General features: G+C 40.0%; 3 protein-coding genes, 3 long non-coding RNA genes and 1 pseudogene across 24 annotated transcripts in view; 4 read left to right on the top strand and 3 right to left on the bottom strand.

Annotated features, from left to right (window-relative positions):
* The first annotated feature begins 28,465 nt into the window (after positions 1 to 28,465).
* LOC137145661 (uncharacterized) lies at positions 28,466 to 32,756 on the top strand. Its single transcript, XR_010917709.1, has 3 exons — positions 28,466 to 28,593; positions 30,089 to 30,286; positions 32,642 to 32,756. It is a non-coding gene; the product is annotated as an uncharacterized lncRNA (long non-coding RNA).
* Positions 32,757 to 33,958: 1,202 nt separating this feature from the next.
* LOC137145682 (vomeronasal type-2 receptor 26-like) lies at positions 33,959 to 37,671 on the bottom strand (annotated as a pseudogene).
* Positions 37,672 to 42,283: 4,612 nt separating this feature from the next.
* On the top strand, positions 42,284 to 85,830 carry LOC137145660 (uncharacterized). 3 transcript variants are annotated; one of them, XR_010917707.1, is made up of 5 exons: positions 42,284 to 42,600; positions 42,801 to 42,904; positions 80,850 to 80,945; positions 83,784 to 83,876; positions 85,767 to 85,830. It is a non-coding gene; the product is annotated as an uncharacterized lncRNA (long non-coding RNA). The 3 variants fall into 3 exon arrangements; XR_010917706.1 differs by having other exon boundaries at positions 42,284 to 42,904; XR_010917708.1 differs by lacking the exon at positions 83,784 to 83,876 and having other exon boundaries at positions 42,284 to 42,904; positions 85,767 to 85,824.
* Positions 67,239 to 124,079, bottom strand: GOLIM4 (golgi integral membrane protein 4). 2 transcript variants are annotated; one of them, XM_067536541.1, is made up of 17 exons: positions 124,071 to 124,079; positions 122,671 to 122,915; positions 91,942 to 92,016; positions 90,613 to 90,662; positions 89,139 to 89,192; positions 87,315 to 87,465; positions 85,173 to 85,255; positions 84,480 to 84,563; positions 80,833 to 81,009; positions 78,448 to 78,780; positions 76,795 to 77,033; positions 75,586 to 75,665; positions 74,962 to 75,077; positions 73,785 to 73,958; positions 72,924 to 72,992; positions 69,962 to 70,042; positions 67,239 to 69,263 (listed from the first exon to the last, which is right to left on the bottom strand). In XM_067536541.1, the coding sequence occupies exons 2-17, from the start codon at positions 122,855 to 122,857 to the stop codon at positions 69,105 to 69,107; spliced, it is 2,112 nt and encodes a 703-aa protein (XP_067392642.1). In that variant the 5' UTR covers positions 122,858 to 122,915; positions 124,071 to 124,079; the 3' UTR covers positions 67,239 to 69,104. The 2 variants fall into 2 exon arrangements, with proteins under 2 accessions (XP_067392642.1, XP_067392643.1); XM_067536542.1 differs by lacking the exon at positions 84,480 to 84,563.
* A 4,483-nt stretch (positions 124,080 to 128,562) lies between these two features.
* Positions 128,563 to 129,323, top strand: LOC137145695 (uncharacterized). Its single transcript, XR_010917730.1, has 2 exons — positions 128,563 to 128,601; positions 128,863 to 129,323. It is a non-coding gene; the product is annotated as an uncharacterized lncRNA (long non-coding RNA).
* Positions 129,324 to 170,653: 41,330 nt separating this feature from the next.
* LOC137145597 (multiple epidermal growth factor-like domains protein 6) lies at positions 170,654 to 420,655 on the top strand. 6 transcript variants are annotated; one of them, XM_067536445.1, is made up of 39 exons: positions 170,654 to 170,740; positions 171,680 to 171,774; positions 187,655 to 187,789; positions 188,362 to 188,471; positions 189,931 to 190,035; positions 317,710 to 317,832; positions 340,534 to 340,656; positions 348,663 to 348,788; positions 352,367 to 352,489; positions 354,304 to 354,426; positions 357,242 to 357,379; positions 359,346 to 359,468; positions 360,154 to 360,276; positions 361,614 to 361,790; positions 363,874 to 364,005; positions 365,533 to 365,661; positions 366,121 to 366,249; positions 368,039 to 368,173; positions 369,681 to 369,815; positions 370,363 to 370,488; positions 372,132 to 372,263; positions 374,597 to 374,725; positions 376,890 to 377,021; positions 381,006 to 381,134; positions 387,144 to 387,272; positions 392,208 to 392,336; positions 394,674 to 394,802; positions 394,890 to 395,018; positions 396,105 to 396,233; positions 397,143 to 397,271; positions 398,540 to 398,671; positions 404,267 to 404,395; positions 406,723 to 406,848; positions 407,984 to 408,112; positions 409,278 to 409,406; positions 409,851 to 409,979; positions 410,912 to 411,040; positions 415,178 to 415,306; positions 416,334 to 420,655. In XM_067536445.1, exons 2-39 carry the CDS (start codon positions 171,704 to 171,706, stop codon positions 416,366 to 416,368), a joined length of 4,749 nt encoding a protein of 1,582 aa, XP_067392546.1. In that variant the 5' UTR covers positions 170,654 to 170,740; positions 171,680 to 171,703; the 3' UTR covers positions 416,369 to 420,655. The 6 variants fall into 6 exon arrangements, 5 of the variants coding, with proteins under 5 accessions (XP_067392546.1, XP_067392549.1, XP_067392548.1 ...); XM_067536448.1 differs by lacking the exon at positions 363,874 to 364,005; XM_067536447.1 differs by lacking the exon at positions 392,208 to 392,336.
* A 49,086-nt stretch (positions 420,656 to 469,741) lies between these two features.
* MECOM (MDS1 and EVI1 complex locus) overlaps positions 469,742 to 531,303 on the bottom strand; it is a 452,391-nt gene continuing 390,829 nt past the window's right edge. For 4 of the 11 annotated variants that reach the window (XM_067536644.1, XM_067536636.1, XM_067536646.1 and 1 more), the window contains 15 exons: positions 530,367 to 530,501; positions 517,161 to 517,263; positions 514,341 to 514,569; positions 509,751 to 509,898; positions 507,442 to 507,598; positions 499,754 to 501,110; positions 497,559 to 497,646; positions 493,373 to 493,399; positions 485,277 to 485,443; positions 483,839 to 483,916; positions 479,524 to 479,693; positions 477,547 to 477,691; positions 473,962 to 474,198; positions 472,644 to 472,830; positions 469,742 to 471,481 (listed from right to left, as the gene is read on the bottom strand). In XM_067536644.1, the coding sequence (XP_067392745.1) occupies positions 471,347 to 471,481; positions 472,644 to 472,830; positions 473,962 to 474,198; positions 477,547 to 477,691; positions 479,524 to 479,693; positions 483,839 to 483,916; positions 485,277 to 485,443; positions 493,373 to 493,399; positions 497,559 to 497,646; positions 499,754 to 501,110; positions 507,442 to 507,598; positions 509,751 to 509,898; positions 514,341 to 514,569; positions 517,161 to 517,263; positions 530,367 to 530,501 (3,363 nt within the window). In that variant the 3' untranslated portion in view covers positions 469,742 to 471,346. The remainder of the gene's footprint in view (positions 471,482 to 472,643; positions 472,831 to 473,961; positions 474,199 to 477,546; positions 477,692 to 479,523; positions 479,694 to 483,838; positions 483,917 to 485,276; positions 485,444 to 493,372; positions 493,400 to 497,558; positions 497,647 to 499,753; positions 501,111 to 507,441; positions 507,599 to 509,750; positions 509,899 to 514,340; positions 514,570 to 517,160; positions 517,264 to 530,366; positions 530,502 to 531,303) is intronic. The other 7 variants (XM_067536637.1, XM_067536638.1, XM_067536639.1 and 4 more) reach the window with 7 other exon arrangements.

Genomic DNA, 531,303 nt, shown 5'->3' with positions numbered 1-531,303 from the left:
TATGAACACAGTAGATCTATCATCTTGTGGAAGCACACATTCTATTTTATGCTGAAGTGTTGGGGGCAATATTGTGTGATTATGCGATGCAATTACTATGATTCTGCTGTGAGGGCGTGCTAAGAGATGGATGGAGTCTGCAGTGAGACTTGCCTGGGGGAGGGCAATGTTTGTGGATGGATCCACGGACCTTCACACATGCTTATGTGGGGAAACAATAGCCTATAGCTGCAACTGCCATTGTACATTACAGTAGTGATAGCACATGAAGGTGCTGCAGGTTCGAGATGGGGCTTCAGTTACCCAGGCCTCTCATCCTCCCACTCAAATGTGGCTGAGAGCATAGCCTGGAGCACTCGTTTCATAACTTTCACCCTAATGAATAAGGAAAGCAGCCTATATGATAAGGACTCATTTTAAAAAAAAAAAACAAACAAACCAATGTCCAGGTTCTGGCTGACTGCATTCTCTCGTTGGGTGACCAGCTCATTTATGCATGCCCAGAGCATCTATTGTGTGTGAAAACATCCTCTGAGAAAAAAATGCTGAAAAGCTTTAGAGGGCTTCAGCATTTTTGCAAATTAAAATGGGAATAAACAATTTGAGGGAGAGTGAACTTTAAGCTAACCCTGTGCCCCCATTCAGTCAAATCTATAGTCCAAAATGTAACAGACTTGGTGAATTTTTATAATGGTGCGGGGCTGCCTTACCTGAAGAACCAGTTGTCTTCATCAAGGCCAAGAATTCCCCCTGGGATTCCAGTCCTTGGCCAGAGCTACCTATGAATGCTTCTTTCCAACAGTAAAGTTGTTAATATTTTCATCAAAAACCCACAGCAGCCACTCTACCTGAATTCTAAGCCATTGTGCATTGTCAGTCAACCATTTCCACTTTTTTTCAATCAAATGTGCTAATTACTTTATAAAAAGAGGGCAACATTTTTTTGCTCTCCTTATTCACATCCACGTAAATGAAAAGCAACTCCAATGAGCTCAGTGGAGTTACTCTGGATTTATACTGATGTAACAGAATTGCATCTCGCCCGCAGAGTAACATTTATTCGCTGCACCAGAAAGTTTGCAGTCTAATTCCCTAGACCTACTGTAAACTCCAAGAGAGGCCAGGATGTGTCTGTGCAGAACACATCGCAGGCTCAGCACTTATGACAGATATCTCAAACTCCAGACTACATGATAGTGATTGAAGAAAGGAACAGTGTTTGCATTATTGGTGAAAAGGAAGAATTCCTGAAAGAAGTGGGATTTAACAAGAGATGTATCTATTGCCTTCAGTTTTCTAGGCTAGATATTTGGTTGACATTTTTCCAGAATGCAGTAATAGGCTGTTAGTCAACTATAATAGAAAAGGATCTCCCAGAGCCTGCTGAAAGATGTTGAAGGAGCTGTAAACCAGGGGTCCTCAAACTGGGAGTCAGGACCCCTCAAGGGCTCGTGAGCTGGCAGCCCCTGCACATGCCGTGGCTGCGGCTGCATGCCTGGCCTTTCAGAACTGGGTGGCTGGAGCGCAGGGGCTGCTGGCTGGGTGCCCTGAAGGCAGCGCCGCCCCCAGCAGCATGGGGGAGGGGGTCATCAAAGGCTGAAATATTTTCAAAGGGGGTCACAGAAAAAAAAAGTTTGAGAACCCCTGCTGTAAACCTTTGAAAGAGACAAGAACAGGGGAAAACGAGAGACTCCCTCGAGTGTACAAAGTAACTCTAATTCAGAGGAAAGATGCACCAATATACAGAGAGTATAGAGAAGGATTAGAGGTAGCACATCGATTCCATTTATCTTTATTAACGGTTGAGAGAGGCATAGTCTGTGAAGACCACTGGGGAGCCTTTAGCATCTGCATCCTAATCCTGACTCTGATACTGAATGCTTCAGAGAGCTGATTTTGTCTCCCTATGTGTAAAATAGGAATAATAATACTTCAGTGGTATGGAAGATAAAAATGCTATGTGAGCACTAGGTACCATTAACTTCCAACACCAAGAAATAGAGCCTCTGTCTCTTTCGATTTTACTGCAATATGCTCTATTTCATTTGCTTCACTGACTCTGGATTTTCTGTGAAACACCTAAATGAAGACATTGTATTTGCACTGAAAAAGTTCTGTAAGGTGAGTTGTAATAAAAGGCCAATGGAATGGGTGAAATCCTGATTCCATTGGTGCCAACAAGCAAAACTCCTATTGGCTTCAATGGATCCAGGATTTCACCTAATGAATTTACTTACAATGGGACCAAATCCTAACCTTATGGCTGCTAATGGAACACTGCCTTTGATTTCAATGGATCAGGATCTATCCCAATATTTCCATTTGGTGTAGTGACACTCTAGTTTTACTGTAGGGAAGCCATTAAAGTTAACTGGAGTAGTTTTGCAATTACAATGATATGAAACATTGTTCTGACTTCTGCTCTCTGTAAGGTCTGGTGCTCATAAGCCATTCAATAATGAGTGTCTGCCAGAAAAGCAATTAGCGAGTTCAGCAGTAAAAGGAAGGCAAAAAACATGTAAACTATATAAAGGACAATGATCATGGATATCATGGTGATGTCCTGTGTGGTTTGAGAGGCGCATCCTGAGCTGTAACAGCATCATCATTCATGGTCACTGGAAAAAGCTCTGAAACAGGAAAACTTTTCTGTAGTCATGGTTAAATGCTGCAAAAGGCAACAGAAATATATTAGTAAATCTGAGTATGGCTTTTATTTACATAGTTGAGGCTAACGCTTATAGGAGGTGACAAGCCTAGAATCTGCCAGTATCCAAGGTGAATTAGAGATCTAGTTCATACACTTTTTGCTACAGTTTTATCACTTTTTTTTTTCTAGAAAATATATTTCAGTCAGACAGGCTTATTGAATCGTAGAAGAGCTTCGGTAAATCAAACTGATGCCAATATATTTCCTCTGCTGGAAAACGATACTTTACATTCTGCAGCTGCGGGAAGATGGACTATGAGATCAAATGACTGTTCCCTATTTTGCTCTGATCCCAGGACTGTGTAAGCTGTAACAGCCAACACCAACTCTGCATATTTTTCACATTTGTGTTAAATCACTGAGCTGTAATGTCATACATAACAGGATAGTGAAATGCTGAGCACTAGTTAAATGTTAATCTCCTACAAAAGGACTGAATTAGAAAAATGCTTGATTAATATTTAAGAAGAAAATGTGGCAATTAGAAATGTGGGCTGTTCAAAAACAAACAGTGTTTCCCTGTGACGTCAGTGGGGACGGACTAACACTTGAGCACTTTTGAAAATTCTACCCTTAAAATATACCAGCATTGTATTCTAGCAAACAGCACTATTCTAAAACATTAGTAATATTAAGGTAAAACTGTAGTGCTAGGGACAATTACATGAGTATTTCTTAAAGAAGACGGCTTGCCATTTTCAAATATTTCATTTTTGTTATTGAAGGGCCAGTTTTGTAAAGGAACTTAAGAAACTAAAGATGGAGATCGGCACCTAATGGAATTTTTAAAAGTGCCTAAGGCCCAGATCCTCAAATATAGGTGTCTAACTCCAGTGGGAGTTAAGAGCCTAAATGCCTGTGAAGATCTGGGTGGAGCCTCTTAACTCAGATTGCAATCAATGTAAATTAGGCCCCTAGGTGCCGATCTGCATCCTTAAGCACCTAAATACCATTTTAAAATCTGACCCAAAGTCTTCATTGGTCATAAAGCACCTTTAAATTGCTGTAGTTGCCAAGGGTCCAATCCTGTACAGTCTTATGCTGGTGCTTAAATGTATGCACTGACATTAGCCCCAACAGGACTACACTGAGCTTCTTGGACCCGATTCACTGCTGCTTTTTCTCCAGTTTTACAGGAGTAAAACTGGAATAGCACAGGGATGAATCAAGCCCTCAGTATTATTAAAATCAGCCTTCACAGGTCTTAAAATCAGATTAGATGTGGAAAAGAGAAGCGATAGTCAAAGACTGTAACTAATCTATACTTTTCAAAGAGAGAGCGACAGAGAAGACTATACCACAAGATGTCAGTCTATCCTAAGAAGCTGAGAAAGGTCACTCTTATGGACAATAATTCTAAACTGTATCTGGATAATTGATTACCAAAGGTGGGTTTCTGGCTCAAATAAGTAAATGCAGCTGCGGGTGGGAGTTGCTTAGGTGAAGCTGAGGGACTAATTGGGGTCAAGTTTCTGAAATTAGCAGTTGGGCTAGCTCTCTGTCTTAGTGCTGCTGTGTGGTATAGACCCCCTTCCTTTCATTCCTCATCACAGATTGCTGCACTAAGCTCATCAAGCTGCATTGCTTGTCGGGGACTTCTTTTCTCCAATGCACAGCCTGAGTAACAATGTTGTGTGCTTGGTTGCGGGGTCCAAAGGAATTTTCTTCAACTACAGAGCTGTCGCATGGCTACTGCTGGAGCCCAGGGCTGCACTAGCCTTTACAGGACATATATCCTCTTTCTTAGTTACAGAGGGAAAATGCCTGGTGAAGTCATGGTGCATGGGGTCATTGACACATTTAGCTACACCTTCGCTTTCTTCCCTCTCTTCTACACCCCTCCATGCAGCAGCATCCCTGCATGAGTGGGGTCCCAGCACATTGCTCTCCTTATGTGATGGAGTCATAGTAGTGTATGGATCCAGTGCAATGCCCTCTGTTCCTGGAGAGGAGAAAAGAATTTGTTCCTTAATGATTTGCTATGCAGGAGAGTTAGTTATTCCCAAAGCAGCCTTTCCTATCATGCTATGGATCTGCGTTTTCTGTCAGGTTTGAACATCTTTGTCTCTTCTTTTAGCGTGACAAGACACTGAGGGACCAGGATAAACACACACATCCAGAATTGAAGTGTATGAAGCTGTGCTTAGTGTGGCTTCCCTAAATAACAGCATATCCTAGCCAGAGTAAGGCAACAGACAATCTACTGTCATAAAGCCATAGCAAAGAGCAAAAATGTAACCTCGGTAACTGATTTCAGTGGTGTTACACTTAGGCAGCTTCCCCTGGCTCAGTCAAAAGAAGGCTGTCATGGAACTTGCTTTGTAAAACTGCTGTGTGCAGTCCATAAGCATCCTTGTTCAACCCGCAGCAGCAATAACGGTAAGGACACAAAGAAAGAGCAACAAACCAGTGCTGGGGAAGCTCTGCTAATTGATTCATTGTTCTCTAGTTTCTGGCCATCATTTGGCATCTGTTAAGAGCTGAAAAGGAAAGAACTAAACACGATAAGGCGTTTGCAGTTCACTACAAAAAATGCCGTTGGTCCTGCAAAACCTAGATCAATGCTATATAGCCTTGAGCGCCATCTACTGGCATGTTATTTGTTAAGAGGGTTAAGTCCATATGTGGAGAGGTAATAAGACTGGGACTTTTCAGCTTGGAAAAGAGATGACTAGGGGGGGATATGATAGAGGTCTATAAAATCATGACTGGTGTGGAAAAGTAAATCAGGAAGTGTTATTTACTTTTTCTCATAACACAAAAACTAGGGATCACCAAATAAAATAGGTGGCAGGTTTAAAATGAACTAAAGAAACTATTTCTTCATACAACACATAGTCAACCTGTGGAACTCTTTGCCAGAGGATGCTGTGAAGGCCAACACTATAAGGGGGTTCAAAAAAGAACTAGATAAGTTCTTGACGGCTAGGTCCATCAATAGCTATTTGCCAGGATAAGCAGCCATTGCTGTTTGCCCAGAGGCTGGGAATGGCGGACAGGAGGGATCACTTGATGATGACCTGTTCTGTTCATTCCCTCTGAAACACCTGGCCTTGGCCACTGTCAGAAGACAGGATACTGGGCTAGATGGGTCATTGGTTTGACCCAGTATGGCTATTCTTTTTAACTATTTACATGTATATAAACTTCTTTCTTATAGGAGTGCTCCCGTAACAATATCCACAGTAACATTATTATTTGTACTGCACTAGTGCCATTGAGCACCAGTTGTGAACCAAATTGTGCTAGACACTGTGAAAACACAGATCATAACCTCATCATGAATTCAAAAAGTATAGTTCTAGATGATAGCGTAACAATATCCACTACCCAGTGCATGGAGAGACTGATCTTTCCAGAGGTAATGTTATAGTTCAGACCTTAGGACTAATATGTTATTTCATGGCAATTCATGAGCTGTCCTGTAGAGTACACTAGACAAATGGGTGAAAGCCATGAAGGTAAATACCCTTATTTTACTAGCAGATAAATACATAGCTAAATAACAGATGAATCTCAGCCTTCAGATGCAATTTTAGAAACCATTGAGAACTTCGTCAAAGTGACTTACAAATAAAGCCCTCAAAATCTGTTCAAGGCTCCAGATGATTACACCAAAACATCAAGAGACGTGAATCAGATAGCCATGCTCCAGTAGGCCAAGTAAAGGTGGCTCAGCTCAAAATATTGTCAGCAGTCTCCAAAAAATATCATACTAAAAGAGTCTCCACCTGATAGTCTGACTTTAAATGTTTTTTATTGATGATCTTACAACCTGAAACTATCTGAATCAAAATAAGGTCTACTCCCTTATGAAATCAAACCACCAATAGTGGTTTTAAAATTCCAGGTTGTCTAGTAATAGCCACCTTAAAAACAAGGAATCAAAATCATTCCTACATCAAACTCAGGGATATTTAGCCCAAGAGCTACAGATACACTTTCCTTTCTTAAAATTATCCACATTCTCATCATTTAGAGCCAGGTCCAGTCATAACACGAATAGCAAATTCAGACATGTCCCATGCTCTCAAGTGATAGGTCTTCTAACTCCAACAGACATTTGCCTTTGCCTAGGGGAAAGATTTCTCCTGTTCTGTCAGACAGATTGTAGGTGAAGAATTCTTACAGAACAACAGTCCTGTGTTCATGCAGATGCCATTTTGAATAAAAAATAAGGGAAAAATATGCAGAAATAATATGATGTATTAGAGCAGGATTGTTTCTAACCCACATTTTCTAGTGGTGCCTGCAAGGGATTTGTAGGTTATGATTCTATAAACTGGCCAAGGAAAAATCTTGCTACTCACCCCAAAGTTTGTTTTTTTTTTAATCCTAAATATTTGAGACTGGATGTAATGCTACTTACTTCTAATTAGAGAGGACCTCAATTGAAAATCTTGGATCCAAAACTTAGGGGAAATTCATATCCACGTCAGATCAGGATATTGTGACTCTCTCCGTCTTTATATACAACACTTTTTTCAAGATACATGTTTTAAAATCAAGATACTCAATGTGATATAATGAATACAAACATGGATACAATACTTCAGTGTAGATATGATGATGTCAGTTGCCTATACTGTACAACTAAACGTATGTCAAACTTGCCCGTAAACAGAAGTGGTCAGAAAAGCTTACCTGCCCTGAATTCTATTAGGACTCTGATTAAGATAGTGCAAAAATAATACCAGGTCAACAGGAATCCTCTACAAAAAGAAAAGCCTATTTACTTGATGCATTTTCTACTGCTGTACACTCAATGGAAATATTTCAGTATTATACTTTCAAATAGTAACTTACAATTTAGTTTAAATAATTCTGCCTTTGCTCTGGTGTAAATCTGGAGTAACTCCATATTGAAGGCATTGGTGTTACTTCAGGTTTGCACAAGTCGAATAAGAATTTAAAATTCTCATTAAAATGAATTGTATTAGGGTTTAAAATGAATCCTAAAAGTTATTACCCTTTAAGGGCCATTCTTCTGACCAAGAATTACCAGAGTGCAGATACACCCGCCTTCCTCTCCAATGACACAACCATATAGGCTCATCATCCCGCCAGCCCTACGCCAAGAAGGGAACCCACCTACCCCAGCCCATTCCCTGGGATTCACTTAAGCCATCTTTGACCAGCCATTAAAGGTCCTCCATGGAGCCCACAGGTGGGCCAAAGAGTCCAATTCTAATTTAAGCTACACCACTTTTACAGCAATGTAATTCCTTTGGTTTTAATAGTGTTACTCCCAATTAGCCCAGTCTAAATGAGAAGAGAATCAGGCCCAGTGTGATATTGTGCAGCTTAACAGTTTCAGAATATTTTTAAAGAAAGCCTTTGTGAGTATCTACAGCATATCAACATTAGGCTTGGAGTCACAATTCAACAGGGAGAGAACGGCACTGCCTAATCCTGAATCATTCTTTTTATCTATTTATTTTCCAGTTCTCCTCCAATTCTAATCGGTGCGTATGTGGGTGTATATATACACACCTCTACTGAGCAAACTGTACTGAGGAAATGATCTATTGATTACTGATCTTTGGAGTCAGGAACACAAAGGACTCAGAAGCTTGAATCCATGAGCAAAATAGATTATGCTGCACTAAGTACTTACAAGAGCCAAGGACATTACTATTGCTTCTCCTTCACTGGCTAGAAAACTCAATACCAAGATGACTACAACAAGGCAGGGCTAAATCATCCTAAGGGAGAAAGTACAATTACAGATGGGCACAATTTAGGAATGTCACCTTCCAAATGTTAAATGTTTAGATTAAGCAAATGACCACACGACATACAAATAAAAATAAGTATCAAAATAACAACGTCACCATTCAGCCTGAGGTTTTATTCATTTAGGACCTGGTCCAAAGCTCATTGGTATCAATGTAATAATTCCCGTTGACTTCAATGAGCTTTGGAAGCCCCTACTGCTCTGTGTTTCTTTCAGAAAGAAATGCTATATCCTGGAGCAATGCATTTCCTTTGCATTTGATACCAATAGAGAAAGAATTCTGTTAGTAGACTCGGACTGGGTTAAATTCATCCACGTACAGAGAAGGCTAAAATGGGACTGAAGTGGTACCTAGGACTTATTCTGGTCTTTTACACAGATGAGAATTTCAGCTGTAGTGACTGCTGGTCTATTAAACAGATCAAACAGAAATACATACCCAAGACACAGACACCTTAACCTTTGGGATTTTCCCCCAACCTCAAATTCCATTGGTTAAAACTCGGTCAGGTGTCCAAAAATAAACATTATTATTAACTCAAGTGGGCAAAGGGAATAGTTTGTGTATGGCAACTTTAGTACTAAAATAAGTAACAACCTCATTTGCACATGCAAATAGTTGTCCACACACAACTCCATGCACAAATTTAGAGGCAAGATTCAGGCCCAATTAAAAATTTTGCCCAAAATTATAGTATATTTGTAAAAAGACATATCATTAAACTTTTAGATTAACAATATTTGAAATACCTGCCGAAGTTTCAAGTTCTCTATGACTATGAATAGCTATGATTTTACATCCTGGCTACTGCCATCACATAGGAACAGAAGAAATGCCATACTGTCTCGGACCACTGGGCCATCTGTTCCAGTATCCTATTTCTGACAGTGATCAGCACCACATGGTTCAGACAGAGTACAAGAAATGGCATAGTAAGCACTTATGGAATAACCTATATGGGAATTTCCTTTTAGCCCACATCAAGTAGAGCTTGGCTTATGCCCCGAAGCATGCAAGTTATAAAAATGAGGATGGACAGCTAAGTGGATGTCATAGTTGTAATTTCCGTTAAATAATGAGATCTTGCCTTTCATTCAGTTAGTATAAAATTCACTTCAAACAAGTCACTTACATGCTAATATAATGTGGACCTCCCATTACAGTGTTTCCAAAGAACTTTTTATCTTGTGTGTGTGAGCTGAGCTGTGGAATCTAGAAAAAAAAATGTAAAAGACACTTATATATTACTAAATGTAGACTTGCTGTCAGAATCAAAAGTGCCATTATTTTTGTTAATATGCATTAATAGGTGACCAAAGCCTAAAAGGCTTATGCTAGCATGAAACCATGAGCCAATATAGTGAGAGATGGAAAAGCCTTTAGTCCATCATATCATTTAGAAACATAGCTTCTGACATTGTTAAACAGTCTTTTAAAATGAAATTCATCTGCCATAAAGTGAAGCAATGTATAAATCACACCAGCCATTCTCACAAAGTCTTCAGGGGTCCATATGCTTCCGAAATATAAGGAAAATTCCCATGATATGTACAGTAGCAAACATGCTGATAATTTTTCATTTGATATGAATGATATATAAACTATAATGTTTATGGAAGAAAGAAAGAAACAACAGACCCTAGCCTGACTAAATCTTTCCTACTTTAGGCTGAGATCTTGAAAGTAGTCTAGGGGATTTATGTACGTATCTTCCATTAAGATGTGTCTAAATTCCTTAGGCTTTATATGTTTTTCTGCCCTTCCTCTTTTTCTTTCAGTCTGGTGTCCCTCTTCCCTTCCCCCATGTCCTCCAAACTTGTTTCTCTCTGCCCTACCCTCTCTTTCTCTGTGGGAGCTCCAGATGCTCTCCTTGGATTTATCTTGAGGTTGGCCTCCTCTTCTCTTGGCCACAGCATAGAGTAGGCTCCAAAAGGCAAGCTGTTTTGTTTAGAACCCACAGGCCTAATCCTCCTGGGTAGTCAGACAGTGCATGACCTTGCTGGTGAGATGGCCTTTCTCTGGCCTAGAACCATAGCAGGGATGACCCTGAATGAGTCAGTTTTGGTGTGGCCTGCTATGCGGTCCCAGCAAAAGTCCTCACTTATACCGGCTCAGTTTGAGTTCTTACATTAATAGTTAATATCCAGACAAAAGAATTAAGATCAAAATTATTTCAAACATTCTTACACTTCAAAGCCAATAGAAATCAAAATGTTTTACACTCATTTTTGTCACCATTATTAAGTTTTGACCTTTAAAATCATCTGGCTTTAGGAAACAATATACACAACATACTGTGTATACTAGAGTGTATACAGTATAAGCACTGTCCAGAGGAGAAAGTACTTGTGACCAAACATTGTCCACTTGTAACGCAACCATTCCTTCAGTGGCATCAATTCTCTCACTTTCAGCAATGGAGAAGACATAAATGGTGGAAATACTTTTTGTTAAATGCATTATTGTTTCCATAGTAAAATTGCATGATTAAATTGCCACCGTTTGTTCCTAGAGAATCATCCTTAAAATATATTTCTACATGAAAAATGGCTCTAAAAATGGCATTTTGGAGTTCCATGCCTGCTCTACAAACTTCTGCTGGGAGCTGAGAGTCAAGCTGGGTTCTTTTCCAACTATATTTCATTACAAGTAATAAAGATTCAGCAAGCTAAATTCAGCCTTCAGCTACCCCTATGCAACACTATTGTCTTTATGCATGCCTAATTATGCCTACATTCACTGAAGGGTTGTACAGGTGCATCTGGTGCCTGCAGCAGGAAGAATACAAGCCTGATTCTGCTCTCACTTATGCTGGTACATATCACAAGTAACTCCATTTTTGTTGTAAGGCCAGATTCTCCCCTGCGTTTGTGCAGCTTTGTACCACCTGGCCTGCACTAAAGCAAGCTTAACTAACCCCAGGAGGATTTCGCTACATAGCAGTAAGCTTGAGTGGCAAAGAGATGTCATAACAGCGTCTATATTCCACACTCCCAGACTGTGGCCAGCAAAGGGGGAGCTGTGGCCGGTGAAAAGGGAGTTTGGCTGGTGTGTCCTTGTGATCCCTGGCTGCGAGAACAGGCCCTTGAGGATGTTGGTAGCTGACACAATTTAAAATAGCTCTGGAAATCAATCCAGTGCTCAGTCAGCCCCAGGATCAAGGTAGAGCAAACATGTCATAAATTGGACTCAGGATATGGGCCACAATCTTTGCTTGCATGTTTTCTAACCTGCCTAGTTGCTTGTCAGAATGAATCACAGACGCAGGCCACAGTTTAGTGCACAGACGAATTCACAGAACAGTACAGCATTAGTGGCAGAGTTTGTTCTGCTTTTTGTTGATAAAGCAGTTAAATCCTTATATCGGAGGATTTGTTTTCATTGTTATTGTGAGGCTGCTTTGTTTGTTTGACACTACTGTTCAAAGAGCACCCATGTTAGGATTTCAGTTATAAATGGTCCTGTCATCGAAATATGTATTGTTAGCAACTCAACAAGTTCACCAATGTTACACAGTTAGTCATAAATGACTTACTGCCTCATTCCTGCTGGTGCATAGAACATTGAAACAAACTGTTGATCATTCCAGGTATTGATCCTTGTTAGATCATATGAGGTAGATTTCACAGATCCAAATACCTGGTGAACTGTTCTATTTTTCTCCATTAAGTACTTAAACATCTGTAATGAGTAAATCTAAGATCCTAATTTTGTGGTCACCAGGAATCCCAATGGAACAGTGTCTGTTTACTGCAGAACAAGAAATGGTTGTGCACAAGGACCACACAAAAAAAATCACAAAAGCCCTGAAAAATCAGGCAGAATCCTAGTTCTCAGCTATGGCTTTTTGTCCTAATTTTAATTCATCTGAAATATGGACATGAATCCCCTACCTACTTGTGGGAAGAACAGGGATGGATTAAGTCTTCTAAATTAGGCATCCTAGCCCAACACAGCAGATATCTGGCTGTCAGCAATTCCTCTGCTTCTGACTTGCTGCTCAAGTGGGACACCTCTCCTTCTGGAACACAAATCCCAAGGATTGGTCCCTGAACATCAAGAGAAGTGAAACCATGCAACACCACTGCCACTGTAGCTATCTCAGCAGCTGGGGTTGTTTGTCAGTGGCGTTATTATTCTGATTATTATTTGATTATTATTTATTATTGGTGGTGCTTGCAAGGAGCCCCAGTCATGGATCAGGACCCAGTCGTGCTAGCTGCAGAACAAAACAACACAGAACAAAAAGAAAACTCCTGCCCCAAACAGCTTACTATCTAAGTATTAGACAAGAGGTAGGGGTGTGCTATTATCCCCATTTCACAGATGGGGAAATGAGGCACAGAGACTAAGTGACTTTTTTAAAGTCACCCAGAAAGCATGTGGCAGAGGGGAGACTGAACCAATGTCTATTGAGTCCCAGACCAGGGCCCTAAACACTGAACCACCCTGTGTCTCAAGGGGGGATGGAGAACGGGCAAAGAACTGATATTATGTGAAAATCCTGCAAACAACAAAGCATTTAAGAACAAGCTGATAAATATTATGCAACATTTGGGAGCAATAGCTGAGGTCCCACAAAGAGTCAAGAGGTGACTTTTACAGTCAGACATATGTTTATCTCTGTTTACTCAGAAAATAATTAATGTTTAGAATACTTATCTTTTGCCTTGAACATTAATCATGCAATATCAAACAACATGAACTGTTGTGTCTGACATTCTGCAAAATAACATAGTTATGAATATTCTAAATGTGTCCTCTAACCATAGAAAGAGGTACCTCATGATTCAAACTGGCTGCACAGCAAACTCACAGTATCTGTTTCATTCTATTTTCTGTAGCTGCACAAAACAGCAGAGGCAGCATGTAAAATGAAGAGGAAATATTACTCCTGCTTATCTTCTGGTCCTTGATAATTCCACTGCAAAACCAATAGGTTAGAAAGGTGTAAACATTAGCTCAGAAGCAAAACAAGTTCAACTCAATGGACTTACACTACTCATTTCCTTCTACGCAGGCCATTTTTTGTGGGTTGGGGGATGCATCCCCAGTATGTGGTAGGAAGTATTTCCTAATAAAACCAACATGGTTGGTTCCCAGCAGAGGGGATATGGAGAAAAGGAGATATGGCCTGGACATCTCTATGTTTTGGTAATTCCTAGCTGCTGGAATACCCCTTAGAAGACGTTGGCAGTCAGTACCAAGTAGAGCAGTCCTAAGGTGGCTCTAATTTATGTTTGAGCCCACCTGAGTGGGTAAATGGCCCCATGACTGGGGACTGTGAATATACAAAAAGTGGCTTATGGGCATCTTACCTCTTCTCATCTTATCCACTGCTTTAGGGCTGAGCTGAGGCCAGCTCAGATGTAGCCTAGGATCTGGGTCTGAAATTCTAAAATCTTGGCTCTAATTCACTTTCCTGTTCTTGAAACACTTTCAAAACACTTTTTTTATTACCTCAACTCTATTAAAGTTGAATGCAATGAGAAAAGAAGTTGAGCCTTAGTCAGAGACCAGATTTGTTTTTGGCGTTTGGATGAATGCAGCTGAAGCCATGAAAAACCCCATTCAAAATGAATCAGCTGGCCTAAAAGATTAGTGTTAATGCTAATGGTGCATTCACCTCATCAGTGATTATGAACACATGCTCTGGGACTCTAACAGGAGAGGTTTTTTAGGGAAAAGTAATGATTCAAATGAGTAACAGTGGGATCCAGTTATGGAGCTTACCAAAACTATAGGCCTGGAGGCAGAGTTGGATTAGGGCAGGGGAAAGATGCACCACACAAACGGTGGTATCTGGAGGCCTTCCTCTCTTTTACACAGGTGCAAATCGGGAGCACTTCCACTGAAGTCGAGGAGCTTGATTCTCCACTGTCTTGCCCCTCACCTGGCTATCTACAGCTATGCAAAGTGATGCAAATGTTACCAATCAGAATTTTCCATTGCCTAGCCAAGGTGTTCATGGGAGTCTCTCCATTGATTTCAATGGACTTTGGATCAGGATCTACACATCATAATACTTGGTTCAGGCTGATGTGAAAAGCTATAAAATCCTGGTAGAATCCCACTGTCTTTTGTTTTTAACTGTACACATATAGGGTTTGCTCCTGCTCCTAAATCAATGGCACTGCTCCCACTTGCTTAAAGTTATGTATAAGGTTAAGTGTTTTGCTGGATCAGGGCCATATGGCCCAATATTTTTGATCAAAGACAAAAACATGTGTTGGCCTTTAAATAACAAATGTCTTCATTTCACCCATATTAATAAGAAACACTCTGGGTGAAATCCTGACCCTACTGAAGTCAATGGGAGTTTTCCCATTGCAAACAGGATTTCACCTTCTATATGTCATGCACACACAGACAGTCAAACTAACCTTCAGGCAATTTACATACATTACATTTTCTTTTAGCAAATACACAATGTTAATCAAATAGGAAAACTTCCTAGAACAATTCCCTAACCATCACTTGCACATAGCCTTTCTTCAGAGTGCCAGCAAATGTCTGTTTCATCCACTGAGCCCTTACACAAATTTTATTAGCATAGTTAAATTTGGCAGTGAACTAAATCTCTTCTGAATTCTATGAAGATACCATTCATCTTTCCACAAGCACAAACATCCCTCTTTAGGGCTTAATCCAAAACTCATTAAAGTCAATGGAAAGACAGACTTCAGTGAGCTTTGGATTAGGTCCCTATAGCAGATCTTGGCATTACAAGATGCAGGCAAAGTGTTTACCTAGCAAAATTACTAAGGACCTATTCTTCAGTGGTGCAGTGTGCGTATAGCCCCCAGGACTTGCTTGGGAGTTGTGGGGGCACAACACCTTTGAAAATTAGTCTCTAAATAATTTTCAGTTTAATTATTTATGTGACTGGTGGTTGCTAAAATTTTCTTAATCATTACGAAATGCATTTACTCCATGTTTTTATTATCCTTTATTTGGCCGTTCACTGTACATGTTCTCAAAGTTCTGCCACTGGGGTTTGAATCATGCATTGAAATGCTAAATGTGCTGAAGAAAAAATTCACTGCTTGAGTTAAAAGTCTGTCGTGTGTGTGTGTGTGTGTGTGTGTGTGTGAAAGAGAGTGCATAGGTGCAAGTTGAAGGGCAGGGAGTTTATGTCTATGACATGTTCCTTTTCCAAGTGCTTCCCTGCTGGCTGCCGGCATCTATGCAAATTGTTTTGTGGTGCCAGCTTTAGAGATCCCCAGGTGTTCTAGAATGCACTCAAACCAGGTAACCCCTTTACTATCCCCCCAGGAATGGACTCTGCTATTCATAGCAAGTAAGTACTCAAAGCTGACTTTTACTGTTGACATCAGGCTAACAGCTTTCCACCAGGAAAATCATATAAAAAGCATGAGCTGGCAGCAGCCAACTGCTTTTTACTAGCTCTGTGTTCTGCTGACATCAGAATATTGACTGAAAACTGGTTGATGTATATTTTGCTTCAGTACAGAAATGCTAAGTGTCTCATTTAGGTATTTGTTGAACATTCTTAACCAATCATATAAACATCAGAAAAGCTCAGCAGTTTGGTATAAATTCATAGACTTTAAATCTAGAATACTCACCTAATTCGCCCTTAGGAAACTCTCTGCATGGAATCCTGGCCCTATTAAAGTCAATGGAAGTTTTGCTATTGTCTTCATCAGAGCCAGGATTTCACCCTTTGTGCTTTAGTTAATCCGTCTGTAACATTTGGATAATATTTCCTTCCTTTCATCCTTTGTCTATCTTGTATATTTAGACTGTAAGCTCTTCAGGGCAGGGATTCCCTTTTAGTCTGTTTGTCCAGTGCCTTAGCACAATGAGTCCTGATCTTGGTTGCAGCCTTCCAGGCTACTGTAATCATGTTAATAATAGATGTTTGAATTTTTTTCCACCTGTAATCATAATTCAGAATCAGCGGCTACCTGTACAGATCAGTCATGTTCAGTGGTGCAACAGCTGAGTTTGCATAACATGCCAAGTAACATGATAAGTCAAATGTACATCTAAGAAGCACCAGAGAAGTGTACATGCCCTCTATTTGCTTCACTTGTATATCTCAGAAATAAAAGTAGTGCTTAATATTTAACAAAAAATGAAAGACACTCTTTCTACCAGGCAGACATGTGGTATGCTGCTGAACTTCAAGCAGGAGCAAATTTCTATGGCAAGCTTATAAACTTCTGAAAATTAGTGTTTATAATGGAAACACTGAGACCATGTTAAATATGTCCTTGCATTAAAATGGCACTTAGAAATTTTTCATACCATTTGTGAGAAATGCTTCTTCGATAAAAAATCTGCAGCCCATTAGCCATGATGTGAACTAATGCCTTTCATTTTATTTGGAGGAAAAACAAAAAGAGAAAAAGCAGCCACCTACTGACTTATTTCATCTAGAAACACATTTTTTTTCCGGGCAGGGTACAGCAAAGGTCACTTCCCAAGGTGGGTTCAAGGCATAGAAAAATGTTGCTTACTGCAGCAACTATAATAGTCCCTGCACTGTCTGCCCTGCAGCAAGCTCAATTTCCTTCTGACCTGAGTGCTTGCTAGTAGAACGCCTCATATAATAGTCAAGAATTGGCATACGTGATTAATTGCACAATATTCTAAAAATAAGTGAATTGACGATTATTATTTCCCATTCAGTTTTTAGAACTGAGTGAAGAATTCATGAATACTTGTAAATTCATACAAATCTGCTGAAATTGTAAGACCAGCTTCAGGCTTCCATCCTGCACTGACTGGTGCAGACCCCAGCACCTCTTCAGAGTTCAGTGTGTTTCTGCACAGATGCAGTAATCGGTGTATGGGACAAACGATCTTCTTATCAGTTACTGTGAGGCACGCCACCAGGGGGCCCAGGATCTTTAGAATAACTAGCTAGAGTAGGCAAAGGTAGGAACTGAAGCGTAAGGGAAGGATTCCCACTGTGGAGGGAGGGTGGATAAGGAGGCTGAAATATAGTAGCCAATGGCTGCATCGTATTTCCTTCTTTGCCTTCTCCCAAAGGACAATAAAACTTGCAGCTTGGTCTTCTTTCCCCGCCCAACTCCCTTCTTCCTGGAGCGTTACAGGAGCCCCTCTCTCCCTGCAGTTTCACTCTGCAGTTCCCCTTCTAGCTCTGTCCTCACTGAACTTCCCCTGACCCTTTAGAGTCAAGGTGCATAAAGGGTGAGTCTTTATAGCCCCCTTAGCTGGCTCAGTTGGGAGCACCCTCTCTGGCACAGGGGAGCTGGACCTATTTCAGTCACAAGGGGACAGCCACCCTGTGACGATTATCACCTTCTGTTTAATCAAACACCCTATTCAGAGACAGGGCCTGGTCCCACACCAACTATCATCAACGGAAAGACTTCAATGGACATTAGATCAAATCCCTAGGTTATGACCCTGGGTGGTTCATTACAATCCCATCTCTCTCTGGATCTGGGTAAGTGAATCTGATAGGCACATAACTGTTTATGCAGCATGCTGCAAGGGCTTTCCTCTCTTCTGGGAGGAACACCATGACAATAGATAGAATTTGGTTTTTAAATGAAAAGCTTCACTAGAGTTATTCTTAACTTCCTCGCCACCCCAGTGATTCTCTGAGTCTGCATAAGGATGTATTTATTGGACTGGCTGTTGGATTTTTCTATAAGGCAAATACTATTCATAAACAGACACAACACTAGCTCCTGTCATTTCTCACCAAAGAATGTCCACTTGTATTCATACTCAGACACAAATAAGAGTTCCCAGGGAGATTTGAGAACATGATAGGTGACAGTCTTATGTGAGGCCAGGACGTTAAATGGCTTTGATGAGAAGTGCCTACAAGTTCTTGTGAAAGCACCAAACAAAATAAAAATTCTTTGAACATCGACATAACTTTCCATCCAAAGTATTATTATTAATTAATAAAGTTAAGAGTTTTTCAATAACCGGACACCCCACACAATGAATTTTTGCATAGGTGACACTTGAAGGAATGCCAAACGAAAATTCAAATTGGCAAATTATGAATGCAAGTCAATAAATTCTAAAAGTGAAGACAAGTGAGCATGTCAAAGATTCCTTAGGATGATCACATATCTTGATGCGTTTATCACCAACCTATCTTCAGTCAGGTCACTCTTCAGCCAACTCTTGTAAAAAGGGTTCATTGTTACGGGCTAGAGTAGCACAGGAATTCGATTGATGCACATAAGAGATTGGTAACAATAGCTCCTCACATGACTGTGCGTTGCGAGGAGACAGCTTGTTTCCTTGGTGACAGTGAATCTATGGAGTTCCGTCCAAAACCCTGAACAGGGCTACAACTTTTCTAGGGATGCAGAATACAGTCCCATGGCAGGGGGAAGATGGGAAAAAATTATTTTCTTGTAGACAAATAGCTTTATGCAAGCCGTGAGAAGTGTATGCAACAGCAAGACATGTCCAAAAGGTAGGGGAATGAAAGAGGAAAAGTAACTTTACTCTTTGTACTGTTGGCTTGACACCCTTTGAATAACCAAGATAGTATTACAGGATTGAGTATCTTTTTAAAACATACAGTTACTGCACCTGAATAGCTGATGGCGTCTGTTATGCTATAGAAACAGTCAAGAAATATGTCTCTTTTTCTTGTTGTCGTTTAATTACTGCAAGACACTCTTGTCTTGATATAAATGGATTATTTTATGATAAACAGGTACAAAATGCACATTGATTAAGATGCTAAATTTGCAGTTGTAAGTTAAGTTCATGGAAAACTTCATGGAATTTGAGTAATACATATACTAGTAATGGCTCAATATGTCCGTTAAGGCTAATTATGCTAATTACATTTCTTTTGCAGGGTTGTTTTATTTTACATAAAGCAAAGTAATTTATGGTACAGTTAAGGGTAGAGATGCATTGTAACAATACATTACAGGTGTGTATGTTGCCAAATAATTTTCAAAAGCATGACATCAAAATATTGCAGAGGGTCTCATGAAATCTGTTCAAGAAAATAAACAGGAAGTCTCAGTCTGTCACCCCACTACCTAGGGTTTCAACAGCTCTCAGAATAATGTTGAACTTACCTGTCTTGCACTCACATGTTGCAACATGTAGGGCACAGTGCAGTGAACTGTGGAAGGAGATTTAGTCTCAGTTCTAATTTCCTGGCTTTTACACGACACGTTTAAGCTGGAAGTGTAGGTTCACCTTAAATTCATTTTTGCATAGCTGCTTTGGCATGTGCAATTCACTGATCCAGCAAAGTGACTGGCTCCCCACTTTGTGCATACAAACTGCGAATTGTTGGAGCAGTTTGGGCAGGGAAATGACCAGCTATCTGATATGCACTTGCAAAAAAGGCAACTAGAAACTGGTTAAAAATTTGGCCTCTGCTGGTTTCCTTTTTGACTTTAACATCCTTATTTTGTTTATTTTTCCCTTAATGATGATGCTAAAATGTCCATTAAAATTAGTATTTCTGTTGAAATTCATCAGTATTTTCTGACTAGCCTTGTAGCGGCATTATAATAACTCTGGAGCATTGAGATGTTAAATATGGGTCTGATCATGTTCCCATTGAAGTCAACAAGAGCAGGACGGAAACAGAGGGCTCTCGATGCCCCTATATGGTGTTCCAGCAGCGTGTAAAGAGGCCCCAGTGGAATTCTTTTGGTACAGGAGTTGCATAGAGGCAACATAAACAGCCTTTCTCTGTTGTCCTCTCCCCCCCTCCCAATGTAAAAGTGTGCTGAGGACAGAATTTAGGGCATGAGGGAGCATTTTGAAGTGACGGAGGAATAACTGTAGCTCAAAGCACTATGACTATTCTGGGCTGCAGAGCAGCCCACAGGTTGCTAGGGTAAGACTGTCCCACGGCTACTTTGACTTATGGTCAGAGACATTCCAGCCGCCAAAGCAGGCCTGGATCTAGGCAATGCAAGGAATGGCTTAAAGACACTTTTGTTCCCATTCCTTTTGTGCTGCATGTTCTATGCTGTGTCTGTCATGAGGCAGAACACAGAATCTGGTGCAAAGTCTGGAATATTTCCATTTTCATTAGACAACTTACGGCAGAGTCAGGGGAAGTGTTTTGAAACCCTGCTTTTGACATTGTCAGCCATTGCAAATACAGCATAGGAAAAGTTTCCATCCCAAACAACTTCACTGGATATTATCTTCAGAGATAACACAGGGACAGCTTTTCAAAGCATTGCATGAGGTTTTAATGTTCTCTACCTTTAAAGTCAGCTGGAGTCAAATGTATAAGGCCCTGCACTGCACTTAGAAAACATACCCCATTCTGTTCTCATTGTCTATGGCAGGTTTGCCACTGATTTCATTGAGAACGGGAGTAGACCATTTCACTGATATGCAGTTGAGCTAGCACATCCTGATCTTGCAAGGTTCTGATTCTGTGAGATTCCATCATTGAAGTCCATGGGACTCCAGCATCTGTTCATAGGCATGACTCAGTACCTCATTAAATCATACCCATTGTTTGGAGTGTAGGTAAAATACTATGAAAAGCACAGTCGCTGTGGTATGTGCACAGCTTCCAGTTTGCAAAGTGAAATATTTCAGTTTAGTTCCCCACCACTAAATAATAAAACACACAATTCCTCAATCAAGGCTACACAAGTTAAATCTTAGGGTCATTCTGCCCTCAGATATGCCAGGGAAGATAATGCCAATCAAACCACGGAGACACTCGGGATTTACAATGGTGTAACAAAGAGCAGGATTTGTCAGTTTGTTTTCTATTTAAATTAAGCAGCTATTTTATATTTATAGTGTAAGAAAAACAGGGAAATCACCTATGATATCAAAACTCTAACTGATTCAAACCATATCTGACACTTATAAATCAACATATAAGCCACTTCTTTTGTTTATTGGGTCAGATTCTGAAATTTTGTTCATGGCTTTAATATCAGGTGCACAGCTGCACTTGTGCTATTAGAGAAGACCCCGAAAGCTAAAAGAACCAGAACCTATACGTGCAAAAGATATGTGCAACAGATGGTTTTTCACTTGACAATTTTGACTCTCTCCCTCAACCTTCTTTTATAGAATTTCTAAAATGCAGGCACCCCTGCTTGCTTCAAAGACATTTCAGATCACCACTGAGAAGAGAGAGAATGCAGTGAGGTTATCACCACAGCGGGTTTCCATTAGCGCATTAGTGAAATTAATTCCTCTCTCATAAGGATTTAGATCTGTGATTTATGATAACAACCAGTTTCTCACTGCTGGCAAAGTGAGGGGAAATGACTCAGCCTGGACAGACAGCATAAATCTAATTTTTTTTCCTTAATGGTTGACATAATCTAGAGTGCTGGTCCCAGAGGTGTCATTGGAGATTCATATCCAGCCAAAGGGCCTCGCAATCAAGGCAGAGAGTTTTGATACTTTCATACATTGTAAGCGGTAATTGTTTTGAATTGCATCCTGCCTCAGTCATCGTAATTTCCTTTAGATCAACCTTAAAAGGCAATAGTACCAAAAAAAAAAAAAAGAGAGAGAGAGAGAGAGAGCGAAATCAGTGGTTCAACTTATTTGAACACTGGGCAGGACAAGAGGCAGTGGGTTCAAACTACAACATAGCAGGTTTAGATTAAATCTAAGGAAAAACTTTCTAACAGTAAGAACAGTAGGACAATGGAACAGACTGCCTCAGGAGGTCAGGGAAGCTATTTCACTGGAGGCTTTCAAAAGGAGGCTTGATAGCCATTTGTCTTGTCTGACTTAGACACAACAAATTCTGCATCTTGGCGGGGGTTATTCTAGATGACCTTGCAGTTCCTTCTAACCCTGTGATTCTATGAGTCTATGATTTTATTTCTGGAGCAAAAATCTATGTTATAATAATGCTAAGTGTCTAGCTGAAACTTACTGAAATCAAACAGTGCAGAGTCCACAGCTCCATCCTTCTGCCACTCCTTTTACAGCCCACATTCTGAATTCCTCCCTTCAGACATCTTTTCTGGAATTCTGAGTGCCAATTCAATACCCATTTATGTAGTAAGAGAAGAATTCTAGAGTAAATTGTGGAGGATTCTGCTGCAGAGATCATGCTGGCTGCTGAAAGTCCAAACTCAGGGGTGGATCTTTAGCCCTAACATCAAATTTCTTGCCTTTTTAGGTTTTCACACACCCTTTGCAGTGGGACAAGTATGGTTCCAACCCACCACTGCTCAGTAACAAGATGGTAATTGATTGGTAATCAGTGGCTTAGGTGAAATAAATCATTGGATCAAATTCTCATTAGGTTTAAAGGAACTTTGAATTCAATGGAGTTATACCAGTTTATACTAGCTAAGAAGCTGAGCCAGTATGAGTCCAGTTTCTAGTAAGACTGGTGTTCACAAAAACAATTATAGCAGTTGACACACTTTGCACTCATGATGGCAGTTTCAAGCAACAGAATAAGGACGTGAATCAGCTTTTAGGAGACACCAATAGTTTCAGCCTTAGAGCATCTCTTCCCAAAGGTTGAGTCCTGTTGGTGGAGTAGCATGGGAACACTTGTACCGCTGCCTTTTGGAGTGTCATTTTTCTATAAATAGATGACCTTGGTTTCCATCACATTTATTACAGCACCTTTCACAAGCACTACATTTATTTTTTTTAAACTGACTTATTTCAAGTCACATTTTGTGTGTGAGCATATACGTGTACAGAAAATATAATCATTTACATTATAAAGACATTTATCCTTCACATTTACCACATAAATTCATATTTCCACACAAGTGTAAAAGAGTCTCTCCATAATTATTAAACTATTTCTAGATATCTCACTTACTAATATCACATTATTTAATCAGCAATTAATCAAGAAGGCCTCACATCTCTACGCAGCAGCAATATAAATACCAATTTAGAAGACCTAGTCAGTAGTCCCCAACACATGTTGTCCAAATATAAATAGTCATTCCATCTTCTCTTCATGGGGCTACTATATGGGGCTACTATATGCTGATTTTTAACAGTATACGTGTATAAAACTAAGCCAACATTTTCATACCTGCTTGCCTAAAGACAAAGAACTAAGTCTATATTAAAGCATCTAAAAAAAATAGGTTTGTTTTCAGAAATGCTCACTCCCCACAGCTCCCAATCAAATCACCCACGACTGAAAATTTTGGATATTTTTTATTGTTGCACTTTCAATCCCATAAATAAGACAAGTAAGATAAGAGCAGCTGTTACAAATGTATTTCTATTCTGTCATTTACCAATTAACATTAAGAGTTTCCAGATAAAAATCAGACAAGTTGCTGTATGTGTTTTGATGATACTTCAAAAAGGCAAAAAAAAAAATCTTAGCCAGGGAAGTAGTAAATCTACTCATAATTATTTTCAAATAGGTGTATAACCTTGATTTTTATTCTATGTTTTACTTAACTTGTCTTTTACACTCCTGCTCATCATGAAACTTTCATTACCATCCCCATTAGCGCCTTTTAAAGCTGTTTTTTACTTTCCATGTCTGATCCCTTGTGTCGTTGTTTTAATGATATTACATGACAGTTTGAAGAGCTTGTAGAGAAACAGGCAAATTATTATGCTGTATCCACACAGTTACTAAGTTAAAATAATTTTTCTAAAGAGTTCCATAGTAGATTTCTAAATTGCAGCTCCGGGCTTGAGAGATGTTCACTTTCTCTGAAGCACAACTGAAGTAATTATGCCATTTTTGTTAAATAAAATGTACCTTTAAAAATTCTCTTGGGCCCTCATCGAGCAAAGCACATAAGTATGTGAATTCAGTGGGACTATACATGTGCTTGAAGTTACACACAAAGTTAAATTCTTTGCTGGAATGCTTAATCCTTAATGCTTTGCTAAAAATTACTGCTAGGAGAAAAAAGGAGAAGATTCATAACACAACAGTAGGGTGTTCTTCATACAAACTATATCCTCAAATACAGTAGTTAATCTCTTCAGGGCCATATCATGCCACTGATTAACAAACACAGCATCCCACTGATTTCAATTGGGAGTTTGGCTTTCAAAGTGCTGATACGACAAGGCCCATGCTTACAATGTCAGGGCCCCATCCTTCAAACACTTATGCATGAATAACTGTATTCAGGTGAGTAGTCCAATTGAAATCACACCCTGCATAACCTGCAAATCATGTTGGCACAATCTGGTCACATCTGAGGTTTTATTTACATTTTGTGATCTAGTTAACATGCATTAAAGATGAACCTTGGCTTCTCTTTGTTTTCCTTTTACATGAAACAGTCTGCATCACATTCACCATATCAGGAGCATATTAATGGTTTAGTGTTATCTCTTTAGCTCCTCAGGTCTGAATACAAGCAGCCATAGATTCTGTAATTCCTATTCCTCTCACTGTTCTGCTCTAAGTGATACAGACACTACTTTACCAGTTTTATCAAGACACAGAGGAATACTCCAGCACCATGCTGATTCAAGGATATCTTCACCAGTAAGTGTTTTATCAGTCTGGTTATGAGTTTATATTAAAAAACATAGATGAAAATAACTTTACGGCTTGGCCTCTTTCTGCAATATGCTAATGGTTGTGTTCTGCACCCATTTAACCTCCAGCTAGGATGTGATGGCCAATGTAGGGAAACTACTATAAATTTTGGCTAGTGCAGGGAAAGTACTATAAGCAACCTGTAAATCGGTACACCTACATGCTACAAAAAAGCATAATCCATATGCTACAAAAGTCCTTATTGCAGGTAGTTATGTGTCTAGCCAACATACAGGAGTCATCCATGTGTGGGGCTGTGCGTAAGTGCTATTGCTGGGCCAGGAATGGACTAGTATAGATATGAAGACTGGATTTTGACTTCTCAGCTTGCCCTGAAATTCCTCTCTCAGACTGCTGGTCAGGAGTGCCTACAGAGCAGATTTTAAGACAAAATGCATCAGACCGCTTCTGTTCCAGACTCCATTTCTGACTCTGGTTGCAGGTTTTCTGTGCTTCCATCTTAGTGTCATAAACTGGATATTTTTAAAAAATATATACACTCTCATTCATGTGCCATTTCATAACTGACTTTCATGGAGCATTTAACTGTTTACTAGATATTATTAAGATAACACAACTCATCTGTAAACATTCACCTAGAATATATTAGAAAGATGAATTAGAACTGGAAAAAAGTACAGAGAAGGGCAACAAATAAAAATTACAGGTATGGAACAGCTGCCTTTTGAGGAGAGATTAAAAAGACTGGAACTGTTCTTCTTAGAAAAGAGAAAACTAAGGGAGAATATGATCGAGACCTATAAAATTATGAATGGTATAGAAAAAGTGAATAAAGAAGTGTTATTTTCCCCTTCACATAACTTAAGAAATTCTCTCCCTGAAGAAATTAATAGGCAGCAGGTTTAAAACGAACAAAAAGACTACTTCTTCACACAGTACACAACCAATCTGTCAAACTTATTGCTCTGGGATGTTGCGAAGGCTGAAAGTATAACTGGGTTCAAAAAATAACTAGATAAATTCATGGAGGATAGGTCCATCAATGACTGTTAGCCAGGATGGTCAGGGACACAACCTCATGCTCCAGGTGTCCCTAAACCTCCAAATGCCAGGAGCTGGGTCTGGACAGAAAGGGATAGATCACTAGAAATTGCCCTGTTCTGTTCATTCACATTGAAACATCTGGCAAATGGCCACTGTCAGAAGACATGTTACTGGGCTAGATTAACAAGTGGTCCGACCCAGATTGGTTATTCTTATATATGATTGTGTGTATATTTTTATCCTGAAATAAGGCCACAGATTTTTGTATAAATGTGAAGATATTGTCCAATGTTTAAGACCATTAATCAATTCTTTGTTTCTTTTATTTTACATCCTTCCATTAAGCTTCCATCAGATTCCTTCAAGTATCTCATTTGGCACGAGTTAAAAGAACATGATGTTCAAGGAAGTCAGATTCGTTGCCCGCGAGTGAGAGAAGGTAAAATGAAAATGTGTTCCTTTGGGAAAAAAACATTCATTTTAAATCCTAAGTATTTTATCCTGTACAGTGATAAAATATCAGAATGAAATCTTGTCCCTACTGAAGTTAATGGGAGTTTTACCATTGACTTCACCTCTACATTGTAGATGTTTCATTTTTTTTAATCCTTCAGACAATACCTGTGTATGACTTAGAGTTCAAAAGCAGGAACGAAAGTCAAAACTGTAGTTTCTGTATTTTCAACATTAATGCCTGGTTTCTTATGTTCTTCACATGTACATCATCATTTAAATATTGTATAGAATGGTGTAGTCACATATAACAGAGATAACAGGTGACAAAGAGAGAGTAAAATCCCAATCCTGAAAATGGTAACACACATGCTTAATTTTAAGCATGAGTGACTTCGCTAAAACCAATGGTACTGCTCAAGAGTTTGTAAGTAGGCATGCATTTAAAATTAGGTAAGTGTTTACAGGATTGGGGCCTAAATGGAAAAACACTTCAAAGCTGCATTATCTTACTTATTTTTATATTATATAACATTTCCTGGCGTGTGCGCACAGACACACACATAAATCAACATTTTCAAACTTGGGGGTCTAAAGTTAGACACCTAAATAAAATCTATTATTTAGCACTGAACTGAACAGGAAATCTCATTTAATAACAAGGCATCAACTCACAGTGACGGTATATTGATGTAAAGAGTTGAATTAGCATCCACAATATAGCGAAAATCTCCAAACTAATTTACCACTCAGGAGTCTGAGAACCTACTTTGGTATAATATTGTGTATATTATTTCAGCTCAAATATCTTTTCCCTCAAAAAGTAACTAAATGCAGACACTACATCACATCAGCTATTGAAAATGTATTTTTTCTGACTAGGGCCTTCAGCAGAAGAGCTTTTTTGCAGAGGACAGGAAGATGCTTTGCAAGCAAGAAAACAAGTAACAGAAAAAGAGAAATGGCAACAGAGGCTGCAAGAGAACTGGGAAAACTGTGCAGTAAGAACTTATTTTTGATTATTGTTATTGATATAGCTCCATAAGAGTACGTTACAATGTATAATCAACAAGCCAAACAAATAACTGTTGCTGTCTCTAAGGGCCAACAGTTTAAGGGCTCTGACTGGGACAGTATGGTACATTACAAACTAGAATGAACGCTGGGATAGGTTGTGGCTTGGTCTATGCCCCTGTGCAAGCAGGGACTGGAAGAAAAGTCCCCACTACCTTATGGCCCTATATGGGCTACCCAGGTACTTTGGATTAGGACACATAGAAATAAATGATGCTGCTTGCCTGCTTAATCACTTTTTGGAACAGATGGGTGAAAAGTGGTTCCAAACTAGTCCCCAGAATAGTTGAGCCGGCACTGATGGGTGGCTCAGGGTACTAATTTACTGCTGAGTTGGGTCAGGAGTCAATTACTACCTCTCTAATAGCGATGAGGTAGCAGGGCAGGAACTGTGACACTGAGTCACAGTGCCTGGTGGGGCTGCTTTTGGGATGGGACAGCTTACGCACAGCTCCTTGCCTAAAGGCACCGTCTCTAGCCCATTGAAAAGAGAGATCTTTGTAACGGAAAGTGCAGAGAACAGATGGGTTTTGGGTGGGAGCTTTGCCTATAATAACTGGGAGATTGTTGCAGGCCTACTGGGGACTGTGGATGAGGACACAAGGACGCAGAAGAAATTATTTGGAGGAAGGCATAGGGAAAGGAGGGGTTTGGCAGAAGAGATGAGGTTACAGATGTAGGCAGAGTAACTCTTCTGGCTACAGCTGCACTCCAGTAATTTGTTATTCATGTAACAAAACTTCATTCCTGTCCACCCCTTGCATGATGGGCAGACCAAGCAAATTTGGTAACGTTTCCATTGTTCTAGGCCGAATTTGGCACCATCATTTGTTTTAAATTTGGTATAACTCCAGCATACCAAAATAGACTCACATTGTAACAGACCCTGTTGTTGCAAAGGATTTTAATAACTAATCTTTAAAAGGAAAAAAAAAAGTAAGCTAAAGAAATTTCTTTGCATTTTTTTCCCATCCCCAGAATTTGAACCTTTCATTTCAGGACTTGGGAGACCTTTACCAGCTAAAAAACTTTAACAGGATTCTCCGGAGATTAATTCGAGTGGAAAGGCTTTGGTTGGTGGACAATTCTTTGACAGACCTAAGTGCCATAAGATTGCCAAGGTAGACAAAAAATCCTGTTGTCAGATCCTGTCCAGCATCATAAAAGCCAAAGGGAGTTTTGCCATTGACTTCAATGGGAGCAGAATCAGGCCTTTAGTGATTAACAAAGCATAATACGTGTATGTAATTCTACTGAAAAATCCACTTAATCTAAATTCATGATAAAGAGAACTGAAAGATATTCCGGATCAGATTCTGTCACCCTTATTCATACTGAGAAGACCATAGCTCTATGAAAAGTCTCATCAAAATCAATGATGTCTTCTGATAGGAGGAAAGGTTGTTGTATTAGGTCAGTAGGAGGAAATGCACACAGGGATGATGGTTCATGACTCAAGCAGAGAAGCCATCAGTTTCCATTACAGTTATTCCCCAATGGTCAGATATATGGAAAGCTGTGGCTGTGTTAATACTTCAAGTGGGAAATAATGGCCCAGCCATCCTAAACTGTAAAAGAAAGCTGCAAAGCTAAATTTTCAGGGCCTGATCTTGCAATCTTTGTTGAGGCAATAAATACCATTGCCCAATGGAGTTATATCAGTGTAAAATTGGTGTGAGGGCAGAATCAGGTCCCTGAAATATGAACTCCTTTATCCACGGAACATGTAAAAGCAGAGTCAAGGGGTGAGAAGTTAGCTCAATCTGCATGTTTATCTCTTTACTAACAAAGTAGGGTCTGAGGCTGCATTCAGAGATGACATGGACAATAGTGCAAATTTCACCTTATACTAACTCAGTCAGATTCCCTTAGTCTAGGGTGACCAGATAGCAAGTGTGAAAAATCAGGATGGGGGTGTGGGAAGTAATAGGCACCTATATAAGACAAAGCCGCAAATATCAAGACTGTCCCTTTAAAATCAGGACATCTGGTTTCCTACCTTAGTCCTACTTACATTCACTCCACCTACTTGTAAGGTAGTCTAATCTGGTGTAATTTACACAGTGAGACATCAGAAGAAGGCATCAGGAGGTGTATGTTAAAGTAGCCCACACTCTGCTTTGCCTTTCTGACTGAAAGGGAGTCCAAGTTAGCATAATGAGGTCCAAATCACGCCACCTTACACATCTCCACTGAACATGACCCAACAAGTGCCAGCTGCAGCTGTGGTTTTTGTGATGTGGACAGTTGTCCACCAGAAACTGGACTCACCACAGTGAGTTCACGTTGGCCACTGAACCTCTATTGGATGGTAATACCTTTTGGTCACAACTGACCTAGACTGGATTTGAAGTGGTAACCTTGATGGGGTTTGGCTCTCTTTACCATTATCACCTCCTGCAATCTGTTCAGATCCCTCTAAAATTAATTGTAATGATTTAAGAAGTATGTACCAGATCCTCAGCTGGTGTAAAATTGCCTATTTCTCTTTAAAGTTACATTGGCTTACAACAGCTGACGATCTGTGTGTGTGTTGTGCATTTTCTCACAATAATTAAAGCTATATATTCTTCTGTATATGTGATCAATGATGGCATATATTTTTGTACTTTACAGATGCAAAGAATTAAATGTCAGTAAAAATAATTTTACATCCTTCAAACAGCTGCCAAAGATACCTCAGATTCATCACTTGTCACTGGCTGATAACAACATTGAGACACTAAGTGGGATATCAGACTTGAGATCTACTCCACTAGAATCCCTTATACTCAAGAGGAACCCCTGTGAGTTTCAAGAAAACTACAGGCAGCTGTAAGTCCTACATTATTGTCAGTAAAATATGTACAATGAGAAAACATCTATTCCTATGAAAGCATAAATGTAATCTACAATTGACGCTCAGTAGCTTTCATGGATTGTAAAGGAAACTGGCTTTGTTCTTGCTTTGTTTTCCTGTCATCATAGCATAGGTCAACACGTTTGCAAACTCGAGCCAATTGGCAAGACGACGTGTCACTACTGTCCATCTGAAGGATAGTTTTCTATTGATTTGTACTCTTTGCGAAATTTTCAGAAAGTGTTTGGACAACACTGTAATCCAGCAGCTAAGCAAGAATAAACTCTAGAATGCAAAGCTCATGAGGTCACTGAAGTCCATGGGCTAAATTCAGAGGCAAGCTATAAATGTAAGCTAGACTCCCTTTCACTCAAACTGTCTTAGGCAATTCTCACTATGCTGCTATTGAATAAGGGAGTCTAAGTTGAGTTACACGGCAAGAAGCTGTACGAAGGAGTTGGAAAGTGTAAGCTAAATTAAAGAATGGCCTACTGTAAATCACAAGTTCTTGCACCCACCTATTAGTGACTTTTCTTGATGGTCTCCTGTCTTCTGCCTCCCATCACTATGTGAGTTACGCTGACTTAGGCTTCCTTGCCCTCAGACTCAGTGGGCCAAATTTTGAAGGTGATTAGAGTTATGTGACAAAGATTGGAGGTGAGTCTAAATGAGTTACTCTAGGGGAGTCTGACTTGGTGTAAAATGCTGATAGGGAGAGTCAGAAGAAGATGTAAGTTACACTCCCTTGATAGATTCATCTCTATGCTCCATTCGCCCCACTCCCCAAGGACTCTGAAAGCCCTTCCACAGGAGTAAATGGAAGGTGGATGAGGAGGCGGTTTTGATCCAGTTTCTACCATATGCTCCTTACTGAGCTCCTCAGAGACCTGTGCTGCCAGGAGGTTCCTAGGGACAGTTGTCGCCATTACAAACACAGGATCTATTAGCTTGCCTTCTCAAACCTAAGACTCCATGCAGCTACCTGGCCACCTGCACCCAATCCCTCCACCATACATACAAAAATCCCTCTCCCTCAAGGGGAGAAAGAGAAGGAGACTCCTTGATATGAACCTTGCTGAGGCCTGGTCTACACTTACCATGAAATCTGGTGGCAGTCGATGGGAGATATGCAAGCTACTATCTCCCATTGACTTCCTAAAATCTAATTAGCGTGGCGTCTCCATTACGCTGCACCGATGGGACATGTCCTCCCATCAACGCAGCATTACTCTTTTTCTGGGGGGGTGGATTTATTGAATCAACTCCCGGATCGACTGAGTGGGTCTTCACTTCCTCTCAATTGATCCCGCAGAATTGATCCGGTGGCGCCAAATTTGCCACCATAAGTGAAGACATACCCTGAGTTTCCAGCAGGTTTTTTCCCCTTATATAGGTTTTTCTTTGGGAGATGATGATGATTGCGTCTTTTAAAGCTAATTTTTTCAAAAATATACGAATGTATTCTATTGTACCCTGAAAGCTGAGATCTAATGGGAATTACATGGAACATAATTTAATTTTCACAAGAGTTGCCAAAAGGGCCAGAAGAGAGAGAAAGTCAATAAACTTAACTTTAATTAATAATGCTGCCTCATCACATTGATATAGAGCTTCTCATCCCAAAAGTTCTAAAAGCAAATTCCAAAATAGATACATGCCAGGATTGCTTCACTGGTACTGGTGACTGGTCCCAGTCACTTCTGGGGCAGAGGGTAGCAAACATTAATGGCAGAAATTAAAGATACTAAGAAAAAACACTATTCGTATAAAATAGTATACTGGGATCTTTAATGTCAATGGAAGGCCTGATGCATTGATTTCAGAGGGTATGGTATTAGGTCCGTAGAGCAGATAGGACATAAGTTTTTACTGTCTTATAGTGAAAAGAAGCTCACATGCAGAAGATGCATAAAACTGAGTTTATCTAACACAGAAGGATAAAAATTGAGTCACACACCTTGCAAATTTGAACTCTTAGTTTCCAGGTGCCTGAGAACTTCAAATCTAATGCTTAGACTAAGCATCCCCTTTGTGATATATAAGACAATAGGCCTGATTCTTCACTCTGTTACAAGTGTTTTGTGCTTGTATAACACCATTGAGTTTGATGGCTTAAAACCAGTATAACACAGTGGACATTCAGGCCCCCAGTCAGAGCTGGTCTCAAGTGGTAAACTCCGTTTTGGGTCTGAATCCAGATTTCCAGTACTCCAAAGTTCGGGTATGTTCAGATACAGTGGGTTTTTTTTGGCCCATCACTACTTTTGATCTTAAAATTATCCAAGTAAACACCTCAAAAATACTATTTATTTCTTTGATTTATCCTGCAGTGTGTTCTCCAATTTGCCAAACTTGAGAATACTGGATGGGGTCCCAAAGCAGCCAGAGGATTGTGCATCTCCAGAGATCAGTTTTCTTTTTAAAATGTGCACCATACTGTAGGACTGTATTTTGCATCAGAATGGATCTAATGGAATTGCCACAGTTAACAAAAATAATAAATCCAGTACATACACTTTTTTGGATCAACCGGTGTAGTGTCATTCTTGAAAATTTAATACATTTGAATATACAAGAGACAGAAAACTGAGGGACAGATTTTTAAAGTTAGGCGCACACAAGTGTACATACATCTAACTAAGTGTACATACATGTAACTAAGGTAAATACACGTACACTATTGTAAACTTCTGAATTTGAAAATCTGGTCCTGAATGCCAGAGATATCTCATTTTCATTTTGCATCTGACGAAGTGGGTTGCAGCCCATGAAAGCTTATGCCTGCAGAAATTAAATTTGTTAGTCTTTAAAGTGCTACAGGACTATCGTTGTTTTTGCTGTATACAGACTAACATGGCTACCCCTCTGGAACTTTTCATTTTCCTAGTTATCCTTTCAGTGATTTACATTTAAATTACAGATAAATTTGGCTTATTGAGCCTTCTCTTCTCTTCTTCCTGACACCAGCATAACTCCATTGACTTCAGTAGAGTCCTGGGCCAAGATTTTCAAAAATAGGAACCTAAAGTTTTAGGCTCCTAAATTCATATTTTGGAGCTGCCAGGAACTCAACGCTTTTGAATGCACTGATGGATGCCAGATTAAATGGAACAGATGGGCCAAATTCAGATATATTGTGGATTACTCCTGCTAATTTAGAGTTTCTTACGGTCAGTGAGACTTACTTTAGCAATTCCATTAACCACAGACAAGAAGGGAATGGAATTTGGGGCTCTCCCCCCTTTGCTGTGTTGGTTCTGCACGGTTAACAGGAGTATAAAAGCAGCTAGAACTTCTTTAGCTCACTAACACCAACAGATATGACTCTGCATACACACAGGGAGCATGTCTACTGAGTGAGAAGCTACCAGTTGAATCTAATCTAATCACTTTTCAGAGTAAAACAGGACTTTCACATTTGACACTGATACAGTTAATAAAAATACTGTAGAAATTTCTATTTAAATAATAACATGCAGTCATCGTGGCCTTAGTTTGGTAGTAAACTTTTGAACAGATTGATGTTCTTTGACTTCTTCATTTATATCTTTTTTGTTATTATTTTTCCTATATATTTTTCTGTTGTTGGAGAAGGTGGCTGATTACATTACAAAGATAAATTACGAAGATTACATTGAAGGATACATTCATAATTGTTTGCTACCAGAGTTTAATTCCCTTATTAAATGCTTGCTGCTGTTCATATCAGGCCTCAACAGAATAATGTAGCATTTAGGAATAAAGATACAGACAAGTAACACAGCACTGGAGGCCAAGATAGAGAAGATCTCTACGGCCAACACATACTTTTCCTTCGTGCTCAGGAAGGTTGTAATAAATGACATCCTAACACTGCATACTAGTTTGCTCAATGTGATGAACTTGCCTTCCTTAAAATTATCAGGCAACTTTATGGCTAGGAAAGCTACTATGAAGCTCACAGTGGCCAGAAATCCCATGTGGCCCAGAACACAGTAAAAGGCACTTACTGACCCCTAATTGCATTCAACTATGATGGGTCCAGGTTCAGACTGCATGTCATGGTCTGGGAATGGTGGAAAGGTTATCTGTCAGACAGTGCAGATAACAATCTGAATAAGGGAATAGAAAAGGACTATATAGTTTGCTATTCTGGGTCCCACCACTTTCTGGTTCCTGCTTTTGTGGTCTTGAAGACCAGAATCACAGTGACGGTTTTGACCAACACAGAAGAGACAGAAACAGAGAAAATGACACCAAAAACAGTTTGATGGACAATGGAGGTCTCCTTTTCTGGATGGCCAGTGAACACCAAAGAGCAGAGGAAGCAAAGCAAAAGAGAGATGAGGACATTAGCTGAGATCTCAGTTGTTGGCTTTGACTATGGAAGTGTCTCAGTTCCTAGAATCAATGCAATGATGAAAGAAATGTGACAGCTGTGGAACCTGAAATTATTCCCAAAAGCTCTTCAAGGGACAGGAAGCTGATGATCTTTGGGAGACATCTGTCTTTTTTCTTGTTTGGATATTGATCTTCTGAGCATTTTGCCCAGTGATCCAAGTCTGAAACACATAGAAACAATCTGTACAATATAAGCAGGCAAAGGAAATCAAAATATTCTCCTTGTCCAATAATCTGGGTAAGCTCACGGACCTGATGTGACAGTCAGTTCACAGAATGTTTGAATGTTATTTATCAGATAGGACATTTCTTTGTATGCATCTCCCGGTCTGGTTGGAAATCTGTCCTTCCAGGCATGGGACACAATAAAAGCAGCCGACCGGCTCCCCATCCTAAGTAGCTTTTCTAGATGCAGGATGGCAGCTCTCACTGCACGGAGAGTTTTTGAGAGGGTTTGAGCTTTAACAGGGAGAAGAGTATTAAGAGAAAAGACAATTTTTTGTATAGAACAAGTTTAAAAATTCATTTGCTAGTATTCATTTCCTGTTCATACCCCTAGTTTCTGGAACTCATTTTCCCTCGGCAGAGCAGATTCATGCTCAGAGCTATAGATGCTTATGATGGATTTTAAAGCTCTGGAACTATCCTCAACAAGTCATCATCAGTGAGTGTGCAAATCCTTCTCATAGCTTAGCATGCAAGAGAGTAGTTCAAAATTCTCCGTGAACCAGATCCTGCAATCTTTAATTTATAATACTTAGTTTAAAATACATTCTGTGGCCATATAAGGAGAAGGACGTTACCTGCTGTGGCTGAAAATGCCGAATCACCAGCCTGTGTGATTCCCCACAGTCCACCCAACTGTGCTGTTGTTCTGATCTGGGTAAATATATTTAAGGCCTTTCATTTTCAATTTTTACAGCTATTTAACAAAACATTCTCACGTTTTACAAAAGCTACTATTTGTTTTTTTACCAATTTTCATCTGAATTTTGGACCAGTCAGGTACATGCAAATACTCATTATGGTAAAAAAAATCCCATACATGATATTTGGTAGATGCATTTATGTTAATATTAAAGTAATCTAAGTGTAAATGCGAGGCTGTATGTTACAATATGGCAATGGTGTGGAAGATAAACACACACACAGGCATGCATGTGCGCATATCAGTGCTCAAGTCCTAAAAGATGAAGTGCCAGAACTCCCTGGACTTGGCTCCTCACTCCAGAAGGAAAGATGGTGGCTCATGTTTCATTCTGGAGCAGGAACTGGGTCCATACTCTGGGGAGGACCCCATGGAAGAAGAGATGAAGGCTCAGTAACCTATGCTGATCACAGAGCAACCCAGGGGACCCCTAGACCTAGTTCCCCACGCCAGAAGAACAGATAGCAGCTCATACCACATCTCTCCTTCCGGAGTGGGAAGCTGGGTCAAAAGTATTATTACTTTTCTCAGTCTGTTGCTTTTTTTCTGTTTTCCTGTCTCCCAGTATTAACCCCTATATTTACCCGGAAAATGGTTAATGTTTTGCACCAGTTTTCACCCTTTAAATCAAGACTGGACTTCCATAAGCCAGCCAGAGGTTCTGGACCTATTACAGAAGTGGATGGGGCCTGTAATGTGCAGGAGGTCCAATTAGATGATCATGACGGTCCGTTCTGGCCTGAAAGTCTGTCTGTTAGCTCTCTGAGGCAGACAGTGTCTTCCTAGATGTTAATAGTGTGCCTAGCACAATGGGGCACCAATTAGGATTGGGATTTTTGAGTGTTACTGAAATACAAATATAAATAATACCTCCATTTTGGTAAACTGTTGTCTTCTTCTTTAGCTCTTTTTTACACAGGAAAACACAACTTTTCCTTTCTGTGCTTATTACCAACTCACCTAACTTTGATGGGATGAGAGGTTGCATATTGTGTTGCCCTGTTTGATAAGTTGGAGGGTAATTTTTCTCCCAACAATTTTTTATGTGAAAGTGGGTTATGTGGCCCACTTGTACCCCAAGAAGGGGTGCTCTTAGCTAAGAGAAACACACTACATTTAGATGCTCAGATCTCCTTTGTTTGTAGCAGTAAGATAGGATAGCAACAGGAAATGGAGACACACCAAAATGGAAAAATGGCTGTAGTGAACACCATCCATCACTGATGGCATATATAATATTGAAACACAGGTTGGGGTAGAATTTTTGTAAACATCACAAAATGCTCTAAGGAACACCTGTAAGAGGGACCCTATATGTGCCAGTCAGTTACTGTCTTAGAGAGCTGAGAAGGATGCAAAGTGCCTTGTGATTATACACCTGGAGTAGGGCTGAGGAGACCTGGGTTCAATCTCCAGCTGTGTGAGTGACCTCCATGGGCAGGCATGTCACTCACATTGCTCTCTGCCGTGGCTTCTCCTTCTACAAGAGGAAATAGTCTCATTTCTTCCACCTTTGTCCGACTTGTGCACTTAGATGGCAAGATCCTTAGGGCATTGGCTCGCACCTACTCCATGCCTACACAGCAGCTATCACGATGGGGCTTCAATCTTATTATTACAACAAACAGGCTGAAAATCCAGGAAAAAGCATATAACCATTACTAAGCCATCTTTAGGAATCTAACAACATAAAATGAAGAGAGAGAGATATTGAAGATGACAAGAGAAATAGGACTTTTATATTTCTTACCCAATGTACCATGGAGCTTCCAGGAATTCCAGAGTGAGTTTTAAAGTAGCTGGAGCTTTAAAGTACAAGCACAAGAACTGCGGAAGCAGCTAAACCCACTGATACCACACAAATCATCAGAGACTAATGAACATTGCAGTGAAAACTCCATGCTCATATTCTCTATGTGCATCTGCGCATCAGATTTGCAGAGCACTGAGCACAGGGGTTATGTGTTCATATCAGTCAAGCCTACTTAAAAGATTCAGGAACAAATGACGTTGGGCCTGATGCTCCTCTCCAGTAAAACGAGCTGACGCCATGGGAACTGGGCTCGGGTGTGGGGAAGGAGAAGCAGCAGCTCTACAGTCTAACCTTGTGAAGACCTTCTACCTGAGGTCCACATTTTTGGGCTTCTGAAGCTTGATGGAGGGTGCAAGGGGCATGAGCAAGGCATATCTCTTAAGATAGAAGGTGCGGAAATCTGGAGTTTGGTGTCTTGCATATTGTATGAATATGTATAATCTTATTTACTTAAATGACCACAACACTGCATACAACAAATGTTCAGACTGATCAGCATTTCAGCCTGTCAAGGGTGGAGCATGGAACAAGTGGGGGTGCATCAAACGTGCTCTGGCCCTGTGCGGCTCTGACATCTCCCTGGGCTGATGTCCAGCTAACTCTGGTGGCTCTTCCCCAGTTTCATTTTGTCGTAAACTGAGGGCCGGGCTCTGGTTGGATTGCTAGACCCTGGTGTTTGCTGCTGCCCATCCTGGGCTAGGCCTTGGAGGGAGAATCTGCCTGCTCCCTGCCATCAATTGGAGGGATATTCTAGCTGGTTGCTGGCCTCATTGGCTACGTCTAGCTGTTGTGCTGAATGGGGAATCTGGCTACTGGTCTCTGGTTATTTTTGCATGCCCCTGCAGCCAAGCAGAAGACTCATTCTTTCTCCTTTGCCCTCTCTGACCCTCATTTGTAGTGATCATAGACTAGGAATGACTGGATGAGAAAATACAGAGATACTTGCTATTAGCATCTACTCTCATAATTCAGATTAGTGCCCCCATCCTGCTCACATTAAAGTCAGTAGCTAAACACAGTGGCTTCAATGTTGCAGTCACACCCTAGTTGTGGCAGGAAGGAAGCCTGTTTTTAAGCCAAGAATCAGCTTACAAGACAGCATTATAGCAAGGTTAACCCTTTAAAATCCAAACACTTTACCCCTCCCCACCCCCCATGGCAATGGAAGGTCAGGGTATAGCAGTTTGTTTGACCATGTCCGTCTCAACTCAGTAAAATCAAATCCCTTTTAGTCTGTGTAATGCAGCTTTCTAGCACTCTACCATTTAGATGTGCCATTCAACAAAATAAAGCACCTGCCACATTTGTGGTAATTTCCTTGCTATCAGCACTAAAGAAAAAATTAATTTAGTACATATATTGATTGATGTTTTGAGCTATTTGGCTATATGTATAAAGAACACAGAGGTACATTTGCAGGAAGCATAGGTGAAAATAAGCTATTAAGTTGTTTCAGAACAATCATTTTTCATTTGCGATCTATCATCCAGGATATATTTGCTTTTGAAATGGGTGCACTTTGCTACGTTACATAATTGAAAGCACTGAAGATAAGGAATAGAGGCCATAGACAACAAATGCTTGGGATCAAAGACGCTGTATAAATAAATGTAATTGCTGTAGCAAGAATGCTGCAGGTTTGGACAGTGATAAATTAGGAATGACCATATAATTCATGAATAGTCACACCACAGGAAGAATGCTGTCAGGCCAAGTGACTAGAATAAAAAGGACATTGTTAATTCCATACAGCGTAGTGTGCTTATATTATGGAATAAAATATTTCCCATTCATTATTTTAAATATAGCATGTTACACATATATGTCATTTTCTTGTTAGCTTTAGGCTTGCACTTGCTAAGTTTATAGTACAGTGGAGAAATGAGTGTTGTGCTGTTTTTCACATGATGGATTGCAATTTTGTTTGTCACATTTTGAGGAAAATAACAGAATCTGTATGCAGAAATCACTGCCATATGATGTAAACATATAAGGCCAAATAGTCGGCCCCAGTGCAACCTCTTTGAGCTGCTTCACCAAGACAAACAGTCATACTAAGAGAAAGGCTGGTCCTGTGGTTAGGGCACAAGCCTAGAACTTGGAAAACAAGGGTTCAAGCTGCTACACCGCCACAGACTTCCTGTGTGACCTTAGGCAAGTTACTTAGCCTCAGATATATTGAATGCTGATAGAGCTTCCCCCCTAAGGATTTCCCATAAAGAATTAACACAGAGCCTTCCACAGCACTCCCCTTCTAGGGGTATGGCCAGGGAAAAGTGCATAGCTGGGGGATGGGATAAAGGAACTAGCTGGTCTCCTCTAAAATTCTTACCAACCCACAGGCAAAGTAAATGCATGTTATTATAATCTCAAGCTGTGTTAACCTGCACTACTTATCCTACTGGGCTGCAGAATGCTTCCCATCCCTCAACATACACATTTTAGTGGTGGTTTAGGAAACATTATGGTCAGAGGAGCCCCATGAAACATGCTCTTGCAGGGCCAATGAATCCCAAGAACCAGTGGAAACAAATTGGGCTAGGCAGACAGCAGAGGCAAGGAGCATCTGTGTCAATAGCCCTTGCTTTCTATGACTCCCCTGAGATCTAGAGGGATCAACAGAGTCTGGGAACTGAACTCACAACTTCTCTCAATGATCCTTCCCCTGCCCCCTAGCAATCTCTACAAGCTGGAACTCATAGCATTTGCTCTCCCCATGTGTGGCTTTTTCCTATGTAAGGCAACAGGGCCCATAAAGCTGATCCTTTATTTTGATGTTTTGGATAGCCCAAAAATATGCATCCACATTGCAGCGATGGATGATACATACTGGAGAGTAGGAAACAGAGGAGCTGTGGGAAGTGCAGGTATATAGGGACAGGATGTATGCATAAAGCTTTTTTCTTAAGCAATCAGCATGTTCAACGCTAGCAGCTAGATGAACATCATGTACACAACATAAACCACTGGAGGAGCAGATGAGTTTGCAGGTTCATGTAAATTAATCAAACCCATCGTGAGTTCCACTATGGAAAACATTTAGGCTATGTCTCCACTGCAGCCTATGTCAGCAAAACTTATGTCACTCAGGGGAGTGAATATTCCACCGGAGCGATATGTTACACCGACCTAAGCGCTCGTGTGCAGATTGCTATGTCGGCAGGAGAGCTTCTCCAGCTGACATAGATTCTGCCACTCACAGAGGTGTTTTTTAAATGCAGACGGAAGAGCTGTCTCCCATCAGTGTAGAACATCTTCACCAGATGTGCTGCAGTGGCAATAGTCTTTAAAAGGCTTTGTCAGGTCCTGCATCTGAAATAGGATATAAAATGCTATACAGAAATGAAAAACAGATTATTCATTCAAATGGGTGGACATTTAATATACATACTGAACAAAGAATAAGGAGCCTTCAAGTCAAAGGCCTGGGAACAGATTGAGTATGTGATTGCATTTGTTCCCACAGTTTAGATTTTAACTATTGTTCTCACCAAAATTACTAGTGCTCTTTTCTTTCCACTCCTTGTCCTATTGTTTTTACTATCCTCTTTCAGGTTTTACAATAGATGCTACCTATGAATCACCTCTCCAGCACTGATAGTCAGTGAGACAGGAGACTGGCGTCTATGTCACATATCAGTAGAGTAAAGCTCCTTAAGCCTTTTGCTATGCCAGTGATGTAGTCAAGCTATGATATGTCAACCTGGAAGTGTTTAGCAAGTCACTGGGACAAACTGACGGCCTGATGTAACTCCGTTGACTCCAGTGGAGTTACACCACAAATGAATATGGTCCAATATCTATTAAAAAGGCCACAATTAAGTCCACTTTAAATCTATTTTAACAGAGCATACTGGCTCTTTAAGGGCTCAATCCAATCCTGCATTCCTGTTATGGTGTCTCAGGGGCTTGAAGACCAGGCATTCTGGGAGTTGTAGTCCCCATAGATGTCATGTGACAGCAGGAAAGGAGCAGGGACTGCTGGGACCAGGAGCAGGACTATAAAGAAGCAAACTTCCTCTTAGTAGGGAACAGCCTAATGATGAGGTAGGATGTGGTGGAGGAGGGTGTCTGCAAAGAAAGTCCCTGAAGTTGTACTGTTGACAACTTGCTGGTGGGGGCTTTCAAGGGGCCAGTGCAGGATGAGATTAGCAGTGGGTCTTTGAGAGGAGGAACTTGGAGATGGAGCTGGAGGAAGCCAGGGAAAGAGGTCTCAAACTGAGCACCCAAAATCAGTGGCTATCTTAAACAAAATGTCTACCCCACATGTTTAGAAAATCTACTATATTCAGTCTGAGCATGTGAAGAAGCTATACAAAAATGCTAGTGATGTTGAAGATTCAGACTGTAAATACTACATAAGAGACTTTCCACTGCATTCACCAAAGATAAAGCCATTGATGCAGATGAAAAATAAAAAGCCCCACTGCACAAGTTCTCCAAAAAGTATCTATATTCCCAAAAAGTGTAACATGTACCACAATAAGTGTTTTGTCATAATTATTTATGGTGCTATTTTTACAAACTAAACATAACAGAGCAGCTAATAAAGCAAAATAATGAAAAACACAGATATCAAATAACTTTAATTTTTAATAAAGTAACTAGTACATGTGTAGACAGCCATGCACTAAGAAAGCTGTGTGCTTTGACAAAAATAACTACAATCAAAATGATAATATAAAAATCAGTTACCACTACTGATTACCAACATATCAGTGTATAAGCAGGAGTTGTCTCCTTTATGATATCTTCTTGTGCCTGGTTCTTTTCGAATGGTATGAGTCAATATTTGTGCTAATAGCCCTGTCTGTCACTGGGTGAGCTGGGTTTTTAAGGGGTTCAGGTTCTAGTGCTTACTTATGTCTGGATCTTCCATCCCCCTGGTATTTCATGAGAGGTGAATTAGAACTAGGCCTGCTGGGAAATGAGGCAGCCTGTCTATTGTAGGGAGGGCTGCTAGCTGATGCTCTAAGAACTGGGGTCAGAGGGAGGATTAGTAGTGGCTCCCTAGGGGGCTGAGCCGATGAAGCCCAGGAAGGACTGTATGAATGAAGTCAGAAAAGAGAAGAAAGGCAGGCCTAACCAGCAACAGGCAGTATGGGAACTGGTCCTGGGAAAGAATGAACCAAGTCAGTGTGTGTTGAGAGCTGACCACTAACTGCAAGGTAGGGCTCCAGAGACATCTGTAGGAAAGGGAGGGCCTGGCCTCCTCTATGACACCACCTAGAGAGGTGATGTGGAACCCTTCACCAAGTAGAAAGGATTATTAAGCCTGTGGGGATAGTGAATGAAGGGCTATTGAAATTGGGGAGCATGGAAGAGGGCCAGATTTGGTTTTGATTTTGGACTCCTTTGATTGCTTCAGAAGACAAAGGCTTATTGTTAGCCTGGAGTGATAAATCACAACTCGTTGAATCTTCAACTCACCCTACCAGTCAGAGGGAGACTGGTGATCGGACGCCAGACAAGGTAAATCAACCCTATTACAAACTCTTGAATCTGTTACTGAATTTGTGGTGTAAATATTCATTAAATATGACCTTCCTGAAGAAAACTAACCAAAAAATAAGTCCTTTTCTTAAATACAGAAGAAACTGTTTATTAGTAATTAGCAAAATAGTAAAGTGAATTGAAATATCACTTTAAATAGGCTTTTGGTAAAAATATTTCATAACTTTTGCCTGCCTGTAGTGTCTGAAATACTGGTCGACTGAAGTACTTAGCAACATAGGTTGCCATGCTGGAACACACATTTGGTCACTGAAGTGTATTTTCAGCTATGTAACGGGTATGTCTTTTGTTTTCTGCATATTGTGCCTTTTAAATCTCTAAAGATTCTGAAGCAAGCGGCCACTGTGATCTCAGAGTTGCTGCAGCTGTAGAAATGTATTCACCCTGTACTCTCTCATGCAGCTTTTACTTCTTGTGGTTCTGGGTATGTTGTTCCTGTTTTCCTTAATCTAAAAAAACAAGTCGTCTTGGACTGAAACTACATGGTTGCTCTTTGTGTTTGAGAATCACATGTGGTAGCCATGATTCAAGAGGTTAATTTGCAAAGCCAGTTGTTCCCAATGTTTTCTGGGAATAGTCAATGGGAGTTTGATCTGATGATGTAGATTGATGTTCTGCTTCAAATTTCAGGTGGGAATGAAGTTCCAGCTGGTCTATACTATACTAATTTTTCTTTCTCCAACTTGCTTGTGCAGTTTTAATTGTTATAATTCATCTCTTGTGCTAAAAGAAAGTGTTTTTTCTCATTTACCTTGACAGACAAATATTTTAACTTCAAACACAACATCCACCTAGCCCAGTATTCTATCGTTTACAGCAGAGCAAAGCCTTCTTTTGAAGAAAAAGACTAACACTCAGAATTCACATATGTACTGGTTGTGTACCCTTAGCACAGGGGAAAGGAAAGCCTGTCAGACCCCTTAACTTCTATACAATTTATTCCTGAAATATGAGGATTAATAACTCCATTAATTTTTATCCTAGCTAGAGTCACTGCAGAGTCTCTTCTTGTTTGTCAATGTCTATAACAGAAGGATTAAATGTTACTAATAAAAAGAACACCCATTTTAGACAGTGTTAGTGGCATGTCCAATGTATGATCTTTACCCTCTGTGTCATAACTGAAAACTGCCCCAGCAATTTAAATCCTCTGGCAAAATAGATTGAATTGTGCCATCCAGTAGTTAGAGTAATAGAGACAGCTTCCAAATCATGGCCAATGATCTGCAGTATAATTGCCACAAAAATTAAAATGGAATAGATCATCCTAGAAAAATAAATATATTGTTGAATGGCAATGTACCTGGGACTTTGCAATAATAATATAGGCTTCACAGAAAAACTCTGTACTAAACTACATCAATAACCTGGCTGTGATTTGCAACTTTTTTTTTTTTTTTTTTTTTTTTTTTTTTTTTACCATTCTGACTGTTGCTGTTGTTGGTTTTTACTTACTTGAAGGAATTTTTCTATAACATAAATGCCTTCATTTCAAATGCCAAGACCTTACAAATCTCTTGTCTTGCAAATATTGTCCTTATCTGGGTTTTTATTGTTTAACTTTTTAAAATGTCATCTCATAATGAAAGCCACAATCATTTGGAAACATTTTAGATGCTCTTGTCTGGGCGTAATAGGCTACATTCACCTCTGTTCTAACTCTGTTAGCTTCCTTTCATCTGATCAAGTTTCACCAGGAATGAATTTGTCTAGTTATCTTGGTTATAGAAATGCCTTTCTCATAGAAATAGAGATATTAGAGATACCAAAGAATTGCATTTAGTTACTTCTGTATTATCTAGTCCTTCTCCAGGAGGTCAAAACAGGAATTTTCTCCACTCAATTTTCTTCTGACTTGACCGGACTGTTCTGCATTTTAATTTTTTAAACAATTGTGCTTTTAATTTTTGTTTTTAAGCATAAATGTCCTTCATTACATCTTCAAAGCACAATTACTTAGTCACTTTTGAAAATTAGATCCCAAATGACTTGTTGAAGACCACATAGTCTTGAGTTACTAGCAGAACCAAAATTAGAACTCAGATGTTCCTAGTTTTGTGTTTGGTCCATTAGGACCTACTATCTCCCAGTAGATCATACATAATCACTACTGGAAAGGAATCACATTAATAAAGGGAAAGCTCTCCCTCCAGATGCATTTCCAGTGTTGCATTTTGGTCCTATTTTCATGAGAAAAGGAATCTAGAAAATAGATGAAACATGAAATGGCAAACACTCATTAAGCAGCAGCTCAATCAGCTTAGTCCCTTGTTTAACGCCCCTCTACTCCATTTACTGTGCTGATGCGTTCTACTGATTTTCCAGTGAAATCTGTGGAGAGTCAGTCCATACCTGCTGTAATTTGCGGCACGGAACATGCCTGAGAGATCTACTTAGAACATTTGGCAACGGTCAACAGTTTAAAGAGATCTTTCTCCTCTTTACAGTGACTTTTTCCATTGCACAAAGTGTACCTCCCTGAAATGTATTATGGTGGCTCTGAGATTTGTAATTAACTCCCCTGACAGTCTTAAGAAATCCTCCTTCATTGCATATGAGTCCTTAAAGAATAACATCACCACATTAGTTTGGGGTTTTTTAAATTACTGTAATTTTTAACTGGAAAGATTTTTCCTGGGACTTGCAGACCAGATCTGGCAAGGTATGTCCGCTCTCGAGAGCTGCAGCTCTCACTGAAATTGGGGGGAACTGAGGGTGCTCAACTCTTTGTAGGATCCAAAAAATCCTGATACAGTCAATGACAGCTGCAGGGCTGTCCCTAGGGGGGATGCAGGGCAAATCACACCATGTGGGTCCCCCTTAAAGTTTTTATACAGGTGAAATCTGGTTATAAAGAACATCAAGGGCAGCTGCAACTTACAGGTTAAATATTGATAGCTCCCAGCTGTATAATTACAATGTAGTTATAGTATATTGTACTTCCAATCTTATATAGAATTATAATGAAGTTCACATAATTAAAAAAAACAACTCACCGATCACAATATTTTCTCCATTTGTCTCTGTCTCTGCTAGTGGTAGCCATTGTATTCTAAATAACAATAGGGCCTCTCCTTCATGTTAATTGAACCGACGCCTTCAAACTAAACCGGAAACAAAAGGTTGCACCCATTCAAAGCCAAGGTCACCCCCACCCTGGCTTCTGGTTCTGTCCCCACATTGAGTGCGATTCTGTGGAAAGCTAAAGACTTCAATTCCCAGGTTCCTATGGTCTCACTGACTTCAGTGGATTTTTTTTAATGTAAGTACATATTCGCAATACACACGCACACTCTGATGGGTGCGTGCGAAGTATTACATCTGACACCGTGATGTTGAAGCGTGGGGTCCCTCAAAGTGCGGGGCCCGGGGCGGTCGCCCCAATTCGCTGTACCCTAGGGACGGCTCTGGCTGCAGGAGCTCAGCACTACAGGAAATCAGGCAGTTAATCCATATCCATTGCCTTTGTTTTACCAGCCTGTCCCTACAATTCTTGACTTTCAGCTTTCCTGCCCCCTTGTCAGCTTAAATAAAGCCATAGAGGGTGAGCTGTCTTTCAGACCATAAGAGTCCCAGTTTCCATGTCAATTTTCCATGGGGATTAAAGCCTACACATAGCATGATACTGTTCCCGCAGGTGATGTTTTCTGACTCTTGGTGAAATCAATTTTAGTGATCAGTGCAGACAACTCACAGTAAATATTGCAATGGAGAGGATGTAGCTGAACATCCAGATCAGGAAATGCTATACCCAAAGGATCCCCATTTCTCATCCAACAATTCCCTCACCTTGTGGCATCAACAAGTTTAGGAACCTGGTAATCATTCAACAGTCGGTATCCTCAGTAATATGGGTTTACCCTGGGGGAAACTAGGGATCCTTTGATATTAATGAATCTCTAGGAAGGTAAACTGTACAGAGTGTAGTTTAACTCTGTTACAGTTAGAGATCAGTATATAAGCAATAATGTCCAAGAAATGGCAAATTCCTTGCACACTACATTTTGCTTAGGAATCAGTTGGCAAGCCATAAAGAAACTTTACACCTGAAAATATTTACTTGAAGATTTTTACTGGAAGTGATAATGTCCCGTATCAATTTTTCATCTGCCCAACTGTTGATATGGTTCAGGTCATATATATAGTAAGAAAAGCTCCCCATAGTCCGCAGTATACTTTGTTTTGCTTTTCAACAAGGTAGTTAAACATCTGTAATATAAACAGAGACTTCAGGTTCCCCTAATGTTAAGCAATTCAGCATTCATTGTTTCATTACTCTTCCACAGTAAAGCAAAGAATCCTGTTAAATAATGAGATACCCAGGAAGCTCACTAAAAATAAAACACAAAACCCCCACTTCTTGTAACAAATCAAATTACATAGAGCAATACTGCTATGGCGTTTCAAGGGCAGTGAAGCCTGCACTAAGGAGCCACCCCAGCAGGCAACCCCAGTCTTAAACAACCACTGTAAAGTAGTCTCATGTTTTCCATTGCTCTTTTATTTGTCCTTTAGTTAAGGCATCTGTCTCTTGGCTGGCTGCTGAAGACAGGTTTCAGTGTATGTAATAAGAAAGTAAACCTCTTGAAAGAGTGAACTTGTAGTAATATCCAGTAAAGCAAATTTACCTCTTGAAGAAATACATCTGTTAGCCCTTAGACAGCTGCTCCAATTCCCCTGGTAACTAAGACAAAACTGACTTTGGTCGGCAAAACTCTTCAGTGTAGACCTGGACTTAGTGTGTTACATGGGCTGGGAAACCCAGATGCAAGCATATTTTGGAAGGGAACGAGGAAAACAGTGTCCAGACAGGACAGTTGTGAGAGCAGGAAGACTGTTGAAGGGTTTGTCAATAGAAGTGAATTGAACTGTTTGTCTGGAACATGGGTGGTGGGAGAAGTTTGACAGCTGGAGGGAGGAGCCTGGACAGGGGATGAAGGGGAGTTAAGGAGAGGGAGATTAAGAACTCAGCTGGAGGGAAGGGTGGGTGCTTTTGAGCTTGTCTCAGCACAGGGCAGGCATTGAGCCATGTAGTGGAAAGCGTTGATTATTTTGCCTGCAACGTCTGTTTTGCTTGCTTCATGCTGAGGGGAGATGACAGATCTTAAATTGGAGTCTATTTTTTTCTCCCTTAACTCAGGATTTGTATGGGTTTTTTTAGTATTGTCATTTATAGTCCATCTCACTTTTATTTCTAGGTGCAGCCAATGTAAACTGTTAATTTCTGTAGAGTCCCTGCATGCGTTATACTATCAATAAATTTGGAGGATGGTACTAAACTTTCTAAATAAACAGCACAACAAAACAAAGTATTTGTAATCTAAAGAGAGAGAATTTATGGTTTTTGGCATCCAACTGAAGAAACTTGTTCTTCCAAAAAGTTGTTAGTGCAGCAAAGCAACTGATGTTTGCAGCAGATCTTGCATATTTACTTCCCCTCAAACTCTACTCTCCTACCCCTCAAAGGTGTGTAGCATAGTCACCAAAGCTCAACTCTAAAGTACGCATTGGTTTTCTCCTGTGGTATATTGTGCCGGTGTCATTTGCTGACTGCCATGTGTTAATCGTTAACTACAACACCAAAACAACCAGGTAATGTTGTATTTTTCTAGTTTGGTTGTTAAGACACTGGACTGGGATTCAGGAGATCTCATTTCAGTTCCCAGCTCTGCCAGAGATTTTCTGTCTGACCTTGGGCAAGCCACTTTATCTCTTTGTGCCTCAGTTTCTCAACAGTAAAGTAGATATAACACTTCTGTTGCCTGTCTTGTCTGTTTAGACTCAAAGCTCTTTGGAATGTCTTGTACTGTATGACCGTCCAGCACCTGGCACAATTGGGCCCTGATCTTAGTGGCGACATCAATAAAAAATGTAAATAACAATCCCTTAAAGAAGAAAAAGATGTCCAGTTATCAATGCTCAGGAAATAGCATAAAACACAATGTTAATAAGCACAATGTAGAGAATAATATACAAAAATGACTGGCTGAAGTCACATTCTCTCCTGTTTCCCCCTCACGTGCTGCAATCTTGAATGGGGTCAGTCCTTCATTATTTGGGAGGCTTTCCACCATCCGGGAATGTTTTTGAGAGTTGTGATCAAGTCATACATGCAACAGGCAAGCTCTTTATCTGGCTGAAACCCCAGTATATGGAGCATGGTGTTTCCTATGAGGAAGTACTCTGTTTGCACTTAGGAGTTGTTAGTGAAGTAAAGAGAGGGAGAGTGCTAGCAAACTTATGGAGAATAACATGCTGGAAAGAATTTTCTCCAGAAACAAAGGCAACTTCATGTGACATCTTTCTCCAGGGGATTGAATAATATTTTCAACTGTTTTTTATGAAGACGCATGAATGGAATAACTAAAATGACTATATAGTTTGTTTTGAAAAGCATGACAATTCTAATAGCATGTGATAGTAACAAGAGAGGACTGAAACCTCTGAATAGGGATGTAAAACCTTGAATGATTTAAAACCAGAGTTGTTGCACTCCCGTAAGAGACAGCAAAATTTGGAATGACCAGGAAAAATATAGGAGGATGCAAGCATAAGTGTACTGCAATTCCACCAGCAACCCCATGGAAAAATATAAATCATAAGTGTCAATGATGTTCACATCAACCTTATAGGTGAAAAAATCTTCAAAGCTATTTATTTTTCCTGGCCTGACAAATAGGATTTATGTTTATAAACAGCACAAGATACACTTTCTAAACAGTTCACTGTTATGGTAACAGCCCCCAATAATCTCCTGTTTGCAAACAATGTCAGGAAGTACCAGGTGTGAGTGCAGGAATTTCAGTTTGAATACTTTGGGAGGGGCATGTTAAACACACACAAATGAGAGGTTTGTGGGAACCCTCCTCCTGTCCCGGATTTCTTGGGATGCCTCGGGAGTCATGCTGCTGAAGTCTCACATGCTGCCTCTGTCTCCACCCCTAACACATCTCAGCAGGTAATCTCCAAACCAGCAGGAGCGCTGGGACTCTAGCACAGGAAAGAAGCAGCAGCAGGCTGCAGCTGTAGGGGTGGGATAAGGAGGAGCTCGGCTGGCAGCCAGCCACCCTGCTACTTCCTCCCTCCCTGGGCCGCAGGGACACATGGAGATTTGGGGAGGGGAGGGGTGCATGCCCATGGCAAGTCCAGTGCCAAGTATGCACTTATGATGAACTCTGATTTCAAATATTGTAATGCTACTCACATGACTAGACTTAGGGTCAAATCCTGATATGAGGTTACCAATCATAGAACAGGGGTTCTTTAAGAATGCTGGAGAAATGGACTTGCCAATCCTCAGTTTGCTTGCTAAGATCTTCCGGGTATATCTCACTTAATTCCCTGCCATTGCAGGTGCATTGGCCATTGGTGTCACTCAGTCCTGCCTGTTCTCTGCCTGTGAGTGGGTGCTGGGTGGAGTTTAGTGTCCTGTGACATACAGGAGGTCTAACCAGATGACTTAGTAGTGCCTTCTGGCCTTACACACTATGACATTAAAGTATGCCCAAGGTCACATAACATAGTAAAGCCATTCCATAGTAACTAGTGCATGGGCTGCAATAACATCCAGAGCCCTTTCTCCTCTTGAGGTCAGCAGATCCATGCAGTCACAAATACACTGGCTGTGTGCCTGCCTATGTCTTTGCCCACCTTGACGCGTTCCCAAATTCCCTTCGCAGCGTTATGGAGAGAGCCACCTCTAAAACGCTGCTCTGTGGAAGGAAGAGGGAGTCGAGTCTTCCTACATGACCACTGCTTGGCTCAGAAGCCCTGTGCAACAGAATGGTGCCTTTGAAGCTTTCTGTATCCTACTACAGTCTGCAAGTTTTGACTTTTAAGACAGCAGAGAAATACACAGCAGTGTATGGCAAAATCCAGTCTTTGGAGGGACAGTGTAGAAACCACATCAATGTCAGGGACTGTTGACACCTGCATTACCAGTGTGATGTCTGGCTGCTTCAAGCTCTCTCATTGTGATGAGATGACGCACTAGTCTATTGTGCACGGCTGCCATGTTAAAAGATGAATGCTCCATGCAATCTGACAGCACAGTGTCTAGCTTTGTGCACCCTTTTTTACAGCAATGGGTGGATTTCATGGAGACTAAGTGATACGAATTGAGTAGCCAGTTAACCCCAGATGTGAGTTGACAAGACTCTTACAGGGCAGCAGAGAGAAACTTTCCTTTGTGTAGCCATAAAAGAAAGCAAGAGTCTATCTGTTGGTCACATTCCACCCTGATTTAAACCCACTGACTTCAGTGGAATTGCAGAGAGTTTCAGGGCAGAATTCAGCCCTACTTGTTTTGGGTGTATTAGAAACATCCATCACTGTAGTACCTGAGGACTTAAGACAAATCCCATTGAGGTCAATCTATCTAAGCTATTTATATGGCCTCCATCACCATAGCATCTGAGTGCCTCACAGTCTTTAATGTATTTTTCTTCACAATACCCCTGTGAGGGAGGTAAATGCTATTATGCCCATTTAGAGACAAGGACCTAAGGCCCAGAGAGACAAAGTGACTTGCCAAAGGTCACACAGGAAGTTTGTGTCAGAGCTGAGACTGGATCCCAGGTAGTACTAGGATAATGTGCTAACCACTGGACCTCCTTCCTCTCTTAAGAGGACTCTTTCCATTATTGTCAATGGGCTTTGGCTCAGGCCCCAGTTACCAATGACTATGGTTGCTCTGTATCTTTTATTAGTTATATTTTAATTACTGGCTTTTTGGTTGTTTGTTTTTGATGAAGCTTAAAACCATTTCCCTTTTACTCTTGATGTATTATTTAAAAAGTCACAAGGGAGCTAAATCACATTCTAGGATCTGAAGAGCTATAAAACTAGTGGCTAATTAATGACAGTAAATTGCTAATGAGACTACATGAGCACGTGGAAACAACACTTTGGGGGTCACAAAAAAAAGCCCAAAACAAAACATATTTAGTGGTTTATACCAGATGTCACTAAGATTCTTTTACTTCTGGTAACACTGTTGGTTAGAAAGGACTGGCAAGGCAATCCACTATTCCTAATACAGTCTTAAAATCCTGCTGTAGAAGTCTTTTTCTACTTAATCCTTTTGTTACGTATGCAATTACTTTTTGTTTTCACTGATTTGACAGGTAACGTGTTTATAACCTGTTAAAACAAATTACTGGGGTGAATACAGCTGTCGTTTCTGGGGAACATTGTACAGGGACAATAGACTGATGCTAATGTGAATAAATCATACAAAAGATAGGACCAAATCCTATGAGGGACTGAACACCTGTAATTTATAGCAGTCAGCCTTTCAGAATTCCATCCATATGTTGTATCACAGAGCATTAACATACTTAGCCGTTCTCATCTAGGGTGGATGAGTTATAGGATATGCAAGTAGACATGTTGAACCCAGTGCTACAAATGCTGGATGCCCTCAGCTCTTTGTGAAATCAGAAGGAAAAAGGGAGTCCGCTCTCTCAGCAGCACCTCGAAGGATTGGGCTCTTTGTTTCTCAGTGTCTTCATGATATGCATGCACGGAGTTATGGTGCATGGGTTTTTTAATATAAGGCTGAACTCTGTCATGTTATAAATTCTGCTGTTCCTGCCAGGCGTGCAATTCACAAAGGTATTGAATGCCAGTACAGAGGAGTGTTAATTAGTGGCTGAATGATCTGTAAACAGAGACATGCAGGGTGTGCTCTACAGAATCTTGTGGAAATTAGAACTGGCTGCTATTTTGGCTTTCATCCAAAAGTGCCTCAGGAAACAATAGCAAAGGGGAAAAAAATCATTCCAATGTGCAAATAAGTAGCACTTTCTTTTCAAAATTGGGGCCTGTTTACTCAAGTAGATAAGTTCCTGAGTAGTGGAGTATCAAAATCAATGTGTCTACTCATGGAGTGAGGTATTACTCTGCTTGAGTAAGTGCAGCAGATTAGGCACTTTGTGAATATTTTTTTGCAAAGGTGATTTTTGGGTGTGTGTGAAAAGAGGGAACTAGACGTTTATGAAGCTTAAAATGTGCTGAGACCCAAACTGGAGACTGTGTCCTATACCACTGAAGTGTTGTACTAACACTAAATACTGGTTCTGGGCTGAAAATTACCTGGGGTTGACACAGCCCATCACATTGGAATGGAGCAGGATAGAGTCAGGAATGTCAGCGTTTTTTACTCCTGTTTAAATGTAATCAAATTGTAACACAAATCCTCAGCTGTTTACATACAGTAGCACTGTATATGGTCATAAACTAACTCACACACGTGGCATGGGAATAGACCTGGATTCTTCTCTAAAAAGTCAGGACTCTTTGATCTAAGCATGATTCTCCAGTTGGCACTTAGGGCAAAGACAAGTCTCTGTGTTGGGGTTTATGGGGAACATTTTCAAAACTGCCCAAGTGAATTAGGCTCCTGTAATGTTGGGCCAGACACTTTGCAATCTGCATGGCTCAAATCTGACCTTTAAAGACATATTAAAGGAAAATGAAAATAGTAATGAGGGCCTTTCCTTTTAAGTAGACTGGAGCTTTGATATGCAAGTGTACTGTTGGTATTTATTTGATGTTGTTTACATATATCTTGTTAAGGTTAACAATGTAGATAAACTGCTTTCCTGTCTATTACTGTTCTATTGATTAAGAGATCAAAAGGGAATATTAACATCTAGATGAACTTTTGGTGTAATAACATCATTTGCCTGTATTTCTCTTTGAGGTTTAAGTAAACTGTCTATTAACTGTGCTAATGCAGCTAATTATCAATGTGTGTCCAGGTAATGAAGGTTTTACTTCAAAGGACAATATGCATTACTATTCTGCACTCAAGGAAATATCTGTGAACCATCTTAATAGTTTAAAGGCCATGGACCCTGAGAAAGGACCCAAGATCAAACTGTCGGCTCGCTTTCATCAAAGCCCATGGATGGAGTTACCTGCAAGCGCCCATCTTACTTGAACTATAAAGGAAGCTTCAGGCCTGATTCTTTTTATATCAAATCTGTCCAAGCTTCACCCAGGGGAAGATTGGATCTCAAGATTGGGATCCCAACATGTTCTGGTCCACCCTGCTATTTCTCATGGAAGAAATTATTCAGACTCTGTATATGAACTATTTAGACTTCACTTCTCTGGACTGAATTTCTAACAAAGAAGCTCTAAACAATGACTGATAACCCCCAAGCTGTTTGGGTAATTTCCTTTGCAACTCAGTTATCATCTCTATTTTGAAACTGACTTATGAACTTTATTTTTATCTGTCTATGTATAATGATCTTTTAATCATTGCTCCCTTTCCTTTTTAAAAAAATAAATATTAGTTTAGAGAATAAGTATTGGCTTTAAGTGTATATTTGGGTAAGATCTGAACTATTCATTGACTTTTTTGGTAATGTGTCCTGACCTTTGGGGTTGGTAGAACTTTTTTTACATATGATGGGTAAAGACTTGCAGTAATCTACATGTTTGACTTGGCTGTCTGGGTGAGAGCCTAAGGCTGGATTGTTTCAAGGGAACTGCTGTTTTGATTTCTAAGTGACCAGTAAGATGCTGTAGAAACGGTTTCTTGCTGGCTTGGTATCTTATGGAAGAAAAACCACCGGGATTTAGGGCTTTCCCTCCCCCATTCTTTGCAGATTTGCCCTGTTCAAGCTATTTCAGTGTGGCTCCCCTAGAGGTCAACTTCACTCCTAAGTCTCAATTTCAAAAAGTGAATTAGGGCACAACTGCACTACAAAATTAAGTCGACCTAATTTACGTTGTCATACAGCTGCTGCACTAATTACATCTTGTGCGTATCTACACTTTGCTTCTTGTGTCGGTGGTGCATGTCCTCACTCGGAGCACTTGTATTGATTGTATTTTCAGAGTGGGGCATTGTGGGACGGCTTCTGAAAGCCAATAACAGTCGACGTAAGCAACGCAGTGTCTATACTGACACTGTGTTGACATAACTACGTAGACATTGACGCTATGTCTCTTATGGAGGTGGAGTTATTAAGTCGATATAGCAGGGCAGTTACATTGGGAGGAATGGAAATTTTAGTATAGACATGTCCATAATTAGATCAATGTAAGCTGCCTTGTGTATACCTAACTAGTGTAGACCAGACCTTAAACACTTAAGAGTCTAGGACTCACTACATTTATTGAGACTTAGGCTCCTAAACCATTTGAACTTCTGAACATTTTACCTTGTATCTTCCATTAGCGAGCACTGTAATAATTAACAACTAAACAGGTTTGATAGTCTTAAAAAAGTGTAGGTCTATCAGTCTTGATAGTCACTGTTTAATTGTAACAGTGTCTTAATCAAAGAATTCATGGCACATTGGGGGGGGGGGAAGAAATCCAAGTGATATTCGGTACAGTACCTACCTAAGGAGTCATATGCTTCCAAAGGTACATTGTGTTCAGTAAGCAGTTTGCTTATTGTGTTGCTTCATTTGCAACACATGCTGCAAAAGACAGTGGATACTCCCCTGGGTGAAATAGCAAACAAACTGATGAACTAAACGCAATCATCTGAATAACAAATGTTGTAGGAAGCTGAAGACACTTCTAAACTAGGGTCTCTGTGTACAAGATGAGGAGTATTCAGCTGCAAAATAGCCACTTGTCCCTGAGTTACTCCACAAGTTAACATTTGAATGAGATAAGGCTCTTACAGTTCTCCAGGTACAAAAAAAGTACCAGAGGCTCTTGCCTTGCAACATCAGCACCTGTTTGAGTAATTCTTTAACAGCTGGTAGATCTTGCTTGAGTATTGCTATGTGGAGAGCAGTTTCACCTGCAAGGAATTTGGAATCCTTCACTGCCGGTAAAACAAACTAATTTGCAAATTTTCCAAGAGTATCAACCTGGCTTAAAAAATGGTGCATGCAATTTTGCATGACTATTTTTCACAGATACCTATTTATGTCTGCTGACTGTCTGCTTTATTACCTGACTGTAAGGATATGCATTTGCAAAAATTTGGGCACAAAGAATTGCATAGCTCTCAAAAAGCATTATGAAGGTGGCTAAGCATTATTATGTCTATGTTACAAATGGAGCACTGAGGCACAGAGAGACTGAGTGATCTGCCTAACGTCAAATCAGTTGCAGATTCAGAAACAGAATCTATCTAGTTATTTATACCACCCCATTGCCACCGTATCTGAGCACCTAGGTTACTCTAGACTCCTGGGGCCTGATCCTACACCACTGAAGTCAATGGAAATTTTGCTGTTGACTTCAGTGGCAAAAGGATTGGGGCTTCAGTGACCTCAACACTGGCATTATATTTACAGCTCCTTAAGTACCTTCATGCTCGTCTGAAAAGTCCAGACACGTAAGACACACTTAAACTGTCTACCCTAACAGTCATCTCCTCCTTAAATTCAAGCAGGATGGATTATTTAAAACTAATTAAAGTGGAAACGTGCTTTGCTTATATAATGTCTACGTTTCACCGTAGCCCCTTGGTAGTAGCGACTATTAAATATAGCAATTTTTATTGTAGCCAGAATTGCCTTAAATATATAACCCTGAAGATGTGATGAAGGTCCCCTGATATAATCCACTTCTTTTTCACAGTCTGCGTAAGTTTAAAGTAGTACCAGGAGGCCTTTGAGGCCTCCATAGGTGTGTTGGTTTTAGTTGTAAATATTAGTTAAGCACATACTGTACTATATTGTACAGTGTGAGACCATTTCAAATGTTAAACTCATCCAGGAATTGTTTGGCTCTGAAGGAAATTTGTATCACAAATCAACATACATATGGCTTAAAATGGGCTCACATTAACATGGTAGAATGGTTTGCATTCTGACTAGCAATCTGTCTCATGCCTCTGCAGATCAGTGCTGCTACAATGAATAATAATTTTTACCAGGGTGGAAGCCCCCAAGTCACTGACTCAGAACACTGTTTTGCAGCTCCTGCCACAAAAGGTCTGTGGATTGACTTTTCTACAGTGAAGAATCTAGATTCGGACCCACACTCGCTGCTGCTCATGGAATAATTTGTGTCTCTGTAGAATGTCCGTGAAAGTTAATTTTCACGAGCACTCACAGGCCCATACAAAGATATTTTGACAATTAAAATGCTATATTTTTGGTGAACTGAGAAGAATTTACTGCTGCTATGGACCTCTGTACAAAATGGTTGTCATTGGTTCATTAATTAAAGATGACACCTTCTCCAAAATCGCATCCACGACTTCGTTATTGCTGTTAAGTAAGGCGATGTGTAAAATGGTTCCTCCCAAATTCCCTAGAAATAAGGCCTCATTACAGCTAGTACTGAAAAGTGCCTTTTAAAAAAATGTACTTAAAATTGCAATTAAGTTTCTTATTATGCCTCCCAGACAACTGTAAAATGGTCAACATAATCAACATGAATATAGAATTCTGCATTGGCATAAAAGTGTTTTAATTTATTTATAATTTGCATAACCAATTATTTGTATTAGCAACAAAATTCAGGGGAGGTTTGTGCTAGACTCTGTACAGACACAGGTTTAAAGACAGAACTTTCCCTAAAGGGCTTCTAGAGTAAGCAGACACAGAGCTAGAGAGTTAACTACATTTTACAGTTGGGGAACTGAGGCACAGAGATTAGTGACTTGCTTAAGGTCTCAGACACAATCTCTGGTACAGCTGGAATTGAGCCCAGATCTCCTGAGTCCCCAGTCCCAATGCCTTAGCCATTGTAAAAGACTGTCCTCAGACAGCAATTTTTCAGAAGCAAGTACATTTACATTTACAATCATTTTCATGCTTGGAACAGAATGAAGCAATATATAAGAGTTATGACAGCTGTGCTCTCACTGAAAAATCAGCATTTTCATTTTGCAGCAGTATCCGCCTACTCAGAAAATCATTCATCCTTGTCGCTTGGAACAGCTGAGCATCGTTCCTAAAAATAATAGAACATCGTAAACAGGTGCTTTTACAATGAGACCTGGAAATCATAAAGGGTCAGTAACCACAGAACCAAACAGATTTGCCTATGCTTTGTGCTTTATATAATGATTTAATGCATTGCTCAAAAACTGCAAAATCAAAGCATTCACTACTCAGAATGACTGATGGCAACTATAGAGGCCCATTTTCAAACATAGGAACAAATGAACTGGTGGGGAGAGGGAAAGAATCTCATGTAGCCATTAAGGGCATTTAACTCATTTGGACTCTTTCCCTTAACTTCTGTAAACTTCGGATCAGGCCCAAAGAGTTATGCATTTCCAGAAAGCCAAAGCCAGCACTTAGAGTATTTATTTCCAAAACAAATTTCCAGTAAAAAAGGAAATACAACGGATCATCAGATAAACACTCAACCTTAATTATCATAGGATGGCGAGTAGCAGAATTGTAACTGATGACATTGAATGTATAGCAACCATCCATCTTGAAAGATGGTGGTGCAAGCGCCAAGGCAGTTGAGTTGAGTGTGTCATGCTGCAGTGGGCAGAAGGTCCAGTTCTTGAATGCCAGTCCAGCCAGGCCATAGATAGTGCAGGCGTAAGGTGCAGGGCGAGAAGATGAATCCAGATCATCACTAGCGCTTGAGGTCTACTGGCACTTTTCTCTTCACTCTTTGCTTTCCTCTTTCTCAGCCAGCTTTCCTCAGTCTCTCTGGGTACATCTACAATGCAAAAAAAAAAAAAAAAAAATGCCCACAGCAGCATGTTTCAGAGCCCAGGTCAACTGACTTGGGCTCACGCCTTGGGACTAAAAATATCAGTGTAGACATTCCCATTTAGGCTGGAGTCCAGGCTCTGAAACCTGGCAAGACCCAAGCGGGAATGTCTACACTTCTACTTTAAACTGTATTGCCAACCCCAAATGTTCAAAAATCATGAGTAAGACTCAACAAAAATCATGAGATTGGCTTTAAAGTAATGAGATTATGTAAAAACAATAGATTTGGTGTTCTTTTTATTTGCCTTCTGCTTTTTAGAGTCTTTACAGTGCACTGGGGGTCACATTTTGAAGCTTTCTCAACAGCCCCAAGGACTAAAAACTCATTTTTATTTTAAGAATGAAGGCTGAAATCATCACATATCCACTTGACTTCAGGAGCTGGGGCTTCAAGGAAACAACAATTATCATGAGACTCATGACAAAAATCATGAGAGTTGGCAATTCTGTAGCCCTATGGTACTAGCCACTCAAGCCCGAGTCAGCTGACCTGGGCTCTGAGAATCGTTGCACAATTTTGTTTTGTTTTTTTTGCGTGTAGATGTACTCTTTGACTCCCTGGTGCAGCACAACCCTACAGAGTACCTGTTGCTTGTAGTCCCTCATGTAAACGTCCTTGAACTTGAGCCTAGGTTGGACCAGTGGCTTTAGAGCATCCTCAAGTTCTGTACACAAGAGGCCATTTGGAATGCATCCATTGTCCATCGGATGCAGATAACTAAACCAAGGGAGACATCTATGCTTGAGAATAGTGAGTGGAATTAATAATTTTCCTTTCTCAAATACTTCAGTGTCAGGAAATTTCCCCCCCACTTGATATTTAGAATACTGCAAAGACAACAGGTGTGGAAGGTGGTTAGTCTTCCTCATGCCTTCTGTAGATGGTCCAGGTCTCCACCACCACACAGCAGTGGGCTCAAAACACAGCCATACTCTGGTGTTCAGTTATCCCACATGTGCTTAATCAGTTAGCTAAATGTGGTGGCTGCCTTTCTGATAAGAAAATTAAGCTTGTCACCTAGTGATAAATTATCTGCTACGGTTGATCCTAAATAGCAGAACTTGTGCACAGCTTCTAATGTGGTGCTAGATATTAAAACTTCTGATAAAGTCAACACACCGTGTGCCATAATAGTCTTCTTTATAATGATGGTTAGTTCAAATTCATCACAAGTTAGCACAAAGCTATAGCACTGGTCAAGTTATCCTGTAGGCAACAATGTTTTGTTTCCTGGGATAGTCTTAAATAATTTGGGGCCAGTTTTTTTCAATTAGTATATATGTGGAAGTGACACATCCAAAATGTGAGCACAAAGAGGTAATTTTGCATACAGATGAGACTGTGTACAAGCGCTTTGAAATGTGCCCAGATACATCATCACCACAGTCATAATGGCAACTGAACTTCAGTAATTCAGTCCTATAACCACATTCCTATGGCAAAGTAGCCACTAGAGGGAGACGTGATTACACATACAGTACTAAGCAAGTGAATTACTCATATGTTCACTTTGCACATTGAACCATGTATTTTTTCATGCAAAATTATTTTTCTATGCCCACATAAATATACTTTGCATACACAATGTAGACACATATTTTTGAAAAACTTGGCTTCTCATGTCCCCATTTTGTCATTTTTAGTTCTTGATGTATGGTATAAACTGATGCTGGTGCAGATTCTGTGGAAAAAGTGAACACTAACATTGCCAATAAAATAACTGTAGCATTAGCATGATAGCCTTAAGGCTTTGAAATAGGTAACTAACAATGGCTATGCAGACCATATTAGGGGTGACATCCTGGCTTATTTAAATCAATAGGAGTTTTGCTATTAACTTCAGTGGAACCAGGATTTCATCCCAGGTCACTTATTTAGGTGCCTGAATATGGATTTAGGCCCTGAACCTGCAGTAGTGAGAGCACCATAGTTCTCAGACATAAAAAATGGTAACATCCATAAACCAGTCGGAGAGCACTTCAATCTCCCAGGACACTCTGTAGCTGACTTGAAAGTTGCCATACCTCTACAAAAAAAACCTTCCAAAACAGACTTCAGCGAGAAACTGCAGAGCTGGAACTCATATGCAAACTTGACACAATCAAACTGAATGAATAGAGACTTGGAATGGTTCTCTCATTACAAGAAGTAATTGTCACTGTTCACACATTCTCACCTTCTAATCAATGGTTCTGAATAGGCCTCATCTACCCTAACTGAATGGACTTTGCTAACACCTACCTTCCCCATTGTTGTTCCTTACCCTGGGCTGTACATATATACCCCCTATCTGATTTCTGTTTCTTGCATCTGACGAAGTGGGTTGCAGCCCACTAAAGCTTATGCCTGCAGAAATTAAATTTGTTAGTCTTTAAAGTGCTGCAGGACTCCCATTATTTTTGCTGTATACAGACTAACACGGCTACTCCTCTGGAACAGTTCATCTGCATGCAAGAAGTTACAGGTTTACAGTCTCAGACGACTAACCTGAGGCAACCGAGTGCAGTGCGCAAGACCATATTTAAACTTGTAGCCAGCTGAAAATATTGGGAGTTAAACAATTCTTGCTTCTTTAGGGCTATTCTCTTTAAATGATAGTTGACTAAAAGCAAGCCTTGTCCAGAAATTCCATGGAATGTCCACCTGGATAAATTTTAAGGGAGCTTCATGAGCTTTTTCTGGGCGTTCTCTGTTGTCAGTACTAAGTGCTTGGTTGTCACACATGGCAATCATGATAGAAATAATTGAATTGTTTGCAGAGAAAGGCGACATTCCAAAAATGCTGCTTTCCATTAGTGCCGGTAGTCTCCCCCTGGGGCTGTTGGAATGTTGCTGAGGAACTACGGGAGGAGACAGGCCTGGTTCTGACTTTGCACATATGCAAATCAGGAGTAATGCCAAGGAAGACAAGGGAACTGCACGGCGTAAAACTAGTGAGAGCTCAGAATGGGGCCCAAAGGTTTCAGCAAATCATATTTTATTATATATATAGATATGCTTGGCAATTATACTGTTTGTCTCTCTCAGATGAAACAACAGGGTTCAGTGGGTGGACTGGAGTCGGATCTGGATTCTGTTCTCAACTCTGGTTCATAATTAAGGCTGCAGGTTTGTTGTGGTGAGAAAAAAAAAAACGTCTGGCATGATTTTCCAGTTTGTTCATGACATTTTTTGTGTCTGGGATTCATTCTGCAGCAGCAGCAGCTCTACTGGCTTCTGTCCCACTGGGCTGGGCTCAGTTCCTCGCTCCAGGCGTTTTGACCTGGTGCACAGGGCCACAGAACCACTCAGGTTCCTCCATCATCAACGCCTAGAGCAGGAAGTTGGGTCCACCCCACAAGTTGCAGGAGTTGCCTCTGCCTGGGTCCAAGATGCGTGTGGAGCTCCCTCTCGACCCCAGCGCTGAGCCCCAAAAGAAACAAGGTGCTTTGAGTGTAAAGTATTTATTATTGTAGGAAACTAAGGGTATCATACCTGAATGAGTCATCCATTATAACATTAACACACATGTATATCTTGTTTGCTGTACTGCATTCTGCAGCTAAAAAAAATTAAAATATGGTACATCACTAATCTTGTTAACATGAATATAACAGAGCTGATAACGCTCTTGATATATAATATATAATGTTTCAATAAAATGCATTTTGAATAGACACAACAGACTCCTTTATTTTTGTTGCCCTAAAATTGCTTATGATGATTTGAGAAAATAGTGAATAATTCAAAATATAAAGCAAGAATTATTGAATTTCTTCTGAATAAAACTACGTGTAGTCTGGTGATGTGTCCTATATAATAAGTGGAAATTTTTATCTTGCTGTGGATATACTGCTTAGGATCTCTAGTTCCCTTCACAACACAAATATTACAGCTGTAATAATATAAATATATTTCCTGGCAGTAGAATAGTAAGATTTTCTATTTATACACAGTCAACTAATTTACATGCTCAGACTTGAAAAATCCAGTGAAGGTCATTTTTGCAATAACTTCTCTTTGGATCCTTTGTCACACAAATATTTTAAACTTGCAGCAAAGATTGTCATAACCTGTCAGAGGCTAGTCTGTACTGCTGTGATGAGGTTGTTTTTAAAGATCAGGTTTCATTTTCAATCCTGGTAACATCATGATATCTGCTTTCAAAAGGACATGTTTAATTTATTCTGAAACTCGTATTAGATTAAATCTCAAGTTAAAATAAAATGCATTTGTTAAAATACAATGTATTTGTTGGGCAGAGACACCCTCAGATGTAAAATACAGAGAAGTTTTCACTGTAGAGTAACTCCATAATAGTTGGTTGTGACTTTCAGACTGCAAAATATTTACGGTCATTTCATGTGTGCACCCAAAAAAAAAAAAAAAAAAAAAAAAAAAGTCCCTTGAAACAGACTAACCAAAACCAGAGTCCCTGAAGGAAATGTGGCAAGGAACAATCAATTTCCCGAGACTTGGTCCTGAAGTCTTAACATTCTATGTGTGCTGCAGTGTGATTTCCATTGAGCTTTATAGAATCATAGATGTTTAAGGCCAGAACAGACCAATGTGATCATCTAGTCTGGCCTCCCACATAACATAGACCATAAGACTTCCGTGTATTAATTCCTGCCTCAAGTTCACTGGCTGTGGTAGAACTGGAGTGTGTATTTAGAACAAAACATTGTCTGGATTTTAAAACTGCCTTTGATAGAGAATCCACTACAACCTGTGGTAAGTCATTTTGATGTTTAATTACTATCACTGTTTTAAAAAGCTTCACCTTATTTCTAATCTGAATTTGTCTAGCTTCAACTTACAGCCGTTGATCTTGTTATATCTTTTCTCTGCTAAATTGAAGAACACTCTATTATCAAATTTCTGTTCCCCATGTAAGTACTTTTAGCCTGTGATCGAGTCACCCCTTAACCTTCACTTTGATAAGCAAAGTAATTTGATTTCCTTGAGTGTCTCACTATGGCATGTTTTTCCAATCTTTTGATCATTCTCATGGCTCTTCACTGAACCGCCTCCAATTTTTCAACAGTCTTCTTGAATTGTGGACAACAGAACTGGACAATGAATCTAGTAGTGGTTGTACCAGTGCCAAATGCAGAATTAACATACTCTCTCTACTCCCACTCAATATTCCCCTGTTTATGTATACAAGGATCTCATTAGCTGGTCACAGTGTTGTACTAGGCATTCATGTTCAGCTGATTATCCATTGTGACCCTGAGTTCCTGGGGTTGATTTATTTTTTTTTATTTTAAGAAGCTCTCTCATCCTTTAGGTGAGATGGAAATTTATGGCTCTAAGACTGATACCAAGGTACTTTCTGTTAAAAGTGTCCCTAGGAGTTTAATTATATGCCATATAAATAACAGTGACTACATGGTTCAAGAAAGTATAAATTCTTTGGTTTATTGAACTGCTTATTCTATGCATGATCACACTTAATTGGGTGAAATTCATCCCTGCAGAAAGGCTAGCGCAATCCCTATTTACCACTTACTTAGATGTTATAAGCAGGAGTGAAGGAGTTCCTGGTGTTCATGCTGGCCTCTGCACAGGGTACATTTCAGTTAGTGAACAGCATGTTCCTAGTTACAAGCTGGAGGGCACAGCAGCCCATTAAACTCCCATAATTTTAGAGGACAGAAACCTCTGCTGGAGCTGTGAAAAGGGTATTTGTCAGGTTCTGCAATAGTGGATGCTGCAATTAATTAACTCGGACCTTACATGCATGTGGAATAAGGTTTCCTCCAAGTGGCAAAAAAGAGAGCACAGATTACCCAAAGTCACTACTGAAATTACGATAAAACGGGGAAAATAATTTATGAACCTTCAGATGCAATTCTGGTGCTCACCCTTCCAGCTTATTGTGCTATCAATAAGTCAACTCTGCATTATGACCCCTATTTTTCAGATATTTAAGTACACCATTAAAATCCCCCACACTCTGCAGCACATAGGTTATGATGACGTGGAATAAAATATGTTTAGCTGAGTTTCTTGTTGGTTAGCGATGAGCAAAAAGAAAAGCTTTTTAAAATTTCATACCAATTCTATTAGTTTTTTAACTGTGAATTTCTATGGTCTTTGGGGTTTAAATGAATAGTGTTAGCCCTCTCTTAGTATAATTGACTAATTGAATATATTGGGCAAAGCACTTGACTATTCAGTCCCTGGACTTTATTTACTGGTCATATGCACTAAGGGCTAGATTCTACTACCCCCCGAGTTCAAATGGACTGTTCAAGTAGTAAGATGCTATTCTACATGTGTAAAAATGATAGAATCTGGTCCTTGGCAAAGTGCATTCTTCACACTTCCTTTACAAATACCTATGAGCACATTAATTTAAATTAAAATTGTGGCCTTCTCATGCAACTATAAATAGTGTTAATAATTCTTTGGAAAATGGCCATTGGCTAAGAAATTGATATAAATTATATTTAAAATATACTGGTATAAGACTTTAAAAGTACAACTGCATTTTACAAACAGCAAGAAAACTCAGCACCATTCATCCTTCTTGAAATTAGCACCTATGCAGATTTGCCATGTTTTCCAAAACATGCCTATTTCTCTCTCAACAACTGTGAATATCATAGTGATTATTTAATACTATTGTCAGTAAAGGAAGATTTAATTCTTACCGAAGCCCTAGATCGTAAGCTTGAGTAAACCTTCTTCTGAACTGAATGAGCCCTTGGTGAAGGACATAATTTATCTATTCATTGTTTTCACAAAACAGACGGCTTTCTTGACCTGTTCTCATTAGGCGTTAACTCATGTTATTCTTTCTTAAAGAAGACACTGCATGAATTAAGAATTATTGGTTCATGTAAAAAACAATACTGCCCCCAATGCTACTGTTGGCTTTAGGTCTCACTGAAGCCACAGTAAATCACATGAAACCCACAACTTGGCATTTTGGGGCATTACTGCAAGATAAAGAAAGGGTTTACAACCGCATCCTTAGCAAACAGTACCACAGATGTGATAAAACAACTAGAACGACAGTGGCTCAATTTCCACAAAGCAGTTAAGTGGATTTCAGTAAATAATTTGGTTTTTTGGTTTGGTGACCGAACTGAAAAATCAGGGAAAAAATTCTGTTACTTACAAACCAAAACTTTTTATCCTGGCCAAAATGAAAAGCTGATGTTTGTTTAGTTTAACCCAAACATTTCAAATGTTGATTCAAATTGACATTCTCAAAACAAAGTGTTGATTCAAAATGACTTGCCAATTAGAAACTGTTCATTTTGCAAATGTTGAAATGTTTAGTTTCAACACTTCCAAAAATTATTTTTTCCAGCCAAAACTAATTGTCAAATGCAGGTTAAATGTGGGAGATAGTTTTGGTTTCACCAAAAATCCATTTTTTGGCAAATTTACCATTCGCTGAAAAATTCACCCAGCTCTCTACACATAAACATACGTTTAACTTTATGTAGGTAAGTTATCCCAACTCTAGTCAGCAGGATGAATAGGCACATGCTTAAATGCTCTGCTGACTCAAGACCAGTAAGAGTGGGGCTCATTTCAATATGAAGGTAATATGTAAATAGAAACTGGACAGAACTTGTTTGCAGATCATTTACAGCTGCAAACAGCTATTGTTTACTCACAAACCTTTGAGGAAAGAGAAATCGTCTGAAATGAAAATTGTTCATGTTATATTCTCTGAATCAGGTGTGAATTTTCAACAGCACTATTTTCAAGCTGGCCTGAGAAGGTATTGTAGAAGACTTAGGCCTCTTTTTGTAGTATCTCAGACTCTGCATCAAGTTTCAAAATATGCCATGTACCACCTTGTACAATGGCAAAGCTATGCATTTGAATAAGTCCACTAAAATAAATAGTTATTGGGGTATATTGTTCAATATGGGCACAACATAGGAGTTGTGAAAAGGCAACTCCAGTTTATTTCAATGGTCTAAAATGTCTTCTCTCAAAATAACAACCTTCTTAAAAATAACTACACTGTCCTACAGCTGCTTCCCCAAAATACTACCGTATTATCATGAGTGTAACTCCATTTCCATGGTGCTTGGCAACCTCCCACTGGAAATGGTATTGCTGCCATGAAAACCAAGAATGTCTGGTTTGAAAAGCCACCAGTAGGTGATACCAAGGGCCCCTGGCTAGGTAAATATGGGGGGAACAGGGGATAACTGGTGCTTGAGGTAGGAGCAAATCAAAAGACTTAAGGAAGCAATGTTTGTTGCTGTCACTTCCTCCTCCTCGATATTTTTTATGTTAAATGGGGAACATGTAGAGCACTCAGTGATTGATATGGGAAGGCAGTCCCACTATCAATTATGGCTTAATGACCCCAGCAGTTAAATCAGTCAATGTATTATAACATTTTGGACAATTACAGTGGAATTTTTGAAGAGCTCAGCATTAGCCAAACTCTGCTCTGATTGAGTTAAATAGGAGTTTTACCACTAATTTCAGTGGAAACTGAGTAAAACTATCACAAAGTACTTTTGAAAATTCCACCCTTGTTATACAATGCTGCAGTCCTCTCTCCACTCTCGCCCCCTCCGTGAATACATTCACATAAGGTATGAATGGACATGTAGAAAAACAACAATAAAATGTCACACTGCAAACAGATTGGTAACCCACATTTTAGCTTTATTGACTGCAGGCAAGTTTTATTATGCCTCAAAAAATTAAATTCTGCAACAGTGACATTAAAAATACAGGCCAATTTACCAAAATAATTGTATTCTGAAGATTATGTACATATTATACATTTTACAGTATTACATAAACAAGTTTTTTTTATACAGAAAGTAAATATGGTACCCAGCAAATCTAAAATACATGTTGACCAAAACATTCCTCTGAAATGTAAGAAGTATATAGGACACTTAAAAAAAATCAGGAATAGTAAAACCATCTTTAAAAAGTATAATTGAGTTAGTAGAAAATGAATTAAATTACATTCATATTAAACAGTTAAAGTAAAAAATATTAGTTATGTATCATTCAAACAAACTTTTAAAGAGAAAGACGCACACTTTCCTTTATATATTAACACCTTGACGCTGATAGCTATGGTATGTCTCATTTCCAGCAATGGGACATATCCTAGGAAATCCAGATTTCCATTCTTCAGGGGTTAATTCAAGAGTACCACAAGAGTTAGATTATAGCCCTTAGGCCAAACCCCTTTAAATTAAACAGCAAGGGTGTATAACAGTACAAATATTGTATATTTTCATGCACCTCAATTACATTAATTGTAGGACTTGGTATACTTAATACTAGCTTACCAGAGGCCCAGTTCGTTAACATTTTGGCATGCAGTGCTAAAGGGAAGCAAGACACTCTGCAGTGTGCTTACAGAAGTTGTTGTTGTTGCTGGTTTGCTATTCACCAGCTGAGCACAATAGTGTATCTAGACATCCCTCTGGATGACCTCCTCAAGAAATGTGGGGGCCTAAATTCAGAAGAGGATATCCTGTACCGGTCCTATTAACTCACTTAAAATGCCGTATGCTCTTTTAGTCTCCAAAATGCATGCTCAGCAGGCCTTCCAGACAAATGATCATTAAAATGATTTAATGATAGTGTCCCAGATAAACATTTTATGACCTAGTTTGAATATCACCCAGTTATTCTTCCTGTAAGCCTTCATTCTTCTTGTGCAGAGTATGTTTTCAATTGATGGGATTATTTTGATTTTGCATCTATAATTGTCTGAGTCATTCTCCACATAATATATTCTACATGTATTTTATCCAAAGACCATCTTTCATTATCTGCTGTGATTTTTTGTAACTGAAGAACCTTGATACATATTACAATTAAGTTTATAATAACTGTATATAAGTAGTTATTAACTTTAACAGCTCGTGGTTTTATTCTTAAAGCTTTTATATCTTGTATGTTTTTAAGTTGCACTGCATCTACACACTAAGACCTGATCCTGCAAACACATATGCGCATGCTTACCTTTAAGCATGCAACTAGTCCCATTAAAACCAATGAGACTACTGATGTGCCTAAAAGTTAAGCACATAAGCATTTCAGAATTGGGTCTTCAGTGCATAATTCAACTAGCCCGAACTCTCACATGTATCACTGAAGGCATTGAAACTCTTTGAGTGATTGAGATTGGGTAGTTTCAGGCACGAGATCACTTCCCATATATGTTATAGTGTAAACTGAATGCTCTTTCCAAATCTGGACAATATGAAAGTTTAAATTTATACCAAAAATGCTCTTTTAAAACATCACCAGAATTATGAAAAGAATGAGACCTTATTCCATTGCCTGTCTTTGTAAAACCTTAATATAAAAGAGATGCTAATCTAGAATATCAAAATAGTGTATTTACCTATATGTATGAAAGCATCTAATAGAAAAGTAAAAAACATAAGAGGCAAACTTTGAATTATTGTAATTAAATACCCTTAGAAAAAAGTTCTTTACAAGCAGGACTCTTTTTGTTGAACATAACACATAAAACAGCAAAGAGTTACATTTCCCCTCTTCTATGGGCTTTTGCTGCAATGGCACCACCTTCCTCCTCCTCCTCCTCTTCCTCCTCATAATTTTCTTCATGGCCTTCTTTTTGGTTGTTTTCTTCTTGAACTCCTGGCTCATGGTCTGCACCTTCGTTATTTTTTTCATCAGCCTGAAAAGATAAAACAAAAATGGAAGGATTCTGTGAAACTACGTTTAAACATAAAACTTTTAAAAAAATATATTGTCTGTTGTTTACAGCATATCGCAAAACACCTGGCTGAGTTAGGGTAAAATTCTGGTTCAGGACAGAACTGGTAGTTCTGAAGAAGTGAGGGCAAAGGAAGCATTAAGCCTCCTAAATCTAGGATGCTTTGGAGGTTGAAGCATCATAACTCACAATCTCTGTGGCGCTATAGGCCTGCCTCCGGCCCCATCCACTACGTTGAGGCTTGCAAAGTGGCCTACATAAGGCAGCCTGTAGCTGTCCTATACAATTCTTGTGCCAGGGGGATTGTTCCCTCCCTTTTTCTGGGGTTTTTATAGCCCTGTATTATGCCACAGGGACTATAATGGGGATGAAGATCTCACCCTTTAGAATCTGATTCTGTTGAAATGAATGTTAAAAGTTTCACTGGATTTCACAGAAGCCGGATCATACCTTGAGTGAGTTACCTTAATAAATGCAGTTATAATAGAATATTTACAGAATTCTATAAACCTTATACACTACATAATAGCACATTACACAACACAGTTAACAGATTCAGGGAGAGATTCTGTGCTCTGTGTCTTTATTGTGTAATGTCTACCATGACATGACCGTAGGTTTGTTAAAGACAACTAAAGCTACTATTTTATTCTACCTACATTTTCATCATTTTCACCATATGGCTCTTCAGCATTGTGTTCCAGTTCCTTTTTCTTCTCTTCAGTCAAATCTTCCTGGACCTTAAAGGCACAAACACACAGCTCTGCAAATTTCTAGTTTCCTTTAAAGTCGCCTGTGGCAAGTATAATCTTTACAGTATTAAAATGCAAAAAAAAAAACAAACCCAAAAACTGTTAAATCACCAGCACATTGTTCACCTGCTCTGAAAAGAGATGCCTGAATTTCAAGTATAACTGTCATACAGTGCTTCCCACTACCAGTCAACACACATGCACGTGCCACGCGCATCAGAACTGAGATTTCTATATCAAGTTCATCCCTCTCCTTCAAAAATTAAAACTACTGAATTAAGTCTGTACAGTGGTGCTGCCATGATACAGCAAAGAGTTCTGATTAAATCAATCCCATCGGGGGATTCTCTCATTAGATTTCAGGCTTGATGTGATCCAGACATTTAGTGGTGCGTGTATATAAAGGACTGTAATTTCCTCCATAATCCTTTTACTATTCTCTCACTGGTATGTGTAGTGACCCTGAGGCTGAACTCCTGGAAAATGCTAGCAATACCACAGAGGGGGAGAGAGAGTGTAGGTCAGTTCTATGCCTGGCCCCTTGGTGGCTTCTTGCCCAGCTTCCTAAACAAGCAACTAGCTTTTCATCAGTGGAGGCCTCAACTCTTCCTTTTTCTAAAAATTGCTCATCCAAATGGGTTCTTGAAAAGTTAAAAGTTTCTCTGCATGGGTAAGTTGCACTGATTTTTAACTTAGTGTTTCTAATAGATGTAAGCTAAACTGCAGTAAACCTGTCTTAAAATGAAATAAGAGCATCCACATGGGGATTTGCCCTGGTTTAAGCCAATTTCGTTCAAATAACGCCTCTAGTTAAACGGGTGCAATTTTGTCATGTAGACAAGCCCTTTAGCTCCTACCAGTACAAACTAGGAACAAAGGGCCCAAATAATACACCTCATGGTCTCCAGATAACAGCCCTTCTGTGTAGAAGGGGGGTTCTCCTTTTCCCCTGCCCCATCTCACTTGCTCTGCACAGCATGGAGAGTGTTTCACAGATTCAGAGCACTGAGAGGGAGAAGAGGCTAGAGAGTTGGCAGACTGAAGGAAGAGGGCTGAGGCAAAAGCAGTGCTAAGAGAGGGCCTTCCACTGATTCCTTGGGATCCATATGGATCCTGGGTGATCTGTGGGCAACTCCACAGCCCGTTTGACAATCCAAGCCTCTGGATTTTTGCTGATGCATCAGACAGCAGCATGTTGCCCCAGTATTTTATGATTGGAGTATAACAGGATTACATCTAAAATCTTGGTATTAAATTTTAATTTAGCATAGAGGCCTTGGTGAAAATTAGAATCCATTTTTTTAACTGATTTTTGTAGTGGCTTGCCAGTACTGAAATGTTTTCTCATTCTCTATAGGAAAATTCAAAAGAAGCAGAAATGTAAAGTTCCTCATTCTACTCTGGTGATATACTTGGATCCATTTTCTGGAAAGACTATTGCTAGGAATGGAAGAATAGCTCATTGTCCATACCCATTCCATTCTCAACCAATCTGTAAATATTGCCAGTAAAGGTACCAGTCGTCCTTTTATGGACACACCACATCATTTCACGTAAGACACTGAATAACTGCCAGAGGCAATTTACTCCCTGTCGCTAATGACCTGGGTTGACTTCAACGTATTTTAAGAAACTGGTAAATGTTAAGTACATGCCAGTTAATCTAAACAAAAAGTAGCAGAACTTCATAAATGAGCATTGAGCAATCATACCTACTGCTTTGTAGTACCGTATTACATGTAAAGCAGGAAATGGCCATTATTAAAGTGCAGAAGAGCTGCAGATCAGCACATAGGCCATGCATGATTAGTATGCACCTCAAAATTCTAAAGAAGAAAAACAAAGTTGTTTTGCTTGTTTTCCCAGTATGAAAGTAGCATACTGACAGCTTCTTGGCTATTCAGTTGCATGAATATTGGGAGCTCAAATTATTAAAAAGGAGCATGGATAAATTAAAATCTGAGCTAAAGAGCCAGTAGTTAACCAAGAAAGTTGCTTGCATGAAACAGAGGTATGTGATTAAAGCATGAAGTATCAATGAGGTTTTCAGTGACACTTGGAGGGCTAGAGCTTTGTGTGTTTTTCCCCTACACTGTGATTGGCTTAGGGCATGGCTACACTAAAAACTTAAGCTCACCTATGTTAGGTTGACTTACAGCCATTGCAGTTCATGTCCACACTATCCTCCTCCTGCCGGTGGGACTGAAAGCCTGGGCATGCAGCTCCCCGCCTCCCTCCGGCTCTTCACTGGGAGCAGGCTCCCCACTCTCTGCTGGGAGCATGGCAGCCAACCGGGTTCCCAGCCCGTGCCCGGAGCTGTCAGCCAGACTTTCTTGTCAATTTCAAGGCTCCATGCTGTGACAGCCAACAGCCGGTGTAAATAACCTCCAGTGTCTACACAGACACTGCATTGCCCTAACTACACTGACATAAGCCCTACGCCTCTGGTGGAGGTGGAGTTAGGATGGCCATGTAGTAGGGCACTTACATCAGCAGGAGTAAGGCTGTAGTGTAGACACTGACATAATTAGGTCGACGTAAGCTGCCTTACGTCAACCTAACTGTAGTGTAGACCAAGCTTCAATCTTTTCAGTAACTGCATATTAACGCTAAATTAAATAGGAAATTAATGGACTGCCATATGTCAGCATAAGTACTCAAAGGAAAAAATGATGATTGAAGTGTTACGTCGATGGCCAGTGGAGAAGTGATGATGACTTCCCATCTTTCATAAAGTCAAAAACTACTATGGGAAAAATGATACTTTAGATACAATTTACTTTTATAAAACGGACTGACGTTCACCAAAGTGAACTAAGATCTGTTACGCTACCTGAGTTTCATAAACACTCTACTCTCATTTTATTACCTCCTCTTCTCCCTCTTCTTGGTACTGTTCATCCACATTATCTTCTTGCTGGTCAGGATTTCCTGCCATCTGCAGAAACAGAATGGAAATGTAGCTCTACCATCCATGTCTCTTAATTTTAGCAGTGCAGATTGCTATAGCTACTTGCACTGCAAGTAAAATCTCCTATATGCGAGAACATTAATGTAGCAATAATGGCACATAAATTTGTAACTTGTTGAATATCATTAATATTAGACTGGCTACATCCTTTACACCAAGTCCAATTAAAAAGACAGTGGACTGATTGTAATGAAATCATTGCACAATACCAGTCAGACTACTCACAGTATACAAGACAAAAATACAGTTCCTGCCTTGAGGAGTTTACAGTCTAATGGCAAATACAACAGGCAGGATGCAATGGGAAGCCCAAATAAAAAAACTGACCAGCTGTTCATTGGGAAACCTTGCTTGTGGGCTTCATGGAAGAAGTAAGTCTTTATTAGGGATATGGGTGAAGACTTGGCAGTGGCCTGGAGATCTATAATGGATAGTTGTTCACACATGTAGCTGTGCACAAGGTGACACGGGGACAGTAGCAAAACAGGGCATTCAGCCTGGCAGGAAGGTTAGGAGTGATGGGATTAGAGATAAGGTCAAGGTATCAGCAGAAGCAGTTCTGTAATTTTACCTGCATGCGGTGTATATAGTTTAAAATCTGACCATTTAAAACAAAGATCAGTGTCTGAGTATCAATGTTTGAATGTTTGTTACTGTCCTTCCTCGTGCAGCATCTTTAGAACAGCCATTCTCAACACAGCTGTAAATACATACACACAATTGTACACGTTCTATAGATGCTTCATTTCATCTACTTACCACTAAATGTTCCTCCATCTCTGGATTCTCCTGCTTCTGATTATTTTGTTTGTGCTGTTCATTCTCATCTGGCAGATTCTCTTCTCTCTCTTGTTCAGCTTCTTCAAACTCATCCTCTCCCTGATTGTTAGGATCATCAGCTGGGTTCACATCTTCCACAGCTGCCCTCTGTAACTTTTAGAAGCGTGTACTGTATAAGTACATTAGTCTCAAATCCCATTTCACTTGAAAGTTGTTATAGTAATAGTTATCTCAGGGCTGATCCAAAGCCCATTGAAGCCAGTAAGAGTTTTTTTCCATTGGATTCTGGGGGCATTGAATCAAAACCTTAGTGATTATGAAAAGTGCCAGATTTGCAGCACTGGAAATAAGTGTCAGCTCTGAACAAGGATACAGTTGTGATGTGTGCATCTGTCTACTGGAAACTAGACTGAGGCTACCAACTCATTTCACGCAGGGTACTGCAAGGCTTTTGGTTATTGATAATACAGTAAGTGATAACACCTGATAAAGTACAGCTCTGTCAGGGCAACAAAGACAAGTCAGAATAGTTAAGTGTCAAACGCTGATCAGGCCTGATTCCACATAGTTCACAAAAGCTGCTCTCCACACTACTCTAGGCTTTGATATATTGACCTGAGCCACATTTGTATCAGTTACTTAAGGGACAAAATGCCCAATATCTCCTCTATCTTTGCTATTCAATAAATGTTGTTTTTCCTTTATGCTTATTATCCATTATCATCCCATAGATTTAATACAGCAGCTACCAAGACACCAGCAACATCTCTCCAAATATTTGCCACATCATCTAGTATTCGAAATAAAAATGCATATATGCAAGATCCTGTATACTCCACAAAACTGAAGGTATAATGAGGTATTTATGTAGTATTGGATCTATTCCCCACCCCCGTCCCCCAAGGTGGTGTCCACTCTGACGGAAAGCCGATGAAATGCTCCTTTACTGCTTTTGTATCTAACTGTTCCCAGTTTAAGTCCCAACAATGTCAAATCCTCATGCACGGTTATACCAGAAGCACAGACTTGGGACATGTTGAAAGACAGAATGTCTTCAACAATGAAGACACTGCTAATTTCTAACAAAACAAATACAATTAAATAAAGAATTTAAATTGTGTCCAAGATCTTATTTCAACCGCCAGATTTGTCTTACCACTGGCTCTGCCTGCTGGTTCTCTGTTTGATGTTCTGGTTCTTGCTGCTCATTTGCATTAAGTTGATCTTCTGCTTCTTCAGCTTCATCCTGGTGCTGATTGTCCCTGTCATACACTGACAAAATTAATTATTATTATGAGTATTACAGTAGCTCCTGGAATCCCCAACTGAGAAAAAATGCCCCATTGTGGCAGCACTGTACATATGTGTAGTAATGTAGTCTCCACCTTGAGAACAAGATTGACAAAAGAAGTAGCTTCATTTCACAGGTGGGGAAACTGAGATATAGAAGGATTAAGTGATTTGCCTGAAGTCACACAGGAAATATGTGGCAGAGCCAACAACTGAACCCAAATCTCCCGAGATCCAGTCCAGTGCCTTCACCACAAAGCTGTCCTTCTTGTGTGTCAATAGTCATAACTACACCCATATCTTAGACAACAGAACCACAAAAATCACAAATGATTCACAAATCACAAATCAGTGACTGATTTTAATAGTAAAGAAAATACTGCACTCTTACTGGAATCCAAAGTAGATATATTTATTTCTGAATGGATGAGACAATCTGACATTGAAGACAGTTCAACGGGGGAAAAAGGGAAAGAGAATTCAGTCTCACCTCCTTCCTCTTCGTGGATGCCTTGCTCCTCTTCTCCTTGCACTATATCATGGTCCATATTGCCATAATGAGCTTGTTGGCTAAAAAATTATATGCAAATATATAGTTTCAGTTTCACAGAGACAGATCTTGCTTTTTCCAAAAACAAAAAAAAACAAAAAATTCGCAGATTAACTTTCCTTTTGGCTAAGTTTTTCCATTAGCATTTTAAAAAGGAAATATACATTATGAACAAGACAATCTTGTGTAGGATACCGGACTAGCATTTGCATGTGTTTCCCATCTATAGAAATGAAATCAAAGTATTCAAAAAGTCTATTTAATAAAGATCCCAAAGCAAAGAACTGCTACACTGAGCAACTTAGGTTACGATCCAGCAAGTTTGTTGTATGATTGGGGATTTGGACTGTACTTATTCACAAAAGGCTTCCTGGTAATAGACAGGTTTTTTTAATGTCACTCATGTTAACATTTCCCTATTACTCTGTGTTTAAGAAAATATTTCTGTAAAGATCATTAAATAGGTTTAAGCTTCAAAGAATAAGTTAAGGCCACTAATGGATTTGAAACTATCTAAGTAAGGGAGCAGAAATAGTATCAACTGAAGACAATCATTAAATGGGGGACTGAAGGTGGTGGGGGAGAAGATAATCTACAGTACATAGACTGAAAGCTACACTTACAGTAGTCTGATGGACACTCATAAGTTCTTTATTTTAATTGGCCACAAAAATGTTTGAACGCCGGGGATATGAATCAAACCAATTTTCTTTATAAGATCCAAAAAGCTAATCTAAAAGTTCATCCTTAACTCATGCCACTGGCTACACAAAGCAAGTGATATTAGCCCTTCACTTTCACAAGCATCAAGTTCTCATGAATTATTTTAAAATACGTTCCATTTATCACCTTTTTCACCTTAAAAGATCCTAACACATTTAAAAAACCAAAATGGTCTATGTACAGCACTGCTGAATTGTAGCCACCTCTGGGGTGGAGAATAACAACCAAGTAGCACAAAGCAAGCCATGTACTAGGCAGCTAACCCTTGCTGCTCCCACCTCAACAGCTACACTATATTTTTAGTGCACCTGCTTGATGACATTTAGTGAGATATGTCTCCTTTAGGTGCAATTTACACCTGCAGCTCAAAGTGCAGAATGAAACCCAGACTGCAGACCACAGCACATCTGTAGGAGAATTATTAACCTTAGCTGGTTTTTATACAGCTCTTCTCCTCGTTCAGCCTGTCTCCGTAGTGCAAGCTCTTTTTCTTGAAGTTGCTGCTGCCGTAATAACTGCCCTTTCAGCCTCTGCTGGTGTAGAGATTCCTGACGTTCCCTTAGCTGTTTGGCTTCTTCAGCTCTTTGGGCTGCCAGACGCTGCTGTTCCAGCTGTTCTTCGTAGGCCAGTTTGTATCTTTTTGTTACAGTCTGTGTCAGAGTTTCCTGTGAAAGAAACAGGTTTGAATATATACACTTCTGAACCTGTCTTTGTGGGTACCTATTTCCCTTGTCTATCAGAACGATTTTCCTGGTAGAACTCTTATTACCAGCAATGGACGTGCTAAATCACTGATGCCAAAAAAGGAGTGGTTGAGAGGAGGCGGAGAATTGTGCAGGCAATGGATGAGATGGAGAACAATGTATAAATACAAGCAGCTAAGTTTTGTGATCACAAAGTCAAACTACACTCTTGATTACTGGCTATCTAAGGCTGTTGGAGGATCACTGGAGGTAGGGCTGATCATGAGGGCAGAGTGCAGGTGAAAGAATCAAAGGCTTATGATAAATGCAGTATCCTATGGCTATCTTCACTACATACCAGCATATAGTACGTCCTCCAACTCATACTCTAAATATATCATTTGTAATATCTGAACTAAACGTTCCCTGTGCTGAACTACTCAAACACAATCAGATAAATGACACAGTATGAAAACATATCACCACATTGGCTCTTTTTTGGGGGGTGGGAGGGGTAGGGGAGAGGTACATTACTAATAAATGATAGCCATAGAAGAATATTGAGATTATTGACACAATTAGAGACCCAAACGTTCTTGCCATAGAATTCAATGGCTGTTTTGTTCTTGACTTGAATGGGAGCTTGATTGGGTCTTAAATGAGCGACTCTGTTGCCACTGCAGCCAAATCATAGCTTACTGTGTCCCTGTCATTCCAGGCCAAAGTATCTCAACCAAAGATTTTCCATCATGCCTGAGTTCTATGATTGTTTCGTTAGATGGATAACTGCATACAGGGAGTAGGATGAGACCAACAAATTAATTTTTCTGCTTAAGACCTGACCCAGAATGTATTTCCAGATCTCACTGTTTCTATTTAAAGCTGCATAGAGTATGCCTTGCCCTTACCATACATTAAATTCCCTTTGCTCCTGTAGGCATGTTCATCTTACAACTAAAATGCTTTGTCAAAATATTAGCAAACACTTGAATGAAATGTGTTTACTGGAGTTATAATAACTGAAAAGGAAATGTAATTGCATTTGCTCCGACAGGATGATGCATCAAATCAAATATTGCAAAGACAGTCCCTAAAAAAACTCAACACAAACCTTCCCCACCCCCTCAAGCTTTAAACTGGACTCAGTGTGACTTCCCTTTTGCACCTGCAGTTATTTGGAAGTGGAATTAATGTAACTTAGACATCTACACCCAATTCAGAAAGCACTTAATCATATGCTTGGAGTCCCAGGTATTTAAGTGCTGTGTTTTAAATGTGGCCTTACTCCTCAATTGCCAGCAAATCCAACTGACACTAATTACATTTGCAACTAATTGCCCATTGTTTAAACAACTGGTTCAGTAAATTAACTAAATGACAGAAGAGAATGCTGCACCTCTGAGTGAACGCGTTCACGCAGCATGTTGGCTGCTGCTGCTTTTTGTTCCTGTTCTTTCCACTCATGTTCTTCTGGTGCTTGATCCTGTTCTTCTACCAAGTGCTCAGGTTGTCCTGCCTGCTCCATTTCCTCCTCTTCAAGTTCTTTTCTGTGCTCCTCTTCATCTTGATCTCCATCTTCTCCTGCTTCTTGTTGCTGCTGAATATTCAGTTCTTTGTGAGGGTGACCCTCATTTTCTTTTCTGCCCAAATGTAAAGGCTCATCTTCATCTTCTCTTCTCTTGGAATTTATTTCTTCCCTTTCCTGCAGCTTCTCCTCATTCTGGAGAACCTGTGTAAAATGATATTTCAAAGATGTCTTTCCTTCTAAAGTCCATTACACTATAAAACATGTGCTTGACTTCCATAAAGGCTTAAACATTTTGTAATGTTCATAAAAGAAAATGTCCACCCATTTATTATTATCAGTGATTAGATCGGATAATCACTCAAGGCTGCTTTCGTGTAGATCTCAATGTGATCTCCAAGTAGCAGCTAGATATCTGTCTATCTATTTGTAGGAGTCATCTTTATTAATATGTGCACCCAAGAGGATACAATTTATTTAGGGTACGGACTTGTGCCTGCAGAAGGTAATAGTTGCTGAATATCTGACTCATAATCTTCTCATATTTGGTTATGTTCAAGAAAATGCTATAGAATGGTGAGATTTTCCAACCTTTACTCATGATGATCAATACCTTATTCCAACAGTAGAGTCCTGCTGAAGTCAGAGACAACTCTGCATGAGTAAAGGTGGCATAAATCAGCTGTGTTCTACAATAAAAAAATTAAGGCCCAGATGCTAATACACTTATTCGTGCTGAGAATTTCACCCAACAACCAGAACTGATGGGCCTACTTCTGGAGTTAGGTGCTATTCAATGTGAGCAAAGGTATCAGAATCTAGTCTCTGGCTCTATTGAACTAAAAAATGGCAATGACATGAAATAACCAACATTTACTCTAAAATGAAGCCCAAAATATTTATTTTCCAGTTAAAAAAAGAGTGCTTTTATTTTTAGTTTTGGCTGCATTCATTTTTTATTTTTTTATCATATCAACGGATAATATCGATGTTTATTTTAAAGCATTTTTTCCATGTATTTATATTACATTTTCACATTTGCACAAAATGGGGTTTTTTAGACAATTATTTAATGACAGTAGACGTTGAGGTTCAAGAAGTTAAAACTCTAGAACAGTCAAAATATACAAAGTATATTTAAATCGAAGTCTAACAAGTTCTCAAGCAATATTTTTCTTTCTTGCCAATCTGTAATTTTGATTTTCATTGGTGGAAATATTTTTTCATTGGTTTTTTAAAATCTAATTCTTCCAAGCCTATTTATTTTGATTAAAAAATATTTAGTCCCAACTTGCAGAGACACATGTAAAATAGGAGCTCAAATAAAACTGCACATTGCCAAATTTCACACATAAACCTGCACTTTGCTTTTCATGCAGCTAAGAATGTTTGAATTGTAAATGTTTTGGTTTAAGTTAGGTTTGTCATTGCTGTTTTAAAAATTATGCTGAAAAGTTTACTGTGGGGATTCCCCTTTTTTAAAATAAATCCTCATTATACAAACAGCAGGCATCTGAAATGTAAATTACCTGAGAATATATTCAATCAGCTGATTTTAGATGACTTATTTTTGAAAACCAGGGAGTATTTTTATTATTATATGCTATATTTAGAACTGTGGGGAGGGAGGAGGGAGTGGTGGGGGGGGGGGGGGGGCGGTGGGGGTGGTGGTGGTGGAACCACTCCCCTCCCCCACGCACCCTATAACAATATTAAACGGTGCTTCAACACTTCAAAGAGTTGGGTCCTGATTGAGCAAAGCAATTAAGCATGTTCTTATGTCCCATTGAAGTGAATAGGCTAAAGTGTTTTGCTGAATCAGGGCTTTGCGCCCTACATCTTGAAGACAGAGCTGTACAAATAACTGATTTGTCGGGCTGGTGGACAAAGCGATTAATTTTTACATTTCTTTTCAATAAAACATAATATTTTGTTTGACCTGAAATGAAACATTGTGTTGTTTGAGTTTAGCTTTTTTAAAAGAAAATTGAATTTAAAACAAAGTAATTTCTAATCAGAATGTTTAGTTTAGAAAATCTTGAAAAGATGCATTTAGATTTCTTCAGAATTTGTGTTTCAATAAAACCAATCTGGCAAATTCAACACAAATTTGTAAAATATTTCAGTCTAACTGAATGTGCATTTTTCATCCTCCCCCCCCCCCCCCCAAAAAAAAAAGTTTTGTCCAAAAAATGTCATCGAGTTCTACTTGACATCATCAGGGAAAAAACTGACTGCTACAGCAATGATTTTTACCTCTTTTTGCTCTTCAGCTGCATTGTTCTCGTCTGCTAGGAGGTCACTATTTGGAGGAGCTGCTGCTGCCACTTCTGCCTCCTTTGGAACGTTTGGCTGCTCTAACTTTTCAGGTTGTTGAAAACTTGGCATTTTGTTGAGTGTGTCCTTCAGTTGTTTATATTCTTCTACCTGGGACTAAAATTGAAATATACCCATTGTATTACACAGACTCACTCCGGAGTGAGTTGGTTGGCATAGAATCAGTCAACATGCTCATCAGATCAAACATCAAGTTCTAAGACTGGTTGCTTCCATGCATTAGATAACCTTGATTTAATACATATTCATCAACCACAGTGAACATGCAAATACAAAGCACACTGAAAAATCCCCACAGCACAGAGATGGCAATTAGTTTTTCATGCCAGGCAGAAGAAGAGCTAGAGTGAATGATTAAATTTTCTTTGCACACTTTAAAATGAAAGAAACAGAAGTGCCATGGATTGTTTCTCATTTGCTCAGTAGCAAGAAATGCAATTCTTTTTAGAAACAGTAATCAAGTTTAAAAAAACAACAAAGTCACAAGTGATAAAAACTCTCAGCTATCTTCAACCTTTAGGCAATTGTTACCAGCAGACAGGAGTCAAGAGAAAATATTATGGGAGAAAAAAAAATCAATCACACTGGAGCAACTTTAATGGAAAACAGCAAATAAAGTAACAACACTTCCACTGGTGGAATGGAGTGAATGGGAAGGTTAAAGAGGAATTTAGAGCTGCTAACCCTCCTTTCACACCCCAAAGTAAGATGTCTAGGATCCACTTCTATTGCAACTGTACTGGTGTTTGTCAGGTGAACAGAAGATCTGTTCACTTTCAGCAAGCTACCCATGCTGGTCATTCAGGCAGGACTGAGGAACTTTTTGCAAGCCATTCCCCATAAAGCAGGTGTACAAGAAAAAACAATTCAACTCAGAAAGCAGGATATTTTCAGAAGGGGCATCTTTCATAACCAATTACATCTATCAGATATAGGAAAGGTAGTGCATAGCACTTCAGCTTACCATTTACATTATAACCCCTCCACCTTCTCCTGTTCCAGTTCCCCACTCCTTGTTTTAAGGTTTATAACTCTGTGGGAAAACATTTAACACTATTTGGAGCTAATACTTGCCACTCAATCACTCAGCTTTAAACATCACTTTAAAACTGCTTGCAGAGGCTCAGAGCATTCTTATTGTTTGAGGGGAAAGAGTGGGTTCTAAAGGCATCAGGTGCTCTGCTATTCTAATCAGCATGGGGAGGAAATAAAATGAGATGCTTCAAGTTTTTATTTTGGAAAGGCAAAAACTCCAAAAAATGTTTGGTAATTTAAAAAAAAATCCAAATTAAGGTTTAGCAATTGGCTACAGTACATGCCCAGTGACTGTATAGGTCCCTTTGTGTACTCGATATAATATCATAAACATCAATAATACAGCAGATAGACATGATGCATCATATCATATCAATGCAAAATACTCATACAAAACAAAAACAGTGCTGCAGATTAACATGATGCAGTATGTGATAATAGCTCTGAAGTTAGATGCACCTCAAAGCATCTTCAAACCACTACTATGGCATCGATTAAAATGGACAGGCTTAAAAGCAAAGCAGAATGTGAAGTAATTACAAGTCTGGCTTTTCTGGAGGGAGATCGATCTCTCCCTCCATCCCCCTGATTGATTCATTGGAATCTCTGACTATAAATTTTACAGAAAAGATTAAAGACAATGTTAACTACAGTCCCTAGATAAAACTGGCATTAAGGATCTTAAACATAAAAGGTTATCCTTGCATCTGAATTTTCTTGCCCTTTGCTGGCCATAGAGAGAGTTTTCTATATACAGGATATTCATAACAGTGTTCTAAGTTCCTCCAATTCAAGACTTAAAGGTTGATATTATACTCCGTCCCATTACACAAATCATTCCGGGCTAAAAGCTGTCATCCAAGGTCTTAGCATAAAGGGAATTAATATTGGCGTGAAAATAGAGTTTATAAAATATACATCTTTTCTGGCTGTTTGCAGTATAAAAATACACATAAGTGGTGATACTTTTAAAGATTCAGGTCATAAATATCAGTGTAGTGTTGACTGCTGACATTATCCCTCCTTTTAAATATCTACCATATGTCCAACAGTGGAGGGGTGCTTTTTTGAGTGGTTTGTCTGAGTAGTACCCTGCTGTGAATCCTTTCCACAGCAGCTTTTCAAGAAAAGCTAAGCAAACTGTGTTAAGTATCATCTGTTGACTTCAGAGAACCCACAAGAATACATGTCTGAGTACTCTGTTTAATAAGATGAACGTAAAATTATGGATATCGACAGGCAAAGTCTAAAGAAAAGCAGATGTAGGTTTTGTGTTTAAGGGATGAACCAAAGCGTAGTGAAGTCAATGAAGGGTTTCCCATTGGCTTCAGTAGATTCTGGATTAGGCCCTTCGTGGGATTATAGGAGAGGGTTTCTTGTTTGTTTGTTGATTTTTTTGAAGAGTTTAGTAAACCGACCATCTGGATTTTAGCTGATAGTGGAAGAAATATTATGGCTCGCTTCTTTGAAAAATTGGCTTCCAGCACATATTGCTATCTGAAATGACATGCCTTTACTTTTTTAGTCTAAGAAATACAATTATGGAAGAACATCAAGACACTGGCCTGTCTAGTAATATTATATATATATATATATATATATATATATTATAGCCTACCTTCAACAGCAAACAGAATTTAGGAGGGAACACTCCATCCTGAAACTCATGATTCCAAAGATTCTGATAGCATTTTTTTTTTTAAACTTACACTAGGTTCCTGTTTTCCTTCCTGACCCACTCTCTTACCTTACTAACATAAAGGTAGGCACTACCCTCCTACCTTCCCCCATAACTTTTCTTTTCATCATTATCCTCCTTGATCTTTTGCTAATAGTTTTCCCCAGATGAGCAGCAGACCCATACCTCACTATTGGGACATGCGGCTACTACTGGAATAGCTTGGCTGGCTGTGTAATCTGCCATTAAGGTACTAGCTCTTTATCTTGTGTATACAATTTTTTAAAAACTTTCTAATGCCGCTCCTTTTTAGTGTCTCCAAAGCCTATGTGGTGTCCTATGTACCCACATGCACACACTCTATTGCACCAACTGGTCATTTGCACTCCACCTGCTCTCTTATGCTAGTACACACAGCCAGACCCATCAGCTTGTAAAACGAAGCACGTTGATTGATCCAGTTCTTTAAAAGTAATGTGTTCCTCAAGTGTCAGAGCCCTGACACCTTGAGTTAACCAAAGTTCTGTAGGAGAAAAAGAAAACACGGAAGGCCTTCTGCAGTTTCTCATACATGAAAAGACATCACTCTTATCAGTAACACGTGCTCATTTGAGCCCATAATGGAGATATCAAAGATCATAAAATTATGTAATTTGCTATAATTTCAAATGTAGCAGCAACACTTCAAGGCATGCATTTTTCCCTGATTGTGCAGCAAGGTGTTAACTGCAGATTCCCATGCAAAAAGCTGCATGCATAAGGTTATAGTCAGCTGAAGTAAGATAAACAAATTTCAGGAAGATTAAACGGATCTGATAAAAAGTAGAGCTGATCTTCTGTTTTCTTTTCTGACCTGTGCAGCAGCTAGTGCACTCTTGTGGTCTTCCAATGTCACTACAAGCTGGTCATGTTGGGAGAGTAAACTCTTATGCTGTTGCTACATAAAAAAGAAGAATGTTACATTGTGCGGGATGGCGCCATGTTAACCTCAAATTCTTTTAAAATTGAAATATCCCCGCAGATCTTTTAAACTTAAAAATCCTACTTGGGAATAAACATACTTTGATTTTAAATGTATGTTTAATGTGGAGTTCAATATTAGAGTGATACAGCAAACACCAAATTTAAAGCCAGAGTTTTGTAACCAAAGTTGAAAGTTGGAGCGAATGTGGAGAAATACGACCTGAAATGGAATACACTTCAATATTATCATTATTTACTAAAAGACAAAGTACAGTTTATTAAGAAACCTTTCCTTTCACAAATAATAAACCCCACAATTTTATAACAGGGCCATTTCAAAACCATACTGGATCATGCCCAACTATATTAATTTTATTCCTCCTCTGATCCCACTTTTATATTTACTATTATTCTTTTAGTATGGTAGAAAAGCTGAAGTGTAGGTGGCAAGAGATATATTTTTGTCAGGTTTCTCAGAAAAGTTACAAGTTTTCATAATAACCCACCTCTAAGTTGATAAAATAATGGCAAAGCATTTCACATACACTAGGAGGAGTTCTATTTCTAGAAAACAGAAACCAACCTTGACATCTTGTAGCTGGGTATGAATGTCTTGGTGTGCTTTTCTCAGCTGTCTATTCTCCTCCCGCAAATTATACAGAGATTCTATTAAAAACAAAACAGAATGCAAAGATTGAACTCAATCAGATTTACGCTATCATGTAATTTTAATACCACAAGTTTTAAAGCATTTGTTCTTAAATACTACTGAAGCCTAATTCAAGATGATGTACAAAATAAGGATTATTATATAAATTGCATAAATTACCACATAACTGCAGTAGTAAAACATGTTAGATTAGTGCACAGAGATCAAAGGAGCTTGTACTGACATTATTGTGTTGCATACAAAAACAGAACTTTAAGTTTTCAAGGCCAAGTTTGTTAAATCCAATTCACCAGTTTTTAGATTAAATTTATTTTTGTATGACCATGCTCTCATTTCCTGGCTGAGGGCAGGGTCTAGTGATGTGTTCTATATTTATGATGCAGACAGCAGAAGCTTTAGATAGGATCCTGGATGCTATGCTGGGACTCTAATAGAATAACAACACCCAGCCATCTCCTCTGTCCAGGCTGTATCTGAAGCCCGGAAATTTCCTTCTCTAACACTCAGCAGTTAAATTGGAAGCATTGACCAGATGGCCAGCACATATGTGAACTCAAAAGGGATGGAACTGAAAAGTGTGGTAGAAGAGGAGTGGATGCTACCACTAAGAAGGTAAGAAAAAGCATGAAAAATCCAGCCTTCTGCTTCAGGGTTCTGTGTGGGTTGGCACCTCTGATGTGCTTTGAGCCACCTCAGAAGCTAGGAAGCAGGCATCCTTCTTCCACCTCTTAGGCAGCTCCAAGTCTGTTAAGTGTGTTAGTGGGGCATGGAAGGGAGTGGCAAAAGCTAATCCAGGAAGCATAGGAGTCCAACCTTTTGATCTATGCCATTCATATTCTAAGAAGCTCCTCCTGACGTGAAATGGGTTACTAACAGAAAAATAAGTTATACTTCAAAGTACTTGACACACGAACTAATTAGTCCTGATATCATCATTGTGAGGTAAATAAATATCCTTATTTTAGAGAAAAACATTCTAATTTTACAGACATGGAAAATGAGATAAAGAATGTGAAGTCACTTCACCAAGGGCACACTGTTAAACTGCTAACAGAACTAGTAACCGTGTAATCTCATACCATGTTGGTTGTTTAAGAAAGAGATCCAAAATAATGCCCAATTTTTCCAGTTTTGAATGTGGAGGCAGATTCAGACCAGGGCATTTGAATCCAATTCCCAACATTTGAAATGTTTCAGGGCCGGGAACCCTGCCCTCTCTAATCAAGATAGAATCAAAAAAGCAAAACATACTCTAGTTGGAATGCTCACAACAGGTCCCAGCATTTAGAGATTCAGGTTTAGGATTCAGAAGCCCAGATATTTAAATGGCAAAATGAAGTAGCAAGAACACATAAACCAGAGGTCCCCAAACTTTGGGGTGCACCCCCCTAGGGACCTTCGGGGGAGGGGTGTGGTGGAGCCTGGGCTAGTCCCCACAGGGGCGGAGAGGAAGTGCCACCCAGCTGTCCTGCCCCTATCTCCGCTGCAGCCTGGTCCCCCAGCTGTAGCCCCAGTCTCAGCTCCCGGCTGCAGCCCCGGGTTTCACTGCTGGCTGGTCATGGTCGGGGCCCCATTCCTGACTCCTGGCCCCGGACCCCAGCTCCCAGCCCCATTCGTGGCTGCAATCAGGAGCTGGGGCGGGGAGCGGGACCAAAACCGTGGTTGGGGGCCCGTTCGCAGCCCTGGGCCGAAGGCTCCAGCCCCCATGGCTGCAGCTCCAGTCCTCGCCCCAGCCGCAGCTCGCTCGCTCCCCAGCTCCCAGCCTGCTTCTGGCCCCTCCCACGGTTTTGGTCTTGCTCCCGACTCCCAATTACAGCTCCTGGGGGGGGGGCATGACCCCAAAAGTTTGGGGATCACTGAAATAAACTGAATGGTAAAGGAGGAAATGCCGAGTAAGCATAAATGATGACCTGTTGTGCTCTATCTGTGTGAGTGTACATGTACATGCACTCCCAAGTCTACTGTCAGTCACACACACCGATACAGATTCCTGTGTGTACAAAGCAGTGGCAGAGTTTTAAGTTGTGGAGTATGACTGAGTAAGGCTGCATATACCTTTAAACTTGGAGAGTTCCTGCTCTTTCTCTTCCTGTAATTGTAAATATTTCTGCTTGTGATCGCTGAATGTTGTCCTAAAGTCTTCTCCTTGTTTTCGGTGTTCCTCCTCGAGGTCTGCATGCTGTTTCTTTAGTTCTTCATGTTGACTCTGCAAATGCCAAAGTTGGATACTGGAAGGAGTTCTGCATCTGCATATCTGGCTAATATTGTCTTTGGCAACTGGTTAAATAAACCCACATGAACAGAAAGCATTCATAACAAAAAGTTTCTTATTCAAAACCTGCATACCAAACCTCCTGCCCAACACAAAATGGCCTCTGTGCCAGCTAGCTCCCTGTTCCGGGGATTTACTATCCCCCTGGCAACTGTTATATCCCTCTGACAGCTGCTGAATACACCTTCTCAGAGGCAGAATCTCTCCATTACTGGACGCACAGCAATATTAGAAGTCAATATTGTCAATGACTTGTCTGCTGCTTTGACAGCCAATATGGAATATTATTTCTGAGCCAACCTCACAGCATGCTCCAGAAGGTTCCTTCACATACATTATCCAGCTCCTATGAGGTCAACGGCAAAACTTCCATTGACTTCAATGGTGCTGGACTAGATTAAGAGGTTCCATACAAAAGACTTGCAATAGCAGAGCTATTGCTGTAAATCCAGGGGAACCCTTAAATCTCTAATGCTTAGTAAAATTTCTGATAAATCTGCATTAATAGTACCAGAAAACCTACCAAAGCTGGAAAGACTTCAGAAGTGTTGGATGGAATTAGTAGCACAACTCCCGTTGATTATCAATGGGACTGTGATCCTAAATCCCTTAGGCACATCTGAAAATCTCCCTCAAGCAAAGGATATTCAAAACCACTAATACTCTGTCCTTACTGATGTCAGGGTGATTTTAACTGTTGATTTCAGTGGAGCAGAGTTAGGCCAATGCAGAGCACTTTTTGAAAAATCCCACCTTAACCTTAAAGGCTCATGTCATGAAGTGCAAGTTTAAAACTAACCTGCTTTATGTTTTCTTTCATTTTCACATAAGAACTAAAATAAATAAATAAACAAACAACTCCCTTTCCCCACCGTCAGCTAAGTATTGAAATTGCAATTCTACAAATAAACCCACTTCCACTGGCAAAACATGCTATTTAATTTTTTTTAAGCCTCTGTTTTTCGTTACCTTCCAGGAATCTTTTCCTGTGCATATATCTGCATCTAAGATGAAAAATAGCTAAACGCTAGAAGAATATCATTATTAAATTGCAAGATATTCTTCTAATATTAAGATATATTGAAGTAGAGCTAGCTACCATTTATGAAGGGCTAATAATTGTGTACACAGTGTTACTTGCCATGGCATATTTTAGTGTACATGTTCCACACTACATATTATACTTGCACCAAGCATAACTGAATAATGCAAAAATCCTATCTTTTTCAATGGACTTCTTGTGCACAATATCTGCATTGAAGTGATTCTATTCGACCCAAAACAAAGGCAAAGGAGTAATTCTTTGTTTGCTGGATCCCAACTATGAAAAATCTTGAAACTATTTCCAGAATTTATGTCAAGGTATTTACAACTTTGGATATTGAGAACGATTTATAATGTGCAAACTCTTTTTCCAATTTTATCTAGTGGCATGCGTGTCAATATCCCCCTCAAATAATTATGTAACTCACTAGAAAACACAGCTATTCAGTACAAGAAGCAATCAGTCTATTCTTAGAGTGCATTCATGAAAGAAAAATACCTTTTTGAAACAAACAATACATTGACTCTTAGAAATGGGCTGAGAGAAACTCTCTGGTACCTACCTTCAACATTTGGTGTTGTACATTCAATGCGCTATATCTGCTATTTGAATCTTGCTGAGAAATGAAAACATTCATGTTAATAAGGTACAGCAGAATCTCATGTCCTTATGCACTTTCATGCTCCTATCCTTTGTAAAGAATGTTATTTAGAAACTGTAAACTAGCAATTATAATTCAGTTTAGGGCTGGTCTCCTTTTAGTTCTGAATACCAGATATAGCTTCTCTACAACAGGTGCAGTAGAAGTGTATTTTTAATTAAACTCCTCCTCCTCCTCCCACTCTTTTCTCCCCACTTGAGGCCTGAAATAAACAGTAACATGCTTTTACTTTCTATCATTATAAAGAATTCTTTACAGATCTCAAGTATATTTCCAATGACAGTCATAACTTTCCTCCTGGCAGCTATTGCACAAACCAAACTTTCTTGGGGATTTTAACTTGCCAATAAAAAAAAACTACTGGTTATGAGACTCTGGCTCTGTCCAATAGGAAAAAGACAGAAGCAACAGGATTTATACCTTCTTATCTCTGTTTCTCTCCCTATTCATTTTCTCCAGTCAAGATTGGCTGAGTGGAGACAGCTACTATAAAAAGAGTACCATTAACTTCATAGAATTGTAGGACTAGAAGGCACCTTGAAAGGTCTTCTAGTCCAGTCCCCTGCACTCAAAGCAGGCCTAAATATTATCTAGAGCACCCCCGACAGGTGTTTGTCTGACCTGCTCTTAAAAATATCCTATGATGGAGATTCCACGACCTCCCTAGGCAATTTAGTCCAGTGCTTAACGCCCCCCCCACCCCCGATAGTTAGGAAGTTTTTCCTAATGTCCAACCTAAACCCCCCTTGCTGCAATTTAAGCCCATTGCTTTTTGTCCTGTCCTCCGAGGTTAAAGAGAACAATTTTTCTCCCTCCTCCTTTAACAACCTTTTATGTGCTTGAAAACTGTTGTCATGTGCTCCTTCTGTCTTCTCTTCTCCAGACTAAACAAACCCAATTTTTATAATCTTCCCTCACAGGTCATGTTTTCTAGACTTTTAATCATTTTTGTTGCTCTTCTCTGGATTTTCTCCAATTTGTCAACATCTTTCCTGAAATATGACGCCTATAATTGGACACACTACTCCAATTGGGGCTTAATCAGTCCAGAATAGAGTGGAAAAATTACTTCTTGTGTCTTGCTTACAACACTCCTGCTAATACATCCTAGAATTACGTTCAGCTACTGTAGTATAATCAGAGGAGTATTTTTCCAAATTCCCTAGAAAGAAATTCCCTCTCTTACTACAACTCACATCATTCGGATCTTTCAAACGGGTTGTTTAACATGCTTAGCAAAAGTGGAGTAAGTCAAGGTTATTTCAATTAGTGTTTTTACGGCTCATCTTTTTTAATGGTTTTAAATTACTCCTCTGTAAATGGAGTAATGCCATTATTCTTTGATACAAATTCTTTAAGATTCTTTTTTACTTACCCTTCCTTTATTTAGTGTTTCTTGTGCTTCTAATTTATAAACAAGAAAGTCTAGGAAAGAATAAAGGAGAATATTAAAGAAATATTTCACTGACAAAAAAAGCTTGTGGGGTCAAGGTTTGTAGGTACTCTGTAGTCAAGATACCTTCATGTTTAAATGGGAATTCCACATACAAAGTGGCTACAAAGTTGGGACTGTTGCATTTACAGTTTTCCTGAGGAACTATAAAAACTAAGAAGGAAATAGTTTGAATTTTAAATCTGGTTGTCAAAGTATTTGCATATAAAACAGTTTATTCCAGTACAAAGTATGGCAAGGCAAGCCTGATACTACTGATGGGAAACGAAAAGTGGTTCAGAGGGCTTATGTACTAGATTTAAAGGCCCAGTAGTGCTATTAACAAGAAAGGGGAAGTGAAGTTATGCATTTTCCTATGAGAAGATAAAATTTTGAAATCCTTGTCAGCCAAACGAATCCTTGTCAGAACAAATGAAAGTCAAAAAGCAGAACCCACAATAACCCTCTCAACTCCCTTTTCATTGTGATGTCCTTTGTATTCTTCGTTATTTCTAATTTTGAAAAAGATGACCTACCCTTTACGTAATGAATAACTGATTGTTGTCCACTAGATGGCACCACAAAACTATCTAGGATTTTAAGACAAGAAAACACCAAACAGCTTTTAATGCATGCTTTATTTTAAGGGCCAAGAACTGCCTAGCTAACAGCAACTATTTTTAGGAAGAGTACAGGGTTGACTTTCATTACCTCATGCCTTAAAATTTCAACCAAGTAATTTTCACCATGCAAAATAAGTTAGAAAAGACAGTGTGCTCTTAAGGCTTTTGCAGATGGTGTCTTTTAAAAAAAGAAAAACATATTATATTACTTGCATAATCAAGCACAACATATGTCCAGTGTTATGTTATTCAAGGACATTTAAATAAGATGCAGATTCACAAAATCATCTCTATTCAGGACAGGCATTTAAGCACATAATTTAAGCATAGAAGTGTCTGAATCAGGGCCTAACTGAGTACTTTATAGAATACATCAAATAGATATATATTTGGCCCTGTGGACATATGCCTTATGGAGTTTTTTTTTAAATATCCAATAAAAGGACTTGCACATATATTTTATAGTATAGAAGTTCAACTTCCTATATCTAGCAACCTCTTAATAGCAGTGGACCAACCAATGAATTACAGAGATCCATAATTTATAAAATGTGTGTGTGTATATATTAAAATAAATACATCTAAAAATATCAGAATGATTTAAAACACATAAGATAACCGAGAAGTCAAATGAAAAGCAAGGTTTTACCTTCTTTTGCTTTCTTATGTTCCAGCCTTTCTTTCTGTAAAGACTTTTCTAATCTTGACCTGTGTTCATAGACAACTGAAAAGAAAAAGATTTGAACATAGTAATTCATTTTACAGATAATAGAAAGGGGAACAATACATAATAAATAGTATTGGTGCAGAATGCATAAGGATAATCTAAAGTCAAAGTTATACCAACTGAGAATCTGGTCCTTAAACTTTAGTCCTAGCCAGTTAGTCTTTTATTTATTACTCAGATTCTGTTTCTATCCATGACAAGTGAATTATATACCTTATTTGTTTATGGGGACAGTCAATGCTGGAAGGCCTAAAATTAGACCTACCATCTTATCTTTGTTTTTTTGGTATCAATGTGTGAATTTTGCCATCGTTCCATTCTCTTCTGCCTTGCCTGTGAGCAGATAAAGGAAAAATTCAAAAATCCTGCTAGAGTTCTAAAAGACCAGAATTCTTGCAGTGCTCCACCTGCTCACAAGAATGGAATAGACAGGCAAAGTAGTAGGGCAGAAGAGAAAGGAGAAATAATCCAGTGGTTGGGGGGTTAGCCAGGACGTTGGTAGACTTGAGTTCAATTCTCTGCTCTGCCATAGATGTATTGTTTGACCTTGGGAAAGTCATTTAGTTGCTCTGTGCCTCATTTACCATTTGTAAAATTAGGGTAATAGTATTTCCACACCTCAGTAAGGATAACTACACTGAAGACTGTGAGATACTCAAGTACAGGGAGGCCATATAAGTAAAGTAGATTCAGACATCAGCACCATGCATTTGCTGGGAGTGGGGCATCCAAAAGACAATCAGATTTTATACAAGATGTCCCACTCATTTTGGAGCTGAGATAGAAAGGAGATCATTTGAATCAGTAGGATAACCTTCAGACTATGTGGGCCCTGTCATCCTTCACAGTAACACTTCAACTCAGAGAAGCTATTTCATTTTTTTCACATCATCAATCCAAGGTATGAAAGGCCTTAATTCAGGAAAGCATCTCAATTCACAAAGGGAGTCTAAGATCCACTGATTTCAATGGGATTTAAACCTATGAGTAAATTTAAGCATGTCCTAAGTGCTTTCTTGAATAGAGGTCAAAACTTCTAAACTGTCTTATATTAATTATTGCCCTAGTGGCAATTAAACATTTTAGTTAAAGATCTCATTTCAACCCAAATTTCTTGTGTATGAATTTTTTTTCAATCTACAGTTGTTACAAGTAATACCTAGTTACTATAACTCAAATGAGAAAATTTGCTGTCTACTTTTTTCAATGTGTTTACTTTGTATAGTTGCTAATAGCACTTTGTTTTGCTTTCCCCCCTCTATAGTCAGTTATTTATGTGGGTCTTGCATAGAGCAACTGGGGAGAGAAAAATATTTAAAATAGGAAAATATGATTTTTAAAAACCACAAAATTTTTTGCATGGTCTTAGACATATGTAGATGCTGAAATTACTTATTTAAATTGACAAAATTATAAATGATGCTCTCCTTTTATCCTCTGTTTACTTGTTATTGTAAAAAGTGAGGCATACACAATAGAAGTTTGTCTATGTAAGCAAATAGTGTGAGACAATATATAATAAGCAAATGCTGCTTTGGGTATCAACAGCAAAATGTATTCACCTCAAGTGACAATAAACCAGCATCAAGACAAATGGATATATATATTTTTAAATGCATTCATTGTCATTCAAAAAACTATCCTGGAATTGCATCTAACTAGGTAGCAATTTATGCATGTTTTCCTACACTACTTAAATCTTAAAGAAATTGGAGGCTCAGAAAAGCAGCTGTTGTCCTCCTCTCAGGTTTATCTGAATTCATCTGTACCCAGCCATATATATATGCATGATTTGATAGATATGGAGCAACGGTTAACCACAATATTGCTAAACTAGAAAAGGTTCAACAATAAGAATTGGTTGGATTCAGGCAGGTGGTGATGAGTTAGGATATTATTCCTAATCTATATATTCAGATTAGCTATCTAGAGTATAATTGTTGTTTTTACACTCCATTTCACTAGTGGTATCATCAAGGCCAGTAAAAAGGGTGATGATTTTCTTTAACAGAAATTACATGCTCAGTGTTCAATTTTTTTATTCTCTGAAACCTTACCTAATAACTGATCATTTTTTTCCCATATTTCTCCATTTAATTCAACTAGATATGTTCCAATATATTACAACACTTCTTGTCATTTCAAACCAACACTCTTTTGGTCTAGGCATAAAAACCTGGGACGTTTATGTTCCTGTTCTGTGCTATGTCATCTAGTTCTTTGGTTAAATCTGAGCTAAGATAATGGATTCTAATTCTTAACGGATGTTTAAGAAAGAACTCTTTGGAGTGTTCTGGAGGGTGGTTTGTGGTACACACCTGTATGAAAAAAATGTGCTATATGTTGTTATAGGGTTCTTCCCTCATTTTTCTACAATGCCCCTCTAAGAGTTTGTAGTAAGCCTTTGGCCAGCCAGTTTGACATTTAATAATATGCAGCTGATCCAGTGTGTGAGACTGAATTTTCCTAGGAAAACCCAACATTGCTTTGAAACAAACTCAGGTCCATAATCTCTTCAGGCATAAACATAGGTGGGAAACATCCCACAAAAGCCTCAATCGTCTGAGCAACAGAAACATGTGTCGCGAGTCACTTTTGGATTTCTAGAATAATCACTGGCTACCACTAAACCACTTATTCTTCTTTGCAAAGCCAATGTGGTGTCTTTGCCAAGGTTTAATAGTGTGCTTCCATGGATGACATGATTTGGTTTGTGGTATGCTTCAGTGAGTGCTACAGAGTTCACATCAACTAATTTCTCTTTCAATATCTTAGTCTAAATCAAGTCACCAAAAACTACTAATCAAACTTTACATATTCACTATTTTTTGGTGATCTTGTAATTCAGCCAACATCCTAGCATGTATGCTTTGTGATATTACTTCCCTCATACTCCATAGCAAACAGTTATGGTCTACTGACAACCCATTTTTCTACAAGTTAAAAAAAAAAAAAAAAAAAAAAGTTTCACATCCATTTATTGGGTTTGTCCAGACAGAAAGAGAATATTGCATTGTTCTTAGTCAATGGAAGACTTCTCTTTTGCAGTTATGGGATATCTTGTAGGAAAGAGATTCTATATACTCAAGATTCAAGTATTTTCATAGTGTGAACCATATCTTTACAAAGATGGTCACAAGGACCATCTCCCCTTGCATTTGTGATTATACGTCATCCCTGTGGCTAATAAAGCAATTGATTAGATGGAAGTGTAACATCAGGGAAGTATTTTGACTCTATATATTTCATTACTTTGATGCAATAAAGCATTTTGAAACAAGGAGACCCAGTGTGATCAGTCAACTTTGCCTTGCAGGTCACAGTTTAAGAATTTGCTATATACTAATTCTACTTCCAATTGTCTCTAGACAACTGAGATAATACCTCTTAAGCACCTGAGAACCATAATGATATGCTCAATGCCTTGGCTACAGACAGTACACTTGTAAGGGAAAATAATTAATCCTTTTAGAAATTTAAAACTAGAGCTGTGCAAAATGTTTACAATTAAATCCAATACCACGTGAAGCCAAAACCAGAGCAGATTCACTAAAAGATTCTAGACAGTTTGTCAACCCTGCCTCAGGTTTGCTCAAAACTAGGTCAGTTCTTGATTTCACATCACAATTAGATTGGGAAAATATAGCAATTCTGAGGGACTCTCTTCTTTTTGGAGTTTCAGGTTTGAACAAACCCCAAACTCAAACAATCTCAAAATCAAAACCCAGATATATCTGAAATAGAAGGAAAATGTTCACACAAGTCCCTGTGGAGTAAAAGTGCAGTTTTACATAGCTGTGTTGAAAGACATTGTTCCCTGTCCAAACAGTAACTTTCAAGTGTCCGTGCAAATTATGAAACAAGTGAAAATTGTAAATTTCCATAAAAATAGAAAATATGTTGCCCAAAGAGTGAAGTAGGTACTGAGTGACATAGTAAACCATGATCAAGAAACATCAAGTAAAGATTTGCATCTTGGCAGTTCTAAAAGACTGCTCTACAGCCTTAAAAATTGTTCTTAATCCCTCTAACATGCATTCCACAGACTCTTTGGCTAGTGATTTATACAGAAGTGTTTACATTTTCGCTTAGAAGCAGGATTGCTAATCAATCCTTGTCACCTATCTCTACTTTGCTATTGAGCCTCTAAAGTCAAGGGCATCAGCCAAGATGAACTAATGTATCAAGAGCCTCAGCAACAAAAACAAGTGTACAATGAATATTCACAAAGTCACCACCAACTAAGTTTCAACAGAGAGAAAAAAAAAAGGAAGAACGGTAGTAATGGTTTTATCTTGGCACTAAGGATTTTGAATATAGAATTACATTGCAAAAGGAGCAGTGCTTGTAGCATAGCAACTCACGAGAGAAATTAAAATCCATAGTGCTTTTCTCCTCCCATGCTATCAGGAGTAGCATTAGGGTTTTTAACAGGCAGAGGCTAAGTCATAAGATTCCGCAGAAATATTTTTCACTTCACTTCTTCTACTTTGCCTGCTATGGTAGCTTCCTCAGCAAACTTTGATTTAAAGAGTGAAAAACAATGAGGTGTAGGCAGGAAGAAAGGAGATAAAGAATTCAATGTGTTTTCAATGTTTCAGTGTTTCAATGTTTCAGTGTGTTTTATACCTTCAATGTTCCTTTGAAAAAACAATTTAGTCGAGGAAAAATATGCATGAGATTTTTTTTTTTTTTTTTTTTTTTTTTTTTACTTTTACAGGACAAACGTTCAATTTTATAGCAATTAAGTAAGTTATTGAACTTTTAGAGCCAAATCCTCAGCTGATATAAATTGATGTAGCTCTGCTAATGTTAGTGAACCTGATATATGCCAGTTTAGGATCTGGCCCATAGTCACAAAAGAGATTCAATCCAATGTATTGCCTGGGTGTTCTTTATTTATACAGAGCCATTAGTGTGCTATCCACTAACACCCAGATTTTTAAAGGTATTTAGGTATTGCAATATCTAACTGATTTAACAGCCTAAATCTCATTTTTTAAATGAAATTTAAGCATTTAGAAGTCAAAATCCCACAGACAGTAGGATTTAGGTTCTTAGGTGCCTAAATCATTTTTGAAAATGACACTGTCATTGCAATGTTGAGCACAGCAATGTCTAAAAACCATTAAAAATCTGGACCTGAGAGACAGATTTTTAAAGGTATTTAGGTACCTAAAGATGCACTTAGGCACCCACTGGGATTATGAAATCCTCCTAAATGCCTAGCTCCCATTAAAATCAGCCACTTACGTGATTTTGAAAATCCTACTAGGCATCTATCTGCATTTTTAACCATCTAAATACCTTTAGAAATCTGGCCCCTTAACAACTAAAACACATGGCATAGTATTTTCAAATGTGCTTATGGGAAAGAAGCACTTTTGAACATCCCATCCACAGTCCCTGCCACGAGAAGTTTATAAACTAAATACTGATCTGCATTTTGGATTTCTTTGTTACAGAAATCAAAGCAGATGCCTTCTTCTGAGCCTGTATAACATTGGAAATGGTAGCCAAAGTGCAACACTTGAAATTTTGTTAACAGAATTTCAACTGAACTCTTTCAATGTTCCATTAGTCAGGCTCCAGAGATGGCTTCTGTATGAACGTATCCTATGCCATGTCCAATAAACTCTTCCTTTTTGAATAAGTGAACCTGACCCAAACAAATGTGATCTGAATACTTAAAGCAATTGGTTACGTGAGGGCACAAGCCCAGAAGGGGGCGCACACACAAGTGCTAACACTCCTATCTGCTTCTCTACCCAGCACGATATTCTAATTTTACTGGTATCAAGGCTGTAAATCCAGGCTTGTTTGAGAAGGTTTTGAATCTGGACTTTCTAGAGAAGGGAGGAGATTACCTAGAGACTAAACTAACGGTACTCCACTTCTTATGCCACGTTTAAGCGTGTGATCTGAGTCTCTCCTCTGAATCAGGATTGGCATTTCAATAAATATTTTGGATTCTGATTATGTATAAGCTATAAATTACTTACACGTTCTAGTCTTATCAGAAGATGCTAGTCAAAGCCAATTAACATATGGTATTCCAGCCATGAAAGTCTAAAGCCATAGTAGAAACAAAAATAAGAGGGTGGTGGTTTCATTAACAGTACTCATTTGCAACAGGGGCAGAAGTATACACAGTATTTGGGCTCAAGAAGATTGAGAATCACTAGTCCACACTGTTTGCCCCACACCTCATTTGCCTTTTGAATATTAAAATGTGTGTTTTATATTCACTGGTAAAGAAACGTATGATTTCATGGGCTGAGGGATGGGGCTGAAATATACACATCAAGGATAATTAGAATGTGTGTTTTCCTTAATTACGAAATGGTTATTATATTAATATGGACAAAATAAAGAAGTTGCTCTAAGGAGATCCACAGCCAGAACTGTTGGTAATGAATTGGTGACAGCAAGTGCAGAGATTAGGCAATGTTTAGAATGTCTCAAATGAGCTGATGATTCAGAAGCACAAAATGTAACCCAGGAAAGAGCTGGGAAAGAAGAGTTCAGATTACCCCCCACTCCCAGGTTATTTACTGGTTCAGGAACAGATCTTTTTCCAGGGAAAGATAAATCCATGGTTTTCAAAGTTCTCTGATTAAGAAAGAAATTGTAAAAGGTGTTACCACAGTTTCCATACTGTTCTTTTCAGAATTTGGCAGGATTGAAGAGACGTTTCTAGGGTTCCAAGTTTCTAGGGTTGCTTTCCTCTTACTTTCCCAACCTCAGCCTCACCTAGCACACTATTGATCTTAAATGGCCCCTATTATCACAGTATCTGAGCACCTCACAATCTTTAGGTATGTATCCTGACAACACTCCTGTGAAGTGCTATAATTTCCACTTTTACAGATAAAGAACTGAGCCCCCCAGAGACTGTGTCTTCCCTGAGATCACACAGGAAATGTGTGGCAGAACAGGGAATTGAACCCCAGGTTCCTGAGGACAGCTGGTTGGGAATTTTACAACAAAACGAAGTTTTGATGTAAGCTGCTGATCAGTCAAACCTGAAATGTTTTGCAGAAACATTGCTGGTTGGCTGAACTTTTGTCAAATCACAGGCAGGTTCGGATGAAAATCAAGTAAACTGCTTCATGAAAAGGGGTGAAGTAACTTACTCCTCCCCTTGAGCCATGTGGGAAGAAGCAGAGGAGAAAATGGTGAAGAGTCACAATTTGTTTACTAGTCTGGTTTGCTCCTGGGGCATAAGGTGTGTAGGCAGCATGTAAAGTTACAAGCTAGCTCTTACAGTGAAGAGGGGCTAACTCTGTGTTGGCCCAATGTTACTTCAGTAACTACATTCTGCATACCTGTTACTTTAATTGGATACAGCATTATTTTTTCCTTATGCATCTTTGCTGATGTCACTAATGGCTGCTGCATAGAACATGTGAACTGAAGAGCCTGCACACAGATAAAGCTGGTATATACATAGCTGTTAATTCTATAAAATTACCTGCATGCTTGAAAAAGGCACCTCATAACTCCATAGATGACTGTACAGGAGCAAGCAATATAGCCTCAAAGAACAAAGCCCAAAATAGAACCAATAAGGTCATGGACAGTCAAGATGTTTTGTCAAAGTAATTGGGGAGGAGAGGGCAGGAAATGGGAGGCACCCTAGTCTTCTTGAATTCAGCTCAGACTAAAATCTTCTATTTAAAATTTGCCATGACCAAATAAATAAATAAATAAATTAAATAAAAGGGGGGTAGGGGGAAAGAGGAGGGAAGAAAACACCATGTAGATAAATAACAAGTAAGTTCTCAAAAAAACTGCTCTGTTGCAATCACTCCTGAATGGTAATTACAACACAGGAGTCAAGTGATCTGATGAAAGAAAGCTTACTTAGCATTCATGACTAGTTCACTCATCTTTGTTTTGTACTCACAGGAACTTAAACCATTTTTTAAATTAAAGCCATTTTTGTCATTTAAAAAGCCAGTGTTTTCTATATCACATTATCAGTTCTTTTGCTGCTACAATACTTCACTTTCTTGGTATGTCAGAAAGAGGATCTGAGAAATGTAAAGTTTCAAACACCCTCACACATTGCTTCATGCATTGAAAGGTTAAGTTTACAACATGGCTGAAAAATATTAAAATTATACAAAATACTAATCAATTATTGAATGAATATCAAGGCTTCTGTGCTACATGACTTTCCAAACTTTCTCTGAGCCTGCAGAAAAATCTTCTTTGGTCTAAAAGTAGCAGGCAGTAGTAATCTTGGCAATACTCAGTATTATTCTCACACAAACTCTGAAAGTTGGGCTGAACCAGCAGTATGTAGTATGCCACACTGGCACTTCTTTGGTAACCCTATTGGTTTCTAGTCTTTTGTCAGAAAGATAGCCATCCACACGTGCTCTCTTATTTCTTAATTCTGCAGACAGAAAGAAAAAACTGTTCTACGAGGCAGGAAGTGATCTATTCATATCTTTGTGGGATTGACTTTGAAGCCTAATAGTAACTATTTAGATCACAATAACACAGTCTTATGCACTTGCTTTCTATTATGTTGTTATTCATGCGTTATGAGTCGTCATTATGAATTCAATGGGACTACTCTCCATGAGTCTTTGGAGGACTGTGGATCAAATAGTATGATCCACTATTTCACTGCTGACCATTTTAGCAGAAACATCCATCCATCCAACTTCAGAGTTGGTGGGTAGATCCTGGGATAATATCACCCTCCACCACAATCCACCTCCTTGTGCTCAGACTGTGCACTATAACTACATATTTCACAGAGAGCTAAATCTGAAATGTATGTGAAAAGCAGATTTTTGTAAAAAGCAGCAGTATTTCAGTCACTGAAAGTAGGAACATTTTATTTTGTGATCCATAGTGCAGGAAGTGACATTACAGAAGCACTACAGAGATAGTATAATGCTGAAGAATATTGCATTTTTCCCGTTTTATAGTCTTAACCAGGGGTCCCCAAACTTTCAGCTGCGAGGGCCACACCCCTCAGTCTTGCTCTTATGGTGGTCAGAGTGGCTGGGCCCATGTCACGTAGGGGAAGGGTGGGGGGAACGGGTGGAGCTGGGCAGGGAGGGGCGAGCAGCAGCCGTGCAGCGCTGCTTGGGGCTGGGAGGGGCTCCTGGCCAGGGTGTTGGGCCCAGGTCACGTGGGAAGGGGCAGGGTGAAGAGGTGGGACTGGGAAGGGGGCGTGGCTGCTTGGGGCTGGGAGCAGCATGGCTGGGAGGGGGGGAGGCCGCCCCGCGGCACTGCTTGGGGCTGGGAGCGGCGTGCTGGGCCCATGTGGGACAGGGGTGGGGGGAAGAGGCGGGGCCAGGAGGGGGGAGCGGGCCTGTCAAAATATGTTGGTGGGCTGGATGCGACCCGCAGTTTGGGAACCCCTGGTATTAAAAACGCTATTTTTCTTCATAAAGGACAAACTGATTTTTCTGTGTAAAAATATGCATTTTTACAATTTATGCATAGAAGGATTTGGGGCAGAGGCAGATTGCTATTATTTTGTTAATTTAAAACAACTAGAATTGCCTGCAGAGTGTTGTAATTTCATTTTTCTTTTTTTTTAAAAAAAAAAGGTCAATACTATGTCTTTAGAATCACATTTACATTCTATAACAGAAATATTTGTTCATGTAAGAGAAACAGATTTGTCCCAATACAGACTTATATTTCCAGATAATTGCTCATCTGTTAAATAAATTACAGCCTGATATCACGAAGGAAGAACAAAAAGCTTTTCAAGACGAGCAAAATGACATGCTGGCAGCAGTGCTTCCCAAAAAGTAAACACTGCTTTGACTTTTGATGTCTTGTAAAGTAATAGAGATTTTTGTAACAAATGTTGAACATGATTTTAATTTTTTTTTAAAAAGAGTCACTCTCTATATCTAGCTTATAAATTCAGGTGTTTGTTGTGTATAAGTCATAAGGTTATTGTTGACTATAGATGCACAAAAAGAAAACAAGACATACATCACTTGCCCATGTATCATAAAAGTCCTGCACAAATAATAGTGTCGTGATACCTACTTGTCCCTGGAACCGGGAATGGGTGAAGTCTCCATCCAAAACATATCACAGTGTCACACAATTACTTTCTTGTTTAAATGTTTGAAGAAAAAAAACACTAGAGAACATGATACCTTCTGTCAGATTTTTTTTTTTTTGCTATATATAACTTAATATAAAAATACCACAGTGACTGATATGAATTATGTAGGGTCTTCTCTGCAAGGTTGTATAACTTTTTTATTGTAGATTCTTCCTGCTCCTATGCAAAATTTCAATCCTTCACATATATTTTTGACAAAGCTTTGTATGCGAGAAACACTCCAATAATACAAAGAATGCCATTACAAAAACCTCATATGAATAGTTTGACGTCTGTGTTCTATATCCCCTCTGTCTGATCCAGAGGATAAGAGTTTTTTTATAGTCCCTGGTTGCCTCTTTAATTCAAGATGTAGACACTCACACTTTCAGTTCTACAACTCCCCTGTTCAATTCCTGGTATATTGGCCAAGATGGTGGTAGTTACAGATACACCTTATGAAATTTATGTTATCTACACCAAAGAATATTCGACATTGTAATTTTGTAGAACTTGATAACAGATGAAAAAAAGTATCGGAGCTAATCATGAGAGAGCTTCGTAAGATTCATAGTTTAGGTGTAACTCAGATAAGCATTTAAGGATTGAGATGCTTATCAGACCCTTGGTTTTGCATTATTGTAGTATTTTAGCACGTCTATTTCTGGTTCCATCCTAAAAAACCCCACAAAAACCAACCTCACAAAACATTAAAAAACTTCCAATTGTTGCAGATTCTAAAGCTTAGTTTGAGTTCATTTCTACAAATGGGAGAAGATTGGGGCTTTTGGAAATAATCCTTTTTACTATTTATTTATTCTTCACTAGTAGGCTTATCCCAGAAACATATCCTCATATTGCTAAGAAATAGCTGTGGTACCTAATCAAATGCTTTACAGAAGTCCAAGCATATGAAATCAACACTATTACATTTCTCAACCAAATTTATAATCTCATCAAAAATGATACTGTTAGTTTGACAGCATTTATCGTCCATAAACCCACATTGATTGGGAATAATTATATTATCCTCCTTTAATTCTTCATTAATTGAGTCCCATATCAGCCGCTTCATTATCTTGATGCCATATCATCCCATTTACCCTTTTGAAAAATTGTCACAACATTAGCTTTTTTCCAGTTTTCTGGAGCCTCCCCAGAGTTCCAGAACTTATTGAAAGTCAACATTAATGATTCAGTGAGCTCCTGAGCCAACTTTTTAAAAACTCTAGGATGCAAGTTATCCAGACCTGCTGATTAAAAGATGTCTAACTTTAGTAGCCACTGTTTACTATCCTCCTGAAATATCAGTGGAATGGAATGAGGTGTTATCATATGATGTGATTACATCTGCTTTTCCCCAACAGAAGTATTTACTGAACACTTGCACCTTTTCTGCATTATTATTGATAATTCTAACATTTCCATCAAGTAATGGACCAATTCCACTGTTAGGTTTCTTTTTGTTCCTAATATAGTTAAAATCTCCTTATTATCCTTAACACTGCTGGCCATAGATGTCTCCTTGTGGCCCTTTGCTTACCTTATCAATTTTCTACAACTCCTCGCTAATAATTTTTATTCATTAGTATCAAATTATCCTTTTTCCCATTTATTTTATATATACATACACGCATTTTTATAGTTGCCCTCACTTCTACTCTAAATCAGGTTGGTTTTTTAACCAATACAGTCTTCTTCCTCAATTGTAGGTTTTTGTGCATCTACTAACGTGTTCTTAAACAATTCCCAATTATCATTCACTTTTTTCAATTAAATTTTTCCCCCCAGGTAACTGGGTTTATAATTGTTTTCAGCTTTGTGGAAATTGAGCCTTTTAAAGTACCAAATACACACACGCACACACACACACACACACACACACACACACACACACACTAATATATACATATTAATGGTCTGAACTTTATTCTGTTTGCACATTATACATGTGATTGAATCATGACCATTTATACCTAACCTACCATTAATTTTTAGTTCTGTGATCCATCCTTTATCTGTCAAGATGAAGTCTAATATAGAATTCCCCTGGCTTAGATGCAACGTTTTTTGAGTTAGGAAATTATCATCTATGATATTTAATGTGAATGATGTTCTAGCACTGGCAGCATGAGACCCTCAGCATATGTCATTTAAACTGAAGTCCCATAATCACGCAGCTTTTTTTTTCTTTTTAAACATTGACAGATACATAAGCAGATGGTCTTCCTGTTCCATTGTATGATTTGGTGGTCTGTAGCAGACACAACTAATAACCCTGCTTGTGTTTTGTTCTGTTAGGACACTGATCCATATGTATTTAAGATAACGGAAAAACAATTAAACGGAAAGAAAATTATCAGTGATTTAGAAACAGGTAATACCATTTTTAACATAGACTGCCACTTCAGTGCCACTTTTGCTCCCTTGAGCTTTCCTAAATAGGTTATAACCATTGATTTTAACATTCCAGTGGGCTTTGTTTTAGAACTGTCTACGTGTCAGCCTTTTGCTAACCCTATTTACAAATGCCAGTCATTCTTAAGGAGCATGGATTAGCACAATATGAACTGCTAAACTGAGATCGTTTAGTGTTACTGAAAACGAAGAAGCTTCCTTGTTCTAGAAAGGTAAATTAGTTAGTTTTAAGCTATTTCAGTATGCACAGATTAGCCTGTATAGCACACTGAACTGGTAAGGCCCCATAAAAGTCATATGTTACAACCATGAACAGACTATCAAATTTGACCTCGATAGCTCAGTGAATTAAGAGAGCCAAATAACACACTGGTGGTTATGGTTAGCAGTAAATTATTATGGAAACATTTGTTTGGAACCAAGAGAAAACACAAAACGCAACTGTATGCAATAATTAAAACTTCTAGGTATAAGTCACTAAAAATTAAAATTAAAAAAAATGAACCCCACACACAAAAGAACGTGGAAAGCCTAATTATCTTGTGCGTGCTATTCATTCATTGTGTCATTGCGGGTGCATGCTTACAGCTCTCGTCAAAAACCAAACAGTTACAGATATAATTGAAAAGAGAAATCATAAATGCTTCATAGCTCTGCAGAAGCTGGACGCACCAAAATACATAGATGTACAAAATGGGCCATTACTGCTTGAGCGTCACCTTCCTGTGACACAGGCTTACATATTATCAGCAGTACTGAAAGACAGTCTGTGCCAAACACGTGCTTTAAAAGCAGCGTTTCCAACCTAAAACTGCAGTAAAAGACAGAAGAAAAATACCATCCTCTGAGCGGAAGTCCTAGGGGGAATGACCCTTTTTCAGTACCTTACAAGAAGGCACGTGGCACTCAAGTTTTCCCTTCCCCATACCTGCAAACCTTTATTCTCAAGAATCATTCCATTGAAATCACTTTTGTGAATACGGGTTTGAGGACACAGTATTATTGTCTCTAAAGCGGGCTCAACAATGATGGGTTTTCCACAAAAACAAACATGAACAGAAGGAAAAATTTGCTTCTACATTTTTCAGTTTTTCGACAAAACAAAAACAGGGCAGAAAAAAGGGAGTGGAGGGAGACCCCCAAACCACATCTTTTCAGTTTTTCATCAAAACCAGAAAATTTCAAACCATGAAAATTTTCATTTCAGCCAAAACACCATTTCTCCCCTCACACAAAAAAAAAAGCCAGCTCTAGTTTTTATTCTGACTCTAGTTTCGAGCGTAGCACCAGTCCAGCTATGCTGTTCTCATCTGTATTTTAGTGCATGCCCAATGATCCTGCAGCCCCTTTCTGGATGGGCAGTGGAACTGTCTGCAAAGCTCTGGGGTTGGATTCAGGGACACTGTCCAGCATATCACTCTGAGCCTGGATTAGTGTACACAAGTGTTTCTCAACCTTTTAAATAGCAAGTACCCCCTAACTTCTGAAAATTTTGATAAGTACCCCAACACTCAATATTCCATGGGATTTTATATTTACAGACTAATGTGAGCCATATGTTGGAAGAAGGGCTGAGTATATAAGGCATATGATATGATGATATGACGTGATATGACAGATCTAGTGTGAGTAGGGTTACCACCTCTACACCAGGGGTGAACAACTCAAATATGAACCTGGGCTAGAGGTGATGTTGGCCAAAGCTTGGAGGCTTTGAGCGGCATGCCAATGCTGGGGAATATAAAGTGCCACACCAAATTTTTTGCCATAGATTTGAGAGGAGGAAAGGGTGAGAGAGAGACAGGAAAAGAGGGTAACTGGTAAAATCTGGAGCTAGAGCAGTGAAATTGACAAGTTTTCTGGGCACTGAGCTTTGAGCCAAGGAGGGGGGCTGCCACCTGGGCAAGTTGCAGGTGGTGGCTGCCTGGCTGCCAGCCCGGGAGGTGCGCAACTGCCAGAGGAGGCTTCTGCGCCAGCTGGGACCCAAGGATGCGGGCAGGCGGCGCTCCTGGAGGCTGTTCCTTGACTCGGAGCTGGGGCGCGGGTGGCTGCCACCCAGTGGCGAGGCCAGCTCGCGAGACGCAGGAGGCTGCCACTGGGCTCCCACCTGGGAGCTGGGACCCGGTGGGAAGCAGGGGGCTGCTGCCTGCCTCTCCCAGAAGCTAGCGACTGCCACCCGCCTCCCAGCTAGGAGCTGTGACAGGGCGAGAAGCGGGCTGCTGCAGCCTGACTTCGCCAGAAGTCGGCAGCTGCCACCCGCCTCCCCTTCACTCAGTTTTTCCCCAAGTACCCTCTGCCTGTGTCTCGCATACCACAGGTTGAGAAACTATGGTGTACACCACCAAAATGATCCCTGAATCGAGATTGTATCTAGCTGCAGCATTTTTCATCTTCAGCCTCCAAAACAGTCCAAGCTAAAAATGTACTTTTCTAAAGAAAATCTTGCAGAGAACCCACACTGTCATAAAACAGGAGGAGTAGGCACATCTACTTACAACTGTTTCAGCTGTGGGAAGCGGGATCTTTTAATTTCAAGGTTGAGGGCAGATGAGTTGAACAGATATGGAAATATTTTTACAAAGTATAAAATATAATTTCAATAAAGACGTTTGGCCTTTTACTCTAACACAGCTTCAAAAGACTTATTATGCTGATGAACATGATTTTAAAGTTTATACTCTGGGTACAATCACCACATTCCTTGAAAAGTGGAACAGATGGTAACAAGGTGCTTCTTCTAAGAACAGGGCATTATTGTTCCACATAATAGTAAATCTACTCAATATCCTCCTTTGCTTTGATGAGGCAGAGCAGCATCTGTCTGATTTTTTTTTTTTAGTGGGGGGTAAGGGACGAGGAGAGATGGCTGGGTAAGGCTTGCAAAAACTGGTTATGCATCTACATGTCAGAGCCTTTGGAATACATTTCTGAATAGGAGATTGTATATAATCCAAGACATTTTGATCTAGAGATGCATCTCCTCCCGAGGCCTTTATTATTTATGCACAAATACATGCATGCCTGACCTTTGTTCAATCACCTGATTGGCGAAAGCAGAAAATTAGGCTCTTTATAGGGGAAGCCAGTTTCATGCTTAGATAAATCCAGTCATTTCAACAGCATTAATCAGGATTTACACTGGTATAAATGGGAACAGAATCAGGCCTATGTTGTTGTTGTTCAGTAAGAAAAACCCTCCCATCAACCCTTTCTTTCCCCAGGGAAGATCAAGCATACTATGGCTATGATTTTTCAATATGACTCAGTTTGGTTGCCTTGATTTTTGGGTACCCCACGATACACCTCAATGGGGTCTGGTTATGGCAAGGTGGGTGCTCAGCCACAGTCTGAAATTAGGCCGAATGAGAGATCTCAAGTTGGGCATCCAAAACTCATTGATCACTTGAAAATCTTAGTCGCAGCTTCTGTAGTTCTTCCATACAGAGTGTTCGGTGCTTATGTCTACCTTTTGTAACTCCTGTGGCCAACGCAAGCACTGTGATCGGTTCCAGAGAGAAATACACACAACCCTCCCGGACAGAGCTTAATTTCCTCTCTCAGGAAGATACACTAGCTGTAATAGGAAAGTCATCAGCATTCCAAGAGCTACTATTCTTGCACTGCCAGCTCTCACGAACAAAGCCATACCATTTCATGGATGCAAACATACATATACGATAGGCTGCCAATTGTAGAATGTTGCATCAAAGACAGATCTCTGTGTCTGGCTACGAAAATACAGGCCTCTAAAGACCTAGCACAAAGTAAACACTGTAGAGCAGCAACACAAAGTAAACACAGCTGCATGTGACTGTGAGGACCCTTCCCTGTCTATACTGTATTATTCCCAATGCGCTGACTACAGTTATACTTACAGGGCCCCTCCCTTTTTTTCCCCCTCCAGTTTGTAACTTTAGATATATTTAAAAGCAAACAAAAAACTAATAAAAAATAAGAGTTTGAGAATTTCAGGAAGGGACAGGCAGATGGTGCAGGAATAGGCAGCTGGAGACATTTGAGCCACAGCTTCCTTCAGTGTTACTGCTAGAGATTGGAACTCTTAGATACTAATCCTTGGAAAACTTGCTGGGGTTGCTTAAGAGTGGTGCAAAGTGCTCCTCCTCCCCAAAAAGTGAAAGATCACCAAGTCCAGGTGTTAACCGTAAGTGATTTAAGTTGCCAGACACATTAACTATGAAAGAACCATGGGGCTATGATATTTAACCCATTCTTGGAGTGGTTTAGTGGGAGAAATAGGGAAAGAAAGATGCAACAAAAGACTGCTGTTCCTCCTCCCAGGGCTCCTGAGGGCAATTTGTTGACTCCCCGGTCAGAACTGACCTGAGAGGAAGAAAATATAGACATTACTCCTCAGAGCACTAACTTCTGACCTGTTCAGTTTTTAACTCCTCTTTTTATTACAATTCAGCTTCCCACTATCGGTACCACCCAACACCCCATTCCAGAGGACATGATTGAAGAGTGTGATTAACCAGTGCGCCCCTTCACACACACTTCTTGAAGAAGCCGCAGCTGCCGTGCCTTCTGGACTTCAAGGTCCCTTTTTATTTGTTTTCCTTTCTGAGGGCTTGTTTTTAATCAATGACCCTGCTAACCCTGGGTAGAAGTTTTATGCTTTTGCAGCAATATGATTATTTCTTAATATTCCTGACTGAAAATAATGAGCGGAGTTCATTTCATTGAGATCTGTTGCATTTGGAGGTGTTCCCTGTTAAACAGCAGCAGATTATGATGGGTTAAAGTTGCCTTTTCTCGTATGATGATGTTAAATGCTTTAGTTCAAACAACAGCAAAAATGGAAGATATGTCAGATGATGATAATGAGCCCAGTGGTTCAGATTAACATTTGCTTTATGAATCCAGAGTTTCTGATTTTTAATTACTTTTGTTTTGTGTTTTAAATGCTTTATAAATTAGACATTTATATGCCAGACATGTTTATGATAGTTACTTAATTCCTTTGTTGGTAAACTGTATAGTTGTATCTTAGACTGTTCTTTGAATTACCCACGGTGTCATTCTAAGTTTTGTTTTTTCTCTGTCCTTTTTCTCCTCATCATCCTGCCAATATAATCATGAGGGGCAACATTATTTCTTAGACCTATTGAGAGGAGTAGACTCCATAGAGAGGAGTAGTTGGATGGAATGATTTCCCTTCCACCTCGCCCCTGAAAAGCTGGGTTAGAGGCAAGTCCAGGTCCTGTGCCCAGCTGCATGGTGGCTGCTGCTGCTTTCCCTGCCTCTCATGCAAGCAAGTGGGAGGGGAAAGGATGGGAAGCAGGCAGTAATGGCTCAGTCATCTCCCTCTCTGCACTGACCAGGGAGCTGACTGCACCCTTTTCAGGGATGCAGTCACTTTTCCCCTTCCTGGCACATGAGGGGTGACCAGGGAGGAATGGTGATGGAGTCACAATAGCTCCTGCAACAATGCACTCATGCCACCCTTTACTTAAACTGTGTCTAAATAACACAATCTAGCCCTAATAAGTATGTTTAATTATTGATGTGTTTTCAAAGAAAAGCAGAACAATCCCTAAACAGAACCTTTTCCCCCCTAAAATTCCCCCATAAGGCATTAGCAGATCTAGGAAACAAGAGCTTGTTCATCCCTCCCACCCCAAGTAAGCAACAAATCCAGACCCCACTTGTATAAAAGAAAATATAAACATATTTTGCGTTATTGGCCAAATTCTCTTTTTCCACCTGTCACTAAGACCAAAATGTGGCCTTATGCTTTAAATAACGTGTTTTTTGAATGGTGGACTTTGGCTGCCTAGTTTGTTTAGAGAGACAAGGTAGGTGACGCAGTATCTTTTATTGGACCAACTTCTGTTGGTGAAAGAGAAAAGCTTTCGAGCTTACAGAGTTCTTCAGGTCTGGGACTAATACGGCTACAATGACACGCAAACAATAATGAAAGTTTGTTTAGAGTCATTTTTACTTTGATGGGACACAGCAGTGACTGCCTCTTCAAGATGCTGAGGTGAGATTGGATTCTGAATATTTTATAAAAACACAAGATTCAAGGCAGTGTATGGGTGTTTGATTTGAGATTTGTTTGTTTTTATGGTCTTGCCCAATTCAAACATTAGCTTTTGCCATACTCCATTATGATAAAATAAAACCTAAGAGGGATATGTGGTTATCACCTTTCAAGACGGTTAAGCCACTTCCTCAAAGAAGTTCAGACATAGATCTTTACTACTGTAGGGAATTTAAAAAGAGCAAATTCTTAAACTACAATTTAGAAAAGAATCAATCTAAACAAGGCCATCACCAAGACTTAATGTTTCTCTCAAATTTGTATCTTTCTTCTTGGAAGACACTCATTTAAAATAAGAACAACGGGGTCAAATCAGCAGGTTGAACTCAGTAGAAGTTTGCCATAAACTTCAGAGGGACCAAAACTTGGCCTAGTTGGCACCTAAAAACAGCAAATCACTCCAAAAAGATCTTCCTTAATCAGAAGCAGAAGCAGAATGACTGCTGCATTATTTAGTTATTATTGTTACCAATAAATATTAACAGGCTGCTCCTTAATTTGCTTTAATGGACCAGTTTTAGTTTTCCCATGTAATAATCCCATTCCAATACAAGCATAATATTTATCTCACCTTTAAATTCTTGGCATTCTACCCACCACTGCAAAGAAATGGTACAGAGTGTACTCAACTTCCAGAGTAAGAGTGGAGATAGTGTTCATGAGGCGTGAGTGGCCTTTCTCATGCCCAAATACTGGGTCTCTCTTGGGACAACACGTAGCATTAAAAAGCCTATTGATCCAGCCTATTGGGGTAATGTATTTGGAACATCATCATCTTGACACAAGAGTTCAGTTGGTTCTGTTCACATATTATGAAATAATTTTATACATTCTGAGGAATCGCCGCTCAGACCAATTGGGCCTCTTCTATGAGATCAGAGCAGCGGTTTCAGACTGAACCATCTTAGAGCTAGTTTCAAGCAGCTGCCCGCATTATCGAGAAAACTTTCTGTGCAGGAGCACAGACTATCTTCCTAAAATCCCACCCATGCTGGAAGTAGAATCGTGTTTGACAACACAGTAGGTTAGTATAATCAAAATACAGTAGAACCTCAGAGTTGCGAACACCAGAGTTATGAACTGACCAGTCAACCACACACCTCATTTGGAACTGGAAGTACACAATCAGGCAGCAGCAGAGACAAAAAACAAAAAAACAAATACGGTACAGTGATATGTTAAACGTAAACTACTAAAAAATACAGGGAAAGCAGCATTTTTCTTCTGCATAGGAAAGTTTCAAAGCTGTACTAAGTCATACTTTTGAAAGAACAACCATAACATTTTATTCAGAGTTACCAACAACCTCCATTCCTGAGGTGTTCATAACTCTGAGGTTCTACTATAGCACAAGCTTTGTGTGTGTGTGTATCCCCCACGGGCTCCAAAATAGTTAACTGGAGCTGGAGAGCTCAGTTAAAGCACCTCATTGCAGCTACAGGGGGCGCCAGGCCCAATTAAAGATGAAGATAATCTCTTCAAATATGAAAAAACAACGAGAGTTCTGTGGCACTTTAAAGACTAACAAATTTAATATGGAAGTTTTTCCACACACCTAATAATTTTAGTTGACCCTTTTCTGTACCTTTTCCAATTCCAATATATCTTTGAGATGGGGTGACCAGATCTGCACACAGTATTCAAGATTGTGGGTGTACCATGGATTTATAAAAAAGCAATATGATATCTTCTGTTTTATTATCTATCCCTTTCCTAATGATTCCCAACATTGCTAGCTTTTTTGACTGCCACACATTGAGTGGATGTTTTCAGAGAACTATCCACAATGACTGCAAGATCTCTTTCTTGAGTGGTGACAGCTAATTTAGACCCTCATCATTTTATACGTATAGTTGGGATTATGTTTTCCAGTGTCCCATTACTTTGCATTTATCAACCCTGAATTTCATCTGCCATTTTGTTGCCCAGTCACCCAGTTTTATGATATCCCTTTGTAACTCTTCACAGTCTGCTCTGGACTTAACTATCCTGAGTAGTTTTGCATCATCTGCAAATTTTGCCACCTTACTGCTTACTCCTTTTTCCAGGTCATTTATGAATATGTTGAACAGTTCTGGTCCCAGTACAGCCCCCTGGGAGACACCACTGTTTACCCTTCCTCCATCCTGAAAACTGACCATTTATTCCTACCCTTTGTTTCCTATCTCTTAACCAGTTACTGATCCAGGAGAGGACCTTCTTTCTTATCCCATGACTACTTACTTTGCTTAAGAGCCTTTGTTGAGGGACCTTCTCAAAGGCTTTCTGAAAATCTAAGTACACTCCATTTACTGGATCACCTTGTCCATATTTGTTGACCCCCTCCAAGAATACTAGTAGATTGGTGAGGCGTGACTTCCCTTTACAAAAACCATGCTGACTCTTCCCCCAACAAATTGTATTCATCTATATGTCTGATAATTCTGTTCTTTACTATAGTTTCAACCAATTTGCCTGATACTGAAGTTAGGCTTACCGGCCTGTAGTTGCCAGGATTGCCTCTGGAGCCTTTTTTAAAAATTGGCATCACGTTAGCTGTCCTCCAGTCATCTGGTACAGAAGCTGATTTAAAGCTCCAGGAGATGGAGTGATGAAGGAGGAGCCAAACATGCTAAGGCAGCCTCTGCTCTCTTTTCATTCATTTAATCTGCTGTAGGTTTGGGGCAGATGGTTATAGCCTACAATCCCACCTATCCTTCTGGAAAAGGAGCTCAGACCTGACCCTGCTCAGATCATTGGCCACTTTGGCTAAACTTTTGGGAGAGGATTTTGAGAGTCTCCTCTGGCACCATCACAGAAAAGGTGCTCTAGCAGCTCACTGGGGCTACATTTTCCTCCTTCCCAGCAGCAGGGGTGATGCATGGGGTATTTTTCAATGGAGACACAAAGACTCCCCAAAGGAATTGCAGGGTGAGGGAAGAGAGAAGGGAAAAAAAAAGTAAATTGCTTAGATTTAAGGGGCAGAATTATTTTAGTTCTTTCATCCCCTAGAAAGCATAACACATACACCGCCTTTATACTGCTGCCTCTCCTGCATAAACAGAGGGAGCTGTTCCAAACTTAATCAAGACATGAACCAATCCAGCATGTATGATTTAAGTGGCATGAGTGCTTCATCAACAGACTAATCACCTATATGGAGCTTCCATCCTTTCTGGGATCCCAAAATACAAATGTAGTCAGGTATCTTTCACAACTGTGCTTAAGGAGACACTCCAATAGCACTGATATCCTTTTAAGACTTTAACAACTAGAGGGCAAGCCCATCACAATCAGCCTAGTTCACTTATCACTGATAAAAATGTTGTTAACATCTATACAGTGCAAAACTTGTTCTCACCAGCCTAAGCACATGGAGCGATTAAGACTGATTACTGTACATCCTGTTAGCAGAAATATTAAACACCTATTTTGTATGCCAACCCCAAATGATACACTGAAAATCAGAGCAACTTTACTGTAAATCTATACAACCAAAACTATTGCTGATTTCCTTTTCATAGAACTGCATCCAGTTCCAAAAGACCCATGCATGTTAAAATCCAGGATTCAAAACATCCAATTCTAATGGTAGGCCACTTGGTTTGTCTTCTTACTCACCCCTGCACTGATTGTAGATAAGACAATTCTCCATGTAATTAAGAGTATTGCAGAGGTGTCAGATAAACAAGTATATGCATAATTCTACTGACCTTCTCTTTACTCCTGGCTCTGATTTACGAGCTTCAGTATGGAAGATGATGTATTTCAAGTATAATTTTAAACTAAACAGTCTGAGGCAACCAAGTTTAAGTGAATTTCTGTTTAAGAATAAATGCCAGATGAAAAGCAAAGACACAAAAGAATGCTTTACCAGATGCCCACTAGCTATGGTAGAGCTTAAACAACAGCAATAAAGAAGGTTTCACACACCCTATTCCTAATGTGTCACAAACCCCTCCTATGGAGGGACCATCTATACGGATATCAAGTTTGGTTTCCACATCCATTACTTCCTCAGCCTCTTTCCTGAGCACCTATATCAATACCTGTTGTGATGGTGCTTTATGCAATATGAACACTTGTCCACCAAAAACTGATTGGGCCATTGAATTTTCACTTATCTGTTAATGGTGAATGAACTATGCAAAGTCCAACTGCAGTAGGGTGACCAGATGACCCGATGTTATAGGGACTGTCCCGATATTCAGGGCTTTTCCTTATAATCGGTGCCTATTATCCCCCACCTCTTGTCCTGATTTTTCACACTTGCTGTCTGGTCACTCTAAACTGCAGAGGCTGATAGCTTGCCAGTGAATGCAGAATCTGAACCTCCAGAAGAACCCCCATGTGCACACACGTCTCCTTCCACCCCAGGACACCATTTCTTCCCACAACAACAACCAGTCCCATGGCAACTCCCAACCTCCAGACTCTCTGTTCCTATCTTCTAAGGGGTGGGGAGGCTAGGACAGTTCCCACCTCACTCAAACTCCCACCTCACTCAAACTCCCACCTCACTCAATTTTGGAGCTGGTTGGCCAGCCAGATAATAGCGTTCACAGTCTTCTGACGTTCAGGAAACCATGACTGTTTCCTTGAAATCCTAAGTCTGCCCTGCAGTTATTCTAGCATTTCCAATTATTTAAAGCAGCCAATACCTGCTAGCTGCCCTGCAATTCGATGAGTGGCCATCTGGTACCTCTAGAAAACTTGAAGGAGCAAGCCCCTTGGCCAGCAAATGAAACAAATTTAGAAGGAGAGAGAGGCAGCCATTTCTCTAGCCTTGCAAGAGACAACAGTGAGAACAGGTGGGCCAGGGGCTTTCCAAATAGCATCTACTCAAGTCTGAACTGTTCATGACCCCGCCAGACTGTTCACAAATTTAAAAAGAATCGAAACCCACCCTAATTACATGTGGACTCAGGATTATAGTTCTACATTTTGCACAGTCCTACCATTAACCAGGGCCAACTTTAACCGCAGGGAAAAAAAAGAAAAAAAGAAAAAAAGGAAGTTTATCCCATTCACTCCCATCCCAATCTTAAAGGCAGGGTACATGCTATGGAACCCAGAGAGACTAGACTGCAGCACTGGTAACGATTATTCCTGAAAGTATCTATTAATTATTGCCTGTACTATGCTCCATTAGGAGGTGTTTTGTGCCTCCAGATGTGGACATGTACTACAAATACTGTAAAACAGGTAATACATGCATTGCCTTAATTAACTCTGTTCTTGTTGGAATTCAGCTGCCAGAGCCAGGGACCTCTTTCATTTAATATGAAAATCTCTCAAAAGGTAATAAGCCTGCTCCTTCACCTAATGGGGACTAATTGCCCAGTGCCATTTCTGAATTTACAGTATGAAATCTTATTACAAATTCTTATTTCTATATAAATTGGCAAACAGTTTACCTTAAACAATAAATTTAGATATAAAACAGACACTTTAGATGGGAACACAGTCACGTTTCACATGGTAAATTTAATTCTTCCCATGTACAATTTGGTCAGAGTGTTCACTAAACTGAATTTTGCTAACTCCACTCTAAACCTGTAAAATAAAGACATTTGTACACAAAGTGAGAAGTGGGAATGAGTAGAAAAAGAACTAAAATTCTCAGATGAGGTTATAAATCAAGGCTAACTGCCTTTCAATAAATTGAGAATCTGCAAAACACCATATAGATAGCAGATTTAGGAAGCCTTATTTGTCTTTTTGATTTGCATTTGATCATAATCTAGTGGTCATTTATTATCCTTCACTATGATATTCTCCGCCACTTATAGAGTGATGGAGTGGGTGCCTTTAAGAGATACATATACATTTAAGAAATACAATTTACACAAAGTAGCCAACTCTTAAAATAACCAATCTAGTAAAAGTTATCTCTAGACAACATAAACAAAGCCAACCTCACAAAATCATCTCCAGATCCACAGCTGAACTCAGCCTGTTGCAAGCTAGAGAAGTGCTCCTGATCCCTCCACTCCCTGCTGCCCTGTAATGTTCAGAGCACTGCCAATGTGTCTGTAACACTACCGGCATGGGTCTTGCAGAGCTCCAAATGAAAGTCTGAATAGCAAGAAGCACCACCACAAGGATTGCTGGAGAACATGCTTGGAGACTGGTGGAGCAGCATCAGTAACGCTTTGAATGCTGCAGGCAGAATAGTGGTGATGGTGCAGTGCTGGGGGCTGGGAGAAAGTGACAATGTGTCTCACTACCAGTTACAAGTTTCCCTATACATTAGCAGTTCTTTGTACTAGCAAGGAGAGTTGAGGTAAAAGCAGTGCAATGCCTGCTTCCTCATTGCTGAAACGGACTTGTTTCAGGGTGGTGCAACATGCCTTGCTTAACAGTTAAAGTGAGCACGAAAAGGGTAATGAGGAGTTTAAATTCAGCCCAGGAATATTATTTTTCATGTTATCCTTCACCTTAAGTACAAGAATGCCCCCTCAGCACAAGTGCATCTATGATGCTGCTGCCCGGGGGGGAAGAGGGAGCGGAAGGGGAGTCAACCCTATGTGCAGCAGCAACACAGATATAATTTTACTGGATGGTGCTTGGAAGAGAAGAGATGGACAAAGTTCTATCAGGTCTTACTCCCAGCATGCACACTTAGATGTGAGAGATGCAGAGTCAGATTCATTCACGTTTTTCTTCACCTATTTTATTAAGAACATTTTAACAGACCACATTACAGACATACAGAATTAATAATGCATAGCTCTTATATACCCCTTTTCTTCAATAGATCGTAAGTCTGATTTATATATATTTAGTTACAACATGCCTGGACTACTCCAAACAGGTCACATCACAGGTTGAAGCAAATGACATCTCCTGTTTCAGATCATTGTCTGGTGGCTTCCCTAGAACCAATTGGCTCTGTAGAATTTCAGCTTGCATTTTAGTTGATCTGGCAGCTTAAGTCCTGGAGGGTCAGACAGCCTTGGGGAAACTTTCAAATGGTCCATATAGGACAAGCCAACCAGCAGGTTGAAATCTGAAGGTCAGAAGTCCTGTTATGTTGCTTCCCCAAATGATAGCAAGGTTCAGGGTTGGAAAGGGAAGAGTCCCTGAAACCTTCAGATAATTGGGGTTCTACTCTAATATTGAGTAACAAGAATAAGATAGTCAAAGGCACTTAGAAGTAGAATGGTTATTGGGATAAGCTCTAGAAATCACTGCCAACTCCATTTAGACTCGAAGTGGTCAGAAAGATGAGATTGGGTTTTCATACAACTGTCAATCCATTTCTATTCCAGCTACAGAAATCTGTTCCTATCTAGCTAATAGACGAACAGCATCAAGCAAAGCATTAAACTCTTAAAGATCTTTCACATGTTGTTATATCATTTTGAAGGCAAATGAAGTAAGATTACCTCCGAGTTTTGAACATGTAATGCTAAGAGAATAAGATTTAAAAATAATCAGCCTTCTGGGAGATCAGCAGTTACCTTCTTTATAAAACACTTCATAACTAGAAATTCTATACAGGGATGTATTAATGTAATAGGTTTTGAGTGTGCTCGGAACAATTGTATAAGCCAGCACCTGTCATCTCTAAGCTTTGCTTCCAGTAATTATACTGTGGATCACAAAAGCTGCCCTACTTCCTCTAAAGTCCAATAGAAATATATGATGAGGTAAAATTCAGGAGATAAGACTGAGACATGTTCTCTTCTGCAGTTCTCAATGTCCTGGTTTTCAAGGTTAATTTTCAAGTACAAAGACACACCCCATGTGAGCAGAGGCCATAGAACTGGCAGCTAACCTCCCAGCCCTTCCAAAAGAGCTGTCCTACTCTCACAATTGTGTAGTCAACCATTCCTACTGGCTCCCTGTCCCCCAAACTCCTGCCTTCATATGAGGAAGAGTAGAAACTCCTCTGATAAACTAAAGCAGAGAAAAGGCACAAGCATCAGACTTAGTGCTAAATTCAGTCCTGGGGTAAGCAAATACAGTTCCACTGACTTCATAAAAGTTACATCCACTTGAACCAGGGCTGAATTTGGACAAGGAAAGTCAGAGACTTAAAAGAGGGAACAGGGATTAACCTTCTCAGCCAAAGGCATGAAATGCTGCTTTATTTCTCCATCACCATCAAGTTTTAAATCAAGACTGGATTTTTTTCCAATGAGATATGCTCTAGAAATCATTTTTGGGAAGATCTTCGGCCTGTGTTACATAGGAGGTCAGACTAGATGACTACAATGGTCCCTTCAGACCTTGGAATCTATTCATTGAGAATTCATTCAGGAATTCATCTGGAACTAGCAAATGCAATAAGAAAGGCCCGTATCTCGTGACCTAGGTAGGAAAGCTAGAAAAGCTTTGTAAATATTAAACGTAAAGGAGTTATATGTAGGTAAGAAAGAAGATGGTGCTCTGCTTTGAATTTTTTCCAAGAGGATCCTTCTATAGATTTAGAACTAAAAGTTACTAGTAAATCCATCACCTTTCTCTCTCTCTGCTTGCCATCCCCACCCCACCCTCACTTCCTTCTGAATCAAATCCAACATATGCCTACTGGGCCCAGTTTGGGCCTGCAATGCATTCCTACCCCCTCACTAGCTCCTGTTAAGAATATTTCAGCATACTTATACTTCCAAAATTATCACTACAACAGTATCCGTATCTTAAGAGAACAACTGGTTATGTCAAAAGGGACATGAAAATAGTGTGGCTTACTAACTATAGATTTTGTTGCTGTTCTAATAAAAATAAACTACTCAATTATCTCACCAAGTTAAAAATAGTGAATGAAATAATTCAAAGGCAAGTGTTTCTACATAAATAGGTTTATTTATTATAAATCAAAAGTCTTTGCCATTGGCCATACAATTTTTTATTTAATGTTAGCATTAAAGTAATTAGCACTCCTTCGATAAGATGAACTGGGGCTCTTTACATTAGAAAGAACTCCAAAGAAAGAACCTAGAAAAGTAAATATTTGTAGTAGCTTTTAAAAGGACACTATCAATTAAAATCTCAGCCACTTAAATGTTCAAAGTACAGTCAGATATGGAACCTGCCTTTGAGTTTTTCTGCCAATATTTTTATTTTGTGTTGTTTTAAAAATCTATATTTAAAAGAAAAACATTTTCCTCTCCTCTGTTGCTGTGTGTGAAAGGCCCACACTAACAACAAGGGAAACTGATTATAAACAAAAGACCAGATTATCCAGCTTGTGTAGTTGTGTTCTATGCTAAGTGGTCATAAAATGCTATGAAACCAGAATTCTCCACACACTTACATAAGTAGAAATGATTACAGAAGGTGCAAGACAGTGCACAATCAGGCTCTACGGCCTGTAAAATGCATACAGTAGAGAAAATGGGGAGTTGGTACAGTGGGCAGAGTAACTTTTTTTCTAATCTCTTTCATTTATATTAGGCTACGTCTACACAACATCTTACGTTGTCATCATTTATGTCATTCAGGGGTGTGAATAAATCACACCGACATGGTGGCCTTCACTACGTTGGCAGGAAAGCTTCTCCTGCCAACATAGCGACTGCTGGAGTAGTTAAGCCGACAGGAGAACTCTCTCCTGTCAGTTTAGGGCAGCTACATAACAAGCTTAAACCTGTGCCGCTGTAAACTCTCTAGCGGTAGCCATGCCTTAAGTCGTAGAAGTGTTACATATGTTTTGTAGTAAGAGGTTTATTACTGCCAAACAAGGTGTCTTTCTGTAGAAAATCTTATCTACATAGTAGATAAATTGGCAACGGTACGTGCTTTTTAAAAAAAAAACATTATAAATCAAAATAATTTATACTTTTTTTTCTTTCATGTTTTAATTGTTTGGTAACAAATTAAAAGTAATCAAAGGTAAGAGGGAAATAACATAATATGTTGCATGATTCATGATGATAGCCTTTTAATTGAGTTCTGTCTTATTGTTCTTTTATGCATTTGTTTATTTGGAAAATGGTCGCTCAACATAATGTTTAGAAAGTGGATGTTTATAAACCATCCCCAATGACTACCATCTACAGATCCCTTCTCCTTTATCCAGGTAGCACACTCTGCTTTTCTTCAGTTTAGTGATAGCAGCAGAAAATGTACTGAATTTTAATTTGACTGGGCAACAGTTGTTCCTGTTTCTCTCTTTTTTCTTCAAATAGTGTTGGCAAAAATGCAAATTCGCTAAAGTAGCCCTTTAGCCATTGTAGTAGAAAGTAAGAGATCGAGACATGAGACCTAACATGACAGGCCAGGTCTAACACTGCTAAGAAGCAAAGTCAAACTGTAAACTTACATATGACCTCCTAGAAATTGGCAAGAATTGAGCTGATACTGGAAACATACACGTTCCTAAAGCAGTGCTAGGCATAAGAGAATGAAATTACAGTCTAGAGACAGAGGGTACCAGGATATTCTAGCATCCCAAAGATAAGGGCTCCCTGACCTCCTCAAACGACACTATAATGGATAGAAATTTCTTGTTAATATGATAAATAGGAATGTTTTGATCAAACCATTCAGTACAACGTAATGGGTGGTATCATACTATGTCAGAGAGGCAGAATGAAACTTGTCTGTAGTAATGTATAAAAGAGCATGTCAGAGGAAACTACTTTGTCCAGCTGAGGGGATAATGGAGAGTCTCTCTGTTAACTGAGCCATTCCATTTATGAAGAAGCATTTATATGTTAAGTGTACTTGTAAGATATAGGTCGCTTCTCATAGTGATTCATTGCAATAAACTTGGCTAGGTGCTTTCCTTGCTCAGCGGATCCGTGGTTGTGTCAATTCATTCGATTGTGGGTGCTGTCTCGATTACCAGCGCAGAACTGGGACAGCACCTAGACGGGGAACGCGGGCACACAGCCAACAACTGATAACACCACAGCTAACAACAGCCATCTGCCACATACCCATCTCTCAGCCACATGCTTATACCTCCTGGGTCACTAGGGTGAAGATTCTGTCCAAATTTTTCCATAGCATTATAGTATTTCAATTTGAGGTAATAAAACGAAGTAGGGATGGTTTCTAAACCACAGTTAAACATGTTCAATAACTAATTCTCTGATGTGTAAAGGCTGCATTATCAAATCTACAGTATTCATCCTACATACCGATGTATGTGTTTGGATGTTTAATTATGATAACATGATCAATATTCATTTTCTAGTCACTTTTAAAAGTCTTTGAAAAGAATACATAAACAATAAGGCCAAAGTTTTCAGAACCAACCACAGATTGTTTGTGTGCCTGACTTGAAACCATTAGGGCTGGAGCTCAGCGGTACTGAGGACCCACAACTCCTCCCATTGCACTGATGTTTCATGCACAAGTTTGACACCTTGCCCCTAATTTTCAGAAGTGCTGAAGTAAATGGGAACTGCAAGTCCTCAGCATCAGATACAAAGTATCTCAATTTGAGGTATCCTAAAACTGAGAAACAGGATGGATGGATGGATGGCCACTTTCAAAAATGTCAAGAACTTCAGAGCCTCCCCCCCGCCAGTTATTAAAATAGCTTTATTCAAAAACCCTGTAAGGATGTTCAACAAAAATATACCTATTATTAAAACGTTCCTCTCCTGGTGTAACTACATGAGAGGTGTAATTTTCTTGCTGGTCCCAAGGGACAGCAGCTATATAATCTTATGTTGTGTCACCAGCATCCAAATAACACCGGCAAGATAACTTAAAGCAGCAGACAAGTCAGTGTATGGTACATGTTTTTGGGTTGTAGGATGAATAAGAACAGGGGGATGCTGGAAGTATTCCTTTTTAAATTAGAGGGTGTAAAGTGCTTTGCCATCCCTCGGGATTAAGAGGCACTATATAAATATACAGGGGCGAAATCCTGGCCCCATCAGAATTAGTGGCAAAACTCCCATTGACTTCAGTAGGGCCAGGATACAGTTGGTGAGAGGACATCCTGGTACAAGAGGAAACTCCGGCACGTAGTTAGCAAAACCTGGTGGTTGGGGAAAGCAGTAAGTGTGGGGAGCAGTTAGCGAGCTGCAGCCCAGGGCTTTCCGGGGGGGGGGGGGGCGCGGAAGATTATTCCGCAGCCCCTGGGACAGGGCAGGGGGACCCCTGCAGAGATCAGTGGAAGTGGCATTACCTTGTAGCTGGGCTGAGAGCGACTCTTGGTGCTGCTGGTACTTGAGTGCCACCGCCTCGGCTTTCCTCAGCTGGCTCTGCAACTCGTAGTGCAGCACGGCCCCGTAGAGGAAGCCGAACGCCACGGTCAGGAGCAAAAGGGTCTGGAAAATCCGCTTCTGTTTTCGGGAGCACATCCCGTTGCCCATAGTCCCTCCTCGGGTCCCGGAGCCCCCCCACCCCCGGCGGTTTAGCAGCCGGCAGCAGCTGGAGGAGGAGGAGGAGGAGGCAGCGTTGGGCACCAAGGGACAGAGCCGGGAGGAGGGGACCCTGAGCGCTCCGGCCCCCACCCGCTGCTAGTGCCGTGGCACCCCGGGCAGCTCCAGGCTCCGCCAGGCACGCGTGGCTGCGGGCACGGGAGGCGCATGCTGCGGGCACGGGGCTGCCCCGCCCGGCTCTGCGCCGCAGTAAGGGGGCTCGGGGGCCCCCGCGGCGCCGGGCGGGAGATGTCTCTAGGGAGCAGCTGCCTGCCTCACCCGCAGGTGGGGCGAGGTGGGGGCGGCCGCTTCTCCGCTGGGGTGACGGGCTGGAGGCTGGGAGGGGGGGAAGGGGGTCTCTACACCGCAGCTCCCCTGCTCTCTGCCGTCCTGTCTGCGGGACTTGGGGGGAGTCTGTGGGCTGCAGGCCCCTGCCCCGGTTACTAGTGTGTCCGTGCGTGCTGGGGGCAGGGGGGCTCTAGGGAGCGGCTCCCCTCTTCTGCTGCCTGCTGCCTTGCTTTGGGAGAGGGTCAGGGGGCGAGCGTGTTTCTCTGTCAGCTCCCTCCCCTCCTGCCCGCCTTACTGGGGGGGGGGGGGTCTGTGCATCAGCTCCCTCCCCTCCTGCCCGCCTTACGGGGGGGGGGGGGGGGGTCTGTGCATCAGCTCCCTCCCCTCCTGCCCGCCTTACTGGGGGGGGGGGTCTGTGCATCAGCTCCCTCCCCTCCTGCCCGCCTTACTGGGGGGGGGGGGGGTCTGTGCATCAGCTCCCTCCCCTCCTGCCCGCCTTACTGGGGGGGGGGGGGTCTGTGCATCAGCTCCCTCCCCTCCTGCCCGCCTTACTGGGGGGGGGGTCTGTGCATCAGCTCCCTCCCCTCCTGCCCGCCTTACTGGGGGGGGGGGGTCTGTGCATCAGCTCCCTCCCCTCCTGCCCGCCTTACTGGGGGGGGGGGTCTGTGCATCAGCTCCCTACCCTCCTGCCCGCCTTACTGGGGGGGGGGGGTCGGTGCATCAGCTCCCTCCCCTCCTGCCCGCCTTACTGGGGGGGGGGGGGGTCCGGTGCATCAGCTCCCTCCCCTCCTGCCCGCCTTACTCCGCTGCCACCTGAACGGGAAACAAAGGAAACTTTTCCCTGCCTGCCCTGGCCACCTTCCAGCCCGTAACTTACGTGTCACCCCGCTCCTCGGCTGCTCTCTGCAGTGGGATCCCCGAAGGAAGTCCCGCTCCGGGCGCTGCCTCATTGGGCCCAGCCTCTGCCCTCTCCCCTCCCTTCGGGGAGCAGGGTCTGTGCGCATTGGGTGCCCGCTGTGTCCGTCCGGCGCGCGGGGCGCACTCCGTCTCTCTCCCCGCCTTCTCCTCCATTCCTGGAGCGCGGCTGGCTGGAGCTGGAGGACGGGACGCTGGAGAGCTGGGGCCGGGCTGGGCGCTCCACGTTCGCGCACTTGTGCGGGGTGTGCGTGTGTGTACCTACCTGCCAGACACATGGGGGGTGCGTGTCTGCGCGTTCCAGCGCGGGAAGGGAACCAGGCGCTGTGTGTGTCTGGGTGTGTAGACACTCCAGCTGCGGAGACAGATCGGTGTGTGTCGCTCCTCGGAGGTGTGGGCACAGATTGCATGGGTGCGCACACGCTTTTCAGCTGCACGTGTTCATGTACAATGCCACTACAGACACGTCTGGGCTGTGTGTGTGCACTTTCCAGCTGTGAACACGTGCAGTGCCTGCGTGTGACACCAGTGGACAGGTTTGTGAAGGTTAGTGTGTTGTACACTCCCATCTGCGAAAAAAAAAGGTGTGTATGTTTACATGCCAGCTACACACTGGTTCACACATGCCTGTTGCATGTACTTTCCAGGTGCTGTGTGTAGGTCCCAGCTGCATACATAAATGTATTTTGTGTGTGTGTGGAGTTGTGTCAGTTCTAGCTGCATACATAGGTGTAGTGTGTGTAGGTTTCAGCTTCATACACAGGTATGGGTGGGCGGGTTTAGGTTCCAGCAGCAGACACAACCATATGCTGGGTGCCCTATTTGTTCCTGCACAACTTCAAACTGGAACCTGTGCTGGAGCCCAACGGAGTGTGGGCAGAGCGTCAGCACCTGCTTACTGTGAAAGGACAATCCCAAGGTGCTGCTGCTCTTAGACTCGACCGTACCCAAAGACTCACAGTTCTGCAAGAGCAGAATGAAGGTGGTGGGTACGGGGAGCAAAGCAGAGCAGGCTGGATAAAGAACCTAGAAGGAGGAGCGGAGCAGAGTAGATCAGGGAGGGAGCCATGGGGGATGAAGGAGCAGCTTGTTTAATATGATTTTTAAAAACATTTCTTTTAAACATTTTATTTTTAAAATTCTCTTATACTATAGGAGTCCATTCTTTTATAGCCTGGAACAGACGTAAGCTGGAGTGCTGGATATACTATCAACCGTTTCTCAATGACTGATCCGTGGACTGGCGCTGGCCCCAAAGATCTCCCTGACACAGTTTAAGAAGGCAGCAAGCCAGTCCTTGGTATCAAAAAGGTTGAGAAACGCTGCTCTAAACTACAGTTACTGACTAGTCCCAGCTACCTGTACAGCCATCCTACTAATGGCTACGGGACTGATCCTCTTATGTACTCTGAGTACCGCAGTAGAGGTGTTGCCAGACTTCCTGGGCCCTCAGCACCTCTTCGGCAGTGGACCTTAGGACCTTGCACTTGCATGGTCAGGTCCTGCACCCTGATTTTTGGAAATGCTGATTATCAAGGGTTGGACACCAGGTAATGCATTCATTTTGAGGTCCTGGGTATCTTTAAGTCCCATGAACTTCATCTAGGAGATGGGTGGTGAATGCTCTTTGCCAGGAGTACTTCAGCATCTCACATGTTCAGGCCCCAAGATCCCCCTTCATTGGTGTGAATGGCTGGTTCAATCCTGTACCCTGAAATGTACAGAACTGTCACAGTGTTTTGAAGTTACATAGGAGAATTGGGTTCTCATTCAAGAATTTTTTCCATCTCTTTTGTTTAATGCCTCTCCCTCTCCTCCCCCAAATGATTTGTCTGAAGACTCCTTTTGAACTGATCCTGACATCATTTTTGGATTCAGATTTCTTTCAGTAGTTTTATATTTGGCCTTTGTTTTTGTTATGACATCTATGATCCTGATTCTGCCACCCTGACTCATCTTGAGCGTTACGTTATTCTGCCAATAGTCACACTGAAATGGAGGAAGAGTACTACTCAAGGTGAGTAAAGGAGGCAAAAACAGGCCCTTTGTGTTTGTACTCTAACTGTAAAATTAAGTATGTCCTTATTCTAATTTTGGAATATATTTAAAGGCATGTTTTTGTTGGGTGACATATTACCTTTCAAACTCCTTTGATTTTTATGCAGAGTCACTTAATTTGTTTGCAGTGTTGGTTGTAGCCATGTTGGTCCCAGGATATGAGAGAAACAAGTTGGGTGAGGTAATATCTTTTATTGAACCAACTGCTGTTGGTGAAAGAGACAAGTTTTCAAGTTATACAGAACTCTTCTTCAGATCTGCCCAGTTATTTGGTACCACCATATAAACAGATTTTTTTTTCCTGTGTGGAAAGCAAGGCATTGAGAGGTAGATCCTCCGCTCCAAATGGCAATTTATACCAGCTATGAGAATTTAAAGCCGCTCAGGATCTGCCCGGAATATATCCACATCATAAAGGTCACTGTGTATTACAGAGAGTCTAAGAACTAGGACCCATTCCTGCAGGTGCTGACCACGTCCAGAGGTGCTGAGCACCCTTGGTTTTTGTTGACTTTGCTTTTAATAGAGCTCAGCACCTGGACATATCAGGCCCTTAATGAATTTTCATTCAGAATGTGACCCGTCCCGTGTCCAGAGTAGCCCCCTGAAAATGCCACGGTCAGGGCAGGCTGCAAACAGAGAGCAGATTCTGCCAGCACTGGTGGGTGACACTGAAGTCAAGCTTCCCAACCAGCCAGAAACTGCTTCTGAATCCTCACAGAAGCCAGTATACAAATACTCACGGCCCCCTTTACTGCAGTTCAGGCTCTGGCTCCCAATTAGCCACTGGGTCCAGTAAAGAGACCAGTTATTTAAACTCTATGCTCTTTACTAAAAAGGTTATCTCTGACCTCAAAGGTTCAGCCACAGTACCAGATCAATATAAGTTTGGATCTTACCCAAAATACCACACTGCCAGCCAATCCTTTAGTAACTAAAACTAAAGGTTTATTGTAAAAAGAAAGAAACAAACCATAAGAGAAATGTTAAAGGTTTAGAGCAATCAGATACACCCAAATGATTGAAAGTCCATATACATCAGGTTTCTAGAAGAATTGTGGCGTTGCAAGCTTGTACAGTTCCTCCGGTACACATCCAGTACCTGGATGGGTCTAAGTCCTTTGGTTCAGTTGCAAAAAGAATTGATCCAGAGGCAGGTATGTGTCTGTAGCTGAACAGGAACAAAGAAAAAATGGTTTCTGTGGCTTGGCCTTATATACCCTCTGGAATGTTACAAGAACTAAAATGGAATCTAGAGTCACATGGGCCAATCCTGGTAAATCTTCAGGTATGCCTTTAGTTTCTTCCTGAGCCCCTTGCATCCATGAGTGTCTTAATGGGCCATTAAGCAGGCTATTGTCCTGCCGCCATCCTATCTGGGGTGTTGCCCAGGCAGCACAATTTGAAATACAGATATCTCAAATATATCTATAACTTCCATTTCACATATTACGTTTGAACATAAGTATTATCATCTGACTTAGCATATGATAACCTTTCTAACAGTACCTGACATGGCATATCTCACATGAATTATTATGATTTTGACACACTGATGTTAACCAACATGACAAATGCTCTCCCCCCATCTACCCAGCATGACACCCCAACACGAGACTGGTATAGAAAGGAGTAATCAGAGCCCCTGAATACACCTCAAGGCCCCCCTTATTCAGACAGCGTGACATCCCCCATGCAAAAGTGATGCAGAAAGGGGTGTCCCCAGACACTGCTGAATGCATTACAGAAACTTTCCCTCTTCCATTTTTAACATGTTTCAAGTGTTTTACAAAGTATCAGGCACATAGTACATTTCTACAATTCTTAGCATTAGCAACAAATTACAAGACTTAACATTGGCTATAATATTAACAGTAAAATCATGTTTAGTTAAAACAGGCTTTTCTTTGTAAGGTTCATTATGACGGTAACAATGTTATTCAATTATTTTACAAACAGAGGTAAGGGTTGAGTTGGTTCACTAGTGACACATGTTTCACCACTGGTTGTTCTGTTACCTCTACATTACCCTCCTGCTGGGGCTAGGCTTTGGGCCCCCACTCTGGCCCCCTCCAAAGAAACATTTTTTCATTGAGCCCTAACAAACTCATTCTGAATGTGGCTCCAATTTAGAGCCATTCCAGGCATGCCCAACTCACTTTTAGCTGGCCACACCCAATAGTCCTCTGTGCTAACAGCTATGGGTAGATCTTTCTCCCCACTGTCAGACAGGTGATTTGCATTAACACACATACTAGTTGCAGCTCTCAAAGCAGCTGTGGATATCCACGTCTCCTCTGCTGACACCAGCTCAGATGACCAGTCCAAGTTCTGTTACCAGATAGATATGTTGGCACCCGCAGCAAATTTTCTGGGTGTATTACCCAATGCTCCAGCCTGAGGAATGTGTCATGGACCAGATCAAATTGGGGCAGGTAATTAGATTGCTTACTGAGAAGGCTCTAATATAGGCCTCCCCCCTTCTAAAGCAGGACTACCTGATGCTGACCAGCTGGGATTCTTTCCTGCAAGCATTCACTACCATTTTTGATGACCCACATAAAGTTTGATAGGAAGTCTCTGCCATGTATAAGCTCAGGCAAACCCTTGGATCAGCCCTTTCCTATATCACTCAATTTATACACTGGGACACAGACATCACCTGGAATGATGTTGCACTCTTTTATCAATTTCAGCTTGATCTCTGCAGCGAATTGAAGAATGAGATGGCATGGGTAGATCTTCCTACCAGGTTGGAGGCTTTTATGGACCTGTGCATCAGGATAGACACCAGGCTTCATGAATGACAAATGGAATGCAGGAAGATCCTGTCCACATTCTGCACTTGCCAGAGGTTCAGTCCTCAAACTCAAGGAAACTGTGCCCTGGTCCAGCCCATGCAGATAGATGTGGTGTGGCCCCACTTTTGTCAGTAAAAGTTTTTGTTTTTTTCATGCCTGACCTACATATATTTCACCAACAAAAGTGCCGACGTGGACAGCGCTATGTCGGCAGAAGACCCTCTTCTGCTGACATAGCTACCACCACTTGTTGGGGGTGGTTTAATTATGCTGGTGGGAGAGCTCTCTTCCACCAGCATAGAGCAGCTATATGGGAGACCTTACAGATGTGCCACTGCAAAGTCTGTAGTGTGGACGTAGCCTTCGTCCAGCTTGCCTGAGTGGCAAGATAGACTGGAATAGACATGGTAAGACTTCTAGTGCTGTAGGAGTTTGCATTTATTACTGGGTAGGTGAAATATAATTCTAATCTAGAACATACCATCGGTTTGAGATCTCTGCCCTGCTTTTTTTGATAGTCTGCTCTGAGGTTGACACAGTTGTAAACCATTGCACACAGTGTGACACCTGAATCTTTCCATATTCCTGTATGTCATTCTCTACCCCAACTAGGTTTCCATTCTTTAATGAAATAAAGGTGAGGTTACAGTCTGTTTTACTTAATTGGTCAGGGGTGTGAAAAAACCAAAAAGTTTTACTGACAAAAGTGCTAATGTAGACCTAGCCTAACTGATAAATGGTCCCTGACTTCTAAGGGGCTCTGCATGGATTGTAAGTGCTTTGCAGCAGAGATTTTTCCCTGTGCTTTTATAGTACCAAGCAGAATGTGCTACTAATTAAAATGTCAATAATGATGGTAAAGGGACTGATCATGTCCCTGAGATCTGCACATGGATTGGCCTAGCTCTGGACTTTGAGAAAGGAGTTCTGTTGTTTTGGGGGGGGGGGGGGGGTGTGTCTGTGCATGTAAAGAGATGGTTGTTGGTAGCCAAAGCAGGGAGCATAGCTGTTCAGAAACAGTATAGAGAGAAATGGCTCTATGTGGTGTCCCTGTGCCCATGAAAGACGCCAGAGTTCCATGCAAATCTCAGGGGAATGCCTTGACTTGGAAATAGAATTCCTTTTCTTTTGGGAGGGGGTGGGAAATCCCGCTCAGTGCCAGAAGAATTGAGATGAAAGTAAGGCGAATCATGCAGACTTTCCCCACCTCATTGCCTCAGGAGGCTAGGCCCAAATGCAATGTTAATATTTGATATAATTTACATAAGAAATGCTGAACCAGGAAACCGGTGATAGAAAATGTTATTTCTCTTAAATGAGATAATCCCACATGGTTGAGTTTTTCCTGGTATGACTCAGTGTGGGCCATCCTACATGAAGATCTTGGCAGATGGAGAAGTATGTAGGCCAGTGAATTTTGAGTGTTTCCATCCCCACTGATTTCAGTTGTTGTCCTCAGACTTCCTTGCTCTTTAGAAAACCACTCATTTTGTTTTACAATGCCTGAACAAAAGCCTGGAGTTGATATCCTACAGCAGTAATCCTACACCAAGCCTTCCGGGAAAGAGAAATCTCATCCCCCAAATTGTCTCCATTAGTATTACACTGTATATTTCATTCTCAACAGCAGAACCAGAGGAATACTTCATCAACATGTTATTTGTAAAATCTCTGTAATTCATTAAGCATCTGAAATGGAGACTCTAAAACAGCTTGCGAACAGCCAGTTATATAACTCTGCAAAATGAAATAAACTGAGGCTAGAAAAACAAACACAGCACTGTAGTTGTAAAATCTAAAGAAATGCAGATAAAACCACAATTTTAAATAAGATCAAAATATAGGTCATGAGCCTAAAGTCTTTAGCCTGGGTCCATAGTAATTTTTATCTATCCAATGTCATGAATGTCACACTTCTTAGCAAGATTATCCCTGCCAGCAACCAGCTCAGAAATGCAAAACAGGCTTCTAAATCCACTTCATGGTTATTCCTGGTAAGAACTGTTTTTATTTTTATTTTATTTTTCTAACTTTCATACTGCTAAACTGAGCAAAATTCATAAAGACGTCTTTTACAGACCACAACTATTTGTCATAATTATCACTTTTGGTTGCTTACTGTTGTGTTATAAAATCATATAATTTACAATTCTAGACAAAGGAGCTCTACAGATTTATTCAGGAATATAAAAGACAACAGCAGAGTGGAGAATACTGCTGAAAGACTTGTCATCATTTATGATATTTTCTTGCAAATGTAGGTTTATGAGTAACATTTTATGTATGTACCACTATTGAACTCAATGAGGCACTTACATGCATAAAGAAACTCATAAAAATATGCATTTGAAAGATCAGGGTCTTAATTTGCAATGCACTACGTGACAAATGAACTGAACACTGGTTGAAGAAATCTTTTTTTTTCCTCAAAAACCAAATCTATTTGTTAGGTTTCAGAAATCTTTGACATTCCCCACAGTCTCCCAGTTTTTATGGCTCGACTTTCTATTTTATGGCTTGTTTTTGACTAGGGATCGAAGATGGTCTCTTTCCCAGGTTTTATTTTATATGGATCCTTTGGTGACTGAGGAATCCGATCCTTGAGCCATCGACTTTTTGGCAGGCGTTGCAGGTGGTGTTGGAAGACAAGGTAGGGCCACGATTGCTGCATAATAGTTGTATTTTCTTTCTTTTCTGGCATTGTTCTACAATGAGGGCATGGCAATTTTTCCTCTATGTGGTTGTTCCTTCTCTAACAAGTCTTTGCCAGTTAGACTTGTCTTGGGTTACTGTCTCCCAGTGTGTGCTGTTGATGCACATCTCTTGATGATTGTCCTGAAGGTGTCTTTAAAGCATTTCTTTTGACCTCCCCGTTTTCTTTCTCCTTTGGTGAGTTGGGCATACAATAACTGTTTTGGTAAGCATGTATCAGACATGCGCATACAGTGCCTGCTCCACCTCAGCTGGTGCTGGATAATCAGGGCCTCAACACTAAAGATGTTGGCCTCTGTGAGGACACTAACATTAGTGTGGCAATCCTCCCACTTTATCTTGAAGATCTTCTGGAGAATGTGCTGCTCTGGTGTTCTAGGTTTTTCAGGTATTTTCTGTAAGTCACCCAAGTCTCACAGCCATAGAGGAGACTTGGAATTACCACTACTTTATAAACTAAAAGTCTAGTGTGTGTCTCATCTAGTCTTTAAACAAAGCAACAAGTACAAAACAACTTGGCAACACACTGGTTCTAAACAGTGGCACCTTTTGGACTATGTCATTGTGAGAACACAGGATTTAAGAGACGTCCAAACTACTCATGTCATGAGAGGAGCCAATGATTGCTGGACTGACTACTACCTGCTCAGGTCAATCATGTCCATCAGGGTTGCATGAAAACATAGAAAGCAATCCAAATCACTCAGACAGCAATACAGCATCCAAAGATTTCAATCCTTAGTGCACCAAGAAAACTTTCAAGACCACCTCACTGGAAAACTGACCATATGCACATGTATGCAAACTGACATATGGAAATGACAACACAAGTATCGAAGAAGTTTGGGAAGCCCTAAAACAGACCATCTATGAGGCTTGAGAGGAATCCATCGGCCTCGTAACCCATCACCATCAGGACTGGTTGACAACAACAGCATTGAGATCATAGCCTCCTGGACTTCCCATCAGCTCAAAGCTGAGGTTCAAAAGAGGATCTGAGAAATCAAAAACAAATGGTGGGAGGACATAGCAAAAGAAATCCAAGCATTCACTGACAGACATGATATGCAGAGCTTCTTCTGTGAGACAAGTCCCTGTATGGACCACGCTCATGTGGCCTCACACTATTGAGATCTGAAGACGATAGTATCCCTCTCAAAGACAATGAATCCATCAAAGAGCGCTAGAAGGAACACTACCAAAAGTTTCTAAATCAAGAATTGACTGTGACTGAGGACACCATCGACTCCATCCCTCAGCACCCAATCTGGGAAACTTGCAGATATAATGACTTTGAAGAATAGGGTGATAGAAAGGTACATGGTGCCCTCCTTTATTGTGAGACCCATGTGAGTTTTGAGAAAGAAGCTTAAGCAGTTCTAATGAATGCATCGTTGAGATGTCTCTACACAGATGAATGCATGGCCCTTTCCTTCAGGAATATCTGCAGATCCCCTTCACTGGGCTTGCAAGCAGTTGTTCCACGCTGTAGGACAGAGCCAACTGCAGGGCCTGTCTGCAGGTGAACCTAATAATCTCTGCCTGCCCTTGCCTAACGTGGGGTTTGGATGGCCATAACACTCCTGTAGTGGGGTTCGGACTTGACAAACATCAGTCTGTTCTCACTGTGAGGACTGAGAGCATTATTAATTAGTTTCTGTAGATTTAATTATTTCAGTGATGCTCTGAACTATGTTCTGGCGAGAAAAAAAAAGGTGAATTTACCAGTCTTACTACAATTAGTTTTCTTTTGCAAATCACATCTGGCAGCTGGTCCATTTAAGAGCAAGGCCCAAGAAATGTATCACGAGGGACAGTGGTCCAATTTGATAACTGTGATGTGCCTTTTGGAGCAGGGGTTTAGTATAATGATAATACATCAAATGCTGCTAGAATGATGTTTGTCAGCAGGAGTGTCACAGACCAAGTGGTGGGGGCCCTCAGTGCCCACATGGCATCGCAATGACTTCAGTGATAAACCTTTTGCCATTTTAGTGAGAATAGGGTTCTCTTTCTGTTATGTTTGCTTGGATAGTTTGCTCTGATCTGTGTTCTGGTTTATGCATTCCAGTCACAGTAGCTGGGTTTTATTTATTGTTGTTTTTATGCCCTGTATTGTGAAGAGATCTGAAGAGCTTTATATGAAGGTAGCCTATAAATTAAATGGTTGATGGGTCTATCGTATAATTTTAATGTCTCATATCCCATTATACAATGCTGCTTGCAAACAGGAGCAAGAATACAGGCAGCTCTACTTTCAAGTCCCAGCTACGGCCCCAGACCTTCCAACACTTACACACCTGAATAACTGCTTAGTCAGTGGGACTCAGCCTACTCCTGTGCTTGGCATTTGTAGGATGAGGACTTAAAACACATTAAAAATACAATTTTCCAGGACAAGGACAGATTTAAACACAGTTTCTTTAATAAACTTAAATGGCCCTGGTTGAAATCTTTTTATAATTATAGCTGCTTTGGGTTCTTTACACAACATTTCAGCTTGCCAACAAACCATCTTGTCTCTTGTTTGCTGGTGGGTTAAATCCTTGCCATAGCATCAGGAGCCTGGAAACAGGTGCTTTGTTATTACTCTATAAATCAAAATAGATAAAATATCCACTTTCCTGGGGCTGTTCCATTCAGTGGGTTTTCTTTCCACATACCTGATGCTGTCCCCATCAGGAGGCTTCCTCCACCCCCTGCCTTTATCTCCTCCTCCCCATTCATCCCGCCAACCTGCAATCCCTCTGCTTTCTGCTTATCTCCATATCCCTTCTCCTCATAGCCATCCCTCCTCCTCCTGCTTAGCCAGCTCTCACTGGAGATAGGAGTATTTATAGTAGTTGATTAGTTTATTATTTCTGAACGGTTGTGCTAATAGGATGTGGAAGAGGGCAGAGAGACCTTTGATAGGGAATCCCAAATGAAATGTTTACAGGAGGACAACTGACGTGCTTAGTCTGCAAAAAAGCCTTTTTTTGTGTGCCTGGCCCTGCGCCAGGCTGAACCACTGTCTGGGCAGGAAGAGAAAAGATCCCAGAATCTGTTTGTTTTTTCCCTCAATCATTAAAACTGATGAACTTCCTGACTAAAAATAATGCAAGAAGGAATAGGAGACCTTCTTTGCAAGGGAACTTGAATCAGCCTGCAGGACAGAGGAAGCAGAATCCCAGATGATGGGTGCCACCTAGTGGATTGCTGGAGATACATATGCAAGAAAAGCGATCTTTTAGATATACAAATAGCAGAGGGCATGTTGTGAGATAACACCCTAAGGTTGCTCATTGATTCTTGTAAGCAGCATTAATAGGCGAGGAGGGAAGTGGGAGAGGAGAGGGTGACAGCTGGCAAAGCATGTGTGGGTGTTCTGGGTGGGTAAAAGGATTAGAGTTAATTAAATCCCTGATGTAGCTCTGTAATAAAGGAACTCAGTTATTTGCTGAGTTAACTAAATGCTTAGCTAACAAAGGAACCCCTAACAACACTGCTCAGTCTCTACAGAGGAGCACTTTGCCTGAGGAACAATTGCCTGTGATGTTATGCAGGCTAACTGAAGTGTTGCTCTGAGAGGTCATGAAGCTATATTTGACCATATATCACTTATTTATAAATTCTGTTCAGATTGTAAATGCTTCAGAGCAATCAACTCTTTATTTTTTTGTAAGGGACCATGCAAACTAGGGTTCATTGTAAATAAGTGCTAAGGCTAATATTGCTAACAATTGTGTGCTGTTTACTGGTGACCCCTGACCTGATCTTGGGAGATTGTATATCTTCTGATCAAATTATAATCTATCTGGTAAGCATGCTAATAGAAGTAATAAGGCAAGTTATTAAAGCTGTAACAAGCAAGTACAAGAACCAACTTATCTGTGTAAGTTTGGCTTGTAAGGGCTAGTTTGACAGACTTGATTTTTAGTTAGCCAAAGAAGGGTTTGACCTCAGGTTATAAAATTTATCCGTATGTATCTTGTGATAGTTTAGTATTGCATATGGTTTTAAATAAGTAAACCACAAACAGATGGTAGCATCTTAGGAGGTTTTTGCAATAAGACCTAACCACATTGACATATTGAAACAATTGAGAAAGGGACTGATGCAAATGGTTGGGTTAACTGTCAGAAATGTAATTATGGGCCAGCAGAATCCTAAAATTAGTCTTTGGGAACACTGAATATAAAGAGGCGGTTGGGCTGAGACTTGACTTGATCAGATATGGTCCCAGATGTGTGTAGATGGAATAGGAAAATGTACATAAAAGGTTGCTAACCCCTTCTCTAGCTGGGACACCGGGACAACGATATGGGACAACTGGGAGGAGGCCTAGTCCAATGTCGCCTTCTTGGGGTGATCGCCACTTATTTTTTCTTTCATTTGTATTTCTGTTGGTGTCCATAATGTTGTAAATATGCACATTGTAAAATTGTAAGCATTGTAGGCCTCTCCCATTATGAGGACCTACAGACCTGGACAGGGTGTTTTGATTAGGCTTCTCTGTGCTGTGTATTGGCTCCAGAGGACAACTATTTCCAGTTGAATCATAGGGGCTAGACACCGTAAATCCCATGATGCAGTTTTTGGTGTCTGGGGGTACACTTTGGACTTGGCTCTCTAATCCCGTATCTGGGCTGAAGTGGAAAGTCAGAAGATCTTACGGGGGCTGCACTAATAGGCTGGGATACTGAAGGGTGGCCGGGGGGCTTGCTGGTTAAGGGAAACGGGAAGAGAAAGGATGCCTGGAGTAGCTGGGCTGATTTCCCGAGTTTGGGTGTCCAGTGTGGGATGGGAGCTAGTGACAGTTGCCTATGTTTGGCTTTGGCAATTTGAGAGACTGTGCTTATCAAACCACCCCTGCTGAGTCTTTGTGACTGGTATTAAGACCACACTGCATCTTCTGGGCCTATTAGCACCAAGCTCCAGCACCCGAAAAGCTGCGGCCAGAAAGGTGTAGTGGCAAATCCTGAGCTGTGCTGGCAGCAAGTTATGGAAAGTGTAAATACCCCAGAAACTATCCTGCTTGTCTGGGGACACCTTGTCAATCACTTTGGTGGTCTGGTATGAAAGTCTTTGCTCTAGGGACAGTGTCTTGTTGTGGACTGGCCCCGGTGAAGACGAGAGAGCTTGTAAGAAAAGCGATTGCTTGCTTAGAGCTGGTGGCTGTAATTTTATATCTGGGATTATTTCCAGCTGCGTTGTGTCAATTTTAACCTGCTCTGCACAGATGTGTCTCACTCCTATTATCTGGACTGGCTCTGCCAATTCAGAGATACCTAATGCTGCCCTTGATCTCCATGCGTCGTGTGGCCTCACAAGACGGTGTCTGGGATTTTATAACTACAGGGAAGCGCACACTATGAGAGGGTTGAGTTTTTATAATGTTAATAGTGAATGTTCTTGTATAAGCTTGTTTTGTTTTTACATAAGTCTCAGTTGAGGGAACTAGTGGTTAAGTTTACTTTAATGTTTATACGTTGCCTCTGTTAGCTGAACTGTTGTGATGCCACCCAATGACTTGTCACAGTCATTACAGGATGTACTCTTTTATATTCTCTTTGCATTGTCATTGTATTTTTGCTATTTTATTTCTGAGTAAAGTTATTCCTGGCTCCAACCTGGTATTTAATGCTATCTTTAGGGCAGTTTGTATCATTTGCCCTTATCTGCAAGGCCTGTGGCAATTGTTTATTTGTTCCTGGAAGCTACCAGGGTACCCTAAAAGCGGTATACAGTGCACATCCAGATGAAGGTACCACCGACTGTCATTTTTCCTGTGAGTAGAGAGCTGCAGCAGCTGTGTGAATGGAGGATTTGGACCTATCCGGCACCACTGCTGGGAAGGTCCTCCCCCAAGATCTCCATTATCTTCAAGAATATCAGGCTCCCAGGCAAGAGGTGAGCACTTGGGTGGGAAGAAAGGGTTACAGTATGAACAATATAGGAAACCACCTTATTCTACTTTGGCCTATTTTTATCCTTACGTATATCAAATTTCTATGATTTGAGTTATAGTTATCTGCAGTTAATTAAAGCTCAAAAGTTTTTCCATGTGTTCTTGCAATCTTATCTTCTTAATTATCTCTAAGTGGCCATCTGAGTAACGAATCTGTTATTTGTAACTAGTGCATGTTTCACCCCACTAAATTATTTTTATAATTGCAATAATCAATGAGACTACATACCAAGTACTGTACTCCAAAAAGAACCCTTACTGGGCTGCATCAGCAGACATGCCTATTGTTCCGGACAGGGCAATGGAGTCTCCCTTGCAGGTATGGTGTCCAACTGAGTGAATGATTTTTTTCAACATCGCTCAATCTTGAAGGGAGGGAGTGTCACTTCATATATATGAAGTGGAGTCACAGAGTTAAAATATAGCTATGGAATGATATTCTGACACTGTTTACATACTGCTATTCCATCATCATGATCCAGTGTGATCCCATATTGACCAGGCATCATTCAACGTGACATAAATTCAGATTTGGAATAGGTCCACAGTATTGCTAGCCACAAGCATTCAAAAATCATGAATCAGGCCCCCGCCAAAATCATGAGATTTTTTTAAATAATAACTTGGGGGTTCTTTTTCTTTATTTTCTGATTTCTGAGCTTTTAGAGTGTACTCACCTCATGTTTTCAAATGTTTATCCACAACCAAGGGGCCAAATCTGAGATTCAGATGCAATCTATTGACTCCAGGAGCTGGGGCTTTAAGAAAATACACCAAAAATCATAAGCATTGTAATAAAAGAGAGCAAGTTGGCCGCACTGGGTCGATCTGCTGATAAAAATATAGAATAGTTGTGGCATCATTTAGGTTTCTCACTATCTTTGAACAAACTGTGTTTTCCTGTCCGTTGTGTTGCAAATACAACTCCAACATTTTCACTTATTTCAATTTAGATACGAGCACCTAACCCAAGCTCCAAGTGGAAGGTAGGAATTGCCATATCTGATTATGCCATAGACCAGTGTTTCTCAACCTACTAAACACGACCCTTGGGTGTGTTGCAGGAGGGTGCCCAGTGGGATGAAGGGTGGGGGTAGGGAAATTGGCAGAATCACATGGTTGCAAGGACCGAACAAAGAAAGAGCAACTTGCTCCATCTCTCGGTTTCTGCTGCAGCAGCTGCTGTTTTGCCCTCTCCCAAATCCAGTCACAGTGGAGCTGCCTTCCTCCTCATCTACGCTTTTGGGCAGCGGAAGCTGGGCTGCAAGGGGCTGTGGAGTGCTGGCTTCACATCTGCTGGAAACAGTCGCACCCAGAGCTGAGCACAGTGCGGGGGGCAGGGAAGATAGGGAAAATAGCTGTTGCACTAGCATCCCTAAGTAGCCCCAGCCCTAATTAGCACCAACAATCCCCTCACCATCATTCCTGCACCTGTCCCTTAGCACCCTTTAAAATCCCCATCCCCCACAGCTCCCAGCTACCAAAGCCTGACCCTGTACTGTCTGCACGTAGAACTGACTGCCTTTGGTGGGAGTCCTGCAGGCTGAAAGGTTGCAGGATTGGGCCTAGAGATTCAATTACTGTTTGGGGATGTAACGTTTGATTTAAACAAGCTAGTCTGACAGCAAATCTCCCACTTCCAAGTCCCAAATACGACAAGTTAACATTTGCTCTCTCCTTTTTTAAAGGAATCTTCTTTTGAGATTGAAGCCCGTGGAAGTTCCCCCCATCTCATGGGCCCGAACACCACTGAGAGCTTATTTTTTATTCTCAATTTTCCTCGTACAGCATGGGACAATTTAAGAAAAATCTTAAACATAGAGGTAGGGAGTGACACACACATACTGCTCACGATGATAGCGGTATGCAAATGGAAATCAGCAAATATAAGTCTGGCAAGGGCAGTTTAGAAGCTTGGCTCCAGATGTACTTTAATATTCTTTATTCAAAGGGTAAAAAGAATAAATACAATCACAGATCAAAGGGGATCTTTTGATTTTCTTCAACCCTTAAAACCAAAATCCAGAGAAGATCAGGAGGAGTGGGAGCACAGAGTGGGACTCACTAGTGTTGATGAGTAATGTAATTAGCTCTTGTCTCAACTTTCTACAGAGATTCAGAGTAACTCTCTTGATGCCTACATACTATTTGGATAGCAATTAAACGTTCAGTATGTTGAGAGGTTGGCTCTCAGCTTTACCTACATTTACTTACAATGGGGTAAAGGGAAAGTTGTTGCGATAAAGTGAAATACTGTAAAACAATTAAAATATTTTTCTGCATTTTTGAATACCAGAAAATAGTAAAGTTCTATGTGGGAAAAGGTCAGGTCAAATAACATGAGACCTGCTGCCCTTGTGAACGGCCACTTTAAGGTTCAGTTACTAAACAAATCAAGCATGTGCCTATATTTACAGCAAAATCCACTCTTCATTCAGCAAAAGAGGTGCTTTCAATGTGCCATGCTTGTTTTCAAGATTTCAGTACTATCTGTAGGGGGAAATCCTGGCCCCATTGACGTTAATGTCAAAACTCCCATTGACTACCATGGAGCCTGGTTTCACCCCTATTTTAGTTTGATTTCTCTTATACCGTAATGTGGGGTAAATGCAAATGTATCACATTGAACTCTCAGTTACAGCAAATCCAGAGTAACCCTAGCGATGTCAATACTGGTGATGCAGAGTTACATGGTTAGTAAGTGGAGAATTGTGTTTTTATTTTTACACTAAAATAAAAGAGTGCCACGCTGAACACTAGATCTAAACACCGGTACCTTTCCCATGCAGATCCAGATCTGAATTCTGCAGCCTGGGCCTTGCTCTAATTAAAATACATTTGTTCTACAGTGTGAAGGTTTACTCTACTCACTGCTGGATGCAGCCGCCTCCTGGCAGTCCTGGGGATTAGCTCAGTGAGGCCAACACCCCTCCCAGTGGTACACCCTGTCAGTTTCTCCTCTGCAGCCTCTCTCTTGCTCCAAAAACCACAGCATCCTTTTCCTGACAGACCTCCAGCCTGGTCACTACTGTGGTTTCCCGCTCGGGGTTCCTGCTCTCCAACAGTCTCTCAGGCAGTCTTCTGCTTCACTGCTCCACAGTTCCACTACCGCAATGGCTGGCAGGGGAACCCAGACCCACCCTGTACTCTGGGTTCCAGCTCAGAGACCCTCAACTCAGCAGCCAACGTTCATTTCCTGCACCTTACTGCCTTTTCCTAAGCCACTTACATACCTTCTAGCTCTCCTCACTCCTCTTAGTTTGCCAGTCTCTTCCCAGGGAGTAACTCTAGGCAACTCATTCCTGCAGCACTCCAAACACTCCTCCCTTTTCCCAGGGAGGGGCTGCAGACTTCTCCCTGACACCCCCTCTGCTTCCAATTTCTTGTCTTTTGTAGAAGCCCCACCTGTCCCTTGCAGGTGACCTTCGCTCTGATTAGCTGCCTTCAGCCTAAAACGCTCCCATTTGCAGCCTGTTTTTGTTGGAAATGGACTAGCTTGATGGAAGAGGGCCCCACTTTTTGAGTGGAAAATTCATGGCACATAGCTTTTTGAAAGGCAAAATGTGCCCATTTTCAGATTTAAACTGAGATGGTAAAGTCCCCACTTTTAAGTAGCTTCACCTTTTATTGCAATTGTTTCTTACACCTCTGTTCAAACTTCATGCAAGTACAATTCTAGTATAGTTTATTAATCTATCCATATATGATGTTATATGCTTCATGGTTTATGAGCTGCGGGACATGCAAAAACTTACAGTTTTGACACGCAAAAACTGATAGTCCATACTCTTTATGGATACAGATCAGTGGATATTCCCACAAAATTCCTGCTTTTATTACCATTGTTTTGTGAACTGTATGGGCTGTCAGTTTTTTGGGTTTCATCCACGTGAACATAGCTTCTGCTACAGGGTATGCCATTTTTCATACACGGTACTATCTGGTGACCAAAGTGATTATGAAGAATAAGCAAACATGCAGGTATGATTCCAAGAAGACTAATATGAAAGTTAAGGGCCTGGTTCTCTCATGTACAGTAGTGTAAATCAGGAGTTACCCCATTGCAGTCCATACAGTTACTTCAGGCTTTAGATATCTGACCTGTAAATTCAATTTATGAAAATTACTTTTATTCAATAAATCCCATCAATTAGACCAAATCTGAGTTCCGACCTGCCAAACAACATCATCATTACAGGTAATTGCTCCTGGGGAAAAGAAGTTAGAGAAATAAATGAAATATAGCACAGTTAATACAACAGTATACTCTAGTATTAACAAGAGAGAAGTGAGCTCTTAGATGTGCATGTTAAAAATTCTTTTAAAGTAGTTATATGACAAACCCTTATTTATGTAGGACACATCACAGTGCTTTGGGATAAAGTGGCATCCTTCCAGAAACCATGTATGTTGTTCAAGACTCTAAATGTTTCAGTCATTAATCAAAACTGTCCTCCTTGTACAAACACACAATTACTTACAAAGCACATGACAATTGACCAAGGTCAATTCAATCACCATTTCAAGTCTACATAGCCACAGACTAATGAGAATCACTTTTATTTTCACTTACAAAATAAACTGATTAAGTAAATATAGTACTTTTGAAAAGATGCCACATTAGCTGTCCTGCAGACTAAGCATGGAATTTTCATTCTACAGGGTCTTAAGTCCCTTGAAGTCAGCTGGAGTATTTCCCCTGACATAAGTATGTACTGGGTCAGGCCCTTAACCCTTCTATCTATAGAACAGCTTGCCTGATTCTACCTATCCCAACAATTTGCCACAATCCTGTGTTGGGACCTGATCCAAATGCCTTTCAAGTCAATAGAGACTTTCATTGACTTCAGGATGTTGGGTCAGGCCTTTGGAAGAGATGACATTTAGGTTATGTCTACACTGCAATAAAAAAAACCCATGGCATTGAGTCTCAGAGTCCAGGTTAGCTGATTCAGACTCGTGGGGCTTGGGCTGCGGGACTAAAAATAGCAGTGTAGACATTCGGGCTCAGGCTAGAGTCAAGGCTCAGAGATCTTCCTCACTCCTGGGGTCTCACTGCCTGGGCTCCACCCCAGGTCTGAACCTCTACCCTGTAGTTTTATAGCCCATCAGCCCGAGTCAGCTGACCCAGTTCAGCCACCACGATGCTGCAGATCTTTTATTGCAGTGTAGACATACCCTTAAGGGCCACAGGATAACTTCACTTCCACACCCATTTAGTCATAATCTATTTTGCTGAAATTTTCAGCTAGAGTGCCAGCTAGTGCCAATTTCAGTAAGATCTCTTATGTTGTGGAAGCACACAGAAACGGCATTAAAAATATGAAATAAATACTTAGCACTTGCAGGATCTGATTCTAATCTTGCTTACCCTGCTTTAACTCGCTGAGATTACTCCTTATACTGGAGTATCACAGCCATTATTTAGTACTTCATGGGCCTGATTTTCAAAAGTGCTCAGCACTCACAATTGTGAATAGCTGTTTAAGAGAAGGCCAAGGATGAAATCCAACCTCACTGAAGTCAATGGTAAAATTCCCCCTGACTTCGGTGGGGTCAGGAGTTCACCTCAGATTTTCAAAAGTCCTCTGCCACCAGCAGTTCCCATTGTTCTGAGTGGGAGCTGTTGGTTGGTGAGCACTTCCCAAAAATCTGACCCTGGCCTTCCTGTGTATGCCATCGTCTGAACTACCTGCACGCACGTGGGCACACATACAGTGAGGAAGGTAGGTGCAGGAAGTAGTAGTATGGTGGAAAGTCTTAAAGCAGATGTCATTTATAGCAGTCATTTACAAAGCTCTTATGAAATGCAGTGCAGATCACTTTTTATAGATGTCTTCAAGATGACATCTTACTGTGTATTTGGATAAAGCCATTTACATTCATAATTAGTCCAGTAGGTCCAATTGCCAATGTCCCTCATGCAGGGACTGCGTGGTGCTGCGCATAGTACTTTGCAACTTGGGAGTAAGGGGTAAGGAGATATACATCTCCTGACCCCATGGAGAGCCCCTGTGTAAAGCCTGGTTAATTGGCCTTTCCAAAGATATTGAATGTTTGTCTCAAGTTATTTGGCTGTTACTTCAATGTAAAAGGTCATCTAGCATAATGTGTAAAATTGCTGACAGTCATAAGCATACTGTTATGGGAGGTGTCACTTAGTAGCGCTGATACACATAATCCACCCGGTTCTTCTTAGTGTGCAAGCAAGGTTGGGCTCTTGGGAAGACATACCATGTTGGTGGGTTTTGGTTATACATGGTTCTGGGTAGAGTGAACTATGTGAGTTTGCTGGGGAGGAATTTGCTGGGCTCTGATTAGAGTCAATTTCTGAGGCAGAGTTGTTCCCTGGGAGCTGGACACGGGTGTTGGGTTGTGAGTCCTAGAGGAGGGATTGCCCTGTATGCTGTGTGACCAGCTCATTCTAGGACCAGTGTATGTGTGTCAATAGAGCAAGTTACGCTTACAGTATACTCAGTTTCCACATCCCTAATTACTCCTCCACCAGAAAACACCCAGCAAGGGCCTGGAATTCTGCTACCCCTTGAAAAAGAAGGGGGGACACTGGTGTCAGGAGAAGAGGCAAAACTAAAAATAGTTGATGGAGCCCATACAGAGTGACTTTATTAGAAGGGGAAAGGCCCTCTAAATTATCACCACCTTTAGGTTTCCCCAGTATGTCCTGTTTTCTATGTATCTCTCTTTTAGACTCTAAATCTCTTTGGGACAGGGACTGTCTTTATTCTTGGGCATTGTATAGAATCAACTATACTGTCAACGCTAAAATGACAGGTAATATAATATTAGAGTCAGGGGATTCTGCTTCAATATATTTAGGATATATTTAATTTGGATTGAGAGAGGTTCATTAGCAGATGTTTTGTATCCCTCAAAACAATATTTAAATTACTGTAGTAGTGGCTTGGCGCCATTTAAATTACTGTAGTAAGTGGCATGCTAAAATATGATTGTGGTTATATTTTCCCTTTTCAGAACAATCTTCCATTTCTTCCTGGACTCATGTCCACCCCTCAGGAATGTAAGTAAGTGGTTTACTTTGAGGTTTCTAACGAAAAATGCCTTCATGTTTTTAAGATATCCAGAGATAGTATGTATGAAGATCACTGTATATAAATCAGTCTTGTACCAATTATATCATTTGTCCATAAGGATTGTTTTGCTTTTTAATAAGATGAGAGAGACTAACTAGTATAGTCAAGTATTACATTAAGAAAGAGCAGTATCTTTGTTAGCCAATTTTAACATGTTATAATGAGAATATGTAGTGATTGAAATATTTCTTACAACTGCAATGTGATGGTAGCGTGCTGACGCACTCTGGCTCCCAGTTAGCATGGTACAGTGATGACTTTTAATTCTGCCTGTACAATGTCATTACGTGTGTCAGTTTCTGTACAGACTACTCAGAGGAGGTGCAAATGTTCATTTTCACAATGTGACGTTCTTTATTACACTATACAAGGTGATGAAATAAGAACTTCTCTGCAAAATTATAGCATGTCCACATATAGGAAGTTATTTCCATTTGGAACCCTCTTCTCCCTGACACAAGCTCTCTGTCAATTACTCTGTTATGTTCCTGATCACTCAGGCATGCAACCTTGGAGTCATATTGAGTTTCCTTCAGCCTCCCCTCTCTCTCCCAGGCCTCTAACCTCTCATCCAAACTGGGGAGTTATTCCACTACAGTATCTCTAAAATCTTGTTTTTTCTATCCCCATTGTTAAAAACTTTGTCCACTTAGGTACCTAGTTTGTCTTGATTACTACAGCCTCCTGCTTTTGACCTCAGGTCCTTCCACTTCATCCAAAATGCTACTGTAAAGCTCATTTTCAGAGAAACTGAGCACTGTTAATCAGAAAAACTTGATCCAATGCCCATTGAAGTCGAACGGGAATCTTTCCATTGACTGGACTGCACACTGGGCAGGCCCAAGGAGTTTATGAATTGTTCGTGTCGTTCATGCATTAGAGTGCAGCACAGAAGACAAGGGTTCCATTTCCAGCTCCGCCAAAGACGTCTCACATGACCTGAAGCAAGTCCGTGTTTCAGTTCCCCATCAGAAAAATAGAAATTATAACTGCAGCTGCTCAGGAAATATCCCCTTGTCCCCCTTCCTCCTTCAGTAATGATTTCCATGAAAATAAGATTTTTCATTTTAACTGAAATCTTTCTACCATTTTTTTTTCCAAGACTTTGGCTGAAATCTGAAAAAAAAAAAATGGTTGCTGAAAACTATTTTTTCCCTTTTTTCTCCAATGAAAAATGAAGTCAGAGACCAATATAATGAAATTTCCACTTTGACAAAAAAGGTCACTCATTGAAAAAAGTTAGAACAAAAGAAATCTGACACGCTCCTGTGATAGTAATTCCTTATCCCAGGGTCGGAGGGGGATGACTGTGAGGATAAATGAATAAACTTTTCTGAGGTGCTCAGATACTAAGGTGATGAAGGCCAAAAAAGTGCATAAATTGACAATTCCTATTTAAGACATGCAGGTGCTCAGTCCCTCTGAGACCCGTGGTTAACATTTTAAAAGCTATACTTTGCCTCCCTTTCAAAACGGTATTGAATTGACTATGGTTTTGTCTGATTTGGGGTGAGAACAACTACAGAATAAGGTTTGAATGTATTTTTAATTTATTGTAATTAATTAGGTATTATAAGGCTGGGCACTATCAAAGTAAATGCCTAAGACAGAAAGTTAGAACTGAGTACAATATAAGTGTCTGTGCATGCAGCAAAACCTTTGAAAAAATAAAATTCTGATACTCTTACATTGCACTCTTCATCAGTAGATCTCAAAGCTCTTTAGAAAGTAGGTATCTTTATTCTCATTTTATAGATGGAAAAATCGAGGCAGAGAAGGGGAGGGAAGTGACTTGCCAAGGTCATCCAGCAAAACAGTGGCAAAGCCTGGAATTGAACCCAGGTTTCTCAGATTCCTGGACTCTATCCAGTAGGCCACACTGCCATATATCTTAAAAATCTCTACACAATTTTTATTCAGTGACTTAGGACCTACTCCTAGAGTTCCTTCCCAGGCAACATTTCCATTGAGGTTAACGGACTACAGGGTCAGACCCTAAAGGTTTTTCTTAACAATTTCACAGGACCAAATTCTAACCCCCTTGATGTGTGCAAAGGGATCCTCGGCCTGAGATCTCCCCACTTCCATGCAGATGTCTCTCGTACACCAACCACTTCATTTCATAGTCACACCAGGAGGAGCTATCCATGAACCTCACTAGGGAGAAGACTGGGTGAGCCGGAGCAGGAGAAGAAGGGGCAGTCCAGGGTCATGGCCAGGAGAGGTTCATATTGTCCCCATTACCAGCTCTGTGGACCTTAATTGGCAAAGTGAATACAGCTCTAGTCTGCATTTGTTTTCTTGAGTAACATCCCTCAGAGAGGCCACGATCATGAATGGGCCATGCTGCCATTGTACCACAGGGTGGCACCTGGGGCCAAAGCTGCTATAGGAGCCCAGTATCATCACCCCTAAGTGTTCAGATATGACAAGGCAGGCCCCATTAAAAACAAGAGTTTTTAAAATACTAATTAAAATGTTTTTGTATATATATTTGTCCTCTGGTTAATATGCAAGAATTGGCAACACTGATTTGAAACTTAAAGCCAGGGCTTTAAGGAAAACTCCAAATACAACAAAAGTAGTGATTAAATCACCAGAGTTGACAAAACGGGGCTCCCTGGAATCCACCAGCTTTGGGAGTGGGCCCTGTACTGTTTCCCAAGGGAGACGGGGACAAATTACACCCCAGAAAAAGGATGCATGGGGTTATCTCCATGAGATTGCCTCCCACCAAAAAATCCCCAATTTGCAGGAGGGGATAATCTGGAGTTTGTCCTCTATTATGTCTGACAGTGTAGACTTGCAAAATGTCCACCAGATGGCACCAGCTCATTAATTGTTAAAGAAAAACTAGGCTTCCTTATACCTTAATTACTATCACACCAACAGTTATGATGAGCACCAACTCCTGAGGGAGGCAGGGGAGTAAAGCTGTTTGCCAGGTGTCCCCCTCTCACTAATAGAAATAAGTTCTGTAAAAACAAGAACTTTTTAATTATTATTAATTAATAAACACCACGTGTACCCAGCTAGAAGGACCGTGAAAAGTTGACTAATTGAGGCCCACGTACTCCCCACATCCCTAGAAAGACCTGCAGGAAGGGACAAACTACTTCCAAAGCCGCTCAAGGCTCACCTCACAGAAGTGGCACCTCATGCTCCCCGTACAGGGATTTGTAGAGGGGACAATGGAACTCTTGGGTTCCTCGCTAACACAGAGCAGCTTCCACAATTTACACTTTTTATCATTTCTGATTGGCTAGGAGACTCTGTCCCACCCTGGTAGAGGCAGAGCTGGCCTCAGTTATTTGCTCCTGCAGCATCTCTCGGCTGGACTTCAGAAATGCAATACACATGGGCATGAAGCCTTCAGCACTTAGGAAACTCCATCTAGTACAGAACTCTGCGGTGCATCTCTTCAGCAGCACAGGTCACTGTGGGCACATCAGACCTGCTCTCCACTCCCTGCCTTGTCTTCCCATACAATTTCAAATCAAGTTCAAGATCCTGGCCCTTATTTTCAAAGTGCTGCATGGCCTGGGCCCAGGATATCTAAAAGACCATCTAAAGTTCTGGGCCAAAGACCATGATCAACAACTTCGCTCTTCTGGCACAATGAAACTCTCAACAATAAGAGTAAAGCTCGTCTGTGCAGAAGACAGAAAATTCTCTGGGGACTTTCTGAGACTGTGGAATGAAATCCCCCAAGAGCTATGGATCATCACAAACCTCACCACCTTCCCCTCCGAGTGAAAGGCGCATTTCTTTGATCTTGTCTTCTCTAACCTAAATACACAGCAACAGGTATATTTATAAACAAATCAATTTATAAACAAACCAACAACCTACCAAAACAAGACACTCCACTGCATACACTTTTGCCCCGGCGAGAGGATGAGAAAACAAACAGCACGTGACAGATCCGCAATCAGGTTGTTTAGTGCACTACTGGAAGACACTCAGCTACTAAAATGATGAGCATGGTGTAAGAACCTGTGTAGACTGGAGTAGAATCTCTTTTGTGTCTCAGTTCCTCAGCTGTAAAATGGGGATGATAATATCCTCCCATCCTTTTGTCTATTGTTGTTGTCTATAAACTGTTCATCTTTGACTGTATATTTATACAGTGCAGTCCAAATCTGAGCTGAGGTCCCTAGGCACTAGTGAGATACTAGCTCACTGCTAGTTTTTTTGTCCATAATTTTGTAATAAAACTCTGGGAACTATATTGAGATTCAAAGCTTTTGAGGCAGTCTTTGTGAAACGTTTGTAATGTGCTTTGAGTCTGCAGAAAGAACATTCTGAAGAGATGACAGGTGATGTGATGATCCACAGTTACTGCCTTGGGATAACGCATAGAGCTTCATAAAATCCTTTACCCCAGCTGCAGCAAGACACACTTGGTCTTCAGCAGGTCTTACAATACTTTCTTATTTCCCCTCTCTAGTCTTACACCTGCTTTTCATTGCCACAGGATTCCCAAAGTGCCAGTGAGTTGCTTGTTTTCACTGCAAACTCAATTATACACACCTTAAAGTCTTCACTGTAGGCTAAACATTTCTGCTTATGCTGCCTCATTATTTTCCTTCATGGTACATCAATTGCTGCCTCATTATTTTCCTTCATGGTACAGGCAATTGTTTGACCTATACTACTTATAACTGACCTGGTAAGTGTCAATTAGTACATTTGGATAGGTTCTTTTGCTTATACACTAATATATGGTAAATTAGTTTTAAATCTATATAAGAGGGGTTGCCACAGCACAATGGGATTATTTATGTCCCAGCCTTGAAATCTAGGTTCAGTTTCACAAATAAAGATGTTTCTGCCTAGTCCCTAATGGACATGTCAACACTGCACCACTCTAGGATTCATGCAAATAATCCAAGGCAAAGTCCATTGACTTTGGAGGGAGAGGGGGGCTTGGAACAGCAGGAAAGAAACAAGGTCAACATGAAGTACATTAGCAGAGATGTGAGGTGGAGTTTTTAATCCCTGACTGAGAGGATCTGTAGGTCTAGAGCCTAGGTTGGCTGCTCTATGAGCATGTAACCACTTCTGAAACAGTAGTGTATGATAGTCTTTGAGCACCACAGGATGTGCAGCCCACAAAGGGCCTGATTGGCAGTAATCCCAGGTCCCTGACTGGTCCAGTTGCACTTCTTAAGCTTGGATGGGACACCAGGATGTTGTCTGAGAAGCTAGGTGGATTCCCAGCTGGCTGCTATAAAAGAATCTGCTCTTTTGCCTTGTTTTGGTTCCTGGCTTCTAACTCTGGCTCTGAACCTCTGGTTCCTGGCTTCTGACTCTGGCCCTACCCAGTAGACTCAATTTTGGCTCCATTCACTAAGTGCCCACACCCTGATCATGATACTTACTTTCAGCAGCACCAGATTTCATACAAAAAGAGTTTGAGGTGAAAAAATCATAATGCTAATTTTATAAATATCCTTTTTGCAATTTGATACTGGAAACACTTCATTTTCTAAGACCATCTGGATTGTTAAACGCAGCTTACGATACTGAAAATATTAAGGGCTAACTAGGCCCAGCTTATTTTGACAATGTATGTAGCTACAACAGGCCTTGTTCATCAAAACTTTGGCTAGAAATTGGCAAGTGTGTCAATCCAAGGACAATGTGCTGAAGTGTGTTTATGGAAACCAAATTATAACTTTGAAAAATACAGGCGAAAGGCATTCAGAGCACTCACAGGCCTTTGGAGTTCCCGGTCATGGATGTTGACCCTTATTCCTCAGGGGAAACTGTAAAATCTCTGCTCTAACAGCTGCTGGAATGCTGCACGTGGAGCTCTGGGCTACTGCTCAATCCTCTGCAGCCTCTCTGCAGAGGCTTCATAAGACGACTGGGATCATGTCAGTTAAGCCACAAGGAAAGCGTTGAACAAAGTGAGGGACGTTCTAAGATGCTAACTTCTTCCCCTGTTGACATAAGGGATAGACTTTCCCTCACCTGGCTTCAGGTCAGCACTATTCTGGATCAGACCCTTAATAACATCAACCTTGAAAGAACAATTAAGAGGCAAAAGTCTAAAGTTTCCTAGTGTTATAGTTGTCATAGCTGACTATTCATGAATGAGTGTGGTTAGTCAGTGAATGTAAAAGTAAAAAAAAAAAAGAGCCAAGTGCCCAAATATTACTGAAGAAGGGATAAAAGCTGTTAAGGTTTTAAATTCCCCAGTTTATGAGAGTTCTGGAAGATTACATATATTTTTAAGTTCAGTGCCTTGAAAAGTACATTGATCCCATCTTGTGTTGGGCAATCACAATCAAAGGCGGAAGTAGCTTTGGCCTGATAGAAAATTTAAGAATGGATACAGATCACTCCTTAAACCATCTGAAAAATTAGACTCAGAGATTCTCATGGAGAGAAGAGGGCTCATTAGCATGAAATCTCCTCTCCGTACAAATAATAAATGGACACGAACAGCTCTAATGCCTCATAAAAATGTCTTCTGTCTGGAGTCCAGACAGTGTTGCAGCTGAATGATTTAGAGTTAAAATCTATGCTCTCCTAAGGTCACTGAAGTGTAATCATTGTGAGTCTTTTCACTGAATTCAATCGAAGTTGGACTGGGCTCCTAGCATGGAAGGCTATGGGCATTTTTATTTAATGGAAGCCAGAATGAGAAGAGGGTAATTCAAATTGCTTAGCATCACATTGATTTAGTTTTTTGCAACGGGAATTTAGAATGCAGACATAAATTGTTCATAACTACATCAGCAGGATGACTCTGAAGTGGGGCGGAGGGATGGGGGATGGACTTCATTTTGTGAACATGATTCCACAAATGATATATTAACCTGTAAACAATAGATTCCCTCCCGATATATTTTCTTTGTTTGTCTGTATGTTTACAATAATATATATCAGGAAAGGAAATGAGTCCAGTGTCCACAAGGGCCTTTTATTTCAATGGATGCTTGATGTCGTCAGCTCTGATTTATGAGGCAGCGGATTCCTGAGCCCTAATTAAATATTAATGAGGTAGTGTTTGCCCGTAAGACCCCATTGCTAAATGGAACTTTGCTGAAAGAAACTGGGAATACACAGCAGAACATTTCCCCATGCACGTCCTTAGCATACTCGGCTTCTTAGTTTGTTGCTAAGCATGATAGCTTAATACCAAGAAACATGATTTACATAATTAAATCAGATAAAACAAGATCATAACACTAGATCACAGGTGAGAAAATTCATGTTACTCAAGTTTGGGCTGATATAACGAAGTGGATACTACATATTGGAAATTGACAGTGAATCTCATTATTTCCCATAATTAAATTATCTATACACTTACATGGCCCTCATCACCCTATTATCTGAGTACCTTTGGGGAAACAAACCCATAGAGAAGTGGCCCCATGTTTTTAAATGCCATTTTAGTGAATAAATTAGCTGGGAAAAATGATAGTCTAAAATACATTTTCAATAGTATGCTGTCATGCTTGGTACTTATCAGACAGAGAGGCCTATGTTTTGTGGTAACACGGATTAGCTCAGCCTTCCCAACTATCCGAAAACAAAAGACAATTGGTGATGGATAGATAAGGTTAAGATTTTGTCATGGTTATTATTAATAAAAGTCACAGACAGGTCACAGGCAGTAAACAAAAATTCACGAACCGTGACCTGTCCCTGACTTTACTAAAAATAACTATATTAAAATGGGGCTGACAGAGAGTCCAAGCCCTACTGCAGGACAGAAGTAGAGGGGGGTGGCGTCCAGCACCCCTGCCCTGGAGGCTCAGAGCTCCACCGCAGGGATCACCTGCCTGGGATCTGCGGGAATCACGGCAGGGAGCTGCAGGGTCCCAGTTCAGAGCTCTGGGCTCCCCTGGTGGTGGCTAAGATCCGGGTTCCCCCTGCCACCCGCAGCAGCTGGGAGTTCTGGGTTCCTCTCACACCCATGGTGATTGGGAGCTTCTGGGTCCCAGCTCAGAGCACTGGGCTCCTCCTGCAGCAGCTTTGAGCTGCAGGGCCCCTGCCGCCTGTCCCGGCTCCCATGCCTCTGAATCACCTGCCCTGGCTGACAACAGCATGGCCAGCAGGTTGGAGCTGTGGTTTCAGTGCTGCTGCTTGTGGCTCAGAACCACAGGGTCCCCGCAGCCCATCCAGGCTAACAGCAATGGGGCCCCCAGCAGTGGCTCGGAGCTGGGGGTCCCTGCAGCTGCTGAGAGGTGTCACCCTCCCTCACCCCCTGAGAGCTCTGGGCCCACCTGAGAGCTCCGCAGCCCTATGAAGCTGACAGCTTTCATCCCACTGCCCCAGGTCATGGGGTGGAAACCGAAAAGGATAATTTCACGGATGTGTCTGGACGTCACAGAATCCATGACCTCTTCCACATAGAGCAAACTGATCTTAAAACAGAGATATCACCAACATGAAAACACAAAGTACAGTCTGCAGTCAACATTTATATAGTCATTCTGTCTGTACCAGACACACTGTGAGAGGAAAAAATCGACGAGACATAAGCACCGGTGTTCCACGAACTATATCATCTCAGCAAAACTACATTTCAGACTCTGAAGTAGAGGCATGAATATGAGGATAATCATAGTTTCTGAAACTGTGCTAAACATGATTTGTCCTTGGCCACAGTTCCTGTTAAACCATGTTAAGCTGCAGCTAGTGTCAGCAATAGGTAATTTTTCTAGTGTAAGTTTATGACTGGGATGAAAGACTGAAATGTATTGAAGTATTTTGGGACTTTCATTCTGAAGTGTATTGAAAATACTGTTAAAATTACAAGCTATTATGTTAAATCCTAAGGGGTTTCCTGGTCTTGCTTGCAGGCTAGGGGGCTCTTAGGGAAGCATGTTAGCTATGGCCTCAGCAGTCAGTTCGCAAAGAGCTAAGCTAGAGCAAGGTGGGTTGAATTTTTGTCTTTTTGCTGTGGAGAGCAGCCTGCTTTTTCTCTCCCTGGTTTTGGTTCCCGTGTGTCAAACCTCTGAATTTGAAGAAATAAAATAGTGAGATGTTGCAACCTTCCAGCAAGAATTTTATGCATTTATCTAACTTTTCTGTGTGTATGCCTTGAACAAAATGCATTCCACTTCACTGTGAATGGAATTTACCCCTCCACATAACTCAAATCCTACTGAAATCCCACCCTAGTGCAGCAGGACAAGTTGGTATGTGATATAATTTGCACCTCAATGCACATGCAAGAATTAATTTGGCCTTTATCTGGGATGCTTTGATTCACCGCTGCAGTACCTACCTTTTATTTATTTAAATATCTCACTATGCTGTAGCTTTACTTAGCCTTGTAGTTGCTGATTATATAAATATGTTGCATTTTTCTCTTCCAATCTGATTTACATTATTTTGAAGGTTTAAAGGGGCAAACTGTCAACTGTCATCAGTCCACCAAAGTCAATGGAGTGATGACAGTTTACACAGCTGAGGATCTGCCCCACAGAGGGCAGAGCTGCCTGTGGATCAGCCCACATCTTCCACATCATTGGCTTGCTGGGTCTTGGGAAAAGGAGAGATCCAGTCTAAGTAGCACAGGGAGGACTTTGTGTTTACACATGTTATGATGTCTTCCTTGTCAGAATGCCTCTCACGAAAGCTCGATCATTCTGAAGTGGCTCTTTTCATATAATTTCAAACAAATCTTTGTCATTAATACTCTCGTGTTTATGGTTGTATGGTGTAAAATATGTATATAAATCTGTGCTGCTTTAGAGGGCAGAAATATTTGGGTTTTTTTTTCTTTTATTATTAATGTGTTTGGCATTTTCCCTCCTTAATTTGTGGTCTAAAATCTTCCCCCATGTTGGGAGGGAAACATTTTAAAGTGGTCTAATTTTCCTGATAATTAAGGTATATTCCTGCAAAAACAGATTGTTGGTGCAGAGAGTAATTGTTACTATATATAGTATTGTAGACCCCAAGCATTACTTTTAATGTGATGATTCATTTCTGCAAGGTTCATGTGTAATACATTTTTAATCTTAAAAAAATCAATAAAGTTTTTGGAGCCAATTTTCTTATCATTGATGTCAATGGAAAAACCCTCAGCAGAAGAAATTATTGTTTTAATTATAGTCTGCCAAGAATAGGAATATAAAACATGATTCTTCTCTCATTTACTCCAAATTTACACCAGATTAACTCCACCAGTTGACTTCTACCTGTGTAAATGAAAAGAGAATAAGCCCCACATCATCCTCTGTGAAGGGGAAAAACAGAAACAAAATCCACCCTTTAAAATAGAAATGGAGCTCTGCGAACCAAATTCAGGTCCTGAGACACTAGAAGAACAAAGATCTTGATCACCCACAGTTCCCTTAAATATCAATTATTTTTGTCCTTCTACCTACTTATATAGCTCCCATCAACACAGTTTTTGAGCACCTCACAAACATCCATGGATTTATCCTTAAAACACCTCTGCAGTGGAGAAATGCTATTATCTCTGTATTACAGATGGGGATCTAAGCCAGACTTCTGGAGGCCAGATTTTTAAAGGTATTTAGGTGCTTAAAGATGCAGATGGTGCCCAGTGGGATTTTCAAAAGCACCAGGCACTAAACTTTCATTGTAATCAATGGGATTCGGGTGCCTAGGAGTTTTGGAAGTCCCACTTTGTCCATCTGCATCTTTAGGTGCCTAGATAGCTTTAAAAATCTGGCTCTGAGAGAGTTGCCCAAGGTTGCACAGGAAGTCTGAGAACAAGAAATTGAACCCAAAACACTCCAGAATCTCATTTCAGCACTTTAACATCAAAACTGTCTTTCGTATTCTTTGCTAATGCTCAGCACCATGAAGATCAGGCTCTTTTTGGACATTGCTGTCCTGCTACACTTTTTCACTCTGTACTAGGGTGACCAGATGTCCCAATTTGATAGGGACAGGGATATTCAGAGCTTTTTCTTATATAGGCACCTATCACCCCCATCCACTGTCCTGATTTGCTATCTGGTCACTATTCTGCACTGAATGCAACAAGTAGAGATGCAAAGTAGAATCAATAAAAGTTAAAAATTTAGCACTGTATGATGTCGATGCTGGTGTTTAATATCTGGAGAGACTATATATAAAACACACCTCTAACTTTGAATATGCCCACAATACCGATAATATTGCAAGAGCCAGGAAATATTGTAACAGGAAACCACCTTCATTCTTCTCAATGAGAATCTGAAGAAAACCCTCTGACTTTTGAAACTATTTTAAAAGAAAAATTTGGGTTTCAAGAAGTACTATCCCTTCTAAATATCAATTTTCTGTTTCCATGCCATATGCTATGCATTACAAAAATAGCTGATGATATATAAATAGCCTTAATTGATATTAAGAGAATGTGGTCTAACATTATTAATGCAACAAAATTAATTTGTTCTTTTCTTGCTCCTACATAAAGTGTTCCCTATTGTATAATAGAAAAAGATGGTGCTGTAAGAATGATATTATAGAACTCAGTGTTTATGCTTTTGCAGTTAGTCCAGGTCAAATTTATTCCAATAAGTTTTGTAACAGTAAGCTTTGCAAACTCAACCTGAGATCTGCTAGCCAACTTGTGGGTTTTTTCCCTCATGCACCATTACCAATTTAGCTAATGATGCACAAAAGTATAATAGAATCCATCCCATTCTTGTATTAGCTGTGCAATGCTAACCTTAGTAAGATCTTCCGTATCTATAAATACATGACTCAAAAATACAGTGAGCAACTACATTGAGTAAGAAGGTAACACCCATCATTATTTTTCTGAATCTAACTAAACTCTAAAAATCTGTTCATTTCACATTGCAGGAAACATGCAAATAAAGCACACTAGTAATGCACAAACTATCTCAACCTGACTGCTGTAGAGTGACACTCATCTACCACATTAGCTTAAGTGTGGGTGCATGCGGCTTTGCATTCTGAAATTGTGGTTGACTCTTTTACAGCCCCTGGGTAATTTTCCCATGATCTATTCCTCTTAGGAGAAAACATTACTGTCCTGGGTAATGTAGTTGCATGGTGTAATTTCAAGGGTGGTTTAGCATTTTGGGGTTAATGTGCCAGTTTTTACTGTTTATGAAGCTGGGATATTTATATCAAAGGGACAGCATCAGAATGTCAAATTGCACTACAGTGCAAGTTCTCAAATAATGTGTTGAAGAGTTGAAGAAGCTAGGCAGCCATTTAGCCATTATTCTAGCAATATGCTTTAATCTTACCTTTGGATTTTCAGACCTAGGTGTCTGTGGGGCAGGTTACTGTTCATGGTGAACCGTGTGGTGGCTTTAGGTTACAGCTAGTTGTGCATACTAGTAGATAGAACATTGGTTAGGACTCAAGAGACTAAAGTTCTATTCCTGTTTCTGCTTCTTGCCTGCTGGGGGATCTTAGGCAAATCACTTCACTTCTTTGTGCCTGTTTTCCCCTCTGTAAAATGGGGATAATGATACTGATATCTTTTGTGATCCAGATTTAATTAAATACGTGGTTCTCCTTTGAAAAGTTACTTTAGAAAAATGGAACTGCTGTACTTATCCAATCTGTTCCCTGTGTGTATCAGTCACATCTGCTTGCTTTAGTGAGGAAAATACATTTATACCTATTCTGTCAGCCCTGCAGAACCAGTACAGAATTATTTACAAAGTTCCAAGGCTCATCAATTACACTGTGTAACTGCATTGCCACTGAAGGTGCCAAAGTCATATTGTTGCCTGCAAGAACAGTCCTTCCTGACAAGGTCAAAGGAAGAAAGACTCAACTTGATTTTCAGATCCCAAGTTGAGTTATCAGGGCTGGTAGTTAGAAAAAACAGCAGCCTTATAACAGTAAACTGAGCACATTTGATCTGGAAATTAGTCAGAGACAATAAAATTGGAAACCTGAAATACCATCTTTATAGAGTTTCTTATGGTAGAACCGCATTTTTGGCATGAGTGTATCAGTTCAGCACTTACTAGCATTAATGGAAATTTCACAGCTAACACACGTCACACTGAGTACAGAACACCTCCGTGATTGCAATTTCCTCCTCATCCACACTATTATTGGGACATCCTTTGGTATATTACTGTAGATAAAATAAACAGCATGATATTACATTGAGTACTAAACTAATGAAATTTTGTGCATCAGTGTGAATTTCTGCATATTATAGGTACAATGTTCAAATCATAACAGCTACTTTTCCATTTTCTATTCAAATTACAGATACTGTTAATGAGTATTTTATTACTGGGAGATGGGCTTTTTGGTTTGGTTTTTTATTTGTTTTGTTTTTCTAATATATTCTAATAGTAAATTGGAATCCTGAGGTCATCATTGATGTCATAGGAATTAAAGGATAATTTATTGCTATATATTACCAGCATAACTCGATGAAATAATGTTTCTTCGTATATTCAAACAGAAGCTGTTCTGTTGTTGCACCTGAGGGTGCAACAATCTGTGTATGGATATAATGATGGAATTCATACATAAGTGAGTGAATAAAAGTTGAAACAGAATAATATGTTACTGTATATAGGTGTAATGCTGCAGTCATTTTTCCAGGCAATGGGAGTTTTGCTGGAGTAAAGACTGAAAGGATTGTACTTCATCTATAGTTTCTCAGATACACATGCTTTTTTCTTAAATCTATGTAGTGATACAGATTTCTTTGCAGGTCAGTGATAGGCATAGAATTGGTATCCAGGAGTGCAGTTCCAACACCGTTTTGTTGGTATTGAATACAATCGGTATTGGGCTTTTTAAGCTAAATAAATGTGCAAGTGTGTACAAAATATTTAATGACCATTTTATTGCTGAAGTCATATGCTCGCTGTTTCATGAAGCATGATCAGCACAATTTACCCCACTTAAAATGATTTTATTTGTATTTGGCAACAAATAGTGCTGATGCTAATATCAGTCTCCCTTAGGAATTTGAAACAAAAGCTTACTAAACCATCTTCAGTTCATTGACTCTCCAAAGACAAGAACGTTTAAATTCTGCCATCTGTACTGATATATGAACAGTATCAGTCAAAAGCAATGGACTGGAAGAGCTGTTCCAGGATATTTGTAGGTTTCCTGAGGATAATGGAAGTAAGAACATTTTGATATAGATTGGTTATCAGAAAGAAGTTAACCTTTACCATCTCTCCAAACAGGCATGGTTATCAAGACAGGATCCTTTCCTAGTTAGCTGTCTTAATTGGACTTTTGCCCTTGTTAGAGAAATTGGTTGCCATCATGTTATAGGGAAACATGCCAGAAAGCTTGCAAAATTCATATTAACTACTGTGCTGTGGGTGCCTTCTAGACTTCATGTTGCTTGGTGTGTGAAAACAGTGACTGCAGAAAAGTTAAAGGTGGGGAAGGATTTGGAGCCATTTATTTGAATATAAAACATTAAAGGTGCAATATGTATACGGAGGGCTTTTAATTACATTTTGGGGGCTCAGTCATGCACACTGGGAGTTACAACAGTGTAACTGAGCAGAAGGGAGTGCTCAACATGGCTATGTGCACATCTGGGAAGAGATGGTGAAGTTGAGTTAGAGGTGACATTTAAGCTACCTGAGCCAAATTCTACCCCCATTTACTCCAGCATAAGTCAAGTGACTCCAGTGAAGGCAATAGAGTCACTCCTGATTTACACTAGTGTAAATGGCAGCAGAATCTGGGATCCTTACCCTAACTTGGGCTCCCTTATGCATAGGGAGCTACTCCACTTCCTAATGAGTAAGTGTAAGGCAGTTTAAATTAATGTAATTATATGACAAGGACTCAAAAGAAGGTGTAAGTTAAAGTGATGGTCACTTACTTTAACTCTCACAAACCCTCCTGTTAGCCATGTAACGTTCTATATACGTCAGTTCTCTCTTGGGATGTTCGTTATATCTAATGAGACGCCATTAGATTGAGGTAGACACTCTCGGTCAAACTGAGTAGCAGCATAGAAAGAGTGTGATTATAAAGTACATGATAATAAGGGGTGTAATATCAACATTTAGAGAGCTGGAAGAAGGTGTAGGCTACATCAAGTTAGTCTAACTCTGACTGTCCTCTGAATTTGGTCCATTGAGTTTAAAACAGAATTCAGAGAAATTTTTGATGCTATTGATTTTTTAAGATTTTTTTGATTTTTTTTTTTTTTTTGTGTGTCTTTGGGGACGATCTTTTTTTTTCTATCATTCAAATAAAAGGTCTTTAGACTAATCTAAATTTTAGAACCCACAATGTTCTAAAACCATTCTCCTGCAAGGGCCACATCTTCAGTTCTTACTCACTCTGAATGACCACTGAACTCCGTGAGAATTTGGAATGAGATTGGAAAAGACTGAATAAGAAAGTTTTTGTTTCCCTGATTTCCTGTGGACTTTTACAACCAGTACATGTCCCATAATCTGTTGGCAGATATATTTATATATATATAAAAAAAACCTGTCACTCAGAGAATAAACAAAAAGTCTTAAACAAATGCCCTTTGTGCTGTAGATCAAGTGTCCTTCAAAGCCAAGAAAACATGAACATAAAAATAAAGAAAACTGTTCCCCCTCTTCATTTCATTGCATCTCACCTCCCCGCCCCCACTTCTCTCTCAGCTACTGCTCTAATTAGCTGACTGACTGATTATGAGTTGCATCAGGCATTTAAAAGATCAATGGTGAAATGTGATGGGGGGGAAGGGAAGGAATAGAATGCTCTAAAGTATCTTTGAGAAAGAAGTGTTGTCAGCACAGACAGAGGGGAAGATGATACATGATAACACCCTCCTGCATTTCAATTGACAATCTTATTTCTCACATCAAGGGTTGCATGCAACTATACTTATTGTTTGGGTTTCATTAGTTCCTGGGGATTTTTTTAAACATTTATTTATTTGGTTCTCAATATCATTACTTATTATTTCTTAAGTACCAACCATGTGCTCAGCACTATATAAGACAAAGAAGGAAACACTGTTCCCCCAAGGAGCTTACACTTTAAACAGAGGAGCCATTCCAAAGGTACTGAGAGACCTAAAGGAAAATTCTACCTTGGAGCAATTATTCTTTCATATAATGGGTGACACTTTGAAATGGATTAGAATCAATGGCTTTAACATCTAATGATCACATTGGAGAGATACTAACTGAGCACCTTTCAAGATCTGGCTCTAAATTAGAACATTTGAGGCACTAGTGTTAGTCATTTCTTTTACTTTAAAGTGACTAAACTGTGCATAGGTTTTCATACAGAGGTGGTTGGTGACTAAATCCAAGTGACTAGTGCCTCATTTTCTGTATGGCTGACATCTTTCCTGTAACCTAGGATAGTCTTTCCATGGTTTTCACTAAACCTTTTTATGGCTGAGCTGAGTTGATAACTCACAGTGAATAATTTATTCAACAGATCAGCCTCTTTTTAAAATCAGGCCAATCATCAGTTCCTCACATTAATTATTTTGGTTTGCTCAGTGAACATTTTTGCTTTCAAATTTTGCTACATTGTGGATTGGGCAAGAATATGAGCATTTTACAGAACTTACTCTCTTTGGCCAAAGTGCTCTTAAATAAAGCTTTTTTACAATAATTGCAGAAGCAAAGTTTTTCCTTGCAGGATTCTTTTTGAGGCAAGACAACAAAATACCCATGACTATACCATATGGTCCTACAACTTTTTTCTCTTCTAGCTTCAGAAATAAAATGTATTGGCAAACATTATCAAAACAACAGACAATACAATTCCAGCCCCATTTTCTCAATGTTTTCTCCTCCCTATCAGCACAATTCCTGCCTTTATTGTGGGGAAAGAAACTGAACTGAGTAAACATAGGAAGTAAGTGATTTAGCTAAAAATATCAAGATACAGTTAGTATTCTCTCTGAATTTTTGAGAGAGATCCTAAACTGCTGGTGTGTAAGATTAAAGATAACTATGGAAAACTTCTAAATGACACATTCTAGCAGTATCTAACCTTAACCCACAGATTAATCAATACAAATCCTTTTGCTACACTTTCTGCTGTATTCTGACCTGGAAGTGTTTTACACCCACTCTCCACAGATATATGTGACTACACAATGTGTAGGGCTGTTGAGAATCAGGCCCCTTGAGAACATTTTGAAAGACAGTTAACAACTGAAAGCAGATAACTATCAATATATGGCATTAATTTCCCCTTCTTATTCTCACTTCCCTGAGAATTAACAAACAAACAAAAAGCCAAATAAGAGATTTTTGGAACAGTCCAAAATGAGGGATACTGTGAAGACAAACGGTTAATGTCTGTTACCCCAGCTGCTAAGTTAATTAATGTAATGGAAAACATCTTGAGGGAAAGCATTGCATATGGTTATTAGCAATTAACCCACCACCCTAAAAATCACAATTCCTGCTAATAACAGAAATAGCACAGTTATTCTAATTACAATCTCTGCATGAGAGCTGCTAACCGGAGGGGAGGTGAAATCCTAACTAGCCAGGATTTAAAAAGCAAGCAGAAAATTGAAATGTTGAGCAATGGAGGAAGGGGATAAAAATGGGGGAGGGAATATGAGAGAGAGCGTGCGAGAGCGCGCGCGCACGTGCAGATTTTCTCATTGCAATGGGCAAACTCATGTTATGGTACATTCTAGTTCTTTCCGCTGTAGGATGAAAATCAGCAGGATGCTGATGGGTGATAGAATACAGGTTAAAAGTGAAATGGAGGGCAAAAGGAATGGTGTGAGAAAAATTGTCTTCACGACAGACTTCTTGAACGTTTGGAAAGGAGAACTATGAATAACTCTCTGAGCAGCGGGAGGGAGGATGATGAAAGTTGTGGGTTTTCCATCCTATAGAAAGTGCTTTGGTACTAACCACTGAGGGACACATGTTTCACTGTCTTGTACCCTGTGTAGCCCCATTGTAATTTGTTCCCCTGCATTCACTTGGGTTAATAGGAAAGTATAAGGGAACAACCATGCAACTGTCCAGCTTGTAGGGGCTACGTACACCATGTTCCCTGCTTCAAGCTAGCAGGCAGAGTGCGGGCTTGCAGAACGTGATATGAGGAGTAACACGCTCCCCTCAGTAAGAGGGGAGCAGGAAAAGAATTGTTTCACTAATAAACAAATCTGGATGTTTCATGCAGAAGCTCAGATACTGTGGGGGATAGCATGGTATAATCTATAAGTATTTAGTGCCTTGATTAAGATATATAAATTAGGTAGCAAGTGGGTTGTGTAACAATAAGCAAGTGTTCACTCATTGGTGATGGTGGAGAGAAGTCACTATGGACTGGATCCACATTATGTGTTGAACAGTCAGCATTATAACACTTTACTTTTGAGTGCTTGGAAAATCACAGGAATCCACAAATCTTGGGTGAGGCACTTATGCTTCCTTTACAATGAATGGGGAGGGATAGGTGCCCGAGAACGAGATCTGCAAAAACCAGCATGCTAGGTGGGAAACTACCTACATTAATCAATAGCAGTTACTGGTGAAGGTTGGATCTAAAATCCTACCATTCTCATGGAATTAAGCATGTAAATCCAGGCTGGAGGGAGGCACCTATCTCAGCTTGTGACCTAGAGCGGGGAACCCATAATAATTCTGAAGTCTTGTGTCTAAGCTGTTTCTGATTGGAGTGATGTTGATAAATGCTTAACCCCATCCAAAATGATGATGGCAGGTGGCTGGGCTGAAAGTTATAAGGGAGGCCACTTCCATCTCCTTCCTTGTCCACCCTGCTATTTTTCATGAAATTAGGTGAGCTATGGAGGTCTATTGCCACTTGGTTTGAGGATTATGTTTTGGGCTTAGGCAGCGATGCATGTGCTCAGAGGCAGAAACTTAGCAGGGGTTTAAGTGGTGCTTAAATCTTGGATTTAGGCACTGAAGTGGATCTGGGTCTCTAGCTTTCAAAACACTGCCATTTGTCTATGAAATTTCCCATTCTTGCTGTCATTGGTTTGGCTTTGCTAATAGGAATGTTAGGATAGACGGGTTTTTACCGCTCTGTTGTCTAGGCCTTCTCAGAGCAGGTCTAGGCAACATAGTGATAACCATACCAGCAGTCCTTGGGGTCTTGCTTACGCTAGCGCTCCTACTGTTACTATCACTAGTGCAAATGAACAAATGATCTCAATGGTGAGATATTTGTGAGATAATTCCTTCAAAGGCTGTCACGTGTCACTTTGGTAGACCTACAGCAGAACGGTACTTGTAAAGTGGCAGACTCTGCCATTGACTTCAAATTCAAATGTTGTTAACACCTGAGGAAACCCAGATTACCTTCAGGAAACCTTCATGATTAGAGGAGTTGTAAATGGGTTTATAGCAGATGCTTAGCCATGGAGAGTCATCAATGTGCACCAGGCTGGACCAGATGTAGAGTCAGAAAGACATTTCCCCCAGGGCATATTAGCAATTAACTTGACTGAGACTCATCTGTTAGGTAACTGTAGATTAATTTAACATATTCAGAAAAGGGAGCATTGTGATCCTTCCCTCCTGCTTTTCCTATGTATCAAGGCTGCCCAACGCCCACTGGTTTCTTGGCAAATGTAGGTTGTTTTCTAACTGGTCTCACATATGCTTCAACGTTTGTGGCTCACTGTCTATTTTTGGACTTCACTTTTTATGGTAAGATATTATTATTATTTTAGGAGCAAGTGACTATTCTTTAGAGAGTTGCTTTATAAATGCATCCTTCAACCTGCAGACTTGAGTCCGGTGTCTGAACTGTAGAACAAATGTGCTGCTGCTCAATTTATATTGTGTCTTGTGTTCCAACTGATTTCATTTGCATATACACTCAGTGACATGACCACAAAATGGAAATCCCCATCTTCAAAGATCTTGTCCATCTTCCTCAAGCTGAACAAGAAGAGCAGTTGGACACAAGAAAGAGAAGGGTGTTGGGGGGAAGATTCTGTACACAGGAATGCATGGGTCTTCTGCTGAGTCACCCTAGGCCCAGGTGCTAAAACCCATATTAAAATTCAGGGTGACTGCCGGTGAGTAGGTCCAATTAGCTCCAACCAAGATATAGAGGCAATGAATGGGAATGTCTATTTTGACAGCAGAAACTTAAATGGAAGAGGGAAAGCCAAGTCTGGAAAGAAGCCAAGGCTGAGGTTAATGGTTTCTTGTTTTCAGTTCCTGATAAAGCTTAAACCCTGGGATGGGGTTTGGACACTAATTCAGGCTCTGAGGTGAGAGTAATTGGGAACCGAGTTGCTCCCAGAAAACTATAGTACTAGTTAATAATAAAGCACTGAGCAATAGATCAGGAAGAGAATGCAGAGAACTACTCAGTTCCTGTTTCTTTTGAAAGGATGTGGTGTTTTGAGTGACTGGTTACCACACTAGAGGTAGAAGAGCTGAGTTCTAATCCTGGATCTCTGTTGACTGACTGTTCCACTGTGGATAACTACTTAAGTAACCATTGGACCAGAGATAGAGAAAAAGAGAGACTCTGTAGCCCAGTGGTTAGGGCACCACCTGGGAGGTGGGGAACTGTGGTCCAGTCCCCCTGCTCCACTCTCTCTTAGGGAGCAAGATGACAGCCTGTTAAGTGTTGGTGTTTCTCCTGCTTTGTGCAAATTCACTAATATACCAATGTCGTCAGCTAGCCACTGGACGTTGTATTACTGACCTCCCAGTGAAAGTAGCAACGATTATAGTCCCGGGTACAGATTGAATCACATCAGGACATCTCATGGGAGATGTGGACAAACCCTCTTTAAATGGAAAATGAGGTAAACAGCTGTATGAGACTGGTCACCAGTCACAAACGATGGAGCACATCATATCTGAGTGTCCCCTTTGTTCTTTCACCAGGGACCTGAAGGACATTCACCAGCTCACTGCTGTAGCAATGTGCTGGCTCTCAGATCTAGATATCAGTCTAGTAACCATTGCTACCTATCCAAGCCATACGAAAGAAGACGACTCCTTCTTTTTTTTAATTTTTCCACAGTAGAACAGCTTCAATAAGAGAGATTGAGGGAGCCCCACATCAGAATATCCTATAGCTCAATCCTTTCTCACCCCATCTGGAAAAGAGGGGGAATTGAGCCTGGGCCTTCCACATCCCAGATGAATGCTCTAACCACTGAGCTAAAAGTTGGAAGGTGGGTTCCTTGATTTTGAATGGGACCCGCTTTGGTAGGTGGCTTTTGAGCATGCCTACCAGATCAGGACCCATCAGGCCCATTGGGGTATGGGTGGGGAGAGGGTCAGCAAAGGGGACAATTGCCCAGAGGCCCAGAGATATAAAAGGGCCCAGGCAGATGGGACAGATACCATGGGCCGTGGGTGAAGCTTCCCCTTGGGGAGGCTAGCACCCCATTCCGCCTCTTCCACCCATGGCCCTGCCCACACTCCACCCCTGCTTTGCCCCTGGCCCCTTATGCGCACCCGCCACCTCGGCCCACTTGCCACCGTGTCCGTCCCTCCCTCCCCCATCTGCTTGGCCCCGTCACCACTCACTTTTTGGTGTGTCCCTCCTTCCCTCCCCTCCTCTTTCACCCTCCCCCACCATGCTCAGCTTCCCCATTGCCACGTCCCTCCCCCCCCACAGCCCCGTGGCTCACTGCATCCCTCCGTTGCCCCCTGCCCCCCATTCCCATTCAGCCCCCCTCTTCTCTTCCACCCCACTTCCCCGCTTGGCCTCCTTGCTGCTGCATCCCTCCCCCACACTCAGCCCCAGTGCTCATCAGGTCCCTCCTTCTCTGCTCGCTCACTGCCTTGGGGGAAGGAGGGATTTGGTGAGCAGGGAGCAGCAGGACTTAGTGGGAGGGGGAGGGACATGGCAGCAGAGAGGCAAAGCAGGGAAGTGGGTATGTGGAAGAGAGCAGTGGGGAGAGATGCAGCGGCAAGCAGGCTGAGCGTGGGAGGGGTCGGAATGGGGAGCTGTTCTGCCCTGGAGCCAGAATTGCTGTTGGCGGGCCTGGGCCTCATACCCAACTTAAGCAGCCAAATGCCAGTCTTCTCCCAGTTTGTGAATCGCTCTGGGGCTTAAGTGGGAGAGAGACGTCTGGATGCCTAGAGCAGGGAAGCTGTGCGCATGCCCAGAGACGGAAACATAGGTGTTGAAGGAACTTTTAGCCTGGAAATGTAGGTGTGACATGAAATTAGGCAACTACAGGGTTTGGCAGGAGTTCTTTGGATTGCAGTGGAGCCAAAGCTGGGATTTAGGCACATAAGTCTGGGGTTTAGGTGCCTATGTCCCTTTTGTGGTTCTGGACCTAAGTATTTTATTAGCTTCTCTTTTAAAACCAAAATGCTTAAACTGTTATGTTGGCTTCCTTCTGCTTACAGAGAAGCCTGTATGAATCGGCTCTCTTCAGAGCTGGGCTAACAGGAAAGAAAATCCTCATTGCTTTCTGTGAAAGTATTACTTTGCAATGCAATACCAGAGGAAAATATGAGTAATTTATTTGCATATATGTCATTGTTTATGAACATACCAAAGAACACTAACCTACAGTATAAGCTAACAATAAGCAAAAAAAAAAAAAAAAAATTGCAAGCACAAAATGTATTTAGGCCAGATGTTTCTATGTAGTTTGTTTGTGTGATTTTTTTTTTGTTTTGTTTTGTTTCTTTTACTTGCTGATGTTCATATAGGGCCAAATCCTCTGCTAGTGCCAAAGTGGAGCTGTGCCCATTTACACTCACTGAGGATCTGGCCTATAACTGAAAACTAGCCCTATCCATTCTCTCAATACGTTGCTAAAACCTGGTTCACTAGTAATAGGCCTATTCTCTGCAACTCACTCATGTGAGTGATTCTGTTTTCCCACTGATGTCAGTAGGCTGCAGGATGCTTTCATTAAAATATAGCTGAGGAAGTAATACTAAATAATGAGCAAAAGAAAGAACACAATGCAGGATGGAGGCCTATGTTTTGTCTTTGGAGAACATTTTGCACATTCCTATTTCCATATCATTGTGTCAATGTTTTTATACCTTTAAAAACCTGTAAAGGGATTTGAAATGTTAGTTTTAGAAGAATGTTAAGTGATTTGTCCAATAGCTCTTCACAAATGTTCTAGTTTTTAAAGTCACTTTGTAAAAGATTAATTTGTCTTATGGGATAACTAGCTGGGCAAAAAGATTTTTGGATGGTCTTGGCTGTTGCTGTTTTGTCATGCACGGATCTTAAAATAGTTTCAGGCTGGGAATGACATCTCAGCTGTAATTAACATTCAGCCTTGCCATAAAGAAGATCTATTATTTTATGGAACATTTTCCGGGGTTTAAGAAATAAAATGATTAAAAACCTATGTGCACTCCAGGAGGTAATGAGATTAGCTGAACACAGGGACCTGCAAAGTTAAAACTACTCCAGATGCAAGGGAAGGCTTAGCAGCTCACTGGAAATTTCAGGGTACAGTTGGGTTCTCATGTGTGCTATATATTTTCTTTACATTAAAAAAAAAACATTGAAACTTCATAGATACAATCCCATGGGGATTATGTCACTTCAGGCTTCAAAGCAATGAACAATACCATATAAAAATAACTTTCTTGTTATGATTCCTAAGTGTTTCAACAATGCTGCTAGAAAACAGAAACCACACATTGATCGACACTCAAAGTGAAAACGGATGTGTCTTGTTACGGAAATTAAATAAAGGGAAATTCATTCACGGTTCTTCTAAAACTCATGTTACTCATAAGCATCTTCATAGTATTAGAGTCTACATCTGTGCTTCCCAACCTTTTTGGCTCAAGGACCCAGATATCATTTTTACAACCCTGAAGGGCCACCAATCTCTGCCAGCAGCCATCCCCCCCAACTGCAACTCCCTCTGGCTCCAGCAGGTACCCCAGGGCCTATGGACCTGGGCAGAACACTTTGCCCTGCTCCCTGCTATGGCCAGGGGAGCGTTGATCTCCCATCTCCTTGGCAGCAGCAAGGAGCCTGCACCAGTGTTGTAGCCCCACAGCAACGTGCTCTGCCTGGGTCCTTAGGCAGCAGCTCCCTTCTGCAGTCAGGGGGGAAGGGAGCGACGGGCCACAGGTTGGGAACCCCTGGTCTACACAATGCATTGTGGGCCCTATATACTTCTATTGGAGCTGTTACGGAAGCAGTTTGGGCCCCAACTAACTCCGCTAAAGTAAAAAAAAAAGCACATTGTCTTCAGTTGGAATTGGATGGGAGCCCTTAATGGGTAGTTTCCTGTCTCCCTGGTCTAGTGATATGAAGATCATGGTGTGGTAGGGGAGTTGCAAGTAGCCTATTTTTCCTGTAGTGGCCTCTCTCTTCTAGGTTAGATCATTCCTAATATATGCTCCTCCCACGTGGAGACATTTATACCCCAGGCATGTTCTTTCCTTGTTCTGCTAGTACCTGAGAGTGACCTTTTTTTTCTCAGCGGATATGAAGTAGGAGGAGTCACCTTTTCTCAGAGCAGCCAAACTTTAGGGAAGAGAGGAAGGGTGGTCTGGGAGGTAGGGTGTCTGCCTGGGTCTTGGGAAACCTCTTTTCATTTCCCTGCTTCGCAGATTTCTTGTGTGACCTTGGGTAAGTCTACACTGCAATTCAAAACCAACAGCTGTCCCATGCCAGCAGACTTGGGCTCACAGGCCTGTTTAATAGCACTAGATGTCTGGGCTCAGGCTGGAGCCTGGTCTCTAGGATCCTGTGAGGTGGGAGGGCCCCAGAGGTTGGGCTGCAGCCCAAACTGAAATGTCTACATTGCAGTTAAACAGCGGCAGCCCTGAGATCCTGAGTCAGCTGGCATGGGCCAGCCCTGGGTGTCTAAATGCAGTGTAGATAGACCCTTGCAGTCAGATATTTTTAAAAGATAGTTAGGCACCTATTTGCAGCTGTATGTGCCTAAATACCTTTAAAAATTTGGCCCTTAAGTCTCCCTGTGCCTCAATTTTCCATCTGTAAAATGGGGAGAGGTGTTGTGAGAATGGATGTATTAAATCTGTGATGTGCTCAGATGCAGTGGTAGTGTGGGCCATGCAAATACCACACGTAGAAGGTGCAGGAGTGGCCAGAAGAGTAAGAATGAAAGAGAAGTGATGGGGAGAGAACCCTCTCCAGAGGCCCTGACATCGAGAAACAGGTCTCTTCTAGCAACCAGGAGAAAGGAAAGACTATTGCCTGGCACCCAGTAGTAGGTAGAGAGAATAGGAAACAGCTCTCCTCTCCCACTAGCTGGAAATCACCATGAAAATGAGGTTTCCAGTTGTGTGTGTCATTCAGTGTTGCATACTATGAAGGAGGCTGTAGTAGCAATTTGGGTTTAGGAGACCGCTTTATAGAAGGGGAAGTGAAGCAACCTCTCACATGAGGAGATGCAGGGAGGACAGAGGTGAGAAGAGAGGGGGACAAAAACAACACAGGAGAAAAGGAAGGAGCAGAGAAGGGGAGAGAGAATACAGGACAACTGCATTACTCTGTATGTCTTCTCTCTGTCTCCGATACTAGCTGTTGAGACAGAGAACTGGCAGAGGAAATGGAAAAAGATGGGACTGCTGGGGTGAGAAGTGAGGCTTGATAGTACACATTTAATTTTATTATTTGTATTGCTGTAGTGTGTAGAAGCCCCAGGGGTAGAACAAGACCCATTGTGTTAGGTGCTGTACAAACAGAACAAAAAGATGGTACCTCCTTGACTTCAACTCTTCATCAAAAGGACACTCCATTTGACTCCTCCTTAATCAGTCCAGACATAAGGAGAATGGTTTATAATTGGGCTAAGAGCTGTAGTTATCACAGTGATCACTTTTCATTATTTAACACTAATAATTTGTCGAAGGGCTCTACAAGCAGCTAGCTACCCCCCTCCCCCAGCAGTTTCTTTGGTCTAACTTAGGCAAGTGAAGTTACTCAGGTGTAAGAAATTGCAGGATTGGGGCCTTTCTGCTTTCTCTCAGCACAGGGATATAACTCGAGATGTCGTATGTGCAGACAGGGCTCTTTCTTGCTTTGGCCTTAAGGAAGACAGCTATGTTGTGTTTTTAGTTACCTTTTCCGCCTGAAAAGGGCCGGTGCTGTGTATGTGATTTTCTTCCCTGAGGTGCTGCCTGTGGTAGGTGTGGGCGTGCTGTGAGTGAGAGGGCTGGGGAGTGTAAGGGGCCCTTGGGGAGGAGAGGCTGAGGCTAGGGCTGTACAGGGGGCTGCGGGATGGAGAGTTGCGAGTTTTGAGTGGGAGAAAGGATGGGGGGGGCGGGGGTTGTAAGTGGGGGTTCTGGGGGCGGGGGGGCGATGGTTGTAAGAGGGGTTTCTGGGGGCGGGGGAGGCCGGGGGTTGTAAGGAGGTTTTCTGGGGGCGGGGGTTGTAAGGAGGGTTTCTGGGGGCGGGAGTTGTAAGTGGGGTTTCTGGGGGCGGGGGGGCGGGGGTTGTAAGTGGGGTTTCTGGGGGCGGGGGTTGTAAGTGGGGTTTCTGGGGGCGGGGGGGCGGTGGTTGTAAGGAGGGTTTCTGGGGGCGGGGGTTGTAAGTGGGGTTTCTGGGGGCGGGGGGGCGGTGGTTGTAAGGAGGGTTTCTGGGGCGGGGGGGTGGGGTTTCGGGGGTTGTAAGGAGGGTTTCTGGGGGCGGAGCGGGGAGCACTGAGGCAGAGTGGTCTGGGTTGGGGTGGTCGTGCTGTGTTGGGAAGGGGGGGGAGGGAGGAGTGTAAAAGGGGAGCTCGGAGCTGCAGGTAACGCTGCTCGGACGTGCTGCGCCCCCGGTCCGAGCCCAGCCAGCCTGCGGGAGGGCGATGGGCCGGGCAGGGCGAGGGGGCTGCGAAGCCGGTGATTGGCTGCTTTGCGGCTGCTTTGAATGATTTGCTGCTGCGGCGGGCGGGGAGGCGCGGGGCAGCCTGTTGATAACCGGGGGCTGGGTGGGAGCGGAGAGCGCTCGGCAGCCCCTAGGCTCCACCGGCTCGGCTCGGCTCGGCTCGGCTCGGCTCCGCTCCGCTCCCCGAACTGCTCCAGCCCGATGCCAGCTTCTGCAGGGCGAGCTCAACTCTTGCAGCCGGTGCTGTTTGCAGCCATTGACCCCGTGTCCCGCCGAGATGACCCCGGGAGCCTGGCTTTGGTGGATGTCCTGGACCCTGACAGCATCGCTGCAACTTCAGCAGGGCATGTAAGTGAAGGGAGGGACCGCTGCTCCCGTGTTCCAGTGGCTTAGGAAACCTTTGTCCGTGCCGCATCTGACTAGCCTGCACCCAGGGCGCGTTTAGCCCTGCACAAGCCCGACTGGGGCTAGATCTGTACCCAGAAAATAGCCTCCTCTAAATCGGGCGCTGGCAGAGGGATGGAGCAGATGCTGGCTCTGCCTCTTGCAAGGGAGAGCTGTGAACAGTGATTTCATGCAGGGTGCTGGAAATTGCTCTAAAAGAACTGTAGGGTCAGATAAACGACCAGAGAGGCTAAGACTTTGGTGTTACAATGATAAAAACTAACCCATCCTTAGGAAAAAAAAAAAGGGGGGGGGGGAGATTTTAAAAAGACACTGTCTTACAGCCTTTCTCTTAAGCCTTTTCTGTTTTTTAGACTGTACACTCTTTAGGTCAAGGACGATAAGGATGCTGTTGTAGTTACATACATAACTGACAGCTGTCGGTATAGTCCACATCCCTGCTCGTCCAATGACGAAAAGTTTAATGGGATTTTTCCTTTGTTTACTTGACAGCTTCTTTTGTAAGTAGCTGAAAAACTCAGGTCTTTGGGGATTTTTTTTTTAAAGAGTGGTTATTTGTGAAATATGTAATCTTAGAAGAAAAGTATTTTTCTAAACCTTCCTTCTTCCCGTTTAAAAGCAGAGATGGTCATTCGTGAATGCATAAAGATCCTTGAGTTTATTTTCTGCAGAGACCCATTCAAGTTGATGTAACAATGAAATGACAGAGTTGAGCCTTGAACAGCTACAATTTTCTACAGGTGTTCTGGGTTAAGGGCATTTTCAGCTTTCACTGGCAGGTCAAAAGCTTCAGTAGAGAACACTGAATAGTAAAATGAAAATCCGGTTAAGAAGTCTAAAGGGCTGAACCAGATGAGAACTGGAAAAAGCAGCTGCCTAGAGATATACCCACATTGCTAATTTGCAGACACAAAGGGGTCAGTGTCCACCCATTAATATTGGGTCAGTGTGTGTCAGTTCTTGCCTACTGAAGCTCGTGTGAGATGTATACAACAGCACATTTATTAAATGTCTTCATGCCACAGACATTACATGTTGTAATGTTATGAATATTGAAAAATGTGACCGGAAAAACTAGCGTTTAATCATTTAAAAAAATAGAACAGCCCTCAAGGTGTGTAAATCGGATTCACAGTTCTGTGGAAAGCTTTCCCTGCTTTTAGTCTCCATAATTTTACAGAGGGAGAAAAAAGTGATTCTTTTTACACTTGTAAACAATCTGACAACACTTCCTAAATATTAGTGTTAGGCCATAATGACATTAGCAGTATTTTTTTTTTGAGGAAACAGCTCTGTTTACCACTCTACATTTCCATACTCTGTCTCCTGCAAGATTTATTTTTGACAACTAGTTATTGCAGATGTCACTGAATCTAAATCTCTGGCTATGCTACTTATTCCTATGACTGCACAATGTATTCCCTGTGGAATAGTCTGTAAAAACAAATTCAGAAAACTCCTTTTAGGTAAAATAAAGACATCTCTTAATTTTATGTTGAGTACTTAAGGCTCACTGTCTGAGGAAAGCATTTTCCTCCTTTTGTTAAAGGCTCTTGGCAGATCTTTTAAGTTAGCTTTCTTCAGTGAGATTTAAAAAAAACCCCAAAAAACACTAACATAAGGACTACCATTGACTTATATTTCCAGCTTTAATCACATTTGACTTAAACATCTGTGTTAATCAACGTTGTGCAGTTTTGAGGGTAATGTTAGTTTAAAAGATACACTTCAGAAAATGTAATTTTAAGTCTGAAACTCAGAATTTAGTAGGTCATCCCCAAATAACTTTGCTTATTCTATTTGCCTTTTTAGAGAGTCTCTATGAAAAGGAATATCATGAATAACAGCATAGTGATATCTGCATAGAGTATCCAAGCCATCAGGACTGACAACATATTCCATTTATATCTGAATAAGAACAGTCTAGAATGGTAGAATGCCACTGGCAAAGCCCTGGGTGCTTTTCTTGACTGGTGTCTTTCTGATAGAGAATAGGCTGCAGTAACTCTTAAAGTTGTTTTAAACCAGGATGAGTAAAAAGGAAAATCTTCCCTTCCTCTGCAATCACCCAATACAACTTCCTTGGTTTCATTTTAGGCATTCCACCAGTGATCATTTAAAAAAAAAAAAAAAAAAAAAGGTTACTCTTTAGCGGTGAGGTTATGTTGATTGCTAATCTCGAGTGTTGCTACAAGTCTTCACTGGGAAGCTGTGGAATGGAGCCAAGTTATCCCCATAGCACTTTATACAGTTAAATTAATTTGTAATGTGTTTTTTACATGGGAGGTTCATTGTCAGTGGGATAAAGACCACAAAATGCACCATTGAGAATACACCATGCTGGTTGCTTCCTTTTAAGTTCTTCATTACTGGTAAGGTCTTGTCTGGATGAGAAAACACAGTACACTTCTCATACTTATTTTTAGTCTGCTAGCAACTCAAAAACTCATTCCTAGCTAGAATGTAACAATTCCATATAGGTGTTTTGTTTATGCTGGTGGTCTGATTCCAACCCCCTTGAGGGGAGATATTTTAATGCATAGCAGATTACAGGGCGACTATATCTAACAACCATGGTTTTAGACCATTACCCCTGATGCTCTTGCATTAGAACTTGGAGTGAATAATTCTGGAATCACCAGAGTACAAGTATAAAGCTCTTTTCTAAACGCTTCTTGTTTAATGCTTTAAATGAGATGTTACCAACATCTCTTGTTTAAAAAGCACATTTTTAAGGATTTACTTTGCTGCAGTGAGCTTTGTAGGTTAAAGATGTGGTATATGTGAGGATATGGGGTGGTGAGAAGCTATGCTACTATTAATGCTGCGACAGGGATTCTGTTTCATGTTAAACAGCATATAGTAATGGAGCTCTGCTTTTAAGAACTGAGGGGAGAAGGTTCAATTTGATTGAATAAATATGCTGTTTAGACTGTACCTTTGGGAAGATGTTAGTTAACTATGTAAGACAGCAAAAAGCAGGAACTTTATGCTGTCACATGGGCTGAATTGAGTGTCTTGCATGTCTTCAAGCAATAAGTATTGTTGGTGTTCATCATAAGTGCTGAGATGGTCTCTTCTTTTTCCCCTGTAATACATATTTAGGCATCTAATAGATTTACATAAAGAAACTTATTGTTCATAAACAAGTGGAAGGCGGAACCTTGTTCTTTTCAATAACAGGACATAGTTCTGCACTGTGGCTTTCAAGGCTTGGCATGTCACCTTAGAAGATTTGCTAGAGGATCTAGACACAGTCTTAAACTAAAATGTTTATTTGCTGGTGTTCTGATTTTAGTTCAAAACTTGCAGTTCTGCAGAGCCATTCCTCATTCATAAGTGGACAGAGCTGGCACCCTCCCTTCTAACCCTCATCGCTCCAAGTGGCTTCAGAGCCAGATCCTTGCGGGAATAATTTCAGTACCAGGCAAACTGGTTGAAATTCTGTTCTTTACTTTAGTTATCAGTCCCATAGATGAACATGATTTGTTGGGAAAGAATCGTCATGGCTTTTGTAAAGTGGAATCATGCCTCACCAATCTATTAGAATTCTTTGACAAAGGCAGTCGAGTGAATACAGTGTACTTGGACTTTCAGAAAGCCTGACAAGACTTGACAAGATCCCTCATCAAAGGCTCTTAAGCAAAGTAAGCTGTCAGTGATAAGAGGGAAGGTCCTCTCATGGATCAATAACTGGTTAAAGGACAATAAAGAAAGGGTAGGAATAAATGGTCAGTTTTCAGAATGGAGAGAGGTAAATAGCAGTGTCCCTCAGGGATCTGTACTGGGTCCAGTACTGTTCAACATATTCATAAATTATCCAGAAAAAGGGGTAAACAGTGAGGTGACAAAATTTGCAGATGATACAAAACTACCCAAGATAGTTCAGTCCAAAGCAGACTGCAAAGAGTTACAAAGGGATCTCACAAAACTAGGTGACTGGGCAAGAAAATGGCAGGTAAAATTCAATCTTGAGAAATGCAAATGTACATTGGAAAAAATAATCCCAGCTATACACACAAAATGATTGGATCTAAATTAGCTGTTACCACTCAACAAAGAGATCTTGGGGTCACTGTGGATAGTTCTCTGAAAACATCCACTCAATGTCCAGTGGCCGTCAAGAAAAGCTAACAGTGTTAGGAACCATTAGGAAACAGATTGATGATAAAACAGAAAACCCCATAATGCCATTAAATCTGTAGTATGCCTGTACCTTGAATACAGCATTCAATTCTGGTCACCTCATCTCAAAAAGGATATATTAGAAAAGGTACAGAAAAGGGTAACAAAAATGATTAGTCGTATGGAAGAGCTTCCATATGAGGAAAGATGAAAAAGACTGGGACTCTTCAACTTTGAAAAGATGACTAAGAGGGAATATGATAGAGGTCTATAAAATTGTGAGTAGTGTGGAGGAAATGAATAAGGAAGTTTTATTTACTCCTTCACATAACGTAAGAACCAGGGATCACCCAATAAAATGAATAGGCAGTAGGTTTAAAACCAACAAGAGGAAGTACTTCTTCACACAATGCACAGTCAACCTATGGAACTCTTTGCCAAGGGATGTTGTGAAGGTCAAAATTGTAACGAGTTTCAAAAAAGCATTAGAAACGTTCATGGAGGATATGTCTATTGATGCCTATTAGCCAAGACGGTCAGGGATGCAGTCCCATGCTCTGGGTGTCCCTAGCCTCTGATTACCAGAAGCTGCGTGTGGATGACACTCAATGATCTGTTCATTCTCTCTGAAGCATCTGGCATTGGCCACTGTCAGGAGACCGGATACTGGGCTGGATAGGCCATTGGTCTGATCCAGTATGGCTGTTTTTATGTATGCTCTTGTGTCTCTTCAGATGTGTTTCAATAAAATCTAGCACTTGAGGACATTATGTAGATTTGTGGCACTTCCTGGAGGTCTGTCGTCCATAAATCAAACCAATGGTTGGGTTTACATGAAGCATAGCTGTTGTTGTGCAGTGTTTGATCAGTGACAGGTATGAACTTGATCCTACCTTTTTCTCCCTCCCTCCTTCCCCCATGTTGTTTAAAAGCACTTAAATCAAGGTTCTTAATTCATTTAGCCCAGCACTTAAAATGTTCACAAGATAAGAAGCACTTATTGTCCAAAACAGATGGTGAAATATATTGGGAAATAAACAAGTGTCATTAAATATTTTTATAAATATATAATACATATAAAGACATGTGAATAAGTGCAGCTTATTGTCTTGACTTTGAGTAAAATGCATGTAATTTTCCTATAAATGTGCCAGAATTCAATGTGTGAGAAAACACAATGATATAGAAATTGCTTAGCTAAAGTATGTTACAGTATGAATTAGTCAGTTATAGAGTTTTGGGGCTATGTTTTGTGACTGTTGCAATAATCATCCCTGTGAAGTGAGGAGTAGGATGTGTGGTCATTGCTTGTTGAGAAACTGGCCTCAGTACATTGGGTGCAATTTCACCTGCAGTAGTGCTGATTACAATTATTAGGAAGGGCTGTGTTTATTGCACTATTATATGAGGGCTGGAAGCATATTTTGAATCAGGTAAATAATGGGGGGCCCCTTTCACATCTTATTTGATGAGGTACCATCAAATAATCAGAATCTGGGGTTCACATTTAAAAAGCTATTACATCTTTTATTGCAAGCATATAGTGTAGTCATTTACACCTATGTAAGATGCTGGCATTTTGTCTTAGCAGCATTTTACATCCTCTTTTCTCAGTGTAGGTGACTCCACAAGGTGCTAGGCAATGGAGAGCTGGGTGTCAGACATCTTGGTGTCATGGCCAAATTCTAATTTGGATGGCTACGTACTGCCAGCCAAAAATCCCTTTGCAGTTTCAGTTGGATGAAGCACTCTTCTTCATGTCCTGCCTCGAAGTGATGGTGTATTGTGTTGCTGTGCACTTTCAAGCAATGGTTGTCTTCCACAATTTGAGGGGGCTCCATTCCAGTGATGGGTAAATGATTCCTATAAACATGATTTGGAAATTGGTTTGGGATAAAAGGCACTATGAATTATTCTTCAGTATATGTTAGAACTGGGCTTTACAGCTGGGAAATAAGTCAGTATTTTCATGTTTTAGTGACAGGTTTGTCATCTTGAGGGGAGGTGGTGAACTTTTCCACTGAATAGAAAATAGACCAGTTGTTATCCTGCACTTTGTGGTGAGCACCATATAGCACGCATGGAGGTCACTGTAATTGCATAGACTGTGAAGCAGCTCGGATTTTAAAAGACATTACATTTAGAGTCTGTGCTTCAGCGTAGTGTCTTTTAACTTGGAATTTAGTCTTTCAACAGACGAAGGTGTTTTTCCTCTGCAATTTGCATTGGCAAGAAGCCTAAAGATAGTGAATAAGTTCTCCTTTCCTGATTTGTTACACATTTTCCTACTCCTTTTTTTGAGAAAAATGAGCTTAAGACTTTCATACTATGCTGTGGAACGCAATGAAAAGGCATGACTAAAATCTGATAAACAAAAAACAGCATCTTTGGACTTTGTTTTTTCTTGAGGATGAATCTAACTGTTCACTGCTATAGAGTAATTCCTATGTTTTATAAATACTTGTGGTATATTGTCATGTAAATCACACAACACACATGATATGAAGGGTTTAGAAATTTACTAGACTGAATCATGATTCTCTAAAAACAGCTTCAAAGATTTAAAGCTAGATTTTCAAAGCAATCAGAGTTCAAACCCGAACTCCCATTGAATTTCAGTGGGATATGGGCTCTTAACTCCCATAAGATTCTTTGCTAACTAAATATGCTTACAGCAATAGAAATAATCGATTTTGCTGTGCATTTCATTGTGCAGTACTTTACCATTGTTCAGTATAATTGTGATGTATATGCACTTTCTGGTCTTAATAATAAAAATTCCTCTGTGTAATTCACTGTGTGTGTATTTTATGTACAACTCCATTTGTTTATCATATTGCTGTGCATGCTGGCTTTAGTTATGACTGATAAGGCAAGGCATTTCTACTAAAAGCAGCAAAGGGGACAAGGAAGGAGTTAGCATTTGGACACTGTTTTAGCAGGACCTTTTAGTTTTTGGAAGCTTGGTAGAACTCTTGTACTCGGGAGTTAGCTGAACATTCAGGAAGCTGGTATGTTTCACCAGTAAAAGATTTTATTTCTTTGGGCATGGATAACTAAAAAATGAATTTCTTTTAAAACTTCAAATGTGCCATGGTCTCAGTTCTCACTCATGTCTTTTGCTCTGAGATGGTTCCTCTCTCTCCCTCAGTCCACTGACTTAGAAATAACAGAAGGGAAAGCATTTCAAAATTGCATATTGCACATCGACAGCTCACTATTTTGTGTTAAGGGTCAGATTCTGCTCTCAGTTACACCGTTCTAAAACCAGAGCCCATAGGTTCTCTGGAGTACCCTGGTGTAACTGAGAATTTAACCCTAAACTTTTAACAACTATTGAAGTACTTTGCTTCAGTTGCATGCATGTGCACCAGGAACTACAGATGTGGAGCATTACAAATTGAAAGAAATATAACCGTATTTTTCAATGTGTTTTAGACGTATCTTTGATCCTGTAAGTGTGAAAACATGAATAAATTTTAAATCAGTGGGCCAAATTTACTTTCCATTATACGGTGATAATTCCATAATGATCTGGATTTACAAGAGTGTAAATCACAGTAGAAATTAGCCTCAAATTTTTGTTGGGCCAAAGATCTCCTCGACAGGCCCATACTGCACATCTGTATGGTGACATAAGAGTTCCATATTAAAAAGCAGACATACAAAGTCTGGAAGAGTGTTTATTCAGATAGCAACTGTACCTAACTAATCAGTTTTGAAGTCAATTACATTTGAATGCATAGCCCCTTGCCTGGCATTCGGCAATATTATATCTCAGCCCTTTCCTTATGTTAGTGTTTATTGACAAACCATGTGGGCTTACTTTGATAGATGCATCTTATGTTGCAAAAAGAATTCTCAAGGTGCTTTCTATTTTATAATTGCGTTCTTCAAGTGGCAGGAACTTTGGTCATCGTATTTGTCTCCAAAAAGCCATGTACACCAGTCTCTCCATGTGATAACAGGAAACCTGTGGCTCAGGAGCTCCATGTGGATCAGTTGGAACCATATTTTGTCTCTCTCCGCTGTCACTGTAATTTGCCTGTTCCGCACGTGGATTCAAATGTGCAACCAGTCTGCTCCACCTAACGCCAATCAAACGTGGGGATGGCCGCCGTTCTACTGTGTGCTATCCCACCAAGCAGAGTATCTTGCTTTACACTAATGGCCTGATCTTGCACCATAGAAGTAAATGAGAGTTTTACCACTGACATCAATAAGATCAGGAGTGGAGCTTACATAAAAGGGAATAATGTGTATCAAATTTATTAAGATTTGGCTCACTCAGACTTCTCATTCTAGGTTCCTTAAAACTATTTGCAGACAATGGTACACTACATCCAAAAGGTTCTTGGTTATTTTTTTTAAACCAAGGTGTTTTAGAGATAACATTTAGGAACCTGACATTCACCAAATAGAGATGGACAGGTACTGATAACAGTAGCCAAGTTAGAAATGACTCCATCTTAACCATAGTGGCACTACTGCCCCATTATTCTAGGATTTTCACTTACAACAAAAAGTGGAATGCAGATCTTCAACCTGACTGACTCAGTACCAGGTAGTGTTACATCCAGTGTAAATTAAAAACAGCCTTTTTGGTTCTTGCTTCATTAAAACTCTGCTTCATCGACCTTAACCAAAAAAGACCTTCACAGTAACTGTTTTGTGTAAGTTATCATATTTAGAATCCTATATTTCATAAAGTTTGCAACAATATCGATCATCTGGCACCACAGGGTGTGTCTTTTCAAGGCAGATCATGGAATAGGAAAATAGCACTGGATTTTCTAGTTTAAAATACTATGAAATTCATAGACGTGAATTATGATGATGATGTGACTGTAATGATGTTCCTATAAAGCTGATGTTAAGTTGCTCGGCGTGTGTTGTCATCCAGAAGACTCCCCTCTAGGAAACGTCTTTGTTCTTGTTATGAAAGCTCTCTCTTCCATTTCCACTTGTAGATTATATTTAGTTTTTCATTTGCATGAATGGTTTGAGCTTCTGTACGTGAAATGCTTGTTTTCTAGCTTTCCTGGACAAATAAATGATGCACACACACTAAGTCATAAACAAGTTGGTATATTTCAAAAATTGAGCCTACAGATTTGAGTTACTCTGTCTGATTCTGTTTGTTTGGTGTTTTTGGGTGCAAAGTAGCATTAGGGGGTGTGTGGTTTTTTTAAAATCTATTCTGTCTACACTAGTGACTGTACATGTGTCCATGTGCCTGGTCGTGCCATAATCCCTTGTTGTCCATATCTACTGGATATATAAGATCCCTGTCCCTCTGTTTTCACTGGTACTGGTGAGCTGCGCTAATTACATCAGAACTACTTTCCACTGCACTCTTTTGATCAATACAGATGAACATGGATCCTGTTTTAGTGCAGCCGCTTGGACTGCTGATCATGATCGGGAGCTGATCAATGTGTGGTCAGAGTGCACCGTGCTCTGAGTGTACAGGAACATTCACTGTACTAGAAAATTTCACAAAGGCTGGAGGAGGCGGGCATTGAGTGGACTCTGGCCCAGTGCCAGGAACGCAAAAAGCACGCGAGGGTCTCGTACAGGAGGGCAAAAGACTTGAAGACTCGGTCTGGGAGGGCTCATGATACATACCCCTTTCTACAACAATACGGACTGGGTGCTCTTGAGGGCTCACAACCCCTTCCTGAACCCTGCAAGCCTCATTGTCTGACTGGATGCCAAGGAGGGCCAGGGCGAAGTGACAGCAGGGACCATGGATGATGCCTTGGAAGACCTAGAGGATGAAAAGCATTTGATTTTTGTACCTGTTCCCACAGGAACTGGTTAAGGAATCTCCCATCCCCCCCAATGAACCCGAGGAAGACCTTGAGACATGAGAGGAACAAGAACCTGTGGCTGGTAAGTCACAATGGACGCCCCACCCTCCTGGCCAGTAGTCACACTTTCTCTAGTGCTGCATTTGTGCCTTTAAGATCCTGGGCATGTGAAGTGTTGTGGGGAAAAGGGGGACAGGTTAGGAAGGTCCTGGTTGGCTATGGGACAATGGTAGGAAACTTACAGCTGTTTGTCTAAAGTTAGTAATAACTGTCTTGGAAAATTTACACAGTTTCAGTGCTTCTCCCACAAATCTCACAAATGGGAGCCATGTGGAACAGGGGGTGGAGTGGGTGGGTGGGTGGGGGTTAGGTTTAGGAAGGGGAAGGAAACAGTTGGTTGTGTGAGGAAAAGTTAGTCAGAGCAGTCCTGTCTGTTTCAGAAGATTATAAAAATTTTCCGTCCCTGTCCCTGGTGTCTGGTCTCTCCCTGCACTGAGCCCTGCTGCACAAGCTGGGGAAATGGAAGTGGGAGAAAGATCCAGTCTGGTGACTGGATAAACACAGTGTAGTGTCTCTTTGCAGGGCAGAGATGAGAAGCATGTGGTGTTGGTCTGAAAATCAAGTAAAGTTGCAGTGTGTCTCTTTCTTTCCCTGTCCATTTCACCATTGTTAGGCAGGCACGGGAGCAGGATTTTTTGGTGGGGCTAGAGGGTGTTGGGTGAAGTGGGTGGTGGTTGTGGCCCATATCACCCGTTGCACAGAAACTCCGTATGCTAGTTGAGAATATAGTCCATTTCCAGTCAAATGGCATCCTAGTGCTGTAAGCATATTTCAGGAAACTTCTGGTGTAGTAGATACTTCAGCTGGGTCTTGAGGTTCAGAGGCAGTGCATGCCTACTTGGTCCACCTTCATAGCTGACTAAACCTCTGTTCAGCAATATGTAGCAGAGTGACCATTAGCAGAGACATCTCCGTGGCATATATTGCTGGATTGCCTCCACGGGATTGGAAAGCCACAAAAACCACTGTGCTCTCCAGATGTTTGCCAGCCTTTAAAGAAGAAATTTCAAACTGGTAACGTAGCCACTATAAAGAAATGCCATCCCTTGTTCCCCTGCTCCCGGTTTTTGAGACAGTATAAACATTATTACATTTTTTTTTGGTGTCATTAGTAGCCTGTGTTCCTTCCTCATGGGCAACAAAGTTGTCTGAGAACTAGGACTATAACAGTCACATTCTTGGAATGTTGAAAAGTATCAACATTTTACAGCAAAGTTATGCTATGTAGGGCATTTCTCTGCTTCTTCCAGAGGGGAAAAATATATCCCACTACTCCGTGTCTTTGAATTGGCAGGACCTTTGGTTCCAAGGAGGGAAACTATTCCACCGGAAGGGCAGCAGCAGTAGCATCTCAGTACAGCAGAGGCTGATACAGAAGGACCCTGGAGAAGAGGCTCATGGAGATGGACAGGTGGAACAAAGAGCAGTTTTTGTTCCTGGGAAGGCTGAGTTCTTCAGCAGGAGGACACTTCTTTGAACCGGTTCACGGAGCAGGAGGCACAGCATAGGGAACGGGAGCATTCCCTAATGGACAGATTGATGGAACTGGGGGCCACACAATTCCAGGGTTTGGCTGCTGCTGGAGTTGCCTCCATGAGTTACCTTTTCCCACCTCCTCCAGCTGTTGCCCAGGGTGCTGCTGAGCCAGAGGGACTTCTTTTTCTAGACACCTACTGCCCTGCGCCCCAAGCCACTGGGAGGAGAACATGGAGCCTGCAGGAGTCCTGGGACCACACCGTCCACTGGCATCTGAAACCCCTCTCAGGGGCACTCCCTTGAGCCTCCATGAGGGGAATGATGAACCTGTGGTAGTTCTCGAACCCCACCAAGTGCCGCCCCTCCCCCCCCCCCCCCCCAAACCCCATGCAAGAGAAGTCACTGGTTCCCCAAGATCAATTTTTCTCCATCCTTATCTGCACCCCATCCAAGGGAGGGAAAGGATACATGTAGGGACGTTAATATTTGCTGGTATTCTCAGGTTCAGTCCTGTTCTATTTTAAATATTGTTGGTTGAAATTTCTTTTAAAAATATTTTAATTACATGATACTTATATTTATTTTTATTAAATGTTATCGTTTCCTTGACTTATGCATGGACCCTTCTTCCTACATATGATTGGAAGAGGTTTTCAGTTTCGGGATTAGGCCCCACAATTCTCAGCTAGCACCACCAGCAGCCTCAGAAGAGAGGCCAAAGATGGGTAGAGAGGGTAGTACACCCTTCAGCTCCTAAAGGTCTTGGGTAGAGCTGAGGAACTTTAGAAGAGAAGTGTGGTGAAGCAGTGCTTAAAATAGTTTGTAGTAGGATGGGGAGACCATTGATTTTGGTAGCTTTTAGAAAGGAAGAAATGCTATGTGTCAACTCAGAACATGGTTGGATTCCAGCATGTCTGTGTTGGACAGTGCATATAAAAATACGTTAAGGTTCTTGAGGCTATCGATCACATGACTTGTTTAACAGGTTGATTTTTTTTAGGTCAAAATTGAATTTGCTTTTCCAACCCCCTCTTTCTGGTATGGGGGAATACTTACAGTACTTTTTATTTAAGTGTGTTTGTAGTTTTTTTGCAGACAACTCTTCCTCTAAGCTCAGTGCACTTTTGTATAGCTAAATATCTTCTTGCCAGAGTGCTCTTGTAAGAGACCATTTTGTCAAGAGTTTTCTGCTTGTATAGTGAGGTGGTGAGCAATTTACAGACTTCTGTAAAGTGAAGTTTCTAACCAAAGCCATTATAACAGCATAGGACTAAATTTGGATCTAAATTACATCAGTCTAGAATAATTCCATTGACTCCAATGGAGTCTGTTAAGATTGGACCATAGTTATACTGGTGTTGAATTTCAGTTTAATTAAGATTAGTTCTTGTTTTACCTATACAAAATAAATTTTGAAAGTCATTCTGCTTTTTTTTTAATTTGGATCATAATTTACCCTGGATATTGTTTGTTTTGTTTAAAGGGAGGGACTATATAACCATATTTATTATTTTTTGGGAAAAAAGTAGCGTTTCAGATTAGAGCTAAAAAGCTTTAGGAGAGTAGTTTTATGACAGGATTAGTTTGACTGTTTTGCAGAGCAATCAATAGTATTCAGGTTACAGATTCTTCAGTTACAAATTCTCCTGTTAATGGGGATGTTTATCACCTTAACAGTTCTCTTGTTGAATTGAGAAATTGGTGTAATTTATCTAATCCCAGCAGAAAGATCCAAAAATAGACCAGCAAATCATCTTTTGTTCATATTCATTAATGCTTTGATCTGAAATTTGCATTGTTGATAGATGCCTTTAGAGACTTCTTGATGTGTATGTCAAATCATTAATATTGTCCACACAGTTTCTGTTCTATGCTACATGTTCCTTACCAGAAATATAACTATAGGCCTGAACTATACCTCTGTTATGGATGAAGTTTTCTCTTCTGTAATGAGCAGTGATTCGCAGGAAAGATAGCCTGTATGCTTACCTGTGTCAGCTATCTCTTCTAGTTCAACTAATTATCTGTTCATTAGATCGTAAGACCAGGAGTGAAGAATGTGTGGAGTGTCTTTGTTTAAGGGCAGTCTCATAATGTAAATATTAAAAATGAGCTTTCTGGTTTGCTTAAGTTAGATTGACAGGCTAAGAGCCTTGTGTTGGTCTTGGCTAACAAAGAAAAGCATATTAAGAGGAGGAAAAAGGCTTTTGAGGATTGCTATTATCAATAAAATCATAAAGTATAATATAAAGTTTATACTTTCAAACTCCCATTAACAAATAGCCTCTGATTGTGTTTAGAGTAAGACTAAAAAGTTTACAGAGCTCTCCTTTTGTAAACATGCCCTTGAACGTACTTGTTGCTTCAATAGAAGACTTAGTCACAATGAGAGAGGAGCTGGCCTTTACTCAATGGAGAAACATAACTATAATGTATTTAAAATAATTATATCCTGGTTAGTGGAACTGATCTAGGTTTATATGTAATGTAGCAAGGATAAATGAATCAGAATGTTAAGCCTGACTTCTCCCACCATTTGAAGAGGCTGGGGAATAAGGGGAAGAAAGTGAATGTGGTTAATTGTTGGAGAGGGAGTTTTGCTGGTTGAGGATTACATGGGATGGAATTGCTGCAGTTGAATTAGGGTGTGAGGGGGGAGTAAGGTGGAAGAGTCAATATTTGCATTTTAAAGGGTGCTAAGGGCACCTAGAGAAAGTGGATGATGTGGGTTCTTCCACTGCATAAATCTTACTAAACGTATGACTGATGCTGCATCATTGTTCATCTCCATGTGTGTAATATTTATTCATATTAGTAGTACTATTGAAGTCAGTGGGATTAGTCCTGGGAACATGGAGGACACAAGGGCATAAGGATGGGCAAGATAGGGTCCATAACTAATTATAACAATTTTTGGCTTCCTTTCTTTAGCGTTAGGATGTAATGCAGACAAATGTACCTGCATCTGGAAAGCACTAAGCAATTCTGATAAAGGATGATATGCATGGAAATTTCTAACTTCAGCAATGGGAGAATAGCGCTAAAATGTGTGCCTCTTCTAACACGGCGAAAATCAGTGAAGGCAACACTGGGTAATGGTTAGAGTAGAGTAATGGGAGTTAGTACTCCTGGGTTCTGTTCCTGACTCTGCCACGGAATTGCTTGTGTGACCTTGGGAAGGTCGAGATGAAATACTGAGGAGAGCGCTCAATCTATTTGTAAACAAAGATTACGATGATGATTTCGTATCTTGCAGTGGTTTAATTTAGGAGAGCTGGGAGTGCTCCCAGAAGCCCATCTGCCCACCAGGCAGAATGCCATTTCAAAATTATTGGAACATTTTCATTTTTTTCCTTCAAAACTGAAGCTTTCAGATTTTATTTTGGGGACAATTTAAACTCCCCCTCTCTCCCCCCCTTCTAAATGAGAATGAAACCTAATTTGTGAATTCTGAAATCCTGTGCAAAATGGAATTGCCATTCTCTGCTCATCTCTACTTCCAGCTACTAGCTCCTGTTTCTTAGCTCAAACTGGGGAGACTCATGCTTACAGCTCTTGAGAACCTGGTTCAGTCGCCTGGGATATCCGTTAAGATGTCAGCTGTCACGTCTGTAGTGCCTGCACCATGGCACTGTAGGCTCTCGGTGCTACTGCAATAGAAATAAATGCTAAGATACTAAAACTGCTGGAAGACAAAAGAAGCCTTCAGCCTCTTTCTCTACACTCCTCCATTTTTCTAGCTTTGTAACATTCCAGTTGTTCATCAATCAATGCTATTCTTTATCTGCCAGGGTTACTAATGAATGGGGCTGTTTGAAAAGAGCTAAGCATGATCTGTAAAAGTCCACTCAAGTTTTTATATAAGTTCACACCAGTCATGCTCATGTATTTTTGTGCTCTGTTTTTCGGAACCGCTGGGACCATCAAGTTTTATTAGCACAGCTGTTCAGAATAAATGTTTTTTTAAAATTCTGTACCTATGATGATTGGTGCAGAAGTTCTTGAACACTTACGAGCAATCGCAACTAAACACATCACATCAGGTGAAATTTTGGTCCCAGTGAGATTGATGGGAGCTTTGCCATTGATTTCAAAAGGACCAAGATTTCATCCATTGTGAAAACAGGATACTTGCAGGGATTTCTTTGTAATCAATCCAGAGAGTTGAAGAAGAAAATCACAAAATCTCTCAAATAATTTGGAATAACAAATTAGGATAAAATCAGAAATGGAGCAGTGTGGAGAGGATAACTCCGCCATTTCTATAGTTCTCTTGACATGACTTTCCTAGTTTATTATATTTATATTCTTTTTCTCTATTCCATCTTCTCCCCACTTTTTCTCCGAAGGCCAAATGTATGTCTGGAACAAGAACTGGCAATAGTGGGACAGCGGCAGCCATGTGCTCAGGCTTTTACCCGGGTGGTCAAGATGTGGAAACAAGGCTGCACAGGACATAGGTGGTGCATGGGCTATGAGAGGAGGTAATGCATGAGCTCTACGTCATTTTATTACCTTTCGTTCTGATAAGGAATTTAATAGAAATACGTACTGAGAAATGTATTACAGTACCTTCTGCCCCCCTCCTCTCACTTGTTATGGATATCTCAATATGTGCTGTTGGGATTTTGTATTGCTATCAAACAGGTGTAGTTTGTGCCCATCAGAATTTATCAGGGTGGATAAAAATTGATATATTTTTTTAAAAAGTATTTTTATTTAAATAGGTTTATGTTAAGGCCTAAACTTCTTATAATCTATTAAAATAATTTAAAGTACCAAAAATTATATGTTTGCTACCAAGTTTTAAAGAACCGAACTGGTGGAAGTCACTGGTTAAGCACCTGCAAGCAGAATTTGTTGAAGTGCTAAGCCAGTTTTTGACAGTGGAAGTTGTTGGAACATTTCACTTTACTTTCTGATAATGTCTGAAATGACTTTGTTACAGATATAATGTGTGTGATGTATTAAGTACTGTGCACATTACTGCTGTGTGTGAATAAATTGTCCAGAAAGAAGTTGGGATTATTCTCTTCCATTGATTCTTATTTTATAGAACGGGGTATTATACCGTCTACAAACAAGTGTACGTCCTGGAGCATCAAACTGTCTATAAATGTTGTCCAGGATGGACCCAACAAGATGATGAACCTGGCTGCTTACACTGTAAGTTATGATTGGCTCCGTCCAACATTGTGTGGCAAAGAGAAATTTGTTCTCTCTATCTGGCCTTATTATCTTGTTGAATATGTTTTGTGAAAAGATGGCCTTTATTTATTTGTTGCTCTATAGAAACAATTAGGATTCTCCTAAAGGTGAATAATCTCTGATCATAGAAGCAAATGTGCATAGTAGCACCAGGTATCTTTAATATGTCTGAGAAGTACTTTGCAAAGACTATAATTAGAAGTTCGACATTCATCATGTATTGGTGTGTCAGTCTATGCTCTCTGCTGGCCTTTCGTAGACTTGGCCTAACATTGGGTCCAGTTTAGAGCTGATGTAAGCAAATGTAGATTCTTTGAAATAGTGGAGTTGTAACTGCTTCTGCTTACACCAACACTGAATTTGACCCCATGTCTCTTGCTCTGCACCCTGCAGTCATGTAGCACTGATATCACTCTGTCCCTCCACACGTGTGGCCACTGTTGAGTCTTGAACTTTTTTCACTGCAGCTCTTACCATCTACAGGTTTCCTGTATCTCTTTACCTCAGATTCTCCATTTCATTTACTGTACCTCTGCACTTTTCTTTATTTTGACTATTTTTTTTCTTTCTGTGGAGTATTTTGGCCTATGCTTTGTATGAGAGAGACTAAACAAAATAAAATGTTATAGAAGTGTGTGCTGAGTGCTTGCATTTGTGCTCATTTTTCTTGAGAGGTTGCCCCTTTCTGCTTCAAACTATTGAATCCATTTGTTTGCTTCTCTGTAGAAGCTGTCAAAGATGCATTTAAAAGCTGTAACCAAATCTGAAGCATAAAAGGAATTTATCAAATTGAACTTCTGTGGCAATATAAAATCATTTTCTTGGAAGAATACTGCAGACTCACTGTGAATTCTTAAAGGCACCTGAGTAGCTGAACTACCCTTTATATTCAATACATTCAAGCACAAGGAGACTGTTTTGATTTAGCTGCTTCTGTATTGCGCATTTCGGGGCAGTGGGGAGGAAATTGTCTGTCCGTAGCCATTACGTAATCTATTGAAATGCATGTTTCAATCATCTCTGCCTTACACCACAGCAATGCATCTACTTTTCCATCATTCTCCCTGTAGACTCTGGTAGCATTCTCAAACTTGTCAGGCTCTGCTTTCTACCCTTTAAACATCTTAGTGAAACCACACCATTCCCATTAAACTATCCCAAGGCCGTAATTACATTACGTGATATTTTATTATCTAGGACTGGGACATCATATCTGTATGATCATTGGAAGGAAGATTCTTTTTAGCTTTCCCCCTGATAACGAGGTTTATTCTGATTTAACATTTTCAATGAAAACCGAACCCCCTGATTCACATGATCAGTTTGGAGGCTTCTATTGGAACCAGAATATGACACTCTGAGATATTTGCTCTTTCTTAAGAACTGTACAATGAAATGTCTTCTTTGTTTTTTCTAGCGTTGTGCTCTGTAGGTACTTGCTTCAATGGAGGAAAATGCTCTGAAGAAGCATCCTTGCTGTGCCAATGTCCTGAGGGATTTCAGGGTCCTCGCTGCCAGTATGGTAAGTAAAAATTTAAACTCCTTGCAGTGTATCTATAATGGTCTATATTGTTTTCAGGATGTATTCAGATAAAATGAGCTCAACTAATATTTTGTTGACATGAACTCTTAACTTGTGGTTACTTCTGCTGCTTTTTAAATGGTTATGCAGTGGCTCCACCTATTTTCTGCACTGGCTTCCTTTTGTTCTAAATTTATTTAATAAAATAAATAAACAAAAACCACAACTGGCCCGATTCATAGTGGCTGAGATTCTACACAATGTAATACTAGTGAAAATCTCAGTGCTAAGAGTACAGAAGAACCTCTGTCAGATCATTTTCAGAAGCAGCCTGGCATTCTCCCTCCATCTTTCAGCGATGGCCTTATCCTTGCAAATAGCGTGCATCCAAAACTCTCACGTGAGTCAACAGGAGTTTGGTGAATGCAAGGAGTGTAGGAGCTGGGCCACAGATATTTAATGATGGGCTGCTGTAGTGCTTTGTCTCCTATTAAGAAGACTGGCTTTACAAAATATACTGCAGAACACTCCCTAGTATGCTGTGAAACTAATACTGAACTGCAGGTATCAAAATTAAGACCCAGAGTACCTTTTGTGACTTTGGTATCATTGACCCTTTTATTTTGATATTTCCCTCTTATTTGCTCCTTCAAAATATTTGGTAATCTGCAGCTGGTCTACCAGGAATTGGTGAGGTTCTGCTCTATTATACACTATGCAAAAGCATGTAATGCAAATATGTATATAAACTCTCTATATTGGCACCAACTGCTCCAATTTAACAGGTTTTTTTGGTTTAAGTCAGCCTTCCAGAACAGGCTGTCTCTTAAGACAAAGAGTTTTGTATAAATACTAGAAAAACAATGATTTCCACTATATTTCAGTCCTTAAGGATTTATTCACGTGGTCTGGGCAAATAAAACCTTATCTGAAAATTTTAGATCTTCCAATTTTTTCTTTCTAGCCACGTGAAAGGCAATGACATTTGATGGTACTTCTACACTGACAGACTTGAACAGGTTGCAAATGCTGAGCCAAATTCTGCACTCTGATATACTGATGTAAATCTGAACTACTTGAGTGGAAGCCACAGAAAGCTAAATTAATCTCACTTCTGGTCTCTCTGCATGCAGAAAAGAACCTACTCTATCAATTTCTCACTTTATGATTCAGAGATATGACCTACACTGTCACCAAATCTTTTATTTAAAAAGGCATTCTAAAGTGATGGTCCAAACACTTGCAATGTGACGTTATTGCTATGATATTTTGGGCCATAAGAGTACAGTTATTCTCAGTCAGCTATATTCTTCCCTCATTTACATCTAGTGTTTCATAGATGTAAGAGAGGGAGAATTTTAATGTCTCCACCATACTCCATCCTGATGACAGGCCCTAATTTAAATGAAATATACTCAAAAGCTAAATTCCAAACTCAATGTATGGTTCGTTCTATAATCTGTCACACTCTGACCTCCACTTGGGCTTCCATGGGGCTGTCTGTGATTTGACCTTGTATGGGCTCACTGTACCGGTGTGACCTTTCACTCCAGAGGAGGAGGAGTGGCAGTCACTTCTGAGTGAAGGTAATGAGGCAAACTTGGTTACAGCATGTAAAAATGGTGCGCTTCAATAAATAAAATACAAATTACTTCACAATGGAACTTCTGCTGGTAGCAAAGCTTCAGGATTTTGTGGGTGAAACTGTGGTCTCAGGCCTGTCCTACTTTAAGGATATTTGCATGGGTGTTTTTAATTATTATGTATTTACACTTGTGCAAATCACAAATATATATGTGCTGCACTGATGCAAAAGAGGGCTAAATGAGTTTTTTTTTAAACTATGTTGATCTACACTGGTGCAAATTTCCTTAATGTAGACAGGGCCTAAGTGTAAATCTGCAGTAATAGCACTGATGCCAGTGGAACCCTGGGGTGACTGAACAGAATATAGCCCAGCATATCTGAGACTGGCTCAAAATAACCTTTCTTTTGGATCTGCAATATACCAGTTTCAGCAAAAGTTAAGAAACTCTCAGTATAGCTTCAGCTCACACATCTATATGTTAGAAAAATTTAAATGGAATACAAAACTAGATCTAAATGCTCTGATTACCTAGAAATACCTAAAGCATTAAGACATTCCCTAGAGTAGACAAGGCCCATGGCATTCCAGACAGGCAAATTATGTATGTGTAATGTATAGAGAGGTAACGTCAGATCTTGGGACTAAAATGAGATTGTGCACTCATTATTTCCCAGGGAGCTGACTGGAGTGGTGACTGGAGACATTGCACAAGTTATCCTGTAATTTCAATTAATTACAGTGGGGTGGAGCTTTATCTTGGTGGTCTACTTTCTATTGATTTGTGAGAGTTTGAGTGGAATTTCTGTAGTCGTTTCCAGTGTTGTAATACAGTAGCTGCTATCTGCAGTCTGGCAGGAGTAGATTTTTAAATTAAATACTAGGCGGAAAAACCTCCGTTCAAAAAGAACTCTAAGGTCAATTCATCTGACCAACAGAAGCAAGGTATTTAGAGTGCAAGCCCTTCTTAAACACTGCAGGGGGGGGGGTCTCCAATGAGGGTGCCTGTGAGGTTTGTACCATATTTACAGACAAAAAAAATAAAAGTAAATCTATTGTTAACTTAACACTTTGGCTTCTATTTTTCCAGCTGATTGATATCAGAACACTCCCACTTTAATGTAGTTTGAGTTTAATGTGAATGCATTATTTAATGGCAATATATTATGGTTTTTTAAATCGCCATTAGACCCAGTTCCCCATTTCACTTGCAACCTGTATCCAGAGTAAAGTGTTTTAATTCCTAACCCTTTTGCCTTCATTTAAATGTAGCAGCCATGTCTTGGGGTTTTGAGGGTTCTGTGAGGTGCACTGAAAGCGGTTGAGTTACAGGTAAAGTACCATTGATATGTTAATGCTTTACGGTGTTGATGTTTTAATAGCATGGAGCTATACAATGGTGGAGCCATTGCAATCAAGTCCCTACTTTGATTGTGGATATTGGAATCGATTTATCCCTGACTGACACAGGGAGCTGCACTTGGTGCGTCAGCAGAGGCTATTGTGCCCAGAGGTGGGTTCTTTGTTCAGAAAGGGAGGCCTCTGCCTTCAGTGATTGTGGTAGGGGAGGGAAGCTTTAAACTGCAGCTGGGCTGTATAGAGTCTTACTAATGAAATCTTCACAAACTGGTGTCTCCCCTAGCTATGATCTCAGTGCAAACACTGCCCCTCACTTCTGGGGCTGCACAGGCCTGCTGTCAGTCCCCAGCAGATGAAGTATAGTCAGCACCTGGCACCACTGCCACCGTTCAGTTCAAGTCGGCTTCCTGCAGAAGTTGGTGTAATCTACTCTGAAACTTAAAGTGTACGTTTCATTGGCTTTGTTCATATTTCACTCTTCCTGTCTTCTTGCCAAACTGCTTGAGGCTTCTCGTATTCGATACAAGCAGCTGTGTCAAAGCATCCATCTAAGTAGAGCTAGTGTCCCCGACTGGGACAATGGTCCATAGAGGGAAGAAATATTCCAAACTAGGGAGATGGCTACACTTTGGTTACTCTGTAGAATGAGTTTGCAATATACATTTTCTAAACTTTCTAATCTACACCGGGCCACCTTGCCAGTCTGTTCCCAATGCCCCAAGAGCTGCTGAGCACCCACAATTGCCATTGAATTTATTGGGAACTAGAGGCACTCAGCTTCTTTGAAAATCAAGCCATTATGTATACACTGCAAGAATCTGTCCCACAGACGTTTTGTAACAGGTCAGTGAGATGACTTATGATAACCCTGGGTATCCTAACATGGAAATCTCCCTTTGCAATTGGCAAGATAAAGTCTAACGACTCTCTTAGAGATGTAAAACTGTGTTGTCAGCCTGCACCATGAGGCCATTTCTATGCTGAGGCCATATTGGTTATGATTCCCATAACAAGAAGCTTGTGGAATTATCAGTAGAAATTTCTTCACTTCACATCGTGTGTGTTGCTAATTTACCAACACTGGCAACGGTGAAAACCTTAAAAGAAAAAAGATTTATGCCTGAAATGCCCAGGCTTCATATAACCATTCCAAGGATTCAATAACAGATTGAGCTGTCTCTTTCACTGACACTTGTCATTTGTCTTGTAATTTATATGTCTATTATTACAGTGAAAACTTGCAAATTACTTTTTTTTAAATTGTGCAAAAGCTGACATCCCTGTTTCTCCAAAGTGTAGTGTGTGTGTGTGGTGGGGGGGGGGGGAGGGAACTCTTCTAATAATACAAAGAGAGATGATGAAAGTACTATGCTATGAATGCATATGCTGCATTGCAGGTTTTACGATCATTCACTAATCGTTTCTGGTAATCTTGCTTAAGGCCTGCTAGACACCTGAACTGGACACCTATTCATTTCATTCAGCTTGTTTAATTCTGTACTGAAACTATGTAACAGGAGATGGAAAACACTCTAAATTCTGCAAAGTGAGGGGATTTCATTTACTTGTTGTATAGCTAATACGCAAAATGGTGGGTATCTATGCTCTGAGAGTCTCTTAAGAATTCCATCACTGCACCATAAGTCCTAGTCAATGATTCTGAAAGCATCTTTCCACATCTGCCTTTGCACGTGGTTAAAATACAGTAATCGTTATTAAAAAGGCATCACATATATTAGTGATCCAAAATGGCACACTACTGAGGCACCAATACACTCTGCTACTCCAGATACAATTATCTGGCTTAACCATCTGAATGTAAAATTATAGCTGTTGCTCTACATTTACATCCGCTTCGTTTCCAGGAAGCTTTGAAACAATATATCTTCCCTCCTTTTTTCTCTAGTAAATCTTTCTTCCTACAAAGAGTTATTTGATACAACTTGTGTTATTCCTGCCTCTGAGAGAACAGACACTTTTGCTATTCTTTGCTAAAGTTTTGCTATTCTTGCTAAAGATTTGGTTGAGCCTTCTGGTGTACTGAGTGTATGTATATAAAATGGTGGTGCACGTTTGCACCACTTGTGAGTTTCTTTTTAAAATAGCAAGTGCCATTCCTGAAGTGCCTATGCTTCTGTCACAGATAGGGCCGTCTTCAGAAATTGTAGCAATGGATTTACTGGGTCTGTTGCCAGCTGCAAAATGAAGTAATGCTCATGTACTTGTTTGTGGTAGCAGTTTCTTTTAAAATGAGAATAAGCCTCAGAAGGCTGTAACTGCTGACAGGGTTCTTGTGTTCTCTCTGCATATATGGGATCCCAAGTTCCACACAACTTCAACTATGGCTGAAACTTCAGAGTATAAATTGTTAGGGAAAATACACAGTAATTCCTAATTTAGGTGCCCCTAGGGTGTGGCACTATAAGAAGATTCAAGGCTAGCCTCCTTGATAAAAGCGCCTTTGGCCTAGTACATATAATGCCTCTTCAAGATTGTCCACCCCTCTTTTCTGGCACTGGGTGGTTTCCATCCCCAAGTTACTAAGCATCACCCAGTGATCATTCTAGGGTATGTACAAGGCCCAGCATTCTCTCCCTTTTTCCCTAGCTGTGTGGGTGGCCTACATTCTCCTCTCTGGCTTCCACTCTTGTTCCACCTAGTTAACCTGTCAGGTATTCTCTGATTGCTCCTCCCATAACCTTCTTTCCTGTGCCTCTTGCTGAGTTGCTCTTTACTTCTCTCCTCACTGGGGACCTGTTCCACCAACTGATGTGCTCCTTAAACCAGCAGCACTCAAGAGCTGATCATACTTTTCCAGTTTCCACTTCTTTAAAGCTTTTTAAGGAGTCTGGAGGACTGCTCCTGCCCAGGCCTTCTCTCACTACAGTCCTGGAGCCTCTTCTTCAGCTGCTCCAGCCTGGATTCTCTGTAGCTTGAGGCTGCTCACGCCACCTGGTCATTGTGTATTATACAGTGCCCACTGTCAGTGAGGTGCTGACCTGTGGCTTAATCCTTTCCTTCAAGGACATGCTAATATGGAAGCAGAGGGAACTCAGTATTGAGCCAGAGTACTCATTACAATAATGTCATGATAATGATGTTTAAATTAGCTTGAATACCAAGTTTCTTCCAGACATACTATCATGTCAAACTGTATTTATTTTACGAGAAAATAATTATCTTAATTTCCCATATAAATGTGTCTTGTCAGAACTTGCTAAAATGCTCAGGGCTTTAGATTATTTTTCCACCAAGAAAACCACTGTGCAGGTAATAAATAGTGAAACAGAAAACTGACTCTAGAACAATAGTTACAGTGAAAAGAGCTTGTTCTAAAGAGACCAATTTTTTGATGTATGGCGTCACTGCTGTGTTAGGAATTAGAAATGGGCCTTAGATATGAAATGCATATCCAAATTTCAGTTTCTCCAAAGTCTGCATTGAGGGATTTAGCCCATTTTTAGCACTGGCTACAGTGTGTTGAAAGGCAGGATTTGTGTTCCCTCTTGATCTAACATGAATAATGTGCTAAAATACTGTGATGATGTGCACCTTGTTAGAACTGCTGTTGTAGTGCAGAACCCAAATCCCCCTCCTAGTTAGGGGAAAATAGTTGCCTTTTAAAATGAGTGAAGATATTAAACATTTAAACCACACAATTACAGCTGACATGGGTTGGCATCTTCATTTTCATACGAGGTCAAGGATGGGCCTAGAGATTGCTCTGATGCGTAATGTCATAGCCACATTGGTAGGGATGTATAAGGCAGTTTGCTCTGCTGCTGCTTGTGCTATACTCCTTTTTACATGGGATCTTTAATGCCCAGTGCTATCAGTCATTAACAGTAATTTAAGAGATCCAATTTTTAGCTTAATATCTTAGCTTCTGATTTCATAGAAAGCAAGTTGTTTCTGTAGGTCTGAGTTTTGTTGATAAATTGTATAGCCAATTGCTTGACCACACTTTGGTTCATTATGAAATATACTCAAGATCAAATAACCAATGTCAGTCAAACTTCGTTAATATGGTGCAGGAAAAAGATTCTATATGATAGCTGCATGGAACTGCTCTTTGGAGACTATGTTCACCTTATGCTGATGTGCTTCCAAAGTTACATCCCCAGTGCCATCTTTTTATACCCTACTTTTTTCCTGTAAAAAGTATACTTATGGTGTAAGGTAAAAGGTGTAAAATGTTCTGTATACATTACCTGGAACTGGATTTAAACAATCAGCTTTTTACCTTTTCTGGTACCATGGTGTAGCCTTTTGTCTTTTGTTCTGAACCCATTCATTCCAGGAACTAAGGGACACAAAGATGCCTCCTAGGTTTGCATGGATAACTCCTTATCCTCATGAGGAAATAATCATATGTTCTGATACTCTTTTCCTATATACTCAAGCCAAGGCTCACTTCAGCTAATGCAAGGTATTCTGAGATACTTAGCATAAGCGTTCAGGGTTATAACAAAGGTATGGGCCAATTTAAGCTAGATAACTGCCACCCTAATGCTTAATACTACCTGCAATATATATTCTAAGCATTTCAGTGTCCATATTATCAGCATCATTTATATGCATGCTAGCCAGGTTATATTAGTCAACAGTTTTAAACAGCTTGTTAATGATCATTCTAATTTCATAACACATGACAAATGTGGCAATTATTGGCTCTGAATCAAAGGTCAGGGATGGAGCAGTTTAAGACTTTCCTAAATATTTCTTGATTCTAGAATTGTTTCAACTTTTGAAGAGTTTACAATGGCTTTCAAACCATTTTGAAGACTGTTACAAATTCTGTCTAACCACTTTAGAGATCTTTATGTAACTCAAGCAAAGGCTGGATATTTTGACAGAAGAGATGATACATTTTGTTTTATCATGTCCTAGTGACCTTAACTTAGCTTTCATTTATCACAAATAATTTCCTGTGTAAACTGGAATTGCTGTGAGATGGCAGTGTTGAGATGCCTGTGTTACATACGACCTTCTAGAAGGGTCAAAGTGAAACTGTGAATTTGGCAAGAATGTAAATTATTGCAAGCCAGGCAGTGTAGAGCGTGCTAAGAATACTTGATCGGGAGGTCTGAGTTTGGGGGATGAAATTGAGGTTCGTGTGCTTGTGTGTGGGGTGTGTTTTTAAGCTTGTCTGATCCTTGATAGAAGGAAATAAAAATGTCTGCATTGTTCCCCCACTTCCCCCCTCCCCATAGCTAGTCACATTCATAATCTAGGAAAGGACAGGAAAGGATCTGCTACTCACATTGAAAGTTGTATACATTGTTGGCAAAGGTCTCCATCCCATATTCCTTATGCAGATCAAACTCCCATGGAGAGCAGTTCAGCTTCTTGTATAAGGGGATTGGCTCAAGGACATGGGGAAGGAGATCTTTATTGTTGCTGAACTGACCTATACATTCTGCTACTCCATGGCAGTAGGTGAATTTTAGCTTCTAGTCATTATCAAGTGAAATAACCCACTTAGCACTTATAAAATGCTTCACAAACCTCCTTAGAAAACCTGCATGACATAGATGACATTTATTTTTCTCCTTGTTTCAGTTGGAGAACCTGAGGAAGAGGTTGAGGTCCTATTATAATGATAGGAACAAAATAAGAACCTCGTTATAGGCTAAGACTGGAATTTTTAAAAGACTTGAAGGGTGTCAGGTGCTCAATTCCCATGGAATTGAACAGATGTTAGGCACCCAACTCCCCTAGGTACTCTTGAGAATTCCAGCCTATGACTTGTCCAAAATCAAAGGCAGCGCTGGAATTCCAACTTGGGAGTTGATGGCTTCCAGTCCAGTTTCAATCCACACATTGCATCTATCAGGATGTTGGATGTATGCTAGTTTTTTTTATACCCAAATAAATTATATGGTATAATTGTTTAGAACATACCAGCATATGCAACAGGTTTTCTTGTTTAAATATATATATATCAGCAGGGCAGTAGAGAGCTAATTGACTTAAAATAAGCTTCCTTTCTTGTTTATTAACTTTAAAACAACATCTTACTTCTGCTATTAATGCCACGTTGGACTGAGATGACTATCTTTCTTATTCCTGCAAAGAACACTTGATATACTGACCTTGGTGGCACATTGGTATCTCAGTGAGCTTTGACTGAACACAGGCTTTATGCTTCAGAATGTAATCCTCAGTGTATTGACAACCTCTGTCAGCTTTCTTTTGTCAGGGCCAATGTGGAGTCTTGCTGTCACAAGTCTGCTCATTCTTAGGCTACAACACCTATCTATTCCAGGGTAGGCAGTTGTCTCAAGGGTATGTTTTGGAGCATTGAAGACCAATAAAACCAATTCGTGTTCCCTCAAGAGCTCAGTTACTGGTAGTAACTGCTAGTAAATGCTAAAAGTTGCTCTGTGACATGGAAGCCTAGAAAGGGAATTGAATTGCTCTTTATTTAAGACAAGACTGTGGAACGTGGTCCTGCATTTGAGCAACACCTGGGAAGCCAGATGGGGATGTAGTAAATCAGACTTACAATGTTTGCGGCCTTTCTACTTATAGTATTTGTTCCGGGGGGAAAACAGAGGAAGAAGATAAGTGATGGATTTTGGAGGAAAACAGCTCAGTTCCCATTTCACTGATGAAGCTGTTGAAGATCATCCATCCATGTGAAAAAAATCACTCACTAATTCTTCAAAAGTCAGTTTCTACTTGGTTTATATGCCTTGAAAAGGGCATCTCTGCGATTGTAGATAGATCAGAATAGTGGGATGTAGAGCCTTTCACTTCTGAGAATGGTTTCAATCTGACCAGGTCAGCAGTGTGTATAAATTGGAACTGCCTGAAGGTGGTTCAATGGCATTTTATAAAATGGGTTTATTTATAGTCTCCATCCAATTTCTATTTGGCAAGTGTTCTCATTGCAGAGGGAAGCTCTGTGTCTGGTAGCACTGCCACACTCTGAATTAAAATGGAAACTGAACTGGTCTCCCCAGGTTTTAAAGTAAGTTTGAAAAGTGTGTTTGGAACCATCTACTACTGTTTTTTCCTGCTGTAACTGTAGTGTGGATAAGAGACAGGTTTTGTTTTTGAGACTTTTCCTAGCATTATATTCACTTAGGAAAAGAAGAGGAGACCTCTTCCCAGTTTTAGGGCCTGATTGAGTGAATCTTCCATGGGGAGACTATCCACTGATTTCAAAGAGATTGAGCCCTCCTTTTCTAAATGCATTTTATGTCCTTAATTCTTGAATTTTGGAATTCTCTTCGCATGTGGGAAGAAGAATGGGTGGGGTGGGTTTTGGTTTTTTTTGCTACAATATAACTGGGAACAACTTCCAATGCATAGGGTGCCTTTCAATCCCTTATTTGTATCTCCCTATGATTCCCTTCCAATACTGAAAGATTGTCTTTCTGCTCCCATTTGCCTGCTGATTCTTTCAGTTGTTTGCATTGTATCCATCCAATATTGGTTGTAAACTCTTTTGTGGCAAGCCTCTGTCTAAATTGTCTCTTTTTGTAAAAAACCTGTGCAAACTTCTGGTGACATAAGTGCTCTGATACTCCAGTACTAGAGATTACAGTAAGTTATTAACTTTTTCTATATCTAAAATCACATGCTTACAAAAGAAAAAGTTGGACTTGATGGATAATCTTATAAAAGGTAACAAAACAGGTTGGAAAATGGGGGGAAAAGGGCTTTTCTATTCATCAGAGTTTCATTTGATAGAAGTTTTTCTAACTTTAAAAAAGGGTTCATAAGTCTGAAAAGTAACGCAGGAGACAAATGGACAATAGCAGCCAATGAGCACAGCATCACAGGAGGTTGGAATTGCCTGTTGTGACACAGAGGCCCATTGTGTTCACTATTGTCTGCAACTTCTAACAGGCCTGACAAACTCACTACAACTAACACAGCACATTTATGACATTTATCCTTAAACAGTGTGTCACATGGTCTCAAATGAAAGCTGGTGGCACGCTGGTCATCATAAGCCTTGCTATATATGTACAGATGTTGTGTAAGGAGTTCCCTATATACACTGAAAATGTATCCTGTGAGTGGGCCACTAGCAGAATCCGGTTTACACTCAGACCAGGAGTGTTTATACTTATAGCTAACTGACATGTAAATTAAGCATTATAGTGTTTCACTGTAAGAATCCCATCACTGGTTTGAACTGAATGCTAATAGAGAACAGTAAAAACAACGAGAGTTCTGTAGCACTTTAAAGACAAACAAATTTAATTTCAGCAGGCATAAGCTTTCGTGAGCTTCAGCTCACTTCCTCAGATGCAGTGTAGTTGTAGCTGTGTCGGTCTCAGAATATTAGTGAAACAAGGTGGGTGAGGTAATATCTTTTATTGGACCAACTTCTGTTGGTGAGAGAGACAAGCTTTTGAGCCACACAAAGCTCTTCTTTCAGGTTTCTCCCAGCGTCATAACAAAATGCAAGGTGGAACAGATTGTTTAGCACAAGTAGTTAGCACATATTGCAAGGGACCATTTAAGGTGGAGTGGCCTGTTAAAGAGAGGATTAGTGGGTTACAGATTGTTGTAATAAACCATAAATCCAGTGTCTCTGTTCAGTCCATAATCTTTAGTGTCTAGCAGAGTAATGAATATAAGCCCCAGGCTTGTCTTTTGAAAGTGTTGTGCAGATTTCCTTTGAGGATGAGCACTGATAGGTCAGATATAGAGTGATCACTTTGTGAAAAGTGTTCACTCAGAGATGATAGTGGTTTTTTCTTATCATTTTCCTGTGTGAGTTTCTATGTGAGTTCACCCACATAGTTGCTATTAGGCATTTAGTGCACTGGATGGGGTATACAACATGTGCCTCAGGGAAGAGTTCTGTGTAGCTGGAAAGTTTGTCTCTCTTACCAACAGAAATTGGTCCAATAAGAGATTACCTCACCCACCGTTGTGTCTTTATTAAAGAACAGAGTCATGTGAAGCCAACAGGAAAGACAAACAATGGAGGAAAAGACCTTTGTCTAAAGGTACACTTCAAAGACTTTATTGGACTATGACTGGGGGACAAGACAGACGTTTTGTCATCCAGTCACCCTGAAGGACATGGGATGTTCATGAATGCTTGGATCCTGGTTTTAACTGAAAAGAAGCAGCTTTTTCAAAGACTGAATCCTTGAAAGAAAATCTACCTTATTGAATAGGAAAGGTCATCGTTGGTAAGTGTAGACCTAGGATTGCATTTTGTTTTCTTTTATATGTGTAAACTTTTCTGCTTCCACTTATTATCCTTACTCACCCTCTCTCAGAACTTTTGATAAACTTATGGTTGTTTCACTAGAAATATATTCAGTGCTGTGAATGTAATAAAGGACCTGGGCCTGAGTAATCAAGCTGTGTGTACGTTGTTCCTTCAGGGGTAGCTTACCTGGTAATTCCTCAGTGTCTGGTTATAGGGGGATGCTTTCAGAGGGGCTCAGGAATTGTGCTTCACCTACTGTTTATCTGCAGAGCAAAGTAAGGGCTGGTTGGGTGGCTGACTAGTGGTTTCAGGAAGCTGACACCCAATCAAGCATCAATAAATCAGTTTCTCTCTCTCACTGAAGCAAGGGGGAACATATTGACTTGCAGTCCTGGGCAATCTGAGAATGGTCACACTGGTGTCCTTCAAAGATATCTTTTGTGTTAACTGAGAAAGTAGTGCACAGAGAGAGTGGTGCACAAAATAAAAAAACCCACCCTTTTTTATTGATGGATAACAATAGATTCAGAAATAATCTCCAGCTGCAAGGAAGATCCTGTAAAGATTTCCAGGTATATTACATATCTTTGCATTAAAACATGGTTTCCTTCCTCCATCCCACTTGCCACTGTGGTTTATCAGAAACTCTTTTAGTGGTAATAAAATGTGAATCCTCCATAAACTTCATAGTCTCCACTAATTATCCAGGAGGAGTAAAAGCTTTGTTCATTTAAAATGGAAATCATAAAAGTTGTGGGCTGGCTCCCACTTAGATATGACAGGATATAACTAGCCCATTTAGATGGAATACTCGTGTGCCTGAACTTTGGAGGCAAGAGTACAGAGTAATAGGTAGACAGATGGGAATAGTGAGGTGGCAAGCCAGTATGTCAAAAGTAAATGAAACCAAGAATAACCACTTGAGAACAAATGTTCTCTTATTGTCTTTGAAATAAAAGGCTATTTACTTTCATCTTTCACAGCCAGTACAAAGTAAAGGAGTAACAGACAAGCTTACTTTCTAGCTTATAGCATTCATTTACTTCTGGTTCAGAAAATGTGGTAGCAAACCATGCAAAAGATGCTTGCATTTATTTTCTCTCTTAGCAAATGTAGAGCGAGTTAGCATAGCTGATGTTTCTGGATACTCCTGGTCTCTATTCCATGATAACCACTGAGTTGGTGTCTGACCTTGAACAGATAATTTAATTTCTCTGCTTTGGTTTACCCATATCTGTGTTTTTTTACTTTATAAAAATGCATATAGTACCAGAATGTGCTTGTCACTATAAAAGTACTAAGAGAGTCCCTGCTCCAAAGTAATCATGATCCAAAGTCAGACCTAGTGGAGACAGGGCATATAAAGAAATCCAGAGCAGAGACTAATACATGTAGTTTTTTGTACAATTAATGTATGAAATGTCTTGTTTTTAGTTTACATTTTTAGCATTTTATGAAGTAAGCCATTTAAAATAAAAAGTGAGCTTTTTAAAAATAAAATAAACATGAGAGAGAATACATGATGATGATGTCTTGTGTTTTATCAGTATGCCTTTGATACGGTCTCATTATTCACGAGTGGTAGAGTCAAAAGTGAGTTATGAAGTTCATTCCAAATGAGTGCTAATTAAATTTTTATATCATACCACAATATTTCATAAATGTCTTGAATTAATAAAATAAATGACACAAGACTACATGCCGATAACAAGACAATGCTTTACAAAACCCACGTCCTAATCTGCTATGCTACTGCCCGTCCCCACAACCTTCCCCTAGCACAACTCCACTGTTCACTTGCAGTCCTGTATGTTTCTTTTGAAAAGAGAAATCTTAACCCATGACATTGTTCATCGGTTTTACAATGAGCCCTAATGAAGGACCTCAGAGCAATAGGTGAATCCCTAGCAGAAATGGTTATGACTGAGCTGGTCAAATTTCATTTCTAAGGATGCTGATTAGTTTTCGTTTCGGTAATGTGGGTTTAGAACAGTCTTAGACAGAAAGAACAGCTATTTCACTGGAAGCAGCTAGTGATTCAAATGAGATTGTTTGTGTAAGTCTGATTGATTGGAGCACTTGGGCAGTGGGTCTCAAAGAAATGTTCTTCAAGTCACAAGCATCCTGGTCACCTTATCCCTTAGCACACACCTGTTCTTGCTGTCCTTCTTGACCTGGGGCTGAGCTTTTGTTGCAACTCTTCTCCCCATTCCGATTCTTCTATTTGAAAGTTTGGGAGAGCAGGTCTGTGGATAAAGGATGGTGACAATGGTATGAATCCAACATGTCCTGCCTCTTGCTGATTCTCGTCCTTTGTCCCATGCTCCAGTGCTAACCCGAATGTCTATAAGAAATAGCCAGTACCTAGATGTACTCTTCCTCGAAATTAGTTTCCTAAGGGTTAATGACTCTCAGAAGTCCTTTGCATAAATAGCACTTTACAGTGACTCTAACAGCATTCTTCAGCTCTGATGTTTGTTTCATCTTAGAGGGGCAAAGAAGTTAATTACTTAGTGAGTCTCTCTCCATTCCTAGACAAACAACCACTAGACATTACTGCTCAATATGACTGAACTCGCAGTAGAGGCAGCTGGACTTAATTATAAGTTTGCAACCCTGTGCTTTCAGCAGCAGCTGCTGAAAAATGGATAATGCAAGTAGCCTTCGAAGCCACTCACATTAGAGATAAAAACCTTGTCATTCACTGAGACAGCTGACTGAACAAGTATTAAAAAGAACAAAGATTTCCCAAGGGAGGTTGCAGGATAAAGTTTGTTTTTTTGTCTATTTGGCTCTCATTCAAATATGTCAGATGTACAGTATAACATTGTTTTTCCAACAGGACAAGATTTTAGTTTGCTACTTTAGGGGAAAAAAATAGCTTTATTTTAAAAAAAATTCTTAAATCAGCTAAGTGCTGAAAATTAAGGTGTGTGTGTATATAATATGACTTTTATACTGCTCTGAGCATTCATAAATAAATACTAGTTGTGTAGTGATCATAAAAGCAAATGGATCAGCTAGGAAATAATACCAGTTATTTTGGGCTTTACAAACATTATCAACTCCTGACAATCCTGTAAGGTAAGTAGTAGTATTCCTGTTTTACGCAGTGTAATTGTAGCTGTGTCAGTCCCAGAGTATTAGAGAGAGAGAGAAGATGGGTGAAGTAATACCTTTTAAATTGATCCAACAAACAAATTACTCCTGTTTGACAGATGAGGGAGACTGAGATGATTCCCTATTTATGTTTTTTGGGGGGGGGTTTGTTTGTTTTTTTGTTTTTAATGTGCTGAGGGATCTCTGACTTTAAACTGCAAAACTGCCAGATCTGAACAGAAGAAACTTGGGTCTCATCTGAAGGGTGGTGATGCTAACAATCAAACTTACTTAGAATGGTAATATGAGCTCATGTCCTGTTACGGCACTTCAGTCCACAACGTTGTATCTCATAAGCTAGAGTGATTCCACACTAATATTTAAGTTATGAGAAGTTTAGATCTTAGATATGAACCTGGTATGACTCTGTGGTAGCATGGTGATGGCTTAGGCTAACCACCTGGGAGTTGGGTGGATTATACTTGGGTATCTAGTCTGGGTAGTCGCTTGTACTGCCATGGCCACACTGCTGGTTTTAGGTGCTAGTTTGATTAGAGTTCTTGCATGTCTACCCATGCTGGGAATTACACCTCCTAGCTGCTTTTACCCTTAGGTTAAATTAGTTGAGTGCTGTGGATTTGGCTATTGTCCTCTGAAGGAAATCTTTTGAAAAAACAAAACAAAAAAACCCCAACAAACCCAAGACATTTACTGGCCTTTGTATCTGGATGGTAAGGATCCCATGGTGCCTTTTTAGGAATAATGCTTTGCCTTCATACCCGTGAGAGGGGGTGGGGCTTCCTCTCTCTTTGTGCTGTGCTGTGTGCAGATGGCTACCTTCCTCAGTGCCAGAAGTGTAGTAGCATTTCAATGGTGTTGCACACGTGTAATCTGTGAAGAACCTTGGGATACTGTGAAGATACCTTGGGATGAAGGGTGCAATATAAACATAAGATTCTTATTCACCATATCACTATAAATGAGGATCAGTCAGAGTTTTCATCTCCTGGAAGTGAACTGTGAAAGGAAAAACAGAAGTGCCTGTGTTTGAGTTTGATATATATAAATGTCAGCTTGTTAATAAATTATGTTGAAGTGTTTTGGGGGGGGATAGATTTAGCTATTTAAGTTTAAAAGCTTTATGGTTAACTTGTAAAGGCTTTTTTTTTTTCCTGTTAAACTCTGAGATAGTTGTAATTGCACAATGGAGGGGGAAAAATCCGGCAACCCCCTGGATTTTGGCAAATCCAGAGATTAAGTTGAGAACTCTGTTTGATCCTTGCTTTCTCTGCTCTTATCTTCATCTTCCAGCTCTGCTGATTGCACTTCCTATGTCTGATTCGTTGGTAACGAGCTGCATAAACTAACTTAAAATGCCCACCCTGCTTTTTAAAAAGTGATTTGGGGTGTCTAACTTGAGACATCTTTGGGGGGGGGGCTGACTTTTTTTAAGGGGTGGGTGCTCAGCACTTTCTAAAAAGTAGGTCTCTTTCAAGGTGGGCACCTAAAAGCTGAGCTAATCCGTCAAATATGAAAAATCTTGACCCCTTCCCTCTTCCACTTCCCCTTTCCCTACTTCTCCCCACATCCACTCTCCAGCACCCATGTGACAAAGTGGGTTTCTGCCCATGAAAACTTATGCCCAAATAAATTTATTAGTCTTTAAGGTGCCAGAGGACTCTCGCTTTATTTCTATCTGTTTCCTTTTTGGTAAATCGAATTGCTTTTGGTTCAACAAGAATTCATGTGCAATTGCTTTTCTCACTATTACCAATATTGTGAGTGCGGTTCTTATTTGTCAGGGTTGATGACTTGAATCTCTGTTCTTTCACCGTAATCTTGTTACTGTATCAGAGCTTAGAAAAGCTGACAGACTTGGAGGAGACAATACTGCTCAGTTAGATTGTAGGTATTTGTTTGGCAACCTTTACACGTAAATTCTGGAAAGACTGTTGATATCTAACTAAGGGTCCAACTCATGGAAAAAATAATCAACATGTTTCAGTGAAGATTTAGGAACCTATGTCTCAACTATCTCTCATTTTCAACCCAAATATATCTGCTTCCATCACAAATGGGGAGTGATTTCACTTTTACTGTTTATAAATTATTTACAGTAGGAATGCAGAATTGTGAACAGGTGGAGGTAAAACATGTCATTTATGTAGAAGAAATCAAACCCAACATGTTATCCTATAATGTACAGTCTTCTGTGCTCATTTTGGGCGTTTGTCTCCTAAAGGATATATTCTTGAACAGATTCACTCGTATGAGAAATGCTTACTTAAATGAGTAGACTTGCTAAAGCCAACAGGGTTACTGAATAAGGTCTGCTTGTGCCCGAGGATTTCCAGCATTGGGTCCTTAGTGAATTACTTTTAGATCTTTTTTGATACATTGAGGCAAATTTACGGGAACTCTACAAACTCCCTGCTTACCACATACATACGGGAGCTAAATTCTACTCTTGGATTTAAAATCCACTCCAACTTTCCAATCAATTTTTTCCCCAATAGGAGCTCTGTGTATATCTGTGGGTAGGAATTAGGTTCTATATTTGACTAAATGAACTTCTTTCTCTACATGTAACTTAAATTATATTAGATGGGAAACTAGGAGAAAGTCACCAACAGAGAACTGGGACAGGCTGATCAGAGTGTAAGTGAGCTTGTTGAACGTCAATTACTGAAGTCTACAAATGGAAGGCTCCGTTCACTTTCTGGCATAAGCATGTGCCAATCCATTGATGTCAGTGGAGCTGTGCCACTTTACACGTCTGAATTTAGCCACAATCTACTTCGTGCTCCATCTCTGTCCTATCACTGATCCCAAAGTTTTGCTTCATCAAGTGAAACAAAATAAACATACCCTTGTCTACGCTACACAAAAGGCAGCGTTTGTCAACAAAACAGTGGAGGTGCAGACGTTCCAATGCTGCTCCCACCGATTTAACTTTCCTGCTATGCTGTCTTAATAAAACCACCTCAAGGAGAGTCCTGGAGCTTTTAGTGACACAGTGTCAGTGTAGATGCTGTGCTTGCTTTTGTCACCCTAAGTAGCCTCCAGGAGATGTCCCACAATGCCCACCATGACTGCTCTGGTCAGCAGTTTGAGCTCCATTGCCCTGCAGCCAGGTACACAGGCATTCCTCTTCCTGTTTGCTTGGCGTGGAGAGCTCACATGGCATTTTCCCGGCTGACCATACTGGTTTTCTGCAGCAAATGTGCTCCCCCGTGGAGTACGCCAGGGTTGTTGGGGCTTTGGGGAGAGGAGGCTGTGCAGTTGCAACTGCGCTCCAGTCATAGAAACTTTGATACCTTCGGGCAGATTGCTCATGGCATTATGGAGAAAGGGCATGTAAGAAACACAGAGCAGTGCTGTGCTAATATCAGGGAGCTGAGGCAGGCGTACCAGAAGGCCAGGAAGGCAAACCTTCACTTCGGGGCGGCACCAAAGACATGCTGCGTCTACAAGGAGCGGCACGCCAGCGCCTGCAGCGACCTTACCTCCGCTGCAAAAAGCCCCGTGGATGCTATGGGGGGGACTAGAGGCACCGGCCAGCACAGTCAACCTCGAAGACAAAGTGGTGGATAAGGAAGTGGAGTTGATTGAGGATGTAGGATAGTGACGGAGTTGTTCGGTGGCGTGGAAAGCCAAGACCTCTTTTTGACTCTGGTGAGGTGTAGCCAGTCACAGCACTCCAGCTCTGGCGCTCCTGATGCAGAAGAGGGGAACTCCAGTAAGTATTAATTTTGCTTTGTTTCTGCACAGTGACATGCGAGAGTGCTCTCCTTTATTTTGTTACAATCCTTTATCCCACTTTTACTATGTATGTGCTTCTCATTCCCCTGTGTAGCTACTCAGTGCGTGCCCTGCAGAAAAGTGTGTTAATGCACACCTGGATGTCCCAGGAATCCTCCATAGAGATCTCTAGGGAACTGTCCTGGATGTACTCTGCAATCATGTGCCTAAGGTTCCTTGGCAGAGCTGCTTTGTTTCTTCCCCTGCTGTAAAATACTTTGCCACACCAATCGGCAATTATTTCTGCAGGAACCGAAGCAGCACACAGGCAAGCAGCATACGGACTTGCTCTGAAGCTGCACACATGCTGATGCATCCTTGCATCTTCTGTTACCCTCAGGAGTGAGATATCAGCTTTGATCACATCTGCCTGTGGGAAACAGTGCCAGTATTCAGAATAGAGTCCTAGGAACTTGGAGTGATTCCCTTTGGAAACCACCCAGACCACTCGCTTTTCCACAATGAAGGCAGCTTTCATTTTGGCGACCTTGCACCACAGGGCAGGGGTGAGTTCAACACCCAGTTCCAGGAAGGTGGCTTTGCACATCTGAAAGTTCTGCAGCCACTGCTCATCATCTCGTGCCCGCATAATGATGCGATCCCACCACTCAGTGCTTGTTTCCTGAGCCCAATAGCGGCGGTCCACTGTGTGTAGCTGCTCCACGAATGCCAAAAGCAATCTTGAATTGTTTCTTTCCATGGCACACTGCAGGGCAGGCACCATGGATTCATTTTCAGATTCTCCACTCATGAAATACTGCTGGACCAGCTGCATTGTGTTCATAACGCTCATCATGAGACTGGAGAGCAGTACAGGATCCATGCTTTCAGGCAGAGGTGGTGGGCACACAGTTTACAGGGACTATTGAAGAACATCACAAAATGTAGTCGGAAGCCCATGGAATGATGGGACAGAGAAAACTCATTATGGGACGATGAGCCCACCCCAATGATGCACTGAGATCCATTCTCAGAACTCGTGGTGGCAGAAGGTGGCGAATTGCACAGTGGGATAGCTACTCACAGTGCACTGCTTTCTCGGTCGATGCTAGAGCACCAACTGTGAACGTGCTTTGCCGACACGAGTGTTGTGTGAAGATGCTCAAGTGATGTAATTACAGCAGTTTATGATCGTCGACGTAACTTAAGTTGACTTAAATCTGTAGTGTAGACATAGTCTTAGAGCAAATGAAAATGCTGCAGCAGCATGTGGAAAAATGAAATTGAAAAGCTGTAGGAGGTAGCTCAGTATGCCACTCTCATCCTCCTCCTTGTACTTCTGATAAATGGATTGCCACCCTAAACTATCATGACAATCATTCATTATCCTGCCAGCCCTTAGGCGTTATCATTTAGTTTGACAAGCAGATAATAGAGAAAGTTGAAAGGCGTAGAGACTGATGAGCTACCGTATATGAGCAACTAGTTTACCTTGTTTGGGTTTACTTTTGGCTGGATTATTTATCTAGGCACTTCAATTACACTGAAACTTTATTTTTAAAAGTGTTTCATGATGAAATGGTAGACCAAATAGAAACTGAATTTATCAACCAATAAAATGCAGCCACCTCCGTGGTGGAATGTGGAAGATCTTCAAATCTGAAATGAATAATGATATTACAGGACAGGTTAAGAAAGGGAATGAAGGACACTTCGGTGCTGGCAGATCAGGTGCCAGCTTGTGCCAAAGGCCCAGTGCCTCACTGAACGCTGACAAATGCATAGTTGGAAACCAATCCGGCTCACCTGCTGAGTTAGTATAGTTAAAATAAATATTAGTGTTTATAAGAATGTGTTTAGTGTTTGGATTTTATGGAATGCTTGTAGGATGCTGTTAATCCTCATTATAATAGCTGTTTCCCATGGTATAAAGTTATATTGAGTGTTTGCACTGCAAACATCTGTAATTACATAGCTCACCGAACAGGAAAAGAAGCATTAAGTAAGGTAATGTGGTCGTCCTGCACACAAGATGGCCCACTGAAGGAAACGAGTCATTGTGTTGCATCAAAGGACAGAGACCTTGTTGACTGCATTCTCACTCCCTCCAGGAAGCTGCGCATGAATTCATCCCATCTGCTTGGATTCTGGAGTGAAAGGGATTAAAAATCCCTGACAAAAAGAAATTGGGATCTTTATCTTTTGTCTGGACTGTGAGAGGCAAAGATTCTTAAACATATGCAAGAGATCTCATGCTGCTTGGCATGGGTCAGCCTTAAAGGACACCCAGAGCTGCTTATTACAGAAGCCTATGTTACCTTTTTAAAATCTAAGACACTCATTTGTGTGCATATGTCTTCTGTTTTAACCTTGTAAATAATTCTATTTCTTTTCTTAGTTAATAAATCTTTGGTTAGTTTATTACAGGATTGACTATAGCCATTGTCTCTGGTTTTGAGATCCAAGTACAATTTGGCCTGGGGTAAGAGATTGAGTGATTCTTGGGACTAGGAATAACATGAATATTGTGATTTTTTTTTGGTGTGAAGTGATCCTCTATCACTATGTCCAGCTTTGCAGAAAAACATAAACTACCCTCTTGGTTTTTTTTTTGTTTTTGTTTTTTGTAACATTTTAGGGGACTTGCCAAATATTCAGAAAAATGAAAATTTGGGCGTACATAGGGGATGAAAACCTAGTGTATAGATGGCTGCTGGGGGAATGTAACAATCTGCAGTTAATCTAGATTCCCAGATAACGGGAGGCTGTTGAAACGTGACTAATCTGTCACTGCAAGCTTTCTTTATTAAATGAAGTCCATCCGACCTGTCTGTCCTTTTTTTGTGAGGATTAATTTACATAATCCTCATCAAATGTGAATGCACCACTGGTATCATTCTGTTTTTAAAATAGTTGTATCAAAACATCAATAGTCTACCTGAGTAACGCTTGAATCCAAATTTATCAGCAAAGAAAACATTCTGTGCATGTATCTGCTTTATCAGCGCATGTGCTCTGGCATTCAGTAGTGGACTACACTTCAAATATAGTCCTTCATAATCAAGGCTATATAGTCTAGTTACCTTATGCAAATGGTTCTGGCTTACCTACATACAGTTCAATCTATCCTATGTAGTCTGTTAGACTGAGTTTCTTTTGGGCTTTAGCTAGCCAAAGATTCCAAGTAACTATCATTTGTTTTATTTTGGGGGGGCTGTTTCTATCCCAATCAGATTTCCTGACTTAGTTGTTTTAAAGAGGTCGTTTTCTATGCTCTGATAGAAACGGTGACAGAAGTATGGGCTCCTAAGACTTTGTGTGGTTGTTATTAACTTGTTTCAGTGCTGAACAGGAAACCTGTAATTCCTCGGGAGTTTTTAGCAGTCATGGAAGAAAAGTCTCCGATGGAGTGTGTATTGGTCTTATTAGTACGCATCCTTAGTGCACTGATGTATGAAGAGAGAGAGGCTGGGTCTTTTCGTTATCCAGCAAGAACCCCAGTATTCTACTTCTTGCTATCAGAGTGTGACTCTTGGCTTTACAGTTTTTTTTTTTCCTAAACCAGTCTTTTAAATGACTTCCTTCTGGGATGGGGAGAGAGATGCAGTGTAAGAAGGCAGAGAGAAAATATTCATTTACAGTTAATGCTGCAAACTGTCTGCTTTGACTTTCTTTTAAACTCTACTCCATAACATTGTTATGTCAGGACTCGATCTGGCTGAGATTTGGGTTTTCCAATTTGAGAAGTGTGAGACCCATTAAAAAAACAAAAAACATTTCTCACGAACTAGAAATCCCTCCCCCCGTCCCCCCTGCCCATTCACTTCAGAAACATCAACCCATAGACCAGTAGCTGCTGACTAAAATTGACATTTCACCACTGAGATTAGTCATAATCAATGCAATAGATAAGGACAAATATATCCATTCCAGGCAACATCCCAAAATTACTGCTTCCCTTCTTAATGGCTAAAATTCAGCAAATATGGTTTATGGAGGTGTAAAGTACCTCCTGTCCTTGTCTGTATCTTGGGCTGCAAAGCTCATTGTACCAGAAGAGAGATGCACTGCTGCGTAAAGCAGACAACGCTTCTGGTTCTGCTCTCAGTTGGGTTTATTTGGAGCAGGGTGTTATACAGCTATAACACTGTAGGTGCCTCCTCTTGGAGCTGCTAAATCAATACAATGTTCTGACTCCCGTGGCTACATTCACACTATCTATGCCCACTTTAGCATTGCATCAACCAGTTACAAACCCACCACCATGATTTCAGAACCAACTACTTTCACTGGTTCACCCTGGTGCTCCCATGCTGTTACGTTTCTGCTACTGCGCACCTCAATATAATATGTTAGGTGGGCACTGTGCCCTGGGTGAATTTGAGCCCCATGTTTTTAACGCAAAAAAATCTGGCTATGTAAACTTTTTTAAACGAGTCATTTGGATTATTTTGTTTATTTCCAAAGGAAAGTGAACACTTAGGCTTTCAAAGGACTTAAAGAAGAAAACTTGATCAAAAACTGTCTGTTTTCTGATTACAGCAATCTGAGGCCAGCTTTCTGATTGCAAAAATGTGTCTGAAATGATCAAAAGATCCCTGTGCAAATACTGACATGAAGAAAAGCCTGACTTTGTTACATGTCAAGTAAAAGTGTCTGTGTGTCAAATATAGGCTTTGAAAAGGCAGCCCAGGAACATGATAGGAAGAAAAAACTGGCAGCACATGTTTCTTTGAAAAGCTTTTGGCTTGTGTTGAGAAATCCATGGCAAAAGGTTGAGGAATTACTGCATCTAATTAAATGTTTTCTATAGTTTTCCACAATAAAATGTTAATGGGCCAGATTCTCAGCTGGTGTTAGTTGACATAGCTCCATTGACTTAAATAGAGCTATACTATTTACACCAGCTGAGAGTCTGTCTCGTTCTCTTTACTTCCTATAAAAACTGGACAAGCAGTTGGGTAATCAAAATGAGATTAGAGATAGCAAAAGCAATAATCCTGCGCACCCTATTTTTGAAAATATGTTTCCATAATTTCTGGTCCACTACATGCATTTGTTGGAGCTGGAGAGTTAAAAGTGTACGTGTGTTGGGGGGCAGAGGGCTCGGAGGGTAGGTTTCTCTCCAGGAACTTTGTGTGTTCAATTCCTGAGGGTAGTTAGTGGAGCCAGATTAAGCCAATGAACAGCTTTCAACAAGGCATTGGTAAAATGCTCACTTGGATTCTCAGGACTCACGATTTCCAGACCCACCTTCTCCATTAGTTATGTTTGAGGTTTATTTTTGTAAGCATTTTGTTTTTGTATTAAATGCATCAGCTCCCCAGCCATTCGGTCTACCTGATGCCCTTGAAAATGTGTTTTTTTTTTTTAAAACTTAACCAAAACCATAAAACTTATTACAAGTGTGGACCAAAGGTTAAAGTAATGTTCCTCTGCCTTTCTTTCTCTGTCAACCTTTGATACTCCTAGATGATGATAATAAAAAAGCATGTTTAGCTCCAACCTCTCATGCTTTTTTTTCTTTTCTTTTCTTTCAGTGTCACAGCCAGTCCAATCACTTTTTTTTTCATTCATTTGTAATGCTACATTGAAAGGTCAAAATAGAAAACCCTCTGTCCTTACTGCATCCCCCCCTCCTTTGTGTTCTATAAATACACACACTACATGTAACTGTTCATACGTTTGTCAGATTCTTTTTTCTTCCGCAAACATTACTTTACTGTGTCACCAGGAGTACAGAATTTGTCCCCATTAGGCAATTTGAGCCTAATTGTGTCAGGAGCCTAAATGTGCCTTTTGCTGTTCTGGTGAAAAGCTGCTGGAATTTAGGCAAATTATAAACCTTTGAAAAATTTCGGTTCACACAAGCGCAGAGCCTTTAGATTTCAGTAGCTAAAATCTCCCAAGATTCTGTCCTCACTGAGCTTTCTCAGCTCCTGGTGTTGATCAGACAGCGGATGTGCCATCCCCACAGAACAAATATGCATGCTTCATCCCCTTACGGCTCAGATGTGTAACTGGATGGCGCATGCTCTTCCCCACCACAGCAAATGAGCATGTTTCCTCAACATGGGGGTTACAGGAGCAAAACCTGATGTTCTCTGTAAGGGTTTTCCCTGTTCTTTCAAACTGGGATGCGTCCGGGCACCAGACCTGAAAGCCGGGAGCCCCTCTCTCCTGTGCTCTTGATGACTCTCCCCCATTGATACCCAGGCAGTGTTGGGGGGGAGGAAGCTGCCTGCTTTGAATGCAGGAGGAGACAAGCTGGGCTGAGGAGAGGGAAAACGGTAGATTGGGACAAGGAGTGCAGTGATACTGGAATTGAAGCCAGAGAGTTATCGATGGTGTCTGACACAAAGCAAAACCCTGATCTTGGCAGTGAATTACAGATAATGAGCCATCCATCCAAAATCCTGTGTAAGCTGCCAGCTAAACCCTATCCATCTGTCATCTGTATCCTTTCTTCCATGCCAGAATGAAATCTGGAATTCGATTACTTCAGAGATACTTGTTATGCCTGGCAGTACAAAACCCACAGGTCTCATTGATTGTGACAGTTCTGATGTATTTGTGTAGTAATTAATGTTGGTACAGATTTCCTTATTGCAATACTCTCTTTCATGGGCTTCCATCATGCCTTAGTTAGCTTGCAACGAACAAAATAATAAACATTAGATCCACTGAAGGATGGGGTTGGAGATGCTTTTACAAATGAGATGAAATGAACTCTGGTACTTGGACTTGTTCCTGGTTCTACTGAAGTTGATGGGAGGTTTGTTACTGACTTGACTTGTTCCAGGATTGGGCCCTTCATGTAGATGAACAAATGAATTCATACAGTACCAGTTTGGAGTGGCCAAATTAATCTATAAACTGTGTGATCTGCATAGGCTACAACTGTTTGGGAAAAGGAGAACAAAGAAAAATCCAAGTAGAGTTAAATTTGGCTGCTAATTCAATTTATTGGATCTTTTAAAAACTTTAATGTATAATATTTTTAAATAACAAGGTGATATTGATATTCAGTGTATGTATGGAGTTACTAAAAGGAAAATCGGAAGAGTTTTATTTAGGATATATTTGCATCTAATTCTGATCTCATTTACATCAGCGTAAATTGGGAATAATTGCACTGAAGTCAATTTGGGTTGAAAAGAAATAGAAAAGAGAACCTTCTGTAGTAGATCTGCAATGAGTCGACGTTTTTGAAAGACAAGATTTTCATATTCAAATTGAAACAAGAAAGAAGTGGTAATCCCTGTTAAACATTGTTATTTTTATTTATATATAGATATATAATAACTGAATATTCGGTTATATTACCATTGTTGGCGTTATTTAGCATTACAGTTTGGAAATATTTTGGGTGTTTAGGTTTCTGTCGTTTTCAAACAGAAAGAGAACTTTCTACAGGCCAGTTGTTCCTTTTTCAGTAAGGCTGCTGTTTTATTTTAAAGGCTTGTCAATCAGGTTTTTCATATTCTCTTACTGATTCTCTCTATATTTTAAAATCTTAGTGGGACTAAGACCGCCACTGTGGCAGCCAACTCTGCATTGCAATTTTCTGATCTTTTTATTCCGCTGCTGGCATTGGTTGGACATGCCTGTCAGTCCTGACTCAGCTTTTACTCTGTTCTTGTCTTCTTCTTTTCACTCTTAATAAAAATGTTGAGGGATGATTTTAAAAGAAGTCTTCAGGCTTAGCTATTTTAATAAAATGTAAAAGTAGGGATGGTAGCAGATGAGCTTTGAATATCATTGTTCTGGGTCATTCTGACCTTTTCATCTCGAAGACCTAGATCACTTAGATTTAGAGATACGATTACAAATGTTGCTGTATAATATTACCCTAAAAAAAAAAACTTCATTGAATTTTTTCTTGTCCTCTTTTTTTGGGTCAGTGTTATTGGTTGCTATCTTCCCAAGATCATTTAATGCAAATATCTCTTGTACTACATAATTATTTTTCTGTTTCTGTATTTTTGATATTAGTGATAAGAAAGTCAGATGCTCTGTTTTGCATTCACAACATATGCTATTTATAAAATAAATAATCCTCTACAATAAATATTTCTATCCATATACTAACTTCATGCACTACTAACCTACCAACTTGAGCAACAAGTTGTGACAGTTTGCACCTTTAATTTAATTAGTAGCATTATGTTATGTTGGTATGATAGTGGAAATTTTCCAAAAGTGATTTTTGGTTCTCTTCATTTTTTGTTTCCCAGATTGACAAGGTAAAGGGTGCCTGATTTTTTTTTTAGAGGGTGGGTACTCAGCTCTTTCTGAAATCAGACTTGTTAAAGCTGAGTCCAGTTTTGCCCCCCCAAAATGTATGTTTCTCAATCACCAGTCAATTTTGGAAAATCTTAGCCTTAGCCTGAAAAAATATGATGATGATGATGATGATGATTGAATAATATGTTTGTGGCTAATGAGCTTAAGATCTTTTTACCAGAGGGAGAGAATCTCTTTTTCCCAGTGTGGTGTAATCACAATTTTAATGAACACAAATGTTAGAGGTGATTCATAAATTCTAAAGCTAGAAGGGACCATTTGTGATTATCTAGACTAACCTGTATAACACAGGCCATACGACTTCCCTGAATTAGTTCCTGTTTGAATTAGAGAATATCTTTCTGAAAAAAACATCCAACTGGATCCAACCATCCAATCCAAAATAATCCAAAATTTTTTATTTTAAAAATTGCAGAGATAATGGCCTACTACTGCTTTCTGCTAATGGAATTGCTCCCTTACATGTGAAGTGGAAGAAGTCCATGTTTCGGTGCTGAACGTTTTTTGTCAAACTGTGGAGATGACCTTTGGTGGGAATATTACATAATCAAAACTCAGAGCCAAATTCTTCTGTTGACCTACTCTGTGGTATTTTATAGACTTCTGTATATTGTACCTCAATACAGAAAAGGCTGTTTATCCCCTCCTTTTCTACAGCAGTGTAATTAGAAAATGCCTGTGAATTCAGCCAATTCACTTTCCATGAACTCTTACTGCCAAATTCTGCTATCATATTCACCATTGTAAATTGGAAGCTACTCCATTGAAATCAGTAGAGTAACTAAAGTGGCGTAACTGAGAACAGCAAGCCTGTTTGGAAAACCTTATGGAAAGAGGCTAAATAGAGAAAATATCTGCAAAGCTTCTTTCAAGGAATTATTGTCCTAACTCCACTGAGTGGAGAACTAGGTTTGTAACCTGTGAAGCAGATGATGGGGCTTGGCCCTTGAATATCTGATGCCTTCGTGGATCTTGTGGGATCAGCAGGAGGAGAAGGCCTTCTATGTACGGACTCTGTGATGCCTGTTCATCTTGCTCTTTGTTAGCACAGCTGCACTGGGGTCTCTGCTCCTGCAGCGCTGTACTCCTTGATTTGATTTGCATTCAGAATGGGATGCACCAAATTACACTGAATCTTGTCGCTATTTCATGTCTGATGACAAAGACTGGAAATGGGGGGAGAGAGATTTCCACCCGAGTCATTTAGTCCCAAAAGGTTTGGATAAATTTCAAAAGATCTCCAAACTCTGACCTTTTGAACCTTTTTGAGGTTTCCCATCACCTAATCTGAATGAGATTATGCCTATATCAAAAAATATTATAAAATCAGGACTCTTGTGCTGCATTCCCTGGTAACCAAATAGCAAGGAGCAGTATACACAGAATTGGTTTATCGTGATTTTTTGTGATGTGAGGATAAAAGCAAAATCCTTTTGGAATTAAGACTATTGCACATTTAGGCCTTAGATTTTATCCAATGGATGTCTCCTTTATCTGGATTATATCTGCTTTATTAAACTGTGTAACCATTAAACAAAACAAAAGGCTGATCTCCAGCGTCTGAGATCTTTTCATTAGAAAAGCAGAAAACTTTAATAAAGAACAATATGGGGCAAAAATGTGGAATAAATCTTTTCTGGTAGATGGTTTAGATATTTAATCTCATAAATCACGCCCTGTTCTAATTTAGATCTCAGATGTTGCAGTGGCAGCGGTGTGTGTATGTGTGTGCGTGAGTGCACGTATTTTCTCACATATTAGAATGAAACTCGGGAGTTCAGTTTCTAAATGTCTTGGTCCACTAAATAAACTCTGCCAGTTTTCGACATATATGCTACTACTGGTAAATCATTCTTTCTATTCAAATCTTGTTTCATGCTACTATATATTTAGAGTTTTATAGCATATGGGTATGTTGGCTGGTAAACAGTCCTGTAGAAGTTAATAGAAAGTAATATCCTGTTTACAGACCATTTTATGGATTGAATAGAGAACTATACTGCTTGATAAAATTTCATCGGTGGGCTCAAAAACCCATAGAAAATGTCTTATTCTCTTTAAAATTCTAGAGCTTTTAGGGTCATTTCTCTAGAACCTTATTGGCTTCCTCCTAATTAAATCCATAAATTGCTGCTGCACTGTCCTCTACAGAGGTTTGTGTGTTTTGTATAGCCCGTCTGTGTAATTGTGGATCCACTAGCCATGCTCCTGCTTCTGTTTCTGCCTCTCCCCACAAACACGATTGTGTTCTTAGTGCTGTTGAACACACAGATGGTGGGGATCCCATGTAGCAGAGCTGCTCCAGTTCTACTCCCTGTCTGGCAGTTCTGGTTTGTCCCTTTGTTATTCCATCAGAGCAGGGTGGTGCCTTTCTGCAAGCTCAGTGTTTAACCTTGGGCAAATCATTCCTGCTCCCAGTTCTAAAGTTTCTTCAACTGTAATAGAAATGAAAATACTGAACTGCTTCCCATACTTTAAGGATTAATTGTAAATTAAAGCACTTTGAGATGCTTGGACCAGCTGTGAGATCTTGGTCAAGTCACTCCATCTCTAGATGCTAGGGTTAGTCCACTTGTAAATGGGAATAATGCTATGTGATAAATGCTCTGAACTCTTTGCATAAGAAGTGTGATAGTTTGCACTTATAAGCCTTTCTATTATCCTTTCTCCTGAAAGATTTGTATTACAAGCTACTTATTGACTTCTGTGAATTTATTTATTTTTTCTTTAACAAAAGTACTGAACATCCTCTAGGATGTGGCTGTGCACAAAAGGAATTTATCATAAACAGCAGCTATCTGGTTATTGGTGTTTAGTGCTAGCAGGTGGGCTGATGTTTTCCAGTTCCAAAATGCAAAAGATACTACTGCTATATTTGACAATGGCTGAGAGAAAACATATTTAATTGCACTTCTGCAATACTCTGGATTATTATGACTTGACTGTTTTTTTTCCTGTGATGCTGGACTTCCATTTTCCAGATTCCAAAGATACATTAAAAAAACTGTAGACAAAATCCAAAAGGATGTCATTTGAGCAGCCTGCTCTCCCAAATGATAAGCTAAATGCTAAGGGACTAGAAGATCCTGCAAGATCCTTTGCAAGGAAAGACAAATTAATGGAAGAAGTTGTGGACAAATTGGGGGGGGGGAGACCAGTGGAGGGCAACGAAAATTATTAGGGTCTAGAGCACATGACTTATGAAGAGAGGCTGAGGGAACTAGGCTTGTTTAGTCTGCAGAAGAGAAGAATTGGGGGGGAGAGGGGGGGATATTTGATAGCAGCCTTCAACTACCTGAAGGGGGGTTCCAGGGAGGATGGGGCTAGGCTGTTCTGAATGGTGGCAGATGACAGACCTGTGATCAATGGTCTCAAGTTGCAGTGGGGGAGGTCTAGGTTGGCTATTAGGAAAAACTTTTTCACTAGGAGGGTGGTGAAGCACTGAGATTATTCTATGTTTGCGGAATTGAATTAATGGTAGGTAGGGAGAATGAATATGCCATCTTTCAAGCCATAAGCCTCTTGCAAAACACAGTGGGTTCACTTTCAAGTAGTCAAAACCCAGTGAGGATAGGCTAAAATAGACTTATATTAAGACCGAGTGAAGTCAATAATATTAAAATAGGTCAGAAAAGGATAAAGTTGAGTGCAGAATCTCACTAAATCTTTGGCCTATGTAAAAGGGCACCACTTGGCCTGCTTGATTATGCTTCTTTGGTCTGTGCCTGTTTCATGGTGAGAGCTCAGCTTGGATCTGAGACTTACAGAAAAATCCCTTTAACTGTGTGTGCAATTGGAGTTCTGCTTGTGTGAAGACTGCAAGATCAGGCCCCAAATGAGAAACATACCTACTCTTCTTTAGGAAGTGGTTTTATTTTATTTCAATAAGGATGTTTAGAGCCATTTTTCTTCATTAACCTTGTGCTGGGTGCAATAGTGTCAACTTCCTTGAAGATGGTAATTTAAGGTGAGGTTAATATCTGTGTTTTGCAAAATTTGTCAAAATGCTGATACTTTGTTTAAAAACTTCATAAGAGCTGATGATGATTCAATTTGTAAATTGATATAATGGGAAGCAAAGTTATTGCCTTGCTGAACAGCAAAAAAGGAAATCCAAATTACTTGACCAGTTTGGGAAAATTTCAAGAAGGGGAAAGTGCCAACTGCTAAACTTCTTTCCACCCCCCAGAATTATATCTTTAAACATCTGTTTCCTTTGCAAGGAAAGTAACTTTTCTCGTGCTTTGAAAATATTTTTCCCCAGACACCCTGCAAGCTAATGGGTCAAACCTTCGCAATTTCTTGTCCAAACTGCAACCATGTTCATTCCTAGTGCTACAAAGCTGAACTCCTGTAGGTCTCCTGAAACAAAGTTAATCTGTTTACAGAACTAAAATATCAGACTGCGAGTTAGAAAGGTTTTAGTCTTGGCACTTCCTACAAATAGTCTGTCTCTTCCTTGGAGCAACAGAACCTCAGAAACAAATTGCATGCTGCTTTCAGGCGTTCTTATGTGCCTGCTTTGGGCACAATTCTTATCCATGATTCATGATGGTGTGGGATCGATGGTTGGGCAGAGAGTGTGCTGTCAGGGTGAGAGTTGGAGCAACCTTGACCCCACCCCTTCCCAGTACACCAACCAGCCCAGCTGAGCTGGTGTGGAGAAGGGCAGCGATCGGCATTAGCCATAGGTTAAGCATAGATCACTTCCTACCAGGGAGTAAGCCAGGGACTGAATTTTGACTCTGAGTCACTGTATTGTCCCTGGTCTGCTCCTGGGTCATCACAGCAATGTATTGAGCTATGCAAAGGACTTGTGGCAAGCCACAGTCAAGCTTTTTATAATTTATTGATGCAGACAGCACAATGTGCAAACATATACTATGTATTCATTACAAAATGCAATGGAAAAGGCTTTTCTTGGATAAATGTCGTATAAAATACAGCAACAGATTTGCCTTTATTTAAAAATATATTAAGGTTACGGATCAATCCTGTCTGTCAATTCAGTATCCCAGTGAATGTAGAGAGCAAGGCTGGAAACTAATCATTGCGTAAGTAGCAAGATGAGGAGATAGCATAAAGGAGATTTTCTTATGGTTTGCAGTTTTCCTTCTAAGACAGCGGTTTTCAACCTGTTTTTTTTCATTTACAGACCGCTAAAAATTTGTGAATGGAGGTGCTGGACTCCTTTGGAAATCTTACACATACTCTGTGGAACCCAGGGGTCTGCAGCCACAGGTTGAAAACCATTGATCTATGGTAATGACAACCTTTAATGGGTCCTTTAGACATGGTCTATAAACCCCCAGGGTCTGCGGACCATGGGCTGAAAACCACTGTCTGAGATATTTCAGTAATGAAATGGCTCAGTTTACGTAACCTGTCTTTCAGAATTTTCCAAACCCTGCCCTTATTTTTGTGGTGGTGGTTTTATATATAAACAATATTAAAATGACCTTGAAAAGGGTATAATAGGAGATTGTAAGCAATGTTCTGTGTCTATAAAAGTATGTACTCCAAATGGACACAGTAAGGGCCCAAGCCTGCAAAATAATTACACATATGTAATTTTTCTTCTCAGATGAGTTGCTTCATTAAAGCTAAAGGAACTGCTTGTCTGAGTTAAGGTGTTTGTGTAAATATTTGCGGGCTCAGACTCTTAATTCAGCAAATGCTTACCTTTTTGCATGGGAGTAATTCCTTTTTACTTCATCGGGATTACTCATGCTCAAAGATAAGAAAGCTCTTGAAGGTTTGGCTGAATTTGAGCCTAAATTTGGGACTGTAGCTCTCTGACTTCCTAGCCAAAGCTCTTTCAGATTCCTATTTTCTCTTAGGAACTGATTCTACTTTACTGGGCTACAAGCATGAAAAGAGACTAAACAGCAGTATTTTTAATACATACATGGGAAATCAATGAAAACCCTGTAAGTTACTTTAACAAGTATTGTTCTTTTGGAAAGACCTATTTTGTGAGGTTTGGAGACTTAGATGTTCCAGCTGGTTAAGTATCCCCAGGAACATGTTCTTATTAACGCATACATGACAAACCCAGATCCCTAGATATTAACTTAAAGCAATCGCATTACTATAACCACTTGAAGAAGCATCAGCAAATTCCCAAACCCCACTTCTCTCCTTAAATATTGCTAGCAGGGTGGTGTCGAGAGAAAATCAGAGAGAGATAAAATGTAGAAAAGATAAGGCTGTTTCCTTCATGAAATAAATACGTTTTGCAGGTAGAATCAAACAGATGGCATTAAGTGAAACACTGAATGATGACTATAAAAGCTTTTCACTGAGACGCTTCTTTGAAAGGGTAGCTTTTTGACATTCTACACATTATCCATTCTGAAAAAATGTTGAAATTTGTCTCTTGAACAATTTCTTCCCTTCTGGTAGCTTTTTTTTTTTTTTTTTTTTTTTCTTCTTCCCTCCTTAATAGATAGTGGCTGAGAATATCTTAAATCCTGAAAACTTAAAAAAAACAATATTTTTGTTTAATGTAAAAATAATTGCCCCCCCCCCCCATTTTACAGTGGGTAGAGGGTATAAGACATTAAAGGTAACTTAGGGCCACATTTTGAAATGGCTTCTAATGTTAGGTACCTCATTTTGTGGACTGCCTGATTGTCATAAGTAGTAAGAATCTTAGAATCAGTTGGAGCTCTCGGATAAGGCCCTATGTATTTCAAGTGGGCTGCATGCTTAGTAGCCATCTTTGAAAATTTGGTGCTAAGCAACTTGCCTTGGATGCTCTTTGGCCTAGTGAGTTACGCATAGGATTATGAGTCCTGCTTCCTGATAACAATTTGCAGTGTGACCTTTGGCCTGTCACTTAATTTCCCTGTACCTCAGTTTCTGAATCTGTAAAATGAAACTAAGCAGTTATCTTCTAAAACGTTTATAAAATGTCTTCTATAAATGAAGAGTAATGGGAAGGCTAATTATGCGCAGAGAGAATGGGGCACAGCACCCCATGTCTCCCTGCCCTGTGCTTAATCTACAAGACCAGATGCTCTTGAGAAACTGCACCACCACGCCTTTGGAAGCTTCTTTGAAATTCACAAGAATGGATTTCTAAGCTTTCATATCCTTTATCGCAACTAATTTTTGCTGCCCCAAAATTTCACAAAAATCAAAATGTGAAATCCTACAAAATGAAATAGTCAAAAATTTCAACGGACAAAAATTGACCATTTCTTTTGAGAGTTGGTAATGCTAAAACACAAGCCATATAATACAGCTGGTTGTCTTCTTCAATCAGTAACAGCTTAGCGGTGTACATAGATATTGGCTATTGCAAATACCAACTTACTTGACTTTTTTCATTGTGCTTATCTATCCCAATTTAATTTTGTCTGCCCCAACGAAGTCAAAATTTATGGCTGTTGACACCATAGCGTTATGCATGATTAATGGATAAATTGAACTGATGGAAGAGCTTCAATAATTTGCATTTTTTAAAAGATCTGACATAATTTACAATATTTCTGGGGCTCGAGAATTGAGATCTTATACAATTACCTACTGTAGAGTTGCTGTGGTTCTTTTTTTAATCTCAGCACCACAAAGTTAGTGAAGTTAATCAAATTATTCAGTGTACAATGAGGTATGTCATTATGGCTTGTGTTGAATGGTCCAGGGTATTTCTAGAAAGCAGACTAAAAGATTCACAGTCATTGTTTCCAATCCATTGTGGCCTGTGAGGAGGTAATTGTGCATAGCCCAGAACAAAGGATTTTTATAGTCTTCCCTTCAAATGAGGGTAAAATGCTTCCATTTGCCAAAGTCTGATGCACCACATTCATTATGTGTATTATAATTCAGATGGCTCAATATATGCTTTCAAATTACATGAATGTTCAAGAACTGCTGAGTGAATGATTTTGGAGAGAGACAGCTCAGTGTGCTAATTCTTCCTCTACAGGTGCTCGTGTTTGTGATTGAAACCATCTCCGTAAGCACAACCTGTCTTTAGAAGTTAATATTGGTTCAATCCACTTTCATTTCTCTATTGCACCTGAATATAAAATACCAGCTTGAATATAAAATACGTGACTTAAGTCGACTTAACAGTAGTGCCAGTGGAGACGCAGTTGTTCGGAGATCGACGTAAGTGACTTTACGTCGACCTCCGTCGCCAGTGTAGGCCAGGCCTCACTGTTCTCCAGGGTGCTCACAGGAGGCTACTGGGAGGGTAGCTCAGGCCTGAATCTAAAGCTGAGTAGATAATAGCTTGCCATAAACTGTGCAGTGAGAGAATTGTTTACATTGTTAAAAACTAGATTTAACGTTTCTTAGGTCATCTTCCTTACGAGCCTGATCCAGGGACCGTTGCAGACAATGAAAAGATTCCAACTGAATTCAATGGGCTTTGGATCAGGAGTAATTGTATACGGGTGAATGGTTTCTATATCAGTTGTTTATAAATTAGAATTTGTCAGATAAACACACACTTCATTTGTACAGCCCTGTTTATTTTTATTTTGTTACTTGCACTGGTAAGAGCACCTATCCTAGGCTCAAGGCCTTTCTGGTTTGCTTGATCAGCCTGGGTGTTTTCTCATTTTGTAACGTGTAGCTGTAATATTACCACGTCATCTTTGCAGCATGTTCAATGCACACAGTCAGCAACAAAATAGAAGACGCAAGGACTTGAAAGGCTAATAACATTATGACATAAACAGAAGAAGCTACACTGGCCTTCTTCACAGCATGGTGTCAGAGAGGCTCCTGTGGATACAGCGAGTTTCAATAAAAGACCATATGTGTAATATATATAAACGGTCATGAGACCCAAAAGGAAAAATGGACGCTACACCTGCTGATTTATTTAAAAATAAATGCACATGCTCTGGATATGCATATGCATATAAACTAATGATGGGCTGCAGTGAAGTGGCTTGCTTTTGGTTTCATGTCCTTGTCACTGGCTCTTTAAGGGGATTTGGGTTCAAACTCACCTGTGACTGATCAGTTGTCATCCCCCAGCTGAGCCTGTGCAGCTGGGGATAAAGTGGATCATTTCAGTGATCAGCCCCAGACGAGAATAGTTGGGCAATTTTCTGTAAAGGACTGGAGAGCTCAATGCAGGGGAAAATTGCATGTGGTTTCCTGTGATTGAGAGGGAGAGGTGTCTGGGGTGAAGGAGGATCCCTAGGCAGAGGGCCAGGTGGTAGACTAGGAATACAAACCCAGCCTGGAGAGAACCAAACTGGGACAAGTTCTTGAGGGAAGAAACGTTGGGGTCAGTTATGTGGGTAGGAGCAGGGCCTCTAGGGAGGAAGTCCAGAGGGCAGCACACTGAGAGAGTGGGGTAGAAGGCTAGCCCAGGAGGGGTGGAAGACCCGTTTTATTTCATTCAAGATCCTTTAAGTGGTGATAGTATTGGTGAAAAGGGAGCAGATGGTCAGCTCTGAAGCTTTACATCCTCACTTTTGACCAGCAACATCCGTCAATCCTCACTGAGTTGGATGGACTACTCTAAGCAGAGAGGGTCCGGGTTTTGGTTCCTCTCCTGAGACTTCGCTAGGCTGCCAGTTTTAGTGTAAACTGAGGTAGCTGTTTTAGAAGGGTGAGCTCCTAGCTATAATCTGGAGTGAGGCCACCTTTATGAATAATTAATAACATACACATATCAACTCCACGTCTTGTAAACACGTTCTGAATAAAGGAAACCAAACAAATGCTGATTGTTTACATTTTGCTACATTACATGCTAGATACTAGTGATGCTGTAGTTATTTGCCGGGTCAGAGGCAGCTTCACATCAGAAAGTTTTTACTCTCTGAAAATATATCCTTGAACCAGAGGAATTATCAGACCTCCATGATTGGTCATAAATCTTTTCAGCTTCCATCAGCTCTTTGCAATGATGCTTTTAATGAAACACTGCAGTTCACATCTGGTTTTTACTAGAGTGGATTTATGAGTGAATACAAAAGGCTTCCTTTTTAAAAAACAAAGACCTGAGGCTTGTAAGAATGCAGTAGGAGTTGAAAGTGACTTTGAACAAATCCATTTAAATTAGTCTTCAAGACCATTTTTGTGTGTGTAGTTTACACTTCAAAGGTATCCATGCTTTGTTCATGGCAGGTAAAATCTATATGGGTCATTACTCATATTGGTTTGTGCATATTTTACTATATCAACATTTGGCTACAATAGTTTAGTATCTATACACAGTAAATCTATTTGTGACTAGGTATTTTATCCACTCAGGCTATAATCTCTGTGGGCAGGAAGTGTGTCTTTATCTGTGTTTATACAGTGCCCAACATATTGTTGGCCCTTCAACCAGTAATGAAAATTATTTATAGTGTGAATAAAATAATGTGCTGTTGTGGACATGCACTGCACAAAATGGCAGTAGAACCAGTCCAGCTCCACGGGGGGCAAGATGTAGAGAGGCTATGAAGGTAATCTTCACCCTGAAGTGCACAAAGCTGTGTTCGTTGAAGATTCTTCAGTAGCGTTGAAGGGTGGGGCAGGCCTAGGAGAGAAGATGTGGCCAGTGGATCCAAGTCATTGCAAACCTCTTCTGTTCTGGAGTGGGAGGAAACAAGGTGCTGTCAAGCACTATGCAGCTCTGATCTACAGAGTAACTTTACTGGCGTTCGATGTCTGTGGGAGAGGACGTTGTATTCCTGCTTTTCTATAGCAAACCACTGCACAAAAATCTCCTTTTTACACAGGAGAGGCTTTAGCTCTAAATAGAAGGCTCATCAGTATTCTTTCTGAACTCACCGTACATTCCTCTGGGTTGTGCAGAGGTTGGTTGGGAGGCAGTTTGGCCTAGTGGACTCAGAAGATCTGGGTTCTATTCTTTGCTTGGCACTGACCTCTTGCATGACCTCCACTTCATTTCTCTGTCTCTGTTTTCCACCTTCCACCGTTTGTCTTGTCCATTTAAGGTCTGTTGACAGCCGGGAGGTGTAATTCCCCGCTCAGGTAGACATACATGTTCTGACCGAGTTGGTGTGTTAAAAATAACAGCAAGGCCACAGTGGCACAGGCAGCAGCTAGGGCTAGCCGCCGAATACAGTCCTGTCCAAGATCCTAGGAATGTCCTTGGGCAGCTAGTCTGAGTCGGTGCCTGTGCCCCTGAAGGCCATGCTGCTGTTTTTAGCGTGCTTATTTGATCAGGGCTAGCTCGTGTATGTGTACCCAAGCTGGGAATTGCATCTGCCAGCTGCAGTGTAGATGTTCCCCTATTATAAGCTCTTTCAGAGTGTTGACTGTGTCTTATGTGCTTGTACATGGCCTAGCACAATGGGATTATGGTTGAGGCTTTAGGCACTACTGTAATATAAATAATTGCACTGTGTGTAGACAGGATGATTGAGCCATAAAATCATTGTTACTCTTTGTACTTTCTTTTGGTCTCTGGTATCTCTTGTTTCATGTAAACAGATAAAGTGCCATGATGGAGATTAATGATGTGTGTTCTCTTCTATAAAGCCATTTGAGATGTTGCTAAATTGCACTTCTGGGGGGAATAGACTTGTGATTGTGAAACTACGCAGACTTCTATTTAGAGCATACAGTGAAGAATAAAGTATAAGGCTAAACCTATGTACTGTACTTAGTGTTTGTAGGTAACTCTCACAAAGGCTTGATTCAATTTCCTTTGAAGAGAAGGGGAATAGAGGCAACTCCAGCTCCTCCCTTAATTTGAATCTAAATAACCTCATCAGAAAACATTAAGTGCATTTGTTATAAACAGGAAAATCTTGTGTCGTGTTTTCCTGCAGTATTTTGTATCTATGTGAGCCATCAACACTTGCAAGCAGACTGTCCATTGATCAGCTATGGAAATTGAATTAACATGACCTGTTCAATACCAGCCATCAAAACCTTAATGAGCTCTGTATGCCTGCTTTAGGTCATGTATCCTGGTAGCACTTTCACATGCACAGCTCTAGAAAACAGCCTGAGAAAAAAAGATTTTTTTCCCTCCAGAATAGAATGTTTCCAGCTGCACTTTACTTAGAGTCACTTTAACAAGAAGCGTACTCTTGAGATTAAAAAAAAAAAAGGTTAATGGATACATCTTTGGAGTATGGTTGCTTTATGGAAAAGTATAAACTGAATTTCCACATTGGTTTTGCACTGGCACTGAGGCGAATTTCCTATAGTATACCATAAATGTTCAAATCAATTGACTAATTTTTGTCCATAATAAATTTTTCTGATAGGAACAGTGCAGACTGGCAGTTCTGTGTCCATTTTCCCTCCACTATGGCTAAAAAAACTTTACACCTAACGTGATAATTTGATTTGTGGCTAAAGAAAGAGTTGGATAAACATTTGTAAGCTGTTTGGAATGGTACCAATATTAGAACATAGTTCCATTTCAAATAGTAGCGTATTGTGTGTTAGGCGTTCACTGCTCTGAATGGGCTTCTGTAGAATTTGAGGGTGCATATTTGAATCACACTGATAAATCATTTAAAATCAAATTTAAAAAATGCTGGTGCTGACTTCCATGGTCAAAATCTAATGTAAAGTTTGCCTCTCTATAACTGATGTCTTCTATTAAAGTTGATTTAATAAGAGTCTGAGCAGAGTGAAAAAGCAAACTTTTCAGTAATGATATGTGCTGCTTTTCATTAATCAGGTATTTTTTTGTAGTCTGGAGCCAAGAGGAGGAAATAATGTAACAAGTTTGTACCTCTTAATCTTTTTTTCCACCTTAAATGGCCTCTAGAGTTTTGGGTTTTTTGTCGCTATTGTGCACCTCTAAGCAAAATGATAGCTACACAAAACTGTTCTATTTCTGACCAGATGTGAACTGTCAGGACACTTTTAGACCGTCCGACTCATATTGTGCTTTGTTAGAGATATATAATTTCTAAGTACAATAGATGGCTGTCAGCATTCTAAGGAGTGTCTTTTGAGTGGATGTGTTGGGGTTAGAAGAGCAGGTATGGTGTACTAAAGCTGCAGAGTCTTTAATGAATTCATTTTAAGCATAATAAGCTACTGTAGTCTCAGATTAAATGAATGGTGACCCAGAAACCCTTCATATCTGGTGAGACTTGAAATAAACTGCAAACAAGTATATGGTCAAATGATGATGGTTCTTCTTTGCACACTATTGCAGAAAGAGGAGCACGAGAGAATTTTCATAGAGGCCTATTTTCTCCTTCAGATTCAGCAAGAATCTTGCAAGAACAGCTATTATATAAACTCTAAGAAAGCTTTCCGCTTAGGAGGACAGAAATGTTGCTGAAATAGATTATATAATGAGATTACCATTGTGCTACTACAGCTGTTGAGATTTTAGCACCATGTAATGAGATTTCAACCACTAACTCTGATACAGCTTCAAACCAAACTCCTACATATTTTAAACCAAACAGACCCCTTCTTCTCGGCCTGTATCTACACAGGGTTTTAACTAAATTTATGTGCAGTAGAAAGTAACCAGCCACCTGCCTTTTATTCTAAAACGATACAGCCTTGAAACTTTTTAAGTAGATGCCAATATTTGGCAGAGAAAAGAACACTTAGTATTTATTGACATGTAATTGTTGTTTTGATATATTTACAAACTTGCATGCACAACTGAGGATGGATATTTAGAGTCTTGGGGCCAGACTGTGATAGTCTAGTTCATGTTGAGCAGCATCCTATTCCACAAGTGGTCCAGTGAGTTGTGGTATAAGGATAGTATAGTCTGGCCCTTGAAGATCAGGACAGGGCGATTTAACAGTATTAAATCCTGAATGGATTCTCTCGTCATGACTAGAAATAGGAATTAGGCAACTGAATAGAAGAAGTGCACCAAGGTCTAAGTGAACAAAATACAGCAAAAGTACTGTGCTGAATAAGTACACTTGACAGGAGCCAATAACTCCACTTTATTGCAACGAATTGTCCTGTCTGTGACTTGTTTTTGCTTCCGGAACAGGTAACTGCTTTGGCCTTGAGGAATTCTTTAGACATGTCTTGGTTCTCTAATATGTAGCTTCAGCTTTGTCTGTCAACTTTCCAGTGTCTACCAAGGTTGACCGTGTAGGAGAGGCTTTTCTAAAACCAACAAAGATGCAATGCAAAAACCATGTAGGCTATATTTGTCTGAAAATAAATATTTATAGTTAAACTTGAGATTTTTTCCCCTAATCTTCAGGCCAGATCCTCAACTGGTGTAAATGTCTATAGCTCCATTGAAGTCACTGGAGCTACACTGATTTACACTAGGTAAGGATCTGTCTTCTTATCTACCTTTTCTCTTCTCTTGGTGCATTTGGGCATTACTGCACCACAAATAAAAACTAACATTTTTAAGGTACTTACCTGTTATCAAAGTGCTTTATGAACATTAATTAAATACATCTCAGTTTCCCACTGGGAAAGATGTATTATTTATCCCTGTGATACGAATAACAGAAACTGAGGCAAAGAGAGGTTAACTCTTTAAGGTCATACAGTGAATTAGTAGTTAAATCAATATTTCCTGATTCTCAGGCTGATGTTCTAACCACCGGACAGAAATACCTATAGGTGGTGATACCCACCTGGTGCTTCCTTACAGTTTGGTGTTAGAAAAATACAAGCCCTTAGGGATGTGGGGATCTATTGTGGCTTGATTTCCCCCTCCATCCCCACCCCCCAGATGTGCTGGGCATGAATTTATGAGCCCAACAAAGAGCTGCCACTTTACAAATAGAATTTTTCATGCAGCAGTTTTGAAAAGGGCCAGTTATCTCTTTTTGGATATTTATTTAACCTGTTGTGTAAAAAAAATTGATAAAACAGTTTTGCTAAACCTATCTCCATCCCCAGTCCCAGCCCACTTTTATAATTATACACTTATTATTGCAAGGTGATTAGGTAAAAATATTTTGGCTGATTAATGCTGGAAAGATCTTGGGGATAATAGACATAACATTATGATGATTAACTATAAATAGACAGGAAAAAAACCCAGATTGAAGAAAGATTGCACAGCACATGTCTAAATATGCCTCAATGTTATTCATGACATACTCATGTTTTGGACATTGACATGTTATACTGGGTAATTTTGGTTTAATTAGATATTCTCAGGAAGCTAAGTCCTGTGCATTTGTCTCCCGAATGATTATATCCTCCTCTGAGTTTTGGATATAGAGGTTATTGGTCTCTTTGAAATGTCTTCTGACATTTTAGCTACATTGCAAGCTTTGTGCTCTTAACAAAACAGAGTACAATAATGAGAGACCTTCCCCTTTGAAATGTAGAAACTGGAAGCCAGTGCATAGACTCTCTATGGGAAAAGCAAAAGTATCCATCTAATATTTTATGAACCATGGTTTCTCCTCCAGGTTCCTGTTTCATGTTTTTATTCTAGTATATCTTGTTAAACAATGAGGCAGGTAACTCAGTTTTTGCTTTTATGACTGGCTTCTAAAAAAGTGCTGCCTTCATCAAGATTAATGCTTAATTATTCTTCCCTAGGCCATTCACAAATATACCCTGAAACAGTCTATTAGCATAAAGATTAACTGAGGTAATTGTGTATCTAGAGAGAATTTCAGAAATGTCTCATGATGAATCAAGCCATAAAACTTGGAAACAGTCAACTATGCTGTTTGGTATTTGGGTCTGTGCTGCCGTACGTAATGGACAACTTTATAGGCATTGGTACTATGGGAAAGTAAGTCTGACATAGTTTTCGCTTCTAAAATTAGGAACATCTCTTCAAGAACCTTATCCAAATCCCATTAAATCACAGAATCATAGACACGTAGTGCTAGAAGGGATGTCAAGAGGTCATCAAGTCAATCCCCCTGCACTGAGTCAGGACTAAGTAAACCTAGACCATATCTGACAGCTGTTGGTGCATCCTGTTCTTAAAAATCTCCAGTGATGGGAATTCTACATCCTCCTTTGGAAGCCTGTTCCAGAACTTAACTACCCTTATAGTTTAGATTTTAGGAAAAATGTCCTATCTTTTTCACCCATGCTACAGATTAAACCCCATTACTTCTTGTCCTACTTAAAGAGGATGGTTATTAATCGGCCATTAACGTATTTGAAGACAGTTAGCAGATCCCTCTGTGTCTTCTTTTCTCAAGACTAAACATGTCTAGTTCTTTTAAACTTTCCTCATAGGTCAGGTTTTCTAAAGATGTTGTTGTTTATATTGCTCTCCTCTAGCCTATCTCTAATTTATACGCCTTTCCTAAAGTGTGGCACCTAGGATGGGACACAGTTCTCCAGCTGAAGCCTCATCAGTGCTGAGTGGATGGAACAATTCCCTCCCATGTCTTACATATGTCACTCCTGTTAAAACACCCCCAAATGATATTAGTCTTTTTTTACTACTGCGTCACATTGTTGACTTGTCAATTTATGATCCACTGCAACCCTCACGTCATTTTCAGCAGTAGACAGTTATTCCCCACTTTGTAGTTGTATATTTGATATTTTCCTTCCTCAGCCATTTGCTTTATTGAATTCCATCTTGATGATTTCAGAACAATTCTTCAATTTGTCAAGTCATTTTGAATTCTAATCATGTCCTCCAAAGTGCTTGCAACCCCTCCCAGCTTCGTGTCATCTACAAATCTTATAAGCATACACTCCAGTCCTTTATCCAAATCATTAATGAAAATATTGAATAGTATTGGACCCAAGACTGACCCCTGCAGGATCCCACTAGATATACCCTCCCAATTGGAGAGAGAATCACTGATAACTGCTCTGAGTATGTTGTTTCAACCAGTTGTGCACCCACCTTATAGTAATTCCACTTCCCTAGTTTGCTTATGAGAATGTCATGTGGAACTGTGTCAAAAGACTAAAATCAAGATATATCATGTATACCGCTTCCCCATTCACTAGGCCAGTAATCCTGTCAAAGAAGGAAATTAGGTTGGTTGGATATGATTGGCTCTTGACATTCATGTTATTTATGCCTTATAACCCTATTATCCCCTACGTGCTTATACATTGATAGTTTAATAATCTGTTCCGGTATCTTTCTAGATATCAAAATTAGGATGACTGTTCTATAATTACCCAAGTCCTCTGTTTCCCTTTTTAAATGTTTGCCCTTCTCCAGTCCTCTGGGACCTCACCTGTCTTCATGAGTTCTCAAAGATAATTGCTAATGATACTGAGATTGAATCAGCTAGCTCCTTAAGTATCCTAGAATAAATTTCATTAGGCCCTGCCAACCTGAATACTTCTAATTTATATAAATATTCTTTAACCTGTTTTTTCCTATTTTGACTTGTGTTCCTTCTACTGTTTGTTAATATTAATTGTGTTGAGTATCTGGTCACCATTAATCTTTTTAATGAAAACTGCAGCAAAATAGGAATTAAACTTCTCAGCCTTCTTGATGTCATCTGTTATTGGGTCTCCTTCACTGCTAAGTAGAGGACCATCTTTTTCCTTCATCTTTTTCTTGCTCCCAATGTATTTAAAGAATCTCTTCTTATTGCCTGTTAAATCCCTAGCTAGGTGTAATTCATTTTGTGCCTTAGCCTTTCTCATTTTGTCCCTACATGGTTGAGCTATTCTTTTGGATAGGAATCTTTCCATTGACTTCACTCGGCTTTGAATCAGTTCACTGTTTGTGTCAGTTTTATTCTGCTGCTGCTTGGGAAAGCTATGGGCAACAGCAGAGGCAAGCAGTGGAGGAGGATTTGAACAATATGGAGACTACATCTTGCAGTAGCCAAGAGAATGAGGAATAGGCAGAGTAGATGAGATCACCTGCTTCACATCAGCCAAAACACTGGGAAGACAACATGGGGGGCGAGGAGAGGAGAGGTCCTTCTCCATTTTAGCAATCAGTATAATGTGTGTGTGAGGGGGAGAGAAGGGCGAGGAGGTTTCAAACGTAGGTGACCCCTTCTAAGCAGAGACTGAGCCCCTTAGATGGCTCCAGGGACAGCTAATAGTTGTCTGCCAAATTGTTAAATAATTTTCAGGATTTCATTATTTAATTTTATTATTTATTGATTTCTATCCTACCTTTAGCCAGCCTTTAAGGACTTTATGGTGTTTTAGATTATATACCTATAGCAATTGCTTTGCTCCTCCCATCACTGAAATGCATTAACTACGGGGGGAGAAGGCGGCAGTCATTGCAACAGCACCAGCAGCAATATTCAACATGTAAGACTATTTTTACTTGAATAGCACTTCGAAGCTCCAATCAAGATTTGGGGTCCCGTTGTGCTGGGTACTGTGTGCACACGACAAAACGATGGTCCTTATCCCAAAGATTTTACAATCTAAGTACATAATTAGTGACAACAGGTGGATACAGGAGATGGGGAAAGCTCAAATTAATGGTCAGATGATTATAATAAGAGTAACAGCAGTGGTTCCTAATTATTGTCTAGAATAACGTATTCAGTTAAAGCAACAGAAGATTATATGTGGGACTATAATTTCTCAGAATGTAATTTGACCAAAGCATCAGAACTAGCACCTTTCCTCTTAAGAAATTTCTGTGGGATCTGTAATGACCATAAGTGGTCATGCCATCAGTTTACAATCCAGTCTGAAAGACAGCACCTGCAAAAAGCACAGCCTCCCCAATGTTGTGGTGGAACACTGACTCACTAGTGACACAAGAATACTTGAACAGTAATATGTATTTTAATATTCATCAGTCACACATCTTTTGAAGGAGCCCTTCATAGTCTAAATAATTACTGAACTTTTAAAGAATTGTCTACTCTAAGACCCATTTCTTAGATACCCTTTTCCAAAATTCTTCAAATGAACAACAAACTAACAACCAAAATTCATATTTGCTAAAATAACATGGAGCTTAAACCCACACGAACCAGGACATTGAATTTAAGGGTGAAATGACATCCTTAACTCATCTATTTTGCCTAAATATGCAGGTGATAGGAGGGGAAACAGGCCTCAGAACGCAACAGAGAGTGTTCTTATAAACCTACATTGCCTAGATTCAGGTGACTTCGCTAGAAAAAATTGTCTATCTCAATTATGAATTATCCTGGCCTCAGGGAGTTTTTGCTTGTAAGATATCATGCCCACAATGCAGATCAGACAAGTAAAGGAAAAGGGAGGAAGGGGGCTTCTATGCAGAGTGGTCCTGATATGAAGTATGTTGTTTTTAATTGTCTAATAGTAACCAGAAGGCACTGGGAAAAGGTAAGGTGTTTTAAATAAACTTGTATTGGCTCCTATATTTTTTGTTGGATCCAGGAGACCTGGTGCTACCTCAGTCAGTCCTTTTTATAGTAAAAGAAGAATGTTTGGCATGGAAACAACAATGGACTTTTCCTCATGTGTGCAACATGCTTAATAATTGTCTCTCGTCTCCCCTCAAGTGGCTAATCAATGTAGAAAATATCCTAATACTGTTGCCAGGTAATGGAGTTACTGCTTTAGCTCATGTTCTAGACTTCTGGGCTTTGGTGCTGCTGGTCTTGGGTTCAAATGTTGCTGAGAACCTGTTGATAACTATTACATATACTCATTAGCCACATTCTCCCTCCTATTAAGGGACATCCATTGAAACTTGGTTTCATGCGTCAGATCTGGAAAGTTCATATAGAAAATAGACTGCTCCAGAGCTCAAGAATTCATGTAATAAAGTTTGGGATTTGTCTCCCTACCAAAAAATAATTGATTTAGTTCTCAAGGGATTGATTGGCATATAATAAATTACTACAGTGAACATAATGGAAGCAGCTGGGAAATTCATTATAGCTCTTCCTAGAATAGTGACAGCTCCTGGAAGAGTTAGGGAGAGCAAGAGTTGTAATGTATATACTCATTAGCTTTCTTTTTCTTGCTACATAAAATTGCTGCCATATGTACCTCATGGAAGGCAAGGTGAATTGGAGAAGCACTTGGCAGCCTTCCACACTAGTAGAGTCAGCTAGCTTCCATTAATCACAGTAGTCTGTTTAGTCCTTGCAACTTTTTTCTGGTTTCTGCACTCTGAGTTGATGGTGCACTGCAAGTGGAATTCAGAAGATGATGACCACTGGGAACAATAGACTGCAAAAAGAAATGTTTTAATTCTTCAAACCACTTTGCTGAAAAGGAGTGAAAAAACACCAGATTCAAGGAAACAATTTAATAGAGAGAAGAAATTTCTTGAAAGGGGAGCCTGGTAGCTTTGCAGTGGTATATTTTTTTTATAATGGAGAATTTTGCAATGTCAGCTAGCTAACAGATATCGAACCATGGCGTCTTTGCTCAGAATGCTACATATAGTGAAAAGGGAACATGGTTTTCAGGGGACAGCAGTGATTTGATGTTCAGTGACTATTTCCTACTGTATGTGTCCTTGAATTAATTCAGAAAGGAGATTGGATCTGATTACTATTGCCAACAAAGAGGTGCAAAGTGGCAAGACAACAGGAGAGTCAGCACATATTTCACCCTTACTCAGAGCTTTGTGGACTCTGTGGATCACATTTCTCAGTAAGCACCCTTAACTTCTGTGGCATTCTTAATTTATTCTGTCCCCATGACATTACACATACACCCAATGCTCATGACGCAACATGTTCATTGACGTGAAATTAGTCATGATTCTTTTCAACAGTGATTGTTTATGATGATCTCCAGGTGGCCCATATCCACAGCTGCTGGCATTTTGTCCAGACAGCCTGACTCAGAACCTCCTTCTCCTACCATGTGTGCCAAGTAATTAGGAAGCTTGTAGCCACCTTTAGGGGCACATTTCCTTGTCTCCCAGGGCCTTCACTGCATGCTATTCAGCCTAGCTACAGCAATACTGAATTCCATGACATCTTGGGAAACTGCCAACATATGTAGATGTGGAATATGGGTTTCTGATAGTCCCAGTAATCTCAACTTGCTCTGTGAGCTATTGTTTTAGGCTCTCTGCAGACTCAGAAAGATAACACTGCATTGGTTTCCACTTGATTAATGTTTTCAAGGTTAACTCTGAAACCCTGAGGGGCTAGAAAGCTTTCGATTAAAAAAAAATTCTAAGAATCTGGAGCACAAGTCTATGGATTTATTTCATAGGTATGGAATAAAGAGGTGGAGGGAGGCTCTTCCCTTATTGTACATAACCAGCTAAAGTGCAGTGGAAGACATTTATTTTCTCCATTTCTTAATGGATTGTGGTAAGAGACTTACTAAGTGTATCCTCTGACATTCATTAGGGGGAGTAATTTAAATACTTCTTTACATGCTTTGAAGAAAAATGAATTGGATATTTGGCACAAATTTAATGTAGTTTGAAATCAAAGAGTAGGTCTAGAGAAGCTTTTGTTATGAGTGTTGTCAGAGGCTTAACATAGAAGCTTTTTTATGCTTTTTTTGGACATATCTGTTAAGTTACAGCATATAAAAACAGAGACACTCATGACTGAGTTCTTTGATTTCTCTTTCTTCGCCCTTAGCACCTCATTTATATTTGTCAATGTGTTAGAGCACTTATAGCTTTCATACACTCCAGAACAGAACATAGCTATATGTATTGCTCTCAAAGCGCTAAACCATAAGCAAAAGGATGTTGCAGAGTACTGTGTATCTTTTGTTCTTTTCACTTGGTTTGTAGGTATGGCCTATGTCATTATCAAGATGGATTTGGTGGTGTAACTTATGCCATGTCTACACTACAAAATTATGTTGTACAGCCATTGCATTGCTTGTGCATGTGCATACTTTGCTGCTTGTGTCAGTGATGCACATCCTCACCAGGAGTGCTTGTATTGATGCAGAGTGCAGTGCACCGTGGGTTGGTATCCCGCCGTGCAACTCGCCACCGTCCAGCACAAGGTGTTTTGGGAAGATTTTACAATGCCTGATGGGGCCAAAACGAATTGCTCATGGGTGACTGGGAGCATGGGACTTGACTGGGAGCAACTTCCCATAGTTCAGTGTTCTCCATCCTGTATTTGCATCTCATAATATTTCACTCCTTCTTTTCAGTCCCAACAAACACTTGTGTCCCTCCTTGCTGTCCACCATCTCTGACAGAAGCATGGGGCTTGCACTGATCTGTACTGTTGTCATGAGTGTTCCAAGCACAGGGTGCATGACCCTGCAGTATTTGCCAAGCCGCAAGAGGAGCCACAGGGAACATAAAGATTCCTTGGAGGCTAGATTGCTGTGAGAAAATAGAAAGAAACAATTCAAGGTTACTGATGGTGTTCCTGGAGTAGCTGGAGATGGTAGAGCACTGGTTCTGGGCCCGAGAAACAAACACTATTGATTGGTGGGAGTGCATTGTCATGCAGGTTTGGGATGACGAGCAGTGGCTGCAGAACTTTCAGATATGCAAGGCCACATTTCTGGATCTGTGTGCTGAATTCACCCCAGCCCTCTCGTGTAGGGACACCAAAATGAGAGCCACACTGACAGCTGAGAAGTGAGTGGCAATTGCACTGTGGAAAATTGCAATGCCAGATTGCTGCCGGTCAGTCGGGAATCAATTTGGAGTTGGGAATTCCACAGCAGGGGCCGTTGTCACGCAAGTACGCAGGGCCGTTAGTCATCTCCTGCTATGCAGGACTGTGACACCTGGGCAATGTGCAGGACATAGTGGATAGTTTTGTAGCAATGGGGTTCCATACTGTTATGGGGTGGCAGATGACGAGATGCATATCCCTATTCTAGCACCAGAGCACCTTGCCGCAGAGTACATTAACAGAAAGGGCTACTTTTTTATGGTAATACAAGTGCTAGTGGATCACCAGGGCTACTTTGCTGATGTCAGTGTGGACTGGTCAGGGCAGGTGCATGACACCAGCATTTTTAAAAATGCAGGACTGTTCAGAAAGCTGCAAACAAGGACCTTCTTTCATGACCAGCAGATTACCATTGAGAATGTTGACATGCCAAAAGTGATTCTGGGAGACCCAGCCTCCCCCTTGTTTTTCTGGTTCATGAAGCCATGCACTGACCACATCAACAGCACCAAGGAGCACTTCAACTACAGGATCAGCAGTAGCAGAACGACAGTTGAACGTACTGTTGGTCATTTGGAGAGCCACTGCTGCTGCTGGCATCCTGATGTTGCCTGGGCCTATGTGCTATTAGCCTATGTACTGCAAAGGGGTCTGCTGAAGTAATCGCTGAGTGGCATGGGGAAGTCTCCTACTGTGATGGGAAAAATAAGGCAGCCTTCCCCAGAAACCTTTGGCAGAGGATCGCAGAGTACCTCCCTGAAAGTTTCATTGAGAGCTTTACGGAAGAGTCACAGGACATCCCAGTGCACATAAACAAACTGCTCCGCATGGTCCCCTAGAGGGGAATGAAAAGCAGATAGCAACTCTCTCTCTTGGTTGTTCCACTACCTCTTCTAGCACAAGTAAAAAAGAGTAAATCTAAAGATACGTTCTGCTGCTTTGAGGGTTCCAGCTCTGTCATTTTAAAGCAAACGGCATACTTACCAGAGGTTCCTTCCCCTGCATCAGGCTCGACTGGTTGGATTGCGGTGGAGTCAAAAATGTGTGTTCTGGCTCAGTTGCCTGTCTCTCCTACGCCTCTTCCTTGACCACCTCATCTTCCTTGCTGCTCACGGCAGGGGCCTGTGATTCGGGTTTCTCAGAAGTATTCATGGTGCTCTTGGAGGGGTGGAGGGTAGCTTCCACTGAGGATGGCTTGCAGCTGTTTGTAAAAGCAGCAGATCTGTAGCTCAGCATTGGCTCGATTGTTGGCCTCCCTGGCCTTCACCTGCTGCAGCTCCTTGGCTTTCACTCAGCACTGCTGCTGGGCACTGTTGTAGCCCTTCTCCTGCATCCCCTGAGCAATCTGCTCATAGATGCCCACGTTTCTACGGTTGGATTGGAGTGTGCCTGAGCAGCCTTTTCTCCTCAGGGGATCCAATACCTCCTGTGTGCTCCAGCCAGGGGCCTGTCTGGAACGTGTTTCTACGGCTGGGTGGTTACACTCAACAATGGAGAATTACTAGGTGTGCTCACCCAGCCAGGCAACCAGGAAAAGAAATTTCAAAAATTCATGGGGTTTTAAAGGGGAGGGGCTATCTACCTGACCCCTGAGCAGTGAACAAATGTGACCAGAGCAGTCAGCGTGAAGCATTGTGGGACAGCTCTTGGAGGTCAGTAAGAGTCGACATAATTAACACAGTATCTATACTATCACTGGGTTGACCTAACTACATTGACTGACTGTAACTCTATGCCACTCAGGGTGGTGGCATTATTAAGTTGGCGTAGCAGGGTACTTACATTGGCAGGAACCAAATTTAAGTGAAGACTCATTCCCAACTAGGTTGACTTAAGCTGTCTTGCATTGACCTAATCATGTAGTGTAGACCAGGCCTAAATCACAGTGTAGATACATACTCCATCACAGCTTGATTGGCAACCTCTGCTCTGCAGGATATTATAGGTACAAAATACCTATCATCATGGTGCATGATAAAGGTTCAATAGGAAGTGACTTTTGCCTTTTCTTATGATTATCTTTAGCAATTGCCATCAATTACTGACTTTCATGAGCATGAAAAATTTCACACTTGGCCACTGACACTTTTACCTTGCTTCCCAAAATACCATTCTAAAAAGAGACTAATGGCTTGTCTTAACTAACAATGCAGCAGCACTCATGCAGCTGCACTGCTGTATCACTTAGTGAAGATGCTGCCTATACCGACAGGAGAGGTTCTTCCATCAGCATAGGTACTCTACCTCCCCGAGAGAACGTAGCTTTGTCAACGGGAGAAAATTTTCCATCGACATGGTGCTTTCTACACCAGCAGTTAAGTCCGAATAACTGCATTACTCAGGAGTGTGGATTTTCCAGACTCCTGAGTGTCATAGTTATACTGACATAGATTTGTAATGTAGACCTGGGCTAAATCTTTCTTATAGGCAGTTGAATCCTGTTTGTGTAATTGCTGTTTTTATAACTCCACTATGTTTGTAAACTCTTATGATATAATTCCTGTAAATACAATATATATAATACACCTGAATGATATAAAACTCATTATGGTATGTCAGTTAATAGAGTAGTCTTCATAATCTAAGGTGTTAGTCATTTAATGAAACTCACACACAAGTCACAATGTAGTAGTCTTTACACAGACCAAACTCCTATTGACTTCATTTGCCTGACTAGAGGCTGCAGACACTGGTTTAAGAGCACTAAATTAATTCTCAATTGCCATCTGTTTTCTTGTAATACAACAATGACCAAATTATGGCTGCTCCTGTGCAGAAGCATTGAGATAGAGTGTGCAGAATAGGGGGTCTCTTTCCCCTACCAGTGTACAGTTAAACAGAAGACACTATAGTAGATCTGTGGACCTCTAGCCAGTATTTAGCTGCTATCCTATTCACTGCAGCTCAAACACCTCAGTTCTCTGCTAGTTTCAAGAACCAGGAGTTTGCCCTAACTTTTTAGATTTCTCATTTAATTCAGTGCAATAATCTTTGAGTTGCTCACAACCCTAGAATGCAGAGTTATGTTTTATAAATACAATGTGATAAAGCTTCTTTCAACAATAAGTGACTAGTTGTATGTACATTCAAAAAACAAAAGTTTGCAGATCTTGAAATGTTATCTGGCAAAAATACCTGTCTGTGAGAACTAATTCCTGAATGACAAAACTACACTGATATTTACTCACAACTGCTCAGCTCCAATACAGCATCCGGTTTTCACTAGATCCCCCTTCTAGCCAATTTTACATTTGGCTAAATAAAGCATAAGAAGATCAACTGACTTACTCAAGATAATCAAGTGATTGAGGCTCAACCCAGATTAAACCTCCTATTCTTTGAGAGGGCCTGCCCTACAACATACTCTGTCTCCATCTTTGGAGCCTTGGCAATGTCTGAGTGGTTGATTTTTGGGGGCTGACATTCTTGACTGTCTCTTTAATTTACAATCTTGAAAATGCAACTTGTGACCTGGGTTTTTCTGTGAGCTTTCCTGTAAGATTGTTTCAGCTCCAACTAAAGTTTCTCGCCCATCCAGCTGGGCTTCAGAGACTGAGCAATGTTTCCTCTACAGTGACTCATCCTGGACATCAGGGGCTGCTAGTACGGACAGGGAGACTCTGCCATCCTCTGTACTCACTGTTCTGTGTGCTGGTGCTCAGCGAGGCTACAGCTGTCAGGGATGGGTAGATAGCAGAGGGCTGCCTCAGGGCAGGGAGGGAGTCAAATGTGAAAACCCTCTTTGGGTTCTTCTTTGAGCGTGTGCCTCTGTGGATCCCCTCTTTCCCTTGAAGGAAGTCACAAGCCATTCTGCATTTTCAGCCTGGATCAATCTCTCCAGACCCTTTCACCCTAAGCACAGGAACAAGCACCACGTCAATGAAACATGTCACAGTAAAAGCTGTTATAGTGTATGTACTGGACTAAGCCCTTAATAGTTACTATATGTTAAAATTTCCTGCAGCGAGCATAAAGGAGAACCCTGAGCTCATTTGCTTCAATAAAAGTAGAACTTTTCTCTGGAACTTGCCATCTTCCACTCATTCTTAAATGCATTTTCCTTTACCTGTTTTGTCTTGCTCCATTTTTGTAATAAGTTCAAAATACACAAATAAAGCTCAAATAATCATGTTAAATGATGTTTTCAGGCAGTCTTATAATACAAGATAATTCTGCAATCATAAAAGTGCTTTAAACATCTGATTTGGAACAAAAATGCTGTGTAATTGCCCTCTAAAACTAGATGGCTTATAACCATCAATGTTTTAAAGCAACTCTCATTTCAGAATATAGTGCTTTAGATACATAACTATCTCTAAGCAAGGCAGAAAATAACCCTATGATTTCACTGGCTTTCAGGGGCAAAACTTTAAAACCTAGGTTGCATTTCTGCCTTCACAGTTCTGAGCACTATCATTTGTGTGTACAAGTGATAATGGCACGTGCAGGCCCCCCGTATCCTGGTTTTTCACTGTTACTCTGCATTGTGGTTTTGGAGTGTTTTTCCCCTCCCCTATTTTGCTTAGAAGAAAACAAAAAGCTTACCGGAAATACCCAGAAATATCAACCACCAGTTCTGAACAAGGAACTGCCAAACAAATAAAGCCCTATTATTTCTCCCCAGCAGACAAAGCTGTTGTTCAGAACATTAACCCTATCCTCTAACAACCAATGAACAAGCCATGTCAAAGTAGTCCCGCCAACAATTTTCTTGATACTTATAATGTATGTGGTCTAAAAAGGCTTAAAATCCTGTACTTAATGGAAATACCAGAATATAAATGACCTTCACTGCATTTAATCTCTCATTGGCAACTTCTCCTTTGACAGACCCTAGTTTTAAAAGTCACAACAGCAAGTTAAAGACTGCTGAATGCATCCCCATTAAGGAAAATATTCCATTTATGATCAGATTAAGCAGTAGTTATGGCTATCCCCTATCATTAGGTTAAACATGTTTCCTGTGTGACATCTTGATCACACATGTCTCCACTATGTGGTGTATACTGTTAACTATATGTTTTGTGTATACATCCACCACTGAAATGTAGTCAATCCATAACGCACATCTGTTCCTCCTCTTTGTGTGTGTGTGTGTTTGTGTGCTAGCTGTTGTCTGATTGTCATATCTTCCTCCACATAGTTCCACCATCTGAATCAATTATCTTTTTTCCTCACTGAAATCCATTCCATCTTCTTGAGAACATGATGATCTCTAGCCATGCACGTACTCATCCTTGCTGTTGTGGTGTGTTGTGCTTGTGGGCTGCTGCTTCTCATTATTTCTACATTGGTCTGTCTGTCCTCTAAATGGTTGCCAGTCACTCTCCTTGTAAGTGCATTTCAAAGGCAGTGAGTCTCCAGTGCTTTATTAACAGGAAAGTAACAAATTTCTCCTCTCTTCTTCTTCTTCAAAAAATGCAGAGTTGTTGGTTTTTTAATTATTATTTGAATCCTTCTCTTCTCCCTCGCTTCAGTTTAACTTTTTTAAAACTTCCATAAAGATACATGAGACTTTTTTTTTTTTTTCCTTTGCAAAAAATATTTCAAGGAAGAAAAATGTTTGCCAAGTAAGGATAAAAGGCTTGGTACTAATCTTGACTTGCAGCCATATATCCAAAGGCTAAGATCTTGTTAGATCTAACAGATAAATAGTTTCAAGTCAGGTCAGTACTTAGATGGAAAACCCAGTGCAAAAAGTTCTTTGAAAGGTAATTCAGGGGGTGGCGAGCTTTCCTTTCAGTCAATACTGAACCAAAGCACTAGCATGAAGGTAAAGGGCACTGGGCTGCTGGAGGTAATGGATCTTGGATGATGTCATAATCCTGTGTCACTTTTTGCCAAAGTAAGGAATAAATCCACTGTTGTGGCTAAATGCCCAGCTGGGGCTGTTTTAATTCTGCGTGCCTACATTTTCCTTGAAGCTTCGGACAGGATGCAGTCTTCGCTTTCTGTCACAATTCAATGACAGCGCTGTTAAATCTTTTTGTCATCATTTTCTTTTTAAAATGAATATTCTGAACACAAAATTCCTTTCTTCCAATGTTGGAACCCTCCTCTCTCAATCTCAAACGTCCACGTTTTGTTATATATGCCTGTTCTTAAAAGGCACCATGTAGGATTCTTAAAAAATAGAAAAACACCATATGGCAGATGATTTTAGTGAATTCCTCACTGCCCACAATTCTAAGTTTTTTGGGTTTGTTGTTCTCCATGGGCTGAAAAAATGTAATTGAATTAGCTACTAGTAAGTAGCAGCCTCTTGTCATTGCTTTGGCCAAACTCTAGTGGGAAACACATTCACACATACTTAGCAATTTATGCTATGTAGGGCTTATGTTTTTGGGGGCTTATTTTTAGTGATGTTTGAATTTCATGTGGATGTCCAAAAATCAGGGGGCGAGAAGAATGTTGGGACTTGTGTATATGTTGTATTGAGTAATTGCCTTGTAATGTTCCTTAATGCACTTTAACGTAGTTCTGCTTCAAATAGCACTACTTTAAAGCAAACTAGGGAACCTTTAGTACACACCAGCAGGGTCTACATGGACCTTTTATGCACTTTAGAAATCACAACCTTGTCCTTTGCATCACTGCTCCAAATAGACAAACCCTTACATACAAGTAACCATTTTCAGTGTTGATCTGGTGTTTATTGGATAGACGCATTGGTATTGGGGTTGTTTTATTGGCATTTATTAGTTAAAACCAAAAATCAGAAGCCCTAATTATATGTACACTAGGTGACTTGATCTGTTGTCCTGTCCGGCCCAGCTGAACATTTGTTTAAAACGGAGAAGCACACCTGATGTCACTGTGTGTATGGATCCTTTCTTGATAAATGCAATGAGATAACCCTGTGAAAAGTACACTCCTGGACTCTTGAAATCTGTTTTAGGACAAGTGGAATTTTATATGCTGTATGGGGAATTCCACTGAGCACCAATGAATGATGGTAAACCCTTGCTTTTGGTCAGGTGGCATTTTATCGCTCCAGGACGGTACCTGTAAGTTTTTAAGATTTTTTTAAAGGGTCTGTGCACTCTGAGCAGCACAGATGTTCTTTGTCATGTCAGAAACTACAAACTCAGAAACTCAAACTTAGAATCCATGAAAATAATCATGTAGGAGAAAGGTCTTCAATTTGTTGTTGTGGACATTAGAATGAGGGAACGTTCTTCTAGGTGCAATGTGAATGCAACTTCTGTCTGGCAGTCTGAGGGTCTACATGCTGTTGTCCTGAAATTAATTTCAAATTGTTTTTGTTGCTCTTGATATAAATTTATTTGGTGACAGGGGAATTTGCTGTTTGTTTTTGTTTTTTAAAGAAGGAGACTTTTCACATCAAAATATGGCCAGGCATTATTATATTTACTTTGTGGATTAAAATACATCAGTGAAATCTGCAATTTTGTTTCTGATTAAAAATGTATTAGTACATGCTAAAATTTAATTTGCAGTCTGAAACGTATGCAGACTTTTTGGGGCTACGCTCACTTCCAGGTACTCCATTGGGCCCCCCACTACAAAAAGCATGTGGACAAGCTGGAGAGAGTCCAGAGGGCAACAAAAATGATTAGGGGGCTGGAGCACAGGACTTATGAGGAGAGGCTGAGGGAACTGGGCTTGTTTAGTCTGCAAAAGAGAAGAATGAGGGGGGATTTGATAGCGGCCTTTAACTATGTGAAAGGGGGTTCCAGGGAGGATGGGGCTAGGCTGTTCTCGGTGGTGGCAGATGATAGAACAAGGAGCAACGGTCTCAAGTTGCAGGGCGGGAGTTCTAGGTTGGACATTAGGAAAAAGTTTTTCACTAGGAGGGTGGTGAAGCACTGGAATGGGTTACCTAGGAAGGTGGTGGAATCTCCATCCTTAGAGGTTTTTAAGCTGAGGCTTGACAAAGCCCTGGCTGGGATGATATAGCTGAGGTTAGTCTTGCTTTGAGCAGGGGGTTGGACTAGATGACCTCCTGAGGTCCCTTCCAACTCTAATCTTCTATGATTCATTGGCTGAAGTGATAGTCATGGATTTCTGAGAGCTGCCCTAAACAGACATGCTGAATCTCTTATCATTTCTATTAGCCCAGTTGTCCTCTAGAACATCCATGGAACATAATGGAAATATGATTATCTGGGAGAATAATTGGAAAGCTAAGGCCAAATTCTGTTACCTACCAATTCTGAGGAGAAATAGACTTGCAGGGGTGAGATGTATATTGTATGCTACCATAATAGGTACAGTCCAGTGTCTGCTTCTGTTCCAGAACTACTGCACCAGGATTCTGCAGTGATGTTTTTTTCTGTTCAGTATCTACATCAATGATTTAGATAATGGCCTAGAGCAGGGGTTCTCAACCAGTGGTACGCGTACCAGCAGTGGTACTTTGAAGAAGGCTGGGTGGTACGCTAGTCGTATCGCGCTGCTGAATCTGCCGCTGAAAGTCCCCTCCCCCTCTTTTTTTCCCCGAGTGGTACTTGACCTGACTGTACCTGACCCGAGTGGTACTCAGGAAAAAAAGGTTGAGAACCGCTGGCCTAGAGAGTACACTTATAAAGTTTGTGGATGATACCAAGCTGGGAGGGGTTGGAAGTGCTTTGGAGGATAGAATTAAAATTCATAATGATCTGGACAAACTGGAGAAATGGTCTGAAGAAAATAGGATGAAATTCAATAAAGACAAATGCAAAGTACCCTACTTAGGAAGGAACAATCAGTTTCACACACAAAAATGGGAAATGACTGCTTAGGAAAGAGTACTGCAGAAAGGGATCTGGGGGGTCAAAGTGGATCACAAGCTAAATGTGAGTCAACAGTGTAACACTGTCGTGCAAAAAAAAAAAAAAAAAAGCAAACATCATTCTGGGATGCATTAACAGGAGTGTTGTAAGCAAGACACGAGAAGTAATTCTTCTTGTCTACTCTGGGCTGATTAGGCCTTAAGTGAAGTATTGTGTCCAGTTCTGTGTGCCACATTTCAGGAAAAATGTGGACAAACTGGAAGAACAACAAAAATTATTAAAGGTCTAGAAAACATGACCTGTGAGGGGAGACTGAAAAAATTGGGTTTGTTTAGTCTGGAGAAGAGAAGACTGAGAGGAGACAAGGCAGTTTTCAAGTACATAAAAGGTTGTTATAAGGAGAAGGAAGAAATATTATTCTCCTTAACCACTGAGGATAAGTCAAGAAGCAATGATCTTAAATTGCAGCAAGAGCAATTTAGGTTGGACATTAGAAAAGCTTCCTAACTGTCAGGGTGGTTAAGCACTGAAATAAATTGCCCAGGGAGGTTGTGGAATCTCCATCCTTGGAGATTTTAAGAGCAGGTTAGACAAATACCTGTCAGGGATGGTCTTGATAATACTTAGTCCTGCCATGAGTGCAGGACTAGATGACCTCTCAAGGTCCCTTCCAGTCCTACGATTCTCTGATAATCCTGTAGGCAAACAGAATCTTTTTAATGCTAAAAGAATATTGACACTTCAGTTTGCATGTTGGAGTGGGAGGTCCTCTGAGACTGCCTGTCTTTGTCTTTGTCTAGCCATGCTGCATCCTTCCCTCCAGCTGAAAAAGATTTGATGGGGTTCCCTTCAGAATCATTTATTGCCTCATCCCCTGTTGCTCAGAGGGGATGATTCGAAAGTACATTCAGTGCACTCCTATCATTTAAGAGATTAGGAAGCTCAGGGCAAGTCAGGAACTTGAACTTCAATTCCTTGGGCCCTATCATCCCATGCTGCAATAAAATCCATGTGAGAGGGCTCTGGAGAATGAAATAACTGTGAGGATCCCCTTGTAGAAATTCCCTCCAGCTAGACTCATAGACTCTAAGGTCAGAAGGGACCAATATGATCATCTAGTCTGACTTCCTACACAATGCAGGCCACAGAACATCACCCATCCACTCCTGTAATAGACTCCTGACCTATGACTGAGTTATTAAAGTCCTCAAATCATGGTTTAAAGACTTTAAGGTACAGAGAATCCACCAGCAAGTGAGCCGTGCCCCATGCTACAGAGGCTGCCTGTCTATCTGCATGTAGAAAAGAAATCCTGAAAACTGTACAGGAGGCCAAGGTCATCCATGTAGAGGATCTTTGCCTCTGCACAGCCTCAATGCCCTTGGCAATGCTTCCTCCCACCCCAGACCTCTAGCTTGGTGGTTGGTGGTAGTGCTCTAAAGCAGTGTTTCTCAATTGGTGTTCGCGGTTAGGGTTAGGGTTCCGCGAGAAAGTGACATCGCGCCGCCGAGAGCAGCTGTTCTCTGTGCTGCTGAAAAAGGAAAGATGTCCCGGATTTTTTGGTGGAGGGTATCGAGTATGAGTGTAATTTCCCCGTGGAGCCTAAAGAGTTCTGCGGGGAAATTTAATTGAGAAACGCTGACCTAGTTGTTTGTATATAATTTGCTTATTTCGACATTTTTTTTGGCCCCATATGTAAAAATACTGTTAAGAGTTTGGGGGGTTCCGCAATTATTTATCGAGTTCAAAAGGGTTCCGTGGCCAAATTTAATTGAGAAACACTGCTCTAAAGGAGTCCCCTGCCCCTGGTTCTGCAGAAGAGACCATACAACCTTAAGCTGTAATTTAGTTCTCCCTTCCCTACACCCTACTGCCTCACCTCCATAGAGTCTCCACAGAGCCAGTGGGAGATGATTTGTTCCTTGACCCCGACCAATCTACAGCTCCCCTTGGCTCCCCTACAGCTCCCACTGTGTTCACCTCCTTTCCTAACACTGAAAATAAATATCTAGAGAGAGGCCTCCACAGAACCTGGAGATGGTGAGGGAAATGATGTCAGAGAGATTGGCAGAAGGGAAATATCACACATGGCAGGAGATGATTCAAGCCCCTGTGTGGCAGCAGATGCTCTTGTAAAGCAGGACCAATCTAGCTGTTTCTTAAGGTGCTAGTGGCATGTTTCACTTTAACGTTCCTAAGTGACAAAAGATGAATTTCACTGATTTGTAGCTCATCACTTTAATCAGGTCAAGAAAGGGAGCCAGAGAGTGGGAAGTGCTAGGAATCTTTAGCAGCTGGAGAATTAAAATGATTTTCCAGATAACATTTTTCGGTTTGTGTTGCCTTATTGATGACCTCACAGGGAACTAGGAAATGAAGTTTTGCTTAAGACACACGACCAGTTTCTTAATGAAAATTTCTTCCTCTGGAGTGGAACAGAGGTAAGCAACTAAGAACTTGAAAGGGCATCTGGGAGTGTGTAGTAAAGAGAATTTGGCCATACAGTGTAAATTTGTGGAACAGAGCCAATTTGTAAAACATTTCAAATTTCTAAGTGACTTTTGAAAAAAATGGAAACTCACTAGTGAGATACTATAATAGATGAATGTTTAAAATACATCTGTCTACTCTACTTGATTAATGTGGTCTGTCATTCCCCACACACCCATCATCTGCAAAGCTATTTTGTTTCTCTTGTAACCTAATTACCAGCCAGGGCCTAGTCCTGAAGTTTCTTATTCACACAAGTAGCTCCACTGCCTTGCTTGAGTATGGACCACTCACGTCATAAGGCTTGCAGGACTGGTCACATATTACTCATCTCTCTAATGTAACAATATCATTTCCCATTATCAATAAAGAGATAAGATGGGTGAGGTAATGCCTTTTATTGGACCAACTTCTGTTGGGGAGGGAGACAAGCTTTCAAGCCACACAGAGCTCTTCAGGTCTGGGAAAGGTACTCCCAGCATCACAATGTCCATAAAACACTGGATTTATGGCTTATTATTACAACAATCTGTAACCCACTAACCTCCTCTTTCTGTCCTATGACTGCAGAGGTGGTGTTGGGCCACTCCACCTTAAATTGTCCCTTACAGCATGTGTTAACTACTTATGTCAAACACCTTGCATTTTGCTGTAATGCCAGGGGTACCTTTCCCAGACCTGAAAAAGAGCTCAGTGTGACGCAAAAGCTTGTCTCTGTCTCACCAACAGAAGCTGATTCAATAAAAGGTATTACTTCACCCACCTTATCTCTAATATGGGACTGACATGGCTACAACTACACTCCATTACCAATAATACCTTTTTCATATGAAAAGGTTATTATAAAGATTTCCCATGGCTGCTCAGTATTCTTATAGATCAGTAAAAAATAAATAGGAACTATGTCTATATATGGTGAACATGACTATATTTATTTTTTTCATTTTCATGGTGATCAGCTTTGTCTTTTGGGCAAAATTGAAATGGCCAAGCTTCATGGGAAGATTGAGTGATTAACTGCTAGTTCATTGATTTGAGTTTTGAAGTATTTTGTGGTAAGATTCTTAAATTCTGGATGATCCAACTTCATTTTATTTTGCAGCCGGCTGCACGTTTAAATTACATTTAAACCAAGCACTACTTTGTGCCTGCTACCTGATCCAGAAAAAAAACAGATATAAGAGTAGAGAGCTGCACAGAATTAACTAAAAAAGAAATGCAAACAATTGGAAAAAGAGATGGGCTAAGGATACAGAATTAGTATCTTGATTTTGGACACAGATTTTGGTTCAGCTAATTGGGATTTTGGTTCAGGTTACTACATAGATAGAGGCCTGTTGCACAACCTTGCATATGGAACTGGGTTCAAATTTCAAACACCCTCAGAGTTTGGTGGGATTCAGGTCTGACTTCATGCCCATCTCTGAGAAAGCATGAGATGAGAAGCAGTGATAAAGATGAAGAGAGACTCGTAGAGAAAAGACGAGAGATGACTGTAATGGCAGACCAATATAAAATGAAGTGGGGGTGTGCAGGAAGCTGACATTGTGTGTGTCAAGATGTAATAGTTATAGTTGAATTTTATCATTCAGTAATACTTACCCTTAACTCTACTGGCACTCTATTTTTGTCTTGCTAATATTAAAGTGATTAAGATTTGAACATACATTAAACCAAGAGCTAGAAATCTTTTTAAAGCAACACCTTATTTTGAGAGCCAGCTGCCTAGAAATGGTCCTCTTTCTCCTTATTTATGCTCTTGTTGGTGTTTTATTATTTGTACTGCTGGTAACTCTCAGGACCCTACTGTGCTAGGTACTGTACAAATACAGAAAAAAAAGATGATACCTGCCCCAAAGATCTTACAATTTAAGTTCTTTTGCTTCCAAACATAAGGTACTTTTATATCTTTCTGTGCATGGGCTGAGACATTTAATATAATTAAAAATAAACTGTATAGTACAATTCATAAGTACATTATCCTAATGTACCAAGAAGCTTTACAGTTTATTAGCATGGAAATATCAGTATAAAGTATGTGGGTTTCAATGACCAGATTTGGGTGAGATTGATTGTGGAGAAGATAGGAGTAAAACTTCATTCTTTTATTGAAGAGAGGGTTAGGGGTCTTAAAACCAAGGGAGGGAAGTGGGTTTTGAGATGAAATTTGAATTCATGGAGTCATTTAGGACAGTTGCTGTGCTCTTCCACACCTAAAGATTGGGAGCACTATGGAAGAAGGATGTGCCACTCAACGGTGAAAGCAACAGCGGAGCCAGAAGGAAGGCTGACATTTGACTGTAGGGAATGCACAGAAGAATATTAATAGATAGGGTCAAGAAATGGGGAGCACTGAAGACTAGAAAGGACCATTTTCACTGGAATCTTGAATGCATAGGAGCCAACGGAGATTTCTGTGAATGTAAGTCGTATGCTTCTGTCATCTAATAATGAGCTGAGCTCTGGCAATTCAGACTTGCATCACAGTCCAAGGAATGAAGATGTGAATAAGAATTTCAATGACAATGTGATTAGGATAGTGTTAGAGAATGATATGAGAGATGAGATTACTTCATGAAGAGGAAAGATGGTTCAGAGGCTAGGAGCCTGGCCTGGGCTGTGTGAAACCTGAGTTCAATCCCCTGCTGTGTCACAGACTTCCTGTGTGACCTTGGCAAAGCACTTAGTTTTTCTGTACCTTGGTTCCCCATCTGCAAAATGGTAACAATGGCACTGCCCTACCTCATAGGGGTGTTGGGAGAATAAATACATTGAAGACTGGGAGGCACTCGGAAACTATAGTAATGGGAGTCATATAAATGTACCTTAAATAGACCGACATTTTCATATAAGACATCAGAAAATTGTTTAGAGTTGACAATGGAATAGAAAGTAGAAGAGGAAAAGGATATAGGGAATGACTGGGTATTTCATTCATTTGGGCTGAAAGTAAAGATGATTTTCAAGAAAAACCAACATAAGCACTATCTCTTCTTGTGCTTTGCATTGCATCTTGCATGAAATCTTAGTGCCATTAATTCTGTTCAGAGTTCCTGTGGAAGCATTTGACTGATGTGTGGAAAACTCCAGTTTTCTCTGTCTTATTCCTCACTTCTTGCTGGATTGAGCCACCTGGTTTAGTACTGGAGATGAATCAAGAGAAATGAATGATTGAAGAGGTAGAATACTGCTGCTATTTTTATTTTATGACCCATGCTCAGGCAACTTTGGTTTTAGATTTAAGTCCTGAATGTTGTGCTGTAATTTTTACTTTTCAGTTGAGTTTAGTTAAATAACACTAAATACTTCATTTTCTTTGTATATTAGAACAAAAAAAAAAAAAAATCTTAACTCAGAAAGTCAGCAGAAAACACATGAAAACAAGAAGAAAAATTACTGCTTTCCTACTGTATTTGCCTTTCCTTTATAATTATTCATTTTCTTTTGTCTGCACAGAGATGGCTACAAGAAAAGCTCTTCTGAAAGAAAGGCAAAAGTAGCCTTCCCAAAAGTGTTACCTGTTCAGTTGCAAAAACTAACAAAAAGATGGGTGCCTCATTTAAAGTCATTACACTACAGATTGTCCTTGACCACATGCTTCACTTCTGTTGACGCAAGTCACTAATTTTAATGAAAGTTTTGTGCAAAAATAGAGATGAATGAGTAAAGAGCTTGCTGTCTTTTAATATCTGTGCCTACAAAACAACCTTAATTTCCACATGGATAGTTGATTTGGATGCTTTTAGTGCATATATACACTGCTATAAATGAGTTGATGAAATCAAGTATTGGATGTCAACACAGATTCTCTGGGCCATGTGCTAGAGTTTTTACTCCGTGAAAACTAGTAAGTCCAATGGAAGGTTTGCCAAAGTAAGACTTTGGGATTAAACTTGTATATTCTACATCTCTAATGTAACTTTGAACACCATGATGATATTGTAACCTACAAAACACATAGACACATTCGACATCTCAGACAGATTTATGCAGACCCATTCAATTAAAAATGTTTACTTAATGAATTAGTCCACTATTTTTCAGAATGGAAAAATGTCAAGAGCTAGCAAACAAGAAATACAACCCATCTCCAAGCTGTTGCCTTCAGCCATAGCATTTAATTGACTTCACTTCACATCACCACAAGCAAATGCTGAACACCTAAAAAGAACTCCATAAGCAGCTTGTGTGCAGCACTACATGATGTGCACATAGTGTTCATTTTTGTTAACAAAGTTACAGTAAATGTCTCTCTGTCTGTGGATTATTTTTTGTTAAATTAATTATTTCAGGGAAAAAAGATTGAAAATTAAAGATAGTAATAAAGTTACACATTTGAGTAATAAAACATTAAGCAGAGAAATGGAAAATTGAGGGATGATTAGCACAAAAATAATTTGTCTAGACAGTGTTTTGTTTACTGTACTTTTCTCTGTACAAGTTTTAGTGATGCTGATAAATAGCAGAGGCAGAACAATTAAAGCCCGTGAGATCAGCCTTGATTACATCCTTTGGGCAATGTGCGTGGATATGGCAATCAATCTGATGATCTGGATAGACCAGGCATTTCAAATGTGAGAATTTACTAATGGGAACTGAACAGTAACAACAAATAAGCACAACTTTTTCATGATTTGAGGAAAAAACTACAGCATATTGCTTCATCATTAGATTATTTTGGGAATTTAAAGATCATGTTGGTTGCGTTAGTCACACATTAGTTAAGTCTTCCACCTAATTTCTAGAGGCCAGAATGCAAAATACTGATCCTTACTTAACCTTTTCTGCTACGTTTTGTCACAAGGTTAGTAAGATGAAAGAACAGCCAACTAAAGGATTTTTTTTTTAATGTAATACGCTGTATTTCTTTGCTTGATCAGTGTCATAGAATGATAGAATTGTAGGACTGGAAGGGACCTCGCAAGGTCTTTTAGTCCAGTCCCCTCCACTTATGGCAGGACCAAGCATTACCAGCTTCAATATTGAATAGAGTTTGGTGTCCTTTTGTATTTTCATGCCAGTCTCTTGAGGATTGAAATTATGCTTTTTTTTTTTTTTTTTAAACTTGAAAAGTCAAAATCTGCCGTCCCTCTCTCCCCCATTCCACCTTGCCATTGAGCTTTGAAATGCAGCTTCAATCATTGATGTAGACATTGACTATATCTACTTCCCTTCAAATAGCTGTAAAAGTAGAGATAAGTCAACTGAGCAGTAACATCAGATTTTGTTGTTTTTACTTTATTACAATAGGCAAGTTTGAGTCTCTCTTTAGATAAGCATTCAAGTCCCAAGCATTTCTAAAAGAGTGGATCACTGCTGATTCATTTAAGAATGAGGAATGCTATCTTGGGCTAGCATTGACCCTTCAGATACAACTTTGTCCACAAAGCATTTCAGAACTCTAGGTTGTGCAGATGCTCATGTCAGTTAAGCATCTTGCCTACCCGACAGACTTGCAAATGGGCTGTCCTCTTGGATACCATTCTCAGATGTAACACATTGGCTGACACTGTACTTCCAAGAAAATCTTGGTGTAAAGCAGTTGTAAACAGTAGACGGTGTACCTCCAGGAACGAGGTCGTGTAAAGCCATGTTGATCCTCATTGTTCAGCAAGGTGATCAGTGGGAACGAAAAGACAGCCCTGTGACAGCTGCTGCTGCTGTTGCAGATTCCAACGCAGGAAGGCAGCAGTGCTGAATACTATCATCCTTGGTGCCATATGGCCTGAGACTGTTGTGCCGCACACCATGTGGAAGACAAGAGAGAATAATTTCAGGGTGCTCTTTAGAGAATACCACTGGGCATTCTAGGTGCCTATGTGTCCTCATATTGACCCTTTCTCTGCAATATATCCACTTAGTTAAACCTTGTCAACATGAGGGACTGTAACATAGACCTTGCTTTATACAGACTAAATTTATTTCTGGTGCAAGGAGTTACACCAGGAAAGAGTTTTGCCTCCTATGTCTGCCTTTTTCCTCCTCCTGTTGCACATATGCTGCATATACAGCCTTACTTTTTGAGGATCTATGGAAACACTTCCATTAATATTCTTTTGTGAGTTTGATCCTTCACAGTGGATGAGATTTACATTTTGTGGGGAGTTGTCTCTTACGGAATGACTTGCATTGAGAGATCAAATGCCCCCTTTTAAATGCAAACAAAACATATGTTGCCATAATGAAAACAAAGCATGTTAAGCAGGGACCGGACACACCGAGTCTGACTGATGTTCAGAAGTCATATTTGTGTTATGAACTGTTGTCAAAGTTTATCATCCATAAAAGCAAAAAGCTCCTTAGTTTACTTTGTGTACCCTACGGGAATATATATATGGCATATGATTTTAAAATGCTGATACGGCAACTTAAAAAAAAACAAAAAAACCTTCTGAAATTTATAACTTATTTTCACTGCACAGCAGCAACTGAACTTTCACAGTGAAATTATTCCTTTTGAACTTCCACAGGGTGTGCGACACAACAGTCTCAGGCCGTATGGCACCAAGAATAGTTCTGTTCTGTGCCAGTTGCTTTCCTGGCTTGGAATCCGAACAGCAGCTGTCACACTGCTGTCTATTCCTTTGCACTGATCATTCAACTGAAAAATGAAAAGATAATTAAAAGTCTGATATTTTAATAAGGCCTTGATTTTTAAAACTAGGCAAAACCTAGAGGAGAGGCATTCTTGTTGAAGATTAGCTGGAGGATTGCATATTTCACATAACTGCAAATTGGGCTGTAATAAATCATAACAAGAATTCTATCTTGTACTCAATGAAATTCAAGTCAGTGAATTTTTAAAACAGTTTTTGAAATGTCTAATGAATTTACAAGCCACTGGAAAAGATTGGATGTTTTGCTTGTAACCTGGAACTTAATTTGATGCCACTAGATATTCAAGCTCAGCACATCAAGCATTTTAATCAAGATCATAATGAGGAAAACATTTCTGGTAGGGCAAAGGAGCAGAAAATAAGAAGCATACCAGATCGTACTCTTCTATGCAATCAATTGACACATTCCTGTTTTTAGTTTCATGGGGAAGTTTAATCTAATGCGCTAAAATGTTAAATAATTAGAAATAAGTCAAGTTTCCAAGGGATTGATGAGTGGATACAACACTATATCATTTCATTTTAAACAACGTCACATAAGTGACTAACAGTGTCCCAAAGTCCTAGTTTTAAACAAAAAAAAAAAAAGCATTCAGGATTTAATGCATTGAATGATCTCCTAAATTGTGCTTGCACAAAGGACTTCATGAAAGCATGAGGGAAGGACTTCATGAAAGCTTTGTGAAGGGCCTTTGGGAGTTGAAGATATTTTGTTTACAATAGCCAATGAAGATAAGAACCACTTGGTTCCTTAGCAGCAAAGTTAACATCTTAGCCTCAGGGCATTACTTCGGATGGGCAAAACGTTTTGATGCTGTAATAATTTTATTTGTAAGGTTGACTACATAAATTGCCTCTGTCTTAGGTAACTGATGACCAGATGTTGAAACAAAATAATACTGTAATACAGCTGCTATTTATGAAAGCTTTAGGCATTTGACCTTCACTTTGCCGTTCATTGGCTGTCTGGCTCTACATCTGCAGACTATATAGATGGAGTGTCCAAAACTATTTCAGTCTGAGATATTGACAATATGTCATCCACCGTGGTTCTGCTTGGGAATTTTTAACTTCTTTCCAACGCAAAATGGACATACATACTTAAGTGGTTCTTAAAGTGACAATGAGATAGACAAATAAATCCAGCAGAAAACCAGGTACAGTGGTGTTAGTATTATTATTTATTTATTTATTTCAAAACAAAACAATGTACTGCTATGTGATTATTCCACCTCAAAGTCCCCCTGGGGACTGTCATTGACTGATCTGTTTTTCTTTTGTTATGTCTCTTGGACATCAAACCTGCATTAGAACATACACAGGCAGATCCTTGACTTCATTGGGAATCTGTGTGTGTAGTGGTCTTCTCACATGGATCCAACTGCAGGATCAGGATCACTATATTGCAAACGTCTCAGAACATGAAAGGCTGGCCAGATTCTGATCTCAGTTCCATAAGCAAAAATTTGGACTAACACCAAAATTCTTCATCCTTTTGTTTCCGTGCCGTGATAAGCCATGCTGTTAGCACACTAAGGAAACTGATCATTTAATACTTGCTAAAACTTAAAGTGGGTTAAGAACCAGAAAGTCTTAAACATTCTAAAAAGTAAAAATTCCAGTGGGGCAGAATGACCGGGGTGGTTTGTTCCCTTAAGGTTAGTAAGGCCTAGGGGTCATCTCACTCTGTCCTGTGATGTGGCCCCTTTAAGGTTTGGTACCTAAGGATCTAGGAAAACAAAGGCAGATATGGGGGGAGAGGAAGTGGTCCAGGGAATAGTCTGTTTGGGAAAAACCTGTGCTGCTATTCTTTCAAGGGCCTGGGACCAGGAGCCCTGTGGATAGGGCAGGGCAAGGCTCCCCTATCAGCTTTGGGAAAGAGTACAGTATATAGTCCGCCTCTTCCCTCAGAATGGGGTGACACAGCAGTGGAAGGTTGATGCTTGCTATTCCCTCCCACTCCAGGGAGAAAAGGGACAGCTGGAAAAGAAGCTGGTTGAAAGCTGCAGCTGGCCTGAGGAAATTAGCACAGCCCAGTAAGGGGAGCAGTGAGACTCGTTGGCCAGGGAAGGAGAAGCTTGCCTGCATTCCTAAGCCCCCAGAAGGAAGGCTAGGGGACCCCTGAACCTGAGGAAAGCATCTTTAGGCCAGGGAGGCTAAGACTGAAATTGCCAGAGCCCCAAAGCGGGAGGGGACTGTTAAAACCCCTGAACTTAAAGAGGAGCGCTTTGGGGTGAAAGCTGGATAGACAATATACCCCAGAGAAGAGGTACATGGTTTAGACTGGAGACAAGTGATTTATTTCTGAACAGCAGTAGAGGGAACTGAGGTAAATGTGCCTGGAGAACCTCACTGTGCCACAAGGGGATGCTTTGGAGCAGCAGCCTGAGGGAGGCAGTTAGTTACAACAGGAGACTGATAACCAGGGCTCCAGATCCGCAGTAGAGCTGACACTAGGCTAGCTGAGGTCTTCCCTGCATGTAGTGGCAAAGCATAACGGGGGGTGACTGATAAAGCCTCGAACATGTTGCACTCTAACTGATGTGTATAGACTCTGCGTGTGCTCTTTGCCAGATACCTAGTTTGTATTAACATTGTCCTGCACGGTAACATGAACTAGATACATGTTAGAACACTTTATGAATCACACTCCTCTAATGTTCTTTACTGGCACTGTGTAGACAAACCCTGAGACTAGAAGTGTGATACTGAGAAATATATATAAGCTCTGTGCACCATGGTACCCAAAGTGGGTCAAGCACTAAATCTTAAATCAGAACTTGGATTGTAGTGTTGGTTTAGTGTATAGCCCAATCTATCTCCTGCTGAAGTTACTTTACAGCTACCCCCCTCCTCCAGTTTTGCTAAAGCTGGCCACATTTTTGCTGCTTTTCCCCCCAATCTAACAATGATGAAACAGTTTTACAGAATGAAACTAGAAATGCAAGATTACCTGGAGGAATAGGGATGGGTCGTCAGCGTGATTATCTGATTTCCGGTGCCTCGTTCTGGTCTGAACCCGGATTGCCCTTTGGGGCTGTAGTCCTCAAAAGATGGGTGTAAGGATCTCTAATAGCATCCTTTCCTTGTACGTTATGCATAGTAATGATATTGGGCAATAGTTTTTCAGCTAGTCACCCACTTTCCCTGGTTTCAGGATCACAGTGGTCTCTGCCTATTGCCATACATTGGAAGTGTGGCCAGAGGTACGCACATCAGTAAAAAAGCACATCAATTAGTTGTGGCCATGCTGATCTATGTTTTTTTCAGAAATTCTGGGAAGATGCTGTCTGGGCCTATGGCCTTGCCAATTTTAGGTGTTATAGCCTTGTCTACTTCTTCTATGGGGCATGTCTTTGGTGGATTTGATATTGCTGAGCAGTCAAGTAGGCAACAATAAAGTTCTTTTTCTTTGTGATGACAATCTGTTTGAGCCTTGGAATACAGTAGCATTTGGGTAGTGATGGCAACAGCTGTGACATGTGGCACTCTGCTTTGGGGAGGGTCAGCACTGTCAAGATAATGGAGAATCTGCCAGGCTTTCCTCCTTGAGTGGGTGAAATCTATACTCTCCATAGCTTATGCCCATCACTGTCTTGCAGAGTTCAGTGACTCCAGAAGTATAGTTGCATAGCAGCTTGGTCAGTGAACACATTTTAGGGCAGATGCCTTCTACGTTGAGTTGACATACACATAGGTATAAGTCTCTGTTTCAGTATTTGCCCTGAAAAGGATCACTTTGCTTGAGCTCATCTCTTGAGTTGCTTTTTAGACCACAAGGCTGTTGATTGCTGTTTGGTTGCCATGTTGATGGCACTGGTCATGTTCAAGCACTTGAGGGAGGACTGCTCAAAGATTACCATCTTACTCCCCTTCCTTCTCTGGGTGGTACAGTTGTCTCACCTAGTTCTTCTAAGCATATCCGCTTCGTCTTGGCCTTTCCTGGATTCAGCTAGTCAGCTGCTGTTTATTCAAGACATTCCAAGATCATAGGATATGTCTACACTTCAGTAAAAGAACTGCAGCATGGCCTGGGCTGGCCTGGGTCAGCTGACTTGCGCTCATGGGACTCGGTCTGTGGGGCTAATAATTACAGTGTGGACATTCGGATTCAGGCTCTGAAATCCTCCAGTGCAAGCCCATGTGTCTACATTGCAATTTTTAGCCCTGCAGCCTGAGGGACTTGGTGCCATGGGATTTTTATTGCAGTGTAAATGTACCCTTAGTGGCAGTGTTTGCATCAGTTAAGAATGAGATAGTTGAGAATCATGGTATATTGTTGACAGCTGAGTCTATGGAATCTCACTATCTCTCCCAGTAGTCTCAGATAGATGTTGGAGAGAAGAGGGGATGGTGTGGGCCCCTGTGGAACTTAATAGGTGAGGGGCTCTGGAGATAAGTAGTTACCCATCACTGCTTTGAGTTCTGCTGAGGTTCTACCCTTCTTCATGGTCCTCAATACTAAGACAACTCAACATTTTTTTCTGTAATATTGAATTTCTCCTCTGCACTGCAGATTGTATCGAGAAACTAAAAACTTCCCTTAGAATTGAATGGTAAGGTATTTTTCAAGGTTCAAAAAGAAATAAAATAAAGTAGTATAAAGGACCTTTTTGTGTAAGACCTGCACAATGGGGTGAATTCCACTCTTAAAGCTGAGTATCATTGTCAAACTGTAGATGACCAGTCTACATTAGTGAGTGGACTTGACTCAAGTTTTACTGAACTCAGGGGCATGCACAAAGAGGGGCAAGCAGGGGCATGGGTCCCCCCAATAATTGGTTGGGGTTAAGAACTCCTTTGTACCCAGGGTCCTGGCAGGGAGCTGAAAGCTTCTCCGGACCCCACAGGGGCACAGATTGTGCCCCTCCACAAACAGCTGAATTTAAATTCCTGGGCATGCCTCTGCTGTATATAATTTTGCCAGGTCTTTTTTACATTCCTTTATTAGTTTAGGTGGAATTAGTTGTTCTGTTCTTATTTGGTATCAACAAAGCAACCTTTCTAGTGTCTGACTAGCTTTCTCTTTTATGTATTTTTTTTAAATAAAAACCCTTGTAAAAATGTGTAGAACCTTTTAAAAATTTTAATGTCTCTCTTATTCAAATTTCCCATAAGTGGCCTTTATGAGCAATTTCAACTTTGACATCTTAATGACATTTAAAAGAGATTATCCTGAGGCACTGGAATGAGTTCCAAATAAATGTAACATTATATTCACAGCATTAAAAAGAAATGCTTCCTAAATATCATGAAACATAGACCATCTATTTTTTCTCTGAACACTAAATGGGTGTGGGTCATTGATACGGAAAGGTTGTTTCGTGGCAGACTGTATATTGAGTGGACTTGGAGGGCTGCAGGAGATACTGTGTAAATGAAAGGAAAGAAAATAGTCTTGGAACTCCACTATAGGTAGCTGAAAGAGTTTTCTTTTCTGAGGTGAGAGTAAGAGGGGTATTTTAAAGATTTTTTTTCATGAGACAATAGTCTCTTTGTGAAACTGTGATACCGTTTATTTCAAGCAGTTTGCTCAGACATCTGTCAGGTCCTCTTTCCATTACTGAGGAAACCAATAGGACTTGACTCTTATTCATATACCACTGCTGGGTAGCCAAGTGGAGGTGTTGTCTATTCCACAGTTCTTCCCTGACACTTAGAATAGCTTGTTTCCTGCCAACTAGAATATGTATAGAGTAAGACTGACCCCAGCTGATACAGATGCGTGGAACAATGCCCTAACAATGGGTTTCAGTGCTTACTTAAATAATGAACTGTAATTCTGGCACCTAAAATGTCTCTCTTTGAAATGCATATATTACACAAAGACACATGCTGTGTTATTTTTAACCTTACTAACAACATGTTTGCATTAGTATCACATTTGTATTTAATTTAGGTTGCTGCTTGTTGCTACTAGTGATTACGATCAAGTGAAAATGTATTAGTATGGATTTCCAAGAGTGTTTTATACTGAAAAGTTGGAATTATTTTAGAACTTCGTTTTAGAGCTTCATTGGAGAAATCGCATGTAATGTGTCTGCTGCCAGGGAAAATATGAGATAAGCAGACAGTAGTTGAGATTGAAAGTTAGTATTTGTTGTCAAAACACTTCAGAGTAACAACTTTGCACAGAAACAGAAGAGGTTGGTCCACTCATAGCAATAGTGATGAGTTTTTAATGAGTTTATTTTAAAATATTGCGATATTACTGTATTATTTTGGATGTGCGTCGTTGATTTACATATTTTGTTTATATCATGTATAATCCTCTCTCCACCATCTATTACTGAAAAAGTAAGATCAAAGAACAAAGTTTTGCAAAGATTTTATATCACTATTAATCCTTTATCTTTTGAGATGTAAATCAGTATTATGCAGGATTGCAGATTTGAAATACACTTGAGAGACTATCTGGATTTACCTTAATCCATATGGAGCAACTCCATGCTCCAGCTGGTTTTTTATGTTTACTACAATGCATGTATAGTTTGGGACAGCATGTGTTTAGGCCGTCTCTTTGAACATGAGCCAATGTTCCAAATCAAAGATGCACATCATGGGAAGTGAAAATTAAGAAAAAGAAACAGTTTAAGCCATTTAAACAGCATTTTAATCTGTTTCATCCTGCACTGTGTTACTCAGGCAAAATTCGCATTGATTTCAAGGGTAGTGTAGGAATGGGCTTGGTTCCATTAAATCTAAACATTTAAGGCATTTTTCATGCACCCATCACACAACTTTAAAGTGCACTAGACAAAGCATAGAGGCCACAAGCTGAACAATGAGGAGAAAACAAAATATTGAATAGCTGTTTATTAAGTGAACATTGTCCATTCTGTGCACTTCATGAGGCAATGCTCTATGGAAAAAAAACCAAAACAGCCTGTGATCATGTAATAAAGACTATAGCTAGGGCCCTACCAATTTCAGGGCCGTGAAAATTGCATCACACATCGTGAAATTGGCCCTTCCCCAGGAAATGTGATCTCCCCCATGCTGCTGGGAGCACCCCACCTGGAGATCCCTACCTGCTAGTCCCCGCTGGACTGGGGCACTCACAACAACACGGAAGAGATTGGACCTACCTCTGGTAGCTCCCCCTGCTGCAGAAAGCTGTGGGGCTGCCCCGCGGTGCTGGGAGAGCCCCAGCTGGAGCCCCTAGCCACTAGTCCCGGACAGGGTGGGCCACTCCCAGCAGCACAGGGGAGATCGGACCCATCTGGCTGCTGCTTTCAGAGCTCAACTCAGAAGGCAGCACAGAAATGAGGGTGGCAATCCTGCCATGCCCCCCCCCCCCCCCCAAGACATTTATGACCACCACCCCCTGCACAACCCCAATTTGGATCGGGGCCCTTATCTTGAAATCTCAGATGAAAACATCTGAAATCATGAAATTGACCAATTTTGAAATCCTATGGCCATGAAATTGACTAGACTGGGCTGTGAATTTGGTAGGGCCTAAACTAAATCATAAAGCACACACACAAGGCAGCTGAAATAAGGCTCCATTGGCAAACTTAATTCTGGCATTTCCTAATTATTGAATGCTTGCCTTTGCAACCTTAATGTTCTTTTAACATAAGTTTGTGGTGTATGTATGTATGTAAAATACATTTGCATGTCATCTTTAGTAATGTATTAAAATCTCACTACATGGAAAGGGGTATATACTGTCTTTATTATTTTATCTAGAATTGTAGTTTACAATATGAAGTAATTTCTTTAACATAGGATTTGACATGGTATCATTTCTATAATCTAGGATATTTTGGCATGCAAATACTATATTTTAGTTCATGGGCTAGGAATACTTGTTAAATACATTGTAATCTACTGTTTTGCTAATGAAGTAATTGCTTCTTGAAATATGCTACCTTACTTTTGAAGATAACACATGTTGAAGGGCTCCTTCATTTTCAGTAATTTGACATATATCTTTTCTAATAACTTTTTGGAAACCTTCAAGTAGGAGGCATTGCTAGAAGAAAAATTATAGAAGGCACTAAGTGTTTTTTGTTTTTTTTTTAATATGCTCCTAATAAAATGACACTAGGTTAGATAAGGATATAAAAAGAATCAATATTTAAGAAAAAAAATGTCCGAAGTCACTAGATGTTAGTTATGTTCAAATCCAAATAAAAAACAAAACATGTTCAGCAAAGAGGCCAAACCAGGCTTATGCTGGATTTGGCCCCAAAATAATATAGTTTTCTTAGCTTGGTAAAAAAGAAAAAACTACGATTCTGGGAGAATTCTAATTATAATCTTCTAACTAACCAAAACATTATTAAAAGTTGTTATTTTAACGGTTAAATGTATATGCAATTCTTTGCACGGTGGTCAATCACAAAATTTCAGATAGAACATGGAGGTATGCATGTAAATTACCAGGAGAAAAATCATTTTTAACACAGTTACATTATGGGCAGTGTTTTCCATGAAACGCGGCCTTCAGATCTGCAAGTGGAGCTGGGTTTTTTTTGGTTTTTTGGTGTATACAAATAAGCAATTGCATGTGCAAATTAGGTTCCTTGGTGTGCAAAAATATATATTTTTGTTGGTACAAAATTGGAAGTCCTGACTACAAGTTTAGCTCTTGTGCATCGAAGACATATAGTTCAAATTCAGCATTATGCCAGTCTAACCCACCCACAAAAGCAAACCAGAGCACCTAACAAAGTGACAAGGACCCATGTGCAGTAACAAACAGCATTTATCACTGGCAGACATCTGTAGAGCACTCAAAAAAAATAATCACAGCACAGCTACACACAGCAAATCATATTCCTTGTTGAAGTAAAAAGAACACAGTCTAGCAAACTTTGAGGAGAGTTTGAAAGTAAGTGGAAGATGAGATTCGCAGTTTGTGGTGGGGGATGGGGTAGATTGTCCATAAAATTATATAGCGTTGCATCATCTGTCTTTTAGGTCTGGTTCTATTCCCATTGAAGTTAATGGCAAATCAAACCGTGTTTTCAGTGGTGCAGATGTGAGCCTTAAGTAGGAGAAGATTTTCAGACCTAGTGAAGGCAAAGAAGTTCACTCTAAACTACTGAATGCATTGCAACATTGCAATTCCCTCTAAGTGACCATTTTCAAGGCTGCTTGCTCCTGATCTTGCAATCCAAATGCATTTGTTAGCTAGACAAGTCAGTGCTGGAGTTTGTTACTATGGGCAACAATGAGGAGAATTCTGTGGTGTTAATAAGGCTGAGATGAAATATATGCTTGGAAATGTTTCTATTTGTAGTAGCACATGCAAAATACACGTACTGAGATGCAAAGCGTTTTGCTTTTCATTCCTGTTGTACCTATTCAGCCCTTCCTAAGGGAAAGATGAAGCTAGTTGTGTCTCCTTGTTCATCAATAGAAGATGTAGAATCAAATCTCTCCTTCCTCACTCACAGCCTTCATTTCAGAGAGCAAAAGGAATAACATCATAACCATCAGACATGATTTCAAAACTGACTGGGACTGGCATAGTTGTAAAACAGTGGATAAGATCATAACTACATTAGGAAAGAGCCTCACCTCATGGAAACTATCACAGCTCCATTGGCTTCAGTAGAGCTGTGACAGTTTACACAGCTAAGGATCTACCCCATTATATTCTAGAACCCCAAACAGATATACTATTATATCCAGCCTGAGGGTACAACGAGACACAGACATCTAACACTGTTAATGAAAGGCTGGATGAAGAATGAACAGCCACTACCACCATCATAGCAGATCTCACAAGACAAATTATCTTCAGCAAACTGTCCCCTGTGGTGTACATACAGTGCAGGCCTGCTCATATCCATGTGCATGGGAAAGGGAAGTTAAGAGTTGTGATATTGAAGAGTTCAAGGCTCCTGAGTTTTGCCAGGATAGAAATAACACAGATACCCATGTCAATAACATTCTGCCTGCTTTCTGCAATGCTTCAGTCTTGCTAATGTTTCCTCACATTGGAGAAAATAAGTATTTGTACCAAATCCACTTACCACTAAAGACATAAGTAATTTGGCTATTCATTCTTTGACCCTCCAAGATTCCAGATTAAAAATAGTGACAGCCTTTCGATGTCTTCCCAAATCCAGGCTTGATTATTAGTGGGGAAGGTCACTCTGAGATAGTGCCTAAATTGAAAGATTGATATGCACTGGTTTAAACCATCAAGCAGGTAATAGTTCTCTTTTCTTAGAGTAATTACTGGTGAAATAAAGGATAGGGTTAGGCATCCAGAGGTTAAGATAACAAAGTATTTGGTGCTACAGTTACAAGAGGTGACTTATCTCAGTGGATCTAGAAGGCTGGTACAATGAAAACATCTCAGGATGCTGACATTCCTCACTGCAGTTTAAAACCACTAACAGAGAAATATCTGAGCCATCTTGTAGGATAATAGCCAAAAGAAACAATGTATGTGTGGTACATGTATTTTTAATTTCCTCTTTTTCTTCTCCTCCTCCTCCTTTTGAAAAATCCAATAATCTACAATGTTTACCTTGCAGAGAAATAATTTTATTCACAATCCTTTTAAGGTGTAAACTTCAGTGCTATAATTGTACTAGGTGAGAACAATTATTTGGTTATGATTACTAGGAGGGTGTGTTTAAACCAAGTGATACATAAAAATCATAACTGTGTACCTAGCCAGCCTTTGAATTTAGATGTACAAAGCTTTCCTTAAGGTAAGAGCAGGAGCTCAAAGAAAAAAGCAATAATTGATGTGAGTAATCTGTATTTGAACTTGGTGAGGTGTAAATGAAAGGCAATGAAATTGCAAAAGCTATAGCAGCAGGGAAGGCTGTATTTTAGTCCATTCCACTGTACAGTACCACAAATTACCTTGGTTTAATTGTAATATATGACTTCCTAACTGAATTCAATTTTTTCTTTGCAGTTTATTTCCAGAGTACACCATAGAGCTGTAAAAGCTTTTTGGGGGGCTAAGATATTATCTCGTATCTAATTCCACTGTACAGATATTTAGGACTTACTTCTGTATTTCTTTTATTGGAACATTTCCTAGATTGTTCCTCATTATATACAAATACGGAACACAACATGATATTCTAGTACATAATAAAAATGTGTTTCTTTGCATAGTTTCATTTCTTGAAATATTAAAATGAGGTTTCTGTAGGAGCAATATATTGCTCAACATAAATGACAGATTTTATGGCTATTTGACACTAATACTCCAATCTCTGAATTTGGCCATAATACATTTCTATCTTACAAAATTAAGATCAGGCAGGTAGCTTGTTGTAAATATAAATAACTTGCATGTAATTCATATGAACTCTTCATCCCCAAAATTCTATTTCAAACATTTCAGATTTGAGATTACAATTTTGTTTTCTCTCTGGTATATAATTCATAATACATCACACTTTATGCACTTAAAGATCTTAAAGTGGCTTAGAAAAGTGAAATACTTGTATCACCTGACTGAATGCTGGCAGTGATTTTCGTTATATGCAGTGTTCAGTGTTGAATAAATAATTCCTATATGGTATAATGAAATGGAAAATTATTGCATTGTGAGACAACTTTCAACACATAAGTCACTTATACTCTATAGTCTAACTTTCAAAAGCCATTTTGAGGACCTAAGTGAGAATTTTACTCTATATTTTCTTATGGTTACCATAGGAAGCCAGCAAAAATGAGTTGAACTAAAAATCTATAACATTTAAATCTGAGAACAATTGACCACCTCATATTGCTTATGTATTATGTTATGGTGTGTGAAATCACCCACTCTTGGGAGGTTCTTTGAGGTAAGGTGTTAGAATTTCCTTGATTTTTATCAGCTTTCCACAAGCTATTAACATTCTGGCAATATATTTGTTTCAGTTTTTGTTTGAAAGAAAACAAAATGATGAAGGGCCTGCTCCTGCTCCTGTTGACATCTATGACAATGACCCCTTTACTAATGGTAGTGAGATGAGAGAAAAATGTGCAAAGCACGCTTTAGATGGGGAGAGGATAGATTGTGATTTGAATGGGTCTGGTAGACATTAAGAGTTAAAATGGTCACATAGTTCAATCTGACAGAATGCCCATAATAGCACCTCAGGAGCTAATAATGCAGTGATATGTGAAGGCCTTAGTTAGGGATACTATAATTTATGGATCATTTACATGATGGATTGCTGGTGTGTCTAAATGACTGCTGCATTAACTCTGTGCTTAATTCATTATAGACAATTTTATGTAAAGTAATTGTTGTGCATCCTCAAAATGAAATAACATAGGCACTTTGTCTCGACAACGGTATAATTTCTGAGTTCATGTCATGAGCTAGTACCATCAAAAATATTTCTGAGATATAATATACATGAGGAAAAGAGCATTTCAAACCACAATTTTTTTTTGCCCTTTCTTCAAGGGATACTTTCAGGTTATCAATCACGGTGCACTTTTATTCTTAATGTGACCATGGATTATTAATATTTCTTTACAAATCAAAACGGTTGCTTTTTTCCCCATTTTTCTCATCTTGAACAGTGAAATTAGATTAATTAGGTAGTTCCTAGTCAATTTAACATTAGAAATCCTTTCATCAGTAAAATGCAGCATTGCTTGGGTTGCTTGCAGAAACATGTTTATTTGTTTTAAGATGTTTTAATTGGGAAAAAAAAAATTAAATGAATTTTTTATAGTCTTGATTGTTTTGAAAAGTTACTTTTACACAAACCTATCCTGAAGACTCAGATTTGATCAGGCGATGTCCCTTAAATTATGAGAGCAGATACTACAAGGTGGTTGTTGTAATTAGGGAGCTGGATGGGGGTCTCAAACTACATAGGTTCAATTCCTGACTCTGCCAGAAACTCCTGTATGACCTTGGTTTGGTCACTTAATCTCTTTGTGCATTAATTCCCCAACTGGAAAAGAGGGATGATAACGTTTCCCTCCTCTTCTCCTTTATCTATCTTTTCCATTTAGAGTATAAGCCCTTCTGTGTCATTTATGATTGATGTACATTTGCAGCGCCTCCTACAACAGAGTTTTCATTTTGGGCCATTAGTTGTTACCGTAATACAAATGTTAAGTATAATACAGTCAGTCCCACTGAAGTTACTAGGACTGCTCATCTTAGGTTTGCCAGGTCTGCCTTTTGCTTTAAAAAAAACTGCTCTTTTGCTGAAACTTCTTATGCCAATTTTCCACATATGCTGGAGCTGATCTGTACTGTAAAATAAAACCAGCAATGTTCACAGGAACTTCCACACCCACTTATCAAACACAACGTTATGTAGTACCAATAACCAAAGGATGGCCTTTACCCAAGGGTCTGATCTTGAGAGGCAATGAACACAATCTACTTCCATTGACATCAGAAGGCAATGAGGATGCTCATTAGAGCAGGTAAAAAAATGTCACCCAAGAAATGTAGAAAAAAATCAGATGGATTTTTGCCATCAGAAATGTGTATCCATCTTTCACCGCACTCTAAGGCACAGCACTGTCAGTAGGTGCTTTACATTTCCTGGGTCTAGACCCTCATACAAACCGCTCTGGGGGGTACAGTGAAGATGAAAAAGAGAAAGATGTAAAAGAATAGGAATAATAGAGGGGAAGGCTAGAGTAAACTGATGCTTTCATCAGGATTTGTGTTGTGTTAGTAACTGAGATCCACTGATGCCCTTTCTCTCTAATTGATTTTTCATTAAGAATCCCTGGTAAAAAAAACACGAAGTCGAAATTTCATCGTGCCTGTGTGATCTAACCCTGGTAAATGTTCAGTAGAGTGAGTTGAATGCAATCATATTAAAGTTCTGCACAAAATCTTTGCTAACTGCAATAAAAATGTGACAATATAGTAATGTTAACATGGATGTTTGGTGACTGCAAAGTAAGATATTGCATGGCTTTTCAATTTAACCATGTATTTCTGTCTTTGTGTATTGAATGCAATAAATATAAGAAAAAAAATCAAGTTTTGGCTTGGAATTTCCACCCCCGTCAATCTTTCTGTCACTAAACCAGTCATAATAGAAATTTTGGTCCTGTGAATTGGTATTAAATTGGAGTAATTCCCATTAATCCCTTGCTGCCACGTGTTTTACCCTATACAGCTTCAGATTTTTATTTATTTATTTATTTTGCTGCTACTTTGAAAAGGGACTGTGCATTCAGGATTATTTCTGCTTACTCTGGTGACAAAAATATATTTAGTGCTGTTAACTCTTGTTAGCATTGTTAGCACAGCTAAAAGAGATGGGTTCTGTGCCTCATCAACAGAAGTACCTACTAAGTTTCAATCAGTTTCACCTCTGAAACCACACAAGGGCAACAGAGTTGCTATTATGGGCCTGAGGGCCCGATTTGGTCTGTGAATCCTGTGCTAATGGTGATGGTGTGGAAAAGGAAAGCACCTAGCTTGAGACTCAGATGCTAGGCTGGGAGTTACATATTATCTTATAAAAAAATCTTATAAACAGAGCACATTTGTCAAAAGATATAAACATAGAAACCCAAGATGCCATTTTTCAAAATAAAGCTCTAAGCTTTGGTTAATTCTTAAATTTTCCATTCTATTTTTCTAAATTTTTCAGATCAGAGACAAAGTTCTTGTTTCTTCTTGGAAAAATAGAGCACAAAGAATTAAAAATGTAGGACTCTGTTTAAAAATAAACTCTGATTCTTTTCTTCATAGTTTTAAAAATAGGAGACCCTATAAAGATGAAGTCTTAGTTTAGAAAACAAAACAAACAAAACACCCCAGAGAGAGAAAATAAGACATTTAAGCCCAGAAATATTGTAACAGGGTACAACTCTTCTGCCATGGACAAGATTGATGAGGTTACACTGACCGGCAAGTTTGACGTTAACGTGCTAATAGAAAATGGATCCCCTTGCAGGAAGAAAATATATGACAAAGTAAGTGTGGAATGTTTATCAGGCTGTGTTAAAGTACAGCAAGGACATCACAATTGATGGAAGTGGAAAGTTGTGCAGGAAATATCATCATTAGATAAGGCATAATATGTTTTTTGGCCAAATTTCCTCTCTTTTATAACCCATAAGGAATGAATATAGGCAGATGTCACTCTCCCCATCGTGGATTCACCACCAGCACATCGTCTATTCCTGAGTTGCCTCCATGGCTCCGGAAATCAAGGGTGGGTGAGACCTCGTAAGAAAACTTGAAGGCGACCCATACTTGGTTTCAGGGGCTGTGAGGATACAATCAGTATTTGCTCTCAGATAAGTATGTGTGTTTCACTTTCTTATACAAAATGATACGTGTAGCAAACAAAGGACAATGTTGCTTATGTCACAGCCTACGAAAATGAAAAATGGAATGAACTGAAGTTAGCTTGCTGTCTTTCATGAACTAATATGGGTCTTCTCAAACTCGGTGGCACACCTTGGCACACAATGCAGGAGCTATGGCTGAGTAGGTAGAGAATGGAAAGAAACTTGCTCCGGCTCTCCCATAGTGCCATGTTATCTTGGGCAAGCCATTTCTCCTTTCTTGGCCTAGGTTTCTGTATATGTAAAATGGTGAAAGTGATGCTTGCATCCCTTTGTAAAGTGCTTTTCAGACCTTTAGCTCAACAAATTCTAATTACTTATTTTAAATCTGTTTGTTTCTTGATATTAGTAGTATTCTAGAACATAACAAAAATGTAACCATTTTTAGTGATGTCCAGAAAATCTGTGTGTGTGTACGGGGTGTCAGGACAGAAGGGGGGAAATAACATTTTTCTCTTCCTCCCCATTTTTCATGAATTTTTCCAACCAGTTCTAATGTTTTTCTGCTTCCTGAGGTCAGTATATTTAAAAAATAAAATCAACTGATTTACTCACAGGTCCATTCCCCGATAATCCACAGGACATATGCCATAATAAAATGGAACTTAGGTGAGCAGAACCTTTGTTCTCGTTTATAATGTGAAGCAGTGGGCTCTCGTCAGCCCCAGGGAGTTCAACAAAGAATCATTAATATTACTTGGCTCTCCAGCTGAGCCCCAGATCCCACAGCTCCAAATGTCACCACTATCTAGTGGGCCAAGATGGGGGAGAAGATGAAGAAGAGAAGAAGATGGGGGAGAAGAAAAGATGGGGGAGAAAGTCTCCCTGGTGTCCTATCATATTACTTATAAAAGAAGTGTATCAGTATTTAGTTTATCATCTACCCCAAACTCTTTAGTCCCACTTCCCCGAAAGTTCTTTTACCTCTCAGGCAAGTCCATGGTTTCCTGGGAACCATGTGCCCCTCTCTCCCCAAACTCAGTACCTTTCCCCCCCAAGATGATAGTCTCACCTCCTGCCCCCTTCTGGATCTGCTTTTACCTTTTGCACTCCTTCAGCCTCTAGTTTTCTTGGGTGCTACCTCTGCTTCTCCCCTTCACTGGAATGAGCTGTGTTTGGTTTATATAACTCCAAACTGGTCCCACTCCCAATAGCCTCTGAGAGGAGTGGTTAATTAGAGTCAACTGCCTCCTTTTTTTTCTCCCTCATGTGACAGTTCACTCTGTCCCATACATAAACCATGCAGTGTTTCTCCATTGCTGAGTAAGCTGGATAGAAATGAAGAAACCTAATAGGTTCAGAGTTTGCATTCAGTTCAGCTGTAAACCTGAAGGTCAGATGCTTATTCAAATTATCCTCTTGAATCTGCAGAATTGGACTGGAAATCTCTCACATATAGGCTTTGTCATCATGTTACTCCAATGTAGCTTCAAATAAGACAGAGGTGATGCTGGAAGAAAGCAATTTGAGACTATGATGGGTATTTGCTCCTATTACTGAAGAGGATCTTCCTGTATTTGTTCAATAGGTTCTTCTGGGTTACCCACAGTGGCCCTAGTTGTGACCATTTCTTTTGGATGTGGATCTTTCCATAATCATCCATACCTTTGTGACTTTCAGATTAGCTTATTGTAATGCATTCTGTCTGGATCTGCTCTTGGAGACCACTTGAAGCTGTAGCTGGTGCAGAATGAGATGGGCCAGTTGCTCAGCCATTCACTGGAAGGAGTCTGTTATACTTCTGCTTCTTTGACAGCTTCATCCTGGTGCAAATCAAAGGATTGATAGCAACCTAAAGGGACTGATAAATTTTGGTTCCCTGCTACTTAGGATACTTTCTCTTCTTAGGCACGGCCACCATGGCACTGAAAAGCATCTGATTCACTCTCAGTAACAGTCCTAAAGCTGAACATTTTGGAGCTCCTGGCAGGGCATTCTCAAATGATGACTTGACTCTAGAACTTGCAACCCCATAAAAATAGAGCCCAAGTTTGCTTTACTTCAGAGCATAGTGTAAAGCCTTCCTGTTTTCGAAGGAACCCCACCCCTCTGCAATTAGCTCCACGGGTGCGAACTCCTGAGTTCACATGGAGCCACACTGACGTTGACTCATTGCAGGTTTGGGGACTAAGTCCTTCACCCGAAAGTTATTGTGTCTTTAAGAATGGCTCTGGTCATTGATGGGGGTATTGCTTCTAAGTTTCTAATTGAATGGTGATAGTTGTAAGTTCAGAGAGAGTGGGGGAGGGCTTCCTTATAGATGGTTGGCAATAATGTTTTATTTATATAAATATATAAATCAGCTTCGGTTCAACCACACCAGGAATTTAACGTAGTGCCAATCAAGAGGTCCAATCCTGAAAACCCTTTACCCAGGTGCAGTGGTACTGCTTCTCAGTATTTCTATTTATTTTGATGGGATTATTCACAGTAGAAGCTACAGCATGCTGAAGAAATGTTTTTATGATTGGACCCATAGCTATAAAGAAGAGGAGAATTCTCAGTGGGAGAAGGTTGGCAAGTGCTTCATTAAGCATATTTCCTAGCAGATAATTATTTTCCCAACTATATGTACTCCCTGTATGTTGCTAAATCTTTCCTCATCAGGAAATTATTATTACTACTAATAATATTAATATAATATAATAAATACCATGCCTCGGAGCCCTAGTCATGGACCAGGACTCATGAGCCAATCTCAGAAGAATTCAAAGTTCAGTTCTGAACTATTCACAGTGCTTTAGGCTGCAGCATTGGGCTTCAAATCCTATGAGAACAATCCTTCTTGCAAAACTTTCAGTGGGGTGGTGGTGGCCGCAGCAGCAGCAGGAGTAGAGCTCACTCCCTCTGGGTCCTCTGAGTCATCAGGATTCAGTGATTTTGCTGTGAACATCCAGCCATGTGGGTCACAATTCCTAGTTGGGAACCCCTGGTAGCCAGCTGGATTGTCACAGCCCTTTCTTGGCTGTGCAGGGGAGTGAGCCCCCAACCCCAACTCCCCTACTGCGACTGGACCTCTGGCTGTGGCAGGGAGGTCAGGAGGCGCACACTTGAAGCAAATGGGCATGGAGGAGGGAAAAGAGGGGTGGTGAGTACACTGAGGAATTTCTGATTGCACATTCCTTAGAATAAGGGGGGGAAAGGCCAGTTCTCTCATATAAAAAACTAAATTATACATAGTACCCCCATCAAATTCAAGCTCCTTGTCCCCTCCTCAAGGACCCTGTATTACCTTGTCCTCAGTTATTCCTCTGCTCTCATCCAGTCCTAATTTCTCTCTCTGTTACTCTTGCCTCACAGTTCTCTTTTTGATTCTCCCTCTCTCCTTTCGGCTTTTATGTTATCCCATGCCTTGGAACAATGTTCTGCCTTCTGCCTACCAAGACCACTTTGTCCCTTTCAAATTCTCCCTTAAAACTAACTTCTTCTTTCATCCATTCATCCTTGTTTTCCATATGCCCTCTCTCTTAAACTGGTATCTTGTGTCTGGCTCCTATCCACCATTCAAGATAGAACTACTACAGACCAGTGTTTGCAGGGCTGGGCCTATTTTTAGAGTCTCCTGGAAGCTCATGGCAAGGAATGTGACCTTCTTGGTACTTATAAACCACTGTATAAATATATATGGCACTGTTATCAATGACAATAGTGATCTATACACGTGGGAGTGAAAATCAGTTCTATAACTAAAACAAGTACTGGACCAGAGCTATCTTTTTGCTGGAAGGATTTCTTATATCCTTTAATACGAAACCATTTTTCCTGAAAAAGAAGGATGAATCTCTGTTGCACCTCAGTGGCACTATAAGGTGGAAGGCATTTTCTACAAGCCACGCAATTGATAAGTTTTTCTAGAATCATGGAGAAAAGAGATGCAAAAAGCTTTTGGGCATACAACAGCTGAATGAACATTAATCAGGCAGATGAAATTCAATGTTGATAAATGCAAAGTAATGCACACTGGAAAAATAATCCCAACTATACATACAAAATGATGGGGTCTCAATTAACTGTTATCCCTCAAGAAAATCATCTTGGAGTGATCATGGATAGTTCTCTAAAAACCTCTGCTCAATGTGCAGTGGCAGTCCAAATAGATAGCAGGCTGTTAAGCACCGTTAGAAAAAGGATATGTAATAAAACAGAAAATATCATAATGCTGCTATATAAATCCATGGTATGCCCATACCTTGAATACTTTGTGAAGTTCTCATTGCCCCATTTCAAAAAGGGTATATTAGAATTGGAAAAGGTGCAGAGAAGGGCAATGAAAATCATTAGGGGTATGGAACAGCTTCCGCATGAGGAGAGATTAAAAAGACTAGGACTGTTCATTTTAGAACAGACACACCTGGGGGCATGGGCACCAGGATTGTGTAATTTTTGGTGGTACTCTGGCCAGGGCGCTGGGCCCACGTCACATAGGAGAGGGGCAGGGCCGGGAGGTGGGAGCGGCCACTATGCGGCACTGCTTGGGGCTGGGAGTGGCTCTGGCCAAGGCGCCGACCCTACGTGGGAGAGGGGTGGTGGGAAGAGGTGGCACTGGGATGGGGGAGCACCCACCACTGCACCACACAGCGTGGGGCTGGAGTCGGCGCCAGTGCTGGCGTGGCTCCTGTCCTGGCCAGCTGCTGAGTGTGTCGGGAGGAGGCAGGCAGAACAACCAGACCACCCTGGGCGCTGGGAGCCCCTGCGCTCTGAACCTTCATGGCCGGCCCCCCAGCACCACAGAAATATTGGTGGAGCCGGGCCCACCATCCTCAATGTTGGTGGAGCCCGGGCCCCACTGGCCCATATAACTCACTGCCTATGGCTGGGGGGTAGGATATGATCAAGGTCTATAAAATCCTGAAGGGCATGGAGAAAGTGAATAGGGAAGAGTTATTTACCCCTTCGCTTAACACAAGAACTAGGGGTCAACTGATGAAATTAATAGGCAGCCGGTTTAAAGCAAACAAAAGGAAGTACTTCTTCACACAACTCACAGTCAACCTATGGAACTTGTTGCCAGGAATCTTGTAAAGGCCAAGAGAATAACGGTGTTCAGAAAAGAATTAGATAAGTTCCTGGAGGATAAGTCCATTGAAGGCTATTAGCCAAGATGATCAGGGATGCAGTCCCATGCTCCAGTTGTCCCTAAACCTCCAACTGCCAGAGGCATCTGGCACTGGCCACTCTGAGAGACAGGATACTGGGCTAGTTGGACCCAATTTGGCCGGTTTTATGTAATTAAAACCTAACTAAATGTCAGTATTCAGTAATTAGGGCCATATCCAAGATACCTAGACAATGTTTTGGTAAAAATAATCTCCATACATCTCCCGAGTGAACACATACAATATTAGATGGTATGTTTGAAAACAGTGCTTTCTCTTATGCACAACATATGAAAACGTTTGCCAGAATCTCCAGTGTATACAAATATCTCTAGATAGCTAAAAAGCATATTTCTACTTGTCTAGTAAAATCTGCTGCCATGCTTGTACATGGTGCACTGTAAAGGGCAGGGTTGGTTTGTGTTGATGGTCTGATCTGTCTCCAATGTCCAAGCTATGAAATGCAAAATGTAAACATACAGCATAAATAACTGAAAACAAATCTGGTCTGTGAAAGTCTTTTAATAATCTAAGGCACAGATTCTCAGTCTCTTTGTGTATAAGCACCACCGACGACGAAGTGGCAGATGGCTCCCTTTCATCTCTCTACTGATCCTTCACACCATGCCCTGGCACAGTTACCATAATCTCTCCATTTTTATTTTTCTCTCATTTTCCTGTTCTTTTGAATCTTTCTCTTTCATGCCCCTTCTGCTTCTCACAGTATTGCCAACTCCTAGTGTTCAAAACTCCTGCATTGGTCCCTCCAAAACATCATGATATTGACTTAAAATCATTTAAAAAAAACCCCACTTTGTTGTGTTCTTTTTATGTCTTCTGGGGTCAGCATATGAGATTCATGTTTTCTAACTTTTTCTCCACTAACATGAGGGCTGGAAACTTTCCTTTTCCTTTACTGTATGCAATGGTTTTGTAACCCCATGTCGATCCCAGGATATTAGAGAGACAAGGTGTTTGAGGTAATATCTTTTTTCATTCTGCTGGTGAGAGAGACAAGCTGAAGAAGAGCTCTGAATAACTCAAAAACTTGTCTCTCTCACCAGCAGAAGTTGGTCCAATAAAAGATGTTACCTCATGCGCCTTGTCTCTTTTTCCTTTACTGACTGTTGAGGGTCTCATGTAATCACATGACTCCAGGAGCTGGGGCTTTAAAAAATCACTAAGTATCACAAGACATTTTATAAAATCTTGGTAACAGTGTTACCTGCCATTCTCTTCCCTGTTCCCTGAGCTGAACAGAAGGCCACGTGCTACTTGGGGTGAGTATGGAGGCATCACCCCTGAGTGAATGGGGTGCCATTGGATGAAAGTGGAGAAGGATCGGGTGGTGAACAGCTGCGTAAGCCTGCAGCTAGGTTTGCTTGAGCTGATCCCCTGGACAGTAACATTAGCAGCTGCTGTGAGAGCAGAGGGGGAAGGCAGTTAGCTAGCTTGTGAAGTCACAGCACACTTGAAATAAGGAGTCCAGGTGGATCTGAGGTCATACAGCTGTCTTTGCCCTCAATGCACTTTCCCACACCCACCCATTCCCAAGTTGGAAGAATACTGTGGTTAGTGTCAGGAGTAAGGACATTTGTGTTTTAATAATATGTGATTTTTAACTAGAAAGTGTTCCTTTAAACTAGCCACCTCACAAACCCTCCGTGTGGGACCAACTTAGGTTGTGTGTTGCTTTAAAAAGTTTATTGAAGTCTTCCCATTTGATTTGCTGTTGCTAGGTGCTATTTTTTTTCCAGTATACTTGGCTACAAAGAAACCTTCAGCATGCTAAGAATAATTTATAAAGTTAGGAAATGGTGTTAAATGTTAATTAGCAATTGCATAATCCCAGGTGGCCTCCTCTAACATGCACTCATCAATTTTTGATGAGTGTAACTCATGCAAATCCAGCTCAAAATGAACTTTCTTTTCTGAGCACTTTGTCTGATTTTTCACACTTCCCCTCTCCCCATCTGATGTTACCAAAACGCTGTATTGTGCCATCATTTGCATTGGTTTTATCTCATTGCTTATTTTCATGTGCCCCGTTAGTTTAGCTAAAGCTTATTTTAAACAAAGAAACAAATAAGCGTTTACATACGCAAATGCACACACAAAATAAAACCGGACCCTAAGATTCTTGCTCTTTGAGGCAGAGCTCCCAGTTACTTGAATAAGAAGCAACTCAGCATGTAAGTGATTGTGGACCAAATCCTGCAGACCAAATCCTCCAAGATGCAGAGAAGATGCTGAGAATGAGAGCGTACTAGAGCCATTCTCCTCCTGACTTAATTGGAAGTGTGGAATCTCTGTCTTAGTGGCATTACATAGGTCCACCATCTAAACAGACTCATTAGCTGTTTGTCTTTTGATTCTTCAGAATGAAAATCTACAGCCAAATCCTATGACTTTTGGGGGCTGGTGTGAAAATTCTCATAAATTAACACCTCACTAGCAGTATTGTTATATGCCCGTGTTCTAGAGGGCCCAGGAATGCTCACAGACAATTGCCTGCACAAAGTACTTGTGCAAGAAGCATGAGTAATCAGAGAGGAGAAGAATGCTTCGTGTACCTTTGTGGAGTGCAAGCTAAAACATGTTGCCTAAATCTCATGGTGGCATGCTCTTCTGCAGCTTGATGCTTGGAAGATCTGCAAAGGGTGAAATCTGGAGAGTCAGAATTGGGAAGCAACAATCATATCCTGTGGTTCTCCTCCTGGATGTGGCATTATGGTATGTGGGGTTTGTGCGTATGTGTATGAATAGCCTCATGCTGGGATGGCTGGATTTTGACATCACTGATACCTTGGCTGACCTCATAGAATCATAGAATATTAGAGTTGGAAGGGACCTCAGGAGGTCATCTATTCCAACCCTCTGCTCAAAGCAGGACTAACCTCAGCTAAATCATCCCAGCCAGGGCTTTGACAAGCCGCAGCTTAAACACCTCTAAAGATGGAGATTCCACCACCTCCCTAGGTAACCCATTCACCACCCCCCTAGTGAAAAACGTTTTCCTAATATCCAACCTACACTGCCCCCACTGCAACTTGAGACCATTGCTCCTTGTTCTGTCATCTACTACCATTGAGAACAGCCTAACTCCATCCTCCCTGGAACCCCCTTTCAGGTAGTTAAAGGCTGCTATCAAATCTCCTCTCATTCTTCTCTTTTGAAGACTAAACAAGCCTAGTTCCTTCAGCCTCTCCTCATAAGTCTTGTGCTCCAGCCCCCTAATCATTTTTGTTGCCCTTCGCTGGACTCTCTCCAGCTTGTCCTCATCCATTTTGTAATGTGGAGCCCAAAACTGGACACAATACTCCAAATGCGGCCTCACCAATGCCGAATAGAGGGGAATAATCACTTCCCTCGATCTGCTAGCAATGCTCCTACTAATGCAGCCCAATATGCTATTAGCCTTCTAAGCAACCAGGGCACACTGTTGACGCATATCCAGCTTCTTATCCACTGTAACCCCCAGGTCCTTTTCTGCAGAACTGCTGCCTTGCTCGTCGGTCCCCAGTCTGTAGCTGTGCATGGGATTCTTCTCTGCACTTGTCCTTTTTGAACCTCATCAGATTTCTTTTGGCCCAATCCTCCAATTTGTCCAGGTCCCTCTGTATCCTATCCCTACCTTCCAGGGTATCTACACTCCCCCAGCTTAGTGTCATCTGCAAACTTGCTGAGGGTGTAATTTACCCCATCCTCCAGATCATTAATGAAGATGTTGAACAAAACCAGCCCCAGGTCCAACCCCTGGGGCACTCCACTTGTGACCAGCTGCCAGTTAGACATGGAGCCATTGATCACTACACGTTGAGCCCGATGATCTAGCCAGTTCTCTATCCATTTTATAGTCCGTTCATCCAACCCATACTACTTTAACTTACTGATAAGAATTCTGTGGGAGACTGTATCAAAAGCTTTGCTAAAGTTAAAGTATATCACGTCCACCACTTTCCCTATATCCACAGAGCCAATCACTTCTTCATAGAAGGCAATCAGGTTGGTCAGGCGTGACTTGTCCTTGGTGAATCCATGTTGACTGTTCCTGATCACCTTCCTCTCTTCCAAGTGCCTTAAAATGGATTCCTTGAGGACCTGCTCCATGCTTTTTCCAGGGATTGAGGTGAGGCTGACCGGTCTCTAGTTCCCTGTATCCTCTTTCTTCCCTTTCTTTAAGATGGGCACTATATTTGCCTTTTTCCAATCATCAGGGACCCTCCCCCAGTTGCCACGAGCTTTCAAAGATAATAGTCAATGGCTCTGAAATCATATCAGCTAACTCCTTCAGCACCCTAGAATGCCTTGCATCTGGCCCCATGGACTTGTGTATGTCCAATCTTTCTAAATAGTCTTGGACCCGTTCCTTCACCTCCTCCCTGTTCTGTGCTGCCCAGTGCAGTAATCTGGGAGCTGATCTTGTCTGTGAAGACAGAGGCAAAAAAGGCATTGAGTACCTCAGCTCTCTCCACATCCTCTGTCACTAGGTTGCCTCCCCCATTCTGTAAGGGGCCCACATTTCCCTAATCTTCCTCCTGTTGGTAACATACCTGTAGAAACCCTTCTTGTTCCCTTTCACGTCCCTTGCTATCTGCAACTCCAATTGTGTTTTGGCCTTCCTGATTTCATTCCTGCACGTTCGAGCAGTGTTTTTATAATCCTCCCTAGTCATCTGACCAAGCTTCCACTTCTTGTAAACTTCTTTTTTGCATTTAAACTCGTCAAAGACTTCTTTGTTAAGCCAAGCTGGGTGCCTACCATATTTGCTATTCTTTCTGCACATCGGGATGGTTTGTTGCTATGCCCTCAGTAAGGTTTCTTTAAAATACAGCCAGCTCTCTTGAATTCCTTTCCCCCTCATATTAGCCTCCCAGGGGATCCTGCCCATCAGCTCCCTGGGGGAGTGAAAGTCTGCTTTTCTGAAATCCATGGTCTGTAACCTGCTGTTCTCCTTTCTTCCTTTTGTCAGGATCCTGAACTCAACCATCTCATGGTCATTGCTGCCTTGGTTGCCACCCACTTCTACTTCCCCTACCAAACCTTCCCTGTTTGTGAGCAGCAGGTCAGGAGGAGCACGGCCCCTAGTTAGTTACTCCAGCACTTGCACCAAGAAGTTGTCTGCAACACTATCCAAAAACGTCCTGGATTGTTTGTGCTCTGCTGTATTGCTCTTCCAGCAGATGTCAGGGTGATTTTGAAGTCCCCCATGAGAACCAGGTCATGTGAACTGGAAACTTTCCCTAGTTGACTCGTCTACCTCGTCCTCCTGGTCTGGTGGTCTATAACAGACACCCACCACGACATCATCCTTATTGTTCTTGCTTCTAAGCTTAACCCGGAGGCTCTCAACTGACTTATCTCCAGTTTCATACTGGAACTCAGAGCAGTCATAGTGTTCTCTTACATACAGTGCAACTCCTCCACCCTCTTGCCTCTGCCTGTCCTTCCTGAACAGTTTATACCCATCCATGACAGTGCTCCAGTCGTGTGAGTTACTCCACCAAATCTCGGTTATTCCAATCATATCATAGGTTTTTGACTGTGCCAGGACTTCCAATTCTTCCTGCTTTTTTCCCAGGCTTCTTGCGTTGGTGTATAGGCACTTGAGATAACTGGTTGATTGCCCTACTTTCTCACTGCAATTCAGGAGGTCTCCCCTGTTGCACTCTCCTCCTTCTGCTTCCTCTTGGTGTCCCACTTCCCCACTTCAGTAAAGTTACTCTTGATTTACACCAAAGATAGTGAGAGGAGAATTGAAGTCAGTGGAATTGCACAGACGTAATACTGGTGCAAGCCAGTAAAACCCAGTCCAATTCCCATTGAGTCTCTCCTTTTACTTAATGTCCTTTTTTTCCTTTTATGTCAGTTTGATCAAATCCTTAATGTCTAAACGTGTTAATGAAACTTCTCAGTATGATTGTCTTTCACTTCTTGTTCCATGTCTGCCATTAATTTAAAATCTGAATTGAGCAAATACCCTGGTAAAGACTGAAATTTTCATTGTCAATGACTTACATTAATCTTTCTGGTGTTTGTGTTTTTGTTTTTTTGAGTAAGTTTCTGCTTCTGCTCCTGCTCTTAATGTTGATTATGAAGGTAGTTTTACTGTGGTTTGTTTTTTTTACTATGGTTTTTATTTATTAAGGAAAGAGGGTCTTCTGAGCATAGGCAAGGTTTTGTTCTTGTTAAATGGGATTGTTAGCTTATTTGGCAGGAGGCTTGGTATGAATTTTGCTTTGATTTCCCCAAAGAATTCAGTGTGTTTTAAAAATATTGGCTTTTGGACACCCTGGTGTTAGTGACCTCTCTTTCCAATAGAACAAATGCAGCTTTGAATTATTTTTTATTAATCAAGATTTTATCTCGTGTCAAAGATTGACAGTTTTTTAAAATCTTTTTGACAGTTACGGTTACACTCCAGGGGTACACCAGAAACAATGGATAAGGGTTCCAGGCCTGATTCTGCTGTCCCTTATTCCAGGGTAAGTGAGGAGTAACTCATCTAAAGCCAGTGAAGTTACACCACTGTAAGTGAGATTAGAATCGAGCCCTGAGTATCGACAAAAATGGAACTGTCCTGGCAACCACTTGTGTCCAGCTTTTGAAATCAACATGTCAAATAATTATATTTGTCTTTCACTCACGCCGCAGCCAGGCAGTCTTCAGGATCTTTTCACGGTCCATTCTTGCAGAAATGTGAATAATGAGTTTAACCTTCTATCCCGCCCCCTCCCCCAGCACGTTTGCAAAAATAATTTTGCCATTTAACAACCAAACATTCCTATAGCAGTTTAATATGGGTGGGGTTGAAACTGCCTGTTCTGTGCATCCAAAACACCCACTGGCTTTCCTGACAAGGCCTGCATTACAAATATCTGCACTTGTCAACCTAGAACAAGAAGAAAACAAACATTATTTATTTGTATTCTGGCAATCCCAGTCATGGACCAGGACCCCCATTGTGCTGTGCGCTGTAAAACACAGAACAAAAAGACGGACCTGTCCCAAAGAGGAAAAAACTCAGAAGTGAAGCAGGCATTGAAATCCAACAATGGGGTAAAGGGTTGTAAATTCTCATGCTTTGGGGTTTTTTTTTTTCTCCCTTTCTGGAATGAGACAAAGGGATAAGTATTAAAATGCACTAAGAGGGTCACGTTCTGCTCTCATTTCAGTATGCTGATTGCTCAGGAGTAACTGAGAGTCTCTCTTGGTCCACTCTAAGGATGAACAAACCAGCTGAATAAGAATCCTGCCTTCCTTGCCTCTGAATTTTTACCCACGTTAGAACCCACCTGGAAACTCAAAAATGCCAGGTGACTTTGGGTGACACATAGGTGAGGTTTTTCCAGCTTGGACCAGAAGTGAAATATCCAGTACTTCTATCCGAAACCTTGCTCTTGGAAGATGAGCCCAAATTGAGTTTCCTACAAGCTTTGACTAAGAAACAAAAAATTTGGATGCTTATCAGAACTGAGCTTTGGCTCAGTTTTTTTTTTTTTTAGTTTGTCTATTCTTCTGCCACTGCTATTTTGACCTTTCATGCCTTGATTCCCCAGGGATCCTAGTCACAGGATTTCTTTCGAGTGACTCTTAGGAAGCTGAGAGAGAGCTGCCCTGAAAGAGAACACAGTTTTGTCAGACCCATTTTCTCCTTTGTGATGTTATATAAAATCACATTAAGACTTAGCACTTACATACAATTTTCTGCCAGAGGAACTCAAAGCATGCACATTAATTACCAAGTAATTAGCTGGCTATGTGTAAATGTAGCAACTTGGTTGGCAAGAGCACACTGGGGATTTCTCTACCTTCAAGTGGACTTGGGCAAATGTACACATGCTATTATGTGTGCATCACCTTGAAAGTTTGGCCTTTGATTCCTGTCTCGACATGAAGCTGTCAGTATGCTATTTTCTGTTATGTGCATTAGATCATGGTCCGTGTTCTGACCTTAAATGATATGTTTTCTGACATATGCACCATAGCTTATCAGTAAGTAAAATCAGCTCATGTGGGGCAGGGGTTGCCAGTTTTGGTTGGACGTATTCCTGGAGGTTTCATCACATGACATAATCTTTAATTAAAAATTTAATTCCTGGAGAGGAGAGTTGGCCACCGGGGAGAAGGAGTGTCTATTTGAATGATGCCTTGTTGACTCAATGAAACATGTCCTGCTTTCTGAGAGGTAGGAAATTGGTTGCTTTTGCTAATATTTGAAGATATATACAGTTTCTTGAAGTTTATGAGCTCATTGATTCCCTTGTCTTTGTTGTTACCACAATTAAAGATGGTTTTATCAGAGCTCTAACTGCCTGTGGTATTGCTTCAAGCTATTAAGCAACAAAATGGTTGTAATGGATAATTCTTAGATTCTTTTATAATGAAAGATACCTTGTTTAATGTTATGTGCTCATGTTCAACAGCCACTTCCAGCCTTTTTCACCCAGCATTCAGCCAGAAAAGCAAGTGCCCTGATACTCTACTATTTGAGGATATTTCTTATAGCATCCCAGATGCATTCCACTTTTTTTTTTTTTTTTTTTTTTTAATATGAGCAAGTTTTGCTTGTTCAAATGGTGGCTTTTGGATTGATTGAGCGCACATGTCTTAGGAGATTTTGAACCAACTCACAGGAAGTGCTCTCTCTGGCAGGTTAGGGTCTCACTTTGTAGTTAAGGTTGCAATACATAGAAATCAGCCTTCCCCTTATATATGCATATATTGCGTCTAAAGCTGGAACAAACACACCTGATTTAAGCCAGTTGGCCTAATTCACCACTGTGCTACTTCAGCTTTACAATTCCACTGGGATTTAGTTTAGTTACACCATGAAGACTCGGGCCCACTAACGTTTATTAAAATGTTTTGAGGATGAAGAAAGTTATTTGACTCTACTCTTGCTTATATCTGTGTAAATCAGGAATAACTCCTTTGGAATCAGGAATATTATAGTATTGTAAAACTCTTGTGAGCCAGACAAGAATCAGGCTGACTAGCTATTTTCTTCTTAGTTGGTCTTCTTGTGACTATGTAATGCTGGCACCTTCTTACCCCGTGGATCTGTTCCATGTGTGCATTCAGAGCCCCAGAACTGCTGACTTGAGTGGGATAATTTAAAAAAAGGTGTTAAATGCTTTTTCCTCCTGTTAGCCTAGAAAAGCTAATACAGCGAAGAAAAAGAGACCGTTATCTAGCTAAATTGGTATTGCTCCATTGATTTTGATGGAGCCACACTGATTTACACTAGCTGAGCATCCTGCCCAGAATGAGATGAAGATTGTGGTCTATCAATAGAATTGTCTTCTACATTTCAGTTAGTTACATGTCTGAAAACTCACTAAAAGTAATTGGATATCACAAGAATCAATGAGGACATAATTTGCCCTCAAGATCTTTAATTACTGATGATGATGAATAAGATGGTAAGAACCAACTTTAAGCAGGGGTAACTAGGTGAAATGTAATGATCTGTGATATACAGGAGGTCAGACTCGATGATCTAATGGTCTCTTTTGGCCCTAATGAATCTATGAACGTGGGCTGAGTGTGCAATAAAAACACTGGATCTAATTCTCTTCACACATTGGTGTAAATCAGAAGTAAAATCAGTGGAGATATACCTGTGTAAAAACAGTTGTAAGCAATAGGAAAATCAGGCCCATTATCTTTGTACTTGTGAACTGAGTGTATTTGACAAAGAAATTACTGAGATAATCAGCATGCCATTTTTACAGTCACATTTCAGAGTAGAAGCACACTTCAAGGGCTGTAGTTGTGATGTGCATTTGAATTATTTGGCACCCCACGATGATCTCAAATTAAAGTCTTATAAATTACCATTTTCTGGCAAATAGACTTGCTTCTATCATTTCACTCTGACATTATTCCTTGCCATGGGTTAGTGCTTTATTATTGCAAAAGCTTTTGTCCAAGTGCTGTTCCCAAAGCATTGGAAAAATGGCCAGAGGTTGATTTCTTGCAAACTGTGAGAAAATGCTGCTTCTCATTTACTTAGTTTTACATTGCTAACTTTTCATTCTTAATATTATTGTGTGTGTTAATATGTAGCTGAAATCCCAAATAGCAAATCATTTAATAAATAGCAATAAATTATGGTGTGATTATATAGTATGTGATTTAGATTCCAGCACTAATAACAAGAGCAATTTTTTTTAAGAAGGCTGATGTCTGACAGCTAACATTCTCTGTTGATTGTAGCTCTATGGAAGTCAGTGGAGTTTTGTCAGCAGATAATTTGGCCCTAAATTCATGAACACCCATAAAAGTCCGCAGTATGTCTCAATCTTCAGCCTTCCTATAAAATGTGTGGTTTCTTGATGATTATTAAGTAACTGTTATGTAGAATTTTAGACCTTGGTAGTGTATTGTAGATGCTTTTGAGCAGTGTCTCTAATGCTAACACCCCGCAAAAGAAATGTGAGACTGAGCTCCCTAAGGACATCCTCCCCACCGCAACCAACACCTACCTTTTCTCTCTCCCTCTCCCTCATTTCCATGGGCAGCTCATGTACTAGCAGGGCCCAGCAGGAGGTCTCTAATTCATATGAAATGTACAAGGAACAGGATTGGGTTTGCTCATTCCTCATTGTCAGTAACTCAGTGGGAAAGAGAACTGATCAAGCTGCCCCACTCACAGACAACACTAAAAGGGTGTCTTCCAAACTACTGCTACTTCAGCAGAAAGGCTCATGTACACACAGGCTTAGAACGGGAGGCAGCTGCTGCACTGGGAGCAGGCATATTTCTTAGTCACTTGCTTATTATGTGTTCCCAAAAAGGGGTCTCAAATTGTTTATTGTTTATATTAGTTGGGATTACATTTAGTTTATGCCTAGTGTGAGGAGACAACTGCATGATTTCCAAGTAGGTTGTTATCACTGTGGTACTGTAGATTACCTGCTAATAGCTGCAGGGATCTGAACTACAGCCCCTCCCATTCTCTGGTGCTGGATGGAGAAATGGATTTTGCACCCTGACCCCAACTTCTGCACACTCCACTGACAAATTCTGGTTATTTGGCCACTGTGAAGGTGACACAAAACGTGTTTTATCAGTAAAATTCTATGGAAATGAATCTGGGAAGTGAGTAATTTGGGCCATAATCTGAAAAGATACAATATGCTTCACTATTGCGTTTGGATTTTAGGGCAGTATATTTTATTATGCAATGTTATAGATGTTCCTCTTGTTCCTTCATCTCCAAACATTCCCATCACTCTTGCTATCCTACTTACAGTGTCATGTCTTAAATTAGTTTATTAGCTCTTAGTTGTAGGGTCTATGACAGAGCGCTGAAAGCTAACAGGTGAGCCAGCACTTGGATCTGTACACCAATCTGTTCCCCTGGAGAAGGCATATTGGGGATATGCAGTTAATTTAATTATCAGGCTAGTAGGGCTGATGAACCAATTAGTCATCAGCTGAGCCCAGTATGTTCTGAGATCTCAAGGAAGGGAGACCTTTGTTCCTCTCTGGCCCTGTGGGAAAAGGCTAAAGGGCAAGAAACAATGTAAATACTTCACTGCGTGAGACTGTATTGGTGTTGGTGATGGGAATATAAATAAATTCCCATGAAGTTGACACTTATTGAAGAGTCTGCGAGGTGTCTGGGGAATCGGGATGGAGCATGTCCCATTGCGGGGTCATTTTAAAATTTTTATTTGAGGTGCCTAACGCTCATGAGTGCTGTAAAATAATGAGTTACAAATAATAGTGTGCTTTGCAGACTGGAGATCATTTGCATTGTGCATTGGATTGGGTTAGAAAGAACACACTGCTTCCAAAGTGCAAGTGCAATAGAGACAAAAATGCAGAGAAATTCCAGCCTTTAGAGTTCAGACAAGTAAACCGACATGGTGTGTTTAAAAAGGCAACTCTGGGGAGTTTTTTTATAACTACTACTGATCAGGGATACCCAGTGGGAAGAAACTTGGTGGATTTCCTAGTAAGCAATGGGGTGGAAATGCAATCAATCAAGAAAGTGAAATGTACCAAAGGTAACATACAATAGCATCAAAGAGTAATGTTTCTTTACTGAACAAACAAAAACTCTGCATGCAATTACCTTCCAAACCTACTTCTCCTGAAGTTACAACATAGTCTTTGGAAAATAGCCTGACAGGTGTGAAATGCCAGAAATCAGGTGCCCTATCCTGCAAGGTTTTGTTCAATTTCTTTGAGGTGCTGAGCATCATCAACTCGCATTGAAATTAAGAGGAGGGATGTAGGGTTCAGCAGTGTATCTTAAGAGGCACTCAGGCCTCAGTAGGAGTGGATTCTAAGTTGGCTTGCAATCTCATTAAGTCACTGTTAAAGAAAACAGCTGCGTGAGTGAGCATGAGCAGTGAGGATGGGTATGAAAAGAGATTAGATAACATGTTCATATGGAAACGTTGCAATCCCAAGGCTCATTCCCAATGGCAACTTGCCAGGATCAGGATGCCTAGACCTATTCTGTCTAGATTTTTTTTCCATATTTTTAATGAAAAAATAAATCCAATTAACTACAATATGTTTTCATGGTTGCGTTTTCCTTAATGAAAGATTTTGAATGGCTTCATGTTAAAATTGCTAGCCGTCTTAAACAGCTTTAGTTTTCCCCTGACATAGGTAGGTAGATAGGCTTGGTATCTATCTCTCTAATTTCACAGATGGTAAACTTTCAGTTTCTAGAATCATTGGTGTAAGGACTATTTTATTCTTTTTGTCTGGTACAGTGCAGACTCCATTAGCACATATTAACTATATTCCATTCGTTCAGACAGACTACGTTGGGATTTTTGAGCTAGGCCTCCATTTCATTTGCAATCAATATAGCTTTGTTTAGAGAAATGTATTAGGTATATAGCATATTGATCAGGAACAAGGATTTCTATAATCTTTTATAGTGCTGCTAGCTTTGAAATGCAAAGGTTAAAAGATGTGATTGATAATATGTTTGTGAGCTAGCAATAAACGTATGCTTTAGGGCAACAACACATTCCTCGTGACGTTTTGTGATGTTTCTGTTAATAGCTTATGGGGTGCTACTGTTCAAGATATAGCAATCACCTCTATGAGGTTCTCTATTATATAGATTTCTTTTTCTTCTTTTTAGCTGTAAATGACCTCTTCTATATCCTATTTAGTAGCCATACACAATTAATTTCAATAAATAAACATTGCTGATGTCAAAAAGAAGACAAATCAGTGGTAAGCAGCTGCTTGGGTGAAAAAAAGATAGTATGCCAGACAGTCGATTGAAGGGTGAACTTATGGAACCATCTGACTGAAAGAAAGTGATATCTCTCATTGTGAGGCTGTCTTGTTTAACTTTGTAAGGGCTTATCACATGAATAATGAAACAAATGCTGAGAAATGACATTGCATTTTAGCTGTCATAATGTAAGCAGTGGTTGAGAATGTATAATTGATCTGTGTCAAGCTTATGCTTTTGCCCCTTATGTGAAGAATTGACTAGAACATTTTGTGGATGTCTGTAGATGTTGTTAGTCACTTTACTTGTGGAACCACACTGTGTTAAAGGATCTTAATCAAATAATCCTTTTTAGACCTTATAAATAATTAAGTTGGAGAGAGAAAGATATGGCAATTTAATTCTGGTAGTGTTTTTTTAATCTTTATTTCCGTAGTAATATTACAAATTAAAATAATAACATGTCTTTATTGTTAATATGACACAATTCAGTTTGTTTCTGGAAGGGGTAGAGTTTCTGGTTGCATCTGGAATGATTGCCAAAAAAGATTTCCCTCAAAGATTTCCAGCACAATTTCAATAACCACCACCCATCCATGAAACTCTTTCTGGAGCATTCCCACACGAGTATCAACTTCCTGGGCACCATGATCAGCTTCAACAATAGAATCCCACCCAAAACTATATACAAGAAACCCATGGATAACCACACCTACCTTAACAGATCCAGTAACACCCCAAACACAGCAACAAATGTGTTATCTACAGCCAGACAATCAGATACCACAGAATATACACCTTAACACATTCAAAACCAGCTTCATCAAACAAGGACACTCCCCGAGAAAAGTGGATCTAATCATGGAATGGACCACTTGAATACCCTGAGAGAACTTGCTTCAAAACAGAAATAAAATCCCCTCTGACTGTACGCCCCTACTTGTCACCTACCCCATCAAACAACTACAACCCGTAACTGATGGGGACCCTATCCTGAATTAAATATTTCCTGAACTCCCTCTTCTGGCCTTCAAACAACCTCCAAGCTCATCATCAGAAGCAAGCATCCTGCAGACCAGGACAAACTAACTCAAAACAGTACCAGACCCTGCCTGAACAACAGACGCAAAACCTGCAGACATATCTCCACTGCTACAATGTTCAACACACCTTGAAGATTCAAGGATCCTACACATACCTATTGCAACATGTAGTATACCTCAGACAGTGTACTAAATGCCCTACAACTATGTGGGTGGAACCAGACAATCACTACATTCTCTAATGAAGTTATACAGAAAATTATAGACAAAAATACCATATTACCTGTGTGTGAACACTTTTCACAAAGCGATCACTCTATATCTGACGTATCAGTCTTCATCCTCAAAGGAAATCTGCAGAACACTTTCAAAAGATGAGCCTGGGAGCCTAAATTCATAACTTTTCTAGAAACTAAAAATAATGGACTAAATAAACACACTGGATTTATGGCTTAATTACAACAATCTATCTCCCACTAACACCACCCAACCCTAGCCGCTTCCCACCCCTTTCCTTTCCTCCCTATGATTGGAGGGGAATTAATGGGCCACTTCACTTTGAATGGTCCCTCGAAATATGTGTTAACTACTTATGCTAAATAATCTGTTCCATCTTGTATTTATATGTGACACTTTTCCCAGAGCTAAAGAAGAGCTCTGTGTAAGCTTGAAAGCTTGTCTCTCTCACCTACAGAAGTTGATCCAATAAAAGGTATTACCTCACCCGCTTTATCTCTCTAATATCCTGAGACCAAACGGTCTCAAGAACACTGCATACTGCAAATGGTTCTTTCTGCTCCAATGGGAGGAACTGGCCATAACAGAGGTCCTGCTTTGATTTTTTTTTTTTTTTTTTAATTTTTTAAAAGCCAGATGAGATGATCAGAGAGAACTCAAGTTTGACCTTAACTTGGAAGAGGAGGAGCTGTTTACTTGACTATGAGCATTGGCCTCATATATGTGTTTCAAAATGACTGTACTTTCCTTTTCTCCCACCTTCCTCCTGCATCCTAACCCTAATCAGCACCCTTATTAACAGCAAAAGCATGCAACAATGGCCATAACCACATCTCTCGTATTCTGTAAGGGGGAAGGTATCACTCCAATCTAGCACATGGTGGCAGCAGTTATGGTAATTCCATTGATTTGAAGTGCAAGAACAGAAGCCATGCAGTAGAAACAAATCGCTACCGAAATGAAATATGATCCCTTTAACAGATTTTATTTTAAAATAAATAAAAAGAGAAGGAATAAGCAATAGTGGTAGGTCTAGTAGTAGTAGTAGGTGACAGAGTGGATGAAGGAGAAGAACAAGTTCTTCATTCTGTTTTGTACTCCTGTCTTTCTCTTCAGATTCTTTCAAAATATTTGCACTGGATGCTCCTTCTATTTGACTTTGGTAGCAAAGAAAAGAAAAGATTGTGTGAATTTGTCCCTTAGGTAAATAAATCTCCAGTTAAAAAGGATAGTGGAAAAACATCTTCATGTAATCAGAAAATGACCAAAATATATCAGCCTCATATGCGTGGGTAGTTACAATACAATACATTTAAAACTGAACTAGCTGAGGAAAAGGAGAACATGGAGAACAACCCTACACTGGGAGGGGATGGACTAATAAGTTTTCCATCTCTAACTTCTGTCCTTGTATGATTTGAATTTGAAACAGAGAAGCTGTTCCATAATCTACTAATGCAAATATAAAATAACTGGGGTACACTTATCTTGTTTTTAATTTTTTTAAAATGGCAAAAGTACTAAGAAAATGTATTCACTCTCAATAGTATTTTATATTATTTGCATAGGAATTTGAGTATAATTAATCTATGGTGCTTAACTATGCTGTTCTGTCTCATCTTAAAACTGGCTCCATTTGCATATGATTTATATACATATATTATGTTTGGCTTATATCTTTCTGTAGAAAATAATGCACCATGATGTAGTTATTCAGGGGGTTGTTTTGATAGTAGCACTATCAAGTTAAAATGAGATCATTTTAACTTGTTTCATACTGTACTTCATTCTCTCTGGCAGTGATTGAAAACATAAACCTCAAATGAATATTGTCTTTATAGTGTATAGGACACGTGATCTCTCATGATGACTTTATTATAAAGAATTTAAGATATGTAGCACAGTTACATAGCTTCAATTATTTGTTGTGCTCAAAGCATGCAGTAGTAGAAGTTTGATATATAAAATATGTCTATTTACTGTTTCATTGGTGTTATGAACATTTTATGGAGATTTCTAGACCCTGGGAGCTAGAAGTCTTTCTTGATTTGTCACTCTAAAGGAATACAAATGCTCATGAATTTACTATAAATAAAATTTTCTAATCATGCTTAGGAAAATTAGAAATCTATGGCAGATTAATGAACCAGCCATTTGTCTGCTAGGTTAAACATACTAATACAATCTTAACAAGCCGTGTCGTCTTTTAATGAACACAAAGGACCAAATTACCTACTGAAAGACTGACATTATGTAAATGTAACATTTCATATGCTGGACCTCTAAACCTTGTGATTAAATTACTGTCTGAATTATGCTCCAGTGTGAGTATTGATCACAGAAAGGACTCCTGCATGAATGACTTTGACAACTGCGGGGCTTGCAATATTCCCATAGTAAGTATTTCAGTTTAATAGTTTGTGTATGTAGCTCAAAGGAAAAAAAATGGAGGGTCTGAAAGAATTTAGGCCAACAAGATGATGGGCCAAATTCTGCCTTAATTTACGCTACTTGCTGACTCAATGACATCAATGGAGCATCTTAGTTGTAACTGAGAGCTGAATTTGACCCAGTGAATCAAAACTCGGTACTGCAAAGATTCATCCCCTCAAATTCAATCTCTGAATCTCTTTGCTAATTGATAGTATGCCATCTATTTTTAGTTATGACTTCAAAATTTTTAAAAACCTAAATTGTCAAAACATAAAAGCAGGAAGCACTTTAAATGTGTGAATTGCAAGGAACAATAAACAACACAACTCCTGCATTAGCATAAAAACTAATTATGTTCATGTGTGATAATTGGCATGAAATTTGCTCACTGCAAATAGCAGAGCCCTTGTACAGAATATCTGATCAGTTTACGTGTACTGTGTCATTAATTCTTGTAAATCAGATTATTCATATTTCACTCCTTTAGAAACTAAAAAAGAGTTAGCAGAACAAATGCACTTTATAAAACATTGTCTCCCAAATTTACTAATTGGTCATTTAATAAACTATGACAATAATTGCCCAGATAGTAATTTACAAAGAGTAATTAAGCTTCATAACACACCTAGAATGGGACTATTTATATCCCTTTTACAACTGTGTAAAACTAAAATGCAGAATGATAAAGTCACTTTACTTGCCTAATGTCATAGTTACTCAGTGGCAGAGTCAAAAATCCACTTCATGTGAAGTACCATAATGGGCAGTTCTCGCTCCCTTGTCTTTATTTTTTAGCAACTCCATGAAAGCACAGATGGGAATTCTCCCATGTGGGCCCTAGTGATCCATTACAACTGGGTTATTCTTGTCATCTTCTAAGCACAGAGGCACTTTTTTTTAACCCTTTCTCTTTAGCTTCACAAAGTTCTGCTAGCACGTAGAGCTGCTCAGAGAATCGACTGGCTTTCTAGCTTCCTAGTATCTCCTCCCAGGAGAACAGGAGTCTGTAGGAAACTGTAATTGGAGGAGAAAATATGGCCATGCAGAAAGTTTCTGCATATGGCCCAGCTGTGCAATAAGGTATCTCTTTTCCTACTCTTCAGCAGTGTGCAGGGCAGCCTTAAGCTGTTGGGGGCAGAAATTCAGCAGCAGGAACTGACTTTGCAGAATCTCCAAGCCAGTTGTCCCTGGCCACTCAGTGCTTCTGAACAAGGTGAAGAATGGCCACAAGGGCTGACTCCAACAGCAGCAATGTGGCAGACAAACCTTAAAACTGCTTGAGGCAGAAATTCAGCAGCAGGACCTGGCATTTTAAAAGCTTCAAACCAGAGATTCTTGGTTGTGTGTGGGAGGTGGGGTTTATGTGTTTGGGGTTTTTTTTTTTGTTTTTTTTAAGTGTTTTTCCTGTTCTGACTGGGGTGGAATATGGTATCCGGAGTATCTCCAAGAGACTATCAGTAAGACAGAGGGGACAGTACCCCATAACAACCCATTTTAGACTGCCATGGTAATCAGCTATTTTTAATCCTGGTGGTTCAAGGAAGGGCCTTAGCCAGTCATGGTTGGGGTCTGTGTCTTGAATCCCTAGCCCTTTCAATGGTTCTGTCATCCACCTCCTTCTGAAGGCAGCTGTGACGTTCACAGACTCTGGTTTGGTTTGATTTCAGACAAAAACCTATTCAGATACCTCACATTTAGCATCAGTTCACATTCCATGAGGGCAGCCTCAATGAGTCAGCAAAGCTATTGATACCAGTTTACCTTCTATTCCTCCTGGCTCCTTCAAGTATGACCTACTACATTCCTCTATTTTACCACTGCTTTTTCTGGGGGGGTGTTATTTATTTATTTATTTTATTTTTTGCAGGATGCACAGAGCAACCTAGCTCATACTGCCACCCTATCTGTACCAGTAGACCTGTTTTCTGTTTGGCCTCCCTTGGGTTAGTGTGATCTAACTCAGCTTGCCTTTTTGCCACACCTGCTAGTTGCTTTTCTTATCAAGGCAGCAGAGCAGCCTGGTACGTATAGCCAACCCAGGAGGGTGAGAGGAAGAGAGAAAGGAAAGAAGAAAGAAAGGGGAAAGGATTGAGAAATGCAAAAACAAACAAACCTAAAACACAGCTTTCTTTCAGAGTTTTCAAGCCTTCTAAATCTGTCCTATTTATCAGGGATTTTTCTAGATTTGGGAACCAGATTCTTCTACATGCCTAAGTGAGTTCAGATAGACCCCATTCAATTCAAGGCAAGTGGTTATTTCAGGAAGTTCATTGGAACATCGTCCTAGAGTTAAGGAGGAAGTTCTCTGTACTCTTTACTTTTCTCTCTGGATTTAGTTGCCATTCACTCAACAATAAGATTTTTGTGGCATACTTGCACTTCTAGACTAGAATAAATAAGTACAAGTTAAAAATCCTGTATGGAACCATGGAAATTCTCTTGATGCTGGATCAGGATGTTCTGTTGAGTACTTATTACTTGGTTTTTTTATAGCAGTGCCTGCTGTGTGCCAGGTGCTCACCAAGTCCTCATTAAAGATACCGTATGTTATGAACTCCTTGGAGCAGAGGCTATCTAATAATTAAAAAAAACCCTACATTTGATTTGAGCAGAAGAGCTGCCTATACGTCAGCTGACTAAACAGATGCTGAAGGGACACATGAGAATGAAAACTAAATCACTGAGTCCTCAAATAGTTAACAAAATTAATAGTGGTCCAGGCACAATAGTATCTCAGATTCCTACATGTGTCAGTTCGTCATTCTTGAACTTCCTGGACTGGGAGAAACTTCTATTCATAGATCTTCAAACTCTCAGACCTACAACACTGGAGGCCGTTGCCTTGGGATCTGAGACGTTTTATCTTCTGAAGCATGAATGTTTAGGAGAGCTAGTGGACTTCCCACTTAAACTGAAAAACTGTCCACGGATCTGGGCTTTTCAAGAGATTCAAAGAACTGGATCATCACAAGGCTCTTGAACAGAGAAGAATCCTATTTTATCTCACCACCAGGTACATATTGGAGCTCCTTCTAAATGGACACAGACCCAATCAAGGGCCCTAATTTCCTGGAGTTAATTTCCCCAAGTCTTAGTGTTAGAAGCACATTCCTTCCACATCTAGCTTTTATTTTTCGCCAGCATCTTCACATTCCCCAATTCCTTAATGATATGCCTCTACACAGATGCTATCAGGAAACTAGTAGAATAATTGAATACTTCAGGGAATTCCTGCACATTCTTTTTTTAATATATGGAAGAGTCTTCCCCCTACATTCTTTTAAATGTCTTTCCTTTATCAATTACAATGGCCATGAAAATTAGTGAATTCCTCTGGAATTCTTGTGTACCTTTTTTTCCCCTTGATGTGGTGATTGTAAGACCTGCACCAGAATTTTCTGTCCCTCAAAATTGCTTTTCACTTGAATCAATCTATTTATTTTCCTTCTTTGTGTGCCAAGCCCTTCCACAGCTAAGAGAATCTGTTGCACCCTTTAGATGTGGTCAAATTCTGTTTACACAAAAATAATCCTTGGTGGGGAGGGAAATGGATGCAATTTCAGGACTAGTTGGCTGACCTACAAAGGCAGCGTAAGGCATCTATAGACGCTATTCAGATGGATAAATTCTGTAGTTTGTCAGGTCTACGAACTGTTCATACAGGATCTCCCTCCTTCTGTGAGGGCTCACTCAGTCAGGATGTAGCTATTTCTAGTACAGAGTGGCGCAACGGTTTGTTCAGGTAATTGTGCTATAGGGCTACCTGATCTTCAGTGTATTTTTTTATTCATCACTTTGTAATAGATGTGTTATCTTTTCTGATGAGGTTTTTAGACAAAAGGTTCTGCAGTCTCACTCTTGGTTTTCATTAATTAAAACCCTTCGTATGGTGGGGGGAAGAATGAAGAAGAAAAGCAAAAAGCAGGCAAAAAACCACCCTCAAGTAAGAGCTGCTTTTCCTTCTGTCTACATTTTTTGATGTTTTAATTTTCCCTCCCATTTGTGAAGTAGTTTTACTGCTCGCTACTTATCAGTGGTAATGGATCATGGAGTACCGGGTGTCCACAGGGAGAAAGGTAAGTATATTTTATCAATCTGTACTTTTTTCTTCCCCGAAGTGGACATCTGGTGTATTCTGAGACCCCCAACCCTAAATTCCAGTTAGAAGGGAAATATGTCAATTCTTCCTTTATCCCATTGTCCAAAGTGCCGCCTAAACGCAGAACAAAAAGATGGTCCCTGCCCCAAAAAACTTGCAATCAAAATAGCATAGTGGCAGGATACATTAATATGAAAGGGACGCCCAGATCTACATTTCTTTCATATCTGACACTAATATCACCATCTCTCAACTATGCTAGTGCCTGACTAGCATCCGCATTGAATGAAAAACAGCTAGCTTAAATTGAACCTAGGCAATATAAAAGAGATGTTAATGGAAAGAAGGACAGACTTTGAAGAACTAGTTACCTCTGTCACATCACCCTCTGTCAAGGGACTCCACCCCTAGAATATCACATGATTCTGTTACCTTAGAGACTTATCACATGTCTAGCTCTGTTGGAGTTTCAAAACATTGTGGCTCCGAATACTCCTTACTCCTAATATTGGCTAGAAAATCTGTGCCCCCTCCTATCAAAGGATAACTTGGCCTTAGTGAACACTTTGAGAACAGCTCAGTTTTCAAGCAATGCAATGTCAAGCATAGCTTACAAGTATTTGACATCTCAAGAGTTTTGTGAGGTTTTTATCTGGTTTGTAGAAATTGTGAAACCTTTTCGGTGCTGTGGTCACTCCTGGCATGAAAATATGTACAGGTTTCCTGAATGCTCTATTAGAATAATTTACTCCAGTTTTATACTGGTGTAACCAAGAGCAAAATTTGGTCCTGTACACTACAGTAACTCTGACATTTAAAAAACCTGAAAAAATAAGCTAAACTTTAGCTAAAGATTAAGTTCTAAAATAATTTCCAGAAGCCCTTCATAAGTATGACATTGATTCATTGATATACAGACCATTAGGCTGGAGTCTTCTCTGTTCATCTGTCATTTCAATTATCTCCAGACTTCCCCACAGTCTTTGACAAATGGGAGACAATTTGCATTTTGTACATAAATGATCTTTGCAGAATTTGTAATTTTTTCCCTGTTATATAATTATATATTTTGGTTTTGTGGTGTTTTCTTCCCTTTTCAAATGCTGTGTGCAACCAATTTGTAATTGAATCACAAAGTTTGCAGGTGGTGAGAGTGAGACAACAGGATAAGCAGAAGGACAGAATCTAACTATTATATTGTTTTTCTCATAAAGATACTTTGAACTTCATTGAACTTTTTAACTGAATATCTCAAAGGGCTTTCAAACATGAAGTAAACTTGCCGGCATCATTGTGAATGATGTATTATATCCATTTTACAAAAGAAGCAAATAGAATCAGAGGACACAGAACAGAGAAGTTAAATTACTTTCTCAAGATTACACAGTGAATCAGGGCAAGATTAGGAATGCAATCCAGGGATGAAATTTTGGCTTCATTGAAGTCAATGGCAAAACTCCAGGATGGGAGCAGGATTTCTCCTCAGAAGTCCTGTCTCTTAGTGCCCTATTCTAACCATTAGACCAAAGAAACTCCATGCAACTATAACTTTAAAATAAATAAATAATGTGCACATATCTTAACACTTTAATTCCATAACATCTGGAGTTCTTTCATGTCTGAAATTATAGAGAAAATAACTTGTCATAGCTTAACACCATCAACTAATCACTCCATAGGGGGCAAAACTCAACACCTACTGTAAAAAGGGGAAGGGTGGGCACTGGAGCGAATGTATTTCTTGAGCTCTTTTCTTTATACTATGTAATCACTTCCAGCCCACTTTCTACCCAGGGGACTGTTGTAGTCTGAACAGGTTTTGCTCTTCATGGTCAAAACCAGAATCAGTTATTTTTCTTCATCTTGCTGAAGACACCCTGCTGGGTAGCCTTTAGGGTCCTGTTCCCAGAGTGGTATTTACTTACAAGCTTATGTGGTTTTGCTTCTGTCTGAACAAGGATATTATTTTCAGAAATTCCAGAGCAGTCATTTTATAGCTTTTTCTTATTCTCTGTACATGTTTGTTCATGTTTTGGGTTTTTTTTTGTATTATTTTCCTAATGGGTGTTTTAAACTGTGTACATCAAAGAAGTCACTGCCTCTACTGTTCAGTGTTAGCATTCCTATTTTCATGCTCATTCCATTATAGCCATACTGTATGTTACATTTATACATCACAGTACCTTTCATTCAGAAGCAACCCAAACCTCAGTTCTATGTACAACTGATTCGCTCAATGCTGAAAGGACTTCTGGAGGGAGGGAGAGTCATTCAGCTGCAGCAAGTCTAAGCACTGGTTTTTAGGAGAAGAATTGATAAATGATGGGGCAGATTCTCTTCTTGGATCTAGCTTGTTTGCACTGGGCTGGCTGTACAAAGGCTTTGTAAAGCCAGTGAATTGCCCCAGCTGAGTATTCTGCTGATGTGGGAGAATCCCTAGTTGCATCAACTCTTGCCCATATAGACAATGACCAGGGAGGTCTGTGAGGCAGTGGGAGGGTGTGTGGCTGGAATGGTGCTGCACTTTGGCTATTTTCAGCTGGTGTTCTGGCTCCTGGAGGCATCAGAGCTAATGGTTTTATGAGAAATGCCATAGCATATTTTATTGCTCATCAAAAAACCCATGAAGTCCAGCAGTGAGGTACCCTCCACGTCCTAGCACTATGCTAGGGGATTGGTTCAGTTCTGACTCCAAAAGCAGAGCACCCTCTGCTTAGTCACCAATACAGGTCCATTATTACCCTAGGGTTTTCTTTGCAGATCTCCCCTCCAGGTACTGATCAGAGCTGTATTTGCTTAGTTTATGAGAGCACAGACAAGGATGATGGAATTAAATTACTAATTACCACTTTTCCCACCTTTCAGCCTGTGAATTTAACTCTAGAAGTGTAGTAGCAGTACTGACTTATACTGGTGGTGTTATCTGGGTTACTATTTATACTTTTTCTATATTAGGAAAATACACCTCATTTTCTGTTATTTCTGTCCATTACTGTATTATTTCACATCAAGTTCCATGGGCAGAACCCCAGGGAATGCTATATCTATTTAATCAAATGAATTTCTTTAGCTTTTAATCAAATGAAGCCCATTTATAAATGGGCCAAATAAATTACACACTGCATACAAAGAAATAACTGAAACAGGGTGGGTGAAGTAATATCTTTGGTTGGACCAACATCTGTTGGTGAAAGAGATACGCTTTCAAGCTTACAGAGAGCTCTTCTTCAGGTCACTGGGAGAGTTCTGTGTAGGTTGAAAGCTTATCTCTTTCACCAACAGACGTTAGTCCAATAAAAGATATTACCTCACCCACCTTGTCCCTCTTGTATCCCGGGACCAACAACAACACTGCAAACAAGAAATAATTGCACTCTTTCATTCTCATGTAACTCAGAAAAAGTCAGACTGGCTGATTTCCTTCAGGCTTTCCAAAAATCCTTTTGCTTCAGACAGATTGTCAAAATTATCAGGCTAATTTGTTTTAAAGTAATTTGAGGAAGGCTGGGCTTGCAGAGAGAGAGTTTATCATGAAAATCTAATTGCAGCTTTCACTATATGACTTTGGTGTTTGCCATTAGAAGTTCACTATTGCTAACAGCAACCACAATGGGGTATCTGAGAGACAAGAAATTTTCCTTTTACTTAGACCAGGAAATAAGTACAGTATATCAGATAACACTGTGTTGTAACTGCTAGCAACGGTTAAGATGTTAACAGCAACCAGCATATGTTGCCTCCTAGACTTCAGAACCATCCATGGAAATTTGATGGATAATATCAATGTTTATTTTTAACCTTTGCTTTTGATTTTTTACTTAAATTTTCACTGTGAGGCTGCAGAGGTCTACTGTATGGGTGCGGGTCCTGGTATACCAGACCCCTATGGGCACTAGGTGTGAGGGACGCTGCGTGAGGCTTGGGGGAAGCTGTGCTTGCTGGGCAGAGCAGAGCAGAGACTTGACCTGGCTGGGACTGCAAGAAGGCAGATGAGCCCTGGCTATGGGGAAGGCCACCCTACTGCTGAACAGCTTCGGCCCAGGGGCGATCACTGCACTCCCAGCCAATGAGTAAGTGAGCAACACTTTTGGCAGCAGGGCTGCAGAGAACTCTCTGCACGGCTGAGAGCTTGGAATACCAGATCCCCATGGCACTAGGTGTGGAGAAGGCCTCACTTGACGACTGCTATTGATGGATAGTATTTTTTGTCAATTTCTGTGTGTCAGGTGAAGTTGATGTTTACAGACTGCTAATGATTTAAGTCAAATCCTGCCAAGCCTGTTAGTGTTACATGTGCTTTGTTCGTATTTCACACCTTCCTTTTGTGAGTCAGAATATTTTTGATGGCCTCTTCCATGCAGAAAAGTAAATCAGATTTATTTGAGTGTAAGGAATTTATTTTGTTATATGAATTTAAGACCAGAGTTCCAAATGAGGAAACCCAAGTTGTGAATGTGTAATCTGCTTTATCAGAATGTCTGTATTTTCCCCATTCTGGTGGCTGGTTGACATAAGTGGCTTAGGAATCAGTTACTACTCCCGTTAGGAGGGCTCATACACTTTGTGCAGAAGGCCCAAGGTTCAAAACCAACTGTGAGTCTAACTGTTCCTACTTTGGATCCCCCAAGATACAAACAGCTGTCACCCACACGCCACAGTACTGGTTAAATTAGAAGTTAAAGATGAGAGTAAATGTACTTATTTGATTTGGTTTCCTTTTCTGAAAGGGGTAGCCCCCCAACTGTGCCAATGGGGAAACTGCCAGGACTGCAAATCACACATTTGCGTGAGTGGAGAAGCATGTGCACAGAAAGTAGGATACGAGTCTTTATCTGGAATTACCCAGGCTGCATGCAGGTGTGATATTTTCAGGCAGCAGGTTATGTTTACAAACTTTGTAGGTACAGCTTAGATGCCTGTGTTTGCACATTTTTTCTCCTTAATATGAAGGACTGAACTGCATGGCTTTCAGTCTACATTTTCAATTTGTGTTAAACATTTGTAGTGTAACTGTCTTTCAAAACTTCTTGAAATAAGAAGATCCCTGTTACAAATTGGCATCATTTAATCCTGCTGACCCTACCATCATTCATACAATGCCACTGATTATACTAAAACAGATCACTATTCAGAAATATGCTTTATTTAAGGTTTCCCAACCAAATGCCATTTCTTAATAATTCAGAAAAGTACAGAATCTAACTATCTTTTCTGAGCCTGTTTAAAAGTATAAACCAAGGGTGGCCAAACTTACTGACCCCCCGAGACCCCACTGGGCAGGATCCTTTAGCCCCACCACCCTGCCCCGGGGCAGAAGCTCCAAGCTCCCAGTTTGGTAGGAGGAGAACGGGAGTGGACATAGAGGGCTGCGTGAGTTGCACTTTAACTGTAAAAGAGCTGCATGTGGCTCATGAGCCACAGTTTAGCCACCCCTGGTATAAACTGATCACATCTGAAAGGGCCAAGTGGATAATTCCAAATTTTTACATAATTTATGCTACCTCACTGACACTTATGGTGAAAAATACAAACTGAAAGATACAAAATGTCTTTTCGATGGGTGTAAATGAATTGGATATGACTGTACATCAAAAGCAGGTGCTTGACATCTAGTTAGATTTCAAAGACAAATCTAGTTCTTATTAGAAACCAGAGTGTGAAGTTTCTATTACAGCTGGCTCCTTTTGGCCCTGATACGAATAATTTTTCAGCTGTGTACGTTTGGAAATTATAGTTCTGACTTCTGCTTGTGATCACCTTTGACCTCTGACAGTCCCAACGCTTGAGATCACATATTATGATAATAAGAATGCCCAGACTGTTCAGCTCAAACTGCTTCCCTTGCTCTTAACTAAACTGGGTATGCATGGCATGCACATATTGTTTGCAAAATAAACACTGCATTAAGTGTGATTTATTTTCATAAGGAATTACACTATGCATAGGAAATTGTACCGCAGTATAATACCAGGGCTTTCTTTGTCATTAAATCTGAGATTAATGAAGAATAACTCAGATCTCTTGGATCCTTTGGTTTCAGTTTTTCATCAACAAAGGCAAAATGCTAACTTTAGTTACAAGTTTATTCCTAATAATTTGTATATATTTCTCTTTTTTTATCTGGACATACTTTCCAGAAATTACCTGAACCATCCCTCCAGAATATACTTGGGTGAGAATATAACATCTAGAATTTAAGGGCCAGATTTTCTAAAGGGCTCTGGACCCAGCAACTCCTATGATTCTCAACAGGAGCATTTGGGTATTGCGCACACTTGAAAATTGGTCTCTTTGTTTAGATGTCTTACTGGATACTGACCTCTTCTGAAAATCTGGCCCTTGGTCATAAAACAGGCAGATAACAGGCACCCTTTACCATCAGTTAGGTTAGGAAAGCTCACAGGACCTATTAAGCAACGAAATCTCAGGGAATAATGACTTGCCTGTGGGTTTCTCTGCAGATTAAACTGATGAAGATTCAATCATCTCTTTCTGTGGATTCTTTTGTGGTTGACACAGCAGATCTGTTAGAAAAGAGTTGTGATGGTGCATCCAAATGGTGATGAAATTATGTCGGTGTTAGCTCTTCATAAAGAAACAAATGCAAACTCACTAAAATATTAATCAATTTAAGATAGTGACCTCTGTGTATGATTCTGTTTTTCTCATGCAGAGTGCAATTTCAGAAAAGTTATTTTGCTTCATTCAGAATAAGAATGAAATACTGTGAATGAAATGAAACTAGAGCTACTCTACCCATTCCCACTATTTAACAATAAGTACAATAAAACCTCCAATGTAACTTGAAAAAAATACTCTATGCTAAAAACAAGCTGCCACCTCCAAAACAAAAACGAGCAGAGATGATATTAGGAAAGGAAGAAGGAAAAAATTCTACACACAAGCCAACAGCTAATACCTTTCTTTCAGGTACAGACCTCACTGCAGTTCTGCCACTGACTTTGTCTCATAGCATCCTCATCCCTAATGATAAATAGTAGGGGTAAAGTGATAAGTGTTGAGTGGCAAGGGCAGCCTGCAAGAAGAAACAGAGAAAAGAAGACAGGAATGACCATTCAGAGCCCAATAATTCCAATTTTAAGCAAGAAGTCATATGACATCCTTTTCCTGTTAAGAAATCTCTTACATTTAATTTCTTCTTAATGGTTTGAAAAAAAGTTTTCATTATTCATGTGAAAAATGAACTCATCTGCTCACATGCTTAGTCCTGGGGTTAATTATATTATGAGAAAGAGCAGTTGATAAGTAACTGACCTATTACAATAGAGTTCCCCTATTTAAGCTCCTGAATTTGTTAGCCATTTTAGACTATGCAATTGTGATAATCCGCCTGTTTGTACATTAAGTAACAATTTCTGAAATCATCACCATAGCCCTGCAATGGAGACCATGAGCAGTCTACAGTAATTGGACACTTCATCTTTGCTATCCAGTAGTGAAAACAGTGATCACCAAATGCTTTATCTAGTATGCCAGCCAAAGCCTGCCTCCCTTCTACCCTAACACATAATCATTTTATACATAAAAATCTGGGTTGCAGATTTTTCTCTTTCTCTTTTTTACAAAGGGCTTTTCCAAAACAGATTGAACTAATTCATATGCTTTGGAAAATGGCCTCTACAGAGATCTCAGATAGATGAGATGATCTTGTGATCAAGGAAGTGGATTTGGATTCAGGAGATCATGGTTCAGTTACTTCTTGTGTGACCTTGGGTGAGTCAGCTACTTTCTCAGGGCCAGATTCCAATGCCCTTACTTATGCTGAATAGTACCTTACTCCACAAGTGGGCCTAGTGAAGACATGGACAAGTCTATACCTTGATTTAAATGGGATCTTTGAGGTATAAAGTAATATTCAACAGATGGTGTAAATTGCCATTGCTTCATTGACTTGAATGATAGTTTACACCAGCTAAAGATCTGCTGCGATGTAAATACAGGTATCAGAATCTGATGCTGTATTCCTAAAATGTGTGTCTTTCACAGTGTTGTTTATGAAGATCAGTTTGTTTGTGAGGCACTTGTTCTATGGTGATGGGGGACATATATGTATCTTAGATAGACCACTGCTTTTATATTTAGCTTTCTGTTAACCTACATTCACAAAAAGTTCAAACATTTAGCCACTTTATCTTTACAGTTATACCATTAAGATTTCTCCTTTGTCATCTCTTCCAGGATTGAAATTCCAAGTCAGGCTTTGGTTTCCTTAAAGCAAACTCTTTTAGTTAGCTTCTACAATAAACAAATCTCTTTAAGATAAAATCAGCCATCTCTAAATCTTGTATTCTAAAACTCATGCAATTGCTGCTGCTTAGAATTGACTTTAAAACAATTGTATAGTAAACCTTTTAAATTATATTGGGCAAAAACTGCACACTGAAACCAGATGTGCAAACAATGAATTGCAGTTGCGTATGGTAGAATTTGGCCCATTGTTAAAGATTTTCAGCTGGGAGTATATTAATCTCTTATTAGAATACTCGGCTCACTTTTCATCTGTGTAAAACTTGAAACCACTTGAGAATATATAGTTCTACCCTAATCTCTGCCTTTGTCATCTTTGAAGTGAACTACTACAGCAAACTGCACATTGGATTACATCTTAAATCTCTTTGGAAGCTGCAGTTAGTGCAGAATGCAGTAGCTTGCTTCATAAGTAGAGAATCCCACCTACACTTAGTTGTTTTTAGGTCACATGAAAAGTAAACAATTAGAAGTCTTGAAAAGACTTTTGTTTACATTTAATCCCTCTAGATTCGACACTCTACAATGGAGTTCATTTAACTAGAAATGAATGTGCTATAGTGAAAATAAATGATGTTTATGGAGGTTTATACTGCTTAACCATTATAACTGCAAATGCCTGTCTCTTACAAATGGCTTAGCTACGCATACTTTCTATACTCGTTTCTCAATTCCAGCATGGCAACCTGATTTATAAGAGAACATCAGCAAAAAATATTTGCTTGAGAGTCTTTATGAATAATGGAGGCAGAAAAAGGAGTTTAGGTGTTTTGCTGGGAATAAAGGAAAGAGCTGGCAAAGTGCCACCCTCACTTTTTGGCTCTGACCAAACAGATGGCTTCTTCCTTCCTCTGTCACTTAATCAGGATATCCAAAGACAGCAAACCACAAGCCTGCCTCTTGTTCAAGATACACTCTGTGAACTCTTCCTGAGGCACCGAGGAGTCCACTGGGCTGCAGCCAACAGACTGTGTTTGGAATTCATTTCAACACCTCGGAGCCTGCAAGAAACCCAGGCTTATTTTATAGAACCTTGAAGCCTTAATAGTAGCCACTGTGCCTTTGGAAATGATTGTTAAAGAGCATTACCTTTCTGGAATACAAATGAGAAGCCAGAGAAAGGGGGCAGGGGAAGAGAGGTCTATTCTCCACATCATCTATGTGTATCTCCCTTTCAAGGGAAGTGGGAGTTAGATCTGCATCAAAGAGAGTCTTGACCTCATTGTGTGCAATGCGATAACTATATTTTTAGGCAAAAACAAAGGCCTTTCAGAAAAACAGTGCCAGGCATTCTATTTTAGTAAAAAAAAATCAACAACAACAAAAAACCTGGCTTTTGTAAACAGAGATGGGGTAGGGAGGGAGCAGGATTGGTCTGTATACAGAACTGGCATGATGACACACGCAGTATAATATATAACACCATATTTTATGTTTTGTTCATCGTGCTCAATGCGGAGGCTACTTGCAAAGCCGCCACCACACTAGGAAAATGAGAACACTTGTCCAACTTCATAAAATGTCTTTAATTGCAAGTACTTGAGGTATGGGATTCATACACCATCTTTAAAATCAGAGTTATAGCCATACTCTATAATCATCTCCAATCACGGCTAATTAGTTTGTTAGTCTGTTGGTGCTGAATTCAGACACTCTGGAGGCATTCAACTGCATTATTAATTTCTAGTCTGAAAATATATTTAGAAAATAGATGAAACTACAGGATTTTATTCCACTTTGATTACATGATGACTGCTGATGCAGAAAGGAAAACCTGCTTATGGTTTAACTCTGTTGTTCAAAAATTAAGCCTGCTTTTTAGGTGGTAAAAGGGGATACATTCAAAACTGATAGAAATATTATTTTCACACAACATGTAATTATGCTTTGGAACTCATTGTCACAGCAAATCATCAAGGCCAATATTTAGAAATGGATTGGACATTTATATGGATGTTAAGACTATTTAGGGGTGTCAGAATTTGTTATAACAAATACTTTGGGAGGGATATTGAACTTTATGCTTCAGGGCTTAAGCCAACCTCCAACTCTGACCCGCTACACTGGTGGTGTCAAGTAGGACATGTGTACCTACAAACTGCTCTGAAAAATAAGCTGCATCCATACTGCATGTGGTGGTGAAAGGCTTTGGCATGGGGGAGGCTATGGGGAAAGACTGGCTGGGGGAAGGCTGCAGGATGCAGCACTGTTAAAAATAGCAGTATAGACATGGGAGGCATTGCTTGGGTGTATAGAGACCTGCGTAGGGTATATACCCTAAAGTTCTGGTGTTTTTCTGTTCGCCTAAGCAGTATTTCAGCGTTTACCACGCCATTTATATCTATGCTGTTGGAGCATGCAGTGTATGTACTGTATATGCCACTGTAAGTGTAGACATAGCCTAGAAGAGATCACAATGAGAACTGACGTGGGGGCAGGCTATTCTGCATGGGTTTACCACGTGATTCTTATACCTTCCTCTGAAGCAACTGGTACTGGTCATTGTGGGAGACAGGATACTGGACTAGGTGGACCTTGGGTCTAAGCCAGTATGGTCATTGCTATGTTCCTACCAGCTTCCTTGGTTTTCAAGAGTTGGTGAGGTTTTGCAAGATCATTTAATTTTTTATCTAAACCATGAGCCTGATTTTCCTCTCACTGGATTTTTCACTGACTTTAATGCAGTTACTTCGGATATACATCAGTGAAACTGAGAGGGGATTATCAGGCTTCTTATCATCAGCCTCTGAATTTAAAAGGAAAAATTAGTGTGTCTCCTATGGAGTTTCATTTTGGTATTTCAGAAAAAAAATCTCCAGCAGAAAAGCATGAAACAATCTATTTAATCTGCTCCAACAAGAAAGAAATATAGCCATTTAAGAGTCTCTCATTCAAACAAGGAGGAGAGTTGTGGAAGGGATACATGGAATTAGATAACCAATGAGCTCCACTTATATAAATGTGACATGTTGGTTAAGAGGAGGCTGTGCAGCAGATTAACATTAAAAAATGAGGTGACAGTTTGAGAAGGTGCAGGCGCTGCAGCTGTCAATAGACACAATGGCTATGACGGGTGTTTAACTGTGAGTTCATTTGATGAATCTGTGCCAAACTGTCAGATATGTTTGCTTCACTTATCAGACGCATGTTAGTAGCATCTCAGATTTACAGTACTCCATAACCCGGCACAGTAAGAAATATTCATCCTGCTAATTGACTTTGAGGAGCAAGAAATGCTAATAAAGCATAGAGGGCTTATTCAATATACTTGCAGGGCTGCACTTCGCTATCAGAGCAAGAGCTTTGTTTGCTAATGAGGTGGATAATTTACAGTTAGCACTGGAAACAGCAGACATAATTTAAGATTTAGAGACAATCACCAATAAAGGAAAAACATTCTCTGTTTTCCCTCCTTTTGTTCTTTTTGTATGGGGAATGGGCATCTCTGTCTAGTTCCCAGTCTATCTTTAGAGTTCCAGAGGGGTAGCCGTGTTAATCTGTATACAGCAAAAACAACGAGAGTTCTGTAGCACTTTAAAGACTAACCAATTTAATTTCAGCAGGCATAAGCTTTCATGAGCTTCAGCTCACTTCCTCAGATGCAGTTGGTAGAAATGATACAGCAAATAGGTAACATATATAGTAGGCAACATTTACATATCTATGCCCTATTGCTGTATCATTTCTACCGTCTGCATCTGAGGAAGTGAGCTGAAGCTCACGAAAGCTTATGCCTGCTGAAATTAAATTTGTTAGTCTTTAAAGGGCTACAGAACTCTCGTTGTTTTTTCAGTCTGTCTTTAGATATTTCTGTATAATATTACATGTGTGCATGTTTTGTTTAGAATAATGTATAATGCATAATATCAGAGAATGATCCAAACTGCGAAGGTAAGATCTGAACTACCCTGAAGTTCAGGAGTTATGCAGACCTGAGGTTTTGGTTTTAGACCATCTGGGCCATGATTTTCAAAATTTTGTTTCCAAAACCTATGTTTAGGCATCTTAAGTAAGTGGCATGATTTTCAAAAGTGCTGTGCTCCCAGCAGCTCCCATTGAGTAGCTGGATGTTCAGCAATTTGAAATCAAGCATAGTGATTTAGTTGCCTAAAGATGGATTTAGGTGCCTAACTCTAGACACCCAGTTTGAACATCTTGACTCAGATATATTTGGCATAACATTGCTCATGGCAACTAAGTCAAGGTGTGGGTTATTGGCAATGAAGTTGTACTAGAGGCATTCCAGACTGGTACCAATTTAAAATCTTTATCTGTCACCATCATGTATTCTGTATATGCCACATATTTTACAAGTATTTTGGAAACATTTTAGAGAGTTTTTAAAATGTTACTGAAACTATTTTTCATATCCCTGCAAAGCCAAATACTTCAGTTACCATCCCACTTGCAGGGCTCAGCAAGAGAGAGAAATTAAAACAAATGGATATTCTCTAAAACTTCTCTGAAATAGTTTTTAAATAAAAAAACAATATACTTACTTTGAAGTTCATTATCACAGGTCTTTCTCAGCCTTAGAAAGGACTGCATTGCATCCCATTGGTAAGCTTGAAATCTTCCCTTTCCATTCATATTAGATGCCAGTCTGTACCCCTAGAGAGGATGTGTTTCCACATTTGGGAGGAAAAAGGAAGAAATATTTCCCAGCTAGGTAATACTTTTAAATTGTGGATGTGTAAAGCTGCTCAGGGATTTGGAATGTTGGCATAACTCATAGTGGGAGATTGATTAGTTGGCAGAATGAAGGTGAACTGCAGACCCTTCCAATGAACTGCTTTATTACATGGCTATGACCTACACACACACACACACACACACACACACACACACACACACACACAATATAATAATTATATATTATATAATTATATTTTTATATATATAAAAAACAAAAGAATGTATAATATACCCATATATATTATATATGCCAAATTTTTTAAATTTTGTGTCTAAATTTAGACACTAAAATTCACATTTAGGGCCTGATTATGTGGATACTTACACCCTCTCTTAACATAAAGTAAGTGAGGCACATTTGCATGATTGGGACCTTAGACTTCTAAATTGCCATTGAAGTCAGTGGAACTTGCAGGTGCTCAACACATCTGAAAATGAGGCTACTGACTTGGATACCATTATTGATTTAGGTGTTTAACTTAGTGCTCGAGTCCAAAACAAAGAACTGATGGAACTCCTCAGATGTGGCTCCCTCTATGGAAGAAGAGATGGTGGCCAGTAACCTGGATGCAAGCCAGGGGGATACTGTCCTCCTGTACCTTTCTCCACATTTTGGAAGGAGGGCTGGTAGCTTAGTACTGCCAGGACCCATCTCTTTGTTCCCAAAGGAGAGAGAATGGCTAGGTAACTTGGGTGAACCTAGGGTGACCCTCCCCTCTGAATCTAGCTTCTCACTCCTGAAGAAGAGATGGCAGCTAGGTAACCTGGGTAGGCCAGGAAATGGAAGAGGTGGAGGAGGCAATGTGAGGAGATGTACCAGAACACCATTCCGGCTCCCCAACCATGTGTTGGAATACTGTTTAGGAGCGCACCGGTACGACTGAGGCACTAGTCTAAGTTTTCAGTCCCCAGAGTTTGATGTTTTTACCATAATCTCTAGGAGACCAAACTGGGAAGAAATTGGACTAGTTGTTGGATTCATCTTCAAAGTAAATATTTTGTTTGTTTTGGCCTTGAACTGAAGTCACTACATGCTAGTATAACACTTCTAAGCTAATCAAAAGAGCTTCCCTTGGAATGATGGTGGGCTTTATTCATGGGGTATTCTGCTAAGAATGTGAACGATTTTACAGATTTTATTCCACTTTCGTGATTTATTACAGGTCCAATGAGCTATGACATGCACTAAAGTCAGCTGCTTATGGTTCAGAGCACAGGTTAGCCTTACAGGGGCGGTCAGTGAAACAAAGACCCTAGCACATGCTGTTTAAGAAGATGAAGAAGAAGTAGTTGGTGACATACAGAAGATAAACATCATAGCCCTGGGAGAGAGATTTTAAAAATTAGGTCATAGACACGAGATTCTCTTTATCACCTATTAAAAATTGTTGCATAAACTTAGTAATAAAATACCTTTTAATGATAGAAAATGGATAGTTAATGTGTTCCGTAAATCCAAGCACTATTTTTTATATTTAAATGGTTAATACATTTGTATGGTAACTCAGCATCTCATTTCCTTTCCGGAAGACTTCAGTATCTCATAGAAGGAGGGCATTTCTTAAATGATTTTTTTTTCCCTCTACAGAGCCTTTACATTCTTGATGGGAGTGCAATCTTTTTTTCCCCAGATGTTTCTTTTTTTGATGACAAAACAAATTTTTGTGGAAGGTCCCTGATTTTATCTAAAATTTTTCATTTTTATTCTTCTATTTTTAAAATCCTCAAATTTTCAACTGAAAATCAAAATATTTTCAGGGGGTTAGGTTTGGATTTTTAGGCATAGCGTATGAATGTGCAGTTTAAAATCCTGAACACTGTGTGTGTTCTAAGAATACAGAACAGCTGACTGGGGCTTACATTTGTGGTAGGCGTGTTTTATCTAGTTTCTTTCTGATCATTTATTTAGCATTAGGTAACCTAATACCATTATGGAGCTCAGAGGACAGATTAGCAAGGCACAAAACCTGGAGGAGGCTTTCTAAATGAAAGAGCAATTTTACAGGGGCAGAACCTTAGCAAATGTAAATTGTCATAATGCGGAGCTATGGCAATTTACCATCCACTGAGGATCTGGCCTTCGATGCGTTAAGCACCAGGTGTCGGCAAGATGGTTATCGCTCAAAGCAGTGCAAGGTTCATTGTGTTTTCTTTTATCAAAACAGCTCTACGTTGTTTGCTGGATTAATGTTAATAGGCTTCAAAAGAAAAAGTGTGTTTTAAGGAGAAATGTGCATTAAGAAAGTAGGTTTCTTGGCACAGCAAGAGGAGGAGGGTTTCCTAGTATAAGAGAGAACTGGGAAAAAGGTACGGCACAAATGCAAGCATTAGGACAGATATGAAGGAAATCATGGGTGGAGCATAAGAAGCAAGGAGGAGAAGAGGAGGAAGAAGAGGCATTATACTCTTAAAAAGGTGTAAACCATACTCTAAAGCACAGCTTTTTCATGATGAACAAGAAATAAACGTATTTATGTTCCAAAACAAATACAGTGCAATCAAGAGGAAAGACAATGCAAACTTAAGTACTTCATCATTCAAGACATATTTTTGGAATTACTCTTGGATAATATCAAGAAGGTAAACATGAATTTCTCAGTCAGAAAGCTTAAAAAGAAAGTTTTTTGTTTCAAAACACATACAGATTAGGTTATATCGAGTAGTGGCCATCAGTCTGTCAATATTTAATGCTCTAGGAGGTAGTGTGGAATTGTCTATTCTAAGAATAGTATTGGGAAATAATGTAGTGCCTCAAATAATTTTTGATGGTGACCATTGTCCAGTCCTTAGTACTCATAATGTAAACAGAATTGGAGATTGTAAAACAAGGTTAGCATGTGACTCATTATTGTTTGAAACCACCGGGCCTTATTTAGATGTCTGGTGGTTAATGGAAGGAAATCTCCTGGAACATGCTTTAATGTTATCATGGAAGAACTAAGGAAAAGGTATAGATTCCACATGCCAAACTTCACCAGGCCAAATCTTAGGCCCTGTTAAATCAATGGCAAAACTCTCATTGACTTCAGAAAGATTAAGATTTGATTTGCTGTGTCTTTTTAATTTAGCACTGTTTTCCAATACTATTGAGGATAAAGTGAAACTTAGTTTGTGAGCCATTACATTATATGTAGAGCTGTGGAGAAATGTAATGTTTCTGATGTCAGAAAGCTAAAAAAATTAGAAGCAAAATTTATTCAAAATTGCCAACTGTAGTCAACTTCTGTGTGGGTGGGTGGTTTCTTCTAAAGCCATAAATCAGGTCAAGAAAATTCAGCTCAAGTTCATCAAAGGACTAACAAACTTTGGTAAAACTTAAAGTGATCCCAGCCCAAGATTCAGGTTTCTGACAAGTTCCAACAGCTCTTTTATGTGAGTATGTAAAATTCCCTTCCTTTTTGATCTGCTTTGAAGCACTGTGTATTTCTGTTGATCAAAACAAACAAACAGAGTTTTAAAAGAGAAGTTATTTTCCCCCGGAAACACTGTTGGTTTCTAACATTAAAGTGATGTTCATATACTTTTGCAGCTAGGATTACGCCTCTCCCTTTTCACTGACTCTTGCCCCCTCCCTCACCTCTTGCTCTCTAATCTGAATGTGTAAACAGCCCCTTCTAGTGCCTAAACCATTGTAGGTTGCAGAACTGTCACCCTCCCAAGTATTGAAAGCCCACTGTGTTCCTTAAGCCTGGGTTTCTACTTAACAACATGCTGAGTATCTTTGTGGAGCTAACAAACCTGGTCAGGACTCTTGTCACCAAATAAAATTTAAAAAAAAATCCATTTTCATGCAGATTTTTGTTGTCAGTGCTTACCCCTGAATAAATAAAAATGTCCATACCTAGTATTCTAGACAATATTAACATTTCAGATACAGCTGTAATAAGATAAGAGCATCACCCAAAAATCCCTTGTGAAATATGAGAGACGCCTGCGGTAATGACCCAAATCCACATGTGCTGCTTTCATTCAGTTTGCTATCTCACCAGTATATTTTTAAACTTTCCCATTTGGAATACACTTCCTTAGGATTTTTTTGTCCATGAGCCCTATCAATAGGCCATGAATTGTATGCTATTACGATTCCCTGCCCCAGAAACTCTAAATCTGAATGTATGAAAAAATGGGTTGAAAAAAGCCCTCTTAAACTCTTCAGTGTTGAATGGGTAGTCATTACTAATAATGATTCTTAATTGGTAATGTTCAGGGCACCTGCACTTGTATCCCCCCTCATGGTCCCTCAAGGGTACCCACTCTAGACTTCTGGTTCCTCAGCAGTCACCTCTCTTGGACAGGGACCCACATGCCTCTCCCTCCTGACCAAGGTTCTTCCAGGCTGCACGGTTCCCGGCCTATGCTGTGATAACCCCAGTAAACCGACCTGCCTAAACAGGCCAGTGTCTGCACTTTGCTTTCTTTTAGAATGCTGTGAAGAGTGGTAATTGCCAGCAGTCACAAGCTGAAACTCTTTCTGAACAAGCATGCTTGTTCTTAAGGTGAAAGTATTACAGAGAAAAACAATAACATTTCCTGTACTCTTTTTAAAAGTCTACCCACGGTCACCCATCAGTCTTATGGGCCAAAATAGGCTAAAGTCCTTGCAATCCTTCCCAGGTGCTTTCCTTGTATATGAAGTCCTGTCTGTTGCTGGATCTGAAAGAATCCAGTTTAAACTCAGACTGTTTATCCAAAAGTCCTTTCTTGGTCTGTTCATCTCTGAAGAGTCCAGTTTGAACCAATATATGCAGTGGTACTTCTCAGGAGGTGTTACAATTTGAGTAAATTTGCCTAATCACCCCCAGTCCTTAGTTTTTGGAGCAGCTGTGTGTAGCTGAGGCCTGACTTGACATGAGTAATTAACACAGGGAGGCCTAATTTCCTGGAAAATAGAATTAGGGAAGTAAATGAATCATCAGGTTGAAAACAGAATGTTTGTGCTAAATAAGATAAGTTAATAGGACAGAAGGATAAAAAAACCCAGAATGTCTGAGCCAACTAAGATAAGAGGGAGAACACCCAGGGAACTATTTACTGTGAACTAGGTAACAAGGGACAAAATAAGTTAGGAATGCAGAGATAAGGTAAAGAGGAAATCAAACCATGGACAGCACTTGCAGCACAAGGATTGGATCCTAAAAAGTAACCAAGACCAACCAAAAGTAACCAACCAAAAATGTGATGCAATGTATAGCAAATGCAATTTCTTGCGTAATGTATATACATGGAGAGGGTTTCTGCATTACTTTGGAGCTGTGATGTATCCTGCATCCATCTCTCCTGTGTATGAGTCTGATCAACTCAATGTAGCACTGCTGTATGTCAAATAAAGATATCTGAGTGACAGAGGTTGGAGTTGAGCTAAGTTCTTGGGAAGCTGAGTAGAAAGAGATCTTAGAGGGAATCCTAACACCGTGGTCACATTCTCCCATGGAATTACATGCAACCCCTGGCCCACACAGATATAACATTTAATACAGTAAGATCTCCAAGAGACATTGCAGGGAATTATGTATCTGACACATTAATCTTGCTGTAAGGGTCTCAGTCGAGGTCAGGAACTCATTGCATTAGGCACTGCACACAAACACACAGGAAGACACAGTCCTTGCTCTGAACTGCTGAATATCTAATGCAAGACATAAGCAACAAAGAGGCCCATCCCATTTGGTTGTCAGGAGACTATAAAGAGCAACTCTTGGTTGCCTCGTCACCTAGTAAAATCAAAAAGATGAGTAATGTTATTGAAGGAAAAGAAAATTTAGTCAAACTTTGTATTCAGTGTCTAAATTATACACACTATTTCTCATTACAGATGTAAATGAATGTACCATTGAGAATGGTGACTGTCAGGACCAGTGTTGCAATACTATTGGCAGCTACTACTGCAAATGCCCAGCTGGCCAGAAACTGGGAGGAGATGGAAAATCATGTGAAGGTAACATTTGGTACTGTGTCTCTTCACTGACAAGAAATCAGAGCACATCATTGAAATGAAAACTGAGAGACTTACCTTTTATCTGGAGCCAGCTGAAATGCATATATTCAGAATTGTCAAGAGTGCAGATCTTCTCCTGTCTGGATTATGAAGATGTAACTCTTAAGAACACTTCAAAGGGTTCTTGTGAAAAAAGTGGATTGGCTTGTGCCATGTTCTGATTATGGAATTTCTATCATCAGTTTAAAAACCTGAAGAACGTATACACATTGAAAGTATTTAATCCATTTCGAAAACAAAAATGTACTTATCAGAAAAGTACACATACATGTCTGCACTTCAGCTGCAGTTCCACAGCTACAGATTAAGCGACTAAAAAAGGATTTGAAATCACATGCTATGTAAACCCATTTGCCTTTTTTTTAAGGGAAACATGAAGCCAGATTCCCTGGTAAGCTCTGGGGCAAATTTCATCTCTATGCAAAGGGACAGCTTCAAAATAGAGTTTGCATGAGACTTAAGTGCTACATAGGTCTTGTCAGTCCTGTGCACATTGGTGAATTTCACCTTGGTTGTTCCACAACACTCTGGTAACATAACGCAACCGTAAATCTGGCCTAACTGGCATGTTAAGCCAGGTTCACAGCTTTTTTTGTGTCAGCAGACTGGTGCAAAGTAGTTATAGTGTACCAGTAAATCTGTCACAGTGCAGTCGGCTGTAGCATGATGTGGATACCTGCCGAGAAGATGTAGTTTGTTTCTGAGGTCCTATGTGGTCTTTCAGATGGGACCTTAGAAGCCAACCCCTCAAACTCTCTCTATCTCTCTTTCTCTCTCACACGCGCACACGCATGTGTTGGGATTGATTATTTGCCTAGTAGTTGCCCTCCATCCTGTGTGGCTGTATTTCATTGCTGCAGGAAGTAAATCTTTGAAGTTCTTTTGGTTCCTTCAGGATAAAAGCTGTTATATCATGTAGATTCTTGTAAAACAAATTATCATCTTTCACAGCAAGAAGACATTTCTTACAAGGTTGTTTTCCCCATTGTATAGAATCTTGCAAATTCCTCTCTGACAGAATTTCATTTTACTTTCGTCCTTTGCCGCCTGATTTTTAGGTTAGATACATTGCAGTGTATGTCCCGGCTGTGATTATATTCTTTATTATATCTCTATAGCTTATTCAGACTGGAAGGTTGTAGAATTAACTTCCACAGCAAGCTATCAGCTGATATCCAGCTTGACAATGTAAATGAGAACTAGATAGGTATTTTCTTTTGATTGAAGTGTTTTTGTTGTTTTTGGTTTTTTTTACTGAGGTCTCACATGCTCCCCTTTGATGGATTTTTATAATCCAAATACACAAACTCAGAAAAAGTATACATAATTCAAACAGTTTTACTACCTTTCTTCAGAATCCTGTTGTTATCTTTAGTGATTCTTTGGTAATGTTACCGTGAACAAGTTTGTATGTGTTTATATTGGTGAATGCTTACTGTTGTCAGATTTGCTTAAAAGTAATTAATTTAGCTTCCAGATAATCGTTCCTGTATTGCAAGCAAAGATTATCCATCTAACTCCTAAACTGCAGTTTAAAAGCAACAGTTTTTGTTACAGCAGTAATGAGCTAGTCATGTGTCTCCTCCTAAAATGTGGCACTACAGCCTTTAAAAAGTGACGCTAAGAATGTTTGACTCTCATGTCAGGCATTTTTTGGAGAGCAATTACATAAGAATGTGGTGTTAGCCATTATGAAGCTTATTTTAAACCTTCTTTAAAACAATAAAAATAATGTAAGTGTACAATTACAGTGTTCACCATTAAAGTTTTTACAGTTTTTTCTTTTTCTTAACTCAAGTAATGTGCTAATGATCATTATTTATTATAATAAGCCAATGGTCTTCAATGGTCGCCAATGGCCTTTTTCATTTACACACCCTTAAACATTTTGAAAGGAGGTGTGGAACCCTTTGGAAATCTTAGACCTAGTCTGCAGACTCAATGTTGAAAATCACTGTCGAGCCAGTGGCATAACACAAGTATAGCTGGGATGATAATTATTTGCTGTTGTAAAGATTTGAGTGATAACCAGTGTGTACACCCAGACTGTCTTGCAATCATAACACCTTCAGCTATGATTTCTCAGATTTAACTAGATAAGTAAGTTTCTGCTTGGTCCTTGTTGAATGGGAGATATCCAAGGAAACCTAAGGGTGCTTTGGGAAGTGAGGCTGATAATTCAGGAGGTGGTACTCTTCCCCTGTTTGTTGGTCCTGAACCAATGCCTATTCATGAAGTGCCATCTTGCAGATATGGATTAAAACTGAGTTCCTGACCACTTTGTTGTCATTAAAATTACCATGGCATTTTAGAAGAGCAGTGCTGTTAGCCAATTTGAATAATTATATTCTGTTTGCCTAAAGTTCCTCTGCTATTTCAGTTGTATATGGTATTCACTTTTAGTTCTAATCTCTAGCATAGCATTCCTATATATTAAACTGCTTTCATGATCCATTCCAAAGGTGGTTGTACTTCCATAATGAGTGAAGTGATTGATCACTGCACATTTATCGTTAACCTCGATGTCCTTAACTACTTTCTCTTTCAAAAAATTTTCTCAGACCTTGCATACTGCCGAAGTCAAACTAACAGGCCTGTAGTTACCAGGATAACTTTTTTTTTCCTTTCTTAAAAATAGGAACTATATTAGCAATTCTCCAGTCCTACAATACAACCTCTGAGTTTTACAGGTTCATTAAAAATCCTTGCTAATGGGCATGCAATTTCATGTACCAGTTCCTTTAATATTCTTGGATGGAGATTATCTGGGCCCCCTGATTTAGTCCCATTAAACTGTTTGAGTTTGACTTCTATCTCGGATGTGGTAATTTCTACCTCTATATCCTCATTCCCATTAGCCACCCTATCACTATCCCCAAGCTCTTCCTTAGCCTCATTAAAAATGGAGGCAACGTATTTGTTTAAATATTGAGCCATGCCTAGATTATTCTTAACCTCCACCCCATCCTAAATGCTTAGCGGTCCCACTTCTTCTTTCTTTGTTTTCTTCTTATTTATATGGCTATAGAACCTTTTACTAATGGTTTTAATTCCCTTTGCAAGTCCAACTTTACTTGGCTTTTGACTTTTCTCTCTTTATCCCTACATGCTCTGACCTCCAAGAGGTAGCTTTCCTTGTTGATCCCTTCCATCTTCCACTCCTTGTAGGCTTTCTGCTTTCTTTTAATCATCTGTCTGAAATGCTTGCACATCCTGCTTGATCTACAGCTCTTATCTATGAATTTTTTCCCCTTCCTTGAGATGCAGGCTTCAGATAGCTCCTGAAACTTTGACTTGAAGTAATTCCAAGCTTCCTTCACTTTTAGATTCATGAGTTCTTCAGTCCAGTCCACTTTCCCTACTAATTCCCTTAATTTTTTTTAAGTTAGCCCTTTTGAAATCAAAGACCCTAGTCACAGATCTATTTTTGTTTATTCCTCATTTAGTTTGAACTGAATTAGCTCATGGTTGCTCAAACCAAGGTGGACCCCGACAACCAGTTCTTCTATGAAGTCCTCACTAGCACTTGTCCTCCACTCTATATCTGTGAAGTTAGTCTCCCATAATCATGCAATTCCCAGTAGTATTTATTTCATTAAAAACATTAAAGAGGTCTCTACCCATAACCAGTTTGGATTCCAGTGGTCTGTAGCATACCCCAAGCACTATCCCAGGGGAAGCTCTACTAACTTTCTTCCCCAATGTGATTTTCACCTACAGACTCTGTTTTATATATTCCATCACGTCTAATTTCTTTACAGTCTACTTCATCATTGATATACAATGCTACTCTGCCACCTTTGCCTTTATTTCTGTCTTTCCCAAACAGCACATACCCTTCAATACCTGTATTCCAGTCGTGACTACTATTCCACCATGTTTCTGTTATCCCCATAATATCTTGTTTCACTTCCTCCACCAGTAGCTCTAGTTCCTCCATTTTGTTACCCAGGCTCCTCTTGTTGGTGTACAAACATCTCAGTTTTTGCTGTTTGGCTTTGCTCACATTCCTTACCCAATTTGGCACAGTCATTCTACTGCCAGTATCACCTATTAGACTGGTATCTACACTACCCTTCCTCTTAATGTCTATTCTCCTGCTCACTGCTGTGTCCTTTCTTACTTCATTTTCCTCCCTCTTAGTGTTAAAATCAGGCCAAGAGATTACCCAAGCATCTCCCAACCATTTCCCCAAATTCCTAGTTTAAAGCACTCTTAATCAGTTGTGCCGACCTCATAGAAGTCCATTTCCCTCCCTACTCAGGTGAAATCCATCCCAAGAGAACGGTCCTCTGTCCATGAATGCCTCCCAGTGGCCATACATCCCAAAACCCTGCTTATAGCACCACTGCCTGAGCTATCTGTTGATCATCAGAATCTTGTCACACCTTTGTTGTCCTCCACTAGGGACAGGCAAAATCCCACTGAAGATCACCTGAGCCTTGATTTCCTTCAGAGTCTTCTCCAGCCTGGCATAGTCTCCTTTGATATGTTCCAGTGAGAATCTAGCTGTATCATTTGTTCCCACATGAAGGACAATCAGTGGATTCTTTCCCACTCCCGTAAGGATCCTCTTCAGCCTCAGGTCCACATCCCCTATCTTAGCACCCAGCAGACAGCACACCCTTCTGTTCCCCAGATCAGTTCTGGTTACAGGCCTGTCTGCTCTTCTCAGTAGGGAGTCCCCAATCACATAGACCTGCCTTTTCTTGGTGATGGTACGTTTCTCCGCCCTATCCTCTATTCTTTCTGGCTGCTAGTCCTCTCATCTTCTATTCTCCCTTGCAATCCTCTGCAACCCATCCTTTATCCTCCTGGGGCTCATATTTGGTGGTATCTCCATTGGCTCATCCACTCTTTGTATAGGACTAGTTGCTCTTTTCTTTTTCCTTGCTCTCCCACCTTCAGTTACCGCCTGCTGTGCCCCTTCTTCATTTTCCAACTCCACAAACTTGTTGCTGAGCTCTATTTCTCCTTCACTGCCCATCTTTTCCTCTGTGATTCTCACAGTCAGATATTTCCACTGGCCACTTTCCACACCCAGCAGTCTCCCCTCGGAGTTCTTATAAGATGCTGACCAGCACCTTCAGCCTCTATTAGCTTCAAGTGGTAGTAAGGGTGCACAGTGCCTTACCTGATTCAGGCATACATTAATACAAGCAGAATAACAGTTGAAGAAAGTTGAGGTAATCTTAGAACAAATGACTGCACTCAGCATTAATTAAACCTTTATACCTTTTTTCCATGGTTCTGTTGTTCATTAAGAGTGCCGCATGGAGCATAAGATTGAATGGCGCTGCATGGTACTTTCAGTGCCTAAGATTCTATGTTCCTTACCAATCAGGAAAGGACCTTTTTTTAGATGATTGTCATGACAGGATGTATAATCCATAATTCAATACAATACAATACTTCGCATTACCTTACTGAGCAATGTTTACATCTAGCAGTAAATTGCCGTATGATGAAGTAATGCATAACTGAATAAAAATGCCAGAGAAGTGGGTTGATTAGTCTTTCAAAACTAATTCTGCATCTGCTGTATTATGACGGTTGTATCTCCTACATGCCCAGACAGACTGACACTGGAGAATCCTGACAAGTAAGGAACTTTTTGGCTTAGATTTGTGCACATAATAGGTTTTGACATAAAAGTCAACCTTAACCCTCACTCTTCAGGTCAAATTTGGATCCCAGTGAATCAATGGCAACATTTTTTTTTTTTTATTTTAATGGGGAAAGGATTTAGCTCTAAATCACTGAGAGAATAATGGGATAAACTGATCTCTAGTTTAATTTTAAAGAAATCTGTAGAGGTAATATGAAGATGAACGTGGTCCCATAACTCTGAGCCAAATTTTGTTGCCCTTACATTAAGTAGCATCTTACTCTGCAAGTAATATAGTTAATTTCAGTAGATGAATTTGAAGAGTAAGATAGTACTCATAATGACTAAGGGTGGTGCAAACTTTCAGGTTGTTTACATAACGCATCACTGTCTGTACTTGTTTGTGGGCGAGTAACATTAACTCGAGGGATCCAATGGACTAGACTGGGACTTGGGAGACATGGGTTTTAGTTCCAGCTCTGCCCCTGGTGTGCTGGGTAATCTTAGGCAAGTCATTCCCCATCTCTGTGCCTCAATTTCCCCATTTTAAAAATGGGATTAATGGTATTGACCTCCTTTTGTAAAGTGCTTTGAGATCACCTGATGAAAACCACAATAAGAGCTAAGTATTATATTTATTAACCCACACGAGTGCTAATTGTATATAACAGTAAGAGAAAATAGTTGTTTCCAAAATGCAAACAAAGCTTTAAAAATCCGCAATATCAATACAATTTAAATTCTGACTTGTAAAATATGATGAGACAAAGCATGTGTTTACATGTGAATAAGCTACAGAAGTCAGATAAAGAGGTCATGACCCTATGTTAAACCTCTTTGGTAGGCTGTCATTTCTTATTTATATCATCATGTTCTCATCCGTCAAGACCACTGAAGTTAGAGACCAGTGAAGTCATATGATTTGTTGTTGACAAAAGGGAGCTTTTGTCTTACTGATTAGAGTAATATTCCTATCCTTGTAACATGATCGGTGGACATCCCTGAGGGTTTTTGTTAAACTTCTGAGTGTTGGCAGATTTCCTGACCTTTGTAAGATATGACCTCTGAGACTATTGAATTATAGGACAGTTATTGTCTGACTCTAAGACCACCATTGTTTACCCTAGTAATATAATAGTCATGGATGTGGAGTGATTTATTTTGAGTCTATGCCTGAAGGAAACTCTTTAAATAGTCAGGGATTCCAAATAATAGCTAACAGCTTAATTTAAAAGAGAAATTCAAGGATTTGTCTAAGAGAAAGAAAGTGTTAAAGTGACCTCAAACCTGAATTTATGCTGTTAGATTTAGTGTTTTAGTCACAACTTACTCTTTGGTCAGAGGAAACCCTACATTTTGCTAGTGAAGTTCAAAGTGCTGATATAATACAGGATGAAAAACTGGCCTCTTCTGATTACATGCACAGCAAGTACTGGTTACCATCGTCACTGAAAACTTCCTTAGTGACTGTGCTAAAGGACTCCCATGCAGAATGTGACAAACTGACCTTCTTTAATTCTCTGAATTTTAAAGCCCCAATGTAAGAAATATGGAAATAAAAATTACTTTGCAGGAATTACAGTACTTATAAGTGTCTTATGGCATTACAGTATTCACTTAATCTTGATCTTTAAAAAAAATGGGAGAGAGCACTCCACTTAATGACCTTAATAGCAACTGGGGAAACTGTCTGGCGAAATATGAAAGGCACTTCAATTTTTTTATCCTTACAATGCTTCACCCAAAAAAGGAAAAGAGGAATGGGAACAGGAGGTGATGTAGAGAGTAAAGCTTCCTTGGGAGCATGCTCAGTGCTACCTTTATCTAGTGCCTTACCGTAGATCAAAGTATTTTTAAATACTATCCGCCTCCAGAATGTAAGTTTACATCTGAATCAATAAAGCGCAAGTAGCAATGGAAATGCAGGTTGCAAAATACCAACCTCTGTATGTCTGTCACTAATTACATAATTTCTGGGATACAATATGCAGTGTTTTGTCAAAATTATTTCTCCCCTTTCTTAGATTGTGCATCAGAGTAATGTTGGATAGCTGGTAAAATGAAGTGATGTTAGATAGGTAGCTGTAGCTATTTAGAGATTTTAAAAGTTGTCTTAAGAAATAGGAAGTTTGGTGTTCTTCAGCAGCAGTTTTAACTTATTTTTCAGTAGACTGTTTGCTATAATATTGTCTGTAGGACCAAATCTGGATCCATAGCATTGTACACAGGAATAGTCACTTATATCTGCAAAGCCCAGCTGATACCCAGGCCGCATAAATCCCCATGCTGCTCTAACAAAGGGAAATATATTGACCAAGACTAGGAACTTCTATTAAAATGGATTAACCATGGACATTTTTTTTTAAATTGAGTGTGAGGGTCAAGATTTTTATCGGACACAAAAGATTATGGAATGTAAATAGAAGATTATGGAATGTAGAATGTTTATTGTCTGGGTGAGACTGAAGAAAATATTAACTGAAACTTCAGTAAAAATTTCCAAGCAACTTCCTCAATCCTTGGCAGAATCTTAAATTGAGATTTCTTCTTACCCACCATTAGACCATCAAGAGTGACTGCTGCTCTGGGTAGGCAGTCAGATCTGGAGACTCAGGAGAAATGAATAGTGCTCAGGATCTGCAGGGAGTGACTCATGTGATAAGGTTTCCTCCACACATACTTTTGTGCCAGCTAAGCTCTGTAGCTGTGAGTGAGTGCCTTGCCCTTACTCAAGCGTACAGCAAAAAAATTCTTGAAAAACAAGTTAAAACTGCAGATGATAAATAACAAAGGAAAATTAATTGTAGGTCATTGGACATTCTTTTAATGGGATGAGATGAATTGATTGGGTTAACTGATTAATTAATTGATTGATTAATAGCCTAAGGCAGGCAGAAACCAGAGGAGAATGTTGCATTGCTAGACTTGTGGCACTGTCAGAATTTTAAAGAATGCTGCTGTTTAGTTTGGTCAATCCTTTCTAATTTGTTGCAGCATTCCAAACCTAATCCATTCAGTTACCTGCTCAGGGACCCCATGAACCGTTCTCAGCTCATGTCCACACTGCAGGAACTATAACGGCATATGTATAGCACCGTAGCTATGCCAGCATCACCCCATAGTGTAGACACAGCCTGCAGTGACGGAAGAATTTTTTCCATCTCTGTAGGAACATCACCTCTCTGAGTGATGGTAGCTATGACAACGGAAGGATTCTTCCATCAACCTAGCTGCATCTATACCAGGAATTAGGTCGGCATAGCCACAACACTCATTGGTATGGATTTTTCACATCCATGGGCACTGTAGCTATTACATCCTAAATATTTAGGTGTACATCTGGCTGAATCTTGCTAAAATGTATCATATGCCAAACAACAAAATCAAAGTAATTTCAGGTCAAACTATGCAATCACAGTTCTAGTTTTGCTGCTCCCTAAGATCAGTAGAAAAAGGTAGTCTTTTTCTTCAGTTAACCTGTATTGGGCAGACAAGGGAGAAAGCCGGAATTCCATCCTTTTTGTAATAAGGTGCAGCCTTTAGGAAAAACATCTGATATTAAACCATTGGGGTTGTTGTAACTGTTTCATTTTGAATTGTATTTAATTATACTAATTTACCTTTCCTTTGAGTTCTTTGTGATTGCTGTTAGAACTTGCTGGAAATGCTTTGGTTAGATACAGGGAGTTAGCTGATACATCTGAAAGCTGGTGAGTGCCAGAGTCAAGAGGACTGGTCATGGTAAATCACTCTGTTGTTAGTCATCCTGTTATAGCAGAGGACCACTAACTCAGCTGCCTCCATTGCTTGTACATGCAATGGTGACATTGTAAAGGGATCGTATCTCAGATAACCACAAAAGCACAATATAAATACCTAGACAAACAGAAGACTGAGCCCCATTTAGAGTACATCACAACTGTCTAGTCTCAAGGTCACAAAGGCATGGATGTAGTAACTGTAGCAAAGTACAAAGCATAAGAGACACTTTCTCTTGTCTTGCCAGGCACATATTAAAAAATGCCCCTCAACTCAACATAAAATAACAGCCTAGGAACTAATCAGACTCTTAAATTGCAAACCTGTGTTACAACTGATAGCTGTACTTTCTTCACCAATTCTTCTAGTCATTTTCCCAGCTGGCTTCAATCTTGTCTGGATTGTGCCACAGCCAACAAACACTCACCAATATTGGGTATTGCTATATTAGGTATACCCAAATATAGCGATCAGCTATACCCAATATAGCAATACCCAAGTCTCTTGCAGACAGTGGTCATATCCACTACACCAAAAGCTTAGGAGGGGGTGGAGATTTAATAACATCCACCTGCTGAAGATACCTCAACCTGCAGCTCCTTTCTAAGACCCTATCAGCCTCCTGTACATGCTGAACAAGAATGATAACAAGACAGATCCCTAATACCCCACATAAGAGATCCTTCAGGGTAGATGAGCCACCCTTTCAGACATCTCCCTGAAAAAAAAAGAGCAGAGCCATTCCAGAGTGACTCCATCCATCCTGGATAAGTCCTTCATTGACTAGAATTGAGGAAATCTGAGGATTTCAGGTACTTCCCCGAGTTTTCAACCAGTTTTTCAAAAAATGGGAGATATTACACAGGCCAATGGTTAGCAAGATGATCAGTGTTGAGAGCAAGTTTCTTAATCAGAGGCTTCATAATAATAGCAGCATTAAGAACAACCCAATATTTTGCCCCATGAAGGGAGATGACAGCCTAAACTACTATTTCCTCAATGTCCTTTGCCAATGGGTCCTACTTGCAAGTTGTAGCTCAGAATTCTCCTTATGCCTCCACAACATCAGAATGAAACCTCAAGCAGAGAAAAGTGGGTGATTGTCCCTCTGAGGTCCTGCTCTTTGATTGTAGAGGCAGTTTAAACAATCCCAAACAAAAATCTAGACTGAAAATTCACAAGACACTTCAATAACAAGCCTACGCACACACTACATCTAGCTGTCATATTATGGCAAGGCATGGCACAAAGAATTTGACTTGGTGTGTAATACTGATATGTGACACATCTACATACAATGTATCTTCCGTTATGTTAAGAGCAGGATATGCTAAATAAAGAACACTTATCCATAGTCCTTAGACAACTGGCATCCTCTGTCACACTTTATTAGATGAATTATTGATGACCTGTTTGACAGAAGAAAAAGGAGGGAAAGAAAGAAAAATTCCCAGATGTCATGGGCCTCCCCAACGAAAGCAAGTCTCAGCTCCCATCTCCACACTCTCAGCTGCTCTAGCCTAGGTTGTGCTGGAGAGCTAATCAATACTGATTACAGAGGCATCACGTGGACTGGTTCCATTTTGCTTCTAAATTCTGTAACTGTCCAGGAAGTTCTGAGAAGCATCATGTGGACTGTACCAGTTGGGAGGAAATATTGTGCAAGAACCATAGACTTTCTTTTATCTGTGGAAGGGACTGGTTTCTTAGAATTAGGGGAGAATGGTGATCATTTACTACATATTTTTTTCTATCTGGTAGTCCAATTTATGCATGTGTTAACTTGCACAGAAAGTTTGCCCTGATCAAACATGCTTGTATGAAAGGTTTATACAATTTTACCCATCAGCTTTTGACATTTAATTACTACACTATGGAGGGGTGTAATGTAGCTTAATTAACTAACGTATAAAAGTGATTTGAGTTTCTAGGTGAAAAGTGTTTAATAGAATATTACTAGTGCTATTAAGTTCTAGACAGAATATAGTATCTAGATTAAAATTCTAAGGAAAACAGATTCTAGAAAAAACATTTTTAGATGTTTCTAGGACTGAAATGTTTATTTTATATTAGCTGGTTTCTAACATTTATGAATAGTTTTGAAAGACAAGTTAGGGAGAACGTTAACATTCCACTGTGCTGATTGACAATAATTAGTTTATTTTAAATCAAAGAAAAGAAATACTAAGAAATACAGAGAAAAGAAAGTGTTGTTGTGGCTGACTAACATGAATTAAAAGCTGGGTAATCTTTTCTGCAATTATGAAGATATGATTGGGGTTGACATGAAAGAAAATGTATTCATACTTTTGTGTTGGAAGAGTTTTGTGAGCCTGAAAGTGAAGCTCTGGTCAAGGTCTCCAGAATTAGTTAATAGCAATTTTATGCTGACTCAAACATTGTGAATATTTAAATAATAGCTTGCTTGTATCAAGGTATTTACCAGCAAATAAAAGCATCTTTTATAAACAGCAGATGAATCATCTTGATCTTCATCCTGAACACATCTCAAATGTAGATTGAAACTAAATAACTCCTACATGGTAAGAAAGGTTTAGAAATTTCCAGTGAATATTTTAAATAGAAAATGATAAACATTTTAAAAGGTCTTCCACAGTATATGTGCATATTTGCCTTACAATAGAGAGTATTTTGTAGGAAAAATATTTATCTGTGGTTTTGCCTATTGTGCTATGTAAACAATGACTAATGACAGATACAGAGCAATAGGGAAGTAGAAATCTGGAGAGCTGACTATGTGTCTTGTTATTGAAAGAAACTATTGCCATTTTTCACTGGGACTACTAATAAAAGTCTCATTCTTTATTGAAACATCCCTGGGTTGAGTATGATGTACTCTTAATAAAGCTTTAAAACAATACATGGTTAAATCTAAAAGAAACACAAATCTGTCAACACTTTCATTAAGAGCAGCAGCCCAAAGGAAACAATTCAGATGGAGTTGTCAACAAGATCATAATAAGTGTCATCCTTCCCTACATTTCCTGACAGTGCTGTACCGATATAGGGCTTGATTATTTAAACTCCAGTGGTATGGCTACTTTGGTGGTTTTAATTGTGAGAGATTAGGACGCTACCTTGAGACACATTGCACACATGCTTATCTGTTCTTTGAAAAAGCCCTCAGAAACGCTGTACTAATGGTTATCTTTTCAAAGGGGATTTCTTGCAAATGGGAGTGTGCAGAGTTAGCTAATAAAAAAGGGGGCATCCAAAGAGTTAATCTGACAGTTATAGTATTAGGGAACAAGAAACAGACTTCTACTTTTGGCATCAATTATTCTGCATTATAACCAGATTCTGGAAGTTCTCTGTATGAATGGACTGTTGGGTTGGGTTCTGTTAATGATGCAATGGCATAATTTCTCCCCTTCTCTTCCCTGGATCTCTCAGATGGCTCTCTGCAGAGTCTTGGGTATGTGTGTTGGGAGAAGTGGGGAGTAAGATTAGATCTGACTAGATCACAATGGCCTTCTGGCTTTATAATCTATAAAAGTGGGCCAAGGTGACATACATTGTATCCCACTTCCTGAGAATCTATTCTGGAGTTAATACAGCCTGGGGTTATGTTAACGCCTGAAAGGAACCCCATCTGCACTGGGGAACCTTATTGATCATGGGCCCCAGGAGCTAGTGCTTGAAAGGAAATTCCAGCAGAGCAATTCTAACAGGGAGCTGGAGAAGAGGAACTGTGCCCTAGGGCTCCCGCAAATTCTCAGAGATCTGTGAGGTTTGGGGTCTGATCTCCCTGTCACATCATTGGGGAGAAGGGTCAAATCCTGCCACCCTGCCCCCTTCCCGAGCTGTAAGTAAGAGCAAAATCAGTTCAGAGATCTTCAAAGAGTCACTACTGCATTATGTGAGTGACTCACACTTAATAAAATAATTTTGATGGATAGCAGTACCCCACAGTTTGTACCAGGATGGCTTATGCTCCAGTCACTTTACAGAACAAATCCATCCACAGAATGATCGAAGGCTTTTTACCAACCAAAGCAAAACACATAGGTAACAAACAGCATTCGCCTTTCGGACACACAGAGTATATGCTGTAAGCTGAGAACAGTTGACATTATGAAGACATTTGTGTTATCGTAGTGCTGTTGTATATCCTACCTATGGTGTGATGAGAGGAACCTCTCTACCCATCATGCTGTACTGAAGCCACTTACTGAGCACAACAAGAGGGCATTTATATTAGTGCAAACAAAAAACAGATGTTTTCATCACATGTCTATTTTTCTCTATTTTTATTCCATAATTATTTTTTTTTTCAAACTGTGTCATGTCCTGCTGAGAGAAGGTCCTGAAGGCCAACTTCCTTGGCACCTTTTACCCTTTCTGAGTGCAGATTTTGAATTGTACAGAGTTCAACAGGCCAAATCTCACTATCCATTTTTTAAGTAGAACTCCCTGTTGACCTCCCCCCGAAGTGGGCGTGGATTCTGATTTGAGAAATTTTGTTTAAAAATTGATGCCATGCCAGGGCCCTGTAGCTGGTTTTTCTTCTACGAGTATCCTTCACATTAGAAAAAGTTGAAAATAAGGTTGAATCAAACCTACCGGTGATAGAATTTCAGAAGAGTCTGCCTGCATGTGGAACTTCCATGAATGTTCAGTTGTCTTGTTTCAGCTTAAACTGGTGCATAGACGAACCTTCTGTCACGGGGGGCCCTGACTGCTAGGATTACATCTTCCTGGGGCCCTGGTCTGCTGCTCATTGCACACCCTTTCTCTCTCCCTCTTTGACTCAGGGTGTTCTGTCTTTGTGGCTTGGCCCTCTGGCCAGTTCACTGTGTTTTTCCCACTTCCTGGGTATTGAAGTCTCTTCCTCCAAGATGGCAGTCTTTCTTTCAATGTCCATACTATTTCACTTCCCCAGGGACTGTAGGAGAACCCAGATCTGCTCTGTACTCTGGGTTCCAGCTCAGGGACTCTCTAATCAGCAGCCAAGGTCTACACCTTTTTAAACCTTGCTGCCTTTTCCTACACCCTCTCTACCTAATTGTCCTTCTTTTCCTCTCTACTTTCCAGACAGTGGCTACAGGCCGCCTCACTGCAGCCCCATTCTCCTGCCAGCTTCCTGGCTTTATCCTAGCCCCACCTATTTCTTCCCAGCTGGGTTCTGTCATTATTCAGGGGTTACTTAGGCTAGACAGTTCCCTTTCAGTATTGCCTATCTGGTTAATTGGCCTTCCCCAGCTTCATTAACCCCTTCTAGGCTGGCGTAGGGCGAACATCCCATCATACCTTCCTATGCAATCTTCCTGTACAATAAACACCATTTACTGTACATATCGGGGTGGCCAAACTGTAGCTCGTGAGTGCATGTTGCTCTTTTACAGTTAAAGTGCAGCTCATAGAGCCCCTATGCCCCATCCCCACCGCATTCTCCACCTACCAGACTGGGTGAGGAAGTCGGAGCTTCTGCCCTGCAGCAGGGTGATGGGACTAGAGGATTCTGCCTAGTGGGGAGGGGAGTCTCAGGGGATCAGTAAATTTGGCCAACCCTGGTATATATCATTCTTGTGTCCTGTGTAGATAAAGCTACACATGTTTCTCTGGACACTGGTTCTCATGGATGCATCCGTTATATAGTTTACCTCTTCTGGCAACGTTTTTCACTCATAATCTGTGCTCATGTGTATGGATTTCATAAAGAGATAAGGGTTGGGCTGGAGGCAAACAGTGGTGGCAAAATATCTTTATACTTAATGGTAGTGATGACATTGATGGTGTTTTAACCTGCCTCTCTCAGATCTTGCATACAGTTATAAGATTCTGAACAAGAGAGTTCTTGTGTTAATGATTAAGAAGGAGCAAAATTGCACTCATCTGAAATGTGAAAAAGAGGTGTTTCCTCACAACCGTGTGAAAATGTTGCCATGCTCCTCTGAGGTCTGTCCTTGAATTATCCCGTTTCTTATTTTAATCCCTTACCCTGACTTTCCTGCAAATTACTCAATCCCAAAACTAGCTTAATTCTTATGTGTCTATATACATATTTTTGATGAAGAATGAAACTCTAATTAGGGGTGCTTGAATCCAAAGCAGTTTACATATCACGGGCTTACACAGCTATTAAACAGATGCTTTTTCTTTTTCTCGTTCAACTGACTCTTTCATTTTTCTTTGCATATTATGAGGAGCAAGCAGTGACTTTTCTTGACTGCTAAGGCTTCATACCATTCCATATCAAAAAGAGGATTAGAAATCGTTTTAGCTTTCAAGTGAGTTGTTAAGTTTGTCTTCCATGGGGTCTACACTTTCAAATAGCCTCCTTATTGAATTTAAAATAGCTTTCTTTCTTGACCTTGTTTAAATTGAATGGGCAGTTTTAATTACTGTCTGCAGAGTTTCCAATTACAACATATGGTTTGCATATAGGATTAAGGGTGAAGGGCTCAGTATTGTTTGTTGAATTAACCCACTATTCAGTCATATAAGGGGAGACTAGCATGAAACTGAATGTCAGCTAAAAACAAAATTCAATTAAATTCTCTTCTGAGATCTCTCTACTTAACCATTTGTATTACTATTTATGTATAAAAGTGAATGGGCAAATAAAAAGCTAACAGTGTTAACAACATTGACTGCCTTGAAAAGTGCTTGCAGAATGAAACATGACTGCCTGCATACAGAATCCAGTCCTTTGTGGGAGCCAAGCCCAGGCTAATTTTTGTTAATTTTTGTTTGTGGCAGTACCCCCATGTGGCAAGGGAGTGGTTTTCAGACTTCTTAGCCTGGGGACCCCTTCCCCAAAATCAATTAGTCAATTGCTGAGACTCTCCTAAAATCAAACATCATCCATCCCTAACTTACATGGCCTCCATAACTGTAGTATCTGAACACTTCAGAGGCATTAATGTATTTATCCACACAACACCTCTGTGAGGAAGGGACTTCATTATCCCCATTTTACAGACAGGGAATTGAGGTACAGATAGACTAAGTCATTTACCCAATGTCAGACAGACTGTGGCACGGTAAGGAACTGAACCTGCTCTCCCAAACCTTAACCCACTGGATTATTGTCTTTTCAATGAATTAGGTACGTCTCCCCTAAAATCAATTGCTGCTGCCTTTTACTTTTTGGTGAGACCGCCACTGCTGCTGCTCTCTTCCAAATGCTTTCTTTCATGGGAGCCCCAACAACTCTTGCACTAGCTGCTGTGCTAGTTGCTTGCTCCCCTTGCCCTCCACACTTGTAAAGACTACCTGGTGCCAGCTGTCTGCTCTCTTAGTATCATCTCCTCTCCTCTTAAAGGAACACTCAGCCACTGAGAGGCTCTTCATTCCTCCTCCGCTCCTGGAAAAAAAAGTGATCAGGAAATGCATCTTCACTTCATAGTCAAAGACAAATATTTCCTCCTTTAATGCAGAAACTCTCAAGTGTTAAGAATTAAGAACCCGGAGGGGCACAGTTCTGTGCTAGGCACTCTCCAGAAACTGAGAATGGACAGTCCCTGCCCTGAGATGCTTACAGTGTAAGGACAGTCGGTAGAAGGATGGAGAAGAGAAACAAAAAATGAGGGAATTCTATGTAGGTTAATAAGCCATTGTAGGCAGGCAGCCCAGCACATCTATAACACAGGCCTCTGTCATTTGACATAAAGGATAACTCCTTCGTCTGTAAATTTGTGCCAGGCTGTTACAATCATTGGGAAAGCTATTAGAAGGTGACCCCCTGAAGCACACCACAGGCTTGTCTACTGTGTGCTGCAGCATGGACTACGGGGGTGTGAACTGCAGCGTGCACCAAAAACGTGCACTCTTACTGCCCATCGTAGGCTCTGGTGGTGCGAACTAAAAGATGTCAAGGTGGCATTACTGATTATTTAGTTTATTATTACTGATTATTGTTCATGCAAACAACGAACCTTTTCATTCGCACCAGCTGCATCCACGTGGGGCAGTTGGAGCACAGCATTTTGGTACACTCTACAGTTTATATCCCCCTAGCCAGCACTGCACCTCAGTGTGGACATAGCCTAAGTGTACAACACTGGATGATATTGCCAACTGGATATTGGTCAGAGGTACCTTGTCTTTGACTGTGGATACCCACAAGCCTTAGTGCTGACTAGATTCATTGCTAGGAGAAGGGACTCTTTTCCCTTCTGTTCCTCAATTACTGAGGGGATTCTGTCATGGGGTGAGTAAGAATCTTGACATTACTTTTGCCTTTATCCGTGTGTCAGATATTGAGATGTGCCCATTGTCTCCTTCAGCACGATTTGTTCAAACTGTTTCCTTTATTATCCTTGTGAGCGGAAGCCTGTACTTTTTATAATGATCCCCTGTCGAGGTCAGCAGCAGGGCCTGAACCAGAACAGTCAGGACTGCACCACAGACTTTTAGTACTTGATCTAAGGGAGTAAACTCTATCAGACAGTTGCAGTAGTAGGCTGTCCCCTAGTAGACCAGCCATGACAGGGGGACATGACACACATTGTATTAGTGTGGGTCAAGACTAAACTAAAACTTAGGTGTGAAAGAAACCACTTCTTGTCCTCTCGTTTTGATGGTTACTTTTGTCTTACATAGGCAATTGCTATTCTTCTTATGTTATTTATACAAATATATATCGTGTATTGTTTTTCTTTCTCATAATATGTAAAATTGTAAGAAATACAAACTTTATGGCTCAGTTATGCAGTTTAAAAGCTGATAGTTACTGCCAGTACCGCCCCTCCTCCCAATATGGTTTTGTAGGAAGGAAAAAAGAGGTTATTCTCTATAATCAGTAATTCAGCTTTTCTTGCAGGGGAACTTTTATTACCACTTTTTTTACACAATCTTCAACTTTGCCCATCACAGCTGTTATGTTTTCTTCTGAGGACGAGACAAATTGGCATTTCCCTCATGAACAAACCAATAAAGCAAATGTTCAGTATTTCAAAGATCATGCAATCAAATCTCAAAATGAGATAGTCCAAAAACAACTACAGGAAGCCACTGTGTTGTAGAATATATCAATTGAAATATATGTATCCAGGACTTTAAAATATTGATGTTAATACACAGATTTATGAGTGGATATTTGCAAATTGTCAATACAGCATGGACATTTTCAAATTCAAACCTGGTATAAGTGGCTGTAACTCCAACATAAGGGCTTATTGACACTATTTTTCCTTATTATTACTCTACTCTTATTCTTATTTACACCCACTTTTATAGGGTATATAAACCCAGTGGGTTAAGCAAAACAGGAACAAGGCACTTTTACTCTGCAATAAAGGTGTTGACACACGGAGTTAACCAGAAACAGTTCATCAGGAGCAAATCCATATGTAGACAAGTCCTTACACTAGGGTACTCTCTAAAAAAGCTTGTTTTGTCAATTTTAGGCTAATATAGAGGTAAAATGATCTCTTTTGGGACTGGTGTTCATGTGACTAGGAAGCCATCCCGGTTCTTTTTATTCATCTGTGTTATTTAATGGCTGTTCTGAACACACATTATGCAAAGAAAAGCTGTCTAAACAAATAGAAAGTGGTTTAACATATGTTATTTTCACGTCATGAAACTACCACTCATGCAATTTAAGCATCCTCTGCAATATATATAAACCAAACTGGTGCTCATGGCATATTATAAGAAAAACAGATAAAACAGTGCTGCCATATATCTTTCTTGTCATTCTAAACCTCAGGCAGTAAGGTAGTTTTTATATGCAACTTTGCTAAAAGAATGAGAGTCCTGTAGCACTTTAAAGACTAACAAATTTAATTTCTTCAGGCATAAGCTTTTGTGGGCTGTAACCCACTTTATCAGATGTAAGGAACAGAAATCAGATAGAAGGTATATATATACATATCCAAGTTGAAGGAACAACAATGGTGAAGTAGTTGAGGCCTATTCACAACCATTGATTAGGAGGTGAGAATGTGTGAAGAGTGACAATTACTTCTTGTAATGAGATAACCATTGCAAGTCCCTATTTAGACCCAGTTTGATTGTGTCAAGTTTGCAGATCAGTTCAAGCTCAGCAGTTTCTCTTTGAAGTCTGTTTTTGAAGTTTTTTTTATAAAAGTATGGCAACTTTCAAGTCATTTACAGAGTGTCCTGCGAGATTGACGTGCTCTCCGACTGTTTATGAATGTTTCTATTTTTTATGTCTGATTTGTGTCCATTTATTCTTTTGCGCAGTGACAGTCCGGTTTGGCCAATGTACATGGCAGAGGGGCATTGCTGGCACATGATGGCATCTATTACATTAGTAGATGTGCAGGTGAATGAGCTCCTTATGGTGTGGCTGATGTGGTTAGGGCCTGTGATTGTGTCACTAGAGTCGATGTGTGGGCAGAGCTGGCAATGGGGTTTGTTGCAGCGGTATGTACCTGAGTTAGTGTTCTTCTTGTAGGGTGTATGGTTGCTTCAGGTTGGGGGTCTGTCTGTAAGCAAGGATAGGTCTGCTTCCCACCGCTTAGCGAGTGAGGGATCATGTGCTAGGATAGGTTGTAGATCCTAAATGATGTGTTGGAGAGATTTTAGTTGGGGGCTGTAGGTGATGGCCAGTGGTGTTCTGTTGTTTTCTTTGTTGGGTCTGTCCTGTAGTAGGTGACTTCTGGGTACCCGTCTGTCTCTTTCAATTTGCTAAAAGAGTTGCAGTTTGGCCTTCAGTACAAACTAATGAAGAATCCCATTAACTGTGCCTGGTAAGCTTGAATTCTTCTTCAAGTGATGAGCCCTATGTGTATTCCACATGTGAGTACACATGCACACCATGTGCCTGAGTCTGTAATCTTTTTTGCAAGCAGTGTCTGTTGGCTTGCGTGTGCACCGTACCTCATGTTCTGAACCAAAGGCATAAAGAGTGGCATGGGCTGCTTCCTTTCCGGTTCCTTCTTAACGCTGCATGGTCTGAGTTGGAATCTTTGATGTCCTCAGCTCCTTTCTACTGTGTCATTCCTGTAAATATATTGTAAATTGTTTGTGTTTTTCTAATATAGTTATTTCTCTTTCACCTTCCTTTTCCCCCAGGGAATTAATACCCCCTCTCTCCCGAGAAGGCTGGGATTATGCCCAGGGTTCAAAAACTCTGTTTCTTGCCCTCGCTCCTTTTCTGTGAGTGACGAACATCAATACTGCCTCTACTGCCTGGATGAGACCACCATAAAAGGAGAAAGCCCTCTTCCAGGCCTTAATTTACAAAGGCAAATTGGCAGCCAGAACTTCTTTCCAGGCTACAGTGGATACAGCCGAGACTGTGTCCAGAGGAATGGCTACGGCCATCATTATGAGGAGAGACTCATGGTTATAATCTTCAGGTTTCCCTAGAGAAGTGCAGAGTACTATCCAGGACCTGCCCTCTGATACGACCAGTCTGTTCCATGAGAAGACAGATGAATCTCTCCACTTCCTCAAGGACTAAAGTACAACTCTTCCCTCTCTGGGCATCTATGCCTCTGATCCCAAAAGAAAATCTCACAGACAAGGATATAGGGCAAGACCACCTACTCAGCCCTTTTATCGTCAACATCCTCAGAAACCACCATGTAAAAAACAGAAGATTTATACGCCCAGCATCCAACCCCTGCAACATCTGCCCCCACATCTTATTCTAACAGTCAAAGAGTTTTTTAAAGATATTTACAGTTGAACAATTTTTCTGTTAATTTTTTTATATTAAAAATAAGCAATGAATAATTTTCCCAGAAAAAAGTACCTTTTTTCTATCAAAAGTTCTTTATAAGACCCCACCCAGTACAGTAGTATTCTGAGCACCTCACAATCTTTAATCTATTTATCCTTGTAACTGTAGCTTTTAATTATCTTGACAATTATTTTATACGGTTTCTCAATGTTTTTAAATTGGATTGTATGACTCTTCTTATGTATTATTATCAATGAGGAAAAAGTTCATGAATGAATTCTCAACCTGATGTGTAATATACATGAAGATGAATAACATGCTCTGTTTACAGTTTGCATTTCAAACAACTTCTGTTAATAAGGAAAAGATTCCAGATGTCTCCAGCCAGAAGGAAATGTATAGTATGTAGCCTAATAAAACAGCATATTTGACAGAGGGGGTGGTAAGTGATGTATGCAGGCAAATGGTCTGAATTTAAACATTAGTCAACACTAGGGCTTTATTTTAGATGAGTAATTTCACATATGAAGTATTAACATTGAACGTTATAAAAGCATTTCCTCATGGCCGAAAGAAGCTTAGGAAGTCCTGTCCTTCCAAGTCATCTTCAAAACTTTTTTCCATTTTCACTTAATTTTTATTAGATTTTTTTAATGAAATAAATAAGAAATATTAAAAATATGAACCATAAAAAGTCAAATGCAAAGCAAATCTATAACAATGTGAATATGAAAGTCAGATACTTTCCATCAAACATGTATTGAAAAAAATCTCCTCTGCCCTCATTTCCCTGATTCTCTGCTCAGCATTTCTCATTCAGACTCCATTTGCCCCCAGTAATAGTTATAGGATTTTCTTTCTTTGTGAGCTGTCTCTTAGGCTATGCCTGCACTTATGGTAGCAGGTAGCGTACATACTGCATACTCCTCCTAGCACAGATATACGTAGCAGTGTAGATGGTGAAGCACTGCAGAGCCTTTCACTGCCAGGTGTAACTACGCACCCCAGTGTGGACACAGTTTACTTTTCACCACATACGCCCTCACCAGTATGGGCAAGGCTGTATTGGCTTGAAACCCAGGCTTCTCACCCACATTCCATTGGGGGAGGGGATGTAGGTAAGCATTTGGGGGCACTCCTAGGGCCTGATCCAAAGCCTGTTGAAGCCAATGGGAGTCTTTCCATAAATTTTGGATCAGGCCCCTCCCCCCCAAGATACTTCTGTGATGATTTTTGATGTAGTGGCATCAATACTCCAGTATGATGCCATTTAAACTGTGCTTCTGTTGCTGAAAACATATGGAAGCTGCTTACATGGAACTTTAATTCTTTCCCTATATCTTTTTCCTGCCACCATGGAAGCATGCGTGTCACAGAGCTGTCTAATTATCAAGTGCTTAAGAAGCAGAGAGAGGCCAGGCAATGCCAGTTCTCATGGAACTTTGAAGAAAAAGTTTCCATCTTCAGTGTTTTGTTTACACAGTAGAAGCAAATTAGATTAAAGAAGTAAAGATCAGCAGCAACATCAATGTAGGAGTAAGTTGCACTACATACATGCAATATACTGTCCAGGAAAAATAATGTGTGATTTCTCTGAGTCTGACATTGAAATGACACTGTAATGGTCACCCCATCTGTCTGTCTTATCTAGATGTTGATGAATGCGCAGTAGTGAATGGAGGCTGCCAGCAGAGCTGTGTTAACACTCAGGGCTCCTTCTATTGTGTATGCGATATGGGATACAAACTACATGCCGATGGACGCACCTGCATAGGTAAGTAAACGTTACACTGAGCTTGAGGCCTATTTCAGGGGAAAGAGAGCTACAAGTGTAGGGAAATAGGGTGTATTATTTTTGATAGTAAAACTATCATTGAAAAAATTACAAAGAATTACAGACTTCCCCACATTGAGTTCTATGCTCCAACCTAACCCGTGATGGATATTTTGCTGTAAGAAGTAATCGCACAATAAGCAGAGATACCACCTCATGTTGTGATCCTGTGAGATTTCATAAGCTGTGTCATGAAAGCCGGCGAGGAGAAGTAGAGCATGTCAAGCAAGTGGGTGTTGTTAGCCATGAAGAAAGCCACAAAGAGATCAGGAAGATGATGAGGAAGTAGAAGCTCTAAGATACAGACAAGAGGTCATTAGTGACTGGTGAGAGCATGTCTGATGGAGCAGAGTGGGCAGAAGCCTGATTGGAGGAGATCCAGACTGGACTTTGAGGAGAGAAACTCAAGGCAAGAGTTGTAAACTGCCCACTTGATGAGTTTGAAGGGAGATAGGGTAGTAACTGGAGAAACACCTGGGGCTGAAGGTTGCTTTTTTGGGTAAAGTGGAGGATCTTTTCAACAGAGTTAAAACTATTTAGATACCTCCTCAAAGGTCAGTTTTGACTAATGGTGAGTGCACAAGTCACCAGCCTTCCTTTCACCCACTGCCTCTTCCTTAACTTCTCCTTTGTTATGAATTTTTACATAGAAGAAAAAAGGTCACTATTTAAATATTTCTCAAGATACCAGGTTGTGCGTGTATGTTTGGTCAGGTTTTTTTTTAAATCTTATCCACAGTGAACATTAGGATGAATACATGATGGACCCAAAACTCTTAATCACGGCCACATGCTGCAGTATTTATTTTGACCTGATCCTTTAACTCACAGTGTAGCGGTCTGTGCTCATGGAGCTAAGTGCTTTCCCTGATGTTGTATGCATGCAATTGGTTGATGGTGCTTCAGATTTTTGATCCATTCTCGATAGTTTTTTATTCCCACTGTAGCCATGTCTCCCCTGTATGAACTCCTCAATCCTCTTATTTATTTATTTGCTATTTTATATATATATATATATATATACACACACACACACACACATATAGCAAATGAGACAGTGAATTCACACGACTGTGGCTCTTTTGGGTAATGTTGATCGCTAATTTGGCTCCTGAACCACTGAGGTCTGAGTATCACTGCACTATCTAATGGGCCCTACCATAACAAACATGGTTATTAGTAAATAAATAAATAAGACATCATGCTAGTGACCAAAACTGGCTATCTGATACCGTTTGGTGGTCTAAGTGAAAAGGGTTTGGTGGTGTCAGGCCAGTTCCCAGAGGACAGGGATCATTAAAAACTATCATTGCAGTTGGAATCCTACCACAATTGGCGGACTCAGCAGAAAAGCAAAGGTCTAAAATGAGCTTTGGAGATTCACCCATCCCCTTATCCAAGATATGACCCCTCCAGGTCAGAGTTGAGTAATACAGTGGGTGGAAGTGAGCACTGCTACTGCCCTTGCTCTGCCTGTAATAACTATAATAATCAGGGGGGGGTGCGCGTGACCAAGTGTGGGACTGACCAAATATTCTACAATTGGTTAATAACATAGTAAAAGCATCCTGACTGGTTAATATCTTAGACTAGTTAATAATTAAACCGTAGAGTGTTTTAATATCATGTGCTGCAAAGAGCTGCAGGAGACACATGAAAGAGCCACTTATGGCTCCCGAGCCTCACTGTGGGTATCACTGAGGTCATGGCTAACTGGCAGCGCCTCATTGTGCTGTGCACTGTACCAACATAGTATAGACAGTTCCTGTCCCAGAGAGAGCCTACAATCTCAATAGACAAGACAAAGGGTAAGAGAGAGGAGCAGAAATACAAGCAGAGTGAAGAACTGATGGCAACAGCTGTCACATCAGTTCTACAACTGGTTGTTTGTTTTTGTCTTACTTGTATGGGTTTGTTTTCTATTTTAAAAAATAGATTATGTCAGGGAGGTATCAGCTGAATGGACAAACAAGAGAAGGAAGGGGCAGGAGGGGACTGAAAATGAAGAGGAAGAGTTTGGAGCAAACATCTGATCAGCAGAAGGGAGAGAATGTTCAAAGTAAAACTGCAGAAAGCAATCTGATGGCTGGAGCTGGCCAGTAATTTTTAACAAAATCATTTTTGGCCAGACTTGTTGAAACCAAAATTTTTTGCCTGAGCTCCTGCAGGTCCTCTGCCATCTTCAGTCTGTGGCAGTTTCCTCCCCCAGTATCTTTCCCAAAGGCCAGGTGACTGAGGAAAGAAAGGATGCTGCTTTTTAATTTAAGATCCTTAAAATGGCATATTGTTTCTGATGGACAACTAGCAGTTAAGAGAGACAATGTGGGTAGGAAATATCTTTTATTGTACCAACTTCTGTTGGTGAAATCTCATATCCTGGGACCAACACTGCAAACTAGGAGTTAACATTTACTTATGTGCTGCCCAAGAGTGCAGTCTGCCTCACAGGGTTTGCTTATTTATTTATGTTATGTTTAAAAGAATGGTAACAACTGTGTCCTTATTTCCTTCACAGAATCTGGCGAAAAGGCTAGATTCTGATCTCTTGTAGATTGGCTTCAGCTGTGAGGTTGAGTGGGCATATAAACTAGTGCAGAATTTAGTGCTCAGATTAGAAAGAGGGACCAAATCCCCCTCTCAGTTGTACTGGTTTGAATCCATTGGTTACAGCACAGAACTTCTGCTGTTTTAGACTGGTGTGAGTGAGAGCAGCATGTGCACCTATATCTCAACTAGTAAAAGTGAATGCAATATCAAGTTTTACATTTGTGAAAGGATTACCAGATCCTGGTTTTCTTGCCTTGGATGCTGTGTACTAAAATAGATCCATAGTTCCATGTCATGCGAAAATCAAAAAAGATATTGCCCTTGTATCTATTAAACTAACACATAAGTCATATAGCGGTAGTTAAACTTGGTAAAAAGGATTAAAATGTTTTATAAATCTACACATTTGGGGAGGAAGAAAACAGTTCTGTTTGAATTGTTTTAAATCTCATTTAATTTCAAGTTAATATGAGAAAAACAGCCCAGTTAGGTCTGATTGTCTCTCAGCTGCTGAATTCATTCACTCATATTCTTTTCTTCCTTTCACTTCTTGTATACAGTCACTTGGGTATACTTTAAGAATAGCCAAATGCGGTGTTCATCATTTCTAGTATTATTGCAGCAATAAATGTATTGGCCTAACTAAAATGCACACAAAATGTACCATTATTCAGGATGTGGGAGGATTTTTTTTTAATGAAAAATTAGTCTTTTTAGCTTTGTTGTGGGTTTATACACGAGCAAAAAGTTCAATGTTTTTGGAGTTAAAAGTAATTAAAAGTAAGGAGATGTTTGAATCATATCTTGGCTCATTTGTTTGGAGACTAGGGAATGCAAAGGAAATGTAGCATGTTCAAGATATTAAACTCATCAATATATGGGAAATAACTATCCAGATTTGAGTGGAATCAATGGTAATTTTCAGTGAACTAAGGGAAGGTAGTGCTCACACTGGGGTGAATCAAGAGTATCTTCACTGAAGTCAGTGGGACTACTTCTGAATTCTAGCACTCAGAGTGCAGAATTTGACTCATAGTGGTCAAGCAGCTTCATACTAAAGATGGATAAACTAGTTCGGGGGAAAAAATAATGCACACAAAGCTGCAGCAAATATTCAAAATTTTAAATGAATTTACCTGGCCCAGGCGCTTGCCCTTTTTCATTTGCTTACTATGAACAATGTGCAATCAAGTTTTCTACTAGAACAAATAATCACAGATGGCAAGATTCCAATCCCACCCAATTCACAGGAATTGAATTTTAAACCCACACAGGTAAATATTTGTGACAAAAGTATTCCAATCTTATTTTGAATGCTATATTCAGTTCTGGTCATCTGATCTAAAAGATGATACAGATAATCAATGAAGAGTCCAGAGATTAATGACAGAAATGATGAGAGGCATGGAGAGAGATCCATATGAAAAGACAGGGTGATAATATTTGCATAATAAAGATATGAAAAGATGGTTTAGTTTTAACTATTTCGACAGGATAAAAAATAAATAAAAAATAAAATAAAATAAAAAATAAAATAAAATAAAAAATATAAGAAACTCTCATGCAGTGGTGCATAAGCTAACTGATAGGGCTTAGGAAGAAACTTTCCCTAGTAAAATGTTATTCCAGGATGTCCATTATAGGAATTCTGGCACTTTCCTCTGAAGCATCTGGCACTGACCACAGTCAATGACAGGATGCTAGTTTGAATGGACTGCTGGTCAGATCTGGTATAACAATTCGTGTGTAAATATTGGAACACTCATCTGATCAGGAAGCAGAAACAATAATACATCTCTTCTGACCTGTCACAACTAAGCAAAACATCTAAAATTTCCACTAATGTAAAACATTTGCAGCAATATTTGTTCAGAAAATGTGAATATTTTTTGGGAATAGCAATCTGCTGATGGATACTCATCAAGCAGAAAAAAAGGCTACTTCTCCCCAAATATATTGTTTTTGGAAAATTGTTCTCTCGACTATAAAAGTAAGAAACCAACATCCCTTTTCGCAAAACCTTTGCCCAGTTCTAGACTGAATCCAAAAAACTTGTTTGAAGACTGTAAAGTGTTCTGTTCACTTTTTTCCCCCACCATATTTTTTCTTTTTGGGGGACTTAAGGGAGCAAAAGTGCCAAAGGGAGGCAGAGTTTCCAATAGATAGGGCCTGGAAGTTTCAGATGAATGCAAAGCATTTGTAAGCATATTCTCATAAGATTGCAGCCAATTTTGGCAGACCCAAAAGGGAAGGACAAACTTCTAAAAAAGCATCCAGGTTTTTGAGTGCTTTACTGAACAGAACGTAGCTGAAGTTCTCCCACCAGTCTTTCATGTTGAGCCCCATCCAGCTTCCATTACATCCAAGAGGGCTTTGAATCAATAAAGGTATTATAACCTCTTATGAAGCGCATTTCAGTGCCTACAGTATGTCCCCAAATAATCATTTTTGTAGGAAGCTAATCTATGTGATCTGTTTTCCCATTCCCATTAATGAAAGTTGTGCATGTATTATTGGGAGATTTATCTCTCTAAAATTGTTTGACCTATTCAGTTACATATAGTGGGATGTACAGATTTGTATATTGGTCCTTTGCTGAACCTTTGTTTTTTGCCATTTTCAATCCTCGCTGAAACCTCCACCAGTTCTTTCTCTTTCCTAGCTTTTTTAGATTTCTGTCCTACAAATCTCCATTCATATTGTAGCCATTTACAGATATGTTTGTCAAATTCAATCTTTCCTATGGATTAGATCCTTAAAATAACCAAAGCCTTTCAAGTCTAAATATTTTTTGTTTCTCCCACCTTAAGCATGTAGAATATCTTAACATCTACATTAAAGTTGAATTGATTGGTGTCTGGAAATCCACTGACGGCACTGGAGTTTATTCCCTTTGATGCCACTAGAAGTGAAAGCCAGAGATGGCTCTTGACTCTAATGCATAAATCCCTTATGTCAGTTGGTGCCTCTGATTCCTGATGTGTAGACTAGAACTGTCAGGATCCATTTCTATTAAGTGGGGCCTCTTTTGTACCAGGGTTAAGAGAAAAGAAGACAAAGAAATGTTACCCACCAAACTATAATCCAGGATTTGCCATGTCACTAAATACACAACACACCAGAGTCAGAGGTTACAGTACTTCTCGCTAATCAGATTAGACTATAGAATATAAAAATATGGACATACAGTACTACAGCCTGATTCTTAATGTACCAATCACATGGGATATTTACACTGATAATGGGTGACCAGCAAAGTCTTTGTAAAAATATAAAATTAAATAAATGTAGAAATTAAGTGTTTAAGAGCCCAGATCATTAAGGGGCGAGCTCTGCCCCCTCCTCCGGTGGGGGGGAACCCTTAGACGGTGGAAATAGTTAGGGGGAAGCAGGGTTCTATATAGTGAATCCCAGGATTTGGCCCTAACCGGGATATATATATAGATTTAAAAGTTACACATATATTCATGTCCATTTTTCTGCCACAACCTGAGTTTGAGGGTGTCTGCATTTTTTGCAACTCTTGACTTTGCAACCTTCAAGAGCAGAGCAGAAAGTCCTGCATCCAGTAGCTGTGCTATCAGCTGGTGAGGGGCAAACATGGAGTCCTGAATACAAGGTAAGTACAGGGGAAATGATTGATTTGTAAATGATAAAGTCTACACAGTGATACCTGGTGCCCAAAATAAATGGAGGCACTGCAGGTAGCACCTTCTATGCTTCTTACTCTGCAGTATGATCATATTATCAAAGTGAAAAACCGGTAAACTGTGGTCACGGGTATCAATGGGCAGGGGATTGGTGGGTAGGTGGGAAGAAAAAGAGGCATCCATTTCCATCTCCCCTCACCTCCCACTTCACAATAAACAAACTCAAATACTTTATAGTTAATAGAAATGTGGCAGAAACAGTAATTACCCCTCTGTGACTCACTTTGCTGTTCTCTCCTAGTCTCAAACTCTGTCCCTTGAATCTAGTTCTTACCCTACCATCTCCCCCCTCACACACTGCTGCCACCACAACCATCACTAGCTGAATTCATTTCTGCAGCACTCAGCCCAGCCATGCCCCTCTCTGTTCCCTCAACCCAGCCCAACCCCAGCATCTCAAAATGACCCCCCCCCACACACACACTCATTACCCCTATGTCCCAGGTTGCGAACTCCACTCCCCCTTCCTGCCCAGTATTGCTAATTCCAAACTTTCAAAAATCGTATCTGATACCAAAAAATCATGATTGGTTTAAAAAGATGAGACTTCAACAAAAAAAAATTGGGGTGCTTTTCTATTTGCCTTCTAGTTTTTGAGCCTTAAATGTGCACTCGGGTCATTTGCAAGCATTTTTCTATGTCCATGAGGGCTAGAAACTTTTTTCTTTTAAATAAAAGCTGAGATTCTCAGGCAATCCCATAACTCCAGAAGGCTGGGCTTTATGAAAAACACTAGTGTGAGACTCATGATAAAATCATGAAAATTGGCAACATCTAACAGTTCAGAACCTCCCCCTCCCCCCTTGCTCTGATTACTCACCCACCACAAGAGTCAAAATAGACCCCTAGCCCAAACACTCACATTTGTGCATATAAACACACAGGCACGCTCACACGTTCTCCAGGCTGAGAAAACCCATCTCCAGAATCTTGCCCACCACCACTAGGCTCACAGGGCTCCTCACTCTAACTCAGTTGCCCTCCCACACACTTCCACCATTGCAGGTTCGGGAAAACGAGGAGCAGAGGTAGCAGGGAGTATGTGCAGGCAGTCCTATACTCTGCATCTGTGAGGCTGAATAAAAATAGTGCCACCGAAGCCTGTATTCCCTGCTCTGTGCCTCCCTCTCTAAGGGCTGGAGTTGCCATAGTAACTCCATGCCCTCAAGAGGTGATAGCTAAGTTGCCAGAAGAATTCTTCCATCAACCTAGCATTATCTACCATGGCTTAGGTCGGCTTAACTACGTCTACCTGGGGTCTGAATTTTCATACCCCTCAGTGATGTAGCAAGGTAAACCTACATTTTAGGTGTAGACCAGACCTCCCTAACAGCCTGTAGATGCTGCTTGGTCCAGTCTCCACTCCAGCTCTCATCCACATCTGTTGCTTTATCCAACTCTTCTCTGGCACCTAGCTGGCCATTTATCTCTTCCTTGCAACCGCACCATTCCCCTCTCATCTTAAGGCTGCCTCACCCAACCCCAGGGGCTATCACTGAGGTACTACCACTTCATTTGCCAATTGGGTCTGTCCCTTCAATCTGTGCCTGCTGACGACCTAGACTTTGTAAAGCCCTCTCTGAAGTGAAAACCACACTGCACTTTGCACTGCCATGTTCCCTTTGGCTTGTTTCCAGAGAAACTCTGTTTTTTGACATCTTTCATGCATTCATGCTTCCCTTGCTCTAGCTGTCAATTCCTGCAGTGTTAACAATGGGGGCTGTGAACAGGAGTGCATTCAGATCAATGACGACCACTACAAGTGCCGGTGCCGTCCGCACTACCAGCTGAAGAGAGACGGCAAACACTGTAAAAGTAAGTCCCAGACTAACTGGTTTGAGCCCACATTAGGAGCAATAAAACACCACAAAATGGTGCACAGCATCATTTCATACCTTTGTGTGTTGGATAATTATTTATAATTTATTTCGAACCTTGCTTCCCAGAAACAGCTGTAGGTTTTCACTTTATGACTGCATGAAATACACAGTTTTGAGGTGTAAGGTTCACTTTTGTTCACTTTTATAAGCTTGTCACAGGTTTCAGAGGTCCCTGGTCATTCTGGACATGCCTTAAACGCTGGAGCGAGTTAATGTAGGAATTCAAAATCATTTTAAATCCTAACATTGTTGCTCATTTAGACTCACCTAATGATGGTTTGTGTAATAAATATGACTCAGCATGAAGTGTAGTCTTTGTCCATTTTTAGTTTTTGTTATTAGTAATCTATCCTTCTCTTCAGGATACCAAACGAAATTGTCTGAAATTATTTATTATTTATATTACTGCAGCACCCAGGGACCCTAGTCATAGTTCAGGACACCATTGTACTAGGTGCTGTACAAATAAAGAACAACAATACTACCCTGGTTTTTTTAATTTCTTTTGTAACTGTTAACTATTTTGTCAGTTCTCAAGGCAATGATAACCCGCAGTATACCCTTGCATATGCCATAGGTGATTAGGGCAAAATCTTGCGGCCTTACGGAGCCAAAACTCCCATAAAAAAGTCAGCTCTATATTGCTTCTGATAATTTTATTGAGCTTCAAAGAGTAAGAGAAATCCATATAGAAAAAAGAATTCCAAGTAGAAATGTGAAAATCATGGGTAGTTATCCTGCACTCCTAAGACATCTCAATAATGGGAACATGGGAAGACAGAAACTGACATACGGGATAAGAACAAGAGTCTTCTTAGCCCAGTATCCTCTTACAGCAGCCAGGATCAGAGAAAGGTGCAAGAAACCACATAATGGAATAATCTGATTACAGGGAAGATTTCTTCTTAACCTTAGGCAGTTAACTTACATTCTGAGGGTTTCTATCCCTTTTAAATTTTTTATCCTTTCAAAGAGGCTTCGAAGACAGCTTTTTTTAATAAAATTGCTGAAGTTTACTAAAATTCTGCCCTACAATTCGTTGTTTGGCTGTTATCGTGCAAGAGAATATCACCCATTTTACTGTATGCTATAATCATTCTTAACCAAACCGTTAGATACTCTAAATATCTTATGTACGGTTAAACCAAAGTTGTTAGGGCAAACTAAATGGAACCACTGCCAAACAAATTCAGCAAAAGAACTCAATATTTCATGCCAGCCAGGGAACTAACACTTGCTTGAAGCTAAGTCCTTTATGGGCCAGAAATCCTCCAAATGCTGAACTGAGTTGTAAGTGACACATAGGATTAAGTGCTAATACCCTTTGGAGACCCAGTCTACATCCTGGTGTTAAAACTCCAACAGAAAGATTCAGCAACCGTCTTTAGCAGTAACTTCTCATACCAAGTCATGCCAGGTAGAGTTGAGCAGTTATCGCCTGGAGATGCAAAGAAAGTGAAAGGAGAGACTTAGCATGAACTTGTGCTTCTGGCACAGCACCCTCTGCTGGCAGGCAAAAAGGCAGATGTCCGATCACTGCTAAATATTAAGAAGAATGAGAACAGGAGGCAGTAGAGAAAGCTATTAGCTTTTTAAAAATACAAAAATATGCAAGCCCATTCACTTCCCCCCAGTGGCTGGCAGTGTTAGTGAATAGGAAACTTATTGTGCAGATGTGCCAGGCTTCTGACACCAGAAATATGACTCACATTTCTGCCAGACCATATGTTTAGGTTGGCTGAAAAGTTTGTGGTGAACCCCTTGGAATGGCTTCAGCTTGCAAAGACAGAAAAAGATCCTTTCTCTCTTCCCCAATTCCCAATTTCTCTCTTTTCCTTTCCACCTCTCTTGTCTTTTTATCTTTCATTCCCTGTTCTTTTTCTTCAACCTTCCATTCACTTCCCTTGCCTTTCCACTCTATGCTCCTCTTTTCCTTCCTTCCTTCCATCCTTCCCTTCCTTTCTTTTCTCTTTTTGGCTTTTTCTTCCAAAATTAAATAGTTGTTTGGTGATGGTTGTTAAACGCCTTCTGACTGTGCTGCTGTTGCTACCTCTCTGGTGCCATTTCCTGCCATGGTGTGGTGAATCGGTACTACCATAAGCAATGCATCCTGATGGTTTGTGAAAAGCTGTGCTGCATTTGCCTGTGGCAACGTGGCTGGGGGTGAGTCAGGAACTCTGGTATGGTTTCTCAAATCTGGCAGGAATCAATAAAACATGAAAATTAAATGTTTACAGTCCAAATAGAAAGAAATGTTGTATTGTAAAAAAATTGGTTCAACTCCTATAGATTTCCCACTAAATCTGTGTAGAACATTAAGGGACAGATTTTCAGAAGTGGCCTCTAAATATGCACGCTTAATATCATTCAGGTACGTGTTTGCATGCATATGATTTTGCACCTACATTTGAACATGCATAAAACATCAGATGTGGGTGTCCAAACTATGGCTCTGATCTGGCCATTAGGCATGTCCAGAGGGGTTCCATTGCAGTAGATAGACTTATATTATCATCTACAAATTGCCTGTTGTTTACAGAAATAAGGTTGCATCCTCACATCTTGAGATTATGCATACTTGGAAGCATGTGCCATAATGAAAACATGCAAAACTTAAGTGTGCAGTTGAAAGTGTGCAAATTTGATGTCATTTTACAAATGTGGCCCTAAATACTTGCTGCCTTAAGCTTTTCACCTGTGAAATGTCATGTCCTTGTTTTGAATAAAATTCTCTTGATGTATATATTTAAAGATGAGGCTTTCATTTTAAAATGAGGAAGGCCCTTTAGGGAATCTCAAGAATCTTTTAAACACTTTTTAGTTGCTTATTTTTGTGGCATATTCTAATGCTGTATATGTTCATATATATTTGAATTTGATTTCTTGAAATCTAATCAATTAAAACAAAATGAGTAAAATGTTATTTCAGGTACTAGAGCAGTCTCTAAAACACCTACGCATGCAAGCGTGTTGTAGTGGATTTCCAACCACCTTTTCCTATCCTTTTTTAAATGTCTTTCTGTTCTTGTTGCTATATGAAAGATGCACACAAACAGAGGAAATAGAGTATAATGAAACACTGAATGTAACTATAAACAAAGTGCTGTCAAATATTTTTTCCTCTCTAATCTTTCTGGGTATGTCTACACTGCAATTAAATACCTCCAGCTGGTCCGTGTCAGCTGACTCAGTTTGCAGGGCTTGGGCTACAGGACTGTTTAATTGTGGTATAGATGTTCAGGTTTGGCCTGGAGCCCAAGCTCTGAGACTCTACTTTCCTCTCGGGGTCCCAGACCCCAGGCTTCATCCTGAGCCTGAATGTCTACACCACAATTAAACTGCCCCACACTCCAAGCCCCATAAGCCCAAGTCAGTTGACACAGGCCAGCCGTGGGTGTGTAATTGCAGTGTAGACATATCCTCAGTTATAGTAATCTTGTAACAATGGAAGGTAAAACCATTTTCAGAGAAAAGCATGACCTTTAAGTTGACAGCAACTTTAATTGCTTTCAGTGATGGACCCCTGCACAAGTGGGAATGGAGGATGCTCACACATCTGTCAAAATGAGAGAGGATTTGCAAAGTGTGAGTGCCATCCTGGGTACTATCTTTCTGCAGACAGAAAGTCCTGTGGAGGTAAGAAGCTGAGAAAGGACTATTTAATGGGAAAGGAAGGCATTATCTGGAGTTTCAGTGTAACTGCACTTTGAATGGAAATGAGTAACTAGTGTGTGAGTGTGTGTGTGTGTGTGTGTATGTACCGTGTTTATAGATTATAATATTTTCACATGCACACACCATATATTTGTGTGTGTATATCAAATAATATTTTCACACACATGGAGAGAAATCACTTAAGCCAAGAATTCCAAATATAAAAAAAGATAAGTTTCCAAGTGAACATTTAGGTTTGGATTTTGAGAAAGATTTAAGGTAGTTAAGTGCCTTCAAATAAATGAGATTTAGGTACCTATCTCCCCTAGATTACTTTGAAAATTCACATAGTTTTGCCAAAATCTCCAGCTTGCAAAGTGACAGCTAATTAATGAATATGAATAAAATCCTGGCAAGCTTTGCACCGTGACAACTTTAGGGAAGCTGCCAAATCTTTCACCCAGAAAACTTTCACGAAGTAGCAAGAGGTTTCTGTACAGCCCTGGTTCCCAGTCTTGCAAATGCACTGATCACACGCATAATGTTACGTGTGCTATAAAAAGGTCTTGGTGAGGAGCACAGAACATCTCCTTACCCAACAAGTGTGGCTATATACAAATTGTACCGTCAGAAAATTAAAAAGATCTAGCCAGAAATACAAAATTAGAAAGAAATCTGAGCTGCTTAGTTTTTGTTTTGCCCTGAAGAAATGTGTAAAATAATGTTGATCTTAGCTCTGAGGCTGATGTTCTTGTGCAGTTATGCTTTACAAGGTCAGGACTTGGCTTTTTAGTGTGAGGGGTCTTGTTCATTATTCTGTGTTTGAAAGCAATCCTCCTTCTGCTCCTTTGGGTATTCCAGCTGTGCTGAATTATATTCTTCTGTACTGGCATTTAATTTGTGGAGTTCGGATGGTTCGTTACAAGGATGATGGGCCAGAGAGCATTGATCTGTCTGTAGAGGACCCTTTCATGTGCATATCTTTCCCTTCTCACAGGGAAGACATGGCATGCTCCTCCTTTGATCAGTGTAGTTACCCACAAAGTCGAATTAAGAGGTGTGTCTACACTGCACTCAGAGATATGGTTGCATCATGCACAGACGTACCCAAGCTAGCTTTAATCTAGCTGGTGTGAGTACTGATAGCATAGAAGCCACCACAACATGGGCTTTAACTTGGACTCACTGCCTCAAGTAAGTACCCAGGGTCCCGGAGGGGTTCCTACAGTCTGCACTGAAGCCCATGCTGCCCTGGCTCCACTGCTATTGGTACTTGTGCTAGCTAGATTAAAGCTAGCTCAGGTATGTCTGTGTGAACTGCACTCACAGCCCCTGGGTGCAGTGTAAACATACCACCAGAAGAAGCTCTGCAGAGTTCAAGGGGTGGTGCAGCAGAGGACGTGCTGGTCTCTGTGGCACCATCCCATGCAGAAATCTTGCTGGGAGTACGTGCAGCTCAGGATGTATCCAAGCTGATTTGACACTGTCCGAGCAGTATCAATAATTAGGTCTCTCTTGTACCATTTGGTTTAAATATAATGGGTATAAGGAGTGTGGTCCAGTGATGAGAGCCTCAGGTGCAATGCGATGTTATACATGTCAAGTATTATTTTGAAGGAGGGTGTTGTGGCTTCAGTGTTTGTGGAATTGCTAGGTGCTGCGTTGTCTGCTAACCATAAGATGTTATTTCAATGGACACTTCTAAAGACTTTTGTCGATATGTGCGTGGGAGGGTATAACTTCTTTAAAATATCCCAACTGATCTCATTGCTGATCTCTATCTCTTTGTTTTGCAGACGTTGATGAGTGTGCAGAAGAGACAGGCAGGTGTGCTCATCGTTGTATGAACACCCTAGGATCGTTCACCTGTGTTTGTAATCCGGGCTTTGAGTTGGGGGCTGATGGAAAGCAGTGCTACCGTAAGTGACAGTTTTATAGCAACATATTTTAGGTGATCTTACCTGGAAAATGTAGTACTTCATTTGTAATGCAATAGGATTAGAACTTTCAGCAAAAAAAGAAAAAAAAAAAAGGGAGCCAACAGCTCAAGCTGAATATTCTTGCCTTCATCAGAGATGCTGCTGCCATTTCACAGATTTATACATTCTTGAGCCTGTGTTTGGAGGCACTACATTACTTCACTGCAAATAGCCCCCTCGGTTTCAAAGGGCAAACAGCCCCACTGCTTTATCTTCAAAATGTAGTGAATTATATGGTGGATGTGATTCTGTAGTTACCCAAAAGACACGTGCATTTTACTGATGTTAGATGGAATTTATTGATTCTCTCCCTCCATTTTCTCATGCCCTGTACCTGATGCCAAGGGAAAATCCACATGGGAGCCTGATATGCTGATCATCATCTCCAGATTTACTCAGGACTCCCCTGATATTTCAAAAAGTGTATTGAGCAGTGGCCAGTAAAAACAGCAAGATATATGCTGATGAAAATAATCGAGGAACTGAGACTTCCAAAGCTATTAAATTCTCAGTTATCCTTCCTCAAATCAATGTTTCAATGTTTCACAGCCAGCTCTCTTAAACATCCCCTACTCAACAAACCCAGTAACTTGCTCCATATGATTAAGTGATCCTTAGGCTAGCCTGAAGGGTAGATCTAGATAAATAAAGGAGATGGGCTGGAAAACTGTTTTTTATGGGTCTGGTGTAAGCTCTCTGGAATGCTGTTGTATATAAAAGCATGACCTGTTTTAGTGAAGAGGTAGGCAGTAATTGTTCAATCTAATAATACTGGGCAGAGGTTTTCAGCAGAATTTCCTTAGGAAAATACATTGCACACCAGAGGTGAATTCATTGTTTGAGTGGTGAGGGTTGTTCTGTGCAATGTTTTAATGAGGAAGAAAAGCAATTTCAAACCATACAAATAAAACTAAATGCACAATTTTATCAAAACAAAGCATTTGAAAAGGATTGGAAAACTATTCTAGATGTAATGAGGAATAATGCATATGACAATAGCAAAGGAGATGCTATTAATATACAGAAGATTATAAATTATGAGAGCAGAATAGAGGGGTCTAGGCCACTCAAGTTCATCGTGGTTTATGCAAAGATTTTTCCTATTAATGGACAAATCTTTGTGGGGCAGAATTATTCGTGTTTTGTATATCACATTAAGAAAACAATTAAAACAAAAATTTTCTGAATCTTAGGTACTTACATGGCCATCCTTACCATAGTATCTGAGCACCTCAGTCTTCAATATATTTATCCTCGCAACACCCCTGTGAGGCGGGGCAATGCTATTAATACCCATTTTACAGATGAAGAACTAAGGCGCAGAGAGACTAAGGCCCAAACCTTCAAAGGTGTTTTAGGTGCTTAACACCCACTGAGATGACTTGTCCAAGGTAACACACAAAATGGAGCAAGGAATGAAATCCAAGTCTCCCGAGCCCCAGGGAACCCCCCTAAACACTGGACCATCTTTCCTCTCTCTGAATAAATGCTCATACTTCTTACTATGGCCCATATGTGGCCTTCTCTCACTCCCCTCCCACCTGCACCAGCCCATAGCATAGGGACTGCTCAGGTAGTTCCCCCTTGCAGGTGCAAGAAGAGGCAAAGTGTAGTTACTCTCACACACCTACACATACACACCAACCTGCTAAGGTGGCTGGCCACAGAGGCAAGTATAAGCTGCAAGCAGACTCTCTCTATGTGCTGAAATGCGCCAGCAGGCAAGGCAACTCCTTAAAGCACAGTGCTTCCCAGTGCTCTTGCTGGGGTGTTGGAGTTTGGACCACCCTCAAAATGGGGCTGTGCTTAAAAGATGCAATCTGGCTGCATACTTAGGGGGGGTGAATTATGTTTCACCTTCACCCTACAGGTGTGCAAATGAAGGGCATAGGTAGGAACAAGGATGTAAGGAGCTTCCCCTCCCATATGAGCCTTTCCACGGGGCCTGACCAAAATCTTTCTGGGGAGTGTAGTCCATGTTCTCTTGTTGTGTTATGCAACCACAAAGTGCCTGAAAGGAAACCGAGAGAGAGAGAGAGTCTGGTGCCTGGGCCATGGCAGGGTGAAGGCTTTGAGGCAGTGTAACTGCAGTCTGTGTAGCCAGACAAATCCTGGAGGACTAAGCCCAATTTCCAGCTGCCACGCACCCCCTCCCAAATGCCTCTAACATACCAAAGACGGCCAGGACAGCATGTTTCACACATTGCTGGTTAGGAAAGCATTTGGAGCTACGTTCCTGAGCTATGGCATTCTACTGCCTGTGAACATGAAAATACTTGTATTCATAAGGTCTTTTGAAAACTAATTCTCCCCCTGCCTGCTTCTGCTGGCTGTACTCTGAGCCCCCTTTTGGAAATGAACAAAGCAAAACCCAGCCTTGGTGAGTCCTCCGTCTAATTCTCATGCTCCCTAGAATGCTTGACATTTCTTCCACTAGTGAGCAAGCTCACTGCCCTTGTTCAAAGGCTATCTAAAGTGCACCTGGGGATATGTGTTTTGTGCACACTGGCGCAATAGACACTTTACTGTAACTGTGGGACGGCACCAAGTTATCAAACACAAAGATAGCTGTAATTATGATAATGGAACATTGTTCAGTGACCCACAGACATGCTCTTCTAATTTACGTGGTGGGTGAGTTTGCATTTTCTACTCCAGTGTTTAGCTTCCAGCAATCCGTTTGTGGACATATTGTATTGACAGGCTATCCCCTTGTGCTTACCTATTAATATTCTTTTGATTGTTTCCCTGGAAGGCATCGAAATGGAGATTGTCAATAGCTGCGAAAGCAACAATGGTGGTTGTTCTCATCATTGCCAGCACTCGACTGGTGGGCCTCACTGTTCTTGCAACCAGGGATATCTCCTTGATTTGGACGGAAAAACATGCATAGGTAATACATGGTAAATGCTGCATCTTTCAAAATGGGGTGGAGCACACATTTTCCATCAGAACAGAAAGGGAGATGGGTATGTAAGGGGAAGCCTAGAATAAAGCTCTCACTTTTGGAAGTGTCTGGTTTTTTCCCCCTTCCTCTTGTCCTTCCTTTTGGTGTTTCAGTAAACTGGAGCTTGTCTAAACTTCCCATTCAATATTTCGATTTGACCTATTGTGGGGTTTGATGAGATTATTACTCAGTGCTTCTGCCTGCACTGAAAAATGACACCTCCATGAAAATGTTTTCAAGATGACCAAATTGTTTACAGCCCAAATTTATTTCCTGTCTCCTAAGGGATTAAAATTCCTTTTTCTAAGCTTTTCCATATCCCAAGGCCAACCGGCAGATGATTAGCTCTAGTTGGGCACATTGGACTAATTTTCAAACGTGATGTGCTCCCACTTTGGCTTAGAGAAGTTGTTCAGCTCCTATCAAGATCATCCATTGGTGAGATTACATTTCCTACTCTGTGTGAAGTTTCCCATGGGAAATGAAAGCAGGGAAATATTAGATGAGCAGGAAGGAAAATGTGGAGGTCTGTGAGAGAGGCTGATAATGGAGAACTTTTAAAACAAGAAGGGCAGTTCTGGACTGGATCCTGAAATGAACTGGGAGCCTCCTGGATTAACAATGGGGTTATGTAGCTTTGTTTCTTTGTGCGTATAAAAAGAACAGGCAGCAGCATTTTGCATATGCTGGAGCCTAGAGACCTGCTAATGGAGTATTCATAAAGAAGAAAGTTATCATGGTCAAGGTGAAGGGGAGGTGAGAGCATAGATGAAGATTTCAGCAAAGCTGAGGAAAATCTCCTTTTCATTGGCTGCAGGCGGCACATTCCAAAGCACACAATGAGCTTTTAATAGAACCGCAAGACAAGATATCATCTGAAATATTGCAGGGCAGCTTTGCTTGTGACATTTGCAGGAAAAGGAATACTCCTTGTTCAAATAACCTGCTTTAATCAATTTTGTGCTGACCTCTAGCCTCAATTGATTGATTACATTTTCTTTCTCCTTTCTCTGGTATGTACATTTCCTAATAATATTGGTGCCCATTCCAAGGTTAATAGAGACACTGACCTTTGGTTGCTCATCTGGTTAATGGTCAAAAGCATTTTGCAAACTCAGCATTGACAGGCTACCTCTTGAATAGCCACTGAATAGCTCAAAACACTGAAAGGGCTATGATCAGCTGAGAGCCTGCAGTTAAAAGATAGCAGTTTGATTCTAGTTTCCATTCCTCAGAACAACAGTTTTTGACCACACAAATTTCTCTACTTATACAAGACATCAATGCAATAGTGGCAACTTGATTATCAAAAAGTAAAATTGCTTATAAATATGTGTCGTATTCTTGTCTGAGAATGCTTTGTTGAATCAGCGCTTTCTGTTCAGTGCTGTCTATTTTATGTCACAACAGGCAAGGGTTGAAAATATTCATATGAAAAATGATCAGCTGTAGATTAATAAATGATGAAGAGATGCTAGTTATATGCTAGGGTGATTGAGTAGTAGTAGTTGTTGTTGTTGGTATTTTGGTAGCGTGTAGCAGCCCCAGTCATGGACCAGGATGCCAGTCCTGGACCAGTGCTAGATGCTGTACAAATATAGAGTATGTCCCCTGCTACAAAACGTAGGCAACACCTGTCCTGAGTATGTGGCAACGTTCTTGTAGACAGCCCTGTCTGAAGATTAAAAAAAAAAATTGAGATGGGAGAGGTGATAAAAAAGATACAGAAAAACTGAAGTACTGTCTTTTATATCTAAATTACAAACCTGAGAGGGCTAAAATGACCGGTAGTGCATTAATAACAGTCTTTTACCGTAGACTCATTTCATGAATCAGATTTGCTGTGTTCAGCACAGTCACTGTTTGAATTGCCACCCGGATGCTTAACTGAACTGCCCCTTTCCCTCTTCAGACCTGGATGAATGTGAGTCCAATGAGGCCTGCTGTTCCCAGTTCTGCATCAACTACATTGGAGGCTACGAATGTAGCTGCAATGCAGGGTTCCAGCTTAACACCGATGGCTGCGTATGTGATGGTAACGGCTTAACACCAATGGCTGTGTATGTGATGGTAAACGGCTTAACACTGATGGCAGAGGCTGACTCAAAACACAGACGGAAAAAAGATTTCAGCTTCTTCTACTGTTTCTTAGCAGTTTCCCTGCTCAGAGTGTGTGGCAACAAATACTGCTTTCTCGATACGATTTTGACACTGTTTCAATTTCATAATGGTGGGACACAATGATGACTCAGGATTGGATACAGACAGGCCCCTACACAGGAGCGCAAGAGATGAGTCAGCATAGAAAGAGCTTTTTCCCCTTCCCCCCATACTCACTACACATGGACATGTCATAAAAGATTATTGCTGTAGTACTTAAATGAAGGATGAACCCCAAAATGTTTGGCTAAACCCTAGAAGTTGAGTGCATGTTGAGAATTCTTGGACCTACACAGTTGTGCTGTTTTTCTGGTGCTTCTATCTGAGCCATAAATATGGGAGGAATAGCCTCTTCCCTCATGCTCCATAGTATTTTGTGCCCTCCACTTCTGGTGGGAACTGGGGAGCACAAAAGTCCATTGAAATGGGAAAACAATTAAAACGACATTTTTCAGATCTCCAGAATAAGTTTTAAAGTTTTGGATGAAGATTCAGGGAGGCTCTTGCTTTATCTGAACTAGTTCACCTGTCACTAATTACCATTAACATTTGTTTTCTAGATGTGAATGAGTGTCTTGGTGACAATGCCAGCTGTGATCAAATCTGTGTTAATTCTCTTGGGTCATACGAGTGCATCTGTAAAGAAGGCTACAGACTCAATCTCGACAGACATTCCTGCGTCTGTAAGTTGTAAAGCTTGAAGACAATTAAACACTTCTCACTGATTTAGAACATGAGTGTAGAGTCATGATTTCTAAAACAGACTAGAGATTTTTTAGGTGCCCAACTTGAGACACCTTAAAGGTAGCCAAGGCAAGCCAGGTAAAGTACATAAGTCACATATGAGCCCTCAAAATAATGGCTTGGCCATAAAATTAATGTAAATTGTGTGGCTAAATATACTGCACTGTTCTGAAAATCTCAACCTGTCTGCTATACAAAAGACTATCTTACTTTGAAAACTTAATATTGCTTTTATTTCAATTATATTAAGGTAGGCGTCATATAAAAAATACAGAGAATCAAATTCTGCTCTGTTAAAGAAGTGCAAATCTAGACTATCTCCACTGAAGTCAATGGAGTGACTGGATTTCTGCCAATGTAAATAGGGCAGAATTTGGCCCGATGACTGCTCATTTAATAATTGAAATTTAATCATTGACTAAACTGTGGGGGAGAGCTTGATATTTGTATCCAACTGAAAAAACTAAGTCTGCTAATTGTATATTTTTGCAATGTTGGATTTTCAGCATTTCATGAGTTTTAGAGCCAACCCCAAAACAAAAAACTGTACATTGAACAGCAGATATAAATTCAAACTTGTTATGTTCACAATGCAACCTATTCCCAAATTTGGGGGAGGGAAAGGGGAGGCAGCAGCGGGAAAGGGCATGTAATTCCAGGTCTAAACTTCAATATGTTCAAATTTGGCCCAATATAGGGTATGTCTACACTGCAATCAAAGTTGTGACTGCAGCATGTGTAACCAGACCCAAGCTAGCTTTAATCTAGTTAGCTCAAAGAAGAATAGCAGTGAAACCACAGCAGCACAGCCAGCAGAATGGTTTTGTACAAGCCCACCTGGAACCCTGCATATGTCCTTGAGGGGCTAGCTTGCACTGCTGCCCATGTTTCCCCAGTTTCCCAACTATTGTTATTCAAACTAACTAGATCAAAGCTAGTTTGGCTATGTCTACACATGCTGCAGTCACACTTTGATTGCAGTGTAGACATACCCATAGAGAGACTGGGTTTCAGCTGCAGACTGGTTTGTTCAACCCCAGATTCAGAGTTTAGATCTAGGGTTTTAGGTGAGGTTCAGTTGTTCTTGCCTCTCTTTTATTTCTGTTAATATGTACTCCATTAATTAATCTAGATAATAAAACAGATCAAGAGTGGCTATTTTATGTACTGTACATTTTATATAATATGGGTCTGACTTGAAAAATCTAACTGCATGAAAAGATGTAAAAGGAGGACGTCGTAAGATGAAGGTTTGAAGCTGGCTCTGTGTTCTTAGCACTAGCCGACGACAAGCTGGCAGAGGAGGAAGAGGAGAAACTGGAGATCGCTAGGATACCAGACCTTTGGTTCAGGAAACCTCCTCAGCTACTTCATTATGCCGCTGCACTAGGCGCCTTCTATGAGGATGAGGACAAAGATGTACGAGGAGAACTCACTCTTGTACATAAAGTTGGTAAGTAAATAAAAAGATCATAGGGTTCAGGAGAGAAAACACATGGTGGCAGTGGCCAGCGGCTTTTTGAAGAACGACGATTCTCTGGGGTGGGGAAGAGATCTTGAAGAGAGATCGAGCAGAGCTAGGAGGACTGAAGGTGGCAGGAGGCCAGACAAAAAGACAGAGCCAAATTCTGTTTTTTTGCCTGCAGAGGATGTTGGAAGGAAGTGTGCCAGCCAAAGAGAGGCTCCCTGAGTCATTCTGAAGGCTGAGGATGGCTGCAGTCAGAATGACTGAGGGAGGGAGCACGATTGCCAATAGCCCTGACTGCTACCTCAGAAAAGGGCGATGTTCTCCATAGTGCCAGTACTACTGGACCCCAGCAGCACAAAGAAATCTAGATATAAGCATGAAATGACTGAATATTTTATGCAGTGTATGTGGAAGGAATGATGGCACTGAACTGGTCATAAACTTGAGTAGTTAGTGTGTGTATAAACAGAGAGAGGTACACATGTCAGGCAATGTATGTGCCTGAACAATTGCGTATTCAGCCTGAAACGTTCCTGAGATTCAACATCCATGTTGTTCCAGGCAGAGAAGAAGGCTTGATCGTTATTCTATGGACTCAAAAAGCACTATGCATTCTTTTTGGTGGATGCATTACTTGCTCATAGTGAGAGGACAGTTGTTGTTTTGTTTTTTATTTTGCATGGTGTAATTTTTGTAATTGCAATGGCTAATTACATTTCAGAGGAACTTTGCTCCACAGACAGAATTCAGGGGTCTTGGCTTTAATCAAACAATTAACTTTTTCTGTTTATAAATATAAAAATTTAAAACTTCTAAATATCTATGTGATGCTTGACATACATTTAAACAGAAAGCAGTCACATTAGAAGAAAGAGTATAGCAACATCCTGTCATCCATAGCAAGATATTGTGAAACTGACAACCAGTGGGGAAAGAAACTGACAAGCAATATAGCCTCATGAAAAATTAACAGCATAGGCACCAAAGTCTAATATTGATTGCCCAGTGGTGGTGGGTTTTTTTCGTTATTGGACCTATGTCTTTTCAGGGAGTTGTAACTTGGTAACTGAGCTGCTGCACTTTTCCCAAGGTTGATATAGGATGCCAAGATTGGCTGCTCTGACGTCTTGAAAGTGGTGGTGTGGAAGGATGAAAATATCTTTTAAATATTTACAATTTTTTATAATTCTCAAATGTAAAATCATTTCTTCCTAGTTTCCAAAGGTTTTTTTGAGGTGTGCTCTATATTTTAACAAAACAGCCTATCAAAACATATCCTGTTGCAAGCAGTTAGCCTATGCTATAGGTCTACTTCCTTCAACTATATTTTCAATAAACAGGATAATCTTTCCAATGGTATTTTGCATACTGATATTTAGGTCTGAATTTTCAAATTTGTTCTCAGAGGCAGCTGCTGAATTCTGAACATGTTTGAAAATCTGATCACCTATTCAGATTCTTAAATGGGAGCTGTTGGGTACTGAGTGGTTTAGAAAATCTGGACTTACATATAAAATCACAGATGAAAAACAAGCAACCCACTGACTTAATATTATCAGAAGGAGCCTGCCAACTTCATTTTAAAGACTCTTCAAAATCATCCAAAAAAGAGTCCTGTCATGTCCCTCAAACCTCCTGAGAGAACATGCTGATGAAATGGATATGCTTGTAATATAAAGCATCTATTTCAAATGGGGCAACATTTTTCCCCTTAGCTTGTGATAAACACTATGTGGCAGGAGTGCTTGTACTTGCAAGTGTGTGTGTGCATGTGTAAGTGAGAGAGAGAGAGACTTGGAAAAACAAATACATTTCCGTGTGAATAAAATGCTTACCCCATAATGTTTAAACTTGAAGACTCTCATATTGGCACTTCTTGTCAAGGCAAAACACGCTGACATTTGGGAAGATCCATCAACAACACTAATGCCGCTTTCTTTAGACTGACAGTGTTCCATGGGTTTCTTTCTTTACACTGTATTTGAAATTATACTGAATAGGTAAAAGCTTATTAGTCAAAGTATCATGTTCCTGTGCTCACTGAGTCTCCTGTGCTTTTCCATTTCAGTTTGCCTGGATAACACCTTTGGCAATGATTGTAGCCTGAGCTGTGATGACTGTATGAATGGAGGCAAATGTAATAGTGAAAACAGTGGCTGTATCTGTTCACCTGGGTGGACTGGAATTAAATGTAATGAAAGTAAGTGATATATGTTTGGACAACTTCCTACAGTTAATAGGTCCTTGCCCTATAGCACTGGCCTAGCAGATCTATAAAAAGCAGAAATAGTCTGCTCTTTGCTTTTGTGCTGAAAAGCTCTTTAAGGAGTACTACTGCCTCATTGAAAGATCGCATTTGCAAACTTTAATTACAGTTAAGGCAGACAGAGCAGCATCTTAACCTGATCACCATAAACCCCATGTCCTATGTGGCACATTAAATCTAAAATATAAAAAGAGGGACCCTGAATTATGCATCAGGAAATTTAGAATTCTGAAGTATTGCCACACTCAGTCCAGTACAGTGCAATCAGTAAAATATCCCTTGCTTGTCTTTGAGTAATTGCATGTCTATTACAGCAGGTATTGCGCACCTCGTACACCAGTGCTGGAGAGTTTTCCTTAGTAGTATGGTAGGAGACGCACACCTGCACCCTGGTGCGCCTTATGCTTTAAGATCAGGGTATACAGGGCAGAACCCTCAGATTCTTCTTACCACCCATGGTCAGTGACTAAAGCATTTTGTCAGTTGTTCCTCTGGGAACATGCAGTTAGTGTTTTTTGCTAGTTAGTGGTACTCATTTTTGTGTCCTCAAACGTTTCTTTCTTTCTTTCTTTCTTTCTTTCTATGCATTTTATACTTGCAAAGAATTTTCATGTATTTAATCCAATGGAATTTTTTTCTAGATTTAAAGGAATATAGAATTATGGAACTGGTCAAATCCTCATCTCACTGAAGTCAATGTTGATAATGATAAATTTGCCCTGTATGGATCAGTGGAAAACACAGGATTTGGCCCTACATGAATATCTCCTTTTTCCCCCTCCTTTTCTTTTTTTGAAACCAGCATAGATCACAGTTTTTAGGGAAACTAAATAGCTGGGCAAATCAGGAGCTAAATTTTCATAATAATGAATAAAAAAACCTGAATGAAAATTAATACTGAATCTTGGGTTTCTTAATGTGTGTTGATAAAATGTCAATTAAGTCACTTACTGAAGATGATCCCAGCAACCCAGGTTTGATCCTTTGGACAATATAAAATGCCTCTGGAACTTCAGAGAATCTGACTCTTTTAGCTAATGTTAACATTATTTTGTAATACTGGATGCAGCAATCTGTTTTTTAAATAATTACCTCCAAATTTTCAAAACTGTGTGTTGGATTTGAGCCTGAAAGCTCTCATTTATGGTCAGTGGGAGTTAAACTCGCACCTTTTTTCTTTTCTTTTTTTTAAGATCCCAGGGATAGCATTTATCTAAAAGACACATTTTCCATCAGATATTTGAGTCTTGTTACTTCATCTGTCATTTTTCAATAACCTCCATGGAGATAGATATTATTGTATATAGAAACAAGAGTGACATGGCATAATGTGTGGGTTGCTTGACCAAAGTGGTTTTTTAATTGCTTGGTGTCATTCTGATGACTGAGGCATTATTTCATTTTGCTTCTAATGTATGAAGAGATTACTTAGCTCATTTGTCTCATCTGCTTTCTTTGCAGCTTGCTCCCCTGGGACTTATGGGAAAGATTGTACCAGCGTTTGTAAGTGTCAGAATGGAGGCTCATGTGACCATGTGAAGGGACAATGTCACTGCCCACCGGGAATTAATGGACAGATTTGTGAAGATGGTATGATTTCTGTTGTTTACTTATGTATAAATTCTGCTTGGGAGTCATGTGATTTACCATTATTCTGATTTTTATTTATTTGTACTATGGTAGTGCTTAAGGGTCGCAAGTGAGATTGGTCTCCATTGGGCTAGGCACTGAAAAGCTTGCTATCTAAATTATAGGACGGACAAAGGGCGGGAGAGAGAAGATAGTAGTATCTCCATTTTAAGAATGGCAAACTGAGGCATAGAGAAATTAAATGACTTAGCCAAGGTCATATAGGAAGACTGTGGCAGAGCCAGGTATTGGACCCAGATCTCCCAAATCCTCATCCCGTATCTTAACCAGAAGACCATCCTTTTTCATCAATATATTTCCTGTAGAAAGTATGCCAGAAGAAGCTGGCTTGGTATTTTATATTACAAGCTCGCTACCATGTCGCCCATCACTTGCTGTGTTTATTTGTGCCCCCACTAGGCTGTCCGAAAGGATTCTTTGGGAAGAACTGTAACAAGAAATGTAATTGTGCCAACAATGGCTATTGCCATAGACTCTATGGAGCCTGTCTGTGTGACCCAGGGTTATATGGTCGCTTCTGCCATCTAAGTAAGTCTCAAAGATTTTTCTATATTATTTATTTAAAACATGCAGGGCACAAAAGGAGTAAAAAGTCTCACAGTACCTTCCTACAAGGCTGTAATTCAACAGGTTATTTAACAATGTGTAGTTCAACTGATGTCAGTAGGACTATTCCCAGGCTTAAGTTTGGCTAGTGCTTAAGTGCTTTGCTAATTCAGGGCATATCATATATAAACAGCAGATAATGTTTAACAAGCTCACAGAAGTATTGTGTAATTTTCACTGATCTTTACAGTTAAGGCTGGGATCAGATTGTGGGTCAAGATTAGGGCTAACTTCAGTGTTGGAGCAGGTATGTGGTTAAATTTGGGTTAAGGATGGGGTCAAATAATTAGTCAGTATCACTAGGATACTGTTAGGGTTTGGGCCAGGTCATGGGCTTGGCTAGGGTTAAGGTTGGGGCTAAATTATGGGGCCTGACTAGGGTTGGGGTTGGGATTGGTTGATGGCTCACACTAGCGGTAGGGCTGGGACCAGTCATGTACAAGACTGATTTAGGGTTAGTGCCATTTGGTGACTAGGTTTAGGGTTGGGGGTGGCTGGTGGCCCCTGGGCACAATTAGGATCAAGGTTGGGGCTGTCTGGCACACCAGAGTTAGGGTTGGGCCCTAAGTCAGGGCCAGCTGGCGGGCCAGGGCCACGGTACAGTTGGAGCTGAAGTTAGAGCTGGTAGAACACTGAAAAATATTTCTTGAAAATAATTCTTAAATACTGAAAGTTTTCATCTGTTGGCTTTTAAAATGGAATAATTTTTTACATTTCAAACTTATGGTGATTTTTTTTTTCCATTTTCAAAATAAGAATTTTCCTAAAATAAAGAATTTTCATTTTTGAAGCTGCTTTTTTTTTTTAATCTTACCCTATTACTATGTTGAGCAAACAAAACTGGCTTTTCAACCCCCAAAAACCAAACCCCCGAAGTTAGTGAATGAACATAGAATAAGAAGAGAAGTACAATAGGCCAATGACTGACCACAGGAAAAGAAGAGAAACACAATGACTGAGTACAGGAAGGAGAAGAGAGTCACAAAAATGAACAGTCAGAAACAGTAAAGATGAAACAATGATCAACAGCTGAACTCAGAAAAGGAAGAAAGTTCCAATGGCTGATAGCTGAACAAAAACAGAATAATTAAGACTTAACAACCGAACTTAAAAAAAACAGTAGAGAAATACAGTGATGGAACACACATGTGAAGAAGAAAGAGAATGCTGCTGATGACAGAATAGATGTGAAAAGAGAAGAAAGAGTAGATGACCAATTACTGAAGGTGAAGAAGACCAAAAATGAAAATAAAGGCTGCCAAATAAGAGAGTGAAAAATGAAGAAAATAGCCTGTTTTTTGTTTAAAGTTTCTATTTAAAAAAAAAAAAAAGAAAGAAAGAAAGAAAAATGGGGGGAGAAGGGAGAAAATGACTTTTTCATTAAAACTTTCGGGGGGGCTCATTTTGACCCAAAATAAGTTTTGTTCAAAAAATTTCAACTAACTCTACTTTTGAACATTTCTGATTATTGCATTCATTTCACATTGCCCAAAATAAAATGAGTTAATACAAGAATTACATAAACTGTATTTTGCACACATACACACTCATGTGTACACACTTGAGTGCCTGAGAATGTATATATTTGCTCAGAAGCACAGTGAGCTTTTTGTTTTTCAGAAGTAGCACTCTCTGCAGGTGTGTGCGTAGACATTTTAAAATAAGTCATGCGTAATTATAAAGTTAACAATTCTATTTTATCTGGTTGCAGCTTGTCCCAAGTGGACCTTTGGAGCTGGTTGTTCAGAAGAATGTCAGTGTGTCAAGGAGAACACTCTGGCATGCAATGCTAGAAATGGTACTTGCACCTGCAAACCGGGTTATCAAGGGAACAAGTGCCAGAAAGGTATAATCCAATACCTGATCCTTTTCATTCTGGAAAGTCCTGTTTGTTTGTTACATCTCATATCTCTTCTCACATGCAGCCTTTCACTGCACCATACTTTAATATACTCTGCCAGTTGTTTCTCTATATTTTTCCTACCGCAGAGCCAGGTGGACATTTGGGTTCGTTGAGGATGCAGGAGTATAAATGAGGGTAGAATCTGCTCAGCTATTTTAACCTGAGCAACTGACACTTGCGATGTAAAGCCATTGAAGATAATGGGAGTTTTGCCATTGACTTCAATGGTTAAGGTCAAGATTTTACCCTAGGGATTTTTTACACCAATTTTTATTTTATAGCCCCTGACTGTATTTTGAGGCAGCAGAACTTTTTTGTGAATGATTGCGGCAGTGTGTTACTTATATCAGGTTTGCTGCTTTTTAATTTCTCCCTTTGTAGTTTTTTGTGGGTAGTACAAAGGAAACTATATTCTACAGTTATAGCTGAGTGTTTTCATAATTGTCTGTGGACAGTTAATGCAGTAATGCAATAAAGATACTTGTTTCACATTCCCTTTGAACTCTTATGCCATAGAGCTACTGGTAATATTTTGATGGAGTTGGGGTGGGCGGGGGGGAATAATAGTACTGATAATTATTAAATATCCTTAGTCCTCTTGGCAATGTGCTGCATCAAATCGGAGCATGCCTCTTCTCCCACCTCTGAACCCTGCACAAAGGCACCCAAACAGCGGAGGATATGAAGGGAAGCATTTTCGGGTATCAGAAGTAAAAGCTTCAAGAGAATCAGTAGACTGAATTATACAGGCGCTTTCAACAGCTGTTTCTCATGAATTCAAGCAATTTGTGTGCTTTGTTCTCTGATAAAAGCTAGGTCTTTTGTTGTTGTTGTTACTATAATTATTATTTATTTGTAATGTAGTGGTGATGGGGGCCCCATCATGGATCAGAGTTCCATTGTGTAGGCACTACACAGCAAGACAAAATGTAGAGAGAAGTGTACTCTAAGGGTCAAATTCTCCTCTCATACCACTTGCAACTCTACTAAACTGCTGCACTGATTAAGTGACAGAAAATTAGGACCATATTCTGCCCTTGATTATATGCACAAAACTCCCACTGACGTCAATAAGTGATACATGGGAATATCAGAGAGCAGAAATTGTCTCTCTGACTCTTGTTCTCTTCTACGGTTATGCAAACCCTATGCTGTGCTCATCTTAGGCTGGAACTTGAAATCTGTATTTAAACAGGTCCTTAGCCAGCATGTGGCTGTGTATTCTGGGTGGTGTTTGGAGAGAACATCCCATGTGTAATGACCCCTTTTATGTTTAATGTAAATGTTTAAATTTATGCCATAGTGAATGCAGCTAGATTATCAGTTACATTTCCTTTCAATGTTGGCATTTCTATATCAAATATATTTTCTACTAAATTATCTAGTGACTTTTCAATTTTCTCAGCTACTCCTTGTTCTAACATATGTTTTGTGCACTCACGTTTTTCAGAGTGCATGCCTGCTTTTTATGGAGCTGGCTGTAAGCTGAAGTGCAATTGCCCTGCTGATGCTGTATGTGACCAGGAGACAGGAGACTGCAAGCATCCATGCCCACCAGGTTTCCATGGAGAAAGGTGCCATTTATGTAGGTACCTGGATGCATATTTCAATGGGAGATGTAAAAGTGGGTCAAGAAATTCAGCCCTGGAAAACCCAAGTTCAGATAGCAAAATTCTAGATATATCAGCTAAAGCCTACAGACTCCCACTAGGATGGGAAATCAGTGGGAAATCTAAATATAGAATGTAGACAGCTCATTTTAATTCTGGACAAGAGGCTGGTTCTTTTTCCAATGATATTGTCTACTTCCAGAGATGGACAATTGAAAGGAAGTGCAGGTTCATCCTGCCTGCCACCTAAAATGAGGATAAAAAATTGAGGATAATTAAGAATACTTATTATGTGTCCAAGTAACTTAATGTTTCCTTCTAAAGCTTCAGGCCTAAGTTTTCCAGAGTTCTGTTGCACAGTTAATTAAAGATCACAAATTATTGAGACACTGGCACTAAAGTAGGTGACTATATAGCAGCACTATCTAGATTAAAATTGCTATTGGTGATGCTTTCTAACACCTCAGAATGTTTTGTTATGATAACCACCACGGTCAATGTCCTCTGGCTTCTTTTGAACAGCCTGTAGCCCAGGGAAGTTTGGTGTGAACTGCAGGCAGAGCTGTGGCTGTGCAGGAGCACCATGCAACTCAGAGACTGGGCAGTGTATGTGCCCTGCAGGAAAAACAGGTGCTGCATGTGATCAAGGTATGCTTGATACTTGGATAGATTATTGCGCAGGGAACTTCAAACCTTAACCTCTGTGGAGGTGGAGTGGGGAGTCTGGGAAGAAATTAAATCATTCGAATGTCCATAAAAATGGGCACAAGGTGTCACCCTCTATCTGCAGAGCAGGCAAGCTCATGTAGCCACATGGACTTCATCCATTTAATGGAATCACTCCGAGGTGGTAGGAGTTAGTTCAGTCACCCTGCCCGTTCGTTCCATTGCCTTTGTGAAAACTGCCACCAGAGGTGCTGGTTATAATGGTGTTTTGTGTAAGGATATCAGGGAAGTTGTACTAGTGTTGAATTTCAGAGCTGTCAGCAGGTCTGTGCTGCTGTGAACACAGTGCCTCAGGCCTGGCTCGTGGCTGTTGCTCCTTCAGCTGCTGAGGGAGCAGTGGGGAAAAAGTACAGAGCTCAGAGATAATATGGAAAGAGGGTCTGGGCATCCCCCTAGTCATCCTAAAACCAGTAAGGGAAATGGGGGGGGAGACAGGTGAGGGAGAAAAAGATGGGGAAGAAGGGGAAATAATAGCCCTCGTGGTAGGAGGAAGGAAGAACAAGGTGAAGGGATGGGGAAAGGGGAGAAACATGAAGCACTGGAAACAATCACAGGAAACTCTTCTTCCACTTCTTACCCAGGGCTTGGCTGTTGCTCTGTGGACAAGGACATCTACCCACTCAACTGGGACTGCTGACTGGTTATCTCATTAATAAGATGACTAAGGAAAGGATGAGGAGCTGGGAAATCTGGGTTCTGCTCCCATCCCAGTCACAGATTACCTTGTGTGCCTCCATTTCCACCTCTGTAAAATGGGGATTATGATGAATTTTACAGGGGTGCTGGGAATTAATATTTGTAAAGCGTTTTGACATCCTCAGCTGGAAAGCAGTATAGTAATGCAGAGAACTGCTTTTATAACTAATTCGTTCACACACATCCCCATTTCTCATTTTCTGATGGGCTTCCCCTTCCCGACAATATGTGTAATTCTGAGATTTGTTTATCCCTGCCTGAAATCCTGATGCTTCACAAATGTTCACTGACGGAGAAGCTCAGAGATCAATGGAGTGTCATTCCCGTCCATCGAGCTGAGAATATTGGAAATTAGAAATCAGCCCAAACCAAATCCCAAACCTGAGCCTCTCACTCTTTCCCTAAAGCTCTGCTCTCTTCCCAGCATTTCCTTTCCAACTCTGGCACCATTGCTCCTGGAAACACAGTAGGCTGTTCTATACTCTGCGGCTGTGTTCTTTCTCCAAAATCTCTGTTCTAACTGAGATCCTCCTTTTCCTCTTCTGTGCTATGTAACCCACTCTTCAGATACATCAAAACCAAGCACAACACTATTGTATTGCAAACCACACAGAAAAACATGCCCTTTGTGATGGAAGTTGGAAGAGAGCCCCTGTCTCTGGTTAGATGTTTTTTCAAAGGGCTGCAATACAATATCGTGTTGATTTCTTTGGGGGGTTTGTCACGGAAGTGCGGTCGATCCATAAAGGTAATATAAGAGTTCTCTTTCCAGCTCAGCTTTATTTATTTTTTTAAACTCCCTGAAGTAACAGCAGGAATCTGCAACTGTCTTGAGGTAACAAATGGTTCTGTGATCTTCTTTCTTATAGATTGCCCTGATGGTCTCTGGGGAGTAGACTGTCAGTTCTTCTGTGAGACCTGCAAGAATGGAGGGAAATGTAACAAAGAGACTGGAATCTGTGATTGCCCTCTGGGATACACTGGGAAATCGTGTTACATACGTAAGTCATCCAACTACACTGGTCAATAAAAGAAAGTCATTAGAGAAATCAGCTTTAGCAGTGAATTATGACCTATCTATTTGATATTTGGTGTATTAGGATATGCTAATAAAAGTTTCAAATGCAGTACAAATTGACCAGGTTGGATTTATGGTGTTTGCCAGATAGAGATTAGAGAGGAATTCAAGTGATGAGCTAAACAGCTGCCCCAAAATAATTTTAGGGCTTGTCTACACTTACCTCCGAGATTTGGCAGCAGTGGACCAGAGTTACGCAAGCTATACAAAAAACTTTTGTGTAACTCCCATCGACTTCTCTGCTTCTCTTCTGCGCACCGTCTTCACTAATACGTTGATTTCTGGATCGACTGAGCTGGTCTTCACTGACTGCTCAGTCGATCTAGAGAAGTTGATCTGACGGCGGCGAATTTGCCGCCGTCAATGAAGACGTAGCCTTAGAACCAACAGACCTACTGTATGGCATCATGCTGGCAGAGAGAAAATGCTCAGTATCTGACCATACTAAAAGTAAAATAGGCTGACTTTCAATGGGAGTTGGGTATCTAGCTTTCTTATGGTCTTTTGAAAATCTCAGCCATTGGGTAACACAGGCTTTTACTTCTAGTCACCAGTTCAAATGTAGTTTATGTTGGTGATGAATGCAAATAATTCCCATCTAGTGACCGTTTGGTGGTCTCAGTCGAAGCCCTGATGGACAGGTGGCCATATCACAAAACTGCTGCCATATAGCATTAATAGGTACATTTGGCATTTAGTTATCTCCCTCAGTTGAGAGATCATGGACAGAATAGGTGGTGAATAAACTAAAATCTCTCCCAAAGTGATTCAGTCCGGAACTGAGATTGAGCTGTTTGGTCAGATAATATTGGAGAGCTTGTAATGGTGCTGCTTGTGAAGAACCTGTTCTGTGACTAAACAAGGGACTTCAGTCTTCCAGGGCTGTAGTCAAGTCCTTTTCAAAGGAACTAAAGAACTAAAGAAAGGAACTTGAAAAGAAAATCTCCAACTCACCAGCTCATATATTGTTTGGAGTCTGAGTTGAAAGAGAAAGTAATATCCAAGGAACCAGTAATGAAAACCTATTCTAAATCATCATGTTACCACAATTCAACTCTCAGCTGTTAGAAGAGCTATTAAAAGATAGAGTATATTTTTGCTGTTATTGTGTGTTAAACTGTAGTGGAGAGTACTGTACTTATTAGTTGTGATATCTGGTACTGTGAAAAACTTAAACAGTAGCAATCAGCAATTAAAAAGTAGTTCATAGGTAATACTTGAACAGCTGTTAAAGATCTCTGGATGTCTCAGAACTAAAGAAAGGCCCAGAAAGGTCTAGCAGTTCAAATTATGGTGTACGGTATTTTGGTTAAAGGTGTGTCACTTTTCTGGATATCCTGTTATGGTGATAATGTTATTATTTATTTGTACTGCGGTGGTATCCAAAGGTCCATATCAGAAAAGGAGCCCTGTTGTGTTAGGTGTTCTCCAAACACACAGGCAGACGTGGTTCTGTTCAGAAGGATCTAAAAATGTTGCAGGTGAAACACCTAAAGAGAGAGTGGGGACTATAAGGGCATGGAAACATCTAAATTCCTACACTGGGAGTATAGTTTGTCCCTCTTCATATCTTGCATGGATCTTGATAATCTATCAGAGGTAAGGGCTGCCATTGATCAACATGCCCCTTTGGCCCCATTCTAGCTCCAGGTCCCACTCTTAGTGAGAGCACTGTCCCGGCTCCTAATGTCAAATATGACATTCAGCTTTGGCCTGGAATGTCACAGACATTCATAATTCAGGATTTGGGCCTGTGCAATCACCACTTCAGCAGGAAGTTCCCATTGCATATTTCCATTAACTAACTGATTTATTGGGCATGATGTGGCATTTCTTCTTTTGATTGTGTAGAAAATGCAGTGGGAAAGGAAGCATGTACACTTGTACAGCAGTGGCCATTTTATGCCTTGAGCTTCAATAAAATGAGACTGGAGTTCAATGTTTCTTGGAATTTCAGATCACTGGGCCAAATTCTACTCTTGCTACACCAGTGTAAATCTGGAGCAACACCACCTAAGTCAACTGAGTAACTTCCAATGTGTGGGATTAAGCCTTATTAGGACCGGCTGTTTTAGAACATAACCTGTAGATGGCTTCATTCATTTTTATTTTTATTTTCTGTATTTGATTAATACATGATTCAGAAGACAGAAGGAGAGGAGAACAAATGAAGTTGTTGCTGCCTCATTTGAAATGACAGCCTATGTTTGAGTTAATATATAGGAGAAAACTACCATCTGTCTTATCTGTTTTCAGCCTGTCCCAGTGGTTATTATGGGCAAAACTGCCTGCTGCAGTGCAGCTGTAATAGCAATGCTCAGTGCCACCATGTTACCGGAGAGTGCACATGTCCTCCTGGCTGGAGTGGCCATGACTGCAAACGTCGTAAGTCAAAAACATATCCTCTGTACTCAACATGTGCTGTCTTTCCTAAACTTAAATGGAAGCCAAAGGAACCAAAGCTCTGTTTGTTCTTAGACTATTAAACTTTTTAATATGTTTCTGCTAATCTTATTGTTTCTGAAATTGTGTATTTATAGGTTTATACAGTCTGGGTGGTGATAATCCTTAATTATCTATGTTCATAGTATTGAAATAGATGACTGATGAAGCACAAAGTGTTGATATAAGCACCTAATTTAACATTATGCATCCATTTTCTCAACACCGTCTGTGCCATCAGCATTTTGACTGACAGCCAGTTTTGTTTTTCATTTCCAATACAGCTTAGTTTTAAGATTAATTCCCAATCTTTCACTTTGTCTTGGGAAAGACTTAGCTCAACAAGTGAGTGGCACAGATGGTTATGTGGCATAACGTCACTCCCTGACTTGTGAATATAAATGCTGTGTGAAATTCTGCTCTCTCTCACAACACAGTATAATAATAATACCTGGCTCTTATATAGAGCTTTTCAATAATAGATCTCAAAGTGCTTCACAATCTTTAATGTATTTATCTCCACAACTCCTAAGGAGTTAGGGAAAAGTACTATTATTCCTATTTTACAGATGGAGAACTGAGACACAGATTGTTCAAGTATTTCAGTATTGCTGTGTTCAGCGTTGCAATGCCTACCTGATTAAGGAGGCTATATATCATTTGCAAAAGGGATTTAGACACTTAGGAGCCTTAATCACATTGAGTGTCACACCTGCACATGCCCAGTGGCAGTGGCATACTATTTGTTTTTTTATTATCATCAACCTTCTTGTAAAATGGAGTAGATTTTGTGCCTGGGCTGGCAAACGGTAACGCTGGATCTATAAGGATGATTTTAGAACCACAGCAGTTGTTCTGATGATAGACAGACTGTGGCAAGTCTCTATTACTTCTGCTTGTGCTAAACTTTGGGCTGGGGGCAGGGGACTTTCCCAGGAACCCAGTAAACCCAGTGAAAATTCACAGTGTTTTCTTGTTGAAATTCTGGAGACGTAACACGGGTTTCCGGTAAATTGAAATGTGCTATGCCTTTTTGGGTCACTACACAGTAGAGCTGGTCAAAAAAAGGTAAATAAATTTCACACAGAACTTGAAAAGAAATGAAACTGTTTCATCTAATTCAAAGTGTTCCATGAAAATTTTCATTTTTTGACTGAAAACGTCAAACTTTTAGAAATCTGTTTCATTTTACAGTGGGAAAAACATTCTTTAAAAAAGTCCCTCCTTTTTTCCAGAGGAAAGTAAAAAAGAAAATATAAAAGGTCTTTTGTCCCCAATTAAATGCACTTTATTCAAAAAATGAAGTTTCTACAAAAATGAGAACTTCTCTCTGCACAGAAATGAATAAGCCTTATGCAAAGTAACACTGTCCAAAATTTACAAACTTGAGAATCTAGAATTAGTCACTTAAATCTACATTTAAGCACCCAAATCAGTGTCCAGATTTTCAGAGATGCTGAGCAATTGCATCACCCATTGACTTTGTTTGACATTCACAGATTCATATATGTTTTAAGGTCAAAAGGGACTATTGGATCATCTAGACTGATCTCCTGTATAACACAGGTCATAGAATTTCATCCAGTTACATCTGTATTCAGCCCCAAAACTTATTTGACTTAAAACATTTCTTCCAGAAAGGCATTCAGTCTTGATTCGAAGAGTTCAAAAGGTGGAGAATCCACCACTTCCCTTGGTAGTGTGTTCCATTTGGTAATCACCCTCACTGTTAAAAATGTGTGCTTCATGTCTAATTTGAAATTTGTCTGACTTTAACTTCCAGTCATTAATTCTTGTTATTCCTTTCTCTGTTAGGTTAAAGAGCTCTTTAGTATTTTCTCCGCAGGAAGGTACTTATAGTTATGAGTGCTCATATTTTCTGAATTTTAAATCACTTTGATCTAGGTTCTTTAATATCAGTTTATGCGTTCTGCCCTCAGCATAACTCCATTTACTGCAATAGAACCTATTCCTGTTTACCTCAGATGAGGATCTGGCCCTAAATGCCTGTCTTGTACCTATTTTCTAATCTCTCATCCAAATGTAACTCTGCCTGCTACCTTAAGCATGAAGTTCAGTCTTGTGTAAATGTTGTGTTGCTTTGCAGCTTGCAATGCTGGCCATTGGGGACAGCACTGTGAAAGCCTGTGTGTCTGCAATAACAGCGATGGTAGCTGTGACCCGGTCACTGGGATTTGTTTCTGTCAAGCTGGATTCATTGGGAAACACTGTGAGCAGAGTAAGTGCAATCACATCAAAGTGGGGAATTCACAGGATCAAGGAGAAAAATTATTTTTCCTTTTCATTATTTTTAGGAAGGCATTGAAGTTGGAGTTCTCCATGGACAGGAGAATGTACACCTTTCGGGAGGCTCGGATTTCAGCAGTGCTAGGCAGGTTAATTAAGCATTGGGATTCCAAAAGAGTTATTTTCAGAATAGTTTTGGATTAAACAGCTACTTTGGCAATTAGACTTCTTGTTAGGGTGATTAAATTGCATATATCTGCATCTTTGCTCTCTTGTATCAGATTTTAAGGTGCTTGCCCTTTCTTCCTACTCCTTTAGAGCTCAGGTGGGTAGAAATCCTCTTCATGTCCATAATGGATGCACACATACGTATGCTGGTATCCTCCCTTCGTTATAACCCATATCCTGATGCCAATCTCTTTCCCAAAATATCCCTCATACCATATCAGCTGTATATACATAATACTGTAATGGGCAAGATTCCTTTCTGCCCCTTATAGCAATCAGGTCGTGCCCTAAAGCATAAGATTTGAACACCCCATCTTCCCATCCCTAACGACAAATGCCATTGTAGATCCGAAAATGATTCAGCTTCAAAGTGTAGTTGCCATATTTTACCTCATGACACAAGTTTTGTGGATCGTATTTATTTAATTCATGATGTGAAGAAAGGAATAAATGAAAAGAGCAAGAGAGACACCAGGAGGAAGGAAGATTTAAAAAGGGAGGAGAATGAGCTTTTGGTCATGCCTATTGGCTTCCTTGTCAAAGTAGCTGAATATCACAAAGATAGGAGTCTTAGATAGTCCTAAAGTACTATTCTTAACTAGATTTCATTTGCTTTAACTCTTCTGATGTCAGTTCAGTCAAGTGACTCCTCATTCATGGGTAGATTTAGATATGATCCTTGGGATCAGGTCCCAGCAGTCAGTGAGGATCTGGACATAGTTTTGTGCAACTGAGCAACAGGCAATACAATGAACAGCTGATTGCTACCAACTGTTCACTTGATGGTGTAGTAAGGAGGCAGAAAAGAAGCATCTTAAATCCCCAGATCACCACCTAAATTCCATAGATTGTGTTCCAACGTGACTGGAATGGCAGCAGCCAGTAATTGTGTAATTCTGACTCAGGCAGCATACAGGTGCTGCACACTGCTCAATGTTCTGGTATATCTGGGCCCAGTGTAAAGGGCCATTAATCCTCACTTGTTCCATGTTATGGAATGATTATGGTATTTCCTAGTCATACTAGACTTGTGAAGCGTAGCTGTTCACACAGCCACGTGTGACACTGAAGTGATATATTGGCCATGTCTGTTCGTCCTGAAGGCACTGCCAATTGTTGAGAGTTGGAGGTAAGTGCTGGCTCCATATTATGCTGAGAAATCCCTACAGGTTTAAAAAGGGAGAGAGAGGAAGAAGAAATGTCATTGTTTTTTTCTGTGAACGTTTCAAAATAATCTACTGATATTTATCCCAGTGTTGACTCAATCAGATTTCTGTACATGCACAACGGTAGAAAAGCCTATTCTACCTCAGGGAAAAATGCTCCCCCCAGTATGCCAATGCACGATTACATAGTTTCTGCTACTAAACGGAATCTACTTTTAGACATTCTCAAGTTTCCAGAATCAGACTCTACTTACTCCATAAATCCAGATATAGCCTCATATTATTAAGTAGAAAATACAGAAGAAAAATAAACCCCATTTGGTAGAGTAAATGATGGGCCTACTTCCAAATTACAGCTGTCTGTTATTTCCATAAGTCCTTATACTAGGATTCACGTGGGCAATTGTGAACATGATTCTGCATGCTTCAGCTATTTTCTGTAGTTCTTTCCTTCCATTTTTTAACAGAAGCTATTTTTTTTATTATTATGTTAAAGAATGACCGCATGCTCAATGCTCTATAGGGCAGGAAGTATTTATATCTTGTCTTTTAGAGTCTTTCTATTGATATGGTAACAAGATCTTTGTCATCTGATTATTGATCTACTCCTGCTGCTTATTTTGATCCTTGCCTAAAAGTTAGGATCCTTCTTTACATTACAATCAGTTCAGTTCCTCTTCAATTTTGGGGTGCATATTGGTGTACATTAACATTGTAGCAAACTTGTTCCTGCCTGAATGGGGTTAATTCTCTGAGATGCAAGCCAGCAATGTCACTGCTGAAAAGCACTGCTCCATAGACATCACCTCACAAACATCCTCTCAAAGCTAAAGCCATAGAGGACCTGTGGGTGGTGAATACCATGGTGAGATCAGTTGAGAGCTTCGCACTCATTAGACCTCTTGGATGCTTCTTTCCACAGCCAGCCTGAGTTTGGCCCTGAAACTTCAGGTGAGGAATAAGCAATGACAGGTGCAATTGAGCTTTTAAGAAACAAATATGCTCCTACATTTTTCCTAATTAAAAAGGATAAGGGAAGAGAAATGCAGAAAGCAGATTTAGCCTTGGGATATGCAACTCCATTGATATAAAGGGAATTTTGCACCAGTGCTGAATTTGGCCTATAAAACACAAGGAGAGCTATTTGTCAACAAAGGCCCAGATTCTCTGGTCTGATCTAGCTGTGCTCAGCCAAAGGCCAGAAGTTAGGGGAGAAAAGGTGGATTTAAGCCACCTTTACATTCAACCCAATATTTACAACATACTGACTTCACTCCAAGAAACTGTTCCAGTAGCTGGGGATCACCAGTGTACAGGGACAACTGGCCATGCCCCCAACACGGATGTGGCCAGGGAAGGAGTGGTGTAGAGCTGCATACCAACTCCTTCCCACTTGGGGATTCCCTTTCTAATAGGAAGCTGTCAGGAAACTGGTTAATCCAACTTTCCTGTCGTTTTGACCAGCCAGAATACTAACTAGTTCCTGTAAAAATCAGTTTTATTATACTTCCTGATTCAAAGATGTACTTCCTCATCTTTGAAAGCCCACAGGTGCCACATCAAGTTGCTGCTTTGTGCTCTGTGATATTTTCCAGATTGCTTAAAAATGACTTTGTTGATACAAATGTTAAAATCCTTCCCATTTAAAGGGATCTGGCAGATATCTACACAACTCACTTCAAAATAAGTTTGCGGGACTTATAAACTTTCAGGGAGACCCTGCATTATTGTGTCTAGGTTAAACTATCTCTACCATTCATCTCTGTCTAAAGTGTGTTTAATGTAAATTAGCCAACTGGCCCTATTTGAATGGCTTTTTTTTTTTTTTTTTTTTTTTTTTTTTTACAGTCTTGGAGGATATTATTTGCATGCTGAAGTGATGATGTTTTTTCCTTAAGATAGCGAGTGATATACCGGTCTCTCCTTTAAACTCCTAACCATTACTGCTATGAAAATCTAAGTCTCTAAACCATCCCCCAGATGTAATGTTTTGGCTTGAATTTTTCCAAGCAGAGCCCGTAAGTAGGGCATGCAGCTTTCAGTTTGGAGCTTTCCAGATATTCTCTCTCACTTTCATAGGTTCTACTGTAGAATCTGGATTGCAGAAAAAAGGTTGGTGGAGAAGGCAGGAACTGGGGTTTAAGGACCAACATTAGGAATTCTCCATGGTTTACCCTTCCCAGCAGGTGAACTTTCATGGGATTTGGGCAAATAAGTGATTCTAGACCAGTGTGTGGTACACATCCAATCAGAACCTAGGAATTTGGAAGTTGTAATTTTTGCAACTGTAGACTTTGTTGCTTTTCTGTTTAGTATTACAGAACTGACTGCATCCCTCAGATCTCCCTCTTTCCCTAAAACATACCTTAATATAAAGCAACAAAACCTTCCAGCAGCAGCCAACATCTCAAAAAGAATACTTAATGTTAACTATTTTCAGGGTATAGAGATAAGTCATGGTCTTCCACTTCTGAACAGAAAAGGTTCAAAAGTACTTTAGAATTGCAAACTGATCACTGATTGTACCACAGGGATCTGTGCCAGATTCAGCTCGACACCCAGCTTTTATTCTTTCGGTGCAGGATGTCCTAAAGGAACCTTTGGACCAAATTGTAAGTACAGCTGTCAGTGCAAGAATGGAGCTGCCTGTGATCATGTGAGTGGAGCCTGTACTTGTGCGGCTGGCTGGACAGGAACTTTTTGTGAAAAAGGTACATTTCCCCCTTGCCCTTTCACATCAATGCAAATGTTTCTCACAGATCACTGTAGAGCTGGTTTTATAATCAGCAGGATTTGCTCTAGGTGAACCATCCAACTAACTGGAATATCCTAATTAAATCTGTTTATAACCCAGCCCAGCAGGGTACGTAAACACATGCCTAACATTAAATTTGTGACTTGTTGGGATTACTCATCTGCTTAAAATTAGGTATGTGTTTAAGAATCTTGTTGAATTGGAGCCTTTTTCAAAGAAAATCTCATTGGTTTAATATGGAGAAAAACATTGCCTAAGTTTTGAATTCTTTCACTGTCCTTTTAGCACTTACAAAATTATTTTAGGATGAAACATCTCCCCCAATAAACTACTTAAGGAGACACATCTTTCTAACATTAAAGTCTACCACTGCATCTGTTATCACCTAGTAACTTGCTAAAATGAAGTAACGGTTATTTTGGATTGGATTTTGTACATATAGATCTGTTGCGCATTCTTGTGATGTTGTTGTCACACCATAAGCTATGCAGAGACTAAAAGAAAGATATATTGGCTGGGATACAGTAAAAATAATGTGTATGTCATCTGTCATTTTGCAGAAATATCTGACTATGATTTGTCACACATTTTATAGACTGTGCTCATTAAACCAAACCTTGGATGTTTTGTTTCACATGCAAAATTGTCAGTTATCTTAGGTAGGTAAGAATGCGTGTGTTAGGATGAGACAGATTATTCACTCATGCATCTACTGTCCTCTAGTGGAAAGGAAAGACTTTGCAAATTCCATACTAATGTACTCATAACAGAATATTCAACAGACTACAAATCTTGAAAATTGCACATATTATTTCCTTTTTCATTCTGTCCAGGAATATTAAATGAAAATAATCAGTCAAGTTCTGCTGGAGAAATTTGTTATGTAATTTGTGAACATTGTGCAAAGCTCTTTTTTAAAATACCCACAGCCTTATTTTTTTTATTCAGTTCTTTTTTCTGTTTTGAATAAAGAATTTTCTGAATAAAACCATAAAAAGGAAATGATTTGTGCATGAAAAATTAAAAACCATAAAATACAAATATGGTCACTTTTCACAACAGCCTTTTCCTTATAGATCTCCATGAGCACTCACAATGCCCCGCTGGGCAGCCTGAAACTATTTAGTGGCAGCAGTGCAACACTCTGCTGATTAGAGCAAGGTGAATCTTTTTCAGCAAATAGTAAAGTTGCCCCAAAAAAATGCATTTTTCAGGGTCCTGAAACTGTTCACAAATTTTGATCAAATTAGGAGATTTTGTCTGACCACCTTCCAGTCATGCATTAAGTGACATGACTAACATCTATCAGACTCCTTCTCTCTCTCTCATTCAAGTCGAGGGGAGAATTGTGTGCAGTGTAATGCTTTGTTTTGGTAGGGGGTTATTTTTGGAGTTTTGGTGGTGGTGAAGCCGAGTCAGAAGAATGCACTTTGACCTTGGAGCAGACAGTTGTGAGGTTTGTGATAGGGGTTCATTCCTCACTCCTGGCCACTGCCCAGTAAAGCTTTCTCCTGCTCACACGAGCTTTTACCTTTATGGTAGAAAGTTCAACTGTGCTCAATGAATGGAGTTGTTGCCTACGTTTTTTGTCCTGGAGCTTAAGATTATTTAGGGTCTGCCTTCACTGCAGAGTTATCCTGACTTGCACTCAAGTTACTCCTACTTATCCTGACTTGCACTCAAGTAACTCTTCTCAGGTTACCATGGCTCAAGAGACAGCAGCCACATTGTGAAGTAACACTCGAGCTGTTGTGTCCACATGGGCACTGCACTCCCTCATGTGTGACAATACGAATTCTGGGGGCATATCCCATGGTTCTTTGTGCTGCAGTAAACTCTGTGAATTCTTTCCCAGTGAATTGTAGGAGAACTTGTTTGTCCTTTCTGGGCACACAGTGGAAGGGGAATTGTGGTAAGCCATTGGAGGATTAGGAGTACATAAGAGGAGTTAGCATGTGTCCATTGTACAGTATGGTTGTATTAGCAGCTGATGAATTGTGCTAAATTAATCTGTAGCCTAAACTCTCTGACAGGCCAGTCAACTCCAGATAAAAGCCATGACTACACTCAAGTGAAGGTGTTTTGTATGTGGATGGGACTTGAGTTAGGGGCAACATTTAATCTATAACATGAGTTAAATCTGCAATAAGGACAACCCATCTGCAGTAAAGACAGGCCACTGAACATCTTGAAGATAGTGACCAAGAGTATGAACTTGACTTGATATTTTATGCGAAACCAGGGTAGATAATGGAGGACAGTTGTGGTGTGACTTGTATTGCTGAGGGCATGCACTGCAATGTTGTATGCTAGTTGCTATTTTCTAAGAGCTGATGGCTTCATGCCCAGGTATATTGCATTGCTGTAGTCCAGACAGGAGGTGATGAAGGCATGAGTAACCAAGACTTGGGTATCATCTTCCAGGATGGGACAGGGTCCCTGTAGGCAACTGGAGATGACAAAAGGAGTTGCTGCTAATGCTTTCCTCTGCCCACCTCAGTCTTGCTGCATTACAGCTTCAACCAGCTGTTCTTCCTCCATGATATGATCTTGTCCAAGCGCCAGGCCCTCTTTGGTAGTGGTATGATAATGTGGGTGAAGGATAAGTAAAGCAAAGTCATTCAGGCACCTTCTGAAGCCACCTGTTTGAAAATGTCATGCCCTTACACCATCTTTCAGTGGTGCACAACTGAGACGTTATCATTGGAAAAGAAAACCCCAAATCCCTATACTTCCCCATGGCATTTCACTGGGTTAGCAAAGGGGTTGAGCAGCTTTCTTTGGTGCAAGTAGTTGAGGTTTGCAAACTGGCCTTTTTATTTAAAAAAAAAAAAAATACTTTCAAGAGGCCAGATTGTTGGGATGAGGTGCACATGGATCAACCAGCAAGGACTGAAATGTATCATCTTCCAGTGGTTGAAACCTGAAAGTGATTCGAACAGAGTGCAAAATACTGCACAGTGCAAATAAACTGTGCATGTTCCAACAGATCTAGAATAATCAAAGGAAAATAAATAATTTCCAATTGTTCTCTGTGAGTAATGCTAATAGCAAATCTCTTTCCTATCTGTGTTGAGAACGTTCTATACATTTACGTGCCCATTCTCATCAAATGTCATCTTGAGGTCTTTAAACTTAGAGGATAGTAATTCAGGCACAAATGGGTAGAGACTTGCAAATCTGCAGATATCTGCTTTGTATCTGTGGACCATATTTGTGGATTGTGGATCAGATGTAGATACAAATTTTGCATCTGCACAGGGATCTACAAATGGGGTTCTCACAGTTTGGGGTAGTGTGGTGAACTTGAAAAAGCAGGATGGCAAAGTTCTGTAGTCTCTGGATTTGATCAGGGCATCCTTCTTTGCTATCTCTAGCAAAGGTATTTCTCTCTTGTACACTAAGTCCTACACACTGCTGGAAGTTGATATGCAGTATACAGTGATTCCGTTAAGAGTTGGAACCACATGTAGTAATTTCTACCTTGCAGCTTGATATCAGCCCTCCCACCAATAAGAATAAACAGAAGGCTAACTAATACTTTCTGAGTGTTTGACACCAATATATGTTCTATTTTCCCATTTCTCTGAGACAGCATGTTTAGAAGTACAGTAAGTCTCAAAGCATTCATGTGATCTTGAAGAAGACATAGGTTGGACTGACGGAAGAAAAGATTTGCCATTCCACTTGGAGTAAACGAGCCAGTTGTATGAAATCATATGTTAAAAAAAAAAGAGCCAAGCTGCCGTTGTCAAGGCAAAGTGAGATTCCAAAGCAGACCTTGCACTGTGCTACCACTACTAACTTTTGCCACCAGAGGACATACACTCACTTTCTGTTTTAGTCCACTGATATCTACAGATATTGCATTGGATTTCATTGTATTATAGGTGGGGCAGGTAGCAACACTCTTTTCTAAGACCCCATTTTCCGTTGCAGCAGCAATGAAAGGATTAGATTGGGACATGGAGCCTTATGGTGAGAAGTGGAGGGACTGGGAGCTGGCAGGTGGGGAATATGAGGGTGGGGGGCAAAGCATGGGAAACTGGGACTGATTGGGCAAGGAATCTTGGACAGGAATGAGAAGTCCAGGAGGGTGTTGGGGCTGTGGCTGGCGAGGCAAGGACACAGGAACAAGGAGCCAGGGGTATGTGGGCAGGAGATGGTGAGGAGAGACAGGACTGGGACAGGAGCAGACAGGATCAGGCTTGGAGGGGAATGGGCAGAAGAGTTTGTGTCCACTAGAGAACACAAGGATTTCTTAGTCTCAACATTCCTCTGTTGCCATCTGTGAAACTCACTGGCAAATTGGCAAAATCTCCCTCTAGTGACTGCTCCGGACAGAGGATAGCAACCTCTTATTGGTATTCGTTACTCAGTTAGTTCATATGGCAGAAGTCTGTGCGGTGGATCGCTAAACATTCCATCCTTGCTGATGATCCATGCCGGTGTCAGGATGATTCCATGTGATGGCATTTCTGGGGAGGGGGAATTTGTTTGTTTGTGTTTTGGGTAATTTCTTTTTTAAAATATATTAGAAAATTATACATACAAAACTTCTCATTTTACCAAGGGGGAACTGAGGCACAGAGGGATTAAGGTCAGAAGCATCCACCAATTTTGGGTGCCAGTTTTAGATGTCTATGTATAATGATACTACTGCATCTTACAGGGGTGTTGTCAAATTTAATTCATTAATGTTTGTTGAGCACTCAGATACTATAGTAATGGGCACCATGATGAAATTAATAATCCTGTATTCAGAGCAGAGTTTAAATAGTGTACAGTAAATAAGGCCCAGTGCCACACATTGAGCAATGTGGATAAAACAAAATATTGCATAGCTGCTCATTTAGTGAGCACCATCCATCCAGTGCACTGAATAAGGGAGAGGTCCTGTGGAAAAAATAGTACATGGTCATATAACCATCATAATGCAGATGCACAAGGGGACTGAATTAAGGTTGCACAGGCAACCTTAATTCTGTCACTTCCTAACTTTTGAGAGTTTGATCTTGCAAGCTTAGCATTTTTTTAGCTTAGTATTTTGCACATAATATGGATAGAGAAATCTTTCGACCACCGAGACAATCATTGATAGTTTATTCCCGCTACTTGTAGTGCTCCTTATTGGTGCATACATAGCCAGAATCAGCAAACCTAATCTTTCTCACACTCTCCAGGTATATTTAATGACCTCAAGAGGCCCTGCCACATTTAGTTTCCCTTGATGTTCTTTGCTTACCTCTGGGAATTATCTGCTACTTCTAGCATGTTTTTCATGTAAACACTGAACTGCAACAATATATCCTGTATTTGTTTTGCAAAACTCTTTAGAAAGATGGCAGGACAGTTAATGGGATCGTATGTCCCCAAGTCTAAAGATAAGGAGATGGGACAGGGATGGGGATGGTCTAAATTGTGTTATACAAAATTGCCTGACCTCTTGAAAGCCACCTGCTCTCCATGTGTACCTCACCTAGCACTGGGAAGTCTTTAATTTCTTTACTCTTTTTAGGCTATTCACTAGAGTGCTCTCCCTTTTTCACTCCTCCTTTTAATAACATAACCACTGGTTTATGTGAATTCACATTCATTAGCTGTCTAGTCTTGTGGCTTTGGATTATAGGCTCAGCTGCATTTCTCTATGTAGCAATCTGTGCTACAGCGTAACCTATGTAAAGTAATAATTAGGATACATATACCTGCCCCAAATTGTAGGACATACATGATAATGGGACTTGTGGGTTGATTTCCCCATTCACTGCTTTTTAGGGATTCAGGCTCCCAAGTATAATCTCAAATTGACTGTATAACTAAAAAGATCGTGAACTAAAAATTTGCCCATGTGCAGTGTTTCAATAAACCAAGAGCTGGAGTTTTGCTGTTTGTCAGACAGTTGTGTAAAGAAATGGGAACTGTTTTTTTTTTTTTTTTTTAAACCCATCTTTTTTTCCATTTTCAGCTTGTCCAGATGGATTTTTTGGACTTGACTGCCACCAGGTGTGTGAATGCAAGAATGCTGCTCACTGCAACCACATCATAGGGACATGCCAGTGCCTCCCTGGCTGGGTGGGAGCCAAGTGTGACCAACGTACGTATAACAGCAATGATCCCAGCAAACATTAGATAAAGCTCACAAAAGCCTGTCTTCATAAATGCTAAAAATTGCTCCTCATTAGGTATAGAAGAACCTACTACGTTAGATAGATAGGTCACACTTCTTTTATCAGAGATGCCATAAATGGAAACTTTTTTTTTTTTTTTTTTTTGACATGCAAGTAATCTGTTATTTCCTTTTACTTCCACTGGAATACATCAAACATCATAAGCGTTTCACAGAATGTCCTATTTGTTTTTAGATAGCAGTGTTGTATCCTGCTATATGTTAATCGAGCTTTTCATTTCTGTGAAACGTTAAAAGACAAAAATGTTACTCCCATGTTTCTTGTGAGTCATCAAATTGCCAATTACAAAGTGAAAAATTACACTGTGGAAAAAATCAAAGCAGGGATTGTTTTGCTATTTGGGTGTGAGTGTGTGTGTGGGGGGGGAGGGAGGGGTTGTAACTAATTCTTAGAAATGTCATTTGCAAAAAAGGTAAGTTCCTGGAATTTCAAAACAGTAAGAATGAGCCGGCCCACTCAACAATGCAGATTCTGAGGTTGTTGTTTTGTATAATTGCTGGATCTTCTGATAAATCTGCCACCAAATTTGATGGAAAGTCAGTTCTTTTCCATATTTTCATAACATCATTTGCAGGCATCACTAAGCCTTGTTGTTGGAAAAAATCAGAGAAGGTGTTTTCTTTTCCAAATTAATTTTATTTAAGCTTTAACCATTCAAATACTGAGGGTGAATCCTGCCTCAGTGACTTCAACAGAGCTGAGATTTCACCCCAAAAGTACAATATAATTATCCTCTGCAGACAGCACTATAGAGCTCAGAACAGTTTATTTCACCCATAGCAGCATCACACAATAAACCAATGCTTATTGTTGTGGAGCCCTGTACAGGGCTCCTTAAACCCACAAATGTCATGATTCTCTCAGCTAGAAGTTTACAGTTTATTTCAGACAGGGGGAAGTAATATACTTATTTGATAAATCCCCTCCATTTTTGTCACCCACCTGCAAACTCCTTAATGACCAAACCTACCTGCAACCTTTCCGGACACGCATTCTGATTTGTCCAACCCCCATTTCAGCTCAACACCCAAAAGTGGCCTGGTCTCATGTGACATGCAGCAACCGAACATTCCTGCTACCTCTACCCGGACAACATCCCACCTCTCTCCTGCAATTCCCTCTGCACACACAAGCTCAGACACCACCTCCTCTCTAAAGATCCTCTCCCAAGACCCTCCCACCCCATCCCTGTTCAGACAATTCCCCTGACTCCAGGAACAATGCCGTTGAACCTTTCTGCTGCTCTCTACTGTGCCACCATCTAATCCCTTCTCCTTCTACGAATACCTGGCCCAGCTATTCCACCATCAGTTTAATATATTAATTAAAATTCTTCATGTCAATGGAAATCTCTCTTGCTGCCCTGTTTATAGATTAATCAACAGACTTTTGTGAAATATGGTGCCATTGAAATATGCCTGTTCTGTTTGGGAACAGAGGTGTTGCTGATCGGGTATCTTTCCTGTTTCTTGATTGCAGTCCATTTACACTGCCCTTCAAAAGAGCCACAAAGTTAGCAATCTGTCAGCTTTGCTCTTGACTGCTCTGTAAACTGTATTAAAAATGGGAAGCTTTGTTCCTACATATTTTATTAAATTCAATTAAGAAATGAGTCCCTTTGTCATAGGCCTCACATGTCCCCCTTCATCTTCCTAGCAAAGTCTACTGAGATTACGTAAGAAAGCAACTATTTATTCTCTTGCACTGGAACCATTAAAGCTTTATGCCGCCCTTGATTTATCCCTTGTGCTAGTTAAGATGCCAAAGCCTTCAAAACTCCCTTTGCCTGCAAAAGGTGAGGTCAAATAACAATGCAAAGGGGTGACCTGTTTCTCTCTTAGCTAAACAATGCATCATCATCTAGTAATGCCTTGTACTACATGGATGACTTTGCAGGTTTGTCCAAAGGTTGATGATGATTATGATAATAATAATAATAATAATAATGTATGGAAGTGGCCTGTTCCCAGGTCATCTAACCACAGATGATTTTATTTTTATATCAAGGCTGCTGTTGATGGCCTTGGTGATGGGAGGGATAAAGTTAAGAGGAACCTAACTGAGACAGAAGTAGATTTGAGCCAAGACATAGTATTCAGAGCTGCTGGCATAGGGAAGTCCCAGTGTGCAGATGAAAAAGCTTTCAAAATTATTGACAAGACAGGATGCAACCTGTCTGAAGAAAGATTGTAAACAAGGAGGGTTAAATGAATGAGTCCAACTTGTTCTTTCACTGAGCCAAGAGGAGTGGCTTGCAAGACAGTTTGAAATCTGTACCTGCATTGAGTCAAACACCAGCAACGTTTTCTAGCATCTCTCATGACTAAAGTTCACTTATTTCCAGAAGTTAAAATGAAGGTGCCCAGTTCCCTGAGAAATATGAAGTGGATGATTCAACTGAGGGATCTTTCAGATAGCGGTAAAAGTTGCTAGTATCAGAAACTCAAAGGTTGATTAATCCTGCCTTCTGCTTTGCCAATACACAATGAGGTAGGGGAAAAGGTCATGGGAAGCTTCTGTCCCTGTCCCACACAGCTCTGCACAAGCAGAATGGCAGGATCCCTCCTACGGCCCAGGGCACTTTGAGTTCATGTCTGGTGAATGCACCTGCACAGCCTCCATAAAGGATGGGGGATGGTCAGCTAGTTAGAGGGCAGGTCCAGTCAGCTCTAGTGCACTTGCTGCCATCAGCAGCAAGCACTATACAAGTGTGTACTGTGCTCCTGGCCAGAAGAGCAATAAGCAAGGTGTTGAGGTATTCTCCTCTGACTCTACCAGCTGACATTTGCACTGGGTGTGCAGCCAGCCCCATTCTACCCCCAGGGAATGGTGAGATATTGTCCACCGGTAAATCTTTTTAAACAATGGCACCTAAAGAAGAGGAGGAAACCATTTAAAGATTTGGATCCAACGTACTGTTTGTCCTACTGCTCCAAACAGCATAATTCAAGCCTTGCAGAGAGTACTCTGACCTCTGCTCTGCTGGGGGCATTCACACATGCCTCCCTGCCTTTGTTCTGTGTTGAGTATTTGTGTTGGCATTTCCTGGAATCTGCTAGCTCTCACAGCTGGAGGAGCAGCATTTGTTTTCAAGTAATGAGATGTGCAGGAGGATGTTAAAAATAATTCTGGCATCATGGGATTTGAGTTGATTTTAGCTAGCCACGCAATGCAGTTTATAAACTAGTATCTTTACATTCCTCCCAAAAAAGAAAATCAATTCACTCTGCTCCATCAGTAGAGAAACCTGCAAACAGAGCTTGACCATTTCACTTGCTGTTTCAGTCTTCGAACATTGCAAGTCCTCTGCTAAGGAGGATGCCTCAAAGATGAGCCAAGAAAGCTTGTGTACTCCTCACAAGAGACAGGAGTGTTTAATTTTCCTCACCAAGTGTTCTTTCTCTTGTTCTGGAATTTCCAATTTACTGACAAATCCCATCTGTATCCTAGCAAGTATAACAAGAGATTTGCATGCACGTGTTGTAAACTTCTGGTGAGATACACTCTCAGGGCTGTGTCAGGGGGACCCAATTTGAATCTGTCCCCATAATCAAGGTAAAAGGTCAGTCAGATGGTTTGAGTCTTTAATTGGGTGATGAGAATAGTTAGGCCCCATCCACTATATAGAGGGTAATGACATTGTAACCGGGTCCCTGGGCTTGGCTGCAGCAGTGCTATGGATGGGACCTAATTGATTTAAAAATATGTTGAAAAAGGAGCTACAAGTGAAATGTCATCCATGTAAATCACACTGGGATACTGAAAAGCCTCAGAAAAGAAGCTAAGGGTTGTCAATAAGCCAAATGCTGTCAACTACATTCACAACTGAAGTGGGGAAAATTCCATTCTCCCATTCTTTCTCTCACGAGTGAGTCCTTCATTCACTACTACATCTTGATCCCCATAAAGGGCTAAGGATTTTGATGAAAGGTCCAAGTGTGGTCCCAATCCCACAAGGTGCTATGTGCCAACGTTCGAGTGAGCAAAGGACACATGGCATTTCACAGGATCAAACCCTTTCATTGTCTCTCAGTAAGAATGCAGATGATGTTTGTTATCTCTGAGGAAAACAAGCTTGAAAAGTAGAATTAAAACCTCCATTAAGGCAAAGACCACAACTATCTTATTCTTTTATCTGTACGGACAATCCTGCTTTTCCTCCTTAAAACACCTTGAGTGATATTCCAGAAAACAAAGTGATAATACACCCCATTTAAAGTGAGAGAAAGAGCCATGTTCATGAAGACAGCAGAAATGTTGTAATGCCATTTTTCCATGGGAGGCGACGCCAGTCCCGTACAAAATGGAGCTGAAGTGTGGATATACTTGTGAGATACAGTCTTAAGTTTTCACCTGGGAGCCAGCTGCTTACCCAGTGTGATGAAAACATCACTCCTTTCTGACCAAAGAGTAAGGCTCTGGGTGAGCTAAAGCATCGAACTGTGAAAAATGAACAATGAAAACAATGAAGTTGTCAGTTCTCTTACCAGGCTGCACATAAATAACCAGCCTGTCAAGTTGGCTGTTCTGCTGGACCATTAGTTTAAGACAAAGACATTCTGAGGAACAGGAGAATGACAGATGATATATCACCCAAGTGATTCCAGTCTTTGATAAAAATCTGTTCAGAATGTGTTATGATGCATATTTTTAAGCCCACATTATTTAGTGTCAGGCCTGGTTAATATGTGAACTTATGCCTCTGTATGTTATGAACAGTGTATCATAAGAAGCCAGTTTCTTACTGATTTCCCTTCAATTGGGTTATGTCTGAATTTCACTCTGCACGATGCCTCCTTTGATGTGTTGTAATTGCACTTTATGGTCCTCTCTCTTTGCAGCCTGCCAGGGTGACAGTTATGGGGAAGGCTGCAGTCACGCTTGTAATTGTCACAATGGAGCACTCTGTGATCATGTAACTGGGATGTGTATTTGTGCAGCAGGATGGAGAGGAGTTACCTGCCAACAAGGTGCAGTGAGAATTTAACTTCAGTTGCAAGATGACAGAAGGGGAAAACAAAACCTCTTACACAGAGATTTTCATTAGTATTTTAGCTGCCAGTTTTGTACATTGCTTTGTCAAATTGCTTTTGATCAAAAGAATATAAAATAGATATGTTGTCCCAACCCTCTGGTTGATATCTGCAAAGATGGCCAGGGGACATAGCTGCATAAACCCCCATTAACATCAATGGACGTTCTGTATGGTTTTGTTCAGAACTTCTTAAAGTTGATTTCTAATATGGGTATTCAGTGTAACCTGCCTTAAGCAAAGGGACGGACAAATAATGGTTTTTTTGTAACTGATTTATGCTTACAGCAAGTTCATATAGGTGATTGCTTACTTAGGATGGTCTTTGATACAGGCTTTCCTGTATGGTAATTAAACATAGACACAAATGGGCTGAACAGTTTGTCCAAATAATGTTCAGACTGAGACACCGACCCATTTTAAATTCAGGGTGTCACATATCTACTAATATTTATGATGTGTGTGTTTAGCTAGGATAAGTCTGCACATACATGGTACAATATTATTATTTATATTATCATAGCACTTATGCGCCCCCCTCATGGATCAGGATACTATTGTGTTAGGTACATACAAGCACCGAACAGTAGAAGCTGAAATAGGAGTACAAAGTGAAGGGTACAGCAGAGAGTTAGATGGAATAGCTGATTTGGCTAAGAGGGATAAAATCTCCCAGGAGGTAGTAAGACAGAGAACCTGCCATCTTTGAAAACTGAAATGAAATGAAAAATAATCCAGTCAACTTCAAATATTTATCCAATTTACCCCCTTTGGACCTATTTCAATTTAGAAACAGAAGGTTTGGATTGTTTAGATAAGCGATCCAGAACCAGCAATGTAGCCTGTTCTCTCATCCCAATGTAGCAGTTACCTTTCTACAAATCACTAGTTTGTGGTTGCTCTAAGCACAATAAGCTAAATCTAGGACTGAATGTAGTCATTGGGAGCTTTGCCATTGACTATGGGATTAATAATTGAACAAATGTGCAGCAAAATGGTAGCTATTTGTATTTTAGGGAAGCCTGAAAGGCCCTTTTAAAATCTAAGGACAAAAGGACTTTCTACATGCTTGTGATTTCGATGTGGGGGGAAGGAGGGGAGCTATGGATGCACAAGTCTTTCCCTCATACAGATGGATACAATATTGGCTGAAATGTGAAGTTTCTCTTAAGGAAATGGCCTCAAATACAAGAGGGTTTTTGTTTTGTTTTAACTAACTGTAAATCAACCACTTTTTCAGTGAGAAGAACCCTAAATCAAACTACATATTTTCAGACACAAACTGTTCTTTTCTATTATGGTGCATTTGTGATTCTTCTGTGTGTTTGGTTTATCTGATAATTTGATCATCTGGGGAAGGTCCTCCTCTACTGACTGGTCCATTTGGGGACTGAGAACCTACCAGTACCCATATGGTCCAGTACCCATAGTGGGGAATTCATTATATGGACTTCTTTAAATTAAAAATAGGCAAGCTATAAAATGTCATCAGCCTGTTGTGGCTAGAAAGATGTTGTTATAAAATTGTGTATAGTACAAGGTAACCATTAAAAAGTGGAACCAATACATAGCCTCCTATATGTTGAGAAAGCAGTGAAGAATCAAGCTCTTACTATCTTAGGTGAGGATGGGAGAGACTAGAGATCAGTGTTTTGGTTTGCAATTAAGCACTTTCTTCACTTATCCTTCAACAAGTTTCATTGTAAAGACTTTGGTCGCTGTCCTCACAATGGCTTGTGGCTAAGACAATATATTAATAAACTTCAGCTGCTAATAATTTCAATTAGTGCTGTCCACTCTGTTCTGTAGGGGCCCAGTTTTGCTCCCAAACCTGTTTTACATTAATATAACTCCCTTGGCTGCTAAGGAGTTACTCCTGTTTTACTCCAGTGTAAGTCAGAATGGAATCAGACTTCATGGGTCAAATCCAAACCTGACTTCTATCACTTGCACAGTCAACAGGATGGACGGGGTGCAAGACAGGGTAGAGTTAAGTTCTATGTATTTAACTAGCACTATCCTACTTAGAATGCATTGCTTTCCTGTACGGTGAATAGTTTGCTTACTTTAGTTTGTTAGCTGCTTTGTATTCTGAATGTTGCACAAAATTCCTAAGTGAATTGAGATTTACATTGTAGGAGGAAGGAATATAGAGTATTATAACTGTCAACATTAGCAAAAATTATGTACAGATATAGTCTATATATGGCTTCCTGTTCTTGTAGTTTGTGTGCACTTTTAATAAGAATTTTCTGCTGTTAAATTTTGTTTATAGCCTGTCCTTCTGGTTTATATGGCACGAACTGTTTACAACACTGTATCTGTCGCAATCAGGCTATGTGTGATCATGTGACCGGACAATGCATTTGTCCCACGGGCTGGACTGGGATAGCCTGTGAACTTGGTGAGTTCCATCATGTTCTCCGTTTACTTTGGCTGGACCTTTCACTTACTTGTAATTCTGGTAAAATTCTGCCCTGATTGATTTCAGAGTGTGAGGATGGAAAGTATGGAGAGAGCTGTGAGCAGAACTGTAGCTGTGGCAATGGTGGAATTTGTGAGCGACATTCAGGGAAATGCAATTGCCATCCAGGATGGATCGGAGATCAATGTGATGTTGGTAGGAAGGCTCATTTCTTTGATTTGACTGATTGTGAATCTCCATTGTATAATAAGCATCTTATTAATTAATGTTTCCTGTATTTTCATTAATCACTCTATAGCTGTGGCTGCCCATTTCAACTCCCAAGGGTCTCTCTTTCACTCGCATTGACTTCTGTGTCTGGTATTTTAGTTCTTTCTTCCTCCAAGACATTGAGTCACTTTCTGTCCTTCAGTTTGATCTTAAAAGCTTCTATTCATTCTAGAGCACTACAGATAGCTAGTGGTTAGAGAGGAAAGGCAGTGCAGTGGTTAAGGTGTTAGCTTGGGACTGAGACACCTGGGTTCATTTCGCTGTTCTGCAACAGATTCCCTGTGTGACCTTGGTCAAGTCACTTAATCTCTCTGTTTAAGAAAAGTGGGGGGGACACTTCCCTGTCTCACAGGGGTGATGGGAGGATGAATATATTAAAGCCTGTGAGGTGCTCAGATATTGTAATGGGGGTCATTTAAGTACCATAGAAAGACAGAACATTGGACTAGGTGTCAGGAAACTTGGGATCTATTTCCATTACTGCCTCTGAGTTGCTGTATGATCTTGGGCAAGTCACAAGTGGACTGTTTTTTCTAGAAATGCAGAGAATCCACAAGTTTCATTAGACAGTGGGAGTAATAGGAATCTTTGAAATTCTGACCTTTCACTGCCTCATGCCTCAGTTTCCCTTTAGCAACTTTGTAAAGTCCTTTGAGATGATAAGCATTGTATAGGCACAACTTACTCTCATTATTAATAGATTGGGTTGTTGTCCAGTGTGTGTATTGTATTGCTATCACTATACAATCCATTGTGATTTGTAGGATTCCAGACTACTATCGCTTTGCAAACATTCCTGTGCATTAACATTCAGGACTGAATATAACAACTTTAAATATGCTAAATATACCCTCTTCAGATTATAAAGTCAGTGCCTGTATTGTCTATTCATCATTCTAAGTTTTCCCAGAAGTTAAATATTGGCTTATTTGTCAGTGACTGATAGCTTATACGTCAACTTTCCGTAGACCAGAAAGAACCATTATTCTGCTTATCTAATTTTCCTCTCAGCCTGTCCCTCTGGATTCTTTGGAGAGCGGTGTGAGGAACAGTGTGACTGTGAGCACAGCTCTTCCTGCCACCATCAGACTGGAGTGTGTCACTGTGAAAAAGGGTGGCGAGGAAAACGATGCGAGAAATGTGAGTTCCTGCTGAGAGTACAACCAAGACATCTTCATAGTGCTGTGTCTGCTCCAGTAAGGCACCGATCCTACAATAGACCCATTAAGCCCCGGCATGATCCGCTGAAATCGATGGGAGTTGAGAGCACTCCTTCACAGAATTAAGCCTTAAGAAATACTTTTTGGTAGGCTGTGATTGTTTTCTCCTTCACAGGTCAAACTGGAGTTGCCCATTAGCAGAATATCCTCATCCTGATGATCAACATCATGATGATCAACAGTGTCTGCCTTCCATTTCTTTCATGTCAATTGCTGTTAGTCTCTAGGCTTTTCAGTCCTGCACCTTTCATGACGCAAGCAGTTTTTCATTAAAATAAAAATAAATCTTAGAATGTCACATTGAAGAATTTCTCTAGTGTCCCCAAAAAAGAGAAAATGACAAAATTCTGACAACAGGTGCTATAAAGCCCAAGATTTTATCTTGCAAAAGTAAGAAGTACTCAAAGTCTAATTAAGATCCGACCTGGTGCCTTTATATTTTTACTTGTAGTTCTTGATGACAACGTTACGTGACGTTTTCTTCTGTGCAGGATAATGAGATACACATGAAAGGGAAAGATCATGGGTGAAATCCTGGCCCCATTGAAATCAATGGGACTCTTGTCGTTGACTTCAGAGGGCCAGGATTTCACTGATTGTGAGTTGGAATTCATCTCCTATCCCTGGGACTAATGTAACATTTGAACAACAGAAATAAATGATTATTAATGTTCTTCAGGTGATGTGGAAGCACTGATATTCTTCATGTATTTTTACTGTTTAAAGTGCGAAATCATGGGCTTCTGCTGCAGTCAAGGGCCAAACCTAGCCTTTAGGTTCTAAGCCCATCAGCAATCTATTCTAATGAAAACTGGTTTGGTTATTCCAGCTTGCTTGCCTGGCTACTATGGCAATTATTGCACCAAGCATTGCAATTGCCCTTCGGGTACACCTTGTCATCATGTGACTGGCGAGTGTGGCTGTCCTCCAGGATTCACTGGCTATGGCTGCGAAAAAAGTAAGTTGTTATAAAAAACACGCGACTAATTGCCCCTGGAAAAAAATCTACAGGGGATTGATTCATTTATTAAATAACGGAACAGCTGATTTAATCAACCTCTGAAGGAGTGAGGACTGCTAGAACACTGCATTAATAAAAGTGGACCAAAGGTTGAGAGCAGAATATAGATTATCTGCTTGCAGATCGTGGGAGCAAGCAGGGGACCAAATTCAGCAAAGGTGGCACAGGAAAGTGTCAAATCCAGCTGAGGATTCTGTCCTTCTAGAGGGCAAGCAGAATTCCCACCTCTGCCCTCTTTTGTTGTTCTGCATGTGGGAGAACAGCTTCTGTACTTGACTGCCGGAGCTCCAAAAAATTATAGTATTTTTATTATAATAATTATTCATTATTGACAGTGTTAAGAACCCCATCCATTCTGGGGTTATCTTTAAAAACAAACTGGATTTACTTTCCGGTCCAAGCTCTTTCATTCCTATGTTGCTTTTCCTTATTGCAAAATTTCAGAAACCTGTTGTCTGAGCATAAATTTTACTATGAAAAAGTACTGATTATTGAAATTTTAACCAGATCCTTATCTGATCTAAAAGACTGTAAGCTCTTTGGGGCAAGGACTGCCTTTTTCTTGTGTGTGTGTATACAGTGTGTAGCACAATGGGACATTTGACTCCAGTCAGTGGCACTAGGCGCTAAGTAATAACAATAATGTTTAATAACTATAATAATTGCCACAGCTTTATTGAAGTTGTGTTTGTTATACCAATATCACATGAGGATGTGGCCTGATATTTCTAAGAAGGTGCTCAGATAGTGTGGTGAGCAATCTAAGAACCTAGATGGAAACAGACAGAAAAATGTAGGCAGCATGGTTGACAAGTGACAAAAGGCAACATGTACAAATGTTTGTGCTAAAGCAACCTTGAAAGTTTAAACTATTTACACAAGGGAAAATGTCTTTATCCATACATATGGTCCCTCATGAGTTATACTATTATTTTCGTCGATTTTACCTGACATCACACTATGATTTTCTTTAGTGACAAGAAAATTGCAGCTGGCCCTTGGCAGTTGGGCATAAATTGACTGAACAAAACAAAATCAAACGGCGAAGTAATCTCCAAGTAAATTTAATAAAACCAGAGTCCCTGAGGGCAGCATACTTCTGTAGGCAGTGGTCTTATTTAATAAATTTTAGCCCGCGCTTTGTTTGAGTGCTATATTTACCAAGACAAATTTAATTCATTGGTTTACATTTCCTCTTCCCTTAGCTTGTCCACCTGGCACATACGGTGAGAACTGTAACCAAGTATGTCAGTGTTCTGCAGAGAATGAGGAATGTCACCCAGTGACAGGCAAGTGCACCTGCCTACCGGGTTATTATGGAATCCACTGCGACCTTAGTAAGTATAATTCTTTCTTGGTTTGTCATTTTTTTCAAAAGGGGATGGTGTGAAACCTAATCCTTTGTGGCTAGATTATGATATTTCTTCCTCATGTTTAATAGCATCTGCAGCCTGGAATGAGTTTACCCCAGGTATAAAGTCCTACTCACTGTGAGGAAGAGGAGTCAAATTTAGCCCTTAATTATTGTAAGGTGCTTTTCTTGATGGGAGCAGGAGTCTTTTCTAGAGAAAAATGTTTCACAAGTCATTTTTACTCCAGGCCTCTCTGTGAAATGTGACATGAACACACATCCACTTCTGATCTCCAACAACACGTGTATTCTGCAGCTCTCGCCTCTCAAAATACCGAAGAGAGAGTGCTTCCCGAAAGCTCTGAGTACTAAACTAAGGACAAATGGTTATTATAAAACAGGCTGCCATTGGCAATAAATCTAAAGTAATTCATAAAGTCAGTTAAGTTGCACAGCCTTCTGAGGAACAATCAAATTAAACAAATTGTTGTTATGGATTGAAAAAGGGTGAGTAGTTTAAAAGACAAAATGCCAATTCACTGAGCATTCCATCATAAAAAGTATATTCCCAGACCCACATGTCTGACTGATATTTTAGACAACAGTAAAGTAGCTTATGGAGGAATGTGATGACTGATAGGAAACATGCACTGAAGTGACTAAAAAGGAGACAGTTAATCACCTTTTTAGTTACAGCTTTAATTTTGTTTTTATTCTTCATGGTTCGTAATATCCTCTTATAAAAATGGAAATAAAATGTCTTCTCCCTTCAAGCTCAAGTCTTTTTCTCTTTGGCAAACATTTTTTTCTTTCCCTCTGTTTCTTTGGAATGCTGCACAGCTCCTTTTGGTTTACTTCCCTTTTTGGCAGCAATGTATGCAACTCCAGCAACAGTTAAACACTGTTCTTAGCTGCATGTAGAAACAGATTAAGGGACCTCATGCTATCATAATGCTATCACAGGTTATATTTAAAAAGAAATAGAAATGCAGTGTCTGCTTCTCCCCCTATTTACATCAGTTGTACACCAGTGTAAATCCACCGACTTCTGATTCAAACCAGTTTGAGTTCAGAATCAGGCCTTTGAAATATGAAGTACATCGCCCACCAGATTAATATATATTCAAATGGGGTAACATTCTGTGCCTTAATTACCTGACAGTGTCTTTTTAAATATATCGATATATAGTATAGTACCCCAGATTATAATACGTTAGCTTTTATTAGTCCTCATATAGATGCACAAGGGGCCAAACTTAGGCAAACTCCCATTAATTTCAGTGGAGCTTCCCCTTAATGAAAATTGAGTAAGAACCTCGGGACTGGGCGTTGATGGGAATTTTGGCATTGACTTCAGTAGATCTAGGATTTCATCCAAAGTGTATAAGGCCTTTGCCTTTCTGGTGTAGAGTGCCCCCATAGGAACTGAAGTTGCACAATATCTTGCAGAGCAGATTTTCAATTAATAGATCTTGTTTTGTTTAATTTTCTGCCTAGAGAAATGAAAGGATCACTGGGATATAGGGTTTCATACAAAAAAAATGACTGTATTGCATCTAAATTTTGCTTCCATTTTAGACCCTTGCTCAGTAATTTTCACCAATCCATGGAGAGATGTAGGAGTATAAACAGATTATTTTAAAGTTAGGGTGTGTTTAGTTGTGGGGATCAATGCTGCTAGAGATCTAGGGCCTGATTCTGATCTAATACCATCTTTGAACTGGGATGGCACCATGACTTTAGTAGAAATGCTCCTACATCAAACTGGTGTAGCTGAGAAGAGAATCGGGCCTATTCTATCCCATGCTAAAAAAGCTTTCAATACACTGTTGAAAGTGGGCTCAGTGTAGGAAGCCGCTCCCAAAGAAGTCAAGTTGGCCTCAGTCCAGTCAACATGTGGTTGGATATTGCTGGAAACAGTTTCTGGCAACACTGCTATACTTCTAATACTGTGAAAAAGGGGTTTTAAAAAATCCATAAAAGGTGTAGCTGGCTGGGAAACTGAGGTTCCAGCAGCCAGGAGCAACTGGGATTTCATGTTCTCAAATTTGGAGTAAAGAATTGAAATAGTCTTTTGGCAAGGTGTAGAGGAAGCAGATAAACAAACAATAAGAATCCCATCCGTTAGCCATAACTTAATGGATGGCAAATCTGCCTGAATGTGGTGAAATTTTAAAAAAATAAAGTGACTCTAATGGATAGAAAAACCACACTGCAACTCTATGTTGTTTACATATGTATTTCAGCCTGGTGAACTTTCAGCCACGAAGACTGACTTCATCAGCTCCAACTACTAATACCAACCTTAAAGCTGTAGCTAATGGGACACTTCAAGGGTATGTCTGTTCTGCATCTGGAAATGAGCCACCCAGCTAGGGTCCACAGAGTTGTGTTAGCAGGGCTTGGGCAAGTGCTCTAAAAATAGCTGTGTAGACATTGCAGCTTGGGCTCTCAAGATCACGCCCAGTCTTGAGGGCCTGAGATCCAGCCCGAACAACAACGTCTACATGGCTATTTTTTAGCATGCTAGGATAAATCTGTGGACTCGGGCTGGGATGCTAACTCCGAGATGCAATGTAGACATACCCCAAAGATGCAATTAATATTGGTAAGGAAAGCACTAGCATATACCGTTGATACGTAAGAATCTAGGAACATTAATTTAGAATGAATTCATGATTAATTCACGATTTAGGATTAGAATTGAGAATTTAGGTCACGGCAAAACTAACTCAAGCCAGAAGGAAGAGATCAGGAAATGATTTAGAAATCTGGCTGCTGTTTTTGCAGTTCTCAGAAAAGCATAACTCAGATGCACAGGAAACTGTTAAATTAGAAACTGTCTTTATTAGATCACTGGCGATTATAAGCTAAACCTCTTTGTGGATGCATAGCCTACTTAAATGGCAGGATTCTGTGTAAATTGCCTGGCTGTCTGTATATAAGCCCTCTTGAAAAGTAGTAACAGATGAGAACAACTTGTTGATAATTATGTTGAATGTTGCAGCAGATGTTTGCACTGCTTGTGTTGCTCCCTGTTGAACTGAAATAAATAAAAAGTTAAAAGGATAAGTAAATTGGTAAGGGAAGAATTAAATGTATTACTGCAACCACTTCCACTCATAGAATAAATCTTGTCAGCCTGAATAGAGAAACAATTCTAAAACCTCTGTCAGGGATTAAAAACGTAGCTGAGTGAAGCGAAGCAGAATAAAAAGGAAAAAGACAAATAATGGCCAAAAAGGAAGTGAGGAAGGTTAAAAAGAAACTCGCTGAAAAATGCTAAATGAAATAATTATATTGAGGATGTGACCTCGACACTCTTTCTTAGTGGATATGAAAAGAATATTGTAGGGAGCCTCCCTCTGACCCCAGGAATTAACATTTCACTGTGCACATGAAGTTGCAACATTTATTCTACAAAATCTCTAGTATGTGCGTAGGCTTGTGTTGTTATACCCAAGTAGAGAGAGATGTTGATTTAACTCTCCGAGTTGCTGTTCTAATGGTTAGGGGGCAGTGATGTCAATGTATTGAGTAAAAAGAATCTGTAGAAAAATAAGAGTATCTATATTCTGTAAATACATACGTCCATTCAGTACACTTAATCTGGTATCTTTGGGTAGCAGCCAATAGCCAATGTTGTTTTTAAGAAATCCTCTGTTTGCATTCATTCTATTCTGAGATGCCATATAGAACAGTTCAGAGGAGATGAGGCTTTCTTCTCCATCCACGCAGATCATGATTTTATATCCTGAAGACAGAGACTGAATTATTAACGTCCATAAATGCCTCAAGTACAAAATATGCAGAGACTTGTTGCTAGAGATCGGTCACATAGATATTCTGGTGGGGATTCCCAGTATAGCCACAGGCTTTCCTTTTTTTTTTCCAATGGGACAAAGTGAATGTCATTTCCAGCAACCAAGTGTCAGTGTGGATTGTCTCGGTAAATGTTTTGCCTTACAAAGGGCTGTACTGCCATCCTCAGAACAACTGATATAGAAAGGCGTTCGCACTTCGGATGATCTAGAAATTGCCACTGTACATTGGGAAAGGGGGCACACTCTGAATGTCCAGAGGCTAACAGTGACAGAGCTGGTGTAAGCCACTAGCACCAGATGCCTGTTGATACCAGCGGGGCCTAGCTCCTAGAATCATACAATTACAACGGAATCTCAGCTTTCACCTAAGTAAGTTTCTAGTCTTCATGGTTGTGAAGAAAAGTTTGAAAATATGACCTGACTGTATCTGATGCAGGGATGTTTGCCTGTGTCTGCAGACAACCTGAAACAGTAGCTATGAGTGGGTGAACTGCCCCATGCATCTCAATGGGATTTTAACTCCAAGATCCACTGCTTTGGGGGGGATCTGCCAACAGCACCCCTGTGGAGAACTCCATGGGTATGCTGGGAGAAAAGTGCAATGGGCCCAGCCCTTCCACCCAACTGATACACCCTGGTTGCTGGGTGAGAATGGGGTGGCCCTTGCTGCTGCTACTCAATCCATGGGCAGAGGGCACCCCAGAGCTGTCTCTGCAGCTCCCAGTTAGGGAGTGGGGACTAGCTACCATTCCTGGCAAAGAAAAGGGGATCCCATGCCACTTCCTCTAACATTCTTAGATAGGAGGGGGCTTCTTGCTACTGTTGCTCCAAGCAGTGAGTCAGGACCAGTATGGGGCCCCATTGTTGTGGTTTGCCTAGAGCTCTGGGGTGCCTTAGTTCAGCCCTGAACATTAGGAAAATTTATTTAATTCTCTGATGTATCAATAAATATTAGATTCTTGATTCCTCCTCCCCCCCCCCCCAGTTTTGTATGAATGACACTGGGGTAAACGAGATCAGAATCAGGCCCTAACACTAAAGCACTGAAAAAGGTTATAAGAATCAGCCATGTTTTGGGGAAATGGCTTTGTCCTTTACCATTGCCCTTAAAGAATGCATCGGGGGAAATGGAGAAACAGGAAATGTAAATATCTATCTCGCTAAATACAGATTTGGAGAGAATGTACCATTGTTCAAAATAAATTGCTCTTCAAAAAGAAGAAACTTGAAACAAGGCATGTGTACAATGTCACCTGAAAAACCTGTTTATATCAATGTCAGACAAATTATTCATGGACAGCTTATCCTCATATATAGATGGTCCTGGTATTCCATCCAAGGCCACTTTGTCTGGATTATTACAGGATAAGGTCTCCCTTTAAGAAAAAGAATTCCCAGTTTTGCATTTGGATATTTAACTCTTGTGTCTATTGAAGTCTTCCATGTCCTCTTTTAAACACTTGCACAGCCTTCTATTCAAAGGCCATGATTACAGCTCACAGTATAGTAAAAATGCAGTTTGGGGAAAAAACAACATAGGTTAGAAATTTTAAAAAAATATTAAAAATTTTTTTTTAAAATTAAAAAAAAAAAAGTCTGGCAAGTTAGGATTGGTGTTTTGTAAGAACAAATTATTAGACTAGAAATAGAGATTGAAAACAAAATTTAGGTTTAAAGTAACAAAGTGATCATGGCATGAAACTATACGGTCACTCTAGTAGTATTTCCTAATTGCCTTTTTTCCTGTTTTAAAACAGAATGTCCACAAGGTACCTATGGCCCATACTGCCAAAAGACATGTAAATGCATGAATGGAGGCCACTGTGATACAGTGACGGGAACCTGTGATTGTCCTCCTGGCTTCATTGGAGCTGACTGTAGTAAAAGTAAGCCAGTGTTCACTAAAACCAAAGGGGTAATTTAAATCTATATGCTGCCAAGATAGCACAATAAGCATGAATTGAAAATAGTTAAGGTAACAATAGTTTATTAGTATACAACCAACAGGCAGTTCCTGACCAACCCTTGACTCAACAGCAAATCAATATTCCAGCTTTGTGAAAAATTCTCTTTCGAAGCATTTTCTCTTCTTTATAGTGTGTGTGTGAAGCAGACACACTTGTCCCGGGATTGGAGTCAAATCACTTCATGAGCAAGACCAAAATGGGAGAGGAGCTCAAACGCCTCCTTTTTGCCCAAATCTCCTTATTGAGAGACGCCCAGTACCATCCTCAACACTCCGTCCCAAACCTTGGTGCCACCATCACAGCTTCTCTCCTGTACCTTGAAGGAGGGGTTGAAGAACTCCCACCCAGCTGAGGATTTTGTTAAGGTTTCCACAGCAGTAAGTGCAGTGCTAAACAAGCACTTGGTTACCACCTGTAGATTCAGCTGTGACATTGATGCTTTCTTGGTGCAGCTCCATGGATCTACAGTGATCACCCTCAGAAACTGCTCCAATTGCCTTTGTAACTAACTAGCAATTCTTACATGTCCCCTGGATATTTGCAAAGTATAAGGAAAACCATAAGCATATTTCCAAGTTTTGCAAAGGCAAAACTGGCAAGACTTCAAGGACAGCCATGCTATCTATCTATCTTAGGGCTATGAAAGAGACAAGGTGGGTGAGGTAATATCTTTTATTGGACCAACTTCTGTTGGTAAGAGAGACAAGCTTTTGAGCATCACAGAGCTTCTCTTCAGGTCTGGAGAAGGTGACCAGAGCGTTACAGCTAAATACAAGGTGGGCCAGATTGTTAAACATATGGGCTTCACACATGTTGTAGGAGACCACTTAAAATGAAGTGGGAACTTAACTCCTCAGCAGTTGTAGGACAAAGGAGGGTTTGTAGGCAACAGGGTGTGTTACAAATTGTAATGAGCCATAAAACCTGTGTCTCTGTTAAATCCATGGTTTTTAGTGTCCACCAGAGTTATGCATTTAAGTTCCCAAGCTCAGCTTTTGAAGATGTTGTGCACCTTTACTTTGAGTACAAGGACTGAGAGGTCAGCTATGGAGTGATCACTTTGTCAAAAATGTTCGCCAGTGTAGGATAAGGTGTTTTTATCTTTTATCATTTTTTCTGTGTGAGTTCATTCAAGAGCGTAGTTGTTGTCTGGTTTCATCCACATAGCTGTTGTTGGGGCATTTGATGTACTGGATTAGGTGCATCGCCATGCATAGGACCCATGGATCTTGAAAGATGTGTTGTGAGGGGTATTGATCATCATAACAGTGGAGAAATGTCTGCAGGCTTTGCATCTGATTTTCTGCCAGGTCTAGTGCTGCTTTAAGTTGGTGTGTCCTGGTCTGTGGGTAGCTTACATCTGATGATGAGTTTGGAGAGACTGGAGGGTTGTTTGAAGGCCAGAAGAGGGGGTTCGGGAAAGATGTCTTTCAGGATGTGATCCCCATCAAATATGGGTTGTAATTGTTAGGTGGTTCCCTGTATGGGTAATTGGGGTGGTAGATGACCATTAGGGGTGTGCGGTTGGTGGGGGTTTTCCCCCTGTATTAAAGCAGGTTTTCTCAGGCTTTATGTGGATGTGAACTTGTAGAAAAAGTCAGCGAGCCTAGTTATGTGAATAAATACTCACAAGGGTGAGAGAGAGCTCCACAGTTTGGCCCTTGAAATTTTGCACTGGCACCCCCATAACAGCTGAGTAACTAGAAAGTAATGATGTCTTCAGAAAATCCCATCTAACAGTAGCAATCTAGTTTACCATGCTTAATTTATGGCTCTAATGCTAATAAAAAAGTTTGGTCTTCTTAGCATTTTTAATTACTTTTTGCAGTTCACTAAAACTTTTTTTTTTTTTTTTTTTTTTTAACAAAACTTAACACTTCAGAATATTTTTGATAATCTAAACTATTGCTGTGCAGTAAAGGGAACATCAGTGTTGAGGGAATGAGAGTAGGACCACTTCATACTCTAGTTGAGCTGGGTTCCATTTGCATTAGGGAGCTTCATTGTTTTCACCCTGATACTTTGTAAAGGATTCCTAATGTCAAGTAAAATTTAAGAGGGAAAAAAGCAAACAAATAGTTGGACATTTTTCTTCATGTGAAAGTAATTACTTCAGATTCAAAACCAAGCTGAATGCAGCTCCAAGAAGTCTGCTTGATTAAAAAAGGAAGGGCCTTACGTTCCAAAAAGAAACATGGCCCTGGACAGCTGGCACGTTTAATGAGAAAAGTTCATGTTTCCTCTAGCTTGTCCTGTAAGCTGCTATGGGAAGGACTGCATGCTGTTGTGCTCGTGTGGTAAAGGGCAGTGTGATCCAGTGACTGGCAAGTGCCACTGCCCACCTGGCCAGATTGGACCCAGTTGTCAGCAAGGTAACAGAACTATATCCGAGGGCACCCTGTCAATCTAGACACTTGCAGCAACCAGAAGAAGAAATCTCTCATCCCACAAATGTAAATAAATTGCCATTGTTACAACTCTAGAAATCCATTCTGTTACCAATCTCTACATTTCCTTATCTCTCTGGAGCAAAATTATGTTTTAAATATAACCCGGTGTAAACTGGTGGGCTGATTCCACAGCTGGAGAAGGTGAAATCCTGCTCCAAACATCTGTGCAGCTCCGGGTTTTTTTTGCTCAAGGCTCATTTGTATTACCATAGAAATAATCAAAATAACACAAAGCAATCCAAAATCACGCTGCCTTTCAGCATCTCATCTAGCCCAGGTCTCCTGGGCTTCACAGGCCTCACAGAGTGCTCCCCCAGCCAGCTCCTGCTCACTGCGGATGTTTTGCCCTTTCAGACCTTCCATGTGACACATACAGTGAGTTCCTCTTAGGTCTTTTCCTGCTCACTCTCCTGTCTGCCCCTCTGACTATGGGACAGAAAGCCTTATATACAATTTCCTGTAGAGCACGTGACTAGGAGCAGTCAGGTGACCTGCAACAAGAGCTTCCAGTTTTAAAGGTCCAAGGCCTGTAACATGGACACTTTGATGCTGTTGTTGTTACTTACAATCATATTTATTATGGTGGTGCCTAAGGACCAACCAAGAAAGGGGCCCCATTGTGCTAGGCACTGTACAAACAGAGTAATGGACAGTTCCTGCCCCCAAAGAGTTTATAATCTAAATAGATAAGACAGACACTGGGTGGGGGAAGGGCTGACCACACAAGAATGAAGACTGTGATGGCAGCAAATGTCATATTCATTCCTTGATAATTCTTTTGGGGCAAGAGGGTTACTTAGGAGGGGATAAGCTAAATGGAAAGAAAAGCGAAGGGAGAGGGGACATTGAAGGGAGACGGGATTGAGAGGGACAGGGCAGTGGAGAAGAGGATAAGTCTAGCACAGGGCAGCAGTGTGCACCCCGAGGCCCATTGCCTGTTACACCAATTATGTGTAATATACAGTAAAGAGAAGATTCTGCATTCATCATTTCCTTCTGTTGCATTCATCCTCTTTGTGAGGCTAATTTTTTAAACAACTTTGTTAATGTGCTGTAGTGTGTCCCCAGGGAAGATATGGCCCCAGCTGCCAGCTAACATGTGTCTGTAAGAATGGTGGTATCTGTGACTCTGTGAATGGATCTTGTTCCTGTGGACTTGGCTGGACAGGAAGTTATTGCGAGAAAGGTAGGATCTTCTCTCTCTTTTGACTCGACAAAGAAAAATTAGCAGCAACAGTTTTTTATAATGTGCTGCCACTGGCATTATACAATAATGTATACAACACTTTTAAAAGTAAAACTCTGTGTTCTGTTACTAAATGGACTTTCTTAGTAATTTGCAAGGGTTGCTCATAGCCTGATCTTTTGACCCTAACAACTAGATTACTCTATGGAAAATTGAACCGTGAGCTATTTGTTAGTGATCCCTCCAAATGTAGTTATGGACAAACCCTGCAGGCTGTACCAGCAGGAATGAACCAACCCTCGGATAATGAGAGCAGGTTCCTATTTGTCATAGTGATGTAGCAGGTACATGCATCATTGTGAACATTTATGCCCCTAAAACAATTGAGGAAACATTGGGCCAGATCCTCAGCTTGTGTAAATCAGAGAAGCTTCTGGACTTCAAGGGGCCTAGGCTGACTTACACTAGAAATGGAAGTCACTTGTGACTTGCTTCTGAGACTCTAGAATGTTATGGCAATGGAGGAGCTACACTTCTGCAGAAAGAATGAATAGGCTGATTATACTGATACATGATCATTTATCTGATCAGCAATTTGTGAAGTGTTTAGTTCTCTATGGCAGGTACCTAATTATACATGCATTGTCACTGTGTCAAACAGAGTTCTTTCCATTTCCATTAGAAATGACTTAATAATTAATAGCATTCACATATATGTTACAACACAAACTGACAAAAGTAAAAGTTGCTTTATTTTATGCTTTACATTTAGCAGTAAGAAAATATTGATGTAGGTACAAAAAAACCGGAGAAGATACCATCTTTGTGTATTCTGGGAATATGCAATTATATATTTTTTCTATCAGTAATAAACCATATGGAAAGACAAATTCACAAATGGGAATTGTGGAAAGAAAATGGCTTTTCAGTATTGCATAAACATCCAGATAGTGAAAAATATTTCTATCACAATTTTGTTAAATTGTTCCCAATTATGCAGAAATTTAGTGAATTCAAAAAGCAGATAGATTTCACAGGGAGGAGGAGGAAATTCACAACTCTGTTCTCAGCTCTGCAAAATCTTTTCTGACTAGTATTATTTCCTTAAGTGTCTTTTCTGTGTGGTGCGTGGATAAATAATATTTTTTGTTCTTTCTATTAACAGAATGTGGCCCGGGTAAATATGGTTCCGACTGCCACTTAAACTGCTCCTGTCAGAACAATGGATCTTGTGACAGATTCACTGGTTGCTGCCAATGTCCAGAAGGTTACTATGGGCACTCTTGTGAGCACAGTAAGTATTCAACCTTCCAGAGAAACAAGGCCTCAATTTTGCATCATGGGTTCATGTTAGTGGTTCCTTATGCAAGGGCCAGAGTAGTTCTATATTCCAGCAATAAAATTATACACGTATGATTTTATACATGTATTCAGAGCAGTCATGTGCCCTTTTTGGTGTTTCAGTTAAAAATTCTCTCTCTTTGTGGCCCTGGTTCAGCAAGCTACTTAAGTACATGCATAACTTCAAGCACATAGTCTCGTTGAAGTCAATGGGATTACTCACAAGATTAAAACCACACCTTGCTGAATGAATGGCGCCTGTGATAATATTATTATTGTTAACTCATTTCTTGCAGACATAGCAGGAAACTCACAGACTTACAGGATGGTATATTCTTTTTCTTCATATGCTTTAGTCCTGCAGCCAAAATAACATTTGTAACCTTTCATTTCCCAGCCTGCCCTGCTGGATTTTATGGTCTAAACTGTGTTCACTCTTGTCAATGTAAAAATGGAGCTACTTGCAATACAGTGACTGGACAGTGCATTTGTCCTGCAGGTTACCAAGGTGTCCAGTGTGAAAAAGGTTTGTGTAAACTTTTTTATGTAATTGGGTCCTGCCAGTCTGTGTGTTCTGTTTTTTTTATTCTGTATTTTTCAAAGAAATATTTTTGGATACTATGGGATCTTATCATTAACCATTTCACTATTAGTTGTTCTACCAAAACCATCTGGCTCAATGTCCTAGTCTACTATGTCACCATACTTGTCATGAACTAACATTCCTCTTGTTTGAAAGGATGTTTCCCAAATGAAAAATGGTGACATTCTCTCAGATATTCAGCTCATTAAAAAGCAAATGTAATGAAGTTATTTCCATATTGCATTCATATCTTGTCCATTATTCTCTCTCCAATAGTGGGCAGTAACATTTGCTTCAGAGGAAGGTGTAAGAAAACCTGCAGGAGGCAGTTACAGAATAATCTTTCCATTGGAAAGTTAGAGCTTGGTTTATACCCTGAAACTCAAAACTCTTGGGTTGTCATATCTCTGGATATTCTCATATCCTATATAAATGTCTAATCCTCTTCTGAAAAATGCTCATCTCCTGGTCTCACTGATGAGATGAATTCCATAGATTAATTTAATAAAATAAATTGCTTCTATTCGGTTTTAAGTTTGCCACTAATATTTCAAATAACAATATCAACACTAAACTAAGGTTGGTATTCTTACCTCTCATGTTAAAAGTTACGTAAGATTCCTTTGATGGTCATTGATTAAAAATCAAATGAAGTACCTAACTGCTACAGTGCTGGGGCATATTACAAATGCCTATGATTGGTTGGATTAGATTAACCCCACATAAAGAGGGAGCATGCAAGCGTTAAGGCTCTTCCATCTGTAAATCCTTCATTAAAGTATGCCGGTTCGTGAGCTCTAGGAGCTGTGCATGAAAGGTTCATATTTCTTGCTAGTGGCGTGTACTGCTCATATAAAAAGTGTTCTTTTGGCTAGGCTGTAATGTCGGAAGGTTTGGAGACAAATGTCAGCATCGCTGTGACTGTGAAGAACTAGCCCCATGTGATCCTGTAACTGGAAAGTGCCTTTGCCCACCTGGCAGGACTGGAGAGAAATGCAACATTGGTAAGATCATTAAACATCCTTAAGAGCTGGTTTACACAAGACTTTTGTACCTCTCCATGGGCTTAGAAATGTATATAGTTAAATGAATACAACCCCCTAGTCTGGGTGCAGTTATACAGGATTGCTATCAATATAGCTAATTCAAGTTATTCCCTGTGGGAATAAGCTATACCAATATAAGAACCTTTATAAGGAGGAGGTACCACTTTTAACAATATCAGTTTCTAAAGCAATAAAGTTATAATGGTAGAAAAACTGTGTGTGGACCATCCCTAAAATGGCATTCCTCCTCTGTTTTACGATAGCACGTTACTGACGGATACACCGAGAAACCCACAAACAGCAACGGGGTGACTTTAGGGGGGGTGCAAACTGGACTTGGAGATATTTCTGCTTGCTTTTGCACTGTGACTTGTGGGCAGAGCTTGACAGATTAGGCAAAAGCCGTGTCAAGGATCTATGACTCCACCCCCAGGTGGAAACAGTGATCATTGCCCCAGAGAGCAACGACGCAGGAGCTATAGCAGGTACTGCAGGCACTGGACTACGGTAGTTGTCTTAAGGTATGTCTACATTGCAATGAAAAACTCACGGCTGGCCCGTGGTAGCTGATTTGGGCTAAAGGGCTGTTTAAATGCAGTATAGAGGTTCAGTCTTGGACTGGAGGCCAGGCTTTAGGACTCTTTGAGGTGGGAGGGTCCCAGAGCTCAGGCTGCAGCCTTAGCCCAAACGTCTACACCACAATTAAACAGCCCATTAGCCTGAGGCCCATGAGCCTGAGTCAACTGGCACAGGTCAGCCGCAGGTGTCTAACTGCAATGTAGACATACCCTTAGAGCTCCTAATCCAAGTGGAATCCCCTATCCCCAGCACCCAGCAGGCCTTGAACTGTGTGCTCTGTAACTGATTTGCTCAGAAAGGCAGAAGTCTGCCCCATGTATCAGGATTATAAAAGTGAGGGAGAAAATTCTAGTTTTGTTTTCTTTGCAACAGCTGAATCCTAAGGAAATGGGGGTAGTTGTGAGAGGGCATGGATGGCAGCTAAAATCCTCATGCCAGATTCTGCTCTCAGACACACTGGCAAAAATATGGAGTAACTCTACTGAAGTAAATGGAATTACACCTGAGAGTGGAATCAGGTCCCCAGTACAAAAGGTAAAAAAACAATAAAGTCCACATGCTAGTTCAAGATCTCAGTTGGAACTATAATTTCCCTGGACACCAGAACCACTTTTCAAGGACTCAGTTTCTCCTTTTGTTCTGGGAGACGGCATGAAGCAGTTAAAAAAGTAGCACATTATCAATGAAACTGAGAGGTTAAATAATTGCTGGAAACTTATGACTTGGTGCAGCCCAAAAGCTAAAAAAGAAAATGACTTGCTTCCCCTGCTGCACTGTCCTGTGGTCAAAAATCAGAATAACTCAATCTCCAGACCCTGTGGTCTGACTGGGTAGTCGAACCACACAATGCAGTGAGTAAGGCTTCATGAATCCAAAGACCTTGCCAGTGACTTTTTAGGCAGAAATGAAACACAAGGGGGAAGCTCAGCACTGAAAATGCGAGCAAAGTTTCAGCTTCTTGCAAAGAAAGGGAGGGATTTTTATTTTCTTAAACCTGCTCGCCACGACCCCCATCCATGAAAAGCAGTTATGGAGCAGGTTTTATTTGCGTTTTTATTTTCAATTAGGCTCAGTTCATCTGTGATATAACTGTGAGCAGCTGTGACTATGCAGCAGCTATAAAGATAAAAGGCCTGATTTTAATTTGAACTCTGGTAAGGCAGCCATTAAACAGCCAAAATGTTAATTAAAAAAAAAAAGAGAGAGAATATAACAAGCTTTTATGGGGCCTCTTTTTTCTGGTAAATTAACATTGCAGACTTTCAAACAGATGTCTTAAATACACTTTGTTATTAACATGAAAATGTGGTATTACATAAATTAAAATCAGGTTCAGAGGTGTTCAGGAGACCCTGTCTCATAACATTTCCTAATTGAAAAAGCGAAGCTTTTGAGACCAAGTGAAGAATTCTCCCACACGTGGGATAGTATCTGAAACAGCAAGGGGAAACATTGTTATTTACATAATGGTTGATGCAGTGAAAAGGAAAAAAGATCCTTTATATTTACAATGGGGGGTTTTTTGGTGGGGGGGAGAGCTACTATTTACAATGTATTTAGCACCCTGCTTTCTGAGCCTGCTGCTATGTTTTCCTACAGGCATGTATCCTAAGTGCATAAACAGCTTTGAAAAGTCGTGATGAAAACTTACCTGCCCCGGCACAAAATCTATTTACATCTTTTGCAGTGGAGATAGATGAAAATGAAGAAGCATAACATGATAACATCATAGCACTGAGATATAGTTATAGTGAAAACAGTCATAAATTTATTAACAAAGATAAAGGTTTAAGAGATACTAAATAAGGATAATAGAAAGAAAAATTGTTACATGCAAAACAAAAAGTATAACACACTTCAGTTTTAACAGGATAAAATCCCTAGTCTAAAGTAGTTTCTAACCTAAAATAACTCCCAACATTACCAGCCAACGTGGTTTCGTAAATGTGAAAAGCACTGTTCTTTTTGTTCCCTCAGTGATGGATAACAAAATGTCCTTTTACTTCTCCTTATATTTCCCAGAATTCATTTTTTGTTCCCCCTGGTTCCTTTCTTGGTCATCTTCACATGTTGGTGTTGACTCCAATCCAAAACGGGCTTCCATTGTGTTGGCTTCAGTGTTTACACTACAAATGAACCTAGGCAGATAGGTGAATATACATCCCATTACCAGGCAAAACCTGTTTTTCAACCCAGACTGGGACACAGAGTCTAAAATATATTTTCAGTGCATACATACAGCTCCTTAAATATCATCTGTCCACACTTGCAATGATTATGAGGATCAGTATGACATAAGCTTTTGTTAGAGATCGCACATGACTCTTTTTGGATAAATACTATGAAAACAGTGTGTTAGGTGTAGTGAGTTTGTCAGGCCTGATAGAAGCTGCTGTTACAATACCGTGAACCTTTTGCCAGTTGACACTGATGGGTTCTTGGGATCACAGTGAGTGATATAAAATAATTTTCAGTTTGAATCTGCCTGCCTTGGTTTATGTGAAGTTTACATAGTGCCATATATAGAGAGCCAAGAATTGAATGGGATAACTGGAAGCTAGTAAGAATCTGTATAATGACAATGGTCTGCTTAAAGAAATCCCCAAATCCCTCTCGGTGGGCTAGTTCATTGGGCATAGGTTTGTCACTATCCATTCGCCTATGTGCTACAGTTCCCATGTTGGGAACTTCTTTAAGACATTCTGACCAGGAGTGAGGGGACCACTGAGGCTGTTGGATCAGTGAGGCGGGACCGGGTAGTGGATGATACACACAGGCTGCAAGGTTCTCCAAAATGTGTGTTTTTTCTTACTTTTTTAGGAAGTCTGGGTCTCGAATCATTTTCGTGGCACTAACTAATGATAGATGAGCAGTGGAGGTCTGTACCAAGGTCCAAAGCAGTTTGTCATGCAGAACAATAAATCAGTCCTCCTCCTTTCTTTGTTTTATATAGATGAGTATTTGTTTTAGGCAAAATAGAGGTCAGCTTTTTAACCCAAGAAAAACCTTCAGCACTTCGGTGTGGGCAAATAACAATAGCCAGTAATATTTTCTGCTCAAGAGCTGACCCCAACAAAGCTTCAACACATCACGCCCAGATCGCAAATCTTGGTGGAGAATGCAATTTTGATTCTCAATTGTTTTTTTCCAGTGAAAAAGCCAGGAATTTTCATGATCTCTCGGGGGAAAAAATCCCCAGTTTCACACTGTGCGAGACATTTTCTCCTGAAATGTTGATATTTGCTCAAAGTTGATCTGCTGTGTTTTTCATGGGTTTGCCCCACCATTCCACATCTTCTCCCAAGGTCAGGGCCTATGTCTTATATTGAACTTCTTCAATGGATTGTGACACACGTCACACAGTTCTAATGGATCCTGAAAAGAAGTCTTGTTCTTCTCTCTTTATCCAGCTCCTCCTCCTCTCCTCTTTTCTTTTCTTTCAGACCCTCTTCTCTACTCAAAGTATTTAGGTGAGACAGTGACACTAAGAAGTTTGAAATCTTTTTGTTCTTCCAGAATGCACATCAGACCAGTACGGCCCCAACTGCTCTCTGCGATGCCAGTGTGCCAACAAATCCCAGTGTCATCCTCACAATGGAAGCTGTGTATGTTCTGCCAAGTGGATGGGGCCCACCTGTGAAGAAGGTAACACAGGACAGAGATGGTAGCCCTTCTTAACAGAAAAATTCAAAGAGTGTCTGCTTATCTTGGGAAAGATACAGTTGAAAGGCCAGATTCATCATTCTTTGCATTCCACTGGATTGTACCAGTGGAACCTGGGATCTGAGCCCCTGGCAGCAGAAAGTCCACCTGGAGGGGACTGCAGTGTTGCAAGTTGCTCATGATACCCATTCTGCTAAGGGGCCTGAAGTTGGCTGTTGCAGCCGTCAAAGTGGATAGGGACATTCCCAGGAGCAGATGAGTCCTGACCAGCTGGGAGATGCACTTATCCAGCATGTCTGGGAGTCCCACTGACATCCCAGATGCAACTTAAAGCTAGTCTCCTTCCATAGAACCCCTGAGGAGTTGGGAGGTAGCACAGCTGAATGCCTACCCCCAGTGGTTCTACAAATGCCTCCCATTATGCATCTGTACCTGTATGCTTGCCTAAAATATGTTAAACTCACAGCCTCAGGAAGGTGAAGAGGGAAGTTAATGAACAATGTATGCCTCCCATACACTCGTATTTCAATAAGGTACCTACCTATCATTAGTTACGAAATACCAAGTCGAAATGCTATTGATGGCCAGATGGGTAGGTGAAAATAGAGATCCTCTCTGTTTTGATATAGTATTAAAGATGCCATGGTGTTCTTTCCTACTGTCCTTAGTTTAAATTACCCCTCTCCTCTGTGATGTGCAATGTGCTGCATCCTGCTTGCCTCCCACTCAACACCCAAAGTGGTAACAGTTCATTAATGTTACCATACAATTCTGCATTTAGTTTGGGAAACACTTTGGGATTTATCAGTATGAAATACCTAAATGCAAGTTGCCTTTGCCATTATTCTCGAGACTATTCTCTCTGCCTATAACCTAGGAAACCAGCATAATTTAGTCCCCTGCTTGCTGATGGAGACTGGATTATTAAAATGTAAATTGTATAATCTATATTACATTTCATTACAGTTGCATTATATGGCCCAAAAACTGTTTCTACTTAATTCTCTAGGTGGCCCTCCAAAACTTCCTTCTTATGAAGAATAAACTCAGGAAAGAGAGAATGTTTTTTCAAGATCTCTACAGCAGTAATGCTTGGACTAATAAATGAACTGTTTTATATGCACAGACAGTATTTAAATTTGGATACAAGAACTCTTGAATTCAGTTTGAACTGTGCTGAAATATTCATACTTTTTCATGGAAGACAACAGTGGCCATTAAGTAGCGAGGATCCCTTTTAAATCGGCTAACCTGTTTCATTTATTTATTCTTAACCTCCTACTTCTCAATTAATCCACTCTGGATGTTCATTCAGATTGCTATTGTCACATATTGTTTGAATTACATGTGGGGGGAAACGTTTTTAGCAAACCAAACTTTCAAGACTATCACAACAATAAAAAAGAAACATACCCATTTATAATGCGCCACATTAAATACCAGTAGCTTTCTAAACCCAGCTGGCAACAAGACTGACGATAATGCCTATTTGAACTGGAAGGTCTCAAGCTTAGATCTTGTTTTTAGAAAAGAGTCTATCTACCAGAGGACAGAATGAAATCTATATGGATTTTTTTTCATGCTGCTACCTACTAGATTCAGTTTTTGCTGGTTTGTCAAGTCAAACGATTCAGAAGAAGGCAATATCTTTTGTGGATGGAGTGGGAACAGGCAGAGATGTCTAATTATTGGTGATTTAAAGATAAATTATATATCCTTTGTAAACAAGGGATTGTACTGTGCTTGTACTACCCAGTTTGGTGAAGTAAGACTTTAAATTCTGAGAATGTAAAATAGTTCTGGCATTGTTCAATGTTATCTATTGGTCACTAGTAGAACAAAGTCATCATGATTACTGAAAATATAGTTAATACTATTTTTGTCCATTTTGACAGGTTATCCTTTTAATATAGCACTAAGTAACTGCAAAGAAATAATGTTCTACATTTTTAGTGTTCTAAGCCACATGGGATGACAGATTTAATGGTACCAATTTGTACCATTGTTCTGATCGATTAGAAATTATAAGCCTGTTGTTCATAGCAACCTCGCAGTCTAACTGGGTAAAAAAAGTGGAACTTACTCAAAAGTGGTAAGGAATGTAGAATTTCTAGTATGAAAGGTTCCATATGTTTCCACTTAAGCCCGTTTAACACATCACGACAAACAAATGGCAACATTGTGAGAAAAGGCCAAGGTTTTCCTTTTAAAAGGTTCATAGTTACAATAATGAGAGTCTCTGAGCTCAGCAGTCAGACACTGTCCAGATCAAGCACTGAGCACCCCACGCTTCGCCTCAGGTCTTTAACAATTCTAGATAAATATTAGCTGCCCAGTCAGTAGCACGTCGCTATTGCTCACCTGGGACTCTAACTCCAGCTATGATCTGTTGGAAGCAATAGAGGTTTGGTGTTTGTCAGGCTTAAGGCAAGTATGATTATTGTCCATCACTACTCATTATTGAAAATAATTCCAAACCTTCTTGTGTCTGTAACAGAATAATTAATTAACCAACAATTCTCTGAGCCAAAAAGCCTCAGGGCCTAATTTTGATCTCACACCAGTTCTACTTAGTAACACAGTGGACATCAGTGGAGTTATTCCCAATTTATATTGATTTAAATGACGGCAGAATCAGCAATGGCCTTGAGCTATTCAGAAACAACTCTGAGTCAGTGGGCCTACCTACTACTGTCATTTTAAGTCTCCTTTTAAAAGATACACTGCCCTGATTCTCACCGAACAATGGTGTAATTCAGGAGTAACTCCATTGAAGTGAATGGAGTTTATACCAGGGTCAAACTTGTGAGAAAGAAGAATCCGATGCCCTGTTTTTAACTGCTGGAGAAATGCAACACAAGGCAAGAGTGATTGCCCAAAAAATCATAGATATTGCAATTAATTATGTTCAGGACTTTTTGCTTAGGGACAATCACCACTGTCTTTGAGCAAATGTATGCTTTGTTTACTCAGCAACTGATGCACAAAGAACCAACTGTGACACTTGCTATTTTGTAGTGGTACAGAATGTTTTCTGTTTTTCATAAGTGTATTTAAATGTAATAAGAGCAGCTTACCAAAGAATCCTGTCACAAGCCATACTTATCAGTAGAATCTGTTTTTTCAAAGGACTGTTCTATTTTTCTAATCATACCCTTTTCCAGTTAAGCATATGCCTGTTCACATTTTCCACAGTATTTTAATTGAGCATTGTAAATATGTACTGGAAATGGGATTAATAATTTTGTACTTACTATTTTAAAATTGCACAAGCAAGACACAAGAGGAAAATACTCAAGAAAAGAATGACAATTGCATAGGTTATGTACCACAGAATTAGAGGCCCAACTAGAACTGGTAGGGAATTTTTTGAAAAACATTTTTCATCAGAAAGTGCCAGTTCCTCATAACTAAACTGTTTATGGAAAAGGGGTCAGTTTTGAGAAATTTTATACTTCCAAACATTTTTGGGGAAAAAAAGTTTTGAATAGTCAGAACAGGACCTTTTGATATTTTTCTAAACAAAAACAAAAAAAGTTGTTTTTCTGGTTTAAAGAACTTTTTGTTTTGAAATCTAAATTAATTTATAGAAACAAAGAGTTTTGAAACGCTTTGAAATTCAGATTGGAATGTTTCGATTGACCCGCTCAAAAAAAGTTTGGATTTTCAATTTGTAGAAATTTTTGAGGATGACTTTTTGTCCTGATGTGGAACAGGAAAATGTTTTTGAAATCTCAAATTCTTTACAGGATGGGAAAATCATTTTCTGCCCATGTTTAGCCCAAGACCTGTTTTCATTAGTTATGTATTTTCCTAACTGATTGGACACTTACTTGGAATATCATGAACTATTTGTGGGTGCTACTTCTTACTGTTGGTGAACAATACTTACCAGAGAGGGAAATCGTGTGCCTACATGTTATTCAATAAACTACATGGGCTTTTTGTCATAGGAAAGGTGTTAAATGGTTTTCTGTTACACTCATTTTGTTAAACTGAGACAAGTGAGTTTTGTTTGCTATTAAATGTCACTAAAACAATGTCATAATTTTTAATTGATCATTTATTCTGTTTAGTAAAATTCCAGTATAAACTGCTGGGGTGACAATTAGCATTGAAATGTGTTAGCAATGAAAATGATTTAGTACATTTTAAATTCATATGTATCTTCAACACTTTCTCCTTGGCAACCTATTTCCCATGTCATTGTAGTCAATTATAGTGGAGTTTCTTGAAATTAGTGCACTTTGTATTCTGAGTATAACAGACATGTTATATGAACACACAGCTCACTATTTGCAAACAGATATTTTAAGTTCTTTAGTCTCTTGATCCCTCAGCAGTCTCTCGGTCCAATTCTGCTCTTACTTTTGTGTAAATCTCAAGCAACTCCAGACTTATAAGGATGTAAGTGGGTAGAATATGACCTGATGAATACTGCAAAATTCTACTCAGCGTGAATTCAAGAAACCAGAGTAGTGTGTTTTAGGTTAGATTTCAGTAATTATAATATTATCCCCATAGGAAAACAATCTGAATTTTGAGAATTCCCTACTCCTCACTGCCAAAATTTACTGTTCTACTTTTATTCTTTTTATGTTTAAGAACCATAGCTATTAAAGTTTGTCCAGATTTCTTACCAACCCTGTTATTTTGATTGGCTGCAGGTTTCTGTTTGCCTAAGTAATAACCATCACAGTATCAGAAGTTGCCAACAGGACAAACATGGAAATTATGGACACATTTTGGAAGCATAACTGGTTATTATTGCTAGTTTATCCATGTCAAAAAATCAAGTTTATTTCAGAGTTTATTCTTTTATCAGTGAGAAGGGGATAGAGGGTGCTAGGAATAGCTGTTACTGATGTAAATGAGTGTTATGTGCATATACTACATTCCCTTGTGAATCTGTGGACTCATAAACCTCCAACTCCTTGTTTTTTTAAACTTGTGCTATTCAATCAGATACCCTATAAAGCCATGGCCTGCAAAAGGATCCACAAGCACTGATGCTTGACCCACATGATGATCCATTCACCAATGGAACTCCATGCCGGAGTAATGGTCATCCCTGCCAAGGCCTTAAATCTTAAATTCTAAAGCTCCAAAGTCATATCCAAAGACAAACAAATAATCTCATTTGTAAAGAGTAAATTGTTTATTCTGTTCTTTTTATTGCTTTTAATAAGCACTTGCATAGCAATAACATATCTCTGAATTTATAACTACTACTCCAAGCATATTTGAGGTGTTACTCAAAGCTGTACTGTACTTTCTGTTGTATGCATATCATTCTGAAATGGTGCTCATTTTTAATAAACTTGTTAATAAAATTTATTCTTGTTCCGTCCTTGTTGATCCTCTTTCAGGAATAAGGCAATAGGATCGTGCTGAGGAACACATTCTGCTGTGTTACACCAGTGTCAATCCAGAGTGAGTCCCCAGAAATAACACTAATTTTAAGTGAGAGAAGAATCAGGATGTATGTAAATAATAGCAATACACTCAATAAATAAATGACTAAATACAAAGAATTATGGACCAGATCAACTTCTAGTGGGATCTGAGTTTGATGGGACTCAGTCATCAGGCACTAGGGTGTTGGGCGCGTTAGAAAATCCTAGATACCCAGCATCAATCCTGTCTGAAGAAGACTATTACACATTGTAGCAGTTCTGGAGGAACTGAGTAGTTTACATTTGAAGGCATTTGAAAACACACACCTGCAGGCTCTCTCTCATCTATAGAGCCCTTACAGTCTTCTCAGAGCCAAATACTTGCCGTACAAATACTCTCATTCGCCTTAAGGGTATTGTCTTCTCACATTGGCAGGAACAAAAGGAACACATGTGAACACTAAAGGCCAAATAATGCAATGAGTGTGACATGTTTAATTGGAAGTAGCGTATTGAATCTGAAATGTGTAACAAAGGGGAACAGTCTATCAAGCTTCCAGATGGAAAACTTAAAAGTCGACAGATATTGTTAAATGGATTCTGGGAGAACAACTTTGCTGGCTTGGATTTATTTTTAAACTTCAGTGCAAGCTCTTAAACTGAGTTGTGTATCAATATAGGTTTTTGTAAATTGATTTTCATATAGTTTTATGCCAGATAAAGGAAAATTGTGTTAATTTAATGTGAGCTCCTGCAAAACACAGGAGGTAGAATTTCACCCAGTGATTCCTGCATCTAGCCCAGCAACTTGTCTTCTTTGATGCTATATTAGCACATTTTTTTAGCCCGGGAATTTAGTGAGCAGTTGCACTGCCCTCTCAATTCTGATGACTGCAGTTCAGATCTGACCAACATAGTAGATGTGGGAACTAATATTTTCAAACCAGAATGAAATTAGCATTTGTCTATATGGTCATCCTAAAAAAATCTCTGCATAGCATTTGGCAGTAGATTTCAGTGTTGTTGTAGTTGTGTCAGTCTCAGGATATTAGAGAGATAAAGGGGGGGAGGCAATATCTTTTATTTAGACTAACTTCTGGTGGTGAAAGAGACAAGTTTTTGAGCTACACAGAGCTCTTCTTCAAGCCTGGGAAAGGCACTCACTAAGAGTGTCACAGCTAAATACAAGGTGGAACAGATGGCTTGGCATGAGTAGTTAACACATATTGTAAGAGACCATTCAAAGTGAAGTAGCCTGTTAACACCTTCACCTTGAATGGTCTCTTACAATATGTATTAACTTATGCCAAGCCATCTGTTCTACCTTGTATTTAGCTGTGACACTTTGAGTATGTCTACACTGCAATTAAAAACCCATGGCTGGCCAGTGGGAGCTGACTCAGGGTCACAGGGCTCAGGCTAAGGGGCTGTTGAATTGCCGTGTAGATGTTCCAGCTCAGGCTGGCGCCGAGGCTCTAAGAACTGTGAGGTGGGAGGATCCCAGAGCTCAGGTTGCAGTCCAAGTAGAAACATCTACACGGCAATTTAACAGCCCCTGAGCCCAACCCCCTTAGCCAGAGTCAGCTGGCATAAGCCAGCCATGGGGGTCTAACAGCAGGGTAGACGTACCCTCTGAGTACATTTCCCAGACCTGAAGAGGAACTCTGTGTATCTGGAATGCTTGTCTCGTTTATCAACAGAAGTTGGCCCAATAAAAGATATTGCCTCACTCACTTTGTCTCTTCAGTAGATGTCATCTAGCACTGGAACAAGAGCAGTCTTGTGTCTCAGAAACGCTTCTGCACGGGATGGCTTTCTCAGCATCTGCTCGCTTGTGCTGCTAAGCCAAGCTGCAGCCGTATCTGACTCTCATTTTCGTTAGCATTAAACATTCATAGAATACTTAGGGAGACACACTGAAAAAGAACTGTCAGAGCAAGTAAGCAATTAATATCGTAAAAACTCTACAAGTTCATTCCTTGCTTAATAGGTTCTTTCAAGCTCAGTAATAAAAGAAAGAGACAACACAACCAAATTGTGATATGTTTTATGTATGAGCAGAGACATTGCCACCAACTAGTATACGAAGTGTCCATGCCATTTGGCAGACACAGGATTTATCTTCTTTTCCACTAATAGCTCAGTGAAGATTAATCTTCTAGAAAGCTGATGATTGTGAAACATCTGGAGAGACTGCATGTGGCAGAGATGTCTTTTATTTTTAGAATCTTTCAAATGCTTCATGGCATCACCTGAGGAGGGGGAGGAGGCATTCTCCAATCCATTTATCATAGCCTGATTTAGTGCATGTGCTCATGTCCCCATCTAGTGTCTGCTCCCTGCAACTATCACATTGCCTCCCAAGCGTTCTTCTTTAGCCCATGGCAGAAACCTGTGGTTTTTGGTGCTGAAGGTCCCAGATTCAATCAGTGCTAATGCTCATGGACCAAATCTTCATGTTTATTTGTATTACTGTAACGCGTAGGAGCCCTTGCTATGAATCAGTTCCCCGTTGGGTGAGGCGCTGTACAACAGAACAAAAAGCTAGTCCCTGCCCCCAGGAGTTTACGATCTCAATAATTGAGGCCAATGGAGTTATGCCAAATTACACCAACTGAGGGTGTAGTCCCATGTTTTCTGTATGGATATGACCACAGTGTGTGTTACATGCCATTACATAGAAAGCAGTTGAAAATTTGGCGTTTTCAGGGATTTATGCAATCTTTCATATGTTTTGGGACATGTTGTCATATACCTTGTAATTCCCCTTTCAGTCTGTGATTTTAATTCATTCGGAAATGTGAAGTAAAATTCTGCTGAAAGCCATCAAGATTTGCCTGGTTTCTGGTCAAAACCATGTGACACAGAGTTCTGAAAGCCACACTATGGCTTCTCTAGTGTGGATGCACTGGAGGGGTGCACGTCCCCACAGTGAACCTGGTATGAGGAAGCTCTGATTGGGCTATAGGTTCCAAAGAGTGCCATGGAGGGGTTGGGACTGCTCCATTGAGTCCAGTCAAGTTACTCCCGTGGAGACCAGAATGTGACCCATAATATCTTCAGTATTTTATAAGAACACCCCGCAGCATGTATTACAACGGAGAGGGATCTGTTTACAAAGATGAGTTATTGGTGAAGCTGCATCAGTTCAATCTTTCTGCAGCCATTAGTTACTGAAATCTCAGAGTTAAAACCTTTGTTTTTACTGGAAGAGATGCATCAGATTTCTCTCTGCCTAGCCTCATCAAAAAATGCCATAGCAGTGAGGTCCTAGGGTCCATTGCCATTCCAGGCCTGTCTGTTTGGTTTGTTACTTTACTTTTTTTATTGTGGTAGCAGCTGAGGATTGCGGCCAATAACATATTGCTCGGTGCTTTAAGAAAAGAAGGCTGCTCTTAATTAGTACTTCAACCTCGAGGCTGTGGTGGGGGTACAGAATAGCAAAAATAAAAGTTACACTTTCAAGACAGGATATGCACCTTCGGGTAGCCAGGCATGGGAGTTCAGCAGAGGCAATCTCATTTGAAAAGGACTGTCCTCTAGAGAATGTGTAAGCTATGCTTGTGGGTTGTAGCGGGAACCAATGGTCTTTTCTCCAAGGCCACCCCTTCACTTAGAGAGACTCCAAAAAGTAGAGTTTGAAGGGACCCATATGTAGATTATATCAGAACTGGGCATGGCTACGCTTAACTTGTTGAGTATTTACGAGAACTGGTGAATTTGATTTTTAAAAAAATAAGGGCTTTTTTGGCTGTCCACCTGGCAAAAACCGCTTAAGGGACAAAGTTAAGAATGTGTCAAAGGGAGAGATTTTGCCAGTGTTTCTATTGTTGCAGCAAAGCCTCTCTTCAGTCGTGCAAGAGCAGCTTTCTCTCAAGAAAGGATTTTTAAAAAACAAAGGGAAAGGTGACCTTGTGAAACATCTCATAGATTTGGGGAAAGTGATTTTTTTTGGAGGGAGCAGGTACATGGCTAAATTCTTTCATGTTGTAACAGCCGGCAAAGCTATTGCTCTTGAGATGCTGCATTTAAGCCACTGCCAGTAAGTCGGAGATGTTTTCAGATCTTGACTTGATCTGCAAGGGTCAGCTGTTTGAAGTCTTGCTATCTGCAAAGAAACAATAGAAAACTGTGAGGTTAGAGGTTGTGTGTTATGTAATAACACATCTGGCCCTTTAAGTTCAATATTTCACTTCCCATTTTTACTGGCGTGTGTTGTAGATGACTTGTAGCAAAGTGGGTATGTCTGTCGCTCTCTTTATCTCATGCTCCTGATTTTTATCCCTTGAAAACATTTAATTCTCATACATCACTTTCATCTATAGATCTCAATGCACTTTACAAAGGAAAGTAAGTCTCAATATTCCTAATTCACAGATAGGGAATCTGAACCACAAAGAGACAAAGTGACTCACCCAAACTCACACAATGGGGTGAGTGGCAGATTCAGGAATATAATCCAGATCTCCTGATTCCTAATCCTGGACAATGCTGCCGCCTGCAAAAAAATTAAAAAAAAAATAAATAAAAATCCCCAAATGATACCAGTTATCCATAAAAAGATTGTGCTAAAATAATACCTTCCATAACTGGGTAATTTCTGAGCCGAGCACAGCAGTCTTTGGCACGTCATGACTTCCTCGCATTTTGAAACCATGTTATCCAAACTGTCCAGCTGTCATATGTGATGGCTGAAAAATGGCCCTTCAGTGCACCTGGGAGAAGAGACAGAAGGCTAGTCTCATTTGGAAGCAAGAAATTAAATACCAAAATTCAAAAACAGTGTCATGGAGCTAAAATGCCTAGGAGCAGTAGCAGCTCTGAGGACGTACATGCTTTCTTTATTGTATAAACTCTTAGAGTTTATACAGACTGTCAAGCACAGCACTGGCCATTAAAAAAGAAGAATCCTGCTTTCTGTCTGGAGATGGCTGCATAAACTGCCAGAAAATTCATTCACAATCTCTCAGAGACTGTCAAAGATAAATACAGAGCTAGCTACAGGTGTTCAAATACCATAATGAGGAATATGGTATAAATAACTTTATATGTTAGATCAGATAGCAGGAGCATGGATTTGCACTGGAGCTGTAACAAGAGGAATTGGTCTATCTGTTTAGAATGCTCTAGTCCAGATCTGAAGACTCACTGGACCCAACTGCCCAAGAAACAACCACTGGTAGGCAGGTATGCTGACCTCCAGAGATGAAGCTCATTGGACCTTCCAGCAAGTCTTTCAGTATGTGATTTAACAAAGTGCCATTATCAGACTCATTTCAACTGAATAGTACAACAGTGATTTGTGAACATTTTTGTAAATTTAAACAATGTTCAATTTGCTTTTATCTATGGTGGCTTGTATTATTCATAGTTCATGAGTATCTGCACAGTACCAAGCATTTGTGAAAAGGTATGTAAATCATCAAAGTTCCATACATTTTAGCACGAGTGATTGTTCTGCTGAAATCCATAGTAGAAGTGTGAAATTCCTATTTGCCATTTGTTAGGGCTAGTTTACACTTAAAACTTACAGTGGCACAGCTGTATCTGTACAGCTGTGTCTCTGTAAAAGTGCTTGTGTAGCCACGTTATGTTGGCAGGAAAGAGCTCTCCTGCCAACATAATAAAACCACCTAAACAAGCAGCAGTAGCTATGTTAGAAGAACGGCATCTCCTGCCGACATAGTGCTTGTACACACAAGCGTTTATGCTGGCAAAACTTATGTCTCGGGTGTTTTTTCACACCCCTGAGCAAAAAAAGTTTTGTCAGAATCAATGCTAGTGTGTACAGTGCTATGATTCTATGCTAATGTATTCAAGGGTTTAAAGAGGTTGTTGTCCAGTCAGAAAATAGCATACCAAGTGACTTAGGTGATCAGTCTCCCACCTCAGATAACGTGTAGTCAAAGTGAACACTTTGCAAACAACCCATTGGTTGAAATTTAGGTGAATACACATTTCAGTGAATGCTAACACTACACATACAGAAATTAGGGTCAGTCCCTGAACGATGCATAACTGAAAGAGAGGCTAAACCCAGGGCTAATATTATCTGCAATAAATCATTGAGTCAGCTCTTGTCATTGCAATGCTCTGTTCTATAACTATTGCATGATACCTCTGTGCCAACTCATCTGGGATGTGAGAAAACATTGCAGTTAGTAAGTGAACATTTTATTTCTGAGTAGGCATGAAAGAGGATGTTGAAAATTAGGTTTCTTCCTGACTCTGCTGGCAGGAGTACAAGGCACCACACAAGAAACTTTGAATGTCCCTCTGGGAAAAATGCCATTATCAACCAAACCATAATGGTTTGTCCAAGCTGTCCTAAATGAGTCCTTGCCAGAAACACCTATTAACAATCAGTGCTTGTTAATGATTCAAGAGTATTTCCAAAGTCTGTTATTGATGTACCAATCCCCAACAAGAGAATGGAAATTGTGACAAATGTTAAGTGCACATAATACAGAATATCATGAGACATGTAGTGTCTCTCACCTATATCTGCACAGGACAGGACACATCTTTCTCTGGAAATCTGATGTAAACTATATGTGGCTAAAGTTAAGCTCAGTGCAGAAGTAATAATGATGAGTGTTAAGTGATATAGTGGCTCCCTTTTGAGAATTGTTGTTAGGGAAGATAAATTGGATCGGGATGAAAAATCAACCCCCCTTTCACTGTTTGCTTATAAGAGTATCACCAAAGTTATCTCCCCGTTATCTTCTCTTCTGGGTCTTTAGCACGAAGCCTCCTAGGTAATTTGACTTTCTTATCCTTCTCATCTCAATTCCAAAGTTGACCCACTACATTAGAGGTTGAATTCTATTACCTTCATGGATTGGATTTTGCTTTACCTGCCATTTCCACCATGTAGGGCATACCTGACATCTTGTAGCCTGACCCCATGCAGGTAAAGAACTCTGTGCACATGCAAGAGGAATGAGAGCCTGTGGATTCGCATTTGATACAATTGACCAGAGCGTAACCAGCTGTTTAGGAAAGACAAATATTGAATACCAAAGAAGATCAACAAAATTTCCTGTCTTGCCAGGAAGCAAGTCAGCAAACTGTTTGTGGCACATCATAACCTTCTTGGCCAGTTCGCAGGCTGCAAAAGAAATATACGAGAGGTGCATACATTGTTACAGCTATAGAATTCCTTGTAACAGCAGCTCCCCTCAAGGAGGAACCACCACCTACTCCAGCTGAAACAATATACAAGGCCCAGTCTGTCAGAAAGGGAGCCCCTGGCTGGTGAGACACATGCCATGATCTTGAAATAAATGATGGAGATCCCATTGTAGAGAATCCAGGGCAATCAGGATGTATAAGCCTGTCTAGCCAATCCATTTAAAAATAACACTTTGGATAGCAGATTTTGTGCTGACTTAAAAGAGACATTGAACTGTTTTGTGATAGTTTGTCTCCTTCAAGAAGAGAATTTGTATATGCGAGGGAATTAGATGCCTGGGCACATTTAGAAATCCCACTAGGCACCAAGGTGCATCTTTAGGAGCCTAAATACCTTTAAAAATCTGGCCCTTAGAACATAAGTCCCATTTTCAAAAGGGTCTTCAGTCACTTGGGCACCCAAGTCCCCTTGACTTGGCATGGTATTAGGTGATAACTATAGCATAGCAGAGTTTCAGTTCAACTTGGGTTTCTAAGTCACTTAGGCACTTTTGAAAGCTTTACCATTTAAGATCCAGAGCCTTCAGATTCTCAATTCTTGTTCTTACTGCAGTCTCTCTCAAAGCAAAACATGTTTTGTTGAGTCATTGCAATAGGCTAGTGCTGAGTGTTGTGTATTAAAACTTTTATATTGTATTGGATGAGCCTGAAATTACATACCTATGGGCTTTAGTGCAGTAACAGGTAAACAGATGGAACCATTAATTAAAGACAGATATATAAAACACCTATATGTATATGGACTCACCAACATGGCCACTGTACAGGGAAATTATGCCTACCCTAATGATTAGAGTTTCTTAAGGTCTCTTGAAAGTAGTGGCTGAAAGATGACCAGTTGATATTATTTATATGGACTTTGATGAAGTCCATTCAGAACAAGTTATTAAGGAAACTAAGTTGTCTGTGAATAACAGGTAAAGATCTGTCATAGGTTTGAAAGTGATTAAGAAATAGACAGCAGAGAGTAGGAATAAATTTTCAACCCAGAAGGACATGCCCCATGCTAGGACTGGCATTGTGTAACACATTGATTAATGAGCTGGGAAAATGACTGAACAGTGAAATAGCAAAATGTTCAGATGACACAACATTATTTAAGTTAGTAAACATTACTACTACTAGACTACTGAAGAACTAGCTACACTAGGCAATTGGCCAATACTATGGCAGATGAAATCCAATGTGGATGAGTGATGCACATTGGAATTATCCATTTGAAATACTCCAATGGGATCTAAATTAACTATAACCATTCACAAGAAAGATTTGATGATCCCGAAATCAAAGGGACTGTGCCCATTGATTCATAGAGTATCATTAATAGTTTTTTAGGTCAGAAGAGAAGATTGTGCCTAGCACAATAGGGCCCTAATCCATGACTGTGGGCCCCCTATAATACAATATATAACTAAAAAGAATCTAGACGGGACTCTGCTATCGAAGTCTGAGGCCCTAAATCTTTGCGTTTTCCAATATTTGGTTCCGTTGGTTTGTTTATGTATTAGTTTGACCTTATCTTAGAATTTCCTGGCTTTCTCATATTTGTTAGTTTAAAAATAATTCTTTTCAGGTTTCTTTCCTCTTCGGTTATTGTCACCTATTTACAATCTTAACTGCAACATGCATGAGTTTCTCCTCTGGAAATAATTGTCATGAATACAATGATATGCAATGTTCAGACTGTTTTATGATAACCATGTAGTGGTAATGTAAGTTAACTCATGTCACTAGTGTACTTTACGCTTAGTACAAGTACATAGGTTAGCCCCCAAGGAAGTTATTAAAAGCAATGCCATTCATTAAAGTGAAAGCTATCTTCATTATTCTAAACTCCGCTCTTCTGCCCTGAAATGTGAAGAACTTCAGTTCCTAATTTGAGAAACAAAAGTGACCCTGTTGACAGCAGAGAAAGCTATCATAACTTGTGAGCATTTTTCATTCAAAAAGAATTCTAATTGGCTCAGTAGGTGGCGCCCTTTCTTTTTCTTTATTTTCAACCGAATGTCAAATGGATTTTGGACATGAAGTTTGTATATGTGAAATAAATGTAGTAAAAATGTAAATGAATATTTGTTTCCATAATTGACGATAGTATATTGTGAAATCATTACTGTCACAGCACATTTTAGTTTATATGAATGTTTAAGTAAAGAAAATATATAAACCTAAATTGACTTGAAAAATTTGAAAGTGATAGTGGACATCTGTGTTCAATAACATTACTTTGGTAAGCAGTGTTTAATATTTCATGTCAAAGGGAGGGGAGTAATAGAAAAGAGTGTTTTTCTGAACACTTAGATTGCTGCAGTTTATGATATAGTTTAGTAGATAATCTGTCCTTTGTCAATCTCACAAAAAAAGAAACCTATTGCAGCTACGATGCAACGTGCTCTAATGTATACATTTTTGGACTTCTTACTGATTAAGGAATCAATCTTGGAAGGTGCTGAGTACCCTCAAGTGTCACTGAAATCAGGAATTGGACAGGACCCTTACATAGCATTATTGCCCTACCTCTAGTCCCAATCCAGGAAAGTTTTTAAGAAGCATTGCTTACAGCATCTACTATACGAGTAGTCACTGAAGTCACTGTTATCAACACTGCTAAAGTAGTGTGTAAACACTACAGCTCAATCCAAGTCCCCACTGTGCTAAGCACTGTACAAACCCAGAGTAAGAGATGGTCCTTGCCCCAGAGAGCTAACAATCTAGGGGAATGTCTACATGGAGACTTAATGCACGGAAAGCCAGTGTGTGGATGTAAGGCTCTGTTAACCCTGCTGTCAGTTTGCAAAATGGATTTTGTAGTGCAAAGTAACATGGCCAATTATGATGTAGATTTACACCCTGGCTTGCCACGCAGTAAGTCTCTGTGTAGGCAAACTAAATAAACAAGGCTGACAATGGGTGGGAGGAGAAAGAGAAGTGAAGTGAAGTCCTCAAGGTCACACAACAGGTTTGAGGCAGAGTCAGGAATAGAACCTAGGTCTCCTGAGTTCCAGTCCAGTGCACCTATCAACTGAATTAATCTGAGTTTTCAAGGGAGCTACTGATTTGCTATAAATTAAGCACATGCTTAAATGGCTTACTGGCTCAGAGCATCTGCCTTTGGAAGGTTCAAAGTAAGAGAAATATTTTTAAGCATCTTCCAAGTGTATTATTAATGATGAATTACATTAAATTTTTGGATGGGTTTGCAGCAGAGTAATTTGTAGCAGAATATTTAATCCACAAACAAATCTTTCTTTTGTATTTTCCCTCCAAACCCAATTCCTTTGTACTTAATTTTAGGTGAAATTTTGTAGGAGAACTTGCCAGAAGAAATAATGCCTTCTCAAACCTCATGCTGAATCTGGCTATTTTAATTTTAAATGCAACTTGAGATACAATGTAAACATAGCCCTAGTATCATTTTTTAAGTTTACACCAGTCTTCCTCCATATTCTAACTATAATGTAAATGTTTCCTTAAGAGGATGTATTTATTAATTGAAACTGCACAAGAATATCATGGGCCTAGGAAACAATGAAAAGGTAGTAGGGATGAACAATAGATTGCCACTATAGTACAACATTACTATCACCTGCCTGCTTTTGTCTTGTCTGTGCCCCTTTACATTGTTGCCATTTGTCTGCTCCCCACCTATGTAAGGAAGTTTGCAGCGGGTATGAATCATTTTCACACTTGCAGTGTGTTATAAAGAGTGAAAACAAAAGTGATTTTTTTTTTAATGACGACAAAAAGATTAAGATGGCATTTTAAACAATCACACAAAATACCTTTCCTAATGTTGTGTTATCCCTCACAATTTACACCTCCAAATCAATTGGTATTACATGTTATCTTTTCCTCCAGAGTTCCCCACAGACAGCTTTTGGTGAGTATTCTCTACTTGACATTTGAAATTCAAGCCCTGATGTGTGTATGGTGTTGATCAGGTCAGTTACATGAGAAGTTTATCTCCCCTGAATGGCATCACTTCCAACACAAATGCTTGTGTGCGCAAAATTGTTTTCTGTTAACCTTCATGCATATGACTGTGGGATCCCTTTCCTGTGATTATTTGTGCTAATGAAATTGGGTGTGGAACGGGAAAACAAAACAGGAGGAAGCATAGCTGCAGTGAATTAATTAAAAGATTTTAGTTACTAGAAGCATTATTATTATTATTATTTGCATTATTCACCCAGGTCTCTTTTTTATCCAATTAAATGTGCATTTGGCCATCTCAAGTTAAAACATTTGATTAATCATAGAAATCAGAGATGAAAAGCACCCGTTAGATCAGTTCAGAATTGTTTCGCTACAGGATAGAGGTTGTTTGTGAATTCTGCAATGGACGTACTGTATACCACCTAAAGCTAGTGACTTTCTGTCTAGAATTACACTTCGTAAATTAGGTTGATAGAAGGAAGAGCACAAATCTCACCCCCCAAGGTCTTTTCTATCTTTCTGGGAATCAGTGGCATGTTACACAGCTCCTAAATATCATCTAACCAAATGAGGACTGAAGCATCCAGGTCATCATGGAAGACTTAAGCAGCAACACTCTCTGCTATCCAGCATTCTTGGAGTTTGTTTACCTTTTCTTGATGCATTTATTAGTTATTGATAATGATGCTGGTGTTTTTGTTGCTATGCTGCTTTATTATTGCTCGGTGGGGCTTAAACAAAAATCTGGCCATGAATGCCACAATGAGAGTCAATGGCCCTTTTGCAAATCTGCCCTTATTTATATGACCTCTTTTCAAAATCTGGTCCTAATTGTGGGTGCTGGGAGCTTGAAAAATCGGACAATTTCTTTCCAATAGGCACAGGCTAGACAAGAGCAAATTCTCGTGGGTTGCGCTGATAGAAAACGGTCCCCCACACATACCCTTCCCCATCGGCATTAGATAGTAATAGACAGGTTGGCTCTGTCTATTACTCCACTTTCTGACCAGGGCAAGAGCACTGTGTTATCCAATATACATTTATTGTTCCAATGAAGAAAAACAATGAAATGAACCGTTTTTTATTTCAAACTGAGGCTTTTTAAGTGGAATTGTCACATTATAGTTGGGTTAACTCTAGACCTGGGTGTTTCAGCAAGAAAAATCAGTGAGTATTATTAATCTTGTGATCAATTTGTTGTCACCCCAACTCTCTTGGTAATATATTTATCCACATGTACACGTACAGACACCTCCTCACCTTTTAATTTTGCTCTTAAAATATGCATTAGGCGTATATCTTGTCTAATGCCTTTCTTTATTGAGTAATTTCCTTATTTCATTCTCTGGACAGCAGCTCAGATAGCAACGACATCAGCAGATCTATTTTGGAGTGACACTGCAGTTTTTCAGAATCGGTCTGCATCAGAAGGATACAGAACCAGTTAAAATGACAGCAGTTTGATCAAAGGTGACCCCTCAGTACAGACTTCCTGAGTGACTAACTCAAGTGGGCAAAGCAGGGGAAGCATGAAAATTTTCAGATTGCCATGAGTGAGAGTCAAGACAACATGTACTTGGCATTACAACAATGCATAGTTTTCTGTTGTCCCTGGAACCACTTGGGCATATAATAAATAGAGTACAAATGATTAGAAATATTCATTTTAAGCTGATGTTTCCATAACCTGTTTTCCTACTTGAGCTTAGTAATGGATTATTCAAGTGTTGACAGAATGGTTGAAGTGTCCCTTGATTTTACAGACTGCTGTCACCCCCACCCCACTGGAGCCAATCTAGTTATGATGTAGGACTTTCAGCACAACATTCACTTCTTCTTTAAGCCCTCAATCATTTTTTTTTAAAATGTCACCAGCATGAAAGAAAAAAACTAAACTTTAAGCCCTACATTTTGTAAGTGTCCATTGCCACAAATTCTGAGTGCACAGTCTGAGATGCCTGGGGCCTGATTTTCAGAAAGGCAGATCATCCACTGCCCCTATGGACTTCAGTTAGTTTGTTGGTGTTCAGCATCTCTGAAAATTAGACCTTAGCTGTCTCAAGCTGCCTAAAAACTGAGAGTCTCCCAGATAGTGAACCCTCTTGAAAATGTAGGTTGAAATAACAACCACGCTTGGAACCCAAACCCAATGACTTAGGGTATGTCTCTACTCCAATCACAGAGTGTGACTGCAGCTCATGTAGACATACCTGAGCTCATGTAGACATACCTGAACCAGTTTGAATCTAGCTAGCTTGGATACAGGAGCAGTGAAGTTGCAGCAGCATGCAATTCAGCGCGGGCTGTACAAGCCCACTCGGAACCCTGGGTAATTATTCATGAAGTTAGCCCATGCTGAAGGGCACGCTGCCACAGCTTCACGGCTCTGGGACCTTAGCTAACTAGATTAAAGCTAGTGCAGGTATGTCTACTTGAGCTACGGTCACACCCCAGGATTGCCGTATAGACATACCCTTAGGAATATAGGGCTCCTCTTCAGCAAAGCACTTAACCCCATGTTTAAATGTATTACTTCAGTGGGAATAGGACAGCACTTAAGTGCTTTGTTCAATAGGGATGGATTTAAGTATGTGCTTAAGTACTTTGCTGAAGTGGGGCTATGGCTCTGATGATGCAGTCTTTACACAGGCAAAACACCCATTGGTGTCAATAAAGCTTTAGGCGGAATAAGAATTGCAGAACTGAGACGGTGGAGATCAGTTAGGGGAGTGGTTTCCTCCTGCAAAACTATAGTTGTATAGAGAGAGTGATAGGCCAGCCCAGTGATCTAGATTCTAGACCATCTGACTAAACTTTTTTAGTGACTCACCTTAGTCATAGCTGAGGTCCATTGAAACGATAGATTGTTATTTTATTATCCAGTCACTGAAAATCTGAACATGAGACACGGACAAGCCAATGGAGATTTAGACAATATATTGTATGATCGAAATCAGAGATGGAGCCCCAGATCTGAACCACCCCGACTTTGTGCACATTGCCAGAGCCCTGCTGATGCCGGCAGCACACACATAGGCAGGATGGAGCCTGACTACACCCATACATCAACGGGGCACACCCTCTTGGGGCTATGGAACATCACCAGACCCACTAGCCCAACTCTGCCTTCATCTAGCACGCTAGGGAGAATAAGGTCCACGTTCTGCCCAGCTCTTGAATTAATCATGTAGGAAAAGAGACATGCAACTCAGAACTTCCTAAAGTACCCATTCAAGTTAGGCTGAATTTTGCTTATCGTGAGTAGCATGTTCGTTTGCTCCTGATGGTGCTGTGTGGAAGGTGTCGGCTCCAAGAAATGCTGGCCCTGGTTATGTTACTGGTATATATTTTTTCTGCATCATTAGATGTAACCCATCACATATAAGTTTGTATATGAAAAGGGAGCTGAATTGGGTTCTTTTAGCTCTGTTTCCCTTAGTCTTCTGCAGCTTGAATCTGTCTTATACACTGGGTCTTTGGAAGGTGTCATTGAGATTCACCAGGTCCAGTGTTTAGTGGTTGCTGAAGATCTTTAAGCATTGGATGCTAATGGTAGAGTATCACTGAGCCAGATGGAGAAACTAAAATTGGGATCCTCTTGCATTGACATAACAGTGTTACTATTGTTTGTAAAATAAACAATTTGGCATTCAGTTTAGACTTCTCCCACCACCATGATTAATGTGATTAATATCTTACAGCATGAAACAGCTTATGCTGGGTATAAGCTCACTTACAAAAATAGCACTACATTAGTCCCTACCACAGGCCACCTTCTGAATAACATAAACTTTAATTTACTTTTTTCATAATCCGAGTGAACTTTTAAAGAATATCTAAGGAAAGTGGGGTGGGGGAAACATTGCTTAATTCAGCCATTGCATCCTTAACATCAGATTGGAAACATGGAAACCACATGTGGGCTTTTTAGCTAATAAAATAAAAGGCCAAAATGCAGCAGCTAAAGCTATTGCACCCAAAATATAATTGCACATATGCTCATTTACTTGCTTATAATCAAAACATTTTAAACTGTTTGATACTCAGATTAGGTGTAACTATTGGATTAAGTTATTTTAGAAAATTATTTTCTATGGAAAGAATGTACGTGGGCCATTCTAACAACAATATGAAAAGCAAACTGTATCTATAAACACACACACACACACAGCACCAATTGCTAACATTTCACTCAAGCACAAAAAATGCCCCTAAATTATTGGCTCTGCTGACATCAGTGGAAGATTTACCCAAGTTCAGTGCCTTAACCTTCCTTCCCTTTATCCATGGAACAGGAATAGTAGGAGCAAAGCAATGGAGACTTCTCTACGCTACCCTGCTGATGTGCTTCAAACTCGTCATGGAGTGACCACTAGAGGTGAGAAGGTAATTCATTATCCACATCCATTCCAACCCTATGAGGCTGAGGAGAGATAGCTAATTGTGATGGTGATTTGTTTACATCTCTTCACTAGGAAGTGAATCTAGATAGTAAATTCATGTCACATGTTGATAACTTTTAGACAGTACCTCTGCTTTGGGCAGACCCAGACCAATAATGTAGAAGTGTGAACATACAGAAATTATTCCTAAAACCCTGGGTCATCCAGTCCCCCCTCAGTTGTTTTCACTGTGATATTTATTATAGTCAAGAAATTACTGGTAGGGACTAGATGGTCCAATAGCTTTACAAATGGACTGAACACCGCCCCTCTGGAAATGTGTGTTCAAATTTGGTTTGGTCATAAGTACAAATGACAACCCAATGTGATGTCCACCATCTTGCATGTTGCACCAAAGGTTGAATTGGAGACCTCTCTATCATGAGTATCTACAGACTGAGCTAAAGATGGGTCTATAGCTTAGGGTTGTGGGAAACATGCAACACATGCTGATCAATGGGTTACACTAACACTTGTCCATAATGAAGGTTTGACTACATAATATAATCACCATGCAATGAGACATATTCCAATTTCATCTAAGTGGAATTGCCCCTGCTTACACCAGGTCCAATGTGGCACACTTGACAGCATCTGTTTGATTCAAGCAGTGGGTGCGTTGCACAATGGCAAAGCCAGCTGGAATGCACGGACAGCACCTAGTCTAGCCCTGCTCAAAATGATCAGTCATTTACCTTACACGCACTACAAAAGTCAATCCCAAAGGAAATATTAATTTCCTTCATCTCCTCCAAATTAGAAGAGGGAAAGAGTAAAATTTTTTGGAACCACTGAAAAATGCATGCAAAGGTTAAAAGTCAGATTTTCAGATCGTGAATTGTGAACATGTTTTTAGAGACACAATGAGAGAACATGAGATGATAAATAAAAAGTTTCTTTTAAAAGAGCTAGAGAAGAAGATTAATGTTATGGTTATGGAACCTGAATGGGACTCAGAAGATCTCAGTTAAATCGGTGGCTCTGCCACAATTTTCCTCTGTGACCTTGGGCAAATCATTTAAACTTTCTCTCTGTTTCAGTTCCCCATCTGTAAAGCCGGGAACATAGTATTTCCTTCCTCCCACCCATTATTTGTGTATTTAGACCCTACGCTGGTTAAGGCAAGGATTGTCTTTTACTATGGAAATAACATGGCACAATGGGGCCACTATGCACTACCATAATGCAATTAATAATCATAAACAGTATAAGACTTTAAATGAGGCTAACGAACCTGGAGGGTGATCAGTTAAAAATAGTTTGGAAGGTGAAAAGTTGATATGCAATTGCAATTCTGGAATACCTGTAAGTCAGACTGGCCTGGAAATTGGCCCTTGTTTATTTTCTTATGTGATAAGTTAGACAGAAACTAGTTTAAAAAAAAAATTCAAATCCAGCAGCCAAAGAAATGAGTGAAGTCAGATGAAAGATGATAAACTGGTTTGATGAGATGAAGAGTTTACCTATTTCAAATGCTTAACTTAAAAAGACTAGTTTTATAGAAAATTCTTTCCTTAGGAAAAAAAAAGAAAAGAAAAGAAAAACATGCCACAGCCAATAACTTGTGAAAAACTGTGGAGACTGGCACTTCCAAATGCTTGGCAGGTTATTAAGCCAATTTTTATTTAGTCCACTATAACTGTTGGAGGGTCTGTGATTCCCAACTGTTTCACATCAGAGAATGAAAACAACTATAGCCTAGCCAAGACCACATTGGTGACTGCCAGCCCTTTATGTGCCAAACATGAAAGCAACAAGTCCAGATGCTTTGATCCTTGCATTTTTGGAGTTAGCCCAGATTTTTTTTTTTTTAAACTCATGTTAGGACAACATACATTATAACTGGAAATCAATCAATAGCACTGTGACCTTCAAACGCAGTAAATGTTTGGAGTTAGTTTCTGAGCATGTAATCTAAATTGGGGATTGGAAGTTGGAATGGATCCTAACCCAACAGAAAAATGTATGGTTTTAAAATCTGGAGTCTCAAGGAAGCAACAAATGAAAGTTTAATTATCTAGAAAAATAAAATCAGGCATGAGAGAGACCCATTCTGATGTCAAAGGCTGCAAACGCCCAAGCAGCGAAGCAATACCACTGAACCATCCCTCCCACCATTACATTAAAAGGATAAATGGAATTATAGGAGGGAAAGATATAGGGAGCAGATTTTGAATTTCCTCTTCCACTCTGGGCTGAGGATAATGAGCTGATTTAAGAGGTGAAACACTTAGTGCCTGGGACAGTGCCATGTCTAAAGGCAGCACCTCCTGCCAGCTAGTTTATGGAACTCCACTGGCATCAGTCTTGGGCAAAGTTGTTGTTTGTCTTCATTCCCTACTGCAGTTTTGCCGGGGAGGTAGCAAATGCAGGAGGTCAGGGATAAACAAATGACAGGCCAGATTTAAAGGGCAAATGAAAAACTCATTTCCAGACCCCTGATAAGTTTGAATTTAATGGGCATCTCTCCACTGACTTCTTTCCATTGACTTCTGCAGTCTTACAATCAGGCCGTAAGTCATTGAGATCCCTGTGCTATCAGAGTACTTTGCCATACATTGTAACAAAAAGAAAGGGACACATTTATTTTTAATGTAACCCCATTATAATCAGTGGCGTTACATCAGGCTATTATCTGGTTTTATACATCCAGGGTGAGATGCTGATCTCATTAAGTTTTATCCTGGTGCAACTCCAGTGAAGTAATACCTGATTTCACTGATTTAAATTAGATCAAGATCAGACCCCCACAGGGGAGTAACGGCCGCAAAAGGTAATTAAAAGAATTCCATGTCAGTTTATTTTTACAATATGATTTAATTGTATTGTCACTGAACACCAGTCTAGACAAATTCTTGTTAAAAGCTTTAAAACCCTCAGACTAGTTTTACATATTAGTAATTATGAATAGTTGTTGGCACATAATGGAATGCGTTCACAAAAGCACTCTTACAATAACACTGCTAAAGTTACAAAACCCTATCATCACAGGGATTTAAAAAATAAAACCCAACCTTCTCTCCAGCTAGAAAATAACATGATTACTAGCGAAAATGTGAGCTTTATATTGCATATTAGGGAGAAATGATGTATGAGAATTTTAGATGGACAAAAACTTTCCACGTATATTAGACTCCAGGATATAGTTGGGTAAACAAAGGTGGTTTGGTCCTGTTAGGTCTGGTCTACACTAGAGAGTAGCTTTTGTCCACAAAACAGTGGAGGTGTATACACTGAAATGCTCCTCTCACTTATGTGACTCCCCTACTATGCCGACGTAATAAAACCATTTCAAGGAGAGGTGTAGGGCTTCTGTCAGGGTGACAGTGTCAGTGTAGACACTGCGTTCCTTACATCAGCTCTTGGCTGTCATTCTTGTCAGTTTCACAGCTCCAGCCCTATTTACATGTTATATATTTCAGTTACACTGAAGAGACAAGATACAGTACAAACAACTCACAAAGGAAACCATCCCAGCACCAGAGAGTTTATTTACAGCCTACATGTGTGACATGCAACAGGAGGATGAAACACACAAACAGAGGTAGAAGGTAAAAGATGAGGTGAAAATAAAATGTTTGGTGAATGGTTATATAAATACCATAGAACAAACACTAAACATTGTATTTTTACCTCATCTTCTACCCTCCACCTCTGTTTGCGTATTTCATCCACTTGTTGCATGTCAGGTGTGTACGTTGTAATTCTTGCTTGTATAGTGTAACTTCACTGGAGTCAGTGTAAAAGCTTATTATAATTCCACCAGCTGCTGAAAGACATGGTGGTGTTACACACTTGTCAATACCGACAATTCTTTCCCAGCCAAGAGCTATGACTCCTGCTGCTGCAGTTTTAGCAGCCTTCTGGGGATGCAGAGATGGAAGCAGGATTTGCCCCACAACCTAAAAGTAAAGCTCAACACTTCCAGTAGTTTATACAACAGCCAAATATTTTAGACATATGGTGGAGCAAAAAGAGGAAACAGAAATTTGACAGAGAGAGAGGAAGGAAGCTATTGTCAGCAAAGGAGACCCAAAACCAGAAAGGCCATACATCAGCCGGAAGATGGAGATAGCCATGAAAATAGTGCTGCAGGTGCATGACATGGAGAGAAAAGCACACGAAACTGTCCAAAAACAAAATAAGGAATTGCAAACTATAGCTCAAATGTAGATTATTAGGGACAGGCAGATGCTTCTCAATTCAGGTGAGCAGTAGTGCATCCATTGACACTAGGCCAGCACTTGAACCAAGGTATTTAAACCTCAAAACCCTCATGACCTCAGAGTTCATTGGGATGGAATATCTCACTCAAACTTTACAGCTCTTTTGGTATTGCTATGAGCATTCTGTGCTTGTTGTCTGTCCTCTAGTGCATGAATCAGTTTATTTGTCTCAGAGATTAAAGGGAGCCTAATCTAGTAATGAGATGTAGGCCAGGAGAAAGATGAACTAATCAAGAAGCAGGAGTTGTTTACATTCACTTCTGAGGTGTCTGCTTTCCATGGGGGTGTGAATCAAGGTGAAAGGCGACACAACTCATTATCAGTCACTATGCTATCCAGGGCAATGGGCACAGAGAGGAAAACCAAAAAGAGGATTCCTTCAGTGGATGAAATCCTGAGAAGTGCAGAATACCTAGACTGAAATCAAAGGGACATACAGGTATTCCAAAACCCTCATGCTGCCAGGTGCCAGAGCCATCTCCTGAAAGGTGCCATGCCTCTACAATTCCTATTGACTTCACTTTACAAGGCTGGGCCATCAGTTTATAAAAAATACAAATTCCTTCTAGATCCCACACAACCTGTCACATTATTGGCTCTTAAAAAATATTCCTAGCAAATAAGAAGAGATAAATATATCATATGTGGTTTTAAAGTGCCCAGCCCTATGGTTTCTGCAATCCTCAATCAAGAAGGCAGTCATCAGACATTAGAATCACTGCTGCTATTCCTGCAGATGCTGTGGCATCCATTTGAAGGATGCACGGTGTTCCAACTACAGTTCAGCTCGGCAGGGTGCCATGTTAATTACCATTCATCAGTGGAGCAACCTGCTGAGGACCGCAGTTTAGAAACAGTGGGCTATCAATAAACCAAAATATGGCTTCTATTGCCAGAAACCTGAACACAATGGCAGGCTATTATTGGTCATTAAATAAACAATTGGCCAGCGGTGAAATGGTAGGGTTGTAGGTCAGTAAGCCTGTTCTGGAGCCATACATGGATCCTAGGCATTCCCCACTGTATGGGAAATAACTGCTCCCCATCCACGTGGCATAGCTTTTTCAGCCCTCACTGCTGTAGTTGGTTATAATACAATGCAACTTTATTTGTACAGGGTCTCCCACACAAAGTGTGTTCCTAAGCCCTTTTCCAAGCTGAATAGAGCAATTACAGTGAGTGACAGTTGTAAAGGGTCGGTAGACTTAACATTTGGATGCGTTGAATATCACATTGTTTTCCCGTAGTGGAAAACATGGTGCGTAGGCTGATCGCTTCTAATGGTGGAATCTCCTCACAAACACCGCTAGGAGTGCATGAGGACACACCATGAAGTTTACCGCCACGCTCCCACCCCACCTGCAGTGCACAGAAAGCAGGCATGGAGGCAGGCCTGAGCTACTCCTGCAAGGAAGGGGCGTCCCACAGTTGCAGTAGGATAACCTGCCAGGTACCACAGTTCCCAGAAGAGGCCATAGGACATCTGCTCGCCCCCATTGCTGATGCTGTGAGAAGCAGCTGCCAGGTAGAGGCAGCCACAATTAGAGAAGCTACCATGAGGTGCCGGGACAGGGGAGTTATGGTAGGTAGGTCAAAAGGGATACTGGAACAGGGCAAGGGCGGAAAGATTGGACAGCAAGAATATGGGATTAATGAATTATGGGCAAGATAAAAATCTAGAATGGATGGATTTATTTGTGGATGAAATATGGGACAGATGGGTTTTTCTGGAGTGGGGAAGAATATGGAATTGATGGAGTTGCCTTGAGAAGAGTATGAACTGGTGGCTTTATTTGGAGTGGGGAGATCATGGAATTGGCATATTTTATGGGGAATGGAAGCATATTGTTAGAGTCAGAGAATGTCATATGTACATCAGAATAAGGCAGAAAAACTTGGAGCGAGTAAAAAATCTTGGCAGCTCACCACTAACTAAACAGTGCGTTTTATTATCTGAAGGAGAAAATAACTCAGAACCAGACCATTGCCATCATTGTCTGTCTGAGCTGATGACTCTCCCATTTCATTTTCCCATGTTAACAACGTTATAGACATCAATGGGATACTCCACAAAGACTGAACCAAGGAAACCTGCAGGAGTGTTCAGTGGGAGGTCAGGAATTTTTAAGAGGTATCATTAAAGAGTGGTGTGGTTTGTGTCGTGTTTCTTGTAGATATCTTGCCAGGACGTTGGTAAATCATAGATCATAATCTTTTTATATATTCTATATGCTTATTAAACTCAATCTTTAGCCACCAAACTGATTTAAACAAAAATGTATCAGACAAGTTCAGGGGCTAAAACTATCACGTTTCTCCAAATTAAGGGAAATAAATTGTGTTCTGGCCAGCATTGTTAAGACAGTAACCACCATATATGGCAGCTTAATTACCACCTATTTGCCAATTGCCTGAAATGAAATTGTAGCCTTTTTGATCTAGTTAAACACTTGCATTAAATGTCAAAGTTTCCTTGTGAAATAACCTGTATCAAGTTAAACTGGACAGCGTGGTCAAGTGATTGTAGCACTGGGCTGAAATTCAGGACACTTGAGTGCTATTCCCAGTTCTGCTTCTGGGTGACCTTGGGCAGGACATTGTGCCTCGGCTCCCCCCTCTGTAAAATGAGGATATTGATATTTACCTCCTTTCTACAGCACTAAATCACTAGATAAGAACTAGGTATTTATTATTGCTAGTAGCAGCAGTAGTAGCTGAGCAGCATAATTTGGTATGAAATCTTGTCTAGTAGAAGCAGCACAGTATATTGTAATCCAAACTGCATTTTAAAAATGTTGCCAGTGTAGCATTCTCCTTAATGATTTTGTTGATTTTAATTAGAAAAGACCAGTTTCTAAAGGTGCCACAAATAATATGTCTTCTGTCTTCTAAGACAGCAGTACATGGGTGTCCAGATCATTGGACTAGCACTAATTTAACTTGATCATTTTGTAGGATCAAATTGGGGGACCTGGCAATTCATTCAGACAACTGTGGAATTAACTACTTTAAGCATCCAGTGCCCATCTTCGGCTACTAAAAAGGTTATATTTCCCCATTCAAAAAAGCAGTCCTATTCTAACAGCCTAAAAGTGCCTTTATTTTAGAGTAAAGATAAACAAAAAACCAAGAGAGAGCAAATGTTAGGTCTCCAATGAGAGAGCTTGGCATACATATCTCCCACATACTGACTGAAACAAATCTGAAAACAAAATGACTGCACATAATCAGAGTTGTTAGAAATTTAAAGGAATAATTCACACACATGAAAAAAAACTGCAGCTTCATAGCAATAGTTGAGCCCCCAAACTCAATATGAAACACAAAGTAAAACCATACTAAACCATGGTGAATTTCATTGAAAACAAAGGCTCTGAGCTTTAAATTTCCGCTGCATGAATAATGGCATATGAATGAGATTGATCTACCTAACTGGTGGGAAACAGAATGAGAGGCATTCTACAACCAGCTTCAAATACAGAGAATGGGCCAAGTGCTACCTGATTTACACCTTCAGCAACGCCAGTTTGCCCAGTGTCAGTAGATCAACATTAACACTGAGTGCCTGGGTAGGTGACAATATTCACTGGGAAAGTTTGTGGAGATATAAATCAGAGAGCCTCTTTCCAATGTCAAAAGTGGCAAACTGATGTGACATTGGATATTAATTTCCTCCCTTAATCTCCAGATTAATAGAACCGTCTAGTAAATTGCCTTTCATAAATGTGCCTTCTACCAAATGTTCAAATGAAATAAGGAGAATTACTGACTGTCAATGAGTTACCAACCTTCCAGTGAAAGGTGGGTAGCCATGATGTGAATGTGATTAAGATCATTCTATTTTAGACACTATTACACTTAATATATGTTGGTTTAAGTTTAACTGGTGAACAATAATTGGTGTCGGTCAGATCTGAAGATGCGCAAAACCTAATTCAGAAAAATCAGATTATGTTGTGGGGAAATTTTCCTCCACCTTCATGATAGCTTTCCACATAAGCCATAAGGGATTCCTATATCCACCAGTATTATTACAAAGGGTTTTATCGCCTGATTGAATTATAATGTTTAGCAACACACTGACAATGACTGTAAAGGTGAGGCAGCATGGATAGAGCACTGGACTAGGAGTTCATAGACCAGGATTTTATTCCCTGCTTTTCCTCTGACCTGCTGTATGACCTTGGGCAAGTCATGTCACCGCTGTTCATATCTCGCCTGCCCCGTTTTTGTCTATCTTATCTATTAGACTGAAACCTCTACAGGGCAGGGACTGCCTCTTCAAATGTGTTTGTACAGCACTTAGCAGCCATGAGTCCTGATCTTAGTTTGGGGCCTCTAACGGTACATCTACACTGCAATAAAAGACCCGCAGGATGGCTGCATTTGGCCTGGGTCATCTGACTCAGGCTAGCAGGGCTCAGGCTGCGGGGCTATAAAACTGCAGTGTAGACATTTTGGCTCAGGCTGGAACCCGGGCACTGAAATCCCGTGAGGTGCTTGGATCTTGACTTTTGTCTTAGTCCCATTACTAAGAGAGTCTGCTGACTTCAATGTAACTATCCCCTTTCAGGTAGGCCTCAGGGGCCCATAATCTCCAATGATGAAGTTCAGTTTCTGAAACACTCTCCTCCCTCATTACTCTGTGGGTGTTTGGCCTATCTAAAACTATGCTGCAGGATTACTTCATCTACAATCTCCATGTAACACAGCAACTGTTTAACAGGACACAGCAGTAAAACACACTGTTTAGGACAAAAAGTCAAGAATTCCATATCTGTATAAAGATGTAGGTGGGAGAGGGATGGATATAGGCAGATTATTTAATTAACTATAATCTGGGCCAGGTATTGGGGTTTCTCTGGGTATTTTGTTTTGTTTGGTTTGTGGGGTTTTGTGTGTATGTGTGTGTTTGTTTTTTGGTTTGTTTTTGTTTTTTGAAAGCGTGCCATGGAATCTCAAATGAAGACAAATGCTTAGGACCTTGGTTTTAAATCTCATTGAAAGTCAGTATTTCCAGGAACATGCCGTGTTGGACCTTTGGTTCAATATTAATCCAGAGGGAGGATCCCTTTGGTTGACCACCAACGCTGACATCAACATCCAGCTCACCTACTTCCATTAGAGCTCTAGATTTTCCTTTGTCTGCTCTCATCCATGTACAGATTTATCCCAGTGTTGCTAAGCTTCTGAAATCTAATGGGAACACAGAACAAGGTAGTGTGGCTGCTGCTATGTGGGATTCCCATCATTGCTGGTGTTTATTGAACATCGTACATGCCATCTGTTCCTGGATGTTCATTTCATGTTTTTCATCTTGTTAAACACCCTGGTTCCAAAATGGCTTCTCTTGGTCCATGTGGAGTTAATAAGCAACTCTGGTGTGTGAGTGTATACGTAAGGATCAAGATGTCTTGTTTGATAAAAGTCTGTCAGTGATTTATTCCCTCTTCTTCTGAGTTACTTCCTGTTCATTTCTCCTCCCCCTTTTAGAGGGAGAGATGGTGTTTACATTAAGGATGTTTCTTGTGTTTACAGATAGGGAAGCATTTGTAAATGATTCTGAAGAGTTGTTGTTTCTGAGGGGTCTCTCTAAGCTTTCTAGAAAGAGTCTCTCCCATGTTAGTGGTTTGTATCCATTGTTTTGTTTTAACTTATTTTGCACATCTTCAGAACATAACACTAGAATTGCTCAATTCCTGCTGGTGGAATTCCATTACTATCTCTGCAGTTGTCTGAAGGACAAGCAGCCAGGATTTTATATTAGCACCATTTAGGGTTGTGTGTGTGTGTGTCTGTGCATTTTTATTCTCATCTCCTTGTGTATAATTGAGTATGACATGCAATCATGCGGTTTTATTTCAGAAAGTCATCTCTTTTTTCCTCCTATGTACTGGTGCCGAGTTTTAGTCTCCATAGCATCATCAGTAATAATGGTGTTTTAGAACAATGCTGCTTTTTTGTTTCAGAACAGATCATAGACTGGCTTCACAAAAGAACTTGTGTATTTCATTAATTAACGTCTTTTTTTTTTCTTTTTAGTGCTATTTAAGGTCCTCCACTTCTGGGAACTTTAGGATAATTAAAAATTCATATATCTTCTTTAGCAATCTTCCAAATGCAGTGTCGTCCTATTCAATAGGATCAAAGGGATAGTTCCTCATGGAAGTGTAATCATTCAGTGTGTGTGTTTTGTGTACCCTTTTGTGCCTGCTCCATAGACAAGGTGATTCAGGTAAGACTACTAACTGGAGGGCTTCGTCCCAGGGGCTCAAGTCACAGAAGCTCCAAGACTTAGCTCTGGAAGTCCCACATTCAGTCCCTGGTGGTGACCAAAATGGCAGTCCTTACAGCAGGAGCACAAAGCTAAGGGTTTTCATGCAGTGCAGTTTCCCAACGTTACAGCATTTGTTGTGAAAATGGAAACATTTTGCAAACAAGCCCATGAACGCTTGCAGAGGGGTGAACTTGTGAAAGACCCGGACTTTGAAGTTTTTTAGGCGTAGGCTTAAACATACATAAAAGGGACCAGAATACAGCTTTTTAATACATTTCTTTCAAAATTAAGCAGGGGAGGGGGGAAAAAACACCAGCCAAACAAGAAGGAACAAAAGCAAAGTCTCCGTGTGAGAGCACAGTATGCACTTTCTCTGACTGTCTTCACAGATCTCTGAGAACAAAATTGGCTGGTAAGCTCTGCAAACTGTTTACTGCTTACTTATTTATTTAGCGGCTGATTTTGATTTGATGGCTTTGTCTAATTACTACTACTTTGATCTCTTTCTTTCCCTCCTGCTTCCCCATTTTATAATCAGCCCACAGAAACACTGGGCATCACACCTCAAGAGTGTGGGTACAGGATTGAATTTTGACATTGTCTCTCCTCTGCTTCTCTTTTTACATGAAGCAGTGAGACATACTACCCCCTAGAGGTCATGAAATGGTTTGGAATATCTTCAAGTAGACAAATATGTACTTGAAGACACAGTATTCAGACTCCTGGTACAAGTAAGAAAAGTGCCCAAAGTAAAGGGTTCAGTCTGAATCAGGATGCAATTCAAGGTTTATCACCGTGTATTGGATAAATAAAATTCTTAGTGTGGTACTTTTGGGAGCAGAGGTTTCTGAGCACGAGAGCAGTGCTCAGAAATAAGTAGGCCATTTCAATCAGTTTCTTGATGAACTAACAAGACTTCAAAACACAGGGAAGAGCTAATGGGTTTTGTAAAACTTGACCCAAGTGCCTGTATTTTCCATGTCTTCTGAGCTAGGGCTGAAGAGTGGCTGAAAGTCATGTGTTTAGCTTCTGGGGTCAGAGTTTCTACATTAATATGGATGGGATGTAAAATTGAGGTCCTGACCCCTTGTTTTCATTTTGGATCCAATGTCACTTTTCATGATGCATCTGTGTCCCGGGCAAATTGTTGTCTATTACAAGTGACCAAATCCTGAGTTTCTTTAATCAGTCCTTACCCAAGCAAAATTCCCATGGAAGAAATTGAGTTCTATGGAAATTATGCTTAAAAGAGGGAACCTTGGACACTGTACTTAAGTTCTGAAGGCTTCTGAATTACTTGACAGCTGTATAAAATAAATGGAATAATTAAATATGGTTCTAAAATCTTGCCACTCATGAAAACTCTCCAATTCCCACTTTGCAAGTGAATGGTCAGATAATGGAGTGACAATTACTTTCTCTGTACTGAATGCTGGAAGCTAACAAAGTCATTTCCATTAAAGCAAAATTTTGAACCCTATCCAAACTCTACGTACACAGTCAGAGAGGCTTGAAATTTGGTAGAACTTATATTAATATAAAACCAGTCTTTAAACAATCCAACTCTGTATGTGGATCCCTATATATGTATGTCCATATATATGTATATTTATTCATTAAATCAAAGCTAAAAACCTTCCCTGTTCCACTTGCATACACAACTTCTGAGCAGAGGTCCCAAATCCATGGATTTGCTATTAAATCTGCAACTTTTTTTTCACTTATGTCACCAATTGTTGCTTTGAAAAAAAATGTTTTGGTGTTTTTCTTGGCTCTTTTTAGATACTGTAGATATGCAGGTGAATATACAGTATGTGCAAAGACAAAACATACAAACTTTTAGGTGTAATTTTGTCATCAGATTTGTTACATACAAAAAACACAAGTGCAGTGTTACTATAAACAAATGCATAGTCAGAGGATTGATGCAGAAGTGTTATACTCTGAGAGGTCCACTAGGAGCTGGTATAAAGTTTATAATTAAGTGGATATATGAGTATTTTGTCCATCCTAGGAATTTCTAATGTCCCCATTCTCAACACAGTATGCAGCTGTCATTGCTGCTGTAGTGGAGAATTGTACTGACTGCAAGTTTTACAATGATTCATCTGCATAACAGGCTTGATTTTTTTTCCCCATGAGAAACATTAAAAAATAGATCCAAGTAAACCTCTACAAAAAAGGTTTGGCTTTTCATAAAAACATAACTCTTACGCTGCTGTGTGCACTAACAGTGCCCAGTGCTTAATTTGTAAAGAAAGAGGTGCAAAGGCTCAAGCAATTAGGTGTCGGGGTTCAAGCAATTTTTTTACATTCATAACTGATGTGGCAAGCCCAGAGGAAGCCCTGGTACAAATCAAACACTGGTGGTACCCAATTCTAAACCGCAGCACCTCAGAGTGCTCATATGGGCATTTAGTCCCAAAAAACTAAAACGAGTTGCCCTAATATACATGGTCAGATATGAAAATTAGCCCAGAGTGTCAAACTCTCAAGGACTAGGTTAGCATGAAGCACTGAGAATGATTTCCCTGGAAATCAGATGAAAGAAGCTGCTATACTTTAATTTTTCTGTGTCTGAATTTACTTCCAAGAAAATTTAATGAGTTGTTCTTGTTCCCAGAAACACCACCCTTGAAAGGGAATTGTGGGAATTACTCCACTGGCTGATATTAATCTCTGTTTCAAAAGTTGCAGTTGTGACATGGATACTGGTCCAATAGTAAATGAACTAAGATCACCTCATTTCACATATGCTACCGAAGAATTGCCAGCCCCCATGGCTTTTAATTACTGCTGGCTTAGGCTGAATTTGACCAAGTAAACCTTGGGTGAAAGGTCCAATATCCCACTACCAAACCCTTGAACTATCCATGCACTGAGTTTTAATGTTATTCCTGAAAGCACTTTTAGAAGGAAAAGTTTGCTTCTGCCAATGCCATTATGAGAAGTACAATCTTCTGAAGAAGGGGGAGCAATTAAACCTCAACAAATCCTAAATCTAGACCAGAGTCAATTACACCAATAATATTTTTCTTTAAAATTTTCATCATTATGAACCAGCTGTTACCTAAGAACATTGCAAAGCATGAGCGGATCACACCTTTCTTCTCACTTTCCTGTTGTCTTTTGCCCAAGTGTTACACTGTGATCGGTTTGCGTAACATACCATGTTGTGCCATTATAGCTTTGTGGAGGATGTTTGTTTCTGATGTGGTGATTGGTTTGGGTAGGACATTTGTGCTGAATCGTTAGACTGAAATGCAAAGAAGGTAACTTGAGAAAGAAGCTTACATTTCTGTAGCACTTTGCAGCAGATGTCTCTTATTTACCGCTTTATTTTATTGCTTAATGACTGGATCTCAAATCATTGAACAATTTGACAGATATTTATTTGTAAAACATGATTCATTTAGTCAGACACTTGTGGAATAGTTCTTATGCCAGTTCCATAGATTTTGGTAGAATTTTCTAAAGATGCAAACATTCAAGTAAATTGCTTTTGTCAATAGCACATCCACTTTTTACCATTCTTTATTGTGTGCAAATATTCGAGTTGACAAAAAAGTGCTGGTGAACAGACTTCAGGGACTTCTGGACTTTAATCAGCCACAAGCACTGGCAGGGTTCAGAAGTAATTTCCTAAGTATGAATCACCTGCAGACAGTGAATCACATACTGGAGAAGATTGCCAAATAAAACAAGCCATCATGTATAGCTTGCATTGACTGGACTATGGAAAGGCCTTTGAAAGAGAAGCAGCGACAAAAGCAGTGAAATAAAGAGAAAAAAATTAATTTAAGAATCCAAGCCACATCTGCAAGTACTGAATGGTGATGTTTAAGCTTGACAAAGAAGATCAAAGCAGCACACTGTCAGGCAAGAGACACATCTTGGAAACATTTCACTACTTGCCCGGAGAAGCTCTTCGTGTGTCACTGAGGCCAAGAAGACAACTTCAAGATAAACTTGATGTCAGCTAAGAGTTCTAGGTGATGTGATTGCCCTTTCTGAAATGCCCAATAACCCTGAAGTGATTATTATCGAACTGGATTGTAGGTAAGAAGAATGGTGAGAGAATCTTTAGAAGGTGAGGCAGTCTCATAGAGCCTGATCAGCGTTCAGTGAAGTAAATGGGAGTCTTTCTATTGAATTCAGTGCGCCCTGGATCAAGACCCTAAAGAGCAAGCTCCTGTGGCTTAAATAAAAGGTCTTGGGTACCCTTTTATTTCTACCCTTAACTAATAGAGAGCCATAAAACTGGCACTTACAAAGAAGCAAGATATATACTTAAGATTCCCCACAGAGACTAGTGAAGAAATGAATGTTTAAGAAAGTAAACCAAAGATAACTTTGTGACTGCAGAGAAACGTATGTTCCTATGGATAGGTCATATCCCAAGAAGATGAATACAATTTACTTTTTGATTATTTTCCTTCATAATGAGGTATCCCAACGTGCTTTACCAAGTAGGGAGAACAATGTTAATAGAGCAGTGACACTAACTAGCAGACAAAACTTCCATTGTCCATATTTTCATATTTCCCTCTGTTATGTCAGTGTTCAATAAACCCTTAGAATTGTACATGGTAGCAGGGCAGTGAATTCGACTGCAGCACAAAACATTTGAGTGCAATGAATCAAGATAACCTTTCCACACTGCTCAGGTCTTATTCACCTGCAAAGTATATTTTCTTGTTTTCTTTATGTAGCATAATCGAAAACAAAGGCAAAGCATGTTTCAAAGAAACTATTGTTGTAATTGTAAATGAACACAGACATCATGTACGGACTGCAGAAAATCACTCAAAAGCTTAGTGAGAAGAATAGCTTTGAGCCTACATAACAAGCAACTAGAATAATGGTGGTACTTCATGATAAGGTGAAAAAGAATTTGTTTAAGCATGTGAGGCCCATTATGCACTAATTGAATGTGGATCTAGACATCTGTTATTTATTTAGGCATATTAATCCATCTGAGCCCCTGGTAAAGAGCATAAAGCGGAAAGAAAATGAGGGCAAGACACTGGAAATAGCACAAAAGCAGGAAGATTAGGGAACTGGATGGCTCTGAGTATTAGCAATGGAACCAAGAGCTTTTACCTAGAAGTCAAGTCCATTACAGGTGGCTAGTGACTTATGTTAAGTGATCTCCTCCCAGTTCCTGTAGGATAGGTGTTCACATGAAAAATCACTGTCGTAAATTGGCAGCCTGGCTAATAGATACAGCAAGAGGCGAATGAACATCATGGGTTTCTCTTAGAGATGCCCCATTCCCATAAAATTTGACTGTTCCTGGAGTATGAACATACACACAAGGGGGAGCAAAGAGAACTGAAGCAAAATCATTTTTAAATTGCAGCAAATATTCTCAGAAAAGTGTTGGCTGTTTTTGCCCAGCTCTGAATACCTCTTTTACCCTCCTTTTCATATCCCCACTTCTTCTGATGGGAGTAGGCAGCTTTTTTTCTTTTTTTTTTTTTAATGTATTCAATTTCAGGGACAGAACACTCCTCTGCATGTCCTAGTTGGTTGGAATCCACATTAGTGTCATGTATATCAATGTATTCAGGCAATGGTGTTTTAACTCTGGCCTATTTCTGGCTGTACAAATGAAAGGTGATTAGGTAAAATCTAAAATTACTATCCAATACCAGAAAAACAAGGAACTAATTAGTTGTGGTAACACAGAGCCCAGCCTGTGTACTCAGCTGTGAAGAGTTCTGATAAGTTAGAAATTCTCTTATTTGGGAGTTTATAATTACACAGTGTTATTTCCAATTGGCAACTGGCCCTCTATTTAATTTGTCCTTAAAAATATACATTTTTTTTAACCTATAAAGAGAAAATCTGAGCAGTTCCTCTGAATAACCACAAGAGAGCACTAAGCAATTAAAGCTAGGGAGATGGCACTCATTCTCCTCTCATTTCTGGAGCAGACTTTTCGATAAAGAAAAATGAAACACTGACAGGCTTATGAGAAAAGACACCAGCACTTTTACAGGACTTCTTTCTTGTATAACGCTCTTTAAATAAAATCCAAGCTGGGAAAATAACCCATCACTGAGTAAATCCCAAAACTGCCTTTCCTAAATTATGAGTCTTATTTTCCAATACTCTTTGTTATTTATGTCTATGTTTATTTTTTAAACATTATTTTCAGAAGGGATGAATGGATGGATGCTTGGACGGATGGATGGATGGGTGTGTGGGTTAGCTATACAAATACTGACTGGCTAAGTGGGTAATAGCTGTAAAATATTGCCCCAGTGGTAGGAGATGAGGAGGGAGATTTAGTTAATGAGCTTGTGGTGTTATTGCTCACAGGAAAAGGTTGCTTAATGATGTCTGGCAGAGTCAGAAGACTATTTCCTTACTAAGTCTGTCTATTTCCTTGTGCATATGTTAATTTCCTCCAGCTGATGTTGAATAAGACCCACATATTATGTGATGGAAGGCGCTTCCCACCATATGTAATTTAAATGAAAGCTGTTCAGGCTTTTTTTTCTGTTTAAATAAATTGACAAAAATAAGAACATTCACACACAAACAGTGCTACTTTCAGCGCTTGATTTAAGCCAACAAAAATATGGGCATTCAGAAAAGATGTTGATATATCATCCTTGATTCAAATTGCTATCGCTATCAGTACAGATTTCAGAGATCTCAAAATAATATCTACAGCACATTGAGAAAAGCAGCAGACGTTAAGGCTGGAGTTGGCCCTAGCCTTATATTTCTTTGCTTTCAGTGGTTTAAGTCAGATTCTTATTGTAAAGGTTGACCTGTACTAGCAAAAGGAAATGCAGTTTTATGGTGTGCATAAATAGCAGGTTATGGGATCTACTATGGAAAGATCATTTACAGACAGACTTGATGTTTCAGCCAGGCTTTTCTAAACCTGTCAGATAGCATTAAAATACAGAGAGTCTGTTCATAAATTTCAGGTCACATACAGAGCATACAAATCCAAAGGCACATGTTTGCTTGTGTAGTCTCTGGACTGCATATTTTATCAATCATGTAAAAACAAAAATCAAGCTGCAGTTCATTTTTACATTGGATGATAGCAGGGTAAAGAAAACATGCCCATCAGTGGGAGTGATAGGTGGATGCATGTGCACACACAAAAAAACCATGTTGCCAGTGAAAATCAGGCCCAATGTACTGACTTCAGCGGAGTTGCTCTTGAGTCACATCTGTAGAAAGGAGATGTGACTCCTGTGAAATGAGTTTGGAGGCCTTCATCCAGCTCCAGGTGAGTGGTTATCCACATCTCATATACTGTTGTTAAAAATGGCGTCATCTGGAACCTTAACATCCTTCTTAGCAGTCTCAGTAAAAAGGCCAAGGAACGAAAGGAGCTGGACCTGCTGTCTCTCAGCTACAGGATCTCTTTAGTTAAAGCTTAGGCATCTTGTGGGGACAGCATGGGGAACCTTGCACGGTCACTCCTTGTACTCTGCCTGTTCTTCAAACAGAGGACTTGAGGTTGAGATTTTCAAAGGGCGGGGGGAAGACATAGGGCCCAAGTTGTAGTGACTTTCAGTGGGAGATAGGTGCCTAACTCCTTGAGGATGCTTTGAAAATCCCAGCCCACTCCCTAATGCTGCCAATCTGGAATCTTTCAGCAGCAAATAAAAGACACTTAAAAACAACAAACAAATTAAACAGTGATATAGCCCCATGAGTTTTTGTACGTTCGGCGCCCTGTGGCTGAGACACTCTGGCTCCAGCAGTTCAAGCAACTTCCTATTATTTGACTTTAAAAAAAAACCAAACTCAACAACAACTTGTTTTTGCTTTTCTAAAATCAAGGCAAGATGGCGCATGCTGTCAGAGAAATGGACAGGGTTTTATGGTTTCATTCACATGAGGCCAAGGACCTCTAATACCTAAGGCTATTTTAAATACACCTTTTCAACTTTTTGGTGCTGCGTCGGCCATAGGGGTGTGTATGTAAATTGCAATGGTTTAGCTTGCTGTGACCAACTTGGACAGGTGAGGAATGGTACTTTGGACCAGGTTAAATAAATAGAAGTAATTAAATAAAATCAGGTCAGAGCATAACAACAAGCGATATTGTTTTTGTGGAGCTATATTTTTACTTGTATGAGCTTTCACTGTATAAAGGACAGGAAACCCCATGCCTTAAGAACAGTCATACTGGATCAGATCAATGGTCCATCTAGCCTGGTATCCTGTCTTTCAACAGTGGCTGGTAACAGACGCTTCAGAGGGAGTGAACAGAGCAGGGCAATTTATCAAGTGATCCATCACCTATTATCCAGGCCCAGTTTCTACAAGTCAGAGATTCTGGGGACACCCAGAGCATGGGGTTGCACCCCTCAGTGTCTTGGCTAATAGCTATTGATGGACCTAGCCTCCATGAACTTATCTAATTCTCTTTTGAACCCAGTTATACTTTTGGACTTTACAACATCCCCTGGCAATGTGTTCCATAGGGTGACTGTGCATTGTGTGAAAAAGTACTACCTTATGTTTGTTTTAAACCTGCTGCCTATTGATTTCATTGGGTTCGTATGTTACCTGAAGGGGTAATTAACAATTTTTCTCCATGCTATTCATCATTTTACAGCTCTCTATCATATCCCCTCTTAGTTGTTTATTTTCCAAGCTGAACAGCCTCAATCTTTTTAATTTCTCCTCATATGGAAGGTTTTCAATATCACTTAACATTTTTGTTGCCTTTCTCTGTACTTTTTCCCATTCTCATATATCTTTTTGAGATGGGGCAACCAGAACTGCACACAGTATTCAAGGTGTGGGCATGCCATGAATTTATATAGTGGCATTATGATATTTTCTGTTTTATTATCTAGCCCTTTCCTAATGGCTCTTGACACTTCCTTAGTTTTTTTTACTGTCTTGTGGAATATTCTCTTCTCTGCTCTATTTCGGGAAGGTGGGATAGGGTGGGGAGTATAGCTTGCTGTGGAACTGGTTGAGGAGAGGGGATCTAGCGGTGATACCTAGATCAAAGATTCTCTCTTGCTAGTTTAACTCCCAAGATCTGCAAAGACACAGGATTTCTGTGCCACCTTTTGCCCCCAACCTTCCAAAGCACTCTCTTTGTGCTGCCATTGGCCTCAAATAACATCAACTCCATATTATGTTTCCAATACGAGATCAGCAGAGTCAGCTTCTTCCGAGTCCTCCTTCAAAATATCTAGGCAGGCCTGACCTCAGAAGGTGCAGGGAAAGAGCTTTCTTAAGGTTCAAAGGGGGAAGGAGGTGGAGAAAGCAATGTGGTCAGTGCATAGGTCACTGGACTGACAGGATATGTAAGGTATAATCTTGGCGCTGCCATGCTCAGTGTAAGCAAGTCACTCCACCTCTTGTGCTTCAGTTTCCCACCTACCATTTGTCTGTCTTACATATTTAGATTGTAAACTCTGCAGGACAGGGAACTACTTGTTTGTATAGTGTGGTCCTGATCACTGTTGGAGCTGCTAGGTGCAACAATAATAGAAATCACAATAATTAGATTATGCCAACATTTGTCCTTTCCTCATACCTCAGCAGTGTGCCTACAGGTCTGGGTCCTACACTCATGGATGCAGAGATGAGAATTTAGCCAAATGGTTGAGGGTTTTTTTAAGTACCCAGGCTCCCTTGGACATGAGCACCTAGAATTTAGCATAAAATTGCAGTCAAATTATTCCTATTGTCCTGCTTCTTGAGACTCATAAATAATCCTAGCCTATCCCAAGCAGGACAAAGGCAACATTGTAAATGGATGAGTTCATATAGGACTCCAAAATTCATCTCATTTATGAGCAAAACAATCCAGCAGTCATTCATTCTTAATACATGTTTTCCACAAATACTGCTGATCAGATATTTGGCTTTGCCAATAAACATTAGTTCCTTGATTCTGTTTGGTTTGTGCACAGGCACTGGAGTTGATGTTGCATAGGAATGTCATGAGATAACTTCATGTTATCACAAGGCACTATATCATCACTGGAAGGATGTACTGGATAATGATGGATACTATCTTGTGTCTTACATCAATAGCTTAAATTAACAGTCTCCAAAAGAAAAGAAAAACAACAGAAAAAAGCTGAAGAAAGCAGGACTTGAATTAAAAGAAAGTTTTTCTGAGATGCAGAAATCAACTGGTTCATCATTCATTTACTGTTCCCTTATTACTGAAATTTGCTGCCAGTTCTGCAAGGGACTGACCCTACAAGATGCTAGCCACCATTAGCTTCTGTTCATCGCACTCGTTCCCCCATCACTGTCCCTGGGAGTTGAGATCAGCATTTCCCAGGAGTCTGAGACAAAGCCTGGACACACTGTCATTGATTTCACTAAGCTTAGCTTCAAGTCCAGGAAGATTTCTAGTTCTGCCCTTAGGGTGATCAGACCCTAGTTTAGCTATTATTTCATCCAAGTCACCCTTTGGAGCAATACCACTAACTGGGTCTGTACTTCCTTGTTATAGATTGGCTGAAAAGCAGAAAACCCCAAGTTAACGTGAAAAGATTGCATTATGTAAATATATTCAACTGTCAGAGCTCAAATGTTAGCTTCAACATAAAAAAATACCATAAAGTGCTTAGAAAGACTTTTATAGTGTCTGGTGGTGGAGCTGTTAGGGGAGAGACAGAAATCTCCTAAGTGAAATACTTCATACTTCTGAGTTCCTGCCTAATAGCGATCTATTTCTTTAGATAAACTTGGGTTTACTGGAGAACAATAACAAACTCAGTGTCATGATGCCCTAGGGAGAACAAAGCCAATCATCTAACAGTCAAGTCAGATTTGCACAATATTGTTTCATTCCATACATTTGATCATCTGAAAATGTTTTCAGAAGTTAAAGCTTTCCCTTCTGATGTGTCGTGTACTCAGTAAATCTTGTTTATATCAGCTGTAAACACATCTCAACTGAATATATAAAATTAATGTCTAAGTGCAGAGAACAAAAATAATCATTCCGAAAAGTGTTTAAGGTGAAATCAGGATAGAATTGCAAAACTCCTAGTGGAAAACAGCTTCTGAGGATGTGAGGTGACAGTCAAGCTGCTAAAGACACCTTCTGGATCTGTTTTAAAAATTGCTCATTAACCACTTCAATAATAAACAGAGAGATTAAGAGTATGCAATAAAAGAAAAATCTGTTGAATATTTCACTTGATAGCCCTAAGCATGATATTTATGCCACTTGAAAATACTCCATGGTTGACTCCAGAGTTAATGATTTTTAAGGAAACTTTCATTGGCCTTATAATACTGTATAATGCAATTAAGCTTCCTGGACCATGTCAGGTGTTGGCTTGGTTTTTTAAATGTACGCATGTTGTCAAAGGAATTTAAATGTATTTTTTCATCTCCATAGACCACTTTCTGGATGGCCATACACTTTGGAAGTGTGGAAAAATACCAGAATATACATGAATTTAGCATTTTGAGGCCCTGGTACTGCAAACACAGTGAATAGCTTTCCTCACATATTAGCAGCCCTAAATCAGAGACTCATCCTGAGAAGAGTGGAGCCAAAATAGGTTACTCACCGCACCCTCATTTAGTCAGTATGCACTGCTAAATCTTAGTGTGTGGTTTAGTAATAAATATGCCCCATTCAACTGTGCTTCCAAGGGAAATGTCAGGGTATATTTAACATTGACTTAATTACATTTTAACCCATTCTCAAAGTCACATTAAACTGAGAACCTGGGCCATTGAAGAGAGATGAACAAGAAAGCTGTCCACATATCATTTGGATAACTCTCCCAATTCTGCAGCGGGCAGAGACTCGGCAAGAAGCATTTGGTCTTTTAAAAGCAGCTAAAAAGTTATCCATTGGCATATGACTTCTGAAACGTGTAACTGAACTGAAAAAGTAGTCATTTCTTTCTTAGTTCCTTGGAAAATATAGTTGTCCCGGTTCCTTACCATTTACAGCTATTTATGCTTCCATAATTGTTTTTAAGATGCAATTGTTGTACGTTTAAAAAAAAAACCATCTTTCAAGAATTGATTTCCCAAAATATTATCAGCAGGCAGACTGCATGGGTATAGCCTGCACAGCAATTGTTGACTAATAATATGTGCTTTGTAAAAATTAACAAAAAACAGAAAGAAACAAACTGTTGTATGTTTTTGTTGCGATATATTTAGAGAGCTGTCTTATTGTTAAGAGTTTAGGAACTTTTCAGCACAATAATCAGTGGTATGTCATTCTGGTATTGTTAGCAAACTCCTTTCTATTGAATTTTCAAGATGTTGTAAAATGAGATTATGTGAGTAGCACCTCTAGACACTTTTTCCCATCATTGTGTTGGTATCAATCGCTGACTTCCACTGTTTCTCCTGGTATTAAATAGAAATGTTGTTTCCCACTGAGCTGATTGGAGAATTTATAGTGCATGACATAACTGATAACCCGCCTGAGATTGTGCATTGTAGGATTCTAACTGCAAGAGAATTTGGACAACAAAATAGGTGGTCATTTAGACTGGGAGGCAGACTTTAAAAAGAGGATTTATTGGGATAATTGTTTCAGCTGAGAACAAGGGAACAATGTAAATGGATTTGGTTTGTGAGGCTGATACTTCAGGCTCTAGAAAAATGCTATTTATTTATTTTTGTTGTTGGAAAACTGGGCAGGGTGAATTTTCTTACGGCCAAATTCTGTCCTAAAAAACCAAACATCGCTCACCAGTGGCAATGCTGGATTAAAGCAGGATTCAATGCCTTGAGGGGATCCCTGACCTTTTACACATTCGATGACTGAATAGGGCTGGAGGAAGTTATATTCTGGACCTAGCAGCGGGCTACGCAAGCCAGGTTTTTTTGGTTCTATAATTTTTTTCCCCCCAAAATTAGTTGTTTTGAGCTAGGTTCTCTTTCATCTGACCTACCAAAGTCTGGGGAAGCTGCAGGCCAGGGGAGAGCTCCTGGTTTGTACCTCAATTAGGCCAAGGCAGAGTAGTTTGGTTTTACAAAACTTCATCAGCTGGATTTTAGGTTTTGTCCTGAAGTTCAAGAAGGTTGTTTTTGTCGCTCGGGTGCAGACCACACCAATGACTATGTATGCTCCCACTGGATACCTTTTCCTAGCTTCCCCTATCCCCTTAATGCCTGGTTTGATCTGACTCTTGACCCCCTTCCCAGTTCCAACTCTTCCTTGTGATCAGTGCCTATCCCAGCACAGCTCCCAAATCTCCCCCACCTCTCCATCCATGAGCTTCCTCCTAGCTTAGCACCTATCCCAATAAAAAAGGGTATATATGGAGAGCCTTTTCAATGTTCCCTGTAGAAGGGATAGTTTTTTGCCAGCATATCCATACAGGTGGTTGCTATTCAGGGTGAAGAAAGAATGGTGAAAACCAATTACTGGTCATGGTTAGAGTTCTACTCCATGTGTGGATCCTGGCCCGACAAAAATTGAAACCAAATTCTGGCACTTTTTAGCTGGGAGACCATGAGGATTTGCTTTTCATGTTTGCCAAAGACTAGCTTTCCATATTTTTCAAGGCCTTCAGTTAGGAGGATAGCAAACCTGGAGTGTGGTCCTCTGCTAGTGCCAGATGAAAGTTTTCAGCTGAAACTTTTCTCTGTGAAAAAAAGGAGATTCAGCGACATCAACACATTTTGTGACTTTAATCAAATTATTTGTCTCAGACTTCCCTTCCCTCCGACCCCCGCCCCACAAAGAAATCAGAAAAAAAAAATCAAAAGATTTTATTTTGACATATTCTAACTAAAGTGACTTTTTGTTTCAAAATGTTCTTCCCATTTATTTTTGTGATAGCTCTTGAAATTGAAATGAAAATTTTAGTTCTGGATTAAATAAAACATTATGTTCAAGCTGAAGTGGTGGGTGGTTTGTTTGTTTTTTTCCAATTCAGCAAAAATTTCATTGTCGGATTGACCCAAATTGCCAGCAAACTAAAACAATCCATTATTCACTCAGCTCTAGCCTTTGTGCCAGGGTTACAGTTTTAGTCTAACTGCAGTTTCTGGAGCAATTGTGTAACTCTTCTGTAGTGGAAGCATCAGAACCATTCCCAAAAAGAGCATCGGTGAATCAAGATCTTAAAGTAAAAGCAGCTGGCTATTTGGAATGTGTGGGGGGGCAACGTTGCTATTGCAGTTGCAGTGTATCGTGCGCTTAGAAAGTTTCACTGGTATTGAAAGAGTCAACCAATTCCAAAGGTATTCCCTGTCTTTAAATGGGGGGTTTTATGGGTATTATGGGATGTGCTTTTTTTTTTTTTATGGACTCATCTGTTGAGCCTGCTTTTGAATGTTTTGCCCTAAAGTTGAGCTACTAACTAAATTGGAAGGAAAGTGTTAAGATAGGATGATTCCTCTGAACTCAACATTTGGCAACTATATGTCCGTTTCAAATTCAAAAACATTCAGCATGTGTTGTTTTTTTTAAAATGATTTCTGCCAGGAAAATAAGGTAATGCCTTAACAGACAGTTGTGGTTTTTTCCCTGGAAAGATAGACAATGAATCATTTTAGTTGCCGATTCAGAGGCCTGGGGGGAAGCTCATGGCAGGACTGTTGTTATTGTTTGTATTGCCCAGAAGCTATAGTCAGAACTGGGGCCCTGTTGTGACAGCACTGTACAAACACAGAACAGTTGCTTTCATGATGAGCCCGTACATGCTCATCACAGAGAAGATGCAATAGCGAGTGTGATAAAGAAGAGGTAGGAATAGGGGAAGAAGGACAAGAGTACTAATCAGAACATGGTTCCACAGCTAGCTGGTTCTAAAGCATTTTAAAGAGTTTACACACACACACACACACACACACACACACACACACACAAGCTTTTCAGAATTCAGTTTTATTTATTTTTATAACTTTGACACATCTTGGTATTTATTTTTAAGCGTTTTTTGTTTTTAATTGATTTATATTTTCACAGTTGTGCAAAATTATGGGTCGGGTCAGAGAATTAGTTAATGAAAGTAGATGTTGAGATTCAAAAAAGTTCAAGCTTTATTATCATTAAAACACAAATTGTTAGCATCACATGTCAAAATATACATAGTAAAAATCCTTACATCTAGCTCTAATAAGTTCTCAAAAAAACAGTTTTCTTACTTTGCCTATCAGTAAATTTCAATTATCATCAATGAAAATTTTTTTTCTTTGGTTTGCTTGCGTGTACAGTGAAATTATTCACCAACATGCAAAAATCTAATCCTTCCAAGCCTCTCCCCCAATATATATATATAAGTCCTGTATCGCAACAATCCTTGGTATCATATCATCCAATGTCAATCTGTTGCTCCACTTAACGTCTGGCATGTATCACTTTGTCAGTATTGTAGCATATGTATTTGAATTTGATCACAAACTCCTTGGGTCAGAAACCATGGCTGGGATTTTCAAAGACTCCTAAGTGAATTGGGCACCCAAATCCCATTGAAATTCAGTGTGCATTGAGCACCTAACTCCCTTGGCTCTGAAAATCTCAGCATGTCTCCATTCTTTCACTTTCCCAGACTTTTGTCATCCTTAAAAAAATTAAAAAATAGTTTGGGAACCACTAAGTAGCACGTGAAATTAAAAATGCATTTTATTGTAGGTATTGCGATCACATTCAGCTGGCAACAGTCCACATCTTGGCTCTTTTACCTTCAAAACTAAGCTTTGCTGAACAATTTCATACACTGGAATTGCCAAGCCATGTAAGACCAGTGAAATACTGTCTAGTGCAGTACCTTGTCTCTGACAGTGGTTATTACCAGACACATCAGAGAAAAGTGTAAACCGACATAATGGACACTGATGTAATAAGTTGTTGGAGCCATATTGCCCCCAGGATATGAGAGGGACAAGGTGGGTGAGGTAATAATTTTTATTGGACCACCATTTGTTGATGGAGGATACCATTTTTTGTGCTTCACAGAGCTCTTCCTCAGCTCTAAAGAAGGTAACCAGAGTGTCACACCTAAAAACAAGGTGAGACCAATTCTTAAACATAAGGGGTTCACGCATGTTGTAGAAGATGACTTGAAATGAAATGGGAACTCACCACCACCCCAGTTGTAGGACAAAGGATGGTAGTAGGCAGCAGCATGTTACAAATTGTAATGAACCGTAAAACCAGCGTCTCTGTTAAATCCATGTTTTAAAGTGTCCAGCAGAGTTATGAATTTAAGACCCCAGGATTATCTTTTGAAGATGTTGCGCAGGTTTCCTTTGAGGATGAGGACTCAGAGGTCTGATATGGAGTGATCGTTTCATTCAAGAGCGTAATTAGCAATTGTCTGGTTTCACCCAGATAGATGCTGTTGGGGCATTTGATGCATGAGATGAGGTATGCTACATGTTGTGATAGGCTTGCATAGGACCCATGGAGCTAAAAAGGTGTGTTGTGAGGTGTATTGATCACCATAGCGGTGAAGATATGTCTGCAGGTTTTTCAGCTGTTGTTCTGGCAAGGTGTAGCGCTGCTCTGAGTTGGTGTGTCCTGGTCTGTGGGGAGCTTGCTGCTGCTGCTGATCTTGGTGAAGTTGGGGGATTGTTGAAAGGTCAGAAGAGGGAGTTGGGGAGAGATGTCTTTCTGGATGTGGTCCCCATCAAGTATGGGTTGTAACTGTTAGCTGATACCCAATATGGATTCTAGTGTGGGGTTTTAACAACCAGGGGAGTGCAGTTGGTAGGGGTTTTTTCCCCTGTATTGGAGCAGGTTCTCTCAGGGTATTTGGGTGGCCCATTCCATGATGCGATCTTCTCAGGGAAATAGCCTTGTTTGGTGCAGGGAGTTTTAAGTGTGCTAAAGTGTGTATCTTGGGCTTTATCTCCAGAGCACATTTTGGAGTATCTACATACCTGGCTGTAGATAAATACATTTCTTGGTGTGTCTGGGGTGGTTACTGGATCTGTGTAGGTAGGTGTGGCAATCTCTGGGTTTTTTCAATGTAGTTGTCTGTAGGGTTCCATTTCTGAAGCTGATCATGGTGTCCAGGAAGTTGATGCTGGTGTGAGGGTGTTCTAGAAAGATATAGATGAATGGATGGATTGTTGTTGAAGTTATGGTGGAAATCTATGAGTGACTTTAGGTCTTCTGTCCAGAGGAGGAAAATATCATCAATGTATCTGTCAGGTATGACGTAAGTTTCATGGTGCATTTTTCCAGAAATTCTTTCTCGAGGTGGCCCATGAAGAGGTTGGCATATTGGGGGGCCATCCTTGTACCAATGGCTGTTCCCATGCTTTGGACAAAGCATTTGTTGTTAAATGTAAATTTGTTATGGGTGAAGATGAAATGGATGAGATCGGTGATGTATTTGAGGTGGATATTGTCTAATTGTTGTCCATTGTCTAATAGATATTTGAGGAAGGCAGCGATGCCATCATGGTGAGAGATGTTGGTATATGTGGAATTGAAATTCATGGTGGCAAGGTGATCTGAGAGAGGTTGTTAATGTTGTAGTTTCCAGAGGAAGTCAGTTATGTCCTGGAGAAAACTGGCCTTTTTTTGTGGTGAGTGGTTTGAGAATGGTTTCTCTGAGGTTTGATCTTCGTTCAGTAAGAGTGCCATGGTCAAATATGATAGATCTGCCTTGGGAAGCATGTAAGTTACTGGGGTGGGTTCACTGGGGATGAAGCTTTAGAGTTTCTCTTGGAGTTGTTTAGGGAAGCATGTGATAATATTCTTAAATTCCTGTGTGAATTTCAGTGTGAGGTCTTCTTTGAGTCCTTTATAGTAACTGTTCCACATTGTATTTAGCTCTGACATGCTGGTTACCTTCTCCACACTTGTTGAGAATTTCTGTGAAGCTTGAAAGTTTGTCTTCTCCACCAACAGAAGCTGGCCCAATAAAAGATATTACCTCACCTATTTTGTCTCTGTCATTGATGCAACAACATATTCCCATGGAAAGCTTTTTCCTAACCCCAAGCATTTAGTGGATGGCCTTTACTGGGGTGTGTGTACATCCTCTGTACATTTTTTATTCATGGTCACTAAAAGGTCTTATCTATTGATTTTTTGGCATGCCTTTCCAAATTCTGCAAGGTCTCAGAACACAGACATGGTATTCTTCAAAAGACATAAAAAGTGTAAGTGCAGCAGTTATAGTCATACAAAGGCAAGTACTTCTTTCACATGCTATCCTTTACAAAGGGTCCAGTTTGCTAAATGACCACATTATTCTGTTGCATACTCAGCCCAATTAGTGTAGGTCTGTGTGGATTCTAATTGGGCCTGACATGCGCCTGTTTAAAGAGATTCCCTGGGAATTAAAAGAGCTACTTCCATAGTTTGACTTGGCTGGTGATACGACACATGACATGATTTTGAGAATTTTCTGCACTTACCATGAAACAAATATGCCACAGGTATCAAGTGGGCTTTGTTTTGGGGCTATAATCACATTACAAATTGAACATTTCCACATGTGCATACTGGCAAATGTAGCTCCAGCTATCTCATGTGTGTCTGCCTCAGGGTTCAGATGCTGAGGTCCTGACAAAGCATAATGTAGATATAAATATATTTTCCACATTATGTTAACACATGCTAATAAAATTGTGGGATAAAGGCCTAAAAGAAGCAGCTGTTAAAAATTTTCATCAATCCCAGAAAATCAACTTTTTAATTACTGATAATTTAGCATCAAAATGACCATTAACCCTCTTCCCCACCCTGCAAATTTGGGGCCTCTTTTAGGACTTACAAGAGGGTCTTTAAGGAAAAGTGTAGCATTTCATCACAGCTCTTTAGTCTTTCTGGAATTAATTAGGATTAAAATATAACAGGAAAAAGCAAGGCCCATTCTCAGGGTCTGATATTTCAGAACCCATATCCAGTTTGGCACAATCAGATATTAGTAGCAGTAAAACCAAGCCATATGAAAGCACTTCATATTTCTACAGCACCTTTCATCACGAAGGATTCAAAAACACTTCCTGAACAGATTTCTAAATTACTCATATGAATAGCTTTACTCACCACTGAAGTACAGCCACTTTCGGGGTGAAATACAACAACTGTTCACTTGCTGGTTCTGTAAGCTAATAAAGACTGTAGCGCCTCTCAGGGGGTGTGCTGCTCCCAAACGGAATTTATCATGTACGTTGAGGCTATTGGCTCTTCTTGAGAGAGCTGTTCCATGAGATCTTCAAAGAGTCAGAGCTGTGTTTTTAGGTCACATTAAAATGCTGCTTTGCTTAAAAGCTAGGTATTGGGAAAAGGGCAAAGTTGGACTCACTATAAGAAGAGGAAAAAAAGTATAATCAAGGAAAAAGGGACCCACCATACTTGATTATTTGTGTTGCTACTGTTGTGCTGTAGGTTTTTTTCCCCCCCGGGCTTTGGTAAGTGAAGCTGAAAGGGAAAGCCTATCGCGCTGCAGCTGTCATCCTTTTTTACACTGAACTAAAGAAGACTCAACATGGCCTTTGTGACCCACACACACTAGTGGACAAAGAAACTTCAGTGGGGCTGGGAAGGCAAGAGTTTTTGGCCACACCTCATAAGACATTTAAGCAATGATTGGGGCTCTGGCAAGGGTATGTAGCCTCTGACATAGAGAAGGGTTTAACACACTTGGTCCTGGCTGTGTTTGGTTTTGCATATTTACTTGCTGGATGTCGCAGACATTCTTATGCTAACTTTCCCTTTCACTAACTCTGCAATTGTGGCTGTTTTAAAATATAAAAAGCTTCGTAAAGTCAAATACTGCTTATACACCCTGTGATGCTCGTAGTTGGTCATATGCTTTATCTGGGATGGTAATACCCAAGTCTTTCCTGTGGTAGTCTGGGACTTTGGTACCACATGAAAAAAACACCTCATGCCATCAGAAGAAGGATCCACACTTAAAGGTATCTTTCTAAAAAATCATCTTAGTGGAGGAGAGATATTATAAACCCCCTTGTTTAGAATGCCTTTCCCTTCTGGACACAAGCAATTGTTCCTCCCAGCATGCTCCATTAAGCCACAGAGCATGTAATTTTTTTTGATTGGGGGGGGTGCAATAGCTTCTTCAAATGAGCAATTAAAATCAATTTACTCTTTCAAATTATTCTTATGAACACTGCTATCAGGGACAAAGCAATGAAAGTCAAGATTGTGGAAGGAAATGTGGGTGAAATTTGATAGGACTATAGGAGCAAGTTATACCTCTGCTGTCACCCAGCTATGTGTATTTTACTCACAATTCCTTGCTTATATTTATTATACCATAGGCACCAATGACTTCAACACTGATTCAGGGCTCACAGCAAATGCCTCTTATGGCTTAAACATAATACTGTCCAACTAAAGTTGTTAACACTCAGACCAAAAAAAAAAAAAAAACCTTAGAAGTAATTTTCTTTGAATAGAGTTACTAGATACAGTTGTCAACACTGATGGCTCATCCTTGCAACAGAGGAAGCCTTTTGGATAGCCTTGGGTGGACATAATTTAGTGCATACGATGTGGGGGGGTATGCAATTTTCTCTTCTAGGTAGCACCTCACCATGATACCCAAATTACTGCTGGAGCTCCATTAAGCAACACGTATGGTACCTTCAATATTATATATATGGTACCTTCAATATTAAACCTTACTGCCTCGGTATTAACGTACATTAGTGCTCACTAGCGTGCACTAGACTCTGCTCTGCAGCATTTAAAATGGGCATGCCTAGTGACACAGCACAAGGCCCTCTTGCGTGCTCATTGAAGGTGTCTGCAGGGACTGTGCTAACCTTACTTTGGACCATTAGTCCCAGGGAAAGCGATACTGCCCGAAAGCAGTGGCAGTGGCGAGGCACCACGCTTGCTAAGCATTGCCATCTTCCCACGTTAAAGAGAGAGCGGAGGAAAAGGGCTAGAAATGTACTTGCCGCTACACACAAAATTTTAATTAACTCATGTACTTCGGCTCTGTCTGCTATTGCCATGAAAGCCACCTGACCAGCTGTCCAGCACAAATGCTTAACATGCCCAAACTAGATATGTATGCACAGCTATTTTTATGAGTAATCCCATGCATGTAAATGGGCGTTAGCACTTACATGGTTGGCCACCCAAATAGCCATGTGGCCTTTTTGCCTCAAGATGCAGCATAATTCAGGGCCCTTCAATGAAAAATATGGCCCTGTAGCAGCTAAATGAGCGAGCTCATACCATGCCATCAAGCTGCATACAAGACTCCCTCAGTTGGAGCCGAAGCAGGACGTGATGGCAGAAAATACATCGGGCTCTGCTCCAATAGCCTAGGAAGGAGGAGTGAGCCACATCTGAGTAGTCTGTGGCCCTGCTGGTACATGAAAAGGTAGCAAAGCTTACCAGAGTTGAGGCAAATTACACACTTGTTTCAAGCTAGTTAATTTAAGTAGCCAACATTCAATGCAGCCATGCACAGCTTGGGGGCCTAATTTTTGAAGGGTAATGTACAGCAGCTACTCCCATTAGCTTGAGTTGGAGTGGGGCGTGTGCAGATCCTGCTGCAAAAGAGGCTTTTAAACACACTAGGTGACCTCCTTGCCCCACTGAAGTTAATGGAGTGTTGTATGGCATAGCAAAAAATCCCCATACCGGTGAGTCGCAGGTCAACTGACTTGGGCTCGTGCTGTGGGGTTAGTGTTCCTGGCGCCTAGGCTCTGAAACCCAGCAAGTGTGGAGGGACTTGGATAGGGGTGCCCCCTTTCTAATTGCTGGTCCCCGAGGCCACATGCCATCGCTTCCCCCAAGGTCCCCTCCCCAAATCCCTCACTGAGCCGTTTCAAGGAGCTTGCCTGCAAGTAGGCGGTGGACTCGGCTGAGCAGGGACCCGTGCGGGTTGACTTGGTCCCTCCCTCACCCCCCCCCATGGTAACCAGACGTCTGGTTCGAGTGCCATTTAGGGTTGCCAGGTTCCCCAAAAACTGGACACCTGGCAACCCTAAATGGCACCCAAACACAGAACCTAAAAACTGGACTGTCTGGGTAAGAACCCTAGTCTCGGCGCCCGGGCTCCAGTCTGAACCCAAAGACCTATCCTGCTATTGTGAGTCCTGCGACTCTGTGTCAGTTGATCTGAACCTCACTGATTTTTGTTGTTGTTTTTCGCCATGCAGACGTATCTTGTGACCGCTCTGGGCCAAGCTTCCACCCAATATCCCTAAGGCTGTACTCACCCACCAATTGTGCCTCGATTGGTGGTACAGTTCTGATTTTCCAGGCCTGCTATCTCGTTCATTACTAAATGTACTGAATTTGTGATGCCCTCTGTTTGCTCCTTCTTCAGTCTGGTTCCTCCTAAAGGGACACCATCACCTCATTTCCCCTGCTAGCACTCCTTTTGCCTTGTTCACCAGATGTCATCCTGGGGTGCACCCACTCCCTGAGCACCTCAGTGTTGCACTAGCTTGTTCTCTTAAACTTGTAATTTAGCTTCTAAGCTACAAGCTTGTTCAGAGGATGCATGGCTTTGCGCCTGGTTCAACTGTGAGTGCATGAAGTAAAGCACTTAAATCTGCATTCTGGGCACTGAAACCCACTTTAGGCAGCTAGGGGCTAATTTAGGTGCCTAGATATGAATTTATGAGAATCTTCATTTTTAGGCAGACATTTTTTGAAAACTTGGCCCGTTGGATGAAACCCTGACTCCATTGCATCAATGGAAGGTTTGCCATTGACTCGGTGAAGCCTGTACTCCTATGTTTAAAGCACAGGCCTTTGTGTTTGGAGACCTGGGTTCTATTTCTGGCTCAGGAACAGACTTTCTGTGTGAGCCTGTGCAAGACACTTTAACCTTATAGGCCTCAGTTTCCCACCTGTAAAATGTAATATGTCTACTTGCTTGATGGAGGTCTTTTCAAGCTTAAGGGCTTGATCCAAAGACCGCTGACATTACTGAGAATCTTTGGATCAGGCCTTAATTATTCGTAAAGAACGTTCAGATAACTGGGTGGAAGATACTATAAAAATGTCAGATTCTATTGTTGCTGTTATTATTACCCATGACTACTTGAACAGTCCTAAGCCTTCAGATACCAGGTGATAAATGAAACGGAATAACTTCACCTAGACAAAAACAAAAGGAGAGGGGGGAAAAGATCCCTTCAGTTTTGTAGTCCTTTATTTTTTTAGTTGATCCTCCCATAATAATGTACTGAAATGCATAACAGTTACATTGTACAAAGCATTTAAAGAAAGTACCTCAACTTGCTGATTATTTCAAAATGAGATTATAAACAAAAAGAAAATAAACCTGGTCCCTCACTAAAGGGCAAAAAACCCAAAAATAACTGAATACAGTCCGTTATTTATTTATTGTTTAACATAAGTTTGGAACACTTCATCTTACAAATAGGATTAATATGAACATAACATCACACAAGCTCGCAGACAACCAGCATAAAATATTGGGTACAGTTTTAATCAGAAGAATCATGCTTTCATGAAGAAATTATAACTGTTTATACAATTGAATCAATTTACTGTATTTAAAAAAAACTAATTCGCATCTATTAGTTATTTAGTTTCATTAAAAGGAAAAAAAAAACCAAAATAAAATAGCAATGTGAGAAAATTTCAAACACTGTTTTGCACTCCCATATACACAGATCAGTTCACCTCATTTTGTTTTGAAGTACATGGGTGCCTACATCATAAAGTAGTGGGGGGACTGGAGCAGTGCTGTTTATCATAGGAACAGTGCTATTTTAATCAACAAACAATTGTTTGCCAACAAATAAATACATGGTACACACAACACAAAAAAAGAAATTAGAGGAAACAAAACAACACAGCGACATGATTGTCTAAATTTAAAATGTCATTACAATGATTTGGCAAACATTGAAATAGTGGTACTGTTGATGAAATGGTCCTTTGCCAGAAGTAGCTGAATGACTTAAATGTCTTTGAGTGGTGAACATTCATAGTTTACAATATACACAAACCTCTTATTTATTGTTTCTCAAAGGTTTTTTTTTTTTGTCTTTTCTTCTTTCTTTTTCTTTTTTTTTTTGTTTCTTTTTTTTTTTTTTTACAATGCAGGTAAGAAGAAAAAATTACGGAGAGGACAAAATATTCCCTGTTGGTTTCTAACATTAATGATGGATAGTGTGCATACAATAGAACTACTTTCTTTCTTTGAAGGGTTAAAATGCATAAAGCTTTAATGAAGAGGATTTGTACATAAAAGCAACTGTTCCCAATCCTGTGTCAAACTATCTTATATAAAAAGAAAAACGATTCAGTTTCTATTTTAAAGGAGTGCCCATGTGTATCAATGCAGTCTTAACCCTTCTGCCCCACCCCCAACGCCGGGTGAATTGGAAGACATTTTTCCCGGCCCTGGTTTACATAATCCATTGAAACTTTTTTTTTTAAGTCGCATTGATCCTCCAGAAGTCAGCAGCTGCCTTTGCTGTGCAAAACAAAATATTGAGAATAAATAGTTTCTTTCTTTTTAAAATTATTCAGTTTAAGGTCACCAGACTTTAAATGAGTGACCCTGCAGATTCATAAGGCATTCTGCTCAGCAGTCTTTTAAATAGTCATATACGAAAGAGCCATGCTACTTGTTTGGACTTGGTCCCATTCTTGGTAAGGTTTCACAATGTCATACGTGACTAATGGACTGGATGGCACTGGATTCTGCAGCAGCTCTTGCCATACTGTGCCACATGTTGGGAGAATTATGGGATGCAGAATGGAGGGAGTCCTTGTCAGAGAGAGAGAGCATCATAGCATATGCCTGAATGAGGAAACAAGAGAGAGAAAGTGGTAAACACTGTGCAGAATGCACTGATTTGACATTAAACCATGTCATCCATATGGAAGCAGCCATGCTACTATCCACAATTTGATCCCTAGAAGGTATTTTGGATTCAGTGGAGAACTAAATTCGGATTTATTTATACAACACCTGTTAGGTAAAAGCACCAACCTTTCCTTTGACTCGCTAATAGTAATAATTATTTACACTCATCAACCAAGGCTCACAAAAAGGTTTAAAACCATGCAATATTAAGCAAATTACCTAAATCACATTTTCCTTCAGATTCTATGCACAAACATCTGTTGTGTCATTTCTGGTGTGCGATTTAAATTGGTACCTGTCATTATTTTACTTGGTGCTACACTTACTCTCTATCACATCATGTTATATTTAGCTGTGAACCTTTCATTACTATCATGTTCTATTGTGAGGGCATATATGTCCTATAACTACATGGGTGGTTTCAAGACAAGAACACAACAAAAACCCCTTTTTATTTGCTTCCAAATAATATTCAGGTCTGGGATTGAAATATCAGACAAGCTAAATGCTGCTGAACAAAGAAATGCCATGGACATAGTGAGCAAAGCCACAAGAAGTGACAATACCTCCGCCAACAGACCCATCCCTAGGGAAAGTTCACTAACTCTCTTGCGTAGTGCAGTCACGCTAACTTGTGAAAATACATCTGGCCAAGTCCTATGCCCAATTGTATTGGAGCACACCTACTGATTATTAGTGATGACGCTAGCATGCTTGCACAGGTGTATCTGAGAGCAGACTCCCACTAATCACAGTGATGTAATGTCTGCAAATGGTATATAAGAATACATTGCACAGCAAAACACTGATTTAAAAAAAAATCCATATACTTAGATACCATGGGACAGATCCTTAGGTGGTGTAATTTACACCACCTAAAGATATGGTCCCCTCTTTAAAACAATCTGATATCCCATTTGCACTGACAGTAAACAAGGTGTGGGGAGAGCAAATGTTCAGAGCTTACTATGGATCTAGAACACAAAAGCTTTCTGCTGTGGTTAAGATGACCCTAGTCTTCTACAAACCAGTTGGTCCATCTTTTGCATACTCAGTGACAATGAGTTATGAAGTTTAAACTGAATTAAGAATGTACCTGGGTCTTGGATTTCCTGTACAATGGTGGCTTTAGGTCTTCCGGCAGGTGAGATGTATTGAAAGCTGCCAGTTCAGCTTCATTGTATTGATTTTCTTCCATTTTCCTCATTTTGAGGCTATCTGTGAAGTGCCTTATGTGATCCAAAGCAGAAAGTCCAGTCTTGGTATACTCATCCTCTTTATACCTACAAAAACATGACAGAGGTTATGGGTTTTTTAATGTAAATAAAAATCTTTTGCATGACCTACACAAATTTTAACAACACGCCTCCAAAAGAGGCCTTCTTTTATGGACTCCCCAGTGTAAGGCTACTGCACACCAATTCTCATTTATTTACGTCTACTCTAAACTGCCTCTCTCTTAACTTCATCAAAAATCATAAGCAGCTACATTATGGTTCAGCAGGCAAGGATAATGGTGTGGGACTCAGGACCCCTGGGTTCTATTCCTGGCTCCGCTACTGATCCATTGTGGGTAAGTCACTTTACCTCTTTTTGTTCCCCTTTTACACTCTATTGTGCCGATTTAGACTGTAGGATCTTTGGGGCAGGACTTTCTCTGACTCTGTGTTTGTACAGTGGCTAGTGCTATGGAGCCCTATATCTACTAGGGCCTGTAGGCATTACTTTACTATAAATACTAACGTTGAAAGCCATAGGTACAGACAGGTAGAGAGAATGTGTTAATTCAAAAAAGAAGTAAATAATTAAAATGTCTGATTTCAGGCACTGATTATATCAATTAAATAATCATTTTAAAAGATCGCATGGATATAATGCCTTCAGCCCAATTTTCATTTGAGAATGGCTTACACTTAGAAACATATATATAGAAGTAATTTCTTTATAGACAAACTGCAGCCATGTTTTCTTTTATTCATAGCTTTCATTTAATAAGGTAAATTCTGGCTGATGCTCTCCACAGTTGAATACCAGAGAACTTGCTGCCAGCAACAACGCCCAGTGGACATTGGTTGCCTCTGTTCTGGTCTCTCTGCAACATTCCACAAGACCATTGCACAAGTCACAGACAGGTAGTAGGTGCCTGATGACATATGCCACGTGTTTATATCTGGCCTGACAATGGCCCATAGCTGCCTGTGCCAATTATTTCTACTCTTAAGAGGAACAGACTGCCCAAAGGGGTCGAAGACAGGGCAGGTGCACACTGACATTGATACTGGGTTAGCTCACTGGGGATGTTTTCTTGCGTGCTTGCCAGAATTTGGTCCTTGGAATGCATGCAGTGTTTTATTCTTTGTTTCTTTTGTAAACTTATTTGACTGTACCATTTAAAATACCAGGAAGGAACTAACCTGCCGGGGGAAGCCTTGCAGTTCATTTCCAAAGTACTTGTTTCTTCGTAGTCATCCTCAGGGCTCCCTTCACGTATGTTACTTGTAACAGGTTCCTTGACTGACTTTGCTGCCATTTCACTTTCTTCGTCTTCTTCATCCATCACTGCTTCGTCTTCTGCCTCTTCATCATCCAGCAAGTCTGAGTTCTGACTTGCCACCAACGCCTTCTCATCCTTGAAGTGGCTGCCATTCATTCTAAAAGAAAATAAAAATCAATCAAGCAATGTATAATCAGGTTTACGAAATCATTTCAAGTAGAGCTGAAAAAGACTCTCCCCTCCCCAATGCGGAATGGTCCCTTCCAGCATTCTTTCTAGTGTTTTGTACTCTTTAGCTTTGAATATCACAGCATTATTGTTGCAAATTTTGTTTAAAAAAATCAATAGAATATTATGGACCAAACTGCATGGAATTCCACTCTCAGCCTTGGGAGCCCATCCCACTCCATAGTAGATATAACTGTCAGGAGGTGTTTTCTGATATTCTTTTTAATTTTTTCCATACTTCATTTAATCGCATTACTCCTACTCATACACCTAGCTAGGCACAATAAGCTAATGAATTTTAATGGGCGCTATACTGGCTGAGTATCTGAAAATCAGGCCTCAATTTTTTAGAAACGGCCTCTAATATTGTGCTCACAATTTTGCAAAATCAAATGTAGGTGCAATGTTTTGTACAATCAGTTGTGCTCACAATTCCACACATTTAGAAGCCTGTCTACATGACTTGCACCTGCAGATTATGTATGGCATCTGACTAGATACAACTGCAGGTACAGATAATTGTGCCTGCAATTTTGCATCCACATTGGTGTAGAGGTGCAAAATTACATCCACAATTATTTGAGGCTGGATTGAAGTGTGGCCAAAAATAAAGGAATGGCAATAATAAAAAGGTCCCTTAACTTTCAATATCTAATGCAGTGTTTTAAGTGAGAAGTGAAATCAATACTCTTATTAAATTAATAATTATAGCAAGACCCATTTTAAAAATTGTGGAGTATTTAGACCTATCATTAGATCTGTCTTGTGCTTTCAGAACATGTTATCTCTTTAGGACCTGTTACAACATCTTCTACAGGGGGGGTGTTATGTTCATGCTGTGCTATAGACTTGTATTCTGTGGCGTGTTTGATTAAGGGATTCAGTAACTCTGGAGGTGCTGAGCGTCCTCAACTTTTATTGACTCAAATGGGAGTTAAAGGTGCTCATCTCCGTCACAGAAACATATACATCGATACATGCTGGGCCAGAGATGCAGCTGCTGTAAACTGGAATAGCTCCATTGAGTGGAGCTATGTCAACGTATACTAACTGTGTATCTGGCCCTGTGTCTTTGTAGAAAGTAACACTACACTGTTGGCTCATGTATTGTTTTAATTGTGTAAATGGCCCTTAGCCTTCCAGGAGTACAGCTATAAAAGTGGAAACTTTGTTGTCTGCACAGAGTTACCTTGTTGAGAATGGATGCCATTTTAACCAGGCTGCATGTACAGAACATACTAAGAGTTTTAACAAAAGAAGATGAGTCCTGAAAACACATTAGACATTGATTTGTTTGGTTTATTGTTATAACATCTTTACTTTCTTAGCCAAAAGCTTGAGCTCATCAGAAGTTGCCATGCCTACAGCTACATTCCCCCACAGTCATTCTGCCACTGTATATGTGCAATGGGATTTAATCTATTTGCTGTCTCTTCGTTTTTCCAGGAAATCATCAGATGGCGAACTCCTTTGAAACCATACTGGGAATGATTCAGTAATTGTCCAAGTCATGTATCAGTGTCTCCAAACAGTGGCCTTTATGGCATATAAAAAGTCACTCCAATTGTGCCCGCCAATGGGTCATCACCCCCCACCTCACATCATCTACAATACAGTAACCATTATCAACCAATTTCACTCAGATTTGACAACCTATTAAAAATTAGGACATGATCTATCTGCAAAACAATGACAGAATCCCTGAGTTTGCACTGAGTCAAGATAGTTGAACTGCAAAGAAAATAGGGGATAATTATTCAAATAGCATCAAAGAACAGATACCGTTAACATCTTTTATCTAAGTATGGCAATGATATGTTTTGGCAGACATAAGAAATTATTAATCATGGATTCAGCTGCCAACTTGCTAATTATGCTAAATCAAGACTGTTAGAAATGAAAGGGAAATGAACTAAAACAAAAGTAACGAAAGCCATATGATTAAGAAAGCAGATTCACTAACTATGCTTTCAAATGCGGTAATTTGAAAAGGATAAAACATCCATCAAAAATAGTCTAAAGTGCTGAATTTAGAAAGGAAACACTATATGACCCATCAACCTTGTCTCTTTACTGCCTTCCTGTTGAGACATGTTGAAACCAGATGTTCAAAAAACAAACAAAAAAACCCCTAACAACTCTTATTGCCAGTCAAGATGGATTGAAATTTGAATATCCATGTAATAATTTAATCAGTTTGTCTTCATGAATATTTTGTTATGTCTACTATTTTGATTCCAGCATAAAGACAAATCAGAAATTGAAAAGGGGGATTAACTTATTCACTATCAGCAAGCAATTTCTAGTATTGATAAAATGATGCAAATTAACTGAAAGAGGCAAAGTTGGAGCCGTTATCTCACTTCATAGGGTGTATGATTCATACACATGTTCAGATTGATAGCCTTTAAAATTAGAAGCACACAAGATCTCTCATGACCTTTATGCTTAGCCATATTTTTATACTAGCTGAAAATTCTTAGAAGTTGTTATCTGTTCCTTATTTTAGTTAAGGAAAATTTAGATTTACATATCCACTTAAATCACACCCTGACAGAAAGAAAGTCTCATATGGCTAGAGTACTGTGGACTAGTTATTACTAGTAAGTGTACTACTGACATCATGGTAGTAAGCACTTCGCCTGGAACTAAGTATATGCAGGACTGGACCCTTAGTTAGGGGGCCCTGCATTTGTATTTAGGAATTAAATTTAACTTCTTCAACTTTGTTAATTGACCATTTATCTTTAGATTCCAATGTTTTTTCTAATCCTCTTAATTCATGGCTGTTCATGCTGCAGGGTCTGTGATTTTCAGTGAATTTAAAATGGAGGTGGTTTGTAGTAGGCTTAAGTGGACATGGGAATTGTTGTATGGTAGCTTTAAATTGAGACGCCCTGATAAAAATAGAGAGCTACCCATTTAAAAAGTTGAGACAGATGTGCCCTGATGCCTGGTATTTGCTGTGCTCAGGGATTTTGCTGACTATCAGCAGATTATGTTCTCTGGTCTGTGTGTATACAACTAAAGTTGTGACCTGCTCATACCCCTTTGTCTCCAGTGTTTTGCTTATCCATCAAAGTATGTATCAACGCAATTATTTTGCTAAACTGATTATATGAAAATCATGATAGCAAGGTTGCTAAAATTACTTCTGGTTTAATAGGCAACTTTTGTTTACAATATACATGACACTCAAAATATCAGTCATGGGCAAATGAATTGGAAAAGGAACATTGTCATCTTGAGGAGCTGTCTTACCACAGTCACATCTTACCTCTCTTCTGAATTTCTTGGGGATTGGTTATCATGGTTGCTGTTGCCGATGAAATTCCGAATTTCTGTGAAATAAGAGTCCTCTTTGTCATCCAAAATTGCCCCTGTGCTTTCAAGTTCTGAGTGAGGTGAAGACGTTGCAGTACCTTCAAGAAAGTAAAATTGGGGGGAGGGTTGATCATTTACATTTTTCATACATTTAATTCTTCATAAACTAATTTAAAAATAAAGTTTTCATGTGCATTGTTTTAGGACAGCTGTCAATATGAAACCCCTAAAACAGCTTTTTATAATAGTAATCAAAATTGTGTGTGCGTGTGTGTGTGTGTGTGTGACATTTTGGCTGACACTTTCAAAGCACTCCCAAACATTATTTAAACTTCATAACACTCCGTGAGGTAGGAAAGTATTATTATATTAGTTTTATACATGGGTTAACAGACACAGAGAAATTAAGGGCTAAATCTTGTTTTCATTGAAGTCTATGGCGAAACTCCCAGTGACTCAAGGACTGGGTCTTAAGTGACTTGCTCAACGTCATACAGTGAATCAGTGGTAGACAGACAAATAGAACCCAGGAATCCTGACTCCAAGTTCTGTGCTGTAATTATTAGAAAAAACAATACTAGTTTCCCCTCCCCAAGGACATTCCTTTTTATAAACAGGGGTGATTTGCTTCTTTAAGCCTGCCCATCTGCCTGACTGGATAAGTGAGGCAGACGCAAGGCCTTTAAATAAATGGTGGTGATAGGCTGTTTCAATTGAGAAGCATCCCTGTGCACTATCTTCACAGATGTCCATCCTATGTGTTTCCAAAAAGGCTGGAGACTAAGGTCTAAGAAAGGAGTCTAGTAATTTATTCATTATCAGACTCATATGAGAAGAGCAGGAGGGTCCAATTTTCCACATGGGGAATAGTTAAGACACTGGATTTCAGCTTAATTCATGGATCGTGGACATTTGGTAGAACTTTAGACTTAAAGGGCTGATGCGTTGGGCAGTCACAAAGACTGCTTGCATACTGGGTGTTATTTCTCTGGTTTACATTTGTAACAGTTGCTGTTACCAAATATAAATTTCAGTATGTTTCTTTCCTGTCGCCCTGTAGCAACAGTAATATCAGAAAATAAACCTGCGTGTTAGACTAGGGGTTTCACTGATCAAATGAAACATAAACTTACCTACAGGTTATGGAGTATAGTTTTGCAAAGGCACATCACTGATATAGTTACTAAGGTTTATAATTGGATAACACCCAGGAAGATCAATGAGAGGCATCGACATGCATCAAGGAAAGACAATCCATGCATTTGATATATGTGTTTGATTATTTCTAGTTAAGCAGATTTCTAGTTAAGCAGATACAAATAGGCATTTTTAAAAAAAGTTTACAGATTTCTCAAACAGATGTTATTCATTGTCTCACTACACAGGTCCCCCTCGCCACCCAGGGCTGCTTTCATGGCCCATGAAATCCTCATATATGGTTCTCTTGAGTTTGCAGGGGACCTGGTCCAATTTGTGGCACTGGGGGCACAAGCAGAGAGGCTCCACGTCTTCTCAGCTGCTGATAGCCTGAAATTTTTAGGGTATGCCAAGAATAACCTTGAAGGCACTCCCCAAAAATCTAAGGCTAGGACTTCTGCTGACAACAGCATGATCATGAAAGTGGGATGAAAAATCATTTTGCAGGCCCTTTCCAAAAATTCTATGGCTGGCTTGAAAGAAACCCATACAGTTGTATTACATTATAAAATGAAACCATCTACAGTGGGATTTTCAAAAGCACCTTGAAAGCTACGGGGATTTGTGTTCCGAAATCATTTAGGTGCTTTTGAAAATCACACTCCTAGGACACAGAAGCTGAGAACATATGGTGCATATTTCACAGAGACAGTGTTGAAAATGAGCAGGAAGTATTTGTATACTAACACTGGATGGATTTCTGGTGCAGTGGAAAGAGAAAATGATTACATACCAGACATGTTCCCATTCTCATGCTTTTTTAAATGTCTGTCTAGATTGGTTTGTTGACCAAAACACCTGTCACATAAGTGACATTTGAATGGCTTCTCCTTATTGTGGATGTTACGGACGTGCCTCTGCAGGTTAGAAGATATGCTAAAAGATCTGTCACAGTATTTGCATCTAAAAATAAACGAGAGGAAAAGAAACTGTTTATTAGTACCTGGAATAAGAATAAGAATAAGAATAAAAGATAAAGGGCATTTCAAAAAATGATTGTTCAAAACAAACTTCAGACCCTAAATTCTAACACTTCTCCACCTTAAACTTTTTCTTCTTTTGTGGGTTTGCTGATAACTATTGACTCAATCCAAATTCAATTGCAGTCAAAAGCAAAGTTCTCATTGATCTAAATGACCATAGGGGCCAAATTCTCTGCTTCATCACAGAGATTTCATACTGGTGAAACTCCACTGACTCGTGACCTACAGATGCAATTCAGTGAAGTGCTGAGTAGACTTAACATACACTGCAGCTAAAAGGAGTTGGGGTCGTGTTTGCTCAGCACCTTCAAGGAGATGCTCAGTACTGCACAGGATCCAGACTAAGAGGCACTCAGCAACTTTTATGATCAGGCCCAGTATTAGGATATGATCTGAACTCCATTTTCAGGTATAATTCCCCTTGAAATGAAGTGCTGTTTTGCCTTAATAACTACAGGATTAGGGCTCTTGGAATATAGGTTTTGTTCATATAGTCGGCTTTTCAGCTCTAATTCACATTAGTCTTTTAAAATTTCAAATACTGCATTTACGAAGAAGCATAATATTTCAGAATTAATTGCATCAAATTAGTTAGGATAATTGATTCTCACGTGTTCAAAAGTATTGCACGCAAAGTTGAAGAGTTTGTGAAACGGTAGAGCATAACTCTATTGTTTCATGTGTTGCCAATACAATACAATTAAACACTTTTGGAAAAAACATTAAACAAATTCTTTCTAATGCTCAAATAAGGTAAAAAAGGCCATTTTTTCTATGCAAAATTATACTGTGTGATTAAATCTTTTTTTGAGGAATTAGTTTGCTCAACGGCTAATCCCAAAGGAAATTCGGTTATCTTCCAAAAACCAGCAATAAACAATCCAGATCTTTAATACAGTGCCAATGTGGGTAGTTTAGTCTATCACTCTGGTACCAGAGGCATCAATTTTCATACTCTGCAGTGATATGGAGTCCCTAAGCCTTTACTGTATTGCTCTTTAAGCCATTACTAAGACATACTATAACTATTCCAAATTCTCTTTTTGGCAACTAGCCAACAGTCTTCATCACCCTAGTTTTTTAATCTTCCACTTCTCCTGTGCTTCAGAACATGTCTATTACACTCTGAACAATGTCAGTTTTTCAGTTCAGAAATTGTCCATTATGCTTCTAATTGTTTTTGGCTTTTATGTACAGGATGAGTGTAACATGCTTCAAGATACTGCTTCAGTCATGAATAAAATTAGATGCAAATCCCATTTCCCAAAAAGACCCCAGGAAAAAAAATTCATCACAAACAATGAGCTTTTTCTTCTCTTTACAGGTCCTAAAGTGCACAAATTTGTGTGTTTGTTTTATTGGAACATGGCTTGGCTTCCTTCCAAATGATTTTCAATGAATATTTCATTTTCAATAAACTAAGCTTCAATTCTCATTTCTACATGTGCAGAACTATCATGGATATTAATGACAGCTACACATGCTTGTCAACAAGGGAGTAAAGCCAAATATGTTTCTGGTAATTAAACATAGTTCAGAAAGAATTCAATTTAGACAGGAAGTAAATTTATACAATAACATCTTTGAAACTGGTTTTTATTTTAAATCACATACTCTAAGGAGCGCCTGAATTAAGTATAAACAGTACAAATAAGACTGCTGTGCTTTCGGGCTGGGATTTCCAGAAGTGCCAAATGATTTAGGAGTATGACTTCCACCGAAAGGCAATAGGACTCATGCGCATCACGTACTTAGGCACTTTTAAAATGCCGATCATCAAATGTCAAGCACGTGCAGTAGGATTCTGTTAACACAGACATCAATGGGAGCAGAGTTAGATGAACCCTCAGTGCTTTAGAAAATCCTACCAGTTACATATCTAAATAGCTACATCTACTAAAGGCCTGAACCTGAGCTGCTGGGAACTGTAACACCTGCTGAAGTCAAGGGGAAAGGTAGGTACTCAGCGCCAATCCAGATCAGGTCCATCCGGAATAAGATCTTTGGAATGAATTTATTATGGATGAATTCTGAAAAAATCGTATCATCTTACATTTAATACAGCCCTTTTTATTCTGCAAGATCCCAAAGCAATTACAAAAAATTGCATGTGGAATACAGGAATACAGCTGAGATGCTATTACGTCTGAGGTGGAACATGGAAACCTTTCGGTGTTCTCTACACCATGATGAAAAGTGAGTGTTTTTTGTTTGTTTGTTTTAAAAACATGTTAACTAACAAGTTTTAAATCCTCTGTGTAGCCAGGGTAAGTTGTATTTTAACATGGGTTTTCTGGTCAGGGTGATCCCATTACAGTAGTTACGGTAGTGGCCACAGGTTCCTGCCATCTCTAAGTGGGGCCTATGGCCAGAGTATCCATGCAGAGGCTCACTGGTCATTCTCTAGACTACCTACATCTCACTATGTGCTCCCTCTCAGAGTTGCCTAAAAACAGGGCTCTTCTCACACTCAAGGGGCTGTGCCGCCTCCCTTCATGGATTCTCCAGTATCCCTTCCCTCAAGCAAAGGGATGTGGGGGAGGATTTTTACATGGGTTGTAAAATGCTTTGAAACAAAAAGTGCATACATATAATTGTAGCAATAACTCCACCCTCCCCATTCCCTCTCCCCCTCCCTCCCCAAGACACATACAACTTTTAAGAGGCTATAGGCGATAAACATCACATGGTTTTTCATTTGATTTTTATGGGCATCCTGCAGTAGTATTGTAGTTAGACATAATCTTGATTCTCTAGGAAGAACTAAAAGCTTATGGAAAGTTTAAGTGGAACAACAGTATAGTTGGTAAAGAGCAAAATAACGTCACTAGGGTCCAAGTGGCATTCCCTCCCTACCCTCAAGTTAGACCAGATCACCAAGCAAATAACACATTGCAGAGGGCAGGGCACTAGGCTGGATTGATTACCGGTATGCTCTGTAGTTACGACAGCCAGTTTCTTCTCTGAATAAGAGATCATATAGGAGAGCCTATTTCTGTGTATTAAGGCAAGCGGAAGAGTCTCTGCAGTCAGGAATAAGGTCTATTATATTGTCAAAGCATTTTCAAGAACTTCATGCAAGTCCGTACCCCACACCCTACTTGTAACATCTACCAAAAAAGGAGCTGAGCTTTGAGACTCTCATCAAGAAGTGGTTTTATATTGGAGATAAATATCTTCCCTCACCCCCACCCTTGTGAGTGAACATGCCCCAAAATTGCTGGGAGTCCAGGGGAGCTTTAAATTAGACCACTGCATCACAGATCCTTAAAATTAATGGAGTGTCTTTGCACACATATGAAGGAAAGAGAACATCAGATTTCCCAAATCCGCACAAAAATCCACACACACCAACCAACAAATAATACTCTGAACAAAACGAAAAGCATTTCCAAATAATGATACTCAGCATCCCAAAGTGCTTTACAGACACTGATTTATCCTTACCACACTTCTGTGAAGGGGTTAAGTACTACTGCACCTATTTTTCAGATTGGGAAACTGAGGCAGAGAGATGTTTAGGGCTGAGATTTCAAGTCACCTCAACACACAGCTCCCATTGAAATTAATAGGAGATGTCTAAATCTTCAAGGCAGCTTTGAAAATCTGTCCCTAAGGATATATCTACACTGCGATAAAAAAACCCTGCAGCACAAAGTCTCAAAGACTGGGTCAGCTGACTTGGGCTTCCAGGCCTGGGGTAACAGAGCTATAAAACTGCAGTGTAGACTGTACCACTGGTTCATGGGCTCAGAGGTCTCACAGCCTGAATGCCAACACTATAATTCTACAGCCCAGCAGCCTGAGCCGCTCAAGCCCAGCTCAGCTGACCTAGGCTCTGTGACTCGGTGCTGTGGGTTTCTTAATCTAAATGTCTTCTCCAAAGGCAGTGAGGGCCTGATCCAAAACCTACTACAGTCAGTGGAAAGACTCCCCACTGATTTCAATGAGCCCATAATGAGTCAGTGCCAGAACTGGGGACAAACAGAAAAACACTGAACAGTCCCCTGCTGTAACCACTAGGCCATGCTCATGACCACAAACACGGGAAAGGTTTTATTATACCTGTAAGGCTGTTCTCCAGTGTGTGTCCTCAGGTGACGCGTTAAGTTAGCCGATCTTGGGAAAATCTTGCCACAGTATCTGTAATTAGGAAATGGTTTAGATGACAAAGTCATCGCAGTTGACTTTATTTTACTGTAAACTGCATAATGCACCAGATGCATACCCCTAATTTAATAAATCTTGTATGGTTCTGAGATTTCTTTGGCATTTAAAAAATTCAATGACGGCATCAGACAAATATAAATAACCCTTGAATGGAGCCAGAATTGCTCGCACTTGTTGGATTTTCTTGCACATAAGCAAGCAATTTATGCAAACAGACATTAGTTTTAATTACCTTCCAAAATTTTAACCTTATTAATTCTGTATCTGTCACATGCATGTTTTGGAAGCATGAAAATCTGTTATTCAAGGCTTGGGATTCTGATTTGAGGTAAGCAGATTTCAAATCTTTCAACTTATTCTATGTGTCAGCAAATGTGACATCATTCTGTGCATTGAATGGGATCAGACCAGATAAGATTCAAAGACCTAATCCATCAAGGTATGTTTCTAGAACAACTTGTCTTGAAAGAAGGTGACATGTTTTCAGAAAGATCAGATAAACTGATATGCCAGTAACAAATACCCTAGCATTCTGGAGATGATATAGAGACTTCAATAGGTCCATTTTTAAAATGATTCCCCCGATTCCCTAATATTTCACAGGGAACTATAAAAACAATAAAATCTGCTCAGTGCTCCCAGGTAGCATTCCAAGAAACAGCATGATTAGAACAGTTACATTAAGTATCTTCAGTCCAATCTTGCATGGTAATCAGCAATTTCTGAAGGTAATGTGAGTTACGGATGTCAGGCATAAAGGAGGTATTAACAATCTTTCAGGATTGGGCCCTATATTTTTAACATACAGTTTATTATTTCATATCAAGCTATACAAGCATGAGTCTGATCCTTCTCACAATGACAAAACTCTGAATGACTTCATTTGTACGTGCAATGACTATGAAGTTATTGTTTTTGTTGAGCTTGTAAACATATGTCCTTATAAAGCACATATTTTGTGAAAGATTCCTTCTGATATTAAAGGCAGATGGTCTGAGAAAAAACAGCCCTGTAACTTGTGAACAGAAAAATTAATAGTGAAAGCGCATTTATAATATAAAGGTGATGAGGAAATTTGGGAACAGGCTTGTTTATGCAATATTTTCAGCATCATTTATCAAACTCGAGTGAGGTAGGACAAATTCCTCCTATAATAACAAAAAACAAAACAGTATTTCTATGTTTCACTGAATAAAGATCACTGTGAAATACTATAGATCTTCCATGATCTCTATTAATCATCCAATCTGAAGTAATTTCTAAAGTAAACAGCAGCATCTTTTGAAAGCACAGAGATGTTAGGAGACCTTGTCATGGTTAGCTTTGCAATTACCTGCAGGTATAGCGTTCCTTGCCCTTTCTCAAGAGGTTCTCTGGTAGGGCACTCGGAGGGGCTCGGAAGTTAAACATGGAAGGGACTGATTGTATGAGTTCACTGGCTTCTGGTTTCAGGGCGCTAAAACTCTCTAGTTTTTCAGCCATGTTTTCTATAGCTGACATCTGCAAGAAGAAAGGAAAAAAGAAAACATGTCAGAATGAAGGTGTTCTTTTCCTGTAAAGATAATTCTAAACACAAAGAACTCCAAAATGATTGTGTACAGGAAAAGATTTTAGTTTTTCACTCTCTGAGTAGGGCAAAAGAATGGAAAACTATGTTATCACAGTTTGAATAATACAAGTAACTTTTACTGACAGTAGATCACTTAGCAGCAGTGAATAATGTCCGTTACCTGCCAATTCCTGTTCATCTAGCAGATCATGTTTCCTAGTCTCTGTAAATGCTAATGAATAACATCTGAGATCTAAACTAATTGGTGTGAATGCTTATAAAATATTTACATTCAAATGCTGCCTTTTTTTTTTTGCACTGCATTTTAGATTCCTATGCTTTTTTTTTTTTCTACATTTTTTTATGTTCTTGCTCATATAGTAATTACTTGAAAACTCTGTAAGGCAGATCCCACACTCAGGCTTGATCAAATAAAAATAATGGGAGATCTGGAGTTATCTTGTGACAAAGATTCCAGTTCCCACTGAACTTAACTGGAGTTTTCCCACTAACATGAGTGGAAACAAGATCTGGCTTTACATGCACAGTCACAAAAAAGGATATGTCCTTTAAAACTGATCACTTCGAGAATTTGGGTCTTATTGGAAAGTGTGTGTGGCTGGTAGCAGTAGAGGTGCTGTAGAAAGGATTTTTTTAAGTTAGCATCTGCAATTTTGAGATATAAATCTGATCCAGTGAATACACTATGCCCCTGAAGATAGAGAGTCACATTCTGATTTGAATTACATGGTGTAAATCCAGAATTAAGTGGAATTACACTGGCTTCATGCCAATCTAAAGGAGAGCAGAATTAGCCTCATAGACCACTGGTGTCCACAACCCTGAAATATCAGTTCTCATTAAGCAGCAACTGATATATACTGTGATCTCTTATAAAATTTTCCTCCCTTCACCCCAACTGCTTAGGGATTTGTTTCTTAGTGTTCTCATCTTCTCATGTGCTGGCTGGTTTGACTGCCCTTCCTCCACTCATTAAAAAACACTCTACAATAATACTCAAAAAACACTATGGCCAATTTTTTTAAAAGTGATTTTGGATGCCTCAGATTTTGGGTGCCCAACATTGGACACTTTACAGAAACCTAATTATCAGAGGGTGGGTGCTCAGCACTTTCAGGCCCCTATAAGATGCCTCAAGTTGGGCACCCCAAATTACCCCAAATCATCTGTCATGTTTGCAAATCTTGGCAACACTGCAGAGTCACTGTAGAATACTGTAACATTTGAAAATAAGAGTTCCCTCATCTCATTCCCCCTTAAAAATCACAGTGGTGCAATTTAAGATTATAAAAGGCATACCAGCATACATTCTTTCTGAGAAAACTGACAGAATAGAAGCCTAAAAGAAGCAGCCTACACATTTTACAAAGAAAGAGAAAGTTACTTTAAAGCTGTTGGGACTAATTCTCCTCTCTCTTCCCATGACATAAATCAAGAACATTTCTGGTGAAGTCAATGGAGTTACACTACCCAAGTGTAAGAGTCCAAGTCTGCTTCATTTTCCACTGTTTAGTAGTAACTTACTGCATGAATAAGCCTACTGAAACTAATCAGTACTACCCAAGATGAGCAAGGGTTGCAGAATTAGGCCACTTCTCATTGAAGGATCTGATTTGCCTATCACGTATATTGGGGTAACTTCACTGACTTGAGAGGAGATACTCCTGATTTACACTGGTGTAAGGGAGGGCAAAATCTGGCTCACAATGTGAAAGGAGATTATTTTTCATAATACAACACATGATTAATAAAGTAATATTCAAGAGACAGAATATTTTTCATGTAACATTCCTCTAAAATCTATAGAGAGATTGGTCTGATTTTGATGCTTTTGCTACACAAAATAATTGTACGCATGTTGCTTGAAATGACTATTCATGTTCTGGTTAGCTCAGGGTTTTGGTCTTTGTTTTGTTTTGTTTTTCCCTTTGCCTTGTAGCCTGCCCTCTCATTTCATGCTCAGACTCCTAATGCACACTACAAATTGCAATGTACAGGGTACCACTGCCAATTTGCCAAATGTCTTTCATCAAACACGGTGCAAAATATCACAGAGGGAAGTCAAGATACATTTACTTGTCAGGCAACAAATGTGAAAGCATTGGGAGGCAGTAGGGGCTGTAAGCTTTGCAGTTTGATTCATAATCACTCAGCTGCTAAAACATTCTCCATAGATGCAAGTGGACAGCACATTTGTCAATATGAAGGATTTTGACATGTACTGATCACAGGGCTGAGATATGTAATGATGCTGCTGCTGGGATAGGAGGTAATTCTGTCCCAGCAGAGCAATGTCATTATCAACCCATACAGCTCAACATCACTATATATTTATTTTTATACCTCTTCATATTCTTCTTTACTCAAAATTGATTCTTAAAGCATGTATGATTGTATTTCCACTGCCTTTAATTCCTTCTAATTGTTCTTGACAAGTAACCGTTCTGATATTTTACTGTTGCAGAGAATAAATGGCTTGAATGAAAAATGACCTTTGGCCTTCAGGCTTATTAGCAGTGACAAGATAGTGCATGGGTTATGATAGTACATATTTATGATGAAGAATAATAAGTGCATTGAGGAGAATAATAAATGTTTTATTTATGTATATATAATACTCAAGTCAGTTTCATTATTGGGGGAAGGGGGGATTAAATGATTTTTTGATCAAATCAACATTTTTCATGTACATGGATCCCTATAGTAATATATTAAATAAACTATCTTCCCATTTACATTTAAAATGGCTTTTAATCATGCTCATTATCGTTATTTTATCTGCAGCTTTGGGGCCTGATTCTGCTTTGGAGTAACTCCAGTGACATCCATGGGGCTACACCAGTGTGAAGTCAGAATCAGATCCTTAGTTTCTTATTCGTTGTAACTACAAGCACTTCCAATTACTTAAAAGCAAGGATAGCTTTTTAGAAATACGTGTCCTGCAATGAGAATTGTTATAGCTTTTTTTTTTCAGCTTGATCACTGTAGTTATCGGACGTAGTTTCTATTCTTAAAGAAACGCACCATCAGCAGCAGGAAATATTAAGTATTTGGGGTCATATCCTCAGCTGGTATAAATCAGTGTAGCTCCCCTGAAGTCAATGGAGCTATACCAGTTTACATCAGATGAGGATACAGATCCCAGGAAACAAACAATGGCACGTTTTTAGAGGTAATAAGGAAAATAATGGCTGTATTAAAATGAGTGGCTTTTCTTTTGCTTTGCAGGCAGCCAGCCCTTAAATAAAGTAGGGATAAAAGTGAAGGAAAGGTAAGCTATTAGCTCCCTTCCTTCCTCTTACACATATACTTTCTGCCCATTTGTATTCCCTCCACTCATTGCCAAGAACCACTGAAGCAACATAAAAGCTATCAGTGAATCCTTCCTTTCATCATCTTAATGCTTGCTATGGTAGCACTTTTCCTCGGCTAGAAGGAAGGGTCGGCATTTCCCTATCACAGCAGAGACTTCCAATCCAAAACCCCCCCCCAAAAAACAAAAAAATACCTCTGTTAAAGTAGACTTGAGGATTAGAGGATATACCAGCAATGTAAGGGTCAGAAAACCTTTCAGGAATGGCATAGTTATCAAAGTAGCAGCCATTAGAAACTCAGGAAATTCAGAAATGACGTTAGATTTGAAAGAAAGCTAAACATTTGAAAGCATGACAGTCCTGGGAATGAGGGAGGGATAGAGCACACCACTTTACATTAGTGTCACGTGGCCCTTCGCTCCCCAACTGAGCTCCAGGAGTCACCTCTCCACTACGTCTCAGCTGCTCTCTGTTCCTTTAGACCCCACACCTTGATTCTTAATCCCCCTTCCCCAGTTTTGCTTCCCTATAGATCTTTTAAAGCCCACAGGGCCTTCCGTGATTCATAGTAGATCCCTAGGAACCATGGGTCTACTCTGCTCCACTGTAACTCCTACAGCCCTATATGCCAAAAAATAACTTGGCTGAATGACTTCAAATTCCCATAACTGACCCCTGGTCTCTAGCCCTACGTGCAAAAATTTGAAGTGGAAATTCTTTTTTGGGTAGTTGGGGTGCTGATGGCTAAAAGTATAAAATAAATCTCAACCTTAACAATGGAGAGGCTACTGATCCGCCAGCAGGATTACTTATCAGTGTGATAGGCCCCTCTTTGGGCGGGTAGGTAGGTGTTTACCGAAACAGGATGCACTTCCTTTAGCCAGTGGTCTCAAATCCAAAATCTCTTCCCCCATCACGATGCTCCACTTCCACAACTTAAAGCAAATATTATTCTTTATCACATGGCTCTCCAGGGCAATACACTACATTTTAAATGGAATGGGTCTCTGCCGATTTTTGTGCCAAATTCTGATAGGTCTCCTTTCAAGTGAGTACTTAGGGTTCAGTTATGCCAGCAAGGTACAGCCGGACCTTGGAGACAGTGAAGAACCAAAGCAACCCAGGGTGAGCTTGTGGAATTGTGTCTCAAGGAAGCACAATTGCTTCAGGTGCTCCCAGGAACACAGGGGTAGCATGCCTATTGCACCAACTCTCTGCACAACACGGGATGCTTCCCCTTATATCCCTGGGGACACATCCAAAGCTCACTGAAGCCAATGAGCATCTTTTCAATTATTTCAATGGGCTCTGCATCAGGCCCCTGTCCCTGTTCACTGACCAGTACAAAGCACACAGCGTGACCCCACACCTTCCGTCTCTTTTGGGATGGCTTGTACCCCAGTTCAGGCTAGGGGAGAGCACTCCTTGTATTGAGGGAGCACAGGGAGTGGGATTATACCTGGCCACTGCATGATGGTGCAGTTGTTGGGGGAGGAAGAGCACAATCTGACCCTTAATGTAAAATTAGTGTAATTTATACGTCTACAAAGCAAGTTAGCTGAAGAGGTAAGAGAGTGAGAAGATTGCATGACATATTTTACATAAAGTTATTTCCTTATGGACAAGTAATGTCTGCTCCTAATCTGAGATCAGTGAATGACAGTATTTTATATAGAACAGTAATTTTGATTTACATATAAGAGTTGTTGATTCTATCTGAGTCCAGATGTCTGGAAAAGGAAGCAGCTTTACCCCCACCTCCCTCCTGGTCCCTAGGAGGCCATTAACCGCATACTGACGCAAACCAATATGTAGTCACAATTCCCCAGCGCTGACCCAAAAAGGCAGACATTACCATAATCGGATAAAACAAGTATTTATAAACATTTCAACAGGCTAGATATCATCAACAAGGGCCTCAGACATTTGTCTTAAAATGTATTTGCAGCAGCAGAAAGTCAGTGACATATATAAAGGAGGGTTTATTTAAAATTTTTTAAAGGATAACCTGATGGTATGAAATGATCTAGAAGCTTGTGTCAATGAAGTGCATGACCTAATGTTTTACAAATTAGACTCCTTAATGCTATTATCATAAAAATAACTGACTTTATGGCCATAACTCATGGGAAAGGATTGTACAAACATTTGTTTTCTATTTTTATTTAGAGAAATCTCAAAATCCTGACTATTAAAGTTCAGCATTTCTCTCTCTCTCTACCCCCAAAACTATAATGATTTCTTTAACAGCATGATTATTGGTCAATTTGTTGTGCTGCAATCCCATGGATTTGGACAACAGAACTTGACCAGATCGCATTCATGTTCCTGACCAAGTGACTGAATGACTACATTTTGTGAAGTTTCAAGTAAAGGCCAAAATGAAAAAGCATGGATAATTCAATCACAAAATGCATTTCTTATTTATTTGGAGAATTTTTAAAATTATTTATCATAATGCTTCTTAATGCTATTGCAAATGAAGTCCTAATTGAATTACAATATGTCTTTATAGCACACGGCTACTAAGCTTTAGTGAGAGGTAGGGACAGAGTGACAAGTTTTGGGGTGGATTATGAAGTGTGCAGACTGAATACGCTGTGATCCATTCAGAACAGAGTGTTGCCAATTGATCTTGACTATAGGATTTTTGCCACAGAGTGAAAAATAACCTTAAGTAAACTTAAAATAGATGAGCCAGGTTGCCATGAATTGAGATATGCAGGTTAAAGTGACACATTCAAATCCTTCAAATTGGAGATAAAACCATCCATGAATCAGCACCTTCCTCTAGTCAGTTTAACAATATGTTTTCAATACATCTTGTACTGCAGCTGTTCATGGCCAAAAGACCAAAAAAAAAAAAAAAGTTGGACGACATAAATTTGGGGACAAAGCCAACATTAGGGAGAGTAGGTAGAAGAGAAAGAATGTACTGTTTTCTCTGTTGCATAATTACCACAATACAGAGCTGTTATTTTATAAGCGTAGCAGATCCAGAGTGACCACAACACCATTAAATGGCACCATTTTGAATTCACTCCACTGAGGTTAAAAAAAAGTCTGGGGCCACCTATGATGATTTCAAAGCTGCGTTGTCTATTTCTTTTTTACACCTATGTATTGCCTGTGGCAGATAGATTTCAGAAGGAAAAACATTTAACAACGTCCACTTAAATTGGTTCTTCCATGCCAAATTATCATGGGTGAAATTTATCCCTGTGAATGGGGCCAGCACGCAGAGCTTGGGAGTCTCCCATCCCACGTAAACCCTCAAAACAGGGTTCCAGTTCAAAAATAGGATGTGATGCATAGGCCATGTGCTAGCCCTCTACATAGAGAGTAAACTGCATCCATTGAGCACAGCACTGTCAGCTCATTTCTATCACTAATAATACTTCATGCATAGAGCCTGATCCAGTGCCCACTGACTAATTAGTCTCTGTTTTGAATGGGAGTTAGAGCAGGCCCTTAAGTAGCACCTTACATCTGAAATTTTTTTGAAGATGAGTAAATATCATTATTATTATTTACACATGGGAAATAGAGGGATTAAAAACTAGATTTACAGAAAGTAAGACCAAGGTATTTATAAGTATTTTTGTATACTTAACTGTGGTATCTGGGCATATAAACAAGCATTTGGGCATCTAAGTATACATTTGCATGTGCAAATGCCCCCCCCCCTTTATATTTTTCTTTTGCATGACTGAAGTAGATGTGTGCACAAAAGTATGCATGAAAAAGGTGAACATGGATCTCAGGCCACATTTTATGAAAATCTGGCCTTCGTCTTGAGACACTATCTCAAATCACTGTGAATGAGCAGAACAGAACACTGATCTTGTGACTATCCCATTCTAATCTCTAAATCATGATGTCAGGAATATTCTGGGATTAGTATTTACTGGTTAATTGCAGCTGCTGCCGGGGCAGCAAAAATAAGAACAAGACATTGTTATAAAGGAACTATTTGTACCATACCATACCAATACAAGATTTATTTATTTAAAAAAAAAAAAAAGCTTACTCTTAGTTTTACCCCATTGATGTTCATGTTCTCATCAATGGGAGTTATATGTGTATATGTGATAGAAGAATTGGACCCAAAGGCACCAAATCAATGCATGTTGTATCTGTGCTATAAGGACTGAATTGTGCACTTAAAGTCTAGACTCCAGAGAACTTTGATCATCAGATTATAACATTTGTAATGTAGGTAAAATTTGAGGCCTGAAAACTTTCAGTACAACCCTTGAGGCAAATAACTTATAGTAGCCTCACTAAAATACAACCAAAGGACCATATGGTGAAGTCCTTACCTAGGCAAACCCCCATTGCCTTCAATAAGAAAAGTCTGCGGGAATATGTCAAATGAAGGCCAATGTGACACGACAAGATATTATCCACCACAGCTACAACATTTAGTAGGAAAGTGTGTGGCATGCTCCATAACTATGCACCAGGTTATCTTTCATTCATTATGCTTTTCTTATGCAATTTATGTTACAATGTTTAAATCAAAAATATAAGCAAATAACTTACCCAAGTTCTTTGATCAGGCAATTGGAACTGGGAGCAAAATTGAAACAAAAACAACACATTATTCCTGAATTGGAACTCTTATTGCAATCAGTCTATTGTGTAGTTAGCTAAGGTTTCACAGTGAGTGGATTGTTTGCTTTTGAGCACACTCTCCCTAAAATGGAATCTTTGAAGTGGCAATTTATAGCAAAATATGACCAACTGACCTAGTCTTGTACAGATTTAGGGCCCTAGGCTTTAAGGGGAGTTTTTTCTGAGCAGGGACTGTATAACAACAATAGGAATTCTACCTTAATCTCTCTCCTCTAGTTTAAAAATCTGTTTCAGAATCCTGACCCATAGCTTTCCTGTCATCTGATTACAAGAAGGCAAATTAAACTCTTGCTTCATCAAATGAAAAACTCCAGGCAATAAATATACCTATAAAAATAAGAATTTGTAAAAGAACTGAAATATTTGAATTTATTTCACAAATGTTTTTACACAGATAATTTTACCCTACTATTAGAAAGTAAAAACACATGGTGAAATCTGCAATTGCATCAATAACCTGGGGACTATAGGTATACCACCCAAAAAAGTTGCTCTGCTAATTTGCTAATTTGCTCTAATATTAAATATTGGGCCAAATTCTACCTTGGGATGTAGGAAGTGGTTTCCACTGAAGTTGGTAAGAGGGCAAACTTTAGCCCTGTATGTTTTGACAAGCTGTGAAAAGCATTTTTATTTTCATTTGCTATGTTTAAAAAGGCATATTACACTCAAGACTTCATGTCACGCCATCTCTTACAAGTTAAGCAGTCATCCCTAGCACCCAGATAAATGATGAAAATGAGGACCAGCTGTTCCCATGTATTCTCTTTCTATTGCACAATCAGGCTCTGTTTGATAATGTGTGAACTGCTATAAATGTACATCATTTATCTCACTGTATATTTTGAATGAATACTCCGTAACAGAGTTCAGCTAAAGAAAGGAATACAAATTAATATGGCATCATCTGATATGATCCAGGAACATCATTTAAAAAAATGTTAGGGTCATTATAGATCATCCCTCAGACATAGTACAAGAGGACACTTCTTAGGCAAGGTGATATTTTACACAGCTTGATAATGATTCTCACTCAGGCCAAAGTGGAAATGATGGGCAGACAAATGGCATTCTCACACTAGATTGAGATCTGTGGGAACGAGCAATCTTGGCCTGTCCACAGGCCCTTTGGTTCTCTCAGAGCAAGGCAGCCTATCTTGCCATGCTGCCATTGATTTCTCTCCCACCAGCTGCATGCCCACACCCTCTCTGAAATATGGAAAAGCCACTATTATTCAGCATTTTATACAGTGCCATACCTTTGCACGGTGCTTTAGAGACATTAATAATGATACAGTTCCTGCCCCAAAGAGTTTACAATCTACTTCAGAAAACCTCAGAACACGAAGCGGAACAAAGAAGGGGACATGAAAAGAAGAGACAAGGTATAAAAATAAAGAGAAATATTATATGTAGAGAAAAATCATATGGGACCAGACCATTTTAAATAGAGGCTGTGGGATGGGAAATACTTGCTGAGCTCAGCCATAAATTATGATGCTCTAAAATGGCAACTTCTTCCTTAGCCATGCAGAGTTGACCTCCCACGTTGCAGTCATGACAAGACAAGAAGTGGTTGTGTGGTAGGAGGAGATACTACAATTTATTTGCCTTTCGTCACTGTGCAATTCCTCTCATAGTTTTTTATGGGTTTTCTGGGGGTTTTGCTCCTCTTCTCGCTGGACAGTGGAGAAGAGTTCTTACCCCCGATATAATTAAAACAACTGGAAATTCCAGGCTGAGTTCTCTGCTAGTGTAAATGGGTGCAGCTCCATTGACATAAAAAAGTGTCCCCCATTTATACCTGCAGGAATTTTGCCAGTTCTCTATGAAGAAAACACTAAGGGTGAAATCCTGACCCCATTTAAGTTAATAACAAAACTCCATTGAATTCAGTGGGCAAAGATTTCACCCTAAATTCCTAGCTCATCCTCTCTTGAAATCCTATCTATACTGCATGCCTTTAACACTCTCCTCTATCTGCTCTTATTTATTTAGGGTGATGCTGCACTACGTAAAAACATGTCCACGCCAACCCTGGGCACCCCGACAAGCCCTGAAGAATACATCCATACATTAAAAGACTCCATCATTACTCCCAGATAACAGTACCCCAGCAGCAACATACTCCTCCAACAAAACCACCAGAGCTGCGCTCCCCATTTCAATCGAGCTACGCAGATTTATGCCAGCTGAGGACCTGGCCATCACTGAATTTTTGCCAAAGCAGTATGTTTCTCTAGGCAGTGCAACCCTCTCTATAAATGTACTATAGCTACGTGTGCTCTGGTTTCTTTTTTAAACAAGCTTAGAAGAAGTATGCCTACGTTGTCTTTGCAATATCTCAAAGCCTCCCATGCAGCAGCCCTAACCTGTTTTCATTCTCTCTCAGTAAGAGAAAGTAAAAACACTGTAGAGGCTGAGGAGGAGAAGAGAGAGAAAAGGCCCTTTATTAAAACATTCTGAATGGAGATTATTGGCCAGTTTCTGCTCTCATTCACACCAGTGCAAATCCACAGAGGAAGCTCAGTGGAGTAAGCTGGGATTTACACCACTGTGGCTGAGAGCAGGAGTAGGTCCTTTCTGTGTATTCATTGTTTGTTAGTATCACCTGCTATGAAATGGGAACTGGAAGCACTGTCATAAAGAGCTGTCTAGTTGCCTTGCAGCTTTAGTAAATATAGCATCTCAGTATGTTCTGCTGAAACACTATCAGGGAAATTGTTATTGTAATACTTAGTGATTAGCATCAGCTATTCCCCTCATTTCTTACAGAGTCAGTGCGTTAGTGATTTTCTTCTTTCTCCAGCTGAGCAAGAACATTACTCTCAGATATCTGTGATAAAGGATGGCAAGATCTGTTCTACACAGAAGCCAAAAAGTCCCACACATGCATAACTGAGCCTCACAACATGAAGAAGGCATGTACTCGTTATTATCCTCATTTTGCAGATACTAAAGTGAAGCAGAGCGTTTACATGGTGTACCCAAGAGCTCAGAGGAAATAAATATCGGAGATGGGAGTTCCTTGCTCCCTGTCCTGCGCTCGAAGCACTGGACCAACACGGGGAAGTGAAGTCACCCTGTCCCTGTCAGACTGACACAGTACAGGATAAGTAAGTGATGTACAGTTGCAAATAATGCAGAGTTTTGACCCAGGTCATCATTAACCCTTTTTGTGCCATGTACAGACCCACGTGGTTGCATGGTTTAAAGACATCCCCATTATTTTCTTGCCATAGCTAATGAGCAGCAGGACATTAAACATATGACCAAAAAACCACACAATAACCTCGTCGCACAATGTTAGCTGAATGTCTTCAGGCATGGAAAGGAGATGTATTGTAAGCACATATTATTTCCAGGTATTCTACAAAGTTACTGAAACCATGCTCTGCAATCAACTGGATGTAGGAGTGTCCGTACTATGTCCTTTCTGGCTGTTTTTAAATATGTATATAGAAAGAGCCTCGTCTTTATAAAGGCTTTTACTTGGCTTGCCCAGATTTGTGGACCCCATTCTGTATCTGCAAATAACAGCAAGTGGAAACACTATCACTGAGATGTCTAAGTACCCTGCTGTACCCACATACCATGTGCTTAAATTTATATATGGCAACATGTGTCCCCACAATTAATTACAAGAGGGAGGGGGAAATTATTTGATGGTGCAAATCTGAGCAGCAAAAATGGAAACCACTTTTCAAGATCTGGCCCAAAATTCCATTGTCTCTCTCGGTATTGCTTAGAGATGGGCATGATGATGCCTCCACTGCCAGTGGCCACAGGAGGGAGACTGCAGAAGTGCAAGTTGGCAGTAGCAAATCTAGTTTGATTCATTATAATTTTCTGGGGGGAGGGAGTTCTGAAACAAACTTGTAGCTCAGATTTGGGCCCCACCATAACCAGAACATGATGGTTTTGCTGCAAAACATCATGAAGAACATGGCTATGGTTTTCTACCACAATGACGTAGGAAAATTTGTGTTTTTTAGGAAATCCTAAAATAACCACGACTGCATTCTTTTCTCTGCACCTGCTCTGAAGCATCAACAGGATTTGTTTACAATACTGACATTCCAAAAATACTTACTTGCGGATGGAACAAGAATCCTGGGGAAGGTCTCAAGTACTTTTCCTTTAAAGCTTCAAGTGGATCAGTTAACTTTCTTTTCTCTACTCTGTAAATGGTAAAATTAGATTTGCTTGTGATGACTCAGTCTTAGGCATTAATAACTATTCAACTACTTATGTTTAAAATAGTCAACAATACATCAAGTAATTGGTTTCTGGGTGATAATGGTAAAAGATAAGGAGATACAGTCATCTCTTGATTCATGCATGTAACTAAAGTAGCACTAATGAGAGTTGTGAACAGCCAATAAAAAGAGATTACACCATTTACATTGGAAATAATCCCATTTCAAAAGGCCAATACTATTGATAATAGAAACTGATGACCAACTACACTAAGCCCTTTTATCAAGAAATAGGGCCCAGACGCATTTTCCAGACACAAGAAAAGCTCCCATTGAAGCCAATGGGATCTTTTTTGCATTAGGCCTGCAGAAAAGGACTCTTTGGAAACTAATCTTCCTTTGTGAGGGCTTTAGGCCCTGTTCCTGCCAACTGCTCCACATGGGCACAGGGATGCACTTGCACACAGCCGTTAGCAAGATCCAGACCTGGAGAAAAGCAGTGAATTTGACATAATAGAAAAGAAAGCTATGCTCAGTTAATTGTGTGTCTTCATGTAGTGAAACAGGGCATCTAATAATTTAGAATTAGTGCAGGCATTTTAGTTCCTTCTGTGTTTTCGATTATCAGTTTAAACCGTATCATTCCTCAAAGGACTGATTCCTCCTTTCCTTACTCAGACATAATTTTCATTGACTTCAATGGAGGTCTTCCTGCATAACAACTATAGGACTGGCCCTATGTTATGCTGGCAGCATTCCTTTACTACTCCTTCACAAATTACATCATGCATTGCAGTACTGTAGAACAGTAAACATTTCCACTAATTCAGTAATGATAAATTAATACGATACAGGAAACCTGTGGCCTAATACATATGCCTCCATGGCATAAATTAAACCATCTCAATAAGTAACATAGTGCAAACACGGTTCCTTTCTAATGCATACCCTTTATCTTACGCCAGAGAGTGTTCTATGAAATTTTTGCCAAAAGCAAATTTTTGGAAGATAGTAGTGAATTAAGATAATTAAGAATGTATTACAATAACTTTCTATTTTTAACAATAGTCTCTTTGTGAAATAGGCCTTTTAGATTATGAACAAATATATTTTATGACTAATATTTCGCTACTCCTATGTCTCCTGCAGATTAATTTAGATGTATGACAACAATGATTACAGATATGCAAGCAGAGTATCAAAGTGCATACAAGTGCTGACGTACATAAGACCTGAGGTGAAATCCTGGCCCCACTGACGTCAATGGCAAATGTAACAGGAACTCGATGGGTGTCAGGATTTCACCCCTGATTTAGAGGGCTTGTCTACACGGGGAAATAGCCTCAACTAGCTATTCTGCAATAGCGCCACATGTGGACACTCTTATTCTGCACTGTGTTCACATGAGGAATTAGTGTAGAATAGCTATTGTGCTTTAAACTCACACCCTAGCTTATTTCCAAGTAGCTTCCCTGTGTAGACAAGCCCTAATATCTTGGCTCACTTAGGTCTGATCCTATAACCACTAAAGTCAGTGGTAAGGCTCCAGTTGACTCAATGAGGTGGGATCAGACCCTTACTGCCCTCACATTTTTTTGTTTTGTTTTGCAGTCAGGGACAAATGATGTCGTCACTTACACCCGCACAACCCCACAGAAACTGGCGGGTTGCTCTAATGTAACCGAGAGCAGAATTTCACTTTCAGTACCCACTTTCCTTTAACATCAGATCAAATGTCAGCCCAGATTCAACCCTTCACTGCAGCAGTCTGATACACCAAGTGGAGTGAAATGGTGCAGCCAAGAGCAGAATTTGGCCCAGATAATTTTTTAAATACATGCTATTTTGGGGTAGGGCATGGGGTGCAGGGCTTATGAGGAAAGGGAATTTGTAGTAAAAGAATTTGAAGAACGTTTTCACATATCCAACATTTGTGCCACCTCATTCCTGGATAAGCAAATGTATTAAATTACTGCATATTGCAAATGACAGTGCATGCTGAGCTAACGGATCACGTCAGGTTACACAGAAAAAGTCCTGAAAGTGTTAGCTATGCTCAAGAATGCTATACTCCATTCAAGTCTGTTACCTGTAAATGGGATCCATAAAGAACGGAGTGGGCCTGGCATGTTGCAAAGAAGCATCAGTTGCTTTCCTCGATTCAAGGTCACCTCCTTTCTTTTCACCAAAGACATGGTTTTTCCGAGGCTCAGCTTGTTTAGTACCACTGGCTCGACTTCTGCTGCCCATGCTCAGATCTAGTGGCTGGTCCTGGCTTGTTACGGATGGAGCTGCTGGCTTTGAGGTTATAGGAGTAACTGGCTTCTCCTCTTTACGTTTAGTGGTGAGGTCAAAGGGAGACTCAGAGCTTCCCTTTGGGATCTTCTTTACTTCACTGGGTGATTGAGGTTCCATTTTCAAAGGTAACGGTCTCAAGTCTCTATCAGGAAATGGGTACATTGATTGAGAGAATGCTGGAAAAAATGGGAGGGGAAACATGGAAGGGTAAGGTAAAGCTCCAACTTTTTTGTCTTGCAGCCCCACAAGTCCTGTTGAACCAAAGTATTTTTCAGCAATAGAAGCAATAGCCTTTATAGAATCATTCACAGCTCCTGACACCGCAGTTTGCTCCTCTAAAGATGGTGAGAAAATGGAATGACTGCTGTATTCTTTCTTATTATTTATTGCAGCCAAATTCTGAAGAGAGCTTACTTTGTCTTTGAACATTTTACCATTTTCTTTAAATTTCTCTTTATCACTTTCAATGTCACTTTCCAGATCAGAGCCAGAGGTGGTCTCCAGGTCACTGCCACTGGGAGTACTGACATCATCAAGGTCACTACTCTCTGATTGGTCACTGATTTTTTCGTGCGGCCTCTCTTCAGAGGACCTCTCTGGTTGAAGCTCCACTGGCTTATTTTCACCTACCGAGGGGTGTTTATTTAGTGCCTTCAAAATATCCTGTGTAGCTGGCAGTATCTGAGGATGTGTCATGAGGGGACTTTGACTTTTGTTTGTCTGGTCTGTGCTTGGTAGTCCTTTAACAGGAGAACTAGTAGGTATCAAAGGTGGCCTGTGGTACAAGCCTGAAGGAAACAGACCAGGGAAGCTAAAAGAAAATCCAGGAGCTGTTGGAAAGGTAAGACCAGCAGGATGCCTATTGGCACCAAAATAGTCAGCAAGGCCCGGATTTGCATGATTCATATTAACCATGGACGTTTTATCCATAGCTGGGGTTCCAGGAAGTGAAATGCCTTGGCCAAAAAATCCTCCTGCTGCAAAATGATTCTTGCCCTCACAAAATCTCCTGTGTTTATTTAAGGAAGATGTAGTGCTGAACATTTGTCCACAGTCTTTGCACTTGATTTGGGTTCTGCAATCAGCATGCATGCGCTTATGACGACAAAGGTTTGAAAACTGAGTATAGGATTTATGGCAGACCTCACCTGTGTGTAAACAACAACAACAAATCTCAGGCTTTATGATAATTTCCCCTTTCCCCACCTGAATTTAGCAAATAAAACAATTTGTTACCCCAACATGTCAATTAGGAAGCCATAAGGAGAAGTCTGTGAGCTTCATCCGGGTGCACAAACATATGAAAACTCATTTGACTTTTTCCAAAGCAAGGCATCCAACCAGACAAATGTCTTGCGACAGCACAAAGAACCCTCCCAACAAAAATAAAAATAAAACTCCCTAAAATATATCTTTTTCATTTTTCACAATATTTGTGTTGCTTACAATGTTTTAAATTCACGATCATTAATATCATTTATACCACAGTAGCACTTAGAGCACCTGATCAGAATCAGGCCCCCATTGTGCATGGTACCGTATGCACAAGCTAAGGCCCTGATCCTGGAAACACTTACACATCTGATTAGCTTTAGCTATATGAGTACCTCCACTGATGGCATTGGGACTCTTCAAATGCTTAAAGTTATTAACAGGCATAAGCATTTGCAAGATCAGAGCCATAGTAGTAGACATAGCCCTTGCCCCAAAGAGCTTACAATCTAAAAAGACAACCAAGATATATGAAGCATGGGGGTGAGGACCACAATCAGATATATACAAGCACAATTAATTATTAACAAACCCATTTTTTTGCATTTACAAACGAGATGCCAATTACATGAAAGCTTTGACATCCCAGGCTGTGGTTTCCAAAGCAGTCACAATCCAGTGCCTGTGCACACATGTAACATTCTCTGTTTCAGTGTTAGTGGAATGCATATGGTCAGTGTGGTAGAGTTACAGTTGCTTTGGAAGCCATAAAGTTTAATTTCATGTCTTGTGTAATTATGATCTTGGCCTTAATGTTTCATAACGTTGTTTGCTTGTTTGTCTCTTGCGTGTGAAAAAACATACCAAATTTCAACAACTATTTCCTCGAAAAATGCAGCTGTATTTATTTGAATGTCTGATGCTCAAAACAACTCAATGTATTTCCTCAAACTCGTTTGGGACAAGAACAATTTCAGCTCAGAAAAGTAACATTTAGAGGCCTGCAGCCATCGAAATTAAGAGGTGAAATCTTGATCTGATTGGACTCATCTACATGACCACATTTGCCACATCTGAATACAGTTATCAACAATCACATTCAATGGTGGTGATGAAGGTTGTGTCATCGCCAATATAGACTGAGACATGATAAAATTTTCTAGTATAAACCAGATCATTGAAGTGAATGGCTTTTTGTGCTATTAGCAGGTAAGCGTCATATAACCACAACTACAGGGTCGCTACCACAAAGGTGTAATTTCTTACTTTGTGAAACCTCGTTTTCGTATCATCTTGAAAGTGGGCAATTATACTTTGATTTTTCTCTCTTTTAGGAATGTTATTGAGCAAGGCACTGGAGTAGAAAACAGTGAATAGAAGCAAAAGGCCTACTAATTTAAAATTTCCTGTTAGAGAATAAGGTGTAGGCGCCAATCCTCCACATACGTAAACGTGTGAACAACTTTGTGCATGTGAGTCGTCCCATTGAACTCAGTGGAACTACTCATATATGTAAAGTTATTCAAGTAATTAAATGTTTGCAGAATCAGTGGTCTAGTCCATCCTCAGTAAGAGGCTTTTCCTTGCAATTTGGAATTCTCAGTAGACTAGGAAAGATTTCTAAGGGAACATCAATAAACTTCACTGAGGCCTATAGAAATCTAACCAGAAACCTTGTTTTAAAGGAGAAAGTCTGGTAGTTATTTGCACCCCAGCACAAACTCCGCATTCATTTGGAAGGTTGCTGTGGTTTGGCTTACAGATATTTTAGGTTTTGTTTGTCTCTTTATGTCCCCCTTTTACTGTACTTTCACACATCATCAGGAAGTTTCCAGGGTTTGCCATGCAATGTGTTGTATTTGACACTTTCCTGGATAAATAGAATGTAAAGCTAAAACTGTTGAAACACACGGTCCACCAATAATTCTTACGTGTGTCAACATTTCATAATTTCTGCTTCTATTGGTAAATGTTCTAATTTGCTCAAAAACAAAATTAAGCAATGTTACACTTCTGCAATAAAATTCATCTTTTTTCTTCAGGGAAAAAGCATGTGTCTACGCTTTTACTTAATATGCACTATATCTTAAGTTCTCATCTTTCACACATCAAAGCCACACAACAATACACATTGTGTATTCTGAGCCCTTTTTAACAATCATTTTCATGATTTGAGACAGGCTGACATAATTTACAATGGCTCTATTTTAAGCCAGTAAAGGAAACTGAATTGAATGTATCTCATCCTGCACTGTTGGTTCCCATGAACTATAATCACGTCCTCTAACTTCCACTCACACCAGTGCCTGAGCTAACCTTCCTGCACTTCCAAACCTCTGCCCTTGAGAAACTTGACCACTTGTTGTCATGTCTTAACTGTTTACCTCTTTAGTAGGCTCTTCAAATCGCAGCAACAATGCTTCCATTGTCTAAGGGCCTGATCCTGTCAGCGGTACTCACTCAAGTTTTCCTGTTCATGCCTCTTTACTATCATTGGCATGACTCAAGTGGGAAAAGGTTGCAGGATTGGGCCCAAACACAGGAAATGTGCAATGCTATAATTCAGGAAGAATGCCTGCTACAGTATATCAGTTATTGTTCCTGTAAAATACCTTCATTCACAAAGAAGACTGTAGATAAAAAAATAAAGCATGAAGTTTTCCTACTGTGCATATTAGAATGCCTGATTTTGTTTTGCTACCTTTTTTTCCCCTAATTTGGGAACCAGATCCTGATTAATTAAGGACTGTAGGACTGGCCATTGATTTGTTGTGATATGACACATTAAACTGATATTTATTTGTTATGTCTCATATAATCAGCATATAGGACCCAATCCTGCTCCCACTGAAGTCAATGCCCAAGCTTCCATTGACTTTCATGGTGCAGAATCAGGCCCACAAAGAGACACTTAGGGATAGCTTGTGCAGCTCTTGGGACCTATCACATAAGCCAAAGTAAACTGGCTACAGTTGTGTGAATAAGTGCTAACTCTGAGTGAGAGCTGCACAAACTAGCCCTTGGATTCCACAGGTCAAACCTTCATCTCCTGTAAATCAGTGTAGCTCCACGAAAGGCAATGGATCTACATCAAATTTATGCTGGCTGAGGATCTGACCATATATATTTTATACCAAAAATATGTTTATACTATTAAATACTTTTACAAGACTAATATATATATACTTTTTTATGACGGTATCTGGCCAATTAATTACAGTACACACAAATCCATCAGTACACACAAAATAGAAGTGAACTGAAAAACATTTTATTTCAGGGGAAAAGCAAAAAATTATCTTCCTACAAGTTAGTGGTAACCTTGCAAGCTATTAGAATGCAATTTAACCTTTACAACACCTAATATGACTTCATACTTCTCTTTAAAATTAAATATTATTGAAATCATGCAAATATAGGCAGTTAAAATATGCAGATGTATATTATTATAACTCCACCCATCTAAGTAAGCGCTGTGACAAAGCACTTACCTTTGGAACCCCAAAACATAGTCTATATAAATAGGTCTCCCTTGTGCAAGATTCCTCTTGTATTTAAAATATTGAAGGGAGAAATAGGAAATATTTCATAGGTAATCTGATGATTTATATGGGTTTTAAAGAGTAGCTATGTCTAGCAAAGAAACTTTGAACCCGCCCTGCAATCCTCACTCACCAAAGGAGTCTTATTTATGTGGATAATCTTACTGAAGCCTATGTGTCATTTGATGCTGTTGAATTTTACACAAAACACCCCTTTGATTTTATTGGGGAACCTGCACATAAATCGATTGAGTGCATGGTATGATCCAATGGGATTATTCACATGAGCAAGGACTATTCAGATGAGTTAAGGTTATATGATCTTGCCCTTCACTTTCTGCAGGACTTTTATTTCCATGTAATGTTTTACTTAAAATGTAGATGGAGGGGATTTATCAACTTTAATAGCTTCCATGTACTAAAGCTATAGAACCTGGATTTGACGTCTCCAGTTACAGTCGTATTGTATGCTTGATGTTCTACATCCCTACCTGTACTCTAAGCAACTAACATATAACTACTGCTTCCCTCCCTGCCGGTTTTATCACTGTGTAGACCTCCAGGCCTAAAACAAATCACAACCCTTCGTCTCTCCCCTCCCCCCCACCCCAGATGTATTAATCCATCAGATGTGCCAGTGTATTCTATACTGCAATTTTCTTAGAACCAAGAAATTACCTAGCAGTTAAGTTTGCATATTTTCTGCTTATTAAACAAATTACTGTAAGTACTATTTTGAATACATTCGGCCTATTATGGCATGTGGTTTCTATTTGGAAAGGCTGGAGATTTTGTGAAGGCAGTGAGTAATTATCATACTGTTGGTGAGTTTTCACGCAAGCTTGGGCGGTATACTGTAATAAGAGACAGTTGCCATAAACAGACTGGTAGGGCAAATCATGGTGTGTGGCCTTTTGCTGGGAAACAGATATCTCCTTTAAGTGACCTGACCCCCAACCCCCCCCCCCAACACTCAGAAACACCTTCCCCAACATGTGATCTCTACATTCTTTTGTTCTGTAATTACATAGCTATTATTCATAATTGTCCTATAGTTTTCTGTCCATCACACTTTGCATTTGAAGAATAACAGATGATGTTTTGATTTACCAGAGATCACTGAAAATATTAATGGAAAGCATTTTACACCTAATTTAATTTGAAAAGAACCATAGTTCTATCCAGAGCATTTGATTCAAAAGCAACTGTAACTCTACTGCTTGAATAGTCCTTCATGGCAGGAAGCTATTGTTTTCTAATTATTTCATTTTTCACTAATATTAATTTTAAAAAATCCTATGTGATCCTGAGTGGGAAAAATAATTCAACAACGGATGTAATTGGGTCTAGTTAATTAGATATTTGCTAGCTCAAATAAATCCAAACATAAATAAATATGAACTAGTCCACTGGCCGATCCACAGCCCTTATAAGGACATTTCTTTGAAGTCAATACTACTCATGTTGATGTATTATCCAGTTCCAAAGTACATGTCATACAACCATTAAATTACTCCCTTAGTGAATATATGCTGGGTGTTCCGATATATTGAAGAGGTTAATATCAGAACTGTTGAAAGCTGATTGCTAGTGGCTCAAACTCCAGAGCACAAGTCCCTGTAGACTAGTATGAAAGGGCAGGTTTGCCCCTCTGCCTATTAGACTAGCTTCCAGCTTGACCTTACACCTTTGCGTTGTGTTTATCTGGATGTTACAGATCTGCAGCGTAATTTAGCCTTCTTTAGAATGCTTTTGATTGGTCCTAGTCTGAAGCAGTCACTTTGAAAAGATAGAATGGTACAACAATCAGTTTGGAAGAAGCCCCAGGAAAGAGTTTTTGGCAAAGTAGTGCTGAAAACAGGGCAATGGTAGGAATTAGGGCAGGGAATATAAAGGGGTGAGGATTTGTAATTGGTTTAGAGTGTCATTTGAGGTGAATGAGAGGAGAAAAGGAGAAATATTTCTCTTTCATCATCATCATCATCATCTGGGAGAGAGAGCCCCTTGAAGCAGTACCAAGTATCATGCGCCCTGATGCTGCAGCAGTATTTGACTGTGCAATCAGTAAGATTTTGCATGGATGCAAGAATCTTCACTACTGTATCCAGATGCAGGAATCAGGCCCACAGAGCAGGTACATGTTTGAAAAAGCTCGATTGTCAGGACAACTGTTTGTCAAGGTCTAGCAGCTTCCAGTTAATACTTCAGGCTGGGATTTCCAAAGGACCCTAAGGGAGTTAGGCACCCATCTTCTATTTAAATTCAATGATCCTTAGGATCATATACGAACCCTAGCCTAACTGTGGGAACTTTTCTTGTAGGGAGACCTCTGGAACAAATGTGAATATCCAAAGCAAAGCAGATTTTCAGCATCAGATACATTTGCCTGTCTCGCTTAAATCCCATAACCCACTGAGGCTTTGCATTATTGGCTAACTACCTTTCCTCTGACAAACCCTTCCTTGTACTCCTCTTTTTGTCCATAGGGGGAAAAGATATTCTTGGGGCAACAGGTGCATTACAATGTACAGTGTCTGCTTGGAAAGGAATAATATATAAAAACAACTCTACATATTGGACTATGAATAATACAGTAAGTCAGGGCTTAAACCTACTCCCAAAGGGAGTTTCAACAGAAGCCGGATCGGGCCATCTGTTTCCTGATTATGCTTCTTTTTTGAGACGAGACAGACATTGAAGTGTAGATATTTGGTTGAAGACTTACATATAAAGGGCTTGACACTGCTGTGGATGTGCTTGTGCTGTTTAAGACCTGAAGAAGTAGCAAACGTTTTACCGCACTCTGGACAAGCATGAGCACGGGCCCCAACATGCTGGGAACGAATGTGCCTCTGAAGGTTGCTGGGGTCCGTGAAAACCTGCTAGGAAATGAATACTGATTAATCAAGCAACTTAACTGCAGCAAGGGAGCCAGCAATCACACAAGACTCCTTCAAGACCAAAAATTGTGGTTTTGGTTTTTAAAGGCTAGAAAACAAAACAAAAACCACCTAACATTGGCTGGTTGGTATGACCGGATCTTGCTGCACTGAAGTTTTGACATTGGCTTCAACTGCAGCAGAATTGGGCCCTAGATTACAGGACTAGCTGATTACGAAATGGTTCTTTGAATAGCTTTTTCAAAATATAGGAAGGTACTAACCCCTCTGCCACCACCAGAGCAGGTGTGGGGCGCACTCCATTAGAACAAGTGCTCTTCGGAGCAGTGACTGAGGCAGGGTCTTTGTACAAGGCTTGTCAAAAGTGGGGCTGCAACGTGGTCATAGTCTCTAGGCACTACTGCGATATAAATGCTTTATGACGATAATGAGGGTCTGGCATCAAGGAAATCCTGACTCACAACCTAGCGTCAAGGATGCATGTTCAGCTTCTAACTTTGTCTCACTACAAAATAAAAAAACTCATTGGCGAAAGTTTTGCTTCACTGAACTTAAGTGGACCCACTCTCACTGACTTCAGGGAAGCAAGAGCTGATAACAGTCTCCATAGTGTTATGTAGGATTAATAAAATTATGTATCCAGGAAGTGGAAAAAGGAAAAGCCACCCACCCACACAAAAAAAACAAACAAACACAAAACCTCTAGAATCATAGGAGAAAAATAATTCCTTGCTGGTGTGATATAAACAGAGCTGACTACAACTATGCGTGAATAGTCCACATAATGGGCCAGAGTCTCAGCTGGTGTAAATCGACATTGCTCCTTTGGAGACAATATACTTATGCTTATTTACACCAGCTGGGGACCTGGCCCATCATTTCTTCTTCTTATTATTTATCTTGCAGTAGTGTCCTGAAGCCCCAATCAGCTCCAGGCTCACTGTGCTAGGTGCTGTACATATACATGGGAAGACATGGTCCCTGTTCCAAAAAAGCTTCGATCAGGTAAAGTAATATACACTACACATAGTACAGAAAATAAAGGACTAGATTGTGGCCATATGATCTGTGCTGATCAAAGGGCAACTGTGTTGTAGCACTGCTCCTGGAGCAGCTCAGATTGTGACTTACAGAGCTACAATCTTCCTCCTGGCTCTCCAATACTCTGGGGAGGGAGTAAACTGCACTGCTCACCTAAGGCACTAATGCAGCTAGGCTTCCCTTGTGTTGAGGGAGCAGAGCCAAGGCTCCACCTGCTCCCCACCCCCTGTGTTCCTCCTTTGCACAAGGGGGAAATCTAGTAGCCCCTTGGAGGCTAATTTACCGCCCATGCTGCTACTGATCACCTGGAGAGCCAGTGCAAGGAAATCAGGGGGGCCTTACACACCCATGTTACCTTCCATGCCTGCTCAATCTCAATCACACTCTGGCCCAGAGAATGGGAAGGAACATGAGGCCATCCCTGCATTTCCAGCAAGAATTCTTGCTTAAATAAAATACTTATTTAAATAAAATACTACCCACTCTTTTTTAAAATAGTATATATACTAACTAGTTCTTTTAGCAGGTCATACTAATTTGAGGGTTCATCTTTCAAAATATATTTACAGTTTCCTATGATTGGGATCAGACTGGAGGGAAAAGTTTTCATCCTCATGCCCAGAAAAGAGGGATAGTTCTGCTAATGTGCTTGCAAGTGAAATAATTAATAAGCTGGACAACACTAGGCTACAAAATCACTGCCCACGTGAGATGAATGGAGAAAGTACACCTCCCTCTTGAAACCATGATATCTGTCTGCAAGTCCCATCCCCCACAAGGGGCTGACTATTGAACACAACGGATGCAGAGTGCGATCACCATCCTGCAGGATCAACCCAAGTGAGTATTGCCTTAGATCATACCTGAGAGTGACTTTCAAAATCATAATGGCAAGAAAATTAAAATATTTTAAATGAAAGTTTAAATGCTACAGAAAGTGGTGGGAGAACGAAAGAAGAACTGGCATGACCTACTGTTGAGTACTGGCTCAATCTACCCCCCCTGGGTTTCCAGACCCAAAACTTGCTTTTATATCTCATGAAACACACAACTATATGCAGAGAAAGGCCAAATATCCTACAAATTCCTGTACCTTGGCACAGTTTTCACACTCATAGTGCTTTCCACTGTCATGTGACATTTGATGACGTATCAAATTGGACTTCCAGTTAAAAGCCTTGGGGCACTGATCACACTTGTACTCCCTCTCTTCAGTGTGGGACAGCATGTGCTTCTCTAGGCTGTGAAGACAACAACAGGCTTGGTGAGGTCTCAAGAAAACCGAACGAGGAACCCAGTTTCATTAGTGATTTACAGCCCAGTTTAGGTCTGAAAATGAACTGGTAGGAAGAGAATCCATTTTAGCAGATCACGTAATTATAGAACCTAGAGGGGGAAAACCTGGAGCCACTTATTCTGAGAAGTGCAATTCCCTCTGAGTTGTGCTCAGCATGTTTCAAAATCAGGCTCATAATATCTTCTACTTGGAGTTCATCTCCATGACAGAACAGTACATCTTCTAGCATTTTGGCAAGCCACTTTTTTTTTAAACTATTTATTTATTTAGGAAGCTTTAACACATTTACAAATCCTTGTCATGTAAATATCAAAAACAAAACAATCATTGCAACAATTAACTTTTGTTTAAAGAGAGATTATACAGGAATATAGTCATCAGATCACAACTCTTATGTTGCTATTTTATTAAATTCAGTGAAATTTCTATACACGTAGTTGACCAACCAGGCATGTCTATAAATGTTAATATTCAAAAAATTGGACAGGTGTGCTGAGGATTTTTTTGCAAGTGAATGTACTTTGCATACTGAATAAAAGGTAAATAAGTATCTAAGTATCTGTCTGTCCTCTGTCTATTTTGCTGGGTACATAATTGGAGTGGTAATTGTTCTATAACCACAACCTTCCATAGCTTTTGAACCATTCCTCTATGGTTGAGCTATTTTCCTTTGTCATTCCTTTGACAAGCAGCTACTATCAAATGAGAAATTAATTCTTCATCTTCTCTTGAGTGACCATTGCCACTAGGAAGTCCCAGGTGGATTACCAAAGGGTCATTTGGTAATAAATATCCACCAATTTGTGATACTTGGTTATGGACTGCATCCCAGTACTCTGTAATGACTGAACATGTCTACCACATATGCATAAAGTTTCCTTTTCACCACAATTTTTCCAACATTTATCCGTTCTTTCTTTCTTTCTTTCTTTCTTTATATATATATATATATATATATAGCCTGATTGCTGTGGGGGGTCACTGAAACACTGTCATAAAGAAATTTTCTTTTATTGTTGACCTGCTCCTTTAAAAAATATTCCAAGAGAGAAGGCTTCCATCACTTCCTTTGGAAGGCTATTCCACACACCAATAGATATCACAGTCAGGTAGTTTTTCCTGATATACAATCTGAACTATCCCTTTCTTAATTTCAATTGAATAGTACCTCCATCTATATGACACTAAACGATTCATAGCCTCTTTGGGGCCAGATTCTGATCTCTCCTACACCAGTATAGATCAAGAAAATTCCATTGAAGTAAATGGACTTAGTGTAGGATGAAACTGGTGTAAATGAGATCAGAATCAGGCCCCTAAGTATTGCAGACTAATAGCACGTTCCCCCCCTAGTTATCATTAGCTACGTTGAATGTACTTAGTAGTTTTGGAGTCAATTGCTCCAGCCCTTTAATAATTTCTGTTGCACTTTTTGTTGAGCTCTTTTCGGTTTGTTCTATGCTTTTCTATTATTAATGTGCCCAAGCTACATCCAGGCAGAAATATTTTGAAATAACCTATCTTGTTTGGTTACATACAAAACCTTCTCTCATATATTTAAAACTTAGGAGAATAGAAAAGATCACAATGTCACGTAAGTCGATACACATGGAAGACTAGGAAAAATGTCTGGTACCCTTACTATCAAAGCGCATACCACCCACCAGTATGGTTTATACATTCGGCAGTCCCTCCTCAGACAGGGCTCCAATGATTGTTGTTGATCCAACTGACCAAAGATTGTGGGGTTTAGAGCTTACAGTGTCTTAGGGTCTGACTTGGGATTTTCATGCTCAGCCATAGGTCATATAAATACTTTTCTCCTGTAGATGTCAGTTACATTAAACTCTCCCAGACTCCTCTTTCATTGTGTCAAAAATGGCTGTGGGTTCCTCCCATAATATTTCACCAATAATTAATTCTTACTCTGTCCATTATGCCAGAATACAATTTTGAATGTTCCTCTTCAGTGTCTCTCAGTTTAATTACAAAACCCTCACTCCCACAAGCATATGTGATATAGTCCCTTTGGTTTATTAAATATATTATATATAATGCTCTTCTGTATTTTTCTGCCTTGAACGGTCTTTGTCATGTACTAGCCTTTCAATTATTCAAGTATTTCTGGGACTGACTGCCTTGACTCTCATTTTTCACTGTTTCTCTCACTATAGTACATCTATTTATGATGACTCAGTCTTTGTTTTCTGCCCTATGTCTTGAATCTTTAATATTTTAAGTTAAATTTACATTTGTTCAATGACTCCCATACATTACATATTGTCCTCAAATTCAAATGTAGAAAAAACTAAAATACTAGATAATTTGCTACCAACATATTACACTCCAGACTCCAGTCATAGTTACACTTTGGTAACCTTGTTGACTTTAACCAGATAAGTCACTTTGAATCGGTCACTTTGGTTGAAAATTACACATTTGGACCAACTTTTGTTCAATATTATCCAATGAATGAGGCATTCTGCATGCACTGCATTCAGGGTTGATCTGCTGCAAATGGCGCAGTATTTGGCCAACTCTGCTTTATTTTCAAGGTGACATCATAAATTTTGTAGAATCATAAGGGCCCAGTCTGATGAGGGGCTCAGTGACTCCTGCATGATGCTGAGCACCCTTAATACAGTCAGAGGGAGCTGAAGGCACTCAACACCTACAGGAGCATTGCACCATGAAGAACCAAGCCCTGAGTGATCAATCCACCATTTCTTAGGCAAAGAGAACTCTCATTGTCAACTCTCCAAGTCAGTGGGAATTTGTCCACATTAGAACCAGGTCCTTAAATATGAATCAATGAAGGTTCTTTGCAGAGAGAAATATGAGCTGATGAAGGTTCATCAGTTGAGCTAAAAATTGAAAAAGATAAATGTGAAGATGCAACCAATATTAAACATTGCAACCAAATGTGGCGTTGCTACTGCTTCTTGTTACAAATGGAATGCTGTCCATAAAAAAGCAATGGGATTATTTCTGCGTGATAGAGGGAGAAAAGGTGAAGCTGAAAATCTGTGCTAGCAAAAGATGTGGGTCCAGATCCTCTGCTGGAATAAATTGGCATGGGTCCACTAATTTCAATGAAGTCCTACTGAGTTACACCGGCTGAGGATCTGGGCCAGGACTTTGTTATTCAGATCATTGACTTTTTTTTATAAAATGTCAGTAGCTGGGGCCAGCTTTCCGCACCAGCAAGTAAGCATCAAGTATCAAGAGATCCAGCATAGACACACAGATGTGCATGCATGAGGAAGTTATTGCAGGGAGTAGTACTGCGCCCTCTCAATGTCTTGCAGTAATCTGCAACATTTCAATGTAATCTGCACTGCAATACATTATTTTAAGTAGCTGCAGAAAACTGCAGTGACAGGAAATGTACAAATGATTTCCACTGTATCAAATTTGTACTAAATATTTGTATACATATTTATATACGTGCATTATATTTGCAGGCAAGAAGGGGCCTGATCCTCAAAGGTGCTGAGTGCCCTCTACACCCATAACTTCTAAGGGAGTTGAGAGTGCTCAGATCTTTACAGAATGGAGCCAAAGTGCAGTGTAAAAATGCTGCTCTCGCTCAGTGGCAATGTATCATCACTAGTATTTGTTAGTTTTTACTGTACTTTAATGTTACTGCTTTTAGAATCATATTAGATGAAAATGAAAATACACATGTTGCAACTGGGTAGTTTGGATCCTTCCCCCATTGAAGCCAAAGTCAAAGTCATTGGTTTTGTCGTTGTTTTCAATGGAAGCAGGATATTCCCTATAACATGTTTTTCCAGAAAAAAGAGGAAACTTCTTGTTTTCCAGGGGTCCCTGTGATCATCTGCAGCTTTGTGTTGCTATATGGTGATTTGTTCTATGTATCACTTTTTAAAATAGAGTAGACTTATGCTGGCTCGTTTTGCCTAAAATTGGCCTACCATTGCTGGTTTGGGCAGAAAAAACTGTTGTCAACTATGAACACAATACCAAAGTGTTTTGAATTATTTCTGTCTAGGACAAGAAGAATAACAAGGTCAGAACCTAGCTGACGTAAATCATTGTAGTTCTACTGATTTCAATGACGCTCTGTTGATTTATACCACCTGTGGTCTGGTCCAGTTGCATTTAGTGTCCCAGATCACGCACAGATAAGGGCTGGAAGATCAGGTTGGAGTCTCTGTACAATCTACACATAACTGTCAGGTTAAATAAAGAACATTCTGATCAGCATGTCCTAAACAAAATCTGATTCTGTTGGTGTTGTATTTATTCTGTTTTAGAAGATCCGGTCAAATTCTGCACTAACTTACAACCTGTGCAGTCCTACTGAATTCAATACAGAATTGAGCCTACTGTAGGTGTCCAGTTTTAAGTGGCTATTCCTACCTTTGTAAATCTGGAAACACTTGATCACACTCTTTACATTCTTGAAGTTCATGCATATCCTGGAGGTCATTCTCATTGTCAAGCTTTTGTTGAAAGTCCTCCTCCACCATAGAAAATGCTGAGTGAGGTGTGCTGCATGGGAATTTTTGATGGTCTACTAGTTCCATCTTGGACTCAAATAGCTGGTCGCAATCCTCACAACGATACTGGCGCTCCTCTGGAAGGAAAACTGGTTGGTTATGGTTGTAGGAGACATGGTGCAGTGACACAAGTTCGGTCTTCAGACATATTTTCAACTACCATTTCATCAGCTGTCCCACTGCTTTGCAATAAAACCTATGGCCATTCAGAGAACCAGGAAGACCCTGAGAAGAAACTAGAAGAAAGGGTATTCCATTTCTCCATTTTTTTTTATATCAGTGCAATATCTTGCATTACCCATCTTGGATATTTCTGATATAGGATCCTAAGATTAACACATGACACAAATCATTATCCTCAACTACTGTGATGCTGGGAACTAGATGGATGGACAGACTGAAGAGGGCAAGCCCTACATTTTGAAGTGAGGTCTAAACTGACTCAGGCACAAACACTTGTATTAAAAATACCCTAGAGGATGTGTCTGAAGTTTTTTAAAGACATTTTGACATTTTTAAAAGGAAGGATCCTCTCCTACCCACACACTGATTAAACATCTAATCCCATCCAGTTTAAATCACTGGGCTGTGCCACTGATTTCAATGAGAGCAGGGCCAATCCCTATATATATATTTTTTTATCAAAGGTTACCATAAAAATGAACTAATGTGATGAGTGTGGAGTTATTTCACAAGCCAAAACTAGTAATACTTGATATTCTTATTAACCGAGTAAGATTCTAAAATATCAACTAGGCAAGCCAGATCCTCTGATGCAGATTTTTTCCCCCGCTGCTAAATTGTACATTGACTGTCTTTGTTTCAGTTCACGTGTCCTAGTTTTATTTCTGTCCTATTAGTATTGTAGATATAAATGGCATGTGGGCTTTGTTTCTGCAAGGTACTTAAGCACATATATAACTTTAAGCAGGAATACTCTATTTGTGCACTCACATGCTAATGTTAGGCATGTGCTTAAGTACAGAGCAGAAAGAAGGTCAAGATGAGGAACGTACTCAAAGAAGCAACCATTATAAGGAGCTGATTATATAGTCCTTACTAAGGCAAAACTCCCAGTGAAGTCAGTTACAGTTCAGATTGCAGAAGCAAGCCAAATTAGTTTAAAAGTTAGCCACATTAGTAACACAAAAGTCCAGATTGAGAGTGTGTCTATCTGAGTGTGGTTGCAGAGCATTGCACAATTGTGCATTAATTACTCTAACCTCATAGAATAGAAAACACTGCACTTTAAAAGGATGACATTTTCAGAGCGGCTCAAGGAAGTTAGGCAGAACAATTTATCACCTCCATTTTTTTAAACTGCAGAGATGAAAGGAGCAAAAATCCTGCTCTTTTGGTCCAAAAGGGAGGGAGGGGGCGGCTAAACCAATGTGGAACTGTATCTATTCCCTGCAAGCCTGAGGAAGACCCTACATATGATCTCTGAAGGTTGACAATGCTGATGCCCTACTTCCCCCAGGACACTTTAGCACAATCCTTACCCCCCTACACACAGCTGTATATTAGATACATCCCCTACACACAGCCACAGTTGTGATGTAAATGCAGCCCTTTGTACTGCCTTTATAAACACATTGGAAGTCTCTTGGAATCTATATAATCTGCAGGATATGAATAACTACTTAAGCTTTTTAGGTACAGTGTATGGGGTAAATAATTAACAAATGAGTTAAGGAAGAATAGTTTTACTCTGAAAGGTGAAGGTTTCAAAAAGGCACAGGCCAACTCATTAGAATTGCTCTTTTCATATATACAGGGCCATATATGCTCACCAGAATGACAAAAACTTTGTGTTTGCACAGCCAATACAGCTAAGAGATAATGAGCTAGACTCTACTCCTCCTTGAGTCTCATCACAGAATTCTTTACTCAGTTCCAATTGGAAAGACTAATTCTACACACAGTTACACCTGGCCAGCCCCACTGCAGACAATGAGGCTGGGCACTGTCAGTGTAATAGGTGAGGGTAGAATCTGAAAGAGAGTGGGCTTGTAGAGATTCAACTATGGGCAAAATTTGGACAGCGGAATCTTTATTACTGATAATACAGGAGGCAGACAAAATCCTGGAGTCTGCAGGGCTGGCAGGTAAAAAATAGCTCTTTGCAGGTGAACAGGGCAAGTTTGAGCTGGAATAATTGAGAGACAGTAAACACAGAATCTCACAGTGCCATTTTTGCAGGTACTTTTCAGAGCACAATCACACTTTAAAGAAACTTGCAGACAGGGTGAGTTTCAGGCTACAGTTCCCACAAAGGGCATCATAAACTCCAGTAGTTTATGAACAGAAGAAAATCCCCCAAGAGCAATTACAGACATCAGCTCACTCCCAGGCAATCTTTCATTATCTATTTTAGGGACTTTTCATTTCTAATCCTGAAAAGCATGGAATGTTAGAAAGGTTAACAATTAAGTCACATCAGTAAGGGGGATGTTACCATTGTCACAGACAAGAGTAAAACCTGTTAATGAATTAACATTTTCAGTTATGTTAATTATTGGGCACTATATTTGCTGACAGGGTCTGCAGAGAAATAAATAGGTAAGTATATATATATGGATCTCATATATAGAGATATATGAAGCCATTTGCCAGACAACTTTATTTTCAGAGAACATTTTTAATCAAACTAGCTATTCTGGAGTAAAAAGTTGCTAACCGTGAATATCTGGAGCCATTGTTTCATGTGAATAATCTTCACTCTTCATGAATAGTAACAGCTCCTCTCCTGGGTCAATGTCTGCTACAACTCTGTAGAATATCTGAAAAACAGAATCATAGTGAATAGTACGAGAGGTAAATGTGTGCAGAGTGATGCTTGTGGGCACAGCAAGGTTTAAATATGGGGCCAGATCCTCCACTTATTTAAGTGGGTGTAGCTCCATTGAAGTCAATGGAACAATGCCATTTTATACTAGGATAGAATCTGGCATCAGATCTTTTGCTTTTTGGGTCCTACGAAAAAAGATATTGCGTTCAATAAACTACACCAAGAAATGAGCTAAATGATGATGAGTGCAGGGTAGTGAATGTCACTGTCAATTCACAAATCTGCTGCTAATACATATCCTATTCAAAAATCGTCAATAAAACTAATTCCCTTGCAGCGCTGCCAAAGAGATATGGATGCACCCTAATAAAGCCTTTACAGATTTACACCCTAAGAACACACAGAAGGTCTGATTCTCTTCTTGATTACCTTATGTAAAATAGGAGTAACCCCACGGAAGTCAGTGAAGTTGCATCGCTTAAAAGCTAGGGTGAGAGAACAAGCTGAACTAAAATGTACTCATTAGGAAATAGCTCTCTCCATCATAAAAAAAAGTTCTGCAATACATGTTATGAGAGGTTTGTACAGAACAGTGCTACTGATTATCCCTTAGCTTCAAATGTGAATCAAAGGAAAAATTTGCCTATGATGAGAAAACGGCCCAAGGAGCCCATCAGCAGCCAAAACAGCAAACACAGCTGGTGATAAACCTACTGCCTGTGGAGTGTGTCATGAAGCTGGATGTCACAGCAGTAGGAAAACCTTACAGAGTTTGGCATTTGGGTTCTGTGGTTATTATCAGGAAAGAATGAGGAGGAGAACCAGTGCAATGCACTGGGGTAAATGGAGCCATGTACTTTTTGGCCAGCTTGTACCCTGAAGACAACTCAGACATATGATTGTGAGATTTTCTAGGAATTGAGTAATTGGGACTTCAAGAAAGGGAACAAAGGCTATCTTTCCTCTTTTGTTTCAGAAGGAAAGGTGCAGAACAGAAAAACAATCCACTAGACATAGTCTAGAAGCAACTCAATTAACATTGGCAAATTTTAGGAAACTTGCTAAATATAAACACTTGAAACAATATTTTGCTAGGCTCATAGATGCTGTTTTCTCTGACTAATGTATTTTTAAATACTCCCTTCTAAAACTACTGACTCTAAATACTGATTTTTATTGAGTCAAGAGGAAAGCAACCGTTAGCTGCAACCATTTAAAAATAGTTGCTTGCAAAGAGCCAGATTACATATATTTGTTCCTCATAGTCATATCTTAATTATTGCACAAAAACACAAGATTAACCCATGTGTAGTTATCATTTTACTCCAGTAGGTGGCCCTAAAACCCAATTGTTTATTTTTTAATAAGAGGCCTCAACCACAAATATGTGCTAAATATCTAAAAATAACTGAATGAAGAGCTTCCTCTTATTTTTAAGTCATTCTGTGGCTTGTTTTGAAAACAGCAACTCAGCCACCTGAAGTCTGCAAGCAATGCAGTTACGCTGAAACGAGCACCAGCATTTTCACACGACAGGCTGAGGTGGCTCCACCCCACCAAGACACAAGAAGTTCTGAAGAAAATGTGTCAGTCACAATGTACACATGCTGTAGCCTACTGTTTACTGTGTGCTTTCCCAATAAAATGCCATGCCTAGGAGTTTGTGCACTGCTTCCCCTCCCTTTCTGTCAAGATTACAACTCCCTTTTCCTCTATAGTAAGAGCTGTCCTGGTCAAACTGTCATTTGGGTTTTCTTGATGGGTTAGGTTTTTTGGGTTTTTTTGTTTTTTTTTAATCTTTTAGATAAATGCTTATAAGTCACATGTTTCATTCTGGAATTCTATTTCCCTTCAGAAAACAATGGACTTCTCTCAACAATTTGAATCACCTCCTTTGTTGGCAGCTCTCAAAGGTTTAACTTATTAGCTTCCTTTCCAACAACATGTTGACATTTGAATTGTGACATATTGGAACTGCAGTGAGATCTTGCAATAGGGAATGCAGCCTTCACACATATGCCAAAGGATTTTAAGGAAGTACTATGACATCACACTCTTTTTGGGCTTGATTCTGTTTTGATTTATACTTTTGTAAATCACAAGTACCTCTATAGTCCTTGGAGCTATATTGGTGTAAAACCAGATCAGAATCAGGACCTTTGTCTTGCTCTGTTAATACCAGCAGTTTTAATCTTATTATTGCCTAATTTAAGCAAACACATGAAATCAAAGTAGAACATTCAAAATGATAGGGTGGCAAAGATTAAAAGAATACCCTTTGTAGGATATACATAAATTAATAGTGCAATGGTCCTAAAGGAGCCTAATTAACATCTGTGACGTGTAATGTGCATATATATTAAAAGAGAGAGAATATGTGACTACAATAGCAATATTGGATTTACTTGCTGAAGTTAAAAAGGTGACACAGCAACTCATTAATGGCACCGTGAAGCTGAGACCTAATGCGTTTTTAACTTCACTGAGTTCATTCTCAGTTGTAAGCAAACGTTTATTGTTCCTGAGAATGTGAGGGGTCCAACGGCGAGCAGCGCCAGAGGAAAGGAAGGTTCTGAGCATGCCTCCCTACACAGCTATGCTAATGAACCTCAAGCATGAGCCACAAAATCTGTTATTATAATCTTCTCTTGAGAAGATACTGCCAATTGTGACAAATGATGCAGGGAATTTGTATTGTGGACTTTGGCGCACCAGGGACCAGGTTGGGGCAACTAGACTCATTTGATCAAAGATTGAAACCCTTTTAGTAAAGCTAGCTTTAACTCCTGCAAATAAATCTGATGTCAACTTGCGTCCACTGAATATTTGCTTTAAGCAACATTTGTTTTTTCCATTTATTAAGATAGATGTATTTAAATCTGAGTCTTTTTTTCCCAGAAGTATAATGGTCTCTATGCATTTGAAAGGTAATATTAAGTTATAGACTGATGGGCCCAAGACAAGCCTGAGCTGTTGATCGACTAAGGGGTGAAATAATGGGTGCATGACATGGAGACTTGGGAATATCTGAAGACACTTCTGCAGTCCTTCTTCGTGCAACTTCCTTTGCCTCCAAATATAAGTTCCATAAGATTGGTCTTGAAGTGGAATAAATGTTTGGCATGGTGGATGTATAAATTGTGTGGCTAATGCACTGTACAATGCTTTGAAGACTGGCCATATTATGGCAGCATTTTGGATGTCATCAAGAACCTATTATTTCAATATTTGCTAATCTTTTATCAAGTGGAGTTTGTCAAGAGTTCTGCAGGTATGTTGAGACTGTGCATACACACGCACACACATACACAGAGGCTTTCAGAATGTATGACACCACATGCACTCAGCCACATTGCCCCTGGTCCTAGACAAGGTATGTAGGGTGGCTGAGGGAGTGAGGAATCTTCTATTCCCCATGCAAGGGCTAGAGTCAACAGAAGTTCCTGAGCTCAGGAGAGCCCAAAGGCTTCTTCTTTCTGAACCTGATCCAACTTCCACAGAGGACAGTCCATGCAACCTACTTTAAAGGAGCAGAGAGGAGGCAGGATCATGACACTGCAATGACCCGCACAGCTGGACCCCAAGGAATGGCACTCCCCTGGCAGACAGAACAGATAGGGGAAGAGAGGGCACCACTGAACCACAATCCTTTCCAGAGCTCTTTCTGGAGTGACACAGCTCTGCCCCAAATTGATACTCTCAGTCCACTTTGGTGTTTTTTGATTTTGTACTATGGTATTTAAAATCAGCCACACTTTTGAGCTCAGTGGTGCATCAATACCAAGGAAAGAACAAAAGACATAGTGCAGTGTTGCTTACTATTTCCTCCACTTGGTTTATGCCATACAGTGCAAGATATTTCAGCAGATCTTTTCCCTCATGGTTGAAAACCCAGGACACCTGGCCCTCATATGCATTTGAAATGGAGCTTGTTTGCACTGAAGTGCGATATAATGCATCAGCTTTCCTTGTAACAACCCTTGGTATGATGCGTATCCTTTATTGCAAACATGGTACACATGTTGAACTAATTAATGTATGTGTTCTGTAGCTAATTGTCTAGCCTGACCAAGCTGGCATTTTGAAAACAAACTGAAATACCAGCAGAGATTAGTCTCCATCAAGAAATGAACTGTCCAGCCTCTCTGCTCCCAGAACTCCCACTGACTTCAGTTTGAGTTGCGTGAAGAGAAGAGATGTAGGAAAATACCAGCAAAATTATATTGTGTAGATTAAGTTATGTTTCGATCTTGTGCTTGTAAAACAAAGTCCCCAAAATGGATCCAAATTACATTTTTGAAGCTCTGGAAATGAAAAACTGCTTTGCTATTTATTTAATTTTTTTTTTTTTTTTTAATTTCTGCACATGCAAAAAAAAAATTCCACTTGGTCTAACAATTTATATGCCAAATTGCATTCTAATGGGATTTAAAATAGCATATATTGAACCCTGAAAAAATTATTGTGCTGATAAATGTAATCTGGTTTTAATAGACATTCCTAATATTTTATGTAAATGTGTTTTATAAGGCGTTCGGGTTTTTTTTTCATTTTCTCCATTTCTCCAGCAAATTCTTCATTGCCCTGTACAAACAAAACATATTGGCTTGGGTTTTTTTAAAGCAGCAGAAGATTGGCTATGACAGAGAGTCTGAGGAGTCAGGAAGCCCTCTTCAAGGAAAGCTGATAGGTCATAAATTACTTTCAGACCATATCTATTTCAAACTGATTCTCCCTGCTCTTTAAACCAATAGCCAACTATATTCATAATGTTATTACTTGTATTTGGAAATGGTAGTAAAAAGTATATGGATTTTTGTACTATTAAGCCTGAAGATCTTTTTGGGTGAAATCCTGATTCACCAAAGTCAATGGAGTTTTGATTTCAATGGGGTCAGGATTTCATCCCTTGTGTTCATCAAAGCCACTTTGCAATCTAACTACAGCACCAGTCTTGCAATTTACAATATATAGGCACAGCAATCTGCCTCATAAATTGTAAGATCAGGGCCAATATGTTTTAGAGAAAGGCCCGACCTGCAAAGTCCAGATCAAGCTTTCAAGTACCCCAAAATTAGTGGTGTTTGGTTATGTGGTTTTGGTTCAGCCCATTATGTAGAGGGGGCAAAATTCTGAACCAGATCTGGGTTTGGACTTCAAACACCCCTCAAAGTTGGGATGTTTGAATCAAAGGTTTTAGTTGAAACCCATCTCTATCATTTTTTTGTCTGATTTGATTTAAGGTAGTATGTTTATACTGCTGACGCTAGGACGGGGCGGACCAAACTGCAATGCAGAAAAGGGAAATAAAAAATATAGTGAACACACACAATTTACTTTTAAAGGGATGAATAAGGCCTCATTGTTATGAATCCCAGTTTACTTTTCCTGGTCAGGCACTCAAAATTTTATTTATGCTTAATAGACTACATTTGGCATGTGTAAAGATGACAGAAGTGTGAATTATGAATGACCTTCAACCTATCCAGGAAGTTGTAATAATTGAAATAATAGAGAAAATGCACTCCCTGTGAAATCTGTAGAGAGACGACTATTTCAGGCGCTGCCGCCTGTTCGCTTTGAAGTTCACTGTCGATCCCTGCCTGCTCCAGTGAAATCTATACCACTTTGTTTGAATTCTTTATTTACTATCACATCATTCAATTTGCCATTCAGCCACCTAGGAAAGGTTTAATAGAACAATACCAGTTCAGGGGGGAAAAGTGACACTTAGTTTACATATCTGAACAAAGTCAACAGTTGATACGAACACATCTGTTGCCCTTGCTGCTGAAGAGAAGTTATATTCTGTTGCATCTGACTAAACCTTTTATTCTTGTACATGCAACAGCTTTGGAAAACACTGTATGTGTCCCAGTGCTAGTTGGGAAATTCAGATTTTGGCACAGACAATGGATGCTATTCGGATTTGGAAGCAGGTAGTCTGCCTATTTATACTTAAACTACATGATTATTGTTTTTTACTTTCTTATAGCTGTAGGAAGAAGGAGTTCACTATTTACATGCCCTGTACCCCACTGGCAAATGCACTGAATTGACTTCAGCTGTAGTAGAAGCTGACTATGAAAAAGATGGTGAAAAGGAACAGAATATGAAAAATGTTAAGCACATTGGTAGTCATAATAAAAGTCTTATAAGGTCCATTAGCCCTCTGCACAGAACCCTGTGTTATTGCTTTGGAATGGAAATCCTACACTACATTATCTGCAGTATGCTCCTAGTTGATAGAACAATGGGAAAACCTGCACTGAAAGTGTGAGTACCTACAAGATGAAAATGCAAATGTTATAAATTTCAGGTAAAGGCTGTGGTTTTATTTTTGGCAGTACTGGCCTCAAGCACTTGATCAGCACAGTGGGAGAACAGATCTGCCTATGGTACAGATGAAAGGATAGCTTTCACCTTCTCAAAGCAAAATAGCTCTTTAAAATAGCCATCCTTCAATTCACATTATGGTTAAAAACTGCTCCACTCCTATGTACACCTATGTGCATTTTTATCACTCAGGACAAAATGTTCAGTGGACATTAGCTTTACTTCATAAACTGATCACAAGGGGTGAAGAGTGATCTGAGCTGAGATTGTTGGAATACACTAATTGGCAGAAGAGATAGTCACTGATCCTACAGTCACTTTCTATGCATGATGTCCTTATACCCACTGACTTCAGCTGGAATTGTGTGTGTCAAACAATGATAAAAGCCTCTATGTGCAATCTTTTTTTTACTAGTGTCACAGGGCTAGAATCCTGAAAACAAAAGGGTATATTCTCACCTTAACACAGAAGGAAGTTGTGCGTAAGTATGGGACTATATCCCCTAAATCAGGGTAAGCAAGCAAATGCATACAGAATTTTTGAGCCCTGTCAATTGGCATTGATCATAGAATAGTAAAATGTTATTTCTGAATAAAAGTAGAACTTAGCCAAAAAGCAAAATAAATTAAATGTCCAAAACTAATAATAACTTTTACATCAAAAGCACTAAAACAAAATAGGGATTTAAGCTCATTAGACAATCTGAAGCACAAACTAATACATAATTCTGCAACACACTGTAATTAACCATTCAAAAAAGTCCAAATTACTAAAATTCAATTTCAGATCTTACGATGAACAACTAGTGCAGTTGGACAACAGAATTACGAAATATGAGCCACATCCATCTTGCCATACCCAGGCAAATGAGCAGTTGAAGTAAATCGATGTTTTGCATGGGTACAGCATATCTTACTGTTGACCTCAATGGGCTTTGACTCAGGCCCTTGGAGAAATTCAGCAAAAATCCATAGAAAACTACTCAATAATTGACTCTGCCTGTCCCCTACAGGGGTGCAAAGCAAGGAAGTGGGGATATGAACCTCTCTCACACACACCCTTTTGCAGCTTATGTAATGGTCAGGCCCTTCACTCAAAGGCTGTTCCCTCCTTCTCTCCTGGAAGTCTACAGTATCCCATGGAGGTGGAGAGAAGTGGCGCTATTCCCCCACTACTGCCACCTCCACACCGACTCACAAAGCAGGACCAGTACTGCAGCAGGAGTATATTGCACCCCCCATGGAGGGGTGTAATAACAGGCATGTTTCCCCTAAATACAATCGGGGCACTCAACCAGGACTTCTGCATCCCAGAGACTGAGTGGCTCCTTGTGCTTCCCCCAGGTGGTGCAGCTCCACAATGTCCCATTCAGTGGTGGTGTCAAAATGGCACAGCCTATCCCTGCGTGTTGTAATCTGCTTACTGTAATGAGCATCTCTCTAACCGTCATCATCCAAATCACACCAGCTGCATTTTATCATTTTATTTTTTTCATTGTAAATTCCAGTTCTCATCAAATGTCCATAGTCCTAGTGACTGGACCTGCATAGCCTCCCACAGAAAAGACACAGCGTGCACAGTGGCAGTGCAATTGCCCCCACAGTGAGTAATCAATGCGCCTCAACCCTGACATGGGAGGACCACCCTGGGGACAGGAGACTTTTTCAATCCCTCTATGTGCATTCAAAATCCTTGGCCTCTGCAAAGACTGGTGACAATGATGTCAATTAGATTCATTGTGGATTTGGTTATTGCACCTATATGATGGCCCAAACAAACCCAAATTCCTGATACAACTTCAGGGAAGGAAGGAATGTGTCCACCAATATCACCAAGACATTTCTGGAAGGATTATTGCTTTATAAAGTAAATCACAAAGTAGAACAATACATATCTCAAGTGACACCATGACAGAATTCTCTGCTAGTGCCCTACTGCCATTTATAAACCACAGGAAGAGGCAGAATCCTCTTGGTGAATTACTGCCCAGTATTCTCTCTGTGGGCAGTGATAATCCCCGATATTATTTCTTGGAAGTATATGAAGATTATTAAATAATCCATCATCAGCATTTTCTCAGAGAGAACTTGCCTTCTTGACTTCACTTAATATTCGTTGTTAAGGTTATCTCGGTAATATGACTTGTTGCAAATGGCAAAATTAATAATGACTTTACATTTCTGAAAATTTCATTCCAGTTTTAGGTCATGTGAGGAAAAGACAGCATGTTGAATGAAAAGATTACAGTGTATTATATAGATATATGTAAAATGTAAGGGAGTTTCACGTCCAGCATTAACTCTAAAGTAAGTGAAGAAGCAAGCTTGATGTAGGCTGCAAGGTAAAACAACCTAAGGACCAATTTAGCCATCGTTACAATGAGTGAGTTCATTTCAGCAAGCTTATAAGCCTGATCCAACTCCCATTAAAGTCAATGGGAAGACTACCACTGACTGCAATGGGCGTTGGACCAGGCCTTATTTGCTGAATAAGGTGCTACTGAGCATGAGGAGGCATTGCAGAATCAAGCCCTAAATAAATTTAGTGTAAATAAGCCTGCCTGACGACCAACAGGCAAAAACTTCACTTCACTGTATCATCAAGCAGAACCCACAAAACTATTCTTCAAATACACAACCCTTGCAGGTGCATATATGAGTAGGATTGTTTGAGAAGTGCAGAGATGCTTATGGCCACCAGTCTGTTATTCTCCCAGTTAGCTGTGTGGAGTGGAGCAGGGTCAGAGACAGTAACATCTGAAACACAAGGCTGTGCCTGCAAAACTCTAAGATGTGATCACATCAGATAAAACGTACAGCAATTCTCTTAGGACGTTGACCTTGTGCACTTTGATAATTGTTAGGACTGAGATACTGCTGGCTTTTCCGTCCTGTAGATATAACTGAGCATAATAAGATTTGATTTCAGCAAGAAAAATCCTCAGCAAACTAATCTTGAGCTATTTGGAATTTTCAATAGATAAAACAAAATGAATCTCCAATAACTGTGTCCTTAAGAAAAACCTGAAGGCTAAGCATAGCCCTCCAGCATTATATGAATATGCCTCTGTTGGAGGCCTGCAAGCAATAAGTTAAAAACAATAATCAAGAGCTTTAAGTATAAATAACACTGACTGCACTTTTTAAAAAATATTGTATTTTATAATTGGAAGATGACTGATCTCAGCTTGCTAGTGCATTTGGATATACTATAGTCCCCTAAAAAAGACATTACTATAGTTACTATTCTGTTTTCAATGGGATTTCTATGAAAATCTGTACTTAAAAATTACAGCTTTACTGGGATGCCAGTATTATCAGTAAGTCTAACAATTCTAATCTTTCTACAGTCGTTTTTTTAAAAAAATCAAGCTCATAAATAGAGATCTAGCAATAATAAACTCAAGTCTTACAAGATAGCAAAAGCTAGTATTAAATCTGAATTGATTTTAAGTTGAAATATACATTCTACAGAAATAATGGTGATAGGCCTCCTTGCAGTCCTGTAAATACTGTAAGCTCTTTGAGAAAAGAAAAAATGAAAGTGTGCTATTTGTGGAATTTATTATGCATGTACTTCTTGAATTACATTCTTTTAGGAGTGATTAGACAGGACAGAAGATAATAGGAGGACAGCAACAAGAAATCGTATATCAACTCTATTTAAAACCGAAAAGAAAAAAATACCTACACATACAGCCTTTAAATCCTTCTCCATCCCCAATCAAATGAAATATGAGTTGCATCCAGCATGCATGTTTTGACTGTATCCCACTATTATCGAGCTGTTCATCTAAGCAAAGCTCATTTATACAGTTATAAGAAGGAGCCCAGACCTTTTGTAAGTTGATCCAAAGTGATGAAACCTGACCTCAAACATGAATATGGGGGTGGGGAGATTTGTCTTTCATAAAGCCTAACATAGAAAACAAAAGTGTTTTTCTTTCTATTTTTCTTAAATTAAGAAGATTCTGCTGGGCGCATTGACTATGTTATAGATCATTCAGAGACTTATTTGAAAACTCTGATTCCAGCAGTCTAGGGCTCATACATGTCTTTCAATCAAGCTTGCATTTAGCACTATAAACTTGTGTTCAGACTAAGGATCGGAATGCTGGTAAATATTCTTTACCATTTCTGATAGCGTGCAATGTTTGCCTGTGAATTTTACAGGTGAGTTGAAGTAATTAGAGGTTAAGAGTTACTACTGATCAAGTGTCTCTGTCCTTGCCTTGGTAGTGAATAATATCTCACACAATGAGTGTGCTGATTATGGGATGAGTATTGCTTATTCACTAGATGCCAGGTCTTATTTCTTATGGAAAACAGAGTGAAACAACAGACCTGGAGAACCTCTTGAGTCAGCTCTTTCATCCATGAGCTCAGTGCAGCTTTCTCATATCAAAGCTGGACAGGGACCTCCTGACTTAACGGTCTTGCATCTATTATCTATCTGTCTGTCAACAACTCACTGATATATACTCTCAACCTTAACTTTAACTTAACCAAGTTTTGTGGGAGGGAGGGGTCTATATAGACAGACTGACACAAACACCCCCACATATAGTGTACACACAAATGCATATGCATGATATGCTTAAACCTGATTTTGTTGAGCACTTTTCATACACGCAGACATTTGCCATGTAATGTCAATTTCACAGTTTTATCTCCTGTTATATTTTATGCTACCTTTTACAGGTTTGTGCAGAGTAAAGAAGGAGGAGCTAACTATTGGAAGAGCTATTCAGTTTAAGATTCAAAAGTACATTTATAGAATTAATTTGTTAAGATATGCTCAGAAAATGTCAGAGGACAGTTACAATTTTTGTGGATAAATTTTCAGTGTTTATAGCAACAGCAATCCATTTTCTCTTGCTGACAGCAAATCTCACACAACATACTACTTGAAAGGCAATCAGCTTTTAATTTACAAATCTTGGCAACAATATTCTGTTAAAATATGGAATTATGAATAGTACAATACTGTGCAAAAATAAATAACAAGTCTCCAGTGAATTAAAAGAAATCATTGGCAGCAATACCGAAATCTCAGAAATATAAATGTTAAAAAAGAGAAACTTCTAAACTCTAGAACATCAATTTTAAAAACATCAAAACGTGTATGTGAATATGTAGGAAAGGATTCTGGTATATAGGTACAATGCATATTTTATTTACAGAATAACAATATCAACGTGAAGACAGTAAGCCGCTTTTATCAATTCATATGATTCCTTTACTGAACTTACCCATTTATTCCAACTTTTATTACATGTAAAATATTGGTCTTTGAGCTCAGCTGAGTAGTTTCTATTTTGCAACATGATCAAATGAATGCTCTGCATTCACATAATTGATTGTTTTTCTGTATAAAACGTATTGTGAATTTCAGAATGTATTTTTCATCTACCAATTTTATTGTTTCTTTAGTTCAACCAGTGGCTATGTCAAAAATAAAGTTATATCACGGTAGGTTGATGTATTCGACACGGCATGCATTTAATGCTGCATGTTAAAAGTTTAAAATTAAAAGAATACTTGATCGCAGTTTCTGAAAAGTTATTTATGCCAATTTTAATCAATTATCTTGTCTGATACACATACATAATCATTTAACGAAGTTGCAAATGGGAGACTGTCTGACATTCATTTTACCTATAAGGCATTTGATTGGAAAGAATGATTTCTAATCGAAGATTTGTGTCTTGTTTAATCTTTCCTCAATAATGTCATGGCAATTAAATAAACTAAAGATAATCTTTAAAATCCACCTGTTTCAATTAATTATCTGACAATGGAACACAGAGATTAAAAGAATCAAATGCTACAGATATGATACAGATATGAACATTTAAATATGAAATAAGAATTTGCTGTCTTCTACCCCTTCAAATTTTAGTTTCTTTAATGTTTTTACCCTAACTTCAGTCAATTAAGGCATTTCATTATGGTATTTGATAATCACATGCTTAAAGAAATCTTTCTTTAAAAAAAACCCCAAAAAAACCAACAAGTCCTCGAATGTTTTAAAGCAAATTGTTCTGTGATTTCTCTCCACCTACCCCAACCTTATTTTAAAAAGTATGAGGGACACTAATATTTCAATCCAATAAAAAAATTAATGTCTAACCCTGTAATAAGTTAAAAGAAAAATGTACCTAAAAATAAATGTTCAGAATGAAACTATTATTAGTTCTATATCTCATTGCATGAGAAGACATAATTCTATGCATGCATGCATGCATGCACAGGTATATTCATATCCATAATCATATGTATCAGAAATATATTTGTAAGATTTTGGTGGGGGATTGTTTTTGTTTTGTATCTTCACCTCCATTTTTCCATTAATTTCACACTAAATCTTTTGATTAACTGAAAGCACCAGTTTAGCCACCCAATTAAATTAGAAAATGAACTAGAAAATATTACTAATGACAAATGGAAAATACTGGTTTCATATGATATATATATACACATACACACACACACATATCCCCAACAATATATTCCCAATTATTATAGGTGTAAAATAAAAATAGTGTATTTTACAAAGGAGGGCATTAAAGTGAAAAAATAGGAAATTCTTATCTGCAGTAGCTGGTAAAAATGACTGTATTCTGCATTTCATATTGGTGTTTTACCTTGTATTATATCAACAAACAGGCCATAAAACATATTGTGGCTTGCTGTTATTTTTTCCACTGATACTATAAAGCTTTTTACAAACAAGTCCGGAAAGCACCCACAACATACCTGATCACTTATTTGACATGCAACAAGGTTGTGATGATCGTAGCATCCAGCAAACTTGATATACTTGATCCAGTTCCCTACATCTGGTTGACTGGCATCTATGCAGAACTTCACATTGCAAAACTCATCCAAGATCTAGAAGGAAGAATATGAAAGGGTAAATCTTTCAATTGGTGTAAGGCCACACTAATTAAAAAGATAAATCATGGGTCCTCAAATAAGCAAATGGATAATCACTTAAGCATATATTATTCAAAAATATGTTTCTCCAGTGAGACTTTTAAAATAATTGTTAGACCACATGCATATTAATAAAGGGACAATAAATGTCTTGTAAACATGTCCTGAAAAATGTTTACATATAATCAAGGTGATGTCTAATCATTGCTAAGGGAGAATATATTCATTTAGCAAACATCTGATTTTCTCATTTTATATAAGTGAATATTTATCTTTTATCATTCTATTTTAATTAAATATAATTTTTGTCTGTGAATATACACAACAATGATTAAGAATAGTATCTAGGGTGGTCCTCTTGGGGGTTGTGTTGTGTGTGTGTGTTTTGTTTTTTCTTTGTTTCAAATTTAATTTATTTTATGTTTGTAATAAATTCCATCCACTAAACTAAATGATGTTTAGATTCAGAGTTATTAATCTTGTTTTAATATTATGCTTCCCAAACCCCTCCTGCCTTTAACACTTAAATCATACCCCTTAATCGAAGCAATTTACAGGAGTTGGTTAATAATAGTACCCTCAATGCCAAACTAAAGAAAATAAATGAAAAACAATGTAAACACTCATGCAAAACATGGCACAATATTCCACACATACCAATACATAGTTCCAGTTATGCAGAAAATAAACAAATCTAATGAGATTGTTTGTAGACAAGTTAAAAAGGATGTTATATTCTAATATTATGACAAATTGC

Source organism: Emydura macquarii, unplaced genomic scaffold, assembly GCF_026122565.2.
Source record: "Emydura macquarii macquarii isolate MOO-44397 ecotype Brisbane River unplaced genomic scaffold, CSIRO-AGI_Emac_v2 contig_3603, whole genome shotgun sequence".
Classification (NCBI taxonomy): domain Eukaryota; kingdom Metazoa; phylum Chordata; order Testudines; family Chelidae; genus Emydura; species Emydura macquarii.
This window is presented reverse-complemented; position numbering and strand designations above follow the sequence as displayed.

What these genes read in the sequence shown, in the direction of transcription:
- GOLIM4 (XM_067536541.1), bottom strand. Translation starts at nt 122,857, where the DNA reads ATGGGCAACGGGATGTGCTCCCGAAAACAGAAGCGGATTTTCCAGACC. An exon ending in GTGCACTAGCTGCTGCACAG is followed by an intron (nt 81,010 to 84,479) that starts GTCAGAAAAGAA and finishes TTTCAATTTTAG; the next exon opens with TCCCAGGTAGAAGAATATAA. An exon ending in ATGGTGAAAATGATGAAAAT is followed by an intron (nt 69,264 to 69,961) that starts GTAGGTAGAATA and finishes TTATCTTTTCAG; the next exon opens with GCTGATGAAAAAAATAACGA.
- LOC137145597 (XM_067536445.1), top strand. Translation starts at nt 171,704, where the DNA reads ATGACCCCGGGAGCCTGGCTTTGGTGGATGTCCTGGACCCTGACAGCA. An exon ending in AGACAGAAAGTCCTGTGGAG is followed by an intron (nt 352,490 to 354,303) that starts GTAAGAAGCTGA and finishes TTTGTTTTGCAG; the next exon opens with ACGTTGATGAGTGTGCAGAA. An exon ending in TGGCCATGACTGCAAACGTC is followed by an intron (nt 374,726 to 376,889) that starts GTAAGTCAAAAA and finishes GTTGCTTTGCAG; the next exon opens with CTTGCAATGCTGGCCATTGG.